This window comes from Botryllus schlosseri, chromosome 9 (assembly GCF_051294905.1).
Source record: "Botryllus schlosseri isolate E-star chromosome 9, Bs_hap1, whole genome shotgun sequence".
Classification (NCBI taxonomy): domain Eukaryota; kingdom Metazoa; phylum Chordata; class Ascidiacea; order Stolidobranchia; family Styelidae; genus Botryllus; species Botryllus schlosseri.
In genome coordinates this window covers 3,857,540-4,388,645 of record NC_137244.1, presented here as the reverse complement: position 1 = coordinate 4,388,645, position 531,106 = coordinate 3,857,540, and the positions used below count along the sequence as shown (strand labels likewise).

General features: G+C 39.5%; 11 protein-coding genes and 11 long non-coding RNA genes across 27 annotated transcripts; 11 read left to right on the top strand and 11 right to left on the bottom strand.

The window, feature by feature from the left end:
- Nucleotides 1–7: 7 nt before the first annotated feature.
- LOC145445871 (myb/SANT-like DNA-binding domain-containing protein 3) lies at nt 8–3,805 on the top strand. Its single transcript, XM_080324034.1, has 4 exons — nt 8–301; nt 373–562; nt 1,095–1,363; nt 3,020–3,805. The coding sequence occupies exons 1-2, from the start codon at nt 84–86 to the stop codon at nt 467–469; spliced, it is 315 nt and encodes a 104-aa protein (XP_080180160.1). The 5' UTR covers nt 8–83; the 3' UTR covers nt 470–562; nt 1,095–1,363; nt 3,020–3,805.
- On the bottom strand, nt 3,751–7,501 carry LOC145445848 (general transcription factor II-I repeat domain-containing protein 2-like). Its single transcript, XM_080323998.1, has 2 exons — nt 3,982–7,501; nt 3,751–3,926 (listed from the first exon to the last, which is right to left on the bottom strand). Exon 1 carries the CDS (start codon nt 7,264–7,266, stop codon nt 5,284–5,286), a length of 1,983 nt encoding a protein of 660 aa, XP_080180124.1. The 5' UTR covers nt 7,267–7,501; the 3' UTR covers nt 3,751–3,926; nt 3,982–5,283.
- Nucleotides 7,502–9,678: 2,177 nt separating this feature from the next.
- Nucleotides 9,679–13,206, top strand: LOC145447115 (uncharacterized). The gene is made up of 2 exons (XR_013917459.1): nt 9,679–9,956; nt 10,011–13,206. It is a non-coding gene; the product is annotated as an uncharacterized LOC145447115 (long non-coding RNA).
- A 13,480-nt stretch (nt 13,207–26,686) lies between these two features.
- Nucleotides 26,687–57,962, top strand: LOC145447114 (protein fem-1 homolog C-like). Its single transcript, XM_080325533.1, has 12 exons — nt 26,687–31,744; nt 32,669–32,855; nt 35,270–35,462; nt 38,017–38,196; nt 39,498–39,550; nt 43,471–43,624; nt 43,691–43,772; nt 47,823–47,932; nt 47,988–48,147; nt 48,712–48,841; nt 52,282–52,387; nt 55,811–57,962. The coding sequence occupies exons 1-12, from the start codon at nt 31,667–31,669 to the stop codon at nt 56,511–56,513; spliced, it is 2,136 nt and encodes a 711-aa protein (XP_080181659.1). The 5' UTR covers nt 26,687–31,666; the 3' UTR covers nt 56,514–57,962.
- Nucleotides 57,963–64,634: 6,672 nt separating this feature from the next.
- LOC145445860 (large ribosomal subunit protein mL46-like) lies at nt 64,635–70,455 on the top strand. The gene is made up of 4 exons (XM_080324015.1): nt 64,635–66,882; nt 66,940–67,086; nt 67,366–67,614; nt 70,063–70,455. The coding sequence occupies exons 1-4, from the start codon at nt 66,718–66,720 to the stop codon at nt 70,381–70,383; spliced, it is 882 nt and encodes a 293-aa protein (XP_080180141.1). The 5' UTR covers nt 64,635–66,717; the 3' UTR covers nt 70,384–70,455.
- Nucleotides 70,456–71,453: 998 nt separating this feature from the next.
- LOC145445847 (dynein intermediate chain 2, ciliary-like) lies at nt 71,454–82,344 on the bottom strand. Of its 2 annotated transcripts, XM_080323997.1 has the most exons (17): nt 82,303–82,338; nt 82,164–82,248; nt 81,999–82,061; nt 81,748–81,927; nt 80,914–81,047; nt 80,307–80,466; nt 79,701–79,802; nt 79,201–79,333; nt 78,245–78,404; nt 77,607–77,774; nt 77,364–77,487; nt 76,229–76,318; nt 75,419–75,506; nt 74,244–74,472; nt 74,081–74,183; nt 73,191–73,376; nt 71,454–71,679 (listed from the first exon to the last, which is right to left on the bottom strand). In XM_080323997.1, the coding sequence occupies exons 2-17, from the start codon at nt 82,206–82,208 to the stop codon at nt 71,572–71,574; spliced, it is 2,073 nt and encodes a 690-aa protein (XP_080180123.1). In that variant the 5' UTR covers nt 82,209–82,248; nt 82,303–82,338; the 3' UTR covers nt 71,454–71,571. The 2 variants fall into 2 exon arrangements, with proteins under 2 accessions (XP_080180123.1, XP_080180121.1); XM_080323995.1 differs by having other exon boundaries at nt 82,164–82,344.
- A 4,355-nt stretch (nt 82,345–86,699) lies between these two features.
- On the bottom strand, nt 86,700–107,499 carry LOC145445869 (uncharacterized). Its single transcript, XM_080324030.1, has 4 exons — nt 107,366–107,499; nt 103,456–103,623; nt 97,263–97,436; nt 86,700–88,809 (listed from the first exon to the last, which is right to left on the bottom strand). Exons 2-4 carry the CDS (start codon nt 103,591–103,593, stop codon nt 88,741–88,743), a joined length of 381 nt encoding a protein of 126 aa, XP_080180156.1. The 5' UTR covers nt 103,594–103,623; nt 107,366–107,499; the 3' UTR covers nt 86,700–88,740.
- A 351-nt stretch (nt 107,500–107,850) lies between these two features.
- LOC145445856 (ribonuclease inhibitor-like) lies at nt 107,851–443,658 on the bottom strand. The gene is made up of 9 exons (XM_080324010.1): nt 443,445–443,658; nt 442,934–443,101; nt 439,247–439,411; nt 249,452–249,619; nt 120,188–120,355; nt 115,209–115,376; nt 114,242–114,409; nt 111,058–111,225; nt 107,851–107,994 (listed from the first exon to the last, which is right to left on the bottom strand). The coding sequence occupies exons 1-9, from the start codon at nt 443,580–443,582 to the stop codon at nt 107,851–107,853; spliced, it is 1,455 nt and encodes a 484-aa protein (XP_080180136.1). The 5' UTR covers nt 443,583–443,658.
- LOC145445851 (uncharacterized) lies at nt 147,172–167,249 on the bottom strand. Of its 2 annotated transcripts, XM_080324003.1 has the most exons (6): nt 166,856–167,249; nt 166,330–166,407; nt 165,005–165,067; nt 152,245–153,386; nt 149,288–149,450; nt 147,172–148,062 (listed from the first exon to the last, which is right to left on the bottom strand). In XM_080324003.1, exons 1-6 carry the CDS (start codon nt 166,920–166,922, stop codon nt 147,713–147,715), a joined length of 1,863 nt encoding a protein of 620 aa, XP_080180129.1. In that variant the 5' UTR covers nt 166,923–167,249; the 3' UTR covers nt 147,172–147,712. The 2 variants fall into 2 exon arrangements, with proteins under 2 accessions (XP_080180129.1, XP_080180130.1); XM_080324004.1 differs by lacking the exon at nt 149,288–149,450 and having other exon boundaries at nt 147,809–148,062; nt 166,856–167,217.
- LOC145447320 (uncharacterized) lies at nt 184,766–186,589 on the top strand. Its single transcript, XR_013917529.1, has 2 exons — nt 184,766–185,766; nt 186,092–186,589. It is a non-coding gene; the product is annotated as an uncharacterized LOC145447320 (long non-coding RNA).
- On the top strand, nt 197,213–203,879 carry LOC145445881 (uncharacterized). Its single transcript, XR_013917134.1, has 2 exons — nt 197,213–202,493; nt 203,667–203,879. It is a non-coding gene; the product is annotated as an uncharacterized LOC145445881 (long non-coding RNA).
- LOC145445878 (uncharacterized) lies at nt 203,510–205,101 on the bottom strand. The gene is made up of 2 exons (XR_013917130.1): nt 204,368–205,101; nt 203,510–203,633 (listed from the first exon to the last, which is right to left on the bottom strand). It is a non-coding gene; the product is annotated as an uncharacterized LOC145445878 (long non-coding RNA).
- LOC145445867 (uncharacterized) lies at nt 215,495–229,313 on the bottom strand. Its single transcript, XM_080324028.1, has 4 exons — nt 228,305–229,313; nt 227,884–228,051; nt 220,015–220,188; nt 215,495–216,296 (listed from the first exon to the last, which is right to left on the bottom strand). Exons 1-4 carry the CDS (start codon nt 228,440–228,442, stop codon nt 216,174–216,176), a joined length of 603 nt encoding a protein of 200 aa, XP_080180154.1. The 5' UTR covers nt 228,443–229,313; the 3' UTR covers nt 215,495–216,173.
- Nucleotides 252,691–273,177, bottom strand: LOC145445853 (uncharacterized). The gene is made up of 6 exons (XM_080324005.1): nt 272,886–273,177; nt 272,348–272,425; nt 263,489–263,536; nt 261,330–262,471; nt 256,611–256,777; nt 252,691–253,107 (listed from the first exon to the last, which is right to left on the bottom strand). Exons 1-6 carry the CDS (start codon nt 272,950–272,952, stop codon nt 252,765–252,767), a joined length of 1,845 nt encoding a protein of 614 aa, XP_080180131.1. The 5' UTR covers nt 272,953–273,177; the 3' UTR covers nt 252,691–252,764.
- Nucleotides 316,651–319,917, top strand: LOC145445876 (uncharacterized). Its single transcript, XR_013917128.1, has 3 exons — nt 316,651–317,371; nt 318,672–318,857; nt 319,743–319,917. It is a non-coding gene; the product is annotated as an uncharacterized LOC145445876 (long non-coding RNA).
- On the top strand, nt 339,019–343,386 carry LOC145446728 (uncharacterized). The gene is made up of 2 exons (XR_013917335.1): nt 339,019–342,878; nt 343,287–343,386. It is a non-coding gene; the product is annotated as an uncharacterized LOC145446728 (long non-coding RNA).
- On the bottom strand, nt 343,332–347,838 carry LOC145446729 (uncharacterized). 2 transcript variants are annotated; one of them, XR_013917336.1, is made up of 3 exons: nt 347,310–347,838; nt 346,998–347,172; nt 343,332–343,609 (listed from the first exon to the last, which is right to left on the bottom strand). It is a non-coding gene; the product is annotated as an uncharacterized LOC145446729 (long non-coding RNA). The 2 variants fall into 2 exon arrangements; XR_013917337.1 differs by having other exon boundaries at nt 347,320–347,838.
- On the top strand, nt 365,792–370,296 carry LOC145446794 (uncharacterized). Of its 2 annotated transcripts, none has more exons than XR_013917353.1 (3): nt 365,792–366,308; nt 366,456–366,630; nt 370,019–370,296. It is a non-coding gene; the product is annotated as an uncharacterized LOC145446794 (long non-coding RNA). The 2 variants fall into 2 exon arrangements; XR_013917352.1 differs by having other exon boundaries at nt 365,792–366,318.
- On the bottom strand, nt 370,242–371,830 carry LOC145446793 (uncharacterized). Its single transcript, XR_013917351.1, has 2 exons — nt 370,750–371,830; nt 370,242–370,341 (listed from the first exon to the last, which is right to left on the bottom strand). It is a non-coding gene; the product is annotated as an uncharacterized LOC145446793 (long non-coding RNA).
- On the top strand, nt 396,063–401,033 carry LOC145446900 (uncharacterized). The gene is made up of 3 exons (XR_013917384.1): nt 396,063–398,310; nt 398,970–399,015; nt 400,510–401,033. It is a non-coding gene; the product is annotated as an uncharacterized LOC145446900 (long non-coding RNA).
- Nucleotides 415,886–416,416, top strand: LOC145447107 (uncharacterized). The gene is made up of 2 exons (XR_013917456.1): nt 415,886–416,334; nt 416,369–416,416. It is a non-coding gene; the product is annotated as an uncharacterized LOC145447107 (long non-coding RNA).
- Nucleotides 443,659–446,374: 2,716 nt separating the features above from the next.
- Nucleotides 446,375–464,109, bottom strand: LOC145445850 (uncharacterized). 2 transcript variants are annotated; one of them, XM_080324001.1, is made up of 6 exons: nt 463,972–464,109; nt 461,973–462,062; nt 457,624–457,689; nt 454,346–455,487; nt 451,453–451,615; nt 446,375–447,209 (listed from the first exon to the last, which is right to left on the bottom strand). In XM_080324001.1, exons 1-6 carry the CDS (start codon nt 464,015–464,017, stop codon nt 446,854–446,856), a joined length of 1,863 nt encoding a protein of 620 aa, XP_080180127.1. In that variant the 5' UTR covers nt 464,018–464,109; the 3' UTR covers nt 446,375–446,853. The 2 variants fall into 2 exon arrangements, with proteins under 2 accessions (XP_080180127.1, XP_080180128.1); XM_080324002.1 differs by having other exon boundaries at nt 461,979–462,062.
- Nucleotides 464,110–531,106: the final 66,997 nt, after the last annotated feature.

Below are 531,106 nucleotides of genomic sequence, written 5' to 3'. Positions count from 1 at the left end.
TGTCTGCCACATGATAATGTTTAGGTAAAGCAAACTATAATGTTGGATTTCAACAGAAACATTTTTCCAGTTACAGTTACAGTATGTCAAAATTAAGGTTTAGTTTGGCTGACAAGAGCCGCCTTATGACTCTTGTAAGCGCAAAGCTGGATGTACTTGAGGATAAAAGAAATGATGGAAATTCTATCCAAAGGAAAAATGCTGCATGGGAAGATCTTGCCGTTCAATACAATTCCTTCCCGGATGCTCAAAAGGTATCATCCAAGCAGCTTAAAAAATGTTGGAATAACATGAAGGCGAGGTAAGATTTTTGATGAAATTCTAGGAATATGCCGAGGCCAGTTCTAATGCATAGCGTATGCATTTCAACAGATCGAAAGAAGATATAACAGGAACGTGCCCACCTGGCTGCAACTGGCGGAGGTCCTCCAACCAAGGCAGTACCAGAGATGTCACAGATGATCCATAGCATGATACCGGAAACAACTCGAGCCACTCCAGAATGATTTTGATTCTGACCAAGTGGTGTTTGTGGACGTTTCCGTAGCATCGACATCTTCAGGTACGGTATTCCATAATAATGGACACTTCATTGATAAAAGCACCATATCAACTCAGTGATCCCCACTATTAGTAGTCAACGGTATTCGCTGTTGATATTTGAGCATCGCTGACTCTGGTAATGTAGGTTTTGCTGCGTGTTGGGTTACCGCTTAGCTGCGACTCCTGTACATACCAAATTTGTGCCTTACCTCCAAAATCGCTCCGAATAATAACTGTAAAACCTTATATTCGCAAACCCGAAAGCTAACACTGACCAGAATTAGCACTGCGCATTGATTGATAGTCATGAGGTTGAGGACTATAGCCAGTCAATGGTGATCAGGGTCTGGGGCATATCCACGATGTGATGTTGACATCGATATTGTTTATTATTAATGAGCGTTAACTAAAATCTGTGTAAATATATACAGATACATATATGTCATGACTAACATTCTGAGCAAAGCTTTATAAGCATATATAAGTTATTTAGAATTTATACGCATTTGCTATGCAATGAGTGCTTTCTATATCATATATCCCAATTTCAGATGTAATTTTCCACGACTGCAACTCTGGCTTCAAGGCCGGTGATGAAAGAAACGGAAAAGACAGAGATGCCAAGAAAGAAACCAAAAAGAGCTGAAGTTATCAACTTCATATCGGATGCCATGTTCTTGGAGCATGAGTTGAAAAAAGAAAAGATTAAATTAGAAATTGACTGCTTGCAACAGCAAAGGCTCTTAGTAGAGAAGCAGCAGTCCGTTGCTGATCTGCAGTCGGTACTTGTGACCAAGCAGCTGTTGATAGCAGATGCAAGGCGGGTAATTCCATGTCAGATCAACCAAAAAAATGGATTTCGTCACCACATAGTGTCAGATTTTGCTGAAATTTGGCTGAAAACATCATGAAGTATAGCTCACTGAATCGCAATTTATTTGAAAGGAATTACTTCAGTAGTTTTAAAGTTATCGCATGATGAAAAACAGGCTTTTCATGCCCATTCAACCGTAAAATCGAAGGGCTGTTTCTAAGTATATTTGGAATTGTCTGTAAATGAGCTACTTTCACCTTAGAGTGTTGTTCACTTTGTTATGTTGTTTAAATTGATCTATTCTATCATTCAAGTGCGAAATTAGTGATTTTTGGTGCACGGCCCCGAATTTATTTCAAGTTAAAAGACGGTACCTCTGGAAATCACTCAAGCATGACAATATTTCAGGAGTCTCCCTCTCATTTCTGTCTACTTGAAAAAAGTTATGAAGGGTGGCAAATGAAAGCTGTTGTAACATAGATTCCTTAGAAAATAAGTTTTTATCTAATATTCACTTACAAAGTTTTGAAAACAGGGTATATTTCAGGTCATGAAAATGTAGTGATTTTCCTAAAAATGATGTTTGATATTCTAGTTGCTGTCTTACCTTGAGACAAACTCCAGCATGTTACTCATTTTCTGGAAATTCTTTGTTCTGACAGCTTTCATATGACACCATTTACAAAAATTTTGAAACAGACAGAAACGAGAGAGAGACCGCTGAAATATTGATGTTACGCTTCAGTGGTTTCTGGGTTTAATGAGTTACATTTTGGGATGTCAACCAAAAATCAGTAATTTTTGTCCTGCATGATAGAATAAATCAATTTATACAACATAACAAATTAAACAACTCTCTAATTGTCAAAATAGCTCATTTACAGAAAATTACAAATCAGCCTGAAAAATAACTTGAATTTCGCGGTTGGATGAGCATAAAAAGCTTGTTCTTTATCATGCAATAACTTGAAAACTACTTATGTAATTCATTTAAAATAAATTGATATTTACTTATATATACTTCATGGTGTTTTAAGCCAAATTTCAGCAAAATCTGAAACTCAAGAGATACCCAATCTCTGTTTTGATTAATCTCAAATTGAATTACCCCATGGATTCAGAAGTATTTATGTCAAGTTAATTTAGAGGTACTATCCGTCAAATATTAGTTAACAAAACATATCAGCCAGTTTCCTCTCCAAACAAGCTTTCATATGACATGTTACTTTCCAATTTTCGTGTAGACAGAATTACGCTAGATATAATTGAAGTTCATGTTACGCATGAACGATTTTGAAAAGTGTCAGTTTATGAGGTGGGTTTTAACCCCTGACCCCATTTGATTATGTGACAATTTTCCCTTCAATAGCAAGAGTTTCCTCTATTCTATCATTAGACACCATAATCCACTCTCAAATACTTGACTATGCTGTTTTATAAACGTTACTGTAACAGGTAATGTAAAAGTAATTGAACTTCATGGTTGGGTGAGCACAGAATGGCCATTTTTCAAAATGCGATAACTTTGTGATGGATGGACCAATTTTGACAAAATTAAGTTTGCTGCAGTCAGAACTGGATACCAGATTTACCCCTCCATTTTCATTGCAATCTGACACCTAGTGGTGACGGGTGCGGTTGATTTGACATGGACTTACCCAGGCAAAAGCTTGAAGGCTTGCCTTCACCAGTCCCACTAGAAACTGGTCTACCTACTTTATTGATGTTACTATGCTTGTACTTGCAGCAATGTAACATGAATGCTTTCCTTGTGCCATACCCATTTAACTGTTAATTATTGATAGTTATTATGCTTGTACTTGCAGCAATGTGACATGAATGCTTTCCTTGTGCCATACCCATTTAACTGGATTATTGATAGTTACTATGCTTGTACATGCAGCAATGTGACATGAATGCTTTCCTTGTGCCATACCCATTTAACTGTGGATTATTGATAGTTACTATGCTTGTACTTGCAGCAATGTGACATGAATGCTCCCCTTGTGCCATACCCATTTAACTGTGGAATATTGATAGTTACTATGCTTGTACTTGCAGCAATGTGACATGAATGCTTTCTTGTGCCATACCCATTTTACTGTGGATTATTGATAGTTACTATGCTTGTACTTGCAGCAATGTGACATGAATGCTTTTCTTGTGCCATACCCTTTTAACCGTGCATTATTGATAGTTACTATGCCTCTAATTGCAGCACCGTGACATCAATACGTTTCTTTTGCTATGCCCGTTTAACTGCATAAGCCTTGACTTGCAACACCGCACCGTGATATTTATGCTTTTTTCGCTATGCTCATGTAACCGTGGATTATTGATAGTTACTGTTCCACTTCTTTTCTTTCTACACTACCATTTCGTTCGGTTCCATGCAAGTGATACCGCAGTTTCTTTATTTGTGATAACAAATTAAATTTCATTCGTAAAGTGGGTTTCTACGATCCGTCGTCTCCGAGCTAGGCCTCTCAGGGAGCCTCGTACATCTCTCGGTGCCTCTACAACTTCTTATGGGATGACAGAGAGATTTGTTTTATTGTTGATGATGCACCTAAATTTGAAGGGAGTTAAGCGCTTGATATTAAAAACATCAAGAAATATATTACCTGTTCTTTCTGGCATAGTTGTATAACACTGCTGTGAACATCAACCACAGTCATTGATGTGTCGCCCGTAGACCCAGTGATAAGCAGGGGAACATGCTCTTCCACACTCCAAAAGTCCTCTCTATAGTTATTCTGGAGGATATTAGAAGCTTGTTCGGCAGCTGTTTGTCGTAAAATCGTGTGGCCTCATTGGCTGCGACTTCACCTTGTGGGAATTTGATGTATGCTGAAGCTGAGCTTTTATGAGATGGCAATACTGTCCAGCTGCACCAATCCACCAACCAACGGTGAGCTGGGACACATGTTCCAGTTCCCCAGCAATAACTTGTAAGCTTCCTGTGGCGTAAAAGCGCAAAACCACAAGGAACTTCAATAACGGGGGCAGGGGCAGGCCTTTGTTGGATGGGCTGGTAAGGTCATGTAGGATCTCCATCATCCACTAACACCGGCATTCGTAAGCCTATAGCGATCAGAACACAGTTCCTCAGTGATATATTCCACGGGATTATCAAAATCTGTAAGGTACTTCCGTACTTGCTGCAGCCTGTTTCCATTCACTTGCATGTAATATTCTAACATATCTATGTCAATAGCTATTTCATCTGAAAGGAATGAAACACGTACCGTATACCTATCTGCCAATATGGATCGGTGTCTCGTGCACACTAAACATTCTACTAACTGTCCTCGCGGTGTGATACTGCACACCAAATACATTACTCTAAACCAGTGGTTCTCAAGCTTTTTCACTGTGGGAGCCATTTTATGAACCTCAACTCTGTCGGGAGCCGCATGATGGCACGAATAACGTAATTTATTGAGAATAGAAAAATATCATCAAAAATGGTATCAACGAAATGGTGTACGGCTAAAATAGCGACGGCCTTAATAGCGACGGCCAAAACACCGACTGGCCACAACAGCGACGGCCATAACAGCGACGGCCAAAACCGCGATTGGCTCAAACAGCGACGGCCAAAACAAATACGAAAATTTCCCCAGACGACACTGTGACAGCGGGCACTCCCCATACGGACAACTTCCGAAACGACGTTACCCAGCCACGTCCCTTCACCGATGGTATACCGAGGTATACCCTTCACCGTTGAAGCCGATTGCGGATGATTTACAATTTACATTCTTCCAGATAGTAAATAGATAGTGATCACCACAGATTTAGCGTCACAACATGTTTATTGAGACTTAATCCACAATCTTTCTGAGTTCCGAGAGCATGTGAATTGAGTTTGGATGAACAAGGCGTGACGCTAAATCTGTGGTGATCACTATCTATTTTGCAACTTAGTGCGAAACTTGAAATTGAATTTGATTTTTCACAAGTTTGTCATAACGAGGTTTCATCGTGGAGGAAGCTGTGCACAAGAGCTGTTTCAGATGACGATCAGTCAATCGGTTGCGATATTTGCTTTTGATCCTCACTAATTTGCTGAAAAGGGCTTCACATACATAGGTTGAACCGAACATGCAGGCATTCTTCGATGCGTTAGCTATCAGGTTGGGGTATTTTTCTTCAGGAACAGCACCCCAAAATTCAAGGAGTCCATTGCTTTGAAACAACAGTCGCAATTCTATATCGGACTGCAAGTCCAGCAGTTCCATCTGAAAAATATCAGGGGCAGTGGCGGCATCTACTGCCATTGGGTTTGAAAATATATTCATCAGGGGTACGGAATGATGCATTCCCTCTATTCGACGTTTAAACCCGTCAATCAAGGTACTAATAACCTGGTCATATGTTTTGAATGATCCATTCTGTCGGTGGTTTGAAAGCGTTACAAAATGTGTCGTAACACCCTCCTCTAGGTGCTTTCTCCAAAGACACAATTTCTCAATGAAACCAGACACTGTCCCGTACCAGGCGTGACAGAGCTTGTTATTTCCTTGTAAGTTCCGATTTAGTGACGACAGGTGTGAGGTAATATCCACCATGAACGCCAAGTCAGCAACCCAGTGTTCGTTTCCCAACTGAGGGATGTCTTTCTTTCCTTCGACAAATATTTTAATCTCAGGAAGTAGCGCGTAAAATCTTTTGAGGCATGCAGCTCGGCTTAGCCATCGTACAGCGGTGAACATGATCAAGTCTCCATGGTCAGCATCAATATCGGTGAGAAAAGCCTTGAATTTTCGATGGTTAAGTGCGTTTGCTCGAATCCAATTTACGGTCGATATTACTATATCTGTCACATTGGACATCTTTAATGATTTAGCAACAAGACTTTCCTGGTGTATAATGCAGTGTTGCCAAGTCACAGCGTCAAGATTCTGTTCAGCACGCCATTTGTTGACGAGTCCTTGAAGACCTAGATTTTTGCCGAGCATTGCTGGGCAGCCATCTGTCGCCAATGAATATAATTTCGATGGGTCTAAATGCGCTTCTTGAAGAGTAGCATGAAATTCACGAAACATGTCGGTTCCCTTCGTTGTGCCATGAATAGATCGCAAAGTAAGAAACTCCTCGCAAATCTTGAAATCTGGCATGACTCCCCGGATGAATACAGCTAATTGCTCTATGTCGGTAATGTCGTTAGTGCTGTCAAGAGCAAGCGAGTAGTAAGAAAAATCTTGCGACTTGTGAATAAGTTGCTCATGCAGATCTTGGGATATGCAATCGACACGACGCGTTACTGTATCATTGCTAAGCTGCAATTTTTTAGCTTTCTGCTGAATGGCAGGAGAACAATTGTCTTCGGTAAACAAAACAATAGCCTGCTTCGTAATTTCGCCATCAGAATATGGCTTCATATTGCTGGCCAATAGATGACTGATCTTATATGATGTTATTGTTACCTCTTCGGGTTCTTTTTTTTTAAAAAACATTTTTCCTTGTTTGCTACGCTCTGCTTTCAGACATTCTAACTTCCGTTTCCTTGATTCACCTTGATAATCGTCGTATTTTCCCGCATGTGTTTTATAATGCCTCTTAACGTTGAAAGATTTTACACCGTTTATTATTATAGGGCACAGAAGGCATTTCGCTTTGCCGTTTTCCTCAATTTGAAAATACGCCTCTTCCCATTCACTTTGAAAGGCCCGATTTTCTTGCACAAGGGTGCGAGATTTCTTTGCAGGTTGATCTGAACCTGACATTATCATTGAACCAAAGTCTCCGATATTTTCTAACGCTATCAAGATCAAAGCAAAGAGTAAGAAAATAAAGTACCTGCAGTTACCCCAAACGTTGATTGTCTTATTGACCGAGTCTCTTGTCACCCGTATTCTAATATGAGCCGCCGTCTCGAGCGAAATAAACTTCGCCCGTCTCATTACAGACACCTGATTAGGCTTAGGTCAGACGGTCAGAGCCTTCAGTAAAGCAGTAAAGGTTCGGATTTAAAGCCTACCGAAATTACTATCGGTAATGTTACGTCACAACCCGTACAACTTGTATTACGTAGGATTCTATTGTGATCAGGGAATGACCTTCGCGTCAGTAAACGTGAACATAAACGTACATTTGTTGTGTTGAAGGCGCGATTTATTTATGATGGTTGCCAGTAAACTCGCCCCAAAGTAAATTCGGCCCGTCGAATTCGGCCCTCGGTCATATCGGCCGTCGGTGAATTCGGCCCTCGGTAAATTCGGCCCTCGGTAAATTCGGCCCTCGGTAAATTCGGCCCTCGGTAAATTCGGCCCTCGGTAAATTCGGCCCTCGGTAAATTCGGCCAGGGCCAGAGTAACAACAACAGTTACAATACCATTATCTAACCTGAACCCTAACCCTAATCCTAACCCTAATCCTAACCTAACCCTAATCCTAACCTAACCTAACCCTAATCCTAACCTAATCCTAACCTAACCCTAATCCTAACCTAACCTAACCCTAATCCTAACCCTAACCTAACCCTAATCCTAACCCTAACGCTAATCATAACCCTAAAACTAACCCCTAACCTCCAAATCACTTGATAATATTATAATTATGTAATATAATACACATTATTAGTTATTATAGTAGGTTTAGGGTTAGAATTAGCGTTAGGGTTAGGATTAGGTTAGGGTTAGGTTAGGTTAGGATTAGGGTTAGGTTAGGATTAGGTTTGGGATTAGGGTTAGGTTAGGGTTAGGATTAGGGTTAGGTTAGGTTAGGTTAGGGTTAGGTTAGAATTAGGGTTAGGATTAGTGTTAGGGTTCAGGTTAGATAATATTATAATTATGTAATATAATACACATTATTAGTTCGTAATACAATTTCACACAATGTTCTCCGAGGGCGAATATACCGATTGAATTCGGCTGTCGGTAAATTCGGCCCCGTAAACATCGGCATATATATATACATATATATATTTATACGCATACCCTGTTCTCCAAAATCACTTGATAATAATATAATTATGAAATTAATTCACATTAATAGTTGGTAATACATTTTTATAAAAAATTCTCTGAGGGCAGAATTGACCGAGTAACCAGTGAATTGACCGGTGAATTCGGCCGTCGGTAAATTCGGTCCCCGTGAATATCCGCGCTATCTCCCGTGATTACGCGATCTACGCATACCCTGACATCCAAATCACTTAATAATAGTATAATTATAATTCATGTTAACGGTTGGTAATACATTTTAATACAATATTCTCGGTGGGCCGAATTTACTGGTGTAATGGCCGAATTTGCCTGGGCCGAATTTACTTTGGGGCGAGTTTACTGGCAACCTTTATGATCATGAATAATTAGAATTTCCGTAGAAGCATCAATGATTTCACATCGTTAGTGAGAGCCGCACGGAGAGCAGTCGAGAGCCGCATGCGGCTCGGAGAGCCGCGGTTGAGAATCACTGCTCTAAACGTACCGGGATCCCAACCCGGCATCTTAACAGTTCATACCGAGCGAGCGCACAGCGCACAGTTGCGAATGATGCCAGACGTGTCGAGTAAGACTCGAAACTGAGCAAAGCTAGAAAATGTCTTTGAATACCAAGGAGCTACTCCAATGGAGTCGAACTCAGCCTTTACTCCGTCGAGCAAGCCTTGAGTTTGAGTTCGAGGCGTCTCTTTGAATACGGGCCAAATTCTCAGCTCGCCAGCTATCGCGCATCGTCTCTGAATACCAAACAGCTCGAAGTCGAGCTCGACAGACCGCGAAGTCCGTCTCCAGCCGTGCTCAAACTCATTCTCGAGATGCGCTCTCTGAATACCGATTGTTACGCAATTTTGACGCAAAGTGAGTTTGAGCACTGAGTAAGGTTTCTTGAATACGGGCCCTATAGTCTGGATACCAGGACATCAAGACGTCGGATACAACGAACGGGCGGACAAACTGGCCAAGCATGCTGCAAGTTTCCCCGACGTCGAGATCCTAGCCACCCCTTTGTCGCTGAAGGAAGCCAAAGTTCGAGTCTCCAAACACTGTCGTGAGAAATGGTTTGAAAAGTTCAGGGAGCATACGGACGATTCCCAATTCAAGCGGATTTTCTCACAGCACAACGAAATCCCAGTTTTCCCACTATCGTCACGAATCCAATTGTCAATCCTCGTACGTCTACAAACAGGGCATTGCCGACTTGCCAACCACCTACTTCGAATTGGAAGCCACGAAGATGGGCTTTGTCGTACTTGTCAACGACAAGAAACGGTTGAACATTTCCTCATTCATTGCCCAAAATATTCACGCGAACGGGAATACCTGGAAGGCATAGCCCGGGAACACGGCGTGCCTTTCTTGCTAGATAACATACTGTGGAACGCCCTGCGCCCTCTTACGGTTCATACACCCTGTAATATAAAACACGCCATTACTCACATTGTACCACGCTGTATATCACGTGACCATGCCCTTCTTCTTGTATCGCGCCATATATAGACGCGCACATTCAGATATCCCATATGGGACTCATACGCTACTACTGTTCATATTCATTCGACCAATACATCAATCTGAGGCAATTGTCGTCGCATGCATCGTTGAGCTGTCAGATCAAGGACTAACGCAGGGCCAGGCGTTCGCCACTGCTAGTTAAGTATTTACGTAAGTCACAACCTACGTTGGACTCAGGCTTACGGCTCTAGCAGGTTATCCGACAACGCTACGTTCTCTACATGGTGCATCTCGTGAGATGATTTCGGCTTCAACGAAAGACGCATCGCCGCCTCAATATCGGATTTAGTTCGTCAACCACTATGGACACTCCAGAAACCGCACTCGGACTCCCAAACCTTACGGTACAGTTTTTTGCATATACGAATTGTCGAACGAAAGCAGTTTTGCATTTACAGTTCCATTTAATTCGTGTGTTATTGCTCGCTACATGTACTATGGTTTATATATCTGCCGCTGCAATACGTAGCAACGATCCGGCCATGTTTCTGGTTTTGGTAAATCAATATAATTTCCTAACGTTCGAAACCAACATTCGATTCGCTACTTCGACGATACCTCGAAATTTCCGCGCTCCAATCGCATATTTGAAGTGCAGAGTTTACTTATAAACGCCGACATAAGCGCGTTTACGGCTGTGATGTAAAATCCACGTTCGTTCTGCATTTTTTTTAAAACAACCCAACAAAATTTCGAATTATGATTCGTTATTCCACCATTTTGTTTCGGATTCATGACTTTAACATAAGTCCGCACTACCTGATATTGCTGGTTGCCGCCTTGTTATTGGCCGGGTAATATCGTCTTCATTTTAATTTTCGAGTACTCTATAAGTCTATATACTCGGACTATACATTCATTAACAATCAATCGAATTGCATATTAACCCAAACACGTACTTACGGGATTACTACTCCATCAATTACTTTGGAGATCTATTCCCCGCGTGCTTTTGGGATACGCGCTTAGATTGTCCGCTGCTAATTTCAACATTCATAGTGCACAACTGTCATTTGCTAACAAACGTCTATTATTCCGTGATGTCGTTCTAATTCATTCTCAATTCATAACAGTAATTTCAACTGTTCTAGCATACCCTTACCATCTGGCTCGTATATGACCTCATTGTCGGTGAGGAACCATTTTTAATTTGCTATGCGTTACGTAAGCGCTAGTTAGTACTTAATTCCTTACCGCACGCGTGTGTCTGTTTCGATAAACAATAGATTCACAACGAAACATCTTCAGCCATTTTGTTCCGCATATTTAAACGCTATTTAAAGCTAATGTCTGTGGTTATTATCGGTGTCTAAACCAAGGTCTAAACTTTGGTTTTTAACTACGCATTTCAATATAGCATTACCATTCTTTCTGTGCAGCGCAGATAAAAAAAGATTGAACTCATACATTCTCCTTAACGCGAAATAAACATCAAAGTTAAACGCGTTCTAATCATCCTGCTTACTTGATATATTTCTACCACAATGGTGATATCATTTTAATTACATTACAGCGTTACTTGAACATATCGTTAAGTATCGTTATTCACCTTAACTTACATCAACATTGAGCTTGGATTTATATGAATACGGAAGTTATTTTCCACTTTTGTAATATCCGAGACATTTTATGCCAGTTGATTCGATACCTTCAACATTCGTTGTTGCATATTAACATACAAAACTCGGAATTTTACCAACAGTCTGTTGAATTTCGGTTCGTTCTTAGGCTATATATTACGCACCGCTCATTAATTTCCATAACGCTCAACAGCTTCACACTATTTTCCGCGCAAATGCGATTAGCGCGTACATTATGTCCTTACCAAATTCCCTATTCATGGAATGTGATAAATTCACGGACACACCTTTATACTAGGTCTTTGACATATTTGCTTACTTCTATTTACCTTTACCTAAATAAGGGCGCTTTAACACGCTGGAATTTTTTTTTTCCGCAATACTATGTCCTTTTACCCGCGATACCGTCAACCTAGTTACATGCGATACATATATTTTACCTGCAATGTCATTCGGACGCAGTAATATCATTTAAATATCCCGTGATATATTTGATCACGGACAATTTCCCGTTTCATATATGCTACTCCGACCTAGGAAATCAGGAATGGTTTCGGTGGCGTCGTGATCTAAGGCACTAATTTCGACCCGGGGGTATCCGAGTCTTCTCAAAGCGTCGGCCACGGGATTGCATACGCTGGCCCGGAACTTCCGCCCTGATCAAGCAGTTGGACGGGGTCAGTGTTGTAATTAAACTCGTGTGTCTATACAGCGCTCAGACTCGCGATATTTACGAAATCTGATGCTGACGTTCGCACCGCAATCTGAGTCATTTCTTGATCAACTAGGAAGTCCGTACTTACAAAAGCGTTACAGTCACTGTATATTATATATATACTTTTAATGTGAAGCACGATTCTTACTTACGCAATTGTGCATTAACTGTCGCGACGTGTTTAACGGCACACGTCAATTTATTTCCGGAAACCTTTATATATCTGGATAGCATATGGCGCACAAATCCTGCGATATGTGTGGATTTGTGGTATACTATGCATACAGTATACGTCGCTTTGGGAACTTTCTCGACTTGACTGCGTGTTAGCTGCACTCAGATTGTTTAATTTGATTGCTTCTGACACACATATTTTTAGCTACAATTGAAGCAATTATCAATATTATGGACATCTATTATCCTTATTTTCACGCTGCGACTTCGTTATAATCACAGCATCAATGTCCCCGCGTTACACGCTTCAATTTCATTCACATTAACATGACAATATTTCAACACTATACGCTTTTGAGCTTGTCAACACACCCGGAATATCCGGCATAACTTCTATCGACTTCTAGATTGGGAACTATATTCAACCCGGTTACAAAGTAGCGACGACGTACCGTTATCACCAAGAGGTCGTATTACTTGTCTCTTAATTGACACTACTCATAACATTGTATATAACGCTTCAACGCCTTCGTATAAGCATATTAAGCACTGCGCGTCCGGGAATAATATTCATTATTACATGACACGACATATTCTACGCGCAATGTCTCTTCTTTGTTCACTCGAATAATTGTTGTAACAAATATCAAAACCTTCGAGTTTGTCAAAATACCCGGAATCTCCGGTATGATTTTCATATGCCAGCCGCATTATAGTATTTCTTATTACGCAATGCACGTGGTCTTTACGTCACGCTAGCGCGTCACGAAACATTTTCAGATACAATTGGTATTCCCAACCAAAACATATCTGGTCGCGGCTACGTAAGGCTTCCTTATCGTATTGCATTTGCCTGATTTTACACGTTCTGTTATTTCGTGTGTAGGCTTGGTATTAAATGCATATTTTTTTCGCAAATACTGCTTTCGTCTCGTTTTAGATTCGTATATTCGAAAAAACGTATCATTCCGCCGGGGATCGCCGAATGCCGACATGCTCATGCTCATACAAGGACTATTCACTCGCCGCTCCGGTAAAATATACGCCGGACACTAGGAACTGGTACACTATTTTTGCTGCGCGACCCATAAAGGCCTCACTACTCGGGGAATACATGTACCATGTACTGTACGACATCAGCTACGCCTATCGCGCTTTGGTACGATTAAACCCGTCGTAATCGTCAAGTACAACGCGAATCTTTCGTTGTTCGCGTGTATACCAAATATACCAGAATTCCGCGGCAGAGTCACTCTGGACAAAGTGGCCTTATAAAATATATCAAGGAGCACTAACTTTACCGCTTAACCGGCATTTTCGCGATCCCACGGCTAATTTATATATAGCTCTCGCTGTCATACACAGCGGACGAACTGATTTGACTTTCGCAGCCACATGGCAAAGCTGTTATAATCATTGTTCGGTCTTTGCATAAGACACATTCGCATTTTACAACGCAGCGAATCTCGTAATACTTGAAATATTATGATTCAGGACCTTTTCTATATATATCCCTTTGCTGGGGTATTATTATATTATTCCTCGGCCATTGCACGTGGAAAGTACATTTCTCTTGTACGACCGATTATCGCGAGAACCATCCTATACCCGGAATGGATTTTGATTGACAGCGATTTCTTGCAACCTCTTCGTGGTTTCTTTTCCCTATATTTCAACATACTTGCTACTTAATTTTGTATAATTTTCTCCGCTTCCGTGTCGTATCAATTGATAATCGTTCTCCCAGCTGTTATGGTCATGGTATTTCTAGCGGCATACAATAAACACACATCTGGTTGTCCTATTTTCGTTCGTAAATAGGTTTACCGGATTCTTCCCACACTAATTATCACTTCGTCACAGTGGATAAGTATTGAGAACACAGTGCCGGCTGTTGCCCTATATTAGATCGATTGGCGGCAATTTGAATCCCTTTGTCGGTGCTCGCCATCCGTTTCCCTTTTTCTCTTTCATTTTAATGAAGCAATAATACGATTGCCTTTTTCTTAACCCTAATGCCGTAATGCAATGGTATCTTGAACCACGTGTTTCGGCTATCACACTTTAGGAATACGGTATTCCCAACATACACATTATTATACACTTGTTATATTGCAATTATTGCCGTTACCTATCCAATTGACCATACGATTGCCCATCGCCATCGCCAATCTTCTCGGCATTTTAGTTCGGTCTCCAATCGGGATGTTGTTTTTACGATATAACGGACACTGCGTACATAATGCCGTTTCCTTTCCGCACATTTATTTTTCGTTTTCGTCCGGTATTGTCCTTCTAATAAAATACAAAATATTGCCTCAGATACGCAATTCACTGTCCTTTTCATTTTGATTAGGTTATATTCAATCCAACCCATAACGTGTTAGTTCATTCACTAACTCATACCGTTTCATTGCTACCACGGTGTTAAAATATTGCATCAATACATTATTTCATCTTTCGATTGCTGTTATCGCATCCATTCATGTGAATATTATGATATCCACTTTCCTATATATTGGGATTGTCGCTATAATTAGCTCTTTTTAAATGAGGACGATGTGGAACGCCCTGCGCCCTCTTACGGTTCATACACCCTGTAATATAAAACACGCCATTACTCACATTGTACCACGCTGTATATCACGTGACCATGCCCTTCTTCTTGTATCGCGCCATATATAGACGCGCACATTCAGATATCCCATATGGGACTCATACGCTACTACTGTTCATATTCATTCGACCAATACATCAATCTGAGGCAATTGTCGTCGCATGCATCGTTGAGCTGTCAGATCAAGGACTAACGCAGGGCCAGGCGTTCGCCACTGCTAGTTAAGTATTTACGTAAGTCACAACCTACGTTGGACTCAGGCTTACGGCTCTAGCAGGTTATCCGACAACGCTACGTTCTCTACAATACTGACCCATCCCGCCACGATTTCCTCTGTAATAGAATTCGTTTTGTTGTCTGGAAGAGAGATATAATGTAATAATGAATAGGCTACATAATAACTAATAGACCTGGTGCACAAGGCCATAGCTGCCGAACACCACAAACTCAATACCAACAACAACCCCTGGATTACATCATATACTTTCCAATTGATAATCATCATTGTATCATCATCATTGGTTTATTAGCAATTCTGTCAGTTCAGATAAATGCAATTCACGGCAGTCAGACTGGCTTGCATAGCGAAAAATTTGATAAGATCGGTATCAATTGAAGGCAACCGCGGTACTGATTGCGAAAATATAAAATTTATTCTTCGCGTGGTCCCGGAATCCCGCATATTCGGCCTCCAATTTTGCATTGTAATGGAGTTTTGGACTGTGATACATCAATGCCGTCTGGAATAAGATGCCGCAGTTCAGGAGCAAGTGCACAGCAGCGTAGCGAGACTGTGCATGTGAACAATGTTCAATACTCTTGCGGTTTGCGTTGCTTCATCATTGCAGTATCGTTTCATCTCTCACCACTTGGCACGATTCATTAGAATTAATACTCGATTCTTTTCAGTTCAGTTCTAATAATATTTTCATCATTTCGAAACACCACAAACCTTCGATTCAATGAAAAGATAGGAAGGTGTCGAAACAACTTGGGGTAGGCTAGTCTTCATGCAAGATCAGACACCCACCTTAGCCTAGGCCAGGGTTGTAACCAAGTCAGATTGTTCCGAGTCACGAACAGGGTTGTAACCAAGTCACAAGGCTCCGAGTCACAAGTCAATCTCACTTTTATAGTTTTGACTCGAGTCAAGTCGAGTCGTTTTCACTTCACCACCGAGTCAAGTACGAGTCCAAGTCATCGAGCAGAGGTTCGAGTCGAGTCATGGTAATATGACTCGAGTCCGAGTCCAAGTCATTGTGTTGACTGCTCAGTTTCCAGTAAAAGTCTTGTTAAACCCACTTGTTATAACTCTGTTTGGTGATATCGAATACTTCGCATTTATAATATGATAATTTTCCTCAATTTAAGCAGTTTCTGGTCGCATTTTCAAGTATTAGTACCAATAGACAAAACCCCAAGTGAGTGGTTACTTTACTTCTCTTCGAAATTACAATGAAATGTCGGTCTTGGCCGTCTGATTCTCGAGTCATATGACTTGGTTCGAGTCATGCGCAATGACTCGAGTCCAAGTCGAGTCAATACACGGATTGACTCGATTCGAGTCGAGTCATTTTCCTATTTTGAGAAAATGACTCGAGTCAAGTCGAGTCATCAGAAAATCGTGACTCGAGTCGGACTCGAGTCGAGTCATGACTCGAGTCATTACAACCCAGGTCACGAATCAATCTTACTTTTGTGGTTTTGACTCGAGTCAAGTCGAGTCATTTTCAATTCACCGAGTCGAGTCCGAGTCCAAGTCACCGTTGAAAGCAGTGGTTCCCAACCTTTTTCGATGACGGGGCCAAATTTAGAATTTCAGAGTACGTCCGGGGCCGCACGAATACCAAGGCAATGAAAGGAACCCAAAATAGTCACTAAAATAGGAAAATTTGGCATCGTTCCGATCATTCGCTTGACACCATTGGCCATTCTGTTGCCGCGCTCCCGTTGTTCAGAACAATCAACCTTTGCTAGCTATTTCGGAGTTGTTTTATTGCCCTACCGAGATTTCAATTCGTATTTTTGGAATCAGTGCGACACTTGCTTTCGATAAACACCGACATATCAAATTATTCGGACGTTTGGGTCGCGAGCTATAGGTCTACCAATTATGCTGCTTTTGGCCGGCTAAGCAGTACGCATCTCGGCGTATTCAATCGTGCGAGTCACTTGTTGCACATCTATCCGTAGATTAGTTATCAATACCCAGGGCGATAACAGCACTTCGTCACCCTCCCCCCCAAAAAACGTTTCTCTTCCCCCCCCATAGGGTGATAAACAGAACTTCGAAGCCCCCAGACCCCCTCAGGCTAGATGGCTGTTTACCGCTATTTATCATCTAAATCGGGTGTCCGTTTTAGGCAGCCTCTCTGGATTATTCGCGCGAAGCGCGAAAAATTTCTATAATTCATGATTGAATCGGTCAATATAATCGGGAATTGCATATATATTGGTATCAATTTTTATCATCTCTCTGCTCACGTAATCAGATTGACCGGTTGAGTCGAGTGAGTTGTGTTTGAAAAGGTAGGACCACTCAATAATAATTAAACATCTCCGGGCGTATACCCGTTGGTAGGAACGAAACAGCACTTCGTCAGGCCCCCAAAAACACTTAGGTCTTGAGCTCCCATAGGGTGATAAACCGACACCGTGCCGTTGTTCGCTTCTGCCGCGAAATCAGGATCCCCGTATAGTGAGCCAGCGTGGAGCGCGAAAATTTTTCATAATTCAAAATAAAATAGGTCAATAAGATCGGGAATTGCATATATATTGCTATCAAATACTTGTCCTCTCTGCTCACGTAATCAGATTTACCGGTAGAGCTGAGTGAGGTGTCTTGGAAACTGTAGGGCCCGTAAATAATATTTAAACATATTCGGACGGGCAGACCCGTTGGTACGACTTCGTTACATTATGTTATTTGTTATTTCGTAACCTCCAGTCTGCTATATCAAGAAATATACAATCGCCCAAACATACTAAACTAAAAGATGCACACAATTTCAAATTGGTATTTCTTCTCTGGCATATAATTCTTCCCTGCGAGATGGTAGCCTATTTGTCTCGTGACGTTCAGATTGCCAAGACAGGAACATTCGGTGCCAGTCATTTAGGCGCCTATGGATACCTATATGTATTTTGTATATACATAACGAAGTTTCCGGTCACCGTAAGGGCAGTCCTTTTCGGCCAAGGTGTTCTCGGTGTCGATCGTTCTGGCACACTTCTTGAAGTCGCATGTTATATGGACCAAAAGTTTATATGTCTTCGTGCGTCGTGGCGCGGTAATGGCCAACGCCGATATGCCCCCTTCTATAAATCTTGCGCATTTTATCTTGGTGGAAGAGTATCCAATATTGAAGGTACTTGGAAACTTGAAATCGCGCGCAGCGTTAAAATTCTTTGAAAAAGTTGCATAAAATTTCATAAAATACTCTATAATTCATGCTAATTCACTAAATAATTTTGGGCCTCCTTCGAGCTCGTTTCCCCCAATTGGGGGACTTGGGGTGTGGCAGTTACGGTCCGTCAATACCTATATCTATACCTATATCTATAGGTACTGCTCGTTCAACTGGAAAGTTAGGGCACATTGCATTGAAACAGCAGTGACGTAATCTTAGCAGTCTACTCACAACTTTCCTGCAATCCTAATTGAAAACTCCAGACTCCAAGCCAAGCAAGAGTATTTTATAAATATAATTTTTTTATCATAAATCGATTTCTCAATATTTTTGTGGGGGCCGCAGAAAGGCTAGCTGGGGGCCGCGGTTGGGAATCACTGGTTTAAAGGGTCAAGTCCGAGTCATAGTGTTATGACTAGGGCCATTTAAAGTCATTAAAGTCATATTTTTTTATATGCATCAGCAAGTCGTGCAATCAATTTTAACGTAATAACCGCATCCCTATGGGGTATATTAAGAAAGTTATAAAGTCATATAAAGTCATATTTTCCTGGTTAGGTCATATTTGAGTTATAAAGTCATATTGATGTATACTTTAAATCAGTGGTTCTCAACCTTTTTGAGCTCGCGGACCGGTAAAATTTCAGAAAATAGTCGGCGGACCGGTGGATCTTCAAAAATTGAATAAACCCGAATTGCAATTGCGATAAAAGCATGCAACCATTTTTTGCAATGCTATGAGAGTGACATTTTGAGGGTTTAATTTGCGTTCATGGCGGCATTCATGAAATTCTGTGGTAGTGTGTCGAAGGCCGAAGGCCTTAGATTAACCGACTACACCAGGGGATCCCAACCCTTTTATGGTCGCAACCTCAAGACACCACCGTTTTGAAAATGTCCCGCGACCTCACCTCTCAATTTGGCGTGCTGACTACAAAAAATGGTGACCACTCCCCCGCCCAAACCTACTCGTATGGTCTATACGGAAAGCTGACGACCATGTGCGTATCAATCTCGTTCTCCGTCCCAGACTATATACCAATACATCGTTGTTTTGGAACGATTTCTATCTATATCGAGTCAAGAAGTCGAATACTGCTACGTGAAATTGTGCGTCGCGCGAAATGCAGACAACGATCTATAAGTTGCTCGGCCGCGCTCAAGGTGTTTGTTTGTTCTGTTAACGCTGGTTCTCAAACTTTTACGAAAACTTCACGAAACGGTCGCTTCGCAATCTTTTGTATGACTCACGGCGCCTTACTAAATTAACGCAAACACCCATAAACGGTGGTCTTGGTCGTCAAAGGGCGATCAATTTAATTTCTGGGAAAGAATTCTTCAGACCCTTCTTATTGCATCCGGTAATTTCAACACCACCCTTTCGCGAAGTCTTTTAGGGAGTATACATTTTGTCAATATTAGAGTAATTAATTTGTTGAAGCATGTTGTCGTTTTGTAAACCCAGGTAATGATTGTGGCTAATCGAATAATATTGGAGTCGCTAACACGTAACAGACTGAAATGAATAAAAAAAATCATTTTGCAATTCGCATTTTAACACTGGGAGAATTATTTTCCTCCGCGGATCGCATTTGTACCGCGCGCGGCTTAGATTAGGACTATTCCGTGACGAGTATTTCAGTGCCTGAACAGATCAATACCGACGGTTCCGGCCAACATGCCGCCAGTGATATTTTCCAGCGCACTTCTCGTGACGTGAAGTCGTTTGTTGGCAAAACCGCTCTGTCGTATAGTGTGTCGTGGCGCGTAACGTTCAGCGCCGAAATGCCGATAATGCAGTAACTCTTTACGCGTTCCTAGATTAAAGTATTTTAACGGCCTTAAGCGATGCTCGCATAATTGCGAATGCATGAAGATTCTTTTGATTTCAATTCTGTAAATCTATGCGTATTTTGTTCCTGGGTGGGAATACGCACAATAATATTGAAAAATGCGTAGTGAAACTAAAGCGCGCAAGGTGAAACTCAAATTTAAAATCGAATAATTTAGCACTAAAATATTCTACTTTATCTTGATTAATGATATTATGTCGGCTACCATCGAGTTTGATTTAACAATTATTTGCCCAAATTTTTTTATATTCCAAAATTTAGTTTTTTTTCCGGATGGTTTGAATTTTTCGGAACATTTCTCGCAGACCCCAAACGAACCTCGGGACCCAGTTTGAGAACCACTATGTTAACACATAGCACTATCGGTCACTCGTAGTTTTACTGGAAGGAAGATTACCATCCCATTGATTTCTAGCCTCACGACATTTGAATTTTAATAGAGTTTGCCAGATGCCAACGTTAAGTTAGAGTGACTGGCGTTTTAGTATGACCCTTTGACTGACCGATACCTTGTTTGCCAAGTTCGCATTTTTCAGAGGTAGTTTTTTCTATGTTGCAAAATGAACTAGAATATTCAGAAATGAACTGCCGATAGCACAAGGTTTAATGACATTCTTGCAATGGTCATTGGTATTCAATTTCTGTCCCCGCGACTACGTAGAATAGGTAAACGGACCCGTTGGGGTCGTGACCCCTAGGTGGGGAGCCCCGGGAATACCCCAGCTTGAATATTTTTCTTCGATTCGATAATGTCGAGAGAAGAAGCGTTTCGGAGTCGGGACAAACGCCTTTGCTCATTTCCCACTACAACCAAACGTACTATACGAAATGCGTAGTACGAATAAAATGGGGATGTTTTCATTCAGTTTTAAATGTGATGTGTTGCTCCTTTCATCCATTGATAAGCCTTCTGCTTATTTTATTTTGCAATTAAGTATAAAATTACAAAATGTCTGGCGGACCGGCAGAATAGTCGTCGCGGACCGGCACCGGTCCGCGGACCGGCGGTTGAGAACCACTGTTTTAAATCATAAGTGCCAATTTAAGCGGTGAAGCGATTAAGCACTAAGTAAGTAAGGCAAACTGTAAGGTTATCCTACATAACATTACAGCCACAGACCTATGAGGTCACACATTGCATTATGTGGTCAGATATTGCATCACGTTGCTACAAAATTCATTTTACTTCTGTGCACCGAAGTGGGACGTCATTTGAAGTTCAGTCAGTGGGCAGGCAAGCTAAAAAGCTCAGTCTTGGTCTGCTTATGTAGAAATACATTACAACTAGTAGCAAACTGAAGAATATAACAAGTTCCATTCAAGTTTATTCATAAGAGACTTAGACACAGAGAGAATATCTGGTTCAGCATGCCAAAAGTGAGAGAATCTAATGCAACGAAAGTCAAAGCTATTGTAAATGAATTGAAGGACTTCAAAATCTCCCCTACAGAGAAAATGTCCTGTCAGGTATGCAGTTGCATTGTGAAGCATGAGAAACGATTTTTTGTTGAACAGCATCTTGCAACACTCAAGCATAAGAAATGGATTGAAGCAAGAACGACCCGCTCCTCAGCTCTGCAACAAGCATTCTCTGCAACTGTTATGTTGTGTATGTTTTACTCGTCAGTTCCATGAGTTGGTTACATGTAAAAATACACGATTTTAACATAAAGTCATAAAAAATCATATTTTCCAAAAAATAAAGTCATATAATTGATTTTTTAAGGTCATATAAAATGGCCCTAGTTATGACTCGAGTCCGCGTCCAAGTCACAGTATTGAAGTCATGTTCAACTTATGTTTTCAATCCTGCTTGGGTGATATCGAATTCCTTGCTTGCCAAACATGCTTATTTTGTCCCTATCTGAGTCTTGGCACATGTTTATTTGGACAGTTAACGGACAGTTCCTGGCCTCATTTACCGATGCTACAGATAGACGAGACATGCCGCCAATAAGATAACTTTACTAATCTTAGAACTTTAAATCAAATATATGCGTTGTCAGTCTGATACATCACAAATACAAGCATTATGTTTTTATTACAAGCACATCGATGACAGCTCACAAATAGCCTATAGAAAACCAACGAATTCACGTCTAGATACCAGCTGATTGAGAATCAACAGATGTTTATGCAGACTGTAGAGGTACAGTTTTTCTTTCACATTATCAGGTGGTTGACTAAAAAAAGGCTGACTAAAGAAAAGGTCTACTTTTCTGCTCAGCTCCCGAAATAGCCGCCGGAGCGTTACTTCAGTGCTGATTTACTGTATCTTAGTCGAATTTGCCCTACATTTACCGAAAATTCTCAAAAAAGGACAAAATCATAAAAAAGGAGGCTACCATTTAAAATTGTTAGATTGCCTGAAAGTACCTAAATTTGGCTCAATTCCAACCAGTAGAAAGCAATGTTATGAGATAAAATTTTGGAATGATTACAAATAGAGACTTTCGAATTTTACCAGCTACGTCATGATATTGTTAGATTGTGTAAAAATATGATTCATAGCAAATTTGGCTAAATTCCAACAAGAAGAAGCGAAGTTATTAGAATGGAATATTACGTAACCAGGCACTCAGAATATGCACTGGGGCTATGAGAAGCACGCCGATATGCGTCCTAGAGGCCGAATGCAATGACATGCATTTGAAAAATAGACATGCGGTGAAATGCTTAAAGTATATCGCTACCATCTAAAAACACAACAGGACAATCTGGCCAATGATATACTCGAAAGCTCTTGGGAAGAAACATACAGTCTGCTAAATAGACGGCTCGTCACCTATAATGTCCTACCTAGGGCTGCTGATATCGACCACCTACGGATTTGTGGAAGCGAAATCTCGACGACTCCTCCATGGACAATTTTAACAGCAAATCTGAACCTTTCTTTGTGCCACTCCATACGCAACATATATCCCCCCGATGTCAGAAAATCAGTATCATTAGATCATATATTCTCTACATATCACGGCTACACTAAGATTTTCACAGATGGATCCAAGACTGCGACAGGGTGTGGATACGCATATCATATTCCAAATATTACTACGTCTGCAAATTCATTGCCGCCCTATTTTTCAGTATTCGCAGCCGAACTAATCGCTATTTCATATTCCCTATCTTGGGTGCTGAATAATACCCATAGTAGAGTGGCAATACCCAGTGGTTGCTTGAGCGCATTAACATGTAGGCCTATAGCAAATTTCAATTTCGCAGCTCCCCTCCTTATACCGAGATAGTCGAGAAGATACACCAATTGAAACAACGCGAGATCACAGTATCACTTGTGTGGATTCCAGCACACTGTGGTATTTAGCACAATGAAATCGCCGACCAATTTGCAAGAAGCGCTACAGCATCAGAAACACCGCCCCGTCAACAATTGGACTTCGTCTCTGTGGGAATGCGTACTCGCTCTTTGGGAATTCGTGCAGAAACAACTGGGATCAACTGTAGGGCCTACATGGGACAAGCGACACCGGAAGTCAGTACAAGCTCATCAAAGACACGATTTACGAGAGGTTACCAAGTTTAGCATCGAGAAAAGAGCAAATCATTCTGTTTCGGTTGAGATCAGGCCACTGTCGGCTCAACTACTACCTGCATAAGATTGGATGCAATGATTCTCCTCTATGTGAACAATGTTCGTTGCCCGAAACCGTCGATCATTATCTAATGAACTGTTTGAAGTATGTACGTCAACGTGCAAATCTGAAACGCTATTAATAATGACAGTCTTTTTAATTCAGTAGACCTATTAACTAGTGAATGTATGTTGGACCATGTCATTCAATATGTCAAGGAAACAAGGCGCGGTATTTAAATGTTTATATCTCTGAATTCGTAGTGGTTATATGTTTCCTAATTTGTTGTGTGCCTATACAGATCACTCAAATATGCTTGTGTATGCCTCTGTCGACGATTTATTTTTCCATCATTCTAATATTTCTTGCATCATAAGTTTGTGCATTTCTCATATGCATGCTATGGTGTGACGCAAAAGGCTTTAATGTGGAAAGCGTCACTATCTTTTCATCGTTTTTTTAACCAGGATGCAATATTTTGGATATGAAGAACTAGTCGGCTTACTACTAGTATGTATAATTATATTTTATCAATGAATTTCCCACTAAAAATACTCCATTTATTTTAAACAGCTTCTTTGAGGTACAGAACTTCAATATACAATTGAATAGTATATTCATATTGAAATGAACCCGGATATTTTCGGCTGACACTCGTCAGGGGTAATCGTCAGCAACTAGTTGAGAATTCGAAAGAACAGCGTATATCAACAATCAACAATCTAAAAATAGTACATTGAACGCTCTCGTATTCGACATTTCGTGCTGGTGACGTCATATTTTGTGTTACGATTGTTGATAGACGCTGTTCTTTCGAATTCTCTATGCTGACGATTACCCCTGACGAGTGTCAGCCGAAAATATTCGGGTTCATTTCAATATGAATATACTATTCAATTGTCCATTTATTTTGAAATCCAAAATTTTCTCCTCTCATATCATTGATTCTACTTTTTAAAATTCAGCCAGGTTTAGTGTTCTTTTTATGCAACATAACAATTTTATCAAGTAGCCAACTAGTAGAATAAAAAAAGTTATTTTTGAACAGCCCTATTGTACAAACATCACACAACATTAGCCGTTCATTAGTACTCACGTGCACAATGCGCATACCTAACAAAACATCAAATGGACGGGGGGGGGGGGTATTGTGCAGAGGTGGTCAAAGTAGTCAAGAAAGCTAATCAAGTAGAAGTAGAAGTAGCCACGAAAAAAATCTACTCAAGTACAAGTAGAAGTACTTCTTACAGGAGCAACCTAAAACTACTTGAAGTAGAAGTAGAATTGACTAACTTTAAAAGTACTCAAGTAAGTAAGTAGTTGTGAAAACGATCCTAATTCGTTCACATGGATTGTAAAAAGGTGCAAATTGAGCTATGCGAAAGGTGACAAGCTTGATTCATATTGATGCATACCAGCAGGCAATGTTCCCTGTAATTTTTGATGAGTCTGCGCACACTCACCAACTCACTGCGCAGACCCTAGGAAAACAGTGCGTAACGACTAAAATAAGGTCATCACTTCGGATTTTTTATGCGCAACTTAGATTTTCTGTGCGCAGAGACCGTGAAAGCACTGCGCATTTGCGCACGTGCGCAGCTTAGGGAACATTGCCAGCAGGTATCCAATTTTCGATATCATAAGGATAAGCATTCGTCTACATCATGGGATGAAAATGATAGTATTGATATGGAAATGCGATACTAATCCTCAGTTTACTCAAACAGCACGTGTTAGAAAATATCGTGGTATTGCTCACTCTCCCATACTATAAGGCCTGTATAGTTTCGTCGAAGAGCAATACGGAGATGGTGTGTTGGATACGGTGTAAACACATTGTGCGATAAATAATCGTTCATAAAAAAATATGGTGGACGGTAAAAATGCTATATTGTGTCGCCAGAAGGAACATCTCTACACGCTGGGAATCTTCCATCAGTGTTGTTTTGTCATTGGGCTGTTTTACTAGAGATAACTAACCTCCGTAGGTTAGTTATCTATAGTTTTACAGCTGATTTTGTGTGTGCTGTACCGTAACCGTGTGCTGATAGGGATGGTGTGACCATAGTGTCCTATATGGTGTCGACACAAGCAAACCTCACGCCTCAGTGAAATTGTATCACGTCACACTTTCCATTTGGCTACAGGCAATTTGACGGTCATTTTTGACCGGCTTGCCGAGGATTAAATTTGGTAAAACAGGTATCAATCGAAAGCTGACTCTGCACTGATTACGAAAATATAAATTTTATTCCGCTCGTGGCCCTGGAACTCCCACAATCAGCCTCGAATTTTTCATCGTTATGGAGATTGGCATTGAGACGCAACAATGCTGTCTGGTGAAACGAGAGAGTAGTTCAAGAGAAAAAGGGTCAATCCAAATATTAACTCGAGGCGAGTCGAGTCATTCTTCCATTTCAAGAAAATGACTCGAGTCAAGTCGAGTCATAAAAATATCGTGACTCGAGTCGCGGTCCGGTAATCCTGAAGGCTGACTACTGACTAGTATCCATTTAGAAGAAATTGCGGTATTTCGACTTTAATGCGGACATGGTCCAGATGCGCGAGATGCTGTTCTACAATTGGGGTCCGGCATACTTAATAGAGCAATGCGAGTAAGGCTGTGCTCGAATCGTTGTTCCCAGACCTAGTGATAACTGAACTGAAAATGCTTCAACGCACATGGTTCTTTCAACATCTTCCTATCTGTTTGATAAAACAAACTGTGTCTTGTGTATCGCACTGCACAGTGTACATTTTGTTTCCTAAGTCGTTGCAAATTGCAGGTATTGAGCCATAAATTCAGAAATCTCCTACTAAATGACGTCATTATACGGATCGTTGATTGTCTTAGTCGCAATTTACAGCTGAGTTTTCTGGAAATAGATGTTTCCATAATAGAGCCGTCAATGGTTCTGGTTATTCTTGGGTTATTTACTAGGTGGGCTTAAGGCTACGCCTTTATTAACATAACTTGAAAAGTTATTGTGGCTATAGTTCAAGCTTTCTTGGGGTTACTGCAAGATATGGTTATCGTTATTTCGCCAATGTGTATACTTGGACCAATATGGAATCGGTGTCTCGTGCACACCAAAGATTCTACTGATTACACACAGGTGTGACGCTGAGAACCGTCTTGGCACACCAAAGATATTACGCTAAACGTACCGGGATTCCAATCCGGTACTTGGATTAGTTGGATATTATCCAAATCCAAACTAACACCATTGTTGTTGACTAAGCCAGCGACCAGCGCTTGCTGCGTTAATTGTTTGTTACGAATAGTACGCTAACAGTCTACTGCGTTTAACCAAGGTATGACGTCAGAAAACCAGCTGTTACCATCTTTTGACTTTTCGGCGATCTAGAGACAAACGATGGGATGTAAATCCAAATTAACACAGTTCAAGTATATCGAATCAGAATTGAATTATAAAAGATCATCAAAGTTCAGTTGATGAAGGGATTGACAGATCTAGCTGTAAGACCAATAAATATTGAGTTGCAGATGACCATGCAGATGAGATTGACAATTTTTTGTTTGGTGCCTGAATTCACAATTTCAACTGTAATATATAGCACCGTTATAAGAAGGGAATCATGTTTTAGCGCCGTATGGCTTCATCGTTGGCTGCGTAGGCTATTTCCAAATCGGTGGACATTTTTCATCAGAAAGGTTTCCGATGGATTCGCAAAATCGGTTAATTCCTCACAACGCTCTGTTTTATCACTATATACCACACACAAGCTGTTGTCTACAATAGCGATCCTCCAATCCTAACAAGAACCGAATCCTCGGCGATGTGGACAAATGCAATGCGCGATGGTAGATGACCTGGCGCTGTATGAATGTACGCAATGTTAGAGCATCGCAATAGAGTTGATAAAACCGGCCGTCCCTGTGTATGGCGGGAATATCAACAACGCGGTACCAATACCCGTAATCAGTAATCCAATAAATAGCTTGTGCTTATGCCTGAAGACTTCAGGATGAAGTCTGGTGTTTCATTATTTGAAAATATTTGCTTTGGCTACTACAGTATGTCAAATAGTCATGTTATTGAGTGGTGTTATTTCGTCTATACATCCAGCGTATGATTCTAATATAATGTTTTGACGTAATTGAAGGCAATACTAGGCAACCAACATCACATCTAAACCCGCGGATTGCCAGATCGCGAGCAATTAACAAAACCGCAGACGTCTGCAAGCAGTCGTCAAGCTGTCTAATCTATCGAGTAAAGACTCGAAACCGAGCAATGCTCGAAATCCTAACCGAATACCAAACGCTATCTCGAATCGAGCTGGACTCAGCCTTTGCTCCGTCGAGCACGACTTGAGTTTGAGATAGAGACGTGTCTCTGAATACGGGCCCAAGTCATCGAGCAGAGGGTCGAGTCCGAGCTATGGAATTATGACTTGAGTCCGAGTCCAAGTCATTGTGTTGACTGCTCAGTTTCCAGTTAAAGTCTTTTTAAACTCACTTTTTATACCTCTGTTTGGTGATATTGAATGGGTCGCATTTATAATATACCAATTTTCCTCACTTTTAGCAGTTTCTGGTCGCATTTTCAAGTAAGCCTACCCCGTAGCAACAGACGAACTCCCAATAGTTGGGTTACTTTACTACTCTTCAAAATTGCATTGAAAGGTCGTTCTTTGCCGTCTGAGTCTCAAGTCATATCACTGCTTCGAGTCATGCGCAATGACTCGAGTCCAAGTCGAGTCGAGAACGTCGAGTCAGTTCCGCATTTTGAGAAAATGACTCGAGTCAAGTCGAGTTATCAGAAAATCGTGACTGGAGTCGGACTCGAGTCATTACAACCCTGGTTAGTAGGTATATGTGACAGTAGCCTACAGAGACTTTTAAAGAAACTTCGTTAAATTCCGACAGTGCAATTGAGCGAATTTTGACAGTGTCGCATTTCTTTCAACTGATACCGAACAATCACAATCAAATTAGTAGACGTCGCGAGCTTCATCATGCAGAAACTTAAATAGAACCACGTATATATCTAATATAAAAATACATAATTAAATCAAGTTAACAATTTTACATTTCCATTGTATGCGTTTGTCGTAATTAAGTCTAGTGTGAATTTTGGTTTTTGGAAGGTTACCTTAGTGTTTTGAAGTTTTGCAGGTCCGCGAGGTCATAAAGGTTCAGAACCACTGATGTAGATGAACATACGCTATTTGATAAAGCTTAGGATAGTAGATTTGTATCGATAACATTATAGCCCGGTGTAGGACCACCACAAGATTTTTTTACAAACATGGGAGGGATTCGACACAACTCGGTGTTATAATCTGGAGAAAGGCTGAGCAGCATGTCGAATATAAGGTATCCACAATGAGCCCCTAACGAGAAATACACGAAATTGGCACAAAAGATGGGCAAGCAATGGCTATACTTCTCAGATACGTGCACTATATTGAAACCATGAAACGTCTTTTATGTGACCACCAACCGTTAGTGTTCCCCATAACTGAGAAGATCAACCGATACACTTGCTAGTTATATCTTATGCTCTTGACCCATGTCAACTTTCCGGTCTCATTTTCAAGACCACAAACCAAGTTGTTTATTGATTAGCGAAATTCGTCTTAAAAACAAGACAAAAAAAAACGGAGAAACCAAAAACTGTCTCAATAAGCACAATATGTCTTATAAGATGCTTTTTATTGGTCTGATTTTTAGGACCGAATGATCTCAACAATTTTATATAGTCTTTAAAAGTTGAATCAGTCTCAATTATAAGACCTAACTTCGTCAGCATGACTGAAATTGCTGAAAATGAGACCAAATGAACCTCGTGTCTCAAATTTGAGACCAAATTTGTCTAAATTTTTTTGTCGTATATATGTTTAATGTTGGCTGTGGGTGTTACGAATATATCGTAGCCTATAGTTGTACGCTTATGAGTATGGCTGATCACAATAATTTTAGTATTAATTCTAATGATACGAGTCGAGCAGTGAGATTTTATGTGATTTCTTTGAGTACTGAATCTAAGTGCTCCTTGACACTGAGAGTTAATTAGTCAACGAAAATTATAGTTTAAATAGTATAATACGCTGTGGAAGCCTTCAAACCTCACGGCATACGAAAATGACATATAGGCCTATATATCGTGATCAACCCACAGCATTGTCACAAAGTGCAAAGAATTATGGATGTGGTTGAAAAACTACCAGATTATCTTTATTGTGATGTGGAATTGGCATTATGATTGTTTGTGGTCAGTTAAAAGGTAGCCTACATATTTAATTACCGGTGTGATATCAAACGTAAGAACTAGTGAATAATCCGTCCAAACAGACCATTAGCGACAAATACCAGTGTCAGGGATGCACATTGACCTTAGCTCATGGGGAAAACTGTTGAATGGTGGTCATGGTCACTTTGTGACATGGTGTAAGTGTCTCCAGTCAGAGAGGGTTTGATTTTTGGTGTATACATGCGTATTGCGTATGCGTCTACCCGGGCGATATGGGAAATGGGTATATATATCGAAAAAGAAATCATATCATCTGGGGATGTGTTTATGGCCAAAGACTCACTGATAGCCTGTGATATATGGTTTCACATTTCGGAGCACACACACACATCTCTGGGACTATATTAAGACTGAATACCGTAATTTTCCATGTATAATGCGCAAAATTTTCATGATTTTTTGCCCTAAAATAGGGGGGTGCCGGGTGCGTATTATACATGGGTACAACAAGCCTTGGAAAAAATCTCCCTTGATAAAAAACTTGAAATCACACCTATCTTCATGTTTGTTTCCAATCGCGCATCACTTTCAGCCATCGCGCGTAGTAATTAGTGGGAAGCGTGTTGCCAATTAACGAGAGTCGTGTGCAAAAGCACACGATCTCCTGCTGAGTTGGTTTGCCTTTGTACTCGAGCGAAATTAGGTCACTTACACTCGCGCGCGGCAATTCTTGCCAATTCATCGGGTCAACGACAGGCCTGAACAATCGCATATGCAATTTATACATATACAAGAGGCCATGTGCGCAAGATATAATCGCTTGTGTAATCAGTCGCATCTCCAACAGACCTGTTGCGCATGACATAACCGTTAGCCTAGGCGCAATCGCATCTGTAATAGGCATCGTGCGCAAGATGTTCGTTGGCCTAAACTAACTCGCCGCCGGCCTCGCAGGCATTGGCTGCTATCTACTATCGTTTAGACTTTAGAGACAATACCGTTAATTGTATAATGATTAGCAATCACATCTGTTAAAGGTCTCCTCGTGCTCAAGATGTCGTGTCGCTAGCCTGAACTATCGCGCCGCCCGCCTCGCAGGCTTTGGCTGCTATCTACTATCGTTTAAAGACAATGCCGCTAATTGTATAATGATTAGCGATCGTTGCGTAATGATTGTTCAAGAGTGACATTGCAAAACAGAATGACATCGTATACGAAATCGGAACTATTCCTGTACTGAAATGCAGGGTGCGTACTATACATGGGTACAGGCTTTTTCCCAGAATTTACATGCTATTTTAGGGGTGCGTATTATACATGGGGGCGTACTATACTTGGAAAATTACGGTAATTGATTTGACATTGGTTGATGCGTATTTCGTATACTTTTTTCTGGACTATATTTCCATCATGTACTATGCTGCTAGAAGCCAAGCGACTTGTTGAGCATTTTAACCATAGCGTATAATTTCCTGGTCTCTATCTTCAATTGTGTGGGCTCACTATTAGGCATAGGTCTACTTGAGATAACTCATAAGTTGTAAATACTGTTGCCATTTGCTTAGTCTCATTCTATTTGTAACTTTTTTGATGCGGCACTCGTAGTCATTCTGAATATCGTGGTGTATAATTTCCCTGCGTTATTTGCCTAAAAATAGAAATATAAGCCTTTTGAATAAGCGTCAGAATGTCTGCTTTATCGGAATCGGAATTCAGATTACTCGTCTTCAATGCTGCTAAAGATGGTAAACTAAGGAAACTCAAGGTAGGTCGTGTATGATGTATCATCATCAACTAGCCTATCTTGTGTTATTCTGGGTAAGGTCAGGACGACAGGTCCAGCCATATCATGCTTCGTGTGATAAGTCGTTTTTCATATTTTTGCTGGTTTAAATGATAAAAATGAAACAATGACTGTGAAGGTCAGGTCAGGTGTGTCAAAACAAAATTATCCATTTTAAAAGCAATTCCAGGATGTGAAGTTCTTGCCTGTATGTCAATTATAATGTTCACACTTCACATGCACATTGACATTGTCAGCGCTCAGAAATATTTGAATGTCCTTTTTAGGTAATTTTTGCACAACTTACATTGATCGATAGTAATTATTATTATAGTCAAGTGCTTTTCAACCTCCGAGACTTGATACTTTTTTATGAAATGTTCCAACAAGTAGACAACCATTTCATGAATGACTCGGTTGCTGACGAATCTCTCTTGCGATTCCAGACCAGTTAAACACAACTCCTTGCTCCAAAGCTGCCCGCATTGGGCCATCAACTGTCTCATCAAGACGACAACTTCTCTTCCTCGTTTTGTTATCAACAAGCGTACTAAAACCTTTTTCCGTTAATCCAGCTGTGACATTTTGTACTAGAACTTCTAGGGTTTACATCGCTAGTTCTGGATACCCGCTTTCGAACCGGACAATAGTACGCAATTAATAGTTTGTTCCAGCTGGTCAGAGACAAAACTAAAGTAAAACGTACAATTAGTGGCGTGTTGTTCAACACGTTTTTACAAATGTGTCGCAAGGACAGAAGTTAGGGAGCCTTATATGATACATGATCTTGTTGCAGTACATTGCGTAGAATTTCTTCAGCTCTAGCTCCAGTTCTGTTTGTTTTTGTGTAACTTTATTTACATTCTGCTGCATGATCCCGTTATTTAATCACCAATCTGTATTTAGGCTCTTCTCTCTTCCAAATCGCCCGTGGATATCAAAGAATCAGTGTCTTCGAAAACAAATGGCTCCACGCCGTTGATAGCGGCTTCACGGAATGGAAAAACCGACATGGTCGGCTATCTCATCACAAAATGTAAGGCAGACATGGAGCAATGCGGATCCGTCACATTTGACGGCGAAACAATAGAAGGTATGCTGCATTGTTTCCCACCAGTCATCACAGGATGTATATGAGGAAATTCATATGATATGAGGCAGTGGAGTGTGCCTGCTGAGATGACTAAACTAATTTATAGATCAGATAATGCACTGCTGAAGGTTACTTGTATTATATTGTCAACGTTCAGAATTACTTTATCTTATTAGTAGGGCTGGCCGGTGCCTGATTGGTTTGATTCCAAGTCGAGTGTTCGAGAACCGTTCACTATGCCGTCATAACAGTAAGACAGACTTCAACCGTTCAAATATGTGCTTTCAAATGTGCATACAACGCTAAACCTAATGAAAAATTAATTTCCAATTTGTAAATACAGCTATGACATAGCTCTCCGAGACTATACATCGGGTATGTCACCACTCCTCAGAAATTATGTTTCAATGAATGTGTCTGTGCGTGTGTCTATGCTCTTACTGCTACATGTTGTGAATGTGGAAAATCAGAAATTCAAGGCTCCCATGGTGGGAAGAAAGCATCAAAATAATAATTCTCGTTGGTGTACTGTTATCGCTTGAATGTGTAATATTTCGTTATTCAAAACCATTCACACTCACTGCTAGATTTAATTCATGGAAATCGAGACTCGATGCAGATTCAAGTATCTGGTAACTTTTTGGCCAAAGCACTTGGCAGTACCATTAGTATCACTTCTTCATGTATGTATTTCATTGCCAGCTTCTGAAATATATATTACACCATCTTGCCTGCATGGGTGGAGCAATATGCCAGATTGCCAAATGCCAACTAAATCTTTTCCTGTGATGATACAATGCAAACTTAGGCCTAAGCAGGCAAAACGGTAATTAATTTTAAATCGGACCAATCTTCCACACTGACCTCTTGACTATGGTCTATTGAATAATACTATCTGCCATCCTTGCCTAATGCTTATTGATGAGATATATCTATAGAGATTTTAGCCTATTTATATACCAATTCAGGTAAATGCCAAGCCTAGTATATGGACTGAAAGTGTGTGGTACAAGTTGGTTTTAAGAGCATACTTAATACTGACAACTGACCCTTATTCCACTACTGGTATCTGTTCCCTTTACATGGGAATGGAAAAGATAAATCACTGGACTGTGTGTAGACTGTAGATAGCGCCTAAGGCTATTGAACACTTGAATAGTTACAGGAACAAAACAGCTGGTGGTTATTCAACACTTGAATGACTTGCTTCAATGCGTAGACTATCTTATATGGTGTGTACATAAAAAACAAATGGTGAATATAAGATATTCCAGTCTTTATAGAAGAAAATATGGGTACAGTATATATATATCATTTCAACATAGCCACGTTGATGTATAAAGCCAAAGTATTAAGTGGTTCTGAAATATAGAATAAGGTGTTAGATTAATAGGGATAGGACTAATCTGTTCCTTATTTCATTCGCATTTGCGTCACTTCTACATCATAACACCACTTTAAGAGTGATGTTCTTCTGACTAACGCATGTGACAAGTTGACGACCTTCCAAGCTTTGAATACACGCATTAGCTTATGTACACTCCATCATTAATCCAATAAATTTCCCTGGAGACGTGGTGTCACTCTAATATGCAAAGAGGTAAATTGATGGCATGAAGGACCAGAGCTGCAAGTTATCTACTAGGTGGTACTTGGAATCGAAAATTTAGCAAACTTAACAATAATTTGAAACTGTAGTAGAATTGAAGTGACATTCCTACAAAGTAATAGGGCCTACTCATTTGTTGTGGTATGATCGGGGAATTATGACCAGAAATTTTGTACCTGTTTATGTCGTATATAATAGGTGTGAAATCGTAGAAGGTGCTTGAGATGAATATGCGTCTCAACAACGACTTAATGCAGTTTCAAGAAACCTAAAATTATTGACCATTCATATTTGCTTTTTCCTCAAGACCATTCACTGACTCGATGTCCATTATTGAAGTCGTAATATTGCTGCTGAATGATAAAAATGTCCGCAAATCTCTTGCTATCTGACTTCCGATTACCGAAATAGTTTTCTTGATTGTGACTGGCCAAATATCGGCATGAAACCGCATTTCGACGAATGCCGCACATTAAATAGAAAATACTACTGCCTGCATTTCAAATATATTTTAATGAAGCAGGTAAGGCACTATGAATTCGAATTGTGTAGTGCTGCAATGACATTTGAGGGTAGGAAGCGATTGAGATAAGACATTTGCAATGGGTAAACTTGTCTGCAGACACAGACATTGATGGAATTTTTTCCAAGAGTAGGCTGATTTTGCAAACCAACCTTTTTGACCTTTTACGTCAGCCTGAGGCTAGCAATGGTGTTTGTGCCCTTGCGTCATTATGGTGCATTAGACAAAACAAGATAATTAATCATTATCCGTTTTCTAATTTGTATTTATGTCATTCTACAGGAGCGCCTCCATTGTGGTGTGCTGCTGCAGCTGGTCATTTGCCTGTCGTTAAATGCCTTGTCCAACACAAAGCCAACTCCAACAGCACAACAATGACCAACTCCACTCCTCTGCGAGCCGCTTGTTTCGATGGCCATCTCGGCATTGTTAAATACTTGTTGGAATATAAAGCTGATGTGGAGATCGCAAACAGGTTAGGTTGTCTTGGATGCAGTGAATTATTTTTCTTCGCCCTTTGTGCTTGAGTTGACTGCGTTGCGAATTCATGCACTACCAAGTCATGCATAATTCATGTTTTCTGTGTACTAGCTTCGTTAGCAAGTCATGCGACAAGAGCTTTTCAATCACTTTGCTCTACAAGGTAGCCTACAGCAGTATGCAACATTGTATCACAACTCTCCCAGCTTCAATGGTTTTGATCCTGTATTGTGTTATGTCCAATCTATAAATCTTTTGGTGACAACCATTGAGTGACCGATTCGAACTTTCAAAGATGAACATCGTTGAGTGGTTTTATGATGTAGATTACTATTGAAATTGCTAATCTCAACAGCTGCTGGTTAGTCAGCACTGGAGTAGCTTCAATCACTCTCTTGCATCTGTTCCACACAAAAAATGGTACCTGTGTTGTGGTGGAGAAATTAAGGTCTTACAGTTGTTACGTCAACAAGAAAACATTGGTATTAAATTAGCAACATAGCTTTATGTAATATGTTAGAATTAAAGTCACCTCTAGACTCACTAGTTATCTCGCGGCTGTCATTGAGCTTTACGATATCTCTTGACTTGGGCAATATAAATGCTGCTCACTGTTTTATTCTAGTAGACCTAATTCTAGCTCTAGTACTTGTGTCATAAAGTTAACTTGCATGTGGACCTATTATATAATATAACGTTGGCCTATTTTATTGAGCAAATAGTTGATCTATTTGTGTGCATATTTGAGTTGCAGTATCAACACTGTTTTGTGTGTGAGGGTCAGACCCATGCTATTTTGTGTCCTTGCCTTTTTCGAATGGGAAGTAGCCTAATTGACAATTCAAATGCTGCACCACATATTTTCTATTGTGAGTCACATGCTTTGTCATAATTTAAAGCTTTGTAGTTCTGTGTTTTGATGATCAATGAATGATGAGGCCATGTATTGTTTGGTGGTTTGTTATAGGAATTCTATATTCATCTGTTAGATATTTGGCATAATGTACAACTTTTGACTATCATATCATATTACCTCTTTTACTGTGGGTACTGCAGACCTTTATTCCTGTCCTGTCATGATCAAAGGATAAATCAGCTTGTATCAGTGAGCATGTGCATTAAAGATTTGGCAGAACCTTCATTGGATGTACTGAGTTTTGCATCTCTTTTATGCACTCTGACAATGTCTTTGTGCCTTCAGCTTGCTTTGTTTGCCATTAGCCTACATCGAATACTAGGCAACTACTTTTGCCATCAAATTCAAGTCCGTATGCAGCCAACACTTATTCTGTGAAGTACCGTAATGTTTGTGACATCTGACATGATTTAAATTTGATACGTATTGCATATGTGACTGATCATGTGAAATACGGAGTAATGTTCATGTACTACGATGAAAAGTTCACATACGTGATATCTGTATATGCAGTGAAGTCGTTTTATGACGAAATGCATTTTTGTGACTGCTGCACTGCACAATGCACACTATATACTGCAATTCCGCCACTGATCATGCTGATTATAAAGGATGTAGCCTATTAGTCAGGTTTATTGCCTGATGTAGGCTAGTACGTAGTACCAGTTGTGTCTCATGTCTAAATTCAATACTTTCAAGATGAAGTTGACTATATCCTTTATCCGTAACTTGGGTACCGCTAGTAGCCTATATTATGTGGTGGGCAATCTTGGTCTGCAAATCACTGTAACTTTGAGACACTATTTGGACACAGAAGCATTTGTCATGATCCTTCGTTTGAACTAGGTATCGCAATTGTGTGATTTTAAATGCTGTCCGATGTCCGTAGAGAAACTACCTTGCAAGTATGCAACGTTCAGTCGTTCAGTCAAGTTGGTTTATATTTTAGATATCAAATTTGGAGCATTAACCAGGTTCTTTGCTATGAGCAATGTCACGCTAGGAAGACTGCCTTTGCTTGCGAAATTTGTTTGTCAAGTATATATATTTGGAAAAAGAAAAGAGCCATTAACATGAATCAGAACACTACCATTAGCTGGCAGATTTATAACAAAGGGGCTAAGTAGTTTTATCTACTGTTTTCCTATGACATAGCCTAACTGCATGAGAGAATTGATGTTCCTTGTGTCTTATTTTGTGACAAAGTTTTTGTTGTTGTAATTTGATGTCAGCCTGATATGATTTTAGAAGAGCATGGCTCTTTGCTGTCATGCTATTGAACATAATCCCTGCTAATTTTTCATGCCCATCTGGTTTTGATTCCATTCTTCATTTCATTGGATTGTGTTTAAATACTGTGCATAGTAATAAATTACTGTGACCTTACAAAATGCAATGCTATTGATCAGGGTTTTCACTTTGCTGGTGAATTGATCATGTTTCTGTTTGCATTACATGATGATGAACTGCTTACCGGAAGGTTGTCATTTTTAGGATGCGTGTTCAAAGTAAATGTGATCTGTCGCTCGTATGCAATGACTAACTTCAAGTCTGAGATTCGATTAGATGCCAATATTTAAACGGGTTCACTTACCGCGACGATTTTAAATAAAACAATTTTGTTTTTCGCCAGGCACGGGCACACCTGTCTGATGATCGCTTGTTACAAAGGACACAAAGAAATCGTTAAAACTTTACTTGAAATTGGCGCCGACGTGAACAGGCGAAGCGCAAAAGGAAACACGGCCCTTCACGACTGCGCGGAGAGTGGCAGCCTTGAAATCATCAAACTACTCCTAAAGCATGGTGCAAGGTAACTATACTTACTAGGGCGGCACTCTTTTATATTTGGTGAACTTTACATGCATAGCCTGTGCGTGTAAGTTATCATGAACTTCATAAATGGCATCGTATCAAGAAGTAAGCTTGCCATATCATGTTGCCATAGTACATGTTAAGTACTCAGTAACAGAGTACCTCTACTTTTTTGGAGACTCAAGTAGGTTTTGCCTACTTGTAATACTTACTCCAGTACTTCCACTTCTGCTCAACTTCTTACTTAACAAGCTTTGGATTTGGTAAATTATAAAGTAGCCATCGTATATACGAGTGAAATTGTCGTAGCCTGTGGGCGAAGTTCTGAAACTAAATGCGCATGCATGCATTGCTCCTATTTAGAGTGTCATCAGTCACTTTGCATTAGCTGCAATTTTGTAATGAACTACCTCCGATTATATGCTAAAAGCATGCAACCCCTGGCCCAAATCTACTTTTTGATGCCACTTACTTGGTTACTTTTGATCTTCATTTTCTACTTAAGTAGAAGTAGTTTTGTGATGTTTTCCATTGTAATTGAGAACAAATTTTCTACTTGATTCTTGAAGCAGGCTACTTAGACCGCATGTGCGTATTGCTGACTTTCAGTTGAGAAAATTGTTTTAAAAATTATAAAATTTACAAATGTTTTGACCTAATTTGACAGTTGGGTGTTGGATCTCATATATAGGCTACATATATAGGTCATAACTTCTGAAATTTGCTATCCCCAGTGTCTTAGTCGTTAATATTAGTCATCATCTTCCCCTGCCCAGTGCTCTAACCTCTAATACTTTGATGTTTTTGTATGATGTTGCAGTTATTTAGCATACATGTAGGCTACGGTACTTGTTTTGTCACTCTGTTAATTATTAGTTAACGATTAGAATTAGACCTTTCAATATCATTTCCCATTTAGAATATAACAGGGTCATGTTATTCGGTTAAGTGGTACATTCATGTTTATGTGGATATAGTTTGGTCTAATATCCGTGCCAATGCTCATTAACATTAAACGCCTGAAATGTCACTTATTTGCATTTGCGTAGGCATCTAATAAACGGCAATTGTCCATGATATTAGTTTTCCTTCATAGTATGCTACTTTGAAAGAGTTGTAGATTTGCACAATCTTTTAAATATACTGATCTGAACTTTCAGACGCTCCCACTGCGTGTCATGAATTATACCAGGTAATAACTGACGTACCGTACACAGTTGCTTTATCGGTCCTGTGGGAAGTCCCTCAAAGGTGTTTGATATGTGGCAGTTATAAATGTCACTGCATTTTATATTACAGAATGCAAAAAGATGGTTATGGCATGACTCCTTTACTCGCTGCTGCAATAACAGGTAAGTTGGTATACATGCGTATCTTGAGTTGGCCTATCCTTTGTAGCCCTGCTAGAATATGACTTACAAGCCAAACATTTCCAATTAGATAGGTTAAAAAGATGCCCTTATTTCGTGTCAGAGATATACAAATATTAAGCCAAGAACACTCATTTCTATGAGTCCTGCCAAATCGTTATTGGGGCAGGGGGCTATCTAGACACAATATTTACTAGAAAACTGTGTCCTTCTAAAGCTCTGAACTGTTTTATAAGCGTCTCTGTCTTGACAGTGTCTGGGTCATTGCGCGGCAAGGCAATATGACCATTCATATGAGCTAATTGCTCCTCCATGGAATGCTATTATATTACCATCGCCTTAACCGCTAGCAAGGAATAGTGATGCTGGTCACCAGAGAATAGCTTATTTTGTACAACAACAATATTTTTAAACTGAAATCGTTCTCAGCATTTCAAAATGCTTTACTATATTTTGAAAATGCCGAACTAAAACCGCTCAAAACCAGTAGTAAATTGACCGTCAACTAACTCAATTGGTAGTTTGTACAGGTCTGGCAGACTTAGCTGCATGCTAAGGCTTGATATTTCGGGTAGGTAGTTTAGCAATTTGCAGATCGTCTTTCAATAGCGCTACCTGACAGGTGCAATTGCTAAACAAAACTCTTTTTCCCTGTAATATGATGTCTTGCAATTTTGCAAATGTATCGCTTTGATGTTGATGCATTGCAGTATTATGTTTTGTTTGGGTCATTTAGCATCAATTGCCCTGTCATATTGCTTCTTCTATTAAATTTAAGTTTTAATAGTTCAAAATTCATGAAATCAAAACGCCTATGAATCATATTGATGCTAGTAGTCTTGATACCGGTATCCAATTTATTGTGGGGTTTTGCGATGAATTTTGTTCAATTTACGGTTTGATGATATGTTTCTCTGATCGTGTGGAGAATTATCTCTTCTATTTTTTCTAGCTATAATTACAAATTACAATCAATGGACGATTAGGTATTTCTTACTTGTAAGCTGATGTAGCCTCAGACTACACATAGGGCACACAGAAAGACACTTGATCGATTAGAACAGCGAATCGTGTTGTAGTTATATATATTTTCTTTTTCCCATTTTTTGCCAGCGAGGCCCTTCTTACCTTTGAATGCGTCCCGCCATGCTAGCAGTCTTGTATCACCTTGTGCTATCATATCTAGGTAGTAAGACTCCCGGAATGTTATCTCACTGACTTGTGGATTAGAATAATTTTGAATGTTCAAGTCCAGTGTGTTTTTGTAATAGTTTTTGAAATAACGCAAATGTCAAACTATAGGGCTACTACTTCAATTGCTGTTTTTGAATAGCAATTCTCTGTATTTCATATGCATCAACCGCTGTCACACAGCTCCTTAGCTGACTATCGACTGACTTTCACGTGCAATATGTCAATGTGGATTGCTTATGCAGTCTGCAAAAGATGAGTTTATAATCTTTTGTGTTGGCCTTTGCTGTGACTTAAACCAATACAAACAGCCTGACATTTTTTTCAGTAGTATAGAAGTAATCCAGTGCAGTCTAGTGTAGCCTATCAGTAACTTCCATTGGACATAACGAAAAGCTATCATCCATGTTATTTTTATCTGTGTTTTACTAGACCTCTATGGCGTTCTATATTGCTACTGCATATGCCGGCCTACTGTATCTGCAGTGTTTTCTTGATCTATCTTCGGCAAACAATCATTATTTTATAGACAATTCTAGTTCAGTACAACCACAGTATAATTATAGTATGTCCCTGCCAAGATGCAGTTGTCTGCTTTTTCCAAGTAGTTAATGCCAAAATGTTGCCGTATTCTGGAAAATGACATCAGTTTCACTTTCTGAAGTCCAGGCGTCATACTGTCACTCTATCCTGTAGGTTATTGTCGTGACATGAAATGACATGAATCGTCTATTGCGTCATGAACACGAATTAGTGTTATTCCGTAGAAGCACATTAGCCTTTCTGTTTAGCTCGACAAGCCCCGCAAAGGACATGTATCGTAACATTATGCGTTTTCAGCTATTCATTAACAAATATTGATTTTGTGATTCGTGTCGTGTTTTTCACGAATTTAACTCCACCCGAGACGAACAATCCGTAATATCTTGCATCTGAGTTCTGTGCAGAGTTTTTCCTGTTAATTGTCGATTGTGATGTTATGAGTGGTATACTCCGTCACTCAATGATATGTTCTGTGTTGGTTGTTGATTTGCATTCTGGGTCATAGGTTATCTAAATTTTGCTTCGGTGAGGGGTTGTTTTCAATAGCTGTTAGTAACAGCCTGTACTATTGCGCACTGATCACTGATCAATCCGGTCTCTAATTCCATGCAGAATGGGTTTATCTATTTAGTTGAAAAAAATGTGTCGGGGACATGGACTAATGTTCTCCAAAATCTATGCTTGTGTGCGTTGTAATTGAGTGGCAGTTTTGTACGGTTCAGACGAATATAGCTGTTACATTGAACTTTCCCTATTATGGTATAATCAATCGTATTTCTGTGTAGAAAACGGACCTGATCGATATATGAAACTCATCTGCTAATAGAATCCCATGTTTAAATTTATGTCGATTTATTATTTTAGTGGTCCGTATGCATCAATATCTATTTAGACACCTCTACTCAATCTACTTTTTCGTATAATGTGACAAAGCACCGCACTTGGGTTCCTTTGTCACCTGATATGTCTTTCAAGACCTTGTCATTTTCGAAACATTGTCACATTACACTGCTTGGCTGAAGGTCTGCTGGCTGCCAATGACCGTACAAATCACACAGGCCGATATATTTCTTTAGAAATCTTCTCGCAATATTTGTCACGAAACAGGTGCTGTTTGAGCATTGTTTATCAAAATGTTCGAGAGTGTTCAGAAGTTAATATTTTCCTAGTCAAAAAAATTCCAAGGTACTAAAAATATACCGAACAGCAATATGATTAATATTCATGTAACTGATATAGGCTATAGTCGCAAATACGACGTCACAAGTATGATATCAGAATGCAAGATGCATACCACCATGTCGGTATGTTAATTTGATACTGTATTTCAAATTAGGTAAATTGAATTTCTTTCGTACCATAAATTTTATTAGCACTTGTTACTAACACAAGCCATTGAAAACTCATGGATGCGAATAAATGGTCATTACTGACACCCTGATACAGTAGGCCCCATTCATTACATTACTATTGGATTAGGTAGCTTGAGCCATAATATTATATTTATGTTTTGATGCAGGCTCCACTATTTTCATTTATTGCAATATTTTACTCGTCCTTTGTAGCACTCACTGTAGAATGTTGTATTCTCTCTTCAATGTTATATTTTCAAAGTACACAATTTAGATCCTACTACTCCTATCAACTGCAGTAGATTGAATGATCACTTCGCCGCTGCTAGCTTTATCTCGCCAATTCTGTAAATTTTATATATACCTACAGACGAACTATTTGGTTTCATTTTATGACTCTGGTATCATCAAATCTTTTTAAATAAGACTCGTACGGCTGGTAATCTAGACACTGGAGTCAAAAGACAGAAACTACCTTATCCAAAGTTGACCCATAACTTTGCACACAATTGATTAAAAAATATCATGCTTACTGATGACCATGAAGACTTTGGATTAGCTAATCCTAATCTGCAGCATATAATCCCAGGATAACACAAAACTTATTCCCCTTGCACTCTGCATATTATGCAATATCTTGGAAACTTGTCCAATGCAATCCCACTTTGTTTTAATGATTCAAATCAATCTTTTTGTGTTAGCTACGTTAAAATTTGAATTTCATGTTAAAATTCTTGCGATGATTGAAAGTCAAAAGTGTAGGCTACAATGAACACTGAAGTATTACAATACTAGATTCATGTCATTTTTACGCAGGTCACCGGCAAGTCGTGGAGTATCTAGTTTTGAGGCCGCAAACGTCACTGGAAGAACACATCCACGCGTTGGAACTTCTAGGTGCGACATTTGTCGACAAACGTCAAGAAAGAACAACCGCCTATAACCTTTGGCTGCGCGCAATCCAGTTAAGGTAGGCTACTCTTTACTACAGATTGAAAAATGACACAAATTTATACAACAGCTTTTGCGATTCTAGGGCAAGTGCCAGTCCGCCAATTCTTAAAGCAACAAGGCAGCCTGTCAAAGCGTATTGCATGGCCGTCGAAGCAAAAACAGTGGTAAGTAATCGAAATCGCAATTGCTTGTTATCAAGTGCCGTTTATTTTTGGTACATTGGCAAATCCTTGGGAAAATTGATGCTGAATTTTGCTGTTAGGAGCTCTTGTCAAGTACCAGAATATTGGCATCTTCTGCCAGCGAAGGCTTTGTGATATGGTTGTAGAAGTCGATTTTGAATTGATATTGGGGATTTTTGATAAATAGTGCTGCTAACATTTATTGGGACTTCAAGATCACACTGGGTGTATGTATGATTCATGACTGAATATAAGGGTACTTCTAGCAAATGGTATGATACACTAGTGGATAGTATAGCCATACAGGTCTGTTTTCACTTTTCACAATCACTTTCATTGTATGATTGTAAACACATTTACATTTACTAGTAGTTTGATGAGCGCAGCTGGTTTTTTAGTTAGTCATAGGAATCACATCTTACAGTATACCAACCAAGAGTTTAGTTTACGAAGAAAAAGTGTCATTATTAAAAAGGCTAGAGCAGTGCTCTTCAACCTTTTTCGTCTTGGTACACCCTTTTAACATTTTCTCAAAACTCGTACACCCCTGACCGTATAATACACCGATAACGCCGAAAGCCGCATTTTGATTGCATATACAATACGTCCGGATTCCAACGGGGATTCGCCATGGCCCATGGACGACAAATGCTCATATGAAATTGGATACTGGGAACTTAACACCACGGAGAGCCCTTGTGGTGTTCTGTGCCTTCACTTATTTCTTGAGATATGCAATGCGCAAATTTTCTTACTGTAGAAGCAAAACATCCCAGCAGGCTTACAATATATAATTTATGTACCAAAATCGCGAGTATAAATATCAAGAAAAGACACTAGGATTATGTGTGTAGTCGCGCAGAGCGCGAAAATTTTGCACCTTAAATGGATTTCATCGAAAATGTTGGTAGCTTCACATATTATTGTCAAAAATTTATTAATTCTCAGCTCACGTGATCAGATTAACCCGTAGAGCTGATGGAGGGTGTTTTCGAAAATATTGGGTACAATATTAATGATGATGCATCTTTCGGTTCCTATTAATTACTTAGTTGCATGTTGTTATTTCTTGGCCTCTCACCAGGATTGTTTGTATTGTTATTAATAATATTTTATTACACATCAATGACAGTGGTGATAATCGCCTGTTTAGAATTTGTGCGCCACGAAAGTGCATTTCCTAAAGTTTAGTATTTTTGCTTTGGGTAATGAGGACGACTTTTGCTTGCACGCGCACTCCCATTCTTCATTCTCTCTCGCTAACGTGCGTCCACTTTCAGGACTTTGCTGCTGACTTTGAAGCTCGGTTAACTCTTCTTCTGGGCTTTTCATGACGCTACGTTAACAGGGGGTCGGCGACGAGGAGCCTAGATAAACATCCGACACATAGAAACATGGCAGAGCCGAGACTAGAACCAGCAACAATTGGTTACATAATGACGGCCGCCAACACACGCTAATTTGAATATGTGTAGAAGATCGCAAAATTATGGTTATGCGGCTGAATGAGGCCGTACGTCCGCAGGTTGAGCACCCCTGACGTAGCCGAAATAAGGATGGACATTTGAGCAAGGCTGCAACGTATAGTAAATGATAATACGAATAAGGGCTCGAGGTTACTGGACCAGTGGTTCGCAAACTCGACCCCGTGCCTGCGTAAATAGGCTATGTATTCTGCACTATTCATGAGCTGGCCGCAGGAAGCACAAATTCAAAATGTCCGAGATCTCCTCGAAAATCATCAGACAGATATCGCAAGCTGAACACATGCTAACTCCACCCTGCTCTACTCGAAAAGGAAGTAATAAGTCCATTACCAAAGGTTGAATGATTAGAAACATTTGCTTATGACATCACGTTGTACGATATTACACACCCGGTCATTCTGTTTTGAAGCATAAACTGGCGTATTTTTGTGATAGCTATAGTCATCGTATCATCGGTTCATCATAATGTGGATCTGGTACACCCCTGTACACCCCATCCGAGTGGTACACCCTTTGAAAATTCTGGTACACCCTAGGGTGTACGACCACCCCGGTTGAAGAGCACTGGGCTAGAGTTTGTTACTGGCACTTATATTGTCTGAACCTACAGATGTGAATGGTGGTGGAATATATAATTTTATCATCTTGTACATATTGATTTTGTTAATTTGTTACTATTCCATCTATTTATGGATCCAAAACCGCTTGTCCATGAAAAGTTGCAATTTATGTTTTTTTTGTTATACAGTTGGTGATCAAAGTCGCGCTCGAATTCTTCTTGGAATAGTTAGTACTTTCAGTCACCGGCATAGCTTGAGAGCAATGTTCCCATGGTATTAAAGCGGAATTTTCTGCTCTCATCAACATAAAGCGGCTCATTGCCGTCAAATTGAGAGAATATTAAATGAGTGATTACCTCTAACGGATATATGCGTTGACCTGGTGCGACTCTATTGATGTGCTATGCATGAATGCAACGGGCCTGCCGTTTGAGAGTGAAATTTTTTGCTAAATCCGATGGTGACAATGACAATGTAATGCAAATATTCATACCGACAATCAGCAGAATTCTGCTTGAGCTGCTGTTCTTATAAACCGAGTGAACTTGTTTTTGTTTTGATATCCGAAGAATTAAATTACCTTCAACTTGACGACTGTGTCAGCCTAAAGGCATTGCCTTTTGAGCGTAAACAAGATTCTGCGAAATTTGCCTTTCCGAGTACATTAACTGTTCTGAGAATGTAGGATCCTGAGTTCATACTGGACAGCATGGAATTTGGCGTGGCAACTGCTGTTATCGGCATCGTGTCTGCAATTCTGGAAATAGAATATATCTTTCTCTCTCTGCAAATAATTTTAGTGTGCCAGTGCCACGTTGTCCACATGTATGGACATTTTGTGTACCTAAGACCAGCTATATATTTCTCTCTCTCTCTCTCTCCCTCTGCAAATAGCAGCGTCTACAAACCACTTTCAATTTTTCATTTGCTGCACCACTGGTCTGTAAAGATAAGTAGTATGTAGATGTAGCTATGAACCAACACGTCACAGGCAAAAAACAATAATTATCCTTTTGGATTAAGTATCTACTTACGTGTGATATACATTTTTGTATCGCGAGAGCAATCTGTTTGCCTGCTACCTTGTTATTCCTGTGCTGGTATCGACATGAGTAAACTTAGTCACACCCATCTCTTTGAGACAGCTTACGAAATTCCCTTATGGTATGGTGTCATTCAGCGCTCTTCCTTGTGCGAGGAATGATTATTTTTAGTCACCACTCTATATGTTTATCTTTTTCAAGTTCACTGCTGATGAAGATTGTTTTGATGTGTAGGCCTTGGTGAAGGAGCATGCTGATGACCTGTTTTGTTTCAATACACAACTGATCTTACGATAATAACATCACACCTATTCATTTTCCAATAACACAATGACATCAGTAGATTGCTGTACAGTTGTGCACGCGCGGTGTGGGAGAATTGATTATGGAATAAATTTTATCAGCGATACCTGTGCCATGTTGTGTAGCATATCTTTTAGTCATATAAATATTGTTTTGAGCAGAACCATTGACGACCTTAGTAGTTGTTTATAATGTGTTTTAATGATGGAAAATCATGTCTAGGATTAAAGTAGCATCACAGCTGATTAGTTGTTATTGGGTGCTTTAAGCAGGTACGGTGTATTGTGATTAAACCTTCAGAGGTAGCCATCGTTTGTATTTAAGTATGATTATATGTAACGTCGTCAATTTTTGCTCAGATACAGTTAAAAGTAGCGATTATCGTATCTCTCCCTCACTTAAATTACAAAGTTAGTATGAAGACTATCTTCAAAGTATAAAAATGTACTAACTTATTTTAATCTGGATAGTGTTACATATTGGTGGTACTTGGATATTTGACTTTGGGGTGAATCAGTCAGATTTTGCCTAGGCATTTATCCCATTTATCCAAATCAATATAAGAAATGTCACATCATAGTTTTCTATTCTTTTCTCACTCCGTAAATAAAAGCTCATGCAGCATTGTCTCATGTTTAGGGTGAACTCGATGAACTACGAAGCGACCCGCACAGTATGAGAATGCAAGCTCTGTTAGTACGAGAGAGAATACTAGGTCCGAGGCATCCGGACACCTCGTATTATATACGGTAAGCTGCTTGTAGTGTGTAGTCGAACGGCATTTGTTCATTATTTCTGTTTCAGATATCGGGGCGCCGTGTTTGCAGATGCAGGAGATTTTCATCGTTGTATCGCTCTATGGATGTACGCGCTTGACATGCAGCAAGGCAACTTGGATCCGCTCTCCCCGATGACTTTAAGTAGCTTGTTGTCGTTTGCCGAACTTTTCAGTTTTATGCAAAAGGTGAGTGCGTGCGAATTGCGTTATTGCGAAGCTTGTGTGTTATGCAACGGGGTTCACGGTCTGACTCGGAAAACTAGATAATTCTACTTGTGTAATTATATGAAATACTGGCGATCTAATTCTAGTCTAGTTTGTAAAATGTTTCTTTACTCTAATTCTAATATAATGTCTGGTTTTCCTGAAAATGCTACAAGAGAACTGTATAGTGCGCAACGAGCCAAGCTAGCTGTGCAGACATTTGCACATGATATATCAACAATCGTATCACAAAATATGACGTCACCAGTATGAAGTGATGGACCATGATATGATATGATGTGAGCTGAACTTATTGAATTTCCAAGTTATCGTGAATACAGTAATTCTGATTCGCAAAAAACTGTAGCTGTTATTCTAATCTTATTTGGAAAAGTTGAAATTTTCTTGTTATTCAACTCTGCCGGTGAGGTAGGCCACGTTAAGAGGGACTTTGCTGTATGATAAGGCTCAGCATCCCATGCTCCAGTCTGTTTCCGCCACTCCTGTATTTATCACTTCTGTATCAAAAATCTCTTTTTCCAACAGGACCAGGTGCACATGCGGATCCAGGTTCCGAAAGCAACGCACTCGCAAATTCTGGAAGTGTTGAAACGCGCCTTTAATGAAATTAAGCAAGGCGCCTCGACGACGCTCAAAGTTTCAACAAAATCAAAAGGTATGCGTGGTGACTTTGAGCTTAGAATAGTGAGTATTCTTAACTAGGGCCTGACCGATCATTATCGGTTTGCCGATAATATCGAGTACATCGGCCATCAGAGGTAAAAATATATCTGCAATTTTCATGACGTCACAACATGATAGCGGGAAGTCGGAGAACTATACTTTGCGAAATTAATTGTACACTACAACAGTATGAAAAGAACAAAGTCACTGGAACAAGATTTTCATACGAAACGGAAATATGATAATGAATATTAATGAGGATTGTAACCAGGTCACAAGATTCCGAGTCACAAGTCAATCGCACTTTTATAGTTTGGACTCGAGTCGAGTTAAGTCATTTTCAATTCACCACCGAGTCATAGTGTTTTGACTCGAGTCCAAGTCATTGTGTTCTCTGTTCAGTTTTCAGTTTGATCCGGTTCAACCCACTTTTTTCAACTCTGCTCGAGTGATATAGAATGGCTCGCATTCATAGTAGTAATTTTCCTCAGTTTTAACAGTTTCTAGTCCTATTTTTCAAGTAGCAGGACCGGTAGACGAAATACCAATAATGTGGTAACTTTACTATTCTTCGAAGTTGCAATGAAATTTCTGTCTTGGCCGCCATGGTCTCAAGTCACCCACCGCCAGTGAACGAATGGGGCTCCCTGTTAACCCTTTGCGACCGGCGGACCAGTATACTGGACCGCGATTGTTTAACACGGAGGAGTCGTTATTTATTCTAAGATAGCTCGACCTGCATTACTTTCTAAACTGTAACAATCGAATTATATGGATAGTTATTATGAATACGCATACATAAGACCATGAACAACCTATTCTATCAATGTATATCCTTCTTGAAATGCAGATTGAACACGCAAAAACGTTTCCCTCAAAATTGAATTTGTAATTATAATTATGTTCGTGTGAATGAACGCCTGGAATATAAACCATTGTATCTTCCGTTCTTGACGTCATATAACCAATTACAGTTATCTTCTATGACTTGTTGTTGTCATACTATTCAATGAAAGTCCTTATATCGAAGATTAGCACGTAGAGATGTTTCAAATCGACGTGAAAGAAAGCAATACCTTATTACGTGAAAATCATGGCTGCGTAAGTTCATCCGACTCGTTGCGGCTTCAAACAGATGTACAATTGCTCGAGGCAATTGCAAATTGTGCATATGGTTGGTCATTATCCTGACATATTCATCAATATCCCTATCATGGGGTTTAGACATTGTATAACAAAGCCGACACCAGCCCTAACACTACACAAATAAGCGCGAGAGTAAGGCTATTCCGGTACCAGAGCCTGTAATAACAACATCATATAGAGGCAGTTATATATCGGTTTAGATATCACACGAAGTTACTGTTGGCTTCTATGGCTACTGTTGATCATACATGGAACATTAGCCGTGTAGAATACAGTTCAAATTGATGTGAAACAGAGTTGGATCAATTGTAATTTGTAATGTAATTGAATGTATTTAATTACATATTTCAATGTAATTGTAATGTAATTGTAATTGAAGCATTTTTATTTTGTGTAATTGTAATTGTAATTTGACAAAAATTTAGCTCAATTACAATTTCAATTACATTAAATTGCTATTGAGACCTGACAAGCACAACATATAATAATTTTTTTACCGCTATGCTGGCCTCGGCTGCCATTGTATACAATTATTAGATTACTAACCAACGGATGGATTTGCAACACGTGACTCGCGATTGAATACGCCGAGAAGCGAACTGCTGAGCCGGCTAAAGGCAGCAGAATTGATAGTCCCATAGCTAACGATCCAAGCGCCGAAATTTGATATGTATGGTCCTAATCGAAAGCTAGTGTCGCACTGATTCCGCAATAAAAGTATATTTCCAGGCAATGGTACCATCGCAAAATAGTCGTGAAAGTCTGGGAATCGGCATTGTTCTGAACAATCGCTGGGAGTAATTGGTCATTGTTGTGGTCATGCTGCTGCGGCGCTCTCACTTTTCAGAACAGTCGGCCTTAAACGGCTATTTTGGAGCAGTTACATTGCCCTGACGAGATTTTAATTTGTATTTTCGGAATTAGTGCATCAATAGCTTACGATAAAGACCAGATGCATCAAATTTGGACGCCTGAATCGCCAGCTCTAGGATTATAAAGTTTGCTGCTTTTAGCCGGCTCTGCAGTGCGTTTGTCGGTGCATTCATCCGTTACTCACATCTTGCGCATCTATCCGTGGGTTGGCAATCTACAATACGATTTCAGATCACGATGCTGCATCGTTACTTCGTCTGTCTAACTAACCAGACCACTGGATATTATATAACGTCTTATCTGACAAAGCACGGTTTTGTTTCACCCCTCATCCCTCGATAAAAATAATATTATTTCTTTAATTATATACTATATACGCAAATCCAACCCGTGCATGATTATAATACTTTTTTCAACGACATACTGCATACTGGGATAGTTCGAAAACGTTTTTCTTTTATTAATTACCGGGTATTTGCGTATCATGAATGAAACATGAATACTTGAATTGTTGTTAATTACGACGCTACGGTTGTCAAGGAGCACGGTTGAATTTATCATTATTCAATTACATGTTCAACAGCAGCAATTGTAATTGTAATGTAATTGAAGCATGCAAGGAGTAATTGTAATTGTAATGTAATTGAAACATGCATGAAAGTAATTGTAATTGTAATTGTAATTGAACTGAAATAATGTAATTGATCCAACTCTGATGTGAAATAAAGCAATAATGTATCACATGAAATGACTTCTCGAGCATATATGGGCACTGGGCAGTGTCAAATAAGCCAATATGTGTATACTTACGAATCCGTTATGTAGTTGCAAGTTACATATAACAAGCCACTGGGGTTGATACCACTTCATTAGCATGGAGATATATAAAATAGTTACTATGTTATGTAGAATTGGAAGTGAATTGCCTTCCGCGAGATTACGCGATTACGTAATCGATTACCTATCGGCGGCGGCCGTGTGATTCGTGCTTATCACATGTCTGTCTACCTTTCCAAGATCGTAGCGCTGGGCTATGAAGCGCTATAGTAGCGTGTAGTGTCTCGTTGGAACATAGAGATTCATGCGAAACGCAATCAGGTGGTCATATACCAAGAGAGGGCCTAAGTATGACGTCAGGAGATATAGAAGAACAAAATTGTATTTTATTTTCAAGAAATCGAGAACATTTTCTCGCACACCGCTATTATCTCTGGCGTCTGAGCCGTAAGAGTATCTCAGACCGCTAGGCGGCTACTTCAGGTTTACGGCAATATATTGGGCGTCGATTTAAACCATATGGATGACATTTTATCATCTTTTTTGTGGATGCAGTAAAATTTTGGTCAGTAGGCCGGTCGATTAGAGTGGGTTAATAACCACTGGCTTAGAGCTTTGATTCATTCTGCTTTTCAGACAACACAATACGCAGCAGTATTCCTGGAAAAGATCAAGACAAACCGACGTCGAACTCGGTCGAATCGAGCCACGACAGATTTCAAAACGACAACTCGCGATCAAGGTATTATTTAGTCTACATATGCTTTCAGACAGTAACTTGCCACACATTTGAACATGTGTAATGGCGGGGTTCTGAGCCACAAGTCAATCACATTTGATAGTATTGACTCAAGTCTAGTTGGGTTGTTTTCACTTCATCACCGAGTCAAGTCCAAGTCATGAAGCGGAATGGTCGAGTCCGAGTCATAATGTAGTGACTCGAGTCCGAGGTCGAGCCATGCTCAACCCACTTTTTACAACTCTGCTTGGGAAACATTGAATGTCTCGCATTCATAATATAATACGTTGTTGTGCCAATAGCGGACGGTATATATAAACATAAGACCTTGATAGCTTCCACACCCTGTTTAACGTCCACTTGTTAAACAGGGTGTGGAAGCTATCAAGGTCTTATATTAGGGTGGTTCAAAAATAACCTTTTTTCCTGAATCTTGCAGGTTACTTGATTAAATCGTTAGGCTGCCTTAAAAAACGACGCACACCAAATTTGAATTCATTCCAACCAATATTCGCGGATTTCGTAGAGTTTGAAAATTTTGAATTTGCCTAAAAATGCAAATAAAAATTTTTTTCAAATTTTCCTTCCAACCTTATGAAATTGTTGCGCTGTTTTAAAAAACGATGGAAAACAAATTTGACTCAATTCCAAGCTGCAGAAGCGGAGTTATTCAAGTTTTTTGATGATAATTCTGAGATGATCCACCAATCAAGGATAATCCCAGAATTATCAAAGAAAAACTGAAATAACTCCACTTCTACGGCTTCGAATTGAGTCAAATTTGTTTGCATCGTTTTCGAAGACAGCGCAACAATTTCATGGGGTTGGCAGAAAAATTTGAAAAAAATTTTTTTTTTGCCTTTTTAGGCAAATTCAAAATTTTCAAACTCTACGAAATCCGCGAATATTGGTTGGAATGAATTCAAATTTGGTGTGCGTCGTTTTTTAAGGCAACCTAACGATTTAATCAAGTAACCTGCAAGATTCAGGAAAAAAGGTTATTTTTGAACCACCCTAGTCTTATATTCATAACATACTAATTTTGTTCACTCTTAACAGTTTTCGGCCACATTTTTCAAGTACTAGTACTGATAGACAAAATAACAATAATGTGTCAACTTGACTATTCTTCAAAGTTGCAGTACTCGCATCCGGTCCGCGAAGCCATCCGACAGTGGTACTGTGGTTTAACTCTGCTGGCCATTAAAAACAAAGCTGGCGACGTTAACACCCAATTCCAAGAAGGCAAAAATCGCACAATGGATTTCAAGTTTAATGCAAAAAATTACCGAGACTTCGTTATTAAAAGAAGTGAAAACGCCAGTTCAAAACTGTTATATCCAGCTTACATGAAGAATACAATAGTTACTGATTTCTGAATCAAAATTTCCGGCCTTCAGAGAAACTGGTATCATGATTTCATGATAATAGCCTAATGAACCAAATTCCAACGTCCACTTTACGGTTAATATCTCTTGTATTCCTCACAACACATACGCCAGGCTAACAGCTGCGAATAAAACAAAGGGAGCATTGAAATAAGCCAACCTATATCGCCGTTAGAGCCACTGTTTTAGTGGTTAATAACTGTATCCAACCGGTATATCATAGTATTTGCCAATTTCGTTGTTCGCGACTAACGGTTTTACCAGAATAGAACCCTCTTTTTCATTAAGATGGTGAAAGTATACAAGTGAAAAACTGGGGCATGGATTTCAAGCATTAGTACCATAGTACACTATGCATAACATCATACACGCATTCATGCTCTCATTCAACTTCACAAGCAATGGCACACTTCCGTTTTATGCACCACTTCTGTTTCCTCTATTATTCCTAGAAGCCAGACGTTTAACTCATTGTTTGGTACTGTTCACCGCCAGCCAAGTTCACTCGCACGATATCTCAAACGACCCGCGATCAGAGTGGGTCAAAGTACTCAGCATTGCTGCCATGGTTGTAATGACTCTACTCCGCGAAAATTTTCGTTGACTCGACTCAAATCAATTTGCGTATTGACTCAACTTGTGATCGACTCATTGTGCATGACTCAACCAAGTCATATGACTCGGGACATTCTCAGAGGTTGGCAGACCTGCTTCGTGCATGAGCCGTATATCCAAATTCTTAGCTTTAAAAGATCCACAACACAAAAATTCAAAAATAAGAATTTTTGACGTCGCAATGAAATGTGGGCTATCAAATGAAGTTTATTATTATGTTGTGTGGTCATACGATGTGTCTCTAACTGGGCTGCAAGCAATGTTCCCTCTAATTTGTGACGGGTCTGCGCACACTCACCAATTCACTGCGCAGACCCTTGGAAAACAGTGCGTAACGACTAAAAAAAAGGTCATCACTTCGGATTTTTTGTGCGCAACTTGGATTTTCTCTGCGCAGAGACCGTGTTAGCATTGCGCATTTGCGCACGTGCGCAGCTTAGAGGGAACATTGGCTGCAAGGTGTTTGAAATCAAACTGATATGACGTCTCAGCAATGCAACGAAGTTCCTTCAAGTGCTGATGAGACTTGAGTTAGATAGCAGTGCGGTAATCTCGACAACACTTTATAGGTCAAACTCCGCAGTTATCACTACCTTTTACAACACAACATAAATGGAACCGCCGTATTCACCATTGCTAGCCCAGAAATGATTGTGACCTGCGCTGGCGTAAATTATTATCAAGTTCATTGTTGAACATAATGATCTATCATTGATTGGAGACCAGGCATCCATTGTTGCGGGTGAAATGTTTATTCAATCTCAATTCGATAGTTTAATTGCAAATTTCTAACCCTGTATTGCTACCTCCTAAATTTTTCAAGTCTTTCGTTAGTTGCGTAAACCATATGGAAAAATACAACACGAAAACAATACACATGTTGTTAATATGCGATAAAATGCATCAATTTATGATCAGGTTAAACCTCTCTAGCAAAATGCATGTGCTTTGCAATCATTAAAGAGCCGCATGCAGCTCGCGAGCCACAGTTTGCCCACCCATATTCTATATGACTTGATCCACTTGATTCATGATTGATACTTAAGGAACAAAATTATAAACCCTATTCTATCAGTTTGAATAAACATGTTGAGAGTGAGAAGATGAGTATATTCTGAATGCGAGGCCTTCGACATCACCCGAAAGTTTTCGCAGAAACGAGCTGAACCCAATAATGGACAGTGAACTCTCAATGATTTGGTCTCTGGCTCGAGTCTCAACACTATGACTCTGACTCGGCCCGTTGTTCCCTGACTTTGATTTGGACTTGACTCGTGTCAAAACTATAAAAGTGAAATTGACTTGTAACTCGTGGCCTTGTGACTTGGTTAAAGCCTGCCTAAAACTAGTCTGCGTACTCCTAAGGGGTCTGTGGACTCCGGTTTAAGAACCTCTGCGCTATAGTGACACGTTTCTCTTTCAGAAATTCCGGCGGCTCGTCACCTCACCAAAGCGCGCACCACGAAGACGCGCAGGGCACGACACAGCAGTGCTGCGGCGTGTGCGAAGCCAGTGGCCAGCGTATGTTCCGCGCCATGGGCATCGCCCTCCACCTTCTGGCGCTGTCAAACATGGTCGAAGACGTCGGGCCGGACGACGAATCCGAGTCTGAATTGAGAGAGAAGGCCCGTTTGCTTTACTCAATGCGTGAGGTCGTGGATCATAATAAAAGGACTCTGCTCCATTTGGCGTCAGGTTCCGACGCGTGCCCGCTGGGCCGGTATCCGGTCACCACTTTTCCGTCAGCCGACGTGGTCCGGACACTACTCCGATGCGGTTTCGACCCAAACGCCAGGGACAACGACGGAAACAACCCGATCCACATCGCGTGCTCGGCCGCAAAAAGCGTTTCCGACAAGTGTGCCCAAGGCCAAGAGTGTTCAAAGATGTCGGCCCGCATCCTTGGCGTTATCACGGCCCTGGTCGAGAAGCACGGCCACGTGGACTATCGTAACTGTGCCGGATGCATCCCGTCCGAAATTCTGCCCGGGTACATGCGGCGGGAGGTGAATTTCGCGAAACACGAAAGCCTGAAGTGTCTGGCCGCCCGCGCGGTCGTGGCTCATAATCTGCGGTTTGAAGATCATATGCCAAAGTCCGAGTGGAAGTTTGTGTCCAGTCACTAGCGGCGAATTGTTATGTAGAGTATACCGGAGAAATAAAGAAGATCTACGATGTTTTATTCTGTTTTAAAAGCCGACAACCCTACGCGAGCCCCAACTCTTTGTTTTTTCTTGGTGTGTAAATAGCCGGCTGATACGCGAGGACATTGCGCGCCCGTCCGTGTAGCGCTACGCAGTTATCGGCGAGTATTCTGTAGCTAACCGAACAATAATTGCCGATAAACTAGGGTGTTAAGGCGGAGTCCATTATTATTAGCCTCGAGTGTGGAGCCGGACCGATAAAGGGTTTGATAAAATTGGTTGAATCGAAAATTAGCACCTTCACCGACAACCCTATATTCATAAGATGTGGCATCTAGCTTATCATTTCTTTCCAAAACTTGACAGTATTTATTAGAACAGGTTCACAGTCCTTGCTATGCTTGCACATGAAATAAACTATAAAAACTGATCTTGACACGGGTAAGCTATAAGAAATAGGTCAATATTAACAATCTGGCAATCGCAGATTATGGCTCTCTGACTACTTACCAGCATGTTGTGACGTCACAAACATTACCGACATTCCTCAAGCCCCAATGGTCGAAATATATTTTAATAACTTGATATTATCAGTGACTGATAATTGCTTGGGCTAGACTTGATTGATTTATCGTGTGGAAAAAATTCCGTTGAAAATTTTTTATTTGCTGTGTGGGTGAACTCGTGACTATTTGAACTTTAACCAGTGCCTCTCGTCGCTACGGCTTCTTAAAATTGAGGGCACGAGTTTGAGATTCGATTCTAAGTCAAGTACGAGGTTTCGATTTGAGTATTTGAGTATACCTCACAACACAATAGTAGGAATAACGGGTAAAGTTCAAATATGCACCTTTTATGCCGAAGCAAAGAATATAATGCTGGTTCTACACAACATGAAAGATAACTTTGTGTTTTCTGACCTATTTCATTGAACTTTGTGACAATGCTGTGAGCTGCTCACGACTGGATCCCGATTTTAGTACTCGAGTCATTGTTCTTAGCCCTACTCATCGCATAAACTTGCCATATGATGATCTTAGTTACGACAGAAGCTGGATAAAAATCGACTCTCCTCAAAAATTTTCTATGTACCTTCAATCCGTTGATAACCCTGTGCTACAGAATTACTTGCATCATGTAATCGTCGTGTGCTATACGGACGGTGTCGATCGCCATATACTGTGGTAATGCGAAAAGCCACTTGAAAAGATTCACGGACTGCCCTTCCTTGTGCATCGTGCATGCGACTGTCTATGAAAAAACGTGCCTGGTATTCTATCGTCTCTCGCTTGTTCCGTTCGACTCTGTCTTTGTTGGTGTTTTCGCAGCTTGTATTATTGTCCTTAATTTCTCTGTAAGGAACCCAGTTTCATAAATTTGCTTTTCAAGTATCCTCTCGAATTTAAATAATAAATTCTTCCCGTGCATTTACCGGCAAACTCTTTTGTTGCTTGGGATCAGACTTAGTCAAATAGATAATTTTAATCTTTTCTACACTCGATGAGAATTAGAATCGCCGAATTTGCGAAAACTTGGAAATTGAATGAAGTTCGGCTCATATCAAATCAGGCCTCATTATCGTAAGCACGATAATGGCAAATGTCTGTACAATAAACTTAGCTCGTTTCTCACTATACAACTCTCCTGTAGCATTTTCAGGAAAGCCAGAGCTTAGTTTAGAATTTAAATTGAAGATTGGGAGCAATTCACAAAATTAGGTTAGAATTATGTTGCCGGAATTACGAACTAATTATACAACTTGTACTGACTTTGACCCCATATATGATGACCTGGAACTTAGAACGCTGAGTCCACATTAACGAGGCGTACAACTTGTGCCATGACTCGGAATCGCGGTCCGCTCGATGACTTGGTCTCGGTCTTGACTCCATGGTGGTTTGAAAATGTCTCAACTTGACTCGAGTTAAAACTATGAAAGTGAGATTGACTTGTGACTCGGAGCTTTGTCACTTGGTTACAACCCTGCATGCTGGTCGCTACCTTACTAGAGCTGCACAGTGGACACTCCTACCGTTGTAAAGTAGTGGAAGTAAAAAAACAAAGCTCACTTCGTTACAAACTATTTCGAGTTTCTTCAAATGATTCATAATCCTTTACAAAGTAATTGAACAGCTGCTTCCTCTTGACAGAGAGATGATATTATTTTTCGCCTGCTCCATCGAGATGCTTTGACGACGGAGTTGCGATACCGCCCTGAGGTCATCTAGTCTGCGCCCCTTGTTTTTTATTATCTTTATTTGTATTTTACAAAGTAATTGAACAGAGCATGGTTACAACCACCACAACAATTTAGGTTTGACGCCCGTTGGGTTATCTGTAGTGTTTATATAGCTCAGTGGTAGCTACTAGCTAGGTAGGTAACAAGAGATGAGCTGAGCATGGATTAGGATTAGGTTTTGAAAAAACAGGATTTGTTAAATTTTGTCGGATTTGGATGTCGTGTGGATCATCATCATCATCATTGGTTTATTAGCAATTTTATCAGTTCAATACACCACAAAAATGCGATACAATGAAAAGACAGGAAGATGTCGAAGCGACAAGGAGTAGTCTATGGAATCTGACACCCACCTTGGCCTAGGCGGTGTAAAGAGGAGGCATGCACACTGAATGAAAGTAAAGAAGATAGTATAAAAGAAGAATGCGACAAGAAATAGGGCGGCATGTCATGGGAAGCGAGATCGATAGGTCAGTCGTGGTCCGGTAATCTTGAGGATGGACTGTATTTATTTAGTAGTAATTGCTTGTATATTTCGACTTGAATGTGGACATGCTCGTCGACTGTCGGATGGCCGGCGGGATACTGTTCCACACATCAGGTCCGGCATATTTGATGGAGCGATGATCTTTTCGGTCGATCATATGATATTTGGACGACGTGGACGCGCGTGTGTTGTACTTGTGCGCTTTTGATTCGGAGGTAAAGAAGTCATTGAAATATTCGGGGCAACGACCGCAGTGAAACTGATACATAAACTTGGCGATTTCTAGTTTCCGCATATCTTCTATGTTTAGGACGCCGAATCTCTTCAGCAGCGACTTATTGGATGGGCAGCCAGGCCCCTTTGGGGCCCTAGCTATGATTCGGAGCACTTTATGCTGTAGTTTCTGCAGTGGCTTGAGTGCAGTTTTACTGGCAGCCCCCCAACAGAAGATGCCATAATGTAACTTCGATTGGATTAAGGATTTAAAGAGTATCAGAAGAACCCATGCTGGCATGAAGCGCCCAAGGCTGTAGAACAGGCCGCACTTCGGTGATAATTTAGTTTCTAGGGACTGAATATGACTCTTCCAGGACATGTTCGAGTCCAGTAAAACTCCGAGATATTTGGCATTATCTGTGTTGGAAACGGGCAGACCAGCGATATTAACGGTTATTGGGTTATTTTTTGAATTAACTGTTAGCAATTGCGATTTGGAGGCGTTTATGCAAATGTTGTTCTGGGCCGTCCACTCATGGACTTTGGGCATTTGGTCACCAGTCAGGGCATCTAGCTCTGCCGTCGAAGATGCGGAAGAGAGGAGGTGAGTATCATCAGCGAACAGTGTGGTGTTTTTAACGGAGTATATTGGTATAACGCCATTTAAATATTATTCGATAAGGAGTTGGTAAACCTTACATAATTATCTGAACTGGAACCTGATAAGACCTTTGTAAGTCGTATATTCTATCGTGTGAACGTAGATAACAATTTGGCATGTACTCTCTCGTGGCTATGAGAGACGGTCATTCAATTCTTGATATTTCGCTGATTCGGGAGTCCGTTACTTTGTCGTACGTGATTCAATAAAGTTACAAGTCGTGGAGACAGAAACAAAATATATTCGTCAGTGTGATCCATCGAATACGTGTCCAATAGACAGGCTTCGTGGTACGTCAGCCAACAAGGCCGTACGGCGCGGTTACGCCGGTTCGTCGAACGAAAGAAGAAATACGCAGCGAATTGTAAACGCAACCTTCTTGGAGTCAATAATACATCTTGGAGTCAGATATACAATTATACAACTACAAACATTCGCTCTGCGTTAAATGGTGACACCGACATTTAAGTAATCAAGACGGACCGGCCGACCGAAGACAATCAATATAAAGATTCGCCCTGCACGACGGCGAGAAATAGCAATACAGCATCGGACCACGGAAACGATAAATATAAAGATTCGCCTTGCACAGCGGCGAGAAAGAGCATTCAGAGAAAATGACGAGACGTTATTGCCAGGAAGAAATGCAGCGGGGTTGTGCTTTCGACGATCAATACGCCGTAACAAAGACAACAATGAAGAAGACGTCTGCAGTGTCAGAAAATGCTCGGAAATCGCAGAAGTTTAGCAGATGTGCGGACAGTGGTGCTCCAAGCATGCATCACACGGATTAGAACAATAAGGTAGATCGATTTTATTCTCTTACACTACGACGTTAGTTGGTTACTGTTATTGGGATATTGGCAAAGTATAGTTTTGTAAAGTAACTTGCAATCATTGGTTTCTATACCCAGATAGGGGTCGCATTTCCTGCGAGTCAAATCCTCCGCTGCTAGAGCTGTAGGACGCAGGTGCTTATATAGCATGATATTTTGATAAGAGATGTGTGCGGGTAAACCCGTGGCAAGAAGGCTACCCTAGTTATTCGATGCCATGATGCATCCAATAGCTGAATAGCTTGATATGTATGTGTGATGAATAATGATATATTGCAAGCCTTATGAAGAGATATTAGGCCTCTGCCATACGACGATACCCTTATGTTGAGTATATCATTGAGAAAATATGCACCGCGGTAGTGCATGATAGTTGCAAACATTGCTTTGCATGTAAGACAATAAATAGGGCACACTCTCGTTCTGTTGGTATATACCAATATTAAATGCTACGTGATATGAATTAGGAAGTTTCATATCAATTTAGAATAAAATGATTGCAGGTGAATATTCGATTTTTTTTCTACCCATAGCAGTATCTTGCTAATTAGTTGTTGTGCGAGTGATATTATCGGTTTTCTGAATGCCCAATGTAATGTATCCTTTAATGTTACCGTAATATCGTGTATGTATTGTTTTGAGGTATTAAGTGATGTTTGTGTTTTTTTTGATTGCCTAATGTTGTTGATTTGTATGTCAGTAGTCTGCATAAACAGACCGATGTTACTTTTTCCGCCATTTGATGTAGATAACGACGCGTTCGATGATGTTTTGCAGCAGTTTCCGCCCGTTGATGCGGACAAAGCTGTACTAAACTCCGCGTGTGTAGTTTCTTCTGGTAGTGATGACAGCGAGAGCGACTGTCCGGGTAGTGTTAGTGACGCGTCTCGAGAGCGTGTATCTGATTGCTTACCTGTTGCTGTTGATCGCGTAATTCGTAGGCGTGAATCCCGCGTGCGCGATGATGCTAAGACCCAAACATGTAACGAAGGCAGAACTCTCAACGAGTCAAGTCCAAGATATACGTCCAGAGGGAGACGAATTGTTAGACCAAGACATTTGAATGATTACGTGTTGCATTAAATCGCGTAGAATAAAGATATGCGTGATGAGAAATGCCTTGTGCATTAATATGTTGCATAAATGCAGGATTGCTGCTTCATCGATTGTTGAATCGCGTAAAGTAAAGATATGCGTAGTGAAAAGCGTGATTTGCGCATTGATATATTATGTAAATGCAGGATTGCTGCATCATGTTGTGACTCCCCGTCGTAGAATGTAACGTGGGATCACCGAAGCTCTTTGTTGGAGTGTTGTAGAAATGAATGCATGCTGACATCAAAAGGTTACGTCTGTGAATTGCATTGCATTTTCTAGTTTTGTTGCTCTTTATTATACATTTTCATTAATTTGTTGTTAGTGCATGCGAAGTGATCTGTAATGTCACGGTTGTAACGCTTTTGTGCTGGTTTAATTATGTATTTTATTTCTTTGTTTTGTTTGAGCGCTAACTATTGTTGATCTGAGTTTCAGTTGCCAGTAGGACGGAACGATGATATTGCGAGTCGTTCTGAGATGGTTATGTAAAATAGGGTTTCCGCTTGCCACGCTTGACACGCTTGCCACGCTTGACCCGCTTGCCACGCTGTCACGCTTGTATGGTATTTCGTTTCATTAGTTTACTTTTGCCCCTGCATATAAAATCGTTTCCTGTCTCCAGTCCCTATGATTAGCCCCAGTCCATATGTTGTATGACCCTAGGTTTGAGATTTTGACCAATATGCACCAAGTTATTTTGGTGGGAAGGGGGAACTTTTAACGGAGTATATTGGTATAACGCCATTTAAATATTAGTCGATAAGGAGTTGGTAGACCTTACGTAATTCCCGGAACTGAAACCTGATAAGACTTTTGTGAGTCGTATATTTTGTCGTGTGAACGTAGATAACAATTTGTGCATGTACTCTCTCGTGGCTGTGAGAGACGGTCATTCAATTCTTGATATTTCGCTGATTCGGAAGTCCGTTACTTTGTCGTACGTGATTCAATAAAGTTACAAGTCGTGGAGACAGAAACAAAATATATTCGTCAGTGTGATCCATCGAATACGTGTCCAATAGACAGGCTTCGTGGTACGTCAGCCAACAAGGCCGTACGGCGCGGTTACGCCGGTTCGTCGAACGAAAGAAGAAACACGCAGCGAATTGTAAACGCAACCTTCTTGGAGTCAATAATACATCTTGGAGTCAGATATACAATTATACAACTACAAACATTCGCTCTGCGTTAAACTTTTCATGAGCTCATGTTGTGGGCCCCGAAGTCCGTAACGCGCCAATTTCGAGATGAGAATTTTATGATCTGGATGTCGTGTGGCGAATGGCGATAAACTTTATTCAGATCATTTATTAATGTACTTATGGTTACTAAGTTATCTTGAATCAAGTGAATCGTTGGTTGTGAAAGAAAATTTTCGAATCCCTCCATTGCATAAATTAGTATTTTTTCTGAATTTTCAGTTGGAATCGGATTAGGATGGGACATGGACATGAATAAGAAAAAGTTATGGATTAGGATTAGGATTTCAAGGTTCGGATTTGGATTGGATCAGCTGCTCAAGTGCTCATCTCTGGCTGGTAGGTAATAGGTATTGAACTCAGTGGTATTGAATCACTCATCTCTGGTCAGGTATGAAACCGGTCATGTATATCGGTGAAAGGTCAATAAACAAATAATCATGGCGGTCGTTGATGCTCTGTACTTCGATGCCACTGCGATGCAGACATTTCTTTTGCATTGATAAGAATTAAAGTTGAAGCGAATATCGAAATGTTAACGCTTCATATTGCGGGAATCATTAGCCAGGAAATAGCAATCTTCAAAAGTTCGAAATTGTGTTCCATCATCTGATGCTACCGTATGTCTCAGTCATGTGCATTCGGGCAATTGTGCAAACATTGTATTTTCAATTGTGCAGTCCAGGGGCAAGGGGCCTCGTTTTGACGTTCCGCCACAAACAGATAAGCTGCCATTATGCTTAACTCGCGAGATGTCACCTATATCCAGCTTCCCATGACCAACGATCAAGACGGTAACTTATTTGAGGAAAATGCGCGGATCGGTGTATCAGGTATCAGTTTATTATTATTTTCATCATTTCAAAACACCACAAAACTGCAATACAATGAAAAGATAGGAAGGTGTCGAAACGGCTTGGAGTAGTCTTATAGATCAGACACCCACCTTGACCTAGGCGAAGTAAAGAAGAGGCATGCACACTGGATGAAAAGTAAAGCAGAGAATATAAAAGGCAAGCGACAAAATGAGGTCTGAGGTGGCATGTGGTGTGGCAAAAGGCGAGATCGATGTTAGGTCGTAGTCCAGTAATCATGATGGCAGACTGTTATATTCATTTAGAAGAAATTGTTTGTATTTCGACTTGAATGCGGACATTCACGGCGACTGTCGGATAGCCGGCGAGATGCTGTTCCACAATTTGGGTCCGGCATATAGCCTATTTCATGAAGCCATGCGTTATCTTGTATTCCATCCTGATCATATGATCTACCCAGTAGTTGTTCTTTGCTGACGCGCGTGTGCTGTACTCGCACGCTTTTGATTCCGAGGTGAATTTGTTTTGAATGACCGTTGAAAAAATTGTTGAGTTTTGAAATATTATTACAATTTTACTTTCATAACAGGTTGTACGGTAGTGGATTAAGACTTTTGTTTGTAGTATGGATACTTGTAGTATAGGTTCTGTTTTGGAAGCTGATTGTCACATAAAGGCCTACCGTTATCAAAAGCAAGAATTAGTGTCACTGGATGATCTAAATGATGAAGAACGAGAGCTTCTGAAAATCCGGGTTGGAGCAGAATGCAACATCAATACAAGTACCGATACTGATCTTTTGACTACTGGTACAATCTGCACGTTTCACAAGTACAAATTTCTTGACGCTTATTCTGCATCATATAAATCCTGCTGTGATGTATTTGAAAGCCACAAAAAACCTATTAGACTCCAACTACGCATCATTACTTTGAACTGGTTTAAGCGAATTGAGCACCACGACAGTAGTTTGAATATCATTCCAGGGAGGAAACTATGCAACAATTGCAGATGCAAAATGGAAAAAAGCTTGTAGGCAATCCGCTACATCATTGAGTACTAGTGGAAGTGAGTTGGAAGAAATACAGTCACAGTGTGAAACAGATTCCTCGCTATCATCTCTGAATAAGAGTGTTCATGCCGTTGGTGAATCTCCAGTAAAGCTGCATTCTTTTTCTGGTAATCGAAAAATTGGATACAGCAAAAGAAAAATACAAGGATTGAATATCAATGTTGGAGCAAAGCTTGCCAAGGTTCTACATGTTGATGAGATTCCAGAATTAGTAGAGATGGAAAAAGAGGAATATGAAAATGAAACCGCTTTTGAAGATCTCTTATCAAGAATAAATCAATAGCCCTAATTCAACAAGAGCTCAAAACTTCAAGTCTTAGCAATGGCTCCGAAAATGTATTAAAGATAGAGAATCTAGGAAATTTTTGGAGTAAGTGAAAGTTTAGTGAGAGATGCAAATGAGTGAAATAAAGACAAAAGAGTTTTTTCTGTGCCACCACCACGAAAAGGGAAGATGCTTTCAGATGAAACAATTTTAAAAGTGGTGAAGTTTTATGAAAACAACAAACACAGAAGGTTGATGCCAGGGATGAAAGACAGAGTTTACGTTTGTTTACTCTGAAAGAATTGCATACGGTACCCTGTTTAAACAGCAAAACCCGGATGTAAAGATTGGATTCTATAGATTTTGTGAATGGAGGCCAAAATGGTGTGCTCGCGCAGGATCATCTGGAACACATGCTGTATGTGTCTGTACCATAGGCTACATCAAAATGTTGTTGTCTTGTTGCATGCTGCCCACATTGAAGAGTTGCATGCTGCCCACATTGAGGAAACTTATAAAGATTTGCTTCAATTGGCAGTCTGCAATATTGAAAACAGAGACTCCATGCCACAGAGTTGCCCGAACTTTCCCGGATTTGAACCAGTTCAGGAATTGGTAAACTCAAATTTTGAAGATTTGGATGAGCCTGTTCCTTTCAACAGTGGGTGTCAGTTGACTGAACTGATCCTATAACTCAAACCTTATTGGTAACGGAATTTGTTCAATTAATATTTAAAAAGCTTAAGGATATAGCACGACATCATCACATTTCGCATTCACAGTCTTTCTGTTTGAGAAAAAAATACGATAACAAGATATTGATCATCAAGAAGCTCATGTATTAAAAGATTTTGTGGAAAATTACTCTTTCCACTTTCAAGATGAAGAACAGGAGTATCATTGAACTCACCAATGCTGCATTGTGCACCCTGTAATTTGCTAAGTACTGCAAGTACGCAAACCATGACATTTTGCATTTTAATCTATGCTTTCTCTTGGAAGAGTTGTTGCACGATGCAGTAGGCTAATGATGTATGTATCTGATTCGAATTGAAACAACTGAATTTCTCAAAAGTACAATTCCCAACTTGGATAATGTTGAATATTTTAGCGATGATCGTGCTCCGCAGTACAAAATTAAAATCTTTTTACAATTTGTGCAAGCACGAGCGATGTCGAGCATAAAACATCATAACAGTTCAGTAGAGCTATGTATCATTTTAAGTCTTTGCATGTTCTTATAATTGCAGATGATTTAGAAAGCCAGTAGTACTACACAACGATTGTATCTTGAAGATATGGCAGTGCGCCAGTCCATGAGAAATGGAATTGGTATATTGTGTAGGATATATTCTAATCCAGGCTTGCAGAAATGTCGATGGCACTCGTCCATGATGCATTCGGAGACGCATCCTGCACCGAAAAGCTCTCCTAATTGGCAGCTCTGCGCTGCGGTTTGTCTGGTAAGTTTACTGTGATAGATGCTTATTCAAATTATTAAATTATCACGTCACTGATAGACAAGGCTCCCGTTGGTCGCGCCAAACCATCTGGAGATTGAAAAAGAATATTTCGAATTGCTACGCCAACAGGAATATGAACGCAGCGTTCTGTCGCAGTGGGAAATAGAACATAATCGACAAGTAGAACTCATCACTGCTGTGGAGGTGAGTCGTAAAATTTAAAAACACTCCAATTTCGTGTGGATTCTTAGATTCTGGCATCTGTATTGTGTCATAGCTGACTGCAATATTTTTGCAAAGATGCTACAGACTAATAGCACACTTACGAATGCAATTATCAATAATTTCATCAGGTAATCTTATAGCTGGCGACCAGAGCGCAGAATTTCATGAAACTGGTCTCAATCGAAAGCTATTTTATCACTGATTCCGCAGGCACGCTGATATAGTTTGTCTGTGTAACGTATGATCGTTGCTTTTTAGACCGGAGAAAAAGATCCCCAAGATATTGACTTCAAAGTCTCGCATCAGGATATCGAAGACGAAAACGAAGCCAAGTTGAAAGAGTTTCTCGAATCGGAACACGAACATTTTGTTTTCGACGACGACCTCAAGAATATTAACCGTAAAATGCGAGACATGCTCGTCTACATTGTGAAAATGAAACTGGGCAACGACGAGGTTTGGCTGCTGCCGACGCAACAGATCCAAGAATATGAGACGATGAAAGAAGTATGTACATAATAGCATGCTACCAGGGTTGTAACCAAGTCACAAGGCTCCGAGTCACAAGTCAATCTCACTTTTATATTTTTGACTCGAGTCAAGTCGAGTCATTTTCAATTCCCACCGAGTCAAGTCCGAGTCCAAGTCAGCAAACAGAGGATCAAGTCCGAGTCATGGTATTATGACTCGAGTCCGAGTCCAAGTCATTGTATTGACTGCTCAGTTTCCAGTTAAAGTCTTCCTAAACCCACTTTTTTAACTCTGTTTGGTGATATTGAATGGTTCGCATTTATAATATATCAATTTTCCTTACTTTTAGCAGTTTCTGGACGCATTTTCAAGCACCAGTACCAACAAACGAAATCCCAATAGTGTGTTGGCTTCGAAATTACAATGAAATGTCGGTCTTGGCCGTCTGAATCTCGAGTCAATGACTTGCTTCGAGTCATGCGCAATGACTCGAGTCAAAGTCGAGTCAATACACAGATTGACTCGAGTCGAGTCGAGTCATTTCCGTATTTTGAGAAAATGACTCGAGTCGAGTCGAGTCATCTGAAAATCGTGACTCGAGTCGAGTCATGACTCGAGTTATTACAACCCGGCATGCTACACTTCAGCATGGGACACTTAAGCATATGGGTTAAATGTCGGGTTAGATTTTCCCTACTTACAATACTTCCTCGTGTGGTTATGATTTAAACTAGGCTCCTACTTTTTCTTGATACTTTTCAGTTGTTTCGGCAAAATTAGACCAAGAAGGAATATTTACTTTTTTACTTAGCCTACTTGTGAGCCGCAGTTCGACTTAGTAACAGTCGTTCTTAACCATTTCCCTTTGAGGTTCCCTTAAGCAATTATACTTAGCTTTACCCCCCCGAATATATATCAAGACTAAAAGCTAATTTGTCTCGCATTTGGCTATAACATGGGCTATATATAATATTGATAACACATTTCACTTTGGAGAGATAGTTGACACTGGTGTGGTGTATGGCTCCTTGAGACCAAAATCTTTGATTTAGAAACAATTGCAAGAGACTTTTGGAGATACAGAACTTCAACATACAATTGAACCGTAGGCTATCTTCATATTGAAATGAACCCGAATATTTTTGGCTGACACTCGTAAGGGGTAATCGTCAACAACTAGTGGAGGATTGGAAAGCGCTTTGTATATCGACAGGCGACAGAGTTCTATTGAATTCTCTACTAGTTGCTGGCGAGTGTCAGCCAAAAGTGTTCGGGTTCATTTCAATACAAATATATTATTCAATTGTATGTTGAGGTTCTATACCTCCAACAGTTTCTTAAAATAGTTAACATACGTGTGCTGCCCAGAGGTAATCAGTAGTAAAGTACTCAATTTGTTATATTTTTAAACTACTTTTATTTCAGTCCTAGGCAAAACTTGTTAGTTTTCACTCTTTGATTATTGTCAAGTTTAAAAGTAGTTTAAGAAAAAGCTCGCCTCACTTTCACGAGTGGAATTGTCACAGTTGTATCTCTGTAATATGACTATGCCTGAAACTACATCTATTTGCAGAGTATTTTGTTGTTTTGCGTTTGTCCCGAAAATATACCCTACATCTTGAAAGTAGCTACCTCCGATTAACTGCTAAAATTATATGGACGTTTTTGAAATTACTTACGTGGGTGATTTCCAAATCTTCGTTTCCTAATTTCACTTAAAATTCAATAGTTTTGAATTGTCTTGGAAATTCCTGCATCTACTTATAATTGAGTAAAAATGTTAATGTAAACTTTACTTGAGTACCAACGCTCACTACTTTGACCACCTCTGAGGCTCAAGTAAGTTTTGCCGTACTTGCGACGCTTACTCAAGCATTTTTTTTTGATTTCTTCCAATTCTTGTTTTATTTAGGCAAAACTGGGCGCAAACACTTAGTTTTGTACTTAAATAAAAATTTACGATGTTACTTCTACTGGGGCTGAAGTAAGTTTTGCCCCTTTGCGGTGCCTACTCTAGCAGTTGTTGCTTCCACTACTAGAACAATTTCTCAGCTGAAACTACTGGCTGTTTAGACTTTGGATTATAAAGAATTCTTGCAGGCACAGAACTTCAATATCTACTTCAATAAAATATTCATATTGAAATAAACCCAAATAACCAGTAATCGTTAGCAACCAGTAGAGAATTGGTAGAAATTTGTATATCAACGATCGTATCACCAAATATGCCTCCTGCACAAAATTTCGGATAATCGAGGTGTGCAGTTAGGTTAATCTGGATGTACTATTTATTGATGATACACAAAACTGGTACTAGTTGCTGACGATTTCCCCTGACGAGTGTCAGCCGAAAATATTCGGGTTCATTTCATTATAAATATACTATTCAATCATACTTTTGATCACGAAAATCGGAAATTACTTCTCGGATTGATGATTACAAAAATCTCAATCGCTTGAATGTCGATACCAATTCCCATTTAGTGCGCGGAAAGAGCCTTGGCCATTCACCGATCGGACGAGTTCCAAGCGAGAATATTCTCAAACGCCCCATCTTCATTCTACAAGTACAAATTCCCGAAAGGCGTCAGACTGAACTGCGAACGGGACGGGGCAAAATTGTTTATCTATTCGGCGATCGCGAAATGCTCAGTCGTAGCTTTGGCGGAGAAGCGCTTCGGTAAGCCTACGGAACTGAAATTTGAGGATCCCTGCGTGCTGGACTACGCATGGGTGACGGCGGACGAATTGAAACAGCGGCTTAAGCCAAAATATTTCGAAGCCGTCAAGAGTATCTTGTGTTGACCTTATGTATTTTTTTTCGCTCCAATCTGGAATCTTCGCCGTTACGGAATAAAATATGAATTTTAAGTAGCAGCGACGTGTGGTGTTGGCTGATCCGACAGAGCCTAGACTTGTTGAACCACTGAATTTTGAAGCTGCAGCTAGAACTAGAGACCTTCAATATGCAACTAACTAACTAAAACTCAAATAACTAGATTTAATTCCAATGCAATTCCAAACTTTTATCGGAATCGGACCAGCTTTCTACATCACGATTATGAGTTTAGGGGTTAAAATCAGAGTGGTAACCAAGTCACTAGTAAATTTCACTTCTATAGTTTTGACTCGAGTCCAAGTCAGCTAAGTCCGAGTGTTTTGATTTGAGTCCAAGTCATTATGTACACTTCAATTCGGTTCAGACCACTTTTTTCAACTGGTCAAGTGATATAGAATGGCTCGCATCCATAATATAGTAATTTTCCTCAGTTTCTGGCACCATTTTCCAAGTATCAGGACTGATAGACGAAATACCAATCTTGTGGTTACTTTACTATTCTTCGAAGTCACAATGAAATGTCTGTCTTGGCCGTCTTAGTCTCGAGTCATATGACTTGGTACAAGTCATGCACAATGACTCGAGTACAAGCCAAGTCGTTACAATAATTGACTTCAGTCGAGTCATTTTACGCATTTGAAAAAATGACTCTAGTCTCCAAACAATCGCGACTCGAGTCATTACAATCCTGGTTAAAATGGAGGGGTTTCGACCCAATGACTGCAACACTGTTAGTAGCGGTGACTCTGAGCTAGCACTGGTAAGAACGTTACACTGGCGTGACGATTCACTTACATACGATCTATAAGTTTGGACAGACTAGTTGCCCTGCGTAGCATTGTGTGATATCCGTCCATTGATTTGACAACCCCGCGATATAACAATACTACCTTTGCAGTCGACGCATTAAGCAATCTGGACTGAATTTCTTTGTACCGTGACACTGATAAACTTTCTAAATAAATGAACAAATGAATAAAGTAACCCAATGCATAGCCTTATCCTCCACCTTACATTGCAGACACTTATTCCCGCATCGGTTTCGACAGAAGTCTTTATACTTATAGTGCGAACAAAATAGAATTATATAAAAGTAACTATATTATCTACAAAAGATAAGAAACAAGTGTTCGAGATGGTTCATTGGTCGAAATTCATTTTTGATCTTGGGTATCCGGCTCCCGAACCAGGCTTAGTATCTTGTCCAATTTCGCAACTTCGACTTCTGGATCAATGGGAGGTTTGTCTTCGCCCTTCTTTTTCTGTAAAAGCAAATATTCTCGTCACTATACAGGTAGGAAAGGACGTAGTTTATTTTTGTCCTTGATGTTTTTTGCGTCATATACACCGACTCATGATACACTTACGCACGATCTGCGCATATGCATACCATGAGTGCATGATGTGCATATGCCGCTGGACAAGGAAGTGCAGATATAGCCTTTACGGCTTTCTAAGTCATGCACCACCCCTCCATGCTATCCCAGTAATGCATGAGCGCCAAGCAGGGAAGCCATGGATACCAGTGTTACTAATCAGGTCTTTGGTCTGACCCGGTCGGGAATCGAACCCACGACCTACCGATCAAGAAGCCGGACGCTTAACCATTACGCTATCTTGTCGGTACAGACAGAATTATAATCAATACTTTCATATGACTTGCTTCGATCCATGATTTATTTGCGATCAAAGATTACCAGTCATATACAATGGAGGGCAAACACTATCTTGCCCCTTCTATTTTTTGTACCCAGAGGTGGTCAGTAACGAAGTACTTTTACTCTTTACTCAAGTAGGTTTGGCATTACTTGCTCAAGAGGTTGGATATATCTTTGGAGTATTTCTAATTGAACAGCTTTGTCGGCAGAACTATTCAAATTTTGGATTTTGATAAGTAGAGAATAGCTAGGGACAAGAGCTAGTCACTTATGTGAGTGAAATTTTCATAAAAACATGGTAAAGGGACCATGTATCACAGTAACTCAATATATATTCGAAGATTTCACCTATTTGCTTGTAGTGCCATTAGTCGATTTGGTTACAAAGGCATGTCTTAGAATTTCGAAAATAGCCACCTATGGTTAACTCCTAAAAGTGTGTGACGTCTGGGCAAAATATAATTTTCGAAATTACTGTACCTAATTTACTACTTTTTAAACCTATTTTCTACTATCACTTGAAGTAGATTAGACATATCTTGGAAATTTTTACTTGTAATCGAGTGGAAATTCATGGTGTTACTGCTACTTGAGTAGAAACATTGACCAAGGCCACTTCTGGGTACGACGTTGGGATGTCTCTATAGATCAGTGGTTCCCAAACTGGGGTCCGCGAGAAAATTTTCTATGCCCGCATGATTCAGAAATAGTTGGATTTTCGGAATATAAAAATAGTCGGGCAAGAGGGGTCTGAAGGCTTCGTCACTTAGAGGTTAGGCGGATCACCTTATGAAGGCCAAGACCAGCGTTTTCGAGACTTGAATGAGATTCGCGATGTCAAAAACGTAATTAATATTGTCAAGCTTGTTGCAAAAAATCTGCAAAAACGCTGCTACACCCGTTACAGTCACACCATAAAATCCAACGTATTGTTTTGTGTTGATATTTGATAAGGGACCATAAGTCATTTAAATAATTGCAAAGACACCGATTCGTGAATTTTATTGAAAAATTTGGGAACCGCTGCTGTAGACAGTCTCGTCATAGTGTGACTTCTTGTTGACATTGGTTTTCCCGCTCTAAAATCAATCTTACATTACGTCATGCACACCGACCTTTGGTAATTTCCGTAAATTCGGTGACAGTTTTGTGCTGGTCACGTATCCACGGTCGTCGCCGACGATTACAATCATATGATCCGGGTTGAATTCGATGTGAGTCAGTTTGGTTTTCTTCTTCTGCACGACCGACTGTTCGCACAAAGCCTCGTACTTGTTGATGTTCAAATCGTAAACGTGCACCTGAAATAAGGATGGTTGGGTCAACAATACAAGTTTCGCTATTTGAACAGTAAAATTCCACTGAAAAGTCTCAAGGGTTTTTGAGTCTCCACACAGGGTTAATTGACGAACTTGAAAATCTTGAGAGGGTATATTATGTGAGATTGGAAACATTAAATAGGCCCACTCAACACTGATAAGCAATTAAACCTTCTGCATCGCAATGCTTTCTATATCAGGGGTTTAAAACCTGTGGGACATTGCAGCCTTGTGGGCCACGATCCTTTCTCAGGGGCCATGAAATATACTGTAAAATGATATTATTTTATATTTATCATCTCTTGGTCTACTCCACTACAGTTGTATTAATTAAAAGGATGTTTTTCATAGGTTTGAAAGTAACAGAGCGGGGCCATGAGTTTTCAAAAATTTTCAAAGGGGGTCACGGTGTAAAAAAGGTTGGGTACCCCTGCTCAATCTCATTACAAGCTTAGTACGTTTTTAAAGTTTTAAACGCCAGGAAACAAATCCTTTTCTCTCTCTTAAAGCCGAAATGATACAAATAAAAATAAGAATCTAGACAAAATATATCAAACTGCCCATAAGTTCCCATCTGTACAGCGCTTTGCAAATGAAAACAGACAGTAAGAGATCTCCAATCACAAGCGAATCTAACTGCAATTTCTGAAATAAGAACATCGAATTCATTTCAAGAACAATTTTACCTTTCCGTCGGCTGTAACAGCGCCAAATACAGTGGAAGCAAATGGAGCCCATGCGACATCACCCACCGCACTGTTCAGGTCAAAGGTGAACATTGGCTGATGACTAAAGAGAAATGAGTCGGTCATGCAAACATTATAACTATGATGTGAAGATCGCACAAACCTGTAGTTGTGATCCCAAATTTTCACGGTCCAATCAGCCGAGCACGAAATGAAGATATCGGGATGGAACGGGTTCCACCTGACGGCATCGACGGCCATGTGATGGGCGTTGATCGTGTCCAGGAACTGACTGGAGTACGCTTTGGAACATTTGTGAATTTTTCCCTCTTCGGTACCGACCAGGAATAAGTAGTCGATCTTCTTGTGGAAATCGAAAGATGTGCCGCATCCTGATTGATTGCAATGGAAGAAATACGTTTGTTGGATTGAGGGTAAGGATATGCTTACCATATTGTTTAATTGCTTTCTATAAATCTGGACCAGTAAAAAGATCGATTAGGGAAATACCGGTATTTTGACTCGTAAACATGATGGAAACTAATCTCAAAACTAGTTCAACGGTCATGAATTCTGCCATTGGCAAACATGTAATGGATAATTCTATTTACACGAAATATTATTGAGTTAACAGACTTCACATATTCAGAAGAGGTCATTCATTCTCTGATTATGTGCCTTGTAGCTCACTTATATCAAAATCTGCCAACCTAGTTTTTCCCAATAGTAGGGTTACCATATTTTGGGATCCGGAGAGGAGGACATTTTTCACTAATCACAAAAGTTTGATTACCGGACGAGAAAACTGCTAATTCTAAAATTTTACGGGATACGCTCTAGTTTTGACTAAAAATTACCCATCTAATTATAATACTGCTGTGGTGTTGACAAAAAAATAGTCATTTTTCCAGTCATACTCTCGAAAGACCAATATCCATGTTACAGATTTCGCATCATTTATGGCATTTTTTAGTTGTGCCTGTGGCTATAAAAGATATGAAGGAGGACGAATTCCCAAAAAGGAGGACATTTGGGAGTCCTCGGGAACACTTTCAATTTCCTGAAAAAGGAGGAAAAATCCCCCAAAAGAACATATTATAGTAATACTAGTAAACAGCAGTTTGTGAATATATCACAAAACTAGTACTTTGAGTTTAAGACATCTGTTGGCCTAGATTATACAATTTTCATCATATTTGTTGATACCATTGTTGATATACTGAGTTATTCTGTGCTAATAGCTGACGATTACCCCTGACGAGTGTCAGTCGAAAATATTTGCGTTCATTTCAATGTGAATATACTTTTCAATTCGTGTTAATAATACAAACATCATACCGAGCAACTGCAGTTGCGTTCCATCCGGTCCTTCCGCTGGAATATCGCTCACCGTCAAAGTGATCACGTCAGTGTATATGAGCTCGTTCTGAAGAGAATGTTTTGCTTTATTATTAGTTATCATGTTGCAAAATAGTTGTTATAGCAGTACTTCGAAGATGTGGGGCACATTGCGTAAATTGGGCTCAGAAGTTTTACTCTCACTTTAATCAGTCCTTAATAAAGTTGAATGATGTGCACGCCGAGTATTAACAAGATATTTTAGCTGTTTGAGGCTTGAAAACTCTGTAAATTTGACTATTAAACGCAGTCACAAGAATGAACTCTAGATATCCCTGACTCTGGTTTACAAATTCTAATGCATAATTTACAAACAGTATTACACTTGGGTAACATATTAGAAATGTAAAATCAAAATTTGAAGCCACAAATTCAGAGATATCAAGCCTTTCCACACTTTTCAAAAACAAAATAACTTGCGAATTGGCTTAACTTAATTGCAAAAGTGATGAAACCTAAAATCGGCCCTTTTGACAGGTCATCTGGGCAACTGTATAATTGACGTTCACTTGATAATAAAAACGAGCAAAGAAACGAGCCAAGCATGGTATACAGACAGTTTGAATTCTAATACTTATGTGAATGATTTGGTTTGATCTGATTTGATGTGAATCGAATGATTTGTGTTGTATTTCTCAACTCTCTTTTGTATACTTATAATTCATAATTCAATTCAATGTCCATGGTTATGTGAATTCAGTAATTCTAATTCTAATCAAATTTGGAAATATCACTACGTAACGAGCTTACTTTCACGAGTGTCCATGAGACAACCCTGCCGTCCGACGATACGGAAAAGAAGTTGAGGTTGTTGTCCAGGTCATCTTTCTGCCATTTCACCTGATAACAATAGATTAGTTACCTTGAGCACTTTTGTATGAGACACACACCTCACCCGCATACAAGAATTTTGTTAAATCGCACATATAGTCAAGTCAAGTCAAGAAAAGCATAATCAAATTTAGGGCTGAGGATAATGATTGGAGTCATATGATAACAGTTTATTTTTCGAGTACTAGTGATGAATATACGTTTGTTGCAGCTGCAAATTATTTATTTACTGTGGGAGTCTTGAAATCAAGTTTGGCAGTATCACAGCATCCAAAACAAGTATCGTGAGACTGTTCAAGATACCGACATTGCTTTGAAGTGACGTTGGCTTGTCCCAATGCATAATACCACAATCACGGTTAACAAACACTGAATTATTCTTGCTTCATGTAACTACCGCTATTTAATTCGTGATAGCATTCTAGGTACATATTTGAACTTCTGAATTATTTCCCAGAAGCTTAATAAAAGACTTGGAATCAAATCAACTTAGTCCAGCACTATTAAAGCGCCATGTATAAGACACATGCATTTCTGATACCTTCAAGGTGTTATTAAAAACTGTGCACAATAGTTTGGTGATCATGGACAATTTTAAATAACAATATCATCATTTCGGGTATATTACGCAAGCTTTGACAAGTCATAAGCTGAAAAATACATTAGAACAGAGTGAAAGATTCATAGCTTTGGCTAAATCGGGGGTTCTCGACCTTTTTTACATCGTGGACCCCTAGGAAATTTTTTAAAAATAATTGGCCCCCATTTTTCTCAATTCTTTTGATCAATGATTAGTATTACATACCCAGTTAATGTGATGGTTGGGCTTGATTTAGGTCTCACAATGTCTAAATTGTTGGTTTGGTGGTTGAAGGAATAAACTAAACTCAAGATAAAGAAGTAGTTCATTTCTGTATTACTATTTTTATGAAATTTTAATGTACTTTTTGTGCCCTAGTGGAGTAGACTTGGAAATGATAAATCTTCAAAGTTTTTCGTGGCCCTTAGTTTGCGAACCCTGGGACTGAATGTAAAAAACTATATTCGTGCCGACCTGCCACACAGGATCAGTGTGCTTTCCTGTTTTTGCTGTGCTTATGTAAACTGCGCCCTGCGCTTTCTCTTGAACGTTGAAAACGCCGACACTGCCATCGTAGAACCCTACTGCTACAAGATACCTAGAATGTGAATCGCAAAGTCAACACACGTACAAAATTTCCAAATACGATTGTATTCTCAAGTGTGGCACTGGCACTTATTGATCCACCCATGTAAATACTTGAAGACTCGTACTCACGGGTAGTCGGGATGTATATCGATGCACATTACGCCGCATTCAGTCGAGTAAACGTATTCCGGATGGGACGGGTTTTTCAGAGAGTAAAAAAGAAGCATTCCTCTGCCTTGTTTGGCAAAATCGTACGAGCCGTGACCGACGGTGAACAAATCGTTATACTTTGGATTCCTGAAAAAGTACAGGGTCTCATCTCAATACTGTACGGCCTTTTCCATGTACACTACAGTTCTTCGGAACAGAAGCATCTTACATGTGGAATTGGCATATTGGCAAAAAGACTCATTCAGTGCATCACGTACTGCAATAGTATTTCTTCCTATTTTTATTCAATAGATCCAAAATTTTCTCGTGTCATAGCAATGCTTCTTCGGGTTGTAATTGAGCCCAATTTGAAGTGCAGTGTTTTTTTCTAGGAAACCTAACCATTTTATCAAGTAGCCAGTAAAATTTGAAACTTCAGTTATTTTTAAACAGTCGTATCCTAGTATAAATCCACTTGAGGAAGTGTTAGAGCTACTAACGTGCTAAAACTACTACCTGAGCCTTCCCTAAATTTAAGAAGACCTTGTTACTCGCTACCTCGGTATCTTATACAAGAGTCAAATGGAAAAGGGATTGAACCAGGCAAAGAGGTTTACCAGCATATTGATGTGACCGCCAGTCTCTTAGCTTTGTCGTATGAGAACTTCCACAGTGGCAACAACGTGCCTTCCTGGTCACGGAACTCGTCGGACGCGTCTTCGAAGTAACTGAAGTCCTGGGCAATGTCGTCGAATGTGTTCTGGTTCACCATTCGCTCTAAAATTGATTTAATAAATGATGATGCGGGAATAACGGCGCGATGTTTGCAAGACCGCATAAAACACCATCAACACACACGCATCAAACTCGAAGAAAAGATTGCTCTTGATTCATACTTTGAAGCGTGAATCAGAACAGGTAACGACCATAAATTACACCATTCTTAATAAATTATCCGACTTGAGCATAAAATTATTGAGACGTGAAGAGAGGCCATTGATTCTTTCATTTATGTGCCTTGGAGTTGAATTTCATCAAATCCATCAACCTATTTAATGCTAATAGAAGGAGTGTGCGTATAATTTAAAACTAGCACATCTGTTCCCCTCGATTTAATAATAATTATTCGAATTCGTCACTCGTATTTAGATTGCGTCAGACATAACTTAGATTTGACCACCTTTTCAAATACATAACGTTCAAATGCTGTTAAAACTAGGGATGGCGACAACTATTTGAAAAATCGGATCCGAGTCGGGTATCAAAAGTATTGATTCGAGTCAAAAACAGTACCAAGAGTAATCAGCCTAATTCATCAACGAAAATAGGAACAATAAAAACATATAATATATTCGAACTGTTAAAGTTATTATTACTATTACAACAGCATAGTAAGTAGTAGGCCTACTAGAATGCTCGATTTGACTCAAAGCTTAATACTCGACTCAAAATCGAATCACCAAGCCGGTCAATTTCGCTCAGACTTCATCATGGCTAGGAATACCGTGTGAGAGACTGAGGAAGACACAATGCTCCATGAATAGAGCTGCCTTGGTAAAAGACGCTGGCTCACCAATAATTTTGGAGGCCCGACCCACTCTGCTGATGTCATCCGTCACTGTTTCTGTCGGCGTGAGCTTCTTACGCACTTTCTCGTCATCTTTCTTATACGCTGGAACTTGTTTCGATTTCTCTTTGGCTTTTTCCTGAATCGGCAAACATTACTCAGTACCACTCAGTGTAGTCAAGCAGGTTTTGCCTTCTCGCACTGCCTATTCAAGTGGTTATATATATTTTTAGACTATTTCTAACTCTTCTTCAACAGTTTTTTCCGCAGAACCAGTTACTTTTCACAAAAGCAGTTTTGGGGTGAGTTTGCATCACTATTCTGAGTGCCATAAGAACCGTGTGAAATATCTCCTGTATCACAGTAACTGAATAAATTTCCGAAGATTGCATCTATTTGTAGTGTATTCAAACACTTTGCGTTAGTCGCACGGACATATCTTTCAATTTCGAAAATGGTTAACCACTAACGTTGCTACTATGTGTGGATAAAGGTCTTGATTTTACTTGTTTCTGGATGTCTTCTAGGTAAGCATCGTAGATCTCCCATTGGTTGGCTGTCGCCGAGAAGTTTGCACGAGGTGGAGGTTCCGTCGCAGTTCCACGTTCCTGAGGAAAATATCAATTGGAATTCATTGTTTGTAATAGTAATTAAATTTCAAAGCTTCAGCATCGAATGATATGGCGACCAGGGATTTATAATTTGCTGATAGATCAAGTATATTGAAAAAATTTGCACGAAAAACATCAATACGCCGAGTTATCCTTATAGGTCAATAGGACCATAATGTTGATTAGAGGTTCCCATCCAAGAACATGACCGAATCGAAACCGAAACCACAACAGCATTAGCTTCTGCGGCGAATTTCTAGGGGGTCCCGATAATCTTATTCTATGCAACACATCTGTATCAGCGCTAGTGCAGTGTTGGGATCGAGACGCTACCTTCGAGTAACATTTCAATTTAATAAAATCTTTGACTGAAGTCAAATCAGTTCAAAAGTCCAGCCACCAGTCAAGTATCGCAATGGAGTCAAGTCAAGTCACATATTCTTTCAGTCGAAAACACCTTTATAATGTAAGAAGTTATAAGTGACAAACAATCGAACGCACCCGATATGGATTGTTGAAAGTCTGCGAAGCCCTTTCGCTGAAATTGAACTGATTCCGCAAGCTTTCTTTTTTCGGTGCTTCCTCCACGACCTCTTCTTTCTCGCCCTCTTCTTCCGCCGCGGCTTCCGTCTCTTCGCCCACTTCGCTCAACGCTGCTTCACTGTTTTAAAAACACGGACAGATGAAAAATAAAGTCACTTGCCGTAGCTCAGTGGTGAGAGTGCTGGTCTCAGGTCTCATAATCTGCAGGACGGGGTTCAACCCTAACGATAAGCAGTCTCCCTAACACCGAGCTAGTTGCCAGCACAGTCCATTCCAAACCAGATTACAGGGCGGAGATCGTAAAGTTAACTGATCAGGGAGAATGCTAACCGTCTGATTAAGAACTGTTAATCACAGCAACCTACTATGATAGATTAAAAGTTTCACCGGACGATTTGGGATAATCCTCGCATGAAATCTTATCCAGCTTTATACGCAACGATTAACAGTTTTAATCACAGGATTATCACTCTCCCGTATAAGCAAACTCTATGATCTCCATTCTATGGAGACATGAAACATATATATGTTTGTATGACTAAGACAAATAAGTCATGGTACTTACCTATGGCTTTCTCCAGCGCCACCTCTTGCATGCTGTCTCCTTGCCTCGTCGCTGTCTTTGTGAAGCATATTGCCGTCGAGGGCAAAGTGAATGGCGATCTGTTCCACACTAGACGTCTGCTTGAAAGTGCGTTCCTGAAATATCATGTCCAAAGTCGAAATGGCTTAAATCTACTAACATATTTCCGATGGTATCCCACGAGCAGTTTCGAGACACAATGTATGTGACATAGATTGAATGCCCGACGACCAATTACAAGCAGCACAGGGAACAATGATTCGAGTACTCTAATATCAATTGAGTATTAATTCCAATGATTTAGGTTGAGTAGTGAGAGATGATTTATTCGAGTAGTGAATTTATACGTTTTATACGTTGATACGTTCCACTAAGTGTTAATTTATTAACGAGAATTACAGTTTCAATACATTTTTCCCAAAGTAGAAGCTTTGAAACCTCAATTGGTCTTATCGCTTCATACGAAAGTGCAGTACAAAGCAACGCGTGTCAGTGAAAATGACTAATCTGTGAAGATCAATCCACAGCACTTCTATAAAATGCAATGAAATAGGTGTGGTTGAAAAATTATCTGGCGTTACGTTCGTTGTGGTCGCATGAAGGGCATATATTTGAACTTTTTGCATCATTCATACTGTTGTGACATTATAATCAGTGATTGAAGCCTAATATTCGACTCGGAATTAGATCACTCAGGTACTAGATTTTGCCCAGCCCTGTTTACAAGTAGTTGTGCAATTAAATGCTACTCAAATTCAAATTAATTTGCTGGAACTCTAGCGAGAGAAAGTACGAGAAGGGTCAGCAATAGCCTACCTTGAAATTGAATCTGACAATATTCTGTGGTGCATGAGGGTTGTTGGCTGTTAATATTCTGGTAAATTCTTCTTTCAGTTCTGCTTCGCTCAACTCCAGTTGATCGTCGGGTTTGACGAGGGTTCTTCCTTGCAGGAACTCATCCCCCAGATCGCCCATTTCTGTTTGATCATCATCATCCTATGATGTGAATAAAACGCGTGTTGAAATGTGAACGGTGTCAGATATTCACGGTATACGGTAATATTTACCCTTCTTCGCTGTATCACTCTGGCATTGCCTCTTGCGGCGCCCACTGTAGACCCCGGTCCACCCTATACGCGAATACGATATTAGTTTACGTCAGAATGATTTAACTAAGTTACAATACCGGTTACGGTACCACTTTGCGTACCAGATATAATACCATGTTTTACCTGTCTAGGGTTTCGCGTGGCTGGATGAGAAACACGGTGAGGCATCCTTGATGACTAATATGATCTTCTCTAGCGAATTTTCCTTCTGAAACTGCGAAATATCAGTAACTGCAGCGGACGAAAATTGGTAGAAGAATACCTCTACGATGTGGAGAAGGGCCAACAATCGCGTTGCAAAGCTAGCAGCCGCCTGACTTGTCGTTGCTATGACGTTATCGCTATAACGATTCGGGAATTCGCTGAACTCCGGAGTAAAGATACCGGAGACAAAATGCGAGCGTCTCACTATAGAAATTTAACATCGAACGGCAACGGCCGATATTTCAGACTTGGAGGTCGGATTCTAGGTGGATCAGTGCCTGATCATTATTTTAATTTATATTTTCGGAATCGGTGCACAGTAGCTTTCGATCAATTCAATAATTTCTGCGCTCGGGAAGATAGCTTTTGGATTGCCAGAAATCCTACAGTCGCTTACGCAAAACAATTCTCCACTCCAGCCTCGGCGAAGCGGAATGAAGCTGCAAAATCGGTCGTTGCCGTTCCATGTTTAATTTCTATAGTCTCACATAATATGCCAGGGACATATTAAATATTAAATAAACCAATGATGATGATGATATTTGTGGAATCATATTGTCCACAGGAGTATTGTAAATAGGCATCATTCTGAGAGGGATGTCCAAATTTACTGGGGCCAGAAACTTTTCGAACCCTAATGTTTATCAAATGCAACCTAACAGTTTCCGAGCATGTGAAAATGTAAATGCGAACCAAGATATTGTAATTCTTTGTTATCAGGAGGTTCTTTCCTTTTGCATTTATTTTAATTTTATGCACCTTATCGGTATCGTCCTTATCGCTGACGCCTTACCAATTACATTTCATTATCCTGACTCAGCTCCTGTCCTGTAGCCTATTCGCTGTTAGTCGCTCAAACCTCTGGTTCTTAACAGTCGCTTGATACCTTTTTCTGTGCTTGTAGTTTTCAGTACTCATGGATAGGAATACTTCGAATACGTTCGAGTTTTTTTTAATCAAAGGGTATTCTACATATCAGGAATGAAACATGAATACCTTGAGATTGTTGCTATAATTATGTCGCTGCGGTTGTCAAAAAACACCTCATCTTTACTGAATCAATTACCTGTTTAAAAGTAATTGTAATTGCAATTATAATTGTACAAGCCATTTGTGGTACTCGCATCAACTCCAGGATTGAGAGTGCATTTTTACATGATGAGATTGAGAACAGCGTAAGAGAGATGAGTACCGTAACTCAACGTTGATCCAAGCTTAAAAGCAGCAGGCAGTGCAGTTTTTATCAAGTTACTGTTTGTAATTCGACTATTGGACAGCATCCCATTGTAGCAGACCGCAGGTCCTTTAATTCAATGTCCCTAGTTAACGCAGGGTATCTGTTACGAAGGAAATATACTGTACTTGTACTAGGATTTTAGCATATCATGACAACTTTTAGAACTCTACTAGTGTTGCGCAAGCTTGGTAAGCATTGTTACGCCAAACATAGTCCTAGCTAGAGTACTGCCTTTTTCCTGTCACTGGAACTTTACCAACCCGTTCTCATTGGCTAAAGCATTACAATCACATTCATTGTTATTGTTACGCATTTTCGGGTATATAAACCCACGTTTTCTCTGTAACGGCCCTTGAGACTTGAGATTCATCCACGAACCGTACGTATATTATCTGCAATACATCCGACCGAGTGAACATGTGAGTTGGGATCACCAACCTAAAGAGAGCCAGTCGCCAGCTCAGCTACGTAGCTACGCAGAATATTTTCTCTCGTAATTGCGAATATAGGTAGACTTAATCCGCTAAATTAATTCAATTTCGATCATATAACAGAATTTCGATAATATAATGGGAAATTAACTCAAAACTTTCTCGCGGGCCACATATGACCCGCAGGCCACTGGTTGCCCACCCCTGATATAGACAGACACCTTCGATAGTTTTTAGAGCCGGAGCTGGAGCCGGAGCAGTGGTAATAATGCTGCTCCGGAGCCGGAGCTTATGTATGATAGAAGAAAAGCGCCAGAGCTGGAGCAATGCAAATTTACGGCTGCTTCAAAGCCCTGCCTAGCATCCATATCAAACGAGAAACTTAAATCTGGAATCTTTGATGGATCTCAGATTCCAATACGGACTAAGGATTACAATTTCATAGTAAGAAAGTTGCTCATTGCATGGAATCCCAGGGTGTATTAAATAAAACTTTTTGGAAGATCCTAAAGCACCCAACTACAAACAGTTGGTCCGAGAATTGGCATCTGTATGAGGAAACCTAGAAGCAAACATGAGCATTAAATCTAACTTCCTGTTCAGTCATCTTGATATATATTTTGATAATATTGTTGATTAGAGGGAATAGGAAGGGGAACCGTTCCACCAATAAATCAAAACAACAGAAGAAAGCTATCAGTGCAGATATGCGACGAACATATTACGGCAGACCATTGCTGGAACCTTTCAAAAAACTGCACTAAACTGCTTACAACCGAAAATAGTACAATAACCAATTTTGCTTCAAGATAAGTTATTAATATTATATTCCAACTGATTATTTTGAATTTAAAATAGGTGGTTGACATGAAACTGATTCAATTATTGCAACGTTGTTTGAGTGTTTAGGTAAATACTTATATATACATGATTAAAGTTTATTTATGCATACATGATATCCGTGAAAGTTTCCAATTATGTTGAATCTAATACCCCGAAATAAAATTATGTCGATGTATTTTGATTTAAAACAGTCTTCAGCGTGTCAAAATACCAATATATTGAATTTCTGAACCCAATAGTACGACTGACCCGACTTTTTATATAGCCCATACAGCGAAAATAGAAGATTTTAGTCAAAATCGCCCCATGTATCATCTCCAAAAATATACAGTCAATTAAAAATAAACTAAGGCCATATTCGGAATCAGTGCCCTTCGGAACCCCCTAAACCACTCTTACTTTGTCTGCCTAAAAATATGTGTTGACCAGTGTATCGAGAAATTACAGTGAGAACGTGAACCGTATGAGATAAGATTGTTATTATTACACTATATTGTGTAACTTACTAATTTCTAGTCATGAAAACTATGAAGAATCAGTCATTTATGAATATGAATGTGTGGTATTGTGATGTGCATCATGTGAACCATTGCACAAAGTAGTGTATGGCGGCGGCCTTTGGTCGTGGTCGAGGAGAAGCGGGAGAGCTGTGGGGGAGTGTGCACGTGCTGTGTCAGTTGTCGTTGTTTTCTACTTTTGAATACATACATCTTTATTACAAGCTATCGCGGCCAAGATGGCAAACGTAAAGTTGACGGACATCGTTAAGAATTATGTGGATTGGGAGACGTCAGGCGACTTTGCTGAATGGATAGAGAAATTGGAATTGGTTGCCGAACTGAAAAAGATGAAGGAGTCTCTTGTGACTACATTACCGTTATTGCTCGAAGGGCCGGCATTTGCGGTGTATAAACAATTGTCCGAGGATACCAGAAAAGACTACGAACTGCTGAAAGGAGAAATGTTGGCAGCTTTTGGAGTGGATTGCTATGTGGCATATGAACAATTCCGTAACAGGGTACTTCGAGTGGGGGAATCAGTTGATGTATTTTTGTCTGATTTGAAGAGGCTGGGAACGTTGATAGGGTTGAGCGGGGCTGCGGCAGAACCAATAATCAAGTGTGCATTCGTTGCGGGTCTTCATGCGGATGTCAAGATACAGCTTAAGTCTGTCGCCGAGGTGGAGAAATTGGAGTTGAGTGCTATTGCAAAAAGGGCACGTATATTATTATCCACAAGAGATGGTGAAAGTGTGTTCTGTGCGGCTGGGGCTCGGCGTAGATTGGACGGCCCCTGTTACAGGTGTCATAATGTGGGTCACATCGCCAGAGACTGCCCGAATGGAAATAATACTGGTGCTGTACGAGCCCAAGGATTTTATGACAGTGTCCAGCGGCAGTGCTTTGCATGTGGACAATGGGGACATATGGCCTGGCAATGTAGAGGATTGCCGGCTGCGGGAAAAGACCTAGGAGGGACGTTGGCACCGGACGTCCCCTCCGCATCGCACTAGGGGGAAGAAAGGTGCTACCATTTGTGCCTGTGGAGATTTGTGGCATTGTGACAAATGGTCTTGTTGACACTGGTTGTGAACAGTCAGTCATTCGTGAAGACCTGTGTAAGCAATTGGGTTTTACACTTAAAGGACCGTATAGAGTTGTAGAAATGTTGAATGGGGCACTCACTGATTGCCCAGGGGAGGTCCGGGCCAAGGTGACGATTGATGGTGTTGTTGTAGAGACTGAGTTTTTAGTGGCTTCAGATTTGGTGTATGATGCGAAAATAGTTCTGGGGGACGATATGGTGAAAGTGCTTGGTGGCGTTGCAGTTGATGCTGAGCTCAACGCGAAGTTTGGGCTTCCAGTGATCAGGACATGTGCTGTGACGAAGGTGGTTTCAGAAAGTCAGCCAGTGGAAAAAGTTGACTGCGACTACCAAGCTATGTTTGAAGGGGTGAAGTGGACGGTGAACGATGGCGAGGTGCGGAAATGGAAGAGAGATGGAGAACTGCCTGTGGTGGCAGAAACCCTGACCAAAAGAGAGTTATTTTCAGTCTTTGGGAAGTTGATTGGACACTACCCAGTGGCTGGATGGTTGAGAGTGGCATGCAATTACGTGGAAAGACTAACCGACGAAGTTGAATGGGATGCAGTTGTTTCAGGACAAGTGAAGACTCTGGCCGGAGAGATTATGGCCAAGGTGCGGAGACAAGATCCAGTCAGTGGGAGTTGGCAAATGTCTCCAGGTGGTCGGGTGGAAGTGTGGTGTGACGCGAGCAATCTGGCGGTAGGATGCTGCGTGAGAGTAAATGGTGCCGTTGTAGAAGACGCGGCGTGGATGCGGAAGCAGGATGATTTTATGCATATCAATGTTGCGGAGTTGGAAGCTGTAGTGAAAGGTTTAAGCATGGTGCTGAAGTGGAACATGAAGAACATTGAAGTGGTTACGGACTCGGCTAGTGTGTACAATTGGGTAAAGTCGATACTGGAAAACAGCCACAGACCAAAAGTGGGTGGGCTAAGCGAGATGATCACGAAACGTCGGTTGGGAATAATCTCGCAGCTTATTGAAGAGAACAGTCTCAAAGTGACAATCCATTTGGTTCCATCAGCCAAAAACATTGCTGACTCCTTGACAAGGGTCCCGAAGACCTGGCTGCAGCAGGTGGCAGTATGTAAAGACAGAATTTCTCTGAAATCAAGGAATGCGAAGCGTTTCACCCCGTGGAGAGAGGGAACCGTGACAGAAATAGTTGCAGACGCTGCGGTAGAAGTGGGTGGAAGAAACGAGCATGTTGCTGATGTCAGGCACATGGTGGGGAAGCGACGGAAGGTTGCTGGTAGTAGTAATGTTCCGTCAAGAACTTTGGAACTGGTGTTCGATGAGGAAAATTTGGAGGATGACTGGAGGTATGACGAATTTGAACTGCTGGATGAACCTGAACCGCCTGATGACATCAGTCAAAGAGAAATGGTCTTCAACGAGGGGGGCAGGGAGTATTACAACCCTGAACCTCCTGATAAGAGTAATCAAACATCGGATGCCGATCAAGAAGCTGAATGTTCTATTCGAGATAGGGCCCCGCCAAGATGGTTGGCCGACTACCGTGTTGATTTATGATTGTTTGTTTTACCTTAGCTGGGGGGGTTTCTATGTTTGCTTGCTTGGTTATGTTGCTGTCGTTGGGTCACCATTGTAACTGTACGCTTATTGTGATCTTTAGATCAGGGGGGAATGTGGTATTGTGATGTGCATCATGTGAACCATTGCACAAAGTAGTGTATGGCGGCGGCCTTTGGTCGTGGTCGAGGAGAAGCGGGAGAGCTGTGGGGGAGTGTGCACGTGCTGTATCAGTTGTCGTTGTTTTCTACTTTTGAATACATACATCTTTATTACAGAATGCTGACAGTATATTGTAACTGCTGAAAACAACTGTATATTCGTCGCTCGTCCTTTGAGTGTTGCTGGTTTCCAGCCTCCTGTGAATCACGATGTGTCTCATCCTCCAGCGCAGTGTTTCTTAACCTTTTTTTCCTGCAGCGCCCTTTTCGGAAACTGCCTGGGTCTGGTGCCCCCACGCCATGTTTTAAGGATGGTAGTTAAAAAAGAGGGGTAAGAGCGATTTAAAAGTACGCTCAATTAATTCTACATGAATTTTAATAAACCACTGAAAACATGTTGCACACATTGTCGTCACATATTTCGCGCGTAAAATGACGAAAAATTGCGAGATGTGACAGATTTTGTCGAATGTTAATTTGCAATGGGAACTGAGGGACATATAAAATTTTGTTCGACTATATAATCATATGTCCCTAATGTACCCTCTACTGCGACGCCATTTTTATTAAGCGCCCCCCATACCGGCCCCCGGATCCCAGCTCCCCCATATCGCCCCTGAGTGTTTCCGCCCCTTCAAAATCCAAATTGCCCCTTAGGGGGCGCTGGAGACAAGGTTAAGAAACACTGCTCTAGCGGAAATGAATTAATGTAACTGCTCCATGAAGTGAGGATTGAGGACGCGTTCTCCGTTCGGAAGTAGCAGAGCGAGCATCTACAGAAGAATATGGTTACCTACGCGACGTATTAGAAAAGAGTATTAAAAAACAGCACAGTGTATGGCAGTGGTCGGGAACCTTTTGCGTCTGAAGAGCCATGTAGCCCTATATTTTCCATTTTAACTCGCAAAGAGCCATACATGTCAACAAATTGTTACGTCACAATTAAAAATTCGTGACAACATGGTAGCACAAATTCGCACTCACTACATGGGATTAGTCGGAGGGACCATATTTTCTCTGTAAAAACTTGTAGGCTACAAATCCTCCTGTGATAGCGCAATTCATCGTAAATAGCTCAAAATTTATAATAATTGATATTAAGCCAATATAACTGTAGCACTGATTCCGAAAATCTAAATATTGATCGACTTCTCGATTCGGCGTTAACATGAACTTTGCAGTATGCCTACATTTTACGGCAGTACTAGAAAGCTAGTTATCAATAAAGAACGTGGATACCGATGCATTGTTTGTAATTTGGATTTGTAATTGGAATGTCACTTCCAAGGCAGTTCATTTCTCGGCGTGGATCAGGAAGACAATGTGTATTTGAAAACTAGACTGTCATTATAGACCTTCCCATATCTGCTATTCTCTTCGATCAACCAACGTATGGTACAATTCAAGCTTACGCAACGCGCGATGCCGGGTACATCAAATTCGCGAGGGATGTTGGTCGCTGGCGCTACAGCAACTTAAATTTGAGGATTTTTTGGAGGGATCCGAGCCCTTAACTCTGGATACGCCACTGTCCTGAACCATCAGACATGTTTATGCTGCCACAGGAATAAGTTGCTGAAATGTCGATAAAATTAAGTAGAAAATTAAAAATATGTCAAAGAGCCATATCTTACATCCAAAAGAGCCATATAGGCTATGGCTCGCGAGCCATAGGTTCCCGACCACTGATGTATGGAAATGTTTCAGATATTAATACTTCTCGAGGTGAAATTGAAATTCTCTTTAGTCTAGGTATAGTTTGATACAATAGGATACGAAATCAGATGAGCACCCGCGTACGCAGAACGGAAAGCCCTGTAACTGCAACAGGTTATAAAGGAGTCTGGCCGCCACTCTGATAGCGCATGCGCCCCTCTCAAAGTGCGGAACCAGCCAGGGTTGTCCTACAGGTGACGGTAGAACATGATTGTTTGGAATCACACAGTCTGACATCATTATAGTTAGGACATCATAATAGTCGGTCAGGGGTATATATAAGTGCAATATTGAGCTAAACAACTAATACATTATACGAAAATTTGGTACTCATCAGTCCACGGATAGATTTTGTGAGACCAGTATTATCTTTATAATCAACTAAAAAACTTTAGGCCAAATATTCCTTGAAAGATCAAATTTGTCGTAAAGTTGTTATCATTTGGACAATAACGAATAATGAAATGAATAACGTAATGAAAATACGCCTTTCGCCGTTGATTTGACGTCTTAGAAAGGAAAGTACCCAGCAAACACAGTACAGACCAAAGATGTAGAAAAGCCGAGCCGATATAGTAGATATTAGATCTCGGCAGGTCGTAGAAAGGGGGATTTTGTGTCGACTCAATTCAACGTCTTTTCCATGTCCTTCAATAATGTAAATATTATGCAGATGCTACAGCCTTTAAACATGGTGAGTAGAATGTAGATCCTCCGTTAGAAGAAGAAGATCCTGATATAATAACCTGTTTTCTACCACTATGGGCTTAACCTGATCACGGCGGAGTACACACACCACATTATTTACTACATATTAATCACATTTGTGATAATTTAATTTCAAACGAATTGGCAATAATGCCGTTGTAAAAAATAAAACGAACAAACGAACGAATGTCATTAGAAAGAAAGTGAAAACAATCCTTATCATCAGGTTTCATCTTCTGATGAGCCAGTTAAATAACCAGCATGCGGCCTTTTTTTTTTCAACACCCTGCAGAAATAAAATGAAAATGATGATTAATAGCTAAGACATTCGTACTGCGAAAATGGCAGAGGTAGCGACTAACGAATGACTCCTACATTTTTTTCGCCCATACTTACTAAAATGGATTCGATTCTGAACTATTTCCACTCAAGTTTTCAAGTTTTATTATTATATTTTTTAATATTATATGACTAGAGAACTGACTTCAATCGTCACTTCTACTTGATTATCAAGATCAGCGATGACTACTTCAGCACTCTTTCAAAACAGCCACTAACACAAAAAGAATTCTTGAGTAAAATTTCTTCACATTCTGTCCAAAATGATCAATTCAACAATCCAAATGAATCAGTTATTTGGCCGCTAGTTGGAGAGATATATACTCAAGTCTAGAAAGTGGAATGATACTCTGCCTGGAAAGCTGAAGACCTAACAATATTGTGTACAGAGAAAACATTTGAGTGGCGGCACTGGTATAGACATTAATAAATTATTAGAATTGACAGCAAGATAACCAGCAAGACATTAAAATGAGAATTAGTGCAGTTTCTTAGGCTGTAGTGATACTCAGCCAGTAATTGACCTAGCAGAGAGCAAAACGTTGTAAATAAAGCGAGCGAAACCTCCGACAAATGATACGATAAAACATTAGAATCGACAGTCTTACTAGAAGCAGAATAACAATCATGAGGGGTTAGAGAACAGAAGCCCGGGAAGTGACCATCAGAAATTACTGCATACTGGCCGAACAAATCCATGACCACTAACAAATGGTCTTTCAATAGTCAATATTGATACCAAATGACACCACCCCTATTTCATAGCAACATTTAGCAAATACAGCGCTGGAGTCAACCTTATATAAGCCCTAACCAAACGCCCATTAGTTTTCCCACCTACTACTTCGCGGATGGAAATACGCATTAAAGCGAACGGACGCGACTTGTCACACTCTTGCTATTTCTGCTCCTTTTTTCTCTTCGTTCCTCTTCTCTGTCGCTTCCGCTTGAGGAGAGAAACAGTCGGCCGCGTTTACGGATCGTGAATTCCAGGTGGGTGATTCTTCCTCGAATGGTCAGCACCTTGAAAATTGAGAACAATGTTGTTGCAAAATGCATGACAATTTGAAAGTTACATCATTCTAATTATTCCAGTTATGGCCGTGAATCGTTACAAGTGCGGTAACCATAAGAATTATTACTATACTTCAACTACAAATACAATACATTGTATAAAATGATTACCAATTCTTTTACGTTGATCGAGTCCCAAATAGATGAAATATGTCAAAGAATTTGCTAAATTTTTGTATAATTTGACAGATTCCCAAATCTTCTCAAAGTGCACCTTTCAAAAATTTGATATCAAGACTCCCAACATTTTACAATTCGAAGTTGGATGGCTTTACCAATACAAGCAAACAGTTTGTATCGCAATTGACAATTATGTAGAGAACGCTGCGAGACATATGAGTAGGCCTACCCTAAAACGTTTCTCTCACATGGACATTAGGGCTCTTAAAATATGACTTTTTTTCTCAAATCGTTCTGGCTACTTGATAATATTGTTAGGTTACCTAATTTAAGCCTAAACACAAAATTTGGTTCAATTCCAGCCAGTAACCGCTTTGCTACAGGAGAAGAAAGTTTCTATTTATTATATAAAAATAAATAGGTAATAAAAATTTGAAAATTTTCTGTTCACCCCATGAAAGTGTTAGGCTGTCTATAGAAACGATGCTCACCAAATTTGGTTCAATTCCAACCAGTGGAAGCGGAGATATTGCCGTCGAAAAATTTGGATTTAAATAAAATAGTATTTACGGTGACCGATTCTTTGTTTACTTATTAAAGTTGTGCTCACCGTAAGTACTATTTTATTAAAATCCAAATTTTTCGACAGCAATAACTCCGCTTCCACTGGTTGGAATTGAACCAAATTTGGTGAGCATCGTTTCTATAGACAGCCTAACACTTTCATGGGGTTAACAGAAAATCTTCAAATTTTTTATTATTCATTTTTATATAATAAATAGGAACTTTCTTCTCTTGTAGCAAAGCGGATACTGGCTGGATTTGAACCATATTTTGTCTGTAGGCTTAAATTAGGTAACCTAACAATTTTATCAAGTAGCCAGTACGATTTGAGAAAAAAAGTCATTTTTGAAGAGCCCTACTGTTCATGACCGTCCACGTTTAGAGTTGCATCTCAAAGATGCTAAAATAAGCCTAAATATAATCCAAGCAATACGATCGTCCACTTTGAATGACTGAATTTCTAAAAACACCTTGATAGCTTCCACATCTTACGTTTATATATACTGTCTGCTATCGGCACAACAAAGTAGGCCTATTTAAAAATACCAAAACAGATTCGACATACCACATCTCTTGCAAAGGCTTTTGCTTTCATTCAATTTTCCATCAAACTTCTTTAAATCCTCCTTTGTGGTGAGTTGCTTTGGAATTCTTCTAGGATCAATTCCAATATTGTTTTATCATATACAATCTATGGCGGAATAAAAGTTTCGGATAAGTTCTAAAACGAACACAATTTTCCACACAAAAGTCAATTGCCACACGAAATGCCAAATGCTACGGTCTCATTTTACAAGGTATGGCGAGGAAACGTAGTGGTACGTTCCATTATAGCTAAACACCAATGAATTGCGGGTTCGAGCGTGACACGTCGACTCCATAATTCCTACCGAAGTGTTGGCCGTTTATCTAGGCTCCTCCTCGCCATCTGATTCGCATAGCCATGTCTTGAAAAGCCTAGGAGTGGGCCGTGCTGTAAGTGGGCAGATGGTTGCCGATGCACCCGGCACTTGGTGAATTCGGCCGCACAAACTCGGCACTTGGTGAATTCGGCCCTCGGGAAATTTTGAAATGAAGTGTATTTACAGCTATTAATATGAATTATCAAACTAATAATAGTATTATCAAGTGATTCGTCAATCTTGTAAGGAGGTCAGGGCATCCGTAGGTCGCGCAGTCACGGCGTGATTAGATCACGGATTGCGTAGCCACGGGAAATAACACAGCGCTCATATACCGACCACGCGCGGTCTGCTTGGAATCGATGGCGTGAGTCACGGGCCTGTGTCGTGTAAGTTTTGAGAAGATGGATCTTGGCGTTGTATGTGAGATCAAAACTGTGGAACATCAAGCGGCGCTTCTTCGTTTATCGATCACGACAAGCCAGTGTTCCTCATCAACAAATGTTTCGCATGATCACGTCAAAATAAATTATTTTTTGCCTTTGGAGAGACGATTCCACTCTGGGATTAGGGTGTCTCGATAACACGGTTGAAGGATCCCAAGATTACGAGATCTACCACGAGCCACGACACGTTTAAATTTCCTTTTTGATACTGTTCATTCATACTAAATGCATTTCTAATGCGAAGGTGTTCTAGTGCCAATTCCTCCAAGGGCCGAGTTCACCAAGTGAAGAGCGTTGCGTTATTTCCCGCAATTACGCAATCTGTGATCTAATCACGCCGTGACTGTGTGATCTACGCATGCCCTGACCGTCGTACAACATTGACAACCACTCAAAGTGCCAAGTTCACCGGCAAACATTCCAGTAACCAATCATGGTGACCGGTACCGCTACGAGATCTACCACGGCCGAATTCACCAAGTGCCGAGTTTGTGCAGCCGAATTCACTAAGTGCCGAGTTCACTGGTAATCGGGCAGATACGGAATAATAATAATAAGAACCGGCCTGGTGTAAAATGACCAGTGTAGTCGAACCACCACCATGAACACCACAAACAAACAAATAAACATCTAACAAGGAAAAGAAATTACCTTTGCAGCCTTTGACAAACACAGTTACCATTGAAACCAGCAATTAAGGTCTTATTCGAAAGCAGAATAACAACTGTTTTAGTGGACATATCAAATCAAATGTTGGAAAGTTCATGTAAAATAGCTCAAAATATTATCTTACTGTGACCATATTCCATCAATATGGTCTGGCTAGCCAAATTCTCTGGGCCAACATAATCAAGCTGCGTTTGGTTTCAACGATTAATAATCTTGTCACTGGATTCGAGGTATAATTGCACTCAAATATCAAATTTTGCTCCATTAATCAACATCAAGTTGAAAATGTCCATTCTTGCACCAACTTTTATAAAATCATGAATCAGTGTTCTACAGGAATGTATCTATATGACTTATATACCTAGAAAATTCAAGCATAAATATTATGATATACCGTAGGTATAGGTACCGGTAATTCAGATGTTTGAAGCGAATTATAGTGGTCTAATTTCACTAAATTAGAGCGAAATGCCAGCAATATAATTGTAATCTAATTCGGAAAAACGGTTTAGCTCTAATTCTAACCTGGAAAAGCTGAAACTTTTCTATAGTTGTCTACACCTGTTTTGCAGAAAGTCAAACAGCTCTAGGCGTCATATACTACAGGCAATTCGAAATACCCCATAAGCTATATGCTACTGTATATATACCTTTAACCCGCTACCTCAGTCAGTCACAATTCCTATATATTTACGGCATTTACCATACAGAAAGAGCGAACTATGCCTGGCTGCGAGCTGTTGCGCTTCAAATCTTTGTATGGCGCGATGACGTAAAATTTGAATCGCCGAAATATTCTAGAAGTCACGCATCGATAATCAAATTCCTAAACGTACAACATATCACTTATTTAGTTATTCTCTGAATAAAACTATAAACCATACTCGTTGAACATGCGAGATTACCGAAAGAGCGAATATATATATAATGAAGATCATATATATCAGAGGAAAACAAAACTATTCGACCTTAGAGCAACAACACGAATATACAACACCGGTGACATCCTCACGCAATAAAACGAAGGGAGAACATTGTTTTCTAATGGATAGAACGAAGCTACCGCATGAGATCGAACAAAACCGGATAGAATTCATCGTGATTGAATGTACCGACAAAGTCATCCTTTCTACGTATTTTAGTCGTACCCGCGAGAGATAGAAAATTTGCATTATTAGGTTAACTACCGGATATAACGAAGCCTAATGCATGAGATGGAACAACACCGAGTATGAATTTATTCTGATTGAATATAACCACAAGACCATCCTACTACGTATTTTAGACATTCCCTCGACACTTAGAAAATCAGAACCTAATCGAGATGATCCCGGATGATCCTTTTACGGTTTTGTGTTTGCTGGGTAAAGGAAAGGACGTAGTTTATTTTTGTCCTTGATGTTTTTGCAGCATATACACCGACTCACGATACACATACACAGGATCTGTGCATATGCATACCATGAGCACATGATGTGCATATGCCGCTGGACAAGGAAGTGCAGATAGAGCCTTTACGGCAGGGGTCGCCAACTCAGAACGGGCCGCGGGCCACTTTTCAAATTTCGTAGAGACCGCGGGCCGCATGAATTCGATGTTGATGTAAAATAGGCAGCCACGTTCTAAAACTCTATTTCAGTACAACGGTGAGCTACCTAACATAGGCGCTGGGCATATTGACCACAAAAGAAATAATATTTTATTAAATTTATACAAATACAAAAAGAAACCATAATCATCAATATTATTTTATTTTGAACTGTGAGCTGTCTACGATACATAGGAACGCTTTTCAGCGACTAAGGAATCGATATTGGGACCAGCTAGATACGTTACTAGCTGAAAGACCATCTCCACGTAAAGCTTGATCTTATGGGGAAGTCCTAATGAAGTCGTTCTCAAACTTTTTTAGACATGCCGGCTTTATGATACTGAAATATCGTCATATCACAAAATGCAACCAGAATGATAGCAATCCCAACGGCTAGTTTGATGGCATGGAAGTTTATGGCTGTTGATGAGAGCATTCTAGCATTCTATAAGATGAATTCCTGACTATACACAGAGCATAAACTATGAATATGAGGTAAATCGCGCCGGGCGCGAAATTTTTTCATTTGAGCGCATCTCCGCCTCCCCATTCAGATGCTTTCGCGCTCCCCAGTTTGGGAACCACTGCCCTAATTAAGCCATTTCTAAGCGTCTCGGTCTTGGCAGTGTTTTTGGGCCATTGCAAGTCAAGGCAATATGCCCATTCATATCAGCAGATTTCCCCGCGATGGAATGCTGTTGCTATCACCACAGCCGTTTTAGCTAGTGACGAATAGTGATGTTGGGAACAGGAGAATAGCTTGTTTTGAAACAGCAACAACAACATGTTGAAACTGTAGTCAATTTCAGCATTTGAAACTGGATTTCTTAGCTTTCTTCCGAAATCTCAAATCAGGTCGCGGGCCGCAGAAAATGACTTGGCGGGCCGCATGCGGCCCGCGGGCCGCGTGTTGGTCACCCCTGCTTTACGGCTTTCTAAGTCATGCACCACAGAAGCAGAAAATTATGTTCGTATATAGCAATAAATGGAACAAACTGAAATATGAAATCACGCATCAAATCATTCATAAAAAAGACATGATTGTATGTAGGTATAATCAAATCGGATTATTGAAAGTACTGATGCTTGAATCAAACCTGTGATGATTCGCATTGAACTGTTTCTTTCAGCCTTTGTATTCCTCTAGCATCAACTTCCCAATCATACAAGCCAAGAAAGAACAAACTATTAGTCATCAAGTCGCAAAGAGAAGATACTTCTTCGTCACTTGCCGTGGAATGATTTTCAGTGATGCTGAGATCATACATATTCTGTAGAACATATATGAGAATGGTATTAGATTCGATTTCAAACCTCCCTGACATACGCCACCGCAAACGGCGTATTACCATGACCGTCATAATTCGACTACTGATAGCGACAAATTGTCATCACAAATCATATGTATGAGTTAAGTGTGGCTCGTGACCTACAGGGAACCCCTGAGAAAGGCTCACAGAACCCTCGAGACTTCCGTAACACCTATTACGAACGAACCACCTGTAGAGAATAATGCATGGTGCATATTTTAGGAATAGAAGGTTGTCAGCATTAGGGATGGTGCGAACCGCTGAAAGGTTCCGGTTCGTGAGAACGCCAACCTTTTTGAAAGGTTCTATGTGAACGAGCACGCGAACCTATGACGTCACTAGACGTCATATTGCTAATTTCAACCCTACATTTCAGTGAAGTGATATACAAGATACCTAGGACGAGTCGGGCCACCTTATGCCACAATGCTGAAGTACATGCTGACTTTTTATACGTCACCAAACGTATCAACTGGAGCAATCAAATGCTGTGATAACCCAGAAAATTAATGTCTCCAGTCGCTTTGTCAACAATGTCGACGAGGACTTGCAAGGGAATATAAACCTACGCCCGAATGGTCTGGTCAAGACCGGACAATGTATTCGGCGTCTGACCATTGCTACACTGATATTGAGCAGAGTGTAAAACGGGTTTCTATACTGGCTATCGATGTTACCCCATAAATCAGTTTTACAGTAGCCAACACCCCAACCGCAAGGATTTAATTATTTTTATGGTGCAATAAACATATTCAATCAAGATGGCAGTGTTGGGATCAAGTCACTACGTTCGAGTCACGAGTCATTTAGAGTCATTGTACATTTTGACTCGAGTCAAGTCAAGTCAATCGAATTTCTAAAGCGACTCGAGTCAAGTCAAGTCACCCAATTTTTGGAGTTGACTCGAGTCAAGTCGAGTCAAGTCAAGTCAAGTCACGAGTCAAGTCATATTTCAAGTCAAGTTGCCTTTTTGGAGTATGAGGCATGATTACGTCATAGCATTTTTCTAGCTGGTTGAAATATAGATTGAGTGGTCATTGATTCTGAACCGATGGTCGAATACAGAGTTAATATACACGCAAGAAGGCCCTGTATCGCTCACATATACGTGGCATAGCCTCGGTTTATAGTTTAGCCAAAATAGCGAATAGATAATAGAAAATCGAATTGATATATAGATGCAATACATTACCCATTTACAAATTGATATGATACAATTCGAGCCTGCGCCAATGGTTGAGGAATAGATCAACTATATTCGAATTCAATTTCAATAAAACAGGTGGTTTCGTTAAGGTAAGAACAGAGAACAGAAATAGACATCTTGCTATTAAATTATTTTAATATAATTTACGGCAACATAAGCTGTAAGCTTCGATCACTTCATTTGCGGAAAATTTATTTGTGAGAGAGCAATGGAGACTCAGTAAAACGCACGATCATTGGATGATTGGTCGCTCTCACGGCGTTTCACACCAGCGTTTCGCGAACAATCCGACCATATGCTAGATAGTAGATACAGTGATTTTTATCGACCGCGACACCGATTACTTGATGTCTTGAAATTGACTCGTGAATTTTGCTCCGAGTCACGAGTCAATCCACATTTCTGATACGCCGAGTAAAGTCAGTCAGGTCATTTTAGCAAAGTGACTCGAGTCAAGTCAAATCATACCCAAAAAGGGGCTCGAGTCAAGTCATGACTCGAGTCATCCCAACACTGTAAGATGGATCCCGTACGCCTGCTACGCCTGGTTCCACTCTAGTAACTGTGCGTTACGCTGTGGTACCAGAATAGTAAAAAGGCGCTGAAATTTACATCCAATGTCAAGAAGGCCAAAAGCGCACACTAAGTTCAGAGTTTTATACAAATACATGGATTAAAAAGTAGTTATTCACAGAAGCGAAAACGCGAACGCGGAACCGTTATATGCAGTTTACTTAGAAAGAATATATTAGATGCGCAAATATTTAATTGAAATATCTATGGTCGCATTGCTGTGTCACTTTCGACCCAATAGATCCTCCGACATGAGGGAAACCAGACTCGCGGTTTAAATAAAACAAATTTCAACATCCGCGTTTCCAATTAAATACTGTATCTTGTATTCCTCACAACGCATATGCAGGGCTAACGCCAGATTACGACCAAATCAAAGGGAGCATATAATATGCCAATCGGCCCGCGAGTGATTTGAAGGCTTGAATCCGACCCTTGACGCAATTTGAGTTTGACACCCCTGACCGACATGCAGTGTATTTCGTTCTTGATGTTGTGTGATTGCGGGTCAAGCTCACAGCAGAGAGTCACTAAATATTCACAAACGTAAAGCTGGATATTTCGTGGAAACTTTTGTAACAAAGAAACTAAAAATTTTGAGATTGGCAAGGTACATGCTGGTTTCGTGTTGATTTTTTATGCTGACAGTGCCATGCATAGAGTCGTCTGAAGTTGAAATACAAAGAATTTCAACCTAAGATGTTGTAATGACGTAAAAAATCTGAATTATGAAAAAGGTTCACTGTGCAGAACCTACCAAGGTTCGTTTGTGAACGCGAACATCTAAATATCTAAGGTTCAGAAACATAACGCGAACGTGAACCTCACGTTCACAGCATCCCTACTCAGCATCGCAACGAGTAGGAAGGAATGGTGAGAGAATGCCACCTTCGTCAATGTCGGAATGGGTAACTTGGTGACTTGTCTAGGGTTACCACATTTCTGAGACTCAAATTCCGGATACTCTTTAGCACCCACCAGTGGATTTCAAAACGACGTATGAGAGAGAGAGAGAGAGAGAGAGAGAGAGAGAGAGAGTCTTTATTTCCATCCAACCAAAATACATAACACACGGCAGTGATGGTGGTACAGAAAATATGCTTGCACAGTAGGGCTGTTCAAAAATAACTTTTTTTCCTGAATCTTGCGGGTTACGTGATTAAATCGTTAGGTTGCCTTAAAAAACGACGCATACCAAATTTGAATTCATTCTAACCAATATTCGCGGATTTCGTAGAGTTTGAAAATTTCGAATTTGCCTATAAATGCAAAAAAAAAATTTTTTCAAATTTTTCTTCCAACCCCATAAAATTGTTGCGCTGTCTTCAAAGATGATGCAAAACAAATTTGACTCAATTCCAAGCCGTAGAAGCGGAGTTATTTGACTTTTTCGATGATAATTCTTGGATTATCCTTGATTGGGGGATAATCCCAGAATTGTCATCGAAAAACTCAAATAACTCCGCTTCTACGGCTTGGAATTGAGTCAAATTTGTTTTGCATCGTTTTTGAAGACAGCGCAACAATTTTATGGGGTTGGAAGAAAAATTTGAAAAATTTTTTTTTTGCATTCATAGGCAAATTCGAAATTTTCAAACTCTACGAAATCCGCGAATATTGGTTGGAATGAATTCAAATTTGGTGTGCGTCGTTTTTTAAGGCAACCTAACGATTTAATCACGTAACCCGCAAGATTCAGGAAAAAAATATATTTTTGAACAGCCCTATTGCACAGTATTCGGTAATAGATAGGACTGATCGATCAGACCGTGAAGGTCATCTAGTCTGATCACACCAGCATCAAACAGGTACACTTGACTCTAAACATTCTGGCTGTAAAAAAGGTTACAGTAGTTAAAAAAAATGACGTCACACTAGCAAAGCTTTGCGATCCGGTTCAGGAGTATGTGGCTGTGTGTTTTGTAACCAGTACCGAAACCATATTTTTCAGCCCCCTCCCGCCCAAATAATCAATGATTTTGGGCCCACTATAGGGTGATCGATGCAACTTCTGTGGAGGCTTGGTAAATGCATTTGGTTTCTACATGAATCCGGGCGTTAAATTGTTTGAATGGATTCTGTCAATGATATTGGTTCTTCCATATATTACTATATAGTTTGAACCTCTCTCTCTCTCCGTCCACATGATCAGAGTTAGCAGTAGAGCTGGTGGAGGATGATGAGTTCGAAAATGCAGGGAGCGTTATTGTACAATGTACAATGTACATGTACATCCTAAAATCATGTTCTTGTCACACCGATATTATTATTTATCAGCCTAATGCTGGTGCGCATAACGCAGTTTTATGAACACCCCACATCCGGTGATTTCCACCCTTTTATGATCGCGACTCAATGTCCAATTTGAAAATGTTCCGTGGCCCAGATCAATATTTGACGAGCTAATTACTAAAAGAAGTCAGCACCGCCGCCCAGGATTACTCCCGGGCTATTTTGGAAGCTGATTACGTTCAACATCTTCGCGAACCCCAGAATAAAGGCAAACGACCCCCACGTTTAGAACCATTATCTATAAATAAAGCATATAAACGGCCTAGACCGTTTCTAGGAATGTACCGTTCTCATATAATTGCGATAGCAATTAGGCTTATGTTAGTAAAAAAAGGCTATCTCCATTCATTTTTATTGCAGTTTTTGCGAGGGTGGTAGTCCCCATTTTATAATAATTTTATAATCATTGTTATGGAGATTGGCATTGGGACGCAACAATGCTGTCTGGCGAAACGAGAGAGTAGCTCAGGACGCAACAATGCTGTCTGGCAAAACGAGAGAGTAGCTCAAGAGAAAAAGAGCCATACAGCATTGTTGCGTCCCAATGCCAATCTCCATAACAATGAGAAATTCGAGACTGATTGTGGGAGTTCCAGGGCCACGAGCGGAATAAAATTTATATTTTCGTAATCAGTGCAGAGTCAGCTTTCGATTTATACCCGTTTTACCAAATTTAATGCTCGGCAAGCCGGTCAAAAATGACCGTCACATTGCCTGTAGCCAAATGGAAATTGTGACGTGATACAATTTCACTGAGGCGTGAGATTTGCCTGTGTCGACACTATGGTTCAACATTTTCGCGAACGCCGGAATAAAGGCAACCGGCCCCCATGTTTAGAACCACTATCGTCGAATAAAGCATTGAAACGGCTTTAACCGAATCTTGGAATATAGCCTACCTTCCTCCTATAATTGCCATTACAATTAGACTTATTTCAGTAGGTGAAGGTTATTTTTATGTAGTTTAGATTGCAGTGTTCGCGAGGGCGGTAGTCCTCATATTAAAATCATTATATGTGATACTAAATCGCGCGAAGCGCGAAGAAAAGTTTCATGTATCAAAAATAATGTTGATTATGTTGATTTACGAAAACCTTATGCGCCTACTTCAAGTCTTCAAAATTCCAGACATTTAGACATATTTTAGAATTTTCTCCCGGACCCCCTTTGAACAGTGAAATTCCGGACATGTCCGGGAATTTCCGGACGTATGGCAACCCTAAACTTGTCTATCTCTAATTATTCCCATCACCTCAGCAAGAATTTCTGGGTTAGTCGCGCCAAGCGCGAAAATTTATTATTGCCCAATAACGAACTTTATCAATTATATTGGTACTTAGGCCTACTTATATTGAATGTAATTTTTTGTCCTTTTTTAGCCCATGTGATCATATTTACCGGTTGACTTGACCACTTCAAAGATTCATGAGTCGAAATGCCAGTGCTTTAGAATCCGAGACCAGTAGGTTGCGCATGTCCAGACTAAAGCATTCCCAGCGCAGTCTCAAGTGATACTATAGGAATATATACCCAATAAATGTTTCCTACAATATTAAACTTTATGACGATTTATGATTTATTTTTGGCCATTTTTTAGCTTTCCCCCTGTAGGAGGTTCGGGGTGATGCTCCTTCGGTTTAGCATCTCCATCTCCATTCATTTCTTGACAAAATAAAGCTGTGTAGGAGGTGTCTACATCTTTTCGGGACACTCATCACCTTACACAACATAATTGTTACTTTGAAATTTTTATCCAACAGCCCGCGTGTTTAATATTTATACGATTTTTTTTATTTATCGTGTTATTAGTCTGCACGTCTAGTCAACGTGTGTTAATAACATCCAAACTTGATTCAGTACGCTCGAAATTGACTACGAGTATGGAAATCTGGGCTAGAAATTGCCCACCTTGATATTTCCGTATTCACATTCTTTGACGATTTCGGCTAACTTTCTCTTATTCAGGTCACAATTTAGTAGATGCAAATTGCTACATTCCGTAACATGGATAACGTTTGATAATTCTCCGTATCCGCCGACCGTCATCAGTTTGTCACTGATCACGAGTTCTTGGATCTGTGAAATGATCAAATACAGTGAATCCTGAGGTGTTCAACTTATCAGCGTTCCTTAACAAGAAGAAGTAGAAGTGACGCTGAAAATTTCAACTCCTTAGCCTACCTGTAGAAGTAGCGATTATCAAGACAAGTCGAAAGTAATTTAAATGATAGCAGGAATTGAAGGGTTTGGAACAGTGGTTTCCAACAAGTCTTGGTGTTGGAGCCGCGTTTCGAACATCAGAGAACGAATGGAGCCGCAGGAAAACATGTCGGTGGTAATTTCTGCTCTTTACAGATCCAGGAGTGACAATTATTGCTACAGTTCGACATATTTAGCACTCCAAACAGTATGTTCTACAGTAAGCTCAATGTTCATAGACTGACAGTGACTACGGGTGGAGCCCAATTCTTCTCCTCAACTAAGTACTGCTTAAATGCGAATCTCCACTCAACTAAAAATCGATTGGCACTCAGCGTTGAGTGCGCGCCAATTCTCTCTGCTCAGTTAAGTATAGATTTCCAGACGTCGTTTTCCGAGATGTCGTTGCCAGATTATTTTTCGCCTTCGACCGGACACGCGTGAACGATTTTGTCATGACAACACGACGCTGTCGTGCCTATTTCGTCACTGACCTACAGAGTAGACGAAGTTCTGACTGATTTATCTAAATGCAATGAATACGCCCAGCTGATCCACACTCTTTGAAGATGACCCAATAAAAATATATAAATCCTTGAAGATACCCGGAACGTTCCTATGCCCCACAGAAGTATATATTTGCAAGACGCTACAAAGTACAAACTCATTCGAAATTTATGAAGATAAGTTTCCAAGCAGGCGAACACGTAAGTGCAGGCCTGAAAGAACCATAGCCTTTATAAGGCTATGGAAAGAACAAAAGAATGCATATCGTGAAAACAAACTGAAAAATTTACATATTTTCAGGATTTCTTTCTAATTCTCTTTGAACCATTCACTTTGCCCCTCTACCATTCAACTTCCAGAAATACCCATGCAGACCCACCCGACATTTTCTCCCTTAAATATTCAGTATTTTTTGTTTCCAATAGCTTATTGCTGCTATCGTCTAAATTGGCTTGAAGGTATAGCGACTCCATCCCAACACTGATATTACCATGCAGGAACTCTATCAGCTGATCGAGGTTCATGCTAGGGGTCTGTTCAAGATGCTTCGTCTATTTAATTGTGAGAAGAGCATGCGTAATATTAATAATAATCGTTAATTTATATTTTTCATCTGAACAAGTCACACACAATGTAGAATGCGATAAGACACAATGCAATGTAATGAACAGATATGAGGACATCGAACGACACGCAGTTGCGATCTATTTTTATACTGACATCCACCTCGGCCTAGAGTGCCCGATGTCACAGTTCTTTTCGATGTTGATCTTTTTGAGCCACGGCCCTTTCTAGTTTTTTCCATTCCTTGTGAGTGCTTTCTTTCGTCGGGTCGTAAGAACGGCGACAGCGGGGGATGCTAGCGCATTGAGACTGCTGAAGTTACCATTCCGGTATACCGAGATGCCGTACGACACGAAGTCGAAAGGGTACAGAAGATAATGACAAATGCAATTATAAACACAACATCCGTCCAAGCGCCACTGATGTCATTCGCTCAGCAGAACCTCACATCGCGAAATAGTGTACCTATGTTCTATATACACGACAATACCGGTGCTCCGGTACCGGTATTTGGCGAGTGTTACCTGCAGTTGGCAGCTCGACCGTGAAAATTGACACTTAAGTCTGGTGGTGCGCTGACTTAGATTTGAGTGCCGATCTGGACGCATTTGAGTGTGAGTATACTTTTTGGCGTGAGTTGAGTAACGAAATCGTTGCTGAGTAGAGAATCGCCACTCAGCAGAGAAATTGGGCTCCACCCTAAGATTGTTATCTCGAATCGAAATGCCCTATCGTTGTTTCTAAAGCGGTGGTTCTCAACCGGGGTCCGCGGACCGTTACGGGCCCGCGAAATCTCTAAATAAGAAAAATGGTTCATAAACTATAATTGTATATATTTCTTTCAATTAGGGCAATCACAAGGCAGTTTCGGTTCATAGCCGCTACAACGTCAGGATTCACATCACCAGAATGAACGTTTTATTGGGGTTTGTGGAAAAATGAAAAAGTTGGAGTAGTGCAGATCAATTAAGGTGACTTCGAGATGTTTGTATTTCATCGCCTGATATACATATCCAGTATTCCGGAATAACTTCAAGTGCTGCTTGATAGAAATGATTAGGTTGGATGTTTTATGTTCATTAAAAAACTCTCTCAATTTTGGTGCCATATATGTTGCGATCAAAACCAGATGTCTCGTCGGAAGCGTTACGCATTATACTTAGATTCACCAATACCTCTATTTGCGGAAATGGATTTTCGGCACTCGTTCAGATTAAATCGAAGGCGCGGTCACGTATTTCAAGAAATGCAGCTACAGAAATTGCTTTCAAATGACAAGAGTCTACCCAATTTCTACATAAATAAATTGATGTTATTTTCAAGAAAAGACATTTTATTGCTGTTTATCACTAGCCTGCAGGTAATATTTGCGCAAGACAGATGATGACTCTACGATAATTGAGGCAAATTTGAATAAATACTTTTGGGGTCCGTTGAGGTCCGTGACGGTTGAATAGGGGTCCGCGAAGACAAAAAGGTTGAGAAACACTATTCTAAAGTATTCATAATACACAGAGCCTTGAATACATTATATAACTGTTATATATCATTTATAGACGCTTATTGGCGAGTGCAATTCAATGAAACACAGTTCCAATGCACATCATTTCTACAGCGTACGAAAGATGCCCTTATTACGGTTGCATTTAAAACAAATGGTGTTTCAAAACACCTTGTATGTTTTAGTTAAACGGTATTTAAAAAAAAAAGTAGATTTAAAAAGATCTAATGGATGTACTAATGATGATGACCGCCCACCGTAAAATGCTGCATTACGATGTAGACGCGGACAAAGATATTTTTGGTCCGTTTAGGACGGGGGTTGGTAGTCTTTTTCGTCAATATAGCCATATTTATCCAATATTTTCAATTGTCATTGTCATTTCACTGTGACGTAATAATAAGAGATACGAGACGTCATGGTTTAAAAAATACCTAATAGAGAACCATTCATAAAAATAAACTACCAGCACTGTCTATAACTGTTTTATAATATTTTCGTGGGATTTTCACGGATTAATATGAAGCCGTTATAATAAGGCGAGCATGGAGCTGCCATTGGGAATCACTGGGCTGGAAACTGTTGCGCAGTAAGTAGTTCCAAGAAGTAGATTTGTTTGAGGGGTCGCATATTGTAAACAGTTAATCAGAGGTGGCTACTTTGGAATTGCCGGACAGATGCAGAAGGACTGATTCCGCTACAATTAAATGGAATCTTCGAAGATATTCAGTGACCTTTTTCAGTTGCGATTTCAAGTCGTTTTTATGACAACATCACTCATGAAAATGATGCAATCTTATTCCGAAACTACTTACTACTTTAAAACTCCAAATCTTAACAAGAGAGTAGTTTCGGCTGAGTCCCACGGTCTTACATGTCATACCGTCTCTCTCACAGTCGGTTCTTGACAAAATAAAGATTTGTTGACTGTGAGAAAGCTCTGGGACTATTTTCGAGGCACTTATCCTATATGCATCATCGTTGCTCCTGCTCATTATCAGTCAGGCCCATTCGTCCAATATTTATATGCTCGTTCTTTTTGCCCACCTTCACATTTTCTTTTTGGCATTCTCCAGTGAATTCGTCTAACTTTCTCCTGTTCAAGTCACAATCTATGAGACCTAATAGGTTACATTTCGTAGCATTGAGAAGGTTTGCCAGTGCTACGTAATCCTAGGCTTACCATACGTCCTCTTTTAAGAGGATTTGACCTCTTTTTTGACTTTTTTGAAAGTGTCCTCGGAGGACGCCCTTTTGTCCTCTTTTTTGAGATTTTGTCCTCTTTTTAAGGATTTAGAGCAGATTTAGAGCAAATTGCGAGTGATATGCCACAAATTAGCACAGACGTGAAGCTCCGACGGGTGAAAAACGGTGATTTTAGCTCTGAGCGAGAAGATGACTTTTTTTTTTTTTTTTTTTTTAGTCTTCCATCTGGCGATGTGGAGTAAAAAACGTTATTTTGAGATCTGAGAGGAAAAGATGACCTTTTTTTTTTTTTTTTTTTAGTCAACCGATCACAAAGTGGGGAGAAATTAACCGAATTTTGAGAATTTCACTCCGGTTCCGCAACTTGCAAATTTCTGAAAAAGTGTCCTCTTTTTTGATTTCCAAAATATGGTAAGCCTAACGTATCCATCCTCTGTCATCGATGTATCAGAGATAAGGAGACCGTGGATCTGTAATGTGATCAAATACATTAAATATCGAAGTGGTCAACATAGTGAGCGTGCAGTTGTAGTAGCAGTTAATACTCAAGTAGAAGTAGAGGTAGCGAGAATGAAGTACGAGTAGAAGTACTAATCCTAAAATCAATCTAAAACTACATCAAGTAGAAGTAGAATTGACTGACTTTAAATCGACTCAGGCGAATAAGTAAGTGTGTAATTAAGTAAGTAAGTAAGTAAGTGAGTGATTGAGTGAGAGAAGCTGCAAATTTAGGTGCACGGAAGGTGGAGAGAGCTTTATTTATGTTAATGCGTCCCAGGAGGTATAAACTTTCGACATGATAAGCCTTCGACCGTATCACGGCATGCGAATGATAGTTTTTCGATGGAAAGGCGATTTTAATCTTTCATTTATCCAAACACCCCGTTTCAGGAAATATCCAGCATGGTGCCCTTGCTCGTATCGTACGACCCGTAATCTAGGGTTACCATATTTTGGAATTGGGAAAGGCGGACACATTTTCAAAATTTTCAAACTTAGAATACCGGAGGTAAATCCTGAAAAAATGGTTAATTTTTTCACACTGCTAGGTCGGTTGACTAAAAAAGAAGGTCAACTTTCCGGTCTCTGTCGAATTTGGCCGTAAATTTGACCAAAATTATCAAAAAAGAGGACAAAATCTAAAAAAAGGAGGACATTTAGGCGTCCTCGGGGGACTTTGCGCGATTTAAGTATACTTTAATAAATAATATTGCTGATCGTAATATACTGTATTGATATTTCCAGAAAATAGAGGCGATACTGCACTTGAATTTAAACTGAACTGAAAATGATTAGAATAACTCGAATTAATCATACTGCGAATTGAAAGCCAAATACAGATGCTATTTCTAAAAACGGAAATGTAGCCTATTGGTAGCAGAGGTCTCAGAGTCAAATGTGCGTGCGGGCCAATTTCCAAATTTCTGATGACGCCGCGGGTCGCAGCATCAATAATAGGCGTATTCAATTTATAATATACAAGTAGGCCTTATTTGACGGGACCTTGCAGACAGGCATTCCACAAACATCGTGAAAATGTAATTTACTATTATACTATTCACGCTTGGCACGAAAAAATCTCATTTTCAAATATTTGAATGAAATAGTTTTTGGGCCGGGCATAATTTGTTAAAATAATGATTTATAAATCATGCGAGAGGACGCATGATGACACCGTGAAAGATGTCGGGTTATAATATTGCAGCTAGCGGAACTTTGACGTGCCACAACTTTATGTAGAATATTTTATAATTAACTAAAGATTGATCTGATATCAGAGCATGTGAGCGGTGTAGCCTAATCCGGGTTTCTGATACAGTCGTGATAAGTAGGCTGTTGTTACTGTCATTGCAAAAGTCAAATTAAACCAGCGTTAGATTATCTTCGATTAATATTGGAACATATCAATAACAACTTAAATATAATCATTATTGTGCCATAGTAATAACATTGTTTCTTGACCTTTTTAGCGATCGTACTCCGTGTGCTTTCAATAAGATTTCCTGTGCCCCTGCCCATTTTCATCACAATTTCTGATGGTACCTATATAGAAATCAGAAAGCCCATTCCCATAAAATCGCGCGTAGCGCGAAGAATATTTCCCAGTTGAATAAATTGGCCAGAAAGTATTCCACGGCATTAGGTCTATTTCCGCAATGCATCTCGTACCCCCTGATGTGGTGCTTCGTACAACCAAGGGGCTATGGACCCCTGGTTAAGAACCCCGGGAATAGAAATGCACACTCGCCGAAGAATCCATTGGTGTTACAGCTGTGGAGCGTACCACTACCTTACTCACCACCGATAATAACATGGATAAAGAGAACAAACAATACTTAGGATTTAACCAAATAAGCGTCACTGAGGACACAGAATGCCAATGGTTTCCATACTGACCTGATTAGATATCCATACACCCTACACAATGCAAACAGCGGCCATTTGATATATTACTATTCCCAATGACAGTTTCATAGATTGTTGCGTCCGTAGGATTACCTAGTCACTATTCCGCGACGCAAGTCATTCTCTGATTTCAACGTTTGACCCGACTCAACTCGAGTCATTTTTAGTTTATCACCCCGTCTATCCAAAATCGAGTAATTTGACGAAAGGTCGCTCCAAACAAAATCACAATTTTAAGTCACGAATCATAAACGGGTCATATTTTATCATCATGAACTGAAAATGTGCCGTAATAGCTATCTTCCACCGCATGGTAGATTTTAGAAGGGATGTTTTAGTGAAGTTTATGGAGATTTCAGGTTTTTGTAGTAGTTTTATAGTGAACTTCAAGTTCCTAAATCTGAAAAAGATATATGATACTTGAATATATTGTCGAATACTTGAAATTTCAAAATGTCTTCGCGGGCCGCGTGTTTGAGCCCTCTGGTTTATAGGTAACTGCTACATTCCAAAACGGTAGTCAGCAACGGTTTGGTGTGTCATATTTTCTGTGATGAAACATGTCATATAGACGACGATGCGGTGTAGATGGAACCACGCAAGCAGCTCCTTAAATTATATTCACCGATATTTACATAAAAAATTATTTGTCACGCTAGATCTACTTAGCGCGAAGCGCGACGAAAATTCTAGGCTTAACTAAGGTCTTGGGAAAATTAAATGATCGTTGGTACTCCATGAAAACAGTCCCGATATACCTTAGTCCCTCTCTCGAATTGGCGAAATATAATACTTCTATTTGACAAACTAAAATAGCGAGAAGTAAGTAAATAAATCACAACATATTACGAAGTAGAAATAGCGGGAAATAAGATCTACTCGAGGAAGTACCTTAGAGGAAACCTACATCAGTACTTCGAAAAAGTAAAAGTTCTTTGTTACCGACCACGTCTGAAACTAATACAAGTGGAAGTGAAAAATGACGGTTCCGAAAATTACTCAATTACTCCTACGTGGTTCTCGACTTGAACAGCTTCATACCCGACTCATTATCGAAACACCCAGATGATCGAGTTTGCCCAGCCCTAGTCATGAGATTTGAGATGTTGGCGTTGGACGTATACCACCTTCACATTTTTCTTTACGCATTCTTTCCGTAGTCCTTCCAACTTGTTCTTTGTTAAGTCACAATCTTCCAGTAGCAAATCCTGACATTTCGTAACACTGAGAAGGCGTGCCATCTCCTCGTATCCATAGTCGGTCATCGATTTGTCAATGACACAGAGTTTTTGGATCTGTAACGGAATCAAATACAGGAAATCGCGTGATTGTCAAGGCATTCATGGAACGAAATTTAGCAGTGATCTACTGTCTGAATGATCACAAAGGGCAACGACATATTGATGATCCAAACAAATCCAAAGTATATTTGGATGGCGTGTAGTAGCAGCTGGCAAAATTATAAATCAGTATCAGGCCACATGGAAGATACATATTTTAGCATATAAGTCATTACTACAGTTATGAGATCATGACAGATAGTACTCCAATACTTGGCTTGAAGCTACTTGCCCGACTAGGACATGAATCACCGTGATACTATATTTGGCCATGGACACGCCGTACTTATGCGATTGAAATCGCGTGGGCGTAGGAAATATCTCACACCCACTTTTCCTTTACCGATTTTCTCAGTAGTCCGGCCTTTTTGTTTTTGTTCAGGTCAGCCAAATTATTGAATATTCCTGGCATGATATTTACAGTCTCACAAATTCAAGCTTCCAGACGTTCAACATGTGCACCTTATCATTGCTACTCAGTACTCAGTGACTTCAAATTGGACAGGTGCTGGCTTCCATTGCCTCCGCCATTGTTGTTACCGCAACCAGGTGTTGACTTCACTCTCCTCGCGGAGAGTGCTTTACGCGAAGATTTCGGAGCCTATATAACCAGACTTGTTTGAGTCATGTTGCTGAACATTACGGTGTACGGTAGGGACGCCAATATACTCGACTGAACTAACACCGATCAACCTAGCGCTGAGTTGGTTAACCAGAAATCGCAACTCGTCAACCGAATATCTGATTATGTCAGACTGTTGTAGTGCCTTGGCTTGCATTCACAACTTTAACATATATTCGCGTCATTGGCTGATATATGAAGTATTATTATCTACTATCTATTATATAATTATCTTTGTCTCAATTGAGTGAATTGGGCGTCAACGTGTCATTCCGTAGGATACCACGTCATGTGGGCATTCACGGCAATGAAGTATCTGACTGATTGGCTAAACTGTCTCCACCACCCCACCAAGTTCCCAAGACATGCAGGCTGTCTCTAAAAGAAGATTGGCACATAACACGTCGCTACTGCATGACATTGTGGAATGAAGAGCAGCCTACCAAAGCTCTGAAAACGGACTTAGCTATATTGATCCTTAACCGTCCTGTTCTCCTTCCTGTTGTTAATTGCCGTTACGCTGAGACTGTGGATCATTTTTTTAGTTCGTTGTCGTCAATATGATATTTATCGTGCATTTCCAACTGATAAATGTGTTCAGTTAAAAGTGAATTTTTGTACTGACGATTTGCTCACTCCGTATGTCGTTGAATTTGTGATATTGTGTAACCGCAATTTATGGACTTAGTTTATTATTCGATTCTGTTATTTGATCGTCAGCTTGTACGTGCGTCATTTTGTGTTATTCTGTAACCGTCATTTATGACCTGATTTTTCTACTCCATTTTGTTATGGATCTCCCCTTTCTTTGTATACAATGTACAATGACCGTGGTGCAAAACGCCGTCACGCGATTAGGCCCGAATCGTTTGAATAAACAACAACAACAACAATCACACAACAACAGCAACAACAACAACAACAACAACAACAACAACAACAGCAACAACTATAGATTGCTGGTGCACAAAATAAACTGTAATCTGGATATTCGTTAGACTGGAATATTTTCCACATGAATTCTAAGTCAGATTTAAGTTCAGACTTTCTACGCATCATTAGAGCTCTGTGAACAAGCGTTCCTATTCGATTAGTTTTGCGCTTAGTCGGAAAAATTGAATTCCAAGCGATATATTGGCCGGTGAAAGTGGCTGTCTGAAAGATTGGCGTTTGAAACTTCTTATTGAACTTTTTTACGAAGACATCAAGGAATGCAAGAGAACTGTTATGGTCCTTTTCCATGGTAAATTTAAGCAACGGATGAAGCTGATTCAAATGCCACAAAATATATCACATTGCGATTCTTTGTTAAAGACCACGAAAGTGTCATCAACGTTCCGATGGCATCAGTCAGTACCCGAGTTAGCGATAACTACTCAAGTGTTTTGATGCGTTAGTATAACATTCGCAGCAAGTAGTACATGAGACACATATGAAATTTGAAGCCATCAGGTTACAAAATGATGTAGGCTACTCCAATCCTTGTCCGGATTGAGACGGCGGAGTGAGACAATAATATTATATTGAAGGCAGATTGCTGACATGGCAAATTGAAAATGGGATCCACGTCAAGAGTAGGCTTACCATACGCCTCATTGTCCTCTTTTTTGAGATTTTGTCCTCTTTATTGAAAATTTAGGTCAGATTAAGCGCAAATTGCGAGTGATATGCCGCAAATTAGCACAGAAGCTCCGGCGGGTATTTCGGAGTGAAAAGATGACCTTTTTTTATTTATTTTTTAGTCATCCACCTGGCAATGTGGAGAGAAAAACGGTATTTTGAGCTCTGAGCGGGAAAGAAGACCTTTTTTCTTTTTTAGTCGACCGATCACAAAGTGGGAAAAATTAACCGGTTTTTGAGAATTCTACTCCGGTTTTGCAAGTTGCAAATTTATGAAAAAGTGTCCTCTTTTTAGATTTCCAAAATATGGTAAGCCTAATCAAGAGTAATATTTTATCAATGAAAAGTATATATATTCATCACTTCATTTACTCCACTGGAGCCTCGTACAAAAAACATGCTTTACAAGGCTACGAATATTCGTGGAACGAAAGTTATGTCAATAAGTGATCTACTGCGTCAATGCTCAAAAAGGGCAGCGACATATTCCTGGTCCAGAAATATATAATATTTTTGGATGGCGTGTAGATGGCATAATCCGGCCGCATAAAATATGCATATTTCAAAATTTCAAGTAGTTAGTGCTATTATGACATTATAATAGGCAGTACTCTATTATTCGACTTGAAGCTTCATACTCGACTCATTATATCCAAACACTCGGATACCCAATCTTGCCCAGCCCTATAGTCGTGAGATATGAGATAGTTGGCGTTGGAAATAGATCACCTTTACATTTTCCTTTATGAATTCCTGCCATAGTCCGTCCAACTTTTTCTTGTTTAAGTCACAATCTTCGAGCTGTAATTCGTTACATTTCGTAACATTGAGAAGGTGTGCGAGTGCCCAGTATCCGTCATCTGTCATCGATATGTCAGTGATACTGAGTTTTTGAATCTGTAAAGTAATCATATACAGTATATCCTTGCCGCGGTCAACGCAGTGAGCATATCTGCTTAAGTATAATTCAAACTAGGAACGGAAATTTACAATGAATTGCATGTAGAATTAGCAATTTTCCAGGTATATCGAAACTACGTTAAATGTAACTAAAATATAGTTACTGCAAAGTACTCATGTAGTTCATATAGATTTGGCTGTTCATCCAATTTGGCTACTTTGCGAAAGTTTCGCTTCAACACCTGATGAAGGAGCAGAGCTACGAAATGTCCTGTAACTAAAGTTAAATAGGGTGTGCAAGCTACCAAGGTCTCCTGTTATTATATTAATTTACTACTGCCACAACGCATGCTGTAAGCGGTTAAATGTATTTGTGATGGATCAACGGAGGTTCAGTAAAACGCAAAATCATTGAATGAATGAGATTTGTCGCTCTCACAAGTCACACCAGCGTATCGAGAACAATCCTAATATTTATAGAATATGCAGTGATTTTTAACGGCACCGATTACTTGATGACTTGAAATTGATTCGTCCATTTTGTCAGAGTCACGAGTCAAGTCAAGTCATACTAAAAAGGTGACTCGAGTCAAGTCATGACTCGAGTCATCCCAACACTGGTCGTGACATGGCACAAAAAGTCTGATTTGGGTGATGGTCTGAAAATTTTAAGAACCACTATACCATTGGCTCGGTCAAGACAATGACATTGGTTCCAAACCTTTTGTGACGGAGTCGCATTCCAAATTTTAAAGTACGAATGGAACCTCACGTAAAAATACCCATCCACGCTCACCTTCAGATTTCCTTTTTGGCATTCTTCTGAGAGTTCGGTTAACTTGTTTTTGTTCAGGTCACAATTTCGGAGACTTAATTCGTTACATTTCATAACATAGAGAAGGTTTGCGAGTTTTACGTATCCGTCCTCTGTCATCAATTTGTCAAAAATAACGAGTTTTTGAATCTGTGGAATGATCAAAGACAACTAATCCCGCGATGGTAAACGTGATGAACGTTGCTACTCAAGTAGACGCTGGAGCAACGCCTGTGAGTTCTATTCAATTACAAGTAGATAAAAGTAACAATTTTAAAGACACGTCCAAACTAATACAAGTGGAAGTAGAAAATGACAGTTCTTTAAATTACTCAAGTAAGTAGTCTCAAAAAAGTAGATTAAGTTGAGGATTCCCATACTTTAGGCGGAAAATAAAAATATCAATATTGCAAGATGTATCATTGATACAAAGGTAAATTGACTAATTCCGCTACAAATATACACAATTCCTAAATACATATTCAATAACCGTGATACATTGCTTATTTCAAGTTCTTGTTCTGTTGACTTTTTCACTCACGAAAGTTATGCAAACTAATCAAAAGTGGCTACTTTGGAAGTTGTCAAATATATCATTGCTACAAATGTTACTAGACTAAATCCATTACAATGATATGCAATCATTGACAATATGCTCAGTACAGTGATACAAGGCGATTTCACGTTGTTCTCCTGCGATAACCTAGCCATTGACATCGCTGGCCAACTAATTTCCAACGCTAAAAATGCAAAATACTTTGGTGTTTTACTGAATTCAGACATGTCTTGGAAGAGTCACATACAAAAATCACTCAAACCACAACTATCGAAGGTATGTGGTCTGCTTCGCCGCCTTAGCTACACTCTGCCAGTTACGGTTCTGTTGAGTGTTGATACTCTTCAACACCGTATTCCTATCGAAGTTACAATACGGAATTCTTTGTTGGGGTGCTGATTGCAAGAATACGATTGACCCACTGCAAAAACTTCAACATCGGGTCATCCGTATCATTGCCAAAGCCCCACGGGGGCCTGGATGTGCAACTGATAAATCGCTACTCAAAGGATTTGGTTTTCTAAACATAGAAGATATGAGAAAGCTAGAAATTGCCAAGTTTATGTATCCGTTCCATTGCGGTCAATGTCCCTCAAACTTCAGCGACTACTTCACCTCGCAGTCAAAACCGCACAACTACAGCACACGCGCGTCAACGGGGAAGCGAGTGGCGTAGTTGGTTATGCACCACTGTCACGACACCAATGTTAGTGGTTTGAATCCCGGTTCGGACCTACTTCTATGTGTCGGAGGTATATCTGGGCTCCTCATCGCTGACCTCACTGCATATGCAGTGTCGTACGAAAAACCCAGATTTATGGTGAGCCGCGCCAAAAAGTTGGCAGTACAGACGACGCATGAAAAACGAGGGAGGCGGATGGTGAAAGAGTGCGAGTGTGCAAAGTCGCCCGGAAGATGACGAAAATCAAAGACAATGAAATATTACAAATGTTACTGTCGTGGCGTACATGGCCTTGCTAGGCGAAAAGCGCCACTGTTGTTGTGTCAATAAAACAAACAAACGCGCGTCAACGAAGAACAACTACCATATGATCAGGACGGAATACAAGAAAATGCATTGCTGGGATTGTGGAATAGCATCTCGCCGGCTATCCGACAGTCGTCGAGCATGTCCGCAGTCAAGTGGAAATACACGCCATTTCTTCTAAATGAATACTAGTCAGCCTTCAGGATTACCGGACCACGGCAAAACATCGACCCCGCCATACGCCACATGCCACCTTATTTTGTCGCTTGCGTCTTCCTGGATTACTTTTCATTCAGCGTGCTGCCTCTTCTTTACTTCGCCTTGGCCAAGGTGGGTGTCTGATCTTAAAGACTACTCCAAGTTGTTTCGACACCTTCCTATCTTTTCTTTGTATCGCAGTTTTGTGGTGTTTGAAATGATGAAAATATTTATAAAACTGATTGATTGATTGAAACGACCAGCTGCGTTACCAGCTTCGCCTATTACCTGATGTCAGAGTTCATTCGATGTTAATCTTTATTCGGTGGTCCTTTTTCTAGACTTTCCTTGCCTGTCCTGCGTTAACCAATGCACAGGGCATATGCTACCACCACAACCGTCACAATTCGACTAGTGATCTAGCCGCGAGAACCTTCTGTTACTTTCTCACGAAAAACTCGTGAGTTAGTAGCCCATATTACAATGACAAATCATATGGGTGAGCTGTGACAAGGTGGGGGGGGGGGACAAGGTGTTGGATATATAAGCCATTTGATATCTCCCAGTCAGATAGCGTTCATGATCTCTAGTTGTTCTTATGATAATATCACTCATAAAAGTAAGCAAACTTATTCCGGAACTACTTTCTGCTTTTACTCCGTTCAAAATCCAAATTGTAAGAAAAAGTAGTTTTGCTTAAGAACTGTTTTAATAGATGTAAAAGTAGTCTAAAAACAATACCACGTGAGTAAGCGGTACAAGTACGCAAAATTCCGGCATGCACTGACAACGTCAGATTATATTATATTTTGAACATTAAGGGCGGAGAATATAAAGTTAGCCGATCCGGGTGAATGCTAGTCGTGCGATTAAAAAACTGCTAATCACGACGCATAAGGTTACGCGCGATGATTACTGCAGACATGGGGTCATTACTTCATGAATGTAATCGGTTGCGATTACGATTACTTCTGAATCACGCGATTACGATTACAGCAAAACCAGGAAGTAGTCGATACGATTACGAATACATTGGAAAAGAAATCACGATTACTCACGATTACATTAATTTTGCTTCTCAGAACTAATCTTAGAAAATATATTGTAAGACAATATAAGAAATTATAAGGATTGCGATGAAAAGGCCTACTGAGATAACAACTTTCTGTATTAACGAGACGTCATTTGCTTGCTACGTCATAATATACCGATTGTCCCACTCTATAGGGGATGATTTGTCTCACCCAACGATTTGCATTCTTGCTTGGTCCGTAACTGTCGAACCCCAAAACTCCCCAATAGGGTGGTAAGCGAGCTCGAAGGGTAGTCAAAGGTATCTCATAAATTATAGAGTATTTTCGAGAGATTATACTAACTTGGACATTTTCTTCGAGCTTTGCGATTTAATGACTCTAGATTTTGAAATGCATACCGCCCCCCTCAAGAAAAAAGCATGGTTTATAGGAATATGCATTTCGGTGCCGGTCATTACTGCGCCATATCACGCAAATAAAGGACGTATGCAGTTTGGGCTAAAGACCTTGGCCGGAACTTTAGGTATGTGTGCTATGTAAATTATCGCGCTGGTCATGTCATTCCAATCTCAGCCCCACAAATCAAATACCACCCGTCGCACCCACAAAGGAATGAAGGCATGACAATTTGTGTGTGCGTCTCACGAAAGTTTTCTTTTAGTCTGCTGCGTTTGGGCGACTACAATATATTTTGATTATACAACAGACGGGAGGTAACGAATCAACAACACAATAATATAATTATAACAAACATACCCGAAGTTATAAGTATCAATTATGTGCCCCCAGCTCTACAGGTAAATCAGACCATCGGAGGCTGTGAGAGTAATATTATAATGCAATTACCAATATTATTGACGAAATGCAGTCATCAACTTGAAAAAGGAATAGGATATCTCAATTGGGGCTCAAGACCAACTTTTAGAGCGGGGGACGAATTGCTGTTTTGGTCCTGATTCTAGCTACCACCCTCGCTTTAACCTGGTGTAGAAGCGGATGGCTATGGTGGCAGGTTGAATGTTGAGTAAAGAATTGCGAAATAACGATTGGTGCCCGTTTCAAATAGAGTCACATGAGAAGAAGATAAAGTTAGCATACAACACTACGGTAGCCGAGCATAACCTAACATCAATACATAACTTAAACTTACTATATAAAACTAGGAAGAGTGGTAATTATTATCCTGTAGCGAGGTAACGGCGTCTCGAGTGTATTGATAACCTGATATACAGCGCTGCGGGTGATCTTACAATCACGCTACAATGTAGCCTACATCGAATATCTATTTACCACATTTGGATTGTGGATACTTCTTGCGCAATGACGAGCAAGGTAAATACTTCTGACGTAATGATGAGCAGTGGCGTTTGACATTTGTGCTATCACTAACGTGGTATAATATATCATCCTTGTTCACGAATGTTCAGTTTATGCCATAGTCCTTGTACAAGTAAAAAGTATTCGTTCCTTCACAAAGAAATCGATTACATATGGAAAGTAGTCGATTACGATTACGATTACTTTAGAATTTTTTCGTATCAATCGATTGCGATTACGATTACTTGAAAATTCTGTAATCGTCGTATTCGATTACGATTACTAATCACGATTACCCCATGTCTGGATTACTCGAGGTGTCAAAGTTTTCAATTAAATGGTGTTTCCTATTGCATCATAATGTGGAAACGCGGCATTAGCGGTCACTTGTCAATTTGTTGAATGAAACGGCAGGCCGCTGATAAAGATGCTGCGACTAGAATAGGAAGAATTATCATCGCGAAATGAAAGTCGTGCGTATTCAGTAATGTACAGCGAAGCCGCGGATTATAGGATATTAACAGATAAATCGCTCTGCATAGGTGGGTACATAGTTCGTTGATTGTCTGATTGTTTAGTGAAGCCATTACTTAGGAGACAACAGTCACGGTCATTGTCGGAAATATTTGCACCTAGGAATGTTATGCAGTGTACGCAGTTTTTATAGATAGCTATTAGCCATAGTTTGTTACGGTTTGTTAAATCGTGAGATTAAACCCAACTTTATGCGCCGCGGTCAACTGGTTTCCTCAATCCCGGGTCGCTAAGTCGGATGAATACGATATCCGACTTTATCTATGATCCAACTTTATGATCTCCGCCCGAAAAGTAGGCTATAGAAGCCTCCTTTCGACGTGAAATTGTCCACCTTCACATTTCCTATTTGGCATTCTTCGGAGAGTTCGGTCAACTTGTTCTTGTTCAGGTCACACTCTACCAGACATAATCCGTTACATTTCATAACACTGAGAAGGTTTGCGAGCTCCCCGTATCCGTCCTCTGTCATCGATTTGTCAATGATAACGAGTCTCTCGATCTGTAAAGTCATCAAACACATTGAATACAGAGCTGGTCAAAGTAGTGAGCGTTTCTACTCAGGCCTTTAAAACTTTAAAACTAATACAAGTGGAGGTAGAAAATGATGGTTCTAAAATTTGCACAAGTCAGTAGTTTCAAAAAGTAGATCAAGTCGATGGGTCCAATACTTTAGGCAGGTAATCAAAAGTAGGTACATTCGAAACTGCAAGATGTATCGTTGTTACAAATATAAATAATTCCCATTAATAAGGTTGCGGAATGCGCCCATATTGCTCTTGCTGCAATAACACCTTGATAATTAAAATCACTCCATTTCACGTTCAAATTCGACTAGCTGATCGGGACCTACGTAACCAGCGGGTTGTCGGTATTAAAACATTACGTGCGTAGCCGGTGAGTTTCTCATTTGGGACTACGAATCCCGTCCTTTTGAAATGTCAATTCACAATTCGTATTATCGATGCTGCGTACTGCAAATTAGTGAGAATCATTTGTATGCGAATTGGGTCATCGATATCTCATGTGCACTACCGTCGGTGATTTGATTTAGCGCGTCCGCATGCAGGCCTGCTACCGTTCGCAAAAACACTTTCGCCAACAGTAACAATCTCTGAGTGTAATATTGTTTGTGTTTATGTATCTTTTTGATTAAAACTTATGCCCGCGTCTAAACTAATTGTGCTGGTTGTCATGGTCGAATCTGGGTATTTAGGTATCACTAGCGCACCCTGTAATTGTAATTATTGCGGGTTTGCGGCATGTTCGCAATTTCGGTATCAGCGCAACCTTACCGGTCGATTGTGCAGTCCGATAAAACTGATCACTTCTATGTATTTCGCACAGCGTACTGATACTGATTTCAGCAAAGCAACGATCGTTATGAGATGTAAAAATTCGACCTCATTGCTAGGAACTTAGATTTCATCGCGCGCTCTGAGAAACACCATCTCCTATCGCGATTTGACGACCAAATATACGTTCACCTTCTACAAATTAAAGTGCAATATTGGCATCGATGAGGGCGGCAAGTCTTGTTTAAAATATTTTTGAACCATTTTTGTGATAAATATTAGGGATGGTGTGAACCTCTGAAAGGTTCAGGTTCGTGTGAACGCGAACCTTTTTGAAAGGTTCTGTGTGAACGCGAACGTGAACCTCATGACGTCACGTGGCGTCATATTGCTAATTCCAGCCCTGCATTTCAGTGAAGTGATAGCTCATGTTAATGTAGGGACGACTCGGGCCACATAGTACCACCATGCTGAAGTATATATTCACGTTTTAAAAGTCGCCAATTGTATCAACTGGGGCAATCAAATGATATCATAATCCCATAAAATCAATTCTTCCGTCGCTTCGTCTACAATTCCGACGATGACCTGCAAGGGAATATAAGCTTACTCCTTAACAAGCTAGGTCAGACCGGACAATGCACTTGGCGTCTAAGTATTACTACGTTGCTATTGAGCAGAGTATAAAAAGGGTTTCCATACTTGCTACCGATATTACCCCATTATCAAGTTATATGAAACTTTTATAACAAAGCAAGTAAAATATTCGACATTGTCAAGGTGCATGCTCGTTTAAATGTTGACTGTGTTTTTTATGCTGTCAGCGCCATGCGTAGAGTGGCCCGCAGTTGAAATGCAATAAATTAATTTCAACCAAAGATGTCATAATGAAGTGAAAATTGTAATATATGAAAAAAGTTCACAGTGCAAAACCTACCAAGGTTCGTTTGTGAACCTGAACCTCTAAAATTCCGAGGTTGACATACAGAACGCGAACGTGAACCTCACGTTCACACCATCCCTAATAAATATTCTCTGAGTGCAAAGTTGAACAGTGTTTTATTGTGTGTGTCAGGTAGTTGGAATTTATTCCAGTGCCCATATTATTAATCCAATTATGATTCGCGAACGCAAATCGGGAAATGCAGCAATGCAGTCAAAATCGATGTTTTAATCAGCAACCAATTGTCGCGATGCCAGCTACTCAATACTAAGGAAAAACCCATTGTGTTGGCGGTAAGGGATAATTACTGATTGGCCGCACACGATTGTAATCATGTTTCTTGTCTGTCTTTCGTGTTCCAGAATTGTTGCGCCGTGTTACTGCTCAGTCCAGCGATGAATGCCGAGCGCTCGGCAATCAATAACCTAATTTCGCACTGACCGCAGCGTGAGATCGCGTCGCGCCCAGAGACGAATCTCACTAATTGGTCGCGGCCCCGCGTAGTACAGATAATACGACATGTTGAATTGCAACTGAATATTAACATCAGAATATGTTCATTTCGTAAGGACGGGGTTTTGCGTTTCAAAAGGAGTGGGTTTCGACACCCCGCTGCCTACGCGCCTGCCGCCACCGCCACCCCATGCAACAATAAAACTCGGCGCCTATGCCGTGATACATGGACTATTTCACGTTGTTCTTATGACAATTTCAATCATGAAAGTGTTGCAAACTTATCCCAAAACTATTTTATTTCATTCAAAAGGGTCTATAATCCGCCACCCACTCGGTGTTTCAATTGCAACCATTTCGGATATAAAGTCAAATATTGTAGGATCTCGCAGAGATGCACGAAATGTGGAAACAGACATACTTACGACAATGACCTACCTACATTGTGTCAGTTGTAGCTTAGCCTACTTCGCGGGTTACGCAGGATGCTCCCGGTTTAAGAAAGAGGGGCGAATTCAATCTATTACGGCTAATGATTAGTTATATTATTGGGACGCGCGTGAATTGGAAGAACAGAAAACCGCCCCGAAAGAAGCGGTAGTTGAGACATGATCGGTAAGCTCTGCACAGTTGAGCACCGAGGCGCATACATGTATACAGAACGAGCGTCGATGCCAGTTACGGAGTCGAACGCCGTCCCCATGTGCAGCAAATCATCGAACTCGATATGCCTTACTCAGACAAATGATAACTAGGGCGGTTTTTTTTTGACATGTCAAAATTTCGTCAAAATTGTAGCGTTAGGTCAAAATTTGACAAAATTTTTCATGAAGTCAAAAAATTTTTAGACTTCTGCATTTTGTTTGTATCGTAGATTTAGCACTGTCAGTGAACTTATAATTTGATATTTTACCGCTGTTAGCCTATTTTATAGGCCTATCCGTTGTAAACGGCTAATCGTATGCTCATTGTGAATCATAAACGGTCAAATAAAACAAATAATAGGTAGACATGGTGTTATGGTCAACGTACCGCAATATCCTAACTGAAGAAAGACTTCTTGTGCATTGCATCATTCTTATATTAAGAAGCGCCTGATGAAAATTTGTGATGTAGACAACATTGTCAGAGTGAAGCAACATGGTGTGTCACCAGCACCAGCAGTGTACGCACAACTTGAGTGTTGTCAGCCAGCAACTGCTGCTGTTGAAGGTCCTTGGCAAGCTTCTTAGTAAGGACGTGCACTTTCTACCCAAGAATATAGGAAAGTATCTCTCGTTGTACTACAAAATATTTTAATTATTTCTACCATAATACATATAGTAACCACTGGAATTCCTCATAGGGCCAGATTTCGTTAGAATATTGCTTTTTACATGTAAAAAGTTGCCTGTTTCTAAGCCAAAAACGCTTTTTCAGGCCAAACTACTTCGTTAGGAGAGTCAGTTCCAACCAGAAATGAAGATAAGTGGTACAATTTCAACATTATGTGGGAAAACACCTAATTTGCATACGTTAGGTCAAAATTTGGTCAAAATTCAGTTTTTTAGGTCAAAAAAAGTCAAAATTTGGATTTTTTAGGTCAAAATTTTCTTTATTTTAGGTAAAAAAAAACCGCCCTAATGATAACATAACGATCTCAACCGATTCCTTTTTCGCCTTTATTGCGGGAGGGATCAAACATACCATGCTCTCGTTTGCAGAGAATAAGACCATATTGTCATACAATGGTGTGGACAGGACACAAGCGAATCTCACGGCTCACTGTGATTGGTTTACGTCACACTTTACGCCGATCCAACCATCGATAATATTGGGCGAAGGGGCACGTCTGGCTTGTGGATTTTCGGAAGACCGTACATTCGTGGACGGGACTTCGTCATACGTCGCCGACGAAATCTTACCAACCTTTTTCCAGGTTTGGGGCGCGCGTTGAATACGTGATTCGGTATGTGGGTCGCACATCTCAACGCTTGCAACAAAGAATTCGTCAACACGTCCCACGTCAAATTAGGAACTCGCAGGGTGATGACATGTCTGCTTCATCATCACAGTCCCTAGTTACCATGCGTGATTACAACGAAGTAACAGCATGTAATTCTGCCATCGGACAGCACCCATTGAAACACCCAGAGTGTGCAAAACATTACAATAACAATCAGTTTTCCATAGTTGCTCGTGGTCGTTCTCTTTTTCATTTAAAGGTCCTTGAATCAACCATTATAAAGCTGTAAAAGCCGATCCCCTGTCGCCAGATGGAACATCTCTACACGCTGGGAATCTTCCATTAGTGTTGTTTTGTCATTTGGCTGTTTTACAGCTGATTTTGTGAGCGCTGTACCGTAACCGTGCACTGTTTACTGCCGTTCGCGACTATGTGTACTTGTCATTATTAGGTCACAGTCACAATATTCTTTCTATATTTCGAACTTGGTTAACCTCATTTACTGGCGTTCACCGCTGAAGAGAGCCAGTCGAAAAGCTTCCAGTGGAATAAATATGACAATATGAACTTATTGTTTGCTGCAATATTGAAGTTCTGTACATGTACTTCGAAAAGCGTATTGGGTATTTTTTGGCAAGGGATTGGGCATTCACACTTTTACTCTCGTGTGCACTTGCTGCTGAGCTGCGTTGAGAACACAGATGCCTGTTCCAGATGTATCCTTGACGGTCATTAATCCCGCTTCTCGACCAAGTTGATCGCCATCATCCGGAATGGTTTAGGCTGGGTCAAACGCAATGGTAGGCTACGCCAGAAAGTCGTGTGGCTATTTTTTCGGACAGTCAGAGCAGTCTAGTGGCGATTCGAAATTACTATCCACAGAATATAATGTCACCAAAATGGCATCTGCGATGCACGCGGGATCCGAGAAAACGAAGAACATATCTTCATCCACTGCCCCAAGTATGACCGTGCCAGGATGAATCTAATTCAGACCACCGAGCAGAATAAAGTACCAATAACGCCCGAGTCCCTACTCACAGATGCACTGCACAATGCAAATAGGCCTACTATATGGGCCAGTCATCGAATTCACGATATCAAGTTGAAGGGCAATATAAATAATAGTAAAGCATTCATATAGCACAGAAATAATTAGACCAGATACCGTTCCGGGGCAAAATTAAGTCTATACCTAAGCCCCATCAGTCCCATCACCCCTCTAATACCTAATACCTTGTAGATACGTTGTAGATTTCACGTTATTCTTATAAAAATACCACCTATGAAAGTAAGCAAACTTATTCCGACACTAATTCCTACTTTTCAAAATCCAAATGGTAACAAAAGCAGTTTTGCCTCAAAACTGTTCTGTTAGAAACTAGGGATGATGTGAACCTCTAAAACAGTGGTTCTCAACCTTTTTTTAGATAATATGATAATAAATAGATTATGATAATAAACATTTCGCGCCCCCCTTATCTTCTTATCACAAAATCCAACGGGGATGCTAGCAACCCCAACAGATGGTTTGATGGCATGGAAGGTTATGACTGTTCATCAGAGAATTCAAAAATATGAAAATCGGTCTATATATAGAGAAACACGCGTGAATTGGAGGTAAATCGCGCAGAGCACGAACATTTTTTTCAGTTGATCGCTTCTTCGCCCTCCCTTCAGATGCTTTAACGACCCCAAGGGGGTCGCGCCCCCAGGTTGAGAACCACTGCTCTAAAAGGTTCAGGTTCGTGTGAACGCGAACCTGTTTGAATGGTTCTGTGAGAACGCGAACGTGAACCTCATGACGTCACGTGACGTCATATTGCTAATTCCAACCCTATATTTCAGTGAAGTGATAACCTATATTAATGTACTTGTACACTGTACACTGTGTACAGATTGTACACGATATCTAGCGACGACTCGGGCCACGTAATGTCACAATGCTGATGTAGGCCTACATATTGACGTTTGAACGTCGCTAAATGTATCAACTGGGGCAATCAAATGATATAACAATCCAATAAAATCAATATCTTCCGTCGCTTTCCCAACAATTTCGACGAGGACTTACAAGGGAATATAAGCTTACGCCTTAACGGTCTAGGCCAGACGGGACAATGTATTCGGTGTCTGAATATTGCTATACGTGGGTATTGAGCAGAGTGTAAAACGGGGTTCGATACTTGCTACCAATATCACCCAATAACAAGTTATACAGCAGTAGCCAACATCCCAATCGCACGGATTTGGTTTTTATGACACAAAAGTCAACATTGACCCCGTAGACCTGCTAGATTTTTCACACCAGACAACGATATCAATCTCATTGATTGGTCGAATAAGCATCATTAGCTGACTCCATGTAGTGTATTTTGCTCTTGATGTTGTGTGATTGCGGGTCAAGTTCACAGAAGAGAGTCACTACATATTCACAAACGGAAAGCTGAATATTTCGAGCAAATTTTTGTAACAACGTAAGTAAACGTTTTGAGATTGTCAAGGTGCATGCTCGTTTAGTGTTGATTTTTTATGCTGCCAGTGCCATGCATAGAGTGGGCCGCAGTTGAAAAGCAATAAATGTCAACCAAAGGTGATATGAAGAAGTGAAAATTGTAATATATGAAAAAGGTTCACAGTGCAGAACATACCAAGGTTCGTTTGTGAACGTAAACCTCAAAATTGCTGAAGTTCACACACAGAACGCGAACGTGAACCTTACGTTCACACCATCCTAACTAAAAACAATACCCCTTGAGTAAGTATAGTGCAAGTACGCAAAGACGAGTGACGAAAATATGGATGAACTACGTCATTGACAACCTCATATTAGATCATATTTTGAACATTAAAAGTATATAAGTCTCCTTATGTCGTGAAATTGCCCACCTTCACATTACTTTTTTGGCATTCTTCGGAGAGTTTGGCTAACTTGTTCTTGTTCAGGTCACACTTTACGAGACATAAATCGTTACATTTCATAACATTGAGAAGGTTTGCGAGCTCGCCGTATCCGACCTCTGTCATCGATGTGTCAATGATAACGAGTCTCTCGACCTGTAAAGTGTTCAAGTACAGTAAGTCCCGAGGTGGTCGACATGGTGAGAGTTTCTACTCCAGTAGAAGTACGAGTAACGGCCGAAATTTCAATTTAATTACAAGTAGAAGTAGAAATTTTAAAAACACTTCAAAACTAAAACAAGTGGAAGTAGAAAATGACGATTCGGAAAATTACACAAGTATAAGTCATTTCAAAAAAGTAGAATAAGTCGAGGAGTCCCATAGGTAGGTAATCAAAAGTTGGTGATTTGGAAGTTGCAAGATGTATCGTTGCTACAAATGAGTAGTGTTGTGGGTATCGTTTGTGCCCCGCCAATCCCAGAAGGCCACGTTGCCTTAATTGCCACGCCTACATTGCCACATCATCCGCCCATTGCCGCACCTATAGCACACCCATTGCCACGTTACTTGCCGCACCTATAGCACACCCAGTGCCACATCAACCTATTGCCACATCATCTGCTACGTCATCTGCGCCACATCATCAAGCACCATGCCTATAGTGCCACATCATCCATTGCCACATCATCACTGCATTGATTGCCGCATCTATATGACACGCAGCAGCCCGTCAGCCAGCGCGATGTCGATTGCTGCACCTATGTCACTCATTGCCACGTCAAAACTTACCTTAGCTAGAATCGAACCTGGCTTGTTTGGGTATAATTTCACGTCGCTTACCACCAGGCTATTGAGCAAACTAGCCGTATTGAGCTGTTTTGAGAATATAACCGCCGATTCTCTCTTAAATTTCGAGACTTGACAACACCTTTTTCGAGCTATTACACATAAATGTAAGACTATGTTCGTGTGTACTATAACACCTGTGTAATCATTAATTAGTCAATGACTTTGGGGAATTCTTCAAATGCAACTTGATAATACAGATATCGCAACCATAAAGGCCTACGATCACGCAAAGCTCATGCGCCGTGCATATTGCCGAATACTATTCCAAGAAATTGACGCGTGTAAATGTGCCACGAATACAGTTGCTTACGATTCCAAGAAGTCGCGACACATCGACATAGTGAATTAGAACATTATAAATAAAGTTGCGTTTCCAAGAAAATGCCGCGTTGGCGATACGAATTAGAATGTTTAGTTCCGACGTAAAGCAATTCGCATTCTGAAAACTTCGCATTTCTATTACAAGTATGTGCGCAGCGAGGCAGCCATCGCAGACAAGGTAAGATCAATGTATTTTCGTGTCAATTTAAACTAAATGTAGCTATAATTTCTCGATGCAGCATTAGCTTACGTGGATTGTGCACACAGATTGAATTACGTTGAGATTTCTCCAATAGCTAACGTAATAATGAGTTCTGTGCGCGGCTATAATGTTAACCAGCAATATAGCCGAAGTCGCATAAATTTGAATGTATATGCAAGTTCTCTGTTAAGGGTAGACTATCTAGCCTCGCTTAATACTCGAATCTCGCTGTGGTTACAAATTCGGCATGCTAATGCGTCGAGTTTGAAGCTAAAACATCCTATATTTCATGCAGGTAAGAAGACTAGCAGCGCAAGCCGGAAATAGTTACAAGCATATAATGACAAGCCAGATTACGCAACACTAAAGGTGGGCTATTTCTTGTCTATATTGAAAAATCGACAGCGTACCGCATATAGCTATAATTTTTCGATGCAGCAATGCACTCCGGATTAAGATATATCCGAGAAATAAATAACATTCATTATACGTTAGATGATACTTTTCCTTGATATTCTATCATGTGTATTTAGGACTAATGCGACATCACTATGTTTACGACAGGTCTGATTTGAACACACACTAATTTTTCGTATCAAGTAAAAGTAGCCTAGAAACATAACTACTTACCAAAAAATCGTTACGTAGAAGTGGGGTTAGTCTACGAACATAACCACTTACTTACTTTGAAATCTCTACTTGTACTTGTATTCGAGCGGAATTGCATCTATCATGTGTATTTAGGGCTAATGCGACATCACTATGTTGACGACAGGGCTGATTTGAACACACAAATTTTGTGAATTAAACTTATCGCTCACCACGGACACTCAATGAAGAGCACCCTGGAGCACCCGCAAAAATGCTCTACAATTCTTGACATATAATATACTGAGCATATAATAAGCTGACAAAACTTATTGCCGTGCGACCGACGCATTAATGACTTTAATACTCTGTATTTTAAATCTCCACAATCAAATACGCGAACCATGCACAACCATATACCCAGACTTTCGTTGAATATTCACGACACCAACAAATCTGTACATCTCCTTTCCCTCGACATCAATGATAGAATCCTCATCCCAATGCGCGGTACGAATGGTGGGTTCATCGGGTGTAAAATCCAAATCAAATGACACCAAGGTCTGCTTTCTCATTTTCAATATTTCCACCACCGCGTCTTGTCTGTGTCTTAGCACTACCGTGTGAGGATGGCGAAATCTGTGGGTGGTAACACGGATGGACATGATATTCTTCGATATGATCAACTGAAACCACGGATGTGGTCGGTTATCTGAGAGCATCGTCATTATTCTCTAGTCCACGCAATTTCCCTCTTAGTACGTTATGTCTTTCAACAGAGCATTTGAATTGCTATTTGAAAGTATCTGACAACTGTGAACTAATTCTTCAAGTTTGTTCATTGTGGCGTAACGACCATTTTTACGAATCCATAACTGTATCATTTGATATCGTTGCTCGGTTAAGTTAAAGCAATCCATGTATTGACATTCGGCAATTTCATTGTCAGATAGCTCAAGTTTTTCGCGTGCAAACCTATACCAGTTCATCAGGTCAATTCGATCCATTATGACGTATATATCATTAGCAGTAATCTTTGACATATTCAATCTACAGCGTACAGCGAATAATCATGTAATAAATATTATACGTTATATATTGCCTTGCACTTGCTTCAACTGCAATAACAAAGAGAGTAGTGAGTGAGTAATTATCCTACATACCCCGATTTATGCCTGATAACTGAAAATAATAAACAATAAAATTAAAAAGCGCGAAAATTACATTTTATCCCGGATCGCAACACGAAAAATCGTATGACTTTTTTAAAGTAGAAAGAAAACTACACTATTCCGATGCACTAAAGACTTTTACACTCCGGATTTTGTATAGTATATAATAATTTTACATTGCGGGGTATTCAGTAAACTTTAATCCAGTGATCCTCCGTCTATTTTCAAACACGCTCCTCTTATTAGTCTAGGTTTCGAACCACACATCCAGTACGTTTTATGGGGATTAATATTTTTAGACTCAAATACTTTTCCAATGTACTAAAGTCTTGCAGTACGGATTTTGTAGAGTAGTTAGAAAACTACCTTTTGAGTCGATAGCGAAGTACTTGTTCATTTTGGAGTACTCAAGTATTGGTTTGGCCTTGGTAGCAACATACTCAATCAAGTGATTATCTATTTACAGCGCATCTACTTCTATTTCAGAGTTTTCGGTTTTCAGACAAACTATACCTTCAATACTAACTGATTTACTCGTTCGGAAATCATCGCTTTTTACACTTTACTAAAAATTTACTAATCCTGGTACGCAGTTGTTGGATAATATGAAAATGCACCATACTAAATTTCGTTCCCTATGTTAATTTACCATAAGAAAGACAATTTGACTCCTAAAGTCCGAAATACTTGTTCGCTTGAGCTAAGTCGCAGCGCTTCGAGTAGAATTTTATAGTTCTTGTAAAAAGTTGTTTGTACACAATATATGTTTAAGGTAAGTTCTACGCATTCATGATTTCGTCCGAGTTTGCAGTTTAGTAGTATATACTAATTTACGATAGCGCGTTTGTAACTTGTGCAAGTACAGGAAAATCATGGTTCTTGAACCGTGCTCAATGAATAATAGAACATTTTTTGCTATTTTTCATTGCCATAAGTCATTCTGGTTGGCGTAAACGCATTGTACGATATATATGAAACTTATGCAAATCCTAGGATCCTCATTTTCGAAATTAGTATTCATTTTACAATAGCCTTATTCAGTATTCGAAATGATAAAGCTTCAGCCGTGATATTCTGGTGATTTTTTCAATATAGTTGAGAAATGATATAACGCATCATAGTAACATCATGAATATATTTTATTTACAAAATTGACGATTTCGAAGTCATGTCAAACGACTACAAGTTGCAATAAGTAGTGTTAGCTTTGCTTTAAAAACTACAGTAGTAGAAGTGTGAATAGTAAATAAAAGTGGTAGTAAAAGTAGTGCGAGTACGGGAAATCTATGAAGTAATTTGCTACTTACCACCGCTGTGTCCAATTTAGAGACAAATCCTCATTTTCAAGTAGCTTAGATCTCGAAATAAGCTCTGACTCGCTATTTTCCTCAAAGCATGGAATTACCACGAGTATCACCTTCGATCGCTGAAGAAAAGGATGAGATTATATCCGAAGCATATTCCTTGACCAGGAATTTTATCATGTACGAACTCGATGGCTCATGCGTTAAGGTAAATACGAAAGCAGAGAGAACCTTACGTCGAGTTGGGGATGAAATGTTCGAGCGCCATCGAACTGTCCTAAACGCAGTCTCCAAACGTCTCCGCTATAGCGATGTCGAAGTCAATGAAAAATATAAAGAATATTTACCCGATGAGCGAATGTTCCTGATGATAGCTGATGAAATTTGCAAAGATACCAAAGAAAACTGGGGTAGGATTGTCTCCCTTTTTGTGGTCGGTAGCATTCTTGCTCGCAAGAACGAGGATGAACATCATGGGAAGCATATAGAAGCTATCATACAGACAGTCGGAAATTACATTGCTAGCAGAAGACTAAAGTGGATAGTGCGAAATGGAGGATGGGTGGGTGATTTACATGCTTTGCTTAGGATTTACAAATTATATTTTAGCATGAGATATATAGTGTATCCGCTCCCCAGAGCCCATATCATCTCTCGATGATGAAACTCAGCTTTACCTTCCAATTCGGTTCCCAATACGATAGCTTTCATCCGTATGATCATTAAGGCTTCTATTTTTGTTGTAGGATGGCTTTGTAGAATTCTTTGATAATACCGCTTTCGACTACAATAAAGTTTGGAAGGGACTCGTGTTTGTCGTGATCGGACTGACATCTATTGCAATGGCATTATCAAGATAATGGATGTTCGCGTGTTTTGTCTCATGTAATATTTTAAGAATAAAATTCTTCATCGTTTAATCGCATTCATTTTACTGTAGGACCTATACAGTTTCTTCTGAGAATACTCGAAGGATTGCCCCATATGGAAACCTTCTTTATACTTTTAATTTTTCTAATTTCTACAGCTACGTAAGGAAATTGTTAGGATTACCCAGAATACATTGCATGTCAAATTTGATTCGATTACGAACATTATAGCGACAGAGATTTACGATAGTGTAAAATGACCTACCTTACGACATCAAATTTCGTCTTCGCATTTCATGATCGAACACCTTGGAAACTAACTCAGTTCTATACCAACTTCGCGTGAATCTGTTTGCGGGAGCGTGGTACGTACCTATGCGTGAACAAGTTTAGTGATGGAATTACAGATGTAATTACGTTTCAACACTTTTACAATGATTCGTCTTGCTTCCTATAACACCCCACTCGATGCCTTCGTTATTAAGCTGTAATCTCAGCCCGAGCTATGTCTCGAAGGCTACGGGACTCTGCAAATTGTTTCGAATTATTCTGTCTGTTTCAATTTAAGATAAGGAAGCCCATTTCCCTCAATGTATCGATACCTACGGTACTCTACAAAATTTCTGATTAATTCTCCCTATGCCTATTTATCATAAGAAAGATGATTTGACACCTAAAGTACGAAATACTTGTTCGCTTGAGCTAAGCCGCAACGCTTGGAGTGGAATTTTACGGGGTATGTGGAGTCATTTCGTAGGGCTCTATGCCATAGGAGCATACTTTACGATGCTTAACATTGAATCCCAACTCGAAACTTGATACGTAGTTATAGGACATTATGGCAATTCACCATGCTAAATTTCATCACACATCTAATGATGGAACACCTTTGAAACTATCGCAGTCGAATACCAACTTTTACGCATATCTGTTTTTCGTGAACATAGCATATACCCATACATAGTCAATTTTAATAACAGAATTAGCATGCTAAACATTAAATTCTCACCTTGAACGTTGATACGCGGTTGTAGGACATAATAACAATGCACCATACCAAATTTCGTCTGACATTTCATGATGCAACACCTTTAAAACCAACGCAGTTCTATACAGACTTTTTGCTAAATCTGTTTTTCCGTAGCGTAGCACGTACCTATACATAGTCAACTTTAATAGCGGATTTAGCATGTTAATAATCGACTCCCCACCTTGAAACTCGGTACGCAGTTGTAAGACATTATGACAATGCACCATATCAAATTTTGTTACGCATTTCATGATTGAACAACTTTAAAACTAACGCAGTTCCATACCGACTTTTGCGAGTGCGTAGCACGTACCTATATGCATACTCAACATTCATAACGGAATTACCGAGCTAAACATTGAATGCGCAACTTGAAGATTGGTTCACAGGTGTAGGGCAGTATGACAATGGAACACATCAAATTTCATCACACATTTCATGATGGAACACCTTTAAAACTAACGCAGTTCTATACCAACTTCGCGTGAATCTGTTTGCAGGAGCGTAGCACGTACCTATGCGTGATCAACTTTAGTGATGGAATTACATATGTAATTAAGTTTCAACACTTTTACAATGATTCGTCTTGCTTCCTATAACATCCCACTCGAGAAAATGCGTCGTAGGATATAGATGAAACTAGCACCACTCATCAAGACCGCTGAAAACAGTACATTTCAACATTTAGTAGCAGTAAATTTCTAGTAAAGTACAAGACGTGATGATTTCCGACTGAGTTAAAAAGTAAGTATTGCAGGTATAGTTTACCTGAAAACCGAATACTCTGAAATAGAAGTAGATGCAGTGTAAATAGTTAATCACTTGATTAAGTTTAGTGCAAGCAGATAAAACCTATACTTGAGTAGTACAAAATGCACGAGTACTTCGCTATCGCCTCCCTCCACGTAATAAGTGTCTACGGTTTAAGACTGCTTTTACCGATACTCGTCGGTTTCAGTTTTAGATAGAATTCGGAAACCAAATAATTTCATAAACATAAGCTAATTTAATGAATTTAGTCGAATGTACTATGCCGCGCTGATAAGATTAATTATAATATACTTATCATGTTACAGCGATTTTTCTAGCCTAGAAAATCTTTAAAATGTAGTAAGCAGACCAAATGAAGATATTCGTTGAGCTGAATAAACATAAAAAATACTCTAGACTACTTTATCGGTACTTTACAGTTACAGTTTTAGATAAAATTTGTCCTTTCACCTATAATTACAACTCCTCGCTATCTAAACATGTTTAGAATATATTATTTGCGAAGATACGAACCCGTGAAGTTCTCAAGTTGCTTTTCGTAGGATATAGATGAAACTGACAACACTCACCAAGACCAGTTATCCACTGAAAAAAGTACATTGTAGCAGTAAAGTCCTACTAAAGTACAAGAAGTAATGATTTCCCAGTTAGTTAAAAAGTAAGTATTGAGGTATAGTTTGGTCGAAAAAGCGAAAAACTCTGAAATAGAAGTAGATGCAGTGTAAATAGGTAATCACTTCATTAAGTATAGCGCAAGCAGGCCAAACCTATACTTAAGTACTGCAAATGTACAAGTACTTCGCTATGTTCTCCCTCCACGTAAAAAGTGACTAGGTTTTAGAGTACTTTATCGGTACTCGACAGTTTCAGTGTTAGATAAAATTTGATAAGACTTTAAATTTTAAAGTAGTTTGAGCTTACGTTTGTATCACCTTGACAAGTAACATTATCAGACATGAAAATGATACTATCACCGAATATAGAAGTTAACACGCGTCAATGTGCTTCGGAATTCACGAGAAATTGCTTACTAAGAGAAGTATATTGTTGTATACACAATAGTGGAGAGAATATTTAAAATGTAGTAAGCAGGCCGATGGGTATTCGTTTAGTTGTATAGGCATAAAAACATTCCCGCGCGCTCTTAAACAAAACACTTCCTAACCCTAACACCTAATACTAAGACGCGCGGGAATGTTTTTTATGCCTATACAACTAAACGAATACCCATCGGCCTGCTTACTACATTTTAAATATTCTCTCCACTATTGTGTATACAACAATATACTTCTCTTAGTAAGCAATTTCTCGTGAATTCCGAAGCACATTGACGCGTGTTAACTTCTATATTCGGTGATAGTATCATTTTCATGTCTGATAATGTTACTTGTCAAGGTGATACAAACGTAAGCTCAAACTACTTTAAAATTTAAAGTCTTATCAAATTTTATCTAACACTGAAACTATCGAGTACCGATAAAGTACTCTAAAACCTAGTCACTTTTTACGTGGAGGGAGAACATAGCGAAGTACTTGTACATTTGCAGTACTTAAGTATAGGTTTGGCCTGCTTGCGCTATACTTAATGAAGTGATTACCTATTTACACTGCATCTACTTCTATTTCAGAGTTTTTCGCTTTTTCGACCAAACTATACCTCAATACTTACTTTTTAACTAACTGGGAAATCATTACTTCTTGTACTTTAGTAGGACTTTACTGCTACAATGTACTTTTTTCAGTGGATCACTGGTCTTGGTGAGTGTTGTCAGTTTCATCTATATCCTACGAAAAGCAACTTGAGTACTTCACGGGTTCGTATCTTCGCAAATAATATATTCTAAACATGTTTAGATAGCGAGGAGTTGTAATTATAGGTGAAAGGACAAATTTTATCTAAAACTGTAACTGTAAAGTACCGATAAAGTAGTCTAGAGTATTTTTTATGTTTATTCAGCTCAACGAATATCTTCATTTGGTCTGCTTACTACATTTTAAAGATTTTCTAGGCTAGAAAAATCGCTGTAACATGATAAGTATATTATAATTAATCTTATCAGCGCGGCATAGTACATTCGACTAAATTCATTAAATTAGCTTATGTTTATGAAATTATTTGGTTTCCGAATTCTATCTAAAACTGAAACCGACGAGTATCGGTAAAAGCAGTCTTAAACCGTAGACACTTATTACGTGGAGGGAGGCGATAGCGAAGTACTCGTGCATTTTGTACTACTCAAGTATAGGTTTTATCTGCTTGCACTAAACTTAATCAAGTGATTAACTATTTACACTGCATCTACTTCTATTTCAGAGTATTCGGTTTTCAGGTAAACTATACCTGCAATACTTACTTTTTAACTCAGTCGGAAATCATCACGTCTTGTACTTTACTAGAAATTTACTGCTACTAAATGTTGAAATGTACTGTTTTCAGCGGTCTTGATGAGTGGTGCTAGTTTCATCTATATCCTACGACGCATTTTCTCGAGTGGGATGTTATAGGAAGCAAGACGAATCATTGTAAAAGTGTTGAAACTTAATTACATATGTAATTCCATCACTAAAGTTGATCACGCATAGGTACGTGCTACGCTCCTGCAAACAGATTCACGCGAAGTTGGTATAGAACTGCGTTAGTTTTAAAGGTGTTCCATCATGAAATGTGTGATGAAATTTGATGTGTTCCATTGTCATACTGCCCTACACCTGTGAACCAATCTTCAAGTTGCGCATTCAATGTTTAGCTCGGTAATTCCGTTATGAATGTTGAGTATGCATATAGGTACGTGCTACGCACTCGCAAAAGTCGGTATGGAACTGCGTTAGTTTTAAAGTTGTTCAATCATGAAATGCGTAACAAAATTTGATATGGTGCATTGTCATAATGTCTTACAACTGCGTACCGAGTTTCAAGGTGGGGAGTCGATTATTAACATGCTAAATCCGCTATTAAAGTTGACTATGTATAGGTACGTGCTACGCTACGGAAAAACAGATTTAGCAAAAAGTCTGTATAGAACTGCGTTGGTTTTAAAGGTGTTGCATCATGAAATGTCAGACGAAATTTGGTATGGTGCATTGTTATTATGTCCTACAACCGCGTATCAACGTTCAAGGTGAGAATTTAATGTTTAGCATGCTAATTCTGTTATTAAAATTGACTATGTATGGGTATATGCTATGTTCACGAAAAACAGATATGCGTAAAAGTTGGTATTCGACTGCGATAGTTTCAAAGGTGTTCCATCATTAGATGTGTGATGAAATTTAGCATGGTGAATTGCCATAATGTCCTATAACTACGTATCAAGTTTCGAGTTGGGATTCAATGTTAAGCATCGTAAAGTATGCTCCTATGGCATAGAGCCCTACGAAATGACTCCACATACCCCGTAAAATTCCACTCCAAGCGTTGCGGCTTAGCTCAAGCGAACAAGTATTTCGTACTTTAGGTGTCAAATCATCTTTCTTATGATAAATAGGCATAGGGAGAATTAATCAGAAATTTTGTAGAGTACCGTAGGTATCGATACATTGAGGGAAATGGGCTTCCTTATCTTAAATTGAAACAGACAGAATAATTCGAAACAATTTGCAGAGTCCCGTAGCCTTCGAGACATAGCTCGGGCTGAGATTACAGCTTAATAACGAAGGCATCGAGTGGGGTGTTATAGGAAGCAAGACGAATCATTGTAAAAGTGTTGAAACGTAATTACATCTGTAATTCCATCACTAAACTTGTTCACGCATAGGTACGTACCACGCTCCCGCAAACAGATTCACGCGAAGTTGGTATAGAACTGAGTTAGTTTCCAAGGTGTTCGATCATGAAATGCGAAGACGAAATTTGATGTCGTAAGGTAGGTCATTTTACACTATCGTAAATCTCTGTCGCTATAATGTTCGTAATCGAATCAAATTTGACATGCAATGTATTCTGGGTAATCCTAACAATTTCCTTACGTAGCTGTAGAAATTAGAAAAATTAAAAGTATAAAGAAGGTTTCCATATGGGGCAATCCTTCGAGTATTCTCAGAAGAAACTGTATAGGTCCTACAGTAAAATGAATGCGATTAAACGATGAAGAATTTTATTCTTAAAATATTACATGAGACAAAACACGCGAACATCCATTATCTTGATAATGCCATTGCAATAGATGTCAGTCCGATCACGACAAACACGAGTCCCTTCCAAACTTTATTGTAGTCGAAAGCGGTATTATCAAAGAATTCTACAAAGCCATCCTACAACAAAAATAGAAGCCTTAATGATCATACGGATGAAAGCTATCGTATTGGGAACCGAATTGGAAGGTAAAGCTGAGTTTCATCATCGAGAGATGATATGGGCTCTGGGGAGCGGATACACTATATATCTCATGCTAAAATATAATTTGTAAATCCTAAGCAAAGCATGTAAATCACCCACCCATCCTCCATTTCGCACTATCCACTTTAGTCTTCTGCTAGCAATGTTTGTTTGTTTTATTACATTTTTGGCGCTTATCGCACATATGGTTATTTGCGCCCAGTACATGAATTGAATAACACAATGTCTTTTGCGGTCTTGTTTCGTCTTTTTCTGGTCATTGGCTGCCATCTTTCCAGAGTTCGGCTCTCTCTTCTTCTGGGCTTTTCAAGGCGCTGTATAGACAGCGAGATCGGCGATGAGGAGCCCAGATAAACCTCCGACACATAGAAACATGGCAGAGCCGTGACTCGAACCACCAACCATTGGTGTCGTGACAGCAGTGTTTAACCAACTGCGCCACTCGCTTCCCCCTGCTAGCAATGTAATTTCCGACTGTCTGTATGATAGCTTCTATATGCTTCCCATGATGTTCATCCTCGTTCTTGCGAGCAAGAATGCTACCGACCACAAAAAGGGAGACAATCCTACCCCAGTTTTCTTTGGTATCTTTGCAAATTTCATCAGCTATCATCAGGAACATTCGCTCATCGGGTAAATATTCTTTATATTTTTCATTGACTTCGACATCGCTATAGCGGAGACGTTTGGAGACTGCGTTTAGGACAGTTCGATGGCGCTCGAACATTTCATCCCCAACTCGACGTAAGGTTCTCTCTGCTTTCGTATTTACCTTAACGCATGAGCCATCGAGTTCGTACATGATAAAATTCCTGGTCAAGGAATATGCTTCGGATATAATCTCATCCTTTTCTTCAGCGATCGAAGGTGATACTCGTGGTAATTCCATGCTTTGAGGAAAATAGCGAGTCAGAGCTTATTTCGAGATCTAAGCTACTTGAAAATGAGGATTTGTCTCTAAATTGGACACAGCGGTGGTAAGTAGCAAATTACTTCATAGATTTCCCGTACTCGCACTACTTTTACTACCACTTTTATTTACTATTCACACTTCTACTACTGTAGTTTTTAAAGCAAAGCTAACACTACTTATTGCAACTTGTAGTCGTTTGACATGACTTCGAAATCGTCAATTTTGTAAATAAAATATATTCATGATGTTACTATGATGCGTTATATCATTTCTCAACTATATTGAAAAAATCACCAGAATATCACGGCTGAAGCTTTATCATTTCGAATACTGAATAAGGCTATTGTAAAATGAATACTAATTTCGAAAATGAGGATCCTAGGATTTGCATAAGTTTCATATATATCGTACAATGCGTTTACGCCAACCAGAATGACTTATGGCAATGAAAAATAGCAAAAAATGTTCTATTATTCATTGAGCACGGTTCAAGAACCATGATTTTCCTGTACTTGCACAAGTTACAAACGCGCTATCGTAAATTAGTATATACTACTAAACTGCAAACTCGGACGAAATCATGAATGCGTAGAACTTACCTTAAACATATATTGTGTACAAACAACTTTTTACAAGAACTATAAAATTCTACTCGAAGCGCTGCGACTTAGCTCAAGCGAACAAGTATTTCGGACTTTAGGAGTCAAATTGTCTTTCTTATGGTAAATTAACATAGGGAACGAAATTTAGTATGGTGCATTTTCATATTATCCTACAACTGCGTACCAGGATTAGTAAATTTTTAGTAAAGTGTAAAAAGCGATGATTTCCGAACGAGTAAATCAGTTAGTATTGAAGTTATAGTTTGTCTGAAAACCGAAAACTCTGAAATAGAAGTAGATGCGCTGTAAATAGATAATCACTTGATTGAGTATGTTGCTACCAAGGCCAAACCAATACTTGAGTACTCCAAAATGAACAAGTACTTCGCTATCGACTCAAAAGGTAGTTTTCTAACTACTCTACAAAATCCGTACTGCAAGACTTTAGTACATTGGAAAAGTATTTGAGTCTAAAAATATTAATCCCCATAAAACGTACTGGATGTGTGGTTCGAAACCTAGACTAATAAGAGGAGCGTGTTTGAAAATAGACGGAGGATCACTGGATTAAAGTTTACTGAATACCCCGCAATGTAAAATTATTATATACTATACAAAATCCGGAGTGTAAAAGTCTTTAGTGCATCGGAATAGTGTAGTTTTCTTTCTACTTTAAAAAAGTCATACGATTTTTCGTGTTGCGATCCGGGATAAAATGTAATTTTCGCGCTTTTTAATTTTATTGTTTATTATTTTCAGTTATCAGGCATAAATCGGGGTATGTAGGATAATTACTCACTCACTACTCTCTTTGTTATTGCAGTTGAAGCAAGTGCAAGGCAATATATAACGTATAATATTTATTACATGATTATTCGCTGTACGCTGTAGATTGAATATGTCAAAGATTACTGCTAATGATATATACGTCATAATGGATCGAATTGACCTGATGAACTGGTATAGGTTTGCACGCGAAAAACTTGAGCTATCTGACAATGAAATTGTCGAATGTCAATACATGGATTGCTTTAACTTAACCGAGCAACGATATCAAATGATACAGTTATGGATTCGTAAAAATGGTCGTTACGCCACAATGAACAAACTTGAAGAATTAGTTCACAGTTGTCAGATACTTTCAAATAGCAATTCAAATGCTCTGTTGAAAGACATAACGTACTAAGAGGGAAATTGCGTGGACTAGAGAATAATGACGATGCTCTCAGATAACCGACCACATCCGTGGTTTCAGTTGATCATATCGAAGAATATCATGTCCATCCGTGTTACCACCCACAGATTTCGCCATCCTCACACGGTAGTGCTAAGACACAGACAAGACGCGGTGGTGGAAATATTGAAAATGAGAAAGCAGACCTTGGTGTCATTTGATTTGGATTTTACACCCGATGAACCCACCATTCGTACCGCGCATTGGGATGAGGATTCTATCATTGATGTCGAGGGAAAGGAGATGTACAGATTTGTTGGTGTCGTGAATATTCAACGAAAGTCTGGGTATATGGTTGTGCATGGTTCGCGTATTTGATTGTGGAGATTTAAAATACAGAGTATTAAAGTCATTAATGCATCGGTCGCACGGCAATAAGTTTTGTCAGCTTATTATATGCTCAGTATATTATATGTCAAGAATTGTAGAGCATTTTTGCGGGTGCTCCAGGGTGCTCTTCATTGAGTGTCCGTGGTGAGCGATAAGTTTAATTCACAAAATTTGTGTGTTCAAATCAGCCCTGTCGTCAACATAGTGATGTCGCATTAGCCCTAAATACACATGATAGATGCAATTCCGATCGAATACAAGTACAAGTAGAGATTTCAAAGTAAGTAAGTGGTTATGTTCGTAGACTAACCCCACTTCTACGTAACGATTTTTTGGTAAGTAGTTATGTTTCTAGGCTACTTTTACTTGATACGAAAAATTAGTGTGTGTTCAAATCAGACCTGTCGTAAACATAGTGATGTCGCATTAGTCCTAAATACACATGATAGAATATCAAGGAAAAGTATCATCTAACGTATAATGAATGTTATTTATTTCTCGGATATATCTTAATCCGGAGTGCATTGCTGCATCGAAAAATTATAGCTATATGCGGTACGCTGTCGATTTTTCAATATAGACAAGAAATAGCCCACCTTTAGTGTTGCGTAATCTGGCTTGTCATTATATGCTTGTAACTATTTCCGGCTTGCGCTGCTAGTCTTCTTACCTGCATGAAATATAGGATGTTTTAGCTTCAAACTCGACGCATTAGCATGCCGAATTTGTAACCACAGCGAGATTCGAGTATTAAGCGAGGCTAGATAGTCTACCCTTAACAGAGAACTTGCATATACATTCAAATTTATGCGACTTCGGCTATATTGCTGGTTAACATTATAGCCGCGCACAGAACTCATTATTACGTTAGCTATTGGAGAAATCTCAACGTAATTCAATCTGTGTGCACAATCCACGTAAGCTAATGCTGCATCGAGAAATTATAGCTACATTTAGTTTAAATTGACACGAAAATACATTGATCTTACCTTGTCTGCGATGGCTGCCTCGCTGCGCACATACTTGTAATAGAAATGCGAAGTTTTCAGAATGCGAATTGCTTTACGTCGGAACTAAACATTCTAATTCGTATCGCCAACGCGGCATTTTCTTGGAAACGCAACTTTATTTATAATGTTCTAATTCACTATGTCGATGTGTCGCGACTTCTTGGAATCGTAAGCAACTGTATTCGTGGCACATTTACACGCGTCAATTTCTTGGAATAGTATTCGGCAATATGCACGGCGCATGAGCTTTGCGTGATCGTAGGCCTTTATGGTTGCGATATCTGTATTATCAAGTTGCATTTGAAGAATTCCCCAAAGTCATTGACTAATTAATGATTACACAGGTGTTATAGTACACACGAACATAGTCTTACATTTATGTGTAATAGCTCGAAAAAGGTGTTGTCAAGTCTCGAAATTTAAGAGAGAATCGGCGGTTATATTCTCAAAACAGCTCAATACGGCTAGTTTGCTCAATAGCCTGGTGGTAAGCGACGTGAAATTATACCCAAACAAGCCAGGTTCGATTCTAGCTAAGGTAAGTTTTGACGTGGCAATGAGTGACATAGGTGCAGCAATCGACATCGCGCTGGCTGACGGGCTGCTGCGTGTCATATAGATGCGGCAATCAATGCAGTGATGATGTGGCAATGGATGATGTGGCACTATAGGCATGGTGCTTGATGATGTGGCGCAGATGACGTAGCAGATGATGTGGCAATAGGTTGATGTGGCACTGGGTGTGCTATAGGTGCGGCAAGTAACGTGGCAATGGGTGTGCTATAGGTGCGGCAATGGGCGGATGATGTGGCAATGTAGGCGTGGCAATTAAGGCAACGTGGCCTTCTGGGATTGGCGGGGCACAAACGATACCCATAACACTACTCAAATGTAAATAATTAATTTCACTAAAACTATGTACAATCTTTAAAATTTCGTTCGGTACCGTGATACCAGGACTATTTCACGTTGTTATTGACAATTTGACTCATAGAAGTGATACAAACTTATCCCAAAACTGCTTCATTTCATTCAAAATCCAAATTGTTAAGAGTAAGATGTAGAAGAAATGTTGAATTATTTGGCCGTATGACTTGTTCATACGGTATAGGAATGCACACGCTAATTATAATCGGCGGGGCTTTACTTCTAACTAAATCAAATAAATAGTATAGTGATAAAGCAGAACGCAGCTGACCATTTACATTGGAACGGTTTGCTCGATTGGAGAATATTGATGTGCATAATCGTTACGTGAGACAAGCTGTAACAGTGCAATTCGTTATTCTTTTGTACGAATGATGTGGTATAGACCATTGCTCTTCAACCTTTTTCGACGTGGTACACCCTTTTAACGTTTGCTCAAAACTCGTACACCCCTGTTCATTAGGGGTCTTCAAAAATGACTTTTTTTCTCAAATCGTACTGGCTACTTGATAAAATTGTTAGGTTACCTAACGTAAGCCTACACACGAAATTTGGTTCAATTGCAACCAGTAGCCGCCTTGCTACGGGAGAAGAAAGTTTCTATTTATTATATAAAAATATATAACGAAAAATTTGAAATTTTTCTGTTCACCCCATGAAAGCATTAGGTCGTCTATAAAACGATGTTCTTCAAATTTGGTTCAATTCCGACCAGTAGAAGCGGAGTTATTGCCGTCAAAAATTTGGATTTGAATAAAATAGTATTTGGTCACAGAGTTTATTCGCAGCCAGTTAGGCCCCCCGTCACGCAAATTGGAATTTATTTCGTGTCAGAGCAAAAACAGCATGACATTACGAACGATAATCAACCTAAATGTAACAGTATTGGGGAGAGAGTAGGTAAAGCTACTGCTGCAGAAGCGGTAATTCAGATCAGCGATGATAGCAGGCGCACCAGCCTACTGCGTGTCAGGCCTGCCCCACACACATTCGATAGTAGCACATGGGCTGCAAGAGATGTCAGTAACCTCAGATCGTAATCGTATGCCGCTATACACAGTCTATTGTCGCTAATTTCCATCACTAATAACAAAATACTAAATTGTAATGTATGACGAAATATTGGACATACAATCGGCATTTTAAAACAAAAAGGGTTTCGATTTCAACATAGAAGCTGTTTCGAACCTGGCTGGCTACGTCACTTCATTTATGTAGATTGCGGTATTTATTAACGTCGGGTAGGCAGTACAGATTCAAAAAGTATGAGCTATCGCGGCGGTTTCCTCAAAAATCACTAAAAGACAAATGACTAGCTGAACACATGTTTGTTAACTGCATACTATGCAACACCACAATGCTTATGGCATCACAATCAAGCGGTGTAAAGTATATTACACTTGAGATAACATCGTACCATATTTCTCATTAACGTGTGCGTCAACCTGTACTGACCCATAAACCTGCCTTTGTGATAGCTAGCCATCGGCTCGTTGTAATTCGGATCTGGTACACCCCTGTACACCCCATCCGAGTGGTACACCCTTTGCAAATTCTGGTACACCCTAGGGTGTACGACAACCCCGGTTGAAGAGCACTGGTATAGACGAATTGACTTTTATGCCAAATTTGTATACGCGGTTAGTAAACACGCGATTGAGATTCAATTATAGGATAGATCAAGACCAGTGGAATCGTTATCGAAATCGGCTGTTACCCTCATATATAGCACATGGGTCGCCGGCTCAAAACGGGTCGCGGGCCACTTTTCGAATTTGGTAGAGTCCGGGGGCCGCAAGAATGCAATATTGAGACAAAAATGTCACACAATTTAGCCACCTCGTTTTTAAAACTTTGTGCTGTGCTCCCCAACGTCGGAGGTTGTCATATACATGTAGTTACCACAAAGGAAGCAATACTCTATAAAGGTATAGTACAAATACAACTATAGAAATATCATGATCATCAATTTCATTTTATTTAGAACTGTGAACTGCGCACGATACTTGACAATGCCTTTCATCAACGAATCAACGAATCAATATTGCAGTTGCGAGACATGTTACTAAAGTTGAAAGATTGTCTCGTCCTAAAGTTTAATCATGTGGGAAATCCCGTTTTCTAAGCGTCTTGCTCTTGGCAATGTCTGGATCATTTAACGTCAAGGCAATATGCCCATTCAATCGGTTGATTCCTCCTCGATGTCATGCTGTTGGCAGCGGTAAGGCCGTTTCAGCTAGTGAGTAATATAGTGATTTTGGGCACAGATGAATAGCCTTTTGAAACAACAATGACATCTTGAAACTGAAAGATATTTCAGCATTTCTAAATGCTTTACTTTTCGTTATTCTGAAATCCCAATTCAGAGCACGGGTTGCAAAATATGACATCGCGGTCCGTATGCGGCCCGCGGGCTGCGTATTCGTGACCCATCATGTTAATGCAGATATTTGCGCAGCGAAACTGGCGTTGTTTAGTAAATGTCCATCTGTGAGAGATGTTTGCAGGATTTGATGATATAGCATCCCTATTGATTCAAACGAAAGTAATGCTGTCAGCAGTAATAACTGAAGTGATGGTATGCGTAATTATAAGAGTTGCAACAAATAGAACATCACGCAGTTTCGAGCATTTTTGTTACAAAAATGACATATAGGCCCCTCGAATTTATGCCTCGCTTAAAACGGGGGAGTGAGACAATAAAATGAGAAACACAGTACATTGGTGACAGAGAATATTGAATGTGGGTTCCACATCAAAAGTAATATTTTAACAACAAAAATATGGATTCATTCATTACTTCACTTCTTCTGTCGGGGCCTCGATATATGGGTTAGCCTTATATCAGAATCGAAATACATGGTCGACAAGACTACGAATATTCATTGAAGGAAACTTCAATCAAGTAGTGATCTACTGTCACACTGCCCAAAAAGCGCAACGATATATTCCTGATCAAGAAATACAAAATACATTTGGTTGGCGTGTAGCTGGCATAATCTGGTCGCGTAAAATATGCATATTTGAAGATTGTAAGTCATTATTACTGCTACAACATCATAATAGGGGGTACGCAAATACTCGACTATAAGTTTCATACTCGACTCATTATTATAAAAACACCTATATATTTAATTTTACGTTCACTAGTTACAAGATAGTCGGCATTGAAAATAGAACACCTTCACATTTCTCTTTACAAATTCCTGCAGTAGTCCGTCCATATTTCTCTTGTTTAAGCCACAATTTTGAAATGTCAGCTCGTTACATTTCGTAGCATTGAGAAGGTGAGAGAGTTCCCAGTATCCGTCCTTGGTCATCGATTTGTCAAAGATAACGAGTTTGTGGATCTGTAAATTGATCTAACACAGTAAATCTTGGGGTGACCAACGTAGTGAGAAGTGTAGAAGTATAGGGATTTCTACTGAAAGTGATAGTGATAACGAGTCTTTAGATGTGTTCAAATGCGATGATTATCTAAACATGGTACTGTAGTTGGCGTGCCATCAAGACTCGACGATGTTCCGTCTAAACGTGTAATATAAATTCCCTGTAATAGCATACTTATAACAGAAGTGGCGCACAAAACCCGTGTCGTCATAAGCGGCACTATCACGATTTCACTAACTAATAATATTATTGCGCGAATGTTGATGTACCATTTCCGAAGAAGGTTGACAAGCACTGGCTTAGCCAACAATGTTTACTATCTGTATGTGGCATTGCCATGTTACGACCGATAAGGATAGGGACTACTCCCGCACTAATTGGATAATATTCCACGTTTAAGTTCTCTACTACGGAACCAATTTCCCTGGTATCATAATATCGCGCTCAACTATAGATATTATAGTCAAAAGGCAATCATGCTTCAACATCAAGCGTACTTGCCTCGAATGAATCAGCAGATCCGAGACAGTCTTTCACACATTGTTTTACGGATGGCTGCAGAATGAATCGCCAAACCCATACTTCTCTAATTGGTGATAGGCTTTTTGTCATGGTTGCCAACAATAATAATTGATCGTCCTGCAACAAGTCACCGTCGTTGATTATGATCCTGTATATGTCACCCTTAATTTGTTGGATAATATCATCTCCGCATTCTCTTAACATGTGAATGGTTTGTATTCCACATAGGATACCATTTTGAAACATGCACCGCAGTTGTGCGAATAATATATTCCGACAATCATCAATCGAGGTTTCCCCACCTGTAACAATAAATCTTGTTGGAATCATTCAATACGCAGTTTCCTGAATAGATGACCGCCATAAGTATCAGCATAAGAAATGGGCTATTACGTTAGTGACCATAATCATATATGCGAATGTGAGTATAAATCAATAGTTCCCAACTTTTTCCGACAAATCGCCCCGTTATCAATCTCAACGCAAATTTTTGTCCCCTATATATACCGATCAGAAAAATAAGACATATAATCGGGAAATTCGTATTCACGTACATTCTGTGACCGTGTTGAATAAATACATCCAACCAACTAGACGTTTTAACCTTGACGCCCCCTATCGCCACCATTCGCCCCCTTGCTATTTTCGCCTCCTTATTTTTCAAACTCCTCCACTATCGCACACGTTGGGAACCACTGGTATCGGTGGTTCAAACGAATTTAAAAATGTTTAGATGTTTACCTGTTGCATATAATCAACTAATAATTAATCAGATCCCACTACATTCATTTCAGAAAGGTTTAGAATGCAATAATTCGAATTATCCAACGGGATAATGATACGAGATCTGCTATGGAATCCTAGGTACCGGTATTATACACAGTGTGGAGAGGCTACGCCAAAGAATTATAATGGAAGATGCGACATAGTAGGTATTTCACTGGTTATTAAATTTAGACGGAACCCAGAGATATAGTATTGTCCGTTACGTTATTGCAAAGTTTTCGATGATAGGCTAATGCATGTGCAGTGTGCACTGTGCAGTTGCCCATTGCTATTGGACACGTTGCATTTTATCTGGAAATTCTGAAGCGAACAGGTCAATCGTGTGATATGAACAATTACCATGCACACACTGCACATGGCTTGAGATGTAGGCATAGTATTTGTCATTATGAGACAACATACATCAATTCTGTCTCGGTAAATCGTCTCGCGTTGGGTGTGAGAGAACAAGAACTGAATAGTAATATCCACCTATGGAAGTGCCAATATTATTGACGACGAATGTACATTGATTTTTCGAAACATAAATGCTCGCGATTTTCGGGCGAAATAAATCGATAGAACCAAACAGATATATCACTAATCGCCGTTGCATATTCTGACGCGCATGCGAAACGCGTAATATATACCGGAGATATTGACTGAGGTTAGGGTGAGTTAGTGTTTTGCATACGATATGGGCTCTGTCGGGTGAAAATGATTTACCGTAAGTTGGTCCATTCTGCAGCGCAATATACTTACACTCAAGATATTTTCTCATCGGGTTAGTAACTTTATCATTCATGATCAGCCCGTACAACAGTGATCTTGTTAACGTCATTCTACTTTCGTTCAGCCTGTATGCGACAAATTCCTCTATTTCATTTTTCTTCAGATTCAAAACGTGAAGCGCGCAGCAAAATTCCTGTTAATATAAGCTTTTATAGCTTGCGTGTGGAAATTGTGCAGTTGATCATGGCGTCGGAGACTGATATTGACATACTGCATCGCAAAGCTCCTTGCCTTGGTACAGGTATGGTGTATATACGCACGAATCGGCTTTTCAGAGTAGCCTATATACGGCTCTTCAAGTAATAAAATTTCCAGAGGTTCTAATATAAACTCATACTCTTGATCCGTATTGAGTCATATTCCTTTTAACATTTTGGAGTGTATAGCAACTTTTTCAAATGAGCGGGCCCCCGACGTCGGAATGGCGTCAGTAATAAAATATCAAAATACTACAGAAAGCTATAATTTATCAACATATATGAGGAAAAAGGTCAATCAAGTGACTACAATCATTCAATTTTGTCAAGTATTTTATCAATATGTTGAGTATGTTTCTTGATGCTTGTGCTGCACAAAATATTCGATGGAGTTTGCTAAGCCATTGACTTAAAAAAGTGTCGTTCGGAATTTCCAATATTTCTGATGGGGTTATGCTTGACGCGACTGTTGGCTTAAGCCAGGGGTGGGCAACCTGCGACCGTAGATGGCAGTTTGTGCGGTCGTGACACGGATATTAATTAATATGTGGTGGCGGCCGTCGACAGGCAAATTGAATTTACCAATTGACTTCCGAATTTTTGAGAGATTCTATTTAATCTTGGAATTTTCTTCGCGCTAGGCGCGATGCAATGCCATGCTTCATTTTTCGATCTTTATATAGTAGCGCCCTTTGCAATCTGAGGCCCACAGTACAAATGCGAAAGCAGGGGGTAATGATGCGCCGCATATAGAAATATCAACTTGGAATCGTCTGCTTCTCATGAAATAGATTCGTTTCTGTTACGTTTAGGCGATTCCAATATATTTCCACTATAGCCTATACCGACCATCATGATGGGAGGTCAAGAAATAGCAGCTTGCAACAATGTCACCAATAACAATTGGTCCACCTTAAGATGCATCATCATGTGTAACTTGCCCTAACTTTCCGAAGACACTACCTTCATCAACTCCACCAGTGAATCTGATTATATGGGCTGATAAACGATAAATATTTGATTGTAATATGAGAATCTACTAATAATAATAACAAACTTCATTCAAATAGACATGGCAGTTTAACATGGGTGTTTGGCGCCAACTTAGTTCATTATTGATTAAGCAGTAGAATGTGGCCGTTGGCTACATACGTAATCGAAATGCGGCCGTGAATAACAAAAAGGTTGCCCACCTCTGGCTTAAGCCATTAAGGCATAAAGTATGAATAAAATTTATTCGGTAGATCGGCGTAACCAGCAGACATCAGAACACGATTCCCACAAGTAAGTGGTTTAATGAGTAGTTACCAGCCGAGTGGGAATCCTCAAGGATTCCCCACTATACGGGGAATTGGAGGAGTTGACGAGGGAATCGGGTTTTATGATTGGGACATTGGGTTCTAGCCTAATTTTTCATTTTTATGTCCGAACTGTGGCTAATGAAAGTATAGTTCCTTCCCGTACATAGACCCTATACGTTTTCTTCGTGGATCACATGTGGCGAGATAGCAAAGTGGTACGGTTCACATCTGAAACACCAAAGGACTGCGAATTTCAGTTCAATCGAGCTTGAGTCTGGAATTACTACTTAAGCCAGTGGTCCTCAACCGGAGGGAGGGGGATTCACCCGTTAGAGCGAATTTTGTAATTTATATGGTAATTTTGCTTTAGAATTGTATACGGATTTACAAAATGTTCCATTTCCGAACTGTCAAGTAGTCAACTAGTTATTTCCGAACGTATGTTCATTTTGGCAGTTATTTTCTGCTGGAATTAGGAATGAAATTAGAAATCTTTCCTTTACAAACAAATTCACCCATACTTTTTTAAACTATGTGAGATGTGCAATAAATGCAGTTCGCGACACAAATTTGTTGGGCCTGCGACGGCCTCTCAACCTAAATTTCTCCTATATAAGCCAGAGGGCTAAAAGGGCCATGCCTCCAATTCTTTTGTTAGTTTTTAATGGTTAATAAATATACTATTTGAGGCAAATTGATTTAACCTGAAATATTTCTTTGTGCGCTTCGCGGGATTTAGTGTCACCATCAATTATAAATGAAAAAATTACGCATCAAACTGTATTCGAAATCATGAAAGGTTCCAAGCAACTTTTCGTGGTCGGGATTTGGCTCGTAGTCTGGAAAATACCCAGATGTGCGCTGCGCTAATCTGCAGGCCTTCGGGAGCTCCAAATTTTCAGCGAGTCATAAAAACAAAAATCAACCGCATTACATATCCTGCTGCACATCTAATATATTACTTACATTGTGCGCTAGGAAATACCGGACAAGAACTCCTGATATAGTTAGTTGTCTTTTAGTTGGTTGCGGATTTTTAAATGTCGACAGTTCTAGTTCCAGTTGCGGATTTTGAAAAGTGACTAGTTCTAATTCTAATTCTGATTGATGGTTTTAAAAAGTTAGCAGTTATAGTTATAGTCTCTAGTTTTTAAAATTGAGTAGGTCTTGTTCTAGTTCTAGCTGCACTTTTCGAAAATCCAGTAGTTTGTACAAGTCTGGTGAAGGAGGGTAATCAGGGGTTCTAAAATACGCCAAGAGACGACTAAAAGAGTTAGAAGTCACAGGTCTAATCAGTTCAAAGGAAAGGTAACTCTCGTTGGGGGAATCAAGTTAAGAGCGATAAGAAAATTGACCAATATTATACAGGTATGCTCGCGTATAGTTAGCATATTATACATCTCATTTTTACCGCGAAATGAATACGTACCTGCATGGTTTGGTGAGAGAAGACATAGAATGTGTCATGCGAAATTACATTATCGCAGCCCATCTCCAGAATTGCTCCAGGCGAGCAAAAATTATTGAGATCGTCGGGATTGATTCCTAGTTTTTTTACATAGCTGTATGGGATGGCAAAGAGATTGTCCAACATGCTATTATAAGCGAGCTTCGTGATGTTTTCAAAATCATTTATGTCGTATGAACGTAAAAAAATCCGGAAAACAACTGACATGAGTCCAGATATGCTGTTTGGCAGGCTGTCACGATCATATTGATAAATAGTCGTCATGTACGTGAGGAACATTGGGTTTCGACCAGCTGCCAAAATCGTATTGGAGGTCTGTCGTAGTTTGTCAAGCATGGTGATGCCATCAGGGGAAAGATTCAATGCTGCGGTAATGAAATTTTCGTCGTCAAATCCTCTCAGGGCTATCAGTTTATTTGGCTTTTGGTCGGTCTTCAGCTTCCAGTATATATTCCAACGGGACGACGTTAAAATCCGTGCATGGTGCCAAATTCTTCCTGACATGATATTGGCGATGAGATCGTTCGCTTTCTCATGAGTCCTTTCGCTGATTCTGGGATACTCTCTTTTACTGAAATCTTCTAGACATTGATCTAAACCATCAATCGTTATAAGAACTTTGTCCGAATTCTTTTCAAGCCATTCTCGGCCTGATATTTCTTGATCAGAAGTCAATTTAGTATCATGGTATTGGGCCAACTGGTCAATGAAGAATAAATGAAAAGCACTTGATATCGTTTGAAAGTGAAGTGTAGCTGCGTTGACAAAATGAACGAGTTTGATATCGTAAAGTGCCTTCACATTTTTCTCAGAAACAGCCAATGAATACATTTTCAAGAATGTTGATTTTCCCGCACCCGCCTCTCCTAAGACCATGACATGCCTGGACGATTTATTGTCCATGGGATCGTGAACTTGTTCCAGATCAATCTTTTCCACGTCTCTGCCAAGATGATTCTTCGCGTCGACAGGAAACTTTTGAGCAGCATCCACCGTTCCGCTATCCGTCTCAACTACCATCGCAGTAGGACGCGATTTGAGATCTTGAACTTCGGCAATTGCTTTGACGAGATGGGTTTTGACTTTTGCTAGAAATTCCAATTCTAAAAGAGTGAAGTAATCATTCTAATTATAGGCCTATCCATTTCAACTCGCTGGAAGACGGACATGATATTTAAAAGTTATAATATAGTGAACTTAGCCACTAATAAAAAGGAAAGACTCGCAGATCCCACAATTACCATGACGCGGAGGTAGGCTTTATTGAAATTACTATCCAATAATATATAAATGCAATATGCGGCAATCGTCCACACAGCTGAACATGGCAAAACGCAAAATATCCATCTGAGTAAAAACTTTTAGTTATGAATAAGGTGATATGAAAAAAAGTACGCATGATTCGTAGCATTATATAATATGTACAGGCTAGTAACTGAAGCATCCCCATGAAAAACAACGGTATGGATTTGGGGGCAGCATTTTGACATGATTTGACTTGTCCGGTTAGCAAGCGATCAAGAGGTTTGAAACAGGCTCGCGACCCAAATGAGTTTGACATCCCAGTTCTAGATACTTGTGCAATTGGACGTGGCCAGACTGAAAAGTTTGGTTTCTAAGCCTATAATTAGTATTCTTGCTAATTACAAGCGGGGCCATAAACGCAATATCTACCAATTTAGCATTTAGCTCAGAATACGGATGTACAGTAGGGTTGTCCAAAATTTGGAAAATCTTACAAATCCTCCGTTGTAATGTCTTATTCTATAGATTATTGATAAAAAACGACAATGGGCCTAAAAGAAACTCACAGGAAGGCCGTTAAGATTTCGTGCAAAGCGTTTGAAAGTAGCTGCCTAAGAATGGGCGTGCCACCGACCATAGAACCGCGTGAAGACTAGTAATCACGAAATCACGGCTCTTGATTTGCTAATCGGCTATGCTTCAATGGTCACGAGAGCAGCAGCTGTTGATTAGGTGATCAAGAAGTCTGCTACCGGCGGCGATTGTGAAAGCGCATTGAATGTAGTTTGGCAGATAATGATTTAAGATTGATTCAGGGTATGTTGAGGTACGAAATACATGAAGAACAAACAACAGCTGCATCAGAAAAACGTCCAAAGCGTGACCGCTTTATTGTGAAGGAAACCGCCGCAGCCTATATGCCTTGTTTTCAACGAGGGAAAGCATAGGCGCTTATGCAAGTGGCGATGGATTCCTAGTTTTAGAAAGGATATATCATTATTGAATACAAATATAAAGCTTAACAACGACACTATTAGTTGTGTGATCTTATTGGGCTCAGGTGGTAGTACATAGTTGAAGTTTTGAATGCTCTAAGAATCGGCGGGTTATGCTTGGCACTTATCAGATGCTTACATCAAATTGTATTCACTTGCAAGTGTTGTCAAAGTCCTTAATGATGACGCAGGAAAGCGGTGTAATAGTAAGCACATACTATGCTGGATATGATATGGCAAAGTCCTTAATAAACGCGCAGTAAAGGGATGTAAAGGGAAGCACAGAAAATACTGCATAGTGCATAGTATCCAGCATAGTTTGTATATCATATCAAGCACAGTATGTGTGTGCTTACATTTACACCTCGTTTCTGCGGCATCATTTGGGACTTTTAAAACACTTACAAGTGAATTCAATTTGCTGTAAACATCTGGTAAGTGCCAGGCCTAACCGTCTGATTCAGCCGATCCCTAGAGCATTCACAACTTCAACTATGTACTACAACCTGAGCCCAATAAGATCACACAAATTATAGTGTTAAGCTTTATATTTGTATTCAATAATGATATAACCTTTCTGAAACTAGGAATCCATCGCCACTTGCATAAGCGCCTATGCTTTCCCTCGTTGAAAACAAGGCATATAGGCTACGGCGGTTTCCTTCACAGTAAAGCGGTCATGCTTTAGACGTTTTTGTGAAGCAGCTGTGGTTTGTTCATCATGTATTTCGTACCTCAACATACCCCGAATCAATTCTAAATCATAATCTGTCAACCTACATACAATGCGCTTTCAGAATCGCCGCCGGTAGCAGACTCCTTGATCACCTAATCAGCAAGCTGCTGCTGTCGTGGTCATTGAAGCATAGCAGATTTGCCAATCAAGAGCCGTGGTTTCGTGATTACTAGTCTTCTCGCCGTTCTATGGTCGGTGGCACGCCCATTCATCAGCAGCTACTTTCAAACGCTTTGTACGAAATCTTAACGGCCTCCTTGTGAGCTTCCTTTAGGCCTAATGTCGTTTTCTATCAATAATCTATAGAATAAGACATTACAACGGAGGATTTGTAAGATTTTCCAAATTTTGGACAACCCTAATGTACAGTTATTGACAAGGGGAAGTTAAGGCGCCTCAAGTGTCCCACGAAACTTTGAGTTAGGTCGATGTAACGTCATTTTGTTTTGAATGTCACAATAACACTGTGATGTTATTGCGTTGTTTAATAGTGTCCTGCAGTGATACGGTCACAAGTAAATGTCACAGCTCACTGCGATTGAATTACGTCATTCTTTCCATTTGACCAAAAGTAATACACGACACTCTTGAGACTGGCTTGCCAGACGTGTAATTTCATAAAGTAGGTGTCAATCGAAAAGTACGCGGTACCGATTACAGATACATAAATTTATTTTGCCAAAACCCTGGATAATAAAATCAGCCTTGAATTATGTATTGTAACGGAGTTTTCAATGATGACGCAACCATGCCGTCTGGAATAAGACGCCGCAGCTCAGAAGCTAGTGCACAGCCAGAGTGAGAGCGTGGATCCTCAATAGCCAGCGCAACATTGACCAACACGCTTGCGGTTTGCGCTGCCCCTACTTGCTGCTGAGCTGCATCATTTTGTTCCAGACGTCATTGCTGCGTCACCATACCAAACTCAGTTACAGTGCAAAATTGGAGGATGATTTTTGGCGGTTCCAGAACCACGAGCAACATAAAATTTATATTATCGTAATCAGTAGCGTGGTAGCTTGCGATTGATACCAATTGTATCAAATTTCGCGCTTGACATACCAGCCTAAATAGTGCCGTAAATTGCAGTGGATACAGAGTAACCAGTATGATGTCATGAAAATTTAGGTAGCGGGTTGGCGTGGTTCCGTTCACACCGCATTGTCGCCCTTCACCCATTATGAAATATTTCATCACAGTATATATGGCTCATCGTAACGTTTAAAACTGATGTTTCGCAATCTAGCATTTACTTATCATATCGTAATCTAGCAATCCATCGCATGTCCTAATCTGGAAAAGTGGACTCTGACTTTTTTTTAGTTACAGAGCTGTTTTAGCATACCACCTTTGACATGACACCTTTCTGGACTAAACACATGAAATACATTTTCCGCTTTTAGAAGTAGTATTTATATTTCACTTTCAATTCCCAGTATCATGCATATACTTTTAGTTCTAATTAATATCAGTTCTTTTGACTGGATAACATACATGTTGAAGTATAAAAGCAATTGTAGTAATGCCTTTAATTTCCGGAAATAAAGCTACGCAATAAGGCATTTTTACGATCCTCCATATTTTTTATTAACGTTTATAGTAATCGCGCAAGGTGTTTACACCGTATCCTATACAACTTCTCCGTATTGCTCTTTGACCAAACTGCGGGCCTTATAATATGGGGGAAGGCGCGATACCATGATATTTTCCAAAACATGCTGTTCGAGTATACAGAGGATTAGTATCGCATTTCCATATCAATATTAGTATTTTCATCCCATGATGCGGACGAATGCTTATGTTGTCGAAAATTGGATACCTCCTGGTATGCATCAATATGAATCAAGCTCGGCACCTTTCGCATAGCTCAATTTGCACATTTTGACAATCCATGCGAACGAATTACGATCGTTTTCACAACTACTTACTTACTTGAGTAGATTTGAAGTCAGTCAATTCTACTTCTACTTCAAGTAGTTTTAGATTGCTTATGGAAAAAGCACTTCTACTCGTACTTGAGTAGATATTTTCGTCGCTACTTCTACTTCTACTTGAGTAGCTTTCTTGACTACTTTGACCACCTCTGCCTGGAAGGGGCTGTTTTGTGTGATATGGCACTTTCATAAAATTATAGCTGTGGTCTCGAACGCGAACCTATGTCGCCACGGGACGTCACCAAGCTACTTGTAAATGCTACATTTCAATAAGGAATAAATTAAAATATGGTTGGCGCTACTAAACTTGAGTATTGCTTTAAAAAGTACATTCAGTACAGTAATTTTTTTAAATATTGTATTATTACGTCAAACTTTGCGAATTTGGTTTCGTTTGAATCTCTTTCTGCATGCTTGGTAGGGATGGTGTGAACGTGAGGTTCACGTTCGCGTTCTGTGTGTGAACCTCGGAAATTTAGAGGTTCACGTTCACAAACGAACCTTGGAAGGTTCTGCACTGTGAACCTTTTGCATATATTACCATTTTTAGGTCATTGTAACATCTTTGGTTGAAATATATTGCATTTCAACTGCGGGCCACACTCTATGCATGACCCTGACAGCACAAAAATCTACCCTAAACGAGCATGCACCTTGACAATCTCTAAAATTCTACCTGCTTTGTTACAAAAGTTGGCTCGAAATATCCAGCATTATGCTGTGAGCTTGACCCGGAATCACACCACATCAAGAGCAAAATGCGCTACATGTAGGTAGTCAGCGAATGATGCATATTCAACCAATCAATAAAAGTGATATCGTTGTCTGATGTAAAAAATATAGCAAGCGTACGGAGTTCATCTCGATTTCATGTGTTTATTGTATCATAAAAACCAATTCCGTGCGATTGGGATATTGGCTACTGCTGTATAACTTGGTAATGAGGCAAATCCCGTTTGACATTCTGCTCAATATCAACGTAGTTACACACATTCGTCGAATGCATTGTCCAGTCTGGCTTAGACCGTTAACGCGTAAGCTTATATTCCCTCGCAAGTCCTGGTCAAAGTTGTTGGCAAAGCGACGGAAGATATTGATTTTATCAGATTATTATTATATCATTTGATTGCTCCTGTTGATACATCTGACGACGCTTAAAAAGTCAGTATATACTTCAGCATTGTGATATTATGTGACCAGAGTCGTCGCTAGGACGCTAGGTATCGTGTACATTAATATATATATCACTTCACTGAAATGTAGGGTCGGAATTAGCAATGTGACGTCAGTGACGTCATGAGGTTCACGTTCGTGTTCACACAGAACCTTTCAAAAGGGTTCGCGTTCACACGAACCAGAACCTTTCAGAGGTTCACACCATCCCAATGCTTGGTATTGTGCCGTTAACTCTCGATAAGGGGCACACAAAAAGTCTTCGAGTTGATAAATTCTTTACTGCAATGAATGTACTTGTGAAAGCAATACTTAAGCAATGAATGTATGCAATACCTAATGGAATGTACACGTCATCATCACTACCATTTTATTAAAATTGCCATCAAATCAAAACACCGTAGGATTGAGTTTTAATCAGACACCTGCAGAATTTCATTTAAAAAATTTCCCAAAAAATATTAGCGACTTGCAACGGATAAATCAAAGTCTAGACGAGAAATTACTTCAAGACCTCACATCGTGAGAGTTTGAATACGATGCCATCTCATCCGACAATAGTCTTCGAAACGTTTCAATTCGACGCGTCGCCCAAGAAAGGTAACCGTCATACAGAGCACTTAAACTAGGGTTGCATTTAAAACAAACGGTGTTTTAAAATATTAGATTGAAACATGTTTTAGAGAGTGTTTTAAACAAACACCATTCAAAAAAATCGTTGTCGTAAATTATGCAATAATTATGTAAATACTCCCCAAAAATCATGTTGTATGAGCCTACGGACAATTACCACCCGATATAGCCGGCATATATCGATATGAGATGGTTGGACACCTCAAAATAGTCGGTTCAACAGAAATAGTACAGAAATTTCGTCGAAGGAGCTATATTTACCCAGAGGTGGTCAAAGTAGTCACCGTCGCTACTCAAGTAGAAGTAGAAGTAACGCCGGAATTTCTACTCGAGTAAGTAAGTAAGTAGGTATTCTACGCTTACTTTTGCCTACAAAACTGAAAACTGTCAAGTAGAAGTAGAAGTAGTCTAAAATCATACCTACTTAAAAAGTAGTGTGAGTAAGAAAAATCTACTTCAACTACTTAAAAAAGTAGAAGTACTTCGTTACTGACCACCTCTGTATTTACCCTATATTTTCAATTGTCAATGGCAATCCACTATGGCGTCAGAATTGAATATTCTTGACGTCATGGCATAAAAAACAATAACTAACATGATTCAAACAAGAGCCTTGTTTTAAATTAATTTTTGTTTTAAATGCAACCCTAACTCAAACACCAATTGAATTACATGACCCGACCGTGTGGTGAAAAGGCGCCATGGTATAATCCACAGCTACAACACTAATGGGATGTGGGTTCGAGTCCGACCGAGGTCTACTTCTCGCCATATCATCCGCGTAAGCAATGTCTTGCAAAATCCTAGAGGCGGGCCATGCTACAAGTCGGCAATTACGGAATCAAAAATAACGAATATTGACCTAGTGCAAATGATAATTATAGAAGACAAACGCCATAAATACCACAAACAACAACATAGCACCACCCAACGTACACCTCAAGCAACACACACTGGATAACTAACTCAATGAAAAAACAATCAAGCAATCAAGTTGGTTGGAACCTTTTCGGCTTCCGTGTCGTAAGACCATTCGACGTTCGCTTTACAACACCCACGTTGGCGTACAGCATGTAAAGAACTGGCATATACACTGCATTTAATAAGGAATAGCATAAAAGGAAAAGTGTCGATAGGCGGAACGATATGTCGGATTGCGGTCCGGAAATATTGGGGGTGGACTAGTATTCATTTATTAGAAATTTCGACTTGCATTTGAGCATGCACGCCATTCAAACTTGGCCCTTATTCAAGGGACAATCAGTTTTTCTCTGCGGGTCACGGGCGTTCGGCAAGAGAATAATTGAATTGCGTACTTATGGCCTGCCATAAAATGCGCTTCAGAAAAGTGGCAAAATGTGTCCTAATTGAGTAGGCTATATTCGGAGTGGCTATACTTCGACGTTTTATAAGCCATTTCGCTTTAAATCCTTGTTTCGTAAATTCAAAAGGCATATGATGCATGGCATATGAGTATGACATGATCTTATGAGGAAATACTTGATTTCTCCATAACTATGTGTCTTTCAATGCACTCAATGCAATGCAATCAGCACAGATGCATGACATACAGATCATAATAACATCAGGTAACAGCTGTAAACCGACGCATTCACCAGTTACTCTTAAATCGTATAATACATCATCTGGTCGGTGCATGGTTCGTTATCAGTGAATATCTAGCATCGGTGGGTGTATGGATAGTACTGAGCAACTATGATAGGGTTACCATTAGCGTTGGGACCCCGGGAAATCCCGAACCCGGGATCCCGGGATTTGAAGCAATCCCAATCCCGGGATTTGTAAACAGCATCCACCAAGGCTACGTAGCGCCATATCTCTTATTTTGGTGATAAAGCAGTGTCACAAACTCGGCTGATCGTCTAAAACAGTGGTTCTTAACCTTTTTTCCTCCAGCGCCCCCTTTCAAAAATTATCGTGCTCCAGCGCCCCCCCCCAACTTCATAATGTAAGGAATGTAATAAAGACAATGAGTAAGAGGGAGGGCCGTAACAGCACTTCCTCAACCCCCTAAAAACGATTGCCTTGCGCACCCATAGCGTGATAAACCGAACTTATGAGGGCTTCGCCCCCACGAACCCCCTATCGTGATTTCGATGGTCAGCAAAGTTTGTGTGGCCTGGTCGCCCTATAATGCATGAATGAATAGGTGGTAATTACATATATAAGTCGCGATAAACTGAGTGAGCTGTTGTATAGGAAGATAAAGGGCACGTAATTAATAATTAAACATATTCGGGCGTGCCCGCAGGTACAATTATTCGTTACCAGGGCCGTAACAGTTCGTCAGCCCCCCCCAAACAAAAAACGTTGGTCCTATGGGCTCCAATCGGGTGATAAACCAAGCTTCCGGGGGACTTCACTCCCAGACCCCCATTAGGCTGTTCTCTATTTGCTGAAAGGCTGTTAGGTATCTACCTTGGGTGTCCATTTACTGAGGCAGCTATTCTTGCCTAGTCGCGCGAAGCGCGAAAAATTTCACTAATTAATGAGTGAATTGGTCAATATCATCGGGAATTGCATGTAAATTGCGATTAATTTTTATCCTCTCTCTGCTCACGTAAACACATTTACCGGTAGATCTGAGTGAGGTGCAATGTTCCCTCTAAGCTGCGCACGTGCGCAGTGCTGATACGGTCTCTGCGCACAGAAAATCAAAGTTATTACCTTTTTTAGTCGATACGCGCTGTTGTCCAGGGGTCAGCGCAGTGAGTTGTTGAGTGTGCGCAGACTCATCAAAACTTAAAGCGAACATTGTGAGGTTTCTTGGAAACTGTAGGGCCCGTTACTAATAATTAAACATATTCGGGCGGGCGAACCCGTTGGTATGACTTCGTTGCATGATGTTATTTCGTGACCCCCTGTCTGCAATATCAAAAAATATAGAATCGCTCAACGGGGATATCGCCCAACAGGAATATCCCTGTCGCCCAATCGTACTAAACTAAAAGACGCACACGATTTCAGATTGGTATTTCTTCACTGACATATAATTTTTCCCTGCCAGATGGAATTCGTCTTCTGGGGTTCAGATTACCAAGACAGGAACATTCGGTGTCAGTCATTTAGGCGCCCATGGACAATTAAACCTATATGTATTTTGAAGGCTATATGTAACGGAGTTTTCGGTGTTAATTTGCTCTGAATACTCATTAAGGATATGTCCTATCACCACATCATCTACTGCTAAGCCATTTTTCTCCAGCGCCCCCCATACCGCCCCCTGAGCCCAGCGCCCCCCATATCGCCCCCTGAGCGTTTCCGCCCCCTTCAAAATCGCCAGCGCCCCCTGGGGGGCGCTGGGGGCAAGGTTAAGAACCACTGGTCTAAAACAATGGTCTCAAACACGCGGCCCGCAATGAAAATTTTTGCTGCCTGCGTCGGCATTTTGAAATTTCTAGTATTCGCCAATATTTAACTGGAAATTTCTTCGGATTTCAGAACTTAGAATTCCAAAAACCCGAATCGCTATCAAGTGTCATATGTCCGCTAGCTGCGAAATATTAGCGCGACAGCTTTTACGATGACATGATGCAATTTTCGTCTCGTATGGTGTCTAACTGTCTGTAACTCAATATGTCGCCAAATTATGCCAAGCACAAAAATATTTTTATTAAAATATTTAAAAATATGACTTTTTCGTGGCAAACGTAAATATTACAAAAGTGAATCACATTTTCACAATGTGTACGGAATGCCAGTCTGCAACGTCCGTCAAATACGACCTATACGTGGAAATACATATTGTACCTCTATTTGATGCTGCGGCCCGCCGCGTCATCAGAAACTACGAAATTGGCCCGCGAGCAAGTTTGAGTTTTGAGACCCGTGGTCGAGACGATGATACTCTTGCTGCTCTTATGTTTTGAGTCAATATTACAAGGAATAAATGTTGTTTGTGTAGCTCAAAGGCGGGCAACTTCTCCAGTCGGTGGGCCGGATATGGGAAAATTAAGCACTTGGAAGGCCGGATTCCTGAATCGATACATAAATCGCATATTTAACCAGCACTTATGGGAAAAAAATCGTATCTAATGTAACCTTTGAGTTTAAAGTATAGAGACCAAGCCAGTATTTATTGGATTTATAAACGTAATGTACTTCAATAGCTGTTGAAGTCAATGTGACATCTGTGGTCGATTAAAGTTGTCAAGAAGTTCATCGAACTGTGCCTGCATGTCCTTTGGGAAAGAATGCTCATGGACTTCAGTTAGATTGTTAATGTTCATAGTCGAAAATGTTTGCTCACAAACGTATGTAGACATTCTCATGTAAGACCGGAAATTGTCTGCGGGCCACTCAAAATCCTGTCGTGGGCCGTATGTTTCCCGCCCCTGGTGTAGCTTGTATGTGTATTTTGCTACTTTTCTAATCCCGGGAAATCCCGGGATTGAGAAGCGAGAATCCCGGGAAATCCCGATCCCGGGATTTCAAATTTGATCCCGAAGTCCCAACCCTAGTTACCATACGTCCTCTTTTAAGAGGATTTGTCCTCTTTTTTGATTTTTTTTGAAAGTGTCCTAAATTATTTCGGTGAATGAACATAAATTACACATCATGTTTTGACGACTAAAAATACGCATAATTACCGAAAAGAGAAATAGACATTTCGGCATCGGCCATTACCACGCCCCGATGCACGAAGACATATGAAGTTTCGGCCAATATGGGACTCCGAGACGTGTGCCAGAAAGATCGTCTGCGAGAAAACCTTAGCCAAAGAAGATTTCTCTTATGTTGACCGTAAACTTCGATGTAGATAAGTCTAATTTTCCATAGGTCCGGATTATCCTGTCGTCGCAATCTGCAACCCACAGGACAAATAACATCCATCAAAGAAATATTATTTGCCGTGAAAAAATACCAATTTTGAACCGTTTGCTTACTTTAGTTTAATACGTTTATGCGTCTCAATATCTTTTGACTATATAGCGGATAACAGGTACCAAAATAACAACATGTAATGAAGTAATTTGTACCAACGGGCACGCCCGAATATGTTTAAATATCAAATACATGGCTTGCATTTTCCAAGACAACAGCTGACTCTGCGCTACTGGTAACTCTGATTACCTGGGCCGGGAGGATAAAAAGTTTATAGCGACATATATATGCAATTACCACCTATTCATTCATGCATTATAGACAAATTTGGCGCCTAGGGCGACCAAGCCACTCAAACTTTGCTGACTATCGAAATCACGCGACGGGGATCTTGGGGGCCAAGCCCCAATAAGTTTGGTTTATCACGATATGGGTGCCCAATAAAATATTTTTATGGGGACTGGCGAAGTGGCGTAACGGCCCTCCCTCTTACCCATTGTCTTTATTATAGTTATTACAATATGGAGTGAGGGGCGCAACAGCACGATACTATTTGAAAGGGGGCGCGGGAGGAAAAAAGGTTAAGAACCACTGCCCTAAACTATGACCTTCAAAATCATAATATACAGGAAAATTGCTGTTGTTGAAACTTCAAGGTTTCAGCAAAACTTGAACTATAATTTTGAGTTCATGGAAGGTTATTTATTCCAGGTGGCTTCGCGATCTCGTTCAGATGCTTTCACGCCCCCAGGTGGCGCTCCCGACGCTTGGAAACAACTGATCCAGAGGGGGACACCCAAGCATCGTCAACTTCATTTCGCCTACTATACGTACATCAAAATTGCAACAAATCCTGCATTTCCGAATTCATTCCACTCAAAGGTTTTCAGCTGATTCTCATCAGGACCGAAAGTCGGTAAATGCTTTAAATAATTTCGAAATAGAGAAAGCATTTAGTTTAACTAAACTTCATATTTCGCGAAACTGCATTGTTTTGAATAGACAAAGTGACGTCATAACTTTGTGTTCACAGTGAGCTTATATTACAGTTCATAATCACAGCTGCCAGAACCCATCACCCGGAGTTCCCACTATGTTCATCGTTAGACCATATGAATACAGATGGAAAGGCAGATGAATATCAAATGTTTGAAACTCACCCGCTTGTTGCTTCGCACGCATTTGCTCTTCTTGCTGCTCGGGACTTGAAGATGGTTTATTCACTGTTTTTTTAAAGGAAGTCAGTCTTGATATTGAACTTGATATTGTTAGATAGAGACAATTACTTTCAGAGTACACTCCGACTATTCAAATGAGTCCGTGTACATTTGACTGGGAGATTATACAAAGCAGGGGTCAAGAACCTATGACCCACGAGTCATATATGGCTCTTTTGACGATATTTTTTTCATTTTCTACATGATTTATCGATATTGCAGCAAGTTACGTAATTAGTTAGTAAATTTCCATACCACCCGTATAAATATTCCCGTGGCAGCATTAACATGTCTTTGAGAGGTCAAAATAGTGCCATATCCAGATTTAGTTCAAAATCCTAAAAGTTAAGTTGCTGTCGTGCCGGCGACCAATATCACTCGCAAATTCGTTGTACCCAACATCGCACGCCTCGAAATCATGGATGGCACGATATGTTCATTGATCAAAATGCAGACATGGCGACGCTGTATGACAATGCAGTTTGCAAATAAACATTGTCTTTCTGATACACGGCCAATGTTCCCTCTAATTTTTGACGAGTCTGCGCGCACACACTAACTTGCTGGGCGGTCCCTTGGACAACATTGCGTAACGCCTAAACAAAAGTCATCACTTCGGTTTTTTGTTGTGCGCGGCTTGGATTTTCTGTGTGCAAAGACCCCGCCCGCACTGCGCAATTGCGCACGTGCGCAGCGTAGTGGGATCATTGTCCACGGCAATAAACTGAATTGCTTTGGAAGTGAAATTCACAATTACAAATTGAAGTTTCAAACAACGCCATCCGTATCCACGTTCTTGATTGGTAGGTAGATTTTTATTGCCGCCGTTAAAATGTCGACGTGTAGCGTAACTTTATGTCACCACCGCATACTTCGAGAATTGAGAAGTTCATCAATATTCAGATTATCATAAATTCGAAGCTATTTAATGTGAATAGCGTTATCACAGGTCAGGCTTGGCCCGTCTGTGCCTCACCTATGCCTTAACTATCTATCCACGCCTATTGCGTTATTTTGGGAGCCGAAATGTTCAAAATTTAGTCATTCCATATAAAATACCAATCAACCAGAACAGTGGTTCTCGACCTTTTTGACCTCGCGGTCAATAGTGCCGTTATGTAAATAAATCGTACGGTACTGTATTAGTGTAGCGCGCTTTAATAGTCCTGTGCGCCAGACTGGGTGAAGTTTTCTCATGGGTGCTAGTATAAAATTAGTATGAGTTGGTATGATTGTAGCGATCATTAAAATCAGAATTCGATGCTTACCGTAGTCTCCGGCAATGATGTTCACCGTAGAATTCTGTATGATCACGGGGTTGTCACCACCGACAAGTGTTGCATTTCCTGTAGGAGATACGGATATTCTCGTTTGTTGATTCAAAAGCAATTCTCTATCACTATACGTCAGTGGTACTGAAGCTTTTTTGACGCGCCCACTTGATGATAGTGAGAAATGTTGCTTCCCTTATCGTTACAATAAGAAATATTAAAAAGAGCAACCAGAATTTTTGCAATCCCAACTCATTGTTTAGTGGTATCTTATGGCTATTGAGATATTTCTCAAATATGGAACTCGGACGATACACGGAGCAATAATTATGAGCTGGAGATGAATCGCGCGGAACGCGAAAAAAGATCAATGTATATGGATAGTAAAACGCAATTATGACATTTAATTCCAAATCTTATAAAATTTCAATTCTCTTTATCTTGTGAATTATTTCGTACTCAGTCAATATCGTTCACAGCACATCATTTAGGTTAACTCGTAGTGGTTGCTGAATGAACCTACTCGAGGAATGAGCTGTTCGTGATTGGATACCATCTTGATCCTGGAGATGTCCATCTTGATCGGTCATTGGAGTCTTGTGGAGAATATTTCATCGATAAAATCGCAAAGCTACTACGAGCTACCTGAGGTAGCGAAACTAGCTCGAGAACTGCATTGAAAAAATCCTAATTTATTAGCGGATGCCACCATCATCATCGACGAGTAGCGCAGTGTATCAAATTAAATCGCCAGCACAGTACGACACCAATGGTGGCGGTTCAGACTTTGGTTCCGGCACGTTTTTACAACTTTATTTGGGTTTGTGTATATTTCTATGTAATAATCATACGATAGCTCTTTAATTTGCCAACCGCGATTTTTGAGACTCGGGTGATGTCGGAACATGTTTCAGCACCGTGTGGATATATAATACCGTACCAACTGGAATAGTTCAGGATTTGAACGTCGAAGTCTGGTACTGCGCTATGTATACAAGTCTTTCCTAAACTTTGGTCGTCGCTTGACACAGTTATTGATGTCCTCACCCCCTCCCCTGATATCGAGGATGTCACAAAACATAGGTCATATATTAGTGGTTTTTAAGCAGGACTAAGCTGAGGAACACTTAGACTAATCTGCTGGCATTCGCGGAACAACAAATTTTCGCTGAGTCAAAAAAATCAAAAATCAATTACTTTCCACATCTAATACATTACCACAGATTACCGGTGCACAAAATTAACTATGTATCAACAAAGTGTTAAAAGAACAAAACCATTAAAATATATTTAGATATAATTTTCGCACAAAGCGGAAACCTTATAAGGAATATTTGTTGCAAATCAGCGTGACTTCCGCTGTTCCATTTCAGATATCAGTGTAGAAATAAGAGGCTTTACCTTGTAATGTGTCATCGTATTGTTCGGTAGAAACGCAACTGCTGCGTGATACCAACAGCTTAATTACAGCTTATCCCATATATATTGTAGATATGATTGACATTTCTGAATTATGGCGTTCCTATTTCGAACGCTAACCTCCCCTGCATAGGCCACTCCACAAGACTTACCAGCCACAGTCACATTTGGACTATGCTGATCGGTTCTAATTATAGCTGCAAACAAAGATGGCCAAGACGAGCGTGCCATCACATATCAGTAGAGTGTGTTTTGACCCCCACGGGACCCATGAAGGTTGTTCACGAAACCCCAAGTGCTCCATGGAAGAAGCACTGTCATATGAGTGGCCCGTACAGAGGAGCCCTCAAAATCTTTAAATCCAATAAAAACACCCCGCTCGAAAATTGATTGATATACTAAGAACAGTAAGTGATATAGTAAGGACCGTAACTGCCGCACCCCTGACCCCTCAATTGGAGGGGGCGAGCTCGAAGAGGGCTCCAAATTATTTCCTGAATTAGCATAAATTATAGAGTAGTTTTTGGAAATTTATGCAACTTTTTCAAAAATTTAAAGTTGCCAAATATCTTGATTGTTTGGTACTCTTCCCCCAATCAAAAAAAAAAACACGCAAGATATATAGAAATGGAGATATCGGCGTTGGCCATTACCACGCCACTACGCACCAAGATATATAACGATTTTGGACATATTACATGCGGCTCCAAGAAGTGTGCCAGAAGGATCCGCAGCGCGAAAAGCTTGGCCGAAATAGACTGACCTTACGCAGACCGAAAACTTCGTTATAGATACAAAATAAAAGGTTTAATTGTCCATAGGCGCCTAAATGACTGGCGCCATATGTTCCTGTCTTCCTGTCTTCATATCTTGGCAATCTGAACCTCACAAGACAAATAGCATCACGCAGGAAAAAAATATATGCCAGTGAAGAAATACCTATTTGAAACCGTGTGCGTCTTTTGGTTTAGTACGTTTGAGCGGATCTATATTTTTGATACAGCAGACATGAGGTTACGAAATAAAATCATGTATCGAAGTCATACCAACGGGTCCGCCCGCCCGAAGATGTTTAATTAATATTTACGGGCCCTCCAGTTTCCGGTAAATCTGATAACGTGAGCAGAGAGGACAAGAAATTGATAGCAATATATATGCAATTCCCGATCATATTGACCGATTGTATTATGAATTATCGGAAATTTTCGCGCCTCACGCTGGCTCACTAAACAATGCAGCTAATTTAATGGCAAAAGCGAACTCTGTGGTGAGGGGGTCGTTCTATCACGCTATAAGAACCCAAACCCCAGTTTTTGTGGTTGAGGGGCGTGGCTGACGAGGTGCTGTTTCGTTCCTACTAACGGGTACACGCCCGAAGATGTTTAATTAATTAATTATTGGGCGGTCCTACGTTTTCAAACACACCTCGCTCAGCTCTACCCGGTAAATCTGCTTACGTGAACAGAGAGAGAGGATCAAAATCGATAGCAATAGGTATGTAATTCCCGATCATATTGACCGATTCAATTATGATTTACTGAAATTTTTCGCGCTTCGCGCGTCTAGGCGGGAAAAGCTGCCTCACTAAACGGACACCCAATGCAGATTTCAAATAGCGGCAAAAAGCGGATAGCCAAAGGGGGGCCTGACGAAGTTCTGTTACGGCCCTGATAGTAAATTCTGGCACCTGACTTATGTAGGCGGCTACACAAAATGTAGTGATAGGAATAAACTATATGAGCTCGTTGCCACATTTAACTTGTGTGATGAAATATTCTTGAGCTTGACAAGGCTACAACCGCTTCTTTCGGTAGGGTATAAGTAACTACGGGACCTTGCACGAGTTCTGAAAACTTAACTCCTATATTATCAGGAATAAAGCGATATTCTCGACCATTAGACAACAGAGGTTACCGAGGCCATATATCTATAAATCATCATATGAAAAAATAAGTCAACAGAGGTCGTCTAATATGGAATAACCGTGGGGTCGAACCTTAAGACAGGTAGGCCTATTTCATTCGGCGTTATGCAGCAAAGGTTCTTCTGGTATTGCCTAACTTTGGAGTAGCAAATACCAAATTTGATTCCTAAACAAGGTTTACGAGCACTTCGACAAAAATGCGTTTTACTAGACATAACCGATGATACCCAAAGACAAAGGGGCTAATACTTCCGATGTATGCAAAACAAGCAGAATTAGCTGTTTCTTTTTAATTCCGTGTCTTTAGAAAGCTGCGTTTTCTACGGTTATCTTGCATGGTCTACACCAGTGATTCCCAACCTTTTTCGACTCATCGCCCCCTTTTCAAGCTCAACGCCGATCATCGCCCCCAAGATTTTTTTAACCGAAAAATCGGTATACGATCTGCAATCATCGGTGGGCTGACTAAAAAAAAAGGTCAAATTTTCGGCTCGTTGTCGGATTTTACACTTTTACAACAAAATTTCCGTGGGTTGACTAAAAAAAAAGATCATTTCTCCGACTTGACTAAAATATAGCCGTTTTAACGCGTCATCGCCCCCTGTCGCCCCTTCGCTATTTTCGCCCCCTGTCGCCCCTTTGTCAATTTTTGCCCCCCTATCACCCCCTGCGTAATTTTCGCCCCCTAGGCCACCAAATCGCCCACGTTGGGAACCACTGGTCTACACCAAACAGGCTGAAGGTATTAACCCAAGATTTCAACTGTAGTCTCAAACTCAATACCTATCGCTTTTATTTCTCACTATTATTATTTGTAATTGACCGATTCTTCATAGGTTCTTATGAGTTGTAAATCGTCGTGATTCTGTTTCAAACTGTTGCTGTGAAAAGGGCATAGTACGTAATTGTACCAGCGCAGCAATCAGCAATGTCTGAACTTCGTTTACATGGCAAACCCAACCAAACAACGATTTTATTGATGCGATTGTGTCAACATCTACGATGCAAAAATAATTATACTGAGTGTTAAATGGGATGTCTCCTGCGACGCGTCCGCGCTATCTACTTCTGAGCATAATTATGGCATAGTTATGGTCACTACAATTACTATTTTATAAGTGTGTGCATCGTCAATATCGAAAAGTTACGCCTTTAACCTATAGCTACCCAATTGCTGCCTGTTACACGACGTCTTTTTTGACTTTTTTGAAAGTGTCCTCGGACGATGCCCAAATGTCCTTTTTTTGAGATTTTGTCCTCTTTTTTGAGATTTTTAGTTAAATGTAGGGCAACATTCTAGTGAAATACAACAAATCAGCACTGTAGTAACATTCCGGCGGCTATTTCGGGAGCTGAGCCCGAAAGTTGACCTTTTTTTAATCAACCAACTGATAATGTGAAAGAAAAACTGTATTTCTGGATTTGAGCCAGAAAGTTGACCCCCTTTTTCGGAGTCAACCAACCACAAAGTGCGAAAAATTTACCATTTTTTCAGGATTTTCCTCCGGTATTGCAAGTCTGAAAATTGTGAAAAAGTGTCCTCTTTTCAGATTTCCAAAATATGGTAACCCTACTGTTGCAATGTTCTTTAGTATGGGTTTTCCGTAGAATGACCCACACTAACAGGTATAGTAAACCAATATTGGGTTCGTATTTATCCCTAACACGCACCTTGTATTGTTTGCCATGCGCTTGTGATGTTACGAGCGTGAGTTCAGTAACTAATTAATTTCAATAGTGCGCGCGATTTGCTGAATAAAGATTTGGTTATGTTGTATGTCAAGAATTTGTTGATGACGCGAGATTCGTGAAAGAATAGGTAATCCAAATCTAAGTAGATATCAAAGTAGATATCAAAGTTCAGCCCGTTACTGTTATATTATCGCTGTTCAAATCAAAATGCATATGATGAAGACAACTGATGTCGTCCTCATCCCCAAATAGTAGGATATAAGCATAGATAGGTTCCGTATTCTTCCTACCAGTCTGACTCGTCTGTAGGCCTACAAGAAATCTTGTATCTCAAGTCCGGATGCGTGTACCAATAAATGTTTGGTATCTTTTGTTTGTTTCTTTGTTTTTGGGGTATTCATGGTGTTTGTCGACTACTATGGTCATTTACACCAGGCCGATATTCTTCTTATTTTTCCGTAACTGCCGACTTATAGCACGGCCCACCTCTAGGCTTTTTGTAAGACACCGCTGACGCGGATGAGGTGGCGAGGAGGAGCCTAGGTAAACCTCCAACACTTAGGTATCGGAATTCGGAAGTCGACCTCGGTCGGACTCGAACCCGCACCCATTGGTGTTGCAGCCGCGGATTATACCACTGCGCTATCTCGCCACCTTGTTTGGTATCTACTGCCCGGACTGACTGTCATTTACATATATCTCAGCAGTCTGATTGTTTGTTTGTTTGTTTTGGGGTATTCATGGTGTTTGTCGACTACTATGGTCATTTACACCAGGCCGATATTCTTCTTATTTTCCGTAACTGCCGACTTATAGCACGGCCCACCTCTAGGCTTTTTGTAAGACACCGCTGACGCGGATGAGGTGGCGAGGAGGGGCAGTCTCATTGTTATCGACTTACCGCGACTGCCTTGAATACAATGACGCGAAATCAACACAGATTGCTATCCCATAAGGTATCATTGTTTAAACAATAGCTGGTATGACCATAATTGACCACGGAAACTGTCTAACGCAGTGGTCCTCCAACTGGGGGGGGCGTGAAGCTGCGGTCATATGAGAAAAATCTTCTCGCTCCGCGCCACTTACCCCCAATTCGTGGTTATTGCTATGTAGGCTATTTAGTCCGACTTTGATATTTGTAAATTCTCTCAACAACAGTCATAACCATTCATGCCATCAGACTATCCCATTGGATTGCTAGCATTGTGTGTGTGTGTGTGTGGATGGGGGGGGGGGGGGGGGGGGGGGTGCGAAATTCTTTACTATCATAAAGGGGGGGGGGCGTGTCTAAAAAAGTTCGAGAACCGCTGGTCCAACGGGAGAACTGGCACATTGAAAACTGAATGCAATGTATTTCACAATCATATATTTGAGGATTCACCAAACCAGTTATTTTCTTATCTGGGGTTCATGGTCCCCTTGAGATCGGTGGACTGGTTTCAAGGGGACCATGAAACACCGGTAAAAATGGTAGGTAATCGGCGAAAAAGTCGAGTAAAGAGATTCTGGATTTCTGGTCAATATGTTGCTTGATCAATCCGACAACTAAGATGTAGATCACTCCTTCCCAACCAGTGGATCACGAGGCATTTCTAAATGTTACAGTATTATATTCAATATGTCATTCGGGACTGCTTTTGGTTGTTATAGAATTCCAGTAATCTTTTTATTGTTTTGCAATCAATTTTATAGTGATAAGTGAATAAAATAAATTGGAATATTACCGATCTTACATGTGGCGTAGGTCGAAGATATGTGCACCGTTACATCTATTTCATGATTTTCAGCATATTACACTGTGCTGCGTTTGAAAATTAATTTTCAAAGGTCAAAGATGTTTTAACTGTTTTTCGATCAATGTTTTTCGCTGAACTCAAAAATGCAACCAGTTTTTCTCAATCAGGTCAAGTTTTATCTCCACGGCATATTCAATTATGCTAGCTTTTGGTCATTATTCTACAGCAGAGGTCTCAAACTCAAATGTGCTTTCGGGCCTGTTTTCCAGTTTTGACGACGCCGCGGGCCGCAGCATTTATAGGGGTATCCTATGCCTTTCCAAGTAGGCCTTTTTTGGCGGGAATGCATTGTCCTATTGAAAGTGAGCCGATCCAGCAGACTAACAATAAACACACATCGTCAAAATTTGATTTACTCTTGTATCAATTTGGGCCTGGCACGAAAAGAATCATCACATTTATAACTATTTGAAAAGAATTGTTGTACTCCTTGATATATATTAATTACAATATATAGACACCATATAGGCGGACAAATGTATGATGCCATCATAAAAGCTATCGGGTTATACTTTTGCAGCTACTATGAATATTTTGAATTTAACAGATTGATTGATTTTTTGGTTGGGCATTGTAATTCCAATCCAGGATTCGGGTATACTTCTGATAAGTAGGCTATTAATCTCATGGCCAAATATCTTCAAATATAGGAGCAGAAAAATATAAATATAATATAACTATTAACTATATTAATGAATGTATCCTGCTGATTGAAATGTCGGAACACCGAACGGCCCATTGTTGTTACATCATTCGAGCATACCACTACCGTACTCGGTACCTTTAAGTGGCCTTAATAACATGGTTGAGCGACCAAAGATGTAACTAACAGATTGCCAATGGTTGCCATAACCACTTGCTTGATTAGCGAAATACCAAGCTGCTACCTTCTGATCTATTACTGTTCCCCTGATACGCGATTAGTTCGTTATGCATCCATGGTTCTAACAAATTCACGGCATTCCGAGTCACTCCCAGTTCACTCGAGTCATTTTCTTTTTACCGTCGAGTTAGCCAGAGTCTGAGTAATTCTAAGAAAGGTCGCGTCCAAGTCCAACTCACAAATTTCAGTCACGAATCGTCTAAGGGTCAGGTTTTGCCATCATGAATTGGAACTGTGGCGAAATAGTGAATCTTCCACTGCATGGTAGCGTTTACAATTGATGTTATAGTCAAGTTTGATGAACAGTTTCAGGCTTTCGGAGCAATTTAAGAGAGAATTTTCACTTTATAACCTGAAAAGATATATGTGATATATTGTCAAATTAATAAAAATCTAAAATGTCGTCGCGGGCCGCACAAAATGCTCTGGCGGGCCGCATGCGGCCCGCGGGCCGCGTGTTTGAGACCTCTGTTCTACAGTCTCTACACAATGAAACAAATTTCTGTGGTAGTTTAATTGGTCATGCATGTTGTCAATTTTTGCAAGATGGTATTTTTATTTGTATTCAAGGTTTTGCAATGACAACCGTTTAAATACTACTGAAACATAATAACAACAACGTTGAAATAAAGGCTCTTACAACTAACCAAGAAATCATAATTTTGTTCAATGGCGCTCAACCTAACAGAAGAAGATATAAGTTAATATGTTGCAATATAGATACGTAAACACTTAACATCACAGATATGCGTTTTAAATGCAAAATCCTTACCAACATCAATGTGTGAAGTGTGAAATGAAAACGAAGTGTTCAAAATAGCTTAACAAAGAAAGCGTTGTGCGGATCCAGATGATATCAGAAACTGATACTGATATTTCGACGATAAATATAATAACAATACAAGATACAAATGATTTATGCTGACAGTAAATGTGGCTTCACATATTCTCTTCCATGTTTGGATATAACTGCGGATCTCTCTTTAAGCCACAACGGTTATCCGCAAACATGTTTACGTCCCTGTATTCCTGATACCTTTCTTCCATCTGGCTAAGTTCTTGGTGGAATCTCTCACCTTGTTGTTCGCTGTAATTACCACAGTTGACTGGAAAGTAATCATAAGTGAGAAGTCAGGAAGTGCATTTTCGCAGACATCAGGGCTTCAAGGGATTGAAATTCAAGCAGCTCTTTGACCTGTGCTTCGTAATTGGGGGTTCTGTGCTTTCCTGGGAATGATAAAATGACTACTCGTAAAGCTGCCCATGGTAATTTTCTACTGCACCCATATGTGCGCACTGCGTCTTTGATCAGTTCACAGATTTGTGGCCTATGCCCAAAGCTAATATTGACCCTGAAACTTCTTTACAGTATACTATAGGGCAGAGGTTCAAAAACTTTTCTAGACACACCCCTTTTTGATAGTGAAAAATTTCGCTCCCCATTCTCGTGACATTACGAAATATTAAAGAGAGAAATCAAATTGCTAGCAATCCCAACGGATAGTTTGATGGCATTAAAAGTTATGGCTATTGATGAGAGACTTCTAAAATATGAAATTCGGACAATAGACAATAGATAAACCAAGATCTGAAGGTATATCGCACGAAGCGCGAAAAAGAAATGTTTACAGCTGCTTCGTGTCCCCTTCATATGCTTTCGCGTTCCCCACTTTTAGAATCACTGCTATAGAGAATGGTATTCGTCACAATAGAAATATTTTCTAAACTTTCCATCAAAACATTATTTCTAAATCCCTTTTATGGCATCACAAATCTCAATCGCATAACGCTGAAAGCTGCAGTTTTCGAAAATTCAACTGCAATTTGCCCAAAATCTAGACCTGACTGAAGAAAACGGATAACAGTTTTGGATTCAGCACCAAAAAGTACACTAAGAATCGTTAATACTTCATTAACCGTAAAATTAACGCAGCTCAGTGTTATCGTAACAGTTCAATCGAGCCAATCAAGCCTAGACTCGATCTGATAATATCAAATATGCAGGCTAGACCTTCGCAATAGTAATATAAATTACATTTGTGTAACTATCTCTTTACTCGGTATTTTTTTCATTAGGTCGATCATATACCATTGTCGGTCGAAGAATAAAACTGACTTTAAAAGCGGTCGCGAACTAAAAAAAGGTTGGGAAGCACTGATCCAGCTGAAGCTCACATCAAAAAGTATAAGATTTTCGAATCTGTGCATGAAAGCCTGTAGCGACTTTCGATAGACCCATATTAGTCTTTAACGAGTGGCATGAACATGGATAAAATATACAATTACGTGCTATGTAGGCTATATGGTCAATTTGATCACATGGGTTTAGACTTTAGAGAGGATCGTATTTAGAGTAATCTGTACTTGTGCCGAAAGTGTACACCGTTGATAATGCAGCAGCAGTCGGGCATTTTGTTTCAAGGGATTTCGATCTCTATCATCGTTATCAATTATTTACATAATTCTATACATAAATCCGACGTCCATACCGTGACTGAACATTGCACTGTTATGGTAACGCTAACACTCAAACTTATCTTGGTTGAATGCAGACTGTATTTGCAGCCTCCAAGCAGCAACCGGTAATATAATATACCATGTATTAGTAACTTACTGGTGAAATTCCTGCTACGCGTCCTTGAGGACTCAAACACAATTTCATGGGTCACGGGTTACGACGCATGATACGCAAAAACCACAACGTATGTCTCAGATGTTGTTAAAGTAGTTTCTACCGAAGTACCACGAGGAAATTTCTAATCGACTACGTTTAGAAGTAGAGATCAGATATGTCATAGCGACTTCAAGTGGAAGTATAAAATGATAACTCCTAAATTACTAAAGTAAGTAGTTTCACGAAACAGATTTGGCCGGGTCGCAGACTTACAGCAGTTGTTCGGAGACGGATGCGTTCGAAATCGAAAGATACATTTTGACAAATAACACAAAATGACTAATATGGCGGTACTTTCGAAAATATATTCAGTTACTTTGATACAGGGGATATTTCGCTCGGTTATAATAACAACTACACTCATAAATGGGATGCAAACTTATTTCAAACCACTTTCTACTTTACAAAATGGTAAACTAAGTGGTTTTGCTTATAAAAATATCAGGAATACGCGGAGGTAGTCAAATAAGTACCTACTTGAGTATCTGAAAAAGTAGAAGTTCTGATCGCAAAAATCTAAATACCTTCTACGATTCATGCGTCCAATTCATTTTTACGGGTATTTGGGCATGTACTGTAAACCTGGAGGATATGGTTGGCTTATACAATCATGGTATGCAGCAAAACATTGTCAGGCTTGAAACCGCCAGAAATGCCATAATACATATATTCATATCCAGCAATAGAAAGAAACGCATCCAGTATTTCAGTGACAAACAACTGATTGTCATGGTGCAGTTTGAAAGTATTGTAGTCCTACCCAATATTGCGCGTTCCCGTCGAAATGTAATATGTTTCACTAAATCTTCTTGCAGCTACGGTATGTAGTCAGGCCATGAAATCGACCGATGCTTCGTATCGGAAATTGTTTTATGTTATATTAAGTTCTCTTTAATGACAGCCTAATGAAAAGTTTTGGGATAAACATATCTTTGTGTCAAACACTTTCCTTTTCTCCACGATCAGCATTCATTCAACAATCATCAAATCATAACAAGATCTTGTTACATAATGGAACTGCTGAACTAAAACACTAGAATGATAAATTGCTTCATACAATTTGCTGCAACTGTCTGTAATCCATGATAAAAAAAAAACACAAGGGTGCCGTGTAACACCCTTCCGACAATGAACAAATATTGCCATTCATGTTTGCTTAATGACTGCTACTTCAACTATCATCAAATGCAAACATGATATCATCCTGTTACGTAATGGGACTGATAAACTAAAACAATCGAGTGATAACTTGCTTCTCATAATTTACTGCAGCATGCTGTAATCCAGGATAAATTAAGTGTTGCCTAACTCCCATCCAGCAATGAACAAATATTGCCCCTAATGATTGTAGAATGGCTGCTACTCTCGTAATAAGTAAACGAATCTTAAAAGGCACTTCTACGACGTCAGCTGAAAATCGATATTTGCCCGGAGGTAGATAAGAGTAGCACTCACATTGCCACCCCAGATAGGTGTCTTTGCAACTCCAGCAGCCATATTTCTTCTGGGTATTGACAAATCTGGAACGACTTGGATTCGATTTTGTGTCGACGTGTCATTCAGAGAGGGGATGAAACCGCCATATACGCTAAAGTGAATTTACAGAGGTTTGACCAGTTTCTAGATGGTTGGTGCTTATTCTGCACGAACCAAAACCAAAGTCAGTCGAGCATTTATACCTTGGAAGATTAAAATTGTTATTGTACGAACATTCAGAATTCATGAATTGGTACTGGCTACCCTGAAAAAAAAGTTAATGTATAGTGAGAACTAATTCCCAAAACGTCGCAGAATCATTAAAATTTAGTACGGTGCTGTTTTGATGTAAACTAGCCCCATTAGGCACGGACAAAATAGAGTAGACCAGCATGATTGATTCAATTCCAAAGAGAGTATCAAGCTTAGAGTGACGTAGGGTACTCGAGTAACAATCATTTATGATATCATAAGAGTGAGAAAGAAGCTTGAATGTTGAAATATGAGCAAGGAATATCATGCACATGACATAGGGTTGCCATATTTTTGTGGCTCAAATTCCACCACGAGGAAGTGGGGAACAGAAAGAGACACTTAGTGACATTTCAATTGCACCAGGCTGTAAGGTGTTGCAGAGCAGATATACTATTGCAATGCTTATAGTTATAGGGATGGTGCGAACCTCTGAAAGATTATAGTTAGTGACAGCACTTTCATAATATATTCTCTGTGAACACAAACGTGCGCGTCAATGGCGCCACCTGACGCCGCAATGCCATGCTACGAAATGTTGGTGCAGCTCTAGGTATGTAAAATGTATCTATATCGTATTTCTAGAGCACACATTTCGGTTGCGCTTCTACTAATTTGCAAACATTGAACGCATATCAATGTTGTAGTGACTTTTGGGGGCTTGGCATGGCAGGAATCTGTCGTCGTGTCTTGGTCAAATCAAGTTCTGCAGCTATCTTTTAAAATAGGCAACCTCAGTGCAATGCATGGATCATTCAGCGTACCGGTGTCGGTAACTGTCCTGCACAAGAAAAACCTCTTATGAGTGAAGCATATGTTCCCAATCGACATCTTATAGCCTACCTCGCCATGTGTGGGCTGACGCGCTCCGTGTATTGCTTAGCTCACCTGAATTCTATAGAATTCTACAGCTACTCAACCCTTGCAGCGATTGTTTCGGTGGGTTATATATTTAATTCGTCGATCGCAGACGATATCGCAAGATGGTGAAATCAATTTAGGGGTAGGCGACCGCTGTCGATGTTTCTTCCACCATACACATGGATCTATTTGTAATCGCTGGACCAAATATATTATCACTGATATATTGGCCCCCATTCCCAAACTATGTGTTGCTTAGTAGAAAGTAATTGCTGTTTATGACTGGATAGACCAGAAAACATGCTGTCAATTGATGAGTATTGGTTTGGGCAAGATCTGAATGTTCGATTTTGAATCGAGTACAAGGCTTCGATTCGAGTATTCTAGTATCACTAATTGTGTCGCCACAACAGTATGAGGGATGTGGAAAGATGAAATAGGTGCCTTCCAGTGTTGGGATCAAGTCACTACCTCCGACTTACGAGTCATTTCGAGTCATTGCACATTTTGACTCGAGTCAAGTCAAGTCAATCGATTTTCAAAGGTGACTCGAGTCAAGTCAAGTCACTCGATTTTTGGAGGTGACTCGAGTCAAGTCGAGTCAAGTCAAGTCAAGTCACGAGTCAAGTCACAATTCAAGTCAAGTTGCCTTTTCGAGGTATGAGGCATGATTACGTCATTGCATTTTGCTAGCTGTCTAAAATACAGATTGAGTGGGTATTGATTTTGAACCAATGAACGAATATAGAGTTAAATATGCACGCAAGAAGGCGCTGTATCGCTCACATATACGTAGAACTGCTAAACTACGTAAGTAATTGCATAGCCTCCGTTTATATAGTTACCAGCCTAAATAGAAAATAGAGAAACGAATTGATAAGATGCAATACAATAACCATTCACAAATTGATATGATACAATTCAAGCCTGCGCCAACGATTGAGGAATATATAAACTGTATTCGAATTCAATTTCAATAAAACAAAGAGGTTGGGTTAAGGTAAGAACAGAAATATACATTTTGCTATGAAATTACTATACTTTACTAGTTTACGACAAAGTAAGATTCGATCACTTCGTTTCCGGTAAATTTATTTGTGAGAGAGCAGGAGGCTCAGTAAAACGGACGATCACTGAATGATTGGTCGCTCTCACGGGTTACACCAGCGTTTCGCGAACAATCCGAACATATGGAAGATTTTTATCGACAACAATTACTTGTTGACTTGAAATTGACTCGTGAATTTTGCTTCGAGTCACGAGTCAATCCACATTTCTGATGTGCCAAGTCAAGTCAAGTCAAGTCAAGTCATTTTAGCAAAGTGACTCGAGTCAAGTCAAGTCATACGAAAAAGGTGACTCGAGTCTGACTCGAGTCAAGTCATGACTCGAGTCATCCCAACACTGCCTTCTACCAGATATAATATAACGTCAGTTCCACATCACATTAAATATTGTCTCGAGCTTCTTGGAAGTACAGAACTTCAATATGCAAGTGGATAGTATTATCATTAACCTTGACGACTGTTGACCGAAAATCATCGGGTTCATTTCAATATGAATATACTGCTCCATTAAAGATTTTTTATTTTTTTCGCCCATGCCTGTTTCATTGCACTTCGTGACAATGATGTGGGTTGATCACGACGTCATAGATATGTCATCCATTAACCTGCATATGCTTGCAATACATGTTTCGTATGCTGCGATACAGCCAATCAACGTCTATACAACCTTCCACGGTGGAAAATTGCATCGAAACTACGATTCTCGTTGATAACTTTACGCGCAGTTGAAATCGGCTTAGTTGGCTGCTGATAATTCTTTTTACCTTTCATAACAAATATTGTATAATCTCATAGCCACTACAAATAATCATTTCTCACTCGGGCACTGGAATCACTGTTCTGTCCGACCTATCCATGGGCTTTGAAACGAGTGGTGGCATGGTGACCCTTTCAGGTATAGGCTCCGATCTCATGGTGCCATTGTGTCTTATGGGTGCGGCGACATGGTTACCTTTTCGGGTATAGGCTGCGGAGGCATGGTGCCGTGAAAACTCGTGGTAGTGAGTCGTACCAATGATATATATACAATGATTGTAAACTGCCACGCCCCTTAACGCTATGAGATAGGTTCCCGGCGAATCCAGTCCGTCGCAGTATATGCTTGAGCAGAGGTACGGGATTGCGTATGTCGATTGTCGACTGTGGTGGAGTGCTGCAATCGACCTTGCTGGCGTACTAATTCACTGATTTTCCCCAATCGGTTTAGTTTTGTTGGTTTCCTGAGCATAGTGAGGCAGTGCTACGTACTAGGATGTAATAAAACTTTTAACAATGCACATTTATCAAAGTACCGACTAGCTGCGAGGCATTTTAGCATCGGTTGCAACCATGCATGTACGCAATGATATATATACAATGATTGGAAACTCCAGTGAGCTCTGCGTTTGAGCGCGTCGCGAGTCATGTTTCACTACAGGTATGGAATCGATGTAAACCAGGGGTCGCCAACTCAAAAGGGGTCGCGGGCCACTTTTCAAAATTCCCAGAAGCCGCGGGCCGCATGACTTCAATATCGAGATTAACATAGCCAACGCAGCTTATCAATCACGTGTGATAACTCTACGTAAGTACAATACTGTGCTCTCTTACATGGGCGATGGGCATAGTCACCACAAAATGAATAATATTTGATTCAACAAACACAAATACAAAAAAATCATGCGCATCAATTTCATTATATTTTGAACTATGAGCTGCGCACGATACATGACAACACTCTGTAGCAACCAAAACAGGGGTGACCAACCTTTTTGCTATTAATGGCCGCATTTCGATTACTCATGTAGCCCGCGGCGGCATTCCGGTGCATGGTGGTAATAAACAAGCTGGGGCCAAATATCTACGTTAAACTCACCATGTCCATTGCTGGTACACTCCGGACAAATCTATTTACTCATATCGACTTGCTATGGGCACCGAGATCGTGAATATAGTCATGTTGTGAAGATGAGCAACAGGGATTCGAATAGTTTAGTCGCGCGAAGCGCGAAAATTTTTTCGTGTTCATGAGTGGATTTCGTCATTGTATTATTAGTATTGTTTCACACATTACTATCGAAATTCATCTTTTCTCGGCCCTTGTGATCAGATTCACCGGTATAGTTTATGCAGAGGGTGTCTTCAAAAACTTAGAGAAGTTATTATTGCTGTGGTGCATCTTTGGGTCGGCCAATTCTCATTATAGTCTCCTATGTTGCATGCAGTTATTTCTTGACCTCCCATTAGAATTGTCGTTATAGTGGAAATATATTGGATTCGCCCAAACGCAGAGCTATCAGAAAAAATATAAATTCGGGATGAGAAGAACACGATTAAAAATTGGTATTTCTTTATTGGGCACATGATTTTTCTCTGCTGTTCGCATCTGTACTGTGGGACTCAGATTACAATGGAAACTGCTATATTATTATCAAAAATCAACTAGCATTGACGCGCGCGCAGCGCGAAGAAAATTTCAAGAATAATTCAAACCTCTCATTAATTAGGGAGTCAATTCGTAAATTCAGTGTGCATAATATTGACAGCCGCCAACACATCCTAATTGAATTGAGTGTCGACGCCCGCATAATTTTTCTTCTACTGCCGCAGATGGGCCGCCCCAGGATTAAAGAATCGATATTGGGGTTAGTTATAGACATGGTAGCCTATTTGCTGGAAAACTATATCTACTCGTAAATAGGGCTGGGCATAATGATTCGAGTACTCGAATCTGAATCGAGTATTAATTTGGATGATTCGAGTCGAGTAGTATAACACAATTTTTTCGAGTACTGAAATTATACGCTCCTCGCAACTGAAAGTTAATTTACTAACACGAATGATAGTTTTGACACTATTTTCCACTGAGGAAGCCTGAAACCTTGATTGGCCGAGTCGCAGAATACGAAACATAGCACAAAGCTACGAACGTTACTGGAAATAACACATTTCCGAAGTCATGATCACCCCGCAACATTGTCCAGAAGTGCAATGAAATCGTTATGATTGGAAAAATACCGAAGTATCTTTAATGTGATGGATAACATGCGTTATGTTCTTTGTAGTGGCATAAAAGGTACATATTTGAACTTTCACATAGTACATGTTGTTGTGACGTCATAATGAGTGATACTCGACTACTCGACTCGACTCGAAGCATAATACGTGATTCAGAATCGAATCACTCAGGTACTCGATTTTGCCCAGCCCTACTCGTAAAGCATGGTCTCTTGTAGAGGCCGAAGTCGTTTATCAAACCTCCCGGTATTGGCAGTGGTTAGCCATTGCACGCCAAGGCAATATGCGTATTCATATCAGCAAATTATTCCTCCATAGAATGATATTACCATGCCGAACCGAAGGAATAGTGATATTGGGCACAGTATAATGGCTTACTTTGAACAACAACAACAATATGTTTAAACTGAAATCAATTTCGGTATTTCGAAATGGTTCGCTGAGCGTTCTTCCAAAATTTATCCAAATCGGGCCGCGGGCCGCAAAACATGACCTCGCGGGCCGCGTGTTGGTGACCCCTGATGTAAACAAACGGTTCGCCAGCAATCTTTCTTCAGGAACTGACGTTAACGTAGTGAAAAGTTTTTTATCGAGACCTCTTTTGCACGTGAAATGTGTGCATACTGTACAGGTTTTGGCCAATACCAGTAGCATGGCTTAATATTCAGACGAAACTGATGTACCAGTGTACCTACGTGATGAACATCGTGATCGGAGGTGGTCTCGCAGTATCAAATAAAGGTGGATACTTCATAGTACGAGCTAGAGTTGGGATCAGGTTACTATCTTCAAGTCATTGCAAATTTTTAATCAAGTCACGAAGTCATTTCTAAATTTTTCAAGTCAATTCAGGCAGGTTCTAAAACTGACTCTGAAGTTAGGCCTTCTGAAGTTGTGAAAGTATAGGCAAAACCTACTTGAGGATATCGCAAAAAGCATCACGTTTTTGAAGTAATAATAGTCATTATTCCTTTGTTACGGAGATTCATCTTGCGATCCGAATGCTCATATATACAATTGAATAAAAATAAAAATATTTTTGTTTGATACTTATCAGGAGTAATCGTCAGCAGCTTGTAGATACAGTATACAATTGACTAACAGATGTATACAAAGTAAAGTCTAACTCATTTCATCATACTACTCGAGTACTTTTCAGACCGTTCATTTTCTGCTTCAATATCCAATTGACTAAGAAACGTCAGCAAAACCTGGTCTTAACCTACTTGATCAAACTACGGTACTTCATGAGTACATTTTACCATGATATGAAGGTATATCTTATAAGTGTATGTGTGCGCAAGAGCGACCCACAATAGTTAGAAAGTTCCTGCCACTGTCCATGTCAGGTTTGATAGACTTGTGCAAAGCCAATGATCTATAAATGATTGTTCACAGTATATACTTTGTATGGTCATTAAATTGTAATGTTATCCATGTCCAGTCCAGTTTGTCAACTCTTACAATCATAGTTGACTTGCAAGATGGTGACTTCGAAGAATGGGACGGAATAGAGACTATCCAAGAATCCCCTTCACTCAACAAATCTCCGAACTTACACATCACCATCTATTCCCCCAACGGTCGAGGTGATCATGTAAGAAGTTGATCGAATCCGAGCATCATAACAATGTGTCATCGCATGGGTATTACAGGAGCAGGGTTTTGAACAGCTTAAATACCTCACCTCTTCATGGACTCCTAAATGCTCTGATACTAGTCATGTCTAAATTTCAATGAGGATACCAACACCATAATATCATTGAGAATCTTATACAGGGTATGGATATTTCATTTACTATAACACTTGAAAACTGCATAAACAACTTTTGTTATGTCAGACTTTTTGTCATCTAAATTCAGAATAACAAGAACCAAAATCCTAGTCAACGGAAAGCATTTAAGTCAAGTGAATATGTAGCAAAAGGGGATTTTCATGTTTATGCAAATTACAATATCAGGTATACCTATGTTCAGACCATTCGATAAATGTACTGTCTGCATCTATTTTTGTTGTAATTTATGAAACTGTGCTGTGCTATTATGAACAATCGAATAACTGTGCTTAGTAGTTGATAACGTCAATGTTTCTTGTCACGTAACAAAATTATATATTCTCAAATGTTATTTTTTCGAGCTTTCTTATCCTCTCTTAATGACAATAACAGGACAGCAGTTGGATGGTAGAGCAGCGATCTCACATGACGTTGAACATCGGGGGGCATTCAAGCATCAAGTACCATGGCATTTGAACACTAGTATGTTTCAAGCCTCTTTAGAAATCAATTATTCTTTGAAAATTACCATATCGCAGGTGCGGCCAGATTTCCTGATCAGGATAAAAATGATTCCAATAACGGATCAAGACTCAATCTCTTGGTGATAATGAGGTAGCCTGCTCGATGGATTGGCAAAAATGTCCGTATCAAATTCATCATTGTTGTTGTTTTCTTGTCTCTTTGATAAGCTTCCCTGCTCACGAATTTCGTTGCTGTTTCTGCGGCATAAGAATATCTCCAGTTTTGCAGTAGCGGCATATCTTTTTCCAGCTAGTACAAGTGAAGCAATATTATCTGGAATGCAATATGGCTTTAAATGGCAGTTGTAGCTGAACTTGGTTGTCATATTCACAAGGCACACGAAATTGTCCACAGGTTGCATTGTAGTGTCCATCTCTTCACCTCTCATACTCGAATAATATGCATAGTCTTTCAGCAAGACTATTTTTCTCTGCATCAATCGATCCAATGAGTATCAATCCAATCCGGCACCATTCGTCAAAGTATTATTCATTTTGACTACAATCTTTGGAAATATCTCAATGTCTGAAGCAAAGTGGAACATGACATGGTTGCTTCTCATGGACGGCCTGGCGTGCCGAAATCCCATAAGATAATGATTTGCACTTTCATTAAGATCCCTGAATCCTTGTCAATTTCCTCGCGGCTGTGGATTGCTTTGCGGCTGTTTCAATACACGAACAATCTTTTCTTGTAAGTTAGAATGGACTATAATTTATAAAAAAAAATGTTAACGATCCTGTAAAAAATTTATGCATTAGACATTTACAGAATGGGAATTTGTTATGTCACAGTTTTACCAGTCAACTACAATTGAAATCAAGTTATTTATTCAATCCGTCAAGTATTTTCCGTACTGCCGCATATGCAATATATATGAGCAATATGCATATTCAAGAGAGAGATTTTGCATTGGATGATTGTGGAGTTACATTGCTGGAAACATAATCTGGGTATTTGAGGCAGCAGCACATACAATGCAAGTTGATGCTCATGCTCAGGTCATAAAGCGTGATGCAAATGGCGAAAAGTTATGAAGGTTAGACATAAAAAACCATAGACGTACACACTATACAATGACGAAGGTTACACAATCATTTCCTAACCTTTCAATGAATAAGACACCATAGAATGTCGCTCGCAAATGCATAAATCATCTATTTTGTACAATCCTTCCAGCTATCAATCTTAACGAGTACTCCATGTTAATTTTCAAGGTTTACAGGCAATTCATGGGGAACACTTCACAACGGGTAGTTCATATCAAAGAAGTGCCAAAACGTTTACCAGGTATATTTTGAATAAATGGGCATTGGTAGATGCTTTCGGACACCCCGATGTGAAAGATTCAACTATTGAGAGTAGTACGACATAACACGCCAGGTCGATGTGCACAATACCAACTATGGAGTGATTATCCTCAATGTCATTCTAGTGCATTGTTTTGCCGATGGAATATTGTTTGGAACAATGCCGATTCTCATCATTGATGTGGAATGTGGATTGAACGGCCTGACCCAGTAAAAAGTTATATCTGTTAGCATTTTACCAATCAGTACAATGTTAGTTTCCGGTTAGTTTCGATTTTATATTATATTATGAAGGTTCAATCGCTATACTGATACTATGGTTGCCAGTGAACTCGGCCCTACAATATTACAACATATACTATATAAAACAACTTAGTTGCTCACACAATTATCGTAATCAACCCTTCTCTTTTAAAAAATCAGGTGACATAAATGCTGCCAGAATATTTTAAAATCCTCTTTTAACAATCCTTCTAGGTCAGAGGTCTCAAACTCAAATGTGCTCGCGGGCCATTTTTCCAGTTTTGACGACGCCGTGGGCCGCAGTGTCTATAGGGGTATTCTATGTCTTTCTATGTAGGCCTTATTTGGCGGAAGTGAATTGTCCTATTGAAAGTGAGCCGATCCAGCAGACTGACAGTAAACACACATCGTCAAAATTTGATTTACTCTTGTATCAATTTAGGCCTGGCACGAAAAGAATCATCGCATTTATAACAGTGTTGGGATCAAGTCACTACCTTCGAGTCACGAGTCATTCCGAGTCATTGCACATTATGACTCGAGTCAAGTCAAGTCACTCGATTTTTGGAAGTGACTCGAGTCAAGTCAAGTCAAGTCACGAGTCAAGTCACAATTCAAGTCAAATTGCATTGCATTGCATTGCATTTTGCTAGCTGTCTGAAATACATATTGAGTGGTCATTGATTCTGAACCGCTAAACGAATATAGAGTTGAATAAACACGCAAGAAGGCGCTGTATCGCTCACATATATGTAGAACTGATAAACTACGTAAGTAATTACATAGCCTCAGTTGATAGTTACCAGCCAAATAGAGAATTGATTGAGAACGAATTGATAAGACGCAATACATTACCCGTGATACAATTCGAGCCTGCGCCAATGGTTGGGGACTATATAAAATATATTCGAATTCAATTTCAATAATACAAGAGGTTTGGTTAAGGTGAGAACATAAATAGACATTTTTTCATTCAATTACTTTACTACTAGTTTACGACAACGTAAGCCATACATAAGTTTCGATGCCTTCGTTTGCGATCAATTTATTTGTGAGAGAACAATTGAGGCTCAGTAAAACGCACGATCCATTGAATGTGGTGCCCCTCTCATGGGATACACCAGCGTTTCGCGAAAATCCAAACATATTACAGAAACAGATTTTTATCGACACCGATTACTTGATGACTTGAAATTGACTCGTGAATTTTGCTCCGGGTCACGAGTCAATCCACATTTCTGATACTCCGAGTCAAATCAGGTCAAGTCATTTTAGCAAAGTGACTCGAGTAAAGTCAAGTCATACGAAAAAGGTGACTCGAGTCAAGTCATGACTCGAGTCATCCCAACACTGCAAACTAGTAGAAGTAACGATTTCTAAAAAAGTACAAAAGCATATATTTCCAGGCATAGTTTTGTCAAAAAACTGAATACTATTAAGTAGACATGACAATAGTATATATATACACTCATAAGCAATTCAGTAAGTAGTGCAAGTAGGCAAAACCTACTTCAGTACACCGAAAGAGTGGAAGTATTTTTTTACGGTTCACCTATGTTGCTGATTCAGCGCATTGATTGATGTCCTGGTTTGATTGCATTTGGTATTGATTATTATCCAATACTGATATGAAATATTCCTAATTTTATTCCACAGTCAGGTTACGGATATCACAGTGCGATGAATGGGAAGGTTGCAGTGTTGGGATCAAGTCACTACCTTCGAGTCACGAGTCATCTCGAGTCATTGCAGATTTTGACTCGAGTCAAGTCGAGTCAATCGATTTTCAAAGGTGACTCGAGTCAAGTCAAGTCACTCGTTTTTTGGAGGTGACTCGAGTCAAGTCGAGTGAAGTCAAGTCAAGTCACGAGTCAAGTCACAATTCAAGTCAAATTGAATTTTCGATGTATGAATGATGATTCAAAGTCATTACATTTTGCTAGACAGATTAATTGATCATTTATCTTGAATCAAATAACGAATATCTAGTTAAATATTCATGCAAAAAGAGGTTGTATCCCCCACGCACACGTAGAACTGCCAATAAAATACGTTAATATCTGCGTACAGCTACATGGTACAGTCAGTTATTATCAGCCAAAATGTAGGACCTAATACGAAGCTTCGAGAAGTTGAAACAAATTGATATGGTACAATAACCTACAACACCCATTTACACATCCGTGAGAATATAAACGCACAAACTATATTTGTTCGATTTAAACAATGGAGGATCACTGTAACGTAGAATCATGAATGACTGGTTGCTCTCACAAGTAACACCTGCGTACCTCGAACAGTCCGAACATACACAAGATACATTCGACACCGTTTACTTGATGACTTGAAATTGACTCGTAAATTTTGGTCCGAGTCACGAGTTAATGCACATTTTTGAAGCTCCGAGTCAAGTCAAGTCAAGTCATTTTTCCAAAGTGATTCGAGTCAAGTCAAGTCATATGAAAAGTTTACTCGAGTCTGACTCGAGTCATCCCAACACTGATTTATAACTACTTGAATAGAATTGTTATTGTACTCGATATATATTAATTATAAGATATAGACACCATATGTGCGGACAAATGGATGATGCCATCATAAAGCTATCGGGTTATAATTATTCAGCTACTAGATATGAATATTTTGAATTTAACAGATTTATTATAGAGACTGATCTGATATCAAAACATTTTTAGGGTGAGCATTGTAATTCCAATCCAGGATTCGGTATGCAGACTTGGACAACTAGATAATTCTAGTTGTATAATTTCACTAAATTAGAGCGAAATGCCGGTAATCTAATTCTAATCTAATTTGGTAAAGCTAAAAATTTTCTAGTTGTCCAAGTCTGTCGGTATGCTTCTGATAAGTAGGCTATTAACCTCAAGGCCACCAAGGATGTAACTAACAGATTGCCAATGGTTGTCATAACTACTTGCTTAGTTAGCGAAATACCAAGCTGCGACTTTCTGATGTATTACTATTTCCCTGATACGCGTTTAGTTTAATTCACGATATTCCGAGTCACTCCGAGTCCACTCGGGTCATTTTCATTTTGCCGTCGAGTTAGCTCGAGTCTGAGTTATTCTAAGAAAGGTCGCGTCCAAGTCCAACTCACAAATATCAGACACGAATCGTGTAAGGGTCATGTTTTGTCATCATGATGTGGATATGTGGCGAAATACTGAATCGTCCACTTCATGGTAGCATTTGCAATTGATGTGATAGTGAAGTTTGATGAATAGGTTCAGGCTTTCGGAGCAATTTAAGAGGGAATTTTCACTTAATAACCCGAAAAGATATATGTGACAGTTATATATTGTCAAATTAATAAAAATCAAAAATGTCGTCGCGGGCCGCACAAATTGCCGGGCCGGGCCGCATGCGGCCCGCGGGCCGCGTGTTTGAGACCTCTGTTCTAGGTTCTGCACATCTATATTGACGCTCACCCACAGTATCTATTAATTTTTTTGGCTGTGTCGTACATGCATGCTTGAAACCGATGCTAAGATGCCTCACAGCTAGTCGGTACTTTGATAAATGTGCATTGTTAAAAGTTATATTAGATCCTAGTATGCAGCACTGCCTCACTATGCTCAAGAATCCAACAAAAACTAAACCAATTCGGGAAAATCAGTGAATTATGACGCCAGAAAGGTCGATTGCAGCACTCCCCCACAGTCGACATACGCAATTCCGTACCTCTACTCAAGAATATCCCGCGACGGACTGATTTCGCCGGGAATCTATCTTATAGCGTTAAGGGGCGTGGCAGTTTCCAATCATTGTATATATATCATTGATGTACGACACAGCCTCAAAAGTAACATATACTGTGGGTGAGCGTCAATATAGATGTGCAGAACCTAGAAGGATTGTTAAAAGAGGATTTGAAAATTTTCTGGCAGCATTTACGTCATCTGATTTTTTAAAAGAGAAGGGTTGATTACGATATTTGTGTGAGCAACTAAGTTGTTTTAAATAGTAGCCTATATATTGTAATATTGTGGGGCCGAATTCACCAAGGACCGAATTCACTGGCAACCATAGTATCAATATAGTGATTGTACCTTCATAATATAAAAGCGGAACTAACCGAAAACTATCATTGTACTGATTGCTTAAATATTTAACTTTCTACCGGGTCAGGCCGTTAAATCCACATCAATGTTGAGAATCGTCATTGTTCCAAACAATATTCAATCGGCAAAACATAATGCACTAGAATGACGCGGAGGATAATCACTCCATAGTTGGTATTGTTCACATCGACCTGGTGTGATCTGTCGTACTCCTCTCAAAGCTCAATAATTGAATCTTTCACACCGGGGTCTCCGAAAACGTCTACCAATGCCCATTTATTCAAAATATACCTTGTAAACGTTTTGTCATGCACTTCTTCGATATAAACTACACGTTGTGAAGTGTTCCCCATGAATTGCCTGTAAACCTTGAAAATTAACAAGGAGTACTCGTTAAGATTGATAGCTGGAAGGATTGTACAAAATATATAATTTATGCATTCTATGGCGTCTTATTCATTGAAAGGTTAGGAAATGATTTTGTAACCTTCATCATTGTATAGTGTGTACGTCTACGATATTTTATGTATAACATTCATAACTTTTCGCTATTTGCATCACGCTTTATGACCTGAGCATGAGCATCAACTTGCATTTGTATGAACTGCTGCCTCAAATACCCAGGTTATTTTTCCAGCAATGTAACTCCACAATCCTCCAATGCAAAATCTCTCTCTTGAATATGCTCATTGCTCAAATATATTGCATATGCGGTAATACGGAAAATACTTGACGGCTTGAATATTTACCTTTGTACCAATTGTAGTTGACTGTCAAAACTGTGACATAACAAATTCCCATTCTGTAAATGTCCAATGCATAATTTTTTACAGTGCCGTTATTGACCAATTTAAAAATTGTAGTCCATTCTAACTTTCAAGAATAGATTGTTCGTGTATTGAAACAGCCGCAAAGCAACCCACAACCGTGAGGAAATTGAAAAGAATTTAGGGATCTTAATAAAAGTACAACTCATTATCTTATGGGACTCTGGCAGATTTGCAGACATTTAGATATTTCCAAAGATTGTAGTCAAAATGAATAATACTTCGATGATTGGTGCCGGATTGGATTGATACTCATTGGATCGATTGATGAAGAGAAAAATAGTCTTGCTGAAAGACTATGCATATTATTCGAGTGCGAGAGGTGAGGAGATGGACACTAGCCTACAATGCAATCTGCGGATAATTTTGTGTGCCTTGTGAATACGACAACCAAGTTCAGCTACAACTGCCATTTTAAGCCATATTGCATTACAGATAATATTGCTTCACTTGTACTAGCTGGAGTAAGATATGCTTCTACTGCAAAACTGGAGATATTCTTATGCCGCAGAAACAGCAACGAAATTCGTGAGCAGGAAATCTTATCAAGGAGACAAGAACACAACCACAATGATAAAATTGATAGGATATTTTTGCCAATCCATCGAGCAGACTACCTCATTATGACCTAGAGATTGAGTCTTGATGCGTTATTGGAATCATTTTCAGCCTGATCAGCAAATCTGGCCTTACCTGCGATATGGTAATTTTTAAAGAATAATTGATTTCTAAAGGGGCTGGAAACATATAGTGTTCAAATGCCATGGTACTTGATGCTTCAATGCCCTCCGATGCTCAACGTCGATGCTCTACCATCCAACTGCAGTACGGTACCGTTATTGTCATTAAGAGAGATGTAGAAAGCTCGAAAAAATAACATTTGCGAATATATATTTTTGTTACGCGACAAGAAACATTGACTTTATCAACCATTAAGCACGTTATTCGATTGTTCATAGTAGCACAGCACAGGATCATAAATTACAACAAAAATAGATGCACACAGTACATTTATCGAATGGCTTAGGTAGGCTATATCTGAGATTGTAATTTGCATGAACATGAAAATCCCTTTTTGCTACATATTGACTTGACTTAAATGCTTTCCGTTGACTAGGATTTTGGTTTTTGTTATTCTGAATTTCGATGACAACAAGTCTGACATAATAACAAAGTTGTTTCTGCAGTTTTTAAGTGTTATAGTAAATGAAATATCTATACCCTGTATAAAATTCTCAATGATATTATGGTGTTGGCATCCTCATTGAAATTTAGTCCCGACAAGTATCAGCGCATTTAGGATTCCATGAAGAGGTGAGGTATTTAAGCTGTTCAAAACCCTGCTCCTGTAATACCCATCCGATGACACATTGTTATGACGCTCGGATTTGATCAACTTCTTCCATGATCACCTCGACTGTTGAAGGAATAGATGATGATGTGTAAGTCCGGAAATTTGTTGAGTGAAGGGGATTGATGGACAATCTCTATTCCGTCCCATTCTTCGATGTCACCATCTTGCAACCAGGGCTTTGGAGCAGCCGTAAATTTAAAGTGCTCCGGCTCCGGCTCCGGAGCTCTCTTCTATCATACATTAGCTCCGGCTCCAGCTCCGGAGCCGCATTATTACCACTGCTCCGGCTCCAGCTCCGGCTCCGGCTCTGAAATTATCGAATTGGCCCATCTATATCAGGGGTGGCCAACCCGCGGGCCAAATGTGGCCAACGAGAGGTTTTGCGTGGCCCGCGAGGTAATTTCCTATTATATTATCGAAAAGAATTGCTCAGATTGTGAACTTGCAATGCCAACCAAAAACTACAATTCTGGCTGCGACACTTTGGATATTGATGACTAAAATATCAGTTCCGACGCATTGCCAGATCCAGGGTCCAGTCACATTTTCAGTAAATCGTCGTACATTACAATAAGCTAAAATAGTAGCGACATTTTTCTTCACGCCTCGCGTGTTTAACTGTCACACGATTTCTTGCTTGGTAGCCTACCTCCTACTGACAATGAATAAACGCCCAATTTACCGATTGAGTCTAACTGTATTCGCAATTACGCGAGAAAGTCTTTTCGCGTTTGCGCTCGCATAAAGATCGTCGACAGTGAAATGTAGGTACAACATTATTGTCGCATATTAACGGAGACCTTCGATATCGATGTGGCCAGACGCCGAATAGTCGTGTCCTTGCAAACTGAGCCTAGCGGGCGGTATACAATAGACCCACAATACTCAAGTAATAATATTATTGATCTAGTTTATTTATAAACTTAGAAAATTTTATCCGCTTGGCGCGGCTATAGTGGACCGCACACTCGTTCTTCAATTGCATGTCCCCCTTTAGCCGAAAAGGTTGGCCATTCCTGGTCTATATAGATTACTAATCTACCCATAGGTTAGTTATCTATAGTAATCTATAGTCTGTCAGCCGTCAGTAACATCTGATGTAGCAACGAAGACATATAGGTGCCGCCGTGCCAGCTTGTGTACTTGTCAATTGTCGACAACATCATAGTTGCACTAGAACGCACTTTACTCTATCTATGCCATTGCTGTGCACAGCATTAAAATTCAGGCCTGCTGTTCAATTATGATAAATCAGTAGATGTGGTTGTTGCATATATATATATAATGGCATCTTATGAAATAGGTCGGAGCCGGAGCTACTACTCAAATATCGGGCTCCAGCTCCGGCTCCGGCTCCGGCTGAATTTTATGTAGAGCTCCGGCTCCGGCTCCAGCTCCGGTGAAAATGCACGGCTCCGGGGCTCCGGCTCCGGGCTCCGGCTCCGGCTCCAAAGCCCTGCTTGCAACCCAACTATGATTGTAAGAGTTGACATACTGCACATGGACAACATTACAATTAAATGACTATGCAAAGTATATGCCGTGAACAATCATTTATATATTATTGGCTGTGCGCAAGTCTATCAAACCTGAATTGGACAATGGCAGGAACTTTCTATGTATTGTGGGTTGCTCTTGCGCACACATACACTTATAAGATATACCATCATTTCATGGTAAATTGTACTCATGAAGTAGTTTGAAAAGGTAGGTTAAGACCAGATTTTGCAGACGTTTGTTAGTAAATTGGATATTGAAACCTACTTGTTGAAGCAGAAAATGAACAGTCTGAAAAGTAATCGAGTAGTATGAAGAAATGAGTTAGGCTAGACTTTGTATACATCTGTTAGTCAATTGTATACTGTATCTAAAAGCTGCTGACGATTACTCCTGATATGTATCAAACGAAAATATTCCAAATTATTCAATTGTATATAGAAGCATTTGTGTCACAAGATGAATCTCTGTAACAAAGGAATAATGACCAGTACTAGGTTTTGCCCACTTTCACAACTTCAGAAGGCCTGATTTCAAAGTCAGTTTTAAAACTTGCTTGAATTGACTTGAAAAATTTAGAAATGACTTCGTGACTTGATTAAAAATTTGCAATGACTTGAAGATAGTGACCTGATCCCAACTCTACCTCGTACTATGAAGCAGGGCATGGTATGGTATGGTATGGAACGAGAATTTTCCATACTCCATACTTGCCTTACTCTCTCCATGCCACACTTACAATTTTCCATACCATACCAACATTGCTCCATACCATACTTGATACATATTCCATACTTTCAAATACTTCAATATCATAAGTATAGTACCTTTTATAGCACCTATGTTATTGATATTTCGGATGCCATTATTGCCTAAACTAGTGATTCTAATGTGAATCTAATTCCTGGTAATAGTTTTACAGAGTCTGTTTTGGTGAGGTTTAGTTCACGGTGCTGAGGTGCCGAGTACGTCTACTCCACAGCTCCCGCGAGCAAAATGAGATAATCAGCAGATTGTTGTCTAGGACTGTCCATAAAAGTGACTGGCAACATAGTGCCCGCGGGCCGGATGCGGCCCGCAACAAGAGTTTTTCCGGCCCGCGGACACTTTCCTGTCTTACATAATAATGTGGCCCGCGGCCCCAGTCTGCCGAGATTCCCCCTGCTTGCCTAAACGTCAAATTTTAGTGACAGTATGTTGTTATATAGGTGTGCGCACTGTGCAGTGTGCGAGCATGGAGCTTACGCGTAAGTTCGCCGAAGCGACAAGACTTGCATTATCGGCATTTACGATGTGCTCAACCCTACTTAATGGATTCTTGGTAAATTTTGGGTACCGGGCTTATCAAACGCTTTGACATCTTAATTAGGAATTGCACCGTGAGTTAGTTGATCAGAGAGAAACAGACACGGCGGCGCCTGTATGACAATGCTATTCTCAAATCCACATTGTATTGTCATTATCGACGAGAAATGGCTTTGAAGTGAAATTGCTGTCGATAAAATACATTCATTAAATACGATTTATTCCTTGTATACATGGCGAATAATTCATCCATTCAGCAATCTGGCCCGCCAAGTGCCTAATTTTCCTATTTTCGGCCCGCCGACTGGAGAAGTTGCTTGCCCCTTTTCCATAAGAATATCATCGCATTTCCGGTACATTGGCATGAGACACATGCAAAGTTTGAAGTAAATACTCGCAAAATAATTTATAATACAGGCGCACCCATAAAATATCCCAGCTGCAAGCGATCAATACTGCAGCGATCTGCGTGATTATTAGTACAGTATTTGGTTGGGGTCAGCGTGGCGAGAATTCCAATTTCTACCCCACTCCCTGATCTATAATCCTAATGCGATATCGCTTGAAATATGACCAATAAGATATCTCGTTATGTAAATAGTATAGATGTGCGGACAATGTTTCAGAAGAAATGTAATGATCAATTACATTGAGCATGTTGCACCATGATTGCTTGTAAGCTGTCTTCCACTCAAGGAATGAGGTAGTTGGAGTAGCCTACATTCCCAATTATTGCGTCACATCTAGGGTTACCGTACGTCCTCTTTTAAGAGGATTTGTCCTCTTTTTTGACTTATTTGAAAGTGTCCTCGGAGGACGGCCTTTTGTCCTCTTTTCTGAGATTTTGTCTTCTTTTTTGAAAATTTAGGTCAGATTCAGAGCAAATTGCGAGTGATATGCCGTAAATTAGCACAGAAGTGACACTCCGGCAGGTATTTCGGAGCGAAAAACAGAGCGAAAAGATGACCTTTTTTATTATTCATCCACCTAGCAATGCGGAGAGAAAAACGGTATTTTGAGCTCTGAGCGGAAAGATTACCTTTTTTTTATCTTTAGCCAACCGATCACAAAGTGGGAAAAATTCATGGGTTTTGGAGAATTCTTCTCCGGTTTTGCAAGTCTCAAATTTCTGAAAAAGTGTCCTCTTTTTAAGCGTATGATAGACTATGCTCGGAGACGTCGTGTCTAGACTTGAAAGAATATCGGATCAATATTACTGTTGTCATTATTATATCACAAAATCATGTCATTCCAAGTGCCCCTAAAACCGTTGCACAAGCGTGTATTTTTTCCACACAGCGTTCAATAGTACACGTTCACACACATAGGCGCCGACTTACGAGGTTACGAGGTGGCGCAGCCACCTCGTGACCATATTTACGAGGTGGCGGCCACCTCGTACAAAATGCTCAAACGCCCAAGTGATTTGTGACCAATAATAATTAATCAGGCGAATCGACGCGACCTCGTTAGAGAAGTCGTCGAGTTCGATACGCGCGTGTGCCAGGCGCGAAGCCAGTAGGCTTTCGGGGACCGAAACCTTTTGAAACGCGAAACCGTGTCATTTTGAAACGACCATTCTAACTCTAATATTCAGTTGCAATTCAATAATTGTATTATCATTGTTCCGCCGGGCGATTTGCGAGAAGCATGTTGTCAATTAATGAGAAGATTCTGTGATGATCTCCCGCTGAGATGGTCGCGAAATTAGGTCATTCATTCCCGTGCGCGTGGCAATTGTCGCTAGCCCGATTTATCGCGTCTCGAACAAGCCTGTATCTGAAATAGGCCCGGTTCACTCTATATTATTGATTGCCTGCGCAATCGCATCTGTATTGGCGTCCTCGGCCTGGCGTACACGATATCATCGCTGGCATATACATGAGCATGAGCATCTGCGATAGGCTTGGTGCGAAAGATACCATTGCTGGCTTAACTATCGCGTTTCGGGCCTAGCATGCTTTGGCTCCTATCTCTCGCTGGTTTGGAGACAATGCGGTCGAGTTCACGCTAATTGGTGATTGTTTTATGTTACATTGATTAAAGAGCGACATCGCGAAACTGAATAACATCGAATGCAAAGAGACTCGTACGTAATTGATTCCCGCTAATACTTAAACGTAACGATCAGAAGATGTGTATCATGGTTTGAGCTCTAAAAGACGACACAGGTCTGAACCACCTGAAATCGGTGCCGTCAAGTTCGGATACTTTGATTTGCGAAAACTGTCATCGAGGCTGCGTAATACGCGCGCGTATTTAATTGTTCACCAGAGATCAGGGACTCTCTAATTGACTGCACTATCGGACTCATTGGCAAGCTCATCATACGCGTAAAATCGTCAACATGAACACCATCCTAGATCTCCTCTCCCGACCATCCGCCCAAATAGACGATCTGCTTTTTTAAAATCTAATGATGTACGCCCACATTCGTTTACAAAACCATTCTTGAGCTAGCTAGCTTCGTGTAATAGTCTTCGTAATCGGAGCGCGAAATTGGAGGTTGTGTTGGTGTGTGCCTCCAAATTGGAATTCATTTCTGAGCATATTCGTTTCTCTAAGAAGGCTTTGCCAGTGACATTAATCGGGAAATGCAGCGATACAGCTTAAACACCGATATAATGAGAAAACAATTGCCGCAACGACAGCTACTCAATACTATGTCAAACTCAAAACCCATTCATAACGATATTGATTAGAATACACGCTTTCTCGTTTGCAACCATCCACATTTTTTGTTTTCTACTTGTTACATTCGTGCTCCGAAATTGCCGCACAGATCATTTTTCAGTGTTCCTTTCGTTATTAAAGTGCAGTAGGCGATGCCATGCCATTGTCAAATATTGATGCATAACGAGATTCTGGGTGGCGCAAATTCTGATTTTATTCGATTCGTTTGAATCGGGAACCTTCTATATTCCGATCAACTTGATTGCTGGATGTACTCGTATCGAGAACAACAATATCGAATATTAAACAATTGTGCGTTTGGTAGACAGTGAATTTCTATTGATAAGATCGCGGCATGCACCGGGAAGTGGAATTAGTTCTAGTCCAGGGTTAGTCAACCAGCGGCCGTAGAAGGAAATTTGTGCAGCCGTCAACACGTAAGTCAATTAGTATGTGTTGGCGGCCGTCGACATGCAAATTAAAATTACGAGTTGACCGATGTACTCCCATAATGCTTCGCAAACGTAAATCGGAAACGTACCGATGCCGCCAAAATCGTTGTTTTAATCTGTAAACAATAGACGCTTACGTGACCTTTGACACGAACCAATCAGGTTGCAGCAGGATGTAAACAAAGAACAAGCCCGGGCAAGCTTACTATGAGCTCTTATGGTAAAAGGTTGAAAAATGAAGGTTTTAAGCAAGATTACGTTGAATTGGAGATGACTGGCCTTAATGAATAGTAATATCGTAGAGCTAGTATGTGGTTGCAGCTTTTAATCTAGGATGAACATGAATGGTGGCAAGTACGCACCAGCGTGCTGTGTCCAAATGCACGGGTTTTTGACAACTTTTCTAAGCGACGATTGTTGTATACTATACTATAGGATTGTGGTAATGCATATTTTGACGATTTCATAGGCTCCAGGTCTCGAGCAAAATTTCAAGCATATCTCATGTTCAGAAATATATATACTATAAAATATAGCTGCTGCCACACATCACAATTTTTGTGTATTGATTATGAAACTTGAAAGCTATGGAGATTCTATCGAATTTATGGATTTGAGTGGAACAGCATTTTCTTCTAACACCGCGGAGAAAGCTACGAAGTATTTCATGGAGCGCTATGCACACGATTTAGGGATAAAGATTGAGGAGACAATCCACTCTTTTTAGAAGCAATATTCTAGTGAACAGCCAATGTTATCGCAACTTGCGGAAAAGTGAGATAACACACTCAATGGAAATACACGTTCTCGGAAAATCCATTATTGATCGGTCTTGCACTTGTAAGACAGGGTAAGTAAGGAAAAAGACATTTTTTCAGAGACTCCTTCAATAGATATTTTAACAGTGGCGGCTCGTGACAATATCGGGTGGTGGGGCAAGGGCTGCAAGCGACTTTTTATCAAGAGGACGTCACAATGGCGTTTTCCAACGTAAACAAGTAACTTGGTGGTACGGACTACGGTAACACGAACTTCCCGACAACAGTGATTTTAACGTATGTGCCGCGAGAGGTCTGCCGGTGAGCTGTGACTTGAAGTGTGGTAACTGCGTAAACGGCGTACGGAACAAAGATTCGACACGGTTCATGTTCGCACTATACCTGACTAATTATCTGCAGCAATGGAAATGACTATAACTCGAGAGATTGCGTAAGCCTAACTGGAAAGGTCAACGAGTTCGGACACATACGCAATTGTTATCTCATAGATTGGACATGTCATATTGAATCCAAAACATAATTCTGAAGAACTACGGATAGCGGCCTCGGAAATTCGGTCCCGGTACAGCATAGGAGATTTTGGCCTTGAGGCTGGAGACTGTCACACGACACATACGGCTTACGGTCTATATGTCTGCTGCAAAATCGCCTTGGGAAAATATATTACCGAATAAATACGTGGATGAAAGCCGAAAACTTGGTACACTGTTACATGAAATCATCGAGAAATAGCCTCATGACCGTTTTCGGTATGGTACACTGTCAAAATTAATACGAACAGACCAACACCGAATTTTGCGTAAAATTTACTGAGGAATAGGCTGATCAAGCGATCAGCTCTTAGCCGCCATCGAAAACGAAACAGCTATCGCGCTTGACAGGGGTTGTAATTGTAAGCAAATGGCCTGAAGGCCACAATTTCACGGTGAAATTGACATTGGAGAATATAAAATAAAAGTAAATATTTGAATGCAAACCGAGGATGTTAGTAAACTGTTTCATGATATCATCATCTCATCACCTATCTCAGTATGGAACACAGTTAGCGTTAACACAGATACACCGGCTTTTGCGTGAAATCCGCAATGCGTTAGGTGGGCTAAGTGTCAGATCAGCGCACATCTCTACCATACTCGACCTTGATAACGAAATTGCTGCCCTAATCATTGAGTGCCAACCTTGAGACTAGGTACAGCGTTCGATACTAAAATCAAGACATACCATGCAAAAGCTCATGACGGATCTAGGTAAGGAGCATCGTTAAAATCAATGGAGACCAATACCGGCTTTACGTAAAATATGTTTGCGATAAATGACGAGTCAGCTCTCACTCGACTTAGGAAACGAAATTACCACAAACACAGTTCAGTGACAAACTTGAAACTTGGTACAGCGTTCGATACTAACATTAAGACTTACCGTACCAAATGTCATGACCGATCTCGGTATGGAACATCGTCAAAATCAATGGATACCAATACCGGTTTTTGAGTAAAATCTGTTTGCGATACATGACGGTCAGCACACACTCAACTTCGGAAACGGAATTACTACCCTAAACTTTAAGTAGAAACCCTGTAACTTGGGACAGTGTTAAATACCACCATCACGACATGACATACCAAGTTTCAAGAATTATCATGGTGTGAAACACCATCAAAATCGACCTATACCAGCAAAGGTCGACTAAACGCATATGACGGTAACCGAGTTCAGATATAGATACGATTGTTACATCACACCTTGAGGGCGACTAGGCTATGTTGCCCCGGTTGCTCGGTAATTTTATGAATAGGAGAGAGTAAATCACTGTTTCTTTATTGTGCGCGGCTTTGAGAGAATAGACAGTGAAAGCTTGTTATGAGCGCTACCGGGGCATGCCCCGGCTAGGCATTCGCAAAGCGAAAACACGGAAGAGAATTCGATTTTCGCAGAGACTTCGCTATATATGGGCATTTACAAGCGAAAGGACAAGAAGAATACGATTTTCGCTGTGATTTCGGTATATATAGATTGCTGTGCGTCTCTAAATGGTAAAGAACTGTTATTGAACAGAATTTTAGGTGGGGCAATGCCCCAGTTGCCCTATAGGACGAGCCGCCACTGTATTTTAACCATGATTTACTTTCATATTAGGTTCTGATATATGCTCTCATGCATATGCATTGATTAAGACAATCCAGCACCTGAAGCTAAAAGGACTACATTGTGATTCGCATCAGCATCAGTGAGCTCCATCGTGATTGACAAGCAATCTCTCCACCGTACTCGCAACCGATCAACTCCTGCCTCAAGGTAGATTTTGGTGTATCTGGTGTCTTCAGTTTTATAACATTCCATCAAACACAAATAATCCTAGAACATTTTCATCTGGAGAATTGTTCATTCAACAAATTGGGCATCTAAATGAGCTTCAATAATGCACACCACTGGAATATCTAGACATGCACTGTTGGTACAGACTGACCATGGCACCGCGCAATTACGATCCGTAGCATGCTATTAGGCATTACGATATTGACAATGGAACTGAATTTGCACAATTGCTGAATATGTTGCGTCATTCATTTTTAATTTTCAATCTTGAATTAGAGTATGCAATTAGTCCATATATATTTGGTTAGTTGTGATACACAATGCTGCATAGTATGACACCAGACAAAATTTTATACTCCTTGATTCTTCCGATCAGCTGTTCAATATGAATACGTTCTCTCGCCATCTTTCTTGTTGTGGAACAGTCTGGCTCAGGCATTTGACGGTGTGTAAATCACGTGCAGGAATATTTAAATCTAGATTCAATTTCTTGATATCAGACTCAATGGTGAATCCCTTTTCTGCCATGATAGCATTGCCTGGCTCACCATAGCTGAACTCCATCATTTTCTTACATTTCTTGTCGAATCCACATATTTAACTAATATTTCGATCTGAAATGCTCCCTGTGAATAGTTCCTGCATAAAAGTAAGTGTACCACAATCCATCAATCCTTTCAAAGTTGTATGGGATTTATTGACAGTCAATAATCATTCTAGATTTGAGAAATCATGAATGAATGCAAATGATGCATTTTTAAGAACCACATATCTACATGGCCAAATCGCGATTTAATGAAGCAGTTACATATGGCTGACCCAATGGTTAAATACTATGCTTACAGCAATACTATAAATTTGACGTCAGTAGGATAAGTCGTGCAATTCAGAAAGAATTTAATGTAGTCTAGCATAAAATTTCAGCTTCTCCGCATCTTTTGACATTATGATGCTCCTCTGAGAACTGAACTTCACTAGCAATAATTGTCCGTCAATTTGTAATTTTCCTGGACGAGTTTACTGTTTTGTGCTTCTATACTTCTTCCAGAAATTTGATTTTCTTGCGTTTTATCCATCGACTTCCTCTTTCTGCAGCTTCATAAAAGATATCCATCAAGCCTGCACAAAATATATAATATGTTTATTTTACAGAGCAATACTGCTGTGCGGGCACCTATCAAGGCGTACTCGTCCGACTCATACAACGTATCACCGCTACCAATTTCAACTATTCGTCTCATTATTGAATATATTGTTTTCAACAATTTCAATACATTACACACCATCAAGCAACAAAACTGGAGTGGAATAAAACGAGACACACACCAAGTCGATTGTGGCATCAAGTGTGACTGCATTTCAGATTGGACTCATTTTGAAACACAGAATTGTTTCATCTAGATCAGTGGTTCCCAACCTTTTTCGACCTATCGCCCCCTTTTCAAGGTCAATACCGATCATCGCCCCCCAAATTTTGTGTACCGAAAATTGGGCATACAAACCTGTAATCACCGGCGGGTTGACTAAAAAAAAGAGTCAAATTTTCGGCTCGATGTCTAATTTGACACACTTTTGTAACTAAATTTCCATGGGTTGACTAAAAAAAAAATGTCAGCCGTTTTGACGCGTCATCGCCCCCTTCGCTATTTTCGCCCCCCGTCGCCCCCTTTGTCCATTTTCGCCCCCCTGTCGCCCCCTTCGTCATTTTCGCCCGCCAAATCGCCCACGTTGGGACCCACTGATCTAGATTCTAGATTATGTCACGATTCAATATTTTTGGTACAGTAATAGATACGGTACGTCATTTTCTTAATAAAATGAGAATTCAGATGACTACAAGGAAGTCCACATGCCTTTATCCAGATTTTACATTCTTCCATGCATGTCATTGGCTCTGGGAAAGGTAAAAGCGCACACCAGGAACGGTCTGGGTAGCCATCTCCATGTTACACAGGCTATTAGCACAGTGTTTATCCGGCATTTATCCTGATAGATTCAATACACGAGCTAGAACAAAAAATGACGATTTCAGCTGGGAACGGATCATGTTGCCTAACATATATCATATTAATATGATCATTGAATATGCAGACAAGTGTCCAGTGTAACAGTAATTTGCTAGATAATGATACGACTGTAGACTACTATATACAAATGTCGATTCCATAAATAGAACGCATATAACGCCACATAATGGATACCACACATATCCTGACTCACTATTCCTCTAATACATTCTATTCGGTACGACAATCCTATAGTATACGACTAAGGATAATACAGCAATAGTTGCTTCATCCGAAAAGTTGTCAGAAATTCATTCATTTGGACATACCATGCTGATGCGTGCTTGCCATCATTCATGCTTATTGTAGGTTATAACACTGCATATACATACTAGCTCTATGTTATTACCATTCAACAATGCCAGCTATTCCCAATTCAATGTAATTTTGCTAAAAACCTATATTTTTCAACCCTTTTCCATAAGAGCTCATAGTAAGCTTGCCCGGGCTTGTTCTTTGTTTACATCCTACTGCAACCTGATTGGTTCGTGTCAAAGGTCACGTAAGTGTCTATTGCCGCGATGCGAGCTAATCAACGCGAAGCTAGAAATCGCAAGAGACAATTATTGATTGGCTGCGCGATTTCGCGTTTGTAATCATCATTATTGTCTGCTTGAAACCTCATGTTCGAGAGTTGTGTGTTAATTGCGAACTTGCCAGGCCAGTGCGTAGCGTATTTCGAGGGGGCACTCCTAGTTAGAAATAAAAATTTTGTGAAATTTATTTTATTATCGACCTAGAACGGAAATTTCACGCTGATTCCGAATATGTAACTACTTTTTTGATAGTCCAACTCCTTCTTGATCAAATCTACCTTATTTTGGTGGGCATTTTAAATAAAAATAAAAAATTACAGTCAAATTTCGAATATAGCCGTGTATATTCACTTTTATTGGAGGAAATAGCGCCATCTGGTGATTTCTATACTAAACAGAGCTTGAAATAAGTATTATAGCCAGTCTGCTGCTTCCATAAACCTGGCTCCTTGACTAATTCAGTACCGAAAACAAGTGGTTTGAAGGCTGTGTTTTTTATTTATTTTTCTATTCGTTGACTGATCACTGACAATATTAGGTAGTATCTACTGTTTGTGGATAACTATGTTGGATTGCTTTTCATTTCTATAGCTTTCAATATGCCTAGAAAGAGTCGAATGAGGAAATTTAGCCGTAGCCAAAAACATTTTGTGCACACTTCGCAGTAGGCAAATACATCCAAATGATCCAGCACTGGGCCGAAAGAAAAAGCAAGCAAAGCAGCTACCAGAGTATTTTTCGCCACACATTCTGCCACTCTGGCTCTGTAAGATGTTGTCAGATGAATCTTTCTCGACGAGATACATTAGTGGACTCGCCAATAATGAAAATGAGCCATTGAACATGACCCTATGACAAAGGTATCTGAAAGAAGGATACTTTGGAACTGCAGCAGTCAAACGGGCAGTGGCGCTGTGTGTTCTCAACTGGAACGTTGGATGTAGTGGTTTTTTGATGTTTTTGATAGCCTAAAGCTTACCAGTTGATACTCCCACAAGAAGTACTGGTTTTAGTGGACAAAAAAATGAAAAAAAAAAACTGCATCTCAACAGTCGTTCACTGTCAAAAGCGAAAAACTGAAAGAGTTCGAGAGTCCTTGGGTACATCCGACTAGGTACCTGGCGGGTATTAACGCTCAATTTCTGTTAGAAATGGTTCACTGTGTGATGCAAATCAACTAACGTGACCATTGATATCATGATCAGCGTTCATATCCTTGTTTATCGGAGTTATTGTGGTTGTAAATTTTTAAAAGCGTTTTTCTCAAAACTTACTTTTTCTGCCTACAAATTCTATCTTCTCTGCACCTGCTTATCCGATTCATCTGAAATTTTGCACGAATGATGGTTTGGGCATATATAATAATCCGATGGAGCGCTTTCTCAAATTTTTTTCCGTGGAGATTTTTATAGAGGAAAAAATGTTGCGAAAAAGCCTAAATTTAGGGTTCGCTGCCAAAAATTTCATAAATTTTGTTACGAAACGTTTTTTTGAAAATCCCTCCATGGGATTGTAGATATATGTCTGTACTATCCCTCCACCAATTTTGAATAGAATATATCTAGAGCATTTTGACTTTTTAGGATTTTGGTGAACAGGGGGTGAAAATTTACATATCTTTTTGAGTTCTTGTCCCCTTGTGGGGTATGCCTATGGTTGAATGTGAACGCCATATTCGGAAAGGAAATTTCCTGCCCTTTCAAACAATATATGGATCATGGAGCTTGCATCTACCTTGTGGGAGATATGACCATATACGTGAACACCTGTAAAATTCATTTCTAACTAGGAGTGCCCCCTTAATCACACCACAGCGCATTGCTATTGAATTCTCAGTGATGTAAATTCTGATTTCTATTCGGTGCATTCCGTCGGACGGACTAGTAGCGCAGTTATATTTTCATATGATCGTACTCATTCCGTTTTAAGATTCCATTTAATAACTCGACCGCATGGTTTGATATTAATGATGACAGGGCCGGTATTAAAACGCCACACGAATAGTTTAACGCTGCACGTAAACCAGCGGCATGTAGTAAAGTGCGTTTTAGTGCGACGATGACGTCATAGATATGGAACAATTATGACGTCACAAGACTTCGCCACCTCGTATAAAAATAAAAGTCGGCGCCTATGTTCACACATAATAAAAGCGATCGTATACCATGAACAGCGAACAACGTACGCTTCATGAAGCTTGGACAGATCACAATAAAATGTATAAAACACCAAAGTATGGAAGTATGGAAATGTCATCACAATGTTCATCACGTAGGCACACTGGTACATCAGTTCCATCTGAATATTAAGGGGCTAGGCTACCCCTCGAATGGGGAAATCAGTAATATAACCATAAATTTGATACTAATGAAGCAATCTTTCTGAAATTGTGACACAAAGTGCTGTGTGGGACATTCGAACTTTGGTGAAAATTTGGTGAAAAACGGTCTACGTTTTTTTTGACTTTCATCCGATTTTATGATTTTTCAAACTATTTTTTTGTGAATTTTTTTCTGGCAAAATTTTCAAGTGAAATTTTTTCTTGGTGCTTATAATGGATTCAAATTACCCCAAATTTCCGGATGAAACTCTTTTTTTTTTCAACAAGGGTTATTCTCTAAAATTTTTTTAAAAAAATTGCAAATTTTTGAGTTAATCGAACCGAAAGGGAGGGACCCTTCACTTATAAAATACAATAAACAGTTTCATCCGGAGAAGCATCCCAAGAAACGCATACTTGCAAATTTTCACGTTGATTTGACGAATTTTTCTGCCTCAAAAATGATTCATAACTTTCAAGGAACGAAAAATAGAAAATTTCGAAAAAAAGCCACTTTAATTTCGTAACATGTAAAAGTCACATATTCACTCAACAATAAATTTTTTTTTGTTTTTTTTTCAATTTCTGGGGTAGCCTAGCCCCTTAAGCTATGCTACCGGTAGTGGCCAAAACCCGTACAGTATGCACACATTTCACCTGCAACAAAGGTCTCGATAAAATACTTTTCACTACGTTAACGCCAGTTCCTGACGAAAGATTGCTGACGAACTGTTTGTGTACATCAATTTGATATCGCTGGTGAAGCATGACTTGCGACGCGCTCAAACGCAGAGCTCACTGGAGTACGACCAATGATATATATACAATGATTGGAAACTCCAGTGTGCTCTGCGTTTGAGCGCGTCGCGAGTCATGCTTCACCAGCGGTATGAAATTGATGTTCACACAATCACAGTCTATATATCATTGGTCGTACTTTCAGGTATAGGCTGCGGCGGCATGGTGCCGTGAAAACTCGAGGTGGTATGGTTACCTTTTCAGGTATAGACTGTTGATGATTTGACTAACGTTGTGGGTATAGGCTGCGCCGGCATGGTGTTGAATAAGTATCAGGTATGGTAAATAGTCACGTGGTTGGTCCTTAGTTAAAGGTCAACTGCATGTTAGAAATAACTTTTGCTTATTTCGTAGATTATGTGGTTAGGAATAAGAAAAAAATAATGAAAATGAAAATTACGTGATAGTTTTCAAGTAATTTGAATTACAAATCGAAAATCCGAAAAACGGACCCGAAATCATCCAGCCGTGAAATGACGTCAAGTAGTTGACACAACAAAAATCCTTGTTATTCCTGTTGGCTGTTAGGTGGGATTTATTGCTTAGATTTGCTGTGGATTTGGGTCATTGTGTGAGATCATGAAAGCTGTGAAGGAGATGATTCATAGAGTCAGATGTTATGTCGCGTATGGTTGCTCCAATACGCAATATGCCGTGCCTACAATGTCTTTACATCGCTGCAAAAATCCAAACATATACCGTCAGGCGACCGGACGCCGTTAAGACCAAAAGTGCGGACTCATAGACAACCAAAGGCAGAGATTTTTCAATGACGTATCCGAGATAGGCCTACGCAACGCGCAATAAAGTTGACTACTGACCACGGGAAACTCTCACACGTAGTGCCGACGTACTGCAGTAGTGCCGTTCATACTTTATTTTCCCGCACCAGTGAAATTGTGGTAATGGCAGAGGAACGCACTTCTAAAGCTATACAAAGTGTCCAAAATCGGTAAGTGAAAATGTACTGTGTCAGCTAGTATTGTTAAGAGTGTAACTAACCGTTCATAGTAGTATTGACTGTGGTACGGTATAGTCATTAAAGTAGTTATTGTTTACACTCATGTGCATGTGCAAATAACTGAAATAAGTATAGAAGTGTACGTAGTATGAAATAAAGCCACTTAGAAATCATCAAGAAAAAAGATGTATAAAGGCATTAGTTAATAGGAGTCTGTAACCTGCTGACTTCATGATCTATAATGGTTATGTCGCAGACCTCATTTTAATGGAAGAGTTGCTATTACTTTTGAAAATAAACTTCCGTTTGTGTACATGTGTACGTGTAGTCATATAATCATATTAGTTACTTGAGTTACTCAATGAGGAGTGTCAGATATCAGTGACTAAACCTCTCAAGATATTGACAGCTCAGTAAAAGATGAAAACGTATCACTATCGACATAACAGTCTAAAAGTTAGGTAGGATACAGTTGGGAGTTGGCAATCCTTCATTTTTTGATACTTCGGGACAGCATTTGGTATACTGCCTTTGATTCGACTTTGTTATAAAACTTTGCAATATTTTTACACCTGCTCTAGATTCCTGCAATGAAGAAGTTGACGCATGCATTCAAGCAAGACCAGATACGGCGGAGTCGAATAAGTCTATTACGATGGCTCATCCTCATTCAACTATAGCGGCATCGTGAAAATTAATTGAAGCTATTGTTGGACACAAAACTCTATACTTCTCTCCCTGACACAGTAGTACTGTTGATGTATTGGTTATGTTGTATTTATTATTTTCAATACAATTCTTCCTTCGCGAAGCATTGCAAAATTGAAATCCTTTGAAAGTACTAGATGTGAATTGTGATCGGATGCACAGACAGGATTTCTCGTTGGTTGGTGTTGCAGAATCCCAATGGTCAGCAAACAAAATTTCCGTACACAGTGTTTCCCAGCTTCCTGAAAAGCATAATTGTGTTACTGACAGGTAATTACTTGGCACCAGACTGAACGTTTCATGTGAATGAGACTCATTCGCTCATGCATCGAACTAAATGGTATAATTATATGACAATATTCCTGTTGATATCTACAGTGAGACATCTCCAATACTGGTTTAAATCCTGGTAATGCTGTTATGCACTAATAATACGTTAGTTGCTTAGTTTGCATAAGTTGGCAACCTCCATCCTCTATCCTGTAATTGATAATACCAAGATTCATCACTGAAACGAGGTACTCCACCAAATTACATATACCGGTGTATTCAATTTGGCCTAGACAAGCGGCTCAAGCTGAAAAAGCTAGGCTTATCATACTATATATTACTAACCGCCTTAGGTTAGTCATCAATAATTATACTCAAACGACCCCTCGTTTTCGGAGCAGCAAGGAGTTCCATTGATATGGATTGAGCACATCAACACCTGATACGTGTCCAGTTTAAACATTACTTTCGTAAGTAAGGGCAAAAAGCATACTTACATTCGTCATCTGATTACTCGGACTCACTTGGTGAATCCATTACAAGCGAAACCTCCGCGATAACTAACTAATAAAATCGCCCTGCTACTGCAAAAGCACCAGCCCTGTGGCATACATCCGCAGCGGCCAGAAGAGATGTCAACTACATGACGTCACAATGAACATTTCGCTTTTTCTGTAAACATACCAATATTGGGACTTTCAGTCCAAATTACGACAATTTCCGATTAGTTTGAAATGCGGAAAGTCGGCAATTTCGGTGTGAAAAAAAATTCTGAACATGATTAGACGAAGTTGTCTATAAGATGCAGTTGAACTTTAATATGTAGGTTATATCCCAAATTATTATATATGACGTATTCGAGTTAATCCTAACGTTTACGGTGAGTGTGACTTAAATATATCGTTATTTTTATGGACGTGGCGGCATGTCGTACTTTCAGCGAAGAGGTGTGAAATAGTTTGCAAAATCTAGGAATCCCTCGCATTGTAATATTTTGATAATTAGTTTACCACAGAGTCGTCGTAGGCGGCGATTCGAATACTAACAATAACCTCGCTCACAAACTAACACTTCAAAAAGGTGTGAAATAGGTTGCAAATCCCGTGATCGCTGACAAGATAACACCTCAGCTCAGACATAGCGATCACTCGTGACTTTCTGTTACATACATGCCGATCGCTCACAATGTAATATTTTGGTAATCAGTATGTCGCAGAACTGGATTTCACTGGTAAGATTTATTAAGTAACGAATAACAGAACCGTCACAGACGGTGATTCGAATACCGACAAATTATCACTTATATCTGCTCCAACCCTAATCCTTTGCGAAGTATTTTTTCAAATCTGCTCTGTTTTCGGAGATAACCCATGGGGATATTTTGTCTAAATTCTCACAGTTTCGCTGTATGGGCTACATATAAAACCGGCTCCGCCGCATTATAAAGCTCAGAATACCAATCTACTTGTTATTTTCACACATCGAAGACTGTTTTAAATCCAAATACGGCAATATCATAATATTTAGGGGTATTAGACTTATCATGGTTGGAGACTCACGAATATCATCTAAATCAGTAGTTCTTAACCTGGGGTTAATTACCCCCAAAGGGGTAATTGACCAATTTCTGGGGGATAATTCAAATCTTTAAACTTATAAACGCTGCACTCAAGTATTTTCAAACGTAAATATGAATAGCTTCTTGGAGGTACATAAATTCAATATACATTTGAATAGTATATTCATATATTTTGTGATGCGATTGTTGATATACAATGTTCTTTCAAATTCTCTACTAGTTGCTGACGGTTACCCCTGACAAGTGTCGGCCGAAAAGATTCGGGTTCATTGCCATGTGAATATACTATTCAATTGTAAACATGAATGTAGGCTAATATATGTTTTTAAGAGCTTCTATATATTTCGTTTCACTTAATACACCATGCCTGCTGTTATATTATTGTAACCATTAGTGATTATGAATAACAGGGCCGAATGTAGTTTAGTATAGTGCTGGGTAAGTTCAATTTATTTTGTAGTAGTGCGGATCAAATATTGTTGCGCATGCTGACAAATTGAAAAAGAACAAGGGGTGTCTAAGTGTAGCTTAACACCTGTAATGCAGTAACCATATCGTAGAAATATAGTTGTTAGTATTGAAAAGTGTAGTGGTGGTCTAGTCTAGTCGGTAAAATTAAGTCTGAAATCATCGAAAAGCCTTCGAAGAAACGAGGAGAAGATTTCGGAACATTTTGGGTTCGCCTTCAAAAATGAATAACCACTCTTTGTCATAATGGTATGGAACCTTCTGATTGAATTTCCTTCAACTTATTGCTGTGAAGTAGGATTTTCTGCAATGGTATATCTATCAAAACGAAATGAGTTTGTTATTGACAATTACATGAGAGATGCTGTCTATTATTATCCTCCCTTTTGTCTAGATTTGACCACTTGATAACACGAAAACAGCATCAGTATCCGCATTGACTTGATATTTTTAACAGTGTAGATGTCAGTGTACATTATGACGTCATATTTGTTATTTTTTTAAAGGGGTAATTGCATCCGATAACGATATGGTAACGATATGAAAAAGGTTAAGAACCACTGATCTAAATAAATGAACTCCCAACATAGATATAAGTATCTTACTAAACAATACTGAAAAACGTTGCATTAATTCAATCAATCTTGAAACAAAATCGTGTCTTGTACGATTTTCTTTTGTAAACAATCAGTCTCTCAAAAGATTCTAGCAATAATCTGCCAGACTATGTTCATCTCATCTCCCCTGGTATCATTGTTTTGTTGTTTTAATGTCTTAGTGCAGTGGTTCTCAACCTTTTTTGACACGCGTCCCCCTTGGAGATGGTCAAAAACATCGCGCCCCCCTGACCCCCCTTTGCATTTATCGTCATGTCAAAAAGAGCACATCATCTAATACAGAGGTGGGCAACGTTTTTGATAATCATGGCCGCATTTCGATTGCTTATGTAGCGTAAGGCCGCATTCCAGGGCATCGCCGCAATGAACGATCTGGACGCAAAATTCCTATGGTAAACTGTCCATATCCATTCCCGGTGAACTCCGGACTATTCTACTTTTGACAATGGCCTATTGTGCGCACCGAAATCGCGAGTGGCAATGTTATGAATAATTGCCGGGAGGTGCATATTGTCGCGCGGAGCGCGAACATTTTTCAGGGCCGCGAACGAATTGTTATTTCTTGCCAAATCCCATTCCGGCTCAGATTAAGAACGGCGCTACTGCATTAAAATCGAAAAATGAAGTCTTGTTGAATTGCGCGGAGGGCGAAGAAAATTTCAAGATTAATTAAAATCGCTCGAAAATGCGGGAGTGAATTCGTAATTGCAATTTGCATGTCGACGGCCGCCAACACATACTAACTGAATTAGGCGTCGACGGCCACTCAAATTCCCTTCTACGGCCGCAGGCTGCCCACCCCTGATCTAATAGTATATACATAAGGTATATCTTACGCCAATTTTGAATCTGCATTCCAGTTGTTGAGTCTTTTATATTGCTGACAAATTTCTCCAAACTTGAATCCAAAAATTGAATAAGACATCCATTAATTAATTTCAAGGTAGGTCACCCTGAGACTAATTCTGATGCTGGTAGTGAGTACAGAGAGCAAGGCGTCGTTCTGTCCTGCCAGGCTAAATTTGATCAGTTTTGGAAATTAATTAAATTGTGTTGATTTATAGCCTAATTGAGGGCGAAACCGCGCAACCTATGTTGCATCTAAGTCTGTCTTAGGCAGTGCAGTTCGCACGCTACTAACAAGAGCTGCCCAGCGCGACAAGCTTTAGGCTACTGTCAAATCTATGAAGCAATGAATGACTTACAAGGGGGAATTGCTCTCTATATCTCCAAAGAATATCAAAAATTTGCTCAAATTAAGTTGAAATCAGACTATACTCCGTTGAACGCGGTTGCTAGAGTTTGTATTTTGCAAGTTTTCTTGAATATGGAATAAATTTCATCTTCGTTAATCGTCTTCTCATAATGGATGTGAAACACATGTTCAGACACGTACAATTTATACTGAGTTTGTCAATTTCTCGCGCCCCCCTGAGAACCTCCCGCGCCCCCCAAGGGGGGCGCGCCCCCCAGGTTGAGAACCCCTGTCTTAGTGGAACCTTTTTCTTGTTCTTCACTTTAATGCTCAAGATGATCAGGGAATATATCAAGATTACCGAACAGGGAGAGAGTTTTATTGGTCATATTTGCTTCAAATTTTCCTTATGCAGATTCCAAATTTCGGACCAACTATCTGTTATAGTTGGGGGATTTGTGATCTTTCAGAAAGATCTTTCATCAGATCATATTAATATTGATAGAATAACCGAAGACGACATGAAGGCTCTTCATAGTCAATTATGTATTTATGCGAAGTAAAAAAGTAAAATATCTACGATTTACTTGCTATCAAATAAAATATTTAGAGAGGTAAAGACAGTATTTGGTCTTTTTAGTGGTATACCTATCTTCTAAAATAGATTCAATCTGGCAAAACTAGTGTGAAATTCATGATCATCAACATTATTCCTCCATGCGCAGGTAATGGAAAATAATTCATAATTTCGGTCGCTAATCATTGATAATGAGATGTCCAAATCAATACAAAAAGCGAAAAGTATTGTTGCTGCCAATTGAAGCACCATTTGATTCCGACCATACAGGCACAATTTATCAAACTATGAGGTGCCAAATAAATCAATTGAATTAATCAAATATTTGAGACAACAAAATTATGTCGTGTATGTCGTCCTCACAAAAGTACGTGAAGAGGCAGGTTTTAGACGGTCAGCCTTTTACTGAAACGTATTTAAAGGTGATATGCTGGTTATGACGCTGTCAGCGTTGAGTGTTCTGAAGTTGACCAAGCGCAGGATAAGCATATATCTATGAGCACATCGCTGCTCCCATATTCAAATTTCCATCCTTTCTTAAGAATCGACACAACCTACTGTCGTCCCTCATTCTGACGAATTGATTGCGAGTGGCCAGCATATAAAATCTCATTAATGTTTCTCACGCATGTGTGTTCATCAAATAAATGTCTAAATTCTGTGTGTATTTTCTCCATGTCTTCAGTTAGGCCTGGCTACTATATCATCAAATGAAAGCTTTCGTGCTGGCTTATAATTCCGACTGTACCATAATGCGGTCCTCGAAGGGATTCAGGTGTTGAATGCGGCCCGCGAGCGGAAAAGCTTGACCACCCCAGGGTTAGCGCCATCTCTAGATACTATCCTCCAAGTTCAACTGAACAGAGAGACTTTCAGATATGACGGGTGTATTGCAGGCACAAATATATACAGCAAGCAACCAAGCTTAAATCATATCAGCAATCAACTTCCTCCATTTTTTACATACTGTACGAATGCCAGATCCTGCCAACAGTGATTCTCAAACGGTGATACGCGAGAGACTCACTTGTGATACGTAACAAAAAAAGGTTTGTAATTGCTGAGAATTTTTTGATGCAATTATAGCTGGGCCCAATAAAAAACTAGTTTGTCTGAATAAGGTAAGCCGTATTCATGACCTTCACTTTCAAGGATCTTCAAAGAGCTAGAAACCCAATCAAACTCTGCTTCATGATATTCCAATAAAAATGAGCACACTCTTCCAACTTGGAAATGACTCGAGTCGTGCTGAATTATCCAGGTAATGCGTGGAATTACCAGATATCGTTAAATAATTGGGATAAAAATTGATTAACGTGACGTGATTTTTGACTGAGCATCAATCACAAACGTATGCGCTCTCTCATTCATGGAATAGCTGAATGATAAGTGAATAACTGAAGTTAGAACGTGAACCGCATGAAATAAGCATATTATTTACACACTATATTTTGTAAATTACTAATTTCGGGTAATAACGAAATATGAAGAAGCAGTCATTTACTGAATGCTGACAATATATTATGACTGCTGGAGGCAACTGTTTATCGTTCGCTATCGTCCTTTAAGCATAGATGATCTCCAGCATCGTGTGCCAAACATTCTCTGTCTGGAGTAGATCAGCTAACTGTACCATCCATGGATATTTGAGAATGGTTTTTCCATGTGGAAGCCGCAGGGCGTACATCTACAGAAGAACACGGTTACCTACGCGACGTATATATAATTTCAAGTAGCCTACTACAGATATAGCTTGATACAATAGAATACGAAATTATATGAGCACCTCCGGACCAAGAATTGAAAGCCCTGTAAATATGTAACACGTTATAAAGGAGTCTTGTTGCTACCTTGATAGCACATGTGCATGTGTATAGAAACACAATATTGAATATTGAATTAGCGAACTAAAACATTATCGGAAATGTGGTGCCTTAGTAGTACACGAACAGATTTTTGAGGTCAAGAGTGTCTTTGTAATCTCAAGCAAGTAGAAGGGTTAAGACCAGAGGTCGTCAACTAAAAACGGGTCGCGGGCCACCTTTGAAAATTCGTAGAGGATCCGGGCCGCATGACTTCAATATCGGGATAAAAATAGGCAACGCACAGTTTAACAACCACGTGTTGATAACTCTACGTCAGTACAATAATTTGCTGTCTAACATAGGCGGTGGGCATATAAATAATATTCTATTGAAGAAACACAAACAGGCCTACAACAAAAAATGTCATGATCATCACTTTCATTCTATTTCGAACCGAGCTGTGCACGATACCTGACAACACTTTTCAGCAACTTCAAAGGGGTTGCGGCCACATTTTGATTACTTATGTAGCCGCATTCCAGTGCACAGTCGTGATGAACTAAATGGAGGCCACTACCTACGTTAAACTGTTCATGTCCACTTGTCCATTGCTATTGAATTCTGAACCAATATATTTACCCCTAACGGCTTATGCGCACTGAAATCGTGGGTAGTCATGTTTTGAATATGGATTCATTTTCTATTCGCGCGAAGCAAAAAAAATATTTTTTATTCATGAGTGAATTTCATCATTGCGTCATATTTATCCTTTCTAAGCCTATGAGATCAGATTCACCGGTAGAGTAGATGCAGGGGGTGTCTTCGGAAATTTAGGGAAGTTGTTAATGCTGTGTTGTATCTTTGTTGGGTCAATTGTTATTAGTCCCCTTTGTTGCATGTTGTTATTTATCGACCTTATATCAGGATTGTTGGTATAGTGATAAGATATTGGATTCGTCCTATCAGAAACAAATTTCCTCCTCTGCTTTTTGCATCTGTATACTGTGGGGCGCAGATTACAAAGGCCACTATTATAATAGAATCGAATATCAACTCACATTGAACCGTTCGTAGCGCGAAGAAAATTTCATAAATAATTCAAACCTCTCTTTAATTAGGGAGTCAATTCTTCAATACAATTTACATACGACAAAATTATTTCCCTATTTCGAACTTGGTTAACCTCATTTACTGGCGTTCGCTCCTCATCAGAGCCAGTCGAATAGCTTCTAGTGGAATAAATTTGGCAACATGAACGTATTGTTTGCTGCAATATTAAATACAATATGCATATTGATGGCTGACAACACATCCTAATCGAATTAAATGTCGACGGCAGAGTTGGATGAATTACAATAATTTAGTTCAATTACAATTACAATTAGAATTACTTCCTTGCACGTTTCAATTACGTTACAATTACAATTAATCAATGCCCAAAATACAAATTACAATTACAATTACAAGTACTGTTAAACATGTAATTATTACAATTATATTTACAATTACAATTGCTTTTAAACAGGTAATTGATTCAGTAAAGAGGTGTTCTTTGACAACCGTAGCGACGTAATTAGCAACAATCTCAAGCTCTCCATGTTTCATTCCTTACATGTAGAATACCCTTAAATTAAAAAAATGGAACGTATTCGAACTATTCCTAATCATGAGTACTGAAACCTTCAAGTACAGAAGAAATTTTCAAGCGACTGTTAAGAACGAGAGGTTTGAGCGACTAACAGCGAATAGGCTACAGGACAGTGAATGAAATGTAATCAAACGATTAGGCTACTCAGAGCTGAGTCAGAATAATGAAATGAAATTGGTAAGGCGTCAGCGATAGGGATGATACCGGTAAGGTGCGTAAAATTAAAATAAATGCAAAAGGAAAGAACCTCCTGATAACTAAGAATTACAATATTTTGGTTTGCATTTACATTTTCACTTGCTCGGAAACTGTTAGATTGCATTTGATGAACATTAGGGTGCGAAAATTTTCCGGCCCCAGTAAATTTGGGCAAGATTGGAGGAGAGATTGGGACCAAGTCTGATGAATCCCTGGTTGGAAACTTGAATTTTGATTTGCTATTGTTGTAAAATGCCTCGGTACTGGTCAGAGATTCAAAAAACTTTGACCGTGATGTAGGAAATGGTTCAGCACTGGTTTCAGAAGAGTTCATTTGCTGTTCATCCATTTTTGAAATATTATTATTTAGTTTAGCCCACTGGTTCTCTAACTTTTTTAGACAAGCCCCCCTTTATGACAGTGAATATTTCGTGCCCCCCTTATCGTCATAGCACACAATGAAGCCAGAAAGTTAGCAATCCTTACATATAGTTTGATGGTATGGGGGGTTATGACTGTTCATGAGAGAATTCTCCAATACGAAATTCAGACTATACACCGATCCACAACCATAAAACGGAGGTGAATCGGAAAAGATTTCAGTTCACTGGAGCGTCGCGCCCCGTTCAGATGCTTTCACGCCGCCCAAGGGGGCACGCCCCCAATTTGAGAATCACTGGTTTAGCCTATAATTAACAAAGTTTTCTGTTTCTACTGAAGTAGGCCTATGGGAAACAGTTTAGCGTGACTGATTATCTAGTTAAACGCAGCACGCATAGAACTCCGATGTAAATAGGCTGATTATTACATGTGGTGACTGTTTACTAAGGCCTCAAGGCCCATCATCGTCATCCTGGTTCGTACCGGATTTTCACTGGTGCGACGAATAAATGATTGATTAGATGATTATTTTATGTTGTGATTGTCAGGTTTCCATGAAAATGTAATTGAGATTGTAATTGAGCAAAATTATGATCATAATACAATTACACAAAATAGAAATGCTTCAATTACAATTACAATTACAATTACATGAAAGAATGTAATAATTACATTCAGCTCAATTACAAATTACCATTGATCCAACTCTGGTCGCCGGTAGCATAACTTTCCTTCTACTGCCTCATATTGGCCACTCTTGGACTAAAGAATCGATATCGGGGTCAGCTATCTCCTCGTAAAGCTTGGTCTTTTGAGGAGCATCAAGTTGTTTTCTAAGCGTCTCGGTCTTGCCAATGTCTGAGTCATTGAATGTCAAGGCAATATTCCCATTCATATCAGCTACTTTGTCCTCCATGGATTGATATTAGCAAAGCCGAAGACGTATCGGCTAGTGAGGAATAGTGATATTTGGTGATTGAGAATAGCCTACTTTGACCAACAGCAACAATATATTTAAATTGAAATCAATTTCAGCATTTCATAATGCTGTACATAGCGTTGTTCCAAAATTTCAAATCAGGTCGCTGGCCGAAAATTTTGACCTCGTGATCTCGAGACCAATAAAAATCTTTATGAAAAATATTCCTTATAATATCAAATTTTCCGCAAGTTGTAAATATCCGGACAAAATTCGGAAAAAATGTTAATTTCGTCGTTGATTTGACGTCATAGAAGCAGAGAAATATGATCGTATATGGCGAAACGAACAAACTAAAATATCAATCGGGCATCTAGTCATTTCAAACTACCAATTTATTATTTTTAGGCATGTTCTAAGAAGACTATTCGGGGTAATGATGCTTGAATCAAACCTGTGTGGCTTCGCGTTGAAATGTTTCTTTCAATCTCTGTATTCCTGTAGCATCAATTTTCCAATCACTCAAGCCAAGAACGCGCAAACTGTTAGTCATTAAGTCGCAAAGAGCTGATACTTCTTCGTCACTTGCAGTGGAATGATTTTCCAATATATTGAGATGATACAGTTTCTGAATATAATATGAGAATGCTATTAGATTCGATTTCAAACCACCAAAGTCCCTGGTGTACGCTATTACGAACGGTGTAGCACTATAGAGATTGTAACAATAACCGTCATAATTTGACTACAGATCGCGCCAAATTTCCATCGCAAATGATATGTAGGCCTACTAGTTTAATGCGTGTCTTGGATTTAATTCAGGAGTTTGCCCTTCTGATTTTTAGATTATATTGAATTTTGGCTGCTGTCTTATTTCCTGGAGAGATGTGAGAATGCAGTGGCGTAGCAGAGTAACTTGGCGGTTCTGGCTCTGCGCCGGGGGTGGTAGTCTGCAAGGTGCGGCAAAATGAGGCTGCACATTGCACTCAGCATGGAGATATGACTAATGTCGAGCTTTTTTATTACGATCCAGACTGGAATTAGAGTTTGATGTAGAAATTAACAGATTCAAGAGTCTATTGCGACGCAGTGAAACCACGTTTGATCGTAATGCAACAGCGTTTGGTGTTTTACAGTCACAAATCACACCTACTTGATTCGACACCATATTGATGCTTGCGTCTGAACCTTTGTCTTACCAATGATGTTTCAATTGCGAGCTGCAGGGGGAGGAGTTTGTCATAACTAGGGCAATTTTTTTGACATGTCAAAAAAAGTCAAAATTAGGTCAAAATTGTAGCGTTAGGTCAAAATTTGTCACAATTGTTTACAAAGTCAAACATTATTTGACCTATGCATTTCGTTTGTATCATAGATTTTGCGCTGTCGGTGAACTTATCATTTGATATTTTACAGCTTGTAGCCTACTTTATAGGCCTACCGTTGTAAACGGACCATCGTCTGCTCATTGTGAATCATAAATGGTCAAATGAAACAAATAGTGACATGGTTTTATGGTCAACGTACCGCAATATCCTAGCTGAAGCAAGACTGCTTGGACATTGCATGGTTCTTATATCAAGAAGCGCAAGCTGAAAAATTGTGATATAGACAACATTGTCAGAATGAAGCAACACGGTTTGTCACCAGCAGTGTGCACACAACTTGAGTGTTGTCAGCCAACAAATGCTGCTGTTGAACGTTCTTTCTCCGTTCTTGGCAAGCTACGTAGTAAGGACAGACACTTTCTACCCGAGAATGTAGGAAAGGATCTTTCGTTGTACTACAACAAATTTTAATTATTTCCACCAGAATACGTAATGTAACTACTGGAATTCTTCATAGGGCCAGATTTCGTTAAAATACTAGTTTTTCATGTACAAATCTGTCAATTTTTGAGCCAAAAACGTTTTTTCAGGCCAATCTACTTTGTAAGGACAGACAGTTCCAACCAGAAATGAAGATAAGTAGTACAATTTTAACATGAAATGCGAAAACACCTAATTTGCATCAGGGCTTTGGAGCAGCCGTAAATTTAAACTGCTCCGGCTCCGGCTCCGGAGCTCTCTTTTATCATACATTAGCTCCAGCTCCAGCTCCGGAGCTGCATTATTACCACTGCTCCGGCTCCAGCTCCGGCTCCGGCTCTGAAATTATCGAATGGGCATGTCTATATCAGGGGTACCCAACCCGCGGGTCAAATGTGGCCCGCGAGAGGGTTTTGCGTGACCCGCGAGGTAATTTCCTATTATGTTATCGAAAATGAATTGCTCAGATTGTGAACTTACAATGCCAACCAAAAATTACAATTCTGGCTGCGACCCTTGGGATGTTGATGACTAAAATATCAGTTCCGACGCATTGGCAGAACCAGGGTCCAGTCACATTTTCAGTAAATCGTCGTACATTACAATAAACTAAAATAGTAGCGAAAATTTTCTTCACGCTTCGCATGTTTAATTGTCGCACGCTTTCTTGCTTGGTAGCCTACCCCCTACTGAAAATGAAAAAAAAGCCTAATTAACCCGATTCATTCTAACTGTATTCGCAATTACGGGAGAAATTCTTTTCGCGTTTACGCTCGCATAAAGATCGTCGACGTGAAATGTAGGCGCAACATGATTGTCGCATATTATCGGATACCTTCGATATCGATGTGACCAGACGCCGAATAGTCGTGTCCTTGCAAACTGAGCCTAGCGGGCGGTGGTAGCCTATACAATAGACCCGCAATACTCAAGTAATATTATTATTGACCTAGTTCATTAATAAACTTACGAAATTTTACCCGCTTGGCGCAGCTAGTGGACCGCATACTCGTTCGTCAATTGCATGTGCCCCTTTAGCCGAAAAGGTTGGCCATTCCTGGTCTATATAGATCACTAATCTACCCATATGTTAGTTATCTATAGTCATCTAGAGTCTGTCAGCCATCAGTAACATCCGATGTAGCAACGAAGACATATAGGTGCCGCCGTGTCGGTTTGTGACGTTATACTGAATACTTGTCAATTGTCGACAACATCGTAGTTGCACTAGAACGCACTTTACTCTATGCCATTGCTGTGCACAGCATTAAAACTCAGGCCTGCTGTTCAATTATGATAAATCAGCAGATGTGGTTGTTGCATATATATAATGGCATCTTATGAAATAGGTCGGAGCCGGAGCTACTCCTCAAATAACGGGCTCCAGCTCCGGCTCCGGTGAAAATGTACGGCTCCGGGGCTCCGGCTCCGGGCTCCGGCTCCGGCTCCAAAGCCCTGATTTGCATACGTGAGGTAAAAATTTGGTCAAATTTCAGTTTTTTTAGGTCAAAAAAGGTCAAAATTCAGATTTTTTAGGTCAAAATCTTCCGTTTTTTAGGTCAAAAAAAAATTGCCCTAGTCATAACTCAAGACGATAAAGCCGTATTGACGTTCTACCAGGAATGATTGATAACCGACTATCAGCTCCATCGATTCTTTATTAGACACTACGTTCAAAATCTTGATTTTAAGATATTAGTGCTGATTTTGCTTTGGCAAAAGCTCGAAAAGTTTAATTTTGAGGCGGCTATTGATCTTTTTTTGCCGAATACATTTTTCCTCTATTTTTTGTCTTGGTGCTGAGACAGTGAGGCTTCTTTCTCAAGCAAATTAGAACTTCTGAGACGCAGCGCATTATTTGTAATTATTTTTATTGAAAAGATTGCTCGAACATGAAACTATTTCAAAATTTGACGTGTATTCTGGGCGACCATTTTCAACGAAAGGCACGGGCGACGGCATATGCTCCCACGCCATTGCGTGAATGTGGTTCGGACAACCATGTGTATTGTACATAAACCGGACATAGATTTCCAAATCCAGAGACCACTTCTGACATCACTAACGATATACTCATGATACTTCCCACAAAGATGCCAAAGATGTCACGGATAATTCCGATTTGATGCAGCATTAGTGCAAAGCGAAATACTGTATATGAGTTTGTTTGTTTTATTCACATAATTGGCACTTTCAACAACTTGGTTCATTTGCGACCAGCACGGAAATTGCTTTAACGTCAATGTCTTTGCGGTCTTTTTTCTGGTCATTTGCTGCCATCTTTCCAGAGTTCGGCTCTCTCTTCTGGGCTTTTCAAGGCGCTATGTATACAGCGGGATCGGCGATGAGTATATGGGTGATTCGATTATAAATTGAGTATTAAGGTGTCGAGTCGAGTATTCGGGTATCAGACATTATGATATCAAAGCTGATTAACGACACGGAAAGCATAAATATGTACACTAGGGCTGTTCAAAAATGACTTTTTTCTCAAATCGTACTGGCTACTTGATCAAATTGTTAATTTACCTAATTTAAGCATACACACCAAATTTGGTTCAATTCCAACCAGTAGCCGCATTGCTACAGGAAAAGAAAGCAAAAAATATGAAAATTTTGTGTTCACCCCATGAAAGTGTTAGGTTGTCTATAGAAACGATGTTCACCAAATTTGTTTCAATTCCAATCAGTGGAAGCGGAGTTATTGCCGTCGAAAAATTTGGATTACGAATAAAATAATATTTACGGTAATTATTTAGTGTACTGGGATTATTGCGCCCCACCCTTATGAACATGTTTCTTTGATGTTGAATTGAATAAATGTTGAATCAATGAGAATGGTGATTCTTTCAGTACATTACTGCGTTGTTGTGACATGCGGCACCACCTTTATTGATATGGGCTTCATTCATCTCGTTTTGTTGTTGTTGTTGTCGTTGTTGTTGTTATGAATAGGGCTGGACAAAATCGAGTACCTGAGTGATGCGATTCTGAATCACGTATATTATGCTTCCAGTCGAGTCGAGTATATTCGACTATCACACATCATGACGTCACAACAGAATGTACCATGTAGAAGTTCAAATATGTACCTTGATACCACCATAAAGGACATAATTCCTGTTGTCCATTACATGATGAATACAATGATATTTTGGTATTTTTTCGACCATAACGATTTTATTGTATACTTGTTGACAAAGTTGTGAGATGATCATGACTTTGGAAATGTGTTATTTCCAGTAACGTCCGTATTTGTACTATGTCTGGTATGCTACGATACGGCCAATCAAAGTTCCAAGGCTTCAACAGTGAACAACAGCATCAAAACCATGATTCTCTTTAGTAAATTAACTTTCAGTGGCGAGTAGCGTATGGTTTCAATGCTCGAAAAAATGGTCTTCTACTACTCGATTCAGATTCTAGTACTTGAATCATTGTTCCCAGCCCTGTTTATGAATAAAAAAGATCGTGATTTGAAATATTGTTGTGATTAAAAGCGATTCGAATCGGAGGCAATTTTTTTCCAGAACACTAATAGTATTACGCTCAATGGAAATCTGACTGCATGGTCACGCGCGAAAATTCATCAATGTTCAATAATGAACTTTATGTTAATTAGATTGGCACTTAAATATATTGAAATTATCGTTTTATTAGTCCTCACTCCGCATAAGTATATATACGTATAAGTATATAAGCATATATACTGGTCGGGTTGAATGATTTGACGACTTCACAAATTACGACATGTAACGGTTCATGTAAATCTTAAGTCACGTTCATGCCACACAGTCAGGACCGTAACTGCCGTACTCTAAACCCCGATTGAGGTGCGAGGGCGGGTGACCTCGATAGGGGCCCAAAATATTTCGTGAACGAGCATTAATTATGGAGTATCTTTTGAAAATGTCTGCAAATTTCTTCTATTTTTTCGTGCTACGCGTGATTTCAGACTACCATATATTTTGGGTTATTGGCAGAGGTGGTCATTAACGAAATACTTCTACTTTTTCAAAGTACTCAAGTAGTTTTACTCTACTTCTGATACTTACTCAAGGAGATATTTATTTCGCTACTTCTTCTTCGTAATATTTTGTGAACTACTTACTTACTCTTTCGCTATACCCAGTTTGTCAAGTAGCAGTAGTTTATTCCCGCAATAAGAAAGATAGCCTATGAAATTTCAGGGCTGTTTTCACGTAGTACCAACAATTAATTTTTATAAAAGTCATGTAGGACCCAGAAATTTCGTTGCGCTTCGCGCACTGTAGCTATGGAGCGACAAACATATGTTTTAAAGATAGTATCGCTGAATATAATTAAGATACCGGGTCGCGTGGTTCCGTTCACACCGCATTGTCGCTTATCTCAAATATCTCATCACAGTAAGTATGGCCCTCCATAACGTTTGAAACTACCGTTTCGCAATCTATCAATTACATATTATACCTTGCAGCCCATGACGTGTTCTAATCTGGAAAAGTGGATTTTGCCTTTTTTTAACGTGAGACCTGTTTAAGCAGACCACCATTGAAACTTTCTGCTCAAAAGACACGAAATATATTTTCCGCTTTTTAGAAGTAGTAGTTGCATTTTTCTTTCAAATACGAGTAGTATACGTTGAGTTCTAATTATAGTTTCAGTTTTTTTGTCTGGAGAACATACATGTTGAAGTAAAAAAGCAAGTGTAGTAATTCCTTATTTTTTTCGAAAATAAAGCTAGTATATCTCATTGTCACGATCTGCCATATTTTTAATTACCGTATACTAAAATGTTAAAGCCGTATCCGACACAACTTCTCCGTATCTCTCTTTGACTGAACGAGGGGCCTTATAATATGGGGGAGGGCGTCATGCCATGATATTCTCTAAAACGGGGTGTACGAGTAAGCAAAGGATTAGTATCGCATTTCCATATCACTATTATCATTTAAATCCCATGACGTGGACGACTACTTATTCTGTCAAAAACTGACACTTTCTGGGATGCATCAATATGAATCAAGCTCTCTACACCTTCCGAACAGATCCATTTGCAGCTTTTGAAAGTCCATGCGAACGAATTACGACCGTTTTCCAAACTACTCACTTAAGTTGATTTAAAGTCAGTCAGTTTTACTTCTACTTCAAGTAGTTTTAAGTTGTTTATTTAAGAAGTACTTGTACTCGTACTTGAGTATGTTTTTCCGTCACTACTTCTACTTATACTTGAGTAGCTTTCTTGACTACTTTGACCACCTCTGGTTATTGGGTACCCTTACCCCAAGAATAAATACGCATGATTCATAGAAATGGAATTTTCGGCGTCGGTCAACACCACGCCACGGCGAACCAAGACATATGAAGTTTGAGAGCATGTAACATGCGACTCTGAGAAGTGAGCCAGAACGGTCGGTAGCGAGACAACCTTGGTTGAAAAATACTGCCCTTAGGATGGCCCAAAACGTTTTTTTTAACTGTTCATAGGCACCTTAATGACTGGTACCGAAAGTTACCGTACTGGCAATCTGTACCCAACAAGACAAATGCCATCCCGCAGAGAAAAATATTTTTCTAGTGAAGAAATTTCAATTTGAAATCGTGTGCGTCTATATAGTTTAGTACTTTGGGTGATTTCAATATTTTTTACATAGCAGACACGGGGTCATGAGATAACATCAGGTAACGATGAAATTATACCCAAGAGACCCCTGGATATGTTTAATTATTTACGGGACTACATGTTCCGAGAGAACACCTCACTCACGTTTACAGGTAATTTTTATTACGTGAGCAATATTATTGATCGATTAAATCATGATTATTCAGAAATTTTCGCGCTTCGCACGATCAGGCGACAGAGGCTGACTCACTAATCAGTATACCAACTCTCGCTCAGACGTAGTGGTAAAAACGTACTCCCCGATGGGGGTCAGAAGGCGATACTTCCACAGAAGTTAGTATTATCACCCTATAGGGGGCCTAAGACCAACGTTTTGGGGGAGGACGAAGTGCGGCTTCAGCCCCGCACACAGTACTGACTATTCATTAGCCGAAATGACGGTACCTTATGATTACGGACCAGCAGGTCTAGAAGAAAGCACACCCAACATCCGCAAGCGGTACTAAGAATATACCCAAGGAATATGCCCAAGAATTTTGAACTTGACGTTGATTTCAGGAAGACTTTTTGGTCACGTTTCAGCTTTCCCACAAGTAGGGGATTTGAAGTGATGCTCTCTCTATTCAGCATATCATCATCTCCATCCCCAGTCATCCTTTGACAAAATCAAGATTTGTTAGCTGTGTGATAGTCATCTGTGTATTTTCGGGACACGTATCCCCTTATACGACATTATTGTTACTTTTATTGTTCATCCGACAGGTCCATGTGTTTAATATTTACATACTCTTTGTTTTATTTATTGTGCTGGTAGTCTTCACGACAGTCGATGTTAACATCTAAACTAGAAATAATACGTTCGTAATTGATTAGGAATACTGTTGTTTTGTTCAAGCTGGAAATTGCCCACCTTCATATTTCCGTATTCACATTCTTTGAAGATTTCGGCTAACTTGCTCTTGTTCAGGTCACAATGTACCAGATTCAAAAAGTAACATTTCGTAACATTGATAACGTTGGATAATTCTCTGTATCCGTCGACGGTCATTAGTTTGTCACTGATTTGAAGTAGTGCGATCTGTGAAGTGATCAAATATAATAAATCTTGAGGTGTTCAACGTATTCAGTGTTCCTATTCAATAAGTAGAAGTATGACGCCAAAAATTACAACTCCTTACCTGTATAAATAGCGATTATCAAAGGTAATTTAAATGCAAATGGAAAATGAAGCATCTGGCACAGTGGTTCACAACGTTTCTCGGTGTCGGAGCCGTATTTCAAATTTCAGAGTACGAATGGAGTGGCACGAAAACATGCCCACGCATGCCTACCTTCACATTTCCTTTTTGGCATTCTTCAGATAGTTCGGCTAACTTGTTCTTGTTCAGGTCACAATTTATGAGCCATAATTGGCAACATTTCGTAACACTGAGAACGTTTGCAAGTTGTCCGTATCCATCAACTGTCATCAATTTGTCAGAGAAAACAAGCTTTCGGATCTGGGGAATGATTAAATACAGTATATACCGATATTTTGATCCGATATCGATTAAAAAAATAACAATTAGAAGGTAGTCACTCTATCTCGAAAGGAGGTATAGTTTTATTTATTTATTTATTATAATCACACAACAACGGCAGTGGCGCTTATCGCCTGTTTAGGCCTTGTGCGCCACGACAATGCATTCGTAAAGTTCAGTTTCTTTGCTTTTGTATACTCCGGACGACTTTCATGTTCGCGCACATCCACTCTTCCATTCGCTCTCGCTTTCGTGCGTCCTCTTGCTGGTCTCTGATGCCGACTTCGGAGCTCGGTTCACTCTTTCTCTGGGCTTTTTCAAGGCGCTGCGTTAACAGCGGGATCGGCGATGAGGAGCCCAGATAAACCTCCGTCACATAGAAACATGGCAGAGCCGAGACCCGAACCACCAACCATTAGTGTCGTGACTGCAGTGTTTAACCAACTGCGCCACTCGCTTCCCCAGAGGTATAGTTATTGCAAGGGAAGTTCTAAAAGAGTTGAAATAATAACCTGCTTTTTAATGGCAGACAAGTCATGATAAGCCAATATTAAAATACATTGCAAGAATACGCTCAGAGGGTGCGTTCTGATTTTGTAAAATTTACATGAGAGCGACAAAAGATACGTCAAGATATTGACTATCAGTTGGGAAACATAAGACATCATCATGCTAGTTTATTTCCCCTTCGTGGTCGCCGACTTCAGTGCGGAAAGTATTTCACTTGAGATCTGCGTCGCCATCGTCTTAACGAGGCTGTCTTACTGAAGTAGATTAGTTTCCAGGTTATCAGAGTCGTATGTTTTCTTCTTTGATTTGAATCGAGCAGCATTGATATCCTGATCCATAGGCTACCACAGGTATATCTCAAGATGTAACCGCATGAAAATGCATCGCTATCCCGTAAGACATGTCTGGAACACGATCTTTGATCATTGCGAAATGGTGACAATTTCCACCGTAACTAAAATGGTTGAAATTTTGAATTGCAATAACTTCACTTTTGCAGGCTGGAATTGAGCTAAATTTGGCGTGCATGATTTTATTCTCACACCTCAAGTGTGCAAGATGTACAGGGGAGTTATCGTTTAGGTTATGTCCGCCAACATCGACGTGAAAGGTCCTGGATTCGGTTAACGCTGGTAGAACCGAAGCGTCGGATGTTTATCTGGGCATTTTCTATCATGTGTCGCTCGTTCTGAAGGCGACAAAAATAGCCAGAAAAGAGACCCGGTAGAGGGCGTACACGAAAAAAAAGGAATGAAAAGAGCAAGAAAAAGAGACCCATTAAAAGACAACCGAAGAAAGATCAAGATCGCTGTTACTTTAGGAATTTGGCCAGCGATAATTTCGATTAGGGGAGATGTGGTACCGATGGATCACTGGGACCGAAAATACTTGAAAAATTCTCCATGATAATTCCATGATTGCACTCCGTGAATTTGTCTACAATTACATGCTGACAGAATCTTTCCTCACATGCAAAAAAATTCGACCTGCGTGAGTTATGGGGTCTGTGACGAATGATTTACGTTTTAGGGGGTGTAAAGTAAATTTGGATCGACATTTGCATTTTTCTATATCACCTTTCAGACTAACAAACCCGCCATAATTTCTGATGTGAAGTATAAGCAGGGTTGCCATCGACATGGACCAAAAAATAAGGACAGTCGAAAAATTGAATTAGCATGAAAAAGCGTTTTTGTACACTGTGTTTATACGAGCCGTGGCATATCACATTCCATACTTTTCACCAGAAACAATCTACTCCAGCAACTCCCTGTTATTAGAAAGTACTTCATAGATCTCACGACAGCTCAGTTCTAGGTTTACCTTTATTTAGGGCCGAAACAGCACTTCGTCAGCCCCCCCCCCCAAAAAAATACCGTTGGTGTTGCTCCCCTGGGGTGATAAACCAAATTTCGTCACCCCGCTAAGGCGAGGCGTCAACCAAGATGGAAAAAGGCCGCACACCAAGTTTAGACAAAATCATTTTTGAGCGTATGGAGCAACAACTCCAGTAACAATGCTTGTAGTCTTGGTCCTGGCCGAAGAAAAATTATTTGCAATGTTGGAATCGGGGAATATTGCTTTGAACAATTGCGATGTGTAATCGTTGGTGAGGAATGATTGCTGGTGTTTGACAGTATAGAATGCCTAGGTACCCTCTGCAGCAGCTGCCTTGTAGTCTGAGGTCGTTGGTGCTGATCGACTTGTGGAAAAATTATTCATCGGCTGGCTCAAATTAATCATCATGACACACTCCTTGTGTTTTGGGGTATCAATGTAAGTTGAAGTAGCGGTGTCTCCTATCGCATCCAGGTTAATGTCACAATTGCAGATATTGCTATGTGCGAAACACTCGCCCTTCAATCTTCGTTAGATACCGTTGAATTCTCTCTCATAATCGACACGAAAAACGTTTTTACGCCTGTTTATTTCAACTAATTAGATTTAGCCTTCTTTGTAGCTAAAACTATATGCGCAAGTGCAATATAATTTGGAGAAATTTATCAATGATTTATAGCTTTACTACTTTTTAACCAATGTGTCGACTGCACTGCGCCTTTTTTCACTACGCAATAAATGCTGATTTCCCCACAGCTTGAGCTAATTCTGCTGTAGACCAAACAGCAGTAACCTGCATTGCTGTTTACTGCTAAAATGACGTCCGCTTCGGTAGCTTGGTACAGCCGAAACTGCTGTACCACCACTCACTGCCCTAGCTATCTCACCACTTAGAAGTCAAATCTTGTGGTGTGTACGTCACGAGAGTTCCTTTCATTTATGATGTCATAAAATCTCGACGAATAAGCTTAATTTTAGAATATTATGCAACATAGATACCAGAGGAATACGATCGAAGTTTTGTAGCGGTTGAAAATAAGACAAAATAAAGACGCAAGTCGAAAATAAGGACATTTCTTAGAAATAAGGACAGTCGAGTTTTCTAAGACGTGGCCCTTCAAAATAAGGACAAATCTTAGAAATAAGGACGGTATGGTTACCCTTCTATCAGGGTATATAATGCCACATATTTTTTGAATCAATACCATCCTCGAGTGGACTATTTTCAAGTCAATTACAATATTTATGGGGTGGGGGACCTATGGTACCATGGCCAAATCAAGAAAAATACATGGACCAACTAATCACTTAACAACAGAAACTCGCCTACATATATACATAGGCTGTAAATCATAGTTACCTGTGGTGTTTTATCGCTATTACGAGGTATTTGACAGTCAAAATGTCGATTTGCGGGTAATATGAATGTGGCATTAATTTTGTAAATTTAGGCGTAAATCAAAACATGATTTTATACCAACATTGGAATTGATATAATCTATTTTATTCTTGAAGGTCGCGACGAAACATTCTTCATTGGCTTGCTGTAGCTTTGCTTATAGTATACAACAAAACAAGTTAACAAATTTGAGTTTTTGAGCGTATGTATCATAGGTCCCATGGTCGTGTGCCTTTGCACCCACCGGGTGGGGGCCGATGACACGTTCGAGCAACAAATTTTAAACGTTTATAAATATTTTTTTGAAAAGGCGAATATTCATGTAAATGTCTGCTATAGGTAGAGCTTGTATCGAATTGTTGAGAAAGCAAAAGATCTGCTATTCTCGGCTGAAGATTTGAGGGCCAGAGATCATTTTGCAATTTTTGATCGATCGGTACCAAATCTCCCCTACTTCATCCCAAAACTGGATTTCAAGACACTACGCACAAGGCGTGTATTTGAGCATTTCATATCATTATTATTCTTATGGCAGTTTTCACTTTAACACCTGATGACGGAGCGGCACTCGTGTAGTAAATATAATTATTAATTTCTAAGTGAACGTTAAATAAGGTGTGAAAGCAAGCTAGATCTTGTTGTTATGGGTTTATAATAGGTGATACTGAAATTCTCGACATGAAACATCATACTCGACTCATTAATATTATTGAAAAACCCAGATACGAAATTTTTCCCAGCCAGAAATATGATAGTTGGCGTTAGAAATAAGCAGCCTTCACATTTGCGCTTGCCAACTCCTGCCGCAGTCGGTCCAACTTTTTCATGTTTAAGTCACAATTTCCGAGGTGCAAATTGACGAATTGCAAGCTGAAGTAATTATTTAAAGCTATGTACAGATTGCATTAAGGGGAACTAAAATTAGGAGACCGCGAGTACTCAAGTAGTTCCACCTAGAATCCGCCCTCCAAATCTGAAATATCGGCATTGTTCTAAAAATCGAAGAGTCGCAACGGGTCATTGTTATGGCCATTGTGTTGAGGTTGCCCGATTGTTCTGAATAATGCCGATATTTCAGACTTGGAGGGCGGATTCTAGGTGGATCAGTCCCTGATCATATTTTCATTTATATTTTTTGGAATCGGTGCAACAGTAGCTTTCGATCAAGACCAGATTCAGTAATTTCTGCACTCGGGAAAATAGCTTTTGGATTGCCAGAAATCCTACGGTCGCTTACGCAAAACAATTCTCCACTCCAGCCTCAGCGAAGCGGTACGAAGCTGCAAAATCGGTCTTTGCCGTTCCATGTTTAATTTCCATACATACACAAACGGAAAGCTGAATATCTCGAGTAATTTTTTGTAGCAAAGCTGGTAAGAATTTTGAGATCGGCAAGGTGCATTCTCGCTTAGTGTTGATTCTGTCCATGCTGCCAGTGGTCCAAACTTGGAATCTAGGAAATCCTACGAATTTCAACTTAAGATGCTACAATGACGTGAGTTAATGTAGTATATGAAATATGTTCACGTTGCAGAACCTACCAAGGTTCGTTTGTGAACGTGAACCTCTAAATTTCCGAGGTTCACACACATAACGCGAACGTGAGCGTCATGTTCACAGCATCCCTACCATTCATTATCACGTCAAACCTTCTCGTTACAAATTGTTCCAACATTGATTACGGTAATACTACAAGCACAATCAAGACAATGAAAGCGGTCACGATCGTTTCGGTGTGAGAGTCGCATTTAAATTACGTACGGCTGGAGCAGCATGAAAACATGGTCATCCATGCGCATTGCCCACCTTCACATTTCTTTTTTGGCATTCTGCAGAGAGTTCGACTAACTTTTTCTTGTTCAGGTCACAATTTAGCAGCCCTAATTCGTTACATTTCGCAACATCGAGAAGGTTTGCGAGTTCTCCGTATTCATCCTCTGCGATCGATTTGTCTCGGATAAAGAGTTGTTGGATCTGTGGAATGAAGGAATACTGAAGTCCCGAGATGGACAATGTTTCTACTGAAGTAAAAATGCAAGTGGTGACTGAAATTTTCAAGCACAAGTATCAATTTTAAAGATATGTAAAGACTGCTGCATCAAGTGGAACTAAAAATGAAGAGACTGCAAAGTACTAGAGTAGTTACCACAGTTTTAGCAGCTAATCCTGGATACTTTCGATATTGATATATGTATCATTGCTACGAATTCGAATTGATGATAATTTCAATACAAATAGATAGAATCTATACACATATTCACCAACAGCGATACATGGGCTATTTCAGGTTGTACTTAGGACATATTCATTCATGAAAGTGATACAAACCTATCCCAAAATTAGTTCTACTTTTCAGATCCAAAATTGTAAACTTTGAGTAGTTTAGCCTTGTAACTGCTCAATAAGAAGTGGAAGTAGTCTTTAACACTTGAATAGTAGTATGGTTGGCAAAATCTGCTTCAATTCTCTTACATACATGATGGTTTGGCAACGAAACATATAGATTCGTCTGCGTTTCCTCCGTTAAAGCTTCGAAATCTCGGTTAGCCCTAAAGACGAATCAACCAACATGGTTCGCACGGCTACGAATGTTCGTGGAGCGAAAGTTCTTTCAAGTAGCAATCAGCTGTGATAATGCTCACAAAGTGCAACTATAAATATTCATGATCCAGGTATGCAAAATATTTTATTTGGCGTATAGCTGGCGTAAATAAATCACCTCCACATTTTTCTTCATTAACTCTTTCAGTAGTACGTTCAATTTTTTCTTGTTTAAGTCACAACTGTCGAGTTCCAATACGTTACATTTCGTGACATTGAGAAGGTGTGCGAGTGCCCCGTATCCGTTCTCTGTCATGGATTTGTCAATGATGACGACTAATTTCATCTGTAAAAATATGAAATGCAGCCAATCCGTAGGTGGTCAACAAATTCGTGGAACGAAATTTCTATCAACTGCCACATTGCTCAAAAAGCGCAAGGACATATTCATGATCCGGAAATACAAGATACTTCCGGTTGGCGCGTAGTTAACATAATCCGACCGCATAAAAGATGCTTTTTTGAAAATTTTCAGTCATTAGTCCGTTTATGAAAATGTAAGGTTTTCGTTGCTCGAAAGCGCATGAGCAGCATTCCGATGCACTAAAATTGCGAGTATCGGCACTTGGTTATATCACAAGGTACAGTAAAAAGTTGCACTTATAATATTTTTCAATTGCTAGGGTATGCGATATACTAAAAATGTTCCGCCGCTAAACCTAACAGACTGAAATGTTCGGAATGAGCCTGTTTGTTTTGTTTTTTGTTCGCTGTTTAATCAATCATGCACATTCGTTTGTGTTCTTTTAGTATGAATCCTACATGACACAACATTTTGCTGTTAGCTATTGCAGAGCAGTCAAAGTCGGTACTTTCCCATTTCACGGACGGTCTGGTGAGCGCGCCGAAAATAACATTATTGCTTGTATGCTAGAAGAAAACAACGCCATGGGGAAATAATTTTCCCACAAAAAGTCAAACAGCGAAGCGTTAACCTTTCCCTCCCCAACCTCTATATTTGCAAACCTGACCCAAAGCAATGTAGCAAAACTCAGTGTTGTCAACTTCAACAAAATCAATGGTCCAAAATGGGACTCCGTGGAAATATAATTTTCGGCAGTCTGACTTGGACGTCCATGAAATGAGAAACTACGGCAAATTGAAACGACTGTGAATTAATTAAGTGATCGGTTTAGATATGGTTCGGGCACGGTCGTGCTTGACTGGTATAGTTAAATTTCTAGCTTCCAAGCCATTGCCTCATAGATATAACATTGAGATGCAGCAAATCCATCACATGGCCCTTTGTTATGTACATCAAAGATAATGCAACCATACTAGATATAGTCTTATGCCATGTTTTCAAAATCACTACATCACATTTTGTGCAATATTTGATCAAATATGCATTAAATATTTGCATGGAAAATAGTAAAAAAGTTACAAGATGTTGCAATACACCAAGTCCTACTAACAGCTTGAAACATCATATTACACATGTTCTGAGTATCTAGGAAGCTATCGAAGAGTGTAAAATTTATAAGTTGAACCTTTGGCCCGCGAGAAGGTTGTCCAAGCTAATTTTCGAGATTAGTTTTATTATAAAAATGAATTACCGGGGTAATTTATTGTAAACCTGTGAGCCCAAGAAAAATGTATTAGCCTCCATGAAATTTGGGATGTTGTTGACTAAATTATCAGTTCTGACGCATTGTCGTAGCCAGGATCAAGCCACAATTGTTGTAGTTATTTGTATGTGGCGATAATAAGGTAAAGTATTGCGTGCTAGATGTATTTGAGTGGAGATTATTCTTATAGCACTTCGCGATTACATTTATAGTCACTCGGTTTCTTGCTTTTTTTATTTCTGAATATTAAAAATACGCCCAATATATAGGATTGAGTGTGAATGTTTCCAATTATTAGATAACGGGACGTACAACTGTAACGTACCGCTCCATGATTAACCTGTAATTACCCCCGCTGATCACTGATTATGTTACTGCTAGGATGCGTCTTGTGTTGTACTCTTTTACGAGCCAGTCGCTTTTAGTCACCGTCCGCGAGGCAGTCGATCTCTAGTCTCCGTCCGACGAGCATCGTCATGTTTTAGTTGTTTTAATAAAAGAGCAATGCTGACTTGTCTACTTTGACTTATCGAGCCGCGGACCAAGAAGAACGCGCGCCCACGACTGAGCACGCTATACAACATCCTTTTTCGCATGTGCGCTCGCAGAAATATTGTTGGCAAATGCAACCTTCGCACAAAATTATTGACGCATCTTTGCAGAAGTGTTCGATATTTATATGTCCAAAAACCGAGTAGTTCTGTCCTCGGCAAATGACCCGAGCGGTATACAGAGGTGATCCACAAGGTATGCAAGTGACATTATTATCATTGAACGGATTCGTTCACTAAATTTGATAAATTTTCGTGGATCACGTGGTCAGGGCTGATGATATGAATACATTGACATAATTGCAATCAACTTTGATACGTTTTTTTTTATCACCGTTACCTAATCCGGTTCCCTCAACTCATATCGGTTTACTAAAAAAGGTCATCAACATTCAAATGGCCCGACGATTGGTTTGTTATTCTCATATAAACCTTTCGCCGAAAAGGTTGGCCACCTGAAATAACGTATACTGAAATTTTCGACCTGAAACTTCGTACTCGTCTCATTATGATCGAATCACCAGTATATTAAATTTGACTGAGCCTTAGCTATGATATATGAGATAGCTATCGTTGGAAATAGACCACCTTTACGAATAACTCCTTCCGCAGTCCGTCCAACTTTTTCTTGTTCAAGTCACAATTTTCGAGTTGCAATCGGTTACATTCTGTAACAGTGAGTAGGTGTGCGAGATCCCCGTAGCTGTCCTCTGTCATCAAGTCATCGAAGATAGTGAATTTCTGGATCTATAAAGTGTTCGCATGCAGTAAATCCTGGGGTAAACGTGGTACGCGTTTTCACTCCAGTAAGGGTTTTTTTTAAACACTTTTCATCGCGGACATCTTCAACTTCTGTGGGCTGTTTCACGTAGCCCAAGAATTTCAGAAGCCGATGACTGGAAGGTCATCACATCACGTTCAACTCGAATCAGTCCAGTCCATGCCTGGAACAAGCTAACTAATGAATTCGAATCCATATCTTCCGTCGCTTTGCCGACGATTTCGACGGGGAATTGCCCGGGAATATGAGCTGAAGCCTTAACGGTCTAGGCCGGACTGGACAATGTATTTCGCGTCCGACTATTGCTGCATTGATATTGAGCATATGTATAAAACGGGTTTCCGTACTTGCTATCGATATTAACCAATAAACAGTAGGCTACGCCGCAATCGCATTGAATTAGTTTTTATGATAATATGCGCATATGAAATCCAGATCGATCCCGCACGTCAGCTACATTTTTTTATGTTTGACATGGATGTATTCTTTATATCACATTAACTGATTGTTTGAATAAGCAACGTTCACTGACTTCCCACATGTAGTGTATGTCGTTCTTGGTGTTGTGTGATTGTGGGTCGAGCTCTCAACAGACAGTCACTAAACATACAAAAACAGAAAGCTGAATATCTCTAGTAATTTTTTGTAGCAAAGCTAGTAAGAATTTTGAGATCGACAAGGTGCATCATCGCTTAGTGTTGATTTTTTTTTCATTCTGCCAGCGCCATGCATAGAGTTGTCCGAAGTTGAAAGCCTACGAATTTCAACTTGAGATGCAACAATGACGTGAGCTATTGTAATATATGAAATAGGTTCACAGTGCAGAACCTACCAAGGTTCGTTTGTGAACGTGAACCTCTAAATTTCCGAGATTCACACACATAACGCGAACGTGAGCGTCATGTCCACAGCATCCCTACCGTTCATTATCACGTCAAAGGTCAAACTTTACCGTTACAAATTGTTCCAACATTGATTACGGTTATACTACAGGCTCAATCAAGACAATGAAAGCGGTTATGAAGTTTTCGGTGTGAGAGCCGCATTAAAATTACGTACGACTTGAGCAGCATGAAAACATGGTCATCCATGCCCATTGCCCACCTTCACATTTCCTTTTTGGCATTCTGCAGAGAGTTTGACTAACTTGTTCTTGTTCAGGTCACAATTTAGGAGCCTTAATTCGTTACATTTCGCAACATTGAGAAGGTTTGCTAGTTCTCCGTATTCATCCTCTGTGATCGATTTGTCTCGGATAAAGAGTTGTTGGATCTGTGAAATGATGAAATACTGCAGTCCCGAGCTATACAACGTTTTTACTGAAGTAAAAATGCAAATGGTGACTGAAATTTTCAAGCAGAAGTATCAATTTTAAAGGTATGTAAAGACTGCTGCATCAAGTGGAACTAAAAATGAAGAGACGGCAAAGTACTAGAGTAGTTACCACAGTTTTAGCAGCTAATCATGGATACTTTCGACATTGATATATGTATCTTTGCGACGAATTCGAATTGATGATAATTTCAATACAAATAGATAGAATCTATACATATTCACCAACAGCGATACATGGACTATTTCAGGTTGTACTTAGGATATATTCATTCATGGAAGTGATGCAAACTTATCCCAAAATTATTTCTACTTATTAGAACCAAAACTGTAAACTTTGAGAAGTTTAGCGTTGTAACTGCTCAATTAGAAGTGGAAGTAGTCTTTAACACTTGAATAGTAGTGTTGTTGCAACAGCTGCTTGAATTCTCCTACATACATGATGTTTCGACAACGAATCATATAGATTCGTTACGGCGCTTCCTCCGTTAAAGCTTCGAAATCTCGGTTAGCCTTAACGACGAATCAACCAATATTTTTATTTGGCGTATAGCTGCCGTAAATAAATCACCTCCACATTTTTCTTCATTAACTCTTTCAGTAGTACGTTCAATTTTTTCTTGTTTAAGTCACAACTGTCGAGTTGCAATGCGTCACATTTCGTGACATTGAGAAGGTGTGCGAGTGCCCCGTATCCGTTCTCTGTCATGGATTTTTCAATGATGACGAGTAATTTCATCTGTAAAAATATAAAATGCAGCCAATCCTTAGGTGGTCAACAAATTCGTGGAACGAAATTTCTATCAACTGCCACATTGCTCAAAAGGCGCAAGGACATATTCATGATCCGGAAATACAAGATACTTCCGGTTGGATCGTAGTTTACATAATCCGACAGCATAAAAGATGCTTTTTTGAAAATTTTCAGTCATTAGTGGTAGTTTTTTTTAGTATGAATCCTACATGACACAACATTTTGCTGTTAGCTATTGCAGAGCAGTCAAAGTCGGTACTTTCCCATTTCACGTACGGTCTGGCGAGCGCGCCGAAAATAACATTTTTGCTGGTATGCTAGAAGAAAACAACGCCATTGGGAAATGATTTTCCCATAAAAAGTCAAACAGCGAAACGTTAACCTTTCCCTCCCCAATCTCTATATTTGCAAACCTGACCCGAAGCAATGTAGCAAAACTCTGTGTTGTCGACTTCAACAAAATCAATAGTCCAAAATGGGACTCCGTGGAAATGTAATTTTCGGCAGTCTGACTAGGACGTCCATGAAATGAGAAACTACGGCAAATTGAAACGAGTGAGAATTAATCAAGGGACCGATTTAGATATGGTTCGGGCACGGTCGTGCTTGACTGGTATAGTTGAATTTCTAGCTTCCAAGCCATTGCCTCATAGATACAACATTGAGATGCAGCAAATCCATCACATGGCCCTTTGTTTTGTACATCAAAGAGAATGCAACCATACTAGATAGAGTCTTATGCCATGTTTTCAAAATCACTACATCACATTTAGTGCAATATTTGATCAAATTTGCATTAAATATTTGCATGGAAAATAGGAAAAAAGTTACAAGATGTTGCAATACACTAAGTCCTACTAACAGCTTGAAACATCATACTACATATGTTCTGAGTATCTAGGAAGCTATCGGAGAGTGTAAAAAGTTATAAGTTGCACCTTTGACCCGCGAGAACGTTGTCCAAGCTAATTTTCGAAATTAGTTTTATTATAAAAAATGAATTACCGGGGTATTTTATTGTGAACCTGTAAGCCCAACAAAAAAATGTATTAGCCTCTATGAAATTTGGGATGATGATGACTAAATTATCAGTTCTGACGCATTGTCGTAGCCAGGATCAATAAGCCACAATTGTTGTAGTTATTTGTATGTGACGATAATAAGGTATAGTATTGCGTGCTAGATGTATTTGAGTAGAGATTTTTCTTATAGCACTTCGCGATTAGATTTATAGTCAGTCGGTTTCTTGGTTTTGGTGTTTCTGCTTATTAAAAATACGCCCAATATATATGATTGAGGGTGAATGTTCCCAATTATGAGATAACGGGACGTACAGCATCCTACTTCGCATGTGCGCTCGCAGAAATATTGTTGGCAAATGCAACCTTCGCACAAAATTACTGACGCATCTTTGCCGAATTGTTCGATATTTATATGTCCGAAAGCCGAGTAGTTCTGTCCTTGCCAAATGAGCCGAGCGGTATACAGAGGTGATCCGCAAGGTATGCAAGTGACATTATTATTATTGAACGAATTCGTTCATTAAATTTGATAAATATTCGCGGATCACGCGGTCAGGGCTGATGACATGAATACATTTTGACATAATTGCTATAAACTTTGATGCGTTTTTTTTTATCACCGTTACCTAATCCGGTTCCCTCAACTCATTTCGGTTTACTAAAAAAGGTCATCAACATTCAAATGGCCCGACCATTGCTTTGTTAATCTCATGTAAACCTTTCGCCGAAAAGGTTGTCCCCCTGTAATAACGGATACTGAAATTTTCGATTTGAAACTTGATACTCGTCTCATTATGATCGAATCACCGGTATATTAAAGTTGATTCAGCCTTAGCTATGAGATATGAGATAGCTGTCGTTGGAAATAGACCACCTTTACGAATAACTCCTTCCGTAGTCCGTCCAACTTTCTCTTGTTCAAGTCACAATTTACGAGTTGCAATTGGTTACATTCTGTAACAGTGAGAAGTTGTGCGAGATCCCCGTAGCTGTCCTCTGCCATCAAGTCATCGAGGATTGTGAATTCCTGGATCTATAAAGTGTTCGCATGCAGAAAATCCTGGGGTAGTCAACGTGGTAAGCGTTTTCACTCCAGTAAGTTTTTTTTAAAGACTTTTGATCGCGGACATCTTCAACTTCTATAGGCTGTTTCGCGTAGCCCAAGAATTTCAGAAGCCGATGACTGGAAAGTAATCACATCACGTTCAACTCGAATCAGTCCAGTCCGTGCCTGAAACAAGCTAACTAATGAATTCAAATCCATATCTTCCGTCGCTTTGCCGACGATTCCGACGAGGAATTGCCCAGGAATATGAGCTGACGCCTTAACGGTCGAAGCCGCACTGGACAATGTATTTCGCGTCCGACTATTGTTTCATTGATATTGAGCATATGTATAAAACGGGTTTATGTACTTGTTATCGATATTAACCAATAAACAGTCGCCGACGCCGCAATCGCATTGATTTAGTTTTTATGATAAAATGCACATATGAAATCCAGATCGATCCCGCACGTCAGCAAGATTTTTTTATGTTCGACATTGATGTATTCTTTATATCACTTTAACTGATTGTTTGAATAGGCAACGTTCGCTGACTTCCCACATGTAGTGTATGTCGTTCTTGATGCTGTGTGATTGTGGGTCGGCCAGCATTGATTACGTTTATAGTACAGGCTCAATGAAGACTATGAAAGCGGTTATGAAGTTTTCGGTGTGAGAGCCGCATTAAAATTACGTACGACTGGAGCAGCATGAAAACATGGTCATACATGCCCATTGCCCACCTTCACATTCCCTTTTTGGCATTCTGCAGAGAGTTTGACTAGCTTGTTCTTGTTCAGGTCACAATTTAGGAGCCTTAATTCGTTACATTTCGCAACATTGAGAAGGTTTGCGAGTTCTCCGTATTCATCCTCTGTCATCGATTTGTCCCGGATAAAGAGTTGTTGGATCTGTGGAATGATGAAATACTGCAGTCCCGAGATATGCAACGTTTTTACTGAAGTAAAAATGCAAATGGTGACTGATATTTTTATGCAGAAGTTTCAATTTTAAAGGTATGTAAAGATTGCTGCATCAAGTGGAACTAAAAATGAAGAGACTGCAAAGTACTAAAGTAGTCACCCCAGTTTTAGCAGCTAATCATGGATACTTTCGATATTGATATATGTATCCTTGCGACGAATTGATGATAATTTCAATACAAATAGATAGAATCTATAGGCTACATATTCACCAACAGCGATACGTGGACTATTTCAAGTTGTACTTATGACATATTCATTCATGGAAGTGATGCAAACTTATCCCAAAATTATTTTTACTTTTCAGATCCAAAATTGTAAACTTTGAGAAGTTTAGCCTTGTAACTGCTCAATTATAAGTGGAAGTAGTCTTTAACACTTGAATAGTAGTATGGTTGCAACATCTGCTTGAATTCTTCTACATACATGATGTTTTGACAACGAATCATATAGATTCGTTACGGTGCTTCCTCCGTTAAAGCTTCGAAATCTCGGTTAGCCTTAACGAAGAATCAACAAAGATGCTTCGCACGACTACGAATGTTCGTGGAACGAAAGTTCTTTCAAGTAGTGATCAGCTGTGATAATGCTCACAAAGTGCAACTATAAATACTCATGATCTAGGTATGCAAAATATTTTTATTTTGTATATAGCTGGCGCAATGCGAGCGCATAACAATGCAGGCTATATTTGAACACTTGCAGGCCTTATTAATGCATTGGTATCAGAACAAGTGGTAATCAAATACTCGACTTGAAGCTTCATACTCGACACATTATCGAATCACCGATAGATGTCCAATTGCGCACAGATCAAAATGAGAGATCTGAGATAGTTGACGCTGGAAATAATTCACCTCCACATTTTCCTTCATTAACTCTGTAAGTAGTACGTTCAATTTTTTCTTGTTTAAATCACAACTCTCGAGTCGCAATGTGTTGCAATTCGTAACACGGAGAATTTGTGCGAGTGACCCGTATCCGTCCTCTGTCATGAATTTGTCACTGATGACGAGTATTTGGATCTGTATAAATATAAAATAAAGCCTATCCTTAGGTGGTCAACATATTTATGGAACGAAATTTCTATTAAATGTCACATTGCTCAAAAAGCACAGCGTCTTATCCATGATCAGGAAATACAAGATACTTCCCATTGGCGCGTAGTTGGCCTAATCCGACCGCATAAAAGATTCTTTTTGAACATTCAAAGTCATTAGTAGAGTTATGAATATGGCAGGTTTTCGGTGCTCGAAAGGGCATGGGAAACATTCCGTTGGACTAAAATTGCGTGAAAGTTGCACTTCATTTTATCGCAAGGTACAGTATAAAGTTGTACTCATAGCATTTTTCAATTATTAGGGTATGAGACATACTAGAAAGGGTCCGTTGTGTAAGCTAACAGTTTGAAATTTTTGAATATAGTGTAGCGTCCCTGATGTAGTGTTAACTCAACAGAAACGTCGATGTTCCCTAAACGTTCGGAATCTTCTTCAGTGCAATTACCACACAGCAGAGTTACAAATTAACAGAATATATTAAACCGACAATCAGCAGCGTCCTGACCCAGCAAAAGCCAATCAACCAGCCACGGCGCGAAAATATTCAGAAAACCACTGAAGCGAACAGATGACGATTATATTACAACAATGCGATCACAAGAGCGTTACAATAGCCTGCTTGTTTATTTTTTCTGATCGCTGTTTAATCTATCTTGCATATACTTTTATGTTGTCTTAGTATGTATCCTAGATGACAGCATTATGCTGTTAGCTATTGCAGAGCTGCCAAATTCGGTACTTTCCTATTTCACGGACGGTCTGTCGAGACCGCCGTGAAATGGGTTTTGCCGGTACGCTCCAAGAAAACAACGCCATGCGGAAAGTCAAACAGCTCAGCGTTAACCCACCCCTCTCCAGCAACTATACCTGCAAACCTGACTCAAGGTAATGTTGCAAAAATCAGTGTTGTCGACAATGGTCTGAAAAAGGGACTCCGCGCAAATGTTAATTTCGGCAGTCTCGCCTATACGTCTGTGAAATGAAAACGTACGTCAAATTTAAACTACAGAGAATTAATCAAGCGTTCGATTAACATATGGTTCGGGAACGGTCGTGCTCGACTGGTATAGTTGAAGTTCTAGCTTCCAAGTCATTGCGTCATAGATATAACATTTTGATTAGGGGTGTCAAACATATGACCCGCTGGTCACATCCGGCCCGCCAGACGATTGCATCTGGCCCATGAAGCAATTCTGAGTAGTTTGAAAAAGACTTGATTTATTGAGAAAATTAGTAACGAATGTTTCGTGTAGGATGCACTTTCTTTAAATAATTCCTCAAGACAGTAAATGTCACGCATGTTCATTTTGTTCATACGTCAGATAAGCCGAACTGCGGTGTTGTGGTTTTACTCTAGTTACCATTAGAAACAGGTAGGTGACATTGACACTCAATTTTGAGAAGGCAAAAAAGTGCACACCGAGTTCCACGTTTTCTGGAAGAATGAATCAAAGGTGTTTATTTAAAGAGGCGAAAGCGCCACTATGGAACCATTATATGCGGGTTACACAGAGAATGTATATATATATATCAGTTGGCCAAAAATATAGGTCAAATCTGTGGTCGTTCTGCCGTGTCACTTCCGACCTCGAGAGGTCCCCTGGCCTCCAAAGAAACCCGTAGCGCGATTGAATAATGATACACCGAATTGAAATATCCAAGTTTACGGTTAAATCTCACATATTCTTCACAACACATACGCGGCGCTGTCACCAGATTCTAACTGAATCCAAGAGAGCATAGAAATATGCGAACTTATATCGCCACTGTTTTAGCGGCTCTTGTCTGCCAATCACTGTTTTTGTGCCAATTCCATTATTCGCAAATAACGGTATTGCTAGAATATAACCCTATTGAAGCAGACTTGGATAACTAAATTCGAGCACAATGCCAGGAATTTAATTTTAATCTAATTTCTGAAATGTTTCCCTGCTCTAATTCTAATTCTAATCTAATTTGAGAAATGTTCATATGCTCTAATTCTAATTTAATTCATTGTTTTCCTGAAAATGCCTCTTTGTACGCCTCACTTTGCAGCGAGTTAACAAGAATATCCTTCTCGGAAAATCCAGTGCCAAGCCGCCATCGCATTACTTACACCAGGCGTTCTCAAAGGGTGGGCCATTGCCCACTGGAGGGCCACAGAACATTTTGAGGTGGGCCACAAAGCTATTTAGAAAATTTTAGAAATAATGTAACTTTAGTTATATTTTTTATGTTAAACGCTAGAAATATCTTCATAAACTTTTCATCCGACTCTGATGAGACGTAACGACGGCACGTATGAAGTCAGCATGTACAAGTGGAAAACGGGAGGGACAAACGGCGGGTTTTTCCACTGTCTAATGACAACCTACGGCTAAGAGCAACTAAAATAATTTCGAGTCTGGAATGTAATGCTGAAGTAACCAAGTATACCTGCAGTGTCATATGTCGTATGCCCGTGAAAGGGTGTGCAATAAACTCGGAATGAAGTCTAATTGAAGTATCGATTTACCGTACTTCGGCATGCCGTATTATTGTAAGACAAAAATAGCCATAATTGAAAATTATTAGCAACTTCTGGTGAAGGTATATACTACACCACCGCAACGAATCGTAATGGATTGAGGATTTAGCGGATCGCATTATGCTTTGGAGTCGATATGGGGATTTCATCATTGTGTCTCGCGACGCGCAAATGGAGCAGCGGACGATCATAATACACACAGGTGTTTTAGCCTATCATCTATCAGGGCCGTAACTGCCGCACCCAAACCCCCGATTGGGAGAGTTCGAAGGGCCCTAAGATTATTTTGTTGGACGTTTGTTGTAGGATATTCATTCAACTCCAACATTTTCGTGTCCCGGGAAGTCTATATGGTAATACATCATTAGCGAGAGAAAAATGAGCATATTTTAGAGGAATGGGCATATCGGCGACGTCGATTACCACGCATTGAACAGGATTATGAATCAAAAAAAGAGGTGTGCCACAGCACATTTTCATACCAGAAAATGGGCCACGGCCAAGACAGTGCTGTATACCCCTGACTTACACTGTACGTACAATCATAGTAGTTAGTGCGATGCATAATAGCCATACTGGCATGGTAGCTGGTAGTCTGCGAACATCATTCTAGTTTCGATCATAAACAGCAAAGCAGCGAAGAAACAGAGATAGTTAACACAGGCTTGTTCAATTTCATGCTCTCAACTAGATAAAGAAAAAAGAAGATTTTTGCTTCAGATTCAATTTATATCATACAAGAGGTTTGGTTAAGCATTAAGTTGAGCACCAATGACCATAGTCTTTAGCTAAGAGATGGATATTTTGCTATTATATTGCTTTATTACTTTAACAAAAACGTACGCTGTAAGCTCCAATCACTTCGCTTGCAGTTAATGTATTTGTGATAGGACAATGAAGGTTCAGTAAAACGGGAAATCATTGAATAAATGAAATTGGTCGCTCTCACAGGTCACACCAGCGTATCGAGAACAAGCCGAGCATATGAAAGATACAGCAATTTTTATCGACACAAATTACTGGATGACTTGAAATATAGGCTACTCGTAAATTTTGCACGAGTCAATATGCATTTTTGAAACGCCGAGTCTAGTCATTTTAGCAAAATGACTCGAGACAAGTCGAGTCATACGGAAAAGGTGACTCGAGTCGAGTCATGACTCGAGTCATGCCAACACTGGCATACGTTAAACATTCTCACGCGTATGGGAATGCGTTGTAATTAGATGTGAACAGAACTTGATCTTTGCTGTATTTATTTCTCATTCCAAATTTCATTCAATTTCCAAGTTTTCGTGAATTCAGCAATTTTAATTCTAATTTTAATTCAATTTGGAAAAAATCTGTGTAGCTCTAATTCTAATTCTAATCTAATTTGGAAAAATCCGAGTAGCTCTCATTCTAATTCTAATTTAATTCGGAAAAATTGTTCAACTCTAATTCTAATTCTAATCTAATTTGGAAAAATTCGTGTAGCTCTATTTCTAATTCTAATCTAATTCGGAAAAGCTGAAAATTTTCTAGTTGTCCAAGTCTGCCATAAGAAGGTGTGTGCCTGTGCCAAGGCTTGAGTTATAAAAGAGGTAAGGTTTGAACTACCTGAAATGGGCGTCATTATAGCACATATTCCATACAAACTCGTACATTTTGACTTGCGCAAATCCTCGCCGAGGCTTCGTAAGACGTAAGATGCATTGATAAGCACGCGCATTTAATTGTTCGACGCGCGTTGAAAAGCGTATTTAATTGTTCACGACAGATCAGGGACTCGCTAATTAACAGCACTTCTGGATTCGTCGACAAGTTTATCATTCGCGCATAATCGTCAAATTGAGGATGTTGTATAATCGTTATTTACGCATGTACTTAACCCTAATGAATTGATGCTGTATATACTAAATTCGAAAAAATCGACCCCCCTTTTATTTCAAACCCCCCTTATTTTTCGGCTGGCTACGCACCTGCATCGTATTATAATCGCTAGATTAGGGTTATCATATTTTGGAATCGGGAAAGGAGAACAATTTTTCAACATATTAAAGCCCAGAATTATGGAGAAAACTATAGAGAATACGGTAAATTTTTATCACTTCGTGATCGGTTGCCTAAATAAAAAAAGTAAAAAAAAAGTAGAAAGGTCATTTTTCCGGCTCGGCTCCCCAAATGCCCACCGGAGATTTACTTTGGTGCTGATTTACGGTATCTCACTCCAATTTGACAGTAAATTTGGACAAAATTCTCAAAATATAGGACAAAATCTCAAAAAGAAGGACATGTGGGCGTCCTCGGAGGACATTTTCAAAAACCTGAAAAAGGAGGACAAATGGAGGACGGGTGGTAACCCTACGCTAGATACACTTCACCGGCATGGCTTGAATCAATTCAGACTTACGTTTGAAACAATAAACAACATCCGATGGACTATGACATCACAATTACTCCACGCTCAAGTGCTCAAAAACCTAACAAATCCAGATAGTGGGGACGACAAGGTGAAATCACGTAATAATCTTTCCCGATTTGATTGGTTAATAACGCTACCACCAATCTGTCTGTCCCACGGAAAAGAAGAACAATCGATCTTTTGAATTCGAGAGGGATCAGTTTTGTACATCAAAGGTACCGCCTCGCTATCGTGAGAAAACGGGTGCAATCCGTTCTCTCCTTAGCGATACTGTCATGGTACATGTACTTGTAGACTTCTGTTGACTGGGTACACATATATATAATACAGGAATACAAAATATTTTGGTTAGCGTCTAGCTGGCACAATCCGTGGACATAAAAGATGTATATTTGAACAGTTCGAGTCATTATTACTGTTACGATTAGGGCAAGTTTTTGCAACTTTTTTTACAGCTTCCGGCAGCTTACTAAATACTCAGAAGTTATGTAGTATGGTGTCTTAAGCTGTTTGGAGGAATCTTATGTTACAAATTTTTGCAACTTTCCTCCATTTCTTCAGGAACTTGTTGCAACTTTTTCATTTTTTCATGCAACTGTTTTCGACTTTTCAAGCCATTTTTTGTAATTCTTATCAATTTTTCATAGAACTAACTTTTTAGTGGAAATATTTTGCACTACATGCAAATAGATCACTTGATTATTTCAATCTAGTTTACATTTGAGATAGTTTCTGATTTGACGTACATTCAGCCTATAGACCACCGAAAAATATTTTTTCACCGGTCAATTTTTTCACGCTATTGATTTTGTTGAAGTCGCCAACACCGACTTTTGCTGCAGTGCCTTACATACGAATCTATTCGATTAACTCATATCCTAATGCTTTCATAGAATTTGTCCGTAAATGGAACTTTTTACTGCAACTTTTGTGAAAAATAAATGCAACTTTACACGGATTTGACTGCAACAAAAACTAGCCCTAGTTATGACATCATATTAGGTGTCACTGAAATACCGACTCATTATCGCAACACCCATACACCACCACCACCATCAAAGTTATGGGATATGAGATAATTGGCGTTGAAAAATGACCACCTCCACATTTCCCTTTACGAATTCCTGCCGTAGTCCGTCCAACTTTCTCTTGTTTAAGTCACAATATAAGAGTTGCAATTCGTTACATTTCGCAACATTGAGAAGGTGTGCAAGTTCTCCGTATCCGTCCTCTGTCAACAATTTGTCAAGGATAACGAATTTCTGGATCTATAAAGTAATCAAATACAGTAAATCCTGGTGTAGTCAACGTAGTGAGCGTTTTTACGCTAGGAGAAGGGTTCTTAAACACTTTTGATCGAAGACCTCTTCGAATTTTGCGGTTGGTTGGGGCTACCCCTCTAGAATTTCAGTAGCCGACGACTGGAAAGAGATCACCAGGGTTGTAACCAAGTCACAATGCATCGAGTCACAAGTCAATCTCAGTTTTATAGTTTTGACTCGAGTCAAGTCGAGTCATTTTCAATTCACCACCGAGTCAAGTCCGAGTCCAAGTCAGCTAAAAGAGGGTCGAGTCCGAGTCACGGTATTATGACTCGAGTCGAGTCCAAGTCATTGTGTTGACTGCTCAGATTCCTGTTAAAGTCTTGTTAAACCCACCTTTTGCAACTCTGTTTGGTGATATCGAATGGTTCGCATTTATAATGTACTCATTTTCATCATTTATAGCAGTTTCCGGTCGCATTTTCAAGTACCAGTACCAATAGACGAAATCCCAATAGTGTGGTTTCTTTACTATTCCTCGAAATTACAATGAAATGTCGGTCTTGGCCGTCTGCGTCTCGAGTCATATGACTTGGCTCGAGTCATGCGCAATGACTCGAGTCCAAGTCGAGTCAATACACAGATTGACTCGAGTCGAGTCGAGTCATTTCCGTATTTTGAGAAAATGACCCGAGTCAAGTCGAGTCATCAGAAAATCGTGACTCGAGTCGGACTCGAGTCGAGTCATGACTCGAGTCATTACAACCCTGGAGATCACATCAAGTTCAGCTCAATTTAGTCCAGTCCAAGCCTAAAATAAGCCAACTAATCACTACACAAGGAAGTCACAGTCCCATTCACGACGTGATTCTCAAAGGATAAACTGTTTATGCAGTTTATAATGCTCTATTTCCCTTCCACACACCCTTAAATCTAGTTTGCGGACGTCATGGTCTGTGGAATCCAGATTAAAAACTCGCTTTAGATAAGAAGATGAAGTAACGATGGAAATATTCAATGAATTGCAAGTAGAAGTAACAATTTTCAAGATTTGCTTAAACTGCTTCAATTGGAAGTTTATAAAAATGAAGAGGCGGTGAAGTATTCAAGTAGATCGCATAGTTTTAGCAGTTAATCCAAGATGAATACTTTTGATATTGAGATATGTATATTTGAGACAAATTCAAAATGACTATAATTTCAGTACAAATAGATATCATCTATATATTTTCACCCATAAAAGTTGAATATTTGATCATTTCCAGTTAGTATTAAAGTCATGACATCATAAAAGGTGGTACTGAATTATACGACTTGAAACTTCATACTCGACTCATTATCGAAAAACCCAGATACTCAGTTTTATACAGCCCTAGTTATGAGATATGAGATATGCCACCTTCACATTTCCCTTTACAAATTCCTGCCGTAGTCCATCCCACTTTTTCTTGTTTAAGTCACAACGAAAGAGTTGCAATTCGTGACATTCCGTAACATGGAGAAGGTGTGCGAGTTCTGCGTATCCGTCCTCCGTCATCGATTTGCCAACGATACCGAATGTTTGGACCTTTAATGAGATAGAATACAGTAAATCCTGGGGTGGTCAACAGAGTTAGAATTGTAGAAGGATTTAAGTACGGAAAAGTTTACTGAATTTGTCAATGATAACGAGTCTTTTCATACACGAAGTGTTCAAATAAGATAACTTTCTTAAATGATCCTATCTTATCGCCATATTAAAAAGCTATAAAATGGTTTTCTAAAAATACATCAGGGAACAATATAATGGAATATTTGAATTCATGATGTATACAATACATGGTGGTATTATTTGTGCCTCAAGAATGAATGCGTAGCCAAATTAACTGGCATGATCAGTTTGTATAAATCAATATCAATGTACAATTAAATAGTATATTCATATTGAAATGAACCCGAATATTTTCGGCTGACACTCGTCAGGGGTAATCGTCAGCAACTAGTAGAGAATTGGAAAGAACATTGTATATCAACAATCGTATCACAAAATATGACGTCACCAGCATGAAATTTCGAATGAGAGAGCGTTCAATGTACTATTTTCAGGTGATACACGAACTCCTTTTGTTGACAGAGTTTTGGTTGGTGTATTTTGATAAAAGTTGATTCCAAGGCACACAAATGGAATTGTGAACGGCCTCGACCTACGATTCGAAATCGGTCGTCTCGATAATTATTCGCACAAATCGGATTATCCAACAGATGTTTGCCGATGGCAGAATTAATTGCCTTTGATCGATCAGCATCAATCTTAAGTGGATGAGTTAAGGGTGAGCTTTTCACATCGAGTGACGCGCGTGTTCTGATAAATCTGGGGACATGTTGGTTTATGCGGTCCTGCAGACGTCTTGCCGTTCTTCCCACGTAGCCACAATCACAGTGGCACCTATATTCGTACACTACATTACTTTGTTGAAGTGCAGGAAGCACGTCTTTGCGTGTTGAAGGGAGCAGTTGTGTTGTTGTAAAAATCACATTGGTTTTGACTGTATCGTAACATTTACCGACAGCAGAAATCAGTTGTTTTTCAAAGCGGGTGGAAATGGGGCCAATCCAAGGTAAATGGATATAAACATCTTTTATTGTTCGTGTGGTGGGCTCTGTTCGTTTTTCTGCGTTGAATTGCGTTAATTTCCTCTCCGTGCCATTTAATTGTATATTGAAGTTCTGTACCTCCAAGAAGCTCTTCAAATATCAATGTCTATAATGAATTTGTGATGATCTGAAAATGCGATAATCATCTAATCTAAACATTGTGCAGCTCGTTGCCGAATATAGATTCCCATAGACGGAGACACGATGCGCCCTCTAGTAGGCCTACACAGCACTACAATGTGTACGGTACATTTTACAATGTATGTTACTGCTGAACTAGGCTGTAAAACTATGTCGTAAAATTCGAACGGGTGTACCATTTCGACAATAGTTGACAAGCACTGTCATAGCAAATTGCCTTTACTATTTGCGCATGGCATTGTTATTTTACTACCGATAAAGATAACGACTATACTCCCGCGGTTCTCTACGACGTAACCAATTTCCTTGTCATCATAATATCGCGTGTAAAAGATATTTACAGTAACATATCTCTTGATATCGGAGTCAAGGGCAATTAGAATTTAACATCAAACGTACTTGCCTTGAATGAGTCAGCAGATCGGAGGCAGTCTTTCACACATTGTATTACGGATGGCTGCAGAATGAATCGCCAAACCCATACTTCTCTAATAGGGGAGAGGCGTTCTGTCATGATTGACAATACCATGTGATCGTGCTGCAACAAGTCTCCTTCGTTAATTATGATCTTGTAAACGTCATTCTTAATTTGTCGAATAATGTCATCTCCACATTCTCTTATCATGTGAATGGTTTGCATGTCACATAGGTTACCATTTTCAATCATACACCGCAGTTGTGCGAATAAAATATTCCGACAATCATCAATTGAGGTTTGTCTATCTGTAACAATAAATCTTGGTAAAATCATCATTCAGAACGTATCTACTAGGGATGGTGTGAATCCCTGAAAGATTCCGGTTCGTGTGAAGGCGAACCTTTTTGAAAGGTTCTGTATGAACGCGAACGTGAACATTATGACGTCATGCTCATTCCAATCCTACATTTCAGTTAACATATATATTTAATATTAATGTACATGTAGGCCTACTGTACACGCTACCTCGCGACGACTCCGACCAGATTATGCCTCAATGCAGATGTACATGCTGACTTCTTTAACGTCACCAAATCTATCAATTGAAGCAATCAAATGCTATAATAATCCCCTAAAATCAATATCTTCGGTCGCTTTGCCAACAATTTCGACGGGGACTTACAAGGGAATACGGTCGCGGCCATACATGACAATGTATTTGGCGTCTGACCATTGCTACATCGATATTGGGAAGAGTGCAAAACGCGTTACTATTCTTGCTACCGATATTACATCATAAACAAGTTATACAGTGGCCAATATGTAGGCCTACTGTATTTCGTTCTTAATGTTGTGTAATTGTGGATCAAGCTCACAGCAGAGAGTCACTATATATTTACAACTCGAAAGCTGAAATATCTCGAGCAAACCTTTGTAACAAAGCAAGTAAAACTTTTGAGATTTGCAAGGTGCATGCTTGTTTAGTGTTGATTTTTTGTTTGCTGCCAGCGCCTTGCATAGGGTGGTCCGAAGTTGAAATTCAAAGAAATTAAAACCAACAACGTTATAATGACGTGAAAAGTTGTTATAAATGAAAAAGGTTCCCAGTGAAGAACCGACGAAGGTTCGTTTATAAACGTCAACCTCTAAATTTCTGAGGCTCACACACAGAACGCGACCGTAAATCTCACGTAAACCTCACGTTCACACCATCTCTAGTACTTAGCTTATTAGCTAAGCATCGTGCGTATCGGTATAAGACTGGGCTGTAACTAGGGATGGTGTGAACGTGAGGTTCACGTTCGCGTTCTGTTTGTGAACCTCGGAAATTTAGAGGTTCACGTTCACAAACGAACCTTGGTAGGTTCTGCAGTGTGAACCTTTTTCATATATTACAATTTTCACTTCATCATAACATCTTTGGCTGAAATTTATTGCATTTCAACTGGAGGCCACTCTATGCATGGCGCTGGCAGCATTACAAATCAACACTAAACGAGCATGCACCTTGACAATCTGAAATATTTTACTTGCTTTGTTACAAAAGTCTGCTTGAATATTTAGTGACTCTCTGCTGCGAGCTGGACCCGAAATCACACAACATCAGGAGCGAAATGCACTACATCTAGGTATTCAGCGAATGATGCCTATTCATCCAATCAATGAAAATGATATCGTTGTCTAATGTACAAAATCTAGCAGGCGTAGGCTACGGGTCTCATCTTGATTTCATATGTTTATCGTATCATAAAAACCGAATCCGTGCGGTTGGGGTGTTGGCTACTGCTGTATAACTTGTTAATGGGGGTAATATAGGTAGCAAGTCAAGAAAACGGTTTTACACTCTGCGATCAATATCAACGTAGCAATACCCAGACGCCGAATACGTTGTCCGGTCTGGCCTGGACCATAGGTGTAAGCTTATATTCCCTTGCAAGTCCTCGTCGAAATTGTTGGCAAAGCGACGGAAGATATTGATTTTATGGGATTAACATATCATTTGATTGCCCCAATTGATACATTTGACGACGGTTAAAACATCAATATGTACTTCAGCATTGTGCCGTTATGTGATCCGAGTCGTCGCTATGTATCGTGTATAACTACACATTAATATAGGCTATCACTTCACTGAAATGTAGGGTTGGAATTAGCAATATGGCGTCACGTGACGTCAGGCGGTTCACGTTTGCGTTCACACAGAACCTTTCAAAAGGGTTCGCGTTTCCAGGAACCTGAACTTTTCAGAGGTTCACACCATCCCTAGCTGTAACGTTAAGAACCACAATCATGGTTGACATAAACAGCTAATGTAACTACATTCATTGCAGAAATATATAAAAGGCAATTATTTGAATTGGGCTACCTTACGGTATAAATAGGGTTGCATAAAAACAAATATTGTGTTAAACACTTTGTTGAAAATATATTTGAACAGTGTAAACATACAAATCGGGACCAATTTCATTGATAGGTTGAATAAGCATCATTCGATGACTATCTGCAACTACATGTAGCGTATTTTGCTCGTGATGTTGTGTGATTGCCGGTCAAGTTCACATCAGAGTCATTGAATATTCACAAAGAGAAAGCTGAATATTTCGACCAAACGTTTCTGACAAAGCAGGTAAACTTTTTGAGATTGAGATTGAGATATTGTGATTGTGTTGATTTTTGTCTGCTGTCAGCGCCATGCACAGAGTTGCCCGCAGCTGAAATGCAATACATTTCAACCTAAGATGCTATATCATAACGTGGTAATATTAATAGATGAAAAAGGTTCACACTGCAGAACCTACTAAGGGTCGTTTGTGAACGTGAACCTAAAAATATCCTAGGTTCATCGACAGAACGCGGACGTGAACCTCACGTTCATAACATCCCTAGTACCTTTGTATACAGTGCTATTGAATGCACTGTATTTTTTCCAACATTTCTTGCTGGCGACCACGAAGCAACATGCTACAACAAATTACACTGGTACCGCCCGAAGCTAACAGATATTTTAACCGACTTAACATATACGGTACGTCTATTATTTATAATTATGACTCGACCTACAGCAGCTCTGTACATAGGGTTGCATTTAAAACAAATGGTTGTTTAAAGCACTTTGTTTAATACATGTTTTAGACGATGTTTTAAGTTGTAAAATTAGACCATAATTGTGTAAACACTTTCGAACAATATGTTGCATGAATCTACGTTCAATTACCACCCGATATAGCTCATGTATATGATACGCGATGGTTGAAGCCCTGAAATTAGTTGGTTCAACAGCTGTAGGGCATTGTTTTAGGGCCAAGGGCCTTGTTTTAAACATGTTTGTTTAAAATTGATTTTTGTTTCAAATGCAAGTCTATCCGTACCGTTAAATCAGATCAAGTTGGTATGTGAGAGAATCACAATTGAATAGTAATATAGGCCTGCGAAAGTGTCAATATTATGGAAGACTAATGAACATTGTACACCGGATCATCAAAACACCTTATCTCCCAGGTTTTCGAGCGGATTAATCAGTAGAAATAAACAGACAAGGCTCACGTTCGCCATTACATATTCTGGCGCTCCAGCGAATCGCGCAATAAATACCGGATATAGCCTATTAAATAAGGATATGCCGATGTATTTTTGCACATCGCATGCATAAGTGGTAGTTTTGAGATCACTGAAGACCTGCGTTTAGTAGACAAAGTACTGTAAAGACCTGACTATGCCCTACATTGCATGGTGATGTGATACGAAATGGGCTCTGGCGGGTGAAAATAATTCATCGAAAGTTGAATATTCTGCAGTGCAATATACCCACAATCAAGATATTCTTTCATCGGGTTGGTAACTTTATTATTCATGATCAGCCCGTACAGCAGTAGTCTTGTTAACGTCATCCTACTTTCGTTCAGGCTGTTTGCAGCAAATTTCTCTATTTCATTTTTCTTCAGATTCAAAACGTGAAGCGCGCAGCAAAATTCCTGTTAATATAATCTGTTATAGCTTGCCTATGGAAATTGTGGAGTTGGTCAGGGTGTCGGAGGCTGACAGCATCATATTGAGTCGCAGAGCACCGTGCCTTGATACAGTTCAGGGGTATACGCATGAATCTGTTTTTTAAAGTATCCTGCGGCACTGAAACTAGTAAACTTCCTAAAGTTTCCGATCTGTATAATCACAGTGTTGATCCGCATTGCGTCATCTCCCGTTTAAATTGTTTGGATGTTTAGCAACTGAACTTTTCAAAATGCGTGTGGCTCGTGGTCAATATATATGAGGAAAATGTTTAATCTAATGACTACAATAATTCGACTTTACAGAGTATTTTATCGACAAATTTATTATGTTCCTTGATCCTTCTGCACGCCAGTGTTTGGATCAAGTTGACTCGGGTAATTAAACCTCGCGACTCGAGGCAAAGCAAGTCAATCGATTTTCGAAGGTGGCTCGAGTTAAGTCAAGTCAAGCCACGATTCAAGTCAAATTGAAATTTCGAAGTACGTGGGTTGATTTAAAAGTAATTACAGTTTGTTGGCTGTTTCAAACACAGATTGTTTCGACGTCAAATAACAAACATAAGTTTTAATAATATATTCATTTCAAAATATAATAAAACCCGATGCTTTTCAAGCTGACACTCTTCAAGGGCAATCGTCAGCAAGTGGAGAATTTCAAAAACATGCATCTAGCTACAGTGCATATAACCAATTATGACGTCATAGAAACAAAACAACATGAAATACAGTATAGATAACTAACCTACGTAGTTTAGTTATCTATAAATACAGGCAAACCGCGAACGCAACTAGTGGACAATTTTTAGATTGACTAAAAATTCCTTCTGCTGACACAAGCGCGGTCGGTGGGTTTTAATATAAGTCGATTCCAGTGCAGACAGATGGAAATTTGTGCGTCCTCTACCTAATATAGAGAATCTTTCATTGCGATAGTTTTTAGCACAAGTTGCATTCTCAGCCAAATGCTTGGCGATGGCAGAGTTCATAGCCATGGCCTGATTACGTTCTAGTAATCGCAGATCAGTTACGGCTGCATCTTCGCGAGAGTCCAATGTGCGCGATCTAATAACGCCCGGAACATGTTGTTTGATGCGTTCCTGCAAGCGCTGAGATGTTCTTTCCACGTACCGACAATCACAGTGGCTCTTGAAATCATAGACTATATTGCTTTGTTGAGAAGCAGGAAGAACATCTTTGCGCGTTGCAGGAAGCAATTGTTTGGTGGTAAACACAGCATTAGTTTTTACGTAATCGTAGCAGCGATTTACAGCAGAAATCAATTGCTTTTCAAAACGAGAAGAGATGGGGCCCAGCCACGGTAAATGTATATATACATTCTCCTCAGGCCGTGTGTTCGTAGCCAACACCCTGATCGCACGGATTTGGTTTTTATTATGATACAGTAGACATGAAATCGATATGGACCCCGTACGCTTGCTACACACAACGATATCAATTTCATTGATTGGATACGCATCATTCGCTGACTGCCTAAATGTAGTGTATTTCGCTCTTGATGTTGTGTCATTGAGGGTCAAACTCACAGCAAAGAGTCACTAAATATTCACAAACATAATTCTGGATATTTCTAGCAAAATTGTGTAACAAAGTAGGTAAATTTTTGAGATTGTCAAGGAGCATGCTCGTTTAATGTTGATTTATTATGCTGCCAGCGCCATGCCTAGAGTGGCCCGCTTTTGAAATGTAATAAATTTCAACCAAAGATGCTGTAATGACGTGAAAGTGTAATATTTTAATAAGGTTTACAGTGCAGAACCTACCTAGGTTCGTTTGTGAACGTGAACCTCTAAATTTTCGAGGTTCACACACAGAACGCGAACGTCACGTTCATGCACGCCATCCCTAGCAAAAAGGCGCCGTATCGCTCACGCATACGCAGTACTGCCAAAAAAATACGTCAGTCGCTGTATCGCTCCAGTCTGTAATCATCAGACGAAATTGACGATCGAATACAAAACCTCGAAAGGCTGAAACTAATTGATCTGATATATTAGGCTACAATACAGTGGAAATACTACTCATCTACGCATCCTTGCTATGCAATTTAATAAATAAAAAAACGTATAAACAATATTCGGTAGAAATAAATCTTACAAGAGGGTTGGTAAAGGTGGGAACTGAGCATTCCATAGAACAGATTTAGATTGGTATTATAGATTAATATACGACTAGTACGACAATATAAGCTGTCTGTAAGCTATGATCTTTTCGTGCGTTCATTTGCTTATCATGTAACAATGGAGTATCAGTAAAACGTATACCATAATTCAAAGACTGGTTGCTCTCACAAGTAAGAGCAGCGTATCGCCTATAATTCGAACATAACATACAGCGATATAGTGGACAGTGGATACTGAATACTTAACAACTTGAAATTGACTCGGAAAATTGACTCCGAGTAACGAGTCAATTCACATTACCGAAACGCCCAGTCAAGTCAAGTCGAGTCATTTTTGCAAACTAACTCGAGTCAAGTAAATTCATACGAAAAAGTTGACTGATTCATTCCAACATTGGTGCAGGGTGCACAAAATGCAGTTTGACCTGCCATGGGTTTGGTCAGGGGTGGGCAAACCACGGCCCGCGGGCCGCATGCGGCCCGCAACACCGTTCTGTGCGGCATGCGAGAGTCTAAAGAAACTTATTAAAAATGTTGATAAAATGCGTACTAAAAATCGAATTATTGCAGGGACTTGATTAAACTTTTTAGTATATTTCACCATGATAATTTTAAGGAAGTGCTGGTTCTCAAACTAGGGGGCGCCTCCCCCCTCCCCCCCCACCCCTTGAGGGCGTGAAAGCATCTGAAGAGAGGTGCGAAGCTGAGATCACATTCATTTCACAGTGATTGCTCTGTATTTAGATTCAATTTCACATTTCAAAATCCCTCATCCACAGTCGTAGCCTTCCATATGCCACCAAACTACCCGTTAGGTTGGCTAGCATCCTGGTTGCGTTTTGTGATATGACGATGAGGGGGACGCGAAATCTTTCACCATCATAAGGGGGCGTGAGTTGTAAAGTTAAGGACCACTTTTTAGGGTAAATAATGCCTATATTATATGTTATGTTTAATGTCTGCTGCGACAGCCCGATATTAAAGCCCACGCAGTTTGAAAGGTTTCAACTGCTAAAAATCACAGAAATCCTTAACGATATTGACATAAATCAGATCACGAGTGTGATTTCAGATTGGCCACTCCAGTTTTAATTATTTCAGTGATATGCTTGTAAGAAACGATTCGTACGTTGTCTTAGGTAGATTCGTTCTCTGTATTCGTAGAATTAGGGTATTTATATTTTATCGACACACGAAGCGTGTTTGAGGCTAACATGATTATGATGCTGTCCGCATTGTGTGTCCTGCAGCTGAAACAAAAGTGGAGTTGCCAAATCTATGAACAGATCGCTGCTGACAGATTTAAATTTCAATCCGGTTCTAAGAATCTAGGAATCTATAGTTTTGACAAATTGGTCATTGAAGTCGACCAGCCTATGAAATCTCGCCACTGTTACTGACGCATGTACGAGAATATCAAAGCAATGCTTGATTTGTTTTAAATAGGCATCTACATGTCCTCATTATATAATCAAACACCAATATTGCGTTTTCGTTTATAATCCCAATTTTATATAGTGCAGCCAGCGAATGGATTCGTATGTTGAATGCGGCCCGTGAGCTCAAAAGTTTGCCCATCCCTGGGTTAGGTAATGGGATGGACTCCGTCGACTCGCTCGAAATGTCCAATGTTTATGATGGATTTTCGTTTGCGACCAGTGTTAGATCAAGGGATAAAGGCTATAAAAATTATTCGATAGATCGGCGTTACCATAAGACATCAGCACACGATTCCCGCGTATAAGTATCCCAATATTAAGGATGTGGGTGAGGAATATTAGGGTTGTGGGTGAAAGATATTTGGGTTGAGTGAAGGACGTATATTAGGGTTGGGCGTGAGGAATATTAGGGTTAGATGTGATAGAATCACCGAACTAACGTCCGAAACCCTCAACCCTAACATCCGTCTTCTTCCAACCCTAATATATCCCACTCACAACCCTAATATCCGGCACCCACGACACTAATATCCACCCCCCACCCCAAACACACACACACAACCCTAATATTGAGATGCCCTAAACAAAACCCACTTCCAACCCTAATAACCAGCACCCACAACTCAAATCCCATCCCAATCCCAAACTCGAAAGATAATTTATTTTTCCGTTTATAAATTTCGATCTCGGGGGTATATCGAAGAGGCGTCAAAAACCTACCATTCGAAATAACTAGTTTCTTGTTCCATTTGATTTCCGTCATGTGAAGGAGGGTAATGAAGGATTCTAAAATATGCCAAGGGAAGACTAAAACAGGGGGGTCAGATCTGGTTGGGGTAATTGACAGCGATAAAAATATTGACCAATATTATACGGGAATGGTCGCGCATAGTTACCTTACTATACATCCTCTTATTATCACGAAATGAATACGGACCTGCATGGTTTGGTGAGAGAAGACATAGAATGTGTCATGTGAAGTTACGTTGTCGAAACCTTTCTCGAGGATTGCTCCAGGCGAGCAGAAATTATTGAGATCACCCGGCTTGATTCCCAGTTTTTTTACATAGCCGAAAGGGATGGAAAATAGATTGTCTAACATTCCATTGTAAGCGAGCTTCGTGATGTTTTCAAAATCATCTATGTCGTATAAATGTAGAAAATTCCGGAAAACGGCCGACATGAGTCCAGATAGGTTGTTTGGCAGGCTGCCACGATCACTTTGATAGATTGTCGACATGTACTTGAGGAACATTGGGTTTCGACAAACAGCCAAAAACGTAGGGGAAGTTTGTCGTAATTGGTCAAGCATGGTGATGCCATCGGTGGAAAGGTTCAATGCTGCGGTTATCAAATTTTTGTCGTCAAATCCTCTCAGCGCTATCACTTTATCTGGCTTTTGATCGGACTTCAGCTTCCAGTATATGTTCCAACGGGACGAGGTCAAAATACGAGCATGGTGCCAAATTCTTGCAGACATGATATTGGTGATCAGATCGTTCGCTTTCGCAGAAGTCATTTCGCTGATTTCGGGATACGCTATTTTACTGAAATCTTCTAAACATTGATCTAAACCATCAATGACTATCAGAAATTTGTCCGAATTATTCTCAATCCACTCTTGGCCTGCTTTGGCTTGATCAGGAGTTAATTTAGTATCAGGGTATTGGGCCAGCCTGTCAATGAAGAATAAGTGAAATGCACTTGATGGCGTTTGAAATTGAAGTTTAGCTGCGTCGACAAAATGAACGAGTTTGATATCGTGAAGTGCCGTTACATTTCCCTCAGAAACAGCCAATGAATACATTTTCAAGAATGTTGATTTTCCCGCACCCGCCTCTCCTAAGACCATGACATGCCTGGACGGTTTATTATCCATCGCATCGTGAATTTGTTCCAGATCAATCCCTTTCACGTCTCTGCCAAGCTGATTCTTCGCGTTGTCAGAAGACTGTTCTACCGCATTCTTCATTCCGCTGTCCGGCTCAACTATCATTGCAGTAGGACGAGATTTAAGACCCTGAACTTCGCACAATTTTTTGTGAAGGTGACGCTTGACTTTTTCTAGAAATTCCAATTCTGAAAGAATATGATAATCAATTTATATATTTAAATTTCAGCTCGTTTGAAGGGTCACATGTATTTGAAAGTTATAATATTATGCGGTTGGCCACATAGAAATATGGACTCACAGATCCGACAATTATCGTAAAACTGGATCTGACCTAGATGAAGGCTTCATTAAAATTCCTCTCTATAATCTCGAACACTACCTAAAAATGCAATATACGCGCAATCCTTCATACAGCTGAACAATGTGAACAGGAGCATAGCATAACGTGACTCCATCTAATTGCAAACTCCTAGTTTTACGTGACGTGTTTTCCAATGTGGTAGTGAGTTGTTTACTGTATTCAATAGGCTAATCAAATTATTTTTCCACTTCAACTGTTTGTGTTTGCTAGAATAGAGTCCTTGTTATTCGTTACATTATATATTTCGTTTAGGCTTATACCTGAAGCATTCCCCTGAAAAACAAAGGACTATTTGAAAGTAGCATGTGGACATCATTTCCCTTCACCTATCGAAAATGAAAAAAAATCATGGACAAATTGTTCAAAACAATAATCTGGTTGCATACAGTACCTTAACCCAAAAACCTAGAGGTAGTCACTCAGGCATCGTTAAATTCACCTCGCCTACACATTCGTGCATCTGCTGTACCAACATAAAATTGCTATAAACAATATGTTCAGTGTTCTTAGTGACAAGTTTATGCCGCACTCAAAGCTTTTCGACTTACTCTCATCTCGAACTAATGTCAGCAAATGTTGTTGAATAAGTTCGAAATAGAGAAATAATTTCGTCGTTGTGACGTAACCTTATATTTCACGAGACTGTATTGTTTTGAATTAGCAGCGTGACGTCATAAGGTTGTGTTTACAGTTAACTATTATTTAAGTTCGTAATCACACCAGTTGAAACCTACCTGGTGTCCCCACTATGTGCAGTGCACCGTTAGACTATATAAATGTATAGCTTGACTATAAGAATACAGATGCGAATGCAGATCATTATCAAATGTTTGAAACTCACGCGCTTGCTGCACTTCTTGCTCCTCGGGTCTTGGAGATGAATTATTCACTGTTTTATAAAAAGGAATTCAGTCTTTAACTCAAACTCGATATCGTTAGATAGACAATGAATTTCAGAATTTCGCTGAAGCTCAAACTGCCTACAGCTAAACAGAAGAAACAAAAGCAGGAATAAGACAACAGAGAAACTTAATTTATCACGTTATCACCTACGTTTTCGTTACAAAAAATAAAAAAACAAACATAAAAAAATAAATAAAAAACTGTGTAATCAAGACCCCGAGCGGGAGGCAGCCCTACATATGAGAGAGGGCTTCCGATTGCCGGCGGATACGGAGAGCCGTAAAAAAAAAAAATGACCGACGATAGGTCACATTATTGTAACGCTCAGGCTCTGTCATACCATTTCAGATTGTGATTAACGCAGCCATCCACCTATAGCTGATGACGTAAGAATGCAAGCTCAGATCGCCCCACACTACGATTTCCAGGGCTATAATAATGGGAACAAACTAAGTAAAGGTGTACGCCTATCATTATTCACCTATTCTGAAATTCGCTAGGTCTCTGCTAGCCCGCCGTCGTTCAGCAATGGGAGCTATTTCTTGCCTCCATACCAGGGGTTGCCAAATCAAAATAGGTCGCTGGCCACTTTTCGAAATTCATAGAGGCCGCGGGCCGCATGACTTCAATATCGAGATAAAAATAGGCAACGCAGTTTAAAAGCCACGTTCTGATAACCCTACGTAAGTACAACGCAGATCAATGGCGACGGTCATAGTCACCATAAAAATATATTTCATTGTAGAAATACAAATACAACAAAAAATCATGATCATCAGTTTCATTCTATTTAGAACTATGAGCTGTGCACGATAACTCACAATACTCTTCATTTCGGCAGATGATGATCAACCGTTTTGCGATTCACGGCCGCATTTTGATCACTTATGTTAAATACGGCCGCATTCCAGTGCATAGTCGTAATGAGCTAACTGGATGCCAAATATTCATGTTAAACTGTCCATATACATTGCCGGTTAACTCCTGACTCGAATATTTGCTCATCTCGGGTTACTATAAGCCAGCGGCCGGGAACCTTTTTGGTCATAAGTATTTCTTTCAATACAACATCCATTGTAGTAAAATATTTATTCAACTCATACTTCGCCTTTCTGGTTTTGCTTTTCATTCTGTTTAAATCCCTTTATTGTGCCGTTAACTCTTGAAAAGAGGCACCCGAAAAGTCTTTGAGTTGAATAAATATTTTACTACAATGGATGTTGTATTGAAACATATCTTCAAGTTCTATACCACGAACCAACTGTCATAAGTATTTGGAGTATTTGTGACGTCATTGTACCACGAAATCGAAGTTCACTGAGCAGTGTGCATTAGAGTTGTTCAAAAATAGCTTTTTGGTCCTTGATTGGCGAATAATCCGAGAATTATCAACGAAAAACTCAAATAAATCTGCTTCTACTAGACCAGGGGTTCTCAACCTGGGGGCGCGTGAAACATTTGAAGGGGGGTGCGACGAAGTGGTCTCCTGAAAAAATTTTCGTGCTTCGCGCGATTTACCTACATTTCACGCGTGTTTCTTTCTATATAGACCCTATTTCATATATTTTTATTCTCTCATCAGCATTCATAACCGTCCATACCACCAAACAATCCGTTGGGGTTGCTAGCATCCCAATTGGATTTTGTGATATGACGATAAGGGGGCACGAAATTTTTCACTATCAAAAAGGGGGGCGTGTCTAAAAAAGGTTGAGAACCACTGTACCAGACGGAACTGTGTTAAATTTGTTTTGCATCGTTTATGAAGACAACTCAACAATTTCAAAAGGGTTAACAGCAAAATTTGAATTTTTTTTCAAATTGTTTCTAATAAATTAAAATTTTCAATTGACTCTGCGGTGGCTTATACTGGTTAGAATTGAACCAAATTTGATGTTCAGCGTTTTTCAGGGTAACCTGGCAATTTAATCAGTCAATAGCTGAAAACCGGAAAATAAGTTGTTTCTAAACAACCCTACTGTACACCCGAGTCGCCATTTGATTGTATCTTACCGCACTAATCAAGTCGGTTGCTCAACATTTTAGCATGCGACAGTAAGCAACATGCAGTTGATTAGTGAGCAAGCTACACGTTGGTCGGGAACCTGTTGCAGCTACCTATTATAAATTCTGATTCCGTGAGATCCGAATGATATTTTTCGAAATTTAAGGCAATTAGCATGTATATTTTAAAGCAAAATCAACACTTTTAGACAATTACAGTATGAATCTACTGTTTCAAGTAATACGTGCAACGTGCAAGAGGGTAGCCGCCCTCAATGACAGTCACGCACGATTCGATCAATTCCCCTAATCCAGGATAATAATAATTGTTAACTGATATCGTTTGGTTAACTTCACTACTCAGAAACCTTGCTTTCAACATTATACAAACTTCGTATCGAACTAGACGTATCTTATGTATCCGTTCTATACTCTTAAATAACCTGAAGGTGCCGTGTTTGCGTTATTATTTTAAAAAATATTATATTGGACTGATAAATCAGCATCTGGGAATTATGAGCAATTATCAGTAGACATTATTTGACATAAATGTTAGAATTTTGAATCGAATACGCCATGTTTTGAACCAGCATAGACTTTCCTCAGCTACCACAAAAATAATGATTAGGGTCGTTACGAAAATTTACATCGAAGTTACAGCAATATTGATAAATAATAAGCGGATTAATTGGCAGGCATATCATATCCCCAAAAGATCCATAGGTTCCCGATTGCTGATGCAGACGATATCGCCATTAGTAAACACACTGTAAAGTGCAAATACACCAGCAGAAAATCGGTGTTTTTATCTGATTCCCACCATAACGTGGGGTGTAAATCGAGCAAAAGGCGCTTTCGCCGATCAAATTGTGATTCCCGTTGGTTAGGCGCCAGCGTCACGACACTAATGACAGTGGTTCGAATCCAGTTTCGGATAAACTTCTATGTTTTCAGAGGTTTGTCTGGTCCGCTCATTGCTAACCTTGTTGCGATTGTAGTGCATTAAAAAGCCCATGAGAGCGAAGGTGAGTCGTGCCAAAATATCGGCAGCAAAGACGCAAGATGCGGACGCACGAAAAACGAGAGTTGCCGATGGTGGGAGAGCGCGAGGATGGAAGTATGACAGAGAAATACCGCAAAGACACTGCACTTACTGAAATTACCGTGCTGTGTGCAAACGACCTTATATACGAGGAGCGCCAATGTTGTGAGTAAAACAAACAAGCACATTTCCAATGGGTGAAAATGAGTCTGTAACACCAATCATTATGGGGATATATCTTTAGAGTGAAGTCGGTTTTGTTTTTGTGTATATTCCCTCGATATCTAAAAAAGTGTTACAAGAAAACAGAATCCTCCACACATCTGGGATATATCTCAATAAGAATTGGTGTATTTGAGCCATTTACTCTCGTTGGAATGTTGAATTGAACCTGATTTACGCCACATGCCACGGCGAAAATATGATAGATACACCTATTTTCCACCCAGGGATTTACTTTGCACCACGAGAAATTGTAATTACTACTTTATCGACCACCTCTAGCATATTCCTCTTTTAAGCGCAAGCCTACAGAATATATGTTATGTGGTACGATCGTTCAAATAGTGGCGGTGTAACATCGCTTTATTGTGGAAAACGTTCTGGCCGTGCTTTTCTAACCACCTCGTTTATGACATCGATTTCGTCACGCGTGCTCTGAGAAACACCAGCTCTCTCTACTGGACCAGCGAATTCACGTTCTACTTCTCTCAATTAAATTGTCTTTGCGCGCATATTCGTTTACAAAATAATTCTTGACTTAGTTTCGTGATAGTCTTTTTAATTGGACCGCGAAATAGGAAAGTGTGTTAGTGTATGCCTGCGAATTGAAAGTCATTCCTGCGCAAAGTGTGCATTTGCGCATATTCAATTGCAAACAATTGTCGCGATCTCAGACTCGGAACCCCATTGTGCTATACGCAAGTTGAGGAATTACGGATTAGATACACGCTTTCTCGTTTGCTATCATCTCCAGGCTACTAATTATTGTCTGCTTTATACACTCGTATTTCCTCGAAGACACTAATCAGTGTTTGATTTGTTATTCTGACTGCGCATTGTGCAGTGCACGGCGTTGAATTATGTTGTCAAATATTGATGCAACAAGAGATCCTCAGTGGCGGAAATTCTGAATTTAATCGATTAGTTTGAGCGTGAGCCTTCTATGTTCCAACCAACTTCGCTGAACGGACTCTATCGAGCGCAACCATATCGCGGATCGAATTTCAAACCATCGCGATTTGTATTTCTATTGATAAGGTTGCGGCATGCGCCCATATTGCTCTTGCTGCAATAACACCTGGATAAATAAAATCGCACCATTTCACGACCAAATTCGACTGGCTGATCGGGACTTACGTATGGCGCAGGCCCCTGGCTAATATTAACCAGCGCGTGGTCGGTATCAAAACCCTAGGTGCGTAGCTAGTGAGTTTCTCATTTAAAACTAGAATTCCAGTTCTTTTGAAATGCCAATTCACTAACTCGTATTATCGATGCTGCGTACTGCAAATTAGCGAGAATCATTTGTACGCGAAATGGGTCATCGATATCTCATGTGCACTATCGGCGGTGGTTTGATTTAGCGCGTCCGCATGCAGGCCTACTACCGTCCGCAGAAACACTTTCGCCAAACAGTAACAATCTCTAGTGTAATATTGTTTGTGTTTATGTATCTTTTTGATTAAAACTTATGCCCGCGTCTGAAGAAATTGTGCTCGTTGCCATTGCCAAATCTAGGTATTCAGGTATAACTAGCGCATCTTGTAATTGTAATTATTGCAGGTTTGCGGCATGTCTGCAATTCCGTTATCATCGCAACCTTGCCGGCCGATTGTACACGTACAGTCCGATAAAATTGATCACAACTATGTATTTTGCACAGTGAACTGATGCTGATTTTCGCAAACTAACGATCCTTATTAGATATACAAATTCAGCCTCATCGTTAGAAACGTAGATTTCATCGCGCGCTCTGAGAAGCACCATCTTCTATCGCGATTTGACGACCAAATATCCGTTCACCTTCTGCAAATCAGAGTGCATTATTTGCATCGATGAGGGCCGCAAGCCGCGTTTAAAATATTTAGTGAACCATTTTTTGTGATAAATATTCCCGGAGCGCAAGTTGAACAGTGTTTTATTGTGTGTGCCTGCTAGTTGGAATTTATTCCAGTGCCCATAATAATTATCCAATTATCTCAGCAACCAATCGTGGCGATGTGAGCCAAGTACGCAATACTAAGTAAAAATTCATTGCGTTGGCGGTAAGAAATAATTACTGATTGGCTGCGCGCGTTTGTAATCATCATTCTTGCCTGTCTTTCGTGTCCCAGAATTGTCGCGCCACGTTACTGCTCAGTGCTCAGTCCAGCGACGAGTGCCGAGCTCGCGGCAATCAATGACCTAATTTCGCAATCATCTCAGCGGGAGATCGCGTCGCGTTACATTAAACGATGCGATATGCGTGCACAGACAAATCTCGTTAATTTGCCCTCGTAACACTGATAACACGACTTGTTGAATTGCAACTGAACTTTAGCGTCAGAATGGTCATTTCAAAAGGACAGGGTTTCGACACCCCCCTGACTATACGCGCCTACCGCCACCCCATGAAAAAATAAAAGTCGGCGCCTATGCACTTGCATATATAATATTACGGTGATTCTGTTAAACAGGATGTGACGCGCTCCTAGCCACTTTTCGAAAGGAGCATCATCCAACGGTTAACACATTTACTCATTGGGCTCTGAATGTAGTTGGCGTGCCACACAGTGAATAGGCTGCTGATGGTCGCCCTGCGTTGCCTTGATCCTATTATTCCCGCTAAGGCAGGGACTTGTTTAATAAACCAGATTTTTTATATTCAAATTCAATAGAGAAGATATGCTCATATCAAGAAGTGAAATAGTTGTATCAAACTTGTCTTGGAAAGAAGGTCTCTATGTTCGACTGAAATCAAGGTGTCGTTTCATGCATTTTATATGACTGTATGTCTGTAGTTGACCGGTATTTTGTATGTATGATCGTGGTGGATTTTATTATAACTAACACGGTAATGAAAACATGTTGTCAAATTGTGATGTCTTGCAACACATGGGTCAATATGTCTGCCATAAAGCAACAACGATGCAGGTAGAGATAGGGTTAATAGCGGTTGTAAGCCGCAGTAGCGAGAGGGTTAATGCGCGGTAATAAAATGGTTAATGAGTCTGCAGCTGAAGTGCGAAAAGTGTATCTTTTGAAGCCTCATGTTTGCATCGAAGGCGTATGATACGCCTGGCGATCGCTTCCCATATTGTTAACTGGGACGAATATCCTGTCGGCGGTATTTGTTAACGTGACTCATGCGCGACACTGAGTCAGCCAAAAATATGTCTATTTTTAAGTAGGTGTTGGCGAATTTTAATCGAACTTCGTACTTATCGTGAATAAATCAAGGTCGGTAAGCTTGTATCATGACGTTCGCTGGAGTTTCATCAAATAGTCACTGGCACAGTGTTGAAAACCATAGCTGACAGGTTTTTTTTGGAGCAGTACGTAAAATTGGAAATCATTCATCCCTTCGTCCAAAGGATTTGCGAACGTTGATTGGAAAATGCAATCCAGCACAATTATAATCAGCTAACTATTTGCCGCGAATCGAGTTCTTCCCGGGACCCCTTCGTGTTCGATGTAAAAGACGAGATACTGCTTTAATACACCCCTTCTCGTTTGTAATCTGTTCCGCGTATTGTTCTCCGCTTGATACACTCGCATTCTTGAACTGTCCCCATAATTCCAATTGTGAGCGTATAATTCAACTAGTTACTCATGCGACACATTGTACGTTGAATTGCATTCTTATTCGTTCGGTCATATCTCATGGTTGTCAGCACAATAAAACATTGCAGGGTCGCGGACTGGAAAAAGTTGGGACACACTGACTTGAAATGCCTAGTCAGTTGCGTTTACATCCAGTATAGCCTATGAGCAGGCCGTGTGATTTTGGCATTTTTCAGATTTTACTTTTGATAATTTTGGTATCGCCATAAATTCATATTTATAGACTCGAACTTGGTCTTTCTTATGAAACGGAAGTCACAAAGCATGCAGTATCCACACCAGGGCTTTGGAGCCGGAGCCGAAGCCCGGAGCCGGAGCCCCAGAGCCGTGTATTTTCGCCGGAGCTGGAGCCGGAGCCGGAGCTCTACATAAAATTCAGCCGAAGCCGGAGCCGGAGCTGGAGCCCGTTATTTGAGTAGTAGCTCCGGCTCCGACGTATTTCATAAGATGCTATTATATATGCAACAACCACATCTGCTGATTTATCATAATTGAACAGCAGGCCTGAATTTTAATTCTGTGCACAGCAATGGCAGAGAGTTAAAGTGCGTTCTAGTGCAACTATGATGTTATCGACAATTGACAAGTATTCATTATGACGCCACAAGCCGGTACGGCGGGACTTATGTCTTCGTTGCGACGTCGGATGTTACTGACGCCTGACAGACTCTAGATTACTATAGAATAGATAACTAACCGATGGGTAGATTATAAATCTATATAGACCAGGAATGGCCAACCTTTTCGGCTAAAGGGGCACATGCAATTGACGAACAAGTGCGCGGTCCACTAGCCGCGCCAATCGGGTAAAATTTTCAAAGTTGATAAATAAACTAGGTCAATATAATATTATTACTTGAGTATATTGCGGGTCTACTGTATACCGCCCGCTAGGCTCGGTTTGCAAGGACACGACTATTCGGCGTCTGGCCACATCGATATCGAAGGTCTCCGATAATATACAACAATCATTTTGTGCCTACATTTCACCGTCGACGATCTTTATGCGAGCGCAAACGCGAAAAGACTTTCTCCCGTAATTGCGAATACAGTTAGACTCAATCGGATAAATTAGGCGTTTATTTTCATTTTCAGTAGGGAGTAGGCTACCAAGCAAGAAATCGTGTGACAATTAAACACGCGAAGCGTGAAGAAAAATTTCTCTACTATTTTAGTTTATTGTAATGTACGACATTTTACTGAAGATGTGACTGGACCCTGGATCTGCCAATGCATCGGAACTGATATTTTAGTCATCAACATCCCAAGTGTCGCAGCCAGACTTGTAATTTTTGGTTGGCATTGCAAGTTCACAATCCGAGCAATTCAATTTCGATAATATAATAGGAATTTACCTCGAGGGCCACGCAAAAACCTCTCGCGGGCCACATTTGGCCCGCGGGTTGGCCACTCCTGATATGGACAGGCCCATTCGTTAATTTCAGAGCCGGAGCCGGAGCTGGAGCCGGAGCAGTGGTAATAATGCGGCTCCGGAGCTGGAGCCGGAGCTAATGTATGAAAGAAGAAAGCTCCGGAGCCGGAGCTGGAGCAGTTTAAATTTACGGCTGCTCCAAAGCCCTGTTTACGATGAATAGCGTTATAACAGGTCAGGCTTGGCCCGTCTGTGCCTTAACTATACCTATCCACGCGTAACGCGTATTGCGTTATTAGCAGAAATGTTCAAAATTTAGTCATTCCATAGAAAATAGGCCTATCAATCAACCAGATCAGAGGTTCTCGACCTTTTTGACCTCGCGGTCAATAGTGCCGTTATGTAAATAAATCGTACGGTACTGTATTGGTGTAGCGCGCTTTTATAGTCCTATGTACGCCAGACTGGGTAAGGTTTTCCCTTGGGTACTAGTATACAATTAGTATGAGTCGGTATGATTGCAGCGATCATTAAAATGAGAATTCGATGCTTACCGTAGTCTCCGGCAATGATGTTCACCGTAGAATTCTGTATGATCACGGGGTTGTCACCATCGACAAGTGTTGCATTTCCTGTAGGAGATACGGATATTCTCGTTTGTTGATTCAAAAGCAATTCTCTATCACTATAGCCTACGTCAGTGGTACTGAAGCTTTTTTGACGCGCCCCCTTGATCATAGTGAGAAATGTTGCTCCCCTTATCGTTACAACAAGAAATATTAAAAAGAACAACCAGAATTTTTGCAATCCCAACTCATTATTTAGTGGTATGGAAGGTCTTATGGCTATTGAGATATTTCTCAAATATGGAACTCGGACGATACACGGAGCAATAATTATGAGCTGGAGATGAATCGCTCGGAACGCGAAAAAACATCAATGTATATGGATGGTAAAACGCAATTATGACATTTAATTCCAAATCTTATAAAATTTTAATTCTCTTTATCATGTGAATTATGTCGTACTCAGTCAATATCGATCACAGCACAACATTTAGATCAAATCGTAGTGGTTGCTGAATGAACCTACTCGAGGAATGAGCTGTTCGTGATTGGATACCATCTCGACCCTGGTGATGTCCATCTTGATCGGTCATTGGAGTCTTGTGGAGAATATTTCATCGATAAAATCGCAAAGCTACTACGAGCTACCTGATGTAGCGAAACTAGCTCGAGAACTGCATTGAAAAAAATCTTAATTTATTTGCGGGTGCCATCATCATCGTCGACGAGTAGCGCAGTGTATCAAATTAAATCGCCAGCACAGTACGACACCAATGGTGGCGGTTCAGACTTTGGTTCCGGCACGTTTTTACAACTTTATTTGGGTTTTTGTATATTTCTATGTAATAATCATACGATAGCTCTTTAATTTGCCAACCGCGATTTTTGAGACTCGGGTGATGTCGGAACATGTTTCAGCACCGTGTGGATATAATACCGGATACCAACTGTAATAGTTCAGGATTTGAACGTCGAAGTCTGGTACTGCGCTATATGTATGGAAGTCTTTCCTAAACTTTGATCGTCGCTTGACACAGTTATTGATGTCCTCACCCCCTCCCCTGTTATCGAGGCTGTCCCAGAACATGGTTTATAAGCAGGACTATAAGCTGAGGAACACTTAGACTAATCTGCTAGCATTCGCGGAACAACAAATTTTCGCTGAGTCAAAAAAAATCAAAAATCAATCACTTTACACATCTAATACATTACCACAGATTACCGGTGCACAAGATTAACTATGCATCAACAAAGTGTTAAAAAAAAAACCATTAAAATATATTTAGATATAATTTTCGCACAAAACGGAAACCTTATAAGGAATATTTGTTGAAAATCAGCGTGACTTCCGCTGTTGCATTTTAGATGTCAGTGCAGAAATAAAGAGGCTTTACCTTGTAATGTGTCATCGTATTGTTCGGTCGAAACGCAACTGCTGCGTGATACCAATAGCTTAATTACAGCTTATCCCATATATATATTATAGATATGATTGACATTTCCGAATGATGGCGTTCGTATTTCGAACGCTAACCTCCCCTGCTTAGGCCACACCACAAGACTTACCAGCCACAGTCACATTTCGACTATGCTGATCGGTTCTAATTATAGCTGCAAACAAAGATGGCCAAGACGAGCGTGCCATCACAAATCAGTAGAGTGTGTTTTGACCCCCTCGGGACCCCGGAAGGTTGTTCACGAAACCCCAAGTGCTCCATGGAAGAAGCACTGTCATATGAGTGGCCCGTACCGAAGAGCCCTCAAAATCTTTAAATCCAATAAAAACACCCCGCTCGAAAATTGATTGATATAGTAAGAACAGTAAGTGATATAGTACGGACCGTAACTGCCGCACCCCTGACCCCCCCCCCTCCCAATTGGAGGAGCGATCTTGAAGAGGGCCCCAAATTATTTCGTGAATTAGCCTAAATTATAGAGTATTTTTTTTTAAATTTTTGCAACTTTTTCAAAAAATTTAAAGTTGCCAAATATCTTGATTATTTGGTACTCTTCCCCCAATAAAAACACGCAAGATATATATAGAAATGGACATATCGGCGTTGGCCATTACCACGCCACTACGATCCAAGATATATAACGATTTAGAACATATTACATGCGACTCCAAGAAGTGTGCCAGAACGATCGGCAGCGCGAAAAGCTTGGCCGAAATAGACTGCCCTTACGCAGACCGAAAACTTCGTTATATATATAAAATAAAACGTTTAATTGTCCATAGGCGCCTAAATGACTGGCGCCATATGTTCCAGTCTTCCTGTCTTCATATCTTGGCAATCTGAACCTCACAAGACAAATAGCATCCCGCAGGAAAAAAATATATGCCAGTGAAGAAACACCAATTTGAAACCGTGTGCGTCTTTTGGTTTAGTACGTTTGAGCGATTCTATATTTTTGATACAGCAGACAGGAGGTCACGAAATAAAATCATGTATCGAAGTCATACCAACGGGTCCGCCCGCCCGAAGATGTTTAATTAATATTTACGGGCCCTACAGTTTCCGGTAAATCTGATAACGTGAGCAGAGAGGACAAGAAGTTGATAGAAATATATATGCAATTCCCGATCTTATTGACCGATTGTATCATGAATTATCGAAAATGTTCGCGCCTCGCGCTAGCTCACTAAACAGTGCAGCTAATTTAGTGGCAAAAGCGAACACTGTGATGAGGGGGTCGTTCTATCTACCCTATGAGAACCCAAAGCCAAGTTTGTGTGTGTGGGGGGGGGGGCGTGGCTGACGAAGTGCTGTTTCGTTACTGCTAACTGGTATACGCCCGAAGATGTTTAATTAATTATTATTGGGCGGTCCAACGTTTTCAAACACACCTCGCTCAGCTCTACTCGGTAAATCTGCTTTCCTGAACAGAGAGAGAGGATCAAAATTGATAGCAATATATATGTAATTCCCGATCAGATTGACCGATTCAATTATGATTTACTGAAATTTTTAGCGCTTCGCGCGTCTAGGCGGGAAAAGCTGACTCACTAAACGGACACCCGATGCAGATGTCAAATAGCGGCAAACAGCGGATAGCCAAATGGGGGCCTGACGAAGTGCTGTTACGGCCCTGATAGTAAGTACTGGCACCTGACTTATGTAGGCGGCTACACAAAATGTAGTGATAGGAATAAACTATATGAGCTCGTTGCCACATTTAACTTGTCTGATGAAATATTCTTGAGCTTGACAAGGCTACAACCGATTCTTTCGGAAGGGTAGAAGTAACTACGGGACCTTGCACGGGTTCTGAAAACTTAACTCCTATATTTTCAAGAATAAAGCGATATTCTCGACCATTAGACAACATAGGTTACCGGGGCCATATATCTATAAATTATTCTATGAAAAAATAAGTCAACAGTGGTCTTCTAATATGGAATAACCGTGGGGTCGAACCTTATAAGACAGGTATTTCATTCGGCGTTATGCAGCAAAGGTTCTTCTGGTATTGCCTAACTTTGGTGTAGCAAATACCATATTTGATTCCAAAACAAGGTTTACGAGCACTTCGACGAAAATGCATTTTATTAGACATAACCAATGATACCCAAAGACAAAGGGGCTAATACTTCCAATGTATGCAAAACAAGCGGAATTAGCTGTTTCTTTTTAATTCTGTGTCTTTAGAAAGCTGCATTTTCTACGGTGATCTTGCATGGTCTACACCAGTGGTTCCCAACCTTTTTCGATTCATCGCCCCCTTTTCAAGCTCAACGTCGATCATCGCCCCCCAGATTTTGTGAACCGAAAAATCGGTATACAATCTGTAATCATCGGCGGGTTGACTAAAAAAAAGGTCAAATTTTCGGCTCGTTGTCGAATTTTACACTTTTGCAACTAAATTTCCGTGGGTTGACTAAAATAAAGATCATTTCTCCGACTTGACTCCAATATAGCCGTTTTAACGCGCCATCGCCCCCTATCGCCCGCTTCGCTATTTTCGTCCCCTGTCGCCCCCTTTGTCCATTTTTGCCCCCCTATCGCCCCCTTCGTCATTTTCGCCCCCCTAGGCCACCAAATCGCCCACGTTGGGAACCACTGGTCTACACCAAATAGACTGAAGGTATTAACCCAAGATTTCAACTGTATAGTCTCAAACCCAATACCTATCGCTTTTATTTCTCACTATTATTATTTGTAATTGACCGATTTTACATGGGTTCTTATGAGTTGTAAATCGTCGTGATTCTGTTTCAAACTGTTGCTGTGAAAAGGGCACAGTAGGCTACGTAATTGTACCAGCGCAGCAATCAGCAATGTCTGAACTTCGTTTACATGGCAAACCCAACCAAACAACGATTTTATTGATGCGATTGTGTCAACATCTACGATGCAAAAATAATTATACTGAGTGTTAAATGGGATGTCTCCTTTGACGCGTCCGCGCTATCTACTTCTGAGCATAATTATGGCATGCGCATGTGATGGCATGGCCATGCGCTTGTGATGTTACGAGCGTGAGTTCAGTAACTAATTAATTTCAATAGTGCGCGCGATTTGCTGAATAAAGATTTTGTTATGTTGTATGTCAAGAATTTGTTGATGACGCGAGATTCGTGAAAGAATAGGTAATCAAAATCTAAGTAGATATCAAAGTTCAGCCCGTTACTGTTATATTATCGCTGTTCAAATCAAAATGCATATGATGAAGACAACTGATGTCGTCCTCAACCCCAAATAGTAGGATATAAGCATAGATAGGTTCCGTATTCTTCCTACCAGTCTGACTCGTCTTTAGGCCTACAAGAAATCTTGTATCTCAAGTCCGGATGCGTGTACCAATAAATGTTTGGTATCTACTGCCCGGACTGACTGTCATTTACATATATCTCAGCAGTCTGATTGTTATCGACTTACCGCGACTGCCTTGAATACAATGACGCGAAATCAACACAGATTGCTAATCCATAAGGTATCATTGTTTAAACAATAGCTGGCATGACCATAATTGACCACGGAAACTGTCTAACGCAGTGGTCCTCCAACTGGGGGGGGGCGTGAAGCTGCGGTCATATGAGAAAAATCTTTTCGCTCCGCGCCACTTACCCCAATTCGTGGTTATTGCTATGTAGGCTATTTAGTCCGACTTTGATATTTGTAAATTCTCTCAACAACAGTCATAACCATTCATGCCATCAGACTATCCCCTTGGATTGCTAGCATTGTGTGTGTGTGTATGTGTGTGTGGATGGGGGGGGGGTGCGAAATTCTTTACTATCATAAAGGAGGGCGTGTCTAAAAAAGTTCGAGAACCGCTGGTCCAACGGGAGAACTGGCACATTGAAAACTGAATGCAATGTATTTAACAATCATATATTTGAGGATTCACTAAACCAGTTATTTTCTTATCTGGGGTTCATGGTCCCCTTGAGATCGGTGGACTAGTTTCAAGGGGACCATGAAAGACCGGTAAAAATGGTAGGTAATCGGCGAAAAAGTCGAGAAAAGAGATTCTGGATTTCTGGTGAATATGTTGCTTGATCAATCCGACAACTAAGATGTAGATCACTCCTTCCCAACCGGTGGATCACGAGGCATTTCTAAATGTTACAGTATTATATTCAATATGTCATTCGGGACTGCTTTTGGTTGTTATAGAATTCCAGTAATCTTTTTATTGTTTTGCAATCAATTTTATAGTGATAAGTGAATAAAATAAATTGGAACATTACCGATCTTACATGTGGCGTAGGTCGAAGATATGTGCACCGTTACATCTATTTCATGATTTTCAGCATATTACACTGTGCCGCTGCGTTTGAAAATTAATTTTCAAAGGTCAAAGATGTTTTAACTGTTTTTCGATCAATGTTTTTCGCTGAACTCAAAAATGCAACCAGTTTTTCTCAATCAGGTCAAGTTTTATCTCCACGGCATATTCAATTATGCTAGCTTTTGGTCATTATTCTACACTACAGTCTACACAATGAAACAAATTTCTGTGGTAGCTTAATTGGTCATGCATGTTGTCAATTTTTGCAAGATGGTATTTTTATTTGAATTCAAGGTTTTGCAATGACAACCGTTTAAATACTACTGAAACATAATAACAACGTTGAAATAAAGGCTCTTACAACTAACCAAGAAATCATAATTTTGTTCAATGGCGCTCAACCTAACAGAAGAAGATATAAGTTAATATGTTGCAATATAGATACGTAAACACTTAACATCACAGATATGCGTTTTAAATGCAAAATCCTTACCAACATCAATGTGTGAAGTGTGAAATGAAAACGAAGTGTTCAAAATAGCTTAACAAAGAAAGCGTTGCGCGGATCCAGATGATATAAGAAACTGATACTGATATTTCGACGATAAATATAATAACAATACAAGATACAAATGATTTATGCTGACAATAAATGTGGCTTCACATATTCTCTTCCATGTTTGGTTATAACTGCGGATCTCTCTTTAAGCCACAACGGTTATCCGCAAACATGTTTACGTCCCTGTATTCCTGATACCTTTCTTCCATCTGGCTAAGTTCTTGGTGGAATCTCTCACCTTGTTGTTCGCTGTAATTACCACAGTTGACTGGAAAGTAATCATAAGTGAGAAGTCAGGAAGTGCATTTTCGCTGACATCAGGGCTTCAAGGGATTGAAATTCAAGCAGCTCTTTGACCTGTGCTTCGTAATTGGGGGTTCTGTGCTTTCCTGGCAATGTTAAAATGACTACTCGTAAAGCTGCCCATGGTAATTTTCTACTGCACCCATATGTGCGCACTTCGTCTTTGATCAGTTCACAGATTTGTGGCCTATGCCCAAAGCTAATATTGACCCTGAAACTTCTTTACAGTATACTATAGGGCAGAGGTTCAAAAACTTTTCTAGACACACCCCTTTTTGATAGTGAAAAATTTCGCTCCCCATTCTCGTGACATTACGAAATATTAAAGAGAGAAATCAAATTGCTAGCAATCCCAACGGATAGTTTGATGGCATTAAAAGTTATGGCTATTGATGAGAGACTTCTCAAATATGAAATTCGGACAATAGACAATAGATAAACCAAGATCTGAAGGTATCGCGCGAAGCGCGAAAAAGAAATGTTTACAGCTGCTTCGTGTCCCCTTCATATGCTTTCGCGTTCCCCACTTTTAGAATCACTGCTATAGAGAATGGTATTCGTCACAATAGAAATATTTTCTAAACTTTCCATCAAAACATTATTTCTAAATCCTTTTTATGGCATCACAAATCTCAATCGCATAACGCTGAAAGCTGCAGTTTTCGAAAATTCAACTGCAATTTGCCCAAAATCTAGACCTGACTGAAGAAAACGGATAACAGTTTTGGATTCAGCACCAAAAAGTACACTAAGAATCGTTAATACTTCATTAACCGTAAAATTAACGCAGCTCAGTGTTATCGTAACAGTTCAATCGAGCCAATCAAGCCTAGACTCGATCTGATAATATCAAATATGCAGGCTAGACCTTCGCAATAGTAATATAAATTACATTTGTGTAACTATCTCTTTACTCGGTATTTTTTTTTTCATTAGGTCGATCATATACCATTGTCGGTCGAAGAATAAAACTGACTTTAAAAGCGGTCGCGAACTAAAAAAAGGTTGGGAAGCACTGATCCAGCTGAAGCTCACATCAAAAAGTATAAGATTTTCGAATCTGTGCATGAAAGCCTGTAGCGACTTTCGATAGACCCCTATTAGCCTTTAACGAGTGGCATGAACATGGATAAAATATACAATTACGTGCTATGTAGGCTATATGGTCAATTTGATCACATGGGTTTAGACTTTAGAGTGGATCGTATTTAGAGTAATCTGTACTTGTGCCGAAAGTGTACACCGTTGATAATGCAGCAGCAGTCGGGCATTTTGTTTCAAGGGATTTCGATCTCTATCATCGTTATCAATTATTTACATAATTCTATACATAAATCCGACGTCCATACCGTGACTGAACATTGCACTGTTATGGTAACGCTAACACTCAAACTTATCTTGGTTGAATGCAGACTGTATTTGCAGCCTCCAAGCAGCAACCGGTAATATAATATACCATGTATTAGTAACTTACTGGTGAAATTCCTGCTACGCGTCCTTGAGGACTCAAACACAATTTCATGGGTCACGGGTTACGACGCATGATACGCAAAAACCACAACGTATGTCTCAGATGTTGTTAAAGTAGTTTCTACCGAAGTACCACGAGGAAATTTCTAATCGACTACGTTTAGAAGTAGAGATCAGATATGTCATAGCGACTTCAAGTGGAAGTATAAAATGATAACTCCTAAATTACTAAAGTAAGTAGTTTCACGAAACAGATTTGGCCGGGTCGCAGACTTACAGCAGTTGTTCGGAGACGGATTCGTTCGAAATCGAAAGATACATTTTGACAAATAACACAAAATGACTAATATGGCGGTACTTTCGAAAATATATTCAGTTACTTTGATACAGGGGATATTTCGCTCGGTTATAATAACAACTACACTCATAAATGGGATGCAAACTTATTTCAAACCACTTTCCACTTTACAAAATGGTAAACTAAGTAGTTTTGCTTAGAAAAATGTCAGGAATACGTGGAGGTACTCAAATAAATAAGTGCTTGAGTATCTGAAAAAGTAGAAGTTCTGATCGCAAAAATCTAAATACCTTCTACGATTCATGCGTCCAATTCATTTTACGGGTATTTGGGCATGTACTGTAAACCTGGAGGATATGGTTGGCTTATACAAGTAATCATGGTATGCAGCAAAACATTGTCAGGCTTGACACCGTTTAAAGAAGGAACGAAATGCCATAATACATATATTCATATCCTGCAATAGAAAGAAACGCATCCAGTATTTCAGTGACAAACAACTGATTGTCATGGTGCAGTTTGAAAGTATTGTAGTCCTACCCAATATTGCGCGTTCCCGTCAAAATGTAATCAGTTTCACTAAATCTTCTTGCAGCTACGGTATGTAGTCATGCCATGAAATCGACCAATGCTTCGTATAGGAAATTGTTTTGTGTTATATTAAGTTCTCCTTAATGACAGCCTAATGACAAGTTTTGGGATAAACATTTCTTTATGTCAAACACTTTCCTTTTCTCCACGATCAGCATTCATTCAACAATCATCAAATCGTAACAAGATCTTGTTACATAATGGGACTGCTGAACTAAAACACTCGAATGATATATTGCTTCATACAATTTGCTGCAGCTGTCTGTAATCCATGATAAAAAACACAAGGGTGCTGCGTAACACCCTTCCGACAATGAACAAATATTGCCTTTCATGTTTGCTAAATGACTGCTACTTCAACTATCATCAAATGCAAATATGATATCATCCTGTTACGTAATGGGACTGATAAACTAAAACAATCGAGTGATAACTTGCTTCTTATAATTTACTGCAGCATTCTGTAATCCAGGATAAATTAAGTGTTACCTAACTCCCTTCCAGCAATGAACAAATATTGCCCCTAATGTTTGTAGAATGGCTGCTACTCTCGTAAAAAGTAAACGAATCTTAACAGGTGCTTCTACGACGTCAGCTGAAAATGGACCTTTGCCCGGAGGTAGATAAGAGTAGCACTCACATTGCCACCTCAGATCGGTGTCTTTGCAACTCCAGCAGCCATATTTCTTCTGGATATTGACAAATCTTTAACGACTTGGAATCGACTTTGTGTCGAGGTGTCATTCAGAGAGGGGATGAAACCGTCATATACGCTAAAGTGAATTTACAGAGGTTTGGCCGGTTTCTAGTAACACTCATTTATGATATCATAAGAGTGAGAAAGAAGCTTGAATGTTGAAATATGTGCAAGGAATATCATGCCCATGACATAGGGTTGCCATATGTTTGTGGCTCAAATTCCACCACGAGCAAGTATATAAACAGAAAGACGCACTTTGTGACATTTCAATTGCACCAGGCTGTAGTGTAAGGTGTTGCAGAGCAGATATGCTATTACTACTTATAGGGATGGTGCGAACCTCTGAAAGATTATAGTTAGTGACAACACTTTCATGATATATTCTCTGTGAACACAAACGTGCGCGTGAATGGCGCCACCTGACGCCGCAATGCCATGCTAAAAAATGTTGGTGCAGCTCTAGGTATGTAAAATGTATCTATATCGTATTTCTAGCAGTGTTGGGATGACTCGAGTCATGACTTGACTCGAGTCAGACTCGAGTCAACTTTTTCGTATGACTTGACTTGACTCGAGTCACTTTACACAAATGACTTGACTTGACTCGAGTCACTTTACAAAAATGACTTGACTTGACTTGACTCGGCGCTTCAGAAATGTGAATTGACTCGTGACTCGGAGCAAAATTTACGAGTCAAATTCAAGTCATCAATAAGTAAATGGTGTCGACTCAGTGGTTCTCAACCGCCGGTCCGCGGACCGGTGCCGGTCCGCGACGACATTCCTGCCGGTCCACCAGGTGTATTACAATTTTATACTTTAATTTCAAGATGCAATGTCGAAGGCTTGTCCATTGAGAAAATAAATGAAACATCAAATTTGAAACTTTTTTCAACATTTTTGAATTTCCTTTCGCGCTTTGCACGATTTAGTGTGCCTAAATGTCTTGCTGATTAGGCGCCCTTCTCCGAGAAATACGCGTGATTTATCTGCATTTCGGCGTCAGCCATTACCGCGCCATGACGTAGGCTACCAACACATAATGAAGTTTAGGTTAACATGGTACTCTGAACGGTGGGTCAAAAATTCGGCCGCGAGAAAACCGCTTCAGTCGTGAATGATCGAAAATTTTCGCTATCGGCGCGATTAAGCTACGTGAACTCTCTGCTTACGCTGAGTAGAATCGATGTGCTCACAAGTACAGGTGAAAACATCCACCCAACTGTAGGGTCTGGGGGCGAAGCCTATGCTCGGACAACTCGATAATTCTAGTTGACTAATTTCACTAAATTAGAGCAAAATGCCAGTAATCTAATTCTAATCTGGAAAAGCTGAAAATTTTCTAGTTGTCCAAGTCTGGTGGTGAGTCGTACTTTCAGATATAGGCTGCGCGGCATGGTGCCGTGAAAACTCGTGTTGTATGGTAACCATTTCAGGACTGTTGATGATTTGACCATAGTGTCCTATATGGTGTCGACACAAGCAAATCTCACGGCTCAGTGAAATTGATTCACGTCACAATTTCCATTTGGCTACATGCAATTTGGCGGTCATTTTTGACCGGCTTGCCGAGCATTAAATTTGGTGAAACGGGTATCAATCGAAAGCTGACTCTGCACTGATTACGAAAATATAAATTTTATTCCGCTGGAGACCCTGGAACCCCCACAATCAGCCTCTAATTTTTCATTGTTATGGTGATTGTCAGTAGTATAGTCGATCGGTCGCATGACGCAATGGGGTTCTTATGGGTGCGGCGGTGACTCGTATTGAAAACTCGTGGTGGTGACTCGTACTTTCAGACCCCCCCTTCCACCCGACCGGTGCCATTGGTTCTTATGGACGCGGTCGTGATTCGTACTTTTGGGTATAGGTTGTGGCGGTGACTCGTATTGAAAACTCGGGGTTGCGATTCGTACTTTTGGGTATAGGTTGTGGTGGTGACTCGTATTGAAAACTCGGGGTCGTGATTCGTACTTTTGGGTATAGGCTGTGGCGGTGACTCGTATTGAAAACTCGGGGTCGTGATTCGTACTTTTGGGTATAGGCCGCGGTCGTGATTCGCCGTGAAAACTCGAGGGCGTGACTCGCCTTTTGTGCTATAGGCGGTGGCTGTGATTCGTCTGTCGTGTATTCTTACAGGGTCTCTACTGATTCACCATGTGTTCTTATGGGTGTGGCGGTGATTCGTACTTTTAGGTATAGACATCTCTCGCATATCATACTTTCGGGTATAGGCATCACTAAACAGGAAATTCACTAATCCGCAGTGCATTGTGCGATTTTGAAAACCAGATGTTGGCGGTTGTATTTTGGATCTGTGTGACCCACTAAATACGTCCGTTTTGGAAATTCGGAGCGCGCACTATCGTATCGATTATTCCACTAATCCAGTCGGTGCTATTACATTCAGCAGTATTCAGTATTCAGCAGCGACACGAAAAGCGAGCAACAAATAACCGCGCTCGTAAATTATCACTTCAAAAAGTGTAAAATAGATTGCAAATCCCGCGATCGCTAACAAGATAATGTCTCGGACATAACCATTTTTAGTGACTTGGTGTTAAAGACATACCGATCACTCAGAAGGTAATATTTCGGTAATTAGTTTACCACAGAGCCGGCGTAGACGGTGGTTCGAAAACCAACAATTTGACACTTTCTGGTGGTCGCTATATGTTTTGACACTTCGAACAGTGGCTGACTTTAGTTGCGCGATAAGAATTATGAGAATATTCAATCAATGTATCAATTTGCCAACTCGAAATGAAACTTACTACACAAACCAAGTTGATTCGTATCTGAATGTGTTAATTCGGTACAATTCTAATTATTTTGAGAAATCTTTTCGTGATCTTTTGACTCGACCATAACCCGAATATTACTGACGCCGACTTTCAGCCACATCGAATTATTCGCACATTCCGAGCCGCTGTTTTCACACTTATAGAATCAATACCAACTATAATTCTACAAGAATCAAGAATCACAAGTATGTGCATTATACAGTTATTATCTTTATCAACATGAAATCAAACTCCTAACAAAAATACGCATCTTATCACTCGTCAACTCTATCATGAAAATCCTCGAGTCCTTATCATCAAAAATGTTATAGCGCGGTGTCGGAATCCATTCGTGGGATGTACTAAAGGTAAATCCAGATAATCCAAAATGAAATATTTGGACTTTGACATAGTCTTAATTGAAATATATTGACAAACATGACTACCAACTTTGATCCAGTCACATTTCAAGATCATACTTTGAAACAATCCTTGAAACTTACAACTCTATTCACGACTGAGTTTTCCATTTATCAGTTTCAGTAAATACTATCGCGATATTTTAATGTGTTACTACACACAATAGAATCAATCAATGAAATAACACCTGTTGTAAATATTTCTATCTTGACAACCACTTGTGCATACCGCGATCGACTTGTGACGCGATGAGTTAAATCGGAATATTTCAATCTATTTGTCGAAGCCTTGAACAAACTATCAGATTATTTTTTGTTGCAATCGAGTGAACGGAAATAGTATTACGTCTCAACATTTCAACATCTTCCCATACACAAAAGAGTAAAATACAAAAAACCTTGTCAAGTCAATCCGTTTGTAACTTACCCAACCAAAACAAAAAGTATCCTTACGAAAAGTAGACAAGACTACGCAACAAACATATCAAGTTCGGTTTTAGGCATATACCACCAACTCGTCTTATTGGAATGTCAGCAACTCTTTACGGTCATAGTTACTACCACATTACCTAATTTACTCGGCCAACTCCTCATGATCATTCCTGAAATCAACACAAACATGACCACTGACTTGAGTTAACCACAAAGCAACATCAAGTTTTAAATCCACTCGTAGCTTACGAATTATTTGAATGCGGGTTATGTTTTGTTGTAATTGAGTGTACGGAAATAGTATTACGTCTCGACATCTTACCATCTTACCATATTCAAAGAGTCAACCACAAAAACATTGTCAAGTAAATCCGTTTGTAACTTACCCGACCAACTCAAACAGTATCAGTATGAAAAACAGCCGAGCATACACGAGTCCATACAATCACTAAAACCTAAAATCCATAACAAGTTCGGTTGTACTCATATCCCTACGACGCATCTTTTTATTCAACTTTAAAAGTTGTCACTATTCTGTAACATAGAGGAATTACTACGTGGTATATTCTGCAAGACAAAGTAATTATTACTCGATAGATTTTGTAAGACAAAAGTAATTACTACTCGGTGTGCGGTTTGAGATTAACATATTACATTTGAGTATACGAGATTTGAATGTCTGACCAACGTAGTTGAGAATTCATTTCTTACAATCGAACGCAGGCGTTATATTGAAAATTATCATGATGTAAACATAAGGATTGACACATTGATTTGACATATGAGATTTTGTAATCGTCGATCATGACTTGATTAATAAATTATTAACGGTAATTAGACCTTGCATTGTGGTAAAGGTTATTATGAGAACAACAAACTTTTCACTACCCTTACACACCTTACACAGTATGAAAAAATCACTTTGGACCCCGGGCGACATCATTTAATCCGTGTTAAACTCTTTTCACACTCTCTGTCGAATGCGTGAAATTTAAAACATTACGAGGTTACACTCTAAGACTTGGATCAGTGCAGAAGCAATTGGAATATCTTTACTGGATGGATCCTATTCAACCGATCTTGGTTAATACAAAACTCATACCAATAATAAAATCGAAGTATATGCTACACTGAAATCTACAAAAAAATGTATTTGTATTGTTGTTCATAGTAGGGATATCGATTTGAACCTCCAGAATAATTGTCATCATCTAACCAAACTACTGAAAGTCGTTGTCAATTTGTATGATGTTCACTGAATGCATACTAGAACTATTTGTGCAACACACACGATGAGGGAAATTGGAAATTTTTCCCATTATCATTCGTCAAAGTAAATGTCATCTCAATACTCACTCATTTTTTTTTAGGGGTAACCGGGAGGAACCGCAGTAAACCTCCCCCCCCCCATGACGCTTGTGACAGCGGTATTGGCACTACACCAGTCGCTAACGCCACAAGCGCCCGTAATAGGTCACTTAAGAGTCATAGGACTCAGAAGCTCCCAAGGGTTTGTTGCTTCCGTTTTTCTTTTTACCTTCAACTTTCTTCACTTTTAGGTGCAAACGGCTGTCACAAGCAGGCTTAGGCTGGGGGCGTCTGCGGCCACTTGTCCCGCCGCCACCGTGCTTGTGACTGGGATACTTGGCCAGTCAAGCTGACGAGATCCCGGGTCGGAGCATGAAGGCCTGACGGCCATACTTCTCCTAGGTGTGAGAGTGATTGGAAGTATCGGTTGTACCGCTAGGGTTTCGCACCGCCCAGCGTCCAGTAAGGCGATGCTTACCTTAATACAACCAAATACTCCAATACTCACTCACTAAATACCTTACTTGTATGTGATTGAATCACCAACAATTAACTCGCTAAATCAAACCCCTCAGAAATTTCACTCATCAGATTATGATATTAAACAGCCTCGCTTAATCGGTGTAGATCGTTTTTTCTAAATGCAAATCATAGCCATCCAACAGAAAATAATTTTCACTCGCTTGGTAATGAAACCGAGGTGTGGGTCTTCATTCAATATTTTGTTTACTTGTATGTGATTGAATCGCCGACAATTAACTAGCTAAATCAAACCCCTAAGAAATATTTCACTCGCTCATTGGATATTAAACAGCGTCGCTTAATCGGTGTGGGTCGTTTTTTCTAAATACAAATCATATCTGTCCTGTCAAAAACAATTTTCACTCACTTGGGTAACGAAACCAGTGTGCAATATCAACACAAGATATTTCCCTCGCACAAAAAAATAATCAACTTTACTCAATATTCTCGTAAAACGAAACTGTACAATGGTTTCATATTTTTTGTATGACATGGAATTAATACCGATCGAAGTAGCCGCATTGGAAATGATTTTTAAACAAACACACTCTACGTGGTTAACATTCTCATCGATTCTATTGTGATCAATGTATACTTCATGTGCTCTGGATTCATTTCGATATGGTTAAGCATTCAACCTCGACAGATACGAATTGTCACACACTCAACTAATGTCATACCAAATAGTTATTTACAACAACCAAGACACAGAAAATTTGTTTTGAACTTTTTTACACGAACGGTCACACATCTAAATATTCAAATAATCCACCACACAACTATAGTACTTACAGAAATATCATGGTTCTTGTAACAAAGTTGTATGTGTACAATACATGTTTATCGTAAGTCCTACACAGTCATGATATCCGGCCGAGTTTGACTTTTAGAAAACATTATACCGACATCGCGACATCTTTCAAAATTGCAACCGCGGTGACTGCTTGAGAGACCTACCAGTGATATCGCAGTAATCTAGTTATACTTCCACAAAATAGTATGTATTCAACTTACTTTCCACAAATCTAACGCGCAAAACAATTTACTTTGCTAACGAAAAGTGCTGAGTCATCATATCATTATCCACGCAACAATACACCTAAAACATACTATCATACAAAATGGTCGCTAACCTCTTTGTGCACCAGCTGTAAATCTCACAAGCAACAAGTTTCAAGATTCCAGTTATTGAAAAAACGTTAAAGTGTTTCTCCTGCGCCAAGTCGTTATGTTGACGAAAGCGTATATTGTAATATCATGATCGATTTGCATTCGTTGGTCACAAACTGTCACTACTCTAAATAATTATTTTTCACTCAAACACAACAGCATACTTGTCGCCATTCGTTTTCATCAAGCACGAGTTCAAGAAACTTACTTACTACGACATGAATTGGTATTTTTATGTTGTGTAAATAGGTAATAATTAATTTTAGTAACACTATATCAACATCATCGAGTTGTGCGAATAGATTTACATGTGGTGTTATGGTTTTAATCGAAGTACACTGCACGGTCTAATGTAGAGTCATCTAGGCATCGAAATGCATGCATTAACATTTAAACAGCGATCGTGTTTCGTCACACGAAAAATATGTTCACTACCGCGATACTCTGCACAGGGCGTGCAAATCCTTTTCACACTCGTAATAGTATACCAACGGCTACCGGCGACAACGTTTAACAATACCAACGACACTAAACATACGATACCTACCCAAGTAAAATTTCCATTTTCACCTGGAGGTCAGCCGTTACCTGACTAAAAATACCATTGTCCTTTGGAGATCTTTGGTTTACCTAGAGTGACAATACATTTCACTTGGCGATCTACCTTTTCCTATAGTAGCAATAACCTTTTCGTTTGGAAAAATATTTTTTCCTGAGTAGCAAACCATTTTCACTTGGCAGTCTATATTTTCCCTGAGCAACAAACCATTTTCACTTGGCGGTCCATCGTTTACCTGATTAAAAATATCATTTTCCTTTGGAGATCTGACGTTTACCCAGAGTAACAATACATTTCACTTGGCGGTCCATCTTTTCCTATAGTAACAATACCATTTTCACTTGGAAATATATTTTTCCCCGGGTAACAAACCTTTTTCGCTTGGAAATATATTTTTTCCCTGAGCAACAAACCATTTTCACTTGGAAATATATTTTTTTCCCCGAGCATCAAACCATTTTTACTTGGAAACATATTTTTTCCCTGAGCAACAAACCATTTTCACTTGGAAATACATTTTTCCCTGAGCAACAAACCATTTTCACTTGGTGGTCCGTCGTTTACCTGAGTAAAAATATCATTTTCCTTTAGAGATCCGGCGTTTACCCAGTGTAACAATACATTTTCACTTGGAAATCTGTCATTTACCTGAGTACCAATACCGTTTCACTTGGAAATCTGTCATTTACCTGAGTACCAATACCGTTTCACTTGGAAATCTATCATTTTCCTGGGTAACAATACCATTTTCGTTTTGAAAACTAACCACCACACCGGGCCAATTTGATATTTTTGGATATTGTTACAACGGACAGTGACAACATATACACCAACAACGACTCCGATACATTTGTGTAATCGCATTTTCACTTGTTCTGGTGCATCCCATCAAAATCGACGGTTAGCCACACACACACACACACACACACAATAACAACGCGCTATTTCGATATGACTGCAATGTCCGGGTTCGTGCTTTATATTTTCCAGAATCAATCCGTCTAAAGTTGTAATCCCCCGACTTTGTTAACTGGTTGATACACAGATAACAATCTTCGGAAAATGTAGGAACGCATGCTACCCATCGTGAGCACGATTCCAGGTTACTTGTGATTAATTTCCTTGCTCACACTATACAGATTATACGTACAGGGATATGTAGCGGTAATCGGTTTGGTCAATACATATCGCCCCATCCACAGTGGTGGCTTTATGATTGGGGGGGCCCTAGGCGAAACCTCCGGGGGGGGCCCCATATCCAAGTAATTGTAGCTTCTGGGGGGCTGCGCCCCCCAGACCCCCCGCGACGAACGTCAGATTCCTAAGTATCCATTTCGCAGGGGGTTTGTAAGTGCCGAGCCAGATGCTGGATTAGGCCTATGATCTATTTATTATCTGGAAAGGAGATATTGTTGCATGAATTGGCGTAAAGAAGAAATGCGTGACAATGCGTCAAAACACCAGTAATACCAAGGGAACACATAACTACTGATAGCATCTTCAAAGACCTAGTTAGGGTTTGTTTCAACGTTTCACATGGACAAATGTCTTCAGGGGCGCTGATTGCATGATGTGCAAGAAGTTGACATATTGTGTTAAATTTGAAAAATAACACGAAGACTGATGTGTGCATCACAAATATGTACCAAACATATGCCAAAGCATTACACATAACTCAAGTTGATAATTTCGTTAAATAACAATGAACATCCCCTTCAGAAAAATAAACTAACAATGAACATCCCCTTCAGAAAAATAAACTAAACACATTGGAATATTAATCTTAGGTGCACACGATTTTACGTAACTTAGCAAAGAGACGATCAAAGTATTCAATACCAATATAATCATGCAAAAAATGTGGTATAACAAGGCATAGAAATATAACCAGAAAAAGTGTGGTTACAAACAAGACGTTGAAACAGCAATAATCTTCAAATGGTCCGATTTACCTTATTACTTTATTAAGAAACAGCATTTTCTAGCTTTTTGCTTCGCAAACTCGTCAATTAGTAAGTTGTGATCAAGGCCATAATTTATTTCACTTTCTATACACATCAGTGCCAATCCATTTAGACGCTCTTGGCTCATTCGAGATCGCAGAAAAGTCTTAATTAATTTCAATTTCGAGAATGAGCGTTCACCACTTGCCACAGACACTGGTATGGTCAGAACTATTCGCAGAGCTTCAGACAGATAATGGTAGTCAGAAAGCATCCCGCCTTTGGCTAGATACCGCAACGCATCTAGAGCTGTTACACCAGGACCTTTATTAGGAATACTAATAAAGGACTCGATTTCTCCCAACAAGACACCTGCATCAATGTCCTCACCAAGAAACTGCTCGATCTTATCACATGCCTCAGCTAAAACTTCACGACTTATTTTATCAGGCTTGAGTGTCATGATATTTAGTAATGTACTGAAGTTTGAGTAAAATTTACCCAATTGACTGAATCTTTCTTCCATGGATAGAATGAAAGTGTCCACCATCACATTGAATACATCAACTTCATATTTCTTCTGAGCTGAGAGTATTTCCTCATTGTCAACGGCCTCATCAAAAAATCCAATTCGACTTCTTTGCCTCGAGTGCTGAAATGAAGTTTGTATCTCCACTCCATCAACCACTATGCCTCTGACTAACTGATCTGCCTCATCCAGAGATTGCTGGAAGCCATCAAGACGAAAACGTCTGATCCAAGTAAGGAGACCAGAAATCATACTTTGCATGATGTCTACCTGGATGGACTGCTTTTGTAAATGCTGAGAGACAACATGAACTTGAAATAGCACCTTGTACCAGATAACAGAGCTAAGAATGAATTCATAAGAACAAACTTCTTTCAAAATCCCAGTTATATCAGCAGCACTTTTCCCATCACCTACAACCTGGGAACTCTGCAAAACCATTAGAAGTGACTTAATCACTCCATCCAAATGAAATCTCACCACTTCTACAGACCGAATTTTACTCTCCCAACGAGTGTCGCTGGGATACTTCACAACTTTACTGCAATTTTCTTGCAGAATGTTCCATCGTTTGGTAGAGGATGAAAATGCCGAATACAGTTTTTGGAGAAAACCGAAGTAAACATAGAATCTTGTACAACATTTTGCAGCATCACAGAGAACCAGATTCAAGGAATGAGATCCACAGGGCATGAAAAATGCATGTTCATTCAAATCCAAAATTTTCTTTTGTACACCAGCATTCCGGCCAGCCATGTTCGCACCATTATCATACCCCTGACCTCTACAATTCGCAATATCCAAACCAAGCTCTTCCAGTCGATCAAGCAAAGCCTTAGTGAGACCCAACGAGGTAGTTTCTTTAACATTAAGAAAGCCAGTGAAATGCTCTCTTACAGAAACATCCCCTTCAGTATCCACATATCGAACTACAAGCGTCATTTGTTCTTCATGGCTGCAATCAGGAGTACAATCAAGAATGACACTGAAGTATGTGCATCTACGAACATCAGAAGTTATTTGATCAAGAATATTTTTTCCCACCAAGGAAATCAACTCATTTTGAATATTTTTACCTAAATAATTATCGGGTAACTGTTGATTCTTTACTTTCTGAGTATGCTCTGCAAGAACTGGATCAAACTTGGCTAGAAGTTCAACAAGGCCCAGAAATTGACCTTGATGTGGATCCCCTAGCCGTTCATGTCCAGCAGTACCTCGTAACGCACAGTGATTTCTTGCTAAGTACTGGATGATTGCAAGCAAGCGTTTAAGAATAGACCTCCAGTATTCAACAAGTTCACTGTGCTTACTTTGGATATTCTTCTGTAAAACTGTTGGATTTTTGAGAGCTGCACTATTTTCCGAAAACAAGTGAAGTGCTTTGAAATGATCTCTAGAAACTTCATGTTCGCTCAATATTTTACCAAGATTTTTCCAGTCGCTGCAACCATCATGGACTAGGCTACTTTTACCACAGGAGAATAATTTACAGTGGAAGCAATACACTGAATCGGTCGACTTCGAGTATACTAACCAAGAACGCTTCTGTAGTTTCTGATTTTTCAGCTTCCTCTGAAAATGAGTCACAGAGAACTTTCTGTCTTTAGTGACAGGAAACACAACACAACTCAAATCATCTTGAACTGGCCCCCTCAAAACAACTTCATTCTTCTCTGATGTACTTAGTCTAGATGGCCATACTCCAATATCATCCAATTTTCCTACTACCTCTTTGGTAATAGTAATAGAATGAACAGCAGTAGAAGAGTGATCTGATACAGATTCAAATCTGGGCCGAAACTGAGTAGAACAGCAGCCTTGAGATTCCATCAGTACAGCACCTGGTTTGCCAGAAGAAGCATTTCTGACTGGTCCTTCAGCGGTACCTGTACTACTAAAGCTTGGCTGTTGTGAGATGTTTGCTGAATTAACTACAGTATTTTCAGTAATTTCACAGTTTTTGCTCACAATACCAACAGGCTGACCTCCCACGGAATCACTACACTTTGGCTGCGCTGTGGTAACTGATAATTCTCCGGTACAATGATCTCTTGAGCTCTCTCCTTCGACTACAACAGGGAGTTCCTCATCTGGAATTATCATTGATGAAAAAGCAGCACCATCCTCAATTTGTTCAGAACATTCCTGAGCTGACATAGATGGCTTGAAATATTTGTGTAGCAGTCCAAAATTTGCTTCGTCACTTTCTTTCCGAATCTGAACCAACTTCCTTTTCTGAGATCCCGACTTACATTTAGCATGTACTCGCGGCATTGTAGCCGATAATTACGAGATATTGATGCTACCAATTACAACATGACATATAAATGAGTGACACAAAACTCTTCGTATCTAAATAAATGTACGGTTATCAACCGGCGAGTGCGCAGTACTAAATATGCTGTTTACCGAGTCATCTTTATATTCAACTGGTAGGCTTATTTCAAGAATGCAATGGTCAAAATTGTCTTATGCAACACCTGATCAATCAATACTTTCCTCTACCCTGCTGAAATTGATTCATATTCTAAATTGCTAGGTCACAATTCAAAACATAGATTTTTGGGGTATAAAATATCAGGCATCAGGCCACTACAACCTTTCTTGTAAACAAGATCTATCTGGTATTTGTAGTACATCACCATTAAAAAACATGGAACTCTGTTTAAAAAATCACCTTCTGCCAACACTAGAAACATTTTCTGATTGACTGTACCGGGTGCACATTGGTCATGGTAAAGTTTGATAATACGATCCCAATCCGTAGACAAGGAATGAATAAACTTACAATCCTGACAACCCTGAGAATGGATTCCCATTCAGAAAAGACCTGAAGGCACAAATCACCAGAGTGATGAGAATGGCTCATTAAACAACAATATATATAGTAACCTACATGTTTTCTTTTGCTTTCAAAAGACTATTTCCTTTAATATTTTGGATATCCAGACTCAATGTGGACTTGCTGGGCGTGCTTCATATGTCCAAAAACTTTGCCAGAATTGTATATTCCTAGATTAGAATAACTTTATACTGCGCCTGTAAAAAAATTGAAATATTTTAAAATTATGGATCGACAGTTGTACCATAATGAGCAGATATTATCAATTATAGTTAGCTATTTGCAATACTAAATAACCTGCCATATGGATATGATGTCAATGTCATGCACTATAGTATACACATTACACACACACTGCAAAAATGATTCACAAGAAATTGAGTATATTACAGTACAAAACTGTCATGATACCGCATTAGCGGTACACCCGAACACTTCACTTCATTGATGAAATCACTTTCATAAGGTTAGAGTACATCCAAACGAAGTTGCATGAAAAATCAAAAAGCTGCAAAAAGTTGCTTGAAAAAATGAAGCAAAGTTGAAATATAAGATTCCTCCAAACAGCTTAAAACACCATACTACATAACTTCCGAGTATTTAGGAAGCTGCCAGAAGCTGTAAAAAAAAAGTTGCAAAAACTTGCCCTGTGATCATTTAATTCTTTCCTCTGCCCTGCTGAAATTGATTCCATTGCTAAATTGTTTGGTCACATTTTGGTCTTTTTCTGTGACATCATATTAAATTATCAACCTCACAACAAATTGAATATATGTGGCCTTCCGTACACCTTTCTCAATGATAGCCATTCAAACCTTTCAAATATCGACATAGATTTTTGAGGCATAAAATATCAGGCATTAGGCCGCTAGAAACTTTCCTGCATGCAAGATCTATTGCATATCTATCTGTAGTACACCACCAATTAAAAGACATCCACCTGTGATAAAAAAAAACGCTTTGTGACAACACCATAAACAGTTTCTGACTGACTGTACCGGGTGCAAATATAGTGTGGTAAAGCTTTGAAAATACGCTGCCAATCCGCGGTCAAGAAATGAACAAATTTACCATCATGACAACCCTTGGAATGGATTTCCATACAGAAAAGGCCTAATTCACAACTTATATGTTGAGTCATGAGAATGGTTCAGTAAACAACAATATATAGGCTATAATAGCCTATATGCTTTCATTGGCTTTTCAAATGACTATTTCCTTTGATATTTTGGATATTCAGGCAATCAGGCTCAGTGTGGCCTCGCTTCATTAGAAATTAACATACCATATGAAAGCTGGCATCAAGAGCTAGCAAGTAGAATCTCACACAAACATATACTGGAAAATTTTGATGCACTGAAATATACACTGCTGCCACTAGGAAGTATATATTCAATAATAATTCCTTGCATGTTAAAATATGACCTCATTGACATAAAATAGAAGTAAGCTCTTTTAAAACGCACAGAAATTCAATTATCGAACACCGTTTATAGTACCATATTCTACATCGGTAGACCTGCATGTATTTTCGCGGTTATTCGCAAAATGAGTACGAAAATTCGCATAAATGTGGGAGGGGGGGCCCTCATAAATTCAAAGCAAGCTCTTAGCGGGTGCAGAAATTTAATGATGGACTGTTTAGTGTTTACGGTACAATATTCGACATAGGTAAATATATTTTCACGGTTATTCGCAAAATGATAACATTCGCGTAAATGTAGGAGGGGGGGCCCTTTAGGTACTGTCAAAATGGATAGAGATAATAAAATCAAAGTGAGCTCTTGCAACTAGTGCAGAAATTTAATGATCCACTACTGCTTACGGTACTATATTTTACATATGTAGGCAGTAGGCCTACATGTATTTTCACGGCTATTCGCAAAATGATAACTAAAATTTGCATAAATGTAGGAGGGGCCCCCCCTATAAAATCAAAGTAAGCTCTTTTAGCGGGTTGACTACTGTTTACGGTATTATATTCTACATGGGTACAGGTATTTTCGCAGTTATCTGCAAAATGATAACATTCGCGTAAATGTAGGAGGGGGCCCTTCAACTAATGGCAAAATGGATAGAGATTATAAAATCGAAGTGAGCCCTTGCACCAAGTGCAGGAATTTAATGATCGACAATTGCTTACGGTACCATATTCTACATTGGTGCATCGAATTTTGTGGTTATTCGTAAAATGTTAACTAAAAAATGTGAATTGATGTTTGACCCCTCTTTACGGTACAATACCAAGATTCTTTATTGATACAAGGATTCCGCGGTTATTCGGAAAATGGTAATACTTGAAAAAAGCGCGTAAACCGGAGAAATAGTTGAAAAAAGCGCGTAAACTGAGGAGGGGGGGGGCCCTCGAAAGCGCGTAAATCAACCAGGGGGGGCCCTAGGCGACCGCCTACCTCGCCTACCCCAAAAGCCACCACTGCCCATCCAGTATGGAATTACAAACCCAATACAGGCCAGTTCATAACCGGATCCGGATATTCAATGCAAAGCGATAAAGCAGAACCAATGACCAAATGTAATTAAACATATAGATTCACAACCCTTGATTTTTTTTCGTGAAAATGACAATACATATCGAATATACTTTATGATTGTTCAACCCTACCAAGTATTCACGTAAATGTGGTTTATGACATTACATACAATGTGTCGGTGTACAAATGTTGGGTGTTTATGCACACATCGGTATGACCCATAGACAACATCAGAGGTCTCAAACACGCGGCCCGCGGGCCGCATGCGGCCCGCCAAAGCATTTTCTGCGGCCCGCGACGACATTTTAGATTTTTATTAATTTGACAATATATAAATGTCACATATATCTTTTCAGGTTATAAAGTGAAAATTTCCTCTTAAATTGCTCCGAAAGCCTGAAACTATTCATCAAACTTCACTAACACATCAATTGCAAACGCTACCATGCAGTGGAATATTCACTATTTCGCCACATTTCCAATTCACGATGACAAAACCTAACCCTTAGACGACTCGCGACTGAAATTTGTGACTTGGACTTGGCCATGACCTTTTTTAGAATTACTCAGAATCGGGCTAACTCGATAGCAAAATGAAAATGACTCGAGTGGACTCGGAGTGACTCGGAATGCCGTGAATTTGTTAGAACCATGGACGCAACAAACTAATCGCGTATCAGGGGAATAGTAATAGATCAGAAGGTCGCAGCTTGGTATTTCGCTAACTATAAGCAAGTAGTTGTGGCAACCATTGGCAATCTGTTAGTTACATCTTTGGTCGCTAAACCATGTTATTAAGGCCACGTATAGTTATCGAGTACCGTTGTGGTACGCTCCAACGATGTAACAACAATGGGCCGTTCGGCGTTCCGACATTTCAATCACTATGACACATTCATTAGCATATTTATATTATATTTATATTTTTTTCTGCTCCCACATATTTGAAGATATTTGGTCATGAGATTAATAGCCTATTTATCAGAAGTATATCCAAATCTTGGATTGAAATTACAATGCCCAACTTGAAAATGTTTTGATATAAGATCAGTCTCTATTATTAGTCTGTTAAATTCAAAATATCCATAGTAGCTGAAAATTATAACCTTGTAGCTTTTATGGTGGCATCATACATTTGTCCGCCCATATGGTGTCTATATCTTATAATTAATATATATCAAGTACAAAAACAATTCTATTCAAACGGTAATAAATGCGATTATTCTTTTCGTGCCAGGCCTAAATTGATACAAGAGTAAATAACATTTTGACGATGTGTGTTTACTGTCAGTCTGCTGGATCGGCTCACTTTCCATAGGACAATTCATTCCCGTCAAATAAGGCCTAGTTGGAAAGACATAGAATACCCCTACAAATGCTGCGGCCCGCGGCGTCGTCAAAACTGGAAAACTGGCCCGTGAGCACATTTGAGTTTGAGACCTCTGGACAACATCATCATACCCTCCAGGACTTCAGTCAACTACCATTCGTCTCTCGATACAGCGAACGATACAGTATGCAACACATATCATTAGAGTGTTATATCCACAGGTAAATAGGGGGACTGGCCACAATAATTGTACGACGCCGACAAATCGATGCACGCAAGGTGTGGTTGATAATAATTGTTTCATGCGTCAAAGAGACAGCACTCTCTTGTAAAGGTTAGCAGATCCCGCAGAAACACACCTTGGATTACATTACCAAATCGATTTCAAACTTAAACCGAATCACTGGTGTTGAGAGTAGTGATATCCGATTTTTCGAATATTCATATCGACTTAGTGAACGATCGGTAACGACACTTATCATAAACATTATGAATATTAGTAATTCCAGTCGTGTCCATCTTGTGATGTTACAAGTTGCTAAAACCATCGAGTGAATCAGTGAACGGATAGTAATCTTGGTTAAATCTCGATACAATTATTGTGGCCAGTCCCCCTATTTACCTGTGGATATATCACTCTAATGATATGTGTTGCATACTGTATCGTTCGCTGTATCGAGAGACCAATGGTAGTTGACTGGAGTCCTGGAGGGTATGATGATGTTGTCTATGGGTCATACCGAAGTGTGCATAAACACCCAACATTTGTACACCGACACATTGTATGTAATGTCATAAACCACATTTACGTGAATACTTGGTAGGGTTGAACAATCGTAAAGTATATTCGATATGTATTGTCATTTTTCACGAAAAAAAAATCAAGGGTTGTGAATCTATATGTTTAATTACATGTTTGTAAATCCATACTGGATGGGGCGATATGTATTGACCAAACCGATTACCGCTACATATCCCTGTACGTATAATTTGTTTAATGTGAGCAAGGAAATTAATCACAAGTAACCTGGAATCGTGCTCACGACGGGTAGCATGCGTTCCTACATTTTCCGAAGATTGTTATATGTGTATCAACCAGCTAACAAAGTCGGGGGATTACAACTTTAGACGGATTGATTCTGGAAAATCTAAAGCACGAACCCGGACATTGCAGTCATATCGAAATAGCGCGTTGTTATTGTGTGTGTGTGTGTGTGTGGCTAACCGTCGATATTGATGGGATGCACCAGAACAAGTGAAAATGCGATTACACAAATGTATCGGAGTCGTTGTTGGTGTATATGTTGTCACTGTCCGTTGTAACAATATCCAAAAATATCAAATTGGCCCGGTGTGGTGGTTAGTTTTCAAAACGAAAATGGTATTGTTACCCAGGAAAATGATAGATTTCCAAGTGAAACGGTATTGGTACTCAGGTAAATGACAGATTTCCAAGTGAAACGGTATTGGTACTCAGGTAAATGACAGATTTCCAAGTGAAAATGTATTGTTACACTGGGTAAACGCCGGATCTCTAAAGGAAAATGATATTTTTACTCAGGTAAACGACGGACCACCAAGTGAAAATGGTTTGTTGCTCAGGGAAAAATGTATTTCCAAGTGAAAATGGTTTGTTGCTCAGGGAAAAAATATATTTCCAAGTAAAAATGGTTTGTTGCTCGGGGAAAAAAATATATTTCCAAGTGAAAATGGTTTGTTGCTCAGGGAAAAAATATATTTCCAAGCGAAAAAGGTTTGTTACCCGGGGAAAAAATATATTTCCAAGTGAAAATGATATTGTTACTATAGGAAAAGATGGACCGCCAAGTGAAATGTATTGTTACTCTGGGTAAACGTCAGATCTCCAAAGGAAAATGATATTTTTAATCAGGTAAACGATGGACCGCCAAGTGAAAATGGTTTGTTGCTCAGGGAAAATATAGATTGCCAAGTGAAAATGGTATTGTTACTATAGGAAAAGATGGACCGCCAAGTGAAATGTATTGTTACTCTGGGTAAACGTCAGTAGTTATATAGATCGGTCGCGAACGGCTAATTTTTGCATGGGGTAGTATAGGCGGGGTGGTGAGTGGCTGGAAAACCGGGGGTGGTGAGCGGCTCTTATTTCTTATGGCGGGGGTGGTGAGCGGCTATTGCGTCTTATGGCGGGGGTGGTGAGCGGCTCTTATTTCTTATGGCGGGGGTCGTGAGCGGTTTGAAAACCGGGGGTGGTGAGCGGCTTTTATGTCTTATGGCGGTGGTCGTGAGCGGCTATTGTGTCTTATGGCGGGGCGACATGCGGCTATTGCGTCTTATGGATGTGGTCGTGATTCGTACTTTTGGGTATAGGCTGTGGCGGTGACTCGTATTGAAAACTCGGGGTCGTGATTCGTACTTTTTTGCTATAGGCGGTGGCGGTGATTCGCCTGTCGTGTATTCTTACGGGTTCTGTTGTGATTTACCATGTGTTCTTACGGGTGTGGCGGTGATTCGCAATTTCAGGTATCTCTCGCGTGGTGTTGAATATGCACGAGTCACCAACAATAACCGCACAAACGGAAACGTGGCTTGTTGTGAGGATTAAGCAGTGCGTGTGACCTATATTTCGAATGACCTGCACGCTGAATTATCGCCCGGCCAGCCGCGAGCTACTATCGATTATTACACTAGACCGGTCAGTGTGAAATAGTTTGATCGTAAATTATGATATATGATGTCGTAGTTTAGTCGTGTCAAATGACCGATCGTGTTCTATTTCATCGCTATTGGTTGCTACCTGAATAATACTTTCGACTTATTAACACCGCTGTTTCGTGCCTACAGAATAGTCCGCTGTTCACAGTTACAACAAGAATCACAAGTGTACACATTTACACATTCGTTTATTACTCTGAAATCAAACTCTTCACAAAAGCACGTACAATCGTATCATTCACTTTTTTATCATCGCCAAAATTATCCAAGTATTCCTCGGTTGAAAACCCTTGAGCTCTTTTTATCAAGAATGCGATAGCATGATCTCCACACACATCCGAAGTTTTACTCTGTAACTGTTTGCCAGTCACGGAAAATTCATCCGGCTCCAGGAATTGGAATATCTGAGGTTTTAGCGGTCCGAAACCTAGCGAATCATGAAAATGCGTATCCTCATCTCTGTATATAGACACCCAGTGAGATCCGGGCAAACTCGATTCATCGTAATTAATGGTGATAGCGAATTTTCCGTTAGTTGGTTTCTTTGGTAACTGGTCTACTGGATAAGCAACAATTTGACACTTTCTGGTGGTCGCTATATGTTTTGACACTTCGGAACGTGGTTGACTTTAGTTGTATGATAAGAATCATGTGAATATACAAGTAATGTGTCAATTTGTCAACTTGAAATGAAACTTACTACACAAACCGAGTTGATTCGTATTTGAATGTGTTAATTCGGTACAATTCTAATTATTTTGAGAAATCTTTTGAATCGAACGTAACCCGAATATTACTGACGCCGACTTTCAGCCGCATCGAATCATTCGCACATTCCGCGCCACTGTTTTCACACTTATAGAATCAATACAAGAATCAAGAATCGCAAGTATGTGCATTACACAGTTATTATCTTTATTAACTTGAAATCAAACACTTAACAAAAACACGCAACTAATCATTTGGCAACTCTAGCATTACCAAAAAATTCCAGTATTGTTGATTGGAAATCCTTGAGTCATTATTATCAAAAATGTTATAGTACCGCATCGGAATCCATTCGCGGGATGTACTAAAGGTAAATCCAGATAATCCAAAATGAAATATTTGGACTTTGACAAACATGACTACCAACTTTGATCCAGTCACATTTCAAGATCATACTTTGAAACAATCCTTGAAACTTACAACTCTATTCACGACTGAGTTTTGTGTTTATCAAATAGAGTTTCAGTAAATACTATCGCGATATTTTAATGTGTTACTACACACAATAGAATCAATCAATGAAATAGCACCTGTTGTAAATATTTCTAACTTGACAACCACTTGTGCATACCGCGATCGACTTGTGACCCGGTGAGTTAAATCGGAATATTTCAATCTATTTGTCGAAACCTTGAGGAAACTAGCAGGTTATTTTTTGTTGCAATCGAGTGAACGGAAATAGTATTACGTCTCAACATTTTAACATCAGTAGTAGGATGGGATTCGTTTGTTACCGTCCAATCAGAGAGCGCCACGTCATCCTAATTGCCACGCCCATTTTCATACCCTAAGGCTATCATCTGCTACGTCATCTGTGCCACATCATCAAGCGCCACGCCTATAGTGCCACATCATCCATCCATTGCTATATCATCGCTGCATTGATTGCCGCATCTTGATACTTTTCTCAGATATTCTATTATGTGTATTTAAGACTAATATCATCCGTCCATATTTTTTAAACTTGATTTTATGTGTATAAGTTACGGTTTCTGCAGTTTCCACATTTTAGGACTTATGATTGCCGCGTCAAAACTTACATTGGCACTTTACTCAGTCTCCTTGAAATAGCATTGTATAGTGTACGAGTTCATTTTATTTCGAAAAAAGAGCATATCAATGATATCGTTGATCGTTATTGCGTCGATTCACTAGCTGAAATCCTCCAGATCGGTTGATGTTTCGAGGTACACCGCTTTGCTGCCGTTCGACACTGCGACCCGAGTTCTTGCGTTCGATCTGACCGTTTTGTTTGATGTAGCGATCACTGGCTTGTAGTATATACGATACGAGCGGAAGGTCGGGATTATGAACAACTACGCTAGGCGAATAGATGACGAATTCATCAGCTCGCAGTATAACCGCTACCTGTATAATGTTTGCATGTCGAGTATAAGGGTATTTAACTCGACACTAAAATGCCAACGGAATAGCCGCAGGGAGTCGGTTCTCGTTGCTATAATTAAACGAACACCTTCGCCGCAGGTACGCGATCACCGACGTTATAATGATAGGGACAAATTAGCCGCATGAAAGCGAGTCTAATGAATATAACGACAGACAACAAGTTAGTTGAAAAGTAAAACTAATCGTGACCGGGGAAATTAGAGTCGCTGCACCATTTTACAGGCAGTCTCACACACTTTGCTGCATCTGAGCTTCGTACTAATACATGCATAATTTTGGCATGACGAGAATACAGGTAATACGGTCAATTAACGTCGGAGGCGAGTCATTTAAACCTTGTTGCTAGATAATACCGCTTTCGCCTACAAAAAAGTTGCCCTGCAAGAAAAAATAGAAGCCCTATGCAAAAGTCGATATTGCTTTGTGATGATTTTGATGTTGTTCCATACCGATTGGGAAGATAGCACACCTAATTTCGTAACTAACTACAAAATCTCTAGTAACGTAGTAAGACGCATAATGGAATTTACGCAAAATCGGTATTGCTATGCGATAATTTTGATCACTATGTTTTGATAATGACTTGCTTCCGAGAAATAAATAACATTCATTATACGTTAGATGATACTTTTCCTTGATATTCTATCATGTGTATTTAGGACTAATGCGACATCACTATGTTTACGACAGGTCTGATTTGAACACACACTAATTTTGCGTATCACACCACAAACTGCGCAAGCCTTCAAAGTTGATAAGTAAACAAGTATTTGCACTCCATCAGAATACTAAAGTAGCTTTTCGCGTATATGTAGGCTACCTAATACTAACGTGTTTATGATTTCAGATTGCTTCAACTTCATGAAATTTTCAGTATTAAACAGAAATATAGACCTAGATTACTAACTTTTATTCGTAAATAGCTACTTCTACCTTAATTTAATGGATTTATCTGAGATCATTGCTTTACTTAATCTCTCCAAGATGTGCATTATACATGTACGTCACCATCGAGACCCTCTGGCTATAACTATCTGGCAGTATAATTGCAGCAAATACTCGGGCACTAATTTTAAAGTAGCGTAGGTATCTAAATGAGCTCTGAGTCGCTGTTATTTTGAATCTGACCATGGAGTCAACACCACTATTACCTTCGCTCACTGATGAAAAAGATGAAAGTTATTAAAGAAAGCAGATTTGTATGAAAACTCGTTAAATAGAAGTAAAAGTAGCCTAGAAACATAACAACTTACTGAAAAATCGTTACGTAGAAGTGGGGTTAGTCTACGAACATAACCACTTACTCACTTTGAAATCTCAACTTGTACTTGTATTCGTACTTTACCTTTACACGTCGTCTTTGTATAATAAATACTAATTATATTAAAAATAAATAAAAAGCGCGAAAAATTACATTTTATCCCGGAACGTAGCAAAAAAAATCGTATAAACTTTGTAAAGTAGATATAAAACTACACCATTCCGATGCAGTGAAGACTCTTACACTCAGGATTTTGTGCAGTACATACTAATTTTACATTGCGGAGTATTCCATAAACGTTAATCCAGTGATCCTCCTTCTATTTTCAATCACGATCCGTTTATTATTCCAGGCTTCGAACCCCGTACCCAGTACGTTTTATGAGGATTAATATTTTTAGATTAAATATAGCGTATCGAGACTTCGTGAAACTTACTTGGAAATAGTTATTTCTACCCTAATTTAATAGATTTCTCAGACATCGTAGCAACGGAACTGGGTTGAGAGAGCGGTTAAGGCGTTGGACTCAGTGTTGGGATGACTCGAGTCATGACTTGACTCGAGTCAGACTCGAGTCACCTTTTTCGAATGACTTGACTTGACTCGAGTCACGTTGCAAAAATGACTTGACTTGACTTGACTCGGCGCTTCAAAAATGTGGATTGACTCGTGACTCGGAGCAAAATTTACGAGTCAATTTCAAGTCATCAAGTAAACGGTGTCGACTAAATCAATGTATTCTGTGCATGTTCGGATAATTCACGATACGCCATTGTAGCTTGTGAGAGCAACCAGTCATTCACTGATAGTACGTGTCGCTGATCCTGCATTGTTACATCACATACACTGACCGCATACGAAATGATCACAGCTTGCCTTGTCGTAATAGCAGATTAATTTAATAGCAACGTATCGCTGTTTATTGGACGGCTCTGTCCTTACATTGCACGGCGCTCACCTTTACCAACCCTCTTGTATGACTTAAATCTAACAAATATATTTTATGTATTTATATCCTCACCGATGTGTATAGATGGCTAGTGTATTGTACGATATCAATTTCTTTCATCTTCTCGAGGCTTCGTATTCGATCCTCTATTTTTGCTGATAATAAGAGATGTCGCTCAGAGTTGTCAAACTCAACTGACGTCGCGGGTCGAATTCAAATACACAGATCACTCGCGGGCCGCACCAGTCAAATGATTCCTAAATATTACTAACCCTAAACTCAGTATATGCACTTTTTCGCATTCTCGGAATTGGGTGTTATTATCAGCGATTTTCTCCTGACGATAACTACAATCACAACTCCGCTGTCGGGTTGTTATAATGTGGCCTATGAACATACTCGAAATTTGCTATCTTGAAGAAATATTTATTAGTGGTACTTCTTACTGCAAATTCGAGAAATGTGTTGGATAAAATCACGCAATTTTCACCATATACTCAGAATTTCTTCGCGGGCCGAATAAAATCATTTGGCGGGTCGTACGTTTGACACCCCTGATGTAGCAATACAGTTACTTACGTATTTTATTAGCAGTTCTACGTGTGCGTGAGCGATACAACGCATTTTTGCATGTATATTTAAGTTTATATTCGTTATTTGATTCAAGATAAATGACCAATTGATCTCTTTAACATAGCCAGTAAAATATAATGAATTTGAATGATCACTCATACTTCGAAAATTCAATTTGACTTGAATTGTGACTTGACTCGTGACTTGACTTGACTTGACTTGACTCGAGTCACCTCCAAAAAACGATTGACTTGACTTGACTCGAGTCACCTTTGAAAATCGATTGACTTGACTTGACTCGAGTCAAAATGTGCAATGACTCGAGATGACTCGTGACTCGAAGGTAGTGACTTGATCCCAACACTGTGGACTTAAGTTTCAATGAACAAGTGTTCTAAGGGACTCATGTTTTAAGATAACCTAAACGCAAAGTGCACGAATTTCCATATTGATCAAATACCACAAACTTTGCTTGCTTTCAGAGTTAGTAACCAAGCGCGTAACAGAATTTACCTAAAAAGTCAGTACTCCGAAAATTTTGTAAAGTCTAGCTTTTTGGCGTTGGACTTAAGTTCCAATGAACAAGTGTTCACGTAGGTTCGAATCCCACACCCACTACGTCTTACGAGAATTAATAGTTTTAGATTCAAATTTAGCGTATAGAGTACTTTTTCTGCCGTTTCAGCGCATTAGAGACGTTTACACTATGGATTTCGCGAGCTTTACTTTAGTTTTATAAATTAACGTAAAACTAGTCATTTCCGAGTAAGTAAAGCGTTCGTATTGTAGGTTCAATTCTGCTTAATACTATAATTATCATGGAGTTGAAGCAGTCCAATATCAAAAACACTCGAAAGTATTTGTTGCATATAGCTAAAAACCTAATTGAGTACCCTGAAGAAGTACAAGTAGCACAGTTTGTGGTATTCGTATGACATCGAAATTTAGCTAACCAGAACGTATACTTGAATACTCCGAAATGTACAAGTACTTTACCTTTACACGACGTTTCTGTAAAATGAATACTAATTTTATTAAAAAATAAAAAAGCACGGAAAATTACATTTTATCCCAAACCACCAGAATACTAAAGTAGCTTATCGCGTTTATGTACCTAATACTAAAGTGTTTATGATTTCAGTTCGCTTCAACTTCATGACATTTACAGTATTAAACAGAAGTATAGACTTAGAATGCTAACTTTCTTCGTTAATAGCTACTTCTAGCTTAATTTAAGGGATTTATCTTAGATCATTGCTTTACTTAATCTCTCCAAAATGTGCATTATACACGTACGTCACCATCGAATCCCTCTGACTATAACTATATGGCAGTATAATTGCGGCAAATACTCGAGAACTAATTTTAAAGTAGCTTTGGTATCTAAATGAGCTCTAGGACATTGTGAATATGCAGCATACAAAATTTAATCACACATTTCATGATGGAACAACTTTAAAACTAACGCAGTCGAATACCGACTTTTACGCATATCTGTTTTGCCTGAAAATAGCATATACTTTTGCATAGTCAATTTTAATAGCAGAATTACCATGCTAAACATTGAATTCCCACCTTGAAAGTTGGTAGGCGGTTACAGGACATTATACCAATGCACCATACCAAATTCCGTCACACATTTCATGATGGAACAACTTTAAAACTAACGCGGCTCTACGTCGACTTTTTGCGTACATCTGTTTTGCGGGAGCGTATAGCACGTACCCATACATAGTCAACTTTACTAACGAAATTACCATGCTTAACATTGAATCCCAACTCGAAACTTGATACGTAGTTGTAGGACATTATGGCAATGCACCAGGCTAAATTTCATCACACATCTAATCATGGAACACCTTTAGAATTAACGCGGTGGAATACCGACTTTTACGCATATCTGTTTTGCGTGAACATAGCATAGACCTACACATAGTTAATTTTAATAACAGAATTAGCATGCTAAACATTGAATTCCCACCTTGAAAGTTGGTAGGCGGTTACAGGACATTATACCAATGCACCATACCAAATTCCGTCACACATTTCATGATGGAACAACTTTAAAACTAACGCGGCTCTACATCGACTTTTTGCGTACATCTGTTTTGCGGGAGCGCATAGCACGTACCCATACATAGTCAACTTTACTAGAGAAATTACCATGCTTAACATTGAATCCTAACTCGAAACTTGATACGTAGTTATAGGACATTATGGCAATGCACCAGGCTAAATTTCATCACACATCTAATCATGGAACACCTTTAAAATTAACGCGGTGGAATACCGACTTTTACGCATATCTGTTTTGCGTGAACATAGCATAGACCTATACATAGTCAATTTTAATAAAAGAATTAGCATGCTAAACATTAAATTCTCACCTTGAACGTTGGTACACAGTTGTAGGATATTATAACAATGCGCCATACCGAATTCCATCACACATTTCAGGATGTAACACCTTCAAAACGAACGCAGTTCTTTGTAGACTTTTGCGTAAATTTGTTGTTCGGTAGCGTAGCACGTACCTATACATATTAGGCTTTAATAACGGAAGTACCATGCTAATAATCAAATCCCCACCCTGAAACTTGTCACGCAGTTGTATGACATTGTGAAAATACACCATACCAAATTTCGTCAGACATTTCATGATGTAACACCTTTAAAACCAACGCAGTTCTATACCGACTTTTGGCCAAATCTGTTTTTCCGTAGCGTAGCACGTACCTATACATAGTCAACTTTAATAACGGGATTACCATGTTAATAATCGACTCCCCAACTTGAAACTCGGTACGCAGTTGTAAGACATTATGAAAAGGCACCTTGTAAAATTTTGTTACGCATTTCATGATTGAACAACTTCAAAACTAACGCAGTTCTATACCGACTTTTGCGGGAGCGTAGCACGTACCTATGCATAGTCAATTTTAATAACGGAATTACCATGCTAAACATTGAATGCGCAACTTGAAAATAGGTTCACGGGTGTAGTACATTATGACAATGGAACATATCAAATTTCTTCACACATTTCATGATGGAACACCTTTAAAACTAACGCAGTTCTATACCAACTTCCACGTGAATCTGGTTGCGGGAGCGTAGCATGTACGTATGCGTAGTCAACTTCAATGACGGAATTACAGATGTAATTAGGTTTCAACACTTTTACAATGATTCGTCTTGCTTCCTATAACGTCCCACTCGAAGCCCTCGTTATTAGGCTGTGATCTCAGCCTGAGCTATGTCTAGAAGCCTACGAGTTTATGCAAATTGTTTCGATTTATTCTGCCCGTTTCAATTTGAGATAAGGAAGCCCATTTCACTTAATGTATCGATGCCTACGGTAGGCTACTCTACAAAATTTTCTGATTAATTCTCCCTATGTTAATTTATCATCAGAAAGATGATTTGACTCCTAAAGTACGAAATATTTGTTCGCTTGAGCTAAGATGCAGCGCTTGGAGTGGAATTTTACGAGGTATGCGGACTCATTTCGAGGGGCTCTATGCCATAGGAGCATACTTCACGCTCCAATTCGATTCCCACACATTACATGTAATTACTAACAGAACCATTGAGTACCAGCCTTGACATTTTACGTAGTACTAGATGGCATGTATACAATTTCATGACATCCGACAGTACGACGGAGACTATCAAAATATCAAAAGAAGCCCTCTATTCTTTTCTGAAATAATCAAGGTTTTATCAGGACTTCCCTTCATATAAACTCCAGCAGAATCACTACTAACCTCTCAAGTTTACTCAATTTACTGTAATTTGATACTCAAGTACTAAATCCCTATTTTCCGCAAGTATGATAGAGGCTGTCGCTCGATACTCAACGCTTCGTAATTTTGCTGGAATACAAGTACAATTAGGGATTAGAAAGTAATATAGGTGGTTATGTTTGTAGATTTACACTTCTACTTACCGGTTTTTCAGGAGAAACTACCTACTTTTAGGACTTTATATTTTAAAGTAGTTTGAAGTTACGTTTGTATCACCTTGGCAAGTGCTATCATCAAAAACTGCTTTTGCTAAACTCTTACACTTTCACTAAACTTCTAGACTGAATCTTGTAAAGTAGATAGAAAAGGAAAACTATTAACATAAGGTAAGTGAGAAGCACCCAAATTTCGATTGCATACAAATGCCACAAACTGCGCTAACTTCCAGAGTTGTTAAGTATAGAATTACTCGTACCTCTTGAGAATACCCAAGTAGGTTTTTTGCCTACATGTATCAAATACTCTCAAGTCCTTATGATATTGGAGTACATCAACTTCATGATAGCTACAGTATTAAACAGAAATAGACCTAGAGTACTAACGTTTTTGCGCAGTGAGAGTTTGCAAATTATCGAAGTATTGGGTCAAGTATACTAGACGCCCGGAAATAAGCCGTTATCAGTAGGGAACACGGGATTTGATGTGTGAGGTGTTGCAGTGTGTGTTATTTGTGTTTCACATGGGTTGGAATTTGCCGGGCCTAAAGTGTGTTTGAACTCGAAAATCTATACGGCAACCTAATATCGTATGAAACTGTTTTGATGCTTTAATCTGCGAGGGTGCACTGTGCAGCCTGTGGGACCGCGAATATTTTATATGGACCAGCATTTTTGCGCTTGGCATTTTCACGTAAATATACGCACGTTTCGGGCAAAATGCGACTGCTGCGTGTGCTGTATGCGTTGCCAAATGATTGGCGGCGATAAAGCATCGAAATATAATAACCACCGCATGTTGGCCTAAACTTTCGACATTGATATGCCCAGGCGCCGATATCAGGGGTATATAGAGTTCTATAAGTCCCTGGCCGAAATGACCGCCGCGGAGCTTGAGCCGCACGTCCCATATGAAATCCACACAAATACTGAGTCCCGTGTCGAAATGCGAATTTGAAATTGGGTTGGAAATATTATTTTAGTTTCGCCTGATACGTGTAAGCAATTCTCATATGTCTGGAGCAAAGACAACCTTTACCGCTATACCGCGATCTTTGGAGCTTTGCAGACAAATCTAGTGTCAGATCAATAGTAACATCAAACCATGCAACTTGCATGGTATAGGGGTTGAGACATTTTTTATCATCAAGCCATCTCTTCATAACATCTTTGATCGGCCTGCCGCTTATTGGCTATGGTACCGAACACAGTATAGCCTTGGAGACGATCAAGGTAACCACTGAAGATCGACCATTACGCGACTAAATTTAAAGGATGCACAATTGCACGATGCACATATTACGTACATTAGACGGTAGGTCTAGTGAGGTAAGGACCAAAATTTATACCTTTCACGGCCAATACTGTAAGCATCACTGACGTAACCAATGCCGTCACCAGCCGCAGATAGGTGGTCAGTGTGATTCCTTATTTGAAACATTAAATATTAAAATGGTTGGCACGCGGGTTGGTAATATTTTACATTTTTAGATATGTTGGCATGCTGCATACGAAAGGTTGCCGGCACCTGGACTGGTGTTTATTTAGTGGTGATTGCTTGTGTTTCGACTTGGGTGAGGACATGCTCGTCGGCTGTCGGATGGCCGGCGGGATGCTATTCCGCACGTCAGGTCCGGCATGTTCAATGTAGCGATGATCTTTTCGGTCGATCATGTGATGTTTGGACGGCGTGCTGGACGCCCGTGTGTTGTGCTTGTGCGCTTTTGATTCCGAGGTGAAGGGGACATTGACGTGTTCGGGACAGTGACCGCAGTGAAAGAATAATTGTGAGTGTGAACAATATGAGCCGATGGAATTTATCGGCCAATACGAATATTGCTCACTAACTTGTGCAAATTCTAGAATGACGGCTAGACTTGAAAATATTGGGGTAATTTAGCACAGAAATCACGCAATCAATAATCGCGTGTCGATAATCTTTTGTTTTCTAGTTTGCTCGATACTGGCGATCGTTATAAATAATTGATGAAAATTCCGTTCGTGGTGACGATCGTAAGCTTCGTCGTGCTGCAAAGCTGTAATATCCGAATTCCTCAATATGCGCTGCAGGATGGGCTGTTATTTTGCGCTTGCTACTGTTGGATCGCTTTAAATAATTAATGAATATACTGCTCACAGTGATGATCGTGATTTTCGTTGTATTTGAGGCCTTTACACGGAGTACGAATTATATAATTCCCAAATTGCTGGGGGATATTAATTCTACGATTATTACCGGCCCATATAATAGTACAACAAGAGAAGAATCAAGCTCGGTTAATAACTAGATACAGTGCATATCCACAAACAGGGGAATTATTACGCCTTTACGCCAAATACGACTCATGTTGCACCATACCATGGTATCATGCGCACTAAAACCATATGGGGACTAGGATCTGATATGTATAAGTTTGTATAAATGCAAACTACTCGCCTGCGCCCAATAACATAAGTCAATAATGCATAAAATAGATTTCTATGAGGGCGAGATTATTCCATCAATGGAATGAGGCTTGAATTTCAGTGATCCAGACGCTTGAAAAACGCGTAGAAGCGTCAGACATGCGATCCGCAGAATGATTTATTCCAATGCGTGAAACAAGTTTGAGTATTATAAAATGTTTACACAATTCGACGTAGGTTTTTTTTAAAAATACTGATATCTTGAATCCAAAACACCCCTTAAAGATAGCAATATGTTGAGCATATTCGTGGCTAGAATTCGAGATCGAAGTAACATAATCCAACAGCGATAAAGCGGTTTCGCTCTAGTATAAAAGATAAATCAGTAACAAAGAGCTACGGCGGACCACATGGATATCATAATAGTATACAGCGATATTTATGTGGTCATGCTTCTGTAATACTCCTGGATCGCTTGCATTTGAACCTTCAGTGTTCATCACAAAGCATGTTGCGATTGTCTAAAACTATATTACGATCTAGGAAAAAAAAAAATCACGGATGCAATAACTATATTTCCCTGGCAAATCGCCGTATTGTGTGCAGATTCTGGTGTTTGCGCATAAACGTATTGATATAGTGGGGCTCGAGAAAGTAGCCAGAACCTTACGCTAGACCGGGTGTGGGCAATTATTTTCCATCGCGGGCCGAATCAAAAGCGGCAAAAAACGTTGGTGGGCCGTAACAAAAGTCCAGACTATGGTCCGCGGCGTGCAGTTTCATCTCTAAATTGAAAACAGAATTATATTGTTAACACATGTCGCGAAGTGGATACTTAAATATTGGGCTGCGTCCCCAGCTCTGTGTGGCTTGGTAAAGTAGCCTTGCTCTTTTGCTAAGCTTCGGTAGCAGGCGCGCATCAGCCGCGGGTATGTATTCACTGCATGATTTGTTATCATAATGCCGACCCAAATTGTATTCATTGAGCTCTGAGACCTGCTCCATGCCCACTACAAACCACCGCAGCTTTTATTGCTTATCATGACATTGTTTGTGAACGAGAACTGATCCACTTGATTACCGATTTGGAAACATATCCCTTCTCAAATTGAAAACCATTCTTACAATGCGTAATGTTACAATGACAACCAGAAGGTTTAAACTGAACTATATGGAAAGAGTGAATTCTTGTGACTCCAAGGCTGCTCAAACTTCGCCAAATACATTGCCTTTATTTTGAGTCTTAATTACGCGTGTGTGGACAGCATAATCTTGGCATATTAATGAACTTGAACATGCTCCAAGGTGAACTAGTTTCCTGTTTAATTAATAGTCTTTGATTTAGTCATATAAAAATTCAGCCATGTCTGAGCCATCCCTGCGGTTTCCGCAAGGGTATTGGTGGACAGATGTCCTGGTCCGAACAGATGTTATTTTCCCCATACTATACTCCTAAGGGACCAGGGGCATAGGGTCATTGCCATCTGTTAGGTGAGGTAATTACTTGCCGCAGCAGAATGGGGGATGTGCATTAAAAGCTTGGTACAGTTGAAATGTAACATTTTATAACATCGTGAATCCGGTATAGGTGTGTCCCGGAGCGTAAACTTGCTTACTTGTCAGACCATATATGATGTGAGCATGGCACGCCCCCTCTAAAAGTCTTCGTACACATTAGGGTATACGGAACATCCGGTTGGGAGCCCGCGCTAATATAATTGATCTTCTATGGCATATGGCAGTGGTTCTCAACCGCCGGTACGCGACGACATTCCTGCCGGTCCGCCAGTTCACCGGTCCGCCAGACGATTACCTCCGGCCTAGCGTGGAAATTTTAAGCCAATATACATCTTAAAGCGGTTCCACTCCTGTATAGGAGAAAGTCGGCAAATCGAGCCACCGCCAAAACGAAACCGTCATATGTAGTTTATAAGAAGATCATAATAATTACAGAAAGGTATGTAATTCCAATATCTGCGGCCGCTCCGCAGTATCACTTCCGTTTCGTAAGATAGGCCTACCCGAACAGTACAAGAACACAGATTTCAAGGTGACATGTTAGACCTCTGGGATGAGATAATCTCTCGCTTAATGACGTGTTTAGCTGGGCCCGATACTCTAATATTCACTGAAAAAGCGTTGTCTTTGTTATGTATCGTGCGCAACTCATAGTATAATAGAAAAGGACCCAGCAAACACAAAACCGTAAAAGGATCATCCGGGATCATCTCGATTAGGTTCTGACTTTCTAAGTGTCGAGGGAATGTCTAAAATACGTAGTAGGATGGTCTTGTGGTTATATTCAATCAGAATAAATTCATACTCGGTGTTGTTCCATCTCATGCATTAGGCTTCGTTATATCCGGTAGTTAACCTAATAATGCAAATTTTCTATCTCTCGCGGGTACGACTAAAATACGTAGAAAGGATGACTTTGTCGGTACATTCAATCACGATGAATTCTATCCGGTTTTGTTCGATCTCATGCGGTAGCTTCGTTCTATCCATTAGAAAACAATGTTCTCCCTTCGTTTTATTGCGTGAGGATGTCACCGGTGTTGTATATTCGTGTTGTTGCTCTATGGTCGAATAGTTTTGTTTTCCTCTGATATATATGATCTTCATTATATATATATTCGCTCTTTCGGTAATCTCGCATGTTCAACGAGTATGGTAATAGTTTTATTCAGAGAATAACTAAATAAGTGATATGTTGTACGTTTAGGAATATGATTATCGATGCGTGACTTCTAGAATATTTCGGCGATTCAAATTTTACGTCATCGCGCCATACAAAGATTTGAAGCGCAACAGGTCGCAGCCAGGCATAGTTCGCTCTTTCTGTATGGTAAATGCCGTAAATATATAGGAATTGTGACTGACTGAGGTAGCGGGTTAAAGATATATATGCAGTAGCATATAGCTTATGGGGTATTTCGAATTGCCTGTAGTATATGACGCCTAGAGCTGTTTGACTTTCTGCAAAACAGGTGTAGACAACTATAGAAAAGTTTCAGCTTTTCCAGGTTAGAATTAGAGCTAAACCGTTTTTCCGAATTAGATTACAATTATATTGCTGGCATTTCGCTCTAATTTAGTGAAATTAGACCACTATAATTCGCTTCAAACATCTGAATTACCGGTACCTATACCTACGGTATATCATAATATTTATGCTTGAATTTTCTAGGTATATAAGTCATATAGATACATTCCTGTAGAACACTGATTCATGATTTTATAAAAGTTGGTGCAAGAATGGACATTTTCAACTTGATGTTGATTAATGGAGCAAAATTTGATATTTGAGTGCAATTATACCTCGAATCCAGTGACAAGATTATTAATCGTTGAAACCAAACGCAGCTTGATTATGTTGGCCCAGAGAATTTGGCTAGCCAGACCATATTGATGGAATATGGTCACAGTAAGATAATATTTTGGGCTATTTTACATGAACTTTCCAACATTTGATTTGATATGTCCACTAAAACAGTTGTTATTCTGCTTTCGAATAAGACCTTAATTGCTGGTTTCAATGGTAACTGTGTTTGTCGAAGGCTGCAAAGGTAATTTCTTTTCCTTGTTAGATGTTTATTTGTTTGTTTGTGGTGTTCATGGTGGTGGTTCGACTACACTGGTCATTTTACACCAGGCCGGTTCTTATTATTATTATTCCGTATCTGCCCGATTACCAGTGAAATCGGCACTTAGTGAATTCGGCCGCACGAACTCGGCACTTGGTGAATTCGGCCGTGGTAGATCTCGTAGCGGTACCGGTCACCATGATTGGTTACTGGAATGTTTGCCGGTGAACTTGGCACTTTGAGTGGTTGTCAATGTTGTACGGCGGTCAGGGCATGCGTAGATCACACAGTCACGGCGTGATTAGATCACAGATTGCGTAATTGCGGGAAATAACGCGACGCTCTTCACTTGGTGAACTCGGCCCTTGGAGGAATTGGCACTAGAACACCTTCGCATTAGAAATGCATTTAGTATGAATGAACAGTATAAAAAAGGAAATTTAAACGTGTCGTGGCTCGTGGTAGATCTCGTAATCTTGGGATCCTTCAACCGTGTTATCGAGACACCCTAATCCCAGAGTGGAATCGTCTCTCCAAAGGCAAAAAATAATTTATTTTGACGTGATCATGCGAAACATTTGTTGATGAGGAACACTGGCTTGTCGTGATCGATAAACGAAGAAGCGCCGCTTGATGTTCCACAGTTTTGATCTCATACAACGCCAAGATCCATCTTCTCAAAACTTACACGACACAGGCCCGTGACTCACGCCATCGATTCCAAGCAGACCGCGCGTGGTCGGTATATGAGCGCTGTGTTATTTCCCGTGGCTACGCAATCCGTGATCTAATCACGCCGTGACTGCGCGATCTACGAATGCCCTGACCTCCTTACAAGATTGACGAATCACTTGATAATACTATTATTAGTTTGATAATTCATATTAATAGCTGTAAATACACTTCATTTCAAAATTTCCCGAGAGCCGAATTCACCAAGTGCCGAGTTTGTGCGGCCGAATTCACCAAGTGCCGAGTTCATCGGCAACCATCTGCCCACTTATAGCACGGCCCACTCCTAGGCTTTTTAAGACATGGCTATGCGGATCAGATGGCGAGGAGGAGCCTAGATAAACGGCCAACACTTCGGTAGGAATTATGGAGTCGACGTGTCACGCTCGAACCCGCAATTCATTGGTGTTTAGCTATAATGGAACGTACCACTACGTTTCCTCGCCATACCTTGTAAAATGAGACCGTAGCATTTGGCATTTCGTGTGGCAATTGACTTTTGTGTGGAAAATTGTGTTCGTTTTAGAACTTACCCGAAACTTTTATTCCGCCATAGATTGTATATGATAAAACAATATCGGAACTGATCCTAGAAGAATTCCAAAGCAACTCACCACAAAGGAGGATTTAAAAAAGTTTGATGGAAAATTGAATGAAAGCAAAAGCCTTTGCAAGAGATGTGGTATGTTGAATCTGTTTTGGTATTTTTAAATAGGCCTACTTTGTTGTGCCGATAGCAGACAGTATATATAAACGTAAGATGTGGAAGCTATCAAGGTGTTTTTAGAAATTCAGTCAGTCAAAGTGGACGATCGTATTGCTTGGATTATATTTAGGCTTATTTTAGCATCTTTGAGATGCAACTCTAAACGTGGACGGTCATGAACAGTAGGGCTCTTCAAAAATGACTTTTTTTCTCAAATCGTACTGGCTACTTGATAAAATTGTTAGGTTACCTAATTTAAGCCTACAAACAAAATATGGTTCAAATCCAGCCAGTATCCGCTTTGCTACAAAAGTAGAAAGTTCCTATTTATTATATAAAAATGAATAATAAAAAATTTGAAGATTTTCTGTTAACCCCATGAAAGTGTTAGGTTGTCTATAGAAACGATGCTCACCAAATTTGGTTCAATTCCAACCAGTGGAAGCGGAGTTATTGCTGTCGAAAAATTTGGATTTCAATAAAATAGTACTTACGGTGAGCACAACTTTGATAAGTAAACAAAGAATCGGTCACCGTAAATACTATTTTATTCAAATCCAAATTTTTCGACGGCAATATCTCCGCTTCCACTGGTTGGAATTGAACCAAATTTGGTGAGCATCGTTTCTATAGACAGCCTAACACTTTCATGGGGTGAACAGAAAATTTTCAAATTTTTATTACCTATTTATTTTTATATAATAAATAGAAACTTTCTTCTCCTGTAGCAAAGCGGTTACTGGCTGGAATTGAACCAAATTTTGTGTTTAGGCTTAAATTAGGTAACCTAACAATATTATCAAGTAGCCAGAACGATTTGAGAAAAAAATTCATATTTTAAGAGCCCTAATGTCCATGTGAGAGAAACGTTTTAGGGTAGGCCTACTCATATGTCTCGCAGCGTTCTCTACATAATTGTCAATTGCGATACAAACTGTTTGCTTGTATTGCTAAAGCCATCCAACTTCGAATTGTAAAATGTTGGGAGTCTTGATATCAAATTTTTGAAAGGTGCACTTTGAGAAGATTTCGGAATCTGTCAAATTATACAAAAATTTAGCAAATTCTTTGACATATTTCATCTATTTGGGACTCGATCAAAGTAAAAGAATTGGTAATCATTTTATACAATGTATTGTATTTGTAGTTGAAGTATAGAAATAATTCTTATGGTTACCGCACTTGTAACGATTCACGGCCATAACTGGAATAATTAGAATGATGTAACTTTCAAATTGTCATGCATTTTGCAACAACATTGTTCTCAATTTTCAAGGTGCTGACCATTCGAGGAAGAATCACCCACCGGGAATTCACGATCCGTAAACGCGGCCGACTGTTTCTCTCCTCAAGCGGAAGCGACAGAGAAGAGGAACGAAGAGAAAAAAGGAGCAGAAATAGCAAGAGTGTGACAAGTCGCGTCCGTTCGCTTTAATGCGTATTTCCATCCGCGAAGTAGTAGGTGGGAAAACTAATGGGCGTTTGGTTAGGGCTTATATAAGGTTGACTCCAGCGCTGTATTTGCTAAATGTTGCTATGAAATAGGGGTGGTGTCATTTGGTATCAATATTGACTATTGAAAGACAATTTGTTAGTGGTCATGGATTTGTTCGGCCAGTATGCAGTAATTTCTGATGGTCACTTCCCGGGCTTCTGTTCTCTAACCCCTCATGATTGTTATTCTGCTTCTAGTAAGACTGTCGATTCTAATGTTTTATCGTATCATTTGTCGGAGGTTTCGCTCGCTTTATTTACAACGTTTTGCTCTCTGCTAGGTCAATTACTGGCTGAGTATCACTACAGCCTAAGAAACTGCACTAATTCTCATTTTAATGTCTTGCTGGTTATCTTGCTGTCAATTCTAATAATTTATTAATGTCTATACCAGTGCCGCCACTCGAATGTTTTGTTCTCTGTACACAATATTGTTAGGTCTTCAGCTTTCCAGGCAGAGTATCATTCCACTTTCTAGACTTGAGTATATATCTCTCCGACTAGCTGCCAAATAACTGATTCATTTGGATTGTTGAATTGATCATTTTGGACAGAATGTGAAGAAATTTTAGTCAAGAGTTCTTTTTGTGTTAGTGACTGTTTTCAAAGAGTGCTGAAGTAGTCATCGTTGATCTTGATAATCAAGTAGAAGTGACGATCGAAGTCAGTTCTCTAGTCATATAATATTAAAAAATATAATAATAAAACTTGAGTGGAAATAGTTCAGAATCGAATCCATTTTAGTAAGTATGGGTGAAAAAAATGTAGGAGTCATTCGTTAGTCGCTACCTCTGCCATTTTCGCAGTACGAATGTCTTAGCTATTAATCATCATTTTCATTTTATTTCTGCAGGGTGTTGAAAAAAAAAGGCTGCATGCTGGTTATTTACCTGGCTCATCAGAAGATGAAACCTGATGATAAGGACTGTTTTCACTTTCTTTCTAAAGACATTTGTTCGTTTGTTCGTTTTATTTTTTACAACGGCATTATTGCCAATTCGTTTGAAATTAAATTATCACAAATGTGATTAATATGTAGTAAATAATGTGGTGTGTGTACGCAGCCGTGATCAGGTTAAGCCCATAGTGGTAGAAAACAGGTTATTATATCAGGATCTTCTTCTTCTAACGTAGGATCTACATTCTACTCACCATGTTTAAAGGCTGTAGCATCTGCATAATATTTACATTATTGAAGGACATGGAAAAGACGTTGAATTGAGTCGACACAAAATCCCCCTTTCTACGACCTGCCGAGATCTAATATCTACTATATCGGCTCGGCTTTTCTACATCTTTGGTCTGTACTGTGTTTGCTGGGGGAAGTTTATGATCATCATGATGGTTATTATAATTATTATGATGACTATCAGTGCAATCATGAGTGGTGCTTATCAAAATTTATGGCCTTGTGCACCACGGTAATCGGGAAATTCAAATCAAGCAGTAACTAAAGCAACTTATAACAACTTATTGCGTACTCAGCGACGGCGGTCGACAATTGAGATAGAAAATCGATCATACCTATGCAGCAGCATTATACTACAAATCTGTTTGCGGCGAACTGTTTATGGATGTGTTAGGTCTACTTTGACCCAGAACGCGATGGCAGCAGCATCGTATACAATGTACTTGACGATGCGATACTAGTCATGTAGTCTCAGTAATTGGGTTGTAGCACCCCGGGCCGCCAAAATGCGATGAATATGAAAAATAGGTCACACATGGTGCAAATCGATCATACGTATGGCAGTGATGTAGCAGACTCTGTGGGAATGACCATTTGCGGACTGACAGTGCAGCAATATCGCGGGCATAAAGACCACAAAATGGCGAACACACGGGATCTAATGCGCAAAGTGCATTAAGACTCGGAGAGTGCAAAAACAACATTAAAGGCTGCTTAGAAGGAGATTTAATGTTACTTAATGTCAAGAAAAACCATTAGAGAGTGACATCTCAGTGGGAAAACCACATTAATTCTGTTAAGAGCTTTTTCAGAGTGCTGTTTGACGTCATTAACTGTTCAAAAATTCTGATGTAACCTGATATTATGGCATAAATCCATTAATGGTCCTTGGTCGGCTGTCCGTAAGTGATTAATTATTCAGTGTACCCCGAAAAATACCTTAAAATAGCTTCCCCCCATACACAAATCGTAGAATAATTGATTATTACACGCCATGAAAACTGTATATAAACCCCAACATTGGCATGGTCAATATCAGAACACTTGGGTATCTACGGAAGAAGGAGGGAAGTCGAGATAGCAATACAAGGCTAATAAGAAGTTAGGGGGAGGCTATGCCCGACATTAGAATCGGACTCAGAAAACTAAAATGTAGGTAAAGGGTACTTATGTATACTGACGTGTTGAAAGGGGGGCCTTTGATGTATATAGTATATCATTGATGGATATTGCGAATACGGAAATGGGGTATAGTTACCATCTAAGTCTTACGTTGGGAATAGTTTAGCTAAGAAATAGAAAGTGGGGCCCTGCACAGTGGGAACTCTACCTACCTTGTGTGTGGTTTGAAATAAGCATCACTCCCTCTTTAATATAATTGGTGAAGGCGTTTATGACCAATTGGGTTTTATTTTTACACCACTTACGTGATGATTATTGGAGTACACAGGCTTTAGCACTTGACAAAATATTTCTCAAGTAGGCCGGGGCTTTTCCGCCACAAACGATAACACCGAAAGGATATCTCTAATAATCTCCCTCCGCTACGGAACTTGTCACTGTCTAGGGTCCACGAATGTCTATGATTAAGGCCCGACAACATACCCGCGTATAATATACCAATATATATCGCGACCGACTTCTACTCAGGGCATCACTTACACGGACAGAGCAACGTTTATGATCTGGCGCCAAAAGCTAACTCGTTTCAGCAGTAAAATGGGCGATAATTTAGTAGGCTATATATCATGGACGGGCAACATATGGTCCACTATTGAATTCTGAACGCCCCGTAAGCAGATTCCGGCCTTGCATGATATAAGTGTGGCTCACAGCCACAGTTTACCTTTATCTTTCACTACGTCACACAGACTTGTGCTCCGCACAACTAGAATTGTTAAATTTTCAAAATCCGAAACTATAAATAAATTGGTAGTTTGAACAGGTGGTGTGCTCTCGTTACAATAATAGTAAACTATACAATAAAATCACCAAATACCGTTCTGCTGTGACTAATTAACAAATCGCCATTCCCATGCACTGCTCACTTCCCTCGCACGAATCGATATGTCAGGACGACAACCAGATCAATAGGCACCATCTTGCTGCCGATGCATCGTCGTTTGGCTTGAATGACGCTCAATCTCATCACGATAAAGATACAAAGGAATGCTACTCCGCATTGCTCGGTGTTGATTTTGTTGCATCATGAGCGATCAAGCCTTTATAGTGATTGTGGGTTGTTTGTTGTGCGTCACTGAATGAATGCAAGTTGGCAACAACTATCGAAGTAGGCTAACTGTAGTGAGTGGAATATGGCGGATAGTAGGCCATAAACCCAAAAATTGTATCAAATAACTTTGTTCCTTGTATGTGCGGATCAGTAAACGATCAAGGCACCGATTTTGGCATCCCACCTACTGGAGGAGTCGACCTCCCCTATTCTGTGTGACGACCTATGTGTGACGAACTTCGACGATAGACTAAGACAAGTTAATGGCCTATAGTATAATCCTAATAGGGAAATGTTTAAGCCCGTGATGACCTCGCAACGTTTTTCGCGATCTGTCTACCCTATTCAATAGACGGATTATGAAGGCATCAGTTCATACGAACACCAGTGGTCCCAAACCTTTCGGCTTGTGGCAAATTATTACTTTTACAGAGCATAGCCTACTACTGTTTGTGCCACCAGTCAGGCGAATTTGGTATCATTTATACTAATATTGTTTGGACAGGCAGGGAAAGGTTGAATAGCAGCCAATCGCCAGTTAGTATGAGTCTATGTGAATTGAACCCGTACAATTCAACGTAATACAAAGGGTGCACTGCTTTCGTGATAAAGACATACCTTATGAAGGAAGAGTGCTGGTGTAACGTCACAGGGGCAACCCTCCAAACGAAATCTTGAAATCTCTCATACGATAGGGTCAAGTAGTTTGTCACAAGTGGAGATATTTTAAAGGAATTGGATTATTAATTGTTGATTTTTAAAAATAAGTATAAGTTACCAAAGTATGTACAAGTTGAAAGTAGCTATTACATAACTGTAAGTTGTGCGATTGTTAATCAGGTCTACTATACAGAACTTCCTTTACTGCTTTTATTGAAGTGACATATCTGGACTGATGTCTGAGGAGAACAGTGGAAGTCAAACATAATTGCAATGATAATCCATTATAATATTTGCCTTTTTTGTGTAAGAATCATATTCTCGTTACAATTTTAGCTGTTAGACTGGGGATCTGTATTGATGCGACGGATGCTGATGAATACTGACCCCTTGTGGATTCGATTTGTGAGTATGGCTAAGCAGGATTGTTTTTGATTGTTTTTGGGGTATTCATGGTGTTTGTCGACTACTATGGTCATTTACACCAGGCCGATATTCTTTTTTATTTTCCGTAACTGCCGACTTATAGCACGGCCCACCTCTAGGCATTTTGTAAGACACCGCTAACGCGGATGAGGTGGCAAGGAGGAGCCTAGGTAAACCTCCAACACTTAAGTGTCGGAATTCAGAAGTCGACCTCGGTCGGACTCGAACCCGCACCCATTGGTGTTGCAGCCGCGGATTATACCACTGCGCTATCTCGCAGGATGTTAACGGATTTGGTTTATGTTTCCGTTTTATATAACACTGTTCAGCCGTGGGCTCTGTAAAGAGGTGTTGGATTGCGAGTCAATTGTCAGCAAATAATTGAAGAAGCAGACTAGTGCATATGATAACTTGGTATTGTTTCTAGTCTAAGCTGTCATTCTACGTAACGAAGTCGAACACTGCTTGACCATTATGTTGGGTTTCTGATAGATTGGCATAATTACTATTTATGATAGAGCTAAGATAACATTTAATTATTAGATAATGCCTGTGTTTATTGGTAATATATTCATTGAAAATTTCACAAATTTGTTCCTTTTTTCACATTGGAGCATTAAAACCCATCTGCTTCTGATAGAACTAATTCAAATTTTGTTAGCCATAGCTGAAAGGTAGCTTACGCTATCTGTGCCAAATGGATTGTGGGCATTACGCACATGCATGTTCATTGTTCAATTACGACAAACATTATTCTCACATGGCCCTACTCAACATTAGATGCTATGGCCATAAGCCTCTGACCATGAAAATCTGTGATGACAAGACCACTGTGAACTTGGCAAAGTAGCTTATTATGACTAAAATTACTGTCTTCTGAGGCTATATTGTAGTCTGATGTATGGATATGGCTCGTGTTGTAAGTTGCAAAATAAATGTACTTGTATAATTGCTTCTAAACCATAAGTTTACTACTTCGAAATTTTACTATTATCATATCCTTATTAGTAATCGCATTATTACTAAGACATGAATTTGATTACGGACTCCATATAGGCAAACACTAACTCATTATCATATACAGCATGTAGTCATGCAGTATATAAGTAATACAATACTGATTTCGACTACGCAACGATGGCAGGATGACCTTTGGCCACTATATATTGTGTCTGAAACTGGCTATACGTGGCTTGGGAAGGATAAAACAAACCTTTAGCAGAAGTAGTGATTTGAATGGCAGCATTGAAGTCGGTGTGTAGTGCGGTGTACTGATGGAGTACAAGTTGCCTCATGCGTGATGCTGGCGGCTGCTCTGTTCTGAGTTATGTTTACATCATGATGGCTAGAGATGTCCACCGCGAGTCATGCTCCAGATCCAGATTTAGAATATCCGTGTGACATTTAGGGAACCGACTTGTCTAAAGAAAAAGCACCATATCATGTAGGTGTATTAATCATCGCGATAGCGAAACTATAATTGATTGAATTTACTCTTTTAATTTAATATTAATATTGATTGATATTTGATTTTAATTTTCGTTCTAGTAATTCATTTTGAAAAATTCACACGGGTCCAGCAGGTCGCTATACCTATGAATGCTGAATCATAGACAATACTAAATGTGTTTACTTTTCAATGAACGACATTATTAGTTATGCCAGAATTGCAGGTTCATTAATTAATCTTTTATTACCGGTGTGGCTCTATTCCGATGCACAAAACCTAATCTTATTTGTAAGCAATGATCAGTAAGCCAGTATTACCACCGTAACGGGGTTAGTCAACCTAGCTGGTATAAGTTGTACAAAGTTTGAATAGAGGTAATACGTCGGTACTGCTTCCCGTCAAGGCAAGTTTCAAAACGGGTGGTTCTGCACAGCGGTCTTGCCAACGCCTGAATGATAAATTACATGCCCTATTTTAGGTAACCAATTGAAGGTTAATAGACACCGATTGGTTTACAGGTGGCGCAGAGCATAGAAGGTTGTGGTTGTCCAAAATTACAATGACTTAGATGCGAGATCTGATGGGGAAGAAACACCCAAGGGGGTTCCGTAGCGGAGATTGCACAAGTAGCCTATTGCATAAAATAGTCATCAGTAATTTCTTGAATAAATTTTCGTCGATGGAAACTGTGTAACTTTATCTGTCATTTTTGCATTAGTCCAATGGTGCATCTCGCAATTTCAAGAGTGGCCAATACTAAGTAATTGCCTGTTAAGTCATGTAAAATCTCGAATAAGTACATGTATCTTTATCTGACCTTGTGGTATTAACGCATCCACATCATTGGTACATTAATTGAAATTGTCCAGGCCAGTATACCAGACAGATTTATAAGTTTTGAGGCATCTATCACAGAACGATGCGAAATAGTTAAGCCACTACAGAGACTGTGAGGTTGAAATTTACCTGAATTCTTTTTTGCCATTCAAGTAAGGATTCAGCCGAATCCAAGCAACGTCTCGGCAACAGTGATCCATGCTGGTATCACACACTCGGTAAACCTTGGCCAATATAACCACTTGGCAATCCCGGTTGTTTGAAAATCTGCAACGCCACGAATTTATATACCATTAAGCATTGATTAATTACTGAGGAAGGTTAAATTTACGTTGAAACTGAGTCACGGTGATTGATTGCTTCATACCAGTACCGGGGTTTATATATTAACTATGGTATCTCCAACCATGACTTACCCGGCATGAGGTTTCGAAAATCAAATCCGGCCACTCTTTTTAGCTGCGTTGAAACTCACTCCTAATTGGTAAGTATAGAGCCATTTTCTTTGCCTGAATGCCAGTAGATGTAAGCTCAAGCTGAATAGACGTCCATACTGTGGTATCTATCAGGATTAAACTGTAACAAGACCTCTATGGGCTTAAAAAGAAAATGTATTGATAAACTCCCACTCATCAACAGTTTATAACCCTTCTGAACAGCATGCTGCTGTAGCCTGTTGACAACTCCCTTGTCAGCTTTCTGCACTATTATAAGAGTAATTTGCAGATTAGGTCAATACGGTAGCCTCATCGCATTTTTAGTAAATTCAGTGTTACTGGTGAAGTTACCTATTTGCAGAGGGCATTTTTGCCTACGTTTGTTCAGGCTCTGTGTTTTTTTGAGAGAGGGAGAGAGTATTTTATTTTTAACTCAGTCTGTACTACACAGCAGACAAGACAGCAATAATGGCGATACAGAGTACACTGCATGATATTTGTTATAATAAGATGCGATCTCACAATAATCTTATGCAGATTACTGAGCCTTTGACAGTGGAAAAACCTAATATTATGAGCATATGATGGTCCACTGATTGTCATAAATCACACGTCTTTGCTTTTAAGCTAAAAAATGTCAGAACTGACGAAAGATTGCAGATTTGATAATTTTGCTAATTGCTGAGTATTCTAGTTACGTTATGGTTGATAGTCAGTTCATTTCAATTGTAGATCATAAATCACTCAATAGTATGGGCCCAAACTCCAAAAACTAGAGCAATAAGGTCTGAATCTTCAAGTAACACGAGTTTTGATATTAGCAAAGTACTTTGTCGAACCCTGGTGACCTTCTGAGTTCGAGGCATTAAGGCCAAATCTAACTGAGTTTAGTTCAATAGTGTAAGGTCAATTTTGAAGACATGATATACACAAATAATAGATAGTGACCGTTTTGGTTGAAAACCTTTCCCTAAGATAATATTGAGTGTGTGTGTGAGAGAGAGAGAGAGAAGAACTGAAATGGTGGCATTTATAAACTATTTTCTAGACCCACTATGAATAATAACCAGTAGAAGTAAACGGATGTGAAGACTTAATAACTCCAAACAACGACCACCTATGTTGTAAGAGAGCCACCGTGTGTTTATTTTGAAAAGGTATTGTAATCATTTTTAAATACGCCATTTATTTATTTATTCATTTATTCATAGAAACTTGTTCGATATGATGAAGTTTTGTTGAAGCATTTCTTTTTATTGTATAGATATATTTCTTGAGCTTGGGCATAGAGCCGATATTACGGTGTTCGCTGCTTGGGGTAGTGCCTGGTGTCGGCTAGCGGAACCGTCTATGGCGCGACCCAATAGCTCACAACAATGAGATAAGTAACCCTTTTTGAATAAAACCGTAGAACATCTTAAGAATCACCTATACGAATTGAATTCTTACCTTTTGGACAGCATCCAACCGCAAAGTAATGTGTGTTGTAATTATGTATACATAGGTATATTTTGTGTCGTACGTTTGTCCCTAGCTCATGGCACCTCCCTTAGCTCTAGAAGTAGATGCGTTTCCGGTTAACCCAGCGAACAGCTTTGGAAAAAGATTTCAAATTCATTGTATATAGTACATAAAATCACTGTGGGGTTGGTAATGTAGCAATGACGTATATATAAGTAGATTGTGAGAAAATCTCACTTTTTGACACCCATGGTTACGCGAGTAGAGGCTGCATTCCAACCACGATAGGGAGGAAGGAGGGACAAATATATTGTCGCAATACAATGTATATAAAATATAAGTGTTGCAGTATGCATATATATAAGCAGTAAGCACCCACGAAAAGAATTGATAAAAGAATTTAAAAATCAAATAAAAACTTCATCAAATATATAAAATGAATATCTAATGATAAAATGCCCTTGTAGGTTAACAGAATATTATTTAACATAACTTAGATAAGATATGAAGTTGGAGTCGGACTTGGATTGGATTTGGGCTCGGAATCGCATTCAGACCCCGGCGTGAACCATGTGATCTGAAAACTTTTCGTGTGTAAATTTATGATTAATTTACACCAAATATGAAATATTAGTAGTGATACCATGTGTCCACGATTAAGCTGCAAGGAATCCGAGATCGAGCACTCAGTCTGGGTACCACAAGAATATATGTCTCTCGATCAAGGGTTGAAATCGCTGAGATCACTGAGATTCCTGATGATGACACATACGTTATCAGGAGTATCAGAGTATCTATGTGACATTGGCCGATGAGTCTAATTTAAGGCTCCGCCATTGGAAACAATGGTCTGATTTTGCCACGGGTGACAACACAGGACTGGAAATGCTAGATTATCCAGAGAAGCCTGGAAGACTAAAACTATAGGCACAGGACTGGAAATGCTAGATTATCCAGAGAAGCCTGGAAGACTAAATTAATAGGCACAGGACTGGAAATGCTAGATTATCCAGAGAAGCCTGGAAGAATAAATTAATAGGCACAGGACTGGAAATGATAGATTATCCAGAGAAGCCTGGAAGACTAAATTAATAGGCACAGGACTGGAAATGCTAGATTATCCAGAGAAGCCTGGAAGACTAAATTAATAGGCACAGGACTTGAAATGCTAGATTATCCAGAGAAGCCTGGAAGACTAAAACTATAGGCACAGGACTGGAAATGCTAGATTATCCAGAGAAGCCTGGAAGACTAAGTTAATAGGCACGGGCCTGAAAATGCTAGATTTTTCAGAGAAGCATAGAAAACTAAATTGATAGGTATGACTGATAAAGTCTTACGGTACACTCAATGATTTTGCATCCCTATCTGGTTTAATTAAACTATGTTTATTGAAGAAATAATATATAACCTGAATAAATAGATGTAGGCCTATATGATAGCCTATATGTGTAGTAATAGTGATGTATATATAATGGGAATAAAATAGTATGGTAATTAGGTTATAAAAGACCCTATAGAACACATAGGAAGGTGTACTACAAATAATATGAACTTATAAATGGCAAATAAATTGGCCCCATCCACACATTTGTTTTCCGAAACAGACGTGTCGATGATCGAGAACCACGTTAGTCATAGGTCCGCCCTGTCGACACATACGTTTTACGAAGCGGGTGTGTCAACCGTTTGTTATATCGATGTCTGTACAAGAGTTGAGACAATGTTATTTTAACGAGTTAATTTTGTGCTATAGACGTAGGCATAAATAGCGTCATGAAGTACAAGTGTCATTCTCATTTTCGAAATTATAAGACAGATCAAATACGATATCAAGATATTCTACACACCCGTGTAGTTAAGCTATCGCATTAAGCGATGATGGACATATTAATTCATTCCGCACGAGTTTGTCGAAAGCCGGCTCCGTCAAGCACTAATGTACCGAGGGGACAACGAGTTGTACAAGAAGATGGAATCACCACTCCACGATATCGCGATTCTCCTGAACAAAACGGCACCTATATTCCACCTTGCAATCGCCGAAATGGAACGCAAATACGCGTCGCTCGAACCAGATTGTCAGAGGAAGATGCTGAGAGGATGCAGTTGGACAGCATAAGATTTAGCAGAAGTCACACAAAAAAGAGCCACCAGCAGACGATGAAATATTCATTTCACTGTGAACGATGTCGTACAAGACCCTTTGATACTACTCGATATAGTGCCAGTCGATTCAAATACACAAACTGCGCAACAGTCAAAGAGTAGGCTGGGCAACTCTGTTTATGCTAGAAACAGAATGGGGACGCCATCAATATTAGAAATAGCACGTATGTTGAAGAAATTGCTGAGAATCTGATGGTCATACAAGAAACCATACTTCGCAAACAATGCAAGAGAAATAGGAGCGAAATTACCCCGATCCCCTGTAACATTTGGGTCAGTGTCAAGAATTCTCGTCCGATGCTGAGCGCTGCATATTCTGCAATGGGAAAATATCGCAAAAGATCAAAGTGTATGGAGCTTGACGGTGCAGGCAAGACAAACGTATTTCTGTCAATTGGACTGATAGCAAAGTATAGTACTGTGCAGTGAAGCTAATTCGTTTTATTATGTTCAAATACTATAGTCACTATGTTCTTGATAGTTACTATCAGGTTGCTTTAAATGGCGCTAACATTTTCATGCCCTGAACATAGTTAAGAGTTAATGGACATTTATTATATGAATAGTAAGTTGTCGCTGCATAATTGCATTTGTAGTTGACTGAGGGTGAGGTCATATTACTACGTATTTAATCATTGCGTGATGTAGCCTACTGGTATGTGTATTGTTGTTCACACACATATTTGGGTCGCCGTTTAATCGAGTGGTATATGATTAATATATATTTGTTTGTTTTGTGTTAACCGTATTGATGTAAACTATCAATAATAGTGCATGACGATAGCAGGGTTTGACTAAGTGAGACTTGTGACTAACTACCATATATGTAAATAGCTGGGCCATGTAGGGCTAACTAGGGTGTATGTGTAAACGACAATAAATTAGGAAATCACTTGTCCTTGACACGTTGTTTAATGTCACAATATACTAAAATAAATACCCCTCCCTACAATAACTTCACAGATTCTCTACAAAGTCAAACCTGTTACAATGAGTGTTTATAATAATCTCTGTTGTACCGTCTCGTACAGTAAGGCGTTATAACCGACCACGCCGTATGTTAGTGTCGGGACCCTTCACCCTAACGGGATAGAAGTTTAAGATTCGTGGTAAATCAGATCTATGATCTGTGAGACACGGTACATACGAATGAATAAAAAGCTTAAAACACCAGTACCATCGAACCCAGAGATATAGTAGATTGTGATAAAAATACTATTGTAATTGAGTGTTGTGTAATGACACAATATTTCATGAATGAATCTTTCGGCAGGATAGGCCGTCACATGAATTATATGTGTAAACCAACCTTGGAGCTGCTTTTCGGCAGGACAGGCCGTCGCATGTATTATATGCGTAAACTAACCTTGGAGTATTGAGAATGTTTATTAATCGTGCATGATGATGAATAGGTTTAGATAAAACTCGTAATATAATTGAAGCATGTTTACCAATTTGATCGGGTTTTACACATAGACACCTCATTCCTCTTTGCATGGTTAAGTTATTGGAGTATTTGGTTGTATTAAGGTCTAGTTTACTAGTTATACCAGATTAGTTTAAAGTCCTGGACCAGGAGGTCATTGCCTGATTGGATCTAGCTGCTGCTGCCCTTACCACTGCTTCGATCACCATTTGTGGATGCAACAAGGTCACAACATCAACACAGATAAGGAAAACGAACACTGAGAAGTAAAATCGAACAAAGTGTGGACTCTCGCAGTAACAAGCGTTGCTGGAGCTGCACTATAAACGTACTGGAGGCACCAAGCTGGGATTATTACTTCCAGTGCAGCACGTGGACCTATCAATGTGTTCAAAGGCGACCATCGTTAATACCGTATTGGTCGTGGCCCTAATTGCGTCTGTAATTTCATTGTTAGTTACGTTGTCACCAGTATATCTACATTTGTTACCGGGGTTTTCTTCAGCTACAGTTCCGATTGGAAACGGAAGACCTAACAACGGAGTTACAACACCGTTCCCAACTCTTATTGGCTCGCAAAACATATCTGCAGGACGCCAATTTATCATTACTAAAGACTCGCTTTCTAAACTTCTGGAGTTCGAGACCAACGACCACAACTCATCACTCGGAACAACACCGCGGCCTACCTTGGACGACCCGACCATCTCCAGCGTAAAGCGGGCCATCGAAAACTCTACTACGGGTCTATAAATCGAATCTATTATTATTGCCATGCGAAGAATCTTGAAACTATTTAAAAAGAAGAAACCAACGGCGGCATCGGCGGAGCTAAAGCAGGGAATCCGACTGCTTAAATATACCCAACAGCGTCACGAAGATGTGCGAGACCAAGAGAGGCAACTTGCTAAAGATGTGGCCGACCAGACAAGAGTCCTAAAGGAGGTCAAAACGACCCTGCCTGAGGCAGTGACGGAGCTGGAAAAAGCAAGAAAAGACCTTCGGCGGGCTCAAGCTGACCTGAAGGCCGTTTGTGACGCCACTTCAAAAATTACTGGAAAGGTTTCCACAGACGTATTAAACGAAATTTTGCAGACAGAATTCAAGTTGGGTAACGCCCATACGCAAGCGGTAGGAGAGAAACCACATCCTCCTCACGCCCTGGCCGTCGTACCCTCGGCGCCTCCTCCGGCCTATGATCCACCGGCTATCCAGGTGGTCAGGGAGTCTCAGCATATGCCCACCTTCACCGTGAAAAAGGGGTTGGATTGTCATACAGTAACTGCGGTCTACCCTACGCACCCAGACGTGAAGACTGGTGACCCATCTCGACCGACACCGGTTGCCCGTTCACTGTTGGCTCCGAACTTCAAAACAAAAGGAAACATACATCCGGCGGCTAAGGCCAAAGGTGCTGCTAACACGCCCATGACATATTGGACACCTACGGGGGTAACAGCAGGTGAACCAATGAAAATGGAAAGCGAGACGGACTCGGAATTGGACAGCGAACACCTCCCCACATTCCGAGAAGTGGTGTCTAGACCCCGAGATGCAAAGTATCAGCAGCGGGGCAGCAACAAGTTGGGTGATGTAGAGACGCGAAGTAGTCGGGCAAGATACTCACCGAATGACGCTAAACACGTCACTTTCTATGGAGAAAGGGAGGAGTATGACCGAGGAGACTCGGAGGCTCAGTCAGAAGATTCTAAAAGGGCGACGACAGCCCGACTGCGGAAGCTAGAACAACAAATGGAATATGATGACCGCCCAATTCAGCCGCGCTCGCGACCGATGGAGGCAATGGTAAACCCAGCGCTAACTATACCTGCTAGATTTCAGTCCGAAAAGGAAATGATACAGTTGATGTTGGATCCGGGCGATATGCCTCTCCTTAAATGGATGGAGAACACGATGAGACGAATTCACCACGGTGAAGGTAATACTGACGCTGATATAATATTGATGAATGCAATGCAGAAGAAATTAAAGAATGCTGGGCGTTACAAACAAGCTGATGAACTTGGAAACGTCTTCAACACAAACTCGGGAAACGCCAGCTGGGAATCGGTTATGAGGTCGCTGTCACTTTCCAACCCACAGGGAATTGTGAATAATGAGAGAATTGTCAACAACTTCCGAAGAAAGTATCATTGGGAAGACGAACCCCTACCTCTACTTAACAGTGCTCTGAAACAACTGGAGATAGATATGGATGACCTAATTTTGGACAACCCGGACGGACTGCGACTTTTCCGCAATTTGAGACAGCGGCCGCCGGAAGCACTCAGGTTGATTATACGGGGGTGGGAAGAAAACACCTGGCGGGAAGTCGCGGAAGAACTCCAACTGTTCTGGAACTCGGAATTCCAAGATGAACAGGAATCGAGCCCGACGACTCGGAGAACCCGAAGAACTCAGACGAACCAGTCTCTCTTGCCGCCTGTACATATCTATAATGTACAGCCCGCTGATCCTGTGATATGTAGCTATCCAACTCACCCTAACGGTAATGGACAACTGGGAGTACTTCCGGAGCCCACCTTATCTTCTTCCCATCCTCCGCCCGAATTCGAGGCAACGCCACCTCAACCTCCCAGAGTGGTCCCTTCACGGCCTCTTGTGAATACAGGACAGGTCACACAATTACGCCGAAATCCTGTTCGATACGCAAGATTAAACCGGCGTCCTACTAACGTATCGAGTGGTATCGGGCCAGGCAGACGAGCGCAAACTACTAGAGAAGGCGCCAATGCTGGACCCGATATCCAGACTGTACATATTTCAGGGTCAGCACAATCCGGTCAACAACCAGGATCTTCAAGCCAAAGAAGCCCACGAACGGAAGGAACACAAGATTCTGGAGTGGGACCAGATAATACGCAAATCACCCCGTCGAACAGTCAGGAGGCTCGCCACATCGCGGAAAGCCAAGGTGAGAGGTACTATTTCCTTGGAAATGCTAATATCTTTGCCCCATTAGGCTTGTATTTGAATCCCTCCCAGGGCCAGGCCCTTTCGGTATGTTATTACTGTAAGGCCCCCGGGCATCAATCCCGGAATTGCGTTGCCAAGTTTATCCTTTGGCTAAACAATGAGGTACTCACTAGAGATAGCGAATTGGGATGGATAATCCGTAAACGTGTACGACCGGTGCCGCAGCGTATTAAGGAATCCGCTGAACGCAACTGGCGTCCGTTCCTTACTAGCCATGGATTATTGACGATTTCAGACCTTGATCGGTATCTCATATCCCATGGCTCTCCCCCGTTGGCAGAAAGAACGAATCTATGTGAGGCCTATTATGATAGTATACCCAAAAACAGAGATAGAACCCACTGGCACGATAGGGGCCAATGGGGTCCCAGGGGACCACCCGCGAATCCAATTCTAAATAACAGCCATGTAAACTGGATTGCGCCTTCATATAGACAAGAGCCGCGTCAATACGCCGCCTCTTACTGGACAGATGAGGAATTAGAACAAGGTTTACGCGTCTCAAAAAACGGTTGGGGGCGCTGATTGATCCGGTAAATCAGCTCCCTGACACAATATTACCCCAACATGTTAAAACTGTACATAATGCCTCGTTACCTTTGTTTACATTCCTTGATTTACCGGACAACCCCCTACAACCGGATTTCGCAGAATTATTTGGTGGGCAACTTTTATACCTAGTGGATACAAACACAGACACTAAATTTCTAGCCGATACTGGCAGTATCCCCAATTTGATTATGAAAAGCGTAGTAAAAAATAAATATCCGAGAAGCTGGGCTGAACGACAGCCACTTGATATGAAATTGCGCGGAATAGGAGGCTCGTCCCGAGTCGACTCCCTAGTAATAGTACCTCTTGACGGACTGCAAGTTCCATTTGCAACTGGCAAGGGAGTTCCTCTTAATATTGTGGGGCTAAAATGGATTGACAAAGTACAACAATTACCTAGTATAGATACTGAATTTAAAACTCCGTCCACTGATAATGAAGAATTGTCATTGGCAACACTACATAGTATGACTTTACGCGATAAAAAGGACGGAACCAGAATTGGAAACAGTCCTTGCAAAATTGTGACCAAGGATGGGTTGGTGAAAGCTGCAGAACAGCAGAGCGTCGAGACGGCAAGGGCCGCTGGCGCTGGCGTCGAAGTGGCAAGGGCTGCTGACGCAAACGTTGGGTCGGTAAACACCGCTGACGTTACAATAGAGAAGAGAGACTCTTTGGGTGCCGAGCAAGGAAGGCCTGCTGACACCTGCCAAAATCGCGCCGAGCGAGGAAGTCCCGCTGACGCAAATGGAGTTCACACTAATCAAGGAGGCTCCAATGATGTAGGCAATATGAGCGTCGAGTTGGCAAGGGCCGCTGACGCAAACGTTGGGTCGGTTAACACCGCTGGCGTTACAGGAAATCAAAGAGACTCTTTGGGTGCCGAGCAAGGAAGTCCTGCTGACACCAGTCTAATTCGTGCCGAGCGAGGAAGTCCCGCTGACGCGAATGGGGGTCAAACGAATCAAGCAGACCCCGAGGATGTAGGCAAAGCTGTTTGTCCAGACGACGGTAATGCATCAGTGCGGAATGATCCCATGACAGCCGCCGTCATGCCTACTTCACTCAACAATAGTTCCAACGCAGCTACTACTCATTTTCTGGATATGAGTCCAGAGGAGACTAAAGAGGAGTCTGGAGATTTTAGGATGCAAGTCTCTCCAGAACAAGGGCCCCCGTCGGATCAAAGTTCCGGCGGCGTGACGTTAGGCGTGGGCACGCGCCGAGATCAGAGGTTAACGCGAATAGGTAGGGAAGTCCCGCTGACGAAAAAAAACCTCGCCCTCTCCCCACCAACTACAAAACCCCGATTATCGCATAAGCTAAACAGAAGGATGAACGGTCTGGTAACCACGTCCGTTCTACAGGAGGGAACCAGTGCTGAGGTAAATACTGACCTTGAAGTCCTGCGCCCACAATCAATTGAGCTAGCAAAATTGCCATATAAGCCCCTTGATTTGACTACGCCAGAAAATACCATTATCGCCGACAACGTATGGTCAGAGGTCTATAAACCTTTTGCGATTGAGATGGAAGATCTACGATGTCATCTTAGCGCGCCCCAATCTATGAAGTACAAGTACAACAGCGAACTAAAAGACCCATCAACTAAGCCATTTGTCTCTGGCCCCTCTAATCTGAAAGGGGAAAGCCATACCAAGTATTTACAAGAATCTGTAACCATGTGGTCAGCAAATATGGAGTCATGCGCGGTGAAACCAATAACGGAGAAGTACCAGCAGCACATAAAGGAACATGACCAGGCTGATGGGAAAAATACAATACATATGGAGGCCTACATTTCTCTCAGCACGATGGAAGTGATTTATCTCAGCACGATGCAAGTATTCACGTCAGATGGATTGTCCCGTTCCTATTGGATAGAAATGGCGGCAGGAGATGACGATCACCATGCTGCTAATCCAAAAAGGGAAGAAGTATCCCATATTTTGAGTGGATCTCAAAAAGAAAGGGTGCAACAAACATTGATGTACCATTACCGGCATGCAGAGTGCCAAGACTCGACAAATGGATACCACCCATTGGAAAACATCCATCCGATCGTACAAGGCAAACTAAAATTAAATTTTGAAATTGTCGAAATAAAAGACGTCATGATAAGTTGGGATAGGGCTGTAGTCACGAACTACGGTTTGACCGCGGCACACGGACATACGAAAGGATCGATTCCCCCCTACAGGGAGTACGGAGGTGAAGGTATGTTATGTCACATGACGTCTGAATTGAACGCAAAAGTTCTCATGAACGAGGGGATCAAAAGGATGAACAAAAAGTTTGTTCATCCTAGCAAGTCAAATACGACAAAGACGCTAGGCCGGAAGATTGTTATCAGCATGAATACGGCGGACCTGAAGACTGAAATTGCTACATTCTCCATATCCCGATGTCGTGCTGTGTACAAGACCAATACCGGTGAAATTAGTGCAATTTGGAGATTGAAAATATCGCGGGATGATCGCTTCTGTGTTCACAAAATAGTTGTGTTGAACTTTCAGGGATTGGACTGCACGAGGTATTCAGTTGGACAAAACCTAAAACGGGTCACTAGAAATATGCTGAATAAGCAGGCGAGCACTTAATACGAGAGAATAATTGATTAAAAAAAATGGGACTCATGTTAGTGCTTCACATGAAAGAAATCGATTATTTCATGGGGAATCATGAAATGGGACGTGTTGCACCTGTGCCGGGAAACCAGGCGAATACTATATGTGTTCCGAAGTATTTTTGTTATTTTATTGCGATAAGTCATTCTGCAGCGCAAAAAGGCGTCTTAGGATATAGATGAAACCAACACCACTCATCAAGACCACCGAAAACAGTACATTTCAACATTTAGTAGCATTAAATTTCTAGTGATGTACAAGAAGTGATGATTTCCGAGTGAGTTAAAAAGTAAGTATTAAAGCTATAGTTTACCTAAAAACCGAAACCTCTGAAATAGAAGCAGATGCAGTGTAAATAGCTAATCACTTGATTAAGTCTAGTGCAAGCAGATAAAACCTATATTTGAGTACTACAAAATGCACGAATACTTCGCTATCGACTCCATCCACGTAAAAAGTGGCTACGGTTTAAAACTACTTTTACCGATACTCGACGGTTCAGCTTTAGATAAAATTCGGAAACCGAGTAATTTCATAAACACAAGCTAATTAAATGAGTTTACTCGAATGTAGTATGCCGCGTTGATAAGATTAATTATAATATACTTATCATGTTACAGTGATTTTTCTAGCGTAGAAAATCTTTAAAATGTAGTAAGCAGGCCAATATGAAGATATTCGCTGAGCTGAATAAACATTAAAAATACTCTAGACTACTTTATCGGTACTTGACAGTTTCAGTTTTAGATAAAAAATTTCCCTTTCACCTATAATTACAACTCTTCGCTATCTAAACATGTTCAGAATATATTATTTGAGATGATATCAACCCGCAAAGTACTCAAGTAGCTTTTCGTAGGATATAGATGAAACTGACACCACTCAACAAGACCACTTACCCACTGAAAAAAAGTACATTTCAACATTTTAGTAGCAGTAAATTCCTACTAAAGTACAAGAAGTGATGATTTCCGAGTGAGTTAAAAAGTAAGTATTGAAGCTATAGTTTGCTCGAAAACCGAAAAACTCTGAAATAGAAGTAGATGCAGTGTAAATAGTTAATCGCTTCATTTAGTATAGCGCAAGCAGGCCTAACCTATACTTGAGTACCCCAAAATGTACTAGTACATCGCTATGTAGTCCCTCCACGTAAAAAGTGACTAGGGTTTAGACTACTTTTTCCATACTTGACAGTTTCAGGTTTAGATAAAATTTGGTGAGACTTTAAATTTTAAAGTAGTTTGAGCTTACGTTTATATCACCTTGACAAGTAACATTATCAGACACGAAAATGATATTATCACCTAATGCAGAAGTTAACACACGTCAGTGTGCTTAGGAAGTCATGAAAAATTGCTTACTAAGAGAAGTATATTCTTGTATACACAACAGTGGAGAGAATCTTTAAAATGTAGTAGGCAGGCCGATGGGTATTCGTTGCAATGTATAAGCATAAAAAACATTCCCGCGCGTCTTAGTAGTAGGTGGTAGGGTAGGAAGTGTTAGGTTTAGGAGCGCGCGGGAATGTTTTTTATGCTTATACATTGCAACGAATACCCATCGGCCTGCCTACTACATTTTAAAGATTCTCTCCACTGTTGTGTATACAAGAATATACTTCTCTTAGTAAGCAATTTTTCATGACTTCCTAAGAACACTGACGTGTGTTAACTTCTGCATTAGGTGATAATATCATTTTCGTGTCTGATAATGTTACTTGTCAAGGTGATATAAACGTAAGCTCAAACTACTTTAAAATTTAAAGTCTCACCAAATTTTATCTAAACCTGAAACTGTCAAGTATGGAAAAAGTAGTCTAAACCCTAGTCACTTTTTACGTGGAGGGACTACATAGCGATGTACTAGTACATTTTGGGGTACTCAAGTATAGGTTAGGCCTGCTTGCGCTATACTAAATGAAGCGATTAACTATTTACACTGCATCTACTTCTATTTCAGAGTTTTTCGGTTTTCGAGCAAACTATAGCTTCAATACTTACTTTTTAACTCACTCGGAAATCATCACTTCTTGTACTTTAGTAGGAATTTACTGCTACTAAAATGTTGAAATGTACTTTTTTTCAGTGGGTAAGTGGTCTTGTTGAGTGGTGTCAGTTTCATCTATATCCTACGAAAAGCTACTTGAGTACTTTGCGGGTTGATATCATCTCAAATAATATATTCTGAACATGTTTAGATAGCGAAGAGTTGTAATTATAGGTGAAAGGGAAATTTTTTATCTAAAACTGAAACTGTCAAGTACCGATAAAGTAGTCTAGAGTATTTTTAATGTTTATTCAGCTCAGCGAATATCTTCATATTGGCCTGCTTACTACATTTTAAAGATTTTCTACGCTAGAAAAATCACTGTAACATGATAAGTATATTATAATTAATCTTATCAACGCGGCATACTACATTCGAGTAAATTCATTTAATTAGCTTGTGTTTATGAAATTACTCGGTTTCCGAATTTTATCTAAAGCTGAACCGTCGAGTATCGGTAAAAGTAGTTTTAAACCGTAGCCACTTTTTACGTGGATGGAGTCGATAGCGAAGTATTCGTGCATTTTGTAGTACTCAAATATAGGTTTTATCTGCTTGCACTAGACTTAATCAAGTGATTAGCTATTTACACTGCATCTGCTTCTATTTCAGAGGTTTCGGTTTTTAGGTAAACTATAGCTTTAATACTTACTTTTTAACTCACTCGGAAATCATCACTTCTTGTACATCACTAGAAATTTAATGCTACTAAATGTTGAAATGTACTGTTTTCGGTGGTCTTGATGAGTGGTGTTGGTTTCATCTATATCCTAAGACGCCTTTTTGCGCTGCAGAATGACTTATCGCAATAAAATAACAAAAATACTTCGATAATTTGCAAACTCTCACTGCGCAAAAACGTTAGTACTCTAGGTCTATTTCTGTTTAATACTGTAGCTATCATGAAGTTGATGTACTCCAATATCATAAGGACTTGAGAGTATTTGATACATGTAGGCAAAAAACCTACTTGGGTATTCTCAAGAAGTACGAGTAATTCTATACTTAACAACTCTGGAAGTTAGCGCAGTTTGTGGCATTTGTATGCAATCGAAATTTGGGTGCTTCTCACTTACCTTATGTTAATAGTTTTCCTTTTCTATCTACTTTACAAGATTCAGTCTAGAAGTTTAGTGAAAGTGTAAGAGTTTAGCAAAAGCAGTTTTTGATGATAGCACTTGCCAAGGTGATACAAACGTAACTTCAAACTACTTTAAAATATAAAGTCCTAAAAGTAGGTAGTTTCTCCTGAAAAACCGGTAAGTAGAAGTGTAAATCTACAAACATAACCACCTATATTACTTTTTAATCCCTAATTGTACTTGTATTCCAGCAAAATTACGAAGCGTTGAGTATCGAGCGACAGCCTCTATCATACTTGCGGAAAATAGGGATTTAGTACTTGAGTATCAAATTACAGTAAATTGAGTAAACTTGAGAGGTTAGTAGTGATTCTGCTGGAGTTTATATGAAGGGAAGTCCTGATAAAACCTTGATTATTTCAGAAAAGAATAGAGGGCTTCTTTTGATATTTTGATAGTCTCCGTCGTACTGTCGGATGTCATGAAATTGTATACATGCCATCTAGTACTACGTAAAATGTCAAGGCTGGTACTCAATGGTTCTGTTAGTAATTACATGTAATGTGTGGGAATCGAATTGGAGCGTGAAGTATGCTCCTATGGCATAGAGCCCCTCGAAATGAGTCCGCATACCTCGTAAAATTCCACTCCAAGCGCTGCATCTTAGCTCAAGCGAACAAATATTTCGTACTTTAGGAGTCAAATCATCTTTCTGATGATAAATTAACATAGGGAGAATTAATCAGAAAATTTTGTAGAGTAGCCTACCGTAGGCATCGATACATTAAGTGAAATGGGCTTCCTTATCTCAAATTGAAACGGGCAGAATAAATCGAAACAATTTGCATAAACTCGTAGGCTTCTAGACATAGCTCAGGCTGAGATCACAGCCTAATAACGAGGGCTTCGAGTGGGACGTTATAGGAAGCAAGACGAATCATTGTAAAAGTGTTGAAACCTAATTACATCTGTAATTCCGTCATTGAAGTTGACTACGCATACGTACGTGCTACGCTCCCGCAACCAGATTCACGTGGAAGTTGGTATAGAACTGCGTTAGTTTTAAAGGTGTTCCATCATGAAATGTGTGAAGAAATTTGATATGTTCCATTGTCATAATGTACTACACCCGTGAACCTATTTTCAAGTTGCGCATTCAATGTTTAGCATGATAATTCCGTTATTAAAATTGACTATGCATAGGTACGTGCTACGCTCCCGCAAAAGTCGGTATAGAACTGCGTTAGTTTTGAAGTTGTTCAATCATGAAATGCGTAACAAAATTTTACAAGGTGCCTTTTCATAATGTCTTACAACTGCGTACCGAGTTTCAAGTTGGGGAGTCGATTATTAACATGGTAATCCCGTTATTAAAGTTGACTATGTATAGGTACGTGCTACGCTACGGAAAAACAGATTTGGCCAAAAGTCGGTATAGAACTGCGTTGGTTTTAAAGGTGTTACATCATGAAATGTCTGACGAAATTTGGTATGGTGTATTTTCACAATGTCATACAACTGCGTGACAAGTTTCAGGGTGGGGATTTGATTATTAGCATGGTACTTCCGTTATTAAAGCCTAATATGTATAGGTACGTGCTACGCTACCGAACAACAAATTTACGCAAAAGTCTACAAAGAACTGCGTTCGTTTTGAAGGTGTTACATCCTGAAATGTGTGATGGAATTCGGTATGGCGCATTGTTATAATATCCTACAACTGTGTACCAACGTTCAAGGTGAGAATTTAATGTTTAGCATGCTAATTCTTTTATTAAAATTGACTATGTATAGGTCTATGCTATGTTCACGCAAAACAGATATGCGTAAAAGTCGGTATTCCACCGCGTTAATTTTAAAGGTGTTCCATGATTAGATGTGTGATGAAATTTAGCCTGGTGCATTGCCATAATGTCCTACAACTACGTATCAAGTTTCGAGTTAGGATTCAATGTTAAGCATGGTAATTTCTCTAGTAAAGTTGACTATGGCCCTTTTCATACCGGGGTTCCGGGAATAACATTTCTCGAAAATGTTTACCGGAACCCCTCTATGTGAACATAACACTGGTGATTCGGGGCGGTATGAACGCGCTTATTTTCGGAGATTTTTACGGGACCGACTGAGTATGAACACGAATGGCGCAGCTGGGTTCCCGAAACGCTGTCAATCAAACTTTTAGTTACCGTAACGCGCTGTTCATTCAGGCTGCTTGTATTTCGAGGTCAGATACCTGCGGCATTTTGATCTTCTTGGTAATGCATTATTCTTGGATTTATATTCTGTATGCTCACAATACGCAGTCACTGACTACTAGTCAGCTTCTTTTTTCTGTGGTTTTGTAAACAGAGCACGGCTAAAAAGATAGAACACCATCTCCAAATGATGCAGCATTGGGTGAGTTGCCTGAAAACGTTAGCACTTCAACACTAATTTGGCAGGTGATCTTAACCCTTACCAAATTTGCCACATCAAAGGCAAGTTTCCAACCACGGATATGCTGTGTGTAGGTTAGTCACCGTCATATACGCCTACTGAAAAGGGGATTTAGTGACATCTGCTTTGATAGTGGCAGCACAGCAGAGAATGATGTCCTTAGCTCTGACTCACTAACCAAAAATTCAAATTGTACCAACGGGCTGGTAAGCCATCGTACATCATCCAAGCCATAATTTGGTTTTCACCTATGCCTTCATTTTCTTGTTACAACCAAGTCATTCCTTTGTTATACAAGGTTAGGACAACCAAGTCATTCCTTTGTTATACAAGGTTAGGCAAGTGTAACTTAATTTGATCTTTTCGCAGGTCTAGATGGAGGATACTGATGAAAAAGGTGAAAAGGCGGAACTGTGCAAGTGTGCATTAAGTTATAGTTTCTCTCATGAATAAAATGAAACAGCACAAACACATCTGGTTAAGCAAGAGCATTGTTTATTGAGAAAGTCACACAGGGCATTTCCGACGTCTGGGCCAGCGATACTTGGATCACCACCAGGTCTTGTCTTCATTGCGTATCACATCCTCTGTATCATTCTGGCCTTAGCGGATTGCAGTTTATGAGAAAAGCTGAACACCGCGCCTTCAGTCGACCATAATCTTCCAACCTTCATGTGTGCTTTGCCAAGTTTCTGAAAAAGCAATTGTGAATTTTAAGGGCAGCAGAAAGGAAATTTATATTACATATTTGAAATTAGCTTTAGCTTATGCTCTGTGTTTCAGGGAAAAGGCTCCATGAGCCGGGGCTGAAAGGGATAGGCTGCGTCATCACTTATGTAGGCTAGTACGGAACCCTCTGGCTCCCAATCATGAAGTCATCCTGAAAAAACTTGAATGCAGCAAATGCATGTTTGGTACAAATGTTGCTGTGGTAATTTTTTATCCACCCACAACACTCAGACTTGTACAAAGTACTGGAATTTCAAAATGCGCAACTTCAACTAGAACTACTCAATTTTTTAAACTAGCAACTAGAACAGCGGTGGCCAACCTTTTCAGCCAAATCACCACATTCGATTGACGAACTATTCTGCCGGCCACTAGCCGCGCGAAGCACAAAAATTTTTTGAAGTTGATAAATTAATAATATTGTCACTTGACTATATTGCAAGCCTGCTGTATATCGCTGGGCTCAGTTTGCAAGGACTGAACTATTCGGCACCTGGACATATCGATATCGAAAGCTTCGTCCAACATGAGGCAATCATTTTGTGCCTAGGTTTCATAGTCGACGGTCTTTCTGCGAGCGCAAACGGGAGGTCGCGAATATATATATAGTTAGACTCAATCTGGTAGATTAGGCGTTCTTTCATTTTCACAAAGGGGTAAAAATATTAAAAGCAAGAAATCGAGTGACAAGATGTTGAGCTAAGTGTGTAGAAAATTGATTAATCTTTTGATTAATCTATCGCAAAGTATTCTGCTTCATTGTAGTGTATGAAGATCTACCAAAATGTGACTGGCTCATAGACCTACCAATGCGTCGGAACTGATATTTCAGTCATCACATCTCAAGTGCTGCGGCCAGACTAATCAAATTTTTGATTGGCCTTGCAAGTTCACAATCCGTGCAATCCATTTTTGATAATACTACTAATTTCGGAAATTAACTCGCGGGCCACGGGTTGGCCGGCCCTGAACTTTTCAAAATCTGCTATTAGAACTTTAACTACTCACTTTCAAATATCCGCAACTAGAACCAGAACTATTCACTTTTTCGAATCCACAACTAGAACTACATAGTTTTAGTAACTAAAAGTATCTAAATAAGTAGGTTGATGTACATGTCTGACTACACTACAAAAATTATACAAATTTGGTCTCATTTTCAGCAATTTCAGTCAAGTGAGCAGGGTTGTAACCAAGTCACAAGTCGATCCCACTTCAATAGTTTTGACTAGATTCAAGTCGAGTCATTTTCAATTATTCACCGAGTCAAATCCGAGTTCAACTCATCGAGCAGAGCGTCGAGTTCGAGTCATGGTTTTATGACTCGATTCCAAGACATTGTGTTGATTGCTCAGTTTCCAGTTTAAGTCTATTTTCCATCAATTTGGGTCTTACTTTTGAGACAGAAAGTAGCCTACTTGGCAAGAACAATTGGTCTTTCAGACTTCTTTTTCTGACATAATGATTCAAGACCAAATTTGTCTGACCTTTTTGCAGTGGTATGCTACGCAAAAACTGGCTGACATTCCGCCATGACAAATATAGAAATATTACTATGCACTAGGGCTGGGCAAAATTGAGTACCTGAGTGATTCGATTCTGAATCAATTATTACACTTCGAGTCGGTTATCATCATGATGACATCACAACACAATGTACCATGCCAAAATTCAAATGTGTAGGCTACCTTTTATGCCACCATAAAGAACATAACGCCTATTGTCCGTCACATTAAAGATACTTTAATGTTTTTTCGACCATACCGTTTTCATTGCACTTCTTGACATGACAGTGTTATATGGGATGGTCATGACTTCGGAAATGTGTTATTTCCAGCAACGTTTGTAGCTTTGTACTATATCTCGTATGTTGCGACACGGCCAATCAAGGTTTCAAGGCTTACTCAGTGGAAAAGTTTATCAAAACTACGGTATAATTCTCGTTAGTAAATCAACTTTCAGTATAATTTCAGTAGCCTACTCGAAAAGTAGTATTTTACTACTCGCCTCGAATCAATAAAGTTAATACTCGATTCAGATTCGAGTACTCGAATCATTGTGGCTAGGATTGCCAGTGAACTCGGCCCATGACGAACTCGGCCTATTGAACTCGGCCCATGACGAACTCGGCCTATGACCAACTCGGCCCATGACGAACTCGGCCTATGACCAACTCGGCCCGTGGGGAATTTCTTATTATTAATGATTATAGACGTCGTAAATTGTATTATTTGTCGAAGAAAATGGTTAATGTGGGAGTGATGAACATGTCGTACGAATGCTGGGGGGGGCAGTATTGCAGTTCTCGGAATTGGAAATTTTACTTGCCGCCGTCTCAACACGTGGGGATTGCCAGTGAACTCGGCCCATGACGAACTCGGCCCATGACCAACTCGGCCTATGACCAACTCGGCCCATGAGGAACTCGGCCTATTACGAACTCGGCCCATGACGAACGCGGCGTATGACGAACTCGGCCCGTGGGGAATTACTTATTATTAATGATTATAGACGTCGTAAATTGTATTATTTGTCGGAGAAAATGGTTAATTTGGGAGTGATGGACATGTCCTAACTCTAACCCTAACCTAACCCTAATCATAACCCTAATCCTAACCCTAATCATAACCTTAAGCTAACCCTAACCTAATCCTAACCTAACCCTAATCATAACCTTAACCTAATCCTAACCTAACCCTAACCTAATCCTAACCTAACCCTAATCCTAACCTAACCCTAATCCTAACGTAACCCTAACCTAATCCTAACCCTAATCCTAACCCTAATCATAACCCTAAGCTAACCCTAACCTAACCCTAATCATAACCCTAAGCTAATCCTAACCCTAACCTAACTCTAATCATAACCCTAACCTCCTAATCACTTGATAATATTATAATTATGTAATATAATTCACATTAATAGTTGAGTTGGTGCGAGGTTTTTTTCAGTCTAGGGCCTATTTCTTGACGATACTGCCCCCAGTGGTAATAACATTCATACGACATGTACATCACCACCAATTCACCATTGTCTGCACACAATTAATACAATTCACGACATTTATAATAATTTTTATTAACAAATTCACCATGGGCCGAGTTGGTCATAGGCCGAGTTCGTCATAGGCCGAGTTCGTCCAGTTGTTCATAGGCCGAGTTCGTCATGGGCCGAGTTGGTCATAGGCCGAGTTGGTCATAGGCCGAGTTCGTCATGGGCCGAGTTCAATAGGCCGAGTTCGTCATGGGCCGAGTTCACTGGCAACCGTGGCTAGCCCTACTATAGGCACCAGCAATTTTTATTAAAATCAACTTGTGACAGTTGCCTTCTTAAAATACATCTGATGTTTACCTGGATCTATAAACGATTGGCTTCATTGGCTAGCGTCCAAAGAGCGACAGCTACTCAGCAAGCAAGAGAAATTGAGTTCGTGTAATTTGCTTGCTGCTTTTCGTTATGGTCTCGAAGCTCGTCGCAGAGTATACCAAATGTTTCTCTCACGAATTTCTCGATTTCCCTGGTTTCTCTGTACAGTGTACATAAGATTAGATTTACCCAAACCATTATACAGCAATCACAAAGATAAACTTGGTTTCTCTGTACAGTGTACATAAGATTAGATTTACCCAAACCATTATACAGCAATCACAAAGATAACCTGACTTTGTCGTACCTCGTACGCAGATGTGATCGCCTCGGTGGTTCTTTTCATTCCAGGACTCTATCCTCTTTGCTGGCTTTCAGTTTCTGCTCTCAGCTTCGGTTGATAATATACAAGCCAGGAACATGCTCGGGCTCTATTGCTGATACAGATATTGAGTATAGAGCCCCATACACTTCGAGAAGGCATAGCCGCAACATCCCATAGCTAAAAGTTGGAGCCAACTTCTCCGCATCTCACGTATATGCCTCTCCCACATTGTTTTCCACAAGCATATTACAACTGGAACACCCCACAGACATGGTTTCGTAACTATCAACACTTACGGAGAATCGCGTTCATACTGGCCATAATTTCCCGCGAATTTACCGAAAAAACGTCCTGTATGAACATAAGTTCGCGGTAACTCTAAATAGGTATGAACGCGCCCTTTTCCCGGAACTGTTTCGGTAATTTTTTCTCTATGTGAACATCGCCTGTTTCGGAACTTGTTCCCGAAAGAGTTTCGTAAATCCGGTATGAAAAGGGCCTATGTATGGGTACGTGCTATACGCTCCCGCAAAACAGATGTACGCAAAAAGTCGATGTAGAGCCGCGTTAGTTTTAAAGTTGTTCCATCATGAAATGTGTGACGGAATTTGGTATGGTGCATTGGTATAATGTCCTGTAACCGCCTACCAACTTTCAAGGTGGGAATTCAATGTTTAGCATGCTAATTCTGTTATTAAAATTGACTATGTGTAGGTCTATGCTATGTTCACGCAAAACAGATATGCGTAAAAGTCGGTATTCCACCGCGTTAATTTTAAAGGTGTTCCATGATTAGATGTGTGATGAAATTTAGCCTGGTGCATTGCCATAATGTCCTACAACTACGTATCAAGTTTCGAGTTGGGATTCAATGTTAAGCATGGTAATTTCGTTAGTAAAGTTGACTATGTATGGGTACGTGCTATACGCTCCCGCAAAACAGATGTACGCAAAAAGTCGACGTAGAGCCGCGTTAGTTTTAAAGTTGTTCCATCATGAAATGTGTGACGGAATTTGGTATGGTGCATTGGTATAATGTCCTGTAACCGCCTACCAACTTTCAAGGTGGGAATTCAATGTTTAGCATGGTAATTCTGCTATTAAAATTGACTATGCATAAGTATATGCTATTTTCAGGCAAAACAGATATGCGTAAAAGTCGGTATTCGACTGCGTTAGTTTTAAAGTTGTTCCATCATGAAATGTGTGATTAAATTTTGTATGCTGCATATTCACAATGTCCTAGAGCTCATTTAGATACCAAAGCTACTTTAAAATTAGTTCTCGAGTATTTGCCGCAATTATACTGCCATATAGTTATAGTCAGAGGGATTCGATGGTGACGTACGTGTATAATGCACATTTTGGAGAGATTAAGTAAAGCAATGATCTAAGATAAATCCCTTAAATTAAGCTAGAAGTAGCTATTAACGAAGAAAGTTAGCATTCTAAGTCTATACTTCTGTTTAATACTGTAAATGTCATGAAGTTGAAGCGAACTGAAATCATAAACACTTTAGTATTAGGTACATAAACGCGATAAGCTACTTTAGTATTCTGGTGGTTTGGGATAAAATGTAATTTTCCGTGCTTTTTTATTTTTTAATAAAATTAGTATTCATTTTACAGAAACGTCGTGTAAAGGTAAAGTACTTGTACATTTCGGAGTATTCAAGTATACGTTCTGGTTAGCTAAATTTCGATGTCATACGAATACCACAAACTGTGCTACTTGTACTTCTTCAGAGTACTCAATTAGGTTTTTAGCTATATGCAACAAATACTTTCGAGTGTTTTTGATATTGGACTGCTTCAACTCCATGATAATTATAGTATTAAGCAGAATTGAACCTACAATACGAACGCTTTACTTACTCGGAAATGACTAGTTTTACGTTAATTTATAAAACTAAAGTAAAGCTCGCGAAATCCATAGTGTAAACGTCTCTAATGCGCTGAAACGGCAGAAAAAGTACTCTATACGCTAAATTTGAATATAAAACTATTAATTCTCGTAAAACGTAGTGGGTGTGGGATTCGAACCTACGTGAACACTTGTTCATTGGAACTTAAGTCCAACGCCAAAATGCTAGACTTTACAAAATTTTCGAAGTACTGACTTTTTAGGTAAATTCTGTTACGCGCTTGGTTACTAACTCTGAAAGCAAGCAAAGTTTGTGGTATTTGATCAATATGGAAATTCGTGCACTTTGCGTTTAGGTTATCTTAAAACATGAGTCCCTTAGAACACTTGTTCATTGAAACTTAAGTCCAACGCCTTAACCGCTCTCTCAACCCAGTTCCGTTGCTACGATGTCTGAGAAATCTATTAAATTAGGGTAGAAATAACTATTTCCAAGTAAGTTTCACGAAGTCTCGATACGCTATATTTAATCTAAAAATATTAATCCCCATAAAACGTACTGGGTACGGGGTTCGAAGCCTGGAATAATAAACGGATCGTGATTGAAAATAGAAGGAGGATCACTGGATTAACGTTTATGGAATACTCCGCAATGTAAAATTAGTATGTACTGCACAAAATCCTGAGTGTAAGAGTCTTCACTGCATCGGAATGGTGTAGTTTTCTATCTACTTTACAAAGTTTATACGATTTTTTTTTGCTACGTTCCGGGATAAAATGTAATTTTTCGCGCTTTTTATTTATTTTTAATATAATTAGTATTTATTATACAAAGACGACGTGTAAAGGTAAAGTACGAATACAAGTACAAGTTGAGATTTCAAAGTGAGTAAGTGGTTATGTTCGTAGACTAACCCCACTTCTACGTAACGATTTTTCAGTAAGTTGTTATGTTTCTAGGCTACTTTTACTTCTATTTAACGAGTTTTCATACAAATCTGCTTTCTTTAATAACTTTCATCTTTTTCATCAGTGAGCGAAGGTAATAGTGGTGTTGACTCCATGGTCAGATTCAAAATAACAGCGACTCAGAGCTCATTTAGATACCTACGCTACTTTAAAATTAGTGCCCGAGTATTTGCTGCAATTATACTGCCAGATAGTTATAGCCAGAGGGTCTCGATGGTGACGTACATGTATAATGCACATCTTGGAGAGATTAAGTAAAGCAATGATCTCAGATAAATCCATTAAATTAAGGTAGAAGTAGCTATTTACGAATAAAAGTTAGTAATCTAGGTCTATATTTCTGTTTAATACTGAAAATTTCATGAAGTTGAAGCAATCTGAAATCATAAACACGTTAGTATTAGGTAGCCTACATATACGCGAAAAGCTACTTTAGTATTCTGATGGAGTGCAAATACTTGTTTACTTATCAACTTTGAAGGCTTGCGCAGTTTGTGGTGTGATACGCAAAATTAGTGTGTGTTCAAATCAGACCTGTCGTAAACATAGTGATGTCGCATTAGTCCTAAATACACATGATAGAATATCAAGGAAAAGTATCATCTAACGTATAATGAATGTTATTTATTTCTCGGAAGCAAGTCATTATCAAAACATAGTGATCAAAATTATCGCATAGCAATACCGATTTTGCGTAAATTCCATTATGCGTCTTACTACGTTACTAGAGATTTTGTAGTTAGTTACGAAATTAGGTGTGCTATCTTCCCAATCGGTATGGAACAACATCAAAATCATCACAAAGCAATATCGACTTTTGCATAGGGCTTCTATTTTTTCTTGCAGGGCAACTTTTTTGTAGGCGAAAGCGGTATTATCTAGCAACAAGGTTTAAATGACTCGCCTCCGACGTTAATTGACCGTATTACCTGTATTCTCGTCATGCCAAAATTATGCATGTATTAGTACGAAGCTCAGATGCAGCAAAGTGTGTGAGACTGCCTGTAAAATGGTGCAGCGACTCTAATTTCCCCGGTCACGATTAGTTTTACTTTTCAACTAACTTGTTGTCTGTCGTTATATTCATTAGACTCGCTTTCATGCGGCTAATTTGTCCCTATCATTATAACGTCGGTGATCGCATACCTGCGGCGAAGGTGTTCGTTTAATTATAGCAACGAGAACCGACTCCCTGCGGCTATTCCGTTGGCATTTTAGTGTCGAGTTAAATACCCTTATACTCGACATGCAAACATTATACAGGTAGCGGTTATACTGCGAGCTGATGAATTCGTCATCTATTCGCCTAGCGTAGTTGTTCATAATCCCGACCTTCCGCTCGTATCGTATATACTACAAGCCAGTGATCGCTACATCAAACAAAACGGTCAGATCGAACGCAAGAACTCGGGTCGCAGTGTCGAACGGCAGCAAAGCGGTGTACCTCGAAACATCAACCGATCTGGAGGATTTCAGCTAGTGAATCGACGCAATAACGATCAACGATATCATTGATATGCTCTTTTTTCGAAATAAAATGAACTCGTACACTATACAATGCTATTTCAAGGAGACTGAGTAAAGTGCCAATGTAAGTTTTGACGCGGCAATCATAAGTCCTAAAATGTGGAAACTGCAGAAACCGTAACTTATACACATAAAATCAAGTTTAAAAAATATGGACGGATGATATTAGTCTTAAATACACATAATAGAATATCTGAGAAAAGTATCAAGATGCGGCAATCAATGCAGCGATGATATAGCAATGGATGGATGATGTGGCACTATAGGCGTGGCGCTTGATGATGTGGCACAGATGACGTAGCAGATGATAGCCTTAGGGTATGAAAATGGGCGTGGCAATTAGGATGACGTGGCGCTCTCTGATTGGACGGTAACAAACGAATCCCATCCTACTACTAATATCTTCCCATACACAAAAGAGTAAAATACAAAAAAGCCTTGTCAAGTCAATCCGTTTGTAACTTACCCAACCAAAGCAAAAAGTATCCTTATGAAAAGTAGACAAGACTACGCGAGTAATCACCACAATCAAAAATCCATAGCAAGTTCGGTTGTAGTCATATACCACCAAATCGTCTTTTTATTTGTTCAACTGTAAAAGTCGTTACTATTCTGTAAGATAAAGTAATTACTACTCGGTATATTTTATAAACCAAAGTAAATACTACTCGGTGTGTGGTTTGAGATTAACATATTACATTTGAGTATACCGGATTTGAATGTCTGACCAACGTAGTTGAGAATTCATTTCTTACAATCAAACGCCGGTGTTACATTGAAAGGTATCATACTGTAAACATAAGGATTGACACATTGATTTGATATATGAGATTTTGTAATGTTCGACCACGACTTGATTATTAAATTATTCACGATAATTAGACCCGGTGTTGTGGTAAAGGTTATTGGAAAATATCACTTTTGGCATCGAGTACCAGTCGAAGTGGGTGAACAATACTTAATCCTTTCAGTGACTCGCTGTTGTACGTGCTAAATGTATAACATTACGAGGTTAAACTCTAAGACTTTGATCAGCACAAGAGCAATTTGGAATATCTTTACTGGCTGCAACCTATTCTACTAGACAAAACTCGCAGCATTAATAAAATCAAAGTATGTGCTACACTGAAATCTACAAAATGTGTTTGTATTGTTACTAGTAGTGATCATGCATTATCATTTGAATCTTCTAAAGTAATTGTAATGATAAAACCAAACTACTCACAGTCGTTACCAACACAAAAAACGATTTCTATGATATTCATCAAACGCATCATACCTCAGTATGCGGAAATTATTTGTAGAGTGCATACCAACAAAGAAATCAGGAACACAACCAACACCGAAAATGATAAATGCGTTTCGTGCTACTATTGATACAAGTTCATTTCTATCAGGTGAAATAAACGCCATCACAAAACTCGGAGCATACAAAGGTCTTGATTGATATGAATTTCGATTTGTGTCTTATGATACCAGCAAGCATTTTAGAAATATTATGATTCGTTAAACCAAAGTCGTATGTCCTATTATTAATTGATTGGAAACTTGATCACGTACCTCGATCATTACAGAAGATTATAACACCATTGTCCGACAATCTTTTACAAAAGGATCGAAAACAAGTAACCCAAAGTCGTTGCCGTCGCATAAACAATTTGTACGACGTTTGATAAATGTACCCTATACTTTGGTGCACTAGAAATATTTGCAAAACACACTCTGGTAAAGAAATCGAAAAGATATCCTACACCTAAATCTGATAAAACCATTTTGCACTTTTTGTTCGTCAGTAGTATCCATTTGAATTTTTCCATTTCCCCTCGTCAACGTAGATGTAATCATAGTCGCTAAAGAACTTACTTGGATGTGTTTGAATTCTAGACATAGTTATGATTTACTCGACGCAAGACCCAAGAACAACCGTAGTTTACAACCGTGCACACATATCCAAAATGTCGCACACTCCGCTATTCCTAAAGTACAAACACCCGATACAAAATATTACTTGTTGTGTTGTTGCGGCATCATCTTCACAATATCACCATTTTGTTTGTGTCAATTAGTTACTTTGTATGTTACCCCACAACTCTTACAAAAGTACGAAGGATATTAACATCGCACTAAGTAATTAACTTTACTCGATATTCTCGCATTACGAAACTAAAGAATGGTTGGTTAGACTCTACAAACTGTTTCGATATCACAAGACCTTTATTGTCTGAATGGGTGTTCATGTATCTTAATAATCAAATAGTTCAACACAGAACTTGTACTAACAGAAACATCAGAGTTGTTTACACAAAAGTTTGTATATGTGCACAGTATGCGAATACCATGTGTAAGTCCAGCACAATTGCGGTATCCATCTGAGTTTAGTTAACACAAATTTATTACAACGGAGTCACGTAAACTTTCGTGAAAGAAAAGCATACTCACTCCTAGAGGGTTATGTCAACGCCATAGCAGTTCCCCAACAACAAAGTATGTTTCTAGTCACGGTCATTACATCTTTCACATAGATCAATCTACTTTGCTAACGAAAATTGCTGAGTCATCACATGATCGCTCTCACAACAAAACAGCTAGTAGATATTATCATTCAAAATATTACTAACCCTTTACACACCAGTAACAAATCATACAACGAATATGTTTTGTGGGTCGAATTGTTGTTCAGTGTCAAGTCTACCTCTTGAAACGTACATTAAAACAACACAGTCACAATCAAATTAAAACCACGAATCTATTTTCATTTCCTCGCAAACTGTCACATACAGAAAAATAAATTTAATTTCCCAAAACATACTTGTAACCAATCGCTTTCATTAAACACACAACACTATAATAGTATTTACTTTCTACAACATAGACATTCCGGTGTAGTCATGAAATATTTTTAATAATCAAAATCATCGACTTCTGCTTACGGTGTTAGTGTGTGCATGTCATACATGTGGGCCCGTATTAAAATGGACACGACACGACTGACTGTAAGGAGATAGAAGTCTATCGCATAGATTTACATGTGGTCTTCGCTACGGTTTCAAAAAACGAATCATCTCTTTTGCATTGATCTAGACCGAGCAAGTTAGTTAATGACCATGATTGTGTTTGTCATATGCGAATGATAGGGTTACTGTCAAATCTACATACAACAATCTTCTGACGATCATAATAGCAATTTCATTTTCCGCCCCTTCATAATTGTAATACTCGGTAACTACGTTTATCAAGACCAATCACACTACCAGCGTTGAACACAAGATACCTACCCAAGTAAAATTATCATTTTCACCTAGAGGTCCACCGTCACCTAACTAAAATACCATTGTCCTTTGTAGATTTATCGTTTACCCAGTGCAACAATCCCCTTTTCCTTTGGAAATCTATTTTTTCCCTGGGTAACAAACCTCTTTCACTTGCAAATCTATTTTTGTCCTGGATAACAAACCTTTTTCACTTGGAAATATATTTTTTCTCTTGGTAACAAACCTTTTTCACTTGGAAATCTATTTTTGTCCTGGATAACAAACCTTTTTCACTTGGATATATATTTTTTCTCTTGGTAACAAACCTTTTTCACTTGGAAATATATTTTTTCTCTTGGTAACAAACCTTTTTCACTTGGAAATATATTTTTTCTCTTGGTAACAAACCTTTTTCACTTGGAAATATATTTTTTCTCTGGGTAACAAACCTTTTTCACTTGGAAATATATTTTTCCCTGAGCAACAAACCATTTTCACTTGGCGGGTCGTCGTTTACCTTAGTAAAAATATCATTTTCCTTTGGAGATCCGGCGTTTACCTAGTGTAACAATAAATTTTCTCTTGGTCATCTAGCTTTTCTAGAGTAACAAAACCATTTTCATTTTGAAATCTGACAAACACACCTGACAATTTGGTATTTGTTGTATTGACGATAGTTTGAAATAGATTACAACGAACAGTGACGGAAATATACACGGACTACCGGTTACAGAGTATACCTCCATCAGTCGTATCACATCAATATCATCGGTTAACCACATACAATATACTCTTGTACACAGAAATGTATGTTTCGGAAAATTGGACAATATGCTTCGATAGTTCTGTGATGTCCGGGTTCGTGCTTTGGATTTTCCAGAGTCAAAATGTCTGAATAAAACACCTCCTCGACGATGGTTGGTATGTGGATAACGGTGTTCGGAAAACGGTTGGATTTATGTTACCCATCGTGATAACAACTCCAGGTCGAGTTTCCCCCCCCCCCCCCGCATGTTTACTATATTGTGTCTTTATTGGTCAGTGTATGTCTCGACATTCAGTTTGAAATCGGAAACCCTGATAAAGTACGTAACCGGATTCGGATATCAACTCTGAATCGATAAACCAATGAACAATATTCAAAGTAAACATGTTACACCCTGTGTTTCCACGAAAAAAAAATACCATCCATACATATGTCGCGCTTGTTTGCCCACAACAGTATACGCGTAAATGGAGGTGTGTGACATTGCATGCAATGTGTTGGTATACAAACATCGGGGAGTAAGCCTTCGATCCACAGACATTATTATAGCCGGTAGTTTTGATGTAGATCGAATGTCATCACACCCGATAACAATGTCATACCAATAAGCCACATTGCAATGACTCTGAGTCAATCTGAAGCAGGACATACAGACACACAAACATGGAACCGTAACATGGGTTATTCGCACAACGGTGAAAGTGAACTGTACAACATATATCAATAGAGCGTTCACAGTCAAATATGCGAACCGTGCACAATCATATACCTAGGTTTTTGTTGGATATGTACGAAACCGATAAATCGATACATTTGTTTTCCTTTGACGTCAACAATACAAGCACCATTCCAATGCATCGCTCGAATGTGAGGTTCGTCGGGTGTAAAATCCATGTCAAATAACACCAAAGTGTGCCTTCCGTGTTTTATCATTTCCACCGACGCTTCTTGTCTGTGTCGCAACACTATGGTGCGGGGAGTTGAAAAACGATGGATTGTGAAACGGATTGACATGACCAACCGAAACGACGTCAACAGCCTTGTGGTGATGACAGTGTCAAAATGCTACCGATATGACGAGACCAACCCGATCTCTTGTAGCGATGACCGTTTCGAAATGTCGCCGGACGAACTGGACCCTTACGATGATGTGTTTTATGATGGTGTGTGAAATCGTGAGGTATAGTGTTCTATTGTGGTGTACGATTGCAGTCTCCATTCCACAGAAACATACCTTATTGGATCACAGTATCAGTCCGAGATTTTCAGAATCACTGTTCGCGATATTTATCTAAAGTCGTTATGTGGGAGTAGCGACATCCATTCATCGTGACTGAAAGACTGATCGCAATCATTTCGAGCGCGCATACTTCGATAGTTCACATTGATCAAACACTGTAGTCTCAGCAGAAAACTTCGGTGTCGACAACACGACGGATATCGACCGATGTATCCAATTGGTCTGGGTGATCTGTCCGGAGATAGGGACATGACTATCTTGTAATGTTGCAACGCGATAAAACCATCGAGTAAATCAGTGAACGGGGTCGAAATATCGATGTAATACCGCGGACTCAGAGTCATTGCAATGTGGCTTATTGGTATGACATTGTTATCGGGTGTGATGACATTCGATCTACATCAAAACTACCGGCTATGATGATGTCTGTGGATCGAAGGCTTACTCCCCGATGTTTGTATACCAACACATTGCATGCAATGTCACACACCTCCATTTACGCGTATACTGTTGTGGGCAAACAAGCGCGACATATGTATGGATGGTATTTTTTTTCGTGGAAACACAGGGTGTAACATGTTTACTTTGAATATTGTTCATTGGTTTATCGATTCAGAGTTGATATCCGAATCCGGTTACGTACTTTATTAGGGTTTCCGATTTCAAACTGAATGTCGAGACATACACTGACCAATAAAGACACAATATAGTAAACATGCGGGGGGGGGGTGAACTCGACCTGGAGTTGTTATCACGATGGGTAACATAAATCCAACCGTTTTCCGAACACCGTTATCCACATACCAACCATCGTCGAGGAGGTGTTTTATTCAGACATTTTGACTCTGGAAAATCCAAAGCACGAACCCGGACATCACAGAACTATCGAAGCATATTGTCCAATTTTCCGAAACATACATTTCTGTGTACAAGAGTATATTGTATGTGGTTAACCGATGATATTGATGTGATACGACTGATGGAGGTATACTCTGTAACCGGTAGTCCGTGTATATTTCCGTCACTGTTCGTTGTAATCTATTTCAAACTATCGTCAATACAACAAATACCAAATTGTCAGGTGTGTTTGTCAGATTTCAAAATGAAAATGGTTTTGTTACTCTAGAAAAGCTAGATGACCAAGAGAAAATTTATTGTTACACTAGGTAAACGCCGGATCTCCAAAGGAAAATGATATTTTTACTAAGGTAAACGACGACCCGCCAAGTGAAAATGGTTTGTTGCTCAGGGAAAAATATATTTCCAAGTGAAAAAGGTTTGTTACCCAGAGAAAAAATATATTTCCAAGTGAAAAAGGTTTGTTACCAAGAGAAAAAATATATTTCCAAGTGAAAAAGGTTTGTTACCAAGAGAAAAAATATATTTCCAAGTGAAAAAGGTTTGTTACCAAGAGAAAAAATATATATCCAAGTGAAAAAGGTTTGTTATCCAGGACAAAAATAGATTTCCAAGTGAAAAAGGTTTGTTACCAAGAGAAAAAATATATTTCCAAGTGAAAAAGGTTTGTTATCCAGGACAAAAATAGATTTGCAAGTGAAAGAGGTTTGTTACCCAGGGAAAAAATAGATTTCCAAAGGAAAAGGGGATTGTTGCACTGGGTAAACGATAAATCTACAAAGGACAATGGTATTTTAGTTAGGTGACGGTGGACCTCTAGGTGAAAATGATAATTTTACTTGGGTAGGTATCTTGTGTTCAACGCTGGTAGTGTGATTGGTCTTGATAAACGTAGTTACCGAGTATTACAATTATGAAGGGGCGGAAAATGAAATTGCTATTATGATCGTCAGAAGATTGTTGTATGTAGATTTGACAGTAACCCTATCATTCGCATATGACAAACACAATCATGGTCATTAACTAACTTGCTCGGTCTAGATCAATGCAAAAGAGATGATTCGTTTTTTGAAACCGTAGCGAAGACCACATGTAAATCTATGCGATAGACTTCTATCTCCTTACAGTCAGTCGTGTCGTGTCCATTTTAATACGGGCCCACATGTATGACATGCACACACTAACACCGTAAGCAGAAGTCAATGATTTTGATTATTAAAAATATTTCATGACTACACCGGAATGTCTATGTTGTAGAAAGTAAATACTAATATAGTGTTGTGTGTTTAATGAAAGCGATTGGTTACAAGTATGTTTTGGGAAATTAAATTTATTTTTCTGTATGTGACAGTTTGCGAGGAAATGAAAATAGATTCGTGGTTTTAATTTGATTGTGACTGTGTTGTTTTAATGTACGTTTCAAGAGGTAGACTTGACACTGAACAACAATTCGACCCACAAAACATATTCGTTGTATGCTTTGTTACTGGTGTGTAAAGGGTTAGTAATATTTTGAATGATAATATCTACTAGCTGTTTTGTTGTGAGAGCGATCATGTGATGACTCAGCAATTTTCGTTAGCAAAGTAGATTGATCTATGTGAAAGATGTAATGACCGTGACTAGAAACATACTTTGTTGTTGGGGAACTGCTATGGCGTTGACATAACCCTCTAGGAGTGAGTATGCTTTTCTTTCACGAAAGTTTACGTGACTCCGTTGTAATAAATTTGTGTTAACTAAACTCAGATGGATACCGCAATTGTGCTGGACTTACACATGGTATTCGCATACTGTGCACATATACAAACTTTTGTGTAAACAACTCTGATGTTTCTGTTAGTACAAGTTCTGTGTTGAACTATTTGATTATTAAGATACATGAACACCCATTCAGACAATAAAGGTCTTGTGATATCGAAACAGTTTGTAGAGTCTAACCAACCATTCTTTAGTTTCGTAATGCGAGAATATCGAGTAAAGTTAATTACTTAGTGCGATGTTAATATCCTTCGTACTTTTGTAAGAGTTGTGGGGTAACATACAAAGTAACTAATTGACACAAACAAAATGGTGATATTGTGAAGATGATGCCGCAACAACACAACAAGTAATATTTTGTATCGGGTGTTTGTACTTTAGGAATAGCGGAGTGTGCGATATTTTGGATATGTGTGCACGGTTGTAAACTACGGTTGTTCTTGGGTCTTGCGTCGAGTAAATCATAACTATGTCTAGAATTCAAACACATCCAAGTAAGTTCTTTAGCGACTATGATTACATCTACGTTGACGAGGGGAAATGGAAAAATTCAAATGGATACTACTGACGAACAAAAAGTGCAAAATGGTTTTATCAGATTTAGGTGTAGGATATCTTTTCGATTTCTTTACCAGAGTGTGTTTTACAAATATTTCTAGTGCACCAAAGTATAGGGTACATTTATCAAACGTCGTACAAATTGTTTATGCGACGGCAACGACTTTGGGTTACTTGTTTTCGATCCTTTTGTAAAAGATTGTCGGACAATGGTGATATAATCTTCTGTAATGATCGAGGTACGTGATCAAGTTTCCAATCAATTAATAATAGGACATACGACTTTGGTTTAACGAATCATTATATTTCTAAAATGCTTGCTGGTATCATAAGACACAAATCGCAATTCATATCAATCAAGACCTTTGTATGCTCCGAGTTTTGTGATGGCGTTTATTTCACCTGATAGAAATGAACTTGTATCAATAGTAGCACGAAAGGCATTTATCATTTTCGGTGTTGGTTGTGTTCCTGATTTCTTTGTTGGTATGCACTCTACAAATAATTTCTGCATACTGAGGTATGATGCGTTTGATGAATATCATAGAAATCGTTTTTTGTATTGGTAATGACTTTGAGTAGTTTGGTTTTATCATTACAATTACTTTAGAAGATTCAAATGATAATGCATGATCACTACTAGTAACAATACAAACACATTTTGTAGATTTCAGTGTAGCACATACTTTGATTTTATTAATGCTGCGAGTTTTTTCTAGTAGAATAGGTTGCAGCCAGTAAAGATATTCCAAATTGCTCTTGTGCTGATCAAAGTCTTAGAGTTTAACCTCGTAATGTTTTACATTTAGCACGTACAACAGCGAGTCACTGAAAGGATTAAGTATTGTTCACCCACTTCGACTGGTACTCGATGCCAAAAGTGATATTTTCCAACAACCTTTACCACAACACCGGGTCTAATTATCGTGAATAATTTAATAATCAAGTCGTGGTCGAACATTACAAAATCTCATATATCAAATCAATGTGTCAATCCTTATGTTTACAGTATGATACCTTTCAATGTAACACCGGCGTTTGATTGTAAGAAATGAATTCTCAACTACGTTGGTCAGACATTCAAATCCGGTATACTCAAATGTAATATGTTAATCTCAAACCACACACCGAGTAGTATTTACTTTGGTTTATAAAATATACCGAGTAGTAATTACTTTATCTTACAGAATAGTAACGACTTTTACAGTTGAACAAATAAAAAGACGATTTGGTGGTATATGACTACAACCGAACTTGCTATGGATTTTTGATTGTGGTGATTACTCGCGTAGTCTTGTCTACTTTTCATAAGGATACTTTTTGCTTTGGTTGGGTAAGTTACAAACGGATTGACTTGACAAGGCTTTTTTGTATTTTACTCTTTTGTGTATGGGAAGATATTAGTAGTAGGATGGGATTCGTTTGTTACCGTCCAATCAGAGAGCGCCACGTCATCCTAATTGCCACGCCCATTTTCATACCCTAAGGCTATCATCTGCTACGTCATCTGTGCCACATCATCAAGCGCCACGCCTATAGTGCCACATCATCCATCCATTGCTATATCATCGCTGCATTGATTGCCGCATCTTGATACTTTTCTCAGATATTCTATTATGTGTATTTAAGACTAATATCATCCGTCCATATTTTTTAAACTTGATTTTATGTGTATAAGTTACGGTTTCTGCAGTTTCCACATTTTAGGACTTATGATTGCCGCGTCAAAACTTACATTGGCACTTTACTCAGTCTCCTTGAAATAGCATTGTATAGTGTACGAGTTCATTTTATTTCGAAAAAAGAGCATATCAATGATATCGTTGATCGTTATTGCGTCGATTCACTAGCTGAAATCCTCCAGATCGGTTGATGTTTCGAGGTACACCGCTTTGCTGCCGTTCGACACTGCGACCCGAGTTCTTGCGTTCGATCTGACCGTTTTGTTTGATGTAGCGATCACTGGCTTGTAGTATATACGATACGAGCGGAAGGTCGGGATTATGAACAACTACGCTAGGCGAATAGATGACGAATTCATCAGCTCGCAGTATAACCGCTACCTGTATAATGTTTGCATGTCGAGTATAAGGGTATTTAACTCGACACTAAAATGCCAACGGAATAGCCGCAGGGAGTCGGTTCTCGTTGCTATAATTAAACGAACACCTTCGCCGCAGGTATGCGATCACCGACGTTATAATGATAGGGACAAATTAGCCGCATGAAAGCGAGTCTAATGAATATAACGACAGACAACAAGTTAGTTGAAAAGTAAAACTAATCGTGACCGGGGAAATTAGAGTCGCTGCACCATTTTACAGGCAGTCTCACACACTTTGCTGCATCTGAGCTTCGTACTAATACATGCATAATTTTGGCATGACGAGAATACAGGTAATACGGTCAATTAACGTCGGAGGCGAGTCATTTAAACCTTGTTGCTAGATAATACCGCTTTCGCCTACAAAAAAGTTGCCCTGCAAGAAAAAATAGAAGCCCTATGCAAAAGTCGATATTGCTTTGTGATGATTTTGATGTTGTTCCATACCGATTGGGAAGATAGCACACCTAATTTCGTAACTAACTACAAAATCTCTAGTAACGTAGTAAGACGCATAATGGAATTTACGCAAAATCGGTATTGCTATGCGATAATTTTGATCACTATGTTTTGATAATGACTTGCTTCCGAGAAATAAATAACATTCATTATACGTTAGATGATACTTTTCCTTGATATTCTATCATGTGTATTTAGGACTAATGCGACATCACTATGTTTACGACAGGTCTGATTTGAACACACACTAATTTTGCGTATCACACCACAAACTGCGCAAGCCTTCAAAGTTGATAAGTAAACAAGTATTTGCACTCCATCAGAATACTAAAGTAGCTTTTCGCGTATATGTAGGCTACCTAATACTAACGTGTTTATGATTTCAGATTGCTTCAACTTCATGAAATTTTCAGTATTAAACAGAAATATAGACCTAGATTACTAACTTTTATTCGTAAATAGCTACTTCTACCTTAATTTAATGGATTTATCTGAGATCATTGCTTTACTTAATCTCTCCAAGATGTGCATTATACATGTACGTCACCATCGAGACCCTCTGGCTATAACTATCTGGCAGTATAATTGCAGCAAATACTCGGGCACTAATTTTAAAGTAGCGTAGGTATCTAAATGAGCTCTGAGTCGCTGTTATTTTGAATCTGACCATGGAGTCAACACCACTATTACCTTCGCTCACTGATGAAAAAGATGAAAGTTATTAAAGAAAGCAGATTTGTATGAAAACTCGTTAAATAGAAGTAAAAGTAGCCTAGAAACATAACAACTTACTGAAAAATCGTTACGTAGAAGTGGGGTTAGTCTACGAACATAACCACTTACTCACTTTGAAATCTCAACTTGTACTTGTATTCGTACTTTACCTTTACACGTCGTCTTTGTATAATAAATACTAATTATATTAAAAATAAATAAAAAGCGCGAAAAATTACATTTTATCCCGGAACGTAGCAAAAAAAAATCGTATAAACTTTGTAAAGTAGATAGAAAACTACACCATTCCGATGCAGTGAAGACTCTTACACTCAGGATTTTGTGCAGTACATACTAATTTTACATTGCGGAGTATTCCATAAACGTTAATCCAGTGATCCTCCTTCTATTTTCAATCACGATCCGTTTATTATTCCAGGCTTCGAACCCCGTACCCAGTACGTTTTATGGGGATTAATATTTTTAGATTAAATATAGCGTATCGAGACTTCGTGAAACTTACTTGGAAATAGTTATTTCTACCCTAATTTAATAGATTTCTCAGACATCGTAGCAACGGAACTGGGTTGAGAGAGCGGTTAAGGCGTTGGACTTAAGTTTCAATGAACAAGTGTTCTAAGGGACTCATGTTTTAAGATAACCTAAACGCAAAGTGCACGAATTTCCATATTGATCAAATACCACAAACTTTGCTTGCTTTCAGAGTTAGTAACCAAGCGCGTAACAGAATTTACCTAAAAAGTCAGTACTTCGAAAATTTTGTAAAGTCTAGCATTTTGGCGTTGGACTTAAGTTCCAATGAACAAGTGTTCACGTAGGTTCGAATCCCACACCCACTACGTTTTACGAGAATTAATAGTTTTATATTCAAATTTAGCGTATAGAGTACTTTTTCTGCCGTTTCAGCGCATTAGAGACGTTTACACTATGGATTTCGCGAGCTTTACTTTAGTTTTATAAATTAACGTAAAACTAGTCATTTCCGAGTAAGTAAAGCGTTCGTATTGTAGGTTCAATTCTGCTTAATACTATAATTATCATGGAGTTGAAGCAGTCCAATATCAAAAACACTCGAAAGTATTTGTTGCATATAGCTAAAAACCTAATTGAGTACTCTGAAGAAGTACAAGTAGCACAGTTTGTGGTATTCGTATGACATCGAAATTTAGCTAACCAGAACGTATACTTGAATACTCCGAAATGTACAAGTACTTTACCTTTACACGACGTTTCTGTAAAATGAATACTAATTTTATTAAAAAATAAAAAAGCACGGAAAATTACATTTTATCCCAAACCACCAGAATACTAAAGTAGCTTATCGCGTTTATGTACCTAATACTAAAGTGTTTATGATTTCAGTTCGCTTCAACTTCATGACATTTACAGTATTAAACAGAAGTATAGACTTAGAATGCTAACTTTCTTCGTTAATAGCTACTTCTAGCTTAATTTAAGGGATTTATCTTAGATCATTGCTTTACTTAATCTCTCCAAAATGTGCATTATACACGTACGTCACCATCGAATCCCTCTGACTATAACTATATGGCAGTATAATTGCGGCAAATACTCGAGAACTAATTTTAAAGTAGCTTTGGTATCTAAATGAGCTCTAGGACATTGTGAATATGCAGCATACAAAATTTAATCACACATTTCATGATGGAACAACTTTAAAACTAACGCAGTCGAATACCGACTTTTACGCATATCTGTTTTGCCTGAAAATAGCATATACTTATGCATAGTCAATTTTAATAGCAGAATTACCATGCTAAACATTGAATTCCCACCTTGAAAGTTGGTAGGCGGTTACAGGACATTATACCAATGCACCATACCAAATTCCGTCACACATTTCATGATGGAACAACTTTAAAACTAACGCGGCTCTACGTCGACTTTTTGCGTACATCTGTTTTGCGGGAGCGTATAGCACGTACCCATACATAGTCAACTTTACTAACGAAATTACCATGCTTAACATTGAATCCCAACTCGAAACTTGATACGTAGTTGTAGGACATTATGGCAATGCACCAGGCTAAATTTCATCACACATCTAATCATGGAACACCTTTAAAATTAACGCGGTGGAATACCGACTTTTACGCATATCTGTTTTGCGTGAACATAGCATAGACCTACACATAGTCAATTTTAATAACAGAATTAGCATGCTAAACATTGAATTCCCACCTTGAAAGTTGGTAGGCGGTTACAGGACATTATACCAATGCACCATACCAAATTCCGTCACACATTTCATGATGGAACAACTTTAAAACTAACGCGGCTCTACATCGACTTTTTGCGTACATCTGTTTTGCGGGAGCGTATAGCACGTACCCATACATAGGCCCTTTTCATACCGGATTTACGAAACTCTTTCGGGAACAAGTTCCGAAACAGGCGATGTTCACATAGAGAAAAAATTACCGAAACAGTTCCGGGAAAAGGGCGCGTTCATACCTATTTAGAGTTACCGCGAACTTATGTTCATACAGGACGTTTTTTCGGTAAATTCGCGGGAAATTATGGCCAGTATGAACGCGATTCTCCGTAAGTGTTGATAGTTACGAAACCATGTCTGTGGGGTGTTCCAGTTGTAATATGCTTGTGGAAAACAATGTGGGAGAGGCATATACGTGAGATGCGGAGAAGTTGGCTCCAACTTTTAGCTATGGGATGTTGCGGCTATGCCTTCTCGAAGTGTATGGGGCTCTATACTCAATATCTGTATCAGCAATAGAGCCCGAGCATGTTCCTGGCTTGTATATTATCAACCGAAGCTGAGAGCAGAAACTGAAAGCCAGCAAAGAGGATAGAGTCCTGGAATGAAAAGAACCACCGAGGCGATCACATCTGCGTACGAGGTACGACAAAGTCAGGTTATCTTTGTGATTGCTGTATAATGGTTTGGGTAAATCTAATCTTATGTACACTGTACAGAGAAACCAAGTTTATCTTTGTGATTGCTGTATAATGGTTTGGGTAAATCTAATCTTATGTACACTGTACAGAGAAACCAGGGAAATCGAGAAATTCGTGAGAGAAACATTTGGTATACTCTGCGACGAGCTTCGAGACCATAACGAAAAGCAGCAAGCAAATTACACGAACTCAATTTCTCTTGCTTGCTGAGTAGCTGTCGCTCTTTGGACGCTAGCCAATGAAGCCAATCGTTTATAGATCCAGGTAAACATCAGATGTATTTTAAGAAGGCAACTGTCACAAGTTGATTTTAATAAAAATTGCTGGTGCCTATAGTAGGGCTAGCCACGGTTGCCAGTGAACTCGGCCCATGACGAACTCGGCCTATTGAACTCGGCCCATGACGAACTCGGCCTATGACCAACTCGGCCTATGACCAACTCGGCCCATGACGAACTCGGCCTATGAACAACTGGACGAACTCGGCCTATGACGAACTCGGCCTATGACCAACTCGGCCCATGGTGAATTTGTTAATAAAAATTATTATAAATGTCGTGAATTGTATTAATTGTGTGCAGACAATGGTGAATTGGTGGTGATGTACATGTCGTATGAATGTTATTACCACTGGGGGCAGTATCGTCAAGAAATAGGCCCTAGACTGAAAAAAACCTCGCACCAACTCAACTATTAATGTGAATTATATTACATAATTATAATATTATCAAGTGATTAGGAGGTTAGGGTTATGATTAGAGTTAGGTTAGGGTTAGGATTAGCTTAGGGTTATGATTAGGGTTAGGTTAGGGTTAGCTTAGGGTTATGATTAGGGTTAGGATTAGGGTTAGGATTAGGTTAGGGTTACGTTAGGATTAGGGTTAGGTTAGGATTAGGGTTAGGTTAGGATTAGGTTAGGGTTAGGTTAGGATTAGGTTAAGGTTATGATTAGGGTTAGGTTAGGATTAGGTTAGGGTTAGCTTAAGGTTATGATTAGGGTTAGGATTAGGGTTATGATTAGGGTTAGGTTAGGGTTAGAGTTAGGACATGTCCATCACTCCCAAATTAACCATTTTCTCCGACAAATAATACAATTTACGACGTCTATAATCATTAATAATAAGTAATTCCCCACGGGCCGAGTTCGTCATACGCCGCGTTCGTCATGGGCCGAGTTCGTAATAGGCCGAGTTCCTCATGGGCCGAGTTGGTCATAGGCCGAGTTGGTCATGGGCCGAGTTCGTCATGGGCCGAGTTCACTGGCAATCCCCACGTGTTGAGACGGCGGCAAGTAAAATTTCCAATTCCGAGAACTGCAATACTGCCCCCCCCAGCATTCGTACGACATGTTCATCACTCCCACATTAACCATTTTCTTCGACAAATAATACAATTTACGACGTCTATAATCATTAATAATAAGAAATTCCCCACGGGCCGAGTTGGTCATAGGCCGAGTTCGTCATGGGCCGAGTTGGTCATAGGCCGAGTTCGTCATGGGCCGAGTTCAATAGGCCGAGTTCGTCATGGGCCGAGTTCACTGGCAATCCTAGCCACAATGATTCGAGTACTCGAATCTGAATCGAGTATTAACTTTATTGATTCGAGGCGAGTAGTAAAATACTACTTTTCGAGTAGGCTACTGAAATTATACTGAAAGTTGATTTACTAACGAGAATTATACCGTAGTTTTGATAAACTTTTCCACTGAGTAAGCCTTGAAACCTTGATTGGCCGTGTCGCAACATACGAGATATAGTACAAAGCTACAAACGTTGCTGGAAATAACACATTTCCGAAGTCATGACCATCCCATATAACACTGTCATGTCAAGAAGTGCAATGAAAACGGTATGGTCGAAAAAACATTAAAGTATCTTTAATGTGACGGACAATAGGCGTTATGTTCTTTATGGTGGCATAAAAGGTAGCCTACACATTTGAATTTTGGCATGGTACATTGTGTTGTGATGTCATCATGATGATAACCGACTCGAAGTGTAATAATTGATTCAGAATCGAATCACTCAGGTACTCAATTTTGCCCAGCCCTAGTGCATAGTAATATTTCTATATTTGTCATGGCGGAATGTCAGCCAGTTTTTGCGTAGCATACCACTGCAAAAAGGTCAGACAAATTTGGTCTTGAATCATTATGTCAGAAAAAGAAGTCTGAAAGACCAATTGTTCTTGCCAAGTAGGCTACTTTCTGTCTCAAAAGTAAGACCCAAATTGATGGAAAATAGACTTAAACTGGAAACTGAGCAATCAACACAATGTCTTGGAATCGAGTCATAAAACCATGACTCGAACTCGACGCTCTGCTCGATGAGTTGAACTCGGATTTGACTCGGTGAATAATTGAAAATGACTCGACTTGAATCTAGTCAAAACTATTGAAGTGGGATCGACTTGTGACTTGGTTACAACCCTGCTCACTTGACTGAAATTGCTGAAAATGAGACCAAATTTGTATAATTTTTGTAGTGTAGTCAGACATGTACATCAACCTACTTATTTAGATACTTTTAGTTACTAAAACTATGTAGTTCTAGTTGTGGATTCGAAAAAGTGAATAGTTCTGGTTCTAGTTGCGGATATTTGAAAGTGAGTAGTTAAAGTTCTAATAGCAGATTTTGAAAAGTTCAGGGCCGGCCAACCCGTGGCCCGCGAGTTAATTTCCGAAATTAGTAGTATTATCAAAAATGGATTGCACGGATTGTGAACTTGCAAGGCCAATCAAAAATTTGATTAGTCTGGCCGCAGCACTTGAGATGTGATGACTGAAATATCAGTTCCGACGCATTGGTAGGTCTATGAGCCAGTCACATTTTGGTAGATCTTCATACACTACAATGAAGCAGAATACTTTGCGATAGATTAATCAAAAGATTAATCAATTTTCTACACACTTAGCTCAACATCTTGTCACTCGATTTCTTGCTTTTAATATTTTTACCCCTTTGTGAAAATGAAAGAACGCCTAATCTACCAGATTGAGTCTAACTATATATATATTCGCGACCTCCCGTTTGCGCTCGCAGAAAGACCGTCGACTATGAAACCTAGGCACAAAATGATTGCCTCATGTTGGACGAAGCTTTCGATATCGATATGTCCAGGTGCCGAATAGTTCAGTCCTTGCAAACTGAGCCCAGCGATATACAGCAGGCTTGCAATATAGTCAAGTGACAATATTATTAATTTATCAACTTCAAAAAATTTTTGTGCTTCGCGCGGCTAGTGGCCGGCAGAATAGTTCGTCAATCGAATGTGGTGATTTGGCTGAAAAGGTTGGCCACCGCTGTTCTAGTTGCTAGTTTAAAAAATTGAGTAGTTCTAGTTGAAGTTGCGCATTTTGAAATTCCAGTACTTTGTACAAGTCTGAGTGTTGTGGGTGGATAAAAAATTACCACAGCAACATTTGTACCAAACATGCATTTGCTGCATTCAAGTTTTTTCAGGATGACTTCATGATTGGGAGCCAGAGGGTTCCGTACTAGCCTACATAAGTGATGACGCAGCCTATCCCTTTCAGCCCCGGCTCATGGAGCCTTTTCCCTGAAACACAGAGCATAAGCTAAAGCTAATTTCAAATATGTAATATAAATTTCCTTTCTGCTGCCCTTAAAATTCACAATTGCTTTTTCAGAAACTTGGCAAAGCACACATGAAGGTTGGAAGATTATGGTCGACTGAAGGCGCGGTGTTCAGCTTTTCTCATAAACTGCAATCCGCTAAGGCCAGAATGATACAGAGGATGTGATACGCAATGAAGACAAGACCTGGTGGTGATCCAAGTATCGCTGGCCCAGACGTCGGAAATGCCCTGTGTGACTTTCTCAATAAACAATGCTCTTGCTTAACCAGATGTGTTTGTGCTGTTTCATTTTATTCATGAGAGAAACTATAACTTAATGCACACTTGCACAGTTCCGCCTTTTCACCTTTTTCATCAGTATCCTCCATCTAGACCTGCGAAAAGATCAAATTAAGTTACACTTGCCTAACCTTGTATAACAAAGGAATGACTTGGTTGTCCTAACCTTGTATAACAAAGGAATGACTTGGTTGTAACAAGAAAATGAAGGCATAGGTGAAAACCAAATTATGGCTTGGATGATGTACGATGGCTTACCAGCCCGTTGGTACAATTTGAATTTTTGGTTAGTGAGTCAGAGCTAAGGACATCATTCTCTGCTGTGCTGCCACTATCAAAGCAGATGTCACTAAATCCCCTTTTCAGTAGGCGTATATGACGGTGACTAACCTACACACAGCATATCCGTGGTTGGAAACTTGCCTTTGATGTGGCAAATTTGGTAAGGGTTAAGATCACCTGCCAAATTAGTGTTGAAGTGCTAACGTTTTCAGGCAACTCACCCAATGCTGCATCATTTGGAGATGGTGTTCTATCTTTTTAGCCGTGCTCTGTTTACAAAACCACAGAAAAAAGAAGCTGACTAGTAGTCAGTGACTGCGTATTGTGAGCATACAGAATATAAATCCAAGAATAATGCATTACCAAGAAGATCAAAATGCCGCAGGTATCTGACCTCGAAATACAAGCAGCCTGAATGAACAGCGCGTTACGGTAACTAAAAGTTTGATTGACAGCGTTTCGGGAACCCAGCTGCGCCATTCGTGTTCATACTCAGTCGGTCCCGTAAAAATCTCCGAAAATAAGCGCGTTCATACCGCCCCGAATCACCAGTGTTATGTTCACATAGAGGGGTTCCGGTAAACATTTTCGAGAAATGTTATTCCCGGAACCCCGGTATGAAAAGGGCCATAGTCAACTTTACTAGAGAAATTACCATGCTTAACATTGAATCCTAACTCGAAACTTGATACGTAGTTGTAGGACATTATGGCAATGCACCAGGCTAAATTTCATCACACATCTAATCATGGAACACCTTTAAAATTAACGCGGTGGAATACCGACTTTTACGCATATCTGTTTTGCGTGAACATAGCATAGACCTATACATAGTCAATTTTAATAAAAGAATTAGCATGCTAAACATTAAATTCTCACCTTGAACGTTGGTACACAGTTGTAGGATATTATAACAATGCGCCATACCGAATTCCATCACACATTTCAGGATGTAACACCTTCAAAACGAACGCAGTTCTTTGTAGACTTTTGCGTAAATTTGTTGTTCGGTAGCGTAGCACGTACCTATACATATTAGGCTTTAATAACGGAAGTACCATGCTAATAATCAAATCCCCACCCTGAAACTTGTCACGCAGTTGTATGACATTGTGAAAATACACCATACCAAATTTCGTCAGACATTTCATGATGTAACACCTTTAAAACCAACGCAGTTCTATACCGACTTTTGGCCAAATCTGTTTTTCCGTAGCGTAGCACGTACCTATACATAGTCAACTTTAATAACGGGATTACCATGTTAATAATCGACTCCCCAACTTGAAACTCGGTACGCAGTTGTAAGACGAAAACAAGTAACCCAAAGTCGTTGCCGTCGCATAAACAATTTGTACGACGTTTGATAAATGTACCCTATACTTTGGTGCACTAGAAATATTTGTAAAACACACTCTGGTAAAGAAATCGAAAAGATATCCTACACCTAAATCTGATAAAACCATTTTGCACTTTTTGTTCGTCAGTAGTATCCATTTGAATTTTTCCATTTCCCCTCGTCAACGTAGATGTAATCATAGTCGCTAAAGAACTTACTTGGATGTGTTTGAATTCTAGACATAGTTATGATTTACTCGACGCAAGACCCAAGAACAACCGTAGTTTACAACCGTGCACACATATCCAAAATATCGCACACTCCGCTATTCCTAAAGTACAAACACCCGATACAAAATATTACTTGTTGTGTTGTTGCGGCATCATCTTCACAATATCACCATTTTGTTTGTGTCAATTAGTTACTTTGTATGTTACCCCACAACTCTTACAAAAGTACGAAGGATATTAACATCGCACTAAGTAATTAACTTTACTCGATATTCTCGCATTACGAAACTAAAGAATGGTTGGTTAGACTCTACAAACTGTTTCGATATCACAAGACCTTTATTGTCTGAATGGGTGTTCATGTATCTTAATAATCAAATAGTTCAACACAGAACTTGTACTAACAGAAACATCAGAGTTGTTTACACAAAAGTTTGTATATGTGCACAGTATGCGAATACCATGTGTAAGTCCAGCACAATTGCGGTATCCATCTGAGTTTAGTTAACACAAATTTATTACAACGGAGTCACGTAAACTTTCGTGAAAGAAAAGCATACTCACTCCTAGAGGGTTATGTCAACGCCATAGCAGTTCCCCAACAACAAAGTATGTTTCTAGTCACGGTCATTACATCTTTCACATAGATCAATCTACTTTGCTAACGAAAATTGCTGAGTCATCACATGATCGCTCTCACAACAAAACAGCTAGTAGATATTATCATTCAAAATATTACTAACCCTTTACACACCAGTAACAAAGCATACAACGAATATGTTTTGTGGGTCGAATTGTTGTTCAGTGTCAAGTCTACCTCTTGAAACGTACATTAAAACAACACAGTCACAATCAAATTAAAACCACGAATCTATTTTCATTTCCTCGCAAACTGTCACATACAGAAAAATAAATTTAATTTCCCAAAACATACTTGTAACCAATCGCTTTCATTAAACACACAACACTATATTAGTATTTACTTTCTACAACATAGACATTCCGGTGTAGTCATGAAATATTTTTAATAATCAAAATCATTGACTTCTGCTTACGGTGTTAGTGTGTGCATGTCATACATGTGGGCCCGTATTAAAATGGACACGACACGACTGACTGTAAGGAGATAGAAGTCTATCGCATAGATTTACATGTGGTCTTCGCTACGGTTTCAAAAAACGAATCATCTCTTTTGCATTGATCTAGACCGAGCAAGTTAGTTAATGACCATGATTGTGTTTGTCATATGCGAATGATAGGGTTACTGTCAAATCTACATACAACAATCTTCTGACGATCATAATAGCAATTTCATTTTCCGCCCCTTCATAATTGTAATACTCGGTAACTACGTTTATCAAGACCAATCACACTACCAGCGTTGAACACAAGATACCTACCCAAGTAAAATTATCATTTTCACCTAGAGGTCCACCGTCACCTAACTAAAATACCATTGTCCTTTGTAGATTTATCGTTTACCCAGTGCAACAATCCCCTTTTCCTTTGGAAATCTATTTTTTCCCTGGGTAACAAACCTCTTTCACTTGCAAATCTATTTTTGTCCTGGATAACAAACCTTTTTCACTTGGAAATATATTTTTTCTCTTGGTAACAAACCTTTTTCACTTGGAAATCTATTTTTGTCCTGGATAACAAACCTTTTTCACTTGGATATATATTTTTTCTCTTGGTAACAAACCTTTTTCACTTGGAAATATATTTTTTCTCTTGGTAACAAACCTTTTTCACTTGGAAATATATTTTTTCTCTTGGTAACAAACCTTTTTCACTTGGAAATATATTTTTTCTCTGGGTAACAAACCTTTTTCACTTGGAAATATATTTTTCCCTGAGCAACAAACCATTTTCACTTGGCGGGTCGTCGTTTACCTTAGTAAAAATATCATTTTCCTTTGGAGATCCGGCGTTTACCTAGTGTAACAATAAATTTTCTCTTGGTCATCTAGCTTTTCTAGAGTAACAAAACCATTTTCATTTTGAAATCTGACAAACACACCTGACAATTTGGTATTTGTTGTATTGACGATAGTTTGAAATAGATTACAACGAACAGTGACGGAAATATACACGGACTACCGGTTACAGAGTATACCTCCATCAGTCGTATCACATCAATATCATCGGTTAACCACATACAATATACTCTTGTACACAGAAATGTATGTTTCGGAAAATTGGACAATATGCTTCGATAGTTCTGTGATGTCCGGGTTCGTGCTTTGGATTTTCCAGAGTCAAAATGTCTGAATAAAACACCTCCTCGACGATGGTTGGTATGTGGATAACGGTGTTCGGAAAACGGTTGGATTTATGTTACCCATCGTGATAACAACTCCAGGTCGAGTTCACCCCCCCCCCCGCATGTTTACTATATTGTGTCTTTATTGGTCAGTGTATGTCTCGACATTCAGTTTGAAATCGGAAACCCTAATAAAGTACGTAACCGGATTCGGATATCAACTCTGAATCGATAAACCAATGAACAATATTCAAAGTAAACATGTTACACCCTGTGTTTCCACGAAAAAAAATACCATCCATACATATGTCGCGCTTGTTTGCCCACAACAGTATACGCGTAAATGGAGGTGTGTGACATTGCATGCAATGTGTTGGTATACAAACATCGGGGAGTAAGCCTTCGATCCACAGACATCATCATAGCCGGTAGTTTTGATGTAGATCGAATGTCATCACACCCGATAACAATGTCATACCAATAAGCCACATTGCAATGACTCTGAGTCCGCGGTATTACATCGATATTTCGACCCCGTTCACTGATTTACTCGATGGTTTTATCGCGTTGCAACATTACAAGATAGTCATGTCCCTATCTCCGGACAGATCACCCAGACCAATTGGATACATCGGTCGATATCCGTCGTGTTGTCGACACCGAAGTTTTCTGCTGAGACTACAGTGTTTGATCAATGTGAACTATCGAAGTATGCGCGCTCGAAATGATTGCGATCAGTCTTTCAGTCACGATGAATGGATGTCGCTACTCCCACATAACGACTTTAGATAAATATCGCGAACAGTGATTCTGAAAATCTCGGACTGATACTGTGATCCAATAAGGTATGTTTCTGTGGAATGGAGACTGCAATCGTACACCACAATAGAACACTATACCTCACGATTTCACACACCATCATAAAACACATCATCGTAAGGGTCCAGTTCGTCCGGCGACATTTCGAAACGGTCATCGCTACAAGAGATCGGGTTGGTCTCGTCATATCGGTAGCATTTTGACACTGTCATCACCACAAGGCTGTTGACGTCGTTTCGGTTGGTCATGTCAATCCGTTTCACAATCCATCGTTTTTCAACTCCCCGCACCATAGTGTTACGACACAGACAAGAAGCGTCGGTGGAAATGATAAAACACGGAAGGCACACTTTGGTGTTATTTGACATGGATTTTACACCCGACGAACCTCACATTCGAGCGATGCATTGGAATGGTGCTTGTATTGTTGACGTCAAAGGAAAACAAATGTATCGATTTATCGGTTTCGTACATATCCAACAAAAACCTAGGTATATGATTGTGCACGGTTCGCATATTTGACTGTGAACGCTCTATTGATATATGTTGTACAGTTCACTTTCACCGTTGTGCGAATAACCCATGTTACGGTTCCATGTTTGTGTGTCTGTATGTCCTGCTTCAGATTGACTCAGAGTCATTGCAATGTGGCTTATTGGTATGACATTGTTATCGGGTGTGATGACATTCGATCTACATCAAAACTACCGGCTATAATAATGTCTGTGGATCGAAGGCTTACTCCCCGATGTTTGTATACCAACACATTGCATGCAATGTCACACACCTCCATTTACGCGTATACTGTTGTGGGCAAACAAGCGCGACATATGTATGGATGGTATTTTTTTTTCGTGGAAACACAGGGTGTAACATGTTTACTTTGAATATTGTTCATTGGTTTATCGATTCAGAGTTGATATCCGAATCCGGTTACGTACTTTATCAGGGTTTCCGATTTCAAACTGAATGTCGAGACATACACTGACCAATAAAGACACAATATAGTAAACATGCGGGGGGGGGGGGGAAACTCGACCTGGAGTTGTTATCACGATGGGTAACATAAATCCAACCGTTTTCCGAACACCGTTATCCACATACCAACCATCGTCGAGGAGGTGTTTTATTCAGACATTTTGACTCTGGAAAATCCAAAGCACGAACCCGGACATCACAGAACTATCGAAGCATATTGTCCAATTTTCCGAAACATACATTTCTGTGTACAAGAGTATATTGTATGTGGTTAACCGATGATATTGATGTGATACGACTGATGGAGGTATACTCTGTAACCGGTAGTCCGTGTATATTTCCGTCACTGTTCGTTGTAATCTATTTCAAACTATCGTCAATACAACAAATACCAAATTGTCAGGTGTGTTTGTCAGATTTCAAAATGAAAATGGTTTTGTTACTCTAGAAAAGCTAGATGACCAAGAGAAAATTTATTGTTACACTAGGTAAACGCCGGATCTCCAAAGGAAAATGATATTTTTACTAAGGTAAACGACGACCCGCCAAGTGAAAATGGTTTGTTGCTCAGGGAAAAATATATTTCCAAGTGAAAAAGGTTTGTTACCCAGAGAAAAAATATATTTCCAAGTGAAAAAGGTTTGTTACCAAGAGAAAAAATATATTTCCAAGTGAAAAAGGTTTGTTACCAAGAGAAAAAATATATTTCCAAGTGAAAAAGGTTTGTTACCAAGAGAAAAAATATATATCCAAGTGAAAAAGGTTTGTTATCCAGGACAAAAATAGATTTCCAAGTGAAAAAGGTTTGTTACCAAGAGAAAAAATATATTTCCAAGTGAAAAAGGTTTGTTATCCAGGACAAAAATAGATTTGCAAGTGAAAGAGGTTTGTTACCCAGGGAAAAAATAGATTTCCAAAGGAAAAGGGGATTGTTGCACTGGGTAAACGATAAATCTACAAAGGACAATGGTATTTTAGTTAGGTGACGGTGGACCTCTAGGTGAAAATGATAATTTTACTTGGGTAGGTATCTTGTGTTCAACGCTGGTAGTGTGATTGGTCTTGATAAACGTAGTTACCGAGTATTACAATTATGAAGGGGCGGAAAATGAAATTGCTATTATGATCGTCAGAAGATTGTTGTATGTAGATTTGACAGTAACCCTATCATTCGCATATGACAAACACAATCATGGTCATTAACTAACTTGCTCGGTCTAGATCAATGCAAAAGAGATGATTCGTTTTTTGAAACCGTAGCGAAGACCACATGTAAATCTATGCGATAGACTTCTATCTCCTTACAGTCAGTCGTGTCGTGTCCATTTTAATACGGGCCCACATGTATGACATGCACACACTAACACCGTAAGCAGAAGTCAATGATTTTGATTATTAAAAATATTTCATGACTACACCGGAATGTCTATGTTGTAGAAAGTAAATACTAATATAGTGTTGTGTGTTTAATGAAAGCGATTGGTTACAAGTATGTTTTGGGAAATTAAATTTATTTTTCTGTATGTGACAGTTTGCGAGGAAATGAAAATAGATTCGTGGTTTTAATTTGATTGTGACTGTGTTGTTTTAATGTACGTTTCAAGAGGTAGACTTGACACTGAACAACAATTCGACCCACAAAACATATTCGTTGTATGCTTTGTTACTGGTGTGTAAAGGGTTAGTAATATTTTGAATGATAATATCTACTAGCTGTTTTGTTGTGAGAGCGATCATGTGATGACTCAGCAATTTTCGTTAGCAAAGTAGATTGATCTATGTGAAAGATGTAATGACCGTGACTAGAAACATACTTTGTTGTTGGGGAACTGCTATGGCGTTGACATAACCCTCTAGGAGTGAGTATGCTTTTCTTTCACGAAAGTTTACGTGACTCCGTTGTAATAAATTTGTGTTAACTAAACTCAGATGGATACCGCAATTGTGCTGGACTTACACATGGTATTCGCATACTGTGCACATATACAAACTTTTGTGTAAACAACTCTGATGTTTCTGTTAGTACAAGTTCTGTGTTGAACTATTTGATTATTAAGATACATGAACACCCATTCAGACAATAAAGGTCTTGTGATATCGAAACAGTTTGTAGAGTCTAACCAACCATTCTTTAGTTTCGTAATGCGAGAATATCGAGTAAAGTTAATTACTTAGTGCGATGTTAATATCCTTCGTACTTTTGTAAGAGTTGTGGGGTAACATACAAAGTAACTAATTGACACAAACAAAATGGTGATATTGTGAAGATGATGCCGCAACAACACAACAAGTAATATTTTGTATCGGGTGTTTGTACTTTAGGAATAGCGGAGTGTGCGATATTTTGGATATGTGTGCACGGTTGTAAACTACGGTTGTTCTTGGGTCTTGCGTCGAGTAAATCATAACTATGTCTAGAATTCAAACACATCCAAGTAAGTTCTTTAGCGACTATGATTACATCTACGTTGACGAGGGGAAATGGAAAAATTCAAATGGATACTACTGACGAACAAAAAGTGCAAAATGGTTTTATCAGATTTAGGTGTAGGATATCTTTTCGATTTCTTTACCAGAGTGTGTTTTACAAATATTTCTAGTGCACCAAAGTATAGGGTACATTTATCAAACGTCGTACAAATTGTTTATGCGACGGCAACGACTTTGGGTTACTTGTTTTCGATCCTTTTGTAAAAGATTGTCGGACAATGGTGATATAATCTTCTGTAATGATCGAGGTACGTGATCAAGTTTCCAATCAATTAATAATAGGACATACGACTTTGGTTTAACGAATCATTATATTTCTAAAATGCTTGCTGGTATCATAAGACACAAATCGCAATTCATATCAATCAAGACCTTTGTATGCTCCGAGTTTTGTGATGGCGTTTATTTCACCTGATAGAAATGAACTTGTATCAATAGTAGCACGAAAGGCATTTATCATTTTCGGTGTTGGTTGTGTTCCTGATTTCTTTGTTGGTATGCACTCTACAAATAATTTCTGCATACTGAGGTATGATGCGTTTGATGAATATCATAGAAATCGTTTTTTGTGTTGGTAATGACTTTGAGTAGTTTGGTTTTATCATTACAATTACTTTAGAAGATTCAAATGATAATGCATGATCACTACTAGTAACAATACAAACACATTTTGTAGATTTCAGTGTAGCACATACTTTGATTTTATTAATGCTGCGAGTTTTTTCTAGTAGAATAGGTTGCAGCCAGTAAAGATATTCCAAATTGCTCTTGTGCTGATCAAAGTCTTAGAGTTTAACCTCGTAATGTTTTACATTTAGCACGTACAACAGCGAGTCACTGAAAGGATTAAGTATTGTTCACCCACTTCGACTGGTACTCGATGCCAAAAGTGATATTTTCCAACAACCTTTACCACAACACCGGGTCTAATTATCGTGAATAATTTAATAATCAAGTCGTGGTCGAACATTACAAAATCTCATATATCAAATCAATGTGTCAATCCTTATGTTTACAGTATGATACCTTTCAATGTAACACCGGCGTTTGATTGTAAGAAATGAATTCTCAACTACGTTGGTCAGACATTCAAATCCGGTATACTCAAATGTAATATGTTAATCTCAAACCACACACCGAGTAGTATTTACTTTGGTTTATAAAATATACCGAGTAGTAATTACTTTATCTTACAGAATAGTAACGACTTTTACAGTTGAACAAATAAAAAGACGATTTGGTGGTATATGACTACAACCGAACTTGCTATGGATTTTGGATTGTGGTGATTACTCGCGTAGTCTTGTCTACTTTTCATAAGGATACTTTTTGCTTTGGTTGGGTAAGTTACAAACGGATTGACTTGACAAGGCTTTTTTGTATTTTACTCTTTTGTGTATGGGAAGATGTTAAAATGTTGTGACGTAATACTATTTCCGCTCACTCGATTACAACAAAAAAAAATAACCTGATAGTTTGTTCAAGGTTTCGACAAATAGATTGAAATATTCCGATTTACGATTTAACTCATCGCGTCACAAGTCGATCGCGGTATGCACAAGTGGTTGTCAAGTTAGAAATATTTACAACAGGTGCTATTTCATTGATTGATTCTATTGTGTGTAGTAACACATTAAAATATCGCGATAGTATTTGCTGAAACTCTATTTGATAAACGGAAAACTCAGTCGTGAATAGAGTTGTAAGTTTCAAGGATTGTTTCAAAGTATGATCTTGAAATGTGACTGGATCAAAGTTGGTAGTCATGTTTGTCAAAGTCCAAATATTTCATTTTGGATTATCTGGATTTACCTTTAGTACAGCCCGTGAATGGATTCCGATGCGGTACTATAACATTTTTGATAATAATGACTCAAGGATTTTCAATCAACAATACTGGAATTTTTTGGTAATGCTAGAGTTGCCAAATGATTAGTTGTGTGTTTTTGTTAAGTGTTTGATTTCAAGTTAATAAAGACAATAACTGTGTAATGCACATACTTGTGATTCTTGATTCTTGTAGAGTTATAGTTGGTATTGATTCTATAAGTGTGAAAACAGTGGCGCGGAATGTGCGAATAATTCGATGCGGCTGAAAGTCGGTGTCAGTAATATTCGGGTTACGTTCGATTCAACAAAAACGCGTTAAGGGATTTGTCAAAGGATTAGAGTTGTACCGATTTAAAAAATTCAGATACGAATCGACTTGATTTGCGTAGTGAGTTTTATTTCAAGTTGATAAACTAACACATTGATTGAATATTTTCATGGATCTTATCACGCAACTAAAGTCAGCCACTATTCTGGAGGCGTGAAACATATAGCGATCGTGGGCGAGTGACAAATTGTTGGTTTTCGAATCACCGCCTGCGACGGTTCTGGGACAAACTAATTACCGAAATATTACCTTGTGAGCGGGCATGAGGGATTGCTACGTCTGAAGCATTATCCGGTGAGTGGTCGTCGGATTTTAAAATTATATCACACCCTTTTGAATAAGCGTTCACTTCACAGAGGATTAGGGTTAGAGCGGAAATAAGTGACAATTTGTCACTATTCAAGTTACCGACACTGGCGGTCTGTTATTCGTTACTTAATAAATCTTACGAGTGAAATCAAGTTCCGTGCCAAACTATCAAAATATTACCTTGCACTGTAAAAAATAATCATGGGTGTACCCATAGTCTAGACCTGGTCCCACCTGAGTCATGTTGACATGGAAAAGGCCCATGATAACTTGTCGACATCCATGTAGACCTGTTGACATCCATGTCCCTACCCATGTCCTAATAATGCTTCAAATTGACCTTTCACCTCTATTAATGTACACATACCCTGTGGTTAGATGTATTTAGCTGTATTTGACATCTGGAATGTTTGCAAGAAAATCTGCGAAAAGTTCAATGAACTCGCTGACGCTGGCGAAAACTTCATGCTGAAAACGCAATATGTCGCCAGTGTATGATGGAAACTCATTAGTCCATCGACAGATTCCCAAAGAAATGGATTGTCCACTTTTTCTGAAGAGTATCGCACTTCATCGTCGGGTTGACATTCTTCGGATCCTATAATGAATATAAATGTCATTACCATGCATGCACTATTCAAGGCACACGGGTTGATAGAATACATATGAATAGTTTCCAAGGTGGTTTAAAGTTGTATCAATCACAGCCAGTTAAGATGACAAAAATCTATTAGCACCTCATTACAATGACCTTGTCTATGAATTGTCTCGGTATGTACAAAATCTACTTTTCACTTGACAATATCAAGTATGCACACATGCACAGTCTTCCATTCCTTTACCTCTGCACCACTATACTATTTGATGCTACGACCTACGATTATCCAATTATTAATAAATGGATGGATTATTGCACGGATGGGCGGTTAATCCAGGATTTGAAAACTTGTATTTTGGTGACGGAGTTCAACTTTGGTGATTGCGACCCGGCCAAAGGTTGTTTGTGTCTTTTCTGGGAATTCCGAAAACAGAACTACTCGCTTTTTCAAATCCGCAAGTAAAACTAAAACTAGGACTAATCAATCACCTTATAAAATTCAAAACGAGAATTGTAACTAAAATTACTCAATTTTCAAAATCCACAAATATAACTATAACTTACAACTATACCTAGAACTTTTTAAAATTTGATACTAGAACTAGTACTAGCAACCTTTTAAAATCAGGAGCTTACGAACTAAATCACAACTAACAATATCAATGGTTTTTGACTGGTTTTCCCGCGAGGCAATGGCGCACACTAAACTCACATTGTTTGTAGGGCTGGGCATAATGATTCGAGCACTTGAATCTGAATTAACTATTATTATTATTATTATTATTGTAGTATTGTCTTGTAGTATTATTGAGCAACCCAGTTTTGGCCATTATCAACAACTCACCTTATGCACAATCAGGAAGCTGTCGAAGCGTTCATTGAAAATGGTGGGTATGCCGACCACCCAGTCCAATTTCTGATTACCTGAATGAGAAGTGAGAGATCAGCTCAAGTGGAACATTCGAGAAAAAAACGGTTTAAAAATTAAATAAATGCAGTTACAAAAATTAAATGAATGCAGTTACTGTTTGTGTAGTGTGAACTGCAAATATGGGCGTGGCAAAAAATATGCAAATTTCAACATTGCCTTAGGAACCAGACAGTTTTTAAAATCGGCAACTTGAAATACCCTATTTCTATAATATTTTAACAAGTAATGACCTTTATAAATCCGCAACTAACGAACTATAATACATCGAACTCAGCCATGGGCAAAGTGAGCCCCGCTATTTTGAGAAGCACGTGTGGCCATTTTTTGGAATTAAAAACATAAAACCTACTTTTGAATATTGCTGAATAAAACCATAAGCTGGATAAACTGAGCTGGAACGGAAATTGATTTACTTTGAAACCTGCTCAATAATGTATCGCGATAACATAGCGTACGTCCCTCCCAAGCTTGTATGCGTAATCCAGATTTAAAATCAAGTCAATGTAGCAAAGTCGTAACAATAAGTCACAATAAGTTACTCCTTCCGTATAGTTTGGTTCAAACCTTCTTTGTTGCCATTGTCAGTGCGCGTTTTGACTGAGACCTCATCATACATAAAGGGTGAATGGACATATCATAAAAAGAATGTCGAAAGCTGAAATGCAAAGAAGGTATGGAGCACTAAACACAGGGCCGCCACTGCCGCATCCCAGACCCCTCAAATGGAGAGGGCCCGAGCTCGAAGCACCAAAAATTACTTCGTAAATGGACATAAATCCTATAATTTATGAAATTTAATTCAAATTTTCTTCGCGCGATATATAGTGACTAGATATTTTGATAATAATATGGGTACCACTCTACCCGCAAGAACAGCCAATTTATAGAGATCAGCATTTCGGCGTCGGCCGTTAGCGTGTCACGACACACCAAGACGTTGACAATGACGTTTCGGCTAACATGTGACTCTGCGAAGTGTGCTGCAGAAAAGCTCAACGGCAAGGAAATCTTGACCAAAAGTACCGCCACATGTCGGCCGAAACCGATATATATATATGTCAATTTCATCAAGTCGCACTGTTAAGATATAGCTTACCTTTTAATGTATTGATATAAAAACCCGGATTACAGAGAATTCAAAATGTATCATGTTTAACATTATCTTGAATTAGGAGGGAAAATGAATATAAATTTTTATTTCGTTAATTAACCGTACTTTTCTCATTAGGCTATCTAATATCAACACATCCACGGAGACGTATTTATTAAAAATGTAATTCACTGCTTTCCATTTATAAATAAAATCAATACACTGGAGAATATAGCTGAACATGTTGGTTTGGCTCGGCACGCCAACTTACTTTCTATTACTGAAGTGGCCTGCAGAGAAAAATAATTGCCCACCCCTGAACCAACTAGATCTGTGGAATCACTCAGGTAGGCTATTCGATTTCAACCCACCCTCGCGATGACATGTGTTTTTCAGTTATTGAGCACCTACACAACTGCGAAGCTGGAACAAGAATTACTCACTTCCCGAAACCCGCAACTAAAATTTGAACTAATCATTTTTCACAATCCGCGACTAGAACTACTCGACAGATATTGACCGCCAACTACCTAAATTTGCGAAAGTATCTTACTCACCCATACCTTTTTGAATTTCTATCGGAATTTCTTGCGGTTGCAGGAGACTGAGTGCTGAGCTCCAAGTCTTTTCCAAAATCTTTGAGGTCAAGTCAACATCCAAACAGGCTTGATTCAGGCAACATATTTTCACTTCTTCCAAAATCTGAACATTGTGACATATTTACATCATAGCTAATTCATTAAGTTTGTCTGCAGAAGCCTTTAGTACTATCAGTAGTGTTAATTTAAGCACAGGTCGGGCTTGTGGTCGAGGATATGTCACAACTATCGTAAATTATTTCAGGAATATATATATGTAGTTTGTTTTGTACTATCATAGCATTCTGTAAAACGAACACTTTGTCAGTTTGTTGCAAAGTAGCAGGTTGACTCGATCATGGCAATGTTGTGTTTGAAACCACTGCGTTAGATTGTACCTACCAAGGGAGCATGGGTCCAAACTGATCTTCATTCTCCATCAGTATTTTTGCTGATGTTCCATTTACGACACTGTCGCGGCCTGATTTAAAAGTTCTTCTCATTCGATCTTGCAGCATCTCTTCATCTGGCACCCTCTATTTCCACTCTGACTTATTTCCTTTTGATGCTCATCGACGCTAAGTTCGTCTTCGGACGGGTAGATGTGTTGACTTTGCAAACAGCTTTCTCTGCACAAGTATAGAAGAGTCACGATAATACTTGGCTTAGCCATGGAAATATCTCTTCAGCGCAAAAATAGCAACGTGCTTGTAAGAAATCGATTGCAAGGTTGAAATTAAAGGGGCACCACTCTAAATATGATGTGGTCTCTTAAGAAATAATCTATAAAAAACTCCAATTATGATACCGTAATTTTCCATGTATAATGCGCAAAATTTTCACGATTTTTTGCCCTAAAATCGGGGGGTGCGTATTATACATGGGAACAACGTGCTTGAAAAAAATCTCCCTCGATAAAAAACTTGAAATCACACCTATCTTCATTCTTCATGTTTGTTTCCAATCGCGCATCACTTTCAGCCATCGCGCGTAGTAATAAGTGGGAAGCGACGCGTGTATCCAATTAACGGGAGTCGTGTGCAAAAGCACGCGATCACCTGCTGAGTTGGTTTGCCGTTTGTACGAGAGCAAAATTAGGTCACTAATAGACACTCGTGCGTGGCAATTCTCGCCAATTCATCGCGTCAACGACCGGCCCGAACAATCGCATACGCAATTTATACATACACAAGAGGCCATGTGCGCAAGATATAATCGCTTGCGTAATCAGTCGCATCTCAACAGACCTGTTGCGCATGACATAACCGTTAGCCTAGGCGCAATCGCATCTATAATAGGCATCGTGCGCAAGATGTCAGTTCGTTGGCCTAAACTAACTCGCTGCCGGCGTCGCAGGCTTTGGCTGCTATCTACTATCGTTTAGACACAATACCGTTAATTTTATAATGATTAGGAATCGCATCTGTAAAAGGTCTTCTCGTGCTCAAGATGCTGTGTCGCTAGCCTGAACTATCGCGCCGCCCGCCTCGCAGGCTTTGGCTGCTATCTACTATCGTTCAAAGACAATCCCGCTAATTGTATAATGATTAGCGATCGCTGTGTAATGATTGTTCAAGAGTGACATCGCAAAACAGAATGACATCGTATACGAAATCGGAACTATTCATGTACTGAAATGCAGGGTGCGTACTATACATGGGTACAGGCTTTTTCCCAGAATTTACATGCTATTTTAGGGGTGCGTATTATACATGGGGGCGTACTATACTTGGAAAATTACGGTAAATCCAATTACCCTAAATATAATTATTTTACTGCATTTTGATTTAATACAGTGTTCAGTATAACAAGTAGATTTAATTTCTTATCCGTTTTTTTTTTTATCTGGACCATACAGTGAAAATGTGACGTTCGTCAAAATAACCCCATGGGATATCACCAAAACCGGAGACAATTTGAAAACACCAGTGTCGTTCGGAACCCCGAAACAACTCTTCGAATATGCGTTAAGAGTGTAATCCTAGTATAGTAGCCTACCAATTTATGTGTGGTAATAATTACTTACTTTCATCGTCTGTCAAGATTAGTCGTATTACTCCTTCATCTTGAATTGTCGAGAGATCATACGTGGCAAATGCCTCGTCGTAATATAGAAGTTGAATATACTGTCCCCGATATTACTCCGAAATACAGTTCTCACAGTTTCAGCTATCTCAGATCTGTGATCCACTGTAATCACTCGTTCAGTCGTTCATGATCTCCAGCAGCCTCATTTTCAATGTCACAAATATCACAGGAGTAACATTACAAACAACTGCAGTATGTATATCTGTAAAATACAAATTTACATCAGGTTCTTATGTTTCTAGGGTTTTCAAATCTTGAATCAAAGGCTCGAGTATAGCATGATATCCCATATTTTTTAAAGCTGAAGTTTTTTCAATCACCTCAGGATGAATATTCCTCCAGTTGGATAAATACTTCACTTTAACATTGCCAGTACGGTACAAAATAAAAGCAAGGAAGGTTGTGAAACGTCTAGGACTACTAACGCATTACCAACTACCACATGATCTACAACTACATACAAATGCATACGCAGTAAACTTTGATCACTATTTGCAGCCGTTTGGCAGTTCCCGCTATATGCCGGTATTTGACTGAATACGACTATAAGTTGCTTCAGGTTCGACTATACCCAGTGACGCATTGCAGATTCGGCGGATATATTACAACGAAGACAGGAACAATAAATACATCCATCCAATCCACTGCTTAATACAGCAACAAGCCATAAACTTCGCAACTTTCACAAAACAACCTATGAAGTGACCGACTCCATCAAACTTCCTCTTTTTTGCAATCCTTTTGAATTGAGCGCTACGTCTATACTGTACGCATGACTGGTTTTGTAACCAGATAATCCGGAGTCATTATGGCTCCGTAACCGAACGGCTATGTATGCGTGCGATGATGTAGCTATGTACGAATCACGATGTTTGTGTATTGCAATATATCCTGTGAGGATGTAACGATGTTTACTTGTCACTCAGCTGAAATAGCGATATAGTGAAATGGTAAAGCGTCCTTCTTCTTGATCGGTAGGTCATATGATCAATTCCCGGCCATGTCAGACCAAAGACTAAAAAACTGGTATCCGTGGCTATCCGGCTCAACGTTCAGCATTCAGGGATAGCATGGTTATCGCATTTCAATCGTCAAAGCATCTCAATGGTGAAAACGAGAATAAGTCTGATTTCTCTCTCTCCCCCTCTCTCTCCCCTATCTCTCTCCTCCCCTCCCCCTCCCCCTCACCCCCCTCTCTCTCTCTCTCGCTCTCCTTTCTCTATGCTCCCTTTCCCTTCTTTCTCCCCCTTTCTTCTTTCTGCTCTATTCTCTATCTCTCCCCCACTCTCTCTCCCCTATCTCTCTCCTCCCCTCCCCTCTCCCTCCCCTCTCTCTTTCTCTCTCTCCTTTATATATGCTCTCATTCCCTTCTTTCTCTCCCCCACTATTCTTTCTGCTCTATTCTCTATCTCTATCTCCTCTCTCTCCTTCTCTCCCTCCTCTCTCTCTCTCTCCCTCTCTCGCTCCTCTCTCTCTCTCTCTCTGTCTCTCTCTGTGTCTCTTCCTCTCTCTCAGTGACGATGATGATGATAATTATGATGATATCACTAAAGCTCAACGTGATACTCTTACTTGATAACCATAGACATGGCTCCCATCATGTCCCATCATGGAAGTTTTTGTCATGTCAACATGAGATTTTAAAACCATGTCGGTGTTTTCATGGAATTAACATGAGAAAGAGGAAGTCATGTCATTTCCATGATAAAATCCATGTTTATTTTTTACAGTGTGTGAGCGATTGGTATGTATGTAACATCAAGTCACGAATGATGGCTATGTCTGGGACATTATCTTGTGAGTGATCGTAGCATTTTACCAATATTTCACACCTTTTTGAAGTGTTAGTTTACGAGTGCGGTTATTGATGGTATTCGAATCGCCGTCTACGCCGGCTCTGTGACAAAATAATTACCAAAATATAATTCTGCGAGTGATGCTTACGAATATTTCACCGCGTGAGCGATCGATATGCCTGTAACACCAAGTCGCGAAAGATGGTTATATCCGAGACATTATCTTGTCAGCGATCGCGGGGTTTTGCAAACTATTTCACACATTTTTGAAGTGTTAGTTTGTGAACGCGGTTATTGTTGATATTCGAATCGCCGTCTACGCCGGTTCTGTGGTAGACTAATTACCAAAATATTACCTCGGAAGTGACTCCTAGATTTAGCAAACTATTTCGCACTGAATGGAATAGTGTAATAATCGATAGTAGCGGCTGGACGAGAAATAATTCAGTGTGCAGGTCATTCGAAATATAGGTCGCACTGCTTAATCCTCACAACAAGCCACGTTTCCGTTTGTGTGGTTATTGTTGGTGACTCGTACATATTCAACACCGCGCGAGAGATGTCTATATTCGAAAGTACGATACGCCGTGGCGCCCATAAGAAACAACGGCACATCACCAGAGATTCCGTAAGAATACATGACAGACACATTATCGTCGTTAGCATGTCGCCGCCGCTTATAGCAAAAAAGGCGAGTCACGACAGTAGTTATATAGATCGGTCGCAGATCGTAATGGGTTCTTATGGGCCCGCTGGTGACTCGCCGCGAAACTCGTGTTGGTGATTCGCCCTTTTCGACCCCCCCTATCGCTGGTGAGTCGCCATGTGTTCTTATGGGTGCGGTCGTGATTCGCCCTTTCAGGTATAGCTCGTGGCGGTGATTCGCCGTGAAAACTCGGGGTCGTGACTCGCCTTTTTTGCTATAGGCGGTGGCGGTGATTCGCCTGTCGTGTATTCTTACGCGGTCTCTGGTGACTCGCCATGTGTTCTTATGGGTGCGGCCGTGAATCGCCCTTTCAGGCATCTCTCGACCGGTGTTGAATATGTATCGGGTATGGTAAATAGTCACGTGATTGCTCCTTAGTTAACGTGTATATCCCAAATTATTTTATATGACCGATTCGAGGTAATCCCAACGTTTACGGTGAGTGCGACTTCGATATAGCGTTATTCTTATGGGCGCGGCGATGATTCGTACTTTCGTTGATAGAATGCTAGCGGCATGTCGTACTTTCACCAAAAAAGGTGTGAAATAGTTTGCTAAATCTAGGAATCAGTCGCTTGGTCTACCACGGAACCGGCGTAGACGGCGATTCTAATACCAACAATAGCCGCGTTCACATATTAACACTCCAAATAGGTGTGAAATAGTTTGCAAACCCTGCGTTCGCTGACAAGATAATGTCTCAGACATACGCGACTTGATGTTACAGGCATATCGATCGCTCACGCGGTGAAATTTTCGTAAGCAGTTTGACACAGAGCTTGATTTCACTCGTACGATTTAATAAGTAACGAATAACAGACCGCCAGTGTCGGTAACTTGAATAGCGACAAATTGTCACTTATTTCCGCTCTAACCCTAATCCTTTGTGAAGTGAACGCTTATTCAAAAGGGTGTGATATCATTTTAAAATCCTACGACACTCACAGGGTAATGCTTCAGACAAAGCGATCCCTCATGCCCGCTCACAAGGTAATATTTCCGTAATTAGTTTGTCACAGAGTCGTCGCAGACGGTGATTCGTAAACCAACAATTTGACACTTTCTGGTATGGTCGCTATATGTTTTTGACACTTTGTCCGTGTTTGACTTTAGTTGTATGATAAGAATCATGCGAATATTCAAGCAATGTATCAATTGAATGAAATGAAACTCACTACACAGCTCAAGTTGATTCGTATTTGAATGTGTTGATCCGGTACAATTCTAATTAATTTGAGAAATCTTTTTAACGTGATCTTCTGATTCGACCGTAACCTGAATATTACTGACGCCGACTTTCAGTCACATTGAATTATTCACACATTCCACGCCGCTGTTTTAACAGTTATAGAATCAATACCAACTATCTCTAACCCGATAATATTCAATCATTTTGGTAATTTACCAACTTTAAATCCATTCGCGGATGTACTAAAGGTAAATCCAAATAATCCAAAATGAAATATTTGGACTTTGACATAGTCTGAATTGAAATAGATTGACAAACATGACTACCAACTTTCCCGCAGTCCCATTTCGATATTATATGCACATTGATTTGAAACAAGTAATGAAACATTACAACTCTATTCGCGATCCCGCTTTCCGTTTGTCAAAGAGATATTTTAACATCTTACCATACTCAAAATAATTCTTCACAACATTAACAATTGTTAAAAATCTAGTTTTCACTTACTTGATTATATCACTACAACTCACAAACTTGAATTAATTCATCCTGGCTGTATTCGTATGATCGGTCTTTTTTATTCGATTGTAAAGGTCGTTACTATTCTGAAGACAAAGTATTTACTAATCGGTACATATACGATTTGACTTGGACATATTATATTTTGAGTATACGAGATTTGAATGGCCGAACAATAACTGAGAATTAATTTATCACAATTAAATCCGTGCGTAAAAGATATTGGGGGGTCAGCAACTCTGTACGGTCGTAGTTACAACCACATTAACTAATCTACCCAGGCAACTCGTCATGATCATTCCTGAAATCAACACAAACACGACCACTGACTTGAGTTAACCGCGAAACAGCATCAAGTTTTAAATCCGCTTGCAGCTGACGGATTATTCGAATGCATCGATGGAGAATATTATTGAACTCGTCGGTATTGTTACTTCAACAAATTACACCGACTGCGAAAGTTAATATCGAATGGTAAGACTTGATCACATATTTGTTGATCACAGACATGACAAAAAAACATTACCGAGATTTTATAAACTAGTCATATTACTCTACACATCTATCAATATCAAAATGCGAGTCATCCAATTTTTCTACTAAAGTAACATTGCACTTTCGGATTCGGTATAGTCATACAAATTGTATTAAATCCAACATCAAAACAAAAGGATTTTTTTTTTAGTTTATTGAAATCAAATCATTCGTCTTCGACTTGTGCTTTTCTAGATTGCACGCAATAATTCGTTACGAACGAGCTGTAACCAAAGTTAAGAATTCTTTGTGTCCACAGATATAGAAGATGAATATAGCTAACACAATCGCGAATCGATGTTTCAGAGTATTTCACGGATGTAATAAACTTGTTAGTGTCGCCTATCTAAAAGTATGCATGCGTTCGATTTTCATACCGACTGTTGCGATGTTTAGGATTCGTTTACAATGATCAAGAGTGAGGATTTAACATCAATGTCGTTACTGGAGGTATTCACAACAGAGAATCGAAACATTACACAGTGTGAAAATATATCTTTGATATCAAAGCACTATCCCAAGTACACGATTAATACTCAACTCCGTTCACGCTTTCTATAGAACGTGCTAAATGTAAAATATCACGAGGTTGCACTCTAAGACTTTGATCATTACAAAAGTAAATTGAATATGTTTGCTCGACGCATTCAATTCAACTAGAAATGTCTAGTGCACAACAATCGTAATATTAAGGAAGTACTTGCTACACTGTAATTCACTAAACGTGTTTTGCATTGTTGTTCATTTGTAGCATTGATTGAAATTGAACCCTCAAATAATAATTCCCGACACGAAACCAAACCGCTGAAAGTCGTTACCAACACAAAGAAACACTTTGTACGATGATTGCCAAATGTACCCTATGGCTAGGTGTACTAGAATTATTTGTGTAACACATACACCGACAATGTAATCGAAAATTTTTCCGTTGTCATTCGCTAAAGTAAATGTCATCACAATACTCTGTCACTAAAGATCTTACTTGTATCTGATTGAATCACCGATAATTAACTCGCTAAATCAAACCATAAGGAAATTTTACTCACTCATCAGATATGAAACAGCATCGCTTAATCGGTGTAGATCGTTTTTCTAAATGCAAATCATACCTGACCAACAGAAAACAATTTTCACTCACCTTGTAATGAAACCAAGTGGCGGACCTTCGTTCAATATTTTGTTTGTGTCAAATACTTTGCAATAAACACAGTGGAGTGGTCGAGCTTTACATCAGCAGACTGTAATCTGTAAATCAAGCTTACATCCGACTTGTAACTGTATCGTTTACCTAACCGAGTTGTATGCACAGTTTGATATTTTTTGTTATTTGGTAATTGCTGAATATACAACTTCGAAATACTCCCTTGAACGTAATTTCCATCATCGTTATAATCGAAGTACATTTGTGTCGAATTCGTAACAGCCGACTATGACATGATAAATTTTTGACAAGTTATGCTTGGAAGATTGGTTGTATATCACGAAAAATAATTACCGCTCATATTGATACTGTTATCCATTGTTCGGTATTTTCAAACGAGTAAAATTTATTACTTGAGTAACTCCGCTTAATGCAAATGTAAACACAACCGTCTTTCAACATCACAAAGACATCGATACAAAGTATACAATCAAACGCAACAAGTTTTACTTTTGTAGGTTGTGTATGGTTATCCTGCATAACTCATTTCTTACCAAAGCCATATGAAATATATTCATGTTACACGAAAATATTCACTCATGCTACAAACCTGTACAATGATTGGTGGTGCTTTCAAACTGTTTCAATACCTCAAGAACTTTATTGTCTGAATGGTTGTTCATGTATCGTAATAATCAAGTAGTTCAACACAGAACTAGTATTAACAGAAACACCAGAGTTGTTTACACAAAAGTTTGTATGTGTACAGTATACGAATACCATGTGTAAGTCCAGCACAATTGTGGTATCCATACGAGTTTAGTTAACACAATTTACGACACCGAGGTCGCGTCATCTTTCGTAAGACAACAAACCAAGGCTTCAGGATATGTCCATGTCATAGCAATGAATCGGCTACTCCAACAACAGAGTGCATATGTTTTCTAGTTACGGTGCTTACATCTTACACACAAATCAATCTACTTTGCTAACGAAAAGTGGTGAGTCATCATATGGTTATCCTCACTAGTAAAACATACTATCATACAAAATGGTCGTTATAGTTTGCACACCAACGGTACATCGTACAAGTAACAAGTCTCGAGAATCCAGTTATTCAAAAAACGTGAAAGTATTTCTACACCAAGTCGTTATGTTGACGAAAGCGTATATTGTAATATCATGATCGATTTGCATTCGTTGGTCACAAACTGTCACTACTCTAAATAATTCTTTTTCACTCAAACACAAACGCATACTTGTCACCATTCGTTTTCATCAAGTACGAGTTCAAGAAACTTACTACGACATGAATTTTTATTTTTATGTTGTGTAAATAGGTAATAATTAATTCAAGTAACACTATATCAACATCATCGAGTTGTGCTAATAGATTCACATGTGGTCTTGTGGTTTTCATCGGGACATACAGCACGAACTAACTGTAGACTCCTCTCTGTTGTACAGCTACTCGGTAATCGAAATGCATTAACATGTAAACAACGATCTTGTTTCGTCACACCAAAAATATGTTCACTGTCGCGATACTCCGCACAAGACGTGCATAGCCTTTTCACACTCGTAATAGTATACCAACGTCAAGCGATAACGTTTAACAAGACCAACGACACTGAACCCACGACGTTTACCTATGTAAAATTACCACTTTCACTTGCCAGTCCATCGTTTACCTGACTAAACATATTATTTTCCTTTGGAGATCTGATGTTTACCCAGAGTAAGAAACCTTTTTTACTTGGAAATCTATTTTTTCCTTGGCTAACAAACCTTTTTTCACTTGTAAATATGTTTTTTCCTTGGCTAACAAACCTTTTTTCACTTGGAAATCTATTTTTTCTCTGGTTAACAAACCTTTTTCCCCGGGTAACAAACCTTTTTCCCTGAGCAACAAGCCATTTTCACTTGGTGGTCCGTCGTTTACCTGAGTAAAAATATCATTTTCCTTTGGGGATCTGGCGTTTACCCGGTGTAACAATACATTTTCGCTTGGAAAAATACTTTTACCTAGAGTAACTAATCATTTTCTCCTGGGTAACAATCCCTTTTCGTCTGGAAATTATCATTTAACTGAGTACCAATACCGTTTTCACTTGGAAATACATTTTTTCCCTGGGTAACAATACCATTTTCGTTTTGAAAACTGACAACCACACCGGTCAATTTGATATTTTTGTATATTGTTACAACGAACAGTGACGGAAATATACACAGACTACCGGTTTCAGAGTACACCCTATCGGTCGTATCACGTCAATATCATCGGTTAACCACAAACAATGTACTCTTGTACACCGAAATGCACGCTTTGGAAAATTGGACAATAGGCTGCGATAGTTCTGTGATGTCCGGGTTCGTGCTTTAGATTTTCCAGAGTCAAAATGTCTGAATAAAACACCTCCTCGACGACGGTTGGTATGTGGATAACGGTGTTCGGAAAACGGTTGGATTTATGTCGCCCATCGCGATAACAATTCCTGGTCGAGTTTTCCTCCGGCATGTTTGCTATATTGTGTCTTTATTGGTCAATGTATGTCTCGACATTCAGTTTGAAATCGGAAATGATAAAGTATGTAACCGGATCCGGATATCAACTCTGAATCGATAAACCAATGAACAATATTCAAAGTAAACATGTCACACCCTGTGTTTCCACGAAAAAATACCATCCAGACATACGTCGCGCTTGTTTGCCCACATCAGTATACGCGCAAATGGAGGTGTGTGACATTGCATGCAATGTGTTGGTGTACAAACATCGATCCACAGACATTATCATAGCCGGTAGTTTTGATGTAGATTGAATGTCACCCGATAACAATACCAATAAGCCACATTGCAATGACTCTGAGTCCGCGCTATTACATCGATATTTCGACACCGTTCGCTGATTTACTCGATGGTGTTATCGTGTTGTTACATTGCAAGATAGTCATGACCCTATCTCCGGACAGATCACCCAGACCAATTGGATACATCGGTCGATATCCGTCGTGTTGTCGACACCGAAGTTTTCTGCTGAGACTGCAGCGTTTGACCAATGTGAACTATCGAAGTACGGTGCTCGAAATGATTGCGATCAGTCTTTCAGTCACGATGCATGGATGTCGCTACTCCCACATAACGACTCCAGATAAATATCGTGCAAATCTCGGACTGATACTGTGATCCAATAAGGTGTGTCTCTGTGAAGACTGCAATCGTACACCACAATAGAACACTACCTCGTGATTTCACACGCAATCAAAAAACACATCATCCTAAGGGTCCATTTCGCCCGGTGCCATTTCGAAACGGTCATCGCCACAAGAGATCGGTAACATTTTGAAACTATCATCACCACAAGGCTATCGACGTCGTTTCAGTTGGTCATGTCAATCCGTTTTACAAAGTACCGTTTTTCGAGTCCCTGCACCATAGTGTTACGACACAGGTCAGATGCATCGGTGGAAATAATAAAACACAGAAGCCACACTTTGGTGTTATTTGACATAGGTTTTACACCTGAAGAACCTTACATTCGAGCGATGCATTGGAACGACGCTTGTATTATTGACGTCGAAGGAACAGAAATGTATCGATTTATCGGTTTCGTACATATCAAGCAAAAATCTGGTTATATGATTGTACACGGTGAATGTCTGTGAACGCTCTATTGGTATATTCTGTGCAGTTCACTTTCACCGTCGTGCGAATATCCCATGTTACGGTTCCATGTTTGTGTGTCTGTATGTCATGCTCAGACGGACTCAAAGTCATTGCAATGTGGCTTATTGGTATTGTTATCGGGTGACATTCGATCTACATCAAAACTACCGGCTATGATAATGTCTGTGGATCGATGTTTGTATACCAACACATTGCATGCAATGTCACACACCTCCATTTGCGCGTATACTGATGTGGGCAAACAAGCGCGACGTATGTCTGGATGGTATTTTTTCGTGGAAACACAGGGTGTGACATGTTTACTTTGAATATTGTTCATTGGTTTATCGATTCAGAGTTGATATCCGGATCCGGTTACATACTTTATCATTTCCGATTTCAAACTGAATGTCGAGACATACATTGACCAATAAAGACACAATATAGCAAACATGCCGGAGGAAAACTCGACCAGGAATTGTTATCGCGATGGGCGACATAAATCCAACCGTTTTCCGAACACCGTTATCCACATACCAACCGTCGTCGAGGAGGTGTTTTATTCAGACATTTTGACTCTGGAAAATCTAAAGCACGAACCCGGACATCACAGAACTATCGCAGCCTATTGTCCAATTTTCCAAAGCGTGCATTTCGGTGTACAAGAGTACATTGTTTGTGGTTAACCGATGATATTGACGTGATACGACCGATGGGGTGTACTCTGAAACCGGTAGTCTGTGTATATTTCCGTCACTGTTCGTTGTAACAATATACAAAAATATCAAATTGACCGGTGTGGTTGTCAGTTTTCAAAACGAAAATGGTATTGTTACCCAGGGAAAAAATGTATTTCCAAGTGAAAACGGTATTGGTACTCAGTTAAATGATAGTTTCCAGACGAAAAGGGATTGTTACCCAGGAGAAAATGATTAGTTACTCTAGGTAAAAGTATTTTTCCAAGCGAAAATGTATTGTTACACCGGGTAAACGCCAGATCCCCAAAGGAAAATGATATTTTTACTCAGGTAAACGACGGACCACCAAGTGAAAATGGCTTGTTGCTCAGGGAAAAAGGTTTGTTACCCGGGGAAAAAGGTTTGTTAACCAGAGAAAAAATAGATTTCCAAGTGAAAAAAGGTTTGTTAGCCAAGGAAAAAACATATTTACAAGTGAAAAAAGGTTTGTTAGCCAAGGAAAAAATAGATTTCCAAGTGAAAAAGGTTTCTTACTCTGGGTAAACATCAGATCTCCAAAGGAAAATAATATGTTTAGTCAGGTAAACGATGGACTGGCAAGTGAAAGTGGTAATTTTACATAGGTAAACGTCGTGGGTTCAGTGTCGTTGGTCTTGTTAAACGTTATCGCTTGACGTTGGTATACTATTACGAGTGTGAAAAGGCTATGCACGTCTTGTGCGGAGTATCGCGACAGTGAACATATTTTTGGTGTGACGAAACAAGATCGTTGTTTACATGTTAATGCATTTCGATTACCGAGTAGCTGTACAACAGAGAGGAGTCTATAGTTAGTTCGTGCTGTATGTCCCGATGAAAACCACAAGACCACATGTGAATCTATTAGCACAACTCGATGATGTTGATATAGTGTTACTTGAATTAATTATTACCTATTTACACAACATAAAAATAAAAATTCATGTCGTAGTAAGTTTCTTGAACTCGTACTTGATGAAAACGAATGGTGACAAGTATGCGTTTGTGTTTGAGTGAAAAAGAATTATTTAGAGTAGTGACAGTTTGTGACCAACGAATGCAAATCGATCATGATATTACAATATACGCTTTCGTCAACATAACGACTTGGTGTAGAAATACTTTCACGTTTTTTGAATAACTGGATTCTCGAGACTTGTTACTTGTACGATGTACCGTTGGTGTGCAAACTATAACGACCATTTTGTATGATAGTATGTTTTACTAGTGAGGATAACCATATGATGACTCACCACTTTTCGTTAGCAAAGTAGATTGATTTGTGTGTAAGATGTAAGCACCGTAACTAGAAAACATATGCACTCTGTTGTTGGAGTAGCCGATTCATTGCTATGACATGGACATATCCTGAAGCCTTGGTTTGTTGTCTTACGAAAGATGACGCGACCTCGGTGTCGTAAATTGTGTTAACTAAACTCGTATGGATACCACAATTGTGCTGGACTTACACATGGTATTCGTATACTGTACACATACAAACTTTTGTGTAAACAACTCTGGTGTTTCTGTTAATACTAGTTCTGTGTTGAACTACTTGATTATTACGATACATGAACAACCATTCAGACAATAAAGTTCTTGAGGTATTGAAACAGTTTGAAAGCACCACCAATCATTGTACAGGTTTGTAGCATGAGTGAATATTTTCGTGTAACATGAATATATTTCATATGGCTTTGGTAAGAAATGAGTTATGCAGGATAACCATACACAACCTACAAAAGTAAAACTTGTTGCGTTTGATTGTATACTTTGTATCGATGTCTTTGTGATGTTGAAAGACGGTTGTGTTTACATTTGCATTAAGCGGAGTTACTCAAGTAATAAATTTTACTCGTTTGAAAATACCGAACAATGGATAACAGTATCAATATGAGCGGTAATTATTTTTCGTGATATACAACCAATCTTCCAAGCATAACTTGTCAAAAATTTATCATGTCATAGTCGGCTGTTACGAATTCGACACAAATGTACTTCGATTATTACGATGATGGAAATTACGTTCAAGGGAGTATTTCGAAGTTGTATATTCAGCAATTACCAAATAACAAAAAATATCAAACTGTGCATACAACTCGGTTAGGTAAACGATACAGTTACAAGTCGGATGTAAGCTTGATTTACAGATTACAGTCTGCTGATGTAAAGCTCGACCACTCCACCGTGTTTATTGCAAAGTATTTGACACAAACAAAATATTGAACGAAGGTCCGCCACTTGGTTTCATTACAAGGTGAGTGAAAATTGTTTTCTGTTGGTCAGGTATGATTTGCATTTAGAAAAACGATCTACACCGATTAAGCGATGCTGTTTCATATCTGATGAGTGAGTGAAATTTCCTTATGGTTTGATTTAGCGAGTTAATTATCGGTGATTCAATCAGATACAAGTAAGATCTTTAGTGACAGAGTATTGTGATGACATTTACTTTAGCGAATGACAACGGAAAAATTTTCGATTACATTGTCGGTGTATGTGTTACACAAATAATTCTAGTACACCTAGCCATAGGGTACATTTGGCAAACATCGTACAAAGTGTTTCTTTGTGTTGGTAACGACTTTCAGCGGTTTGGTTTCGTGTCGGGAATTATTATTTGAGGGTTCAATTTCAATCAATGCTACAAATGAACAACAATGCAAAACACGTTTAGTGAATTACAGTGTAGCAAGTACTTCCCCAATATTACGATTGTTGTGCACTAGACATTTCTAGTTGAATTGAATGCGTCGAGCAAACATATTCAATTTACTTTTGTAATGATCAAAGTCTTAGAGTGCAACCTCGTGATATTTTACATTTAGCACGTTCTATAGAAAGCGTGAACGGAGTTGAGTATTAATCGTGTACTTGGGATAGTGCTTTGATATCAAAGATATATTTTCACACTGTGTAATGTTTCGATTCTCTGTTGTGAATACCTCCAGTAACGACATTGATGTTAAATCCTCACTCTTGATCATTGTAAACGAATCCTAAACATCGCAACAGTCGGTATGAAAATCGAACGCATGCATACTTTTAGATAGGCGACACTAACAAGTTTATTACATCCGTGAAATACTCTGAAACATCGATTCGCGATTGTGTTAGCTATATTCATCTTCTATATCTGTGGACACAAAGAATTCTTAACTTTGGTTACAGCTCGTTCGTAACGAATTATTGCGTGCAATCTAGAAAAGCACAAGTCGAAGACGAATGATTTGATTTCAATAAACTAAAAAAAAAATCCTTTTGTTTTGATGTTGGATTTAATACAATTTGTATGACTATACCGAATCCGAAAGTGCAATGTTACTTTAGTAGAAAAATTGGATGACTCGCATTTTGATATTGATAGATGTGTAGAGTAATATGACTAGTTTATAAAATCTCGGTAATGTTTTTTTGTCATGTCTGTGATCAACAAATATGTGATCAAGTCTTACCATTCGATATTAACTTTCGCAGTCGGTGTAATTTGTTGAAGTAACAATACCGACGAGTTCAATAATATTCTCCATCGATGCATTCGAATAATCCGTCAGCTGCAAGCGGATTTAAAACTTGATGCTGTTTCGCGGTTAACTCAAGTCAGTGGTCGTGTTTGTGTTGATTTCAGGAATGATCATGACGAGTTGCCTGGGTAGATTAGTTAATGTGGTTGTAACTACGACCGTACAGAGTTGCTGACCCCCCAATATCTTTTACGCACGGATTTAATTGTGATAAATTAATTCTCAGTTATTGTTCGGACATTCAAATCTCGTATACTCAAAATATAATATGTCCAAGTCAAATCGTATATGTACCGATTAGTAAATACTTTGTCTTCAGAATAGTAACGACCTTTACAATCGAATAAAAAAGACCGATCATACGAATACAGCCAGGATGAATTAATTCAAGTTTGTGAGTTGTAGTGATATAATCAAGTAGGTGAAAACTAGATTTTTAACAATTGTTAATGTTGTGAAGAATTATTTTGAGTATGGTAAGATGTTAAAATATCTCTTTGACAAACGGAAAGCGGGATCGCGAATAGAGTTGTAATGTTTCATTACTTGTTTCAAATCAATGTGCATATAATATCGAAATGGGACTGCGGGAAAGTTGGTAGTCATGTTTGTCAATCTATTTCAATTCAGACTATGTCAAAGTCCAAATATTTCATTTTGGATTATTTGGATTTACCTTTAGTACATCCGCGAATGGATTTAAAGTTGGTAAATTACCAAAATGATTGAATATTATCGGGTTAGAGATAGTTGGTATTGATTCTATAACTGTTAAAACAGCGGCGTGGAATGTGTGAATAATTCAATGTGACTGAAAGTCGGCGTCAGTAATATTCAGGTTACGGTCGAATCAGAAGATCACGTTAAAAAGATTTCTCAAATTAATTAGAATTGTACCGGATCAACACATTCAAATACGAATCAACTTGAGCTGTGTAGTGAGTTTCATTTCATTCAATTGATACATTGCTTGAATATTCGCATGATTCTTATCATACAACTAAAGTCAAACACGGACAAAGTGTCAAAAACATATAGCGACCATACCAGAAAGTGTCAAATTGTTGGTTTACGAATCACCGTCTGCGACGACTCTGTGACAAACTAATTACGGAAATATTACCTTGTGAGCGGGCATGAGGGATCGCTTTGTCTGAAGCATTACCCTGTGAGTGTCGTAGGATTTTAAAATGATATCACACCCTTTTGAATAAGCGTTCACTTCACAAAGGATTAGGGTTAGAGCGGAAATAAGTGACAATTTGTCGCTATTCAAGTTACCGACACTGGCGGTCTGTTATTCGTTACTTATTAAATCGTACGAGTGAAATCAAGCTCTGTATCAAACTGCTTACGAAAATTTCACCGCGTGAGCGATCGATATGCCTGTAACATCAAGTCGCGTATGTCTGAGACATTATCTTGTCAGCGAACGCAGGGTTTGCAAACTATTTCACACCTATTTGGAGTGTTAATATGTGAACGCGGCTATTGTTGGTATTAGAATCGCCGTCTACGCCGGTTCCGTGGTAGACCAAGCGACTGATTCCTAGATTTAGCAAACTATTTCACACCTTTTTTGGTGAAAGTACGACATGCCGCTAGCATTCTATCAACGAAAGTACGAATCATCGCCGCGCCCATAAGAATAACGCTATATCGAAGTCGCACTCACCGTAAACGTTGGGATTACCTCGAATCGGTCATATAAAATAATTTGGGATATACACGTTAACTAAGGAGCAATCACGTGACTATTTACCATACCCGATACATATTCAACACCGGTCGAGAGATGCCTGAAAGGGCGATTCACGGCCGCACCCATAAGAACACATGGCGAGTCACCAGAGACCGCGTAAGAATACACGACAGGCGAATCACCGCCACCGCCTATAGCAAAAAAGGCGAGTCACGACCCCGAGTTTTCACGGCGAATCACCGCCACGAGCTATACGTGAAAGGGCGAATCACGACCGCACCCATAAGAACACATGGCGACTCACCAGCGATAGGGGGGGTCGAAAAGGGCGAATCACCAACACGAGTTTCGCGGCGAGTCACCAGCGGGCCCATAAGAACCAATAGCCGTTCGCGAGCGATCTATATAACTACTCACGACCCCGAGTTTTCACGGCGAATCACAACCACGCCCTATACCCGAAAAGGCGAATCACGACCGCACCCATAAGAACACATGACACCTCACCAGAGATCCCATAAGAACCAATGGTACACCACCAGAGATCCCGTAAGAAACAATGGCACATCACGAGCGATAGGGGGTCTGAAAGGGTTCCATAACCAACACGAGTTTTCACGGCACATCACCGACGAAGCCTATACCCGAAAGGGTACCATCACCAGAGATCCCATAAGAACACATGGCACCTCGCCAGCGGAAGGGGGGTCAAAAGGGTGCCATCACCAACACGAGTTTCGCGGCACCTCACCAGCGGGCCCTATACTACCCCATGCAAAAAAGCGCGATTCGCGAGCGATCTACTTAACTACTGACTAAAATCAATCAAAGTCATTGACATTTTATCGAAATAGAAGGAAAATAAACTGATTTGTATGAAGCTGTCGCTTTGCGAACTACGAAATATAATCTACTTTTCGGAAAGTACGCCTCAAAACAAACAACTCTATGCCGCAGTTGAATGCAATCTTATTGCGTATGGATTCTTCGTAAAACGTCCCTCACTAACAGGTATAGTAAACCAATATTGGGCATTTATTCATCTTAAACGCTTCAGCAGAACAAATAAATTGCGAATTTGAGGGTACAATATTTTGTAGCCCTTCGAGCTGTGTGCTGTCTTGCTTGATACTCCGGCCACAGTCAGATAAGATATGTAAGTTCAATCATCTCCCTTGTCTCTTTCCTCTACCACCGTCAGATCTTGCTTGATACTTTCTACTTGCTCATCGCTAACTGTACGTCAAGGTTTTCCTGGTAACTATAGCAGGATGGCTACGAATAAAAATGTGGTTTGATGCTCGTCCTTGATATGAGTTTGTTGTAACTTCCAATAGCTTCTGAACTATTTTGATATCATAAACTGCCCGTGTATTCTCAAGAAATCCCAAAAAATGTTTTCAAATGATGACGAAACATTCCTTCCAAATCTGACATTGACTCATTGAAATACCCCTGTTTCATTAGCTGCCTAATTTGTGGACAATCAACTCAACCGCCTTTAATCTTTCGTATTGACAAGCCAGGAAAAGCCAAGCTCCGAAGCTTTTTTCCAAGTCCGAAATCTTGTTCGGAATCATTAACGTTTATATGAATGGAATTCTCCACGCTATAACTCATATTCCAAATCTTCATCATCAGTTCTGCTATCACTAAAATATTTATAATGATATAAGTCCTCCACAGAGCAGGGGTTTGAAGAAACACTGGAACTGCTGAATGAGTCATTGGTCGTATAGCTGATAGTCAACTGTATATTAATTTTCTTGCTAAATTCTACAGTTTGCACGAAGTATGTGCCTAAGGTTTCCAGAGATAATTGCATCGTCCAACTAAAAATGGGGGATAAGTGTGGCTTATCTAACCTGATCATTCAATTAACATATTGGGTCGGCTTATATAACTTATTATATGAATAATGTGTGCAATGTGCATTCCTATAACTAACTAATTGAAAAGCAATACGGCTAAATTCATGAAAATTTGTATGTTTTTAGTGTATACTGTAGACCAGTGGTTCTTAACCTTTTTCCTCCAGCGCCCCCTTTCAAAAATTGCCTGGGTCTGACGCTCCTCTATTTTAAGGACTGTAGTAAAAAACAATGGGTAAGTGGTCAAAGTCCGGTTTAGGATTGTGACTTCACTATTAGAGAAATATTTCACGCTTGAATTGCGCTCGACGACCACTTAACTAATTAACGCTATAATAATTGTATGAGCTATATTCGGGATCAAATCAAGGTTGTTAATAACCATCGGGTAAGGCCTACGGGCTCACACCATTTGGTTCGTGCTCGATGTACACATCCCAAATTCACATCTGCGATTGGCAATATGGTGAAGGTAATGGTATTGGGTTATGTTTTATTGCTTTGTGTGACTACTAAATCAACTGAGAATCCGGTAGAGTTTTTTGCCCACAATAAATGTAGTAGCCTCCTGAACCAAGCTCTTAACTTCAACATGAATGTGGGTAATAACACAAGTCAGTACCATCCTTTATGATACGATGAAGAAATATTCTGACTATTAATTTTGTAGCTCTCAACTATATTTAGTTCATCATTTTTGCGAAAAAGCTTCAAAGCATATTTAATGTACAATGTTCAAAAGTAACTTTTTTTCCGGATTCTGGATATTCACTGATTAAATTGTTAGGTTGCCTAAGAAAACGCTGCACAACAAATTTGGCTCGATTCCAACTAGTAGAAGCGGCCGCAGAGCTAATTAAATTTTTTGACGTTATCATATAAAATAGAAAAATAAATTTTGTATTTTAAATTTTATTGTCAACCCCGTGAAATTTTTAAGTTGCCTAAAAGAACGACGCATAATAATTTCAGCTAGCTTTCAACCAGTAGAAGCGAAGTTATTGCGGTTGCAACTTGTGTATATGCGAAAATAGCCTTGACGGTGTCGGTGTGTAATCCCAGGATCATTGATGAAAAACTCAATTAAGTTCACTTGTACCGGTTCAAATTGCGTCAAATTTGCTTTGTACCGTTTTTGTCGATAACGCAACGATTTCATGGGTTTGAGAGTAAATTTTTTTTTTAATGAACTCAAAAATTTCAATTGGATCTGCGGCCACTTCTACTGGTTGGAATTGAGCCAATTTTATTATGCAGCGTTTTTTAGGCAACCTAAAAATTTAATCAGTGAATCCCCGGAATCCGAAAAAAAGTTATATTTGAACATCCCTAATGTACAAAGGGCATCCCTGTCAAAAGTGGTACAGTGTCTTTTCGATTTCGACACTCTGCAGGATACAATACCTAATTCGAAACTTTTTTCGAAAATAACCCGAGCTAGTTTGACGGAAGTGTCATAACGGTGAATTAGCAATCTAAAAGTACGCGAAATTCATTTTACATGAATTAAAACAAACCACTGCATTCATGGAAACATCGTCGGTGTATGTTGCGCCCGACGAGCGACGAAATACGCTGTGATTTGGCAGATTTTGACGAATGTTAGTTTGCAATGAGAGATCAGGGATATATAGAACTAATATTCTACTCTACTGTCTATTCATATTTCCTTACAACATCATCTACTGCGAGACCATTTTCATTCAGCGTCCCCCATACCACCCCCCTGAGTCCAGCGCCGCCCATATAACCCCCTGAGCGTTTCCGTCCCCTTCAAAATCCAAATCACCCCCTGGGATCCGCTGGAGAAAAGGTTAAGAACCACTGCTGTTTACGTAGAACATAAATGTGACGTGTTAGAAAAAAACTGAAATAATTTTTGGAATTCGCATACCAAAATACTTTTTAAAAAAATCGTGTATTCTTTTAAGTTGTAAAATTATGCCATCATTGTATAAATACTTTCCCAAAACATGTTGTATGAGCCTACGGACAATTACCACCCGATATAACGGACGTATATCGATATGGGATGGTTTGTGGAACCCTAAAAATAGTCGGTTCAACAGCAATAGTACAGATATTTCGTCAAGGGAGCTATATATAACCTATATTATCATTTGTCAATGTCAATCCACTATGACGTCACAATTGAATATTCGTGGCGTCATGGCTGGAAAAAACGAAGAAAAAAAATTAAATTGATTTTTGTTTTAAATGCAACCCTAGCTCTAACCATTAAATTCATGAAGGCATAGGTAGTAGGGATGGTGTGAACGCGAGGTTCACGTTCGCGTTCTGTGAGTGAACCTCAGAAATTTAGAGGTTCACGTTCACAAACGAACCTTGGTAGGTTCTGCACTGTGAACCTTTTTCATATATTACAATTTTGACTTCATTATATCATCTTTGGTTGAAATTTATTGCATTTCAAACTGCGGGCCATCATATGCATGGTGCTGGCAGCATAAATAATCAACACCAAACGAGCATGCACCTTGACAATCTCAAAAAATTTACTTGCTTTGTTACGAAAATTTGCTCGAATATTGAGTGACTCTCTGCTGTGAGCTTGACCCGGAATCACACAACATCAAGAGCGAAATACACTACATGTAGGTACATAAATAATTCATCGATGTCTGCTAAATATCAAGATCAACGTAGCAATACTCAGACGCCGGATACATTGTCAGGTCTGGCCTAGACCGTTAAGGCGTAAGCTTATATATCCTCGTTGAAATTGTTGGCAAAGCGACGGAAGATAATGATTTTGTGGAATTGTTATATCATTTGATTGCCCCAGTCGATACATTCGGTTTAAAACGTCAATATTTACATCAGCATTGTGGCATTGTGTGGCCCGAGTAGTGGCTAGGTATCGTGTACAATACATTAATATAGGCTATCACTTCACTGAAATGTAGGGTTGGAATCAACAATATGACGTCACGTGACGTCACTAGTCTCACGTTCGCGTTCACACAGAACCTTTCAGAAAGGTTCGCGTTCACACGAACCTGAACCTTTCAGAGGTTCACACCATCCCTAATAGGTAGCCAATATCGAGGCTGATTTCAAAGTAAAGCCTGTCTTCAAGTATTCCAATTTGGGATTTAAAAAATATTCGGACACATCGGCCTCTCCGAAATGCTCTGGATCGTGAGAGGCGAACCCGCGACTCGCTACCAAGTCAGATTAGGATTTCATAGCGTCGGGATAACCGCCACTCATGCTATAACATGCCTGCAATACAAACACCGCAAAGTAAGTCTCAGTATTCAGCGTTGGTAATGAGGTGCAGGAATACTCTCGTAAATTTCGAGCCGATTGCATCTAGAACTAACGACAGGGCTTCAAGTAGACTTCAAATATGAACAATACTGGCGTAAGTACTAAGTATTTTCATAAAGTAGATTTGGTCGAAGAGTTGCAGACTTTTCAGCAGGTATTCTGATATGGATGGTTCGACATTGCAAGATACGTTTTGGCGATTAACGCAAAACAACTAATGGCACAACAAATAAGTGCCACTTTCGAAAATAAATTCAGTTACTGTATACAGGGTGATGCATTTTACTCATGAAAGTGATGAAAACCACTCGAAAAGTAAGTAATTTTGCTAAAAGAAATGTCAGTTACTGATGGAAGTAGTCAAACACATAAATACTTGAGTATCTCAAAAATAGAAGAACTGATCGCAGAAATGTAACACCGTCTACGATCCATGCGTCCAATACAGTTTTACAGGTTGTCTGTAGTTATCATGGAGTTTGTCGACTACTATGGTCATTTACACCAGGTCAATTTTCATCATTTGATTCCGTATCTGCCGACTTGTATAACAAGACCCACTTCTGGGCTTTTATAAGACATCGCTTACACGAATGAGAAGGCAAGGAGGAGCCTAGATATACCTCCATCACTTAGGTAGAAATTCAGGAGTCGACCTCGGACAGACTCAAACCGGCAAACCATTGATGTGACAGCTGTGGATTACACCAATACGTTATCTCGCCACCCTCAGTTTTACAGGTGCCTGGACATTAGGGCTGTTCAAAAATAACCTTTTTTCGTTAATCTTGCGGGCTACGTGATTAAATCGTTAGGTTGCCTTAAAAACGACGCACACCAAATTTGAATTCATTCCAACCAATATTCGCGGTTTACGTAGAGTTTGAAAATTTTCAATTTGCCCAGAAACGCAAAAAAAAAATTTTCAAATTTTTCTGCCAACCCCATGAAATTGTTGGGCTGTCTTCAAAAACTATGCAAAACAAATTTTACTCAATTCCAAGCCGTAGAAGCGGAGTTATTCCAGTTTTTCGATGAAAATTCTTGGATTATCCACCGATCAAGGATCCCAAGACCCCCCTTCTGCAATCCGCTATTTACTGATTCTATCTACATTTGGAGTCCACTGTCCATTTACTGAGCCAGCTATTCTCATCTAGACGCGCGAAGCGCGAAAAGTTTCAATAATTAATGATTGAATTGGTCAATATAATCGGGAATTGCGTGTATATTGATATCAATTTTTATGCTCTCTCTTCTCACGTAAACAGATTTACCGGTAGAGCCGAGTGATGTGTGATTGAAAAGGTAGGACCCCTCAATAATAATTATACATCTTCGGGTGTATACCCGTTGGCAGGAACGAAACGGCACTTCGTCAGGCCCACCGAAAAAAACTTGGGTCCTGGGCTTCCACAGGGTGATAAACCGACCGCCCCCATCACGTTGTTCGCTTTTGCCACGAAATCAGCTGTACTGTTAGCGAGCCAGTGCGAAGCGCGAAAACCTTCGATAATTCATGATAAAATCAGTCAGTAAGATCGGAAATTGCATATATATTGCTATCAATTCCTTGTCCTCTCTGCTCACGTTACCAGATTTACCGGTAGAGCTGAGAGAGGTGCAATGTTCCCTCTAAGCTGCGCACGAGCGCAGTGATGACACGGTCTCTGCGCACAGAAAATGTACGTTGCGCACAACAAATCCGAAGTTATGACCTTCTTTAGCCATTACGCACTGTTGTCCAAGGGTCTGCGCAGTGAGTTGTTGAGTGTGCGCAGACTCGTCAAACCTTAGAGCGAACATTGTGAGGTGTTGTGGAAGCTGTAACTAATAATTAAACATATCCGGGCGGGCGAACCCGTTGGTATGACTTCGTTGTATGATGTTATTTCGTGACCTCCTGTCTGCTATATCAAAAAATATAGAATCGCCCAACAGGGATATTCGCCCAACAGGAATATCTAGTTTTATCTATCCCTGCCGCCCAATCGTACTAAACTAAAAGACGCACACGATTTCAAATTGGTATTTCTTCACTGGCATATAATTTTTCCCCGTCAGATGGAATTCCTCTTCTGTGGTTCAGATTGCCAAGACAGGAACATTCGGTGCCAGTCATTTAGGCGCCCATGGACGATTAAACCTATATGTCTTTTGTATGCTATATATAACGAAGTTTTCGGTGTTAATTTGCTCTGAATACTCATTAAGGATATGTCCTATCACCACATCATCTACTGCGAAGCCATTTTTCTCCAGCGCCCCCCATACCACCCCCCTGAGCCCAGCGCCCCCATTTTGCCCACTGAGCATTTCCGCCCCCTTCAAAATCGGCAAGGTGAAGAGCACTGGGTCATGTCATATTCATTGTACTAATAAAAAGTAATCGTTCTTTCACAAAGAAATCGATTCGATATGTGAAGTAGTCGATTACGATTGCTTTGGATTTCATTCGAATGTAATCGATTGCGATTACGATTACTTGAAAATGCTGTAATCGTCGTAATCGATTACGATTACTAATCGCGATTACCGCATGTCTGAGTGACGGCGAGTAATATTATGCCCAACCAAAGGGTTGCCATAGTTTTGTAGTTCAAATTTCGAACACTCTTAAACGCCTGCTAGCGGGTTTTAAAATGAGGTATGAACACATTGTCTGTCAATATGAATATGACATCACACTAACAGAGCCTTGCCTATCGGCTGTATACAGGAGTGGAACATAGGTGATGAAATAAGCCATCTTTAATGCCGTGCGCTTTGGTGATTGCTATAGGGTCTGCAACAGGGCCGGATGACATCGTTGGGCGAGCGGTATCCAGCCCTGTGTTTGATAGCCCTGTTATACGGGTAGGTCGGTGCAGTTATGTAGTTGTGTGTTGTAACCAGGACCGAAACAACGTTTTTGCAGCCCATTCTCACCCAAAATAACACTGATCTTGGACCCACCATAGCGTAGTCGATGCAACTGCTGGGGGCTCGCTATATGCATCTGGTCTCTATATAAATCTGGTTGTAAAATGTTTTTAATGAGTATTATTGCTTTACGAAACATTTTAGCCTACTTCAAGCCTTCAAAATTCCGGACATGTAGGCTAGTCATATTTTAAAAAAATTTCCCGGACGCAGTTTGAACAGTAAAATTTCGGACGTATGGCAACCCCACATAACAAGTCACAAGAAGGCGATGGCAGTCCTAATTTATAAGTGGAAACGCTGTTTGAGAACCACTACAATTACACCAGATGACATACACTAATGTGTGTGCTTTCATTTTTAGTCGATAACCAGGGCAAATCATCGTTTTTGATATGTCAAAAAAAGTCAAAATCAGGTCAAAATTGTAGCGGCAGGTCGAAAAATGTCAAAATTGTAAATAAAGTCAAATTTCTTTTACAACTTGCACTTCGTTTGTATTGTAGATTTTGCACTATCGATGCAGTGGTGGCTTTTGGGGTGGGCGAGATGGGCGGTCGCCCAGGGGCCCCCTGGTTGATTTACGCGCTTTCGAGGGGCTCCCTCCTCGGTTTACGCTTTTTTTTCACTATTTCTCCGGTTTACGTGCTTTTTTCCAACTATTACCATTTTCTGAATAATTGTGGAAATCCCTGTATTCATAAAGAATATGGTACAGTAGGCCTACAGTAGAAAGGGGTCAATCATCAATTCTCATTTTTTTAGGTATCATTTTTTCGAATAAATGTGAAAATCCATGCACCCATGTAGAATATGGTATCGTTAACAGTGATCGATCATTAAATTTCTGCCCAGATATAGAGAAATATCTGCGAAAATCGAATTCTCTTCTGTGTATTCGCGTTGTGAATGCATTGCCGGGGCTTGCCCCGGTAGCGCTGATAACAAGCTTTCACTGTCTGTTCTTCCAAAGCCGCGCACAATAAAGAGACAGTGATTTACTCTCTCCTATTCATAAAATTACCGAGCAAGTGGGGCAATCTTGCCTTGTTGCCCCTAAGGTGTGATGTAACAATCGTATCTATATCTGAACTCGGTTACCATCATATGCGTTGAGTAACTATCTTCTATGTGTCGGAGGTTTATCTGGGCTCCTCATCGCTAACCTCACTGCAATAGCAGTGTCTCGAAAAGCCCAGTATGATGGTGAGCCGCGCCAGAAAGAAGTCGGCAGTAAAGAACAAGTCCGGACGCATGAAAGAGAGAGAGACTGAAGTTGAGAGCCCGCGAGTGTGGAAGTCGTCCCGAAAGAATACCAAAAAGCAAAGAACCTGAACATTACTGATATCATTGTCGTGGTGTACTGACCTAGGCGATATACACCACTGTTGTATGTGTCAAATAAACCAAACCATATGCGTTGAGTCGACCTTTGTTGGGATAAGTCGATTTTGACGGTGTTTAGTAACATGATAATTCTTGATACTTGATATGTTACGTCGTGATGTTGTTATTTAACACTGTTCCAAGTTTTAGGGCTGCTTTAGCTTAAAGTTTAGGGTAGTAATTTCGTTTCCCTTCACTACTTACGTTATGGTCGCCCCCAGCGCGAAAAATAGTCCAGATTCACAAATGAATTTCGTCTTTATTATTAGTAAATTCACATATTACGATCAAATATTTATCCTTTATCAGCCCATGTGATCAGATTCATGGTGGAGTTGATGGAGGCAGTGTCTTCGGAAATTTGCGGCAATTTGCACATGATGATGTGGTGAGATAGCGTAGTGGTATAATATACACAGCTACAACACCAATGGGTTGTGGGTTCCATTGCGACCGAGGTCAACTCCGGAATTCCTACCCAAGTATCAGAAGTTCATCTAGGCTCCTCCTCGTCATCTTATCCACGAAAGTGGTGTCTTACAAAAGGCCTAGAAGTAGGCGGTGCTACAATTCGATTGATACGGAATCAAACATAAAGAATATCGGCCTGGTGTAAATGGCAATAGTAGTCGACAAACACAATGAATACCACGAACAACTACAACACATAATGATGCATCTTCGGCTGGACCAATTGCTGTTAGTCACTTTGTTGCATGCTGCTATTTCTTGACCTCCCATCAGGATTGCCTGTGTAGGCTATAGTGGAAATATATTGAAATCACCTAAATATATACCAGTAACAAATTTCTTTCGTGAGAAGCACACGATTCCAACTTGGTATTTCTATATGGGGCGCATCATTTTATTCTGCTGATCGCATCTGTACTGTCGGGCTCGGATTGCAGAGGGCGCTACTATATTAAAATTGAAGTATAACATTGAATCGCATCCAGCGCGAGGAAAATTTCGAGATTAATTAAAATCTCTTAGAAATTCAGGAGTTAATTCGTAAATTCAATTTGCCTTTCGACGGCCGCCAACACATACTAATTTGGTTACGAGTCATACGGCAGCACAAATTTCCCTCTACGGCCGCAGGTTGCCTACTCTAGAGAGCTAGAAAACATATTTCCAGATTATGACACGCCATGAACTGCTAGATCACGATACGGTTGATAGCTGCTAGTTGCGAATGTTTTGATGACGAATATTTACTGTGATGAAACATTTCATATTGGCGACCATGCGGCGTGAACGGAACCATACAACCCGCTACTTAAATTATATTCACAGATACTTTCGTGAAAACACATTCTCCCTCCTTATTTTTAGCGACGGAAATTTTCAAATTTCGTGACAATTAAATTCTTGTTCGTAACGCCGAGAAAACACCTCCGAAATTCTCTCTAATTGGAGAAACTGGAGAAATATAATACTTCAACTTGCAATACTGAAATAACGAACAGTAAGTAAATGCATCACAAATTAGTACGAAGTAGACGTAACGGAAAATTAAATTTATTGGAGTAAGTACTGGCAAACTGCTTCAGTACTTCTTAAAGTAAGCGTAATTCGTTACTGACCACCTCCGAGTACACTTTAGTGCTTCCAATGTAGCCCTTATGTATCAATACGTCTTTTTCCATGTTAAAGACTGTGCTATGTCGAGACTAGTCGAATGTCATAGAATCGATGTATTTTTATTTGCATTGTGAAATAACACGCACTTCTGGGTTGGTTTTGAGCTTTCAATAATGAATGAAATAGTCTATGCGCACAGAAAAATCCGAGTCGACGTTTGATTAATCAGTAGGGGTCTCAGCTTTCCCGTGGCCACTTACTGGCCACAGATTTTTTTGTGGCCGGCCACGAATATCTCGTGGCCGGTCATGAAAATGCGTTGTCTCGTGGCCGGCCACAGTGAATTTCATGGCCGGCCATAAGAATTCATCGTGGCCGGCCACGAGTTCATGGCCAGTTCGTGATTTTCGCATATCTAGTTGGATCAAAATCGGCCCTTTGCATCCAATTTGACAATAGTAAAGTAGATCTTCTTTATTTTCAATACGAACTTGCTGGCGGCAAGGTCTGTATGGACGACCTCCAATATTATCGCACGTACGTAAGCTATATTACCACTTTATTGAGTAGTTTAGGGATGGGTTCAAAATTTGCACAGCTTTACACGTGTTTACCTTCTGTAGGAATGAATTCAATTCCCACTGACTATTGAAAAAGTACTTTTGAGGCGGTGCGTTGTACAGTAACACCGAAACATACGTTCCTTGTACTTCCTAGAATCTAGATAAATAATTGATAGAGTAATGTATGAGCGTACACCGTGCATCTTATTGCTCGGTCAGACAAACGCCTTTACATTAAAACTGGTGTCCACACAGCCTCCACGCCAGGCGATCAACGCAATGGGATTGCGTGGAAAGATAAAACCGTGGTGCAGACTCGATAGCCTTGCAGTTCTTTGCATCTCTATCGCCCAACCTCATTAGTGACGCAAACGTAGATAACCTTACTCCCTGCCCCCTTTCCTTTTCTACATAAAGAAACCGTCATACAAAAAGTTTGTTTATTCCGTTACCAATTTCACAAAATCTGAAGCAATTGAAGATATGATTACAATCATTCACAATTCATATACAAGTAGTTGCTTGAATGCAATATGTCCAATACATGCTTTTCACAGAAAACACCCAGGGGCACGAGAGATCAGATGCACTTTACACGGCTATAAGTATTTGCACTGCATTCAAATGTCGAATTATAATGAACGATTGGGACTTGTCTGTGTCATAAAGATTGTTCCCTGAACATTGATTGGGGAACATTCCATTGCTCCCTGGATCAACCACAAATATCATGCCTATTGGCCAATTCGCAGGCCTGGCATAGGCATTTTTTCATCGATCGACGGCGCTGCATTTGATGTCGCATCGATCGATGGTGCTGCATTAGATGACGCAAAGTATCTGGAGTTATCTAATATTGTAACAGTAATTTAATTATATAGCAGGCACATTTACGTCCTATGCCCACCACATCGGTTAGCAGCTTGATCTAACAACGACGTGCGATACAAAACGATCCTTGCACCCAAGTAATCAAGTATCCTCTGGCTTACACGGCATCGTTAGTGACTGCGACATGCATCTCATTCGTACATTATTTGTTTCAACCTGGAAGAACGGCACCTAGGTGGATATCAGACATGGGGTGATTACTTCACGAATGTAATCGATTGCGATTACGATTACTTGTGAAGCCCGCGATTACGATTACGATTACAGCAAAATCAGGAAATAGTCGATTACGATTACGATTACATTTCAAAAGTAATCACGATTACTTACGATTACATTTGTTTTGCTTCCTAGAACTGATTTCAGAAGAGATATTGGAAGACAATATAAGACTTGCGATGAAAAGGTCTAATGAGATAACAACTTTCTTCATAAATCATACGTCATTTGCTTGTTACGTCATAATGCACCCATTGCCCAACTCTATGCAGGACTATTCGTCGCACCCAACAATTTGCATTCTTGCCAGGTCCGTAACTGCCACACTCCAAACTCCCCAATAGGACCGGGAGGAGCTCTAAGGGGACTCAAAAGTATTTTCAAGACAGTTAATTAACTTGAAAATTTTCTTTGAGCTTCGGGATTTGTCTCTAAACAGCTTGAATTTGAAATGCATACCGCTCCCCCTCAAGAAAAAAAGCATGCATAATTTATAGGAATAGGCATTTCGATGGCGGTCATTACCCCGCCACGACACACCAAAAGACGTATGCAATTTCGGCCAACATGCAACTCCACAAAGTGTGCTACCAAAGAATGACCTTGGCCAAAACTTTGGGTATGTGTCCATTGTCAGTAGCCGCGCTCTGTGGGCGTGACGAATAGTCCGGTCCTTCCAATCTGAGCCCCAACAATGCAAATGCCAACCAGGGCACTCACAGAGGAATGAAGACATGACAATTTGTGTGTGCGTCTCACGAAAGTTTTTCTTCTAGTCTGCTACGTTTGGGCGACTATACGGTATCTTTTGATTATATAAAAGACGGGAGGCCACGAATAACCAACATACAATAAAGTAGTTATAACAATATACCAGATGTTATAATTATGAATTGCGTGCCCCCAGCTCTACCGGTAAATCCGAATGAATAGTAAATGCAATTACCAATATTAATGACGAAATTCAGTCATCAACTTAAAAACTGACCACCCTATGTCTATGTGGCCCCAATACCCAGGGTTGTAATGACACGAGTCGCGATTTTTTGGTGACTAGATCTGACTCGAGTCAATTTTTGTATTGACTCGACTTGTACTCGAGTCATGCAAGTCATATGACTCGAGACTAGAACGGCCAAGACAGACATTCCATGTAACTTCGAAGTCTAGTTAAGTTACCACATTATTTGTATTTCGTCTATCAGTCCTGATACTTGGAAATGGGTCCGTAAACTGTGGAAACCGATGAAAATTACTACGATCCATTCTATATCACTCGAGCAGAGTTGACAAAAGTGGGTTGAACCCGAATGATCTGAAAACTGATCTGTGAACATAACGACTTGGGCTCGTACTCGAGTCAAACACTATGACTCGGACTCGACCCTATACTAGCTGACTTGGACTCGGACTTGACTCGGGGGGAATCGAAAATGACTCGACTTGACTCGAGTCAAAACTATAAAAGTGAGATTTACTTGTGACTCGGAACATTGTGACTTTGGTTACAACCCTACCAATACCAATGTTTGGAATGGGGGAAGAATTGCTGTTTGGGTCCTGATTGTACCTACAACCCACGCAAACATGGTGTACAAGCGGATGGCTATGGCGACAGGTATAAATGTCGAGTGAAGAATTGTGAAATAACGATTGGCGCCCGTTCCAAGTAGAGTCATATGAGAATAAGATAAAGTGAACCATGGCCATGAGTGAAGTTAAAATTCTACCTTACACTTTATACAGATACTGAAAGCTGCCGTTACGAGAAACGGCAAAGAACGGTTCGGTTATGATATTATCAGCAGCAGTTGATTTTAACCATCGTAATATTTTATTTGACGAGTACAAAATTTCAAATCTTTGTCCCGTGTACGTACAATACATACGTATACTACATAGATAGGCCTACTGCTCGCCAAGCAGCAACGGTCAAACTGTGTTTAACTAAGCATAACCAACAACGACCAAGGAAAGCCGTAGCGTATTTTGCCTATAAACGACGCAGTAGGAAGTCCGACACACACAGACAACTGTGAGTGCTGGAAACAACGCTACAAATAGATCTTAAACCAAAAATAATACCAGATATAAGACTGCGCAATACTGTAGTGAAAATAACCGGATTTTTGACACAAAAGCCGCCACTGGCCGATGTGTAAGCAGCGGAAAGCAGTACCGATACTGCAAATTTGAAATTTTGGATTTTCTTGACATAAAAGGTATTGGTGAACAGATAATTGAAAAACTAAGACATTCCAAGTATATTAAATACAAAAAGATCACTCCAGGAACTTCTATAGCCAAAATTAAGCAAATTTAAACAATTGTCAACAGCGTTTGAATAAACCATTGTCTAGAGGCGACGCGACAATTGAAATCTAAGTCCCGATTGTTTTGTCGCAAGTCGGACAATTGACAAGCTTGTGTGTCAGAGCCTCGGTCAAAGGCTGCAGACAAAAGGGAAACCGCTATCTAAAGCGAGGTAAAGCGGTATTAGACCGGTCGAAACGGTTTAAAGGAGCTGTGTGCTCAGAATAAATAGAGAGCTGTGTGCTCGCGACAAAATCTGTTTGAAGAAATAGCAAAATGTATCAAACAATAACACACGGCCAGAGACCGAGGTCTATTGACCTGAAGTGCGAACAAGAAACAAATCAGGAAGAGGTAATAGACCTGATAAGGCTGTCAGCCCACATTTCAGAAATGGAATCAGTATTCCAGGTGGGGTACACGGCCTTTAACATCACAATGACAGAAGAGACGAAACGAAACGAACTCTTGGAAAATATGAGCCAAATTAAATTTAATGGCAAAGTATACAGGCTGCAAAGACCGCTTCCACCTCTGACATACATCAATGTCAGAGCTGTGCCGACTGAAGCGACTGACGAACAAGTTGCAAACGCGGTGCTATACTGGAATGCAGGAAGAGTAATTAGAATAACCAGGGGTTACCACAAACGACTCAAACTGCAAAACGGCTACAGAACCGTAGCGATTGAAGACTACAGGGACGGCACATTACCGCCCTATATAGAAATCAGTGGCGCGAAATGCAGAATTTTTGCTCCGACCTATAGACAGGTGGAGAGCAGAAAATGCTACAAGTGCAAGGAAACTGGCCACTTGGCAGCTAACTGCACAAAAAAGTATTGCAGATACTGTGGGTCTAAAGAACATGACCAAACAGAATGTGAAATACGGGATAAAGAGTATCCCCAGCTAGAAAAGCGCAAAGAAGCAATCATTACTGAAGTAGTGGAGGAAACTGCAGTAGAAATAGAGGAAACTGCAGGCTCTGCTGATGAAAACAATGCGGACATCACGGCAGACTCTGGTGATGAAAACATTGCGGATATCACAGTAATAGAGAAAGAAGACCTCCATCTGTCCGATAGCGGACCAGATTCAGAGGAGGAGGAGACAGAGATGAATAAAACAGAAGTGAAGGAAGCAGAGCAAAATGAGATAGAAATAAATGAAGATGAAGGCAGTCAGAGATCTGAATACACAGATCAAGGTACTGACCTAGAATCGGATAATGCAGGAGAAAATGAAATCAACAAAAACGGACAAGAATGCAAGGCAGGTGACAAACTCAAGATAAAAAAGAAAAGACAGAACAAGAACAAAAAGAGGAAATCCCTAAAACCCATCACGGCATACAAAAATGGACATTAAAATATTATCTCTAAACATAAACGGCTTCGAAAGGAAATGGGATTTGACAACAGAACTAATCAAAAAACACAATTATGACATATATTGTGTACAAGAGATACATAAAATAGACAAATTAAAACTAAAAGCATGGTGCGACGAAAACAAATATAAAGTGTATATCAACCAGACATGGGGTAATCGCGATTAGTAATCGTAATCGATTACGACGATTACAGCATTTCCAAGTAATCGTAATCGCAATCGATTACATTCGAAAAAATTCCGAAGTAATCGTAATCGTAATCGACTACTTCCCATATTTAATCGATTTCTTTGTGAAAGAACGATTACTTTTTATTTGTACAAGGACTATGACATAAACTGAACATTCGTGAACAAGGAAGTTGTATTAGACCAGGTGCAAACGTCTGATTTTTAAATGTCATTGCTCATTATTACGTCAGAAGTATCCTATTAGCTTTGCTAGTCATTGCGTAAGAACTAAGAAGTATCCACAGTAAATAGATATTCGATACGTCACGTACATTCGTGTGATTGTAAGAATCACCCGCAGTGCTGTATATCAGGTTATCAACACGTTCCACACGCCAGTACCCCGCAGCAGGATAATTAATCACCACTCTACCTAGTACCTTGTGTATTGATGTTTGGTTATGCAAACGTAGTTTGACCGTTGCTGCTTGCTGAGCACTGAGCAGTAGGCCTATGTAGTACCACGTAGGCCTACACCGGACAGAGATTTGAAATTTTGTACTCGTCAAATAAAACATTACGGTCTCCACAACGAAGCAATAAAAATCAACAGCTGTTGATATCATAACAGCGCGCGAGCCGTTTTTGCCGTTTGTCGTAGCGGCAACTTGCAGTACATTATCTGTAATAAGTTGAAGGCAGAATTTTATCTTCTGCTCATATGACTCTACTTGAAACATGCGTCAATCGTTATTTCATAATTCTTTACTCAACATTGGGACCTGCCGCCATAGCCATGGGCTTATATATCATGTTAACGTGGGTTATAGCTAGAATCAAGACGAAAACAACTATTCGTCCCCAGTCCAAACGTTGGTATTTGGCCCAATAGGGTGATAATTTCAAGTTGGCGACTGAATTTCGTCAATAATATTGGTAATCGCATTACATTATTATTGATTTTTAATCCTCTCTCTCTGCCCCAATGGTCAGATTTACCAGTAGAGTTGGAGGCACGTAATTCATAATTTTAGCGTCTCTGTTATCTCGTTATAATTACTTTAGTGTACGTTGTTAATTCGTGACTTCTGGTCTGTTATACAATCAAAAGATATTGTTGTATCCCTAACGTAGCAGACTAAAAGAAAAACTTTCGTGAGACGCACACACAAATTGTCATGTCTTTAATGCTTTGTGGGTGTCCGGGTGGCATTTACATTGTGAGCTCGGATCGGAAGGACCGGACCATTAGTCATGCCCACCCAGCGCGGCTACTGACATTGGACAGAGGACACATACACTAAGTTTCGGCCAAGGTCTTTCCTTAGTAGCACACTTCGTGAAGTCGCGTTTTGGTCAAAATTGCATATGTCTTTTGGTGTGTCGTGGCGCGGTATTGACTGGAACCTAAATGCCTATTGCTATAAATTAGGGTTGCATTTAAAACAAAAATAAATTTAAAGCGAGCATGTTTACAACAAGGCCCTTGTGTAAAACATGTTTTTTTTTAAAGCCATGACGTCACGGATGTAGATTGATATTGACAATTGAAAATATAGGGTAAATATAGCTCCTTTGACGAAATATCTGTACTATAACTGTTGAACCGACTATTTTGAGGGGTTGCAACTATTCCATATCGATGTACGTCGGCTAAATCGGGTGGTAATTGTGGAAAGCATTTACACAATTATGGCATAATCTTACAACTTAAACACAATTTAGTTCTGTATAAAAATGGGCAATGGGTACATTATGACGTAACAAGCAAATCACGCATCTTTTTTAAAGGAAGTTTGTTATCTCATTAGGCCTTTTGAGCGTAATCCATATATTGTCTTCCAATATAACTTCTAAAATGCAAAATAAATGTAATCGTGAGTAATCGTGATTACTTTTCCAATGTAATCGTAATCGTAATCGACTACTTCATGCTTTTGCTGTAATCGTAATCGTAATCGTAATCGCGTCATTCGGAAGTAATCGTAATCGCAATCGATTACATTCATGAAGTAATCACCCCATGTCTGATATCAACAGCCTAGACAAAAGAGATGTTTTTCCTGGACGAGAAAACCCAACAAATCAAACACTACTATCAAGGAACTGCAATACTCGCAAGTGAAGAATTAGAACAACAATATCAAATCCAGGATGAGATTATAATAGAAAATAGAGCACAAAAAATCAAAATAAAAGACGAAAATGGTATAGAAACAGAGATTTGGAATATATACGGGCCTCCAAATGTTGGGACAATCCAGACAACATTCTATGAGCAGTTGACAAGACGTATAGATTCGGAATACACTAGAGCCGTCATATGTGGTGATTTTAATATTGTAATAAGCGAAAAAGATAATAAATTTCAACCGAGCTACATCAACCCGGCTGCGGAGATTTGGAAAAATTTCATTAATACCCACAACTTTAGAGATGTATATCGATGGAGGAATCCAAATAAAAGGATATACACAAAAATCACAGGAAAACAAGAACGCAGAATAGACAATATCTACACTACTAAAATGGTGGACAAAAACATCAAAAGGTGCACTTACCTGATAAACCCAATCTCCGATCACACCTTCATGATGCAGTTGAGACTGGGAAATGAGGGAGAGGGGAAATGGGGAAGCGGCACGTGGATGTGTAATGTAGAACACCTAGAACAAGAATACATAAATGAGGAGATAAGAAATATAGTGGAACTCATGGAGCTGAACAAACCAAACTACGAGAGCATAACTCAGTGGTGGGATGAGCTCAAATCTATGATAAAAATTCTACTAAAGCAAAAAGCAGAAGAACAAAATCTCATAGAAAAATCACGACAAGATCAAATAAAAGAAAAATTAGATGAATTACAAGATGAAACGAATCACCAAGAAAAGATTAGACTCCTAAAAGAACTGAAAGATATTGAGAAGAGAAAACTTCAATTTGTAATACAAAAAGCAAAAGTGACTAGAGCCGAGAAAGAAGAAAAGCCGACGAAGTACTTCTTCGATAGGCTTAAAGCAAGGCTAGTGACACAAAAAAATGCATAGTATTCAAAATAAAGAAGGAAAGATATGTAAAGAACCAGCCGAAGTTAAGAGACGAGTGCATGAATTTTATCAAGATTTATGGCAACCAGAGAAGAAATTAGACACAGTGAAACAGAAACTATATCTAGATGAGATCGTAGACATTCATCTGAATACAGACGAGCAAGACAAGATATCCACCCCAATTACAGGGGATGAGATACATCATGTCATAAAAAACATGAATAAAGGTAAAACACCCGGGAGCGACGGACTACCGGTAGAGTTTTACAGTAAGCATTGGAAAACGCTAAAAACCCACATGATAGAGCTATATAACAATGCACTGATGTTTGGCACAACGTGCAGAACATGGAATGAGGGCATAGTCAAGCTACTATACAAGAAGGGAGACGCCCAAATGCTGAAGAACTGGCGACCTATAACCCTACTGAACGTGGACTATAAAATAATGACATCGATATTAGCGAAGAGACTTAGCGTGGTTACAGGGAAGCTAATTCTAGACACACAGAAATGTGCTATAGAAAATAGGCAAATCTCAGACATTCTGCGAAACATAAAGGCAGCCCTGGATACAGCATATCATAAACAAAACGACTTGATAATACTAAACTTAGATCAAGAAAAAGCTTTCGACAAGGTACCACATAATTATCTCTACAAAGTCTTGGAAAGTTACAAAATACCAGATTCAATCAGGAACCTAATTATCAAAATATACGACAACTCGACCAGCCAAATTCAGATAAATGGAAGTAAAACAGAAAAAATAATAGTAAGAAGAGGACTTAGACAGGGCTGCCCACTAAGCATGTGCTTATACGCAATGTCTATTGACCCGCTAGCAAGAAGGATAGAGAAAAACAAGAACATAAAAGGCATAAGGATGAGCGGGAAAGAACTAAAAATACAGCAATATGCTGACGATGTTACGGCAATTGTCAAAGACGTAGAGTCAGTAAGACTCATAATGGAAGAGATGGAACGTTTCGGACAAGCCACAGGACAATCATTAAATAAAGAAAAGACAGAAATAATAACAACAAAACCAGGCATACTAAAATATAGTGAATTTGAAAAATACCAAAAACCATATACCCAAATATTAGGACAATTCTTTGGCAAATCATATATCAAAAAGACCTGGGAAAAGAGAGTGGAACAAATAAGAAAGATAACAATAGCTTTTAGGAATAGGAAATTGACGTGGGTGGGCAAAGCGACGATTTTAAACAGCTTAGCGATGTCAAAAATAACCTACAACGCGAGAGTGGCCATGCCACCCACACAAACAATAAAAAAGATTAATGACATGTTCTTCAGATTCGCATGGTATCCGGAGAAAATGGAGCCCATAAAACGATCTCAAATGATATCGGACAAAATAATGGGCGACATGAGGATACCAAGCACAAAAAGCAAATTCACGACTTGTGAAATAGAAAAGTACAAGATCATCAAAAACCTAGAAGAGCCTACGGAATTTTGGCACTACGAGGCCCTATACAACCTAGGTACCACAGTGAAAAAAATAAACAAAAAATTATATTCGAACTCAAGACCACACAAAATGAAGATGTCACAAGAATGGATTAAAATAATAGATAAGGCGAACAAACTAAATTGGAATGATGACAATTGGGAACAAGCAACGCATAAAAGCATATATACAAGAGTAAGAGAATTAGAAGAATCACCATCTACAATTAGACTATCAACAGGGAAGCAAGTCAATTGGGAAAAAGTTAGAAGAACGAATGATCAACAAAATATGATAAAAAATGAAGAGAGGGTAAATAATATCAGAATAGCGAACAAAGGATATTTTTTAGGAGAGGAGAAGAGGAGAATGCAACTGCTCAACATAGAGTTGCAAAACAGAAGAATTCTGAATTGTAAATTCTGTGGAGACAGAGAGGACAACGTAGAGCACATAATGCTCAAGTGCCCTCTAACAAAGAGTTTAATAAGGAACTTGCGAAAACTTTTCGCACAGAATAATCTAAAGAGAGATCAGATACTTTTTAATGAAGGAATAACACAGGACAAAGACTGGACGGTACTAAGTATAATAAAATTGGAAATAATAAAAACAAAAAAGGGACTAGATAAGGGGGATCAGACGTTGAGCAGCAGTAATATCACAGAGAAGACGATAATGAGAAGGATAATAAATAAATTGGCAAAGAGAATTAAATACTTTAAAACAACAACCGAGGAACAAATATTCAAAAATGAATTGGTATTTCTGGAAGAAGAAAACAAGTAACAAGACATAAACATCCGGAAACAAGAAGCAGATCAAGAAAAGAAGAAGGAAGACGAAACGGAGAAAAGAAAAAAAAAATTCGACGATTTATATGTTTGTGTGTAAAATGTGTATATTTCATGCTATTTCATGTATATGTGATCTTTGTGTAATTTTCATGCTTGCGTTTGTATATCCACATCTCATGTCCTTTGTCCTTTGTTCTGTGTGAAAATAAAGAAAACATTTGGTAGCAAAACATGACCCAAAATTAATCACTCCAACATATATATATATATTTATATCGCCTACACACTTTGGCTCGCTGCGGCAGCCGCAAAAAAAAAAAAAATAACCAAACATCAATGCATAAATTACTATTTGAAACTATAGGCAGAGTGGTGAATATTATCTTACTGCGAGGTAGTGGTGTCTGGAGTGCATTGATAACCTGATATACAGCATGGCTTACACTGTTCTAACAATCACACAACAATGTACATCGAATATATATTTACTACGTGTGGATACTTCTTACGCAAGGAATAGCACAGCTAATACTTCTGACGTAATAATGAGCAGTGGCGTTTGAAAATCAACCGTTTGCGCTATCAATAACCTGGTATAACATCTCTTCCTTGTTCACGAATGTTCGGTTATATGTCATATTCATTGTACAAATAGAAGGTAATCGTTCTTTCACAAAGAAATCGATTAGATATGTGAAGTAGTCGATTACGATTACGATTACTTTGGATTTTTTTCGAATGTAATCGATTGCTATTACGATTACTTGAAAATGCTGTAATCGTCGTAATCGATTACGATTACGAATCGCGATTACCCCATGTCTGGTGGATATACATACAAATTATATAGGATCGGAAACGTGACCAAAATTAAATTTGTGGGATCAAAGCCCCACATTTTACCAATATTACAGTTAGGTTAGGTTACATCGTTGCCTATACATCTACAGCACATCTGCAGTGTGTCAAGTTCAAGTGCTGCTACAGCATAGAAATATTCATAGATTCATCGACACAATTCTCATCGTGCACATGAGTGCAAGCTCCATTGATGTTGAGGATCTTGAACGTCGTATGTATTGTATAGCAGTACGATAATCAAATATGTATATAACCGTACATCGCAGACTCATCATAGACCTGATACAGAAAGGAAGGATTGCATCAGCCTGGCATTATCCAATTCACAACTATTCAGCTATACGAAGAATAACAAACTATAGAATTGTTTGCAACTACATGTCCTCTATACCGTTGGAAAGACATATCAGATCGGGGGAAGCACCGGCCACAGCGAGCTGCTCTGTGGCCGGCCACGGAATGTTATGTGAATTTCACAGCTTTTGATGAACTTATAGGGATTTTCTGACAGATATCTGATATACATTGTTTTTTTCAAGTCTATGCAGTTGCATACGATTAGCTGTGACGAGTGTAAGCCGAATATTTAGGTCTATTTCTACAAAAATGATACAAATCAACACTTACCAGTTACCAGTTTTGATAATGTCTTCATTGCTTCTAGCTTTCTATACCATTATTTCCTGTTTCATTTAGCGGATATCCCCCTTTTTAATGCATTCTTTACATCATTTCGTGTGTTTTTAATTGATATATAGAGACTATTCCAGATCGTTTCATCTTATTCCTATCGTTTCATTGTATCGCTATTCGACCGGTATTTCGGGTGAAAATGAATATAAACTGAGCTAAACTCTCTCTCTCACCTAGTTCTATTTACTGAACGCCCATAATAGAACATAATTGATCATGCATTTGACCGCGATTGGGCCACGTACAGTACTTATCATCAATACTAACTTGATATATTGCAGCCGGCCATGACATTTGGATATGGCCGGCCATGAGGTTTAGTCATGGCCGGCCATGAGAATGAGTTTGACATGGCCGGCCACGGAAATTTCATGGCCGGCCATACTGAAATTTCATAGCCGGCCATGAAAATCACCATGGCCGGCCACAGAATAGCACTTTTCATGGCTGGCCACGGAATATCTGCGGCCGGCCACGAAATTATCCGTGGCCAGTAAGTGGCCACGGGAATGCTGAAAGTCCGTCTCTGATTAATTAATGATATTCAGCCAAATTCGTGGCCAAAAATCCGTTCAACGTTGCCTTTAATAGACAATGCAAAAGTAGTCCTTTGTATCATGACAATATACCAAAAAACCTTCCAGAAGAAAAATAGTCAATAAACAGCTTTCTTGGATTACAATAAAATGCAACAGTATATCCAAACTGGAGAATAATTAGCATGATAAACACACGCGTTCAAGTTGGCATGATAAGCAGATTGATGTTCCTAAACTCGTTCAAGTTAGCATGATAAGCAGTGTGGTTCTTTGGAAAAGCATACATCGTGTCTTATGTTGTTTCAAAGCAACATTATAGTCTACACCAGGGGTGTCAAACATATGGCTCGCGGGCCGAATCCGGCCCACGATGCAATTCAGAGTGAATTGAAAAATGCTTGTAGTATCCAGCACATTTCTAAAGAATGTTGAGATTTTTATTGAGAACTACTTCCATTGAATAGTCCTTGGAGATAGCACATGTCGAGTATGTTTAGGCCAGATCGGGGCCTACGATATGAATATATGATACTATGAAGCAAATTCCAACCTCCGCGTTGGCAGTTAACTCTTTGGCATTCCTCACAACGCATACGCAGAGTTGATGCCAATATATCACTAAAACGAAGGGAGCAGTGACGATGTATGCCAACTTATACCAACGATAGAGCACCGCTTAATAGGCTTATCTAGGGCGATTTTTTTTTGACCTAAAAAACGAAAGATTTTGACCTAAAAAATCTGAATTTTGACATTTTTTGACCTTAAAAAACTCAATTTTGACCATATTTTGACTTAACGTATGCAAATTAGGTTTTTTCCTAAAAAATGTTAGAATTGTACTACTTATCCTCATTTCTGGTTTGAACTGTCTGTCCTTACGAAGTAGTTTGCCCTGAAAAAACTTTTTTGACTCAAAAACTGACAAATCTTTACATGACAAAATATTATTTTAACAAAATCTGGCCCTATGATGAATTCCAGTACGTGACGGGGAAAATAATTAAAATTTGTTGTAGTACAACGAAAGATACTTTCCTACATTCTCGGCACGGATATCTACATATCTAGTTCCAGATATCCCTGATTCTCGGGTAAATAGTGTCTGTATTTACTAAGTAGCTTGTCAATAATGGAGATGTGGCAAGATAGCGTAGTGGTATAATCCACAGCTACAACACCAATGGTTTGTGGGTTATAGCCCAACCGAGGTCGACTCCAGAATTACTACCCAGGTGTTGAAGGTTTATCTAGGTTCCTCGTCATCTCACCGCGTAAGCGGTGTCTTACAAAAAGCATAGAAGGGGGCCGTGCTACAAGTTGGTAGATACTCGGCGGATACGGAATCGAAAATAAGGAATATTGGCCTGGTGTAAATGACCATTGTAGTCGACAAACACCATGAATATACAAACAACAACAAGAAGAATGGAGAAAGAACGTTCAACTGTAGCAGCTGTTGGCTGACAACAATGAAGTTGTGCGTGCGTACACTGCTGGTGACACACCGTGTTGCTACATTCTGTCAATGGTGTACATCTCAATTTTTCATACAGATGTAAGAACCATGCAATGCCCACGCAGTCTTGCTTCACTTAGGATTTGCGGTACGTTGAGCATAACATCGTGTCAGCCTATTTATTTCATTTGACTGTTTATGATTCACAATGAGCAGACAATGCGCTGTCTGAAACGGTAGGCCTATAGAGTAGGCTACAAGTTGTGAAATGTCAAACGATAAGTTCACCGATTGTGCAAATTCTACGATACAAATGAATTGCAGGTTGCAAAAAATCTTGTCTTTGTGAACAATTTTGACATTTTTTGACCTAACGCTAGAATTTTGACCTTATTTTGACTTTTTTTGACATGTCAAAAAAAAATCGCCCTACTTATAACTTTACTCAGCCGCCCAATTATCGTGTTATTGCCAATTCCACTGTTTGTAAATAAAAGGTGCAGCTAGAATAGAACTCCTATGATCAATGATATAATGTAATATATACTATTGTGTATATATGCTGGTTAATGAAGTATTCAAACGAAAAACAAGAGCATGGATTTTGCAGTATGTTGGGATTGGGCAATTTAAGTGCAGCCCGCGAGTGATCCGAAGTGTTGAATCCGGCCCGCGACGTCAGTTGAGTTTGACACCCCTGGTCTACACATTTTGGTCGTGTGCCGAAGTGCACAATTCTCATCTACATTATATACAAACAATGTAATGTTTATTATTTACAAATTTTAACATGTCACGAAAGAGCAGCGTGCTGTTACTAAATGCATTCACCGATATAGCTTCAGGAAAGATTTGTATAAATAGGACGGTAGCAACTAAGTTAAGTATGGAGTTACTAAACATAATTGTTAAACCAAGAGCGATGTATAAAGATGAAAACTGCTACGAAATAAAAATGTGTGCGTTCGCATATCATTTCAAAAATCGAAACGAGGTTCTGATTGAAAGAAAACTGATACCCACTGTTTTAAATTCAACGAAAACTCAGTCATTCCGTAGGCTACAGCATCATTCCAGGCTTCATCATAAATTATTCCAAATACAATATTTGATCTGATAATGTTATACGATCCTCGTAATGTCGCGGACCAAGGAAAAAAACGTAGTATATTGTCGCCCTTGACGTTTTTGCGGCAGATACATCGACTCATGATATACATACACACGATCAGTGAAATGTACATACCCCATGAGTGCATCGTGTGAATATGCCACTGGACAGTGGGCGATGAAGGTTCAGATATAGCCTTGTACGGCTTTCTATGTCTTGCACCGCCACACTATGCTATCCCGGTAATGCATGAGCGCCAAGCAGGGAAATCATGGATACCAGTGTTGGGATTGAACCCACGGCTAAGCTGCGTGCGTGCGCGCGCGCACTGCTGAAATTATCTACGCGCACAGAAAAATCCGAGTCAACGTTTGATTAATTAATGAAATTCAGCCAAATTCGTGGCCAAAAATCTGACGTGATAGAGCAATTCTCAGCTCGGAATCGGATTCAGCAACCAAAAATTAGCCAAAACAGACATCGAAGTTTTTGAGCAGATATTTTTTCCAAATTTGTCTGCTAGTGTTGAAGTACTGCTCCACCCATTGATATTTGCAGACGCATTCTCCACTTGGAAGCAGCATGCAAAGCATCTACGGAAGAACACAGTTACGTCATTTACGTACGTAACGTTACAGAAAAATTTAAAAAAACACATCATCATGAATGATGTTTCTGAAATTGATACTCGGGGCGAAATTGAAATTTGAAATACTACAGATATATAGTTTAATACAATAAAATTTGAAATCAGCACATGAGCACCTGCATACGCAGAATTGAAATCCCTGTAAATGTGTTGCACAGTGGTAATCACACTTGTGTGGCTTGTGACACACTAGGAAAGTAATATAACGCTCACGGCACACTTTCAAGAAAAGAACTTAGAATCTATCCGCGTGTCAATGCGATTGCTATGCTTGTTTATACAAACATATGCTCGACTGAAAAGAATTTAAATTGTTAAGAAACATACCGGCATTTTGTCGTTTTTGAAGCAGTGTCTCTCGGTCACGGCTTTTTATTTTAGTCGAAACGAAAAAATCTGCATCTTTGATTGAGGCAGAAATTACAACGCAATTTTAATCGCATTATCATGAAATAGGATTAAAAAGGAGACATCCAATACTTTTCGCGACAAAGGAGTTTAAAAAAACAAGGGGTTTCTCAAATTATTGCGCTGTTCTTCTTCTGCAAAACGTTTGCTTGATTTATGGTATTCGTTGAATTGACTAACCACCATTATTTATTTAAAGCACGTCCTAAGTGATATTACTGACATGTAGGCCTAAGTTGAATTACAGACAATGTGAGCATGATTTCTGGCACGATTTATACTTTATGAGTTGATTTGAAACAAATCAATGACTTTTATCCAAAAATATCCGACCGGTTATAATGTGAATATTGCCGTATTCATCGGTGATACCATGATTGGTTTAATGCAGTGGTTCCCAACCTGTGGTACGCGTACCACTAGTGGTGCGCGAAGGTCTTCCAGGTGGTACGCGAGTAGATTCTGTTTTTTTCGACCGAAGAGAGATATTAGTTACTTCAGGTGGAACAGTCAGCAAAGACGAAAAAGAAAGTTTCTTCTCCAATAAACTTCTGGCTTAGCATGGCCTCCTCGTACTAGACGCTAGCTTCTCACGCTTACCATCTGCTAATTTTCCGTTCTACGCACCGAATGCGGGCAAGGATTTTCATCCCTGATGACTATCAAGACTAAGAAACGAAACTGACTTGTTGTGCCCATGCATGACTTTCGATGCGCTGTGAGCAATCGCAGGACTGTAACTGCCAGAATCATTTCGTAAATTAGCATAAATTAATTTTTTTGGGGGTATTTATGCAACATGCTTGTTACAAATGGGCATTTCGACGTCGACCATTACCGCGCCACGACGCACCAAGACATATACAGCTTTAGGCCATGTAACATCCGACTCCCAGAAGTGTGCCAGAACGATCGGCGGCGAAAAAACCTGTGCCGAAAAGTACTGCCCTTATGCTGACCGAAAGCTTCGATATATATAAATAGGCCTATATGTTTAATGTCCATAGGCGCCTATATTACTGGCTCCGAATGTTCCTGTCCAAGCAATCTTAACCTCGCAAGACAAATACCTGACCGTAAGGAAAATTCAATTGCCAGTGAAGAAATACCTATTTGAAATCGTGTGCTTCTTCTAGTTTAGTACGTTTTGGCGATTTCAATATCTTTTGACATAGCAGACAGGAGATCACGAAACAACATCATGTAATGAAGTTATTATGCCGCCCGAATGTGTTAATTATTATTTACGGGCCCTACAGTTTCCAAGACACCTCATTCGACTCTAACGGGAAATCTGATTACGTGAGCAGGGAGGATAAAAAATTGATAGTAACATATATGCAATTCCCGATCATATCTACCAATTCAATCATGAATTGTTGAAAATTTTCCCGCTTCGCGTGTTTGGGCTAAGTAATGCGTCTCTCGGCACAATAAATGTCGGTGATAAGTCGCGGCGAACACGACTAACCTCAGAATCTGATGGGGTGTCTGGGGCCAAACCCCCAAATTTGGCTGATCACCATATGGCGGCCTAAGACCAACGTTTTTGGGGTGGGACTGACGAAGTGCTGTTACGGTCCTGAGCGGGGGAGATAGTGTAGTGGTTACGATAAGCGCACATAAGCAGACGGACTGGGTTCGATGTGAGTGAGGTGGAAAAACAATTCCATTCATTCCATCAATAATGGCTGATGATAATGTATAGTTTTGTCTTTACACCTCACTCACACAGATCAAATACGTGATTATGACGTCATAAATGACGGGTACTTATTTTTACCGCCTTCAGCGCGCGTAACTTATGTAGGTGGTACGCGAGCACCGCATACAACCTCGAAATGGTACGTGGGTGGAAAAAGGTTGGGAACCAATGGTTTAATGGGTATGGTCAATTGTCATGCTCATCGTCACAGGCAGGGCTTTGGAGCAGTCGTAAATTTTAAACTTCTTCAGCTCAAGCTCTGGAGCTCGCTTCAATCATAAATTAGCTCCGGCTCCTGCTCCGACTCCAGTTCCTGCTCCGGCAACTATCGAATGGTTCGATTGTAGCCTTCGCGTCGCAAGGAACCGTCATTTTGTGTGGGTATGCAAAGTCTTGTGACGTCGCAGCCGCACGAGAATGCACTTTACTCCATATCATTGCAATGTAGCTATAGCCTACATATTGTACAGCATTAAAACAGTGACGTCACGCTTCAATGCCGGCATTTCGCTCGTTAATATCAAGTTGTACAGTCTAATTTAATCTTGAAATGGTGCCATTTGTTTAAGTGCAACTGTAGAAACAAGCGCATGTCGTGAGTTTATCAGCAGAAATCGATTTTCTACCAAATAATAGGCCTACCTAATGATTTGAAATTCGATATTGTTGCGCTCGTCGTTCAAGTTTAGTGGAATATAGAGATGGTTCCCCTTGAAACGAATCGAATAAACTAAGAATTAATGTCACTGAGAATCTGATACTGCATCAATATTTGACAATTCAATTCGACCCCGTGCACTGTACAACGCGGTAACGAACCAGGGCAGGGGTTCGCACATTGCATTAACTTGCTCACGTCGCGACAATATTCGGACTATAATGGCGCTATGGGCTGCTTCGATGCATTTCCCTATCTACGTTTGCCAATCGTTGCTGGAGTAAATGATCATGCGCTGGATTGAATTTCAATTCAATCAATCAATCATTTATTTTTTTGTCACACCAGTGAAAATCCGGTACGGACCAGGATGACGACGAGGGGCCGCAAGGCCTTAGTACACAGTCGCCACCTGTAGGAGTATACACATTACATTCAATGGCACAAAACAAATGACAATAAATATACAAAACTACAAGAAAAGCAGAGAAAAAAATTTCAACAAGGATACACGAGCTAGAAATATTACAGTTTCAAGACTGCAGTGCAGAAATGAGTCCATAGGGTAGATTATACGGTACTTTCCAACAACAAGACAGTAGTTGCAAAATCGGCATTTAATCAATATAGGTATACAGAATATCACGCTGTCCAACAAAGAACGTGCATTTGCTCATCCAATTCAGAAAGGTGTGGTGTTCCTCGGCGTGCGGCATGTGCGACTCCAAATCGACATGTGCAGTAAGGTCATGTTTTTATCCTCTGACGTAGCTTATATATTCGTATCATTACTAATTAGTTAAATTGCTCAGTTCACATAAGCATCAAGCCCGTTTTGTGACATGCATGGTGATCATTGTTTCTCGAACCACACACTTGGTCATCGGTGTTTTGATGATAACGAAGTTGCGGGTACGACGAATACCAATAATACCAGTCCTTGGCAAAGTACGGCCCGTGAGAGGATGATTGGAAATCAAACATAAAACCTGCTTTTTGAATGTTGATGCGTGCACTAAAACCATAGGATGTATCAACTTGGCAGGAATCCGTTTACTTTAAAGCCTTTCAATTATTACGCCACGATTAGGCCTACGCTGCCTGTAGGCTACCTCGCTTGCGTAATCCAGATCAGAAATAAAGTCAATGTAGCAAATTATGAGCAGCAATTATGTCACACAAGAAATCACTCTTCGCATATTGTTCAAACATTCTTTGTCACCATTTTCACATCACGCATTTCACGGTCTGAGTATCAAATTATTACGTGATACGTTTTCACATCCCTAGTTCGTAAAACAAGTCAATCTGTGCTCGCGATTACTATATGATATGGTTACCATACGTCCTGTTTCAAGAGGATTTTTCCTCTTTTTTGGCTTTTTGAAAGTGTCTTGGAAGGACGCCCAAATGTCCTCTTTTTTGAGAATTTTGTTAAAATATAGAGTAAAATTCGAGTGCGATAAAGTAAATCAGCAATGAAGTAATGCTCCGGCGGCTATTTCTGGTGCTGGGCTGGAAATTTGACCTTTTTTTCAGTCAACCGACAACGAAATAGGATAAATTTACCATTTTTTTCAGGATTTTCCTCAGGTAGTGCAAGTCTGACAATTTTGAAAAAATGTAATCTTTTCAGATTTCCAAAATATGGTAACCTCACTATATGATTCATCATATCTATCACCGATAAAGGATGAACGGGCATGTCAAAAAATGACGCCGAAAAAGCTGAAATTCAAAGAAGGTTTAGAGCACCAAATATTTGTATACTGGAGTCAGAGGTAAACCTTTTAGTTTGTGCCGAGAATGTTGTTCAACCTAAGCAAGACACGAAGACAGACACTCGGTGAAGGGAAGGCGAATTTCTTAAAAACTGCAAGATTCGCTCAACATCATGGCTATTGGAGCTGCACACTGCTCGAAAGGCAGCGGCTAAGGCAATAAGCTTTATAGGCCCGCCATCCCCAAATACATTCCAATGCAGTGGTTCTCGAAGAGGGGGCGCGAAACTGAGGTTAAACGAAAGTTGTATTCACGCTACGCGCGATTTACTCCCAGCTCATAGTTGTTGTCCTATCTATTGTTCGACTTTGATATTTCAGAACTCTCTCATCATCAGCCATGACTTCCCATGCCATCAAACTATCCATTGCGATTGCTAGCATTCCGGTTGCTCTTATTAATATTTGTGACATCATGATAAGTGGGCGCGAAATTGTTCACTGTCATAAATGAGGGCGTGCCTAAAAACGTTTGAGAACTACTGTTTTAGTGTCTTAAAAGACTTAATAGTAGAACGTGGATACGGGTTTTAAGAGAGTTGAAAATGTATCATGTTTAACATTGTTTCGAATCATGACGACAATTTTTTTAATTAACAGTCAGTTTCCCATTACTTAACATCAAAACATTCACTGAACAGCGTTTATTAGCAATATTATTTAAAAATAAAATTAAGATACGCTGCTGAATAAAGCTAAAAATTTACACTCGACCCGTCAACGTATTTTCGACTTCTCATGTGGCCGCGGATAAAAATACTTGCCCACCCCTGCATAATACAGTAATTACGGAGTAAGCGCGACATACCCGGCCAACCCGGGTTCGTCGCCTGGCATATGTATGAACATTGGACAAAAATATTTTGTGAGGCTAATATTATCTTTACAATCATATCTTAACACATAAGTTGAAGGTTCAAGATCAGCTGAGACAAATTTCCCGTAAGTTTTCATCATTCGGACAAAATTCGACGTTATAAATTATTTTGAGCTATATTCTAATCAGATTATTGAACGTAGCCTAATGATGCAGAAATCAAACCTGTGAAGTCTCTTGTCGAAGTGTTTCTTTCAATCTCTGTATTCCTTTAGCATCAATTTCCCAATTACGAAGGACAAGACCTCTCAGAATATTAGTCATTAACTCGCATAGAGCTGATACTTCTTCGTCACTTGCAGTGGAACGATTTTCATAGATGTTGAGAAAATACATTTTCTGAATAAATTATACGAGAATACTATTAGATTCAATGTCAAAGCCCAACCTCCTTGGCGCACGCTACTAAAAACTGGATACCATCATAACCTTTATAATGCGACAACTGATCGCGCCAAATTACCACAAATGATATGTATGAGTTGAATGTGTGTCTTGATCTTCAGGGAACCACTCATACCGACTATATTGCCCATCGCAGATGTGAATTCAGGATGTGTACATCTGGTTCGGACCAGATGGTATGATGGTTGTTAAAACAACCTGGATTTGACCTCGAATATACCATGTACAATTATTATATCGTTTATTGGTCGAATGCTCCTCGGCCGCAATTGATGCGCGAAGAGGGCCAAAAATTATTTCTGTGAATGAATATAAATTATAAATCATTTTACGACAATTTATTAGGGATGGTTCACGGTCGCGTTCTGTGTGTGAACCTCAGTAATTTAGAGGTTCACGTTCACAAACGAACCTTGGTAGGTTCTGCACTGTGAACCTTTTTCGTGTATTACAATTTTCCACGTCATTATTACATCTTTGGTTTAAATTTTTTGCATTTCAACTTCAGTCCCCTCTATGCAAGGCAAGGCGCTAGCTGCATAAAAAATCAACAATAAATGATCATACAACTTGCCAATCTCTAAAATTTTACTTGCTTTGTTACAAAGGTTTGCTCGAAATGTTCAGCTTTCCGATAGTGAATATTTAGTATAACTCTCCGCTGTGAGCTTGACCCGCAATCACACAACATCAAGAACGAAATACAGTACATGTAGGTAGTCAGCTAATGATGCTTATTCAACCAATCATTGAAATTGATATAAAGAATACGACGTTCTCTAATGTAAAATATCCAGCAGGCGCACGGTCTCCATCTTGATTTGATATGTTTATTGTATCATAAAAAATTTAAAAAAATCTGTGCGATTATCGGGTGTTATATATATATATATATAATCGACTTTTCAATTAGATAAAATAAAAAGGGCAAACGGAAACAGGAAGCAAAAGAACATCGAGATAATCAGTTTTGGGCTCGTGTTAAGCGTCTCCAACGTAGGCGGTCGTGGGCGTCTTCAAGCGACAGCCCGCGTTGCGCTAGATCAGAAGGCTGATCTATAGGGTGTTGGCTACTGTACAACATGTGTTTTGGGTTATATTGGTAGCAAGTATAGAAACCAGTTTTACACTTTGCTCAGTATGAATGTCGCAATAGTCTGACACCGAATGCATTGTCCGGTCTGTCCTCGACCAAAGCTTATATTACCTTGCAAGTCGAAATTGTCGGCAAAGCGACGGAAGCTATCGATTTTATGGGATTATTAGAGCATTTGATTGCTGCAGTTGATGCATTTTGTGCCTTTTAAAAAGTCAGCATTTACTTCAGTATTGTGGCATAATGTGGCCTGAGTCGTCGCTAGGTACCGTGTACGACGTACGTACATTTACATATCGTTTCACCAATATTTAGCGTTGGAAGTAGCCTACCTTTCACAGAGGTTCGCGTTCACACGAACCTGAACCTTTCAGGGGTTTGCACCATCCTTACAATTCGTGCTACTTTCTTCATTTTTTTTTTTGCGCTGCGGGTGATTTCACGTTGCCAATTTATTGAATAATGGGTACCGTTTTCCCACGAAAAAAACGCATGTTTTATCGCAAATAGAAATAGGCATTTTGGCGTCGACCATTACCACGCACCGATGGACGAAGACATATGAAGTTTGGGCCAATTTGGGACTTAAAGAAGTGTGCCAGAAAGATCGTCAATGAGAAAACCTTACTTAGCCGAAAAGGATTGCCCGTATTTCGACTGTAAACTTCGCTATAAATATGTCTAATTGTCCAGATGCTCGTGCCGAAGTATCCTTTCGTGGCAATCTGAACCCCACAGAAGAAATAACATCCCTCAGAGAAAAAATATTTGCCATGGAAGAAATGCCAATTGTGAGGGGTCTCATAATTTAAGCAGTTAATCAGAGTTGACTACTTTCGAAACTACATGATGTATATTTGCGATAGATGCAAAACGGCTGATTCCGCTCAAATAGATGAAATCTTCGAATAAACATTCAGCTACCTTGTTAAATATTATTGGTGATTTCACCATTTTCTTATGACAATATTACTCATGAAATGTTGTAAAGCTATTCAGAAACTGATTCATACTTTTCAAAATCATAATTGTAACAAGAAAGTAGTTTTGTCTTGACTTTGTTCTACCAGATAGAAAAGTTTTATAAAAACAAAATTACTGGAGTAAGTGGTGCAAGCAGGCAAACCTACGTGAGAATTACTGAAGAGTAAAATCACCTTGTTACTGACAACCTCTGACTAGATTCTATATTGGGATTATCCGAACTCCATCATCCTACTGGGGATTTGCGATGCGACTCTTACGGTCTTACAAATCGCCTTACCGATCCCCGGTAGTTTCTTGACAAAATAAAGATTTGATAGCTGTGTGAATGCAGTCTCTCTATTTTCAAGGCACATATCCCTTATCCATATTCATTATTTGTGATCATTATCAGTCAGGCTCGCTGTTTTTTTTATCGTGTGGCTAGTCTGCACGTTTCTTCACATCCCAACACGATGCAATACGGCCACAACGGTCTTAATTCATTACGATTACATTAGTCTTGTTTTGGATGGAAAATGCTTACCTTGATATTTCCGTATTCACATTCTTTGAAGATTTCGGCTAACTTGTTCTTGTTCAGGTCGCAATCAATTAGATGCAAAATGTTACATTTCGTAACATTAATAACCTTTGATAATTCTTTATAACCGTCAGCCCTCATCAGTTTGTCAATGATACAGAGTTGTGTGATCTATAAGTGATCAAATGTAGTAAATAGGGAGGTGGGCAACGTATTCAACCTTCCTACGCAAGAAGAAGCATAAGTGACGCCGAAAAAAATCAACGCCTTATCTGTTGAAGTAGCGATTAACAAAACATGTCAGAAAAGGAAAAGTATGGAACAGTGGTTCCCAACCTTTTTCGCTGTCTGGGCCGTATTTGAAATTCCAGTGTACGAATGGAGTCGCACGAAACATGCCAATGACGATATCTTCATTTTGCAGATAATCGTATATGCCCATCATCGACATAGTACGGCATAATTTGCGCTCCGAACAGTATGTTCAACGTTATGTTCAATGTTCACAGACTCAAAGTAAACACACGTGCACTAGGGCCGAGTGACTCACAGATCGTTGTATGGAGATGCATATCCCCCATTTCTAAAGCATACACAATTCAAATAGCCTTATATCCGGTTTTCTTCTTCTTGTGACAATATCACTCATGAAATTGTTGAAAACCTATTCAGAAACTGCTCTCTACTTTTCAAAAGACAAATTGTAACAAGAAAGTAGTTTTGTCTAGCTAGACTATAGACTCTGTTCTACTAGCTGGAAACGTAGTTGGAAAACAAAAGCAATTGAGTAAGTGGTGCAAGTAGGCAAAACCTACGTGAGACAAAATGAAGATTTGTTAGCCGTGTGAAGGCAGTATCTCTATTTTGAGGCACTCAACCAAATTTTCCTCGCGCGCACGTACTGCTCACTACGGATGGTGTGAAACTTTGAAAGGTTACGCGTGAACGCGAAAGTGAACCTCATGACGTCAAGTGACGTCATATAACTAATTCCAACCCTACATTTCAGTGCAGTGTTGTATTAATTTACACGATACCTATAGCGAGGTCTCGGGCCACATAATGTCACAATGCTGAAGTACATACTGACTTTTTAAACGTCGCCAAATGTATCCCCTGGAGCAATCAAATGATATAATAAAATCAATATCTACCGTCACTTTGCCAGCAATTTCGACGAGGACTTGCAAGGAAATATAAGCTTACGCCTTAACGGTGTAGGCCAGACCGGCAATGTATTCGGCGTTTGAGTGTTGCTACGTTGATATTGAGCAGAGTGTAAAACGGGTTTTACCTCATTAACAAGTCATACAGCAGTAGCAAACACCCCAATGGCACGGATTTAGTTTTTATTATACAATAAACATATGAGATCGAGATGAACCCCGTACACTTGCTACATTTTTTTTACATCAAACAACGATATCAATTTCATTGATTAGTTGAATAAGCATCATTCGCTAACTACCTACATGTAGAGCATTTCGCTCTTGATGTTATGTGATTGCGGTTCATGCTTACCGCAGAGAGTCACTAAATCTCTCATCTCTTTCGTTGTTTTGTTTATCTTGCAGCTAGTCTGCACGTCTCTTCACATCTAACCTCGATGCAATAACGTCGTAATTCATTTTGAGTACAAATCTCATTTGGGCGGGGAATTGCCCACCTTCACATTTCCTTTTTGACATTCCTCGGATAGTACGGCTAACTTGTTCCTGTTCAGGTCACAATTGGTGAGATCTAGGTCACATTTCATCACATGGAGAAGGTTTGCGAGTTCTCCGTATCCGTCCTCTGTCATCGATTTGTCAGAGATAAAGAGTGTTTGGATCTGTAAAGTGATCAAATACAGTAACTCCTGACGTGATCAACGTATAGTGAGCGTTACTACTCAAGTAGAAGTAGAAGTAATTCCGGAAATATCTATTCAATTACAAGTAGAAGTAGCAATTCTAAAATCACGTCAAAACTAATACAGATGGACGTAGAATATGACGGTTCAGAAAATGATTTACGCAAGTAGTATAAAAAAAGTAGATTTGGTCAGGGATCCCACATTTAAGTCAGGTAATCAAAATTTTCGAAATAGCTGGGTTCATCTCTGCAACAAATGTAAATCAATTAATTCCGCTACAAAAAATATAAAATATATGAAAATGTGTTCAGTTATTGTGATGCATAGGCTATTTCACACTGTTCTTAAAATATTTTATTCATGAAATCGATGTAAACTGATCGCCAAATTACTTAATTCTTTTCGGAATCCAAATTGTAAAGACTAAGAAGTTTGGCCTTTGAAGTGTTTTATCAGAGGTGGAAGTAGTCTATAAAAGTGGTTCTCTCTCTTTTTGACCTCGAAGACCGGTATTACTAACCTCAAAAATTGAAATTAACCATGAATTTAATTAAGACGAGAGTATGCAACTCAGATGTAATTTAGGAAACTTCCAAACATCATTAAATGCTGATATTTATGGATGTGCGAGGACGTTACATATTTTGTCCTTGGTGTATATTTTGAGTGCATGATGTGCAATGTGCATCAGAGTTGGATCAATTGTAATTTGTAATTCAGTTGAATGTATTCAATTACATTTTTTCAAGTAATTGTAATTGTAATTGTAATTGAAGCATTTCTATTTTGTGTAATTGTAATTGTAATTGTAATTTGATCAAAATTTTGCTCAAATACAATCACAATTACATTTTCATGAAAACCTGACAATCACAACATAAGATAATAATTTAATCAATCATTTATTCGTCGCACCAGTGAAAATCCGGTACGAACCAGGATGATGACGAAGGGCCTTAAGGCCATAGTACACAGTCACCACTTGTAATAATTAGCCTATTTACATCGGTGTTCTATGCGTGCTGCGTTATAACTAGTTAATTCAGTCACGCTGAACTGTTTCCCATACTTCAGTAGCAACAGAAAACTTTGTGAATTACAATATAGGCTAAACCAGTGGTTCTCAAACTGGGGGCGTGCCCCCTTGGGCGGCGTGAACGCAACTGAACGGGGCGCGACGCTCCAGTGAGCTGAAATCTTTTCCGCACTTCACCTCCGTTTTATGGTTATTGCTTGGTGTATAGTCTGAATTTCGTATTGGAGAATTCTCTCATCAACAGTCATAAACTTCCATACCATCAAACTATATGTAAGGATTGCTAACTTTATGGTTTCATTGTGTGCTCTGAAGATGAGGGGGACACGAAATATTCACTGTCATAAAGGGGGCCGTGTCTAAAAAAGTTGAAGAACCAGTGGGCTAAACTAAATCTTAATATTTCAAAAATGGATGAACAGCAAATAAACTCTTCTGAAACCTGTGCTGAACCATTTCCTACACCAAGGTCAAAGTTTTTTTTAAATCTCAGACCAGCACCGAGGCTTGTTGCATCGAAAGCAACAAACAAAAAACAAGTTTCCAACCAAGGCTTTATCAAACATGATCACTTGATTGACCCTCCAATCTTGTCCAAATTTACTTGGGCCAGAAACTTTTCGCACTCTAATGTTCATCAAATGCAATATAACAGCAGTTTCCGAGCAAGTGAAAATGTAAATGCGAACAAAAATATTGTAATTCTTAATTATCAAGAGGTTCTTTCCTTTTGCATTTATTTTGATTTTACGCACCTTATCGGTATCATCCTTATCGCTGACGCCTTACCAATTGCATTTCGTTATCCTGACTCAGCTCTGAGTAGCCTAATCGTTTGATTACATTTCATTGACTGTCCTGTAGCCTATTCCCTGTTAGTCGCTCAAACCTTAGGTTCTTAATAGTCGCTAGAAACATTTTTGTGCTTGTAGTTTTCAGTACTCATGATTAGAAATAGTTCGAATACGTTCGATTTTTTTTTAATTAAAGGGTGTTCTACATATCAGGAATGAAACATGAATAGCTTGAGATTGTTGCTAATTACGTCGCTACGGTTGTCAAAGAACACCTCTTTACTGAATCAATTACCTGTTTAAAAGTAACTGTAATTGTAATTGTAATTTGATATTTGTAATGTAATTGCAATGTAATGTAACATGCAAGGAATTAATTGTATTTGTAATTGTAATTGAATTAAAATATTGTAATTGATGTGAATATGCCGCTGGATAAGGTAGGTGAACATCAGGGTTGTGATGACTCGAGTCATGACGATTTTCTGATGACTCGACTTGACTCGATTCATTTTCTCAAAATACGGAAATGACTGAACTCAACTCGACTCGAGTCAATATGTGTATTGACTCGAATTGGACTCGAGTCATTGCGCATGACTCGAACCAAGTCATATGACTCGAGATTCAGACGGCCAAGGCCTACATTTCATTGAAATTTCGAAGAATAGCAAAGTCACCAAATTGCTTGGATTTCATCTATACGTACTGGTACTTGGTATTGCGACCATAAACTGCTAAAAGTAAAGAAAATTACTATATTATAAATGCGAACCATTCGATTTCATTAAACAGAGTTATAAAAAGTGAGTTTGACATGAGTTTAACTGGAAACTGAGCAGTCAACTCATTGATTTGGACTAGGACTCGAGTCATAATACCATGACTCGGACTCGATCCTCTGTTCGCTGACTTGGACTCGGACTTGACTCGGTGGTGAATTAAAAATGATTCGACTTGACTCGAGTCAAAACTATAAAAGTGAGATTGACTTGTGACTTGGATACAACCCTGGTGAACATATACCTTTGTAAAGCTTTCTAAGTCTTACACCAACACTCCATGCTATACCGATAATGTTGAACACCAAGCGGGAAAGTCATGGATAGCAGTGTTACTAATCAGGTATTTGTTCTGACCTGGCCTAGGATTGAACCCGCTATCTACCGATCAAGAAGCTGAACGCTTCATCATTCCGCTATAATATTTTTTTTCTGAAATTTGATCAATTTATGAAATTCAGCAAAATTCCTTTTTCGAAATTCAGCAAAATTTGTAGCGGGGGTGAGGTGAAAAATTGTACTGGTAAACCCCATGCATATTTTCATGCACCCCGGGGTGCGCCGTGAACACAAGTTGGAGATCACATATCTAGAGAACCTTTGTTCGTTTGTTTGAGGTATTCGTGGTGTTTGTCGACTACTATGGTAATTTACACCAGACAAATTTCCTAATTTTTATTCCGTAACTGCCGACCTGTAGCACGGCCCACTTCTAGGATTTTATAAGACACCGCTTACACGGATGATATGGCGGGGTGATCCTAGATAAACCTACGCCACTTAGGTTGGAATTCTGGAGTCGATCTCGGTCGGACTCGAACCCACAACCTATTGGTGTTGTAGATGTGGATTGTACCACTACGCTATCTCGCCACATCTAGAGAACCTTCACATTTCCCTTCAGGAATTCCTTCAGTAGTCCGTGCAACTTTTTTTTGTTCAAGTCACAATCTACGAGACGCAAAACGTTACATTTCCCAACATTGAGAAGGCGCGCGAGTTCCCCGTAGCCGTCGCCTGTCTTCGAGTTGACTGTGATATCGAGGTTTTGGATCTGTGAAGAGATCAAATACATCAAACCCTGCAGTAGTCAACGTTTTCATGGGACGAAATTTGTGATCTGTAGTCACACTGCTGAAAAATGGCGGCAGCATATTCATATTCCAGGAATACAAAATATATTTGAATATAGCTGGCATACAAAATACATATTTGAACATTTCAAATCATTACTATTGGAGTTACATCATAACTGTTGTTATAAAATCACAACTGGTGCTACTCAAATACTCGACTTGAAGCTTCATACGCGACACGGAACTGAATCCCCCTGATTTTATATTTCGCCAAGTCCTACTTATACGATTGAATTGGCGTGCGCGTTGAAAATACCGCACCTCCATATTTCCCGTTTCACATTTCTTCAGTAGTCCGGTCATCTTGTTATTGTTGAGGTCATAATTTTTAAAACACAATCCATTACATTTCGTAACACTGAGAAGGTTTGCGAGTTCTTCGTATCCGTCCTCTGTCATCGATTTGTCAACGATAACGAGTTTTTGGATCTGTTAAATGATCAAATATAGTAAATTCAACGTAATGAGCGCTGCTACTCAAGCAGAAGTAAAAGTGGGGCGGAAATTTGCAATGATTTGCAAGTAGAAGTAGCAACGTTCAAGTTCGTGAAACTGCTTCAAGTCGAACAAAAAGGAAGAGAACGTAAAGTGCTTAAGAATTACTGATAAATTTAGCAATTTTTCTGAGGCGGATACTCTCTAAATTGAGATATATGCATCATTTAGAAAAATGCAAAATGACAAATTTCAATATAAATAGGTATAATCTATATATATTAACCTGCTGTGTTACAAGAGCATTTCACGTTGTTGTTATTATCATTATTTCACTCCTGAAAGTGATGCATGATGAACCCAAAAATACTTGCCACTTCAACAATCAGTGTTGGTTAAAGTCAGTAGTTTTGTCTAAAAACTGTTTGAGATTATATTGAATGACCCACAGATGACTAACTCGATTTATAAACTCGATATGTGAACATTTGGTTTCCACGAGGCTTGTATTTCGTGGGTGTCACAAAGTCTTACAGATATGGAGATTAGGTCCGCTCAAGGAATCCCATATCATCATTTGGATAGTATTCGTATTGAATGATATCGTTCAGTTCAATAAATAAGTGGTTCAACGTTTTGGCGAGTGACACGACGATCCTTTCTTGGTCACCATATCTACGTGTTCCAAGTGCATTTTAGTACATCTAGACCAGGGATGGGCAATTATTTTCCTCCGCGGGCCAAATGAGAGAAATAAATACGTTGGCGGGCCGAGTGAAATTATTTAACTATATTCTCCAGCGAATTTTAATTTAATTTCTAAATTACATTATGTTAATAAATGCTGCTCAGTGAATGTGTTGAAATTAGGTAATTACAAACAACAATGCTAAACATGATGCAATTTAGCTCTCTTTAAAACCATACCCATGTTCTTCTATTAAGACTCTAAAACAGCGGTTCTCAAACTTTTTTTAGGCACGCCTCCCTTTATGATAGTGAACAATTTCGCGCCCACTTATCATGATATCACAAAATATTAAAAAGTGCAATCAGAATGCTAGCAATCCCAACGGATAGTTTGATAGCATGGAATGTTATGGCTGTTGATGAGAGAATTGTGTAATATCAAATTCGGATGATGCACATAGGAACAACTATAAGCTTGGGGTAAATCGCGCGAAGCGCGAAAACTTTTTTCGATAAACCTTGGCTTCGCGCCACCCTTCTGATGCTTTCACATCTCTCAGTTCGAGAACCACTGCTCTGAAATGTATATGCAATATTACAAAGCTTATATCCTTGGTCTCTTAGCAGTGTACAACTTAAATAACCTTTATGTTGGGCGAAGCTTGCGGGTTTTCTGAACTTCGCCCCCCCTTGACCGAGGGTTACCTGCTTTTGTGATAAGACCAACTTTAATTAAAATCCCTAATCTCGGGGACATGCTCGGCAAAAACTGAAAGTAAGGGTTTACCCCTGACTCCATAAGTATGCGCGTATTTAGTGCTCTAAATTCTAAACCTGAACCTTCTTTTAATTTCAGTTCTTGGCTTTCTTTTTGTTGGCATGCCAGTTAATGCTTTACAGGTGATTGATATGATGAGTCATATAGTAATCGCGACCACTGATCGACTTGTTTTACGAAATAGGGATTTGGAAACATATCAGTATCACGTAACAAATTGAAACACATACCATATAATGCATAATGGGACAATGTCAACAAGGAAGGTTTGAACTAGACTTGTGGCTTCAATTGCTACCCATATTTTGCCACATTGCCTTTATTTTAAATCTGGATTGCGCATATGAGGTAGCCTACGTAGGCAGAGTAATCGTGGTCTATTAATGAACAGGCTGCTAAGTAAACTAATTTTCTTTTCATTTGATACAGCCTAAGGTTTTAGTCATTCAAAAAGCAAGATTTATGTTTTTAATTTCAAGCAACCTTTCGCGGGCCGCATTTGGAATTGCCAACATCATATCTGAATAAGCATGCAGGTGAAGAAGTAGATGGCGACTGAGACTCGCTTCAGGCATAATTCATACTATATTGAAGTCGCTTTACGTGCATCACATAAGCGATGATATTATGCTTTTTTATATTCACCAACAAGTCTTGGATTAGCACTAAAATTTCCATTACCGCTGTACTAGGGTATAAAACTAAAACGTTAAAAGGGTGCACCATTTGGAAAAAGGTTGACAAGCACTGGTTTAGCCACTAGTGTTTACTATATTTTGTGCGTGACATTGCCATGTTATGATCGATAGAAATAACGACTACTAACATACCATTGGAAAATAATGGTAAATTGCTAAATAAAAAAGTTGTCTACTACGGAATCAATTTCACTGGTATCATAATATCTTGCGCTAAATAGATATACAGCAACGTAGCTCTTGATATCAGAGTCACGTAGGCTGTGGTTCCCCAGAGTACGTATGGAGCCGCATGAAAACACTCGAGTAGCCTACTTATAACGAAAATGTATAAGCACCTAGCTTAACACTGGATCCCACCATCCAGCTAATATCAAAACCATGCACATAGACTTCTATAGATTATATATTGATTAATTTAGAATTGTTAGACGCAGATTCGCGAGTCCTATGCATTGAAGTAAACTGAAAATGCATATCATCAGTACGGCATACTATATAAATGTCGTTATGTGATAGCTCGCACCAGTTTGAGGGAGATGTTACGCTGAGATAATATTGAACTTATTGCAATTGATACTTGACTATGAGTCGTTATTTTGATGTTAGTAAAATTGTGTCGAAATTTGCTCTTCGGAGACGATCCATAAAAATCTATGACCAGCAGAACGAAAGTCTGTAGTTATCAGACGGGTATCTATTCATGTGTTTGACGCTATGGTATGCAAGAATTCTCTTTCTCGGTCTTCAGAAGCGGCCTTGGGCGGCTTCAGACATAACTAATATCCATTATTTTAGCATTCATTTACAGAAATTGACTATAACTATTCGTAAAACAAACAAGAACTGTCTATTATATTTTTGTGGCATAGTCAGAGGTCAATCAGAGCCGCAAGGAGGTCAGCTTGGAGCCGCGTTTGGGAATCACTGGTCAATAGGGTTGTCCAAAATTTGGAAAATCCTAAAAAATCTCCGTGATTATGTCTCATTCTATACACTATTGATAAAAAAGAAACAATGAGCCCGAAAGAAGCTTACAAAAATACCGTTAAGATTTTGGGCAATGCAGTTAATGACGTTCGGCTTCAACATCAAACGCACTTGCCGTGAATGAATCAGCAGATCCGAGGCAGTCTTTCACGCATTGTATTACGGATGGCTCGAAAACGAATCCCAGAACCCATACTTCTCTAATAGGTGATAGGTTTTTTGTCATGGTTGCCAGTACTATTTGATCGTTATGCAACAAGCCATCAGCGTGGATTAAGATCCTGTGAACGTCACTCTTAATTTGTCGGACAATATCATCACCACATTCACTTAGCATGTGAATAGTTTGCATGTCGCATAGGGTTCCATCTCCAATCATACGTCGCAGTTGTGAGAATAATATATTCCGACAATCATCAATTGAGGTTGCTCCAACTGTAAGAATAAATATGTTAAATCATTCAGGACGTAGTTTCCTTATTACTAGGGCAAATTCTGTCAAAATTGTAGTGTTAGGTCAAAAATTGTAAAAATTGTTTCCAAAGTCAAGAATTTTTTGCAACCTGGCTTTCGTTTGTAACGTAGATCTTGCACTGTCGGTGAACTTATCATTTGACACTTTCCACTTGTAGCCTACTTTATAGGCATACCGTTGTAGACGGCCCATTGTCTGCTCATTGTGAATCATAAAGATTCAAATGAAACAAATAGGTTGACATGCTCTTATTCAACGTACCGCAATATCCTAACTGAAGCAGGACTGCGTGCACATTGCGTGGTGCTTATATAAAAAAGCTCATGATGACAAATTGTGATGTAGACACCATTGTCAGAATGAAGCAACGCGGTGTGTCACCAGCAATGTATGCACAGTGCACACATTCAGTGTCGTCATCCAGCAACTGCTGCTGTTGAACGTTCTTTCTCTATTATTGGCAAGCTACTTAGTAAGGACAGACACTTTCTACCCGAGGATGTAGGAAAGTATGTTTCGTTGTACTAGACCAAATTTTAATAATTTCTACTGGAATTCTTCATAGGGCCAGATTTCGTTAAAATAAAGTTTTTTCGTGTAGAGATTTATCAGTTTTTGATTCAAAAATGTTTTTTGGGACAAACTACTTCGGAAGGACTGACAGTTCCAACCAGAAATGAAGATAAGTAGTAAAATTCTTACATTATGTTGGAAAACACCTAATTTGCATACGTTAGGCAAAATTTGGTCAAATTTACGTTTTCTACGGTAAAAAAATCGTCCTACTTATTACATGAGCATCGCGAGCATCCACATAATAAATGAGATCTAACGTTTACAATCATAATCACGGTTAACATAAACGGCCAATGTAATCATAGATGTTCCAATGAATTTACCGATGACTGAATGTGTTATTGTTGCATAATTATGGTCGATTAAAAATAATTAATCAGATCCTACTACATTCATTTCAGAAATGTAAAATGCAATTATTAGAATTATTATCCGTACACTGATATGAACTCTGCTACGTTAACCTATAGCCTATAGGTACCGGTGTTATTGACTGCGTGGATTAAGGCTAAGAATTAGAATGGAAGATTAGTATCAGTATTTCACTCTTGATTGAATGTGGACGAAACTCAGTGATACAGAATTCGTTGCTACGTGATTACAAATACATTTATTCGATGACAGGCTATTCTACAATACATGTACGACATGTACGTACAGTTGTACACTGCGTTTACCCGACAATATACCTGCTTGTTACCACGAAACAACATGCTACAACAGATAACACTGAGACCGCACGAAGCTGACATAGTTTTATCCATATGGCATATCCATGGTTTAAATCTTTCTACAGAATTTGTTTGTGTTGTAGTCTACTGAATTTGTTTGTGTTGTAGTCCGTGGTGTCAGTCTAATTTTTATAATAATAATAACATGACTAAAGATGTAGATATAAATATAAATATTTGTAATTATGTCACGACAAACACCAGCTCTGTACCGGTAAATCAGTTCACGTTGGCATGGGGGAATCAAAATTGAATAGTACTATACTGTCCTATGGAAATGCCAATATTATTACGGACGAATGTGCACTACACTGGTATTTGAAAACAGTAGGCTAATTCTCAGGATTCTCGGGCGAAATAAATCGCTAGAAATGAGCGGATATCGCTTCGTTCGCCATTACACATATTCTGACGCGCCAGCGAATCGCGTGAAATATACCGGAGATTAGGGGTGGTGTAAGCCTCTGAAAGGTTCAGGTTCGCGTGGGAGCGAATCTTTGTGAAAGGTTCTGTGTGAAGTTCGAACGCGAACGTTAACCGCATGAAGTCACGTGGTGTCACATTGCTAATTCCAACCCTACGTTTCAGTGAAGTGATAGCCTATATTAATGTAGCCTACTTGTAGACGATGCCTAGCGACGACTCGGGCCACATAATGTCACGATGCTGAAGTACATATTAACGTTTTAAGCGTAACCAAATGTATCAACTGGGGCAATCAAGGGATATAATAATCCCATAAAATCATTATATTCCGTCGCTTTGCCAACAATTTCGACGAGGACTTCCAAGGGAATGAAAGGTCTAGGTCAGACTGGACATTGTATTCGGCGTTTGAGTATTGCTAATTGGATATTGAGAAGAGTGTAAAACGTGTTTCTATACTTGCTACCGATATTACCCATTAACAAGTTATACAGCAGTAGCTCACAGCAGACAGTCACTAAATATTCACAAACGTAAAGCTGCATATTTCGAGCAAACTTTTGTAACAAAGCAAGTAAAATTTTTGAGATTGTCACGGTGCATGCTCGTTCAGTGTTGATATTTTTTTACGGCCCGCAGTTAAAATGCAATAAATTTCAACCAAAGTTGTTATAATGAAGTGAAAATTGTAATATATGAGAAAAAGGTTCACAGTCCAGAACCTACCAAGATTCGTTTGTGAACGTGAACCTCTAAATTTCTGAGGTCCACACACAGAAGGCGAACGTGAACCTCACGTTCACACCATCCCAACTGGAGATGTCGACTAAGGACAGGCTAAGTTAGAATTCGCACATCGTATGCATAAATTGTAGTGCTGAGATCACGAAAGGGATAGACAAAGACCTGCGTTCATTTGACTAAGTATACTGTTTTTTTAAATACCTGTATACGACCTACATTTCATGGTGATTTGATAGGGCAGTGGTCGGGAACCTGTTTCGACCAAAGAGCCATATTGGCCCAATATGTTCAAATTGTAACTCCGAAAGAACTATACATATCAACTAACTGTTACGTCACAATTGAACATCCGTGACGTATTGGTAGCACTATTATATGGGATTCGTAGTTTGCGCTATATATTCGGCCCGCATGGATATGTGGATCCAAACATGGTCACGACAACAGTACATGCCCACCGTGTGATACGTCAGCGACGTCGGATTAGGGGAGGCAATTGAGGCAGTGCCTGAGATGTCGTCAGGGATGTGTGAATGAAAATTGTGAACCATTCAATTTTATCTTATATCGGTGTTTATGAATGACTAGATCTTAAACATTTTTATTCCCAGACTCACGGAATTTTCATATTTATGGTTCGAAAATAAAGTGCGAAAGGAGAGGTAAGGGTCAGATGAGGGACATACGTGCCAAGCCACACCTGTGACAGCGCAACTCATCGTAAATGGCGTAGAATTTATAATCACTTATATTAAGCATATGTAATTGTTGCGCTGATTCTGAAAATCCAAGTATTGATCGCTTTCTAAAATATATGGCGTAACGTAACGTTGCGTTACACACTTACATTTTTACGGCGGTGCTAGAAATCTACTAACCTATCAAGAAAATGGATAGCGTTGCTTTTAATTTGAATTTGTTGTTGTGAATTTCACTTCCAAGGCATTTTATTTCTCGGCGTAGATCAGGAAGATAGTGTGTACTTGAAACCTGCATTGTTCTAAAAGTGTCGCCATGTCTGCTATTCTCTATCGTCAATCTACGTGTCGTGCAATCCACGATTTCTAGGCGCGCGATGGTGGGTAGACCGAATTTGCGAGTGGTGTCAGTCGCCGGTGCGACAGCAACTTGAATTTGGTGATTTTGGAAAGAGGGCGATCCTGCCCCTAACTTTTGATACCCCACTGCGTTGACCTCTCAAAGACATGTTCGTGCTGCACGAGAATAATTACTCTCACTGTCATGAAAATTTACTAACAAGTTGCGCAATATTGATAAATTAGGTGCAAAATTAAAACTTTCTCAAAGAGCCATATCTTATCATCAAAAGAGCCATATATATGGCTCGCGAGCCATAGGTTCCCGACCACTGTGATAGGGGCTCTTTCGGGTGAAAATATTTTATCGTAAGTTGGACCATTCTGTAGTACAATTAGGGTTGCATTTAAAGCAAAAATCAATATAAAACAAAAATCAATTTGCGGGTTCCAACCATCCCATATCCATATTCCTTGGCTTTATCGGATGGTAAATGTTCATAGCCTCATACAACATGTTTTTTCATAAGTATTTACACAATTATGGCTTAATTTTACAACTTGAAGAAAACATAATTTTGTTTATTTTAAAAAGGCCTTTGTTTTAAAAACTGTTTAAAACATGTTTTAAACAAAGTGTTTCAAAACACCGTTTGTTTTAAATGCAACCCTAAGTACAATATACTTACAATTAAGATAGTTTCTCATCGGCTTAGTAACTGTATCATTCATGATCAACCCGTAAAGCAGTTGTCTTGTTAACGTCATTCTACTTTTGTTTAGGCTGTTTGCAGCAAATTCCTCAATTTCATATTTCTTCAGATTCAAGACGTGAAGCGCGCAGCAAAATTCCTGTTAATATAACATTTGTTATCTTGCGTGTGAAATATTCGGAGTTGGTTAAGGCGTCGGAGACTGTTAGCGTCATATTGACTTGCAAAGCCACTTGCCTATAATACAGGTTAGAGGGGTATACGCACGAATCGGCTTTGCTAAGGAGCCTACGCCACTGAAAGTAAACTTCCTAGAGCAGGGGTTCTCAACTTCCCTTGTACAACGGGCCGCATTTTTACAAATAAAGACGCTGCGGGCCGCAGAATATTATTATCATGTATTTGTGGGCTACTATTAAATTGTGGGCTACTATAGCCTATTTACCAGTCGTATACTGCTATTTACTACATTTTCATGCATTCTAGAGCATTAATGGACACATTGGACAGCGTTCGTAAGTTTACAGTGGCTATTTTTTTGTGAGAATATGTATCTTCCAGAATATGTATCTTCCAGCCCAAGTAAATCCCCATATGGAGCCTGCGTTGCATTCGTTTCCAGGTAGGTATATCCACCCCAAACCCCTCCAACAGAGAACTGAAATCCCTGTTTCAATGCGTGAGTGAGCAAGTATGAAATTACGGTCACTCGTTCGTTACAGAGGCAATTATTATGACTCTCAGCTGTCAGTGATATGAGAAGAAGTCTGGTGTTCGGGGTCATTTCTGAGCAGACCAATCAACCCTTCTCCTTTTCTTCCGTGGCTGATTGAGCCCTGCACCAATAGGTGCAGGAGTCAGCTTTGTAAATTTGTTGTTTTTCTCATTTCCTCTGCAAATATGTCTACTCTGATAAAATGCACCCAGATAATTAGCTATGCTATGTCTGTGGAGTCGGTGGATTCGTCCAATGCTAGGCTACGCGGCAACGTGGTTCAGAAAATGCGACAAAAGATCAACTGGCATTGCTGTTAGTATTCATGGTTGAATCAGACAACTGTATAGCTTCTAAATTTGGCAGGTCATGTTGGCCTCGCTGCTAAGTTCCGGAAACAGCTAATATATTCGCGCAGTATGTTGAAGTCTTATTGAAATCACACCTTCTCTAGCAGATTTCTTGGGTTTAGCGATATTCTAAGAAATTTTGAACGATGCGTCTGTAACGTCGCTTCTAATTTTAACAATGCCCGAAATATGGATTGCTAGGCTTGCCACCAAGCCAGCATCGTTGTTTTTTTTTGAGATCAAGCTATATGTGAAACTCCAGAAGAAACAGGCGTGGTAACATTTTAAGCTTCGACGCTTCGTTACGACGAATGTTCTTTGACAAATATGACACATCGGTTTTCCATTTATATCTGGGAAGGAAAATTCATTGCTCGACGCAGAGTTACAAACCCAGCTTTCGCCGTTCTCGTTTCTAGTACTTGTTTCTGCTCAAACCATTCACGGTGTGGGAAACACTTTTTAAAAGTGTTCTACGCTGCGGGATTCTCTTGAAGCAGAGTGCAGCCGAACACCGGTTCAAAAGAATAACAATCTGAACTTCAGCATAGGCCTATATCAAGAAACCAGAACACATCAAAGAATGAGTAATCAAACGAAACAGAGACGATGCGACAATAAAGCTAAGTAGCTAAATTAATAATTAATATGTAACAATTCTGTGACTGTAGTAATTGCTTTCGTAATGAAAGATGTCGCGGGCCGCAAAATAAACGTCTGTGGGCCGCATGCGGCACGCGGGCCGCGGGTTGAGAACCCCTGTCCTAGAGTATAGCCAATGTGAAATCACACTATTGATCCGCATTGACTCAGCTTTTTGAGATGTTTAGCAATCTAAACCTTTCAAAATGCGCTTAGAACTTATCTACATCGTGGTCAAATATATTAGGAAAAAATTTAATCAAGTGACTGCAATACTTCGATTCTACTGAATATTTTATCAATATGTTTATTATTTCTCTTGATTCGTGTGATTCCTGCACAAATTGTTTGCCGTATTTTGCGTGGCCAGGGGTTAGGAAATGGGATGAAATCCATTGACTTAAACAAGTGTCACTCGAAATTTCCAATATTGTGCCAGTCTCAGAATGAAGCATAAAGTGTATAAATAATATTCTTTAAGTCGACGTAACCAGGAAACGTCAGCACAATATTGAAGTAGCTCCCAACCGGCAGGGCGTCCTCAAGACTTCTTACTACGTGGAATTTCTTGATTTGAAGAGGAATCTGCTTTTAATCCTTTGGGACGCGAAATTTATCGTTTTTATGGCAGAATTGTAACGTATAGAATTTCTTCCCTTCTATGCATATATGTGTACGCGGACCACATGTGGCAAGATATCGAAGGGGTACCGTCAACAGCTGCTACAGCAAGACATTTTGATTTCGACTCCAATCGTGGTTGCATGACTCCGGAATCGGCACCAAACTGTTTTAAGTTTATCTTGGCTCCTCCTCTTCAGAACCTAAGTCGACCTTGCTTCAAGTCAACGGATAAGTAATCAAAATCAAAATTAGAAATATCGGCCTTGTGTATAAATGACGATAGTATTCGAAAACCTTTAATACCTTGTACACCATCTTTATGCGCCTTCAGAACCCAATCCACATCAGGGACATATTGGATTCGTTTTCATCCATCCTACGCTATGGTGGAAAACGTCCAAAGACACGGTGTGAGAGCTAATGTAAGTAGGCTACCGAAATTATTTAAAAAAATAACTTTTTCGGCCATTATTAACACGATTTCCTATTTTTTATATCGATAACCAGCGCAAATGGAGCAGAGGAAGAGAATAAGGACCTGCATGGTTTGATGAGAGAAGACATAGAATGTGTCATACGGAGATACGTTTTCGCAACCTTTCTCGAGAATTGCTCCAGGGGAGCAGAAATTTGTGAGATCTTCGGGATTGATTTCCAGTTTTTGTACATAGCTGTAAGGGATGACAAATAGATTGTCCAACATTCCATTGTAAGCGAGCTTCGTGATGCTTTTAAAAACCTTTATCTTGTATGAACCTAAAAAATTCCTGAACACGGTCGACATGAGTCCAGATATGCAGTTTGGTAGGCTGTCACGATCACTTTGATAGATTGTTGTCATGTACTTGAGGAACATCGGGTTTCTACAAACAGCCAAAAACGCAGGGGAATTCCGTCGTAGTTGATCAAGCATGGTGCCACCATCAGTGGAAAGGTACGATGCTGCGGTTTCCAAATTTTCGTCGTCAAATCCTCTCAGGGCTATAACTTTATCTGGCTTTTGGTCGGTATTCAGCTCCCAATATAAGTTCCAACGGGACGACGTTAAAATACGTGCATGGTGCCAAATTCTTCCCGCTATGATATTGGCGATGAGATCGTTCGCTTTCGCAGGAGTCATTTCGCTGATTTCGGAATCGCCTCTCTTACTGAAATCTTCTGAACATTGATCTAAACCATCAATCGTTATAAGAACTTTGTCCGAATTCTTTTCAAGCCATTCCCGGCCTGATTTTGCTTCATCAGAAGTCAATTTAGTATCAGGGTATTGGGCTAACCGGTCAATAAAAAATAAATGAAATGCACTTGATGTGGTTTGACATTGAAATTTAGCTGCGTTGACAAAATGAACGAGTTTGATATCGTGAAGTGCCGTAACATTTCTCTTAGAAACAGCCAATGAATACATTTTGGAGAATGTCGATTTTCCCGCTCCCGCCTCTCCCAAGACCATGACATGCTTGGGCGATATATTGTCCATCGGATCGTGAACTTGTGCCAGATCAATCTCTTTCAAGTCTCTGCCAAGATGATTCTTCACGTCGACAGGAAACTTTTCAGTAGCATTCCTTATTCCGCTATCCGTCTCAACTACCATCGCGGTAGGACGAGATTTGAGATTCTGAACTTCGTCCATTGCTTTGGTGAGGTGACGCTTGACTTTTGCTAGAAATTCCAATTCTGAAAGAGTGTAGTAATCAATTTAAATGTTTCAATTTCCACTCTGATGGGAACATGAAATTTGAAAGTTATAATATGGTTTACTTAGCCACAAAGAAAGATGAACTGATCACTGATCCTACAATTATCAATAAACTAGATCTGTTCCAGAGGTAGCTATATTTCGGTACAATCGCTTATACAGCTGAACATGACAGAACGCAAGATCAATCCACCCTAGTCTTTCCAATAGTATTTTTCAATGTTGTAGCTATTCATTACTGCATTCAATCGGCTATTACTCGTTGTATTTTTTCAAATTCGATTGTTTGTGTTTGTGGCTAAGAGTCCCTATTAGGGATGATGTGAACGCGAGGTTCACGTTCGCGTTCTGTGTATGAACCTCATAAATTTAGAGGTTCAAATTCACAAACAAACATTGGTGCGCAGTGAACCTCTGCGCAGTGAACCTTTCCCGTGTATTATAATTTTTCACGTCATTATAATCTTTTGTTTAAATTCTTTACATTTCCACTTCGGACCCGTCTATGCAAGGCGCTGGCAGCATAATAAAATCAAAACTAAATGAGCATGCGCCTCAACTAAAAAAAATTTCTTGTTTTGTTACAAAGGTTTGCTCGAAAATTTAAGCTTTCTGTTTGTGAATATTTCGTGACTCACGGCTCTGCGCTTGAACGGTATTCATAGGGCAAGTTTTTGTTGCACTAAAATCACGAGAAAGTTGCATTTAATTTTAACAAAAGTTGCAGTGAAAAGTTGCATTTATAATTTTGTTGAATTATTATGGTATGAGATACTCGAAAGGCTCCGTTGTATAACCTAGTTCCTGTAAACCTGCCAAATTTGTTACTTCGCCATTTAACGGTCTGGCGAAACCGCCCAAAATTACATTTTTCCACGGCACACAGCAGGAAAATCACGCAATGCGGGAATAATTTCCCCCCTAAATTCCAAACACCTTGGCGATAACCCCACCCCCTGTCCATAAAACAAGTAGAATAACACACCCCAAACCCCTAGGTCTGCAAACTTGGCCAAGGCATTAGAGAAAAACTCACTCTTGGCGACTTTATCCAAATCAATAGCATGAAGAAGGGGACCCAGTGAAAATGTAATTTTCGGCGGTCTCGCCTGGGCGTTCGTGGAGTGAGAAACTATTTCATATTTAAACGACAGAATTGATAACGCGATCTATTTCAAAATTATTCGGGCACTGTCGTGCTTGGCAGGGGGAGTTGAAATTTTCTGCATGCTGGGTCATATGTAACAGTGAGATGCAGCTAACCCGTCATATAGCTCTTTGTTATGCAAATCGAAGTCAGTAGAACCATACTAGAAATAGTTTATAGTATGTTTCTAAATCACTCCCTTACGTTTTTACGCAATAAAAGTAGATAAAAGTTGCAGTAAAAATTGGCCATGAAAATAGAGAAGAGTTGCAAAATTTTGCACTATTAAATTCCTCCTAACAGCTTAAAACACTATAGTACGTAGATTCTGAGTATCTACGAAGCTGTCGGAAGCTGTAAAAAAAAGTTGCAAAAGTTGCAAAAACTTGCCTTCGCACAACATCAATAACTAAATATACACTACATGTATATCCTATAAATTATGTAGTCAGCAAATCATGCTTATTCAACCAATCATTGAAATTGATATGAAGAATACGTCGTTGTATAACGTAAAAATTCCGAGAGACGTACGGGATCCATCTTGATTTGATGTGTTTATTGTAACATAAATACCCAATCTCTGCGATAGGGGTGTTGGCTACTGTATAACTTGTTTATGGGGTAATATCGGTACCAACTATAGCAGGTGTACGGTATCCATCTTGATTATTCGTTGTCCAGGGGGCGGTAGCTCAAAAAAGTTTGGGAGACACTGATTTACACTGTAATGATGTTGTATAAAAACCTAAAAATCTGTGCAGTGGAAATTAACTTGAACGCACCGATATGTCGCCACGGGACGTCGCAATGCTACTTCCGAATGCTGATATTTTATTAAAGTTCGTGAACACACGAGTCTCAACCTCGTTGGTGTTACCACCATGTGCAGTTTTATAATATATACATGTATTTATCACTATACGAATGCAGCAACGCAGAGCGATAGGAAATGTTTGAAGCTCACCCGGTTGTTGCTTTGGACAAATTTGCTTTTCTTTTTCCTCTGGACTTGGAGAGGGATGATGATGCTCTGCTTTAAAAAAGGAAGACCGTCTTGAACTTGATATTGTTAGATACAGATAATGGCTTCCAGAGTATACTCCGACCTGTGACAGTATCTATTCAAATGAATCCGTCACTTTAACATTTAATGACAGATGGTCAAATGTGGGGTTCAGATAAATGGTGTAAAAGTATTACCATTGATGTCGAAACGAAGCACCAAAAATGCTAAGACTACGACAACTCAAAACGTTCCGGCCCTAAAAAGTCATTTTTCTGATCCCTCCGTCGATATTCGGGTTCATTTCAATATGAATATACTATTCGATTGTATATTGAAGTTCTCTACCTCCAAGAAGCTCTAGTGGGTGAGCGCCGTGCAGGACAGTTGTCATTTATTGCTGTTACTTCATGACTTGCGGAGAAAGCTGTCACGACTCCAAAGATCACTCACACGCAAAGCCGTAGCCAGAAAAAAATATTATTTGGGATGGGTGGGGGGCGACGTTTTTATTAGTTTAGGGGATCTCTCCCGTGGGAACACCTAGCAGATCCAATTTCATCACTACACTTTATACATACGATTCTTAGACTCATATACGCACATACACATACACACCCTATAGAAGCTTTCATGTTGCCAACTATAGCTTGTATTAGGCGATCGTTTCACGAACGAGCCCAAATCGCTAGTATGAAGTGATGAACAATCAGTGTGGTTTACGGACATAGTCGCTCGGAGTGTAAATATTTCTTTTGAATGAATGAAAGAATTTGATCAATAACCATGGTGCGTGTATATTTTTAATAATTACTTCGTTGAAGCACAGTTATTTAGAGAGCTCTGGTAAAGATTGACGATACTTTCAAGATTGGAATCGCTGATACATACGAGACCAAATTAAAAAACTGCCTTGATCAGACTCGTACGATTCCAAATTGGCACTTTTTAACGGGCGGGGGCGAAATTTTCCCGTGTCAGTTGCCTTTATGTCGAAGGGGTCTGATTGCAGGGACAGGATTATTAGCCGCCAGACATATAAGCACCCGGAAATCTAAATCTTAGGCTTCGGAATACATGAGTCGGCTTTATGGCCGTCAATCATTTTGGGGCGCACTTTGCGGAGTCGCGTGTAGTACTACTTTATATGTCTTGCTGTGTCTCGGGACGGAAATTTCCGGAACTAACAGGCCCCAAACACACACTGAACTGATACCCCTAGACTCAAGCAACCCAACGACCTCGGGCTACTCTAGTGTATCTACTGGTATTGTTACAGGTATTGAAAATGCAGCTAAATTCAATTGTGAGTATAGAGTATTTGCGGAAGAAATTATTTTTCGGGTTTCCGATAATGAAATCAAGACATGTATGTACACGCAATTACATTATTTCAGTTCAATTACAATTACAATTACAATTACTCCATGCTAAAAATATCAAATTACAATTACAATTACAATTACTCCTTGCATGCTTCAATTACAATTACTCCTTGCACGCTTCAATTACATTACAATTACAATTACAATTGCTGCTGTTGAACATGTAATTGAATAATCATAAATTCAACCGTGCTCCTTGGCAACCGTAGCGTCGTATTTAACAACAATTCAAGTCTAGTTCAGATTGTGTAGTAATAAATGCGTTTATGTGCGTACATAGTATGCTATGTAAGATGTCATTGTGACGTAATATAAGCGTGTTTTGTATGCTCGGTAATTATGGCTCACGTAATTGGAAATGTAAAATGTTATTTACCTAATTTCCTATGGGTTAGGATTAAGGATAGGGTGCAGTATGTCGTTGAAAAAGTATTATAATATATGCACGTGTTGGATTTGCGTATATAGTATATAATTAAAGAAATAATATTATTTTTATCGAGGGACGTAGGAATTAGGATGAGGAGTGAAAACAAAACCGTGCTTTGTCAGATAAGACGTTATATAATATCCAGTGGTCTGGTTAGTTAGCCAGACGAAGTAACGATGCAGCATCGTGATCTGAAATCGTATTGTAGATTGCCAACCCACGGATAGATTAAAGATAACTAACCTACGGATAGATACCCAACACCCGTCGTCACGCTTGCTTGCTCGGAGGAAAATACTGCTCAGCAATCTGAACTCAACGTAATTGCCAATCCCATATAGCTGACGACCCGAGCGCTCAAATTCAATAAAGTTGATCTTATTAGAAAGCTACTGTCGCACTGATTCCGAAAATATACATTAAACTTTCATCAATGCAAAAGAACCAGCCCGAAATAGCGTTCAAAGTCTGAACATCGGCATTGTTCCAGACAATCGCATCGACGCACCACAATGACCCTTGCGTGTCTTCGATTGTTCAGAACAATGGCAATTTTCAGACTTTGAGGTGTATTTCGAGATGGCTCCATTGCTCCGATCGGATTTTAATATATATTTTCGGAATCAGTGCGACAGTAGCGTTCAAATAAGATCAACTTTATTCAATTTGAGCGCTCGGGTCGTCAGCTATGAGATTGGCAATTACGTTGCGTTCAGATTGCTGAGCGGTATTTTCCTCCGAGCAAGCAAGCGTGACGACGGGTGTTGGGTATCTATCCGTAAGTTAGTTATCTATAGATAGATGAGCAAGATGTGAGTCACGGATGAATGAACCGACAAACGTACTGCAGAGCCGACTAAAAGCAATAAACTTTGTAGTCCTAGAGCTGGCGATCCATGCGTCCAAATTTGATGCATCTGGTCTTTATCGTAAGCTAGCCTATTGATGTACTAATTCCGAAAATACAAAATAAAATCTCGTCAGGGCAATGTAACTGCTCCAAAATAGCCGTTTAAGGCCGACTGTTCTGAAAAGTGAGAGCGCTGCAGCAGCATGACCACAACCATTACCAATTACGCCCAGCGATTGTTCAGAACAATGCCTATTCCCAGACTTTCACGACTATTTTGGGATGGTACCATTGCCTGGAAATAAACTTTTATTGCGGAATCGGTGCGACACTAGCTTTCGATTAGGACCATACATATCAAATTTCGACGCTTGGATCGCCAGCTATGGGACTATCAATTCTACTGCTTTTAGCCGGCTCAGCATTTCGCTTCTCGGCGTATTCAATCGTGAGTCACGTGTTGCGAATCCATCTGTTGGTTGGTAATCTGAAAATTGTATACAATGGCAGCCGAGACCAGCATAGCGGTAAAAATACAAAAAAAACTTCGCCCGCAAGGGCGCAGTCAAGGGCTTCCGCGAATGTATCCACCAAATTCCTTGTCGACATTTAAAGAGAATGCATTATAAGTCAATTATTTTATGTTGTGCTTGTCAGGTCTCAATAGCAATTTAATGTAATTAAAATTGTAACTGAAAATTTTTTGTCAAATTACAATTACAATTACAATTACACAAAATAAAAATGCTTAAATTACAATTACATTACAATTACATTGGAAAATGTAATAAATTACATTCAATTACAATTACAAATTACAATTGATCCAACTCTGGTATGGACACAAGCAAAACTCACGGCTCAGTGAAATTGGTCTACGTCACACTTTCCATTTGGCCAAATGCGTTTCGACGGTAATTTTGACCGGCTTGCCGAGCGCGCAATTTGATAAAATGGGTATCAATCGAAAGCTACTGCGGCACTTTCTGCTCGTGATCCTGTAACACCCCCCCCCCCCCCCCAGCCCCAACAAATCACCCCTGAATGTTGCACTGTAACGAAGTTTAGTATTGTGACGGAATCACGGACGCTCTAATATTACTCTATCTATCAACTATCTAGCAAGATTCAGGGACACACGTTTCAGTGTTAGTTTATAACACACGGCCGCAGAGTAATTTTTCAATCGTCAATAAGAATTAATATCGTTTTTTCATCGAACACAGAAGGTGCACATTTGTTGAGCAGTGGTCATTTTGAATCCATTACCCAACGATTCGATCAAGTTAAGTGGTAATATAATTTAAGTGCGCGTAATATTAGTGGAAGTCGTTTACAAACCTAGCCGCCAAGTTCGTAGTGCAAATAAAGAAGACCATAGTCAAAGTGCATGAAAAGGGCGGATTTTGATCCAACTAGATATGGGAAAATCACGAACTGGCCATAAACTGATGGCCGGCCATGATGAATTCGTACGGCCGACCACGTAATTTACCGTGCTGGCCACGAGACAACGCTTTTTTATGGCCGGCCACGACATATTTGTGGCCGGCCACAGAAAAATCTGGCCAGTAAGTGGCCACAGGAGAGCTGAGACCCTGGCTGATAATTCTAGCGATCATTTAAATGAAAAGTATATGCTCACCGTCACCGTAATAGTCTCCACCAATGATGGTCACCGTAGAATTTGTTATATTCACGGAGTTGTTACCACCGGCCACAAATGCTGCATTTCCTGTATGAGAAATGAATAATACTCTCTTATGTTGATTCATAAACAATTCTCCATCAAACACCAGAGTAAAATATATGGGGCCAAATATCCCTACGTTATATAAATGTCAAATTTCCTTTATCGTGTAAATCAGTGGTTCTCAACCTTTTTGGACATGCGCTCCCCTTGACGATGGTAAAAACAATATGCGCCCCGGGGACCACCCCTGCACTTATCTTCATGTCAAAAAGAGCACATCATCTAATACAGAGGTGGGCATTTGGGCAACCTCTCTGCTAATGACGGCCGCATTTCGATTACTTATGTAGCCGCATTCCAGGGCATAGCCGCAATGAATACCTATGTTAAATTCAGAGGTGGTCAAAGTAGTCAAGAAAGCTACTCAAGTAGAAGTAGAAGTAGCGACTAAAAATCTACTCAAGTACGAGTAGAAGTACTTCTTCCGTAAGCCACCTAAAACTACTTGAAGTAGAAGTAGAATTGACTAACTAAAAATCTACTCAAGTAAGTAAGTAGTTTTGAAAACAGTCTTAATTCGTTCTCATGGACTGTAAAAGCTGCAAATTGAGCTATGCGGAAGGTGCAGAGAGCTTGATTCGTATTGATGCATCCCAGGAGGTATCAATTTCCGACAGAATAAGCATTCTTTTGCATCATAGGATGCAAATTGTTAACTTGAAGACCCCGTTTTAGAGAATATATTGGCATGGCGTCCCACCCATATTATAAGGCCCCAAGTTTAGGCGAAGAGTAATACTGAGAAGTTGTATTGAATACGGTTTCAACACTTTTCGCGATCAATATACAACAAATATTGTGGATCGTAAAATTTATATTTAGTGTAGCTTTATTTTCGGAAAATTGCTGCATTGCTACACTTGATTTTATGCTTCAACATGTATCTTCTGCAGACAAATGAACTGAAAGTAATTAGAACGAAAAATATGATACTCTAAGTATCATACTGGGAATTGAAAGTGAAATATAAATACCACTTCAAAAAAGCGGAAAATATATTTCATATTTTTTGTCCATAAAGCTTCAAATGTGATCTGATAAAAACAGGTTTAACGTTCCAAAAAGCCGGATTTTTCAGATTAGCAGGACATCGTCCTGGGCTGCTAGATAACAATAAGATAGGTAATTGCTAGATTGCGAAAAGGTAGTTTCAAGCGTTATGGTGGGCCATATTTACTGTGATGAAATATTTGATAAGGGTGATAATGCTGTGTTAGCGGAACCATTAGCAATCCGCACAGCATTGTTGCGTCCCAATGCCAATCTCCGTAACAATGAAAAATTTGAGGCTGATTGTGGGAGTTCTAGGGCCACGAGCGGAATAAAATTTATATTTTCGTAATCAGTGCTGGGTCAGCGTTCGATTGATACCCGTTTTACCAAATTTAATGTTCGGCAAGCCTGTCAAAAATAACCGTCAAATTGTCTGTAGCCAAATGGAAATTGTGACGTGCTACAATTTCACTTAGGCGTGAGATATGCCTGTGTCGATACCATATAGAACACGATGGTGAAACACATGTTTAGTCATAGTCACAATTTATACAATCTCTGTCAATTTCTCGTGCTCCCACTGAGAGCCTCCCACGCCCCCAGGTTGAGAACCACTGGTGTAAATGATGTCGCACTCAGTCAATATCGATTATTGCCAACATTTTGATCAAATCATAGTGGTTGCTAAAAGAACCTATTCGAGTAATAAGATTCTTATGATTGGATACTGCAGCGATCGTATCAATATACCAACTACGTCCATTCATCGGGCAAAACTTTGCATATTCGATCATGTCGTTTTTGCGCTTATCATATTTTATATCAAGTAATCAGAGAGCTAAGCCTTGAAATATTCGGTTAGCTATTGATACAGATTAACGCAGAAATGCTTTCAAACCTGCAACACCATCCCCATCCTGGTGATATCGATCTTCATCAGCCATTGAAGTGATATGTCTTTCGAAGAATATTTCATCGATAAAATAGCAAAGCAATTGCTTAGAGATATCTGAAATATCGAAACAGCAACTTTTAGCTCGAAAATTTCATAGGCAAAATCTGAAAGTATTCGCCGGTGGCATCGTAGTTTAGTGTTGAATTATAGATAACTAACCTACTGATAGATACGCAACACCCGTCGTCACGCTTACTTGCCCGGAGGAAATTACTGCTCAGCAATCTAAACTAGGCTTACCATACGTCCTCTTTTAAGAGGAATTGTCCTCTTTTTTGACTTTTTTGAAAGTGTCCTCGGAGGACGCCCTTTTGTCCTCTTTTTTGAAAATTTAGGTCAGATTTAGAGCAAATTGCGAATAATATGCCGTAAATTAGCACAGAAGTGACGATACGGCGGGTATTTCGGAGTGAAAAAGGGTGATTTTAGCTCTGAGCGAAAAGATGACCTTTTTTTTTAGTCATCATGTGGAGAGAATGGCAGAGGCAATGTGGAGAGAAAAACGATATTTTGAGTTCTGAGCAGAAAAGATGAATTTTTTTTTTTTAGTCAACCGATCACAAAGTGGGAAAAATTCACCGTTTTTTGACAATTCTACTCCGGTTTTGCAAGTTGCAAATTTCTGAAAAAAGTGTCCTCTCTTTAGATTTCCAAAATATGGTAAGCCTATACCAGGGGTGGGCAAACTTTTGAGCTGGCGGGCCGCATTCAACATCTGAATCCATTCGCGGGCCGCACTATATAAAATTGGGATTATAAACCAAAACGCAATATTGGTATTTGATTATATAGTGAGGACATGGAGATAATATATATGCTTATTTAAAACAATCCAAACATTGCTTTGATGATATCAGATCAAAAAACAGTGGCGAGATTTCATAGGCGGGTCGACCTCAATAACCAATTTTTCAAAACTATAGATAGAGGATTGAAATTTAAATCTGTGAGCAGCGATCTGTTCGTAGATTTACTAATTTCACTTTTGGTTCAGTCCCAGGCAACGTTCCCTCTAAGCTGCGCACGTGCGCAAATGCGCAGTCCTGACGCGGTCTCTGCGCACAGAAAATCTAAGTTGCGCACAAATAATCCGAAGTGATGACCTTTTTTAGTCGTTACGCACTGTTGTCCAAGGGTCTGCGCAGGAAAATGTGGGAGTGTGCGCAGACGTGTGAAAAATTAGAGGGAACATTGGTTCCAGGACACACAATGCTGACACCATCGTAACCATGTTAGCTTCAAACACGCTTCTATTATGTGTAGATAAAATATAAATAGCCTGATTCTACGCATACAGAGAACGAATCTACCTATAAGACACGCGCGAAACTTTTTTTATAAGCACATCACTGAACTAATTAAACGTTGGAGTGGCCAATCTGAAATCCCACTCGTGATCCAAATTATGTCAATCTCGTTTAGGATTTCTGTGATATTTAGCAGTTGAAAGTTTTCAGACTGCGTGGACCTTTAGATCGGGTTGTCGCGCAAGAAATTAAACATAAAAATGATATAGGAAGTATTTACCTTAGAACAGTGGTTCTTATACTTTTTAAGACACGCCTTCCCCCCTTATGATGGTAATAAATTTCGCGTCGCCATTGTCGTCATATCACAAAACGCAACCAGAATGTTAGCAAACCGAACAGATAGTTTGATGGCATGGAAAGGTGACGACTGTGGATGAGAGATTTTAAAATATGAATTTCAGACTAAATACAGAGCAATAATATTGAATGGAATGTTAATCGCACCGAGCGCGAATTTTTTTTTTTCAGTTGAGCTCAGCGTCGCGCCTCCCTTCAAATGCTTGCACGCCACCTAGGACGGTGCACCACCCAGTTTTGAGAACCACTTCCAAATACTTATCGTGGTGAAATGTACTAAGAAAAAGTTCAAATCAAGTCCCTGCATTAATTCGATTTTTAGTTTGCATTTTATCAATATTTTTAATAAGTTTCTTTAGACTCTCGCGGGCCACACAGATCGGTGTGGAGGGCCGCATGCGGCCCGCGGGCCATAGTTTGCCCACCCTTGGCCTATACTAAACGCTACATAATTGCTAGTCCCATAGCTGACGACTCGCGTGCTTATAAAGGGCCATTGTTATGGTCACTGTGCTGCGTCGCTGCGATTGTTTAAAACAATGCCGATTTTCAGACTTTGACGTGTATTTCAAGAGGGTTCCATTAATGTGTATTTTCGGAATCAGTGCGACAGTAGCTTTCAAATAAGATCAACTTTGTTTAATTTAAGCACGCGGGTCGTCAGCTATGGGATTAGCAATTATGTTGCGTTCAGATTGCTGAGCAGTAATTTCCTCCGGGCAAGCAAGCGTGACGATGGGTGTTGCGTATCTATCCGTAGGTTAGTTATCAATAGTTGAATCATTGCGACAATGAGCTAAAATATAAAAACCAGTGGAAAACTAGACGGACAATACAGTATTAGAGGATTGCATTTAAATCAAAAATTGATTTCAAACAAACATGTTTAAAACAATGCCCTTGATTAAAACATGTCTTTTATTTTTTTTTGTTTTTTTTTAATCCATGACGTCACGACCATTCAATTTTGACGTCATAGTGGATTGACATTAATAATAATTGAACATATAGGGTAAATATAGCTCCGTGGACGAAATATATGTACTATTGCTGTTAAATAGAGTATTTTGAGGGTTCCAACCATCCCATATCGATATACGTCGGTTATATCGGGTGGTAATTGTCCGTAGGCTTGTACAACACGTTTTTTGGAAAGTATTTACACAATTAGGGCATAATTTTACAACTAAAAACAAAACATTTCAAAAGGCCATTGTCTAAAACACTGTTTAAAACATGTTTTAAACAAAGTTTGTCAAAACACAGTTTGTTTTCAGTGCAACCCTAACGAAGCAAATAGTGGGTGGTTCAAATTTTGCTTCCGGCACGTTTTTCTGCCGATTTATATGTAATGATCACACGCTAGCTGTTTAATTAGCCGATAGCGATGTGAGACTCGGGTTATCTTGAGGCCTATTCCGTCGCCGCACGAAAAAGATTTTCAGTTGACCGCTTCTTCGCGGCCCCTTCAGACGCTTTCGCGCCCCCCCCCCCCCAGGTTGAGAACCACTGCATTAGATAGAAAGAAATGGTAGGCAAAAACACGCGAACAGTTCTCATAGCATATTCCCGTGCGTGCCTGCAAGCTACATATTTGCGTTCTATGATGTCATTGATATGGTCGCGTTCACATACAACAGGGACGGTCAACCTTTCTTGTCGGCGGGCCGGATATGGAAAATGAATTACTTGGCGGGCCTATTGCAGAATATATACATTAATCGCGTATTTATCCACCGATACAGGTAATAAATCGTATTTAATGTATACGTCAAGTTTAAAGCATAGAGACTAAAGTCAGTATTTAAAGAACTTATCAACAATGTAGCTGTTGAAGTCAATCAGACATCTGTGATCGGTCAAAATCGTCAACGAATTTTTAAACTATCGCTGCATGATGTCGTATGTAGAAACCGCTAGTAATGCCTTAAACATCAGTTAGCGTTTATTGGAACGCAGCCTTGTCTCATTAGTGTTCATGGTCAAAAATGTATGTAGACTCGAACAGGGCATGTATAGTTTCATGACCATCTTTCTCATGTTGGCAAGCTTAGCTTTATCGTGTGACGCATAAAATTCGTCAAGAGTTTCAGATTAGAATTTCACTTTCAGGTAGAAACTCTCTGCGGGACGCTCTAAATCCCTTCGCAGGCCGGATCCGGCCCGCGGGCCGTATGTTGCCCGTTCCTGACATAGAACCTTTCAAAAACGTTCACGTTCACTCGAACCAGAACCTTTCAGGGGTTCGCACGATCCCTAGTTTTGCAGAAATAATATACAACAAATTTAACTGAACTTATACTAACTCTACGATTTTATAAATAGCTCTGTAGCTCACCTCAAAATACTCCTGTGACCCACCGGTTGAAAACCCTGGCATAGTCACTCTGTAACACTATTTGACTAGCATCTTAAAATTGTGAAATGTCATCACGTATTATTAACAATATGCATGCATCGTAATGCACTTCGTCATCACCAACATTATTTACGGACCTGTAGAAAATGTATTCTTGCTGTAGGCGCTCCATTCTACAAAACGTGTAGAAATTGGGCATACGTAAAGTGGCTATACCAGTGGTTCTCAACTAGTGTGGCCCATGCGCATTTTTGAGCTGGCCGCACGTCATGAAATAAGTGAAAGTTTCGTTCTGTTTTGTCCTATGTTACTGCCAAACAATTGCTCATATCGCTAAATTATGCGTAGCCTACGTCAAGCTGTTCGTCTGACTCTTACAATGAGGAGGAGTGAAACGTCTGACTTCTACAATGTCCAAGTGGAAAATGTAGGGTACGACGGCGTCTTACTCCCCACACGTACTTCTGTACTGACAACAACAATTTGAATATATAATAACTGGAAGATTAGGCTGGCGTAACCGAGTATTATAAGGATCTCATATGCCATTTGACGTTGAAAGGATATCCAGCAGTAAACCCTTATTAAAGTGTATTTGATTTAGTTACACTGCCCGACGATAGGTCACTTTATTGTAACGCTCAGGTTCTATCATACCATTCCAGATTGTGAATAACGCCGCCATGCACCTATAGCTGATGACGTAAGCATGCAAGCTCAGATCGCGCCACACTACGATTTCCAGGACTATAATAATGGGAACAAACTAAGTAAAGGTATACGCCTATCATTATTCACCTATTCTGAAATTCGCTAGGTCTATGCTAGTCCGTCGTCGCTCAGCGAGGAGACCTATTTCTTGCCCTTATACCAGGGGTCGCCAACTCAAAATAGGTCGCTGGCCACTTTTCGAAATTCGTAGAGGCCACGGGCCGCATGACTTCAATATCGAGATAAAAATAGACAACGCAGTTTAAAAGCCACGTTCTGATAACTCTACGTAAGTACAACGCAGATCAATGGCGACGGTCATAGTTACCATAAAAAATATATTTCATTGTAGAAATACAAATACAACAAAAACCATGATCACACTCATTCTATTTTGAACTGTGAGCTGCGCACGATACCAGACAACACTCTTCATTAACTTCAGCAGATGATGGCCAACCGCTTTGCTATTCACGGCCGCATTTTGATTACTTATGTTGGCTACGGCCGCATTCCAGTACATAGTCGTATTGAGCTAACTAGATGCCAAATATCCATGTTAAACTGTCCATGTCCATTGCCGGTGAACTCCTGACTCTAACATTTGCTCATCTCGGGTTACTATATGCCATACTATATGCCATACGTATTTGGAGTATTTGTGACGTCATTGTGCCACGAAACCGAAGTTCACTGTTCATTAGAGTTGTTCAAAAATAGCTTTTTGGTCATTGATTGGTGGATAATCCGAGAATTATCAACGTTAAAGTCAAATAAATTCGCTTCTACTAGACGGAGCTGAGTGAAATTTGTTTTGCATCGTTAATGAATACACCTCAACAATTTCAAAAGGGTTAACAGAAAAATTTTAATTTTGTTTTTCAAATTTTTTCTGATAAATTAAAATTTTCAATTGACTTCCAGAAAATATGTTGTTTCTGAACAACACTACTGTACATCGGAGTCGCCATTTTCCACAGTGGTTCGAATCCAGTTTCGGATAAACTTCTATGTTTCGGAGGTTTATCTGGTCCCCTCGTCGCTAACCTCGTTGCGATTGCAGTGCATTAAAAAGCCCATGAGAGCGAAGGTGAGAGTAGTGATATGGTCTGGGTTATACGCCCGCCAATCCCAGAAGGCCACGTCGCCTTAATTGCCACGCCTACATTGCCACATCATCCGCCCATTGCCGCACCTATAGGACACCCCTTGCCACATCATCCGCCCATTGCCGCACCTATAGCACGCCCATTGCCGCACCTATAGCACACCTATTGCCACATCATCAGCCCATTGCCACATAACCTGCCACATTCATCTGTGCCACATCATCAAGCGCCACGCCTATAGTGCCACATCATCCATCCATTGCTATATCATCGCTGCATTGATTGCCGCATCTTGATACTTTTCTCAGATATTGTATTATGTGTATTTAGGACTAATATCATCCGTCCATATTTTTTAAACTTTATTTTATGTGTACAAGTTACGGTTTCTGCAGTTTCCACATTTTACGACTTATGATTGCCGCGTCAAATCTTACCTTAGCTAGAATCGACAGATTTTCTATTATGTGTATTTAGGACTATGTATTTAAATTCCTATTCAGATTATACATAAATGCGAAAACTATGATGTCTATGCAAGGCTATATTCTCCGGATGATATTATTAATATCAAAATTCTACACATCATCACTAATTACTTAATATAAAATCCGATTTTGAGCGCTGCGACTTGATAATATGAATCCCTACGCTTCTGATGCATGATTTTTTGCGATAAGGACCCAGGTAACATTCAGAGTCTGCAACGATTGTTTGGATATACATTATAGCAATACCCCACTAAACTATAGACGGTTATATTACTCTATTGGTCAGAGATAACTCATCCTTCCATATTTTTAAACTTGATTTTACGTATACAAGTTACGCTCTCTGCAGCCCCACATTTTACGAATTATTTTCATTAGACGCAGGCAAGCGATTCTCCAGTTCGGAGGTACGGAAACAAATCACTCGCATGTGCGCGTTCCGAATAGTCTTGTAGAATTTTCTAAAGTCGTAACAGCTTAGTAGCATATACGCGAATCCCAAGGTGAAAATAATCGAACGAACTATAGCCGCAGGCGTGCGATTCGCAGGGCTTTATTTATACAAACACTTTCGATGCCTGTACGCGAACCCCAGCGTTATAACGATTAGGTCTAATTAGCACGTTCTGAAGCCGTAAATTTAGTCAACATCATTGAGATGTCCATGATTTAAATATGGTGATCGAGTGTGACAATAGCACTCGTCAAGGTTAGACAAACATAACCTTAAACTACTCTCTACTTCACAAAATATAAAGAACGAACACCTTCGCCGCAGGTACGCGATCCCCGACGTTATAATGATAGTGCCAAATTAGCCGCATGAAAGCGAGTCTAATGAATATAACGACAGACACCAAGTTAGTTGAAAAGTAAAACTAATCGTGACCGATGCAAGACGGATTGAAACAGCGCTTTCGCTCGATTCTTGTAGTGACCACATTTCATACGGTTCAGTCCTTTTCATGTCACTAGAATAAGGGTGAATAAACCGACGGTGAAACGCCGCCGACGTCTTATAACGTAATAATGTAAGCTGCGTCGGGTGCTGCTATAATGTTAGGAGCGAATATAGTAGAAAGTCCACGTCTGGACACCTGTAAGCAGCTGCGCATACTACCGTAGTAAAACGCATAGCAGAATTCACGCAAAAGTCGATATTGCTTTGTGATGATTTTGATGTTGTTCCATAGCGATTGGGAATATAGGACTCCTAATTCCTTAACTAACTACATAATCCCTAGTAACGTAGTCAGACGCATAACGGAATTTACGCAAATCGGTATTGCTCTGCGATAATTTTGACCACTATGTTTTGATAATAACTTGCTTCCGAGAAATAGATAACATTCATTATACGTTAGATGATACTTTTCCTTTATATTCTATTATGTGTATTTAGGGCTAATGCGACATCACTATGTTGGCGACAGGCCTGATTTGAACACGCTAATTTTGCAAATTAAACTTATCACCCACCACGAACACTCAATGAAGAGCACCCTGGAGCACCCACATAAATGCTCCACAATTTGTGACGTATAATATACTGAGCATATAATAAGCTGACAAAACTGATACTTGAGTACTCCGAAATGAACAAGTATTTTACCTTTACACGACGTTTTTGTAAAATGAATACTAATGGTACGCGAATGATCATAGACTAAGCTTGCTTTCAGAGTTGGAAACTAAATGCATATGAAAATTTAACTATGTTTTCCCCTCACGCATCAGATGTAGGCCTACTCAAGTGTTTATGAGGCGGCGAATAGTTCGAAGGTTGTTGGTATGCAAGGACGTCACATAGAATTGTGGAGTTTTCTGTAAACTATAATCCAGTGATCTATTTTCAATCACTATACTTTTATTAATCTAAACTAAGTACTGTTAGTAGGTAAATCCTAGAAAAGTATCCTCTGATAAAAGCAGGAGTAATTCGTTATCTGTGAAATAAATAGATAGCGCGCAATATGAGCGGTGTTACGATGACTGACAAATACTTTGAATTAATGCATAGAAGTAGCGATTTCGAACTACGTAAAAAGTTAGTCGAGCTCACGCATTTTCCATTTTCAAAAGTCGACGTTTTTTGTAAAATGAATAATAATTTTAATAAAAAATAAAAAACAGCGAAAAATTACATTTTATCTCGGAACGCAACAAGAAAAATCGTATGAACTTGTAAACTACTTATTTATGACATAATAATAATTCTACTTGTACACTTATTCACATTTTATAACACTTTTAGTAATACTTAACGGTTTCAGTTTTAAATAAAACTCGGAATATAAACTAATCGAAAAATTCGGTAACCAATTTCGCGTAGGCTATGCATACAGATGAGGGAAGTTACATCAACGCGTGTTAACTAGTTGTATTATGTAGCTTGTAATTCATGCAAGTTTCGAAACTTCTACACCGAGTCTTTTTAAAGTAGATAGAAACGAAAAACAATTACGCCTAGGCTATGCATACAAATGAGGAAAGTTCCATCAACGCGTGTTAACTAGTTGTATCGAGTTATCGAATGAGTTTTTTCCTTACATCAAAACAACTAGAATGTGTAACTACATTAAAAAACGTTCCTAACCCTTAACGCACCCGCGATAAATCGTACAAGCAACAAGTTTCGAGTAATCGAAATCGCGCCCCCTGAATTCAAAGCTTATTTCGAGATCTAAGCTACTTTGAAAATGAGGATCCTAGGATTTGCTTGAGTTTCATCTATATTTTACAATGCGTTTTCGCGTTCCAGAATGACTTATGTCAATGAAAAATAGCCATTGATCATGGTTTTGTTTTTGTCGCGACGCCGGTGAATTTTATAGTTCTTGTAAAAAGTTGTTTGTACACAATATATGTTTAAAGTAAGTCCTACGCATTCATGATTTCGTCCGAGTTCGTATTTTAGTAATATATACTAATTTACGATAGCGCGTTTGTAACTTGTGCAAGTACAGGAATATCATAGTTCTTGAACCGTGCTCAATGCTTAATAGAGCATTTTTGCTATTTTTCATCGCCATAAGTCATTCTGGACCGCGTAAACGCATCGTACGATATAGATGAAAGTTATGCAAATCCTAGGATTCTCATTTTCAAAGTAGCTAAGATCTCGAAATAAGCTCTGACTTGCTATTCTCCTCAAAGCATGGAATTATCAAGAGTATCACCTTCGATCACTGAAGAAACGGATGAAATTATATTCGAAGCATATTCCTTGACCAGGAATTTTATCATGTACGAACTCGACGGCTCATGCGTTAAGGTAAATACGAAAGCAGAGAGAACCTTACGTCGAGTTGGGGATGAAATATTCGAGCGACATCGAACTGTCCTAAACGCAGTCTCCAAACGTCTCCGCTATTTGCACTTTTTCACATTTTATAACACCTTAAGTAGTACTTAACAGTTTTAGTTTTAAATAAAATACGGATTATAAACTAATCGAAAAATTTGGTTTTTGCGTGCATCTGTTTTGCGGGAGCGTATAGCACGTACCTATACATAGTCCACTTTAATAACTGAATTACCATGCTTAACATTGAATCCCAACTCTAAACTTGATACGTAGATGTAGGACATTATGGCAATGCACCATGCTAAATTTCATCACACATCTAATGATGGAACACCTTTAAAACTAACGCAGTCGAATACCGACTTTTACGCGTATCTGTTTTGCGTGAACTTAGCATATACCTATACATAGTCAATTTTAATAGCAGAATTACCGTGTTAAACATTGAATTCCCACCTTGAAAGTTGGTACGCGGTTATAGGACATTATAAAAATGCACCATACCAAATCCCATCAGACATTTCATGATGGAACAACTTTAAAACTAACGCGGCTCTACATCGACTTTTTGCGTACATCTGTTTTGCGGGAGCGTATAGCACGTACCCATACATAGCCAACTTTAATAACGGAATTACCATGCATTGAATCCCAACTCTAAACTTGATACGTAGTTGTAGGGCATTATGGCTATGCACCATGCGAAATTTCATCACACATCTAATGATGGAACACCTTTGAAACTATCGCAGTCGAATACCGACTTTTACGCATATCTGTTTTTCGTGAACATAGCATATACCCATACATAGTCAATTTTAATAACAGAATTAGCATGCTAAACATTAAATTCTCACCTTGAACGTTGGTACGCAGTTGTAGGACATAATAACAATGCACCATACCAAATTTCGTCAGACATTTCATGATGTAACACCTTCAAAACCAACGCAGTTCTATACAGACTTTTGGCTAAATCTGTTTTTCCGTAGCGTAGCACGTACCTAAACATAGTCAACTTTATTAACGGAATTACCATGTTAATATTCGACTCCCTACCTTGAAACTCGGTACGCAGTTGTAAGACATTATGACAATGCACCATGTCAAATTTTGCAAGTACTTTATCTTTACACGACGTTTTTTGTAAAATGAATACTAATTTTATTGAAAAAATAAAAAATGAAAAAGAGCGAAAAATTACATTATATCCCGGAACGCAACAAGAAAAATCGTATGAATTTGTAAACTACTTGTTCATGACATAATAATAATTCTACTTGTACACTTTTTCACATTTTATAACACTTTAAGTAATACTTAACAGTTTCAGTTTTAAATAAAAGACGGAATATAAACTAATCGAAAAATTCGGCAACCAATTTCGCGTAGGCTATGCATGCATACAAATGAGGAAAGTTACATCAACGCGTGTTAAAGTAGCTGTATCGAGTTATCGAATGATTTTCTCCTTACATCAAAACAACTAGAATGTATAACTAAATTAAAAAACGTATCTAAATGAGCTCCAGGGCATTGTGATTATGCTGCATACCAAATTTCATCACACATTTCATGATGGAACAACTTTAAAACTAACGCAGTTCTATAGCAACTTTTGCCTAAATCTGTTTTCGGTAGCGTGTACATATACATAGTCAGATTTAATAACAGAATTATCATGCTAATATGTGACTCCTCACCTTGAAACTTGGTACGTAGTTGTAGGACATTGTGATTATGCAGCATACCAAATTTCCTCACGCATTTCATAATGGAACAACTTTAAAACTAACGCGGTTCTACATCGACTTTTTGCGTACATCTGTTTTGCGTGGGGGCGTATAGCACGTACCTATACATAGTTAACTTTAACAACGGAATTACCATGCTTAACATTGAATCCCAACTCGAAACTTGATACGTAGTTGTAGAACATTATGGCAATGCACCATGCTAAATTTCATCACACATCTAATGATGGAACACCTTTAAAACTAACGCAGTCGAATACCGACTTTTACGCATATCTGTTTTGCGTGAACATAGCATATACCTATACATAGTCAATTTTAATAGCAGAATTACCGTGTTAAACATTGAATTCCCACCTTGAAAGTTGGTTCGCGGTTATAGGAGATTATAACAATGCACCATACCAAATCCCATCACACATTTCATGATGGAACAACTTTAAAACTAACGCTGCTCTACATCGACTTTTTGCGTACATCCGTTTTGTGGGAGCGTATAGCACGTAGCCTACCCATACATAGCCAACTTTAATAACGGAATTACCATGCTTAACATTGAATCCCAACTCGAAACTTGATACGTAGTTATAGGACATTATGGCAATTCACCATGCTAAATTTCATCACACATCTAATGATGGAACACCTTTGAAACTATCGCAGTCGAATACCAACTTTTACGCATATCTGTTTTTCGTGAACATAGCATATACCCATACATAGTCAATTTTAATAACAGAATTAGCATGCTAAACATTAAATTCTCACCTTGAACGTTGATACGCGGTTGTAGGACATAATAACAATGCACCATACCAAATTTCGTCAGACATTTCATGATGTAACACCTTTAAAACTAACGCAGTTCTATACCAACTTCGCGTGAATCTGTTTGCGGGAGCGTAGCACGTACCTATGCGTGATCAACTTTAGTGATGGAATTACATATGTAATTAAGTTTCAACACTTTTACAATGATTCGTCTTACTTCCTATAACATCCCACTCGAGAAAATGCGTCGTAAGATATAGATGAAACTAGCACAACTCATCAAGACCGCTGAAAACAGTACATTTCAACATTTAGTAGCAGTAAATTTCTAGTAAAGTACAAGACGTGATGATTTCCGAGTGAGTTAAAAAGTAAGTATTGCAGGTATAGTTTACCTGAAAACCGAATACTCTGAAATAGAAGTAGATGCAGTGTAAATAGTTAATCACTTGATTAAGTTTAGTGCAAGCAGATAAAACCTATACTTGAGTAGTACAAAATGCACGAGTACTTCGCTATCGCCTCCCTCCACGTAATAAGTGTCTACGGTTTAAGACTGCTTTTACCGATACTCGTCGGTTTCAGTTTTAGATAGAATTCGGAAACCAAATAATTTCATAAACATAAGCTAATTTAATGAATTTACTCGAATGTACTATGCCGCGCTGATAAGATTAATTATAATATACTTATCATGTTACAGCGATTTTTCTAGCGTAGAAAATCTTTAAAATGTAGTAAGCAGGCCAAATGAAGATATTCGTTGAGCTGAATAAACATAAAAAATACTCTAGACTACTTTATCGGTACTTTACAGTTACAGTTTTAGATAAAACTTGTCCCTTTCACCTATAATTACAACTCCTCGCTATCTAAACATGTTTAGAATATATTATTTGCGATGATACGAACCCGTGAAGTACTCAAGTTGCTTTTCGTAGGATATAGATGAAACTGACAACACTCACCAAGACCAGTGATCCCCTGAAAAAAGTAAATTGTAGCAGTAAAGTCCCACTAAAGTACAAGAAGTAATGATTTCCCAGTTAGTTAAAAAGTAAGTATTGAGGTATAGTTTGGTCGAAAAAGCGAAAAACTCTGAAATAGAAGTAGATGCAGTGTAAATAGGTAATCACTTCATTAAGTATAGCGCAAGCAGGCCAAACCTATATTTAAGTACTGCAAATGTACAAGTACTTCGCTATGTTCTCCTTCCACGTAAAAAGTGACTAGGTTTTAGAGTACTTTATCGGTACTCGACAGTTTCAGTGTTAGATAAAATTTGGTAAGACTTTAAATTTTAAAGTAGTTTGAGCTTACGTTTGTATCACCTTGACAAGTAACATTATCAGACATGAAAATGATACTATCACCGAATATAGAAGTTAACACGCGTCAATGTGTTTCGGAATTCACGAGAAATTGCTTACTAAGAGAAGTATATTGTTGTATACACAATAGTGGAGAGAATATTTAAAATGTAGTAAGCAGGCCGATGGGTATTCGTTTAGTTGTATAGGCATAAAAAACATTCCCGCGCGCTCTTAAACAAAACACTTCCTAACCCTACCACCTAATACTAAGACGCGCGCGGGAATGTTTTTTATGCCTATACAACTAAACGAATACCCATGGGCCTGCTTACTACATTTTAAATATTCTCTCCACTATTGTGTATACAACAATATACTTCTCTTAGTAAGCAATTTCTCGTGAATTCCGAAACACATTGACGCGTGTTAACTTCTATATTCGGTGATAGTATCATTTTCATGTCTGATAATGTTACTTGTCAAGGTGATACAAACGTAAGCTCAAACTACTTTAAAATTTAAAGTCTTACCAAATTTTATCTAACACTGAAACTGTCGAGTACCGATAAAGTACTCTAAAACCTAGTCACTTTTTACGTGGAAGGAGAACATAGCGAAGTACTTGTACATTTGCAGTACTTAAGTATAGGTTTGGCCTGCTTGCGCTATACTTAATGAAGTGATTACCTATTTACACTGCATCTACTTCTATTTCAGAGTTTTTCGCTTTTTCGACCAAACTATACCTCAATACTTACTTTTTAACTAACTGGGAAATCATTACTTCTTGTACTTTAGTGGGACTTTACTGCTACAATTTACTTTTTTCAGGGGATCACTGGTCTTGGTGAGTGTTGTCAGTTTCATCTATATCCTACGAAAAGCAACTTGAGTACTTCACGGGTTCGTATCATCGCAAATAATATATTCTAAACATGTTTAGATAGCGAGGAGTTGTAATTATAGGTGAAAGGGACAAGTTTTATCTAAAACTGTAACTGTAAAGTACCGATAAAGTAGTCTAGAGTATTTTTTATGTTTATTCAGCTCAACGAATATCTTCATTTGGCCTGCTTACTACATTTTAAAGATTTTCTACGCTAGAAAAATCGCTGTAACATGATAAGTATATTATAATTAATCTTATCAGCGCGGCATAGTACATTCGAGTAAATTCATTAAATTAGCTTATGTTTATGAAATTATTTGGTTTCCGAATTCTATCTAAAACTGAAACCGACGAGTATCGGTAAAAGCAGTCTTAAACCGTAGACACTTATTACGTGGAGGGAGGCGATAGCGAAGTACTCGTGCATTTTGTACTACTCAAGTATAGGTTTTATCTGCTTGCACTAAACTTAATCAAGTGATTAACTATTTACACTGCATCTACTTCTATTTCAGAGTATTCGGTTTTCAGGTAAACTATACCTGCAATACTTACTTTTTAACTCACTCGGAAATCATCACGTCTTGTACTTTACTAGAAATTTACTGCTACTAAATGTTGAAATGTACTGTTTTCAGCGGTCTTGATGAGTTGTGCTAGTTTCATCTATATCTTACGACGCATTTTCTCGAGTGGGATGTTATAGGAAGTAAGACGAATCATTGTAAAAGTGTTGAAACTTAATTACATATGTAATTCCATCACTAAAGTTGATCACGCATAGGTACGTGCTACGCTCCCGCAAACAGATTCACGCGAAGTTGGTATAGAACTGCGTTAGTTTTAAAGGTGTTACATCATGAAATGTCTGACGAAATTTGGTATGGTGCATTGTTATTATGTCCTACAACCGCGTATCAACGTTCAAGGTGAGAATTTAATGTTTAGCATGCTAATTCTGTTATTAAAATTGACTATGTATGGGTATATGCTATGTTCACGAAAAACAGATATGCGTAAAAGTTGGTATTCGACTGCGATAGTTTCAAAGGTGTTCCATCATTAGATGTGTGATGAAATTTAGCATGGTGAATTGCCATAATGTCCTATAACTACGTATCAAGTTTCGAGTTGGGATTCAATGTTAAGCATGGTAATTCCGTTATTAAAGTTGGCTATGTATGGGTAGGCTACGTGCTATACGCTCCCACAAAACGGATGTACGCAAAAAGTCGATGTAGAGCAGCGTTAGTTTTAAAGTTGTTCCATCATGAAATGTGTGATGGGATTTGGTATGGTGCATTGTTATAATCTCCTATAACCGCGAACCAACTTTCAAGGTGGGAATTCAATGTTTAACACGGTAATTCTGCTATTAAAATTGACTATGTATAGGTATATGCTATGTTCACGCAAAACAGATATGCGTAAAAGTCGGTATTCGACTGCGTTAGTTTTAAAGGTGTTCCATCATTAGATGTGTGATGAAATTTAGCATGGTGCATTGCCATAATGTTCTACAACTACGTATCAAGTTTCGAGTTGGGATTCAATGTTAAGCATGGTAATTCCGTTGTTAAAGTTAACTATGTATAGGTACGTGCTATACGCCCCCACGCAAAACAGATGTACGCAAAAAGTCGATGTAGAACCGCGTTAGTTTTAAAGTTGTTCCATTATGAAATGCGTGAGGAAATTTGGTATGCTGCATAATCACAATGTCCTACAACTACGTACCAAGTTTCAAGGTGAGGAGTCACATATTAGCATGATAATTCTGTTATTAAATCTGACTATGTATATGTACACGCTACCGAAAACAGATTTAGGCAAAAGTTGCTATAGAACTGCGTTAGTTTTAAAGTTGTTCCATCATGAAATGTGTGATGAAATTTGGTATGCAGCATAATCACAATGCCCTGGAGCTCATTTAGATACGTTTTTTAATTTAGTTATACATTCTAGTTGTTTTGATGTAAGGAGAAAATCATTCGATAACTCGATACAGCTACTTTAACACGCGTTGATGTAACTTTCCTCATTTGTATGCATGCATAGCCTACGCGAAATTGGTTGCCGAATTTTTCGATTAGTTTATATTCCGTCTTTTATTTAAAACTGAAACTGTTAAGTATTACTTAAAGTGTTATAAAATGTGAAAAAGTGTACAAGTAGAATTATTATTATGTCATGAACAAGTAGTTTACAAATTCATACGATTTTTCTTGTTGCGTTCCGGGATATAATGTAATTTTTCGCTCTTTTTCATTTTTTATTTTTTCAATAAAATTAGTATTCATTTTACAAAAAACGTCGTGTAAAGATAAAGTACTTGCAAAATTTGACATGGTGCATTGTCATAATGTCTTACAACTGCGTACCGAGTTTCAAGGTAGGCAGTCGAATATTAACATGGTAATTCCGTTAATAAAGTTGACTATGTTTAGGTACGTGCTACGCTACGGAAAAACAGATTTAGCCAAAAGTCTGTATAGAACTGCGTTGGTTTTGAAGGTGTTACATCATGAAATGTCTGACGAAATTTGGTATGGTGCATTGTTATTATGTCCTACAACTGCGTACCAACGTTCAAGGTGAGAATTTAATGTTTAGCATGCTAATTCTGTTATTAAAATTGACTATGTATGGGTATATGCTATGTTCACGAAAAACAGATATGCGTTTAAAAGTCGGTATTCGACTGCGATAGTTTCAAAGGTGTTCCATCATTAGATGTGTGATGAAATTTCGCATGGTGCATAGCCATAATGCCCTACAACTACGTATCAAGTTTAGAGTTGGGATTCAATGCATGGTAATTCCGTTATTAAAGTTGGCTATGTATGGGTACGTGCTATACGCTCCCGCAAAACAGATGTACGCAAAAAGTCGATGTAGAGCCGCGTTAGTTTTAAAGTTGTTCCATCATGAAATGTCTGATGGGATTTGGTATGGTGCATTTTTATAATGTCCTATAACCGCGTACCAACTTTCAAGGTGGGAATTCAATGTTTAACACGGTAATTCTGCTATTAAAATTGACTATGTATAGGTATATGCTAAGTTCACGCAAAACAGATACGCGTAAAAGTCGGTATTCGACTGCGTTAGTTTTAAAGGTGTTCCATCATTAGATGTGTGATGAAATTTAGCATGGTGCATTGCCATAATGTCCTACATCTACGTATCAAGTTTAGAGTTGGGATTCAATGTTAAGCATGGTAATTCAGTTATTAAAGTGGACTATGTATAGGTACGTGCTATACGCTCCCGCAAAACAGATGCACGCAAAAACCAAATTTTTCGATTAGTTTATAATCCGTATTTTATTTAAAACTAAAACTGTTAAGTACTACTTAAGGTGTTATAAAATGTGAAAAAGTGCAAATAGCGGAGACGTTTGGAGACTGCGTTTAGGACAGTTCGATGTCGCTCGAATATTTCATCCCCAACTCGACGTAAGGTTCTCTCTGCTTTCGTATTTACCTTAACGCATGAGCCGTCGAGTTCGTACATGATAAAATTCCTGGTCAAGGAATATGCTTCGAATATAATTTCATCCGTTTCTTCAGTGATCGAAGGTGATACTCTTGATAATTCCATGCTTTGAGGAGAATAGCAAGTCAGAGCTTATTTCGAGATCTTAGCTACTTTGAAAATGAGAATCCTAGGATTTGCATAACTTTCATCTATATCGTACGATGCGTTTACGCGGTCCAGAATGACTTATGGCGATGAAAAATAGCAAAAATGCTCTATTAAGCATTGAGCACGGTTCAAGAACTATGATATTCCTGTACTTGCACAAGTTACAAACGCGCTATCGTAAATTAGTATATATTACTAAAATACGAACTCGGACGAAATCATGAATGCGTAGGACTTACTTTAAACATATATTGTGTACAAACAACTTTTTACAAGAACTATAAAATTCACCGGCGTCGCGACAAAAACAAAACCATGATCAATGGCTATTTTTCATTGACATAAGTCATTCTGGAACGCGAAAACGCATTGTAAAATATAGATGAAACTCAAGCAAATCCTAGGATCCTCATTTTCAAAGTAGCTTAGATCTCGAAATAAGCTTTGAATTCAGGGGGCGCGATTTCGATTACTCGAAACTTGTTGCTTGTACGATTTATCGCGGGTGCGTTAAGGGTTAGGAACGTTTTTTAATGTAGTTACACATTCTAGTTGTTTTGATGTAAGGAAAAAACTCATTCGATAACTCGATACAACTAGTTAACACGCGTTGATGGAACTTTCCTCATTTGTATGCATAGCCTAGGCGTAATTGTTTTTCGTTTCTATCTACTTTAAAAAGACTCGGTGTAGAAGTTTCGAAACTTGCATGAATTACAAGCTACATAATACAACTAGTTAACACGCGTTGATGTAACTTCCCTCATCTGTATGCATAGCCTACGCGAAATTGGTTACCGAATTTTTCGATTAGTTTATATTCCGAGTTTTATTTAAAACTGAAACCGTTAAGTATTACTAAAAGTGTTATAAAATGTGAATAAGTGTACAAGTAGAATTATTATTATGTCATAAATAAGTAGTTTACAAGTTCATACGATTTTTCTTGTTGCGTTCCGAGATAAAATGTAATTTTTCGCTGTTTTTTATTTTTTATTAAAATTATTATTCATTTTACAAAAAACGTCGACTTTTGAAAATGGAAAATGCGTGAGCTCGACTAACTTTTTACGTAGTTCGAAATCGCTACTTCTATGCATTAATTCAAAGTATTTGTCAGTCATCGTAACACCGCTCATATTGCGCGCTATCTATTTATTTCACAGATAACGAATTACTCCTGCTTTTATCAGAGGATACTTTTCTAGGATTTACCTACTAACAGTACTTAGTTTAGATTAATAAAAGTATAGTGATTGAAAATAGATCACTGGATTATAGTTTACAGAAAACTCCACAATTCTATGTGACGTCCTTGCATACCAACAACCTTCGAACTATTCGCCGCCTCATAAACACTTGAGTAGGCCTACATCTGATGCGTGAGGGGAAAACATAGTTAAATTTTCATATGCATTTAGTTTCCAACTCTGAAAGCAAGCTTAGTCTATGATCATTCGCGTACCATTAGTATTCATTTTACAAAAACGTCGTGTAAAGGTAAAATACTTGTTCATTTCGGAGTACTCAAGTATCAGTTTTGTCAGCTTATTATATGCTCAGTATATTATACGTCACAAATTGTGGAGCATTTATGTGGGTGCTCCAGGGTGCTCTTCATTGAGTGTTCGTGGTGGGTGATAAGTTTAATTTGCAAAATTAGCGTGTTCAAATCAGGCCTGTCGCCAACATAGTGATGTCGCATTAGCCCTAAATACACATAATAGAATATAAAGGAAAAGTATCATCTAACGTATAATGAATGTTATCTATTTCTCGGAAGCAAGTTATTATCAAAACATAGTGGTCAAAATTATCGCAGAGCAATACCGATTTGCGTAAATTCCGTTATGCGTCTGACTACGTTACTAGGGATTATGTAGTTAGTTAAGGAATTAGGAGTCCTATATTCCCAATCGCTATGGAACAACATCAAAATCATCACAAAGCAATATCGACTTTTGCGTGAATTCTGCTATGCGTTTTACTACGGTAGTATGCGCAGCTGCTTACAGGTGTCCAGACGTGGACTTTCTACTATATTCGCTCCTTGTTTGTTTGTTTGTTTTGGGGTATTCATGGTGTTTGTCGACTACTATGGTCATTTACACCAGGCCGATATTCTTCTTATTTTCCGTAACTGCCGACTTATAGCACGGCCCACCTCTAGGCTTTTGTAAGACACCGCTGACGCGGATGAGGTGGCGAGGAGGAGCCTAGGTAAACCTCCAACACTTAGGTATCGGAATTCGGAAGTCGACCTCGGTCGGACTCGAACCCGCACCCATTGGTGTTGCAGCCGCGGATTATACCACTGCGCTATCTCGCCACATATTCGCTCCTAACATTATAGCAGCACCCGACGCAGCTTACATTATTACGTTATAAGACGTCGGCGGCGTTTCACTGTCGGTTTATTCACCCTTATTCTAGTGACATGAAAAGGACTGAACCGTATGAAATGTGGTCACTACAAGAATCGAGCGAAAGCGCTGTTTCAATCCGTCTTGCATCGGTCACGATTAGTTTTACTTTTCAACTAACTTGGTGTCTGTCGTTATATTCATTAGACTCGCTTTCATGCGGCTAATTTGGCACTATCATTATAACGTCGGGGATCGCGTACCTGCGGCGAAGGTGTTCGTTCTTTATATTTTGTGAAGTAGAGAGTAGTTTAAGGTTATGTTTGTCTAACCTTGACGAGTGCTATTGTCACACTCGATCACCATATTTAAATCATGGACATCTCAATGATGTTGACTAAATTTACGGCTTCAGAACGTGCTAATTAGACCTAATCGTTATAACGCTGGGGTTCGCGTACAGGCATCGAAAGTGTTTGTATAAATAAAGCCCTGCGAATCGCACGCCTGCGGCTATAGTTCGTTCGATTATTTTCACCTTGGGATTCGCGTATATGCTACTAAGCTGTTACGACTTTAGAAAATTCTACAAGACTATTCGGAACGCGCACATGCGAGTGATTTGTTTCCGTACCTCCGAACTGGAGAATCGCTTGCCTGCGTCTAATGAAAATAATTCGTAAAATGTGGGGCTGCAGAGAGCGTAACTTGTATACGTAAAATCAAGTTTAAAAATATGGAAGGATGAGTTATCTCTGACCAATAGAGTAATATAACCGTCTATAGTTTAGTGGGGTATTGCTATAATGTATATCCAAACAATCGTTGCAGACTCTGAATGTTACCTGGGTCCTTATCGCAAAAAATCATGCATCAGAAGCGTAGGGATTCATATTATCAAGTCGCAGCGCTCAAAATCGGATTTTATATTAAGTAATTAGTGATGATGTGTAGAATTTTGATATTAATAATATTATCCGGAGAATATAGCCTTGCATAGACATCATAGTTTTCGCATTTATGTATAATCTGAATAGGAATTTAAATACATAGTCCTAAATACACATAATAGAAAATCTGTCGATTCTAGCTAAGGTAAGATTTGACGCGGCAATCATAAGTCGTAAAATGTGGAAACTGCAGAAACCGTAACTTGTACACATAAAATAAAGTTTAAAAAATATGGACGGATGATATTAGTCCTAAATACACATAATACAATATCTGAGAAAAGTATCAAGATGCGGCAATCAATGCAGCGATGATATAGCAATGGATGGATGATGTGGCACTATAGGCGTGGCGCTTGATGATGTGGCACAGATGAATGTGGCAGGTTATGTGGCAATGGGCTGATGATGTGGCAATAGGTGTGCTATAGGTGCGGCAATGGGCGTGCTATAGGTGCGGCAATGGGCGGATGATGTGGCAAGGGGTGTCCTATAGGTGCGGCAATGGGCGGATGATGTGGCAATGTAGGCGTGGCAATTAAGGCGACGTGGCCTTCTGGGATTGGCGGGCGTATAACCCAGACCATATCACTACTGGTGAGTCGTGCCAAAAAAGTCGGCAGCAAATATTCAAGATGCGGACGCACGAAAAACGAGAGTAACCGATGGTGGGAGAGCGCGAGCATGGAAGTATGACACAAAAATACCGCAAAGACATCTAACTTACTGAAATTGCCATGCTGGGTGCAAACGACCTTATATGCGATGAGCGCCAATGCTGTGAATAAAACAAACAAGCAAACACATTTCCAATGGGTGAAAATGAGTCCATCACGCCAATCCTTACGGGGATACATCCTTAGTGTTAAGTCGGTTTTGTTTTTGTGTATTCCCTAGATATCTAAAAAAAGTGGTACACGAAAATACATTTACTCATTTGGCTCTGAATGTAGTTTGCGTGGCACTCAGTGAATAGGTTGATGGTAGCTCTGCGTTGCCTTGATCCTATTCTTCCCACAAAGGCACGGACTTGTTTAATAAACCGGATTTTGTCTATTCCAATTCAAGAGAGAAGCTATGCTCATCTCAAGAACTGGAATAGTTGTTTTAAAATTGTCTTGGAAAGAAGGTCTCTATGTTCTACTGAAATCAATGTGTTGTTCCATGCATTTTATATGACTGTCTGTCTGTATTTGACCGGTATGATCGTGGTGGATTTTATTATAACTAACACGGTAATGAAAACATATTGTCAAATTGTGGTGTCTTACAACACATGGGTCAATATGTCTGCCATAAAGCAACAATGGTGCAGGTAAAGATAGGGTTAATAGCGGTTGTAAGCTGCATCAGCGAGAGGGTCAAGGCGCGGCAATAAAGGATAAATGAGTCTGCAGCTGAAGTGCGAAAAGTGTATCTTTTGAAGCCTATGTTGGCATCGAAAGCGTATGATACGCCAGGCGATCGCTTCCCATATTGTTTACTGGGACGAATATCCTGTCAGCGGTATTTGTTAACGTGACTCATGCGCGACACTGAGTCAGCCAGAAATATGTCTATGTTTCATTCATGTAGGTGTTGGCGATTCTAGATCGAACTTTGTACTTATCGTGAATAAATCAAGGTCGGTACGCTTGTATAATGACGTTCGCTGGAGTTTCATCAGATAGTCACTGGCACAGTGTTGTAAATCGTAGCTGACAGTTTTTTTTTGGAGCAGTACGTAAAATTGAAAATCATTCATCCCTTCATCCAAAGGATTTGCAAACGTTGATTGGAAAATGCAATCCACCACGATTATAATCAGCTAACTATTTGCCGCGAATCGAGCTCTTCCCGGGACCGCTTCGTGTTCGATGTAAAATACGAGATATACTGCTCTAATACGCGCTTTCTCGTTTGTAATCTGTTCCGTGTATTATTGTCCGCTTGATACACTCGCATTCTGTAACTGTCCACATAATTTCAATTGTGAGCGTCTGATTCAACTAGTCACTCATGCGCCACATTGTACTTTGAATTGCATTCTCATTCGTTCGGTCATATCTCATGGTGGGCAGCACAATAAAACATTGCATTAAATGTGGGTCGCGGACTGAAAAAAGTTGGGACCGTAGGCCCCGTTGGGACACACTGACTTGAAATGCCTAGTCAGTTGTGTTTACATCCAGTATAGCCTATGAGCAGGCAGTGTTATTTTTGGTATTTTTCAGATTTTACTTTTGGTGATTTTGGCATCGCCATGAATTCATATTTATAAACTCGAACTTGGTCTTTCTCATGAAACGGAAGTCACATAACATGCAGTATCCACACTCTGCCACCAAACAGAGATATTTAAATCCGAATTGAAAACGATGTTGGACACCAAATTTATCCTATACAAAACCGATTTCTTCTGCAATATCTATTCCAGCGGTTCTCAACCGGGGATCCACGGACCCCTGGGGGTCCGTGAAGCATTTTCAGGGGGTCCGCGAAGCCTCAAAATATTTGATAACCTAATTTGTATTTTTGTTAATTCGGAAAATCACGAGGCAGTTTCGCTTCATTACTAGTAAAACTCCAGAACTCACACACACAGAATGGCCATCTCAGATGAAATATCCTACTGTGCAGACTAAATTTAATTGCTAAATTGCCAATCGCCCACTGAATCAAAAATTTTGCTGTTTAGAGATGTTTTGTTCGGGATTATGGGAACGAAAAGTTGGATGAGTAAGGTCAATCACGGTGACTCCAAAATGTTTACAGAAATCCACTTTCGCCTGTGATACACAACCATTTTTTTAAAATAACTTCAAAATAAGCTGCTAGATCAAAATGACCAGGCTTGAAGTTATATGTTCATTTAAAAAAATTGTCCGTCAATTTTAGTGCCATATCTGTTGCAATCAGACCCAAATGTGTCGTTGGAGGCGTTCCGCGTTATTATTACATTCGCCACCATCTCTATTTGTCTAAATGGATTTTTGGCACTCGTTCATGTCAAATCGAAGGCGCGAATTTTCAAGACACGATCACTTAATTCAAGAAATGCAGTTGCAGAATTTGCTTATAAATAATAAAAGTCAACCCAAATTCAACATGAATAGTATGATCGTATTTTCAAGAAAAGTCATTTTGTTGATTTTTATCACTAAGTCTATACCAGTGGTTCTCAACCTTTTTTCAGACACGCCCCCCTTTTTGATGGTGAAAAATTTCGCGTCCCCCTTATCGTCATGTCACAAAATCCAACCGGAATGTTAGCAACCCGAACTGATTGTTTGATGGCATGGAAGGTTATGACTGTTAATGAAAGAATTAAGTAATATGAAATTCGGCCTATATATAGAGAAAGACGCGTGAATTAGAGGTAAATCGCGCAGAGCGCGAAAATATATCTCAGTTGACCGCTTCTTCGCTCCCCCTTTAGATGCTTTCACCCCCCCCCCCTACGGTTGAGAACCACTGGTATTTATACAGTTATCATTTTGCACAAGACATATGACGATTGCACGATAATTGAGATAAATTTGGACTAAAACTTCGTGGGGGTCCGCGGGTTCCGTGGCGGTCCGAAAGGGGTCCGCGAAGACAAAAAGGTTGAGAACCACTGATCTATTCTCAATGGTCGATTCACTATGCGTACAACATTACCGGCATATACACAGGTCACAATACTTACAATAACAATTCAAAAATGTTTCTGATACGTTTGGCTAGCAGCCGTCACTACCAGAGGTGGTCAGTAACGAAGTACTTCTGCTTTTTCGAAGTACTCAAGTAGTCTTTCTCTACTTCTGGTACTTACTCAAGTAGATCTGATTTTCGCTACTTCTACTTCGTAATATTTTGTGATCTGCTTACTTACTTACTTTTCGCTATTTTCAGCTTGTCAAGTAGAAGTAGTTTAATCCTCCGAAAGGGAAGATAGTCTGAGGGATTTCGGGGCTGTTTTCACGGAGCATCAACATTTAATTTTCATAAAATTTGAGTAAAGCCCAGAATTTTCGTCGCGTGGTTCCGTTCACACCACATTGTCGCCCTTCGCCATATCAAATATTTCACCACAGTATATAATATTATGGCTCATCATAACGCTTGAAACAGAAATGTCGCAATCTAGCATTTACTTATCATATCGTAAATTAGCAGTCCGTGGCGTGACCTAATCTGGAAAAGTGGACTCCGACTTATTATTAGTTTAAGAGCTGTTTTAGCATACCAACCTTCGAAACTTTCTTGACTAAACACATGAAATACATGCTTCGCTTTTAGAAGTAGTATATATATTTCAATTTCAGCTCCCAGTATAATATACTTTGAGTACTAATTAATATCAGTTCTTTTGGGCGGATAACATACATGTTGAAGTATAAAAGCAAGTGTAATAATGCCTTTAATTTCCGGAAATAAAGCTACACAGTATGGCATTTTTACGAACCGACATATTTTTTATTAACGATTACTAATCGCGCAAAGTGTTTACACCGTATCCTATACAACTTCTCAGTATTGCTCTTCGACTAAACTACAGGCCTTATAGTATAGAGAAGGGCGCCATACCATGATATTTTCTAGAACGTGCTGTTCGAGTAAACAGAGGATTAGAATCGCCTTCCATATCAATACTATCATTTACATCCCATGATATGGACGGATGCTTATTCTGTCAAATATTGACACCTCCTGGGATGCATCAGTATGAATCAAGCTTTCTACACCTTCCGCATAGCTAAATTTTCAGCTTTTGACAGTCCATGCGAACGAATTACCATCGTTTTCAAAACTACTTACTTACTTGAGTAGATTTAAAGTCAGTCAATTCTAATTCTACTTCAAGTAGTTTTAGGTTGCTCATGAAATAAGTACTTCTACTCTAATTGAGTAGACTTTTTCGTTGCTACTTCTACTTCTACTTCTACTTGAGTAGCTTTCTTGACTACTTTGACCACCTCTGGTCACTACCCAACCAATGATTAGAAATTATTAGGGAATTTCATAATCAATGAAATATGAAAAATCTTACACCCGGCAATGAAAATCCAGGAAATCACAGCATGTATAATGTATGTATGGTGCGTATTGATCTGGAGGCCTTTTGCACAGGTAGTGTTATTTTTTGCATATGCCAAAAACAGCTTGTTCGAGATGCTAGCCACTCCAACAGATTTTTTTGATGGCATGGAAGGTCATAACTGTTGATGAGAGAATAAAAAAATATGAAATTAAGTGTATATATAGAGAAACACGCGTGAATTGGAGGTAAATCGCGCAAATCGCGAAATTTTTCTTCAGTTGACCGCTTCTTCGCGCCCCCCTTCCGAGCTTTCAAGTCCCCGAGGTTGGGAACCACTGCTGTAATACATGTAAAAGGTTCACCGTGCAGAACCTACCAAATTCTCCAAATTTGAGACGTTCACACATAGAACACAAACGTAAAACTCACGTTCACGTTCATTGAGTTGAATGTACACGCAAGAAGGCGCTGTATCACTCACATATACGTAGAACTGCGAAACTACCTGAATAAATGCAGTGCATAGCCTCGGTTTATAGTTACCTGCCAAAATAGAGAATAGAGAAACGAATTGATAAGATGCAATAAATGCCTATTTACAAATTGATATGATACAATTCGAGTCTGCGCCAATGTTTGAGGACTATATAAACTATATTCCAATTCAATATTAATAAAACAAAAGGTTTGGGTAAGGTAAGAACAGAGAACGAAAATAGACATTTTGCTATTAAATTACTTTACTATACCAGTTTACAACAACATAAGCTATAAGTTCGATTTTTTTTTCGGGTCAATTTATTTATGAGATAACAATGGAAGCCTAGTAAAACGCACGATCATTGAATGATCGGTCGCTCTCACGGCTTACACAGGCGTTTCGCGAACTATCTGAACATATGCAAGATTCAGTGATTTTTATCGACACCGACTACTTGATGACTTGAAATTGACTCGTGAATTTTGCTCCGAGTCACGAGTCAATCCACATTTCTGATACACCTAGTCAAGTCAAGTCAAGTCATTTTAACAAAGTGACTCGAGTCAAGTCAAGTCACATGAAAAAAGTGACTCGAGTCTGACTCGAGTCATCCCAACACTGGTAGGTAGTCAGCGAATGATGCTTATTCAACCAATCAATTAAATTTATATAAATAATACATCTCCGTCTAATGTAAAAATCTAGCAGGCGTACGGGATGCATCTTCATTTGATATGTTCATTGTATCATAACAACCTAATCCTTGCGATTGGGGTGTTGGTTAGTGAATAATTTGTTAATGGGGAAATATCGGTAGCAAGTAGATAAATCCGTTTTTCACTCTGATCAACAATAATGTCGCCATAGTCAGAGGCCGAATACATTTCCTATCTTGCCTATAGAGTATAGACCGTTAAGGCTGATACTTACGGTCCCTCGCAAGTCGTCGTCTACATTTTTGGCAAAGCGACGGAAGATATTGATGTTATGGGATTATTATATCATTTCATTGCCCCAGTTGATATATTTGGAGACGTTTAGAAATTCAGCATGTACTTCAGCATGTGGCATGAATTGTTGCTCGGTATCGTGTGCAGTACATTTATAAATCCCTTCATTGACATGTAGGGTTGGAATTAACAATGACGTCACGTAACGACGTTGTCTAAAAGCAAGATGTACAACAATTTTTGCTCACTTTCAACCGGTAGAAGCGAATTTATTGCAGCTTGAAACGTGCGCATAAGCAAAAATAGCATTAATATGGGTAATACGTGAATTACCGATGAAAAACTCGTATAACTGCGTTTCTACGTGTTGAAATTTGTTTTGCATCGTTTTTTTTTAGACAACCTAACAAATTCATGGGATTGACAGTGAAATTTAAAAAAATGTGAATAAATTCAAAACTTTTAACTCGCTAGGCCGCGGCTTCGGCTGGTTGAAATTAAGCCAAATTTGGCGTGCAGCCTTTTTATAGACAACTTAATAATTCAATTATTGCAGTGGTTCCCAACCTTTTCATCTCGTGCCTCCCTTGGCCGAAATTTATGCCAAAATTCACCCTTAGGATAAATCTGCCCGATGATTGAAAAAGATCATTTTTACCGCGCAAACACCTGTTGACTGAGAGAATAGGGCTGTACCGAGTGTTTGTTTCTAGCAGTGCTGTAATAACACTTTGCGGACCTTCAAAAACAATGGTCTTAGTCCCAATCAAACAAATTCTGGAAGGCTCGACTCGGCAGACCCCCACACTTCCATTTGTGTTTTCGGCTTACCATGCACCAATCGCTAATACAACTGCTGTGAAAAATCAGTATGCATAAGTTTACTGGTCTCTCGATTAATTTTCTCAAGCTTGCGTATGCATTTGGCCAATAAAATTGGTACTTTCCCATAGGGCAGGGTTGACCAGACTCGAGTCTGACTCGAGTCACCATTTTCTGATGACTCGACTTGACTCGAGTCATTTTCTCAAAATACGGAAACGACTCGACTCGACTCGAGACAATCTGGGTATTGACACGACTTGGACTCGAGTCATTGTGCATGACTCGAACCAAGCCATATGACTCGAGACTATAAGACGGCCAAGACCGACATTTCATTGCAATTTCGAAGAACAGTAAAGTGACCACCCTATCGGAATTTCGTCTAGTGATCTTGGTAGGCCTACTTGACAATGCGACAAGAAACTGCTCAAAGTGAGGAAAAAATTAGTATATCACAAATCCAAATCATTCAATATCACCAAACAGTGTTGACTTGAGTGTGACTTGGACTCGGAATCGAGTCATAATACCATGACTCGGACTCTATCCTGTGCTCGGTGACTTGGACTCGGACTTCACTCAATGGTGAATTAATATTTCAAGTGATTCGAATTGACTCGAGTCAAAATTATGAAAGTGAGATTGATTTGTGACTCGGAGCCTCGGGACTTGGTTACAGCATTGATACATAACGTACACGTGATCAGATTCCCTGCTGGAGCTCATTGAAATTTAGGACATCCATTACGTTTCGGCAACATTACACCGAGTTTAACATGTCTTTTTTCGATCAGGTTGCTTTTCACTAAAAATAAAGCAAGGCTAGCGATCTCTTTGACTGGAATCGATGACGTTGGAATATTTTGTCACTGTCTGAAGATGTTGACTTGAAAATACAAAATATATATTTTCACTAGAGGTCTTGTTGTGATAGATTCAGCACGACATTTGATTGCTTAGGATACATTTTATTGAGAGGCCGTCGCTGGCCTACAAAATTGCAGAAAATCTGAACTAGTTCAAGAAAGGGGGGATTTGTATGTGAAAAAGAGATTTCAAATAGCATTTGAACATACTTTCAGCAAACAAAAAACATTCATAAGAAGCATACGTTCGAATATAACTGGTTGACTATACATGATAGTTCGGACATGAACAATTTGGGAAATCCGTTACAATTCTAAAGTGGAATTCCTCCCTAAAAATTGCGAAATTCCCCCCAAGGGGGGAATTCCTCCCCCGTTGGGAACCACTGAATTAGTGAATCCCCGGAATTCGGAAAAAAGTTATTTTTGAACTACTCCAATGGACGGTCAATGCTGATTTTATTTCTAGTAATACCGCTGTATTTTATTCCGCGACTGCTACTGTGAATTCCTAATTTATTTACAAACTATAAAAAAATAGAGACACCTCGGTGTAAAATCGAATTAACAAATCACGAAGAGACATCCAAAAATGAATGAATGTTCATTGTTCACGATGGAGAATGCAGAAAAAGATTGAAATTGCTCAAGAAATCATATAATATGTCTTATATCCTCCCCTCAATATTAGCATAGTTGTTATATACTATTTACTATTCTTGACGGAAGTCAATATCGCTATGACGACATATTCTCAGTAATACAATATGACCGGGCATCAACTTTCCTATATTAACCTACGCGGTAAGGCAATATAAGGATAGAAATATACTATTGACATGCGGGCTATTCATACCCGGTATTGCTATCCATGGGCATGAAGCCGCGTGTTTAATCCTCATCAACATCTTCATACCTAACCTGATATCGTGCGCAATTACACTCGGATACCTGATAGCAGAGAACATGGCAATTACGTCATTTCAATGAAGCTGTGGATCTACACAATTTCGGCCATGGATGCAATCTGAACACTTCTAACAATCTAGTACTATACTTTGATATAGTCAATCGAACATATGCAGTGACGTCAGTAGACATTATAGTTTGTATAGAAAACGGGATAAATATCCAGTCATAAGAATTTCTATTATTACAGGAAAAGTTTAACCGGAACAGAACCATAACATGTTAGGAACATTAGTCGATAACCTTGCCGTGCAATATCCATTGTATTATTTCTGTCAAATAGCCGTATTCAAAGATAAAGCATACCATGGACACGGAAGTGGTGCACGACACTACTATACATTGGGAAAAAGCTCCGTATTCTTGCCACGCCTGATAATGAAGCAATGATAATATTGATTTGGATCCTGACATACTGTGATAATTTATAGTGGTACTTCGACGAAATTCTACAAATATGTTATGCGGAAATCGTCCCCAGCAATAATTTTAAACCTAATTCAAATATTTAGTAAGATACCTTCGCATAATGAGGAAAATCCTTTGAGTTTCACAGAATATCAAGGTAATAACAGATGCAGAGTTCTGGAAGCTCTTTTCAACCCTACATTCTGAGGTACCATATAACAATGTCAGTCAACTGTTAAGTCGCAATTGAAGGTTCGTGACGTCATGGCGTTACAAATTTCATTACAATGGATCCGTCTTTTTCTTCATTTCGATTGTGTTTAATACCTGTGTGTAGGGATGGTGTAAACCTCTGAAAGGTTCAGGTTCGTGTGACCGCGAACCTTTTTGAAAGGTTCTGTGTGAACGCGAACGTGAACCTCATGACGTCACGTGACGTCATATTCTAATCCCAACCCTATCTTTCAATGAAGTGATAGCGTATATTAATGTCCACGATAGACTCGGCCACATAATGTCACAATGATGAAGTGCATATTGGCGTTTTAAACGTCGCTTGATGTATCAACTGAGGCAATCAAATGATATAATACTTGCATAAAATCAATATTATCCGTCGCTTTGCCAATAATTTCGATGAGAACTTGCCATGGAATATATGCTTACGCCTTAACAGTCTTGGCCAGACCGGACAATGTATTCAGCGTCTGAGTATTGCTACATTGATTTCGGGCAGAGTGTAAAACAGGGTTTCTATACTTGCTACCGATATTGTCCCATTAATAAGTTATACAGCAGTAGCCAATACCCCAATCGCACGGTTTTTTTGTTTATGATACTATAAACATATAAAGTCAAGATTGATTGGTTTAATAAGCATCATTCGCTGACTACATGTAGTGTATTTCGCTCATGACGTTGTGTGATTGCGAGTCGAGCTCTTAGCAGAGAGTCGCTAAATATTCACAAACGGAAATCTGGATATTTGGAGCGAACTTTTGTAACAAAACAAGTAGAATTTTTGAGATTGTCAAGGTGCATATTCGTTTTGTATTTATTTTTTCTCCTGCCAGCGGCATGCACAGAGTGGCCCGCAGTTGAAATGCAATAAATTTGTACTAAAGATGTCATAATGAAGTGAAAATTGAAAATATATGAAAAAGGTTCACAGTGCAGAACCTGTCAAGGTTCTGTTGTGAACGCGAACCTCTGAATTTCCGAGGTTCACACACAGAACGCGAACGTGAACCTCACGTTCACACCATCCCTACCTGTGTGACCTAATCATATCTCTTCTCAATATATAAACATATATCAGTAGATAGATGTGAGTGTGATCCCCATTTTCCTAACGTAATAAACACTTTAAACTGTACCCTTACCACTGCTGTAAGGCAGAAACTCTCGAATTGTTCATTAATCCGACGTTAGTCGACCACAACAGTACAAATGTATGTTTCTCTTGAAATTAAATACAGGAGATTACAGTTGATTCCCGTTGTTGTGCGAACTGTATGTCTAAATTCGTGTTCGGTATGCAAACGTTGATACCAAACAGGGGCCCCCGCGCAAAAAAACATGGTAGTTTGTACACTCCGGTGGTATTTGAGAGATATCAGAATTTTTCAATAATCGTAATATTATTGATCAAAATGTGTGGAATTACAACTTCCTATCATCGGCACATTGCGGTAAAGGCAAATATACTGTAAACCTTGATTATTCCAAAGTAACACACTTTCTTCAACATTTTAGCAATATAACGCTAGTCCTGCAGTAAAAATATATTAGCTACTTCCGCTGCTGCTGTAAGTTCACTCTCCTCTCTGATCATGGGCTATTTCGCCGCTCAATAGCAAAGTAACTATGGTTGATGCAAGCGCATATAATACTTGGATTGGGGTGGTCAAATACAGTCCTGGTATGGTCGAAGATTCGCCATGCGTCCCAGCAATATTAGCTGCGAGTGAGTGACACCCTAGGGCCGGAAGATTGCCCTGATCGATTCGGAATGCACCGAAAAGTTGCTTTGATGAGTAGGGCGATTTTTTTACCTAATAACCGAAAGATTCTTATCTAAACAAACTGAATTTTGAACAAATTTTGACATAACGTGTGCAAAGTAGGTATTTTCCCACACAATGTTAGAATTGTACTACTTATCTTCATTTCTGGTTGGAACTGTCTGTCCTTACGAAGTAGTTTTGCCTGAAAAAAACTCTTTTGACTCGAAAAATGACAAAGTTTTACATGAAAAAACTTTATTTTAACGAAATCTGGCCTTACGAAGAATTCCAGTAGAATTAATTAAAATTTGTTTTAGTACAACGAAAGATACATTCCTTCATTCTTGGGTAGAAAATGTTTGTCCTTACTAAGTAGCTTGCCAAGAATGAGGAAAGAACGTTCAACAGCAGCAGTTGTTGGCTACACTGTTCCCTCTAAGCTGCGCGCGTTCGCGGCCGCGCACTGCTTTTAAAGTCGCCGCGCACAAGAAAGCCGAAGTAATGCCTTTTTATTAGCCATTACGCACTGTTGTCCAAGGCACCGCGAAGTGAATTGGTGAGTGCGCGCAGCCTCGTGAAAAATTAAAGGGAACATTGGTTGGCTGAAAACACTGGAGCTATGCGTACATTGCTGGTGACACACCGTGTTGTTTCATTCTGACAATAGTGTATACATCATAATTTTTATCATGCGCGTCTTGATATAAGAACTATCCAATGCCCACGAAGTCTTGCTTCAGTTAGGATATTGCGGTACGTTGAGCATAACAGTATGTCAACCTATTTGTTTCATTTGAATGTTTATGATTCATAATGAGCGGACAACGGCCGTCAACAACGGTATGAATATATCTCTGGCGTTATCACTGCGGGATGTATTCATTGCTCCTTGCGATATAATGCTCCACAAAATATACTGTGACTAACACGTAGCCTACAGTACATACTGGAGACTTGTATAGAAGGACTTTCATAAGCTTCGGAGTTAGTCATATGGAAAAGGGAGACATCACACCACTGAACAAAAGGCGGATACTGGATCCTTCGTCAAGATATCGAGAATTGACAGGTCATTGTATATCCTACAGATGCACGCAACAGTGAATGGCGTTTAGTCGATGTCTTTACAATCAGTTATTGTCGTAGCATATGCGTCTTGACGGCAATAATTCAAAGGCGCGGCGAGCGAGAGAGTACTGAGCTGGCGTCGCGGCAATGGGCGATGAGCTTGTGTTTCGAATTGCAATCGCGTTGCAGATGATCGTTGCGCTGTTGATACTTCATTAGGCGCTTCGGTAGAAGGGAGCACACATTACCAGTCTTTTCTTCACTTGTAAGGGTAGAACTGGGTCCACAGAATGCATTAGTGCCCTACGAATTTTCGCGCATTCTCCTTCAACTTTTAGATATCTTTCCGTCTACGTAGCTATATACACATTGAATATGTCAGATTATTATGATATCGATTATTGGCTTAGCCCGCTTGTTGTGTCGGGCTCCAGAGACACGTTGCGCTGCTGATGCAGGGTGTCGGTACTTTCTAGTCGCTCTGGTTAAGTGTGAGCACACAAGTCAAGGAAAGGCTGGTAATATGTGCTCGCTTGTACCGAAGCGTCTATAGTAAGCATCCACAGCACAGCGCTTCTCTGCGACGCGATGAAACGCAAGCTCATCGCCCATTTGCTCCTGACCTGGGGTCTCGTTCAGCAAGACAACAATGTCGCGTCACCAGGTCAATCCCCGTAACAATGAAAAATTCATCCAATATAAAAGTACCAACTTGGAATCGTGTTCTCCCGACGAAAGAAATTTGTTTTTGGTAAGCTTGGGAGATCTTACCGCTCTACCGACAATCCTGATGGGAGGTCAAGAAATAACAGCATGCAACAGAGCAGTGTTGGGATCAAGTCACTACCTTCGAGTCACAAGTCATTTCGAGTCATTGCAGATTTTGACTCGAGTCAAGTCAAGTCAATCGATTTTCAAAGGTGACTCGAGTCAAGTCAAGTCACTCGTTTTTTGGAGGTGACTCGAGTCAAGTCGAGTCAAGTCAAGTCAAGTCACGAGTCAAGTCACAATTCAAGTCAAATTGAATTTTCGAAGTATGAGTGAAAATTCAAAGTGGTTACATTTTTCTAACTGTGTGAAAGACAAATTAATTGATCGTTTATCTTGAATCAAATAACGAATATCTAGGTAAATATAGATACAAAAAGACGTTGTTTCCCTCACGTACACGTAGAACTGCTAATAATATACGTGCGTAATTGTGAAGTAAGTTATTATCAGTAAAAATATAAGTCCTAATACGAAGCTTCGAGAAGTTGAAAGAAATTGATATGGCAAAATAGCCTACACTAAACATCTGCACATCCGCGAGAATATAAACGCACAAACTATATTTGTTCGATTTAGATCAAACAGGATGGTTGCTAAAGGTGAGCACTGCGTAGCGTAGCCTAAGCATTGAAGGCCATATAAGGAACAGAGACACATTGCTATTTAGATTAATCTTCTACTAGGCCTACTACTACGACAACGTAAGCTGTGACTGTTTTTTGCGGTCAATTTATTTGTGATCTAACAATCGAGAATCCGTGTATCGTACAATCAGTGATTGTGACTGGTTGCTCTCACAAGTGACACCGGCGTATCTCGAACAATCAGAACATACAAAAGATACAGTGATTTACTCGTCGCCGTTTACTTGGTGACTTGAAATTGACTCGTAAATTTTGCTCCGAGTCACGAGTCAATGCACATTTTTGAAGTTCCGAGTCAAGTCAAGTCAAGTCATTTTCCCAAAGTGACTCGAGTCAAGTCAAGTCATACGAAAAAGTTGACTCGAGTCATCCCAACACTGCAACAGAGTGACTATAACAACAATTGGCTCATCCGAATATGCATCATCATTTATAACTTGCCCTAAATTTTCGAAAACACTCCCTCCATCAATTCTACCGGTGAATTTGATCACGTGGGACGAGAAACGATAAGTATTTGATAGCAATTTTATGTTAAACTACTATTATTAATGACGAAATTCATTCGTGAATCTGAGAAATATTTCGCGCGACCAGAACCGCTACCAGTGCATGACTATTCATTACATGACCACTAGCGATTTCGATGCTTGTAGTAAAGCGACATGAAAAAGTAGATTTGTCCGGAGTTCACCAGAAACGGGCAGTTGAACATGGGTATTTGGTGGCCTGTTAGTTCATTGCGGCTATGTCCAGGAAGGCGGCCGTAGGCTACATAAGTAATCGAAATTCGGCCGTGAATAGCGAAAATGTTGCCTACCCCTGCTCTAGTGAGACTGTCGACGAGTTTTCACAAAAGTTGATCGCTCTTTTGCGCGATTGCAATTTCTAATTTCAAATTCAGCACAATTAGGGTCACATTTAAAACAAAAATCAATTTAAAACAAATATGTTTGAAACAGGGCCCTTGATACATCAGTTCTGTCAAAGTCAGACCTGAGCAAAGTGCGGCCCGCGAAAAGTTGTTAGGAATTCATAAAATAAAACCTACTTTTGCATGTTGTTCGGTGGACTAAATCCATAGGCTATGTGTTGTATATACTGAACCGAATATTCGACATCATCATTTATACCACCATAGGTGTCGAACTCAACTCAGGTCGCGGACCGTATTGAAACCTTTTAATTGTTCGCGGACCAGTCGAATGAGTCCGAAATGTTACCTAAAAATATATACCATTGTTTTTCGGTAGCATACTGCGGAGTTGACAAAGATGCAAAGATTCAACGATTGCATAAAGTTGTAAACCACGAAAACAGTTTCTCTAACGACGGTGCACGTTGTCATATTCCTATGCTTGATTTGATTTATTTGTGATGCAGCGTTGTCCTGCGCATTCGTTGCGGGGATGGAGCTTTTCCTGGACGTTTCAGTTTTGATCGTTGTTTTTAGATCACTATTCTGATTTCTTTAGAGACCGGAGCTGCATGCCAGGAAGGGTCCTTTGGGTCAGAATAAGGTGTATTACAGCGGCGCGACGAAAGATGATTGAATTATATTCTTCGTGTAACTAATATATTATCCATGAACAGTTCATGTAGGCTAGCGATGTTCAGTTCAGTTCAGTTTATTACTGAAATTTCATCATTTCAAAACACCACAACCACAAAACTGCGATACAATTAAAACATAGGAAGGTGTCGAAAAGACTCGGAGTTACCAGTGTTGGGATCAAGTCACTACCTTCGAGTCACGAGTCATCTCGAGTCATTACACATTTTGACTCGAGTCAAGTCAAGTCAATCGATTTACAAAGGTGACTCGAGTCAAGTCAAGTCACTCGATTTTTGGAGGTGACTCGAGTCAAGTCGAGTCAAGTCAAGTCAAGTCACGAGTCAAGTCACGATTCAAGTCAAATTGAATTTTCGAAGTATGAGTGATGATGCAAAGTCATAACATTTTGCTAACTAGGTGAAGGCCAGATTAATTGGTCATTTATCTTGAATCAAATACCGTATATAAAGTTACGTATACATGAAAAAAGGTGTTGGATTGCTCACGCACACGTAGAATTGCCAATAAAATACGTGAGTAACTGTATAGCTATAAGCTACAATCTGATTTTATCAGCCAATATGGTGGTTCGAATACGAAGCCACAAGAAGTTAAACAGATTGATGTTGTACAATAGACACGACCTATCTACACATCCGTGAGAATATAAAGCCATAAACTATATTCGTTCGTTTTAATTCATGCAAGAGTGTTGGTAAAGGTGGGCACTGTGCGCAATGTAAGCACTGAGCCTCAAAGAAACAAAGATACGTTGTTATGAGATTAATCTACTACTGCTACTACAACTTAAGCTGTGATCGTTTCGTTTGCGGTTAATTTATTTATGATGTAACAATGGAGGATCAGTGAAACGTACAATCAGTGAATGACTGGTTGCTCTCACAAGTAACACCGGCGTATCGTGAACAATCCGACCCAAGATAGAGTGATTTAATCGACACCGTTTACTTAATGACTTGAAATTGACTCGTGAATTTTGCTCCGAGTCACGAGTCAATCCACATTTCTGAAGCGCCGAGTCAAGTCAAGTCAAGTCATTTTAGCAAAGTGACTCGAGTCAAGTCAAGTCATACGAAAAAGGTGACTCGAGTCTGACTCGAGTCATCCCAACACTGGGAGTTACACAGCGACTTCGCACTGGCGTTTTCACCTCTCTGAATGGCCGTTTGATTGTCGAGTTTCCCAGAAAACTCTAAATTGACTGTGCAGCTCTTTCATTCTCGGAATGGGGTGATTATGTCACCAGCTTCCTGAGTGAAGATTAAACGCTGCCATCAGATCGCTTCGGACATGTTCGACATTTGCTGTCTTGAGGGATGATTTTCACCAAAGTATTTAATCCTAAAAATCTGAACTTTTGTTATAAATGTGAGGGATAATGTAAGAATGTTTCCATCTTCACAGAATTGGTTCGCGCGCCGGATGAATTCGTCTGGTAGGTCAGATGCGGTCCGCTGGCCGTATGTTTGACACTCCTGATTTATATTTTATGACGATCGACGTACACATTACAATTCGAATACAGCGAAATATACTCAGTCGCGCATATCTTGCATGTAATAGGAAATGAGCGCTAAAATTCAGCGACTTCATCATTTATGCTCTATACCGACGTACACATTTCCAGTTCAGATATAGCGAAGTCGGTGCAACTCCTGCATGTTTTATGCAATAAGGGCTGGTGTAATTTGTCACCTTATAATAAGGTTTATGACAATGTAAACATCCCAGTTCAGATACAGCGAGGTCGGTGCAATTTCTGCATGGTAGCAAGTATTATACAATAGGGGATGTAATTCCTCGACTTCATCATTTACTCTTTATGACGCTGTAAACATTTCAATTGAGATGCAGCGAGGTCGGTAAAATTCCTGCATGACTAGCAAGTTTTTTGCAATTAAGTGCTGTAATTTCTCACCTTTATCACTAAGTTTACGACGACGTAAACATTCCAATTCAGATACAGCAAGGTCGGTGCAATTCCTGCATGGCTAGCAAGTACTGTGCAATAAGGGCTGTGATTTCGCGCTTTTATCATCTATACTTTATGATAACGTAAACATTACAATTCGGATATAGCGAGGTCTGCTAAATTACCGCATGGCTTGCATGTAATATGACTTGCATGTAATATGCCGTCGCCTTTAACATTTATACCTTACGATGCGGCCTAGTAGTCCGGGGGTCGGCAACCCCTGGCTCGCGTGCCGCTTGTGGCGCGCATGATAATTTTCCGTGGCGTACCAAATGAATTGACGCACACGGTACATTACAACTTATAGATTTGCATTTAAAACAAACGGTGTTTAAAAACACTTTATTTAAAACATATTTTGGACAGTGTTTTAAACAAATACTTTTTTTTAATTGTGTTTTTTTTTCAAACATTGTCTAATTATGGCATAATTGTGTAAATACTTTCGAAAACATGTAGTATGATCCTACGAACGATTTCCACCCAATACAGCTGACGTATACGATGTGGGGAGGATGGAACACTCGAGATCGACGTCGGTTCAACAGTTATAGCAAGCAGATATGGATCATTGTTACGGAATGGGTATTCTGATGATAATTAAGACCGCCGACCGGAAAACCGCTGCAGAACCGTTTGGTCCTGGTTAAGGATATTCTTGGTATATTTATAACAGTGGGCGGAAGCCCTTTTCATCGATGGAGCCATATTTACCCTATATTTTCAATTGTCAATGTTAATCCGCCGTGACGTCATAACTAAAGATTGTTAACGTCATGGCTAAAAAAACATGTCTTAAACCAGAGCTTTGTTTTAAAGATGTTTGTTTTAAGTGCAACTCTAATTATAACCAACCATGTTTGTTGCAAAATATGAAACAGAAGTTATCAATATCGCAAACCATTACGCCACCGGGAAGCAAACCCGAAGCCGATATGCAACACCACGGTCGAATGCAGTCTATGGTTACTTTTAAACCATTATGTTTCACCTTTCATGAATAGACTTTCCCCAGTGTTCTAAGGTAGTCCTAGGGGTGTCAATACCGATGTGGTAATGTGTAACACACGCACAGTGGTTCTGAAACATTTTACAGCAAGGCTCAAATCTGAATTTTAAAAACCTTTTACGTCCCAAAATTCACATCCCGAAAGATATCTTCGTATTTTGCCGTTTGTATGTATAGGCTTAACACGGGGGCTAGAAACATATGGCTCTTTTTATGATATTATGTATCTCTTTGATAAATTCGTAATATGGAACTTTAATTATTAATACGCATCTATTATTTATCAATATTGATGTGTTTTTTTGTTATAAATTTTCATAACCACATGCGAATTATTATGCTTTTTGTAGCTGCTGAGACAAATATTTCCACGGTAAAAAAGTGGTGTACCGGGGGCTATAGGGGATCGGTACCACCGTTTTCAAATTCCTAAAATTTATGTCGAATACTGCCGGTTGATAATAAATTGCTCATTGACAAATATAATAACACTGTGCTGCGTTTGAAGATTAGCTTTCAAAGGTAAAAGATGTTTTAACTGTTTTTGGGTCAATTTTTTGCGCTGAACCCAAAAATGCAACCAGTTTTTCTCAATCAGGTCAAGTTTTTTCTTCACGACATATTCAATTATGCTAGCTTTTGGTAATTATTCTACACAAAAAAAAATAATTTCTGTGGTAGCTTAATTGGTCATGCATGTTGTCAATTTCTGCAAGATGATATTTTTATATGAATTCAAGGTTTTGCAATGACAGCCGTTTTTAATACTACTAAAATATATAATAACAAAGTTGAAATAAAGGCACTTACAAGTATTACAACTAACAAAGAAATCATACTTTTTGTCAATGGCGCTCAACCTAACAGAAGAAGGTAGAAGTTAATATGTTACACTATAGATACGTAAACACTGAACATCACAAACGCGTTTTAAATGCGAAATCCTTGCCAGCATCAATGTGTGAAGTGTGAGATGAAAACGAAATGTTCAAAATAGCTTAACAAAAAAAGCCTTGTGCTGAGCCAGATGATATAAGAAACTGATACTGATATTCCGACGATAAATACAATAACAATATAGGATACAATCATCATCATCATCATTGTCACCTAGTCGCTTCGACATCTTCCTTTCTTTTCATTGTATCGCATTTTTTGTGGTGTATTGAACTGATAAAATTGCTAATAAACCAATGATGATGATGATGATGATGGTTTATTAGCAATTTTATCAGTTCAATACACCACAAAAAATGCGATACAATGAATAGACAGTAAGATGTTGAAGCGACTTGGATTTGTCTATGGAATTAGACACCCACCTTGGCCTAGGCGATGTAAAGAGGAGGCATGCACACCGAATGAAAGTAAAGAAGACAGTATAGAAAAAGAAAGCGACAAGAATAGGGCGGCATGTCATGGGAAGCGACATCGATAGGTCAGTCGTGGTCCGGTAATCTTGAAGATGGACTGTGTTTATTTATTAGTAATTGCTTGTATTTCGACTTGAATGTGGACATGCTCGTCATATTTTATAGAGCGATGATCTTTTCGGTCGATCATATGATATTTTGACGACGTGGACGCGCGTGTGTTGTAGCCTACTTGTGCGCTTTTGATTCCGAGGTAAAGAAGTCATTGAAATATTCGGGGCAACGACCGCAGTGGAACTGATACATAAATGATTTATGCTGCAAATAAATGTCGCTTCAAAGATTCTCTTCCATGTTTGGATCTATCTTTAAGCACCAACTGTTATCTGCAAACATGTTTGCGTCCCCGAATTTTTGACACCTGTCTTCCATCTGGCGAAGGTCTTGGTGGAATCTCTTTCCTTCTTGTTCGCTGTAATCGCTACAGTTGACTGGAAAGTATAATCCTAATGCAGTGGCGGCTCGTCCTATAGGGCAACTGGGGCATTGCCCCACCTAAAATTCTGTTCAATAACAATTTAACCATTTATAGACGCACAGCAATCGATATATACCGAGATCATAGCGAAACCCGCGTTCTTCTTGTGCTTTCGCTTGCAAATGCCCATACATAGCGAAGTCTCTGCGAAAATCGAATTCTCTTCTGTGATTTCGCTCTGTGAATGCCTAGCCGGGGCTTGCCCCGGTAGCGCTCATAACAAGCTTTCACTATCTATTCTCTCAAAGCCGCGCACAATAAAGAAACGGTGATTTACTCTCTCCTATTCGTAAAATGGCCGAGCAAGTGGGGCAACTATGCCTGCTCGCCCCTAAGGTGTGATGTAACAATCGTATCTATATCTGAACTCGGTTACCGTAATATGCGTTGAGTCGACCTTTGCTGGTATAGGTCGATTTTGACGGTGTTTCGCACCATGATAATTCTTGAAACTTGGTATGATATGTCGTGAAGGTGGTATTTAGCACTGCTCCAAGTTTCAGGCTTGCTACTTAAAGATAAGGGTAGTAATTTCGTTTCCGAAGTTCAGCGTGTGCTGATCTATCATGTACAGTGTACGTACAGCAAACAGATTTTACTCAAAGCCAGTATTGGTCTCCATTGATTTTGACGATGTTCCATACCGAGATCGGTCATGACATTTGGCACGGTAAGTCTTGTTAGTATCGTCCGCTGTAACAATTGTTTTAAGTTGGTCACTGAACTATGTGGGTGGTAATTTCGTTTTCAAAGTCGAATGAGAGCTGACTCTTCATTTATCGCTAACAGATTTACGCAAAAGCCGTTATTGGTATCTATTGATTTTAACGACGTTCCATACCTAGATCTGTCATGAGCTTTTGCACGGTATGTCTTGATTTTAGTATCGAACGCGGTGCCAAGTCCTAAAGTTGACACTCAATGATTCAGGCAGTTATTTCGTTTTCGAGGTCGAGTATGGTAGAGATGCGCGCTGATCTGATACTTAGCCTACCTACATCATTGCGGATATCGCGCAAAAGCCGGTGTCTGTCTGTGCTAATCTAGTCTGCGTTCCATAACGAGATCGGTGATGATATTTGCAATGGTATATCTCGATGATCGCATGAAACAGCTAACTAAGATTCTCGGTTTGCATTCAAATATTCACATAATTTTATGTTCGCCAATGTCCATTTCACTGTGAAATTGTGGCCTTCAAATTATTTGCTTACAATCCCCTGTCAAATGCGATAGCTATTTCATTTTCGATGTCGGCTAACAGCTGATCATTCGATCAGCCTATTCCTCGATCTATTTTACTCAAAGTTCGGTGTTCGTCTGTTTGTATTGATTTTGACAGTGTACCATCCTGGAATGGGTTATGAGATTGCGAATGCTACTTCTCGATGATTTCATGTAACAGTATACTAAGTTTACGGCTTTCATTCATGTATTTATTGATTAATATATTTTCCAACGGCGATTTCTCAGCAGACTGACAGTAAGCCGTATGTGCTGTATCACAGCGGGGCCTACGAATATCGTAGGCCCCGGTCACAGTCTCCAGTTTCAAGGCCAAAATGTACTATGTTGTTCCGAGACCGAAGTTCCGAGGCTGCTGTCCTTAGTTCTTTAAAGACCATTCAAATTGATGTTCTGGATTCAATATGACAGGCCCAATCTATGAGATAACAATTGCGTATGTGTCCGAACTCGTTGACCTTTGCAGTTAGGCTTACGCAATCTCTCGAGTTCTAGTCATTGGAATTAGTCTGGTCAAGTCAAATGCGAACATGAATCGTATTGAATCATTGCTCCGTACGTAGTTTACGCAGTTGCCTTTAGAGCGAAAATTAGAGGTCTAGAAATTTTCCAGTCCATTGATCCAATCGTACGCCGGGTACCTCCGGTTTGATTGCCTATTATCACCTGGTCGTAACCTCGTAACCACCAGCTCAGTTGTCGTAACACACCAGGATCGTGTACGAAACACTTTCGGACGGGCTTAGAAAAATTAGGGCCTATCGATTTGCGTAATCTCTAACTCTACCATGAAATCATAACGCATGCTACTAAGGATGACCTGATAATTGATTCGTGGCATAGGGACGATTCTTTGTTTACGAACATTTTGTAAAATAATCCTTTGATTAAAAAAAAATGAATAAAACATTTGTTACCACACTTCTAGTCACGGCTCACCGGCAAACCTCTCGCGGCACCTACGTTAAAATCACTGTTGTCGGGAAATTCATGTGACCATCATAAAGTTACTTTTTTAAGTTGGAAAACGACATTGTGACGTCATGTTGATAAAAGTCGCTCGCAGCCCTTGCCCCACCACCCGATATTGTCACGAGCCGCCACTGTCCCAATGAGAACTCATAAAAGTGCATTTTCACAGACATCAGGGCTCCAACGCTCCAATGTATTGAAAGCTTTCAAGCAGCTCTTTGACAAGTGCTTCATAATCAAGGCTTCTATGCTTTCCTCGGAATATTAAAATGACTACTCGAAAAGCTGCCCATGGTCATTTTCTACTGCACCCATATGTGCAGTGAAACCTTTGTCTTTGATCAGTTCACAGATCTGTGGCCTATGCCCAAAGCTGATAATATTCCTGAAACTTATTTACAGCATACTGTAGGGCAGTGGTTCTCAAACTTTATTGGACACCCTTAGACCTTTTTAATAGTGAAAAATTTCGCGCCCCCTTCTCGTGATATTACGAAATATTAAAGACAGAAATCAGATTGCTAGCAATCCCAATGGATAGTTTGATGGCATTCAAGGTTATGGCTACTGGTGAGAGATTTCTCAAATATGAAATTCGGGCAATAGATAATAGAAATACCATGAGCTGGAGAGAAATCGCGCGAAGCGCTAAAATTTTTCCAGGTAACAGCGGCTTCGCGCCCCCTTTCAGATGCTTTCGCGCCCGCCACTTAGAGAACCACTGCTATAGGGAATGGTCTTCGTCATAATTGAAATATATTCTAAACTTTTCATCAAAACTTCATTGCGAAATCATTTTTATGACGTCACAAATCTTAATCGGATAACGCGGAAATCTGCAGTTTTCGAAAATTCAAATATTTGCCAAAGAAATACCCCTGATTGAGGAAAACGGATAACAGTTTTGGATTCAGCATCAAAAAGTACACTAAGAACGGTCAATACTTCAGTAACCTCAAAATTAACGCAGCACAGTTATAATAGATAGAGCACCTTCATGTGTATTTGAGGTAATCGGACAAATCGAATCCGTCGAGCTCGATGCAAGATTTGTATAATCGCGAAAACAAAGTTGCTATCGCGCAAGCAGCCTGGCAATACCCTATATCGCCGTACCCAACATCACACTTCTTGAAATTTGGCTTGTACCATGCGTTGATTATTCAGAGATAAAAGCGGCGCCTTTGTGACAATGCACTTTTCAAATCCGCATTGTCTTTCTGACCATCGGCGAGAATTGAACTTCCTAGGAAAAGTCATTCATATACTTACTAGGGTGATTACATTTTGACCTAAAACAGTAGGTTTTGCTCTCAAAAATGAACATTTGGACATTTTATGGCATTAAAAAACTTCATTTCAACATAATTTTGCGCACAATTATTTAAATTAGGCAATGCTGCACATAATCTTGGAATTGTCCTACTTTTCTACATTTTGCTTGGAACTATATCTGTCATTGCGAAGTATCTTGGCAAGAGTAAAGTAAAACGTTCAACACATGCAGTTGTTTGCTGGTAGAATTGCAGTTCAGAGAGAGAGAGAGAGAATTCTTTTATTCGTCAACCATGAAATATGTTCAGTTTATAATAATAATCTGAGTTATATACAATGCGATAAGACACAAATGCTATGTAATGAACAGATAGGAGGGTGTCGAACGACACGCAGTTGCGATCCTTTTAATCTCACATCCGCCTCGGCCTAGAGTGCCCGATGTCGCAGTTCTTTTCGATGTTGATATTTTTGAAGCCGCGGCACTTTCTACTAGTTCTTTCCATTCCGTGCGAGTGTTTTCTTTCGCCGGGTCGGTCGGTGTATATTGCTGGAGTGCTAGTAACACACATGTTGCTTCACACCGACAATGTTGTTTACATCGCACTTTTTACACTGCAACCCAATTCTGATTTTGTTAACATCTCCTGATCCACCCATGCGTTGAAAATCGCAGTGCTATAAGAATCAATAACGTCCACCAGGCAGTCACGGTCAAGATTCAGATTTCAGATATCGGCGTGAGCTAGGAACAACTTCGGACCTATACTAAAAATTTTACTCGTTTTGGGTGTGTTGATCACGCCATATGTCATCTTATTTGTATCATTCAGTTGCTTTTATGATTCGGAATGAGTCATCTACAACACTAAGCCAGTAAAGTAGGCTACAATGTGCGTAATATGCCAAATGATTAGTTCACCGACAAGGGCTCTTCAAAAATGACTTTTTTCTCAAATTGCACTGGCTACTTGATAAAATTGTTAGGTTACCTAATTTAAGCCTACACACCAAATTTGGTTCAATTCCAACCATTAGCCGCATTGCCACAGGAGAAGAAAGTTTCTATTTATTATATAAAAATAAACAATTAAATAGTATATTCATATTGAAATGAACCCGAATATTTTCGGCTGACACTCGTCAGGGGTAATCGTCAGCAACTAGTAGAGAATTGGAAAGAACATTGTATATCAACAATCGTATCACAAAATATGACGTCACCAACATGAAATTTCGAATGAGAGAGCGTTCAATGTACTATTTTTAGGTGATACACGAACTCCTTTTGTTGACAGAGTTTTGGTTGGTGTATTTTGATAAAAGTTGATTCCAAGGCACACAAATGGAATTGTGAACGGCCTCGACCTACGATTCGAAATCGGTCGTCTCGATAATTATTCGCACAAATGAGAGACGACCGATTTCGAATCGTAGGTCGAGGCCGTTCACAATTCCATTTGTGTGCCTTGGAATCAACTTTTATCAAAATACACCAACCAAAACTCTGTCAACAAAAGGAGTTCGTGTATCACCTAAAAATAGTACATTGAACGCTCTCTCATTCGAAATTTCATGCTGGTGACGTCATATTTTGTGATACGATTGTTGATATACAATGTTCTTTCCAATTCTCTACTAGTTGCTGACGATTACCCCTGACGAGTGTCAGCCGAAAATATTCGGGTTCATTTCAATATGAATATACTATTTAATTGTATATTGAAGTTCTGTACCTCCAAGAAGCTCTTCAAATATAAAAATAAATAACACAAAAATTTGAAAATTTTCTGTTCCCCCCATGAAAGTAATAGGTTGTCTATAGAAACGATGTTCACCAAATTTGGTGTAATTCCATCCAGTACAAGCTTAGTTATTGCCGTCGAAATATTTGGATTTGAATAAAATAGTATATACGGTGGGCACCACTATAATAAATAATTCAAGAATTGGTCAACGTAAATACTATTTTATTCATAATCCGACAGTGCAACGTCTACGACATCAACGAAATGTAGAAGGCAAACATTTTGACTTCGTAAACAATTTCCACAATTCATTGACCTACGCTACAATTTTGACAAGAGTAGTTATATAGATCGGTCGCGAATCGCCATTGGTTCCTTATGGGCCCGCTGACACGGTGCCTCGAAACTCGTGTTGGCACGGTGACCCTTTTGACCCCCCCTATCTCTCGCACGGTGCCATTGTGTCTTATGGAGCCTCTCACACGGTAACCCTTTTCGGTATAGGGATCGCTCACACGGTGCCGTGAAAACTGGTGGTGACATGGTTACCTTTTCAGGTATAGGCATCTCTCACACGGTGACTCTTCTAGGTATAGCCATCTCTCTCACGGTGCCTCGAAAACTCGTGTTGATAGGTCTCTTAGTGTTTTTATTCCAAGTATGCAAAAAGTATCAGCAAATACATAATAAAAATAGATGAATAGAAAGTATAGGAAATTATGAAATTTGGGAAGTGGTGCTATTGGGCAAGATGGCGTTCATCTTGGGTTGTGTTTAGCACAGGGTGTGGTAGGTGATCTTTCGTTGGTTCTGGATGTGGTCATCAATCCAATGCTTTCTTTTTCTTTCCCGGTGGTTTTGGAAGATTTGCTTATAAACTTTCCATATCTTTGTTAATTTCACGTTATTTCCAAAAATTTATTGTGGGGCTTGTGTGTGTGTGGGGGGTGGTGGGGGGGGGGTATTTTCTTTATTCATTGTTCAACGGAAGGATAAACGTGCATGTAATATGAGTTATGACAGAAAACGAAGATAGGAAAATTGCGAGTTTTGGAAAAGGTTTGCGTGATTTTGTAGCTTATGTTATGATATTAATGTATATAATTGCGTCTGGAAAACGATATTCGCGCGCGCGTGTGTTTTCTTCCTCTTCATCCTCTATCCCATTGCTGTCTTGCTTCCTGTGTGTTTGGGTGTAGCGATGTTCGTATGAGTTCAAATCTGTTTGTGACGTCATTAGCGTATTCGTTCTCAATGTCGAGCGATGCTTTCCAACGCCATATCATTTCTTTCATTTGTATGAAGGTTTTGATGATTTGTTGCTTATGATGGCCGTCGTAGTGATTTCGGGACATGTCTTCACTCGTTAGGATGATATCAGCTCGGATTGTGTCCTCAAGGTCGGATTTGATGACGTCGAAGAGCTTTTTGATCACTGGGCATTTCGTGTAGATATGCTGCATCGTATCTGGGTTCTGCTTGCAGAATTTGCATTCGTTTTTGAGCGGTACGGATGTTCTTGTAGTCCATCCCATTTTGTTTTTACGCGCTCCTGTGAAGTATGCTTCATTAATAATTCTGTATGATATTACACGTTGATAGTTGTTGATGTGGTGCTTGACATCATTGTCGTAGAGCCACGTTTGCTTCCAGTCTTGCAGCTCGTGCTCCGGATGTTGTGTTCTGTTCTTGATGAGGATGTTGTAGATCTCTTTTTGCGATAGCTCCTCGGTTGGTGTTTCTTCTTTCCTTAACGTCTCGTAGATTTGCTTTTCTTGTATCCAGTTTTGGGTTGGTGTTGATCTGTGGGGATAAAGGTTGTTGAACAGTTTGGCATTTATTCCTCTTACCTTTGTTCCCATGTTATGAACAGCTTCCGCGTGTCATAATTCCACTGGTTTCTCTATCATTGCGAGTTCCAGCAATCTCTTTGCGTTTCTTGCTTGCAGTGTTGTTGTTATATCCCGAACTCCTATGCCTCCGTGTTGTTTTGGGCGGATGAGCGTGTTGCGAGCTTTTTGTTCTACCTTTTCTGGGCTCCATAGGGTTTGGAAAAGTAGACAGTCCATCTGCTTCATGTTCTTTTTGTCGATCTGCAAGTTTTGATACGTATATGTTATTTTGCTATTAATGTACGCGTTAAATGCCTTAATTTTTCCGAGCCATGATAGCTTTTTTGCTCTGATATATTTGGCACTGACTTCCAGCCGCTTCATCAGTTGGGTGTGGTTGTCTTCGAGATCGTTTTCACCGTGGTGAATTCCTAGGATCTTGATCGTAGGTTGTGCCAAACTCGCGTGCGTTGTCATTTGCAAAATCGATCTTGATCTTGCGTTGAGTGGTAGGATCTCAGTTTTGTCGCGGTTTATGTCTTGGGCTGTTACTTTGAAGTATCGTTCATACTCCTTTAGGGCTGCTGTAATTGCCCTAGTAGAGCTTAGGTATAGCGTCACATCATCGGCGAATTGGTCGATTTTGTGGGTTACCCCTCCAATTCTCATTCCGTCGATCATTGGGTTATTTGTTAGCTTGCGGGATATAGGGTCGGCGCTGATAGCATAAAGTGTCATGCTAAGAGGACATCCTTGACGGATGCCTCTGGTGCAAGGTACTGTTGCAACTTCTGTTCCATTTATTTCGATGGCAGCGACTGGGCTATGATATATATGTTTGATGGCGTTATATATCGGCCTTGATATTTCCAGTTTTTCGAGTATTTTCAGTAGCATGGACTGATTAACTTTATCGAAGGCTTTGCTCGCATCAATCGTCATGAGGTAGGCTTCTTTTCGGTTATCCGAAAAATATCTTTTAGCCGCACTTATGTTATTATGGATGGTGCTCATGTATCGGTGGGGAAGCCCAGCTTTTTGCGAGTTGCTAATGGTTGCTTCTACTTCGTGCGTCAGTTTTTGGTTAAGGATCTTGGCCATGATTTTGTAATCAGTGTTTAACAGTGATATAGGACGCCAGTTTGCTAGTTTTGACTTTTCCTTTTTCTTATGTATCAGGACTACCCTTGCCATGTTCCAGCTAGATGGCATGGTGCTGAGTAGGATGGCATTGTTCACAATTTGAGTAAGTCTCCTACCGATATGGTTCCAAAATGTTTGATAGAACTCGACCGTTAGTCCATCCTTGCCGGGGTTTTTTCCTCTTTTCATTGTCTTCAAGGCTAGCCATACTTCTTCTCTGCAGACGGGATCTGTTTCCTCACGTTGTAGCTGGTGGTCGGCTTGTTCGTTGTAGTCAGCGAGGTAGTCGTCTTGTTCTAGTTCGCTTATCGTTGCGTTCTGTGTCCACAGATCTGTGTAAAACATGTTGATTTGGTTAGCAATATCGTTATAGCTTGTTACTACCTTCCCATCGCTAGTTTGAAGTTCTTTTAGTTCAGCTCTTTTCTTTCTCGTTTTGAATTGGGCCCAGAAGTCTCTTGCTTTGGTTTTCTCTCCTTCGAAAGAGTCTAGTCTTGTTAATGTTTGCAGTTTTCCTTTTGATAGCTCGTACCTGATATTTGGATCAGGGTCTGCGTTTAGTTTAATTTGGTAGCTTTTACTTATTTTTGCGATTTTTGCTTTAAGGGCGTCCCACCATTTTGTAAGCGAATCCCATATTTCGATCTTCGCATCCTCGGTTTCAATAAGGTTAGATATGATCTTGCGGTATGTGCTGTCGCCTAGGAGATCGTTGTTACACTTCCAGCTTGGCCTCTGCGCTCTTTCTTCTTTATCGAATTTCAATGTTATTGTAGGGCTGATGTGGTCCGCTACGTGGTTGTTTTCGTGGCCTACGTATATCGCCTGGTCCAATAGTTCATGGGTAGTATATATGCGATCGATTCTACTTCCTCCTCCGTGATGGGATTTAAAAGTATAGAATTCAGCCAGTGGGCGTTTGTATCTGTAGACGTCGATTAGGTTGACGTCATCGATAATCTTCTGGAAGAGTCTTGTTGCGGATCTTACTTTAAAATTGGTCTGGGGTCTCACGTCAGTAGTGTAAATAGCCGCTGGTGATTCGTAAAATACCGGAAATAAGAATGTTGTATTTCGGAAGTCAGAAACGGTGTATTTTGAGCTAGCTAGTGGTCGAAAATCGGCCTACGGAGCTTCGAAAAAGCGTCATTGTGCGCTTCCCGCGATCGATTTTGAAAACAGGTGTTTTAATGCGAAGTGACCTCCATATTCTGCGGAGACAAATGACTATGGTATCCTGTCGACTGAATCACTACGCGAATTGCTTCCCGTGGAACATGTTGGACTAGAAGCAATCCGTGAGCGTATACACAAGACACACCGAATACAATCGTTCAGCACCCAACTATCCTATCGAGTGTATCGAATCACTGCTGTAGGAAAGCCATGAATGTGGATATTGTTTCACGTGTGTATGTCACGTATAGATTTTTGAAACAGCCTATCGAGCGCTTGCGTCAACGTGATCATAACTACCTGATTATTGTCGTGTCGCGATTGAGCTTGGGTAAATCCTAGCAGATTTTTGAATATCTGATCAATGACAGATTGCGTGAATTAATTTTCTGTCAAGCGAATCCAAGTGTTATATTGCAAGATATCGTGATGCTGTATTTCAGAATGGTATAATGTGATTATCAGCTAATATTTCACAAACCTAATCGTTTACAATAATCAAGGCTAAAGTTGAAACTGCAGTATCAAGGGGTCAAAAAATTCACAAAATGATTTGAAACTCAACTCAATCAGTGATCTGTTTTACCCGTGTCAAAATTGAGTATTGGAAAATGCTATCGCCATTGCATCCGAAATATCGACATCTTACAAAACCTAACAAGGCCAATTACTGACAGATCGCCATGTGTTATATCCAGTTATACCTTCCCGTCTAACTTAACCGTTGTATGTACGATAAAATAAAAGTTGCGCGAGCATATAGCGTGTGGCCGGTTTTGCATGTCGCGGGTTGGATATTGCTTGAATTCTTTCGTACTATATAATGTTCCCAATGTAAAATTCTGGGTCTACAGATTTATCACAAACACTTCCATCATCGCAAAGACGCAAAAGCGATTGATAAAATGTTCATTACATCCAACATTGTGACTTTGAGATTAACATGTTGTATATTGAGTATACGAGATGCGAATGTCTGACCAATGATAGATTGAGATATATTTTGTCGCAAGTGAATCCATGTATTATAATGTAAGATATCGTAATGCGAGCAAATTCTTTACGGATTACATATTACCCAATTTATTCGCAACACGAGATTCAACGATCCGATCAGTACTCAATTAAAATGATTCAATGTGTACCACATCTTACATTGTAGTGAATGTCGAATGCACCAACTCACACAAGTCATATTATCGGTACTTGTGACAGGAAGCTAAACAGATACTCATAGCGTCGTTACATCGCAATGTGCATCGGTTCGTATGATCACTATTCGAAGCGTGTGAGATATGACATATGGTGGCTTGAATCGTGCTTGAGTCCATTCGCAGCACCATCCAACACGCTCAATGTAAAATATGGCGAGATACAGCGATTTCACAAAGTTGGGATTATGCTTAAACTAGTTGGGTAAAGTTATTGTTTTATATGTTGAACTCGGAACATCAAAGAAATCGGAATTGTACACCGTAATATGGTGAATCTGGTAATCTGGTGTTTTGTATCACTGTTCACTCGCAGTAATGGAACCAAATATTATCACAAGATCCAAATCACCGAAAGGTATTTTTCGGTTAATATGAATTTGAGTTATGATTGAATTACTACCAATTTACCAACACATAGCTAAATTCAGCGATACAAAGAAGCAGGGCAGTTTTCAACTTAGTGCGCATATCCAAAATATCACTTACTCTAATTCATCAATCAACACCTAAAGCACCGACCAACATAAATTATTAATCGCTGTGTTGTTATTTTTTCGATATCGAAAATCATATAACACAATAGGAATTTATTCGATATTACACTTATAATATAATTGAGGTTTTTGTGTGACGTGAGGTTGATTTTGGTCAGATCAAATTCAAGGTCCGTTTTACTCACTCCCATAACGCAAATGCTTATCCCACACTGCCATCTTCATATTAAACAGTTATTTACAAGATACCAAAGGTACATAAAAATTTTGGTCGAAATAAATTATTAACTTGATTTTGCATACCACTGATTGATTAATACTTAATTTCGTTACATCCTCTCTACCCAGCGTGCTAAAGTTTTAAAAGACACTTTGATCACCACGAAAGCAAATAGAAATATGTTTGCAACGTTGAGCCTAGTCGGATAGACTTGAGTTATATGTAGAATACCAAACATCAAATAAATCGTAATATCGACTACTCCAAAATCCGGTTAATGTGTTCTCGATCCACCGACACATACTTTTTCCATTTTATCTACGAAAATAATTAACTTCACAAAATTCGAATCATTAAAAGAACTTGATTTCGTAACACTAATTCGATTAGTTTAGCAACTTGTTGGATCCGCCCCGCGACGTGATTTTGAGCGCTCCGCGGACAGATACCTGATTTGTTTGTTTTGGGGTATCCGTGGTGTTTGTCGACTACGATGGTCATTTACACCAGGCCGATATTATTCTTATTTTCCGTAACTGCCGACTTATACCACGGCCAACCTCTAGGCTTTTGTAAGACACCGCTGACACGGATGTGGTGGCGAGGAGGAGCCTAGGTAAACCTCCAACACTTAGGTATCGAAATTCAGAAGTCGACCTAGGTCGGGGCTCGAACCCGCACCCACTGGTGTTGTAGCCGGTGATTATACCACTGCGCTAACTCGCCACTGACAGATACCTGTCTTGCATGACAATGTGCCCCGCTACACAAATCTGCATGGATTTGCGTGAAACATTTTCGATCATAAACATTAACAAGACGTTCCAATCTAACTTATGCTCACGTACAGTCTTTACTAAGGATTTGTGTGTCTAACATGCAGCCAGAGTTCAAAGAACTTGTCCACAACTTTGATCGACCACAGATGTCTGATTGACTTCAACAGCTATTGAAGTACATTACGTTAATAATTCTATTGACTAGTGTCTTGGTATCTTAACACTAACATTAAATACGATTACTTTCTGCTATCGATGGTTCCCAACCCGAAACCGGACTTACACCATTTACCCATTGTTTTTACTACAGTCCTTAAAATAGGGCCGCCAGACCCAGGCATTTTTTTGAAAGGGGCGCCGGAGAGTACAGGTTAAGAACCCTTGATCTATACCTAAAGCACAGGCAAACGAATGACTTAAATTATAGCTTGTTAGGTTTTTAGTTTCGTGATACCGTCGGTAATTAATACAATTCATGTTTTGTATGACACGGAATTAATTCGGATCGAGGTAAGCGCGTTGGAAATGACTTTCATACAAAACACGCTCAATGGCTAACGCTCTCCTCTGTATTCGAATGTTGTCAATGTATTCGGATTCATTTCGAAAAGGTTAAACATTCAACTGCGACAGATACGAATTGTCATACTCAACTTATTTTTATAACAAGTAGTTATTTAGGTCACAACGACGAAGGTACAGAATAATGTATGTGTCTCTAAATAGTCTTGTATACTCTATATTACAATATTGCAAAACCGTTGCTTGGTTGGTTATAAAGCTGATCCGCATACCTTTCTCCATTCGCGTTTGACAGCTACCTTGTTCCCATATGAACTCTCCTGTTAAATAAAATCAACACTCTGCGTAAGACACACAAATCCTGTCACTCACAATAATAGTTCATACTAACGACAACTAATACGCGACTTGATGAGTTGAAAACACTGTATCCTATACCAGAACCTGTGATCCTACAAAATTCAGTTATCGTAATATTAAATTTCCATGGGAGTATTTTGAAGCATGATTTTTGGGTGGATAAACTAATACCGACAACCATGATATACACCTAAACGAAGAATGTGGTGTTTCAGGTTTAGCGCGACGGATAACATTCATGTACATGGTCCTAAAATTATCATTTTACACTCACGTCGGCATTTTTGTGAAACAAAAGCCATTATAGCCACTGGTTGACAGATCTGTCAATGTAATCGGAGTCATCTCTACAAAAGAGTAGGCCTAGCTATGTATTCGACTCATAACTTACAAACCTAACACACAAAACAAGTTACTTTACTAAGGGAACGTAGAGAGTTATCTGATGATTGTCTTCGCGTCAAAACGACCAGAAGACAGTTTCGTTTGAAAAAAATGTTGAGTATCATTTACACACTCGCGATAAATCGTACAACAGTATGTAGTACAGTATTTATGTTGTGTTAATTGAACTGGTGAACAACGTGAAAGTGTTTCTTGAGCGTCAAGTCCCTATATGGATTAAAGCATACATCAAAGCGTCACAGTCACAACCTAATTTAAACCACGAATGTATTACCTTTATTTTATCACAAGCTTTCACGATGTTGAATATTTAATTTTCTTCACCAACCCTGAAGCACAAGTGTGCAATCCATCATTTTCATCGAACACATAACTCAATAAGAGTAATTACTCGTTGAAACCAATATTATGATTTTGTTGAACAGCTACAGTTAATAATTATTTTTATTGATATCAATATGACATCAATATCATTGAGACCTGTTTATGATTTTAGTGTGTATGGCATAGCAGGAACCCATATAAAAATTGTGCCGATTTGACAAAATGCATAAAGAGTTGAGATATTTCGATTCTATTTGCATGTGGTATTCTATGAAGTTTCATAGAACGAGGTATACAACGCGATTTCCTAAAAGGTCCATCTCTTTTGCGTTGCTTTAGACCGAACGCGTAATATACACATTTGCATTTGGATAATGATCTCGTTTCATCACATGAACAATATGTTCAGTGTTCACCCACGCGATAAAGCAAATCAGTACTCTGCATAAGACGTGCAAATCCTTCTCACACTCATAATAGTATATTACCGGCAACTATACTCGGCGATATACTGCAGGTTTCGATGTGATCAGCAGACCAATAATAGATCGCGCATAGCACTCACATCAGAGCAATAATTGGCTTCAGGTGTTTGGTGGGTACGCCGTTTTCATTACGATGAAGCATGTGAACCGAATTCCAGTCGTTATAGTTGGTGACCGAGCGGTAAAATATGGTTGTGTGTGATCTCTCTGTGTCTCTCTCTGTGTGTGTGTACGACTGTGAAGCTACAATCTACTATATCATCCCCGTGCTTCACTTGTTAGGATTCGTGCTTAGCATTTTCGAGACGCATTACGACTGAATTAGCAATCTCTCTTGTTTTACACACCGGTATATGCTTGTGTTGCAATAATGATCATTGGATGATCATGATCAAGCTTCGAAAATGGATGAACACGTGTTTTTGAGTTTATGTTAACAACTCACGAGTGTGCACTTGTCAGTTAGTGTACTCACACGTCAATAATAGAGATTTTTTGCGGCGCAGGGAAGATGTTGTTAAATCTTTATAAACCAATCCACATGGCATACAATCCTTACCGCTTCGAACTCGGAAAGTCAATTTGGTAAACTCAATCACCAGATCCTGATAATCACCTGAAGCAATAAACCAAAACCGACGAACGAATAAATATATAACTTCAGCTATGCCTACATGTCGATACACCGTCAATACGAAAAGTTACAATGTGTGTGATGTTACAAATTCCGCGTGTTCCACTGTGGCTCAGCTCATTCATACAAAGTATTTGAAGAAATTGTTGCTTGTGCAGTTATGGTGGGAAAACTGGATGTAAATAAAGCTTGATAGATTCTACCTCGTTCTGGAAGTCTATCATCATGTATGCTTGAGGTCACCGACATTAATACGAAACAATTGTAATTGTACAAATGTTTTACAGTCGATAGTTTACTGTCTGTAATATTCACACAACAAGGTTGCAGCCCAAGCGATTACCGCATTGCCATGAGAGTTAATTATGATTTCACCGATGTTGTGCAACATAATATATTGAAAATTAATTTTCACGGGGCTCCAACCTTGCATCGCGAGATCAATAGAATCGATTTGGTGAATTCAATCTGGCGAATAGATGGCGGAAGACTTGTAGATCTACAACGCAAACAGTCATATTTCTCCATCTTGATACATCGTTATTCGAGTAAATTTAACAGTGATGCTATCGATACAGTGAACAGCTCAAGATGGATACAGTCAAATATGGGAACCATGAATAATAATGCACCCTGATTTTCGTTGAATATTCACAACACCGACAAATTGATAAATCTCTCTGTCGTAGACATCAACAGTACAATTGTCATCCCAATGCACAGCTCGAATGGTAGGCTCATCGGGCGTGAAATCCAAATCAAATAACACCAAGGTGCGCTTTCTTGACTTCAGGATCTGTACAGATGCATCGCGCCTGTGTTTTAGCACTACAGAGTGAGGCCAAAGAAAACGGTGTACGGAATAACGTATTGTCATGATCCCGCGTTGATACCATTAACTGAAACCAACGTCGCTCGATAGATATGTGGTGATGACCTATTTCGAAATGAAGCTGGATGAACTAGACCAAAACTTTTGATGACACGATTTATAATTATGCATTGTGTGAAAATACGAGACAGCGCTCTCTTGCGGGGGTTAACACGATTTTAGTCTTCATCCCACAGAAACACTGTATCGATAGCATCACTGTTAAATTTACTCGAATAACGATGTATCAAGATGGAGAAATATGACTGTTTGCGTTGTAGATCTACAAGTCTTCCGCCATCTATTCGCCAGATTGAATTCACCAAATCGATTCTATTGATCTCGCGATGCAAGGTTGGAGCCCCGTGTCACTGTATCGATAGCATCACTGTTAAATTTACTCGAATAACGATGTATCAAGATGGAGAAATATGACTGTTTGCGTTGTAGATCTACAAGTCTTCCGCCATCTATTCGCCAGATTGAATTCACCAAATCGATTCTATTGATCTCGCGATGCAAGGTTGGAGCCCCGTGAAAATTAATTTTCAATATATTATGTTGCACAACATCGGTGAAATCATAATTAACTCTCATGGCAATGCGGTAATCGCTTGGGCTGCAACCTTGTTGTGTGAATATTACAGACAGTAAACTATCGACTGTAAAACATTTGTACAATTACAATTGTTTCGTATTAATGTCGGTGACCTCAAGCATACATGATGATAGACTTCCAGAACGAGGTAGAATCTATCAAGCTTTATTTACATCCAGTTTTCCCACCATAACTGCACAAGCAACAATTTCTTCAAATACTTTGTATGAATGAGCTGAGCCACAGTGGAACACGCGGAATTTGTAACATCACACACATTGTAACTTTTCGTATTGACGGTGTATCGACATGTAGGCATAGCTGAAGTTATATATTTATTCGTTCGTCGGTTTTGGTTTATTGCTTCAGGTGATTATCAGGATCTGGTGATTGAGTTTACCAAATTGACTTTCCGAGTTCGAAGCGGTAAGGATTGTATGCCATGTGGATTGGTTTATAAAGATTTAACAACATCTTCCCTGCGCCGCAAAAAATCTCTATTATTGACGTGTGAGTACACTAACTGACAAGTGCACACTCGTGAGTTGTTAACATAAACTCAAAAACACGTGTTCATCCATTTTCGAAGCTTGATCATGATCATCCAATGATCATTATTGCAACACAAGCATATACCGGTGTGTAAAACAAGAGAGATTGCTAATTCAGTCGTAATGCGTCTCGAAAATGCTAAGCACGAATCCTAACAAGTGAAGCACGGGGATGATATAGTAGATTGTAGCTTCACAGTCGTACACACACACAGAGAGAGACACAGAGAGATCACACACAACCATATTTTACCGCTCGGTCACCAACTATAACGACTGGAATTCGGTTCACATGCTTCATCGTAATGAAAACGGCGTACCCACCAAACACCTGAAGCCAATTATTGCTCTGATGTGAGTGCTATGCGCGATCTATTATTGGTCTGCTGATCACATCGAAACCTGCAGTATATCGCCGAGTATAGTTGCCGGTAATATACTATTATGAGTGTGAGAAGGATTTGCACGTCTTATGCAGAGTACTGATTTGCTTTATCGCGTGGGTGAACACTGAACATATTGTTCATGTGATGAAACGAGATCATTATCCAAATGCAAATGTGTATATTACGCGTTCGGTCTAAAGCAACGCAAAAGAGATGGACCTTTTAGGAAATCGCGTTGTATACCTCGTTCTATGAAACTTCATAGAATACCACATGCAAATAGAATCGAAATATCTCAACTCTTTATGCATTTTGTCAAATCGGCACAATTTTTATATGGGTTCCTGCTATGCCATACACACTAAAATCATAAACAGGTCTCAATGATATTGATGTCATATTGATATCAATAAAAATAATTATTAACTGTAGCTGTTCAACAAAATCATAATATTGGTTTCAACGAGTAATTACTCTTATTGAGTTATGTGTTCGATGAAAATGATGGATTGCACACTTGTGCTTCAGGGTTGGTGAAGAAAATTAAATATTCAACATCGTGAAAGCTTGTGATAAAATAAAGGTAATACATTCGTGGTTTAAATTAGGTTGTGACTGTGACGCTTTGATGTATGCTTTAATCCATATAGGGACTTGACGCTCAAGAAACACTTTCACGTTGTTCACCAGTTCAATTAACACAACATAAATACTGTACTACATACTGTTGTACGATTTATCGCGAGTGTGTAAATGATACTCAACATTTTTTTCAAACGAAACTGTCTTCTGGTCGTTTTGACGCGAAGACAATCATCAGATAACTCTCTACGTTCCCTTAGTAAAGTAACTTGTTTTGTGTGTTAGGTTTGTAAGTTATGAGTCGAATACATAGCTAGGCCTACTCTTTTGTAGAGATGACTCCGATTACATTGACAGATCTGTCAACCAGTGGCTATAATGGCTTTTGTTTCACAAAAATGCCGACGTGAGTGTAAAATGATAATTTTAGGACCATGTACATGAATGTTATCCGTCGCGCTAAACCTGAAACACCACATTCTTCGTTTAGGTGTATATCATGGTTGTCGGTATTAGTTTATCCACCCAAAAATCATGCTTCAAAATACTCCCATGGAAATTTAATATTACGATAACTGAATTTTGTAGGATCACAGGTTCTGGTATAGGATACAGTGTTTTCAACTCATCAAGTCGCGTATTAGTTGTCGTTAGTATGAACTATTATTGTGAGTGACAGGATTTGTGTGTCTTACGCAGAGTGTTGATTTTATTTAACAGGAGAGTTCATATGGGAACAAGGTAGCTGTCAAACGCGAATGGAGAAAGGTATGCGGATCAGCTTTATAACCAACCAAGCAACGGTTTTGCAATATTGTAATATAGAGTATACAAGACTATTTAGAGACACATACATTATTCTGTACCTTCGTCGTTGTGACCTAAATAACTACTTGTTATAAAAATAAGTTGAGTATGACAATTCGTATCTGTCGCAGTTGAATGTTTAACCTTTTCGAAATGAATCCGAATACATTGACAACATTCGAATACAGAGGAGAGCGTTAGCCATTGAGCGTGTTTTGTATGAAAGTCATTTCCAACGCGCTTACCTCGATCCGAATTAATTCCGTGTCATACAAAACATGAATTGTATTAATTACCGACGGTATCACGAAACTAAAAACCTAACAAGCTATAATTTAAGTCATTCGTTTGCCTGTGCTTTAGGTATAGATCAAGGGTTCTTAACCTGTACTCTCCGGCGCCCCTTTCAAAAAAATGCCTGGGTCTGGCGGCCCTATTTTAAGGACTGTAGTAAAAACAATGGGTAAATGGTGTAAGTCCGGTTTCGGGTTGGGAACCATCGATAGCAGAAAGTAATCGTATTTAATGTTAGTGTTAAGATACCAAGACACTAGTCAATAGAATTATTAACGTAATGTACTTCAATAGCTGTTGAAGTCAATCAGACATCTGTGGTCGATCAAAGTTGTGGACAAGTTCTTTGAACTCTGGCTGCATGTTAGACGCACAAATCCTTAGTAAAGACTGTACGTGAGCATAAGTTAGATTGGAACGTCTTGTTAATGTTTATGATCGAAAATGTTTCACGCAAATCCATGCAGATTTGTGTAGCGGGGCACATTGTCATGCAAGACAGGTATCTGTCAGTGGCGAGTTAGCGCAGTGGTATAATCACCGGCTACAACACCAGTGGGTGCGGGTTCGAGCCCCGACCTAGGTCGACTTCTGAATTTCGATACCTAAGTGTTGGAGGTTTACCTAGGCTCCTCCTCGCCACCACATCCGTGTCAGCGGTGTCTTACAAAAGCCTAGAGGTTGGCCGTGGTATAAGTCGGCAGTTACGGAAAATAAGAATAATATCGGCCTGGTGTAAATGACCATCGTAGTCGACAAACACCACGGATACCCCAAAACAAACAAATCAGGTATCTGTCCGCGGAGCGCTCAAAATCACGTCGCGGGGCGGATCCAACAAGTTGCTAAACTAATCGAATTAGTGTTACGAAATCAAGTTCTTTTAATGATTCGAATTTTGTGAAGTTAATTATTTTCGTAGATAAAATGGAAAAAGTATGTGTCGGTGGATCGAGAACACATTAACCGGATTTTGGAGTAGTCGATATTACGATTTATTTGATGTTTGGTATTCTACATATAACTCAAGTCTATCCGACTAGGCTCAACGTTGCAAACATATTTCTATTTGCTTTCGTGGTGATCAAAGTGTCTTTTAAAACTTTAGCACGCTGGGTAGAGAGGATGTAACGAAATTAAGTATTAATCAATCAGTGGTATGCAAAATCAAGTTAATAATTTATTTCGACCAAAATTTTTATGTACCTTTGGTATCTTGTAAATAACTGTTTAATATGAAGATGGCAGTGTGGGATAAGCATTTGCGTTATGGGAGTGAGTAAAACGGACCTTGAATTTGATCTGACCAAAATCAACCTCACGTCACACAAAAACCTCAATTATATTATAAGTGTAATATCGAATAAATTCCTATTGTGTTATATGATTTTCGATATCGAAAAAATAACAACACAGCGATTAATAATTTATGTTGGTCGGTGCTTTAGGTGTTGATTGATGAATTAGAGTAAGTGATATTTTGGATATGCGCACTAAGTTGAAAACTGCCCTGCTTCTTTGTATCGCTGAATTTAGCTATGTGTTGGTAAATTGGTAGTAATTCAATCATAACTCAAATTCATATTAACCGAAAAATACCTTTCGGTGATTTGGATCTTGTGATAATATTTGGTTCCATTACTGCGAGTGAACAGTGATACAAAACACCAGATTACCAGATTCACCATATTACGGTGTACAATTCCGATTTCTTTGATGTTCCGAGTTCAACATATAAAACAATAACTTTACCCAACTAGTTTAAGCATAATCCCAACTTTGTGAAATCGCTGTATCTCGCCATATTTTACATTGAGCGTGTTGGATGGTGCTGCGAATGGACTCAAGCACGATTCAAGCCACCATATGTCATATCTCACACGCTTCGAATAGTGATCATACGAACCGATGCACATTGCGATGTAACGACGCTATGAGTATCTGTTTAGCTTCCTGTCACAAGTACCGATAATATGACTTGTGTGAGTTGGTGCATTCGACATTCACTACAATGTAAGATGTGGTACACATTGAATCATTTTAATTGAGTACTGATCGGATCGTTGAATCTCGTGTTGCGAATAAATTGGGTAATATGTAATCCGTAAAGAATTTGCTCGCATTACGATATCTTACATTATAATACATGGATTCACTTGCGACAAAATATATCTCAATCTATCATTGGTCAGACATTCGCATCTCGTATACTCAATATACAACATGTTAATCTCAAAGTCACAATGTTGGATGTAATGAACATTTTATCAATCGCTTTTGCGTCTTTGCGATGATGGAAGTGTTTGTGATAAATCTGTAGACCCAGAATTTTACATTGGGAACATTATATAGTACGAAAGAATTCAAGCAATATCCAACCCGCGACATGCAAAACCGGCCACACGCTATATGCTCGCGCAACTTTTATTTTATCGTACATACAACGGTTAAGTTAGACGGGAAGGTATAACTGGATATAACACATGGCGATCTGTCAGTAATTGGCCTTGTTAGGTTTTGTAAGATGTCGATATTTCGGATGCAATGGCGATAGCATTTTCCAATACTCAATTTTGACACGGGTAAAACAGATCACTGATTGAGTTGAGTTTCAAATCATTTTGTGAATTTTTTGACCCCTTGATACTGCAGTTTCAACTTTAGCCTTGATTATTGTAAACGATTAGGTTTGTGAAATATTAGCTGATAATCACATTATACCATTCTGAAATACAGCATCACGATATCTTGCAATATAACACTTGGATTCGCTTGACAGAAAATTAATTCACGCAATCTGTCATTGATCAGATATTCAAAAATCTGCTAGGATTTACCCAAGCTCAATCGCGACACGACAATAATCAGGTAGTTATGATCACGTTGACGCAAGCGCTCGATAGGCTGTTTCAAAAATCTATACGTGACATACACACGTGAAACAATATCCACATTCATGGCTTTCCTACAGCAGTGATTCGATACACTCGATAGGATAGTTGGGTGCTGAACGATTGTATTCGGTGTGTCTTGTGTATACGCTCACGGATTGCTTCTAGTCCAACATGTTCCACGGGAAGCAATTCGCGTAGTGATTCAGTCGACAGGATACCATAGTCATTTGTCTCCGCAGAATATGGAGGTCACTTCGCATTAAAACACCTGTTTTCAAAATCGATCGCGGGAAGCGCACAATGACGCTTTTTCGAAGCTCCGTAGGCCGATTTTCGACCACTAGCTAGCTCAAAATACACCGTTTCTGACTTCCGAAATACAACATTCTTATTTCCGGTATTTTACGAATCACCAGCGGCTATTTACACTACTCACGTCTTTCTTTTCCATTACAAAATTGAAATCGCCGCCAATTATAATAGGGATGTCAATGTTATTTAGGGCTCTCTCTAGGGAGTTTAGGACGTTAGTCATTTCCCTTTTGGCTCTTGTCGACCGTCCGGATGGGCCATATATATTGACAATCGCTATTGGACATGGTTCGATTTTGATGCATATGCATTGGGCTCGATAGTCGTATATGATGGCATCATTTAAAATCTCACCTTTCAGGTAGTCCTTTACCATAATGGCGGTACCGTCATATCTTATTCTTCCTTTGTTCGCTGCGTTGGCGTACATAATATATCCGATGTTTTCGAGCCATTCGGTAATTCCATTTACATCCATTTTGTGCGTTTCTTGCACCAAGAGTATGTCTATGTTTGATGTTGCTATATATTGTTCTAATTCTTTGATTTTCCCTACTAGTCCATTCACATTGATCGATGCTATCTTCATTGCTTTATTGGGTGTTTGGATCGTAGTCGGAGTCGGAGTCAAGGTCTGATTGCTTAAGTTTTTTATCAGTTTGGGATTCACCGCTGCTGTTTGGGTTTCTCTGCCTTTTGTTGTGTTCTGATATCAGTGAGTCTGGTTCGATGACAGTTTCGTTGTGTGGGTCTAGCGGATCGTTTTCTGCTACAGTATCGATCATAGTCTCGTTGTGGAGATCTATCGGGTCTTTTTCCGATAAGATGATGGCGTTCGGGTTTCCATGTCTGTCGTCGCTTGGGGGTGAGACTGTGGTGTCTCGGGAATGTACGATTACTACGGTTGTCTGTCTCTTCGGCTCGTTTTCCTTTGTGTCTGTTTTCGTTGTTTTGTTCATTTTCTTTGGTTTGGGTGCAGGGGTTGGTTTGTATACCTGGTTCGATGGGCCTGTTGTTTTCGGCCTGGGGCTATTTGTTTCCTTTCTTGTTTCTCTAGTTTTTTCGTACCAGTCTTCTATTACCTTTTCGCCGGTGATTTGTTCCTTTGCTGGTTTAGTGATTACACCGCTGATTGCGTCCAGCCGTTCACGATGTTGTTCAGGCTGCGGTATGATTTCGGTGCATTTTTCGGCACTATGCCCTAATTTGTTGCATTCTTTGCATACTTCTTGGTTTTTGGGACATTCTTTCGCGATGTGGTTCTCAGCGTTGCAGGTGTAGCATTTTCTTTTGTATATGTCTTCTGCCGTTTTTATTTGGCAGAGGTATCCATCAATGTAGATATAGTTTGGCATCTTGTCTTTTTCAAAAGATTCGATCCATATATTCGTACGGCCGTTGTATATGCTCGTACCTTTCCTATACACTCTTGTAGTTGATACCACTTTTCCGAAGCCTATGCTGCTTACATCCTTCATGACAGTTTCCGCTTCGGTTTCGGTTGGTATGCCACTCGCGATGATGTGTGTGGCTGGAGGTCTCGGGAGCTCTAGTTTGAAGAGTTCGAAACTGTTTCCTTCTTGAATTTGTTCCTGAATATTTCGGTATAGTATATCCCTTGTTGGTATATCAAGTCTGTTCACACAGAATGACATAATCCATATGCCGCGCCTCAGTTCGTAGAGGGCTTCGATTTTCTGCGTATGCGGTTTGCTGGCTTCATTTGCGCGAAGTTCAGCCCATATGTCGTCGAAGGTTAGCTCATCTGGTCCTCTGATAAAGAGAGACCTTGGACGCTGGTGTTGGTAGTCCGGTTTCCTTTTTGGTCTTTGGAGAGCTGCAGAATATCCATGACCATTGTGCGTATCCATTTTGTTATCCAAATCGTATGTCCACAGGGACTACGCCCAAGTATCGCCGTTCTCAGTCGTACTCAATCGTTTGCGTTTGCGTCAAATTTGTTGATTAGCGCGAGCTGCTCTGGAGACGTCCGTTCACCTCCGCGTCTCAACCGAAGAAGAAGGTCGTACTTGCGGGTATGGGCATCTCTCACATGGTGACTCTTGGTATAGGTTGTGTCGATGAAGTGGTGTTGAATATCAAGTATAGTAAACAGCGACGCCATTACTTAGTATGTATATTCCAAATTATTAAATATGACCGATTCGAGTTAATCCCAACGTTTACGGTGAGTACGACAATGATATATTGTTATTCTTATGGCGGGGGTGGCATGCGGCTATTGTGTCTTATGGGTGCAACCGTGAATCACCCTTTCGGGTATAGACATCTCCCGCCCGGTGCTGAATATGTATCAAGTAAATAGTCATGTGATTGATCCTTAGTTAATGTGTATATTCCAAATTACGGCGAGTACGACAATGATATATCGTTATTCTTATGGACGCGGCGATGATTCGTACTTTCGGGTATAGACTGCGGGCGGAATGTCGTACTTTCAACAAAAAAGGCGTGAAAATAGTTTGCAAAATCTAGGAATTACTCACATGGTAATGTTTGAGTAATTAGATTACCCCAGAACCGGCGTAGACGGCGATTCGAATACCAACAATAACCACGCTCACAAACTAACACTTCAATTAGGTGTGAAATATATAACAAATCCCGCGATCGCTGACAAGATAATGTCTCGGACATAACCATCTTTCGCGACTTGGTGTTACAGGCATACCGATCGCTCACGTGGTGAAAATTTAGTAAGCAGTTTGTCACAGAACTCGATTTCACTCGTAAGATTTAATAAGTAACGAATGACAGGACCACCAGTGTCGGTAACTTGAATAGCGACAAATTGTCACTTATTTCCGCTCTAACCCTAATCCTTTGTGAAGTGAACGCTTACTCAAAAGGGTGTGATATCATTTTAAAATCCTACGACACTCACAGGGTAATGCTTCAGACAAAGCGATCCCTCATGCCCGCTCACAAGGTAATATTTCCGTAATTAGTTTGTCACAGAGTCGTCGCAGACGGTGATTCCTAAACCAACAATTTGATACTTTCTGGTATGGTCGCTATATGTTTTTGACACTTTGTCCGTGTTTGACGTTAGTTGTATGATAAGAATCATGCGAATATTCAAGCAATGTATCAATTGAATGGAATGAAACTTACTACACAGCTCAAGTTGATTCGTATCTGAATGTGTTAATTCGGTACAATTCTAATTAATTTGAGAAATCTTTTTAATGTGATCTT

Excerpts from the sequence above, each read along its gene's own strand:
- LOC145445848 (XM_080323998.1), bottom strand. The coding sequence starts at position 7,266 with ATGAGACGGGCGAAGTTTATTTCGCTCGAGACGGCGGCTCATATTAGA.
- LOC145445853 (XM_080324005.1), bottom strand. The coding sequence starts at position 272,952 with ATGACCGATCAAGATGGACATCACCAGGGTCGAGATGGTATCCAATCA. Across the intron at positions 272,426-272,885 it reads ACGAACAGCTCATTCCTCGA|GAAATGCAACACTTGTCGAT; the intron begins GTAGGTTCATTC and ends TATCTCCTACAG. Across the intron at positions 263,537-272,347 it reads CATCATTGCCGGAGACTACG|TGAATAATTCATCTCCAAGA; the intron begins GTAAGCATCGAA and ends TTTATAAAACAG.
- LOC145445867 (XM_080324028.1), bottom strand. The coding sequence starts at position 228,442 with ATGACAGTTGATGGATACGGACAACTTGCAAACGTTCTCAGTGTTACG. Across the intron at positions 228,052-228,304 it reads GCCAAAAAGGAAATGTGAAG|ATCGCACTACTTCAAATCAG; the intron begins GTAGGCATGCGT and ends ATCACTTCACAG. Across the intron at positions 216,297-220,014 it reads TTCAACGCGAAGCCACACAG|ATGTACGCCCTGCGGCTTCC; the intron begins GTTTGATTCAAG and ends GTTCTTCTGTAG.
- LOC145445869 (XM_080324030.1), bottom strand. The coding sequence starts at position 103,593 with ATGACGGTCGGCGGATACGGAGAATTATCAAACGTTATCCATGTTACG. Across the intron at positions 97,437-103,455 it reads GTGAATACGGAAATATCAAG|AATATGTATGATCTCAGCAT; the intron begins GTGGGCAATTTC and ends TATGTTCTACAG. Across the intron at positions 88,810-97,262 it reads TTCAATGCGAATCATCACAG|ATGCTCGCTCTGCTACTTCC; the intron begins GTTTGATTCAAG and ends ATTCTTCTGTAG.
- LOC145445847 (XM_080323995.1), bottom strand. The coding sequence starts at position 82,208 with ATGCCTCACCGTGTTTCTCATCCAGCCACGCGAAACCCTAGACAG. Across the intron at positions 82,062-82,163 it reads CCACGCGAAACCCTAGACAG|GGTGGACCGGGGTCTACAGT; the intron begins GTAAAACATGGT and ends ATTCGCGTATAG. Across the intron at positions 73,377-74,080 it reads CTGTTACAGCCGACGGAAAG|GTGCACGTTTACGATTTGAA; the intron begins GTAAAATTGTTC and ends TCCTTATTTCAG.
- LOC145445851 (XM_080324003.1), bottom strand. The coding sequence starts at position 166,922 with ATGACCGATCAAGATGGACATCTCCAGGATCAAGATGGTATCCAATCA. Across the intron at positions 165,068-166,329 it reads CATCATTGCCGGAGACTACG|TGAATAAACCATCTTCAAGT; the intron begins GTAAGCATCGAA and ends TTAAAAAAACAG. Across the intron at positions 153,387-165,004 it reads GCGTGCGAAGCAACAAGCGG|AATTGGAATTTCTAGCAAAA; the intron begins GTGAGTTTCAAA and ends TCACTCTTTTAG.
- LOC145445850 (XM_080324001.1), bottom strand. The coding sequence starts at position 464,017 with ATGGCTGATGAAGATCGATATCACCAGGATGGGGATGGTGTTGCAG. Across the intron at positions 457,690-461,972 it reads TGGAGACTATTACGGTGACG|AGCATCATCATCCCTCTCCA; the intron begins GTGAGCATATAC and ends TTTTTAAAGCAG. Across the intron at positions 451,616-454,345 it reads TCTCTCATCAAACCATGCAG|GAATTTTGCTGCGCGCTTCA; the intron begins GTCCTTATTCTC and ends TTATATTAACAG.
- LOC145445871 (XM_080324034.1), top strand. The coding sequence starts at position 84 with ATGTCAAAATTAAGGTTTAGTTTGGCTGACAAGAGCCGCCTTATGACT. Across the intron at positions 302-372 it reads TGGAATAACATGAAGGCGAG|ATCGAAAGAAGATATAACAG; the intron begins GTAAGATTTTTG and ends GCATTTCAACAG.
- LOC145447114 (XM_080325533.1), top strand. The coding sequence starts at position 31,667 with ATGTCTGCTTTATCGGAATCGGAATTCAGATTACTCGTCTTCAATGCT. Across the intron at positions 48,148-48,711 it reads TTTTCAGTTTTATGCAAAAG|GACCAGGTGCACATGCGGAT; the intron begins GTGAGTGCGTGC and ends TTTTTCCAACAG. Across the intron at positions 48,842-52,281 it reads AGTTTCAACAAAATCAAAAG|ACAACACAATACGCAGCAGT; the intron begins GTATGCGTGGTG and ends TCTGCTTTTCAG.
- LOC145445856 (XM_080324010.1), bottom strand. The coding sequence starts at position 443,582 with ATGACAGAGGACGGATACGAAGAACTCGCAAACCTTCTCAGTGTTACG. Across the intron at positions 114,410-115,208 it reads GCCAAAAAGGAAATCTGAAG|ATTCAAAAACTCAGTATCAC; the intron begins GTGAGCGTGGAT and ends ATTACTTTACAG. Across the intron at positions 111,226-114,241 it reads TCATAAAGGAAAATGTAAAG|ATCCAAAAACTCTGTGTCAT; the intron begins GTGATCTATTTC and ends ATTCCGTTACAG.
- LOC145445860 (XM_080324015.1), top strand. The coding sequence starts at position 66,718 with ATGGCAGTGCGCCAGTCCATGAGAAATGGAATTGGTATATTGTGTAGG. Across the intron at positions 66,883-66,939 it reads TCTGCGCTGCGGTTTGTCTG|ACAAGGCTCCCGTTGGTCGC; the intron begins GTAAGTTTACTG and ends CGTCACTGATAG. Across the intron at positions 67,615-70,062 it reads AATATGAGACGATGAAAGAA|TGCGCGGAAAGAGCCTTGGC; the intron begins GTATGTACATAA and ends ATTCCCATTTAG.